Genomic DNA, 449,724 nt, shown 5'->3' on the forward strand with positions numbered 1-449,724 from the left:
AGATGAAAAAATTAGTAAATTAATTCGTAAAGCAAGATATTATAATAAATATTTGTTTCCGCGAGGTGCAGTTTTAATTTACCATCTACTAGCTTTCCGCCCGCGGCTTCGCCCGCGTGGAATTTTGTCTGTCACAGAAAAACTTTATCGCGCGCGTCCCTGTTTCAAAAACCGGGATAAAAACTATCCTATGTTCTTTCCCGGGACTCAAACTATCTCTATGCCAAATTTCATCAAAATCGGTTGCGAGGTTTAAGCGGGAAAGCGTAACAGACAGACAGACAGACAGACAGACAGAGTTACTTTCGCATTTATAATATTAGTTGGGATTTATGAACTCTGGCCTAGTATAAACCTATTACGTAACGTGCACTATGGTCTAAGATCACTTTCATCACAACATGGCGTCATCGGAAAGCGCGTGCAATTATGTAATACATTTTCTCGCTGTAGATGCTGGACCCTCGCGGGGAAATGACAGCGATGCCCGCTGGGTGGATCAGTGGTCAGAGGTTCCCAAACTGTGTGTGCTGCTGCCCACGGTTTCAGAAGGGCAGACAAACGCATTGGGCTACTAAAAGGGCCGCTCAAAGTGAAGTTTTTTTAAAATATGTTTTTGTTGTTTTTACAAGGTTAGGAAAAGTATTTATTATGTTCTTCTAACTTTAACGCTTTGGCTAAAACTGTCAGTGACGTTTAAACAGACACGTAGGAATTATTACTAAGGTTGGGTGGTCACCATTGAACCACCTAAATTTTAAAAAGTTATAACTCTGGATTTTTAGGTCCAAATTCTATTATTTTTATACAGGGTCATAGAAAAAACATTCCAGCTTTAACTGTAGTAATTTATTTTTGGCTAAATACTAGGATTTACTGTTAAAACCTATTTTTCTATTTAGAGAGATACCCTGGTATAATTTATTTGCATTTTATGATCTTTTTATGGTTAAGATTTATCATTGCATTCTACTTTACATAATTCTTGTTTTCGAACGCACTCAACTTCCTTACCGCCCCATCCCAGTCAACGCCTCCAGTTTGACAACCACCGGTTTTTCTTGCAAGTGTGCAACGGTGCATCTGAGCTGCACTCACACATTCCCGGCTTCACGGTCCACCACCCCCCTATATAAGCCTAGACTTGAGTCACCTTGAACTTCACTCAGCTCTGCACTGCGAACCACCCCGGGACGTTACTACGTTGGTGTGCTGTGAAATGTTGTGTTGGTTAGTTCAATGAACTGTGTGGTGAAATAAATATAACGATGAAGGCCGTACTACAAACGGTGAGTTGTGTTTTGTTTTGCTAATTAGTTTAGGTTTTCCCTCTAAGGGCGGGTAGCGCGAAAATTGTGAGAGATGAAAAAGTTTGGGTACGAAAATTTGTGAGAGATGTAGTCAAGTAGGACTCTTCAGGACAATATTGAATGTTTGTATTGTAACAACTGAATTTCAGTCCACGAAATAATATGTTTAAGACTTTAGATAAATAAAAAGTGGTGCTCAATATGAAATGCATGTTAAATGACTATAGAAAAGATGTTCGTAAGTAACTGAAAGAAAATACATTTCAGCATGTGATGATTAAACATCGAAAGTTTTCAAAACATTTGCTCAAACACGTTTTCAGCATTCCAGTAATGTAAACTGGCACTTAATGACGTCATCGTTATCTCAAATATTTGATTTATGTTCTGTTGACAAGATCTGAGTAATTAAGTAATTATGTAGTATTTTGTACTTTCGTTCGTTGACACAAAGAATGGTGATGTTTCTCTGAGAAGAATTCGTTTGTTCACAAAATCATCCATCTCCATTTATAGAGCGTTGTCCTCATTTCATTTGTTTATTAAGAGCTCACTTAATAAAGTAATAATGAAATATAATATTACTCTAGATATATTTGTTTATTCAATTCTAGTGAATGAACAAAAGACATTTTATTACTAATTAGAAATTATTACGAACGCAATCAGTGCATATCGGTAGACAATAAAAATTGTGTTAAACATAATAATATTCAAAGATATTAAATCTTCGCAAACATGACATTTCGTTTACTTATTGCTTCATAGAGCTAATGTTTGTAAAGAATATTATTCTAAAGTTATGAGGTATTTCTGAAAATTATTACTATCTTAATTACTCTACAAGGTCTTAGGTACTCTTACCTATAGTTCTACACTTTCCCAATTAAAAGCACATTTTTGTCATGAAATCAAATCATTTTTTCTGAAGTCTATGTAAAAAGGCTTTATTTCAAAATTAGGACTATGTCATTATATTCGAAAGATCTGGTGGGAGAGTTAATTTGAAATACGGCAGATGGGTTATGATGTAATAATTAGTGTAGATTGGTATCAATAAATATGTCCAACATCGTCGTAGATTATGTAATAAATAAAGGTGTAAAATCCAAGCCATAAACTTTTCTCATATGATGAGAATCTCTCTCTTTAGGTATATCATCTCATCACCGAGAGACTAATATTAGACCTAACGTCAATTAGATTTATTTAGTCATGTTTTCATTTATGAATTACCAAATTATGATGATTACTTGTGTAATTAATTGAGTGGACTTTAAGATGTGGCATTATCCTTAATAATAATTTGAGCTATTTGACAGATTTACGAGTATTAGAGTTGGCAAGAAAGAGTAATAACTCATTTTGTTTAATTCAGGATCATGATCAGCTTAATTGGGATTAAGAGTAAACAAAATAACACAGAAATCTAAACATGTTTGGCAAAATCTTAAAAACGATGTTTAATTTTTTGCCCAAAAGCGCTTTATTTCTTAACTAAACGATTTCTGCTTGTTTACATTAAGTAGGTATTGTCTTTCTTTCAAAATAATTTTTTAATAAATATAAGTTAACGAGCTCATTCTGAATAATATTAAATATGAAACATGACATGTTTTAGCAATAAAGATCAATAAATTGTATAAAACAAAAAAGGAACACTTGGATAAGTTAATATGATATAAGGAAGTTTCTACTCATACTCGTACAACCTACTTCATTATGATTATCATTTCTAATGACTGTCACTTGTCTTGATGTCCGCTATCTGTCGCTGCTTCCTACCTTATTTATGGGAAACGATCATATCACCTTTATTTAACAGACGACCCTATTGTTATTGTCTACCATTGTCGCAGAAATTATCATTAATTCCAACTTTCACGTATTTATTATAATTGCTCATTAATTTAGTTCACTTTAGTTGGCTTTGACAGTCGTACAAGTACGTTTTGTTTTTTAATAGTGTTGATTTGATATTATTTATTGGCGTTCCAGATTTATAAGCTCTTACATAATTCATGTTTGTGATTATATGTATTTATAATCTTTTTTTTAGGATCGATTTCTGAATTACACGCATGTATATATGCATAGCTATTATACTAATGGACAGTTTGACACCATTCTCCAATAATTCGAAATCACAACTTTTCTAAAAAGACACTTCATTCTGGTCTTAAAAACTTAATTAATTTTAAATTACATGTAAATTACGATTTTTGGGCGCAGTGTAATTGAAAAAAGTAGTTTATTTGAGTTGACAAAATAGTGACGTCACTTGCTTGTAGTGCCATACAAAATCTATGGGAGATTTTCGTTTTGACAGTTTTAAAAGTACGTCAATTGATTGGTGGTGTCAACATGTCTATTTATTGTCGCGCAAAAACTAATGTAACCCGGCCTATAGAATCAACTTCTGATACAGCAATTACATTGATTTACATTAACAAGATGTGATTATTCGATTGTCACTCGAGCCGGTAATCAATCGGGTATAAATCATCGATTGTTGAACTCGAGTAATTGATCGTTCGGTCATCGAGATGCGACGCTTGAGTGGACACGATAGTGTCATTAAAATCACCCCTTTTGCAAGATTGATAGCTGTCAATTAAAGGTGTGTTGGATGGGTCGAAAGATTTATTGCTGCTTGTTTGATTTGAGCTATCGTATCTATGAGAATAGTAGTATTTAACCATAAATGTCTGATCAGCCTCTTCTATTGTGGGGGTTGTGAGAGCTACAATTAGCGCTCCTGCACACGACGCCGGCGGCGGTTTTACTCGGCGCGTATGAACAGTGCAGGAGCGCTTAGCGATATCCGACGCCTAGGTATCGTCATAAATTATGACACTGGGTTTGTTACCTGATTTACAACTTACACGATGGAACAAGAACACACTCAAAGCAATTTTTGTCCTTTGTTTGAAATATATTTCAATTTTCCTATTTTTAATGCGACGATCTGGTGAGGGTCGCGGGAGGTGCCTGGATGCGGGCAAGACCGGTCGTTGTGGAAACCCTTGGTGGAGGCCTTTGTCCAGCAGTGGACGTCATTTGGCTGGAACGAACGAGTTCCTAATTACTTTAGATCATTATTATTACTGAAAGTCGAAGGTAGAGTCGTATATCATATCAAATAGTACGATAATGAGTGACATTTTATAAATTCGAATGCTACAAATCAGACTATTTAACTAACTTCACATTTTTTTAAATGTTGTGTCTAATTATTAGTGACAGGGGAAACGTTTAAATTAAAACATTTAGTTAAAGAAAAAGAAATATTTTTAGCACGTCATGCCGTCAGTCCGATTTAGCCATTACAATTTTGTGAGTAGGTAACAATTTACTTTTTAACTTGTTTTGATTTACTGTAAGTTGAAAATATTTTTATTTCTATTACTTCTGACACACACAAATAACACACTAATAATTACTGACAGTCGGAGGGAAATTTTGACGTATCTTCCGAGACTTAATACTTAGCTAAGGATAATATGAGTAACCAGTATTGATAATATTTTATATTTTTATATTCTATTAAATATTAAATTTAGCCTGGGTTGCACCATTTTACTTTAACAAACATCAATAATCTGTCAAACTCCACACAAAATAAATCTGTTTGTACTTTTTGTTACTTTCGGTCAAAGTTAAGTAGTGCAACTCAGCCTTGCCTTAGCGTTACAATTTCGTATTAAATTATTTGTATATAGCTTTCGAACACTTTATTTTTGTCACTTCTTACAATATTCTCCAAATTATTTGTCACCATAACACACTAATAAAGCATGTCACAAACATAATTTATACTAGGCCTACTTCTGAACGCATTACGTCACTGTCCCTGTTTATTCGGGTGTCCCAGTTTGGCCCACACTAATAGAAATGACGTAATATTAATATTGCCTAAACGGGAAATATCCCATAGTGAGAGCGACCCCACCTAATGATATATCATTCGGTACAAGTTGATTGATGGAAATAGTTTTTCCTTTTGAGTACAAGATTAAGAAGTATTTTAATAATACGAATTTCAATTCGCATACACATTACGATATGCACAAATCCTATATACGAAATTATGTATGATTGCTACTAATACCATTTTATTATAATACCCGTGCTACTCGGAGCGAGAAGAATCAGCAAGAAGGCAAATAACAAAGAAGTAAAGTGTACTTACCTCGTAAGTGCATGGGATTGGGCAGTGGCTTCCGAGCGCGAGTTGTACCTATGTATATTCACTTGATCCACACTTTTCAACAGTTTCACTACACACCGTTAAAACAAAAAACGTTCTATAAACCAAATCACAATGATAAAATCCATCGAAATCCGAAAGAAAAACTCAAATTTTAAGGGAGCGTCGCGCGACCCGACCGAAGACATTTGACAACTCTCGATATCACAACTACCCTCCAAGTTATTGACAATTACTTACTACCAACTTTTAAACATTTATTATCGCAGAAATAATAATTTCTATAACAAAATAGGTCAAACTACGTTCTTTTCTTTTTCATGTATTCTTTTCGAGATCAGGTTACTAAAGACAAAAAATATTATTATTAAATATAGTCCCATGATTGATTGCTTATCTATTCTAAGTTACGAGATATCATTGTTACGAAGGTGCGTGGTTTATCGTAACTTTCTTTTCATTATGTATTTAAAATAGCTGCGTTAGATGATAAGTTAAATAATGGAAATGTCAGCTGCTGCTAAATTAATAAAAAAAAATTGTGTACAATAGCAAAAGCAGAAGTTATGTTAGACAAAAGATCTGCACGTAGGGTCTAATAAAACTTTAATAAATAAAATTTATTTAATGAAATCTTTAATATCTCAGGTTTTTAAATTATTAAGTGTCTTATGGATAATAAGTAAATAAAAGTAATATTTCAAGATTTGCTACAGAAATATACTCTTTCCAACCTGAATACAAATTATTCAAGGCAAAAATAAAGTAAACAAGTAGGTAAAAGTGGGCGCTAACTTATCCTACTGTTGACTTAAACTACTTTTCTAAGGCACGTTAATTACCATTTAATTTTATCAATTGCCCTAACAACATTGGAGAGAGCAATGCATAAAATTATTAAAACTCAAAAGCTGTACCTGTTAACAGACGTTCCTACCTAATGCATACAGCTTTCAGCTCGACTGTCGTCTGTAAATGGCTTAATTGATAAGGTCTAAAAGCAGTTCAGAATTCAATCAGTTATCAGTTACGGCTAGAAGTTGTAGGTTTTACTTTTAGTTCCCACGGTGGCTGGTCAGTAACTTGGTTAAGAGCGACAGTGGTTTATGACAACTGTTTACCGCCTTATATCATCCTTACTATGTACACACTTCCTTATTATTTAAATAATAGTATTTAACTGTCTCTCGCTTTGATTTTCGTTTTGTTATCTATATTGGATTGAGTTTAAAGCTTGTTTACAGAGCGGTTATTCAATATTAAGTTATTTTTATTACGATGATAAAAAGCGTCAAACCAATCATTTAGTTAGTTACGTAGCGGATATTATAAATTTATTCATTAACATTTTATGATTACGCGGATTAATCATGTATTTTATTGTGCATGTTTTACTTGTACTTGCAATACACAATTTCTAAATTTTTTCAGTGATAACCTGCGATTACTTCCTACTTTTTTCTGTTCATTTAAGCATTTACAAAAAATATAATTTATATGTAGGTACTTTTATTGAAACAGGTACACGTTATTTTTTTGTACCTTTTTTACTAACAATCGAAAAAAACTCTTTGTGACATAAAAAAATATCTTTGCGCATGGTAGGTATAGTTACTGGACTATTCCGATTTTTGCCACGTTGGACAACCATATTATTATGATATTTACAGGAGGGCGCTACTATCAATACTGGGTTGTTATAATTGATTTTTGCCACCTTGACGTTTCAGAATCGTGGGACTATACATTTACATTATTCACGCGCGTATAGAGTTCGCGGGGTAGAGTATTATAAAGTTAAGTTCTTTATTTTGGCTTTGTTTACATTATAATAACCGGGACGAGCCGGTAGTTAAAAGCGACAGTCTTCGGAAGCGCTTTCGCTGCGCATGGTCTCCGCTAAAGGGCAGAGAAATGGCGCGCCCGCGCATCCTAGGGCCGTAGGGCGTCAGGGCTGGCGAGGGCTTCAACTTATTTTAGTAAATCTGAAAATTAATTGAAGGTTGCGGAAAGCAATTGGATGTGGCCACCGGACCGGACTTTGTGGAAATTCTTGGGGGTCGCATTTGTTCAGTAGTGGATGTCCATAAAATGGCTAAAACGATCGAAAAAAGTACATTTTATTCCATTATTTTATTCCTTTAACGAACGGTTTTCTAATCTCGGATATTTATTTATTAAATACACATTAAATCATCCATTTTCGGAAAAAAACATACAGTCGAATTGCGAACCTCTTCCTTTTTTTAAGTCTGTTAAAAATATTTTTCTAACTTTTGATACTTTTACGAGTATAATAATTGCTAAGTATAAACCAAAACGATCGAGAAGATATTTTAAATGCCTTTCTAAAAATGACATTACAGCTTCACGCTTCGCCAGCCCTACCAAAGTTAGCAAGCTTGTCACCACGAGCTATCGGCGGGGTACATCGCAACACGCACGCTCAGGGTACAAAGTACAAGGTACCCTTAGAGAGCTGACCTCTAGCGAGCTTTTCCAGCGGGTGTGGCTGATACATTACTTAACCCCGTGGCGGAGCAGTGGAAAGTTATTTGCATAATTTATTTAGTTTAGGAGGATCAACGAATTCATACATTCTTAATATGCTAAGCTCTTTCGTTGAGGTTATTAATTTACTTCCATTTAGTTTAACATAACCTTATCCTTCCTGCACCATACTAGCGTAGCGCCAAAGGAAGTTAGATAGTAAACATCGTGTCATATTAGTGGAAATTTTCACATGCCGATTATTTATTCCGAGATTGTTGAAAGTAGGTAGGTACTCGTAATCTATTAAAGTTCTTACAGAAAATATTTATAAATTGCGCCTGAAAATCTATTTCATTACGAAAAACTACGAGTATCATCTTCTGGGCTTGCGATTAAAAACACCTTGTTTCTTACCAAAAGCAAATAAAATAAATTTCTGTGACATCAGATAGTTTCTTCAACCGCTATTTTAGCTCTACAACTAACGAATACGAAAACTCTAAAAAAGAGGTTCAGTGGTTCATTCCGCAGCTTTAACGTTTGCACTTTCATTTAAATCTTCGTATTTACAATTTATAAATACTTAAACTATTTACATAGCCTTGCCCATAACCCGTAGATGGTGATTATGTGCTTGATCCGTGACATCTAACAAACGCTTTAGCTTAAGCTCATTATAATATCAGTATGGCATGGCAGGACGAGTTCACAAGCTTTCGCGAGCTGACCTTTGGAAAGGGCTCGGGATGATAGCTATTAAATTACATTAGGTAAGCTGCATTGAATAATTTGCATGCAATGGTGGGAAGTTACCGCGGTTATATTTTATGTTGTTTACTTTAGCTTTATGACTTCCCGAGTTAAGTAAAAGTTTATGTAGGCTTCATTGCAGTTAAATGAAATGATATAATATTATTTATTTACTCAGGAACTTGGTGTGGTCATATAAAGTATTTATTTATTCGTGAATAGAACAGTAGTACCAATTACACTATTCAAACAAGACGTAACAAAGTTCAGAATAACATTTAAGTACCTACTTATAAACAATTTAACTTAGGAAAGCTACATAAATCAGATGCGATTATTTTCACAGTAACCCAGACATTCTGCTAGTAACGTACTCCACCCCTCTGCAAATACGTCACATTTTGGGTTTTGGTCCAGGAAACGATTGAGAGCACTTAATGTACGTGGTATGGGTGATTTCGATCTTGAAACCGTATGGTGATATAGAAAAATAGCTAGCCAAAGTAACCCTTGACTGTTTATCCTCGCCTAAGCCTCTGCACCAGTTTTGATACATAGAGGTAGATAGGACTCTTGGAGATGAACATTAAACATGGGCTAAATTTAGTCCCACAAAAAAACTTTTGCGGGGTTTGGTAAATTCATATTTGTTATGTTAATAAAAAGTAATTTTAATTATGGACAAGAGATGAATAATTTCTGTTACAGACTAAATTTCTGCGAAGCTGCGGGCACAAGTTTATTGAATACGTAATAAATAGTTTCCATGGTTAAGTAAAAGCTTAAAGTACAGGTCATTAATAATATAAATTATGGTTATGAATCTTCTCTAAACTGTTCACTTATGATTGCTTGACGGGAACTGCGTCAACTTATCATTACAGTGAAATGTTATGATTGATTGAAAATAACAAGACATCCATAAATATGTGTAATTCTTAATGATTTCCGATCCAAATCATTTATGTGGTGGCTAGTAAATATCATGAATTTACAAATAAATAAAAATGCATAATGAAGTTTATTACTTCCGTTTGTAGACTGAACATTTGAAACTGTCATTTTGATGTATTTGTGAGGTATTTTACCTACTTTAACTAAGATTTTAAATAAATGACTTTAAATGAATGACTTTATTGTCGATATGTAATTAATTGAGATTTTTGGATGAGTCAAGGAACTTTTACACTTAATCTAAACGTCATCGAAGTCAGGACGAGAATCAATTACGTAAATGCCAATCTAGTTAGAACAATACGATCCTCTCCAGCACTAACAAGGCCCGGTAGCACGACTGGCCCGTAATGCTTCAAAGCGAGTAAATCTATCGAGTGCTCACGATGATTTAGCGTACCGGCGAATACTCGATACATCGATAGCTGGAAACGGTGAGAGGTCACAGACCATTAAACATTGTTGGTGAAACTGGTGAAACAGACAATAGATTTTGAAAGACTATTTTTGATAAAATCTAACAAGTCGAGTTTTTTAATACCATATTGTTTTTCTTTGGAATAGGTATAAATCCGGCAACTTTTCTCTAAAATTGACAAGTTATTTGTAACATTTTCATGTAAAATGTTGCAAAGATGAGACCATAACTATTCGCACTGTGAAAAAGTTATCAAATATTATGTCTTGACTCTACTACTACTAATTTAACCATGTTTTTAATTAGTTAGTACTAAGTTAAGTAATTTTATTGAATAAGCAAAATTATGTTCAATGTTCAACGTATGATTTTCCACTCGAAATTGATGTTCCACGACACACGACTTGCTTCCGTAATAATCATGTTTACACGCCCCTGAAGATCACGAAGGCCTCAGGTCCCGACTACTGAGTTTCTAAACCTGCCCATCGAAGTATTGTATGGTAGAAATAACGTATGTTTCAACAGTATCAAGCCTACAATATACCTTTTACCGGGCATCGGGCGAAGACAATAAATCTCACGGCTCACCATACATCGCTAAGGGCGACCTAACAGGTGCAATCGACAGCACATAACGGCTATCTATTTTTGTTGCATAATTTACCTAGGGCCTAGGGTTATGAAGTAAGTTATTACCCTGATCGTTGAGTGTAAGCGATGGGACACGCTTCAATTTTCCATCTAATGCGATTTTATTAGAATTTATGACACATTACAGTCTATTGCGTCTGTCCATTTAAATCGTATATCTAAGACATTTTATTAATCACTAGCTGACCCGGCGAACTTCGTACTGCCTATGTTCATCCCAACTTCCCAACTAATCCCAACTAATATTATAAATGCGAAAGTAACTCTGTCTGTCTGTCTGTCTGTCTGTCTGTTACGCTTTCCCGCTTAAACCTCGCAACCGATTTTGATGAAATTTGGCATAGAGATAGTTTGAGTCCCGGGAAAGAACATAGGATAGTTTTTATCCCGGTTTTTGAAACAGGGACGCGCGCGATAAAGTTTTTCTGTGACAGACAAAATTCCACGCGGGCGAAGCCGCGGGCGGAAAGCTAGTCAGAAATAATGTAAGATTCTTATGATTATGGTGAACATTTTTTTCAAATCCGTTCAGTACTTTTGGGGCCTATTCAATACAAACAAAAATATAAAAAAATCTTTACTCTATAAAATATGGATGTCAGTAATATAGATTAAAATAAAATATAGTTAACAAATGAGCCGTTTATAGAAAATGCAATATAAATTAAATTAAAGTGGTTTCAGAAAGCCAGAAAAGAGGAATGCTTTCATAAAGCTTGAAAATACTTCTCCTGCTGCAGTTAGACAAAAACATTTCTCGGAAAATCCGGAAGCAAGACAATAAATAATGTTAGCCTATAGAAATTATCAAATTCATCAATGTGGCGAATTCACTTTCTCTCGATTCACGAAGAAGCTTTGTTGGTGTGGGCGTCACGAAATCCTCGCTTGCCCTTTCGCCCCGGGTTCGCATGCATAATGCGCACGATGCACTTTCTATTGCAGATATCCTAGCTCAGATTACAGTCATTTAGCTCTAATAGCTAGTCGTTGATTTAGTAAGGTGTCGGTTGTCAGCTAAAGGCTTTATTTGACAGATGGGTTTGATACTTTGAACTTGGTTGGGATCGGTGCGAACAGATGAGCAATGTGCTTGCGGCTATGGGTTCTCAATATGTATTATACGGTAAAAGACTAAGATTCTAACTTCATAACATACCTAGTTCTTTTCTTTAAAAGCTCTTTTCTTTTTAATTAATTAGATAATGAAAATATTTCTTTCTTTCGTGAAAATGTGCTAACTTTATAATAGCATTGTCACTATATTTGTTGGAAATTAATCTTTAATTTATTTAATTTCAATGTGATTGCGTTTTAAATCATGTGGGAGTATTACTAAACTTCATAGCTTTTCTTGATCTTTCAAATGAGTTACTGAAGATGAGTAAAAATAATAAAACAAAACAATATTTTCTCTCACTAGAATTTCAATAACTTCAAGACGTATGTTAATAATATCGGTAATTGACTGTCTAACTGTTCTACTATTTTAATTTACGTATTTGAATAGATGATTTGATGATTGGATTTAACTTGCAGCAATTAATCGCACATTCTAAATCTCTTAAAGCCAAATCACACGATGCGTTGCGGAGCCGCACCGCAATGAGATTTCGATTTCGCAGCGCCGCACCACTCGTGTGCCTGCCACAGATATTTCTATGTAGGACGACGCAGCGACACCGGTTCGTGTTCGCACCGCAGCAGCGACACCGCTTTGTGTTAGCACTGCAGCGACACCGCTTTGTGTTAGCACCGCAGCGACACTGCTTTGTGTTAGCACCGCAGCGACACCGCTTCGTGTTCGCACCGCAGCCGCAACGCATCGTGTTCTTTGGCTCTCAGGCTAAACCACATGCTAAATGCAAGATTTATTGCATAGAAATGCAATTTACGGTGTTAATTATACAATACTTGACTACCGATCGGTAGATATGGTCTGGTAATCACTATAATAATAAACAGTATGGGCGTGGAACAACAACACCTTGCCATGCATCAGTGTGATTTACGATATTTACCTATATGGTATTTCATGCAGATCAGTATGAAGATTTAATAATTACTTATTTTTTGTTTGGTTGTTATATTCATGCAGTTTATAGTGTCGTAAACAGCTAAGATGCGTTTAAAAATACTGATTTCATTTCTTTATTTACAAATTTTCGGTTCAAAAATGTATCTCAAAAAGAACATCACGTAAGTAATATGTACCTAGTGCACTTAATGTACCTATTATGTTAGTAAGTACAAAAATAATTGCACCCTTAATCACTTTTAATTTTATAATATTGTAAATTAATCAAAGTCTATCTTTCTTCTTGGGACTCATTCATGCAAGGCGAAGCATAGGGTCCTATATTTTAAAAATCTGTTGCATAACGTGATTTTTGGCGCTCTATCGCGAAATCAAACCCGATACTTCTAGATTGAAGATTCTAATTTAATCCAGTAGACCGTGGAGGCTTTAGTAAAGTTTAGATAACATCGAAGAGCTCGAATGAATGGCGTAACGTTGATCGCAGTCGTAGTAAAATTGTAAATGCAGTGCGTATACTCGTAGTCTACGCTTCACGGCTGTCGCGTATGCTGTCATAATGTCACCATTCGCTTTCTATGGCACACTTATGTCAAATAGTTGTGTTTTAAGTATATACAAGGTGTCCCGTAATATGCCACATAGATTTTTTTTATATTTTTCTGATAACCAGCACAACTTGCATCAACCGCCAGTTCCGGCTTGACGTTGAATTACGGGACACCCTGTATAGATATATCGCAGTATGTTATAATGTAAAAAGGGAAAGAATTAGCAATGGATCGTAGGGTGACTAATACCCGTTTTCTCCATCAATCCTTAATTTTTAAGTGACCCCTATGAAAACAAAATTCATATTAAGTGTTACCATAGGGGTCACTTAAAAATTAGGGATTGATGGTGAAAACGGACATAAGTGACTCTACTTGCTATTTTTTATTTTCCATTTAGTTAAATAATGGGAAATGAGTTGTGTAATTTTTATTCAAAATGTTTATTTGTTATCAATATTTATTTATGGTTGACTGAAAGGTCAAAGGTCAACACTGACATTGAAAAATAACTTTACTTAAAAAATATGTCCAGTTTACTTTTCTAAGATTTGGTGTCTCCCATAATGCCCATAATTATGTTTTAACGTCCAATACCGTACACTGGTTTTCCGGCCGTGCCAAACGGTATTCTACCTATCTATACTTAGCCTAATGATCTAGACAAGATTCTCAAAGCTTCCTACATTAGATACTACTGACATTTCATGCCTCGTCAAAGGCTAAATTGGCGCTTGCCCAGCGAAAGTGGTTATGGTTTGTAATTTCCATACTATAATTAACCGCTCATCAGCAAGTCGCAGGTCGACGCGGACCTAAACACGAGACCTTACCTTAAGTGCACTTTGAGGAGAAAACTTGCACCCGCCTTAGGAAACTTGTAAAATGTAGGAAAACTTGTCCACTGTTGAATTCCAATGAATCCAACGGTTGTTTTTATGCGAACATAATTTGTATAGAGGTTCTTGTTTGTGAGATAGACTTGGAATTATGAAGTTACTTCAAAATATGTGAGCTATTCCTTGAAACCATAAGAAGTTATTTCAGTGAAAAAAATATCGTTCTATAACTTATTATAATTATAAGAACAACTGATGTGCCGGTCTTCTACTTTGAACATTTTTTTAAATAATGAGTTCAAACTTCTTATAGTAGGTATGGAGGTCACGTAGTACACATATTTCAAGCCGGTATTAAGTATTAACAGAGATTTTTCTTCTTCCAGATACGGATACTAGTCATAATACAAGTAATTCAACACGTCCGCTGTCAAGATGGGTTCAGCAACCAGGATCTCCTGCGCCTGCAGCAGATCGCCTCCAACGAAGGGCAGGTGGAAACCATCACCAGCTATAGCACCAACATCATCCAGAGGGACCCCAACACGCAGTCCATCAGCTCTGTGAGCGTCAGGTATCAAATGGCAGACCCAGACAAAAACGATGAGTACAATAGAGCAGATCGTGCTAGACCAAGAAAAATCTACCGCATCAAAAACCCCTTCCAACGCCCAGAGGATGAGGAAACCAGACAGCCAGAACAAGAAACTCAAGATAGCGGCACGGGGGCTAGTAACCAGTACGCGTCAGTACAGTACTCCTTACCACCCGAAGAGTTCCTACAACAGATGAGGGAGAGAGAAAACCAGTACTACCAACAGCAACAGCAACAGCTATCGACCCAAGCTTCCAACTTGGGTTACACAGCAACACCACAGCCGCAGTACCAGTACTCTACAGCAGCTCCTTCCAGTTATGAAAACAATAACCAGCAACAAAACCAGATCCCACAGTTAGAACCGAAAATGTCACATGTCCCAACATTTATCACCAACTCGAATCCGTACCAATATGGTTCATCAAATACGTTCGGTTTAGACACCATTCAAAGCACTCCATCTCCTATTCCTTCATACTTATCAACTGCTCTACCAAGTAATCAATTTGTAGGTACACCATCAAGCAGTTATGTTTCAAGTTCATCTCCTATTTATTTATCAAGTCCTCCTAACTTACAACAGTACGTGTCATCACCCTTATCTAATATTCAAACTGGAACGTCCGATTATGGAAATAATAGGATTACTTCGACACTTGGAAGTAATTCGCTAAATTACGATAACGAAATAACTAAAAAGATGCAAATTGACCACTATGACAACTCCGCTAATGGAGTAAGATATCCCATAAACGTACAGCAATATCAAAATGAGTATCCTAGTTCCACGCCAGCTCCTTCTTCGTCTCCTTACTCTGAATCAGTTCAAGAATCCTGGCAAAATTCATTGCAAAAGTCTTTACAAGATATGGCTACTCAGTATCAAAATAGTCAATACAACAATAACCAAGATAATAATGCTGATAATTTGAACGCTGAAACTCATCGTATTTCAAATATTCCTCCAGCAAATAATGTATTTTTAAATCTTGTTCAACCTGATTTCATGATGAACAATTTAAAGTCGCGCAATAGAGAACCAGAGTCAGATAATGGACAGTACACTTATTACTCTCATGGCGACTATGGTTGGAAAATGCCATCGAAAAAGCCACCCAGTAACCAAGAGGTATACACACCTGCGAATTATCGATACCAATCATTTGGTTCACAATCTACTGAATCACCAGCGGTTAGTCAGATGAGTTTTCAAATGGATATAGGAAGGTCACACGGCTATGATCAAATATCTAAGTCTAGCCCTGAAACTTTAGATCCATCTGATTTTGCGAAAGCTGCAGCTAAAGCTCATGAAAAGCAAATGCAGCAGCAGCAGCAACATCAGCATCAACAGCAACAGCAACAACAACAGCAGCAGCAACAACAATATTATAATAGCTTTCCACCTAACTACAACACTAATAATTACTTTGGAAATATATCCCCAGGTAGTAGTAGTAGTACTAGTTATGGAAATAATGATAAACAAAGAAACAGGTATCTCGATAATACAAACTCTAACTCTTATGCATATAGCACACAATCAGTTGTGTCGGGGTCGCCGTATTTTTATCCTAATTCAAAGGATAATGTAGAAAGCAAACCTAAACAGCCATTTGATCATGATAAAGCATTGAAAAATATTGTTCCCATTGACGTTTCAAATGTAGTCCCTAATTCTGATTCTCAAGGTAAAGTTGTAGCTGGAATAGATAACAATAATAAATTCGGATTATCCAGCTATGGAAAAGAACAACCTGACTTGAAACAGTATTATCGATCTATAACTGATTCTTACTACAAAGATAAAAATTCCATTTACGGATTCAATATCAAAGCAAAGCCAGATGAATACAACATTGGTGTAGAAAACGCTAAACAGGCTGAAAATATACAGCAATATTTTGGAAAGCAACAATCACAGGATTCACTGTACAATCAAGCTATGAACGACAATAAACGCTACATAGAAGGTACCCCACAACCAGTTAGTTATGTATCGCCAAGTAGTAACATTTATCAGGACAGCATTCAATCCCCAGCAAACGTCCAACAACAAGGATTACAACGCCCTCAAAACCATGTTTCTGATATTGCAAGTATTTTAAAACTTAATGATATTCCTTACCGTTTAACGCAAGGGCTATCCAGTGATTCATTAAGGCTGAATAATTATGACCAAGTAAGTTTACCAACACCTTTACCGATGAGACTTAATCAAAATGTAGGCAGTCATCAAATCGACGTTGCTAATGGTCTTCTGAATAAATTACTAAACAAACAGCAAAATCTTAATTTAAACAGACCAGAAATAGACACACAAACAGGTGGGTTAGTGTCAACGATCAATGGTTTTAAGGTAGCCAATCCATTCAATGTGGATTTAAAATTAGTTGCAGAAATGCTAAAAGGTAAACCATCAGTTGACGAATCTCATATTTTATCTTTACGAGACCCAATTAATAAACCACTGCCGTTAAAGATTGACATGTCACAGTTGCAGCAATTACTTCTAAAAAATGAAAATAATGGTGGATTTGGGGTTATAACTGATGGCCTTAGTGCTGTGTCCAGTCCTTATTTGGAAATTTATAATTCCGGGCGCTTCCCGTATCAAGGAGTTAAGTATTCTAGAAGTCAAGAAGAAGAGGAAAGTATTGTACCAATTGCTGATGCATCAAATACTCATCCCATAGGAGCGGTAATTGAAGAAGCGGATATAGCAAACGTTCGAGAGGCAAGCACGGGTACTGATATAACTGCACAGGATGAAGATGCCATATTACCATCATTTGTTGAAGACAGACCAAAAAATTCGTTTCCTTCTCGCGACAGGCTGAGGCATCCAAACGCACTAATACCAGGCCGTCATTCGTTTCAAAGAAAACATCCAAAATCTGATGTTGATGAGCCTTATCCCCTTTTGAAACCACCTCCACCACATTCACCAAGGAATAGAGGTGCTAGAAGTAAATATGAAAAACATGGGCGAAGGCGACGCGTGTCGAAGCCTAGAATTGTTAGAGTTTTAAAAACAGAGCCATTGTTTGAAGCTGGAAGTGATGTTGAAAATGATGAACCTGCTTTGCAAACCGTGTTGCAACCACCATCACAAATCGCAGAAGCCAAATCTGATATAGATGTGGACAAATTAGAAAGTACGTAAGATGTTCGCAGAAACAAAATTCTCAAATATTTTTAACGTTTGCCAATTCATGTATTTTCTTAAGTGTATTTAATATTTAACTTATTTTATTGACTCTCGAGGATTTTCAGGATGTTTAAGTCCTGACAACTCTTCCGTATATTTAATCTTGTTATGGTTCTACTTTAACGTTTATCAATGTTATTTTTTAATTTACGACATAGACATACTTTATTGTTTTTGCATCCCAAGACTGCTTGAAAGATGCAATATAGGCATTTACTATAATCAAGGTATTATTTGAAGGCTTGAAAGTTATGGAATGAAATACTTCCTCGTACCTAAGTACCTAACTGTCATTCATAAATTAAGTAAAAACTGAAAATGTTATTCAGTTAAAATTCTCAATTGATTCATACAATTGCAGTGATTACTGTAAATAAGTCTATGGCCCTAGATCTAAGTCAGAATCTTTATCTAAAATGTTAAGTTTTGTAAATATTTTATACTCTAGTTTAAGATAAATTAATTATAACCAACTTTTTTGTGATAAGTCGACGTTGTGTTAAGTTTTTGGGCGAATAAGATCAACTCTTACCGCTGTTAGATTGTTGATGTTACAAAAAATAAAATGTTTGGAATAATTGTCACTAGTTTTTATGTGGAGTCTAGTACTATTGATTGACTTGTTTCGTGCGTAATCGTTATACACAATTAAGTGTGTTATGCATCTATGAATACTATCATGTGCTCATGTACCGAAAAAATATGACATCATATCACGTTATTTTTCAATCTCTCCAGCTTGATTTCACTTAAATAATGCTAATCTGTTAGTTATAAAGATTAATGTCCGCGGAATTGCGCAATAATTGACCAAAGATAATCGTAAGTACTTGATTTTCTTCAGCTTTAGCATCTTTTAATTACTGTACCGTCATAATTAATTACCGTGATTATCTTCAAAAATTCGTAAAATTTCTGGAAAATTGAAAATAATGAAAATTAAATCGATGCGAATTAGATGAAATTTAATTGATTATAAACGAGAGAAAGACTTGGTCGGGGACGTTTAGCTCAATAAAAGACGTGTTAATATTATTAATAGCTGGAAGTCGATCTTTAATATTCAGTAATTAGTTTTATTGTTCAAACAAGAATGGGCGAGTCGGATTGATCGTGTCTCGCCCGTTGCGTGTGTCGCGCTTTCTGAACGCATGCACCATACTTCTACTTCTGCCGATCACTGCAGATATTTATGTCCAGATCAAATTATGAAACGCGGCGTTTTTGCAGACCATTTTAAAGGCCGTATCTTCATTTGTTGCGTGTAATGCAAATTGCAATTCGTTAATTAATCTGATTTATGAACGAACAAATTGTGATTAGAATCATCTTACGGATAACAGCTTTTCAGTGGCGATACTAACGATTATAAATCGATCTCGATTAAAGTACTTATCTACTTTATTTCAGATGAGAACAATGTCACGCCTTAAGAAAAACTTTGCCAATTTTAACAACATTAACATAATTTATAGAAATCGTTATAGTCATTCATACTGATGCGCCCATAAGCCTCCAGCCCATTAGGTATTAAGTAATCCATCGTTGAATTAATTCAGCTATTTCCGTTAGAAAAGGAAAGATGTATCCGAACCGGTTCCTCGCTCGCGATCTCAATATTTTGTTGACCTACAGCCAGCCGGCGACATCGATATAAATATGAAGAAAACATTTTGACCAACACAAACAAGCGAGGCTTGTGGTAGAAGAAACAAGTTCACTTCGGTGGCCAGCGATTAGCTAATCGAAATGGCTACTTTTGTAAGTAAACAATACAAAGGCAATAAATAAATGAAAATGTATAAGACATAATAAGACAGCAATACAATTAAATCATTTTTGTTCACAGGCAAAATTGGCAGCTCTTGCCATACTAGTTAGCAACACCTACGCAGGATACCTACATGGCAATCATCACCACGCGCCTCTAGGACATCACGATCACCATGACCATCACTCTAGTCTCCCATCGTCGTCTCTCAGCGCCCCTAGTGCTTTGGACAGTTTCTCTCCTAGCAGCTTCCCAGCTGGCTCCTTACCGTCAGCCACATACCATGACCATGGGCATGGACTTGGAGGTGGGTATTCCAGCCACTCCGACCTCTCTCACCATGACAGTGGACTTTCCAGCCACTCTTTAAGTGGTGGATTCTCAGGCCACTCGCTTAGTGGTGGCCTTTCCGGACATTCGGTAAGCGGTGGTTTCTCTGGCCATTCGGTAAGCGGTGGTTTCTCCGATCATTCTTTGAGCGGTGGTCTTTCCGGCCATTCTCTGAGTGGTGGGCTTTCAGGCCATTCCTTGAGTGGTGGCTTTTCCGGTCACTCTCTGAGTGGTGGAATCTCAGGCCATTCCCTTGAAGGCGGACTTAGCGGTGGCTTCGACAGTGGCTCGTCGTACGACTCTCACCTCCCAGCAGCACCCCTGCCATCGTTGCCAGCAGCGCCCCTTCCATCAGGACTCGATTCACACTCTTTCTCGTCTCCTGGCTCTAGTTATTTGCCACCATCTGACTTATCATCAGTATTCGGATCATCACTGCCTTCTCCACCTCTCTCATCAGGTCCTTTGCCTTCTGGACCCTCCTTTGGTGCTGGAGGTATTGGCACCATCGGCGGTATTGGCGCTGGTGGAGATATAGGCGCCGTAGGAGGCGCTATTGGAGGCGCTATTGGAGGCGCTATTGGAGGCATTGGCGCGGGTGGAGCTATCGGTGGTGGTGGTCTGGGCGGCGGAGCCGGAGTTGGTGGTGTTATTGGAGCGGCCGGTGCGGGTGATGCCCTTCCTCCGGGTCCCAAAGCTCCCGTCATCACTGAAATCCACGGCCTGGCTAACGGAAACGGTGCCCCTACTCGCTACCGCGTGCGCGAAGAAACCTACCAAGTCTTCCGTGAAGTGACCCACAGAGTTCCCCAGCCCGTTCCAGTACAAGTTCCCCAAAGGGTTGAGATCCCCGTGCCACAGCCTTACCCCGTACAAGTGCCACGCGTCAGAAACGTCCCTGTACCAGTGGTTAAGTATCAGCAAGTGAAGGTTGACAAGCCAGTGCCTTACCCCGTGGAGAAGATTGTTAAAGTGCCCGTGGAGAAGGTGGTGAAGGTGCCGGTAGACAACCCCGTGCCGGTGGAAAAGATTGTGAAAGTACCAGTTGTGAAGCTTATTAAGGTGCCGGTACATGTCGTGAAGAAGTACGCTGTGCCTCACGTGAAGACTGTCCACCACCACGCACAGAGCCACGGCCACAGCTCGCATGGCCACAGCTCGCACGGCCACAGTTCCCACGGCCACGGATGGTAGACGCCAAACAAGACAATTACCTCATGTAAAATATCATTACCATTCCTAGTCCTTTTGTAAATATATTTCGCGTCATGGCTCATAGTAGGCTGCAACGTAGGGTGATAACTAAGTCATTAGTTAAGTTGTATTATTGTTATTGTTTGTCTCGTTTGTGTATAGTAATATAAGTTTATTACTTTATTAAAAAACGATTTTCCAAAGAATATTTTATTTTATTTCGAGTTAAGTTGCTTCAACAGTTTCCCATATCCATTATTTCAATCTTAAAAAAATCTGACAAACATAAAGCATAATGAATCATATCGAAGATAGACATTATACTCGTAGAGTTGTTAGAAATTGGAATCAATTTGCATTTAATATTATTCACAAATCATTTAAGACTACTGAAGAAAATACGCTTAGGCGAGAACTCTGAATATTAAGATAAAGTAACGAATTAACCTTAGCGACATAATAATACTGGGTACTTTGTGATTAAATAAGGTGGCATATGGTAATTCATGAATCAAAGTTACTTTAAATAAGTATAATAGCTAAACTAGATTCTAACTGGCCAGTAAAGGTAAAGGAGTTGCAAGCTGTGTTCTAATTTCTTGTAAGTATGAGTTTATATTCAGTTAACACATCTTATAATATCCTAATTAAAACAATAGAGTCACTTAGTTTATTATTTTAATTATTAGAGGAACATTTCCTTTGTACAATAATGATCAATATCAAAAATAAGCTAGAGTTTTTGGGTTCGAATCCCGCCTAGTTATGAGTGCAAATTGATACCTACTCTTTATTCTGATACTAGCTTTTGCCCGCGGCTTCACCCGCGTGAAATTTAGTATGTCACATATGGTCATTAATTATAGCCTTTATGTTATTCTGGGTTATATTAAAAATTCTGGGTTTCATTAAAATCCGATCTGTAGTTTTTGCGTGAAAGAGTAACAAACATCCAGATATTCATACAAACTTTCGCTTATAAATTAGTAGGATAAGCAACATAAGAAATGACGATCACAAAATATTGTTTAATTAGGTAAAAATCTTTCATAATTTTCAGTAGCTAGAAATCTGATGAAGCTAAAAAAGACATCAGACTACAACCTTGTTCTGTAAAGCGACTACGCTGTCGGAGTAAAAATCCTACCTAGGCCTACTGTTACGTGTGAACTAGGAACTTAGGAGAACAGGTCTAGCCTTAGCTATGACATCGTAGATATTTGACACATTCCAGTACAATAGTAAACAAAGCAGAATTTGTCAGTATGCGAATAGAACAACTTTACTCTATGTACTTGTACTGAATTAAATGTATTAACAAAATAATTTTGCAAAGCTAGTTACTAAAGTACCTTCCTTGGCAACTTTTAGGCTGAGTTGCAGCACCTAACTTTGACCGTAACTATAACGATAACCAGTGTTTTTGTATGGAGTTTGACAGATTTTTGACGTTTGTTAAAGTCAAAGTAAGATAGTGCAACCCAGCCTTAGTACGAGTATTAAGAATGTGTAAGGTAGCTACTGTTCTAACAAGAACGTAGCAGTAGAGCTTAAATGTAGAGCTGCAGAGAGGTAAGTTTTTAATTTACCCAGGATCATGTTAAATTCGATAGAATTTATCCGCATAATATGCAGGAATCTCTTATCCCGTATCGTATTTAAAATTAATAGCAGTAGCAGATATTACTAACGTTACTACGTGCAGTAGGAACTAGATAATTAGAAACTATTCAATTTTATCTTTCATTCTTATTTTCTTACATCAAATGTATGTATAGATGATGAAGATAATGACACAGGTCAGGCTCATAACTGCCTAGACTGTCACCAATATTTACGCAACTACTGTCGAAATCAATCCGGAAGACATCGGAGGCAAAATCGGTCACTATCTTGATATTTTTATTGCTCATCTGCATTTAAATCCAAGGACAGAGAAAACTGGCGAAGAAACTGCCTATTGCGAGACGAATGTTAAAAATAACTAATTCATAGAAATACATTAAGGGTTAGGCGACACTTTTACATAACTGCTGACGAAACGATGGACACAAATCAAAATTTCTTAAGTCATTATAAATTGGACTATGATACCATTGTGAGATGATAAAATTGGTTCATTAGCAACCTCTTACTTAACCTTCTTCACTGGTTGTGTTATTAATAATTTATTTATTTCAACTTTATTACACTAAGGCTAAGTTGACCATCTTAATTTAACTAAGATAAACGTCAAATATCTGTCAAACTCCATACAAAAAGCACCGATTATTGTTTTGTTACGGTTAAAATGAGTTGGTGCAACTCAGCCTAAGAAAGTACATCTTTGACGTAACGTCTAAATATTAAAAAATAGAAACATGAACAGACATACAATATGATAAATATCAAGAATGGCAAAATATTGAACCCTTCAACTTGAAACGCTGTTTCAAGTAACTCGTACCATTTTAGGATGCAGGAGTCATCACCATCATCATTTCAGCTACAGGACGTCCACTGCTGAAGACAGACCTCCTCCAATTTCCATATTGGCCGGTTGGTAGCTGCCTGCATCCAGCACCTTCCTGTTACATTTATGAGGTCGGCGGTCCACCTTGCCTTGTAGGTATCATAGATGATAATAATGTAGATCTTACCATCCACATATTAACAATGGATCTTATTGGGTTATTAGGCCATTGACATCTCCGACACTCAATAGATTAAAAATCGGTAAATAAGTAAACTCAAAGTAAAACTATTTTAAAAGCAATTATTTTCTTCACACTTTTATAGTGTGTAGGTATAGATTGGTACCTAAATAAATTAAAAATAATATGGTCACTATTCAAATTTCAACTATGACAATGCAATAGATAGGTCTATATACAAAAATGGAAATATTATAATTAAAACACATTAAACCTTAGTTTCTGCAATCAGCTAAAAATAAAATCAATTCATATCAAGGTCACACATGACGATAAAATCAGACTTAAAAGAGATTTGTTAATTGAATAAGTTACTGAATACTAAGCATCATAACGTAAATCAATTTGTAACTTTTATTCCCTCATAATCATTTTAGAGTTAAAATTTCGCTATGAAATGGCATAAATTTAATGACAAGGATATGGAAATTTGTACGTTTTATGGAATTTCTATCGCTTTCTAGAGAAACGTAAGTAACGTTTATGTCATTGGAAATGGCCAAGCCTACGGAATAGGCGTTTTGAATTATTGTTATGGCAAGGATTACCTAAGGTTAAGAAGATAGATGTGAGAATAACGGGACTATTCCCATCTCTCGTTCCCACCACTGCAACTCCTGTGTAGCCAGGATCTACAGCTTGACCGCCACAAAAACCCAACCAATGAAGGTCAAGATGTGAGAATAGTGTGCAGTATAATGTATGGCATGTACCTGCAGTACTCAGACATGGATTACAATAACAGAGTTATGCCCGTTTTCACCATCAATCCCGAATTTTTAAGTGACCCCTATGAAAACAAAATTCCTGTTGTGTTACCATAGGCTTACTTTAAAAATTAGGGATTGATGGTGAAAACGGGCACTCACCTCTTTTATTTAGGAAGATAGGTACTAAGTACATAGGTAATTCCTTTATATCAGAGTCACAGTTAAATTTGTGATCAATAGAAATCAAACTGACGTGATTTTAACTTAAGATATTAGAGTGAAATTCTTAACCTTTCTTAAAATTGTGAATAATGACCACAATAATTTGATTTGAAGTGTACACTTAGTGAAATTAAATGTGCCATAACGTTTCATCTCCGATTAGTCACTGCGTGATTGTAAGGATAAATACTTACACCTAATCATAAAGACATAACACCAATACATAGAAGCATACAAGTAGGAATAATCCACGCAATTTATTACAAAAATAGTGCTAGGTTTCCATCTTATCTTTAAGCTGTTGGAAACAAACCAATGACAAAGAAGGTGTTACATGTATACCAAAACTTATGGATACTTATCTGAAGACAGTTCTACGAAATTACGAAGAAATAAACACGTAACAACTTTCAACTAAAAAGGCGCATCAACCTGCCGAGCCTATCAGAAGTGGGGCAATAGAACAATGATGGCCCCGTTGGACGACCAGCTGTCTCCCAAACCACCTCATAAATCAGCCTTACGTAATCTTAGGAAATACCACTCTTATTGAGACCACAGATTAACATATTAACATAGAAATTTAGTGACGAATCGGACGCAGCGACATCCGCTAAACCAAACTTTAATTTATTCATAGGCATCGCATCGGCAGAACAACTTTGATTCCGTATAAATATGCGGGCCCATTACGTTACCAATTCACAAACCACCAAAGCTCGGAAGAGACAACAACACATCACCCGATTTGGCTTCAAAGCGATTAGCTAAAAGCCATGGCGTTTGTTGTAAGTCCTGAGATGATACACAAATCAATTTAGCAGCCAATCGAAAAGATATCAACAAGCTTTATCATTGTTACAGGTTCGGACGCTCTTCTTGACGGCGATTGTGTGCAGTGTCAGAGCAGGATACCTATCAGGCCATCACCATCATGATTCCGGCCATCACCATCACGATTCAGGCCATATACATCACGATTCATACACAGATTCAGCCCATAGCGCGCCGTCAGCATCTTATGGAGTTCCTTCAAATTCCTACGGTCCTCCAGTGCACTCAGGTGGCTTGATAGCTGACGCGAGCCTTCCCGCGCCACTTCCCAGCACTCCTATAAGCAGCGGCCCTATTGGATACCCACCAGCAGCGCCAGCACCAGTCTACGGACCCCCTGAGACCTCAGGCAGCCTTAATCTTGATGAAAACCGTCCACCCCCACCGGCCGGCGGTGGCTCTTTAACCCTTGGAGCACCAAGAGTGATTGGAACCTCCGTAACAGTTGGAAAGCCTATTGCTGCAGCGTCGAGATACGAATTGAAGGCAGTCGTGCAAGACGTGGTCAGACGCGTGCCAGTTGAGGTCGTCCGTCACGTGCAGGTCGCTGTGCCGCAGCCTTACCCCGTGCCTATTCGTCAGGAGGTGAGGGTGCCAGTGCCTCAGCCTTACAATGTACCAGTGGATGTCGTGAAACAAGTGCCTTACCCAGTGTACAAGACCCAAACGGTCGAAGTGGAGAGGCCTGTACCTTATGAGGTCGTGAAGCACGTACCTGTTGAGGTCATCAGAAAGGTTCCCATCCCCGTGGACAGGCCCTACGAGGTCATCAAAAAGGTGCATGTGCCAGTAGAGAAGCACGTCGAAGTGCCAGTCCCCGTATGGAAGCCGTACCCTCTCCACATCATCAAGCACGTCACCCACTACCAGAAGAAGAGCTGCTGCTGGTGAACCATAGAGCATAAGTTGTGATCATACCAAATAGTCAATACGTGTAAATAAATAGTCACTAGTTGTAAATAAAATAGGTGTACAAAGAATAAAAGACGTTACAAAATATAATTTCGTAGATTTACTATCCTACCTAATCCTTTGATCTGCCCGTATAACACGTTACTGTACTGAAAAGCTCTTTAGGCTCTCTTGAAACTAATAGTATATCACAGATAATATACTCAACATCAAATAAATCGCACCTTCTGCGACGCGAACTTTAAAGATTTTCTTCTGACACAATCATGATGCCCCAACAATATTGGTGTTATTTGAAAGCCCAATAAATAAACTTAAAGAAAAACACATTTAATTTCTTTTTTAAACTAATAACAGTTACCATAAATGTGACTTGAAAAAAGTCCTCACTTGGGGCTCACCTCTGGGATCAAGTAGACCATTGTTTGTGGTAATAAAACCAAATAATGATCTTACCTGTCCTTTTCAACAGATGGATAGCGATTAATCCCAATTTAACAGTTTTATAGCCATAAAAGTTGGCTCAAGCGTAACTACCTATTTTTTGAAGAAGTGACTCTGGATCCTTCTAAAAACACATTTTTGGGGTAAAAACCTTTCCTTTAATGAAATGAAGTTTAGAACTAGGCTTTCAAATGGAACCAATGTTGGTGGGAAGTGGGGATGCATATGTTTGAGAAGTGTTTGTTGCGGGAGGTGCGATTTATTTGATGCCGAGTGTATAATGTTAATTATTATGCATCATAACAAAACTTTTCCAAAAAAGTACACATTTATAGACATAGGTAAAAATATTGTAGATATTTTACTCGTGGTATTACCGTGCACGTAGTAGACTCGTAGACTGAAGCAATAAATATGCCCACAACTTTTTGTAATGGAAATGGCTTTTTGTTTGATATAATCAATCATTATAGTAATATTTTCAAAAGATTTATATAAAGATGTGTACCTACCTATTTAAAAAAACAAGCCGATGCTTATAAAATGAACGTTTCATAGTTGCTGTAAAATGAAGTTTCATGGTTTTATGTCAACTACGAGAACAGCATAAAACTACTTGAGAAACACACAATTGAAATCATTTCATACAATAATCAAATGAGACGGCCCCTGAACATACATACCATCAGCCACAGGATGTCCACTGCTGAACATTGGCTTCCCCAATAATTTCCAGATTAGTCGCTTGGAAGCAGCCTGCGTCCAGTGGCTTCTTACAATCTTTATAGGATCATTTGTCCACCTTGTGGGTGGACGTCCTACGCTATGCTTTCCGGTACGTGACCTCCAATCCAGAACCTCATTGCCCTATTGCATGTGGTACTTCGCTTGTCAGACTCTAAAATTGACCGACGCGGTTGTGGATTCTAATCTTGCAAGTATTATCTTTAAAGACTACTATTCCTGTAACTCCACAGAGTAAACAAAGAAGCTACTTGTGTAATTAAAGACATTAAACCTAACTGTAAATAAAAAAAATCGTGGATTTTCTTTATAAAACGCTCTACATTTAATGAACGTCATGTAAACACGACCCAAAGCAACTTATTAGTTATTATTAGTCATTAGACCGTAATAATGTTGTATGCAGGCCGCTACCAATCGATCAACATGGAAAGCATTGGGGGAGGCCTATGTTCAGCAGTGGACGTCCTGTGGCTGAAATGATGATGATGATGATGAATGTTGTATGCGATTTAATTATGATACGAAAAACAAAGAGGAATAGCAAGAAAGAATTGAATTGAGGACAAGGTAGCGTGTTGTCACAGGCGTTATTGGGCGTCATATAAATTCAGAGTGTAATAAAAGATTATACGGTTCTCCCCTAAGGCTGAATTGCACCAACTTCATCATCAACAGCCCTTTACAGTCCACTGCTGGACTATATGAGCCTCCTCCACTATAGTGGAGGATTTTGCCATAATCCCCACGCTTGGCAGGCGGGTTGGTGATCGCAGTTTAAAAGATTGATGTTTTTCAGAGAGCGCTGCTGCCCGTTCTCTGTTTGATATGTAATCCCTAAGTCGCCTCTTACGACACCCGCGGGAAGAGTTATAGGGGTTAGTGACAAATGTATTCTACTCTGCCGACCAACTTACTTTGACCAAAACTTTAACAATAACTTGTTAAAGTCAAAATAAGATGGTGTAACTCAACATAAATGTAGTGTGAAAAGTAGGTAAGTACTTACACCAATTTAAAAAAAATGCGCTATTAATTTATTAGGACCATTATCAATCATCATGTATTTACCATGTCTGTTATTTAAAAACAATAACATTTAAAAGGATTATCTAGCAGGAGGTGTGAAATGTAGAGTAGAATATATTTACGGTCAGTTATATTTTATCATAAGGTAGAGCTAAACAAGCTTTATCAAACTTAAAAGCTCAGTCATCTAACTAAACTGTGAGCGCCACCTATTGATATATAAATGAACTTTGTATGTGCTAATACAAGATCCGAGATCCAACATCACCACTATATGCAACTAAAACGAAAGGCAATCGAGTTGGTAGAGAAGGCGTTGATGTATCGATTTTATTAAAATTTATAAAATTAATATTTACTGTAAGATAAGCTTTTAAACAGGACTTACAACTGCTACGTCCTAGAATTATCCTCGAAAACTTCCAGAATTTTTTTATGCAAGACAAGTAATTGACCACAATCGCATCTAGTGTTATTATAATAAATGTGTAATAATAATAATTCCTATAATGAGTGAAGTTAAAACTTGAAATGTGGTTTACTATTTTATTTAGTTTATATTTCAATTAAAATATTATTTTTAATGATTAATTAAATGATTATTCTGTAACACACTCGTATTACCTCCACGCGGCAGAGACATCATTAAGGGTTGTCAATTTGAGTTTATTGCTTTAAAATAAATCATACTTAATACATAAAATGAATTATAATATTGTAGTTACAACAAATCAATAATATGATTATTTTCAATTTGAATAGAAGTTGTTATTTTGCATAGAAGTTGTTCGTGGAATTGTAGAGTCGTTTCCGTTTGTATTTCCAAACAAAAAAACGATACAAATGAGCCATAATTATTTTATTTTAACATTTTTTCTACTAATACCTACTTTAATATTATGAAAATATCACTCTTCTAATGTTGCTATTGGCAACCCTATCATGCTAATAGTCCAACGGTTTCACCTAACATTAACATAAATGTTACATCTTTAGGCTAACGTGTTTCCAATTATACTAATAAGTAGCTTTTATTCACAGAATGAAATCAATTTACTCGCCAATAAATGGTCAAAATATTTATATGTGTAGATTTAATTGTCAGATTAATCACCTGTTATGAAAGGAGCTTATTTTTGGTATGAGCTATGGCTTCATTGTTATTATTCTGCTTTTAATATTTTATTTATAAATGTTTCTCTATGATTCAAATAGGGTGAGATCAACTACACAGGTCTTCTCGAAGATAGAGAAGGTAACGAAATTGAAAAAGAATTATTAGTTCCTGATAGACATTACAATCATTTGTTTTTCTTCCTCTTAGCTTTAACCACGAAATATATAGATAGGTTCCTTCTTTCGGAATTTGTAATTCAATTCAATTTCTTGTGGTCTATAGCCCCCCTAGACAAGTTGCACTTTTTGATTGAATCGAAAATAGAATCCGTCAAAAGGCCTTTCGACCACTTTTCGACTGGTTTGCTATTATAATGTGCACTTTTTCTAGACCCACAGATCCCTGATTTGAGGTAGTTAATTTATCTTAAGTTTTATTACTATTGGGTAAACTAGAATGTATAGAATTAGATCAATATTGCTTAAGATAATCTGTATTATAAACAAAAGTTTCAAGATCGAGCTAATTTCTGATCTGCTTTTTGAGTCATTCCTTTAAAAGGAAACTTAACTGTGTAAACCTAACAAGAATTGCAGCAAACTAAGTGGTTCAGAGTTCAAATCGAATTAATAAGGCAAATATTTGCATACGCGGCCAAAGTATTATAATATGTTTCCTCTCTTTATTTCGTAACCTCATTGATTTTGATCTAATTGCAATTCAAATGGCGTTTCCGTGGTAGAGTGATGTGTATAAAGTATGTGGACTTAGGATACGATGCGCAGATGCTCGTACGCAACGCAGCGGGTGACAAAGCCACAAAATGACCTTAATAGTAAGTTAATAATCGAAATATAAATTAATTTCTATTAATAATATAGCGAAAACATTGAAATGATAGATTTTCTTTATCAATAGTAGAGATTTTGAAATAATTTAAATTAATTTGAAACATGATATCGGATGATACCTTCGTAGCGGACTCTAGTTTATCTTTAAACAATATTAGCGACATCAGCGCAAATCAGTTCTGTTAAAGTGTTTTGTTATTGTTTTCAGAAATATCTTCTGGTGTCAATATGCCTGGTCACAGTACGGGCAAGCACAGATGATCCCGGACCATACAAATTTGAGCAAAGCTCACCAACAGCCGCTCCTAGCAGTGACAGAGGATATGTCATGAAAGAAGTAACTCTATATTTAACGCCAAGCCAGATCCGGGCCTTAGAAGCGAGTCAAGCTGAAAAAAGCCAAAAGCAAAGCCAAAGCGTCAGTGAACAAGATCTGGAGAAGCTGGATGCTGAAATAAAAAGACAGCTGGAGCAACAACACATATTTTACTATAAAGACCAAAGTGATGTCCAAAAACCAGCTTCAAACTTACATAGTGCACCACCGCCAGTAGAAGAACCTACTAACGAAAACTCAGCCGATTTTTTGCCAAAATTCCAGCAAAGCTGGACACCGATACCGAAGATTTCAGACGATCTCAAATATTTTGCGCCTTTGGAAAAATTGAACCAGCCAAATCCTAACACGAAGTTCCCTGAAAGTTACTCGTTCATAAAGATTTACACCGATGAGAAAGTTCATGAAACTCCGAAGCTACAATTGTTCCATCCGATACCTCATCAACACCAAGACAATGACGAATTATCAAAACTTTTTGAAGTTCAACAGGACCCGTTACATAAGAAACAGTACAAACTTGTCCCATATGAATATTTGCCTGACTACTCACCCGAGGCTCCGAAACCGGAAGAAGTGAAGGAAATATCAAAATTCGTAACTGAATTTGACAAGTACGAATCTCCGTATAATCGTAAACCTTCAAACCCACAAGTGACAGAAGATAATCAAGAGGAGACAGCTACCCAGAAAGATGATTCTTATTATCAGAAATATACTTCTAGTATTGAGGATCACAAGCAATCAGCTGAGTATCAAAAGTTTGTGCTCAAGTTGGAGAAAGAAAATGCCTTGGCTAAAGCTCAAGCTATCCTGAAATCCCCTCCAGTGGTTATACGGAAAGAGGTCACCACCAAACGACGCCCCATTATTGGAGGGATTAGACATGTAAGTATCATCCCATCTTTGCCTACTGAAAAATCACCAATCCTTCGACACGGCTGGAAGCACTAAACTATTTTGATTCTTATGGTAATTGTTTTAAAAACCTGTTTTTGTGTTATGGGATGAATTATGATTTGTGAGAATCTATTTATTGTTGAGTGTTATTAAAGTGGGTTTGAAAATTTAACAACTTTTTATTCCAATCGCCTTCATCAAACGAAACATTAATTTCATCCGTATACAAATTCGCTAGCAAAGAATTCACTAGGCGCTTGATTATTGTTTCTTTGCTAGAATAAAACTAGCAATCATGTTTAAATTATTTGTAAATAATGAAATTGCTCTACCTAAATCACACTAAAGTTTAGGTTAGCATAAATTGCATAATATCTTTTATAAATCCTGAATTATGTATTTGTAACTACAATCAAAATATTTGCTGATTTGTTTTATGGCCAACAACGATTAGATGATTTCAAATTTTCAACATTACTTACTTTAATTTTTATCATCATCCCGACTGGACGAAAGAGCACATTCTTCCTATTTTTCCATCCAGTCCTTGTTATTTTCTTTAGGTCGTCAGTCTTTTGTACATCAGGCTTCCTACTCTACATTTGCTGAAACAAGGTATCCACTCGAGAACATATGTTTACTCCACCTATTATTTCAATTTAATAATATCTGCTAATCAAACCGTTCGTTAAATAACCACATTATTCAAGTTTTCCAACTAATCTACAGGTGTGGTAATCCACACACTATAAAGTATTCAAATAATGCTTTCATTACTAACATAATATCATTGATATTCCAACGTAATCGCCGCTTTTCTTTACTAAGAAATTACATACACGCACATACTATCAAAGCCAGCTTATTTATCGTTTGGTTTTCACACGTTCTCGTGATCTTCCGTCTGATCGAATGTCAACGACAAATGTCGTCTACGAGGTAGAAAGCAAAGCCTGAGTGAATACTAAATGAAGTACACTCGGACATAAAACATTAACAGTCTGTTACATTTAGAGTGACCACACAGAATGATGACATAACACTTTAAACATGCAAAATGGTCCCATTACTATCGTAGACATCGTAGTGGCCGATGGCTGCTGGGGCAGGAAAGTTCTTGAGTGGCGACCACGAGCCGGAAGACGTAGCCTGGGCAGGCCTCCCACTAGGTGAACCGACGTTCTGGTGAAGGTCGCGGGAGGTGCCTGGATGCGAGCGGCGCAGAAGCGGTCTTTGTGGAAATCCTTGGGGGAGGCCTTTGTCCAGCAGTGGACGTCTTTCGGCTGAAACGAACGAACGAACTATCGTAGTATAGTTATCGTAAGTAGGAACAGTTACAAGTCAATAATGATTAAATCTAACACATAACATAGGTACAGGTTTTTGGTCTACCAAACGAACTTTTTATCAGCAATGAATTACAATTTCTTATATTATTTTTTATTCGTTCTTTTCTTTTCTATCTTCTTGCAATATAGAGCAGTTTAGTCGCAGTTCCGAGTTCCCTAAAGCTCAAATTAAAACTCCTCAATGTATTGCTGTGGTTGTAAATACATAATTATATTCAAGTCTGACTATACCAGGAAGAGATGTGTCCGCAAAATTACGAGTTTTCTGAGAGTTGCGCAAACGCTTTTCGCCATACTGCCCCGTAAGTTGAGACTTGTTAGTGCTTTAAGTTCACGTTTTGTGATGACTTATGTTCTGGCCTTTGACTTAACAGTGACTTATGATGGAACTGCTTTTTTGTCTTCTGAAACTGGCACCTAAATTAATGTTCACTATAGTTGTCTCTACATCTACTTATGCATGCATAGTACACTTTTTTGTCTTCTAAGCCTGGCGCTTAATGTTTAAACGCATAGTAGTCTTTACAACTAGGTATAACTACATTAGAAAATAAGGGCTGCAATTCTCGTTAATTCATATTAATTATTGTGGCGTGGGTAGGCCTCCCACTAGGTGGACCGACGATCTGATAAAAGGTCGCGGTAAGTGCCTGGATGCGAGCGGCGCAGGACCGGTGTTTGTGGAAATCCTTGGGGGAGGCATTTTCCAGCAGTGGACGTCTTTCGGCTGAAACGAACGAACGAACGTATTATGTAACTGCAAAATAAATGACCATGTAATTAAATTAAACATCAAATAAATTTATAGGGAGGTATATTTTCACTGAAAGTAACTGAACATCATCTAGCTAGGTCAAGCAAGTTGCTTCAACACAATCACATTTATTGTCTTCCTAATGATGTGTGTTGCACACTTTAAATTTGGTGTAGCGAAACAAAACTCGTTGACAACAGTAGTGTTGATTTCTTTTTGATTGAATTTACGAATTAATGAAATATTGTGGTATAAACAATAGGCGTACCATGATTTTTTTCTAGGATGCCATCGAGCTAGCGCAATTTGACCTTCTTCGGCCATGTATCTCGGCGCAGTAATGACTCCATAGAGCGCTCGAGCGTCTCGTAGTGCAGGAAAAAGTTGAGGGCACCAGACCACGTGGTAGATCACCAATGAGATGGACGGACCAGATCAAGGCCGCAACTAAGTGTTCGGTTAGCGAAAGTGCCCGGAAAGCTGTAGTGAGCGAGGTATAGCGCCGTATTGCGAGGAACCACTCATCGGGATTCACAATGATGACCACGACCACTCTGACAAGAGTGTACCGACTGAGAAGAAGAAGAATCGAGCTAGCGATAGGTTGCCGTTGAAGAGAAAATATCTAGGCTAAAAGAAGCAGCTTAAATGATCTTATGTGATCCATATTATGCACATTGTGACGCAAAAATAGCTGATTCAAAAAAGTTTATCATATTTCTGAATCACATAACTCATGATGAGCTATCGTCTTCATAAAGACATTTACAAACAATGAAAACAAGTATTTTTTAATCAAAATCGCAAACAAAGGAGTTGCAACGCCCCCAATTGAGGCAGTTGCGGGTTTTTAGATAAGCAATCGGTATTGTCTTCCTAATGAGTAACATTACGTAGCCGTAAGCAGAGCGAAAAATCGCTAATATCAATATAAGCAGTCAACATGCCACAAATTAATATAACAATCTAAAGTTTAATGAGTACAGGTTTTAAATACTCTACTTATGTGCAAGCGTTATTTTATAAATATAGCGATGCTTCAGACTGAATTTTCCAGTTTCTGTTCAAGAGTTATTTTCAGAAAGTTTCATTTATCATTACATCTCATTTCTTCTGAAATTAGCCCACGAGGGGGATTTTAGCCCACGAGCTTTTCATCATCATCATCATCTTAGCCATAGAACGTCCACTGCTGAACATAGGCATCCCCCAATGATTTCCGTGTTGACCGGTTGGTAGCGGCCTACGTCTTCCTGCTACCTTTAAGATGTCGTCGGTCCACCTTGTGGGTGGACGTCACACGCTGCGTTTTCCGGTACCCACCCCCTACTCTAGAACCTTGCTGCCCCATCAGCCTTCAGTTCTGCGTAATATGTGCCCTGCCTAGCCACTTCAGCTTGCTAATCCGTCGGGCTGCGTTAGCGACTTTAGTTCGTTTACGGATCTCATCTTTCAATCTCATAAAGAAACGCCGAGCATAGCCCACTGCAACTTTGAGCTTTACACAGCAAACAATATTTTTTTAAATAAAAAAAATAACTGCATAAACGCTTGTCAGTATTCATTATATCAGCATAATAATTTAATACGTTTTTATGCAAATTAATTCATAATTTCCTGAAGAATTAATTATTCTGTCGATAAATAACGTCAGTTCTCTATTATTCCGGCATTGTTATACATTCAATTAATTTATTGCTTTTACTTTGTATAATTTACTCGGATTACTATAAAAATATTATTACATAGGCACAATATGAACCTATAATTAATTATCTAATGTATGATTACTATAATCATAAGAGTCGGAGTGTTTGTTAGTAAAATTTTACAACCAATTTTGGGGCATGCTCTACATAAGTAGAATAACTCTACATGTCCTAATACATATTAATAAACTGTAAAAGCAAGGATTTATATCGCGTCAATTGTATCCTATATACCTACTTCCTTAGTACTGTAAAGTTTTTCAAAGTTCTTCACTTCAAATTAACGCGAGAAAAGACGCGTGTAAACCCTTGTTACAATAGCGATTAATGAAAAAACATATCTATTTAATTTATACTTCATAATTACTTTAAAAGCTAATAAACTTTTTTTATCTATACTAATATTATAAAGCTGAAGAGTTTGTTTGTTTGTTTGTTTGTTTGTTTGGTTGAACGCGCTAATCTCAGGAACTACTGGACCGATTTGAAAAATTCTTTTTGTGTTGGATAGCCCGTTAGTTCCTGAAGGCTTTAGGCTATATATCATCACGCTAAGACCAATAGGAGCGGAGCACCAATGAAGAATATTTCAAATCAGTGATTTTTTTCCTTTTGAGAGCTGACGCTGCGTAAACGGTTAAAGTTTCGCAAAAATCATGTATGACAGGATTGTTCCCCTTTAAAAGTTCTAAAAAAAAGTCCACGATAGTATATGTCTATCTTTTAAGGTTGGCTCATAGTAACCCTTTTTATGCAAAAAGAAATCTGTTTTATATTAATGCATTATTTGCGGAGGTTTTTTCATAAACATGATATTAATCCTTATCCAAATAAATAAGTTATTCATCACAAGTATTTAACTTTAAACATACTTGCTTATTTTGCCTTTACACCATTCGATTTCAATAAATATCTTAGGAGATATCTCAGTTTTAAAATATCATCGCAGCAAAATAATGATCAAGTACTGCGCGCGCCACTGATGGATCAATGCACAGCCTAAATCGCTGATCATAGAGACCTGAAACTTGGACGGTGTGTTCTTTGTAAGACGTAAGTATCTGATAAGAAAGGATTTTCCAAAATTCTACCCCTAAGGAGGTAAAAAGGGGTGGCAAAGTTTGTATGGGATAGCGAGATTCCTTCGTTCAATCTACTTCAAATTTCGCATAAGCATTCTATAACAGAATTAATGGAAGATGTGTTTCGTATTTTAGTGAAATGCACCCCCTAACTATGTTAAAAAGGGGTAGAAAGTTATTTTAGTGGTGATTTGCTTCAAAGTTGATATTAATTACCTACTCATTAGTGCATTTTTTTACAATCATGTCATGTTACAGACTATCATACTCTAGGGGCCTCCACTTAACCTCGGAGTGGGTGCCCGCTGCGTGCGCTCGCCTAACAATGCATAGTAATGCATGACGGTCATGCCGCGGGCACCTGCTTGCGCTGTATATACAAAAACTCATTTTCGCTCGAGAGTTTTGGCGGAGGCCCTTGAGTTCGTGGGAGTAGTCTTGAGGAAAAGCTCCTTCTCCCACGGCCAGTGGCATGCTAGAAGCTTGGTGATTCTAGCACCCGTAGGAAAATAAAAAAAAAGTTTACCAATAATACTGCGGTAGGTGTAGTTTTCGATTTCGTAGTAAAAAGATAATACCACCGAGTAACTTTCACCGGATCAAAGGCCGAGCTGCATATTCATAAAATATAAGAAAAATTTATTTTTATGTTTATTTAACCTTTAAGATTTTTATATTTTATAAGTATTCAAACATTTAGATAATAACGTTAAAAACATTTAAAAATCGTATGAGAACGTTTTCGACTTCTCCGCGGACGAAGTCGCGGGCAAAAGCTATTTGTAAAATAATTAGACTAAATTATTAAAAGTGCCTACCCAAAGTCATTTTTCCACGCGGACGAAGTCGCGGGCACAGCTAGTTAAATTATAACGAGGAATCAAATAAATTGAGAAATGTAATGATTCGTAAACAACAGGTTTTTTTTTAATAAACGTTTACTATTGTTTATTAGAAGAACTACCTAAGTTTTTTTTAATTACTAGATATTTAAGCCTACAAGCCTTTTCATGTATGGATGACGGCACATCGAGGTAAACACTGTCATATTACGCAAGTGATAGGTGCGATATTGCAATAAAATGTAATATCTGATGTAGTGTCGGTTTGTAAGTGCTTTTCACTAATTAGGGCATAAGAAAATAAACTATAAATTAGATAATGTTACGGTAATTTAGTTAATTTGTTTTTGAATTTGTATTTATCTAATCTCTCGTACTAAAGCTTCAATGTTTATTCGATACTATGTTGGTACTATAATTACAGAACTAGTACATATAATATACCTATGTAGGTACTAGGTATTCTCAAATGCAATATTGAAGTTTAAAATACTGCTCAGTGGCAGACATATGGTTATTTCAAGCCAGGAAGTCGTTGAAAAATTTTAAGCTACAATATGTTGTAGGGAGACGCCAAGCATCTGTCTTTCCATTGCTCGTTGTGCGACTCGGAGTCTCTCAGCAGACTTTTCTGTCAGCGTCGTGGTCTCCATCCCATACACGAAGACCGGCAGTACACACTGGTTGAACACCTTGGTCTTTAGGTGTTGAGCAATTTTCTTGGAGCGTAGAACATGGCTGTTTGCCCCGAATGCCGCCCAAGCTTGTCCGATGCGCCTTCCTACTTCCGCAACCTGATTCTCAGAATTCAGAGTGATTTTGTGGCCTAGATAGATGTAGTGGTCGACCAATTCTACAGGTAGGACGTGATTTTTCGCATTTTCAATGTTCGTCATGATTTTCGTTTTTGACAAATTCATTTTTAACCCTACTTTTGCTGATTCACGTTGTAGTTGGTCTACCATATCAATCATATCTTCAATGCTATCACTGATCAGTGCGATATCGTCGGCAAATCGCAGGTTGTTTAGCCTTTCTCCATCGATTATTATTCCCTTGCTTGTCCAATCTAGCTCTTTAAAGATATTTTCAAGGGCAGCGTTGAACAACTTGGGCGATATGGTGTCACCCTGACGGACTCCTCTCTCCAGTCTAAACGCATTGGTTAACTTATGGAGGCGTATCGAGGATGTTCCGGATAGCTGAAGGTGTTTAATGAGCTGGATGTACCTTTCATCAACTCTACTGTCCGCCAGAGCTTTCTCCACTGCCCATGCTTCCACTGAGTCGAATGCTTTCTCATAATCGACGAAGGTGATAATAATTGGCTTCCGGTATTCATGACATTTTTCAATCACTGTCTTCAGGGTATGTAGGTGGTCGTTGGTTCCATATCCGGCACGAAATCCAGCCTGCTCTCTAGGTTGATATGCATCCAGCTTTTCTCTCAGTCTGTTTAGGATAATTCTAGTGAACAGCTTATACATGTGAGACAAAAGACTAATGGGACGGTAGTTGTCTAGTTTCCGGATATCTCCCTTTTTGTGAAGAAGGACAATAATTGCTTTATGCCAGTCGTTCGGGACCTTGCTACCTAGTATACAATTTGTGAAAAGCAGTGCCGATGCTTTCCAGGCTGTTTCAGGTACCAGCTTCAGCATTTCAGGAATAACATTGTCATGTCCCGGTGACCTTCTGTTCTTGATCTGGCCAAGAGCAAAACGTATTTCCTCCACTGTAACGTCTGGAATTTCTTCGGAGCCAACATTGGATATAGGAGCTCTATATGACTGTCCATCTAATGGTGAGGCGATGTTTGATGTCTTACTTTTGTACAGACGCTCATAGTACCTCCTCGCTACTTCTAACAGCTGTTCTCTATTAGTGACCAAGTCTCCTTTCTCGTCAGTTAGTTGGAAAATCTCCTTTCGTCCATTGGATAACTGAGATCGCAAGATACGTCTGCTAGTATTTGATTCTATGGCAGTGGTAATTTTGTCCTCTTGGTATTCTAGCAAATCTAGTCTTATCCTTTGGCGAACCTCTTTGTGGAGACTACGATATTCTGTAGTGTCGGAGTTATTTTCGATTCTCCTTTGATGACGTCTTTCCATGAGCTTAAGTGTTTCCGCTGTTAGCTTTTTAGGTCTGAAATCGATTTTGTCAGGCATGACCTCTTTCTGTGCTTCCTTCATTATCGATGTTATGTGTTCATTGAGGGCTTCTATTGGCATTGTTTTCTGTGTGTCCAGGTTATGTAGGTGTTTACTGATATATTGTTGGTACTCTTCTGCCCTAGCTCTAATTAGATCAGGAATAATGTGTTGTGGGATATGACGCCGGGTGAGTTTCCGTCTCTCTGTCCTGGTGTTAATGTTAAGAGTTGCACGAACTAAGCGGTGATCGCTGCCAGTATAGAACTTGTTGAGCACTGACACATCTTGCACAATGTTTTTGCGATTGCTGATTATGTAGTCATATTCATTCTTGTGAACACCATTAGGGTGTTGCCATGTCCATTTGTGTTGTGGCTTTTTATGGAAGAACGTATTCATGACGTACATGTTACTTCGCATTGCAAAGTTCACCAGTTCTTTCCCTCTTTCATTCCTAACACCATGACCAAAATCACCGATGCAGTACTCAATATCCATCTCCTTTTTACCGATTCTAGCGTTAAAGTCCCCCATAATGATGGTAAAATGGGATTTACATTTTTGCGTGGCCGTGATCACCTTTTCGTAGAAATCTTCGATTTCGCTATCCGGGTGACTTGCGGTGGGGGCATATACCTGTATGATAGCGAGTGTATATTTAGCTGACAGTTTCACTTTTACATATGACACTCTGTTGGATACACTGCCAATTTCTAGTACGCGGTCTTTTATTTCCCTGTTAATCAGAAAACCGATTCCTCCCACGCCCTTGCTTCCACCTTCCTTATAGTAGAGCATGTTACCTGATGATAATGTAACAAGTTCTTCGCCGCTTCTTCGAATCTCACACAGTCCCAGAATGTCCCACTTAATTCGCTGTAGCTCAGTTTCAAGTTCTATAAGCCTATCATCTGTGGACAGCGTTTGCGTGTTATATGTGGCCACGTAAAGTTGTTTGTTGCAGCCAGTCAACTCCCAGGGATTCCTTGTCGCACCCCTGCTCCGTGTCACCCGGCTGCTGCTAGAGCCAGGGAGTGACAGAGCGCTGGGAACTCGGGGTCGATTCTTGTATTTGTTTGTCATGGTTGAGGAGGGGTATTTAGCCATTAATCACCACGCCAGCAACGACGGGTTGGTGATCGCAGTTCAATGACCGGGTCTGACGGATTCCATCACCGCTCGAAGATATTCGCTTCTACAGCCGAGTGCCTCCTTCTGAGGTCCGCCTGGTAGAACGCAAGCAGACTGCTTCCTCTGCTAGGGCAATGCACTTATTTTATGGCGGTGCAAACTCGCCGTGTCACAGAGCCATCATTAGGTATTGTGGTATTTCCATGGAGATGCTCATGCCACAGAACATCCCGCCACACCTTCCGTACCCTGCCGCCTCGGTCCGGGACTGCTTATTTGGGGAGGTTTCCCCTTATTCGCAGCTATCCTACATACTATAGGATGTATCACTATCCGCCACCTGTGACCCGTCAAGTAGCTGAGGCCCGCCCTTGAATTGAATGAATAAATTGAATTGAAAAAAGATCACAAAACGAACGAGTGGATCAGAGAAAAGACGAGGATCAGCGACGTGGTGGAAGAGATAGAGAGCCGTAAATGGAGATGGGCAGGACACATTGCACGGATGAACCAGGATCGCTGGGCCAGAAAGACCCTGGAGTGGAGACCCCGCAACAATACCCGCGGCAGGGGAAGACCGCCTAAACGATGGACAGACGATATCCGGCAGCAGGCTGGAGTGAACTGGATGCGTGTGGCCAGGGACAGAAAACGGTGGAGGGTTGAAGAGGAGGCCTATGTTCGAAGGCGAACCCAAAGGCTGACATAGATAGATAGATAGACAATATGTTATCCCCAGTTGCCAGAATGATGGCTGTATTAGGTACATCGGCTTATTTTACTTTATTCTATTTGATACTCTGCCTGCTAACGCTCTAACATTATAGAAATTGGGCGTATCCAAAATGTGTAACAATAGTAATTTCTAATGGTAACACCAGATTCATATTGCAACACTGACTGCCGCAATGTCTTTTATTTAAGCTCATAACTTACGTCACACGCCATATTCAATATTAACCAATTTAATTACTACATTAGCAGAGCATAAAAAGTGTAATGTAATCATACAGTCTGAAGGAAAGCAATGTAAACAATTGCACGATCGGACTTCTAGGCTTTCGTTACGTGCTTAGCAAGTCATCTGGCTGCATAACAGCGCTGTAATACATCATTATGTGTGTTCAAGCGGTGTTCAATTATTGACTCTACCTCTTTGATTATTGTCATGTAATTTCTTCACCCTGTAATTATTATTTAACCAGATCAACTTGTCTACAGCCTAACAGCTTAGGCAATACCAAGGAGTAAGATTTAACGACGCTTCAAATAAAGACAAAAGAATGCTGAAATAATCGATACAGCGTGTTCTTAATTTCTTTACTCCTGATAGAATAGTGTCGCTGTCAAACGATATTGCCCGCTGTCTATCATTTTGCTTTAAAAACCGGTTGCATGTTATCTAATAATAATTAATGCCGGTTTGGAATTCATAGAACTGGAACCATTTAATTTGATAGTGACATGTGTGTAAGGTTAGTGTCCTAGTAATTAGTTTACTCTACATATTTAATGACAGCGTGAAATCATTTCATGTATTTGATAAACGAATGACTTTAGACAGTCAATTTCAGCATATTTGTGAGAGGGTTAAGTGAAAAAAGGATTAAGTTAAAAACAAACATTTATTAATATCACAATTTCAGGGACTCATCCAACGAGATTTCACATACAGGCAAATCTGGCGCGAGACTAAACACACTTACTACGCCACACACCGCTTAACAATTTCGTAATAAAATCGCAACGCAACGCGTTACGTTTCAACATAATTCGTTGAGAAAACAATTTCTAAGTCTACATCAGGTACATTAAAATAGAGCACTTCCCGAACTTAAGCTTATGAGTCTTGACAATCAGGCACTTAGGTCTAGTTACAGACATTTACGTTGCGCAAGAAACTTTACATTCATAACCAACTCTCATCATCGCTTCCAGAAAACTGGACCCTTAAAATTTCCTGCGCAAAATAAATGTACGGTTAAACTAATATCAACAGGCAAGAGTTAGCCCATTCCCCTAGTGGTTGTCCACGTCAGGATCGGGCCCAGGAGTGCTTAGTATCCGCCGTGTTTGTAGGACTCCTCGCTGTAGCCAGAGAGGCCATGGCCTTGCTCGGCCACATAACCGTGAGAGGGCTGGAACTCAGCGTATCCTTTGAGTCCTTCTCCGCCTTCGTAGCCCTCGAATCCTCCGCCATAATGCTCGAGGCCACCTTGCTCGAAACCTCCGTGCTCAAAACCTCCGTGATGCTCCAAGCCGTGGGCGTGGGCGAGATGCTCAGTGTCGAGCCTGTGGTCTTCGAGCACGAGACCGCCACCATGACTGTGCTCAGTCTCAGGGTGGATCAGCTTCAGGTTCTGCTCAGACTTGCCTTTCTCCAGCGGGTGCTCAAGCAGATGCTGATGTTCCTTCTTCACGTACACAGGGACTGGGTGGAAGTGCTCGAACTTGATGGACTGGTGGGACTTGGCGTGCTCATGTTGGATGTGGTGGTGGTGGCCTGACTCGCCGATGAGCGCGTGGTCATACTTCTCTTCCAGCTGGGGCGCCTCGTGGTGCTCGTGGACAATGCCGGGGTACGCTGCCGCAACGGCTAGGAATCCCAAGAAAATCTGCAAAAAAACAACCTTATTATTCATCGATCCAATCAATGAAACTGAGCAGACAGTTCTGATGTGTGAAGTCTAAAATATGATGCATTAATCATTGTACGAAACAATTCATGCGCTGTTACATTCGTTTTTGTAATGTGCAAAAGTAATAGCTATCTTTCTAATGATATTATTATGAACTCATAGGTCAATAAATACGGAATTGATTCCTAACTGTTCGAATGTGTTTCGAGTGTCGACAATCAGACAATTCTGTAATACTTGTATGTAATAGCAGCCAATTAGATAAGGGATTATGGCTCGGTAGCCGTTCTCTCGAGACCGGTTTATTTCGCCAAGTATAAGGAACACCGCGTTTAGGGTTATGCAACAAGAAAGTCTTCCTATAATATTGAGAGCAGGAAGACACAAAGCGATCGCTGCTCACTGAATGTGCACATAAATGAATTTAATCACGGTCTTTATGACTGCCGATTGGATTCGGATCGTTTCATCTGCGTAGACAATTCGTTTATTTAATTTGTTTTCACTTTCAATTGTTTTTTTAATTGTCATTTCATTTTTAGATACAGTTAATGAACATTGATGGACAGCTGTTAATTCGATTTAAAATCGATAAAATAATATGAAAATAGAAATGCACTGCTCTATTTTCGTAACAGAGGATACCGTAGCATTAGGTACCTCAGTTAATTTTTTAAATTGTTTTTTATTTTTATTTTTGTAAAATTTTAAATTTGGAATAACTTTTTTTGGATTATCACAATTAGCACTTTGGGAACACATCACGTCACTGTCCGAACACTACACAATACCCACGTGGTACTTCATTTTGGAGTGGTTTGTATGCGGCCGGGACGGTAGGGTAGTCGGTTATGCCGTACTCGGTAATTTGCATCGCTTATATACGCGGTTTCACCTGCGCACGAGTGTGTGCGCTGCAATACACACGCATTGACAATCTATCGACGTCCCAGACAATAGCACACAATAGCTAGAAATTTGTTGGGAGCATTTTTGCTATCGGAGACAATTTCTTTTGTAATTATAACGTAAGTAACGTAATTGTTCGGTAATTCTGGATTTACATGTAGGCTTTCTAGTCTTGATAACAATCGAACGTGGTGACAGAGGAAGGCATTTTACAATGTGTTATGTACTTGCCATGCTACTTTATTAGGTACTCACGTAACTATTTTAAAGTGATTTCTTTTTATGATTTATTATGTTATACCATTAATTTCCCTGAGAGTTTCCTGATTTCAAAATTTATTGAAAATGTTATGTCTCTACCTTTTCCCAAAGTTATATTTTTATTTCAAGCATTAAATTTAAATAGGTTAAATTATTATCTACTTAGTTATAGATTAAAATACATTAACGTCTGAAATTATTCCTGAATTTCAGCTAATAACAATAATTTAAACCCATCAAATATTTCTGAAGGATTAGATGTATTGTTTATAGTGTCCGACCGAAACTAGTTTTACGACCGAAACCGAAACCGAAAACGAATTTCGGCAACGGTGTCTATTTCGGCCGAAACCGAAACCGAAACCGAAACCGAAACTTCCTTACAAGGCTCATATTTTGAGGGAAAAATAAAGAAAACGTTATTATAATCAGTCAGTCTTTATTGTTTTCTCTTTAAATTGCATTAAAATTGAACTTATAAAGTGCTTTTTTTCTCTAAAAGGTATCAAATTATGTATTAAAAAAGAAAAAGAAAGATTTAGTCTAGATTTTTTTTAATTACTCGCAATATTCAGGACATCTACATAACCCGTCCCATGGTCGGGTCTTTTACCTTAATAATTTCTCAAAACAAAATTGGTAGTACGTGAGTTAGTATCTACTGTACTTGCCACTTGGATACCTTGGTGATAAATACTAAAATGAACTTTGAAACTCTGAATCCATAATATTGAACACCATGAAATGCACTATAGTCATTACTAACTACTTAACTAATGTTTGTTTACGTATAGCATTTGCGAACCAAAAAAAATAACTTGATTATACTTTTATCAGTCATATTGATTTTTTTTTATGTTTACAACCGCTCTTATGTTATAACGACATAAAACGAGATAAAACTTACCAAATTCAAAATAAATCACTCGAAAACTCGCCACCACAACAAAACAAAACTAACAGCAAACAAACAAGCAAGCGAATTACGACATTATTTGGCGGATTCACTCACTCATTCAACGCGCCGAACATGACCGATAACAGCGCGGAAACTCCCGAATGCACATTCGGTTTCGGTCGTAGTTTCGGCAAGTTTGCCGCCGAAAACGAAACTAAACCGAAACTCGTGTTTTTACCGAAACTCAACCGAAAACGAAACCGAAACCGAACATTCGGTCGGACACTAATTGTTTAAGCCAAACTATTTTAATTGGGTATTAGGCCTATTAAAACTGTGGTATACCTACTGTATACGAGGGGCGGCTGAAAAGTTTTGAGCCTAAGTATCTTCAAGTGTTATTATTGACTCACGCTAAATTTAATTAATTTTCCAATAACCTCCTTAGTATATGTACAAAGTTTCATTTCATTAGCGTCATCAGTCTTTTAGTAATTCATCCGTAAACATCATCATGTCTCAGTCATCCGCGCAATGTACGAAATTGAAGTACACAGTTGTCATAAAATACCTCAAAAAGTGGAACAAAACGCTGACCGTAACATTTGAAGAGATATCTACAGTTTATGGGGAGTCTGAGCCTTCATTTGCCACCATGAAAGATTGGATCCGATAATTCAAGCATGGCAGGGAGTCGCTAAAAGATGACCGCAAGTCAGGGCGGCCAGATTTCGCCATTAACGAATAAAATAATGAAAATTTAAATAATCTTGATTTAGAGATCAGCGAATTAAGCTGTGACATATAGCTGAAACCATAGGCATTAGCAAGGAACGTATTTGCGATATTTTTCATACTCATTTGCACATGAAATAGGGGTGCGTGCGATGGGTGCCAAAAATGCTCACGCCGTTCGACAACCAGCGTCGAGCCACAACTTCGCAAGAGTTTTTGGACATCTTTGGCCATAATCCTAACAATTTTTTTTCTCACATTGTCACTATTGATAAATAATAGATCCGGCAGTACGATCTAGAGTCAAAATAAGAGTCAATGCAATGGATTCAAAAGGGAAAACGCCGCCGCGGAAATTCAAAGTGGAACGATCGACACCCAAGCTCATAGCCACTATTTTTGGGATTGTGGAGGAATTTTATTCATTGACTACCTACTTAAAAAAACTACAATAAACGGGGATTATTATGCTGTACTGCTGATAAAAATGCGTCAAGTGGTTGTTGAAATATTAAGATGCAAACTGGCGAAAGGAAATCTGTTAACGCAAGACAATTCGCCCGCGTACACCGCGCATTTTGCATGGCTTGCCCCGGGTAAAACTGGATTTCAAGAAATTACTGCACCCTACCAAGGTTTTTTACAATGCTATGCTATGGAAGAGCGGCTACCTCTGACACAGGTGCTTATGTACTTAATAGAGGAAGTCCACACCTAATTTGTAACCCTAAAATTGCAGCGAATAAATGTTTTATTATTATTATTAAATTAATCACCCACCACACAGTTTAGTCCGAATCCCTAGCTATTTTGTCTAATTCTCAAATTGGAAAAAAGACCTCCAGGAACGAAGATTTTTGAGTGACAAAGAAATGAAGGCGGCGTTAAAGGCTCATTTCGAAGGCAAAGATTGCGAATTTTTTTTCAGTGGGTTAAAAGTTCTTTTACACAAATGTAAGAAGTCCATTGTAGTAGAGGGAGATTAAATAGAAAAATATATTTTTTATACTTTTCTATCAGCATTTTTAATACCCTAGGCTCAAAACTTTTCAGCCGCCCCTCGTACCTACTAGTACTAATCATTCGAAAGGTATATTTTCATATATTATATTTTTAAGAGCAAAAGAACAAGAAGTTCGAATCGTCATTAACCTCAAACTATCATAATCCTCTCACGCATTAAAACTGAAAATTTAAATTAAGAGCAAGGACAACAAAACTTTGCGAAACAGAGCATCGGTACACAAACTCGGATAACTATAGGTTGCGTACGCGCATCCAGTTATAAAGTTGTAGTTATTGTGATCTGATTGTGATTGAGCCATCCTAGGCGCATCATGTTGTAGTTATTGTGATTGAGCCATACCAGGCACCTCAACGTCGGACATCAGAAACATAAAGAAAATTCTATCAGATGATCGGTATGCCATTAAAGAACGAAGTTAAGTACCGTGAAATTTAGATTTAATTATGTTTGTTACAAAATCGTTCTAATTACTTACAACTTAAGTGTTTATACTCGTATGAATAAACACTCTAGATCGGCATATGCCGATCTTCCGTAATGACAAAATGAATAGGTTACCAAGTACCTAAGTGGTTAACAGAAATAAAAGACGGTTTAATTCATACCAGTAAGTATGCTAATGCAAACTTTAGTTAAGAGATGTATTAGTAACCAGCCCTATTCAGGGAACTTACGTATAAGTTCTACAATAATATCTAAAATCTAATATTATTTAAATGTGAAGTAACTAACCTACTGTTCTGATGTAGAGGTTTGTAACAAAATGGCGGTAGAGCAAGCTACATTTTAGAAATTTTTAGATTTCCTGAAAAGCTAGTTACCTGGTACTAAAACTAATAAAGAATTTGAATATGAAATCAATAATATTGTTTCAATTTGCGAAACTCATTATTAGATCAATTGTCCCGTACTTTGTGACCTACTCTAGCATTAGCAAACTCACTTCATATTGTCCCTTACGTGTCAGAGCTTTCGAAATCGAATTATTTAAACCGCTATCATACAATCATCTCGGCGTAAGCGCACAGTAATTAGTACACTTATCAGATCGTTGATTGAATTGAATTTTGCATCCGTGAATGCTTGTCGTTAAGTAAAAGCACTTAATTGCTTTCGTAAAAAGGAAGCTTTTGGCAACCGCAATGCTTGTCGGTTGCGGTTATGTTATAATCGCAGAAATGTTATTTCTGTTTTCGTTAATATATTATAAGATAAGATAAGAAAGCGTTATGTTTGGCGCACAATTTTGTATTTAAAATAAAGCAATAAATATATAAAATCTCTGAATTACTTGTCGTGACAGTCAGTGCTGAAGCTGATTTTCAGCTGTATGCAGAAAAAATCATTTAGTCTGATTGATTTATGTAGAAGGGCATTAAAAACATACACAAATAGAGAGAAGGTAGAGCAATTATAATATTTTATGTAGGTTTAAGCTCATACTAACAAATAAAAGCTCAAATGACAAAATATCAAGAATGGTGACTCTAATACTTAAATATTGAGTATTTTCAAACTCTATAATAGAGAGCTTGTATTCACGAACTCTTTTAGTAAAACCCATATAATTTTAGACTCTTTTAAAGTTAATTAGCGATTTGTGTGACGCTGTATTCTTATTCATCTTGATTTTTGTTTTATAAAAGTATTTGCTCTCTCTTTATTTGATAACAAAATTACTATTATTTTACTGGAACTAAAATTAATAGCGATTATCGTAACTGGTCTACATAATTAAACGCGTCACATGCAAATACGCCATTAACGAAAATCAATAAACCGAAAGGGAAGCGAAAGTAGATTTTGAGGAAAGGACATCGCGATTCTTGAAGGCAAATGCCTTTTTGTTTTCATGTTTTGGAGTTGTAAACATGTACAGAAGAGGGCACTTCAAGCTCAACTCTGTAGCATCTTAGGTAGTGGTAATAAGAACGGGTTTTTAAGCATTCGAGGCAGCATTCGTCGTCTCGTTATTTGGTAGATCGAAATATTTTTTTATTATTATTGCAATGTTTAATACCTACCATGCTAAATATTAAACTCAAAACGTGTTTGAAAGATTAGCTAATAAACACTACTCAATTTCAAAAACGTTTTTTTAACTGCTAACAAGCAACACAGTTACAAAAGGTATTTCTTGTCTTACGGGAAATACAACTCAAATGATACACGCATGATTGAAGATAAACCAGTTAGTTACCAAGAGCTAGAATAAGTCTAGCCCAAACACTAAAATAGGTGCTTAATCTTGTACATAAGTAATTTTCAGGGCAAGTCTCATCACTGTAAACCCTGAGACAACTTATTTAATTAGTTACCTTTATTATAATGTATTAATTAGGCTTTTTTATGGGACAAGACAAGAGGCAAACAAGCAACGTGAAAAAAAGGTCTATTACAAAATGATTCGACTAAATAATGATAATAATGAAGTATAAATAATAGATTTGTTTATGCTCTACTAAATAGCAAAACCCCTATTTTGCACATGTTTAGTCAATTATTTTTATTTACTTGTATGAGAATGTACACTGTATATCGTAGTCAACACTGTGTACGTTATGCAATCGTAATAGATGTGATTTTAGAATACCAATATACTGACTGTACCATACTGTACCTAATATACTTCCTTACACAAATAAGTGGTCTTCAAGTTATTAATTAAGCCCGTAGACTAAGTATAATTAGTAAAGCAAACTACACAAACTTTTCATTAGTTACTTAATTAATGAACGATTTATTCAATAAGTATATTTATCATAATTTCAACATTAGCTTTCAAATATAATGAAAAGAAAAAAAAAAACCGTAGTAACGTTACTGCCGTAAGTAATAATAACTACTTCGCAATTAAGTTTTGAGCTAATGTCATACTGATATCCAAAGTTACCCAGATTTACTGTACCCATTACGATTCCATCTTTTCTGTGAAATAAAGTTATTTTCCAAGTCGTGATAGCGAAATTGCTATTAACCAATCGTTCTTAGCAATTATTATTGAGAAATAAGTTGTTTCGTTTCCTCGATCATGCATCATCTTTGAATCGTGTTCAAGTGATGACAATTGTGGCTTTTACTAAAAATGATGGCTCATGAGTTGATGAAATAACTAGTATTAGAACGGGCATGATTTTAATTTTAGATGGATGTTTAACATAATGAAACTGCCGCTCTAATATTGGTTTTACAAAATTTTTTTTCACTCTCAATATTTTTCAGTTATCTTGAATAGTTTTCACGAGCACGAAAAAAAGTAGAGTCAGAAAATATCGCTAGAAAGCTAGTTCTTGGAATAGATTTGAAATAGCTTGCACTGTTCAAAATTCGTTACTTTTGTATTCAATACAATATTTCTTTTATTTGGCAGTGAAGCTGTAGATCCTGGCTACACAGGAGTTGCAGCGGTGAGGTGAGAGGTGGGAATGGTCCCGTAAAAGAACAAAAACTTTTTTCTCCTATGAGTTTGTTACCCCAGACGCAATCGATAAAAAAAACTCATTAAATTTTGCAAGTAGGCTTTTAAAGCACTTCAGTCCCTACTGTCAGCTTCTTCTTCAAGGGTTTACAGTCTTTAAAATATACATTGTTATAAATATTGATGCGAGCGATGGTAGAGCGAGTTTGCCCAGAAAATGCCTGAGATTATTTTAAAGATAGCACTAGAATATTTCCTACTTAGTTTAATAGTTCAAACTACGAACCAATATCTTGTCTACCAAATTGTACAATTCTAATGGAACACACTTTCTCTAGATCCTGTTGATATTCACCTACAATAGCAACTCAAGAGGCGTGCATAAAAATCAGCTATGCATCAGATTAGAATAAGCCTGCATTCACTGGGATCAGCGTAGAATAATAAGATCTGGGTGTTACCATAACTTATGTAAGTTCTTGGTAAATTAATGTGAGTTTAGTTTGCCTTGGATTTATTTTGCATCTTATTGCTGTCTAACTGAAAATACTAGTTTGAGGAGTATTAGAAGTAAGACTTGGCGTGGGAGGCAATCTCATGTCCTTTTTTATAATATTTCAAATTGATATTGATAACACAAGGCACTTACTTTTACCTACTTATTGACTTACATTGTCTGAATAATTCAATTAACAGTATATATAGAGTTCACACACTATAAAAATCCCTTAATATGACAAGAAGAATTCTGTTCTGTCCTTTGATCGACCTTTCACCTCGTGATATTACACTTACTTTGTAAGGCTTTTGAGAACTAATCTTATCAAGTCTCTTAACTGATGTCAATGTTTAAAGTATCATTTTATAATAAATCAGCCTCGTAGTTTCTCAATGTTCCAAAACATCTAGCATTGTCATGAATGTTTAAAAAAAGATCTTTACTTGAACTCCTAGCATTTCAGTCTTGACTTTCTAAAGGTCTAATGCAGGTCTTATCTTACTCGTAAGTAGGCAATAAATTGTAGAGCATACGCAAGCAACAGAAGTATTACACCTTAAACATTTGAATACCCATATTTTACTTATTCAGGAAGAATATCGTAGTTATATGCAATATTAGTTACGTTATGTAGGCGCTAAAAAATATAGCGAGCACTTAAGGCCGGGTAACAGAGAAAATGGCGAAAATGAGGTTTTCATTTTTCATTTTTGAGGTACTAAACAGTAAAATAAAAGGCTAAGATTTTTTTTGGGCATAGTTGAGGATATTTTCTAGGGCTATTAACGGATGGAAACACGATTTGATGAAGTTGACTCGATAGAATAAATTCCCAAAGTTACCTCTATTCGTTTTCTAATTATGGTTTTATTTTTAAAATAAGCGATTTGAGATTCTGAATCTTTTACTAAACTAAAGTTCAGAAATAACTTGAGGGCTTTTAACGGATGAAATTTTTATATTGCGTCTTATTTAGTTACTATGTTAAAAAATGTGGAAAAAATCGCCCATGACGGCTTGGACAATCTCAATCAGTCGCGCGGTGGCGCTTACGGAGGACGGACGCGTGCCAGTTTTTTGGCCGTGACAGTTCTCGATTTGTCAATATTTTTGACAATGATGACTTTGATGAGTCACAGTATAATAATACCAGTGTTACTGGAGAAAGCTAAAATTTTTGATAATTAAGAATTCTGAATTTTGTCTACCTATTGAAATTTAAATCGTTGGCATCCTTTTAAACTAAGACTCCACTCATGATACATTCCTTAAATATGAGACAAAACCAATGAGTTAAAATTACATTTTAATAGTACCTACATACAATCGTCTTCACTCTTTAGAAGAGCACACTGACACAAATAAATAATAAAAAATTAGGTCAGTGGGTCAAATATAGGGGCAGCTGCACGTCACTGAAAGACGATTCTGTTTACTCGGCATCTGGGCTGGAGAGCATGAATCCTTACTTACAGATGCAGATGTAAATAGAGTTATAATTGGACAAATTTTACATGAAATGTTTAACAGAACTTAGTTAAAAGACACATACATGGAATACCAATAAGGTTGCGGAGGGAAAGCTACCTATTATAAACTAGCGGCCGCCCGCGACTTCGTTCGCGTGGACCTCTTTTTACCCCCGTTAGATATGATGTTTTACCTCATTTTACCCATGTTGATAGATGGCGTTTCACGGTTTCCCCCGAATGAATATTTACGAACGTCATACCGTAGTTTGTCCAGTGCTGTAGATTTTAACCAATGACGATAGATGGCGCTTTTAGACACGTCTTATTTATTTATTGAAATTTATTTGCCACATATCGTCATAATGTTAATCTGGGTTATAAACAATAATACTGTAAAGTTTCAACAAAATCCGTTCAGTAGTTTTTGCGTGAAAGAGTAACAAACATCCAGACATCATGACATCCAGACATCCAAACTTTCGCCTTTATAATATTAGTAGGATATTTCACAATCCAAACTAATATTTACTATTTAGCATTTACTTACAGTAAATATTAGTTTGGATCGTGAAATATTTAAAATAAAAAAAAGAATGAAACAAAATAGGGTTTCAAATTACCTATCTATAATCTAATATTATAAAGAGGTAAAGTTTGTGTGTTTGTATATTTGTTAAATTGTAAGGGGTAATCTTGGGATCTACTGAACTGATTTTAAAAAATCTTTCACCAATAGAAAGCCACATTATATCTGAGTGTAATAGGTTATATAAAAACCAAAAAATTCCACGCGGGCGAAGCGGCGGGCGGAAAGCTAGTTTATTTATAATTATGTAAGAGCATCATTTTATTATTAAAGTCGAAGTCAAACATTCTTTATTTGTGTGGACCTATATTAACGAGAGATTACAAGAGATTACAAGGCGTCAAATATTTCAAGAAAAAAATTAAAAACTATTATAAAGCTAAATTTTGCTCTCATGGAGCCTTTACCTACTCTGACAAATTAAGACTTAGAGAAGAAACTAATAATAAAACTATTTAACTGTCCTGCAATGAAAAGCTTGATCGGGTACAACACCTCAAGTTATTTCAGAACTTGATTTCATTAAAAGACTCCGAATATCAAATCGCTTAGGTATCCAAAGTCAAACGATTCTGAAATTAATGTCAAGTGGACTAATGAATAACCCATTAAGATAGTAGCGCCCTCCTGTCAATGACATACCTGGAACGATAGAGTTTTGAACAACTAATAAAAATGCTTTGTCCTAAATGACTGACGGATATCGTAGAGACCTGAAAGTTGGAAGGTGTGTTCTTTTTATGACGTAGGCATCTCATAAGAAAAGATTTTCCGAAATGGGGTCATGAAATGAAGGGGGTGAAAAAAGGGGGCAAAGTTTGTATGGGACAAAGTGATTCCTTGGTTCAATCTACTTGAAATTTAGTTTAACAATACCTTAATATAATTCATGAAAGACGTGTGGAACGGGTAGAAAGTAATTTTGGCAGTCATTTTCTTCGAAGTTGATATCAATACTACTTAGTGCCTTTGATTTAATTACTTTTTATTTTTACAAGTGTTTGAAAACTCCATTTCAGATTGTGTTCAATGTCAAGTGAAATCTCAAATTGAAATGTCTCAATCTCAATGAGGATCCTCTGTATTTATTCCTAGAATTCCCCAAACACCGTCAAATTACCCATTCGAATTCAAGACAGTGCAGTTTCCCATCAGTCTGCTTCGTAATGACTATAAACAAAGCTCAAAGTCAAACTCTAGGGACCTCTGCTTAAACTCCCATGAGTGCACAGAGGTACGCAGGTAACCGCGTGTGATGCTCATAGCAATTTTCGATAGGTACAGAACCCCGTACATACGTCATACATATTATAGAAAGAAAACACCTAGACCAATACAAACAAATATGTTTCTGCAATTTTAGTATGATATTTTTATTTATTAATAAACAAAGAGACTGAACAAAATTGATGCGTACCTATACTGATTAATGTTATGAACCACATGCAAAGCTTCGTGAATTGCAACAACTATAATTAAATTTATTATCCAAGCTCTAAATAATCGCTACTAAGAGTAACTTATCATAAAAAAAAATTCCAATCGCTCAAGCTCCCAAGGGCCTACCGATAGGTCGGGTGACGTAATCTTGAAATTCTTTAAGCCGGCGCAGAACTTCCAGAAGGTCGGGCGACGCCACGGCCGCTTTGAACCGTGTTTACTTCTGCAGTTATATTTTATATTTATTCGATTCTAGAATATATTCCCAAAAAGTCTGAAAGGTGTTTTAATTTGTATCACTTGGATATGATTTCTATTAGAAAGTGTTGTGAGTGTGACGCTTGAAGGGAAGGAAGTCAACCTAACCTAACCAACTGCGTATTTCTATACTGTGTAGCTGGGAATTGTGGCGGGAGCTCTTTGACGCGCTGTTTTCGGCGAAGAATTGCGCGCGCAGATTTTGACAGCGCGAAATACCTACTTTAGAAGAAATACCAAGCCTTAAGTAATTTGAGCCCAGATTAGTCGCTCTCATTTTCGTAATTTTATAATTTATTTTAAAGCGTTTCAGAAAATAACGCAGCGTAATCGCAGCGATTCGGCGGCTATTTAGGTAATTGTCTCAAGTTTACGCAAGCGTTACGCACTTAGGCCGTGTACTCACTGATGAATTCGCACTTATTTCACTTAAAGGCCCACACACACTTCGAAGCACAAACATTATTATTTAATTATCCGCTGGTTTTAAATAACTTGAAAACATCGAATTGCCTAAGGTGGAAATTGAACGCCCAAATCGAATTTCATCAATTTTCTTTCAGATTAATTATTTGATTGAAAAACTGACTTTAATTGGAAGTGAAAGAAAAAAGTAACGTAGGTAGTAACAAGGTTAAGCCCGGTTTCCACCATAGAGGAGCGAAGCAGAGCGGAGAAATGTTTTTAATAACCAATCATCGGTCATCATTTAGATTGAATGAAATTGACAGAATGAATTTCGCCTTGGTGGAAACCAGCCTCATAAACAAACATTTATTAAGTAGAAGCGTAGGAAAGGTAATTACTTGAAACATTAATTATAATTAATTAATTGTCCTTACACACTCCTTGTACTTACAAATATTTGCACAATAAATTCACATTAATCGCCACTATTTCATTATTTGACGTTAATGTTACATATTTTTTGTAAATCTAATAATACATTTAAGTTATTGCAATTTTTCTTTGAATAAAAATTAAACAATAATTATGCTTAATACTACACTTTATCTGCCTACTTATCCAAATCATGATCTTGAATAGTCAATGATGCTTTTTGTGTTTCTACTTACTTATGGTTTACATATTAAGGGTTCACAAAACCGGTTCTGGAATAACCTGGTTCACCCGAATCAGGTTCGACTTTATTATCCAGAACCGGTTTTGTGAACCCTTAAATTAATTTACTGTAAGCAGCCGTAAAGTTTTTTTTTAGTCTCCGGCTGATATTGCCGAGTTCGGTATTAGATACTAGCATTTGCCCGCGGCTTCACCCGCGTGAAATTTAGTTTGTCACATATCGTCATAAATTATAGCCTTTATGTTATTCTGGGTAATAAACAATAATATTGTAGTTTCATCAAAATCCGTTCAGTAGTTTTTGCGTTAAAGACTAACAAACATCCAGACATCCAAACTTTCGCACCTAATTGAGAATTTAATACTAATTTGTTTAAATCGCTTGTAATTTAGCCTCCGAACACCTCCGAATGTGTTCCTAGCCTTATTTTTCGAGTGCATTTGATTCTGCGCGCGCGCACCGATAAGATTGTCTCGTGCGCAAGCTCTTTGTTTTGGAACCCCATTGTTATCTCTTTCAAAACCCATAAACACCTCCATGACGCATGTGGATTTTGTTATTCGTTTGTTAAAAGTTTAACACGTGAAAATGCATTTTAGAAGGGCGAGCGTAGCGGTATATCGTCGCTACTTCTAACTCTGTTCGTTCAGATGTTTCGTTCGCTGTAGTTAAAAGAAGTCATTTTATAAACAACAGGCATCATAACAGCATCAGTTTAATTCCCTGCTCAGGCACAAATAACTGGGCAGAGTGTGTAGTAGAGATCTAACATGATTTTTTGACCTCCAAAAATCCTTGGATGAGCCTTATCTAAACCCACGACCTTACGTTTGTCTGAGTTCATGTTCAACTGACGGATCAACAGTTCATCATATTCATTGAAAATCCAATATAAATCGTTACGAGTCAAGTTTAGAACTGTAAACCTCGAAAATGATTTCTAATAGCCGTCAATGAAACTTGTAGTTTATTATAAACCATAAGGATTCTATAGGGCATGGACCTATAAAAAAAGTCGGACGGATTCTCATCAACAAAATACTGTGACATTAGGATACACCAGCTTGCCTGTACGTACAGGCCGGCACGCACACATTCACACCCTGATACACCACTTCGAGTGCAAACTTCACACAGTTGACACATTTAAGCAGCGAAAAAACAACACGAATACGACATATCTTGTGTGATGAAATTGTGTAAAAACCGTTCTGTTTGAACAAACAAAAATTAAGGAATCACATTTCACAGGCAAAATAATAATCCAATCACTTATTTCCCGACATTAAAATATTGAAATTAATTGAAATCAAACGTCATTCACTCGAAAAAATAATACGTCAAAGACCAGTGTGCTCAGTTATTTACGTGGGAAAATTACCCGAAATATGGGAAATTAATAATAATTTTAGGACTTTTTAGTTATTTATTACGCATACTATGGAAATAAAATAATTTATCATAATAATTGTGTTATAATGGGATATATTTTCATAGGCAAATTTGATCCTTCCCAAAAATGTGGAACTGCGAAATTCAAATTTTCTTACATTGATTTAGAGGTGGGCGCCGATATAAAATTGGGCGGCGGCGGCGCGCCGACTTTTTGACCTCGGCGGCGGCGGCGTCGGCGGCGTGACCTTGTTTGACCTTTGTTCATTAGGTATTTTTTTTAAATCCGGTTTTTTAGTATCTGTCGTCAAGACTAATCAGGTAATTTGCAGTTGGTTGGGGTTTGAGCCACTTGAGCAATGGTTTACCCTAGTAAATTAGCTCACTTAATCATAGATAGGTACTTTGATATTTGGATAGCGGGTTTGGCTGAGATCAGGTTCTCGTGTACTTCCTAAAGGCGAGCGTAACAATGTGCCGATAAAAGTACCTTTAACATGTATTTTTGAGCTCTTTGGAGGCACATAGTTAATGTTGGATTAGCTGACTGTCGGTGGAATATTATATTCAGTTCTGTTTTATTTATATTTATGGTCTTTCCATGTCATCCTACGGTCCAGGATTTTAATGCAGGTTGATTGCAGCAATGTGTCGAGGTCTAGATTGGCCGGAGGATAAGTTTCACGTCTTAAATGATAGTATGGTGAGACTTCGGGGCTTAATTACATGCGCCACTTGGTCAGCCAAGCAGCTGACTTTGCAACAGTCTAGTCACTTTAAGATCACAGTTACATTTGAGGAATGCCGCAGCTTTCTGGTCTCTGGGCTACTTTACTAGTAGATGTTATAGTATAGAGTATCGGACCAAGTACAGAGTCCTGGGGTATTCCAGCTCTGCAGCTAAAAAGAGAAGATTTTGTCACCGAGTTTGATTTAAGACTGTCTGTCACTGAGATAAGAATCCATCAGCAGGTGAAGTGTGCTAGAAGGTACTTTTTAATTTCATAGAGTAGTCCTTTATGATAAACCCAGCTGAAGCCGCAGCGAAAGCAGACGTACTTTCGGATTCTTTCTTTTCCAAACATTGTACTGATTATGGTTAGTATGGTTTCTGCCACTTCTGCACTTAGTCAGAAGGGTATCTTGGACTTGTCATGCTCACTAAAATGTCTTTGGGGTAGTGGCGTGTGAGGCGGGTCGCTACATTCCCTACAATATGGTCGAGTGAAGCGATGGCTGGTTCACACGTCATGTCTGTGAACAGGCGCTGCCTTCGGGGACTGGTCAAGACAAGATATACCTACCTTAAATTTTTTAACATAACAATTAACAATCAACTTAGACAGTGGCACGGCACTAAATATAAGTATATACAATTTATTTAAAACTACCACACGGTTTTGTTATGGTGCCTTGCTTTTCTCTCTAGAGTTTTCTTGCCTTGTCTCCTAAATAGTTTTATATCTGGCACTTAGCCAGAAGGATATCTTAGACTTGTCATGCTCACTAAAATGTCTCTGGGGTAGTGGCGTGTGAGGCGGGTCGTTACATTCCCTATAATATGGTCGAGTGAAGCGATGGCTGGCTCACACGTCATGTCTGTGAACAGGCGCTGCCTTCGGGGACTGGTCAAGGAAAGATATACCTGACATAAAATATTAATAAAGATAATTTTGATTTTGATTTTTTGATTTTGCCAAAATTTATGGTCGGGTATACTATATTACATGGGTCATACTTAGGCAAGGGAATAAACGAGCAAGAATGATCCTATTCCATAATTTTAACAATACAAATGTCAGATTAATTGAGCGATAAGAGAATTCGTTAGGCGACTTGCCAGCCTTATGGATCATTTCCAAAGTTAAGAGACTTGCGAGGTTCTTCTCACTCAGTGTGGTCATTGTCAAGACCATGGACTTCATGGTGATCAGATCAAATGCAAGTGCTTTATGAGGGTCCATTTTGGCTATATCTTTAGCTTAGCCATCTCTCTTAGCGTTAGCTCTTTCGTTTCAGTCGAAAGACGTCCTGCGCCGCTCGCATCCATGCACTTCTTGCGACCTTCCCCAAATCGTCGGTCCACCTAATGGGAGGCCTGCCCACGCTACGTCTTCCGGCTCGTGGTCGCCACTCAAAAACTTTACTGCCCCAGCGGCCATCAGCTCTACGAGATATGTGCCACCCACTGCCACTTGATTTTAGCGATTCTGTGGGCTATGTCGAGTCACTTTGTCCTCCTGCGTCTTTCGTCCTCAATTAGCGTAGTAGGAATCAATCCTCTACTTTGAACTTGAGGAGGGTAAGCGGAAACATGGCGGTCAACTCCTCAGATAGTCAAGTACAAAAATGTCCAGAAGTAGCATACGAAAAGATGTAAAATGAGCCCTCTCAAATCACAATGGGAAGGTTATTAAGGTATAGGGTAGTAAGGGATTATCCGTGTCAATGGGTTTAAATAAACCGGCTTGTCATGTAGCAAAAGAGATTTTTCTTGTCAGTTCGCACTCGCCACTCATGTATTACCGGACCTAATAAGCGGAGAACACTTTGAGGGAGGTACTTTGTTGCCTTCCAGAGGTGTGTCCCATTTGCATTCCGAGACATATTTGCCAATCTCTGTGTGAGTGATTCGCTTAAATTATAGTCCAATAGTGTGGGTTATCTGCCAGACGAAGGCGGGGATTTTTTTCTTGACAGCAAGAGGGACCGGCGCCTCTCACGATCAATTAAGCAGTAACTTGAATAATGTACTTGATTAACTGTTAATATAGTTAGTATTAAGTTATTCAATCAATTTATTAGTATATCAACGGCATTAAGTTCGCCTTGTGTACCAATTTATATGGCATTAAAGAATAAATATTATAGTTAGTTCTTCTGTTATAATATGGTTTACTGATGGGTCAAAAATGGGCCCTAACGTAGGCTTTGGCGTGTATGGAGAGCAGCCGAAGCTTAGGCTATCTCAAAGCCTGGGTAAATTTGCCTCTATCTTTCAGACAGAAGTCTACGCCATTATTGAATGTGCGGAAGCTAACCTGCGAAAAAATATATGCCAACCACATAATTTACATTAACTCAGACAGTCAGGCCGCGCTGATGGCCTTAAACTCCATCTTAATCACTTCAAAGTTGGTAGAAAACTGTATGAGTCGACTGTATACCCTAGGAAAACGTAACAGAGTAAAGCTGAGATGGGTTCCAGGCCACGCGGGAATCGTGAAAATGGCCAGAGCGGAAGCGGAGGGAACACAATATGGTCCAAAACCCTTTTGTGGCATTTCCAAAAGTCTCGCTCGAATGACCCTGGAGAACATCTATTTAAACAAATCCTTTAAGGCATGGTCAGACACGCCAGGATTAACTCATTCCAAAGCTCTTATAAAAGCCTATGACCAAAAATGCTCTAAGCAGATCATAGGACTGAGTGGGATCAAAATGTGCATCTTAGTTCGAGCCTTCACTGGACACTGCAGCTTAAACAAGCACTTGTCCACTATGGGACTGTCCGAATCAAGAACGTGCAGGATGTGCCAAGAGGCAGATGAAACGCCACTACACATTCTCACGGACTGCAGACCTTTGATGCGCAAGCGAAGCTTACACCTGGGCAAACACATCCTAAGCCATCAAGCAAGATGTAAAACATATCGCCCCCCAAAAGATACTGCAATTCCTAATGGATGCAGGACTCGGAGGCGAACTGTAAGGAAAATAACGGCGATCACAATAGATCGGTACCGGTCGCAGTTATATTAGGACTTTATTGAACTAGAATAGCCGCTCAACTCAATAAAAAAATAGTTTTTCTGCGTTTGAAACACAAATTAGTACAGTATAGGAGAGGAATAAATTGCAAATAGTTTGTACAGTATCAGTATCGGCGCGCCGACAGCTGGTCGTCGGCGGCGGCGGCGTGAAAAAATTCGCGGCGGCGGCGGCGCGCCGGCGTGGCGCCCACCTCTACATTGATTGCAAGTCAGTGTCAGGTTGTACTATGTTAAAAAAAATCTATCAGAGATAATAATAATATATTGATGATGCATAAGATTATGATTATAATGTACACAAGATTCGTAATTTGTAACTGCGTGAATCATTTTTGATCAACATTATGTACATACCCTGACACACTGACTTGCAAACAAAGTAAGAAAATTTGAACATTGAAAATTTCGCGCCTACCTCAACGCATTCACCTTTCATCCTTTTAAAATGGCCCGGAATAATTCTGTCTACATTTCCAAGTACCATCTGCCGATCTATGTTTTTCTTAAAATAAATGGGTAAAATGTTTTGGCTAACATGGCATCCCTAAATTCACTCACACAATAGACAAACGCCAAAATTTTGCGTCACAGTTTTGTTGTAGCGCGAGTTCCGTCCGCCTTTTTTTATAGGTCCATGCTATAGGGGTTGATTTTCGTCAATCTTTAATATTATTTAAAACGAATTCAACAAACTTTGTAGAACGCACATCCGCCAGCTGACCTTCATCAACGCTATGAGTTCAATTAAAAACAACACTAAACATATTTTTTCGCACTTTCTCGTTATGATTCAGCCGAGAGGACGTAAGACCGCGAATATAACGGCCCGGGATTATTCGTTTAACTGTATGTGACGAGATTTGGTAATAAAAAACCTGGGTTTCGCTTTTTACAACGTTACGTAGTAGAGGTGCTACATGCCGACCACATACATTTTTTTTCTCTCAGTAAACGAAGAAGTTAGTAACGAGTGTAATAAGTGTTGAATATTAACAGGTATACCCACTTTGCACTTAAAACAAACTGATAATTACATGTTTATAGTAACTAAGGAAGACCCAAACCACCTGGTTGAAGAATGTCCAAAAGGACGTGAAGGTATTAGGACTCTATGAAACAAGAAGAATAGGGGTGTGGTCGGACTGGCAGACTCGTGATCCGGGGAACGCGGTTTCGAATCCCGCCGCCGCGCCGCTCGACTATTGTATTGTCGAGCCCACTCGCACAGTAGAACAAACTTGAGTTGGTTGAGTTTTTATTCGTAGTCAAGCTATAGATCAGTGGTTCTTAACCTTTATGTCACGAGGGACCATTTTACCAAATTTCTGTCTTGTCAGGGACCACATATTTTTTTCAAAATCCTATGAAAGGGGAGGTCGATTTCTCGTTCCCAGTGCGCCGTTTGAGTTGTGTTGATTCGACTCATCACATCACATCACTTGTTTATTACGATGTCTTCGTGGACCACTTGGAATGCCTCTAGGGACCACAAGTGGTCCGCGGACCACCGCCGGTTCAGAACCACTGCATAGATCCTGGCAAAAAAACAGGAGTTGCAGAATTGGGAACGAGTGGTGGGAATGAGTGGTGGGAATAGTCGTCCATCAATGCCAAGGATAAACACGAAGCAGTTTTCGTGAGACTTTGTATTCGATTGCAATATTGATTGGTTTGATTAATGCGTTTTGTTAGGTAGAACATCATTAATTGTGTTACGAAGCAACTAATGCTTAATTGAATTAGGTAGGTATACCTACATAATTCATGCAAATGCAATCGTTCATATAAACGACTTACATGACAGGTTTTACAGTGGGTTTACTCCGTAAGACCGGTATCCATATTTTCGGCACTTGGTAGGTGAAAATATTTTTACCTACACTTACTAATCTAATTTTTATGTGCTAATTAAAAAGCAGCTGATAGTTGTTCTCGAAATTGCCTTATGTTAGCAGCATGCAGCCTCATCATTTCAGTTCAGCCATAGGAAGCCCACTGCTGAACACAGGCCTCCCCCAATGACTTCCATGCTCACTGGTGGCGGCCTGCATCCAGCGTCTTCCTGCTACCCTTTATGAGGTAGTCGGTCCACCTTCGTGGGTGGACGTCCCACCTCATTTATACAAAGTGTACACCCTGTATACAAAGTGAACGAGAACAAATTTATATTTAAATTACATTTTTGCTTAATAATGTTAGATTTGTTTCTTTATCACTTTGTATGATGGTCTTGATGGTTCTCATGAAATGTAACCAAAGGTACCAGAAGTTAATACCCATAGCCTAAACTTCTTCTTCTTCTTCTTTTATTTTGGCGACGGCTTGGTTTTGAGAACCATGATTTCGCCAATGTCACGTAAACAGCTTTGACACAGTTACAGGGTTTTAAGAGAAAAAAAATTTACAATATTTAATTTTTTAAACAATAAGCGAAATTATTTGTGTGAGTACCTAAAACAAAACAAAAAAGACATCACAGATTGAGACAACACAAATATATACATAATACAGGGATTAAAATAGTTGGAAGAAGGAGGGTAGGATGGGAGATTGGGAGGGGAAAAATAATTTTGATTATACCTACAAGCGAATTTTTCGGGATTGGATAAATTTTGATATTTGTTTTATAAGCGGAGGATTCATGGAGTTTAGTAAACATTTAATATTAGTAGGACGAGGGACGCTGTCAGGGAGGAAATCTAATAAGGAGGAACCTATGTTTGGACAATTAAAAAAAATATGATTGGTTGTGCCTTCGTCTAAGCCACATTCGCACAAGGAACTATCCTTTATATGCATCTTCGCGAGGTGAACCGGAGTACACGCATGACCAATTCGCAACCGACAAATAATTGAAACCGAGCTTTTAGGAAGGTGTTTGTATTTAAAAAACCAAGGTCTAGGGGGAATATCTTTCTGAATATCTGCATAATATTTACCAGCCAACCTTTTTGAGTTATCCCAATGAGTTCTCCACGATTTATAGAGATGGGCTTGGGAGAGAGATGCAGCATCGTGTGAGAATAAAAAGTAGTGCTCTAGTGAACCAAAGGATATGGCATGTTTAGCACATGAGTCGACAGATTCATTACCTGGGATTCCTCTGTGACTAGGAATCCAAGCCAATACTATGTTGATATCCTTCAGTCGACAATCGAAAAGGGCTTGTCTTATTTTTAGAACTGTGGGAAATTTTACTTTGCATTTGAAAGGGTTAGCCAAAATTGATTGGAGGCAACTAAGGGAATCCGAGAAAATTAAAACGTTATTTAACGAATGGGATTTCACATAAAGTATGGCTTCTAAGATAGCTGTAGCTTCACCGGTGAAGACCGATGTAACCGGGGGACATTTAAAGCTAAGTGCAACTTTGTACACAGGTATCCACACTGCTGCGCCGACACAGCCGTCATCAGCGAGCTTGGACGCATCTGTGTACATCGTGAGCCATCCTTGCCAGTGTTCGGACAGAATATTTCTAAATTCTTGGGGAGCTGTAGGAGAGTCTTTTGAAATACCAAAATTTAGAATAATAGGAGGTTGAAATATTAAGGATTCGAAGCTGTTTGAGAAAAGGGGGAAAGTAGTAATTTTAGTAATGGGACATGGGAGACGACCAAATTTTTGAAAGCTTAGCAGAATGCAAGGGGTTTTTTGAGATGATGATGGGTTGTTAGGAGAGGAGAGAAGCTCAAGTTTTTCTAAAAGAGGGTGGGAAGCATTCTGAGCGACCTTGACAAAGAAACGGTCACTGAGGTATTGCCTACGTAAATAGAGGGGAGGGTCAACGCACTCAACTTGTAACGCGTTTATAGGCGAAGATTTCATGGCTCCCAAAATTATACGTAAGCACTTTGACTGGCTTTTAGCTAATTTATCGAGGGGAACTTTATTGCAAGGGTCTAGAAGAAAAGACCCGTAATCAAAGTGGCTGCGAACGATGGCGTTATAAAGAAGCTTTTGGGAGTAGGGGTGGGCCCCCCACCAAGTGCCAGAAAGGGCGCGAATTACATTGATTCCTTTTTCTGCTTTTTTAAGGATGTAGGTAAAGTGAGCGACACCTGATAATCTAGTATCCAGGATCAGACCTAAGAATTTGACCTGGTTGCAGTTAGGAATAGGGTCACCGTTTAAAGATACCTCGATATCTGGAATGTGCCGTTTCCGGGTGAAAATAACACAGCAACATAAATATAAAAAACATAAACATAAATAAGTGTGGCAGTAGTTGAAAAGTATAAAATAATTTAAGTATATTAGTAAACATTTTATCTCAGTTATTGTATGCGAAAACATATAATTGGTGTAAAGCTTTATATTCAGATAGTTAATAAGTCAATTAACACTGTTTGTTTTCCGAATAAAGTAAAATAAAATAAATAAATAAATAAACATTTCGGCACAGAGATGGATAGGCCGTGAGTAGTCATCCAGTCGCCGAGATAGTTAAGAGCAGAACTAAGGCGTGTGTTAGCCTCATCTATCGATTTAGATGTAGTGTAAAGGGCAATATCATCGGCGTACTGTAGAATGTTGCAGAAGGAATTCACAGCTTCGTCAAGGTCGTAGGTGTATAAGTTATAAAGAAGTGGGCTGAGCACCGATCCTTGAGGGAGACCCTTCCAGAGTAAACGGGGCGGGGATGTGATATTTTGGCATTTAATTGAGACAGATCTTGCCATTAGAGAGTTACAGATGAAACGTACCAACTTCTCCGAGCCACTCAGATGTAGCAGTTTTTGCCTGAGCACTGGAAGCAAGACGTTATCGTAAGCGGAAGAAATGTCCAAAAAAATTCCCACCAGGAATTCCTTATTTGTGAATGCCAGTCTGATATCCGTAGTAAGTATGCTTAGGCTGTCCAGAGTACTAAGACCTTTGCGAAAACCAAATTGAGACTTCGCCAGAATACCGCGAGACTCCATAAACCATTCTAGACGGTTTCTAATCATGTGTTCCATGATTTTTAGAAGGGCAGAGGATAGGGCAATAGGGCGGTAGGAGCTATGGTCCAAGGGGTCTTTCCCTGGCTTCGGTATAGGAATGACGATTTGTTCCTTCCAAGAGTCAGGAACGATACCCTGGTCAAAAAAGTTGTTAATTAGTTGTAGGAAGAAAGATTTAGCACGAAGGGAGGAATTAATTAAAAACGAATATGGCAATCCGTCGGCTCCAGGGGAAGAATCAGAGAGGCCACTTAATGCGGACAAGAGCTCATCAACGGTAAAGAGGGAATCTAAAATACTAGCCTAAACTTACTTTGAACTTTATTTCTTTGACATAAGAACTTTATGACGATAAAAACAAGTAGCGCAACTTGTACCGGTTTGAGTGGGTGCGGTAATGAGAGTTTTTGTTTGTTTAGCAAATTAATAGCGTAATATAAGTATTGAAACATTCACTTACATTAGCCTAAATATTAGTTTTATTTAGGCTAATGTATAATGTAATACTCCTATTCAGTCAGCTGTTGATTTGAGGAATGATGCTTGAACATTGAGTTCACAACTTCACATTAATGAATTAATGAGATACCTAATAAGTAAGTAGGTGTTTAAATATTTATAATTAGGGAATTCATTCATTTCTGTACAATGAAGAATGTTCACTAATTTTGTTTTTTAGCTTTCTGTATTGTCTGTTAAAAATAAAAAATACACGTGAAAGAATTATTTCGATACGTCAATTAGTTTCCAAGATATTGAATTTTAAAAGTGCGGGCGGCGGCCGGCCCGCCATTTTATGCGCGTGACGTCATATTACAACGACTGGCTCATATTTGTATGGGTGGAATCTTGCAAATTGAATTAAGACCCACTTCCAGGCAACCGATTAAGCTGAAATTTCGCAAACACATGTGATTTGGATGACCATGCAATATCATGATGACATGGAGCTGATCTGATGATGGAGCTGGAAGGTGGCCATAGGAACTCTATAATAAAACGACTTAAATGCATCGAGTTTGGGCTCGTTCGTATTGTATTGATGAGTATTTTAATTCTATATAGTAATCGGGGTCTAATGATGGAGCTGGAAGGTAATTCGCAATAAAACGACACAATCGCATCAAGTTTGGGTTTGGTTCAATTTTAATTTCTGTGATGGGTCTGGGTGTTAATATGTATAATAAGTTTGTATTTACAAAAAAAAAAATATTTAAGTATGTTTATATCCGTTTTCTAGTGAGCGGACGCTGTGAATGTACGTCACACGGGGTCACGTGACCGTCGGCGGGACTCAATATTTAAGCGAACTTTGAATGCCTATAAAATCATAACTACTGGGTATTTTTGAATGAAATAAAAACTAATGTATTTGTAAATGTAAAAGCTTAACTGTAACATAGTTTTCAAGTGATTTTGCATACCTAGTAACATTCTCAATTAACTACATAAATGAGACTTTAATAAGTTTTTTAGAAAAAGTATTTAATTTTATGAGAGGGTTTTTTTTCTGAAAGAAGAAGTCACGTTCATAGAATTATCTTCCGTAATTAATAGACTGTCGCATCCACTTACTAATTAGGTAAAGAATTTGTCAACTATACCACTTGAATTACTTAATATTCAATTCACCGCATCGGCCATACTTAATAGATTTTATAACGCCTTACTAAAAAAATTAAGCAATATCAGACGCGAGTGAGATTCTGCTGGTTCCCTCGGACCTCGATTCGGAATAAAATTTATTTTGACAGTTTTTACAAAACTAAGGAAATAATCGCAATTCAGTAATTATCATTAATTACACTGGATATCCTACTCAGGACATCTCGTATTTCAAAAACCATGGCAAATGTTGGCATGCTAATTGCATCCGTTGTCATAAAGGGAAATCATTGTTGCATTGAGCAACATCCATTTGGGTAGTTTGATTACCTACATAGCTGTACCACAATGGCACTACCTAAGATCGTTAAAATTAATAATGCTACTGACTACAAACAGTAAAATCCATTAATTTATTTCTGAAAAAATCTAACAATACCAAATGAAACTTTTTACGAGCTTTTTTTCAAACCCATGTTTATAAAATATTTTTAATTAAAACTTAAGTTACTAATAACTGTAATAAATTGACAATAATAAAATAACAATTACGTATAACTCCAATTTAAATCCTTAGGTTCGATAATACGAATCGTTATTTTTCCCAATACCGTTATCGTTGCTGTGCTTATCGCTAAATAAGCTGCTGTGAGCTGTGACATTTTAATTTCTAAACGATTTTTGTGCGCACCAATCACAGCGCGTCCGTGGTCATTTTGTTTTGTAACGTCTTGAATTTGAAAACTTCAAACGTTATTCGTTCGTTGTTGCATTGGTTGTGTTGTAAATGTAATTCTAAAATAAAAAAATTTTGCAAGACAAGTGCTATAATTTTGTGCGTTTATTACATGTGACTTTTATGTGTTTTTTGTGAAAGTGTAGTTTGAGGAAAATGATTGCCCTAACCGACGACGTTTACAAATTATTGTAAGTGCTGCTAACGTTCTTGTATTTGTCGTTATAAACGTAATTCCCATCTGTCCAAGTGATTTATTAACTAATTTATTGTATGTTGCATTGTTTTTATCCTACCAATGACTATTTTTGATTGGTCTTTGACCTTTCGGTTACCTAGAAATATTCATGAGAGAGTGGTCATTTCCTGTCTAAAAAGGCGTTACCTCAGTATCCTACATTTTAAAGCTTCAAACTGAGTTTCATATTTTTTAATCGTATCAATTTCACACAGGATTAAGTTCAAACAATACCATGGACATAATTTTTTCAATCTATTCTAGTGATGAAGTCCAGGACAAAATTGCCCACAATGTCCGCGTCATGATGGAAGAGCTATGGCTGAACTGGTCGCATCTAGGAGTCGAGGACTCCACGAAGGTCAACAACATAAACAAACTGGTGACAATTGAGACCGAGCTTCACAGAGATGTCATTTCGGAGACCAGACAGAAACTCAAAACAATGCAAGCACAAGTGGACAGTGAGTACATGTTTTATGTTTTTCTTAGAAATTAAAATGATTGTAATGAGCCCAATTTGGTTAATTTTCTTAAGCATGTAATGGAAGAGAATTTACAATTCTATTTTGCAATCTTTTGCTTTTCGTTTAATGAAGCACAGTCCCAGCCCCCTAAGGTTAGAGCTTATTTTAAAGCATCTGCCTTTATGCTTTCAGAGAGAACTTGTGAGATAATAAAAAATATGTTTGTACACAAATAAGTTGCAATAGACTAATTTTATAAAATGAAAATGTTACCATATTTTTTGTTTTCCAGAACTGAAAGAAGAAACGGAAGAACTAAGCAGATGTCTTTCGGTGGATATTACAATCATGGAATTCAAAGATGACATGATGTTAGCAGAATACAAGAGAGAATTGGAAGATCAGATTGCAGGGTAAGTTACTTTTTTCATAGTTTCCACAACATAAGCTTTTCCTACTTAATATTTCTTTTACAGTCTTACAATAAGCTGTATACTTTTGAAAAGAAAATTAAGAAATAAAAGTTCATAACTCAGGCTGAGATCCTAAAATTTGTACAGAGATAAATAATAGCGTAAATGGCTAAAATACAGTACCAGTAATTTAAAATACCTAAAGGTAGCAGAAGTAGTGATGATTTTAAACTATGGTATAGATTTCTACAACAATTCTCACTTGTGATCTCATTTCATTTTGTTTTTTCAAACAGATACAGAGAACAAGTGGAGCAGCGTCGCATGAAAATGGAAAGGCTGCTCGAATGGCAACGCGACCTGGCCGAGAAGCTCGGTGTCACCATCCAGGAGTTGCAGGAGATCCCGCTCCCTTCGGAGGAGGAGCTGGACCGGCTGAAGGATCACCTCGAAGTCTTGCAGGCAGAGAGAGACAAGCGCGCTGAGATATTCCTGAACACGCAAGTGGAGATCAAGGATATCATGGGTGAGTATTTTTAAAATAACTCGAAAAAATCGAACTGCCTAAGGTGGGAATCGAACCCAGGACCTTTCACTTGCCGGGCGACTGCTCTTCCCACCTTAGGCGGTTCAATTTTATCAAGTTATTTTAAAAATATTTAGAACGACAGGTGACTCCCTAGAAAATTTTTAATAATTAAATGAGCATTTCTTGAACATTTTTGCAGTCTGGTGTAAATTACGTTGCTGGGTCATTGTTTTACCATTGTTTCATTTTGTTATGTATGTTCATTCACAAACAAATTAAAAGAAGCTGGAAAGAATTTTATAATAAATTGTATCAATTGGTAGGTCAAGGAGGCAACAGTGACTCGGTCGGCTACAGTGGCTCAGTCATGTTTCGACCTGAAGGCATAGGAATATATATTTGTCTCTTTTACCGATTCAAAGGTCTTGGTACCCGAACACGTTTAAACCAGTTTGCTCGCCGGTCAAGTGCCGTGCGGAAGGGTGAGGGAATGTTTTTTGTTTTCGCGCCCACTAAATTACATTCTAAGGTGAGTTACGATTGTTTTCATATCTTTGTTTGTTGCTATAGGTAATAGCCGTTATATTTATCGGATAGTAGGTCTTGTATCAATTGTCTTTAATCCGAATTTTGACTAATTTGTTTTACATCTTGGTTTTTTTGATCAAATATTTACAAAATGGCGTAGAAGTACACAGTGACTCAATTTTAATACTTTATACGAATTCAATATTTTTATAACTTTAAATCGAATTTTGTTTTTTATTTACAGAATGCCACGGAAAAAAACCGACAGAAAAATAGGGAAGAAATAAATAACGAAGAGATTGAGATGACTTAAGATCTTATAGGTAGCAATAAAAGTACTAAGAGTCGTGTTGAATTGTTGATTATAATAAGAATAGCTTGTGCAGTTTTGTTATTATTTCTAATAAAAAACTACGCGGAATGGGCATTTTCTTTTCATATAAATACTGCCGTACCACGTTAATACTGTGTACCACGGTAGTGAGTCAGTGTGTACACCTAGTAGTCCACAGTGGCTCAATTATCATTTTTTTGTTTTAGGTTCCTACTTTGACATAAGTAGTAAATAATGTAGAATCATGAGTGCTCAGTTACAGTTCAATAGTGTATCTAAAATGTGAGCAAATTTTAGGCCAATATTAAAGCGATATCTATTTTTATTAAGCTTCGAAAAAAAAGTGAGTCACTGTTGCCTCCCTGACAATCTAAATTGGTTTTGAAGTTCATAAAACATCGTGTGATGTGACTTATGTGACATTTTGCTAAAATAAAGCATTCAACAAATTCTGCAGCAAATAAGGAAAATTCGTCTCTTGATCTTGTACTACATGTACTATTTATTTTATTGTTTTTATTAAACCCAAAACAGGTTACAGCCATGTAAGATGACACAATCACAAGTTCATTCTTTTAGTGATTTCCTCTTTCAATTAGCTGGCTTATGCATTAATAATTTGTATTAATTGCTGAGTGAAACAGTAAGTCCTCAGTAAATTAATAAATCAGTATCAAATCCCACTATCCTAGTTATCATCAGTCATATTTTATATGGCTACTTAAATAAACTCCGACAAACTTTGTCTGAGTAGTGTACTGTCGAAGTCATGTCGATATTCAGTAGTGTCGGAGTAACGTAATGTCGAAGTAACGTTTGTCGGAGTTAATTTTTAAAGCCATTTTATATCTGTTTAACAGACAAGCTCCAAATCAAGCCGCAAAACAAGTTCGAGCACATCGCGGTGACGTCACTGTCTGTAGACTTCAAGGTGACAGACTTGAACATGGACCGCCTCGCCAAGCTTCAGCAGGAGTTGCAGGAGCGATTCGAGCAGACCAACAATAGGGTGAGTGAAGTAAAAATTGAGCATTATGTAGGTTGAGGCAACCATTAGGCCTCAGCCTCGAATTTAGCGGGCAGCGGGGCGGCGGCGGCGGCGGCGCGGGAGCGGGGCGGGCAACGCAGACCCGTTCTCGAAACAAGCGGGCAGCTCGCGCGGCGCTTTAGCGGCGAAGTGTTGTGTTCGGGGTTGTGTTGTCGAGATATTTGTTTTTATTCGCAAACGAAATGTCTGAACAACGGCGACAATTTTATTTCGATTCAAATTTATTCCTAACGCTCGATTTATTGTGGGCAAAAGAAGGAGTGCGCTGCCCGCTCGTTGCCCGCTCCCTCGCCGCTGCCCGCTCGTTGCCCGCTCCGGCGCCGCTGCCGCGCCGCTGTTTTCGAAAACCGGTCTATTTGATTTCACGCATAAGATCCTGCCGCTCCCGCGCCGCCGCCGCTCCCGCCCCGCTCCCCGTTAAACTCGAGGCTGAGGCCTTACATTAGCGCCGCGGTCTTTTTGAACATCAGCATTGGTTATCTAAAGCTGGCATATTAATATCGCTTAAACTGCTTAGATGATACTGGCGGAATATTGTGTTGGAAAAAACAAATTGATTGGAAAAATAATACAGATTTTCTTAATTCTCATCAATCATCTTTTAGTTCAAAGTTATTTTTATCATAGTCAAGTTATCCAGTTATTGACAAATTTCGCGGGAGACATTTGGGAAAAGCCACACTGTGCGGTGCGGTTGCGGCTCGGCACCGGAGCGTTATCGCTGCAGCGCCCTGCATATTATAAAGATCACTGATATGCCAAACGGTGCGTTCCGGCGCCGCACCGCAGAAACACCGCTGTTTAACCCTCCCGTAGTGAGAGGGTGGAATTCCCTCACTCTGAGCACTCCTAGCCGTTATCACTCCTATCACTCACTCCTACACTGACTAGGGGTACTACTAACTAGTGAATCAAACACCGTCTTGAGGTCAACTGAATTCAACTTTATTCTTTCCTCGGTTATATATAAAGGGCGGGCAAAAAATCTGGACACCGCGCGCTAATATTTTGCCTTAATCTAACAGGTGCCATCTATTGGCCAAATTACGTGAACTACCTGTCATCTAGCGCGCGGTGACATCTATCGGTAAACCACTAAACCTTAAACCGACGTCAACAACCGCAACACGGTGCGGGTGGTCGCGGTGCGGCGCCAGAGCGATGTCGCTGCGGCGCCCTGCATATAAAGATCACTGATATGCCAAACGGTGCGTTCCGGCGCCGCACCACAGAAACACCGCAACACGGTGCGGATGGTCGCGGTGCGGCGCCGGAGCGTTATCGCTGCAGCGCCCTGCATTTATAAAGATCACTGATATGCCAAACGGTGCGTTCCGGCGCCGCACCGCAGGCACACCGCACTTCGATTGAGCGAGACGGGGCCGTATGGCCACAGGTGTACAGTGATGCAGAAAAATGTTTGCGGTGAGGCGCCGCACCGAACTGTGTGGCTTCTCACTTTGCTGCTGGCAGTGCAGGACCGGCCGTTGTGGAAATCCATGCATACCCTTTGTCCAGAAGTGGACGCAAATATACACTCGGCATCAAATAAATAGCACCTCCTGCGATAAGCACTTATCAAACGTATGCATCCCCACTTGCCACCAACATTAGTACCATTTGAAAGCCTAGTTCTTAACTTCATTTCATTAAAGGAAAGATTTTTACCCCAAAAATGTGTCTTTTGAAGGAACTAGAGTCACTTCTTCAAAAAATAGGTAGTTACGCTTGAGCCAACTTTTATGGCTATAAAACTGTTAAATTGGGATTAATTGCTATCCATCTGTTAAAAAGGACACGTAAGACCATTATTTGGTTTTATAATTGGTCTACTTGGTCCCATAGGTGAGCCCCAAGTGAGGCCTTTTTTCAAGTCACATTTATGGTACTTAAAAAAAAAATGTGTTTTTCTTTAAGTTTATTTATTGGGCTTTCAAATAACACCAATATTGTCGGGGCACCATGATTGTGTCAGAAGAAAATCTTTAAAGTTCGCGTCGCGGAAGGTGCGATTTATTTGATGTTGAGTGTATTTTCAACTGCTGCCTGCTTAAACGTGAAAATTTGCTTCCCAAGGTGCTAGAACTCCGCGAACGCCTGTCCAAGCTGTGGGACTGTCTAGACGAGGACCAGGTGTACCGCGAGAACTTCCTGCACGCGCACCCCGGCTGCCACCCGCGTAGCGAAGCCGCCATCAAGGACGAGATCCGCCGCTGCGACCAGATCAAGAGGCAGAAGATACAGGTACATATAAATTAAGAAGCGTTGTGCCCGTAGAATTCCTCTATAGAAACTTAGAAATTAGAGGTTCAAAGAAGCGCTGCAGTGATGCCACTGTGCCGCGCTTTCCGTGGCCGCTACTAAAGCCGTAGAATTTTGTCCAATGACCCCAAGCCCCAATACCCATCCTTATCGCTCGCGCGTAATTATGTTGCTGTCGCGCTCGCACCCTCACTGCGGGCGCCCGTCGCACAGTCGGATGGGTAGCTTGGGGTCATTGGTCAGAATTCTACGTGCTCACAGACCGTTACCGTTTTTGACTTTTTGACTGATCTCCTTAAGGCCTACGCTAAAACTGACACGTGCCCGCTCTGGAAGTCTGACGCGGGTTTGCGCTCCGTCGCGCCAGCAAATGCACGTAAATACACGCTCGCGTCGTGTGCCGTCCTCCGTTGCGCGTGTGAGAACCCGTCACACACTACGCTGCTTATAGCTCATAATTTTATCGTAGGCCCTTTGTGAATGAATTTAAAAAAAATCTTTCATAGCAAAAGATGCCTAAGCAATATGCGAGCCAAACAGCGGAATTCATTCAGAGGTTTGAGCTGCAATGTGCATTGATAGATCAACTTTCTAATGAACCTTCTTTTATTATCAGAGACAAATGGAGGATTTTTATGTAAATTATAAATAACATGAAAAAATCGAACTGCCTAAGGCGGGAATAATTCTTATGTAGCTGATATGCTATAATCACATCAGATTGAAGTGCCAAGAGCTTTAAATTCGCCTCCATGTTACGGTAAAACAAAATGTTCATCACTTTGTTCTAATTTAACTCATATTCCCAGGTGTTCGTAGCCAACGTCCGTACTAAGATAAAGCTGATGTGGGACAGCGTGATGTATTCGCCGCAACAGCGCGAGGAGTTCGTGCACTACTTCCAGGACATCTTCACGGAGGACACGCTCACGTTGCATGAGCTGTATTTGGACAAGATCACCAAGTTCTACAGTGAGAACAAGTATGTAAAATAAAAAAATTATAATAAAAAAAACTTTTTTAAAAACAAGCTTTATCCTAAAATGCAGTTGTACTAAAATGAAAAAAATAATTGTATGCTTGGTTCAAAGAATTTCAAAAGCTTGTATCGCGCATGGAATTTATTCCTCTTTTTTTCTGTTTGCGCTACAAGCTTTCGAAATTCTTTGAACCAAGCATACAATTATTTTTTTCATTTTAGTACAACTGCATTTTAGGATAAAGCTTGTTTTTAAAAAAGTTTTTTTTATTATAATTTTATTTTACACTTTTTAGTTGTATCTCAATCTCTGGGTCATTATTTAGCACCAAAGTGCTCGAGAAGTCGAATCCAACGAACCCAAACTCGATAAGATTCCGCCGTTTCGTTTAGGAGTTCCTATGGCCACCTCCTGACTCCATCATCAGGACCCTGGACATCATCTAGCACCCATTATTTTTTCATTGTACGTCAATGACATCCCCAAATATCCGAATACGGATTTAGCCCTCTTTGCGGACGACACCGCACTCTACAAGTCCGGACGTAATCGGAATTACGTCATCTTGGCGCTCCAACGCGCAGTCACACAATTAGGTGAATGGTTCAGGAAGTGGCGTATCGAGGTAATCCCGAAAAAAGTGCAGCAGTGTACTTTTCTAGGGCTTTGTCTGCGAAACGTCCCCCGGTTCGCACTCGTCCTAGTGTCCCCACCCATCTCACCTTATTTGACCAAACTATTCCTTGGAAGAGTGAGGCCAAGTACTTAGGTGTCGACCAGAGATTATCGTTTGCTCCGCACCTCAGACGCGTCTTGAGCCGTGCGAACCACTACACCCACCGACTCTACCACCTAGTTGGAAGGAAAAGTAAATTGAGTTGACAATTTACAAAACCTGCATCCGTCCAGTGTTGACTTACGCCAGTCCGGTGTTTGCTTACACTTCCTGCACAGTCCTTAAGAAATTCCAGACCCTCGAAGACAAATTCTTACGCCGAGCCGCGGATGCCCCGTGGTTCGTGCGTAACACGAATCTCCATAGAGATTTCGAGATCCCATCAATTGATCACTTTATGAAAGAAGCCTCTCGCCGCTACTTTGATAAAGCGATCAACCACAAGAACCCTCTTATCGTTAGCGCCGCCACGTATACACCCCAGAAAGATGTCGCTACCCAATACCGACGACCTAGGCATGTCCTAGACGACCACGACGATCCTATTACCGACTTTCTGAACACATCAGACATCACTGCCTTAAGCACGCCAACTACTCCACAACACAGTAGCTCGTTATACCGTACTCGCCGGTGAGCACGAGGCCCTGCCTTCCATTTCGGACGGTACAGACATGTACCGGGCCGGTTCTCCCCAATCCGTCCCCCGGACACGGCCAGAGCCGAGGTCCGAGACTACCATGGCGCCCTCAGGCCGCGTCCGCCGTAGTCCCCCTCGATCGGGCCCACTAGAGTGAGCCCACCGTAGGCTGGACTTTGGTCCAACACCGCGGTGGGCAACCCTCTAGTTGGGTTCGCCACTGATCGGGTGCCTTATGCGCTCGGTACGGCCCGATCACGAACGTCAGTCTGCGACCGACGCGGACGAGCCTGGGCTTCGCTTCGCGAAGCCCACACTCGGCCTCGTCGGCACGCGCACCGCCGATCGCCAAACGGCTAGAGTACCTTCTGTACTCGCCACTCTGCCCGGTGAAGCTGGAAAAGCTCCTTAAGCTACCAGCGCGCGTCCCTACAAAAAAAAAAATCATCTAGCACTAAACTGCTTGAAAAGACAAATCCAACGAACCCAAACTCGATGAGTTTCTGCCTTTTCGTTTAGGATTTCCTATGGCCACCTCCCAAATCCATCATCAGGGCCCTGGACATCATCTAGCACTAAACTACTCGAAAAGACAAATCCAACGAACCCAAACTAGATGAGTTTCTGCCGTTTCGTTTAGGAGTTCCTATGGCCATCTCCCTAATTCGTCATAAGGACCCTGGACATCATCTAGCACTAAACTGCTCGAAAAGACAAATCCAACGAACCCAAACTCGATGCGATTCCGCCGTTTCGTTTAGGAGTTCCTATGGCCACCTCCTGACTCCATCATCAGGACCCTGGACATCATCTAGCACTAAACTGCTCGAAAAGACAAATCCAACGAACCCAAACTCGATGAGTTTCTGCGGTTTCGATTAGGAGTTCCTATGGCCACCTCCCTAATCCATCATCAGGACCCTGGACATCATCTAGCACTAAACTGCTCGAAAAGACAAATCCAACGATCCCAAACTCGATGCGATTCCGCCATTTCGTTTAAGAGTTCCTATGGCCACCTCATGACTCCATCATCAGTACCCTGGACATCATCTAGCACTAAACTGTTCGAAAAGACAAATCCAACGAACCCAAACTCGATGAGTTTCTGCCGTTTCGTTTAGGAGTTCCTATGGCCACCTCCCTAATCCATCATCAGGACCCTGGACATCATCTAGCACTAAACTGCTCGAAAAGACAAATCCAACGATCCCAAACTCGATGCGATTCCGCCGTTTCGTTTAGGAGTTCCTATGGCCACCTCCTGACTCCATCATCAGACCAGCTCAATGGTACCATATTATTGCATTGTCATCGTACTTACATAAGTATACCAAATTTCAGCTCAATCGGTTGAGGAGAAGTTGTCTTAAATTCAGTTGCAAGATTTGTCCCACACATACTAACAAGTGAAGTCAATATAAAGCTTGTAATAAATAATAATAAATATCCTTAGACATTTTACACTGCGCTTCTAGTCCCAAACTAAGCAAAGCTTGTACTATGGGTACTAGACAACGGATATAAACATACTTAAATACTTTTTTTTTAAAATACATACTTATTATACATAGAAAACACCCAGTCCAATACAAACAAATATGTTCATGCACACAAATGTTTGTACTGTGCGGGAATCGAATCCGCTACCTCCGGAATAGTAGTCCGTTTCGAACCACTACACCAAACGGCACTATGTACTGTGATTAGCTTCCATCTAGTATTTGCTTGTAGTTTTTGCCATATTATCTTGCTGTATAGCAAATCAAGCTAATGACAACGGCCCGACTTGATGATGATAATTACGGTGATGTCATTTGACACACGTTCTAGCTAAACCTAGAGATATAATGCTCCATTAGCAAAGAGCCAAAGACTAAGCAAATTGTGTGCTTACTATCGTGTTATACATTAAGCGTGCTCGATAGCGACTGCGTAAAAAATTACATAAAATATATGACATATTGCGCAGTGCCCCTAGCGGTTACTTTCAATACCTAAAATCGTCATAGTTTTTTTTGCACACTTGCTAGCCGCTATGTGCATTTGGTCTAACTCATGGTAAAACTACAGACGACTAGATCAGGGTTTCCCAATTTTTTTTTTGCCAAGGAACCCTAATTGATTATACTTTTCCTAGCGGAACCCCCGTACTACTCCGCCCGCACGCCCTGCCCCTCCCTTGTGCGTAAACAAGTCGGTGCGAGCGAACAACGTCGGTCACGAAACGTGGGATAATATTTTTTACGGAACCCTTGCGGCCTTTCCACGGAACCCCAGGGTTCCGCGGACCACCATTCGGGAACCGCTGGACTAGATGATTGATTGATGATAATGATGTTGTTCCCAGACACATCTTCGAGCTGGTGATGACCCGCAAGAACCTTTGGCTGAAGATGACCGAGTTGGAAGCGCGGGCTACCGAGCCCGGCCGCTACCACAACCGCGGCGGACAGCTGCTGCGGGAAGAGAAGGAACGGAAGGCTATTGCTAGCAATGTGAGTGAAGTTACTTTTCTTTGTTTACACTTATATTAGAAAGAGGAGAGATTTGAAAGAAAGAAAGAAACAGTTATTACAATGGACATCACACAAATACAGGCAATGAGGGTTTTCGCGATTGAAAAATCCGCCAGATGGCAATACGTAAACGCGAGGTCCAAATGCTGCATGATTGGTTATTTTTGACATGACATTGACAAATATGTCAAAATCCACCAATCACGCAGCATTTGGACCTCGCGTCTACGTATTGCCATCTGGCGGTTTTTTCAATCGCGAAAACCCTCATTACATAGACATGACAGTGGTACATAATAATGAAAGAAGAAAAGAAATAAAATAAAAACAAGAGTAAACTGAGCAGCAGATTTGCTTGTTTGTATTGTATAGGCTCTGGAACTACTGGACCGATTTAAAAAAATATTTCACCATTAGAATCCTAAATTATTTCTGATGAATGCAGGCGGTACCAGTTCACCAGAGTAACTAGTATTCCAATAGGTTGATTAAAATAATCTAGCATCTTAAAGGCAGTTGTTCGCGCCGTGATAAGGAAAGGTAGCTTGGGGTCATTGGACAAAATTCTACGTGCTCAGGGACCGGACTATAGTAACTTAAATGTCTTATAGATCAAATCAACGTGATAAGGTTCCAACTTCCATTGTATAAATGATATTGACACCAATTTAGGTAACCAAGTACTAGTGGTATCTATCAACCATTTTTATCATACTAAACCTCGTGACATTGCTATTTCATTTACATAAACTTTTATATTGTATTTTTGCAAAAGTACTTAATTCACTTGTATTTAAATTATTTTTCTATTCATCAGTTGCCGAAAATCGAAGCTCAACTCCGCGAGCTGGTCACAGAGTATGAAGCTAAGAACGGCACCACCTTCACAGTAGACGGCAAGCCGCTGATACAGCTGATTGAAGACGAATGGGAGAACAGGAAAGCTGTAAGTAAATAGAATTATCATCACGCGCGCTATAGTAATTTTTTTTCCAGTTGGAGAAAGCTATTACAACTATCTGAACTATGTAAGGTATTATTATGTTTGGTCACCTGTGAATCGACTCAAATGCCGGCAGAAGCGGCACTAACTATTAGCATGGGACCTAGTAATTTGCTTTGCACAGATAGACTACATAATATTTTGATGCAAAGCGCACCTATTGCATCAACAACGTGCCACGATCGCATCGGCAGAGCGGTACAGCAAGCTATCAGCGTGTGACATTAGTTGGAACTGTAATTGTTCGAAGTTCATATCAACTGTTTTTTTTTTGCATAATCGCACCTATCACCACTGCAATAAGTGCCATAATCGTCCACAGAAGCGCCACAACAAGCTGTCGGCTTGCAAGCAGGCGCTGACGCCGACTTTACGTTTAATTTAAATGCAAAATCACCCTTATCGCCACTACAATAAGTGCCATAATCGCCCACAAGAGCGCCACAACAAGCTATCCGCTCGCAAGCAGGCGCTGACGCCGACTTTACGTTTAATTTAGATGCAAAATCACCCTTATTACTACTGCAATAAGTGCCATAATCGCCCACAGGAGCGCCACAACAAGCTGTCCGCGCGCAAGGCGCTGACGCCGACTTACATTACGTTTAATTTAGATGCAAAATCACCTTTATTACCACTACAATAAGTGCCATAATCGCCCACAGGAGCGCCACAACAAGCTATCCGCTCGCAAGCAGGCGCTGACGCCGACTTTACGTTTAATTTAGATGCAAACTTCCCCCCGCGCAAGTGCGCACGAGTGCACGTAAAAACGTTAGCTCCGTACAAATTATTTATTTCCCATAGTCAAAAGTGCCAATTTGGGTGTAAAAACCGGTTAAATATAGTGCAAAAGACAAAATACGCCCAGTGAACTAATTTCCAACTCTCTAAGTGACTAAATAGTGAGTGAAATAACGAAATCAAAATACCAAAATCGCCAAGTAAACAATCAACTTCGAGTGTCGTTTTGTGTGACTAAGTGTGAAAAAATTCATACTACCCTATTGTGCAAAATAATTTCACACACAAGATTGCCTTTAGAAGCTGGATCACAATTTTCGTCCATCACACATCAGGCACCGTGGTCTAGCGGTACGATCGCTCGACTTATTACGCACGGCAATCGGTGGGAACCAAGTTCAAACCCGGGTCACATAAAAATTTTGATTTTTGTGGCGTTTACTAAATCATGTCTGCAAAGAGTAAACAAACTACTGTGACGAGTGGGGGCCGACAGATGGCGCCACAGGTGGTATGCAGTAAGTGCAAAAATAAAGTTGACCCAAAAAATACAGTAACATGTTCGCTATGTAAGAAAGCTTACGAATACGACTGTATTGGCTACTCTGAGAAGCTACATCGTTTAAAAGATACTGATTCAAAGAAAAAATGGAAGTGCAAAACATGCCAAGAGAAATCCACCAAACAAACAACAATTAATCCTGAGCCGTCCTTTATAACATTAAGAAAAAAACAGTCCTCACCTACTGTAGCTCCAAACAGCTTATCAAAAATTGAAGATAACGAATGTCCTGCTGGCCCTAGTGAAATGATGGTATCCACTCCAAAGAGTTCAACAGGACTTCAGGACTCACATATCCTCACATTGGACAACGTATCATTCAACGAATCCCTCTCAGTATCTGACAGGTTACTACAGAGAAGTCTAGATTATACGGTAACGAACACAGTATCACAGGCTACAACTATAGCTGAAATGAAAGAGCAGATTTGTTATCTCCAGTTACAACTCACTAGCCAGCAGAATGAACTGGAGAGCTATATTCTAGAAAATAACAACTTGCGCTCTCGAAATACAATGTTGACAAATGAAAATAATACGCTTAAAAAGCTATGTCTATCTCCATTAGAGGAAAATAGTATTATACGGAATACTCCTGCCAAGTCCAGCACTCGCAAAAAGGACTCCGACAACATCTTAATCCTGCGACAACAAATAACATCACTAGAAAAACAATTACTAGCTGCCGAGACCGAAATAAATAATCTTACAGAACAAATCCGTATCTTGTTAGTAAAGTCTGAGGAAAAAAATGAGCTTTACCAACAACCAAATATCCCTTTGCCTACATCTTCACCTACGCAAACGGAAAAGGACTACTGCAGAAACAACATACTGATTTATGGATCCCAACAGTGCGTTGGTTTAGCTTCAGCCCTGATTAAATCGAGAGAACAAACAAACTATGTGAGATATCGAATCACTAGTAATACAAAGCCTCACGCACCTGCTACAGATATCCTTAGGGACTGCTTTGATATTAATTTACAGCCAAATGACAAACTGATTGTGTGTTTAGGAGAAAACGATTATGACATGAAAATACTATTATCACAATTACGCAATTTACTTATTAAATTTAACGGATGCGACATCATTGTTTTAAATGTTTTTAAAAGTAGATATTTGAATGCTAGTGACATTAATAATAATATTAAAAAACTCTGTGAAAGGCACAAAAAATGCCATTTTGTTACCTGTTTAAATGGTTTGCCAGAAATGTGTAAATCAATTTTATAGTTGACTGTATTGATTATGCTAAAAAATACTTAGATATCAGGAACTTAAGGAAATTAATAGTGGGAAATCAAAAATCGGGAAATTTTAAGAAAACAAAAAGTATCGCTAAGGGCACAATCCCTTACTACTTTCCCCTAGCTCCTCGCGTAAACTCTGATACTCCTGATGCTAAATTACCGCTAGAAAAAAGCAAAAAAACTATTAGGGACTATTTTCCTATAGTTAAGAAAAACAATGATTTTTTTCGTGAACCAAAATCGTGATTCCTCTCAGACGTTCACCATTCTACACCAAAATATAGCTAGTATTAGGTCAAAACAGGATATCTTGGAGTTAACACTAGAAGAACTACGCGAATCTGGTACTAACCCTGACCTTATATGTCTCTCCGAAACGTTTTTACAAACAGACAATGCTGCATATGTAAAAGTTGGTGGTTATGAATTGGCAACTGCATTCTGTAGAGAGAAACAACAAGGTGGAACCTGTATCCTTGCTAAACGGGATATTATCTATAAAGACCTGACATGTATAAAAAAGTATACTTCAGAAAAAAGCTTTGAAGCATGTGGTATAGAAATCCCGTTCCATAAATTGTTAGTTCTTTGTGTCTACAGAACACCTACATCAGACCCCAATTGTTTTTTAAACAAACTCGATCAAACTCTTCATGAAATATCTAAACGCTATAAAAAAAACACAAACTTAGTTATAGCAGGTGATCTTAACATCAACACCCTTAAAGCAGGAAAAATTACCGAATACCTAAAAGATATATGCAATGCCTATAATCTTAAAATTCATATTGACGTTCCCACTCGTAAAGAGTCCTGCATAGATCACATTCTAAGCAACATAAAAAATGCATCAGCCACTGTACTACCTCTCTTCCTTTCAGACCACGACACAGCTCAAATGCTTTGCTTTCCAGTAGGCAAAATAAACACCCAACCAAAATCGCATTTCATATACAGAAGAGACTACTGCCTCGAGAACACAAATAAGTTTAAAGAATGCTTGAGCAATATGTCGTGGTCGGATGTATATGGTGAAAGTGATTTAAATTCTGCTTTTGAGATATTTCATGAAATTATATGCTTATTTTACAAGTTATGTTTCCCTATAATAAGAATTAAAATTAATAATTTGATCTCAAATAAACAAAACTGGATAACCAAGGGTCTAAAAATATGCTGCAAAACAAAAAGATTTCTTAGACACTGTTATTATAAAAACAAAACTACAAGTTGTAAGTCAAAATATCTAACATACTCTAAACTATTAAAAAAAGCTATACGCACGGCACAAATAAACTCAAATATTAAATTCATTAATAAAAGTAATAATAAATGCAAAGCTACCTGGTCCGTAATAAAAAATAATTTACCGAAGCTAAAAATAGACAATAACATAACATCATTAAAAAATAATAATATAACAATAACTGATCCTACTGAAATAGCTAATACTTTCAACAAATATTTTATAGATTTGACTGACGATATGACATTGAATTCTAAATATGACTTTGAAATAATGACGGTCTCAAATTCAATGTTTTTAATACCTATTACTGACGAGGAAGTGAAAAAAGAAATTATGACTTTGAATAACACAAATTCAGAAGGCTACGATGGTATTAATACTAAAATACTAAAGGTTTGTGTGAATGAAGTAGTTGGTATTCTATCATACCTGATCAATTTATCATTTTCATCAGGCACATTCCCTAATAAATTAAAAATGTCAATAGTTAAGCCTCTGTTCAAAAAAGGTGACCGTGATAATGCTCTCAACTATCGACCTATTACTCTTATACCTATTTTGTCGAAGGTTTTTGAGAAGTGCATGCTTAAAAGACTTAGCAACTTCTGTACCAAAAACAAAATCATAAAGAAAGAGCAATTTGGTTTTCAGAAGGACAAGTCCACAACGTTGGCTATGTTCAATCTAGTAAGCACGGTTCTGACTAGCCTTAATAGCAACCATTTGACTACTGGATTGTTCTTTGACTTGTCAAAGGCGTTTGACTTCGTTGATCACAAACTACTGCTACAAAAATTAGAAAAGATGGGAATAAGAGGCCAGACACTGCATTGGATCTCATCCTATTTGGATAGTCGGCAACAATGTGTCACAATTGATAAAATAATAGGAAAGGAGACAAAAACAATCTCATCAGATTTCAAATATAAAATCTGTGGCGTTCCCCAAGGGAGCGTGCTGGGACCAATTTTGTTTCTACTGTACATAAATGACATAACGCAAGTGACAAGACACAAATGTACATTATTCGCTGACGATATTTCGATAATAGTGACATCTGATGACAAAAATAAAGTAAATTATCATGAAAATGACATTAATAATACGATTGACAATATAACTAAATGGCTACATGCAAATAATCTTAAAATTAATATTAATAAATCAAAATTCATACAATTTAACAAGCATAAACAAAAGAGATTCGATCCAAACATAAACATAAAAAAGATAAACGAAGTAACAGACCTCAAATTCTTAGGTGTATCAATTGACGAAAATCTAGACTGGAAAAAGCATATAGTTAGCGTCTGTGTTCGAGTCAATAGGTTTGTATATGCCCTTAGACAAGTGAAAAACGTTACTTCTAGAAGAACCGCCATTATGTCCTACCATGCCTACATTGAATCCATCCTTCGATACGGAGTTATTCTATGGGGTAACAGTACAAACAAAAATATGGTATTTATAGCACAAAAAAGGTGTATCAGAGCCATATGTGGAATTTCTCCTCGCGAGTCCTGCAGGCCACTATTTAAAAGCCTCGGACTACTGCCATTCCCATGTCTGTATATTTATGAAGTAGCAATTTTCGTACACAAAAATCCGGAGCTCTTTCAAAAAGCGGGTAATTTTCATCTTAGATATCCCCATAGACTGATATTAAGTGATATACCAAAATCAACAAAGTATGGGAAAAGCTGTATTTGTATGTGTGTTCGAATCTATAATAAAATTCCAAATGAATTTAAACTGCTCACTATTAATTTGTTTAAGAATAGACTATATAAATGGCTAAACCAACATAGCTTCTATGACATGAAGGATTTCTTTGCGACATAACATTCGTGCTAAGCTGATAATTAATATTTTTGTTGACATTATTGTAAATTGAAATGAATTGACTTAAATTGAATTCTGACATTATTGTAACTGAGACATTATTATGAACTTATTGTATTAATTAATTAGATTCCAACTACTGTATATAAAATATTTGCATGCATTCTTTGATGAAGCAGAACATGAGCACATTTCAACATGTAACACCGATATTTAATTATGTATACCATGTTTTAAGCAAATAAATAAATTATCTTATCTTATCTTATCTTATCAAAATCACCTTTATTACCACTTCAATAAGTGCCGTAATCGCCCACAGGAGCGCCACAACAAGCTGTCCGCGCGCAAGGCGCTGACGCCGACTTACATTACATTTAATTTAGATGCAAAATCACCCTTATTACCACTACAATAAGTGCCATAATCGCCCACAGGAGCGCCACAACAAGCTATCCGCTCGCAAGTAGGCGCTGACGCCGACTTTACGTTTAATTTAGATGCAAAATCACCCTTATTACCACTACAATAGGTGCCATAATCGTCCACAGAAGCGCCACAACAAGTTGTCGGCTTGCAAGCAGGCGCTGACGCCGACTTTACGTTTAATTTAGATGCAAAATCACCCTTATTACTACTACAATAAGTGCCATAATCGCCCACAGGAGCGCCACAACAAGCTGTCGGCTCGCAAGCAGGCGCTGACGCCGACGACGCCCCTTCTACGCTCGCTGGCCACGTCGCCGCTCGGCAAGCGCAACCGCACCGCCGCTGGGCTCGCCGCCACTGCTGAGAAGAACAGGTGGGTTTTAGACTTTATTTCAAGCGGTTAAAGTTCATTTTAGGGTTATAGTACGCAGAACTGACGGCTGATGGGGCAGCAAGGTTCTGGAGTGGAGGCCACGTACCGGAAAGCGCAGCGTAGGACCTCCATGCGCAAGGTGGACCGACGACCTCATAAAGGCAGCGGGAAGGCACTGGATACAGGCCGCTACCAACCGGCCATTGTGGAAATCATGGGGGTGGCCTATGTTCAGCAGTGGTCGTCCTGTGGCTGAAATGATGATAAAAGTTCATTTTATGCTCACTCACCGTCACCGCTGAGAAGAAGAAGGTGGGTTTAGATATAGTCTTTATTTCAAGCGGTTAGAGCTCATTTTACATTAGAGATCTTTCAAGCTCACTCGTTGGCCACGTCGCCGCTCGGCAAGCGCAACCGCACCGCCGCACGGTGGGCTGATATTAGAGCTTCATAGACTTAGCGTCGCTCAAAAATCAAGTGCCTAATTTTGAAAAAATAAATATGCCAATGTGTTCCTTTACCAAAAAGGAATATTTTATGTTATGTAACGTTTCTTGATAAAGTTATTATTTAATAAGTTATTGACAATTTCCTTTTTTTTTGTATGGAGCTCAACATTTATTTTTATTTTATTCGTTATTCTCAAACTTTCTTAAGAAATTGACTTTTGTATTATGTAATGCAACATATAAGCTATGTTATCACCAAGTGTCGCATTTCGGAAATCTTCGGAACATTGTCATTTTGGACTTTAAAATAAAAAAAAATAAAAAATTTAAATAACTGCCAAATTTTATAAAAATAACTACGCCAATGTGTTCCTTTGCCAAAAAGAAATATTTTATGTTATGTAACGTTTCTTGATAAAGTTATTATTTAATAAGTTATTGACAATTTCCTTTTTTTTTTGTATGGAGCTCAATATTTATTTTTATTTTATTCGTTATTCTTAAGCTTTCTTAAGAAATTGACTTTTGTATTATGTAATGCAACATATAAGCTATGTTATCACAAAGTGTCGCATTTCGGAAATCTTCGGAACATTGTCATTTTGGACTTTAAAATAAAAAAAATAAAAAAATTTAATAACTGCCAAATTTTGTAAAAATAACTACGCCAATGTGTTCCTTTGCCAAAAAGAAATATTTTATGTTATGTAACTTTTCTTGATAAAGTTATTATTTAATAAGTTATTGACAATTTCCTTTTTTTTGTATGGAGCTCAACATTTACTTTTATTTTATTCGTTATTCTTAAACTTTTTTAAGAAATTGCTTTTTTTATTATGTAATGCATCATAAAAGCTATATTATCACCAAGGGACGAATCCCGGAAACCCTCGGAACATTGTCATTTTCGACTTTAAAATAAAAAAAAACGAAAAAAAATAAGTGCAATGTTATGTACTTTCTTCCGTACTACCCTAACGAGGTGAAGAACTAAGCACGTTTTTTATAGTGGTGTTCCCAGGAGGCCTAATCCACTTGTAAGATTATTAAAATTGTTTTATGGAAATTAAGCCAGTGTGAAGTTAAGTTTATTGGTTATTCAGAGTCAGTTTCTGAACCGTGAAATAGGCTAATATCTACCAAAGTAAAGCTTTCTTTCAGTATCGGTATCAGCCTCATTATCAAATTGATCATTTATTAATTAACTTTTTGCTGCTGTTGATAAAACTTTGTGTTTTCTATGAAGTTTATATTATTATCTATATCTGAGAATCAGATTTTAAAAATAAATTGTGTAAAATATCTTCATTAGTTGCTCTCCTGCAAAATTCGAGCATGGTGTAGTACTTTCTGATTGGAAGTAAATATATTTTCCGTGAGCAATAATTTTGTATGCTTGCAGGGATATACGTATATAGAGCTCCATGTACGTAGTATAGTTTGGTCTGCGAAACAAAATTTGCAAAAATGATGATTCTAGCGTTTTAGGGCAACTTGTAAGTGCCCAATTATGAACGTTCGGTTTGATGTCTCCAGATAAAACTTAATGGATGCGGAAATTGAAAATTTAATAGATCGTAATTCTGGAAGCAAAACAATCTCGTAATAACTGATTCTCACTTGATAGATAGAAAAATAATATCGTTGATAAATGGCAGCTCTGCACAAACAGCGATGTGATATTTGTAAAGCCATATCAAAAGAAATTAATAATTTAGACGTAATTGCCATCAAGAAAGGTTTTTAACACCACGAAAAAGTCCACTACAAATGATCAATTTGATGTCTAGGCTGATACTGAGAAAGAAATATTTACTTTTGTAGATTCAGAAAGTGGCTCTTGAGTCTAACCAATAAACTTAACTTCAAACTGGCTTAATTTCCATAAAACAAATATTATAGGTATTATAGTAACCTTAGTAATGATGTGGATTAGGCCTCCTGGGAACACCACTATAAAAAACGCGCTTAGTTTTTCACCTCGTTAGGGTAGTACGGAAGAAAGTACATAACATTGCAGTTTTCTTTTTCGTTTTTTTTTTATTTTAAAGTCGAAAATGACAATGTTCCGAGGGTTTCCGGGATTCGTCCCTTGGTGATAATATAGCTTATATGATGCATTACATAATACAAAAAGCAATTTCTTAAGAAAGCTTAAGAATAACGAATAAAATAAAAATAAATGTTGAGCTCCATACAAAAAAAAAGTAATTATTGTCAATAACTTATTAAATAATAACTTTATCAAGAAAAGTAACATAACATAAAATATTTCTTTTTGGCAAAGGAACACATTGGCGTAGTTATTTTTACAAAATTTGGCAGTTATTTAAAGTTTTTATTTTTTTTTATTTTAAAGTCCAAAATGACAATGTTCCGAAGATTTCCGAAATGCGACACTTGGTGATAACATAGCTTATATGTTGCATTACATAATACAAAAGTCAATTTCTTAAGAAAGTTTGAGAATAACGAATAAAATAAAAATAAATGTTGAGCTCCATACAAAAAAAAAGGAAATTGTCAATAACTTATTAAATAATAACTTTATCAAGAAACGTTACATAACATAAAATATTCCTTTTTGGTAAAGGAACACATTGGCATATTTATTTTTTCAAAATTAGGCACTTGATTTTTGAGCGACGCTAAGTCTATGAAGCTCTAATATCAGCCCACCGTGCGCCGCCGGGCTCGCCGCCACCGCCGAGAAGAACAGGTGGGTTTAGACTTTATTTCTAACGGCTTAAAGTTGATTTTCCATGAGATACTTTTCATGTTCGCTCGCTGGCACCGCCCGTGGAGAGGTAGGTTTAGACTTTATTTCAAAGGGTTAACGCTGATTTTCCATAAGACACCATTTATGCTCACTCGCTGGCCACGTCGCCGCCGCGGGGCTCACCGCCACTGCTGAGAAGAACAGATGGACTTTATTTCAAAGGGTTAAAGTTCATTTTAGGCTCACTCGCTGTAACCGCCGAGAACAGGTGGGTTTTACTTTATTTCAAGCGGTTAGAGCTCATTTTACATAACAGATTTCTCATGCTACGCTCGCTGCCACGTCGCCGCTCGGCAAGCGCAACCGCACCGCCGCTGGGCTCGCCGCCACCGCCGAGAAGAACAGGTGGGTTTAGACTTTATTTCAAGCTGTTAAAGTTCATTTTCCATTACACCATTTATGCTCACTCGCCGTCATCGCCGAGAACAGTTGAGTTTTAGGCTTTATTTCAAGCGTTTAGAGCTCATTTTACATTAGAGATCTTTCAAGCTCACTCGCTGGCCACGGAACGTTCATGCAGGCACGCAGTGAAAACAACGCAGGACCGAAATCTTTGTTGGCCTTTGTCCAACAGTGAACAGCATTTGATTAAGATGAAATGGGGATGTATTTGCATAGACAATCTTACGCTACTGTTCGACATGAACATCTTTTTAAATTGGTAATAATTTATAATTAGTTAAAAATATTAACATAGCTTTGCATACCTTCCTTATAACCTTCCTACCCCAGCTTTGCGCAATACTTGTATTGACATTAAACAGTATGCTCACTCCGTAGGCCGTCCAAGCGTCAGCTGATGACTGGCAGCGCTACCAAAGCTGTCACCACCTTCTCCAACAATCTGTCTGCCCTCAAGAGGTCTGCCATATCCACGGTCAAGAGGTAAGATATATTAAATTCCTTTAACTATTAATTAAACGAATGAGCAAGTTCAAATGTGCTTTAAACCATAATATAAGACCATAAAGTTCAAAATAATGTGTAATACTGAATAACATTGAGGGATTTTTTTAAATTGCGTAATTAAAACTGTCAAGAATTTTACTTTGTCTTTGGAACGTCACATTATCTATTGTTGAAATCAGTGATTTGCTTTGTTAATCCACAACAAAGAGCAATGATTATTAGAATTGAGGAGATCGCTCCCCTTGTCAATGAGTTTGGTGGGACAGTTCAGTTTAGGTCATCTATACGATTTATCCGATTTATTAATCAATGACAAAAGTTACTATTTCATCTACATTTATTCTGTGTTTCTGTATCCAGTTATTTCATCACTATTGCCATAGCACCATAATGATATTTTTCATTCCTTCCCAACAGTGCGCGTTTGTGACTCGAAGCGAACACAGGCACTGACGCGAGGCAAGTCGTGCTTGATTAGTGACAGTAGCAAATTAACGGTTGCCGTACGCATTGTGTAAGCGAGGAATGAGAAATATTGTCGATCGCGCTCACGTAATGTAGGCGTCTACAATTGGTACAGTTCACAGCAGAATTTGATTGAGTCTGGTATCTTGTGAAGTACAGTTGACAGCACATTACACTACTCATTTTTATTTAGCAAAATAGCATCTATTACAAATATGTAAGATATCAGTGTTTATTCTGATTTTTTGTATTACTTTGCGTGCTATGTTTTTATTTTTCGGTTTTTGACTAAATAGCCGAGCCATCCACGGTAATCGGTCACACTTGATGAATTTCATAGATAAATAAACATCATAAAGAGTAATTAAGTCGCCTTTGTGGTACAATATAATACTCCCGGTTGTAAATGATAATTAATTTAATGAGTCTATAATACTAATGATAATAGCTTTCTAAGAAAAGAATTTCGCTCTTCAAAGCTTTTGTAATTCTAATTGGCCATTTTGCTTTGTTCATCTTTTCCTGAAGTTAAGTAAAAAAATTACTTACACAGTAATTTTGTTCCATGGTATTGAATTCAGATTTTTGCTGTCAACTGTACAACTAGTTTTGGTAGTTAGTAATATTATTTAACATAACGTAATTAAGTCGATGTCAGAAGTAATCAAGTAGTAGACAAATAGCATTTTGTACTTCGTAAAAATTGTGTTGCGTAGTGGACTAGTTTCGCATGGTACATGGTAGTTTACTGTTATTAGCTGTCAATCACTGGAAAAATATGGTTTCCTGAAAATCTCATTCTGTCCAGTCATGATTTGTGTATGCAAAATTCACTGTGATTTATTTAGTTGCTTCACATATATCGTGAATTAGAGGACAGACTTGTTTTTCAATTAATTTCTGCGATATTATGGGAGGAAAACTTGTTTTCTAATATTTATAACCGGAGATTGAGTTACGGTTATCGTATGCATTGAAGGCAGATCTATAATAATTGCTAGACTAGAAATAATGGCACTAAATACACAGTTTCTTTACATTTAATTGCCCACTTGAGAATCAAACCTGAAACCAATCGCAAGTCGCAACTTTGTGATACATTACACCATTTCCATGATGTTAGGGCAAAAGGACATACATGACGTAGTTTTAAATCCGAGAAAATAAATTACACATACCTAAATTTTTCGACTATGTAAGATCTGTCACTAAAAGAGCCAATTCTCTATGAAGACTCTACAGCCTAAATAACAAGGCTAATATTTCCACAGGCGCATTAGCGGTCGTCTGGCCACCCGCGCAATCGTAGAGACTAAGGGCGATCACGCGAAGCGCAAGTTGGACTACGGAGGAGAACTCAAGAAAACACCCAAAGTCAACGGCAGCATTCTCAAGCATAAGCGTACGGTAAGTATTTGCTAAATACAAATTATTTACTTTTAAGGCCACTCATACACGTCCCAAATAGCCTGCCACCATTTCGGGCGGGACATATCGGTTGGTGCTGAGAAATGGCGGAAGAAACTCAAGTCACATTAATGAGTTGCTGCTATACGCGCTTGACATGGCTCTATTACGCCGATGGCTTAACGTTATGTCGTTTTGTTTCTTTTAGAACAGAACAATAAATTATTTAAACGTAACGATAATATTATGAATCTACTCTCAATAATAGATTCAAGTTTGTGATTGGTTAGTTAACAATATCCTTGCTTCAAGAGAAGAACCTATGATTATTATAAACTTTTTTGCTCAACTAAAACTTCTGTTTATAAGAGCAGCCAAATCAAAGCATGCATTTAAGACTCTGCTTAAATCTGCATTATTGGAGTCGCAAAAACCTGTAACCTGATTGCGCCTTGGTAGTGGTTTCTGATCTGGTCCAGTGGTTTCATGCGTGGTTGTTTTGTTGAACCCTGGCATATATTTTTTTATCAGTGTATTTTCTCCTTTCCTCTTTATCATAAATATCTTAATCTATTTAGTTATATTTATGTACTTAAACTCACCACACCCCAACCGTCACGTTGACGTGTTACGCGCGTTCTTTCGTCCTTAGGCTATAGCTGAAAATCAGTGGTTTGCTTTTAAGTAAATTAACCCTTAAGTAACACCGTGGGGTAATTTTTTACCCCAGGCGTATAAAAATTGGCACATCTTTTTTTCTAGTGAAGCTAGAGCAATGTCGTTTTGTGTATTCTCAATGCAGAGTGTGCGCTTTAAGCTCGTAGATGCGGGATGTGAAAAAAATCATCCGTTTGGCTTTTACAGGTAGGTGGGGTAGAAATTTACCCCAGGGTGTTAGTAACGCATGCTTTAATTTATCATCACCTAACATGTAATTAATAGGTTTTATGATATTTAAACAAATTGAGTAAAAATTTATAATATGCCAATCAAGTAGCACGTTATCTCGAGAATGCAGAGAAATAAATAGAGCTTGATTTACATGATACTTTTCGAACTTCGAAGACATCCCCTCAGAACAGAGCGTTCATAAATTCGACACAGAAATATAACTCCAAAATGATAATTACGTACTAATTCAGTGTGTTTGATGTGTATTGAAAATAATATTTAGGAATAAAATAGAATAAAAAACAATTTCACATAATTTTATAAAAAATAAGTTTTTTTTGTTTTGCTTTGATAAAAGTCCAAAAATTTACGTTTTATTTAACTTTGAGTTTAAAATTGTATAAAGCAGCTGTTCGATGTCCGAATAGTGTAAGTTTTTGGTTCCCACAATAACTTTCCAAGATTTTTCTAGAAGACCATTGTAGAGACTATAGTTGCAAATGAAAAATTCTTTGTTTTTTGTTATGATTGATTTAAAATGTTTTTTTTTTACGCGAGACAGACGATTTTTTAAGGCAATCGTATAATTTAGTGAGCCCGCTAATACATTTTAAATTACAAATTAAATTTATTTTCAATATACTTTAAAAAAATCAATTTCCGTTTGGGGTAATTTTTTTACCCCAGGGTGTTCAATATGTAACCAAAAATAAGGATGTTACTTAAGGGTTAATAAAAAAAAAAAATACTGAGCTGTTGCCGTTTTGCATTGCTGCGACACACATTTCTGTATAAAGTGTGTACCTATATTGTATGTCATAATGTTTTTTTTTCTCTTTTATTTCTGTCTTACCATACCATGTCATATTGTCCTGAGGGTACTATTTTATCCTACTTTTGGTACTTTCTGTTTGTAATGTGTGTTTCTGTTATGCAAATAAGTGTTTTATCTATCTATCTATCTGTTTCGCCTCCAGTCTCACGGCAAGCGGCGCAGCACCTCGCGTCGTTCCACCAACGCGACGGCCTCCAGCCAAGAGGAAGAGCACAAGCACAAAGACCCGCTCATGGAGACTACGCTGCTCACCACGTACACAGATTTCAAGGTATATCAATAGCATATCGACTATTTATGTTGCGAAATAGCACCTCTTACAACTGTCTGTACATTAAACACCAACTTTCTTGGTGTTAATATTTAAGATTTATTTGAAACCTCATCTTGAAGTAATTAAGTTGAAAATCTATTAGAGATTTTCTGCCACGCTTACTCGTCATGCTGGTGAAAAAGAGCAGGTACTTAATTACTATTCAGTAAAAAAACTTTGACAAAAACTAAAATCTGTTTTGATTACTTATCAACAAATAAACACATGGTTCTATTGACAACAGACTTTGATGAACTACGTTGATTTCTTGGTTTGTTCCTATGGAGAGCTGAAAATGGCTTTATACAAAACTAAGACAGCAACTGCCAACAATTTATCGATGTCTTCATGATCTCATTAAAATCATACCAATAATTATCAGCTGTCTATAGTAATATTGTAATGTATTTTGTCTTACAGGACAACATCAACGAGAAGCAAATCAGCCGTAGTTCGATGGCGAATACTAGAGGCCACGAGCCGCTCCTCCCCACCATCGTCTTCTCAGCGATCGACGAGAAAAAAACGCCCACCACCCCCAAAAAAACTGCAAAAGTTCCCACGCCCCTCACCCCCAAAGTCGGCAAGGAAAACATCCAACACGTCAACGTGCCTATAACCCCTAAAAGCAACCTTCTATACACCCCTACCAGATTAACGCGATCAGCTCTGAAGCTAAATAACGACGGTTTTGCAACTCCAAGAGCGCCGCTGAGTGCGAACAAAGTCAACCTGCAACGACAGAACACGGTGTCAAGTATGTCAGTGAAAACTACCCCCAATAACGTCAGCCGGTCGAAGTCACATACTCATTTGGTCCGGGCCAAGAATCTACCGCCGCTTATTTGAGATTAAGACTGATCTCGCGTTCACGTATTTTGGACTGTTTGTTGGTCGCAAATAGGTTCAAAATTGTGTATCTGTTATCCAGGTTTAACGTATCGGCCTTTTCAAAAGAGTCCCTGCGATTGTTAGTTATTGAAACCTATTTAATTTTGTAAAAGCTTTTATTGGAAGTCTCTTTTAAAGGTCGATGAGTTATATTTTGATCAATATTCTACTCATTGCTTGAACTAAGTTATTTGGCATTTGATGATGTTAACGATACGACAGGATGGTGTGAACGTTTGTGATATATTTAAGGCAATAATTAAGTTTTCACTGAATTAACAATTAATTGTAATTAGACATTGATATTTTCTTACGATTTTATTATAAATACGATGTTTTATGTACAAATGTTTGGCGGTTTTAATTGATGACATTAATATAATCTTTCATATGAATGTATATGTGAATCTCTTTCATATAAACGCTTGATATTTTTATGTAGGGTCTAATTGTTTATAGTTTGCGTTATGAGTATTTAGTTTTGATTAGTTTAGTAAGTTACGAGTTTTTATTTTTCAGAATTTTGTTTTAGATTAGTTTTGTCTTACTAACACCGTTTGTTTGATATTGTGATAAAATACTACACTAAATACACCCTAATCTAGATGTGTAAAATCTGGAAATATTTTAAACATTAATCTTATCATTTAATAGAGTTAGAAGCTAGGTTGACATTAGCACAGATGATACGCTTCTTATATCCATAAACTGTGGATGTGTTGAATTACTTCAGTTAATAAACTTGAAAGAAATGAACGATTGTCCATGAACTTGTCCATCACAATCCTAGATCAGATCAGAAATTGACATCATTAAAGTTTGAGTAACCGTTAAGGTCACGTTGATCGTGAAAGTGTCAAAAGTAACAAAATTTAAACACAAAATTCCAGGCAGCTCAAATTATTCGATCACAAATGACAAAATGATACAATGTACTTAATTGTAATCAGTATTTTGAATAATATAATCTAATTCGACGATTGTTTCTGAAGTACACTCGGCTTCAACACCATAATTGCATTATAATCTATATTTTATTACGGCCGATGTACGGATTACAATTTATTGCGTCATTTTTAATTTAGTTTTAATTTTAAATGTAAATTATGGTTGTAATATATTTGCATAGTTTAAACTAAGAAGTTTTTTATTTGTCCCACGACCATATAGATTTTAGTTTTTGTCATTTATCAGCAGTGTTAAATAACAGTGTTTCTTTATTAATAATTTCATAAAAGATCTGTGAAATACATTAAAATGTCGATATTTTTCGATTTTGAAGTAGGGCCGAATGGGAGAAGGTTCAGGCGAGCGGTGGATGGAGACAAAGTTGACATACAATCGTTTGTAAACGATATTACTGAGCATTTGTTCGGGCCCGTCGACATTGGAGAACTAATGTACGTAAATCTACAGGTGTAGCACATGACTGGGTGCTTTTGTGACGTCAAACGTCAGTGAAACTTCTGTCAGTCACGTCATATAGTCGCTCCTTCCGTACTGCTCCCATATCTGAGACATTAAAGTCAGTTGTGCGCTAGAATTGTAATTATAATGGCTATATTCCACTACTAAGCTAGTCTACTTGGGCCATTTGACTGGGAAGAGAATGCCATATGCTCCGTCGAATCAAATCTTTGTAATTTGTCTATGGAGACGTTTTTACTCGTTAGCCGTCTCTGTACCATAGTGTTATTTCGAAAGCTTATTGGTTGCAGCCATTTATAGTCTGGTCACCGAGCATGTAGAATTTCGCCCATTGACCCCAAGCTACCCATCCTTATCGCTCGCGCGTAATTATATTGATGTTGCGCTCGCACTCACTGCTGCCGCCCGAGGCACAGTCGCGACAGAAATATGAGTGCGAGCGATAAGGATCGGTAGCTTGGGGTCAATGGACGAAATTCTAGGTGCTCGGCGACCAGACTATAGAAGTGGTAATCTAATTTTACTTAATTCCAGTGAACTGTCAGCCCTGTCGATATGTTTGATAGACGAAAACAAGGACGTGATGGGGTTCATGGCGCTCAGCGACTATCCCAACGTGGCTGGCGTCGACCCCGGTGATTGGGAGATCTGGCTGCGAAATATGTTCCAGTGAGTAGTTGCACATCATCATCATCATCATCTCAGCCGTAGCCCGTAGGACGTCCACTGCTGAACATAGGCCTCCCCCAATGCTTTCCATGTTACCCGGTTGGTAGCGGCCTGCGACCAACGCTTTCCCGCTACCTTTACGATGTCGTCGGTCCACCTTGTGGGTGGACGTCCCACGCTGCGTTTTCCGGTACGCGGCCTCCACTCCAGAACCTTGTTGCCCCATCGGCCGTCAGTTCTGCGTACTATGTGCCCTGCTCATGAAGTTTACTAAAATCATTCTTATTCCATTTGAGATAAGGGCAACATTCCATTTGTAGATCTTTATAGTAGTAGTTTTGTATAGTTAGTCAATGTTAAGATGGCGGTATACCGTGTAAATCGATTTGTCTGTGTTAATTATTCAATAATAATAATCTTTTGATAAATTCACACAGCGCCAGCTAGCCCCAAAGTAGGCAATTTAGCTTGTGTTATGGGTGCTAGCTTAACGGATGTTGATGTTGTGTTATTATTTAGCAGCAAATAAAGTCCTGTAGAAAAATAACGAGCAAAGTAGCTGATATGATTTTTACAACTTGACATTCACGACAGCCTTATTTAATAATCCAGGCAGGTATATTTATGGATTCTTTTTACATAATAGAGGCAGGTATAACCTACGTATTTGACTGCCTGGACCACACTGCTACCTTTTCCTGCAGTGGAGACTAAATTGTCACCTGCTGATGATGATGATTTAGGGCTTGTACACAACTGCGAATCGGCGCGATGTGAATTCGCTACGCAAAAAATAGCTAGGACACGAATTTCATTGCTATACTTAGTTCGTATTTTTACGATGTGATGTCGCATCGCAGTTTTACAAGCCTTTACATACCCAATTTTTCTGTGATTCCAGGAAGTACTTCCTCTCCCGTAACACCCTTTTCATCCACTTCATGTGCTGTGCGGAGGCAGTAGACGACTTCTTTCTCGATGAAGCGCTGGTGTCGGTGTTTGAGCATGACGCGTACTTGCACCAGGTCGTGTTGCTGGTGCCGCCGCAGTGTCCTGAAGGTAGAACAATGTTTTTAAACCGTGGATATCCATCATCATTGTAGTCAGTACATTTTAGTTTATTTATTTATTTATTTATTGAAAAAGATACACCAACGACATATAACTTTACATATAACAATAATACAGTGTTGAGTAGGTACAATATTTATTACAATATTTTTATGTGAGAAAGGGCTATCGTATTTTGTCCACACCAGTAGGCCTATGATGTGCGCCGCGATAAGCATTTATCACGCCATTTTACGCGATAAGCCCATACATTTGTCGTCTAAAATCATCGATATGATTTTATCACGGCGCGCATCCTAGGCCGGCAGATAGAGCCTCTGTAGAGTAAGACATTCGCTAGTGGCTAAGTCCAAGGATGTGCTAAGCTGTAGTAGCGTTGCCAGAGATGCGTCTGTCGAGCATCATAGAATCACTTAATTTACTTAGCTTCACTCAGCGCAGCTCTATTGGAAGTGCACATAACATCAAAGCGGGACAGAACAAAGACGAAAGATGCGGTCTTGCACATAGGCTCTGCGCCCTCTGACGGCTATTTCCGTCAACAAAAGTATGAAGCAGAAACAAGCATTTATTCTTCCTGTCATTTTTGCCATCTTTGGGGCGCCATAGGGACAGGATGTTTCCATCAATGCGTAGAGATGTTGGTTAGCTACTCACCTATCAGTATTATTTCAATAAACATTTACTATAACAGCTAGCTATAACAAGGTCGTCTTTGTTTTCCAGATGTTCTACACTGCGCAGGTCTTAAAAGAAGGAATGTGTACAAGTATTGCGCAAAGCGAATCGACGACATCGACAGCTGCCACTATCTGTACACGTTTACACGACTTGAGTTTTGTCCTAAACTCAAAATGAGACGAGCTGTGTAAGTACTGTGCTTCAATATTAAATTTTCTTTATGTAAAAAATAAAAATTCATGGTCTTTGTAATAAATGGTTACGCATTTTTTGGAGAAACTAAGGTCCATAGTGTATCATAGACTTTTGTCCTGTGGTTGGTTTGAAGATTGAAATTCAACATAGTATGAAGTTTCGAGGATTAAAAAAAACGGAGCAACAAATCTTTGATTTTGTAGTGAAGAAGACAATGATGATATCGTTGAAATTCTGGATAAGAAATGTCCGCGTTTGAAAGATCTTTATGGACACTACTACGTGAGTAAACTAATTGGGAGACACCCTGAAAGCAATAGGAAGATTATTGTTGCCGATGTAAGTACTAATAAGGTACCAATTCGCCGAGTTACAGACGCCATAATCGTATGCGAATATACAATCCGATCGAGGTGAAAGGCGGAGCGCGGTTGAGTGCGAGGGAGAGTCGCATTCCAGCTAAAGTACGGCCAACGAGAAGCGATACCAAATGTAAACAAACCCAATGTCATTGTCATTTGGAATAGTAGGGGTGGGTTGCACCACCTATCTTTAACGGTAACTATGACGATAACCGGTGCTTTTTGTATGGAATTTGACAGATTTTTGACGTTTGTCAAAGTTAAAGTAAGATGGTGCAACCCAGCCTAAGGGTTTAACTTTGACATATTTTGGCGGAAAACGAGAAATTACGACAAATACACAAGATGAGAAGAGACAGAATAGATTTTCAATTCGAAAGTCGAATCGACCTTTTGTATCGCTTCTCGTTGGCCGTACTTTAGGTGCGTAGTTAGCTCGATCGAGTTGTACTTATTAGTTCACTATACCCAAAGATATTTTTAAAATAAACTATTTGAAAATGAAAAAATAAAATGAATTATTTTATTCAGTGACAGATAACAATTTAGGCACATTTACGTAGTTGAGTGAATTGCAGCATCAAGATCGTGCTGTAGGAGTGATGTGTCTAAACTCGGACATAAACTACGAGAAACTAGACGCCACTTATGACCTTGGTCCTTTGTACGGGCTGAAGAGAGCCACGCCTTTGGAGAAGGAGGAGTGTAAGCGAGCCAATCCTTTGCTGAAGACTTTTGGGTAAGGTATCTTAAAAAAATGGTGAATTAACTGCTGTCTAATGTCCGTGTTGCACCCACTCCTCTGAAGGTTGGAGACTCTACACTCGAAGTTGTCGACAATTATGTATACCTGGGACAAACAGTCCAGTTAGGTAGGTCCAACTTCGAGAAAGAGGTCAATCGTCGAATCCAACTCGGATGGGCAGCGTTCGGGAAGCTTCGCCATATACTCATGTCCGAAATACCGCAGTGTCTCAAGACGAAAGTCTTCGAGCAGTGTGTGTTGCCAGTGTTGACATATGGATCCGAAACGTGGTCGCTTACTATGGGCCTCATAAGAAGGCTCAAGGTCACCCAAAGGGCGATGGAGCGGGCTATGCTCGGAGTTTCCCTGCGTGATCGAATCAGAAATGAGGAGATCCGTAGGAGAACCAAAGTAACCGACATAGCTCGCAGAATTGCTAAAATCAAGTGGCAGTGGGCGGGGCACATAGCTCGTAGAGACGATGGCCGTTGGGGCAGGAAAGTTCTCGAGTGGCGACCACGGGCTGGAAAACGTAGCGTGGGCAGGCCTCCTACTAGGTGGACCGACGATCTGGTAAAGGTCGCGGGAAGAGCCTGGATGCGGGCAGCGCAGGACCGTTCATTGTGGAAAACCTTGGGGGAGGCCTTTGTCCAGCAGTGGACGTCATTTGGCTGAAACGAACGAACGAACGAACTGCTTTTGTTCCGATTTCTTGTGCTTTGGCTAGCACCTTAGGCCCAGAACAGACGGTGAAACGCAACTGCAACGAAACTGCAACTGCTAGTTACTTTGAGTTGCATCTAAGTTTCTGCAATAGCGTCCGTTGAGAGACCACACATGACGCGACCAGTTTGAAACCAGTTTGAAACTTTTAACTCAAAATTAACTAGCAGTTGCAGTTTCGTTGCAGTTGCGTTTCACCGTCTGTTCTGGGCCTTACACGTGGCAGCCATTATCAAAAATACTTTACCTTGAGATAGAAGCAGAATGGTTACCGATATATGAATGTGCTTTTAACTCATAAATGCTTGTGTAGGTAATTAATTGTGTATTGTGCTTACAGAGATCCTATAATGCTTGGGGAGTGGAGCCCATTTCAAAGGATGGTGAAAAAAGAAACCGTTATGCTTGACGATGTAAGATTGTTTTATCTAATTGGTAGAAATTACAAATGATCAATAGTAATAAATTGATAAATAAATGACGTTATTCAGGAGCCATCAAAAGAAAACATCCAGTACGCTCCCAAAACTAAGAAGACGAGCAAAGTGTATTTTGGACGGAATGCTACAATGCGCAAGAGTCTGGAACATATTTACAAGTAAATCTACATTTTATTCATCTCTATAGATTTTCGGAGAGATATTAAGGGGGTTGATGGAATTGTATGTTGTGCAGAATGCATAGTATGTTTTAGGCTTTGTGATGAAATGTAATTTTTAGGCGACGTATGGACAAATAGGTATGCGAAGATCGGCCATTCTAGGATGTGCGCTGTTATAAAATTTTATCGATGTTTTTAGACGACAAATCTATGGGCTTATCGCCTACAATCAATAAAATGGTGCGTTGCAGCGCCCATCCTAGACCTACTGGCCTCCCAACGCGTCTGGCTAGCATGGGAAGTGTAGGCCAAACACATTTGTCTCTGGTAAATTAGAGAAACTTCTAACTGTGGTCCTACAGTGAAAACTTTACTAGAAAGAGTGATTTACACAAGTTCAATACAAGAAACAAAAATAAACTTGCCGTTCCAAATTTCAGACTGCACAAGATTGGTAATTCATTTATGGGGAAATGTATTAAACTTTTCAATAAATTACCACAAACTGTTGTAGAATTGCCCATTCATAAATTTAAAGCACATATCAAAAGCACCCTAATGAAAAAGGGCTACTATAAAGTTGATGATTATATAAAAGATAAAAATGTTTGGAATGTTTAACTACCTAGCTCGCATCAATACTTATGACTATAATATTTTGTATATTTTAAAGACTGTAAACCCTTGAAATGGAGGCTGACAATAGTGACTGAGTTTCTTGCGCTGCTTCTTCTCAGCACTGGCCCATTTATTGTCCCGAAGCAGTGGTAGGGTTAATATTGGGACGTGTAAAAGTGCTTTCTAAAAGCCTATTTGCAAAAATAAATGAAAAAGAAAAAAAAAAAACTTAATGACTTGATGATGATTGTTATAGGCATCGTCATTCAGATGACTTCAGCGATAAAATATACAACGAGTCTCCGAACCAGTCTCAGTGCACTTCCTACTCGGTCACCGATCTCTTGGAGGAGGACCCGTTTGACTACGACATTGTCAACATTGATAATGACTTACTGACCATCCCTGAAGCGCTGTCCTGTGAGCAGTTGTAAGTGATGCTACCCTCAATGTATTATTAGACATTTTGTATGGAAAAACAGTTTTTTTTCTACGAATCTTTTTCCCACCACTGCACTGCATGATATAGTCAGGATGCTTGGCATCTTAAACCCAACAAATGAAGGCTGAATTGTCTCGTGGGATAGCTGCCTTGTTGAAACCCTCAACGAATTTAATCAGAAGAATATAGGAGGGGTGTGAAATATATTACCGATTTTTTCTAGGGTGAAATGCTATTGTATTGGTCAGGGTGTCAAGGAGCAAATATTGGAATAAGTTTTAGCCAATAGGCTAGATTTCAAAATTTCAATTATTTGTCCGTCAGACAGATAATTAGAAAATATTAGACTCATTTTTTTTATTTTCTTTCATAATTAAATAATAACAGTGCTACATCGAGTTAAAATGGCCGCGTAACGTCACTTTTGAGTAAAAAATCTACTCAAGCGTGACGTAACGCGCCATTTCAACTCAATATATAAATAAAACTGTAATTATTCTATTATGAAAAAAAAAAAAACAAAAATATGTGTCCAAATTTTTTTATCATCTGTCTGACGGACAAATAGAATTTCGATTTCATTACCCAGTCATCATCCCTATTTAATATTATTTGCTTTTAGAACCCCAGGCGCTCAGTCTTGGAGGCAATCAAAGCTGTCCGAAATCAAGATGAGAACGAGAAGTAAATTGTATTTAACAAATTATTTAATAGTAAAATCACTTTAGCAGGGTTCGAGGATATACATCAAGGGATATATATTATCAAGATATATATCCGATATATATCAAGCCGGTTTTAATGATATATATCAAATTTTAAAATTTGTTACTGTATTTGTACTTTTTGACATAAGATTTTTATTTTTTTAGTTGATTTTGCCGTATTTAAAAGAAATTTTATGTTTTTGCTTTATTTGTCTGATTTTAAGTTTTAAAAACATTAAAAACATGTTTAATTATGTAACACTTATGCAATAGTATTCATGAATAATACAATAAAATAATAGTATGGCTTTCATACAAAATTGATATATATCAAAGTTGATATATATCTGATATATATCATAAATATCAGATATTTTCGAACCCTGCACTTTAGACTAAAGTAGCCGTAGTTAAAGCCCGGTCCGTGAGCACGTAGAATTTTGTCCAATGACCCCTAGCTACCCACCCTTATCGCTCGCGCGTAATTATATTGCTGTCGCGATTGTGCGACTGACACCCGCAGTGAGTATGCGAGCGCGATAGCAACATAATTACGCGCGAGCGATAAGGATGCGTAGCTAGGGGTCATTGGACAAAATTCTACGTGCTCACGGACCAGACTATATTAATATGCATCTTATGCTCACGACACGCTGCGACTTGATTTGCCTGACGCTACTTGACTATTTGCTCTGCCTATGAAATCACATGTAAAGCTCTTTCAGGTCGGGGCTCCATAAACTATAACCCGAAACAGAAAGAAGAAGTAGAGACTGTTGTTTACCATGGAGAGCCCAACGCTTTTATAATCGAGCTGTTCGGTTTCTATGAAGACATCCATGACAGGTCGGTATTATGTTAATAGTGATTAATAATGTAGAGTGACGTCATCATAATTATTTAATCACCGAAAAAATAATATAGGATGTTTCACAAGAAAGATAAGGTGTAATGTATCTTCAAACGTTTAAAAAGAATCGTCGAGTCTTTATAAAATGTATTTCTTTCAGACATGCCTTTGATTTGTTGGAGGCGGCATTTGAGATAATGAAGAACTACGATTATTGCTTAATTAGAGTTCCTTGTAAAGACAAGACGTTCCCCTTGCTTCAACATTTCTGTGTAAGTTTCCTTACATGTGAACATGTTAAATATTTAAAAATTTCATGAGATTGTTTCACATAGTATCAACTTTTGGAATAAGGTAAGGATCGAATTTAGTAAATGCCATTTTTATGTTTGTTTCAGTATGTTCCAACTAGACCAAAGATTTGTAGCAAGTATGCGCTTTATGTGGCACACAGATCTTCAGTCCTTGGGTACAATTATTCCTTTATTATTTTCGTTACATTTTGTCCATGCCAATTGAGTTAGGCCCAGAACAGACGGTGAAACGCAACTGCAACGAAAACTTTCAAACTGGTCGCGTCATGTGTGGTCTCTCAACGGACGCTATGGCAGAAACTTAGATGCAACTCAAAAGTAACTAGCAGTTGCAGTTTCGTTGCAGTTGCGTTTTACCGTCTGTTCTGGGCCTTAGTCATTACTACCTTACCTCCTCAACCCTGTCTGGCCAACGTGAGGATAGGTAAAAAGCTCCATTTGTGTCTGGATAATGAGGGCTATCGTTTTAGCGCTCACCAGTTAGCGCCACTGTAGAGTAAGGTCCTGTCACTTTCTAGTAGCGAAGACAGTGGCACCAACTGGTGAGCGCGAAAGTGGTAGGAGGACTATCGCATTTGCACTCATCAAGATGGCGCCACTGTAGAGTAAGATCCTGTCAATCGCCAGGGGTACCAACTGTTAAGTATAAAAACGATAGCCCTCATTAGTAAGGGTCGTGTTCCTACAGTGGAGATTAATGTCCTAATGATGATGAGATACCACAGAATTTTATTTCTAGGAAATTACGAGTGCGTCCAGCTGAGGTGGTAGATGTGCCTCAGATATCCCAAATGCTTCAAAACCTGGAGGGCAAGGAAACTATATGGACCATAGAGAACAGTATACTGAGCAACGACAATCACTCTGCGTTTGTCTTTCTTAGCGGATTTGCTATAGTCGGCGTGGGTATTTTGGAGTGAGTATGAAAATGTCAAAAGTAGACTAATCTATTCTGTCAGTAGCTCAATAGTGGAAAACCCTACATTCACCCGAATGAAGAGGCCTTGAGTTTGATTCGTTCGTTTCAGCCGAATGACGTCCACTGCTGGACAAAGACCTTCCTCAAAGTTTTCATATATTTATTCCGGAGTTTGATTACCGGTTCAGAAGTTCAGTTTTAAGATCAAGCGAGCAAAATCATTTACCTATTTTAGATCGTCATTTTAGACGATTCTAGCGATATCTATAGTCTGATCTTCAGTAGATCGTTTTGGTAGTTGTTTCTCCTCATTCTTCTTACTGCATATCCATTCCAATCTAAAACTTGAAGTATAGAGCATTATTTTTCTCAATATTCACATCTTATTGGGCATACCCTTTCCAGATCACCCGAGCAAATCGACTTCATCCGAGTGAAATTCAACCTAGACTTGTACCACAACCACAAATACCACTTCAGGGGCCAAGGCACGTCTGCCGGCTTCACGACCCTGAAGACTGTTATAGCGTACCCGGCGTTTGAGGTGCACTATCGATACTTTGCGAGGGAGATGATGCGCATGACTGGTACTAATTCGATGCTGTGGCTTACTGCGTATAGAAATAAGTGGGTGAGTACGGATTTAGCTCAGCAGAGTAGAATACGATGTTATTTCGGTGAATGTCGTAGGCGAATAAGGGAGACTTTGATATGTGAAAGGCCTCCCCAACCTGTCTGACCAGCGTGGGAAGTGTCAGCCAAAGCCTCCATTTGCCTCTGGTAAGTTGGACCACGTATTGCGAAAAGAAGCTCAAAACTATTCAAACGCAGGCATAGATTTCGTTGTGCACTAAGAACAAGTAAAATATCGTCTTACATAACACTGAAGGTGAAGACCTACTATCACATCAATTCATGAATTTATGTATTTTTAAAGACTGTAAACCCTTGAAAAGTAGGCTGACAATAGTGACCGAGTTTCTTGCGCTGCTTCTTCTCAGCTCAGCACTGGCCCACTTATTGTCCCGATTCAGTGGTAGGGTTAATAATACTGGGACGTGTAAAAATGATTTTTAAAAGCATATTTGCTCAAATGAGTTTTACAGTATCGGCCGTATTCTATCTAACAATTAGGTAAAAAAATTCATTCATTTGTTAGAACTAGACCAGTTCACTGTTCTGCTCTTTTCAGGTTGGTCATAAAGCTAACTCCTTGGTGTCTGCTATGATACCTCTGATTCCGAGAAAATCGGAAATTGACTGTGTCGAGATTCCTGAACTAAAGAAAATTTCCAACCTGGCGCAAAAAATGTGAGTGTCTATCATGTATTTCTAAGAACCACTTAGGCCCAGAACAGACGGTGAAACGCAACTTCAACGAAACTGCAACTTTGTGATGATTCTGACGAATGAAACTGAAACTGAAAGTTTCAAACTGGTCGCGTCATGTGTGGTCACTCCACGGACGCTATGGCAGAAACTTAGATGCAACTCAAAAGTAACTAGCAGTTGCAGTTTCGTTGCAGTTGCGTTTCACCGTCTGTTCTGGGCCTTACAGTAACCATGCTTCTTATTAAAGTACCTATCTTTGATTTATAGAGCTACTTGTCTTGCTCAATGTACGAGGGGCGGCTGAAAAGTTCTGAGCCTAGGGTATTAAAAATGCCGATAGAAAAGTATGAAAAATATATTTTTCTATTTAATCTCTCTCTACTACAACGGACTTCTTACATTTGTGTAAAAGAGCTTTTAACCCACTGAAAAAAAATTCGCAATCTTTGCCTTCGAAATGAGTCTTTATCGCCGCCTTTATTTCTTTGTCACTCAAAAATCTTCGTTCCTGGAGGTTTTTTTTCCAATTTGAGAATTAGACAAAATAGCTAGGGATTCGGATTAAACTGTGTGGTGGGTGATTAATTTCTTGAAATCCAGTTTTACCCGGGGCAAGCCCTGCAACATGCGCGGTGTGCGCGGGCGAATTGTCTTGCAATAACAGATCTCCTTTCGCCAGTTTGCCTCTTAATATTTCAACAACCACTTGACGCACTCTTATCATCAGTACAGCATAATAAACTCCGTTTATTGTAGTTTTTTTTAAGTAGGTAGTCAATGAATAATATTCCTCCATAATCCCAAAAATAGTGGCTATGAGCTTGGGTGTCGATCGCTCCACTTTGAATTTCCGCGGCGGCGTATTCCCTTTTGAATCCATTGCATTAACTCTTATTTTGACTCTAAATCGTACTGCCGGATCCATTATTTATCAATGGTGACAATGTGAGAAAAAAAATTGTTAGGATTATGGCCAAAGATGTCCTAAAACTCCTGCGAAGTTGTGACTCAACGCTGGTTGTCGAACGGCGTGAGCATTTTTGGCACCCATCGCGTGCACCCCTATTTCATGTGCAAATGAGTATGAAAAATATCGCCGATACATTCCTTGCTAATGCCTATGTCTTCAGCTATCCGTCACAGCTTAATTAGCTGATCTCTAAAGCAAGATTCTTTAAATTTTCATTATTTTATTCGTTAATGGCGAAATCTGGCCGCCCTGACTTGAGGTCATCTTTTAGCGACTCCATGCCCTGCTTGAACTATCGAATCCAATCTTTCATGATGGCATATGAAGGCCCAGACTCCCCATAAACTGTAGACATCTCTTCAAATGTTACGGTCAGCGTTTTGTTCCTCTTTTTGAGGATTTTTATGACAACTGTGTACTTCAATTTCGTACATTGCGCGGATGACTGAGACATGATGATGTTTACGGATTAATTACTAAAAGCGTGATGACGCTAATGAAATGAAACTTTGTACATATACTAAGGAGGTTATTGGCAAATTAATAAAATTTAGCGCGAGTCAATAATAATACTTGAAGATACTTAGGCTCAAAACTTTTCAGCCGCCCCTCGTATCTAATTTGAAATGGTTTTGCTATTTGCTTTTGTAATATTATGTTTTGCTCTAGAACAGCTTTCACTACCTGGTTTCTGGGTAAGAACATGACGACAATACCAAAGGTAGACATCAACGTCAGAATTCTGGTGGTCGGCGCTTCTAGGACTACCATGTCTTTCCTGGACACATTATTATTCAGGTAAATGAGTTTTCTGAAAAATTTGTTCTGTATCAAATTAGTGATGGTGTTACAGAAGACCTGGATTAGATCGTGGAACAGATCCTACCTCTTATGTAGCCAGGCTCTACAGTATGGCCTCCTTTGAAACCCAACCATAAAGGTTGAGAGTAAAATAATATTTTTTTTTGAGGCTACACATAGCTCGTCAAAGCTCAGCGGCCGCTTAAGGCCGCGGTAACAATTGATTTCTATTGTGTCTACTAGTACATGAAGGAATATTGTGATGTTTATCATAAAATCTATCCCACAGTGATGCTTCATCCTACCTAAACTTCACGAACGTGACCCTCATATCGCCGAACGGGCTGCCCTACGTAAGACAAGCGAAGCCAGCTGCCGAGATGATGTTCCCTCGGTATCGCACCACCGCCGACAAGTTTCTGAAGAGCGTGCCGTATACTTACTATGTTAATGTCGTGCAGGGAACTATGACGGAGATTAACAAGTAAGATTTTTTATTGGCTGATGAGAAAAATAGGCGTTTTAGGCTGAAACTGAAGGAAACTAACAGGGGTACTACCGAACGTCGTTTATTTAGTTTCTGAACTATCTGTCACTATCGCTCATGCGGGCGTCGGTCTTGCTATGCGTAAGCGTGATGGAAATAGTTGAAAATTTCGGATATCGTAGTAGATTAATCTTAGTCGGGTTCTATTGTGAGATAAAAAAACAGCTGTGCAAGCAGAAGAAACGGCATCTCTTGAGCTGAAGATGTTTGCCTTTGCCTCCATTAGTGTCTATGCTCATTTCATCGATTCTACGTGTAGATGCCTTGATATGTGCCCTCATATTACAAGTTAACAGGACAAAAGACGAAGATTCCTTTTATCCTTTTTATACATTGATGTTTTCAGGAAAGAGCATTATGTAACCCTCTCTAATGGCAGTGTGTACTTCTACGACCTCTTATTCCTGCTACTGGGCAAGCAATATCAACATCCGAACTATTTACGAGAGCTGTATGAGAGAGAAACTGAAGCGTGAGTTGATTTTAAATCATCATCATCACGATAGCCGAACGGTGAAAGGGTCGGACTGGCCGACTCGATAGCCCAGAAATGCGGGTAATGGTATGAACCCCGCCCCCACTCGATTTTATAGTGAGCCCACTCGTAACAAGCATAATATCTAGCTTAGTACGAGGAACTAACGGGACTATTAGTAATTTGTGCAATACAAAGCTAGAGAGCTGGACATATTGTGATAAGGTCTATGCTATATTTTTGGCAATTTCACAGGGAGGAGTGTAAATACACTCGTCTGGACGTTCCACGACTCTACCAGGAGTCTGACATCGACTTATCCACAGAGTATCTGCCAGATAACGTCTTCATCATCAATAACATATCCGAAGCAAATAGAGCCCTCAAATATGTCAAGAACTTCTTCTGGCAGGACTTTAACTGTAAGGAATGATCATCATCACTGGGTCATTTTCTCTCCATTCTGTAGGAACACCACTCTCTAAATCGCCAGAGGCAAATGGAGGATTTGGCCTGCACTCCCCTCTCTAACCAGACGGGTTGGGGAGAAGACTGATGTACGAATATTTCTCCATTAGTCACCATTTACTTACTTATTCTGTTTAGAACTTTATTGTCATGTCATCATCATCATCATCATTTCAGCCATAGGACGTCCACTGCTGAACATAGGCCTCCCCCAATGCTTTCCATGTTGATCGATTGGTAGCGGCCTGCGTCCAGCACTTCCCTGCTACCTTTACGATGTCGTCGGTCCACCTTATAGGTGGACGTCCCACGCTGCGTTTTCCGGTACGCGGCCTCCATTCCAGAACCGTTCTGCCCCATCGGCCGTCAGTTCTGCGTACTATGTCATGTCATAAGGTGACTTTATCAGTCTTTAAGGCTTTACCAGTTATTCTATAGGACTATTGCTATGACATGTTACAGACAAAATCCTGGTGTATGGTGCATCAATACACGCGTATTGCTGTTTAGCGGCCTTACTGGACTTCCAAGTTCCGCCAGAAAATATCGTGTTTATAGAGCCATTTCCATATGAAAACGGGAAGACGAGGGTGCCGGTGTTTTGTAATGAAAACGTAAGTACTTATTTTGTAGCTCATATTTTATATCCACCTTGCCCATTAATTTCTTACATAAGTGCATTTCTGGTGAGTTCTGGTGTTCAGCCTATAATAATCACGTGTAGCAGCAAAATATTTAATGTAAGAAACCTTTGACTCTTCAGCATTATCCTGTCATTTTATCTCCAATGCAGAAACACGACTCTCGTTATTTTACCAGATTCAAATGGAGCATTGCATTACACTCTCCACACTTTTCAAACGGGTTGGGGAGGCCTTATCTTCGCCTATTTCTTCCTTAAAAGAGTGAGTGAGTGGAATTACAACGCTGCTACAGTCTGCACATTGACTAATTAACGTGACTTTGGCGGAATTTATTGGGGAGGTCACTCTGTAACTCTGTGGGCCGTAATATCCTAGACCTGGCCATAAACAAAATAAGAAGAAGAAGACTGATAAATGTAATGTCTTCCAGGTGGACGAATCAGTCAAAGAAGTGCTCAATAATCTGAACATCACGGTCTACCGTTCATACTACTTCCAATCCTGGACCGTGGATGGGTACAATATGGTGACCCATGTGGACTTCTTATCGCACTTCCAGATGGTCAAGCTGGAGTGTACCGTGTTATTTTACTATGGGAAGACTGGTGTTAGCACACAAGCTTTGAATGGTACGTATATTTACTTGTGTTTATTTATTTATTTAAAGGAGTTGTTAGGAGTGTATTCAGTACAACAGTTTATGGGGATCGAACTAGCGTTCCTTGAATACCGAATCGTATTTGAACTATTGACGTCATAAGTATGTAGGACATCGAAAGATATTTCATGTGTGTGAAGAGAGAAATGATGACCAGGCCGAAGGTGGAAGCGAGGTTCACCAAGACTCCTTAACCACAGAGTAACTGACAATCTTATCTCCAACACAACAATCGTTTTGGCGACAGGTTTAGGTAGGACGATGGTAACTAGCCAAGCCAAGCCCTAGCACCAACCGAACTCAGACAATTTTGCCCCTACTAGGAATCGAACCCGGCACCTCTGGGTTCACCACTAGACCACAGAGGCGGTTATACTCATCGTAATTATTTTAATTTATTAGCCATAAAGAAAAGCGGCCTGGTGTATGATGGCGGTATTTTAATCGACCACGAGTTCCGAACTAAAGACCCTTGCATATACGCGGCCGGACCAGCCACTAGGTACTACCGGCGATACTTCGCCGACACTCGCCGGCTCAAGTATTATGACTCTTATGAAGTGGGACAGAAGGTTGGTTTACGTTTGTGATATGAAAAATGCTCTAACAAAGACGAAGAAATATGAGTAAAGCCTGGTCCGTGAGCACGTAGAATCCCGTCCAATGACCCCAAGCTGCCCATCCTTGTCGCTCGCACGTAATTATGATGCTGTCGCGCTCGCACAATCACTGCGGGCGCGCGTCGCACAGTCGCGACAGCAATATAATTACGCGCGAGCGATAAGGATGGGTAGCTTGGGGTCATTGGACGGGATTCTACGTGCTCACGGACCAGGCTTTAGTTATATTTAAAAAGTAGACCTTAAATTAATCATCATTAGGTCTGTTTTAATTCTAGCTTGGAACCCAAATAAGGAACCAGTTGGATCCTCTGTTTTCACCAAAAAAACCTCCTCGAAAGTCCTCCGTGACGTTCTCAACGAGCACCATCTTGTCGGAGCCTGTATCGCTATCGCAGACATCATCATCAACACAACCTAGCGACTCGTACGTACATAATCGTCATCATTATAAATAATCTCTTCCATTAAAATACAACTCTACTACAAAACTGCTTACAGTCGTTACGTGACATACAGTCAGATTTTCAGAGGGTTCCCATATTTTATTAGCTTTGTATTTGAATTTAGAACATAAATAGGTAAGTACCCAATAATAGATACCCACACCCACAGAAAAAGAAGATTATGCATCAAGGGAGCAGACTAATATGGCGCCTGAAACAAAGACAGTATTCCTTTGGTACATGGTCTACTGTATTTTTTGGATATTACCTACGTTCAGCCGTTAATTGATTAGGTTTCATAAAGTCTAGCAACAGATTGTGACACCTATTGTTACGATGGAAGAAGAAATAGTAAAATTGTTTTTAGAATCGCATCTGATGGGAGTGGTGACAAACACCTCGAGAAGATCCCAACTCTGAAGAAGCCCATCGTGACCCATTGCACGTTGCCCGGACGTCTGCAGTACTTGGAGGTCCGACCTCCAGGGAAGATGACTCCCCATTATTATGTGCAGTCGCAACAGTTTACCGTGAGTAATAATAATATGTGCTTTCAAAGGAAAGGCTAATATGAGTAATGAGGATATTTGCGGTCACCAGTTGGGCGCCACATATCGAGTGACAGGACCTTAGAACCTATGCACATAAGGTTTCTTTGCCGAAGAGCCGTCACCGCGCGTTAATGCAATCAGAACGTACGCAATAATTATCGCAAAGTATGTAAAAGTAATCCGCGTGATCGTAAAACGCGCGTCACAGCACTGAAGGAAACACGATATTTATATTTATGATCCTTCTCTTTAGTGGCGCCAAAAAAAATATGAATCAATATTATTTTAGAATGCAAAGTAAAAAGTGTTAGTGCCCTAGCCTAAGATTTATGTTATTTACGTTTCTACCAATGTTTAGAGCAAGCAGACTTACGGCTACTCATACTACAATGGCTTACTGATATTCCTATTTTAAGGGTTATGTACTAGAGACGTTCAAAGGCGGCTACTTCAAGCTGCACCTGAACAACGACCAAGTGGTGGATGGCATCACCTGCCTCAGTCCAGAGAGCCTCTCGCTGGACAACTTCAAGAACCTCTACGGACTGTCCGCAACTGTGTTGAATAACGTGCATTTGAGATACACTGTTAGTAATATTATTAATACACGCACGACTTTGTATCACATATCATAGCCATAATCATCAGGTCCCATTTAGTCTAAAGCAGCATAATATCTCCTTTTTTCAAAGACAAAGGTGAGGATTTGTGATTTCTCACGATGACCATGCGTTTTGGGGAGAGAGGACCAATGTTTTAGCATCGCTGTAACTCTTGCGTGGCCGGGATCTAAAGTTTAACCTCCAAAAAACTCAACCAATAAAGGCCAAGCCTTGAATTACTCCTATAATTCTCTGTCTGTACAACAGTCTGATTTTAAAATGTGGTTTGTTACTTTCGATTTCCTGCAAAGCTGACAAGGTTTATTTATAATTTTGAATAAAACGTTTCAGGCAAAAAAACTCGACGACTTCTATTCGTTCTTCCGTTCAAACTGGGCGTTGTATTTGTATCTCGAACGAGCTGATGAACTCTTTGCAATGGCTAAGGAATTGTTACCAAAGGTATTTTGAACTTATTGACTTAAATTGCTTACTTATTAATCTTCAAAGAACAATATTTTTTTTTGTGTTGTATAAAAAATATCCATTTCAAAAGTTATTCAGCTAGTACCTAAATCGCCCCAAGACCCACTCCATTCAAGGACGCTACCGCTACACCATAGGATCAGAAATTTTACTTAAGTTTACTATTTTCTTCAGGGTCAAAAAAATGGGAACACCTTAAACGATGCTCTAAGGTCCATCGCACAAAATTTGTATAACCCAGTAAGTACTTACCTAGATGCAAACTAAAATATCTCTTATTATTTTCTGTAATCTTTGCGAAAATTTGCTCTTTCAAATTGTAAATACCTACTTAGCTAGTTTTTGTTCATCAAGCAACTTTGCTATACAACTCGATCGAGCTAACTGCGCATCTCGCTGGAATGCCATTCTCCCTCTCACTTACGCACACACCTGTACCCGAGCGTCGAAGTGACGTCATGGCTACCAGGTGCGCAGTTAACTCGACCGGGTTTTAACTTAAACATTTCAGTCCTACAGATTCAACACAAAACTGAGGATACGCTCCAAGTTCGAACAGTCGCCACACGTGTCAGCCATCACCGACTACGTCATGGAGTGGATATCAGACAACGATGTTCTACTCCCGATATATCTCCAACAAGCACATAAAAACGAATGCACCCACGACCTGGGTTCTCACCCCGCGTTCGTAAAAAAGAAGAAAAGTCTGATTAAAATGTTACAGAGGATACTTTAATTGAATAGAATAATAAAGATTGACAGAAATTACGCAATGTGTTTTATTTGAATTCTACTAATATTTTTGTGTTATTTGGTGTGATAAAACTATGAACATAAAGTACCTAATCATATTTATACGAGTCATGATTCCCACGACAGCGTTCACTTTACAGGAGAAAACCCACCATAATGATCTCTAAAAATTATAAAATTCATTTGTGTCGTTCATATGGGTCTACTAATGACCAGAAGGAAAGTTTTTTTTAGTACATAAATAGGTGTTACATTAATAAATTTAATTCGTAACTTAACTAAAATAACAAAATTAACAATTTCTTGCTATGAAATTAATATTATGCATTTATGTAAAACCTATTTACATAGTTACTTAAAGACTGATAACTTCCAAAAACCGTCAATGCTTTAAAAAAAAGATGACGTGCAAATGACACGTTTATCAATGACGTTTACTATGACTTTTCAATTTCGATAGTCTAAACTTTTGGCTTTAGAATTTTCTTATTTTTAGATTATTTTCATTAATTTATTTAATCATGTCTCAACCTAAAGGCTGTGCCAAACCTCTAGTGCTAAACGAGCTGTTGATACAAAATGTGAACACGTGGGGCAATGTCCAGTACAACATACCCTTGCGGTTGTCCAACAATGAGACCAGGACGGCAGCCAGCATCGCTCATCGCCACATACCAGCTATACCGCATAGCTTGGACTGCGTAAGTAGTTTCAAATCTCCTTACATTTGGACAAGTTTGCATCAAGCACACAAGTACTGTTTTGGGGCAGACTTGCCATTGGTCTTCCGATAGAAGCGCTGACGTGAAAGATTAATGTGTTGTACGTGCTAAGGCCTATTTTCTACTTTTCGTCTTCCAGGATCAACCAACACAGGACACAGGTAAGCTTCCCTAGCAGCGTTCTCCAATTAACTATCAAGACTCTCTTAATTACCAACCAATTAAACTCATGTCTTTATTTTTCACACTAAATACTTTGTTTAAAACAAAATGAATCCCAGTTGTTATGCCTAGGCCATATTCTTTGTGAAAAGTAACTATTTTTTAGAAAATCGATGATCCGCTCCCCGAAAGAGTATGCGGCCGCGACATGGTGGTCGAGAAAGAGACCTACAAGACGACCACCGGCGAGTATTGCGTCAAACCAAACCCTAACAAGGCCATGGAGAGGGCCGACTGCTCCATCAACTGCAGGCGGGTCATCTTTATGACGGGAGTGGAGAAACGGGTAAGTTCTTGCATGTTCTAGGAAATAAGCTTTAGCTAAAATTTAAGTTAATTTTTTAGCGTTTGTGTGTTGGAAGAATGCTGCACGAGGCTCCCAAACTAGGCTATGCCTGTATCTTGGGAAACCAGTAACCGATTTTATGCCTCTGCTTTGACCAAATAAACAAAATTTTGGACTAAATAAATATCATTTTCATTTTCATCTTGGGATACTAGATACTAGTAACAGCTTGAAATTTTTATACCTATGCTTCCGCTTTGACTTGACCAATAAACTGTGTATCATCAAACTTTGTAACATCAGCTTACGCCTGTTTTTTTATAGTTGCAAGGAAAAAGCATCGTTCAACCTACAATGATATCCGAGATGAAGGATAATTTCAGAGGCGTGATGGAGCAAGCGACAATGCCACCCGAGATCACCGTTAGGGCACCAGACCCTGAATATATTTTTGATGTATGTAATAATACGTCATTTACAAAATTTATTTAGTAATAGCTTCATAATCATCATCAGCGCACGTCTATTATCAAGTCATCAGAGTTAAGTAACATTTAATTAAATTATCAAATTAAATTCTTGCTTTAGTAGGTCTTGCAGTATTTACTTCGTTTGAGCCCTTTAAATACATTTCTTTAACTGAGAGTAGAGTAGTAGTTTTTTCTCATCTCTAAAAAGCTTAGCAAATCATTTTTTTATGATTCAAAGGTCGTGGCAGCTGGTCGGAATGAAGCTCCTGTAATATCTGACAGCGCTGGTGGATTCCGAAGACTGTTGGACCCTTACGTCACCACATATAGGGCGTGCCATAAACCGTTTTCCGTCGAGGATCAATACGGGATCGGCGCTAAGGATCAGATCACATTTTACTCGGCTTTCAATTTGCCCAAGGTACTGTACCTATTGTACTGTGTGTAATCTATCTAAGTTATTACCTATGTATGTGAATACCTGTAAATTGCTAAATAAAAACGTTGCCTTAAATCCTTAGCACGCTTGGTCAGGCGTCTTCACTTAAGCGGCTTGGCCAAATGAGCCGCTCATTCGCCTGATCATGCATCAATAATGCTTATGCTTAATACACTGTATTGTTTCTGTTGGTGTTCTGAATAAGAGTTCTAGCAGCCATCGTTTATTTCAGGTGAGAGGCTTCGGACCGCGCCATCAAGAGATCTGGATGCCACTAACGTCCAAGGTCCACAGGGGTGTCTACGACAGGATCCACGTCAAGAAGGAGTACAAGGAAGTGGCTGCGTGCCACAACCCTGTCAATAACATCAAGGGGTTTGTAGATAATTTTTAAAAATAGGTACCGACTTCAAATGAGGTGGTGGTCTACTTGTATTTTGTTTTGAATGTGCTTCGTAGTGCAACGTAGCGTCGCTTCATACACGCGTATTCGTCATTTTACGCTTGGTGTACAGACTCTTGCTTGCAACTTTGCTATGAAATACTGTCGACGGAGCGCTAACATCGTGCTATCGCTGTCGTATTTTTCTTCTTATTCCAATTTGCTACACTGCACCACACAACCACAGCTTCAGCAATTCCTTTTCTTTTTTACAGCGTGTTCGAATCAGAGATGAAGAAGAAATACAAGATACCATTCGCGTATTCATCTCTCGCATCCTGGGGCCATGGAGAGAATTTCGACCTAGCCCCCTTCCCACCAAACCCCTACCAGACCAATATCGCGCCGTTTATGTACTGCAGCGATTACTGCCATATTGCTCAAGGAACCCCACCGTATACGGTCATAGACCAGCTCCAACACAAGTTGCCTGTGCATAAAAAGTGTATGAAGAGGATGATCGTTTCAAGGGATTATGATCCTTAGAAAAAAGAGCAGTGTCTGAAATCCAATGATAAGATTGAAATTCCAACATTAGGTACATTATGGAAAACAAGTGAGGATCGATACTTTATTTTCCGACCCTCATTTGTTTTCCTGATGCTTTTCTATTTTTATAAATGTTTGTAAATACCTAGGTATTTTAAAGATGTGCATGTGGATTGAGTGATCCTTGCTTGAATCTTAACAAAAATCGAGGAAGTTTTACTTAAAATATGTTAAAACATTGCGATGAAGTTTAAAAATTTGTTAAACCTAAGATAAAAATGTTATGGCCAATAAATAGGAGCACTCATACCGCACGCTTTAAGAAAACGTCAACATGTTTATTTCAGAAAATAAAGCCTTTCCACTTCTTTTTATAGTATTGAAAAATTGTTAAGAATATGTTAAAACTATTAACAAATTCAGAAATTCCTTGCACGTCCCGTTCCAAAGTTATGACGATTATTTAGGATCACTCACACCGCACACGGGCCGTATGAGTGCTCTTCAAAATAATGACTTTTTATTAATAAATACGTTTTATTTCTGTTGGGAAATGTGTGCAAACTGACGAGCGAATTTGTTAAAGAATAAGTGTGACAAAATTTAAAAGCTGAAGGAAGAAATTAACCTTTATTCTTTCCTCCAATATGCCGTGTGAGTGATCCTTACTTTTACCTCTATCTGCTCATATGTAGTTCGTAGGCAGACTGAGATAGTATCTAAAATTGTTAATTGTTTTTAACAATTATTTGGCATATATTTTGCTTTTATTAAGGTCATAATTTAAGAAATATCAGGCTTAGATGATTCCTAAAGGAAAATGTTGATTAGGGTACATATGATTTTTTATTTTGTGAGACTGTTCCGATTTGTCAGACGTGACAATGCAAAACCAATGCAATCTAATATGTAGTAGGTTTAGGGGCCTCCGCTAAAACTCGCGGGGGGCGTCCGTCGCCGCGGTCGGCAGTAGCGCGAGTTTTAGTGGTTTACCCCTACATCTTGAATGATAGAAATAAAGAAACATTACAATTGTTTATAGGATTGAACTCAAATTTGACTTGTAATATGAATTGAGAAAGATACTCACGGTTTTATTTAAATAAATTACAAATTTCTCAACAAAACTGTTTTTTTTTGGTTGGACTATAAAATACGATAAAATAATATTATTAAATCTCACATGTAAACTTCCGAGGAATCGAAACAGTCTCTCAAAATAAAAAAATCATACGTACCTACCCTAATCAACATTTTCGTTTAGGAATCATCTAAGCCTGATATTTCTTAAATTATGACCTTAATAAAAGCAAAATATATGCCAAATAATTGTTAAAAACAATTAACAATTTTAGATACTATCTCAGTCTGCCTACGAACTACATATGAGCAGATAGAGGTAAAAGTAAGGATCACTCACACGGCATATTGGAGGAAAGAATAAAGGTTAATTTCTTCCTTCAGCTTTTAAATTTTGTCACACTTATTCTTTAACAAATTCGCTCGTCAGTTTGCACACATTTCCCAACAGAAATAAAACATATATTTATTAATAAAAAGTCATTATTTTGAAGAGCACTCATACGGCCCGTGTGCGGTGTGAGTGATCCTAAATAATCGTCATAACTTTGGAACGGGACGTGCAAGGAATTTCTGAATTTGTTAATAGTTTTAACATATTCTTAACAATTTTTCAATACTATAAAAAGAAGTGGAAAGGCTTTATTTTCTGAAATAAACATGTTGACGTTTTCTTAAAGCGTGCGGTATGAGTGCTCCTATTTATTGGCCATAACATTTTTATCTTAGGTTTAACAAATTTTTAAACTTCATCGCAATGTTTTAACATATTTTAAGTAAAACTTCCTCGATTTTTGTTAAGATTGAAGCAAGGATCACTCAATCCACATGCACATATTTTAAAGTTTTCAATAAAAATCATAGATCAGGGTTGTTTGTTTTATTTAAATATCATGTCTATAAATTTTAACATTCATCATAGCTATTTACTTGTAATTGTTGGCGTTGCTCAGGTACGGCAAATACTTTGAAATCTGAAAGGAGATTTAGGTTTTAATTTTGGTATTTAAAAAATCTACATAGGTGAATTTTCAGGCACTAAACAAAACTTTATAGACTAGCGCTCTTTTACACACCCAATTTATTACGTTACTTGATGGTTCAAAATATTCTAAAACCAAGGTAAATGAATAAATGGTACCTTCCGAACTTCGCGCATTACCCGCGGCCACATATCCTCCTGCATCACGCTGTCCATGTTGCGTACCACCAGTTCCTTGAGCCCTAGTCGTCTTTCATCCTTGAGCTCTGAAAACAAATGTAGGCTGGATTATAACTAGCGATAAGCGATCTCTTCTAACGCCCAATTTCCATTATCGATCTTCAAACCAAAGATTTTAGCAATCTTCAAATCTTAATCTAAGAAACCAATCTGTCGATTGGTCTCCTACGTTGCTTTCCAATAATGTATCTCAAGAGCCGCAATCGTTTGTAAACGTCTATTCCACTTTGATCACCCAGGTGATTGGAATCGAAGCGACAAGTTGGTGTCCTTTTATCACCCATGGATAAATGACCTGGGTGATCAAAGTGGACTCCAGTTTAGTTATTGTTTTAGTTTCCTTTGATCACCTATAAAGGATAAATCCTTTATTCGCATAATATCAGATTCTCAAAATATCAGATTCTTAAAATATCAGATTATCAAAATAGCAGATTCTCAATATAGCCAAAGTACAATCAAGACAACATTTATTTTTTAAATCAAATTTATTTTTAAATATGAGAAACACTTATTGAAAACAAAAAAGATCACCATAGATTTATAATTATATCCAGCGGCAATCATACGCATAAATTATACAGGGTGTTTGGCGGAAGGTTAGACAAACTTCGTGGGTGTATAGGTAAGGTCATTTTAAGACTACAAGTTTGCCCATTTGACCCTAAAGCTAGGCACTAGGCAACATTTGTTGATAAACTGTTTATGACTAGTGTGAAACAAGTTTACCATAAACACAGATTTCTGAAACTTGACCGTCCACACTTGCTCTCCACTCATGGCGGCAGTGGCGGGCGGCGGCGTAAGGCGTAGGCGACGTGGGCCACCGCCTACGGCCTCGCGGAACAAGGGGCCTCGCGCATCAAAAATTTTGCTCACATGTCAAATTCAACTTTTAAATACTACTAAATACGAGGGGCGGCTGAAAAGTTTTGAGCCTAGGGTATTAAAAATGCCGATAGAAAAGTATAAAAAATATGTTTTTCTACTTAATCTCCCTCTACTACAACGCACTTCTTACATTTGTGTAAAAGAGCTTTTAACCCACTGAAAAAAAATTCGCAATGTTTGCCCTCGAAATGAGCCTTTATCGCCGCCTTCATTTCTTTGTCAATCAAAAGTATTCGTTCCTGAAGGTCATTTTTCCAATTTGAGAATTAGAAAAAGAAGCTAAGGATCCGGACTAAACTGTGTGGTAGGCGATTAATTTCTTGAAATCCAGTTTTACCCGGGGCAAGCCTTGCAACATGCGCGGTGTTCACGGGCAAATTTTCTGGCAATAACAGACTTCCTTTCGCCAGTTTGCCTCTTATTATTTCGACAACCACTTGACGCACTCTTATCAACAGTACAGCAAAATAATCCCCGTTTATTGTAGTTTTTTTTAAGTAGCTAGGTAATCAATGAATAAAATTCTTCCACAATCCCAAAAATAGTGGCTATGAGCTTCGGTATCGATCGCTCTGCTTTGAATTTCCGCGGCGGCGTTTTCCCTTTTCAATCCATTGCATTGACTTTTGTTTTGACTCTGAATCGTACTGCCGGATCTATTATTTATCAATAGTGACAATGTGAGAAAAAAAATTGCTAGGATTATGGCCAAAGATGTCCTAAAACTCCTGCGAAGTTGTGACTCGATGCTGTTTGTCGAGTGGCGTGAGCATTTTTGACACCCATCGCGCACACCCCTTTTTCATGTGCAAATGAGTATGAAAAATATCGCCGATACGTTCCTTGCTAATGCCTATGGCTTCAGCTATCTGTCACAGCTTAATTCGCGGATCTCTAGAGCAAGATTCTTTAACTTTTATTATTTTATTCGTTAATGGCGAAATCTGGCCGCCCTGACTTGCGGTCATCTTTTAGCGATTCCCTGCCATGCTTGAATTATCGGATCCAATCTTTCATGGTGGCAAATGAAGGCCCAGACTCCCCATGAACTGTCGACATCTCACCAAATATTGCCGTCAGCGTTTTGTTCTTCTTTGTGAGGCATTTTATGACAACTGTGTACTTAAATTTCGTACATTGCGCGGATGACTGAGACATGATGATGTTTACGGATTAATTACTAAAAACATGATGACGCTAATGAAATGAAATTTTGTACATATACTAAGGAGGTTATTGGCAAATTAATTAAATTTAGTGCGAGTCAATAATAACACTTGAAGATACTTAGGCTCAAAACTTTTCAGCCGCCCCTCGTATAAATTATTGATAGCTAAACAATGTAGTTAAAAAAATTTTTTTCCAAACAAATTCAGCCATAATCAGACACAAAATTAAGCAACAACACGGTTTTAAGTGACAAACATTATTCTTTGGCGCAAAATTCCTTTAAAAATAATCACTGAATCAAGAAATCAGAAACTGTCAATGAATAGACCATTGACCCGTTTTTTTTTATTATTTCATAAAATCCGTCTTCAGGTCGCCACAGAACAAGGCCTCGCGAAATCTGTCTTGCCCACATCAAATTTAGGTCTTGCCCCGCCACTGCATGGCGGGGAGCACGGCAACATGTATCATAAACAATGTTTCATCACCTATGTTTATGGACTGTTTATAAACTGTTTACAGAGATGATGAAACATTATGAAACATTTTTTATGAACAGTTTTCCGCCAAACACCCTGTATTCTGTGCATAAATTAACATTCTTCATATTTATTTTTAAGTAGATATCATGTTCACTTCGGCTTGACCTCTACTTTCTGGACACCCTGCATAGGTAATACAAATATATTTTTCACGTTGAGTGTCCAATTTCGGTTATATTGAGATTCTGCTATTTTGATAATCTAATATTTTAAGAATCTGATATTTTGAGAATCTGATATTATGCGAATAAAGGAAATAAATCACACCTCTGAATAGTAAAGATTTATGACTATGACGATACCTGAGGCCTCACGACGAAGCAGCTGGCGCAGCCAGGAAGAGCGCATTCGCATTGTACTGAATTTTTCTGTAAAATAATAAATGTCACTGAGTGGTACATCACATGAGCGTAATTTTGAAAAGAATTGTCTAATGTGTAGGTCGCACCAAAAGGCAAATACTATGCTAAGAAGTTTGTTGCTAGATACAAGTTAATAGGGGAATATAATGATTAAGAGCCAGACGAAAAGTTTTGTTTTCATTTGTGGCCTAACCTTCTCAAAAGGATTTAAAACAACTAGGTATTTATTTATTTGCTATTATTATTTACAAAATTTGTACTAACATGTTTCTTTTTCTTCTTTTTCTCTTCACCGAGAAATCCACTTTGCGACGATTTATCACACTGCGACAACAATATTATTGGATCTAGTTTTTACAAAAGGTAAGATGTATTTTTCAAGATATTAATAGAAATAGGGAGAGATCGAATAGCAATAACAACTTACTTTTCCAGAATATACGGCTTCTTGAATATTTTCTTCAGAATTCACCATCTCATTTTACTTCCCGAATTTGCTTTCTAGGCCTTGCTTGAATTGGGGACTTTTCTGTAATTATTATAGAATTATTTTAGGTGTAGGTTTAACTGGAGTAAAAATTCCAACAATACTAAAAATAAATAATAATATTTACCCCAGGGCATAACTGGTTAGGGCACTTGGTGCCTTTGGCTGCATCCTCACATTTTCCCTGAAAATAGAAGAATTATAAGTTAACTAAAACGCTAATTCGTCAACATTGTCTGACAAATGAAAATTGGCAAAGGAGATGAGATCCATTTCATATTATGAAATTCTGCTGTGTTTGCACTTTGCACGAGTGAATAAATGTTTCTAGATTTATTTGTAACTAGCTGACCCGGCGAACTTTGTTCCGCCTTAATGGCAATAAATAAGCAGACTTTTTTTTTATTTCGAACGGGATAAAAAGTATCCTATGTCCTTCTCCTGGCTCTAAACTACCTCCCTGACAATTTTCAGCTAAATCGGTTCAGTCGTTCTTGAGTTATAAGTGGTGTAACTAACACGACTTTCTTTTATATTATTATATAGAAGGTAAGTTGCTTCTGTAGCTTGTTACATTTTATGTCAATCTCATTATAACAACTTGCCACTGATCGTGTTACATCTCGACGATTCGTGCGAGAGTAACGTGTCAATGGCCTAGCAAAGCTACTAGCAAACTTTTTTAGGTTACAAAAACTTTTCAATTAGTAGCGTCTTTATCAGATTGGTAACTACGGTAGCTGTCATAGTAGGTAATAAGATAATGATGGTTGTTCGATACGTAATTGTCAAGTTATAATTGGTTTGAAGATTAGTTTGTATGTAAGTTTATTAATATCTATCACATAAGTGTAGGCCAAATCCTCCAAAACTTGTAGTCACTAAAAGATCTGTTAATTAAATACCTAGTCTGACATGTTTAATATTGTACGCTTCCTATTTCAAGCAAATATCAGTTAAATCTACCAAACCTATTTAATACCACTCATGTTACCTTAAATTACGCAAATAAAGAATTTTGATTTGATTTAACACTCACAGGAGGGCAAGTCGTCGGCATATTCTGCCCAGGCGGCCTCTTCTTCCTGGGAGCCAAGCAGGGCGGGTTGTGGAAACATCGAGCTGGCACGCTGCAAGGAGCGCTGGGCCTCGCGGGCCAGAAACAAGGCATGAGGTACGGGAAACAGGAGGAGGGGGGGATGCAGCGGGGAAGGTGGTGGCATGAGCGCGCTGCGAAGGGCTGGGACAAACGTAGAAATGAATTAGAGTAATCTGGACCAGGGATGTTATGGATATGTAGTTTCGATTATGGATACGGTTACGGATATTGGAATAATATTATACCGGTTTCGGTTACGGTTACGGATATTTTTTTATTTCGGATATCCGAAAGTTTCGGTTGCGGTTACGGATATCTGGGCTAAGTAACTATAGAATGCAAATTCCAATAGTTGTCCAACACAGTTCATGCCTTACAATAAAATGCGTACAGAAGAGATTTCTTTGGCATCTGTCACCTTCTTTTGGTCTCACAAAAAAGCTTTTATCTTATGGGAAAAAAGCTTTTATCTTATGGGAAAAAAGTCATGTCTTCAAAATGCAATCATTAAATCAGCGTAGGGACTTGCTCGACTCTACCTACATCCGAAACTATCCGAAACCTTTGAATCAGTTATGGTTACGGTTACGGATATTTTTTATTTCGGATATCTGAAAGTTTCGGTTACTGTTACGGATATCCATAACATCCATGATCCTTGGACATAATGCAGGCAATCATATTGCCTTTTACAGGCAGTGACCTAAGCTGACTTATTTGCGATCACTAGTTGGCGCCATTTCATAGTCAGTAGTGAGGGACAAATTCTTACTCGCCTAATCTATGGTGCCAACTGCTCGCTATTTCAAAAGAAAATAAAAATAATACAGTGTCAAACGACCGCTGTTTGCTATGGTGATTCGCGGATGCATTAAAAATAGTAAACATTGTGATCATACCTAGATGCTATATACCTACTGGTAGTACCAACAAACTCTACCAAGTAAGAATCTAGCAGGATCATTTGATTAAAAACAAACCTTATGAAGCACGCAGCTAGATCGTGGAGTGAGTTCCACTTGGACGGGATCGAACTTGGGCTTTCGATGTACCGTTACCTGCAAAAGATAGTGAAAAGTAAGATCCGTAGTTAACATTAGTAACTTGAATTTCCATGACAATGTAGAGCTAGATAAAACTTTATCTTTCGTTACCTTCATGCCGTAACACGTAGTGCAGTCTACAAAGCACTTGGAAGGTGGACAAGGTATCTGAAAAACATTTTCTTTGAATGCTTTTGTAAAGTATTTAATCTAGCCTGTCATCTCTTCCTAAGTACTAATTTTAGTCATTAAAATTACAATCAACGAATTGTTCTGCTTTTATTACCTTACAGGTACAATTTCCTCTTGGGCATGATGAGCACTGCAAAACAATAGGTTTATTCATTTTATTTATCGATGGCTCCTACGTATAAGGGCGAAACTGCCGCTTACGCCTTTTTCCAATTATTTAAGCAATGATTTGACTTTGCTCTAATCTATAACATCAGTAAGAAAAAAAAATTTTTTTCCATTAGATACAAAATAAAATTTTAGGCAAATAGGCGTATGTGCAAAACTACGCCACGTATAAAGCCCAATCATACGATTCGTCAATCTATACGAGTAGTTGCTTACATAAACATATATTTTTTATAATCCAAATCTTAAATAAAGCCATGAAAATATTTAGCAAATTGTTTTATTTATAAATTATGACACATTATATAGTTATTTAATTTTTAGCGTTAAGAGTCGCATCTCATACTAATTTGAAAATTATAAATAACTTGAAAAAATCGAACTGCCTAAGGCATCGTGGGTTCAATTCCCGCCTTAGGCAATTCGATTTTTTCAAGTTATTTATATTTTTTGAAAATATGACACATTATGTTAAAAGACCTAACTAAATCTCGAGCACAGTATATGGGCGTATTTGCGTTAAAACGTAAAACGGTACATTAAACGACTTTTTCTAACTGATTTATTATTGATATAGCACATGATAACAATTAAAATAATTACATGCATAAATAAAGAGAGTAATCGCTTAAAATATTATATTTACGTTGTCATTTAAGTCTCTTTACGTTGAACAATATACATGAAATTATAGAAATATGCCGACGTAAAAGGGCAATGCGTAAAATCTCAAAATATATAAGAAAAATATAAAAATTGATAACAGCAGTAGCAAAAGCATTACATGTTAAGGCTAAATGTGAAATTTCATTAAATTCGTTTTAGTAGGTCAGAAGATATGACCCAAAAATATGGTTCTGGCCACTAAAATGGCTCTCCTGTAAAATTTACTTTTTTCACTTACGCCAGTATACGTAGGAGCCATCGTTATAGTTTTTATAGTGACGCTATAATGTTGGCGAAAAAAGAAATAAAGCACGAAACTGTATCCAAACATGTTCCATTACGTACGTGAAATGGATTTTATGGTTACACAAACTACACTCGCAAGCAAAAATATGGAATCACCCTATTCGTTTTAAGCGATCACAAAAACTAAATGACTAATAGAAGACAAATAAAAATGGTACCATTTTAAAGGTTATATTATAAACTTCAAAATGATACCACATATACATACATAGTCATTCAGTTCTTAAGATCGCTCAGAACAAAACACAAGGTGGTGATTCCATACTTTTGCTCGTAAGTACCTATTACGTTTTCAACTTACCATTGGTGGGCATGGTGATGGATCACTCTGGAAAAATAGAGACAGTGTATTTGTTAAAATGCAGAAAAAGAATAAGAAGAAGTCAAATATTATGAAATGAAGAGTTACTAACACAAGGTGGATCACATGGCCCAATGCAGGTTGGACAAAAAGGATCAACGCAGCAGCTTTTGCATCCTCCGCACTGGAACATGAAAATAAGATTGATGATTTTGTTGATAATCCAAATAATAAGGAAATGATGAAAGGATAACACCTTCTAATGTGGGCAATGTAGCAAATACTGACCTTGAGAGATGAGGGCAGATCTGTTTTGCTCTGAAAAAGAAACAGATAAGTTACATTGTAAGAATAGAGTCTTACGGAGGATCAGTCTTTCATCTTATCACTCGTAACAAAGAAAAAGGTTAATATTAAGGCCACCAATGGCGCATGGATTATTCTTACCCTATGTCTGCAGCAGCCAGTACCACAGCAGACTTGAACGATCGCGGTCTGAGGGAACACTGGCTTGTCATCCTCTTTCTTCATCTTCCTCGAAGGCCTGGATCCCACAATCGCGATGTTCGACAAGCCAAACATGTTATGCTCTCGATCGAGGCGGAGGATGGTGGAAAGGTACTTGTCTCCAACGCTGGTGTGGGAGAGGTGGTCATCAGACTCCCGGCTGCAGGTGCTTGTGGAAGACATGTTGGGGGAGATCGATGGAGAACTGAAACAATGTAGATGAATCGTCCATTATAATTTTTATGGGTTACCCATTTAAATAGGGTCGATTTTATACATTTTCGAAAAAAGCTTAAATTTCCAAAACTAAAGTTACCTTCAATCTACGTCCATCTCAATTTGTGCCGTCTTCTCTTACCTCCTACCTTTGCACCAGTTAGTGCGTTTACATTTCTGCAACGACATCACGCACTGTGACTAGGAAATCGTACACAACCTACCATTTTGAATATTAACTCACCTGGAATCTGGAGATCCTTCTTGCTCTTCAGTCAGCCATTTCATTTTGGTTAATTTGAGAACGTTTGGGTTGGCAGTGTTGAAATTGATTGTGTCTTCATTTTCTGATGTGTCACTTTCAAATGATGTTGTGGTTTGCTGAAAATGGGGAATTGAAATTTAATGATTGGCTAAAGTCAGGTTTGAATTCTTTAACTTTTCTTGGTCCACTATTTCTGAAATACATAGTTTACTTACATGAGCAGTAGATGACTGAGCACCAGTGTATTTCTTTTCTTCTATTTCGTAATCATTACGGTGGCTTTCGACCAACTCATGAAGAGCTTTTGAACGTTCCACTCTGATAGGCACATCTTCTTGATCAACCTATGTTTTAGATTTCAGAAATTAACAAAATATTGTACGTAGATTTTTTAAGAAAAGTTTAACACACTGTTGAAGACAGTTGAATGAATATTATTATCCAAAGAAATTCTGTTAAAATCTCTCGTAGTATACTCACTTCTTCAAGATCTCCGTCAATGTACCGGTACGAGGGTCGGTGATTCGATAGGTTGTTTGGGTTCAGATCGTTGACCAAGCAGACGTAGGTGAAATACACGTTCTGCTCCGAGGCACTGCTGGCCAACTTCAACGTACCCTCGGGTATACACATGCCCTCAAGATTGTCCATCCAGTTCTGGTCTTCGGGCCGGTTCATCATGGGAGTGTGATCGCTGTCAGCGTTTCCAAATATACAGGCTTCATCATAACTTTGATTGGGGGTTTTGTTCACAAGATTATTGGTTTGGTGATCGAATTTGCTAAAGATTTTGTGTTTACTTTGCCATGGTTAGTTTGAAATGAATGACAATGGTTTGAAATGACGTTGGTTTTGTTTCTTTTGACATTCTTTCAGGTTGTTTACTGTCAAGGTTTTCCATAGAAAGTATGTGAAAAGGTTGTTTACAATATTTTGTCTCCATTATTATGCTCTCAAATTTTTCCTATTTCAAAGCTCTTCCTTTTTATGATTTCCTACCCTAGACGAACAGTAGTGTATCTATCATAGGCTCTAACAACTAACCATTAACTAGCTCAGAATATAATGCAGAAAGTATATCCGCAGTGGGACATGGATTAATAGCGAAATTAATTTCGACACTTCCCGAAAATTACAAAGCCATGGCTCGCAATTAGTGAATTATAACAATTCCAGGCCACAGGCTGTCGACCCGCGGTCACCGTGACGGCTATTGTTTCCCACAAAATATTGCTTCCTAATCTGATAATAGAGTACTGGAACTCGATTATGCCACACCATAACATGGAACTAGTAGGCACAGATAGTATTATTATATATAGGTATACAGGGCACTTAGGTATTACATGGTCAAATATAGCTTGCTCTACTACCACTTTCGGACAACATAAGAAACTCACGCCCGTATTCACAAACGATGCTTACTTAAGTGAAGCAGCAAATCAAACACAGCCTTGAATAGAGCTCTATGATTGGTTCGTGTGTCACCCTGTACGTCCACACGCACTGTGTGACCTCATAGTAATGTTTGTGAATACAGGCGTTAGTCGCCATTATAGAATAGAGACATGAGTGTCTATAGTTTTACAATACAACATGTTATAGGTGTGGTCTATTTTATAAAATGTTATCGACATCCTTAAAATCCATTAAATATATGGCCCTGCTGTTCATAATTACACTGTGACTGCACAGTGCGGAATTTCGTCAGTCGGCCACTATTGTCACAGTTTCAAATTGTGATTATATGGTCGTTTGGATGGATGCCCTTTACCTGGTTGAAGGAAAGAATTGATCTATTGTAGTTAATTGAGGACTTAGAATGACATTAATTAAAGCCAATTACCTACCTGTAACAAAATTCATCATTCATTTGGAATATTCAAGGGGCATCATTCTGTAGAGGTGCTCTTTTGCCCCCTCTTGGTGTGAATGACATCAGATACCGCAAAAACTTAACAAAGGATTCGTGTGAAAAAACCTATTTAGATCAACCGATGTACGGGTTCCTTTGAAATTGACCACGTACGCTATTTTTGACTTTAACAAGATAATTTTTACCGGCAACTTCCACTGTAGCCCGGTGCGCCAACTACTACGACTTACCATGTTTTTCTATTCCTATAATTAAGAGCAGTCATTTACTGCACCTTATTTAAAGGTATTTAATATGATACATTTTATTACAGTAGAACCGTTTATTAATTTGAATACATACATAGGGTCCTAGATTATACAGATACCTAAGTAGTTAATGTAGAGTGCTTCAAATTAATAATTTTCCACTGTTTAGGTAAGTTTTTTGGTCTTTAAAAAGATAAGTTTACAGCCTCAAATCAAGCCTTTGAGTAAATTTTTAAATAATTGCAATTTCATTGTTTTAATTATCATTTAATCTACTTTGATGCAACTGGGTTCTCATTCTCATATTTCATATTTATTCGGACAAACTATCAACATCTAAAGCATAGTTATTTTAAAATTACTGTAATAAGTTTTAAGCAAATAAAAATAAATTTCAATAAAAATCGGTTTATGAATGACGGGGTTTTGAGGTGAAAAACAATTAAAAAGACATTCAACCAATTTTTTTGTATGCTACACAATTAATTTAAACTAATATTAACTTAATTATAGCCGATCTGTAATAAACTCCCGCTTCGATCGAGATTGCAGGTGACTCACCGGCGCAGGTGTTGCCAACAATTTGTGGCACATGTTTTTGAGAATATTACATTTTTTACTTGGTACTAAATAATCATTTTCTCTTTCTTTCTTTCAAAAACTAGTTGTTAAAATAGGTCAAACACTCAGATCCGTGAAACTGTGAGTGGTCTCCCGTTATAAGTCTATTTTTGTGATTTGTATAGTATTATTATTGTTTGTATAGTTTTGGAGGTAGCGGGTTCGATTCCCGCACAGTACAAACATTTGTGTGCATGAACATATTTGTTTGTATTGGACTGGGTGTTTTCTATGTATAATATGTATGTATTTACAAAAAAAAAAAAAGTATTTAAGTATGTTTATATCCGTTGTCTAGTACCCATAGTACAAGCTTTGCTTAGTTTGGGACTAGAAGCGCAGTGTAAAATGTCCAAGGATATTTATTTATTTATTTATTTATTTACTAAAGAAGATGATACATATTTGCGGTAGTTTTTAATAAGTGTAAAATACTGTATTAAAAACTACTAAATACTAATAAATAGTGGAGGCTGCGTACCGGAAAACGCAGCGTGGGACGTCCACCCATTGCATCGGGGGAAGCCTATGTTCAGCAGTGGACGTCCTATGGCTGAGATGATGATGATGATAAAATACAAAAATACACAATAGTTAGCAACAAGGAAAAAAAAGCTAAGTAAAAGTATACTCATTTACCTCTATCGTGCGACTGATGGTAGAGTCATCAGCAAAAAAATGGTTTTTATGCTCTACCTCGGAATGTTGACCGCCCCTGCTCCTAAGCGGTCAAATCCTGCGCTTGTACCGTATCATTTTTGTTGTTGCGCGGCCCGACGCAACACCCAACACATTTTTAGCATATCATTAAAATTAAACCGTCGGCTATGATAGTGCTATGTCAGTGAGCTTTAAGTTCAGTGGAATAAAGACTAAAACATGACGTGCTCTAGAGTTTTTGTGCTTCTGTGTTTGTGTGTTGATTGGACTGTTAATGCACAGTTTGGGAGTAAGTGCTTTAAGTTAGTTAAATAAAGTAGAGTGTTATTATTTGAAAGAACAATAATAACATTTAACTAATAATCTTTTAAATAATTACACTCTACTTAGATCATTAGGTGTTCCTAGGTATTTAAGACTACACTTTTGTTCGTAAAGATAGTTATAAGTAGCCGGTCTAGGATATGCACCATAAATAAATCTTATCATCTTATCATTATCGAATCGAGCTTCATCTAAGATGCCTCAATAAGGTTTTAACGTAGCGCGCATCCTAGTTTCTACAGACATCGTTAAAACTAACATTATTTAAGTAGGTATCTACAAATTAACAGTTTTCTCGGACGTTGTCTTCATTTCTTTTTAGGTACTCCATAGTAAAAAGTGTGCGTAAACTGCGTAATTACGAACACTTACGGCTACTCGGCAAAAAGTGAGGATATCGACATCACTCTTATAGGGCATCCACCGCGTTTTTACATAATAGGTATACTTAGTTTGCCGCAATCAGTCGATTGTTATAAGATTTCTAAGAATACACGCACCTGCTCTGTCACCCGTATTCACAAACATTACTGTGAGGTCTCACAGTGCGCGTGGACGCACAGGGTGACACACGAACCAATCACAGAGCTCTATTCAACGCTGTGTGTTCGATTTGCTGCTTCACTTAAGCAAGCATCGTTTGTGAATACGGGCGTATTTCTCTCAAGTTCTTGATACATCTTTAGGAATCATTCTCATTTAAAATCTAATTAATTTAGGGTTACTTAGGAACCTCTACAAAAAACCATTCGATAATCATATTTATAGAACAGGACAAATAAAGTCATAATTTGTTTGTTTTGCATGCATTACTTGTTTATGTAAAGTTGTGTTGTTGGTAGATCTTTGTCAATAAATAAATAAATAAATAATTTCTTCAAAGATGCCGCTGCTGATGCTGTAATGAATTTCAAGAAAATTCTGTACTTTCCATAGTATTTTCAATGAGACTCATAATTTCAATTCAATGACTAATGTTTTAAATTGTTTTGGCTTGCGCACCTAATGTATGGACACAGCGGAATATAAATTAGATCAGGTAGATAATATAGGACTCGTTATACACGAGAGCAAAATGCATCACGTTCCAATAATTGCAGGGACACAATGCTGTAGCCTCGATTATGGCTGAAGCATAATGATTGCGTTGTCAAGGTCATGTTTTAAACATTATTAATGGGCTCATGTGGATCTTCTTTACTTGCGATCTTAGATTAATAAAACCTAGATGGATAGTCTTCATACAAACGCTTCGTCAAGAGTGAGGCAAAAATCTTATGTCATTAGTGTCAATTTTGTTGGGGAGTGTAAACAGTGAAGGCGATTTTCCCGAAAGTAGGGAAATTTTTAATACGTTTTTAATTATTTTATAATTAACAAAAACAAAACGCATCATGTACTTACTTATTTATTGAATTCAAAGTACCTACCTAATAACAATAAGATAAATCGACTTAAAAGTCTCGATTTCATAAAAAAGGAAGTGTATTTGTACGGCGAACAATTGGGAAATAAATTTTCTTGTTACTGGTATCATCACCGTATTTAATTTTTGAAAGCCAAATTCAAGCAAAATACGCGTCGAATTGTAGTACTTACTTATGAAATGTAACACTGGTCACTTTCTTTCGTTTTTCTGATGTATTTTAGACACCCTTTCACAGCACAAACCGTTTTAATTAATTAAAATTCGTCGGACGTGTTTACCAATTTTTCACTTTGACAGTTCATGTGACGTTTACGGGTGAGCCGTGCCGGCTCCCTAAAAACTGCCTCACCTTTCGTGCACTGACTATCTATCTAGGTTTTATTAATCTAAGCTTGCGATCTATAAGAAGCTTTGTATTTCATAATCACAAGGTTCTGTTTCCATAAATTGGTTTGCCTAATTATTGCGAGATTTTATTAATTACTTGAAAATCGAAACTTCGTGGTCACATCTACAACGTGTCCCAAAATTCAAGGATAAGCCGGCGCCGCAGGATGGACAACCTAGTCACGACTACTTTAGGAAAAATAAGAAAAAAAATCTATCTTAATTATTTTTTAAGTTACACAATAAATAAAGAAATTCGTCGAAAATTTACACCCCTTATGATATTTTACATTACCACGGCCACAATTTTTCAAATATTTCTGTTTTTTTTTGTTTGTATCGGCAACTTATGTAGTGCTGCTATCCACCCCAATTCTTAAAATCCCCAGAATCCATGCAGTTTTTACACAACAGTTAATCAAAATATGATATTTCCTTAAAATTTTGGACGGTTTTTCCTTCACTCCACTTTGACTCGTCGTTTTGTAAAAAAAAGTATGAACACTACTGCGGCAAGTTTTTTATAAAGTTGACGCAACTATCCAAGATTCGAAAATGGTATAATACTCTAAGAAAACTAGTCGCAAAAAAGATTATGCGTACCTACCATTTTTACAAGCACTTCGCTTGTTAGTTAGTGTGGGACAAATCTTGCAATTGAATTTAAGACCAGTTCTCCACAACTGATTAAGCTGTTTGGTATACTTATGTAAGTACGATGACAATGCATTATTATGGTACCATTGAGCTGGATGGAGTCTGGAGGTGGCCATCAGAACTTCTAAACGAAACGGCGGAATCGCATCTAGTTTGGGTTCGTTGGATTTGTCTTTTCGAGCACTTTAGTGCAAGATGATGTCCTCAGAATGCTGTTGCGACTGGCTCGTACCCTGGTAATAAGGGATACAGATTTCTTGCGTATTTTGGCGTTAAACCCGTCTGTTTGGTAATCCGCAAACACCCCTGATGCGCTAAAGCTTAGTTACAACAGGATATTGTAAAATTCCCACGGGAACGGGAGTTAGCGGGAAAAAACATTTGTATGAAAAAAACTAAACCGCGTAAGATAGATGAAGGGGGTAAAACGGGATCCACGCGTACGAAGTCGCGGGTGGCCGCTAGTTTAAAAATAAAAATACAAGACACTAGCACTAGAAAATAAATTTTGGGCTAGCTCTCTCCACTTGGATTTATTCGTCCAAGTCTCTCCACCATAGCTCACACCTCTCCGGTGCGATTATTGTCAGGAACAAGCCCATACGTACGTAGGTACCTACTTACTACCTATAAGTTATGTAAAGATTCTATAGGTAGAGTGGAATTTAAGTAGAATGCGAAAAGTATTTCCTTATTTTCAGGTATGACACTGAACGTGAATTTCGACGGGTCAAGCAACGAAAATTCGGAAAACATTAAAGTAAGTTGTCTTCTTGAAAACAATTTCAATTTACTACGTGAATACACAACGTACTCGTAGTTGATTAAACATGATATTTACGTATATTTTAGGGTCCATGTCCGCCCTACACGTCTTGCATGCCCATCAGTACCTGCCCTATGCTAGAGGACCTGTTCGACTTTTCGTGCTTTTCATCAGACAGGTAAGATTCTATTAACTTCAGACTAGAATTATTTTTGAATCATTTTGAGCAAAGTTAAGCAATCTACAACGAGGTCGATAATGGATGGGTGATCATACGTGGCATTTATCATAAGCATCTGGTCAGATTCTTTAGGGTGTTTTGTTATACCTGACACCAGGTAGGTGTCCTTAAATCCAAATATCCTAATTCAACCAATGAGTACTCAACCTATTTTAAAGAATCTTCCACATCACATCTTATTAAGATTTCTGATCTTCTCAAAGGTACTTCCATCGCCTAAACGAGCTGACCTGTGGCCATGCAAACAGTGAGGACTACGTCTGCTGCCCGTCCTGCGAGTGTGACAAGATCTACAAGGAGGGCGCGGAGAAGTGTGGCCAGAGCATGGTCAGGGGCATCAACTACAACGGGCTTGGGGCACACCCTTGGGTGGCTAGAATTGGTTTCAAACGTAAGACTTCTCTTGATAAAGTGTAATGTACGAAAAACTACGAAATAGCCATAAAGTAAGAGTGCACTAATCCTACTTTCTTGCAAAGCTTAAAACAGCTCAAGTTGGCGATCCATTTCAACTGAATTTGTGTTGTGTATAATGCTCATTTCATGCTTTTATATTTATTATTTATTGAAGGCCGGGAAATCTCCCTGACTGTAAGGAATGAAAACAAGGAAATGATGAGTGATACTGTTTTTGTTATAGCTATCATTTATTTTTGTTTTAGACAAAGACACGGGAAATGTGAAATTTGCCTGCAGTGGTTCTATTATTTCAAAGAAAGTGGTGTTAACGGCCGCTCACTGCGCCCTCGCGGAATTTGAAGACTATAATCAAGTGTAAGTTTTTAACTTAATACAGAACTAGGTAATGTTTTGTGAACCTGCAATTTTAACTAGATAGGATCTATAAAACGTTGAGAAACCTGACATATTACTTAATTACTTAAATAATGTTGTATAATCTTGAACTTGATTAACTTTAAAGCAAAAGCGTTGGTGAAAAGAAAAATTACCTGGTGCTTTATTTGCATCCAAGACCTGTGAAACCAAATCTCTATCTGACAGAGAAGTTCCAACGGACTATCAGAGACTTTTTAAACATAGTAGACAGTAAAGAAAGTATCTTCTTCCCATGACCCATTAAAGTATAGTCCCGAAGTGGTGGTAGAGTTAAATGATTAAAGGAAATACGTGGACGAGTAAAAGCGCTCATTAAAAGTCTATTGTAGAAATTAAATGAGATGACTTTTATAATTTTAAGGCAGGCCCATCCAACATACGCCACAATGTGGCCCGCATAAGCATTTCAACCGGCCCGCGGCAGTTCTCCTCTCCTCACTAATGCTAGAGTGCTTACTATTACTTTCGCTTATGGGTATTTTTTACAACAATACAGTAACAAAAATACTAATCCTGGCCCTCCGAAATTATGTTGGACACCCCTGTTCTAAGGTCAACGGTGGTGGTCGGAGAATGGGACTACGCCAAGAGTATCGACTGCAACGAATACTTCTGCGCGCCCCCGACCCAAGCCATCAAGGTGGCGTCGGTGGTGCGCCACCCAGGGTACGAGCAGAAGGTATTCCGGCATGACATAGCGCTGATCGTGCTGAAGAAGGATATCAAGTTTTCTGGTTAGTACTTTGATCTTTAATTTTTAATACTTTGGGTAAATTGTTCGTTTGTTACGATTTTTATAAGGGAATCTATACTATACATACCATAGAGATATAGAGAGATGCCAACCAATGCGCTGAGTTCGAAACTCAGTGAAGCATATTAGAAATTCACACACACAAAGTAATCAACATATTATATGCTCATTATCCACTGCGGTATCAGTACTCAACGTTCGAATAATCTTTAGTAGGTACTACGCAAGCAATGAAAACTGTTTACATTATGACGTCGCTGCTGTCGTCATTGCTGTCACGAGCAATGTGTTCTGTTTTTGGGCATATTGCTGCGACACTGGCCCCGACCCCCTGTCATGTCTCCCTTTAGTGTCTGTGAAGTGTGATACATACCATCTTTACCATTTTTATTCAAATTTGTTCCGACCTCTAGATAACAAGAATCAATTCCAAACCTTTTGGGCTAGTAATTCGGTAGGGTGCCAATTCGATACTCAGACCAGACTAGGCGGCCAAGGTATTTGGGACCTGTTTACCAGAACTGACAAAAATACAATTTAACTTTATGTTACATGTAATTTTGGCTTGTATGAACGATTTAGCATAAGCATTCAAAAGAATTTAAATGAAAACGCAATTAGCTTTTGTATGTCAGGTGTAGATAACATTTTGATGCTAATCGTTCCGGGAACTGGCCAAAAACCGGAAATATGGGTCATCGTCTGATCATCGCGGAAATGTCATTGAAGCTGACTCCTGGCTTCCGACGTGCCCTTGACAGGATCATGACCATCATCCGTGCTCTGGGCATTATAATCGAATAATTGGAGCTGCTGGTGACATTGATGAAGTTACCAGGGTCATGGTATATTTAATTTAGTTGAATCATTGTTGTCAATGAATCGGATTTGCGCTAATTTATAGTGTTTTCTCAAATTCAATGAAGTAAGATCTGATCATAGGATCATTGTTATTGAAAGGAAAAGACATTGCGAACTTATCACCAAATGACATAATAAAGCACACGTTACAATTAAAACTCATAATCAGTCAAAAGTAGGCACTTTTGACTGTAAGGTTCAGAACACACGGCGAAACGCAACTACAACGAAACTGCAACTTCTAGTTACTTTTGAGTTGCATCTAAGTTTCTGCCATAGCGTCCGTTGAGAGACCACACGTGACGCGACCAGTTTGAAACCGATTTGAACTGGTCAAACTGATCGCGTCATGTGTGATCTCTCAACGGAATCTACTATGGCAGAAACTTAGATGCAACTCAAAAGTAACTAGAAGTTGCAATTTCGTTGCAGTTGCATTTCACCGTGTGTTCTGGGCCTAACACATATAAACTGTATGTTAACTAATTTCATTGTGTTTTCACAGTGACAGCAGCACCTGTATGCTTGACCAGTAATCCGGAGGTGGTTTTAAACGAGCGAGCTTTGCTGGTCGGCTGGGGGACGCTTTATGGACAGACCAATGTGGTGAGTACAATAATTGGAATTTTTATTATGTATCTTTGACTCTAATACAGCTTTACATGAAGTTCTTGTTTACTTATTTACATAATATTTTGTTTGTCCAGTTTATTACATTGTCTGCTAATAGGTATTGTAACTTTGCAATGTTTTCCAAGTTGCTGATCTTTTGAAATGTTGCTTAAAAAACATCAAGGTATCTAATTGGTATAAAAACCGTTCACGTTTTCAAAATATATCTATTACAATCTTTTAGTAATTTTTCAGGAAAATCCTTCACATAAACTACCACATTCACGGAAAAGTCATGATAAAAACGTTAAACACGCGGCTTAAAATAGTAAACATCATGAATTTCATGATGCATGAAGATAATTAGGTTGATCTTACACTCCGCTTTCAATAAATCATGTACCTACCTAGCTATTTATTGAATAGGTAACTGGTTATTATGTTATCACATACCGGTTATGATTTCATTCGTACCGCGAATCAGTAATGCAATCAAATGGTGGTTTACATCTTACATCCTTATTTATTGTTTGGAATCATAGAATCTTTCATTCTTCAATGCATCTTTCACAAAGTACCTACTATTATCGGCCACAGTTTTAATTAACTATCCATTTCCGTTTTTGCTCTCGATCTCTTCAAGGTGATTCAACGAGACAGCTAACACTGTTGCCGTTAGTACTCACGTTTACGTCTTGAACCTGTCAGGCCGTAGGAAGTGTGAAATCCTTTATTTGTCCATACTAAATTAGAGGGTTCGTGCGCCTGCAGTTGAGAATAAGGCTGAGTTGCACAAAATTACTTTGACCGTAACTATAACAAATAACCGGTGTTTTTTTCTAAGGATTTTGACAAATTTTTGGCGTTTGTCAAAGTTAAAGTAAGATGGTGCAACTCAGCCTAAATACACTCAACATCAAATAAACCGCACCTTCCGCGACGCGAACTTTAAAGATTTTTTTCTGACACAATCATGGTGCCCTAACAATATTGGTGTTATTTGAAAGCCTAATAAATATCCTTAAAGAAAAACACATTTAATTTCTTAATAAATGATTAACATTAACCATAAATGTGACTTGAAAACAGACCTAACTTTGGGCTCACCTCTGGGATCAATTAGACCAAATTTTATGGTTATAAAACCAAATAATGATCACACGTTTTCTTTAACAGACGGATAGCGATTAATCCCAACATAACAGTTTTATAGCCATAAAAGTTAGCTCAAGCGTAACTACCTATTTTTTGAAGAAGTGACTCTGGATCCTTCTAAAGACACATTTTTGGGGTAAAAACCTATCCTTTAATAAAATGAAGCGTAGAACTAGGCTTTTAAATGGTGGCAATATTGGTGAGAAGTGGGGATGAATACGTTTGAAAATGCTTGTCGCGGGAGGTGCGATTTATTTGATGTCGAGTGTAGATGACCTGATGATGATGATGATGACATCTTCCAGGTGAGCCGCCAACAGCTTCTCGAAGTTCCCTTGGTCTCCCTAGAGGTGTGCGACCGCATCTTCGGAAAATCCGTAACAATACACGAGGGACAGTTATGCGCGGGCGGCGAGGAAGGGAAGGACGCCTGCTCGAGCTTCGGAGGATCACCACTAATGGTTATGAGGAACGGGAGCTATGTGCAGGTGAGGATCTATAGTGTAACTCATTGGCGGAAACAAAGTACCTTTTTTATGCATGACAAGGCAGGTATTTGACCGCAATCGCACCTGGTGTTAAGTGAGATGCAGTCTAGGATGGTACACATCTGCCCTGTAAGTGCCTATTCACTCTCGCCTTGAAAAGACCCGGATTATAGCGTTCAGGAAAGACAGCGGCGGGCAGCGAATTCCAGTCCCTAGCTGTTGTTAAACTTCGGTCTAGTTCGGACCTAATATGAAATTAAAGATGTTTGACATCTCGTCAGTGGTCAATACTGTTAAGAGATTGAGGACTGCCTGTTGGTTATAAATTAATTTGCGTATTTATTACCATTTTGCTTAGGTATTGAACCATCGGGCATGAACCATCCTGATTGTCAGGATGAAATTGGCGCGCTCAACGCTAGTTAGAATATTCTGGATTTTATGATAGAGTTATATACAACTCGTCGCCACCAGGACCAAATTTCCAGGATGAAAAAATGACAAACGACTCGTGGTGGTTCATTGAGTCTGACATCAATGCTATATAAAAAGTACTTCCTAAATAGATACTATCCTTGTTCTGCGTAGGAAAAAAGGCGAAATCCTCCATTTCCCTCTGGTTTAGGAACAGTCATGCACTCGCAGTGGATTCTAAATAGTTAAATGATCTATTAATAGATAACCTAAACTGAAATGTCCCACCAAACTCATTGACAGGGGAGCGCCACCACGATCACCTTTATAGTTTCCAACATGGCAAAAATCGGAACAAGCGATCCGGTATTGACGGTGGCGCCCCCTGTCAATGTCACGGGTGGGACAGTTCAGCGTATTGGTTCTATACCTTCTATTAATAGGCTAGTTTCCTAAAAAAATTTTTTAGTCCGTCATGTTTAATATCAAAAAATATTGGACACATATATTTTTATTTGTCAATCTAACAAATAATTACATAGTTATGGTGCGTTGAAGTTCCGCACGACGTCACAACGTGCGGCACTTTTATGCACGCATTGACGTCACGGGCTTCTTCTTATGAACTTTGGCGCGCTTTATCTCTTTAAATTTTCATTAGTTTGAAAAAGTGAAAAATACGTGTAGAGTATTTTTTTATAAGTTAACTGACGGACTAATTAAAACTCTTGCTTTTTGACCCAGGAAACATCCCTATTGTCACTATTAAAATGTTTCAGGTCGGCATTGTATCTTTCGGCTCTGAGAACTGCGGCAGCGAGGGAGTGCCCAGCGTGTATATCAACGTCGCGCACTACTACAAGTGGATCGTTGACAACTCGCCTTCATAACTTGCCCCGTATCTTAGAGGATTTGTCACACTTGATCATCATCATCATCATCATCATCTCAGCCATAGGACGTCCACTGCTGAACATAGGCCTCCCCCAATGCTTTCCATGTTGCCCGGTTGGTAGCGGCCTGCGTCCAGCGCCTTCCTGCTAAAGCCTCGTCCGTGAGCACGTAGAATCCTGTCCAATGACCCCACGCTACCCATCCCTATCGCTCGCGCGTAATTATGTTACTGTCGCGACTGTGCGACGGGCGCCCGCAGTGAGTGTGCGAGCGCGACAGCAACATAATTACGCGCGTGCGATAGGGATGGGTAGCTTGGGGTCATTGGACGGGATTCTACGTGCTCACGGACCAGGCTTTACCTTTATGATGTCGGACACACTGGATGCGGCCCGTATATTGTATGATTACTTTGACCAATGGGCTTAGTGTGAGTTTACATCAAACGTCGTCACTAGCGAGCGCGTAAAAAATATATAAGATTTTAGTTATTGATAGTTTCGGGGCGCTGTACAATCCGTCATACATACATTTAATGCCACTTTTTTACGCAAAGTCGACATCAATGAGGATTTTCGCGAATGAAAGATCCGCTAGATAGCGGGACGTGGATGTGGGGTCTGACTGCTGCGTGATTGGTGGATTTTGACATATCTGTCAATGTCATGTCAAAAATAACCAATCATGCAGCATTTGGACCTCGCGTCTACGTATTGCCATCTGGCGGATTTTTCATTCGCGAAAACCCTCATTGCGTTTGACGTAAACTCTACAACCCCTGACCACAGACAGCGTCCAGTGTGGCAAATCCTTAAAGGTTACCCTAGTCGAAACTACAAAAATAAATAGAAGATATTAAAATATATCAGTATTACAGTTTAAGTGGAAAAGTTTGGTAGTGGCAAGTCATCTATTGTCTCTTAGTGTTTTGAAGAAAAAAAACCTCTAACAAATATTATGCATTTGCCGGTACCTATAAACTTAATTTTGAATTATTAATAATGCTTAGAATAATGCATATAATATCAAAGAACTAGCAGGGAATTTAGCGGCAGTTGATGTAAAGTTCAAAGTAAGTCAAGATTTAAAGTTGGTACTTGAATGTGATCGGATATACCAAATCGTATTTTGATTCATTCAATACCAATCACAAATTGTATCAGTTCTTACTACAATATAACGTATTAATGTTCTTAATAACTTAAGTGTTAACATTGTGTAATTTTCTTATAGTGAACTTTGGTTGTAAGGCTATGAAATTAAACTAGATCTAAATACAAATGTGTTTTAATCAGAAGAGTACGTATCTCATGGCCATGGAGTTGTAGTGGCGCGCGCAGATCGGAGTCTCTTTGAGCACCGAGCACAGGGTACCGACCAGGTCCACTTGCGAGGAGTCTTGGATTTGCTGGTTGAATATCTGGAACCAAATAATAATCGTAGTTTTAATCAATGGACGTCAAATCTACTGACTCCACTCATCACGAAATCTAAGAAACTACAAGTGCTAGGAGTCTCAAATTTTGCGGGCGTTCCTTTTAGATGCTCACTATGAACGAATTTTATGAAACTCTACCCCTAAGGAGGTAAAACGGGATCAGCTGCTGGTAATGGATAAAGGTCTCTCCAAAAAACAAAGGGTCCCTTATTACAAAAAGTCAGACTCTGGTTGAACTCTGGTTTAAATTGACATCTAGTATGGAAATGAAAGGGCTTCACTTTTTAAATAAAGCCCTACAGGTAGAGCTATGAAGCGCGATTGACTGCTAAAATCGAAGAAAGGGTAACAATTCTTGACTAAGCATTGGATTCCTGTGCAAATAAATGAATTTGAATTTTTGTTTTTAGAAGTAGGATAAATCAATGACGCATAAAATATCGTGAAAATTTTGTAGGTTTCAGAATTCGGCGTCTATTGGAGCTTCCATCCAGCAATGAACTGATTTAGGCTGAAAATGATGATGATGATAACAATGATGATGCACTCACCCCATCAATAGTGACCGTGGGCACGAACTTCGGGCTGACGAGCCGCGTGAGGTACTCCGCGTCGAGCTGCAGTTCGGTCCCCCTGCCTGATGCCATGCAGAAGGCAGAACGATGATGATCAATCACTCATCATCACCATTTCAGCCACAGGACGTCCACTGCTGAACATAGACTTCCCTCAAAGATTTTCATATTGACCGGTTGGTAGCAACCTGCATACAGCGCCTTCCTGCTACCTCTAAGAGGTCTTTGATCCACCCTAGTACGTCCCATGCTGCGCTTTCGGGTACGTGGCCTCCACTCCAGAGCCATGCTGCCCCATCAGCCGTCAGTTCTGCGTACTATGTGCCCTGCCCATTGCCACTTAAGCTTGCTATGATGATGAACTCACCCCATCAATAGTGACCGTGGGCACGAACTTCGGGCTGACAAGCCGCGTGAGGTACTCCGCGTCGAGTTGCAGTTCCGTTCCCCTGCCTGATGCCATGCAGTCCCTCACTAGGTCAGGGGAGACATTCGCTTTTTGCACGCACTAGAATGAAACAGGTGATTGATTGGTTAATGGTTACGTAATCAATCAATTTATAGGTCATCAACACAAGCAAACTGAGCTGGCTGTTGTCGTCTAGCGTAGGCGGTAGGTAGTTTTGCTAAATTATTTTGATAGATAAGATAGATAGAATTAACATTTAGGTAGGTTTTGGACACCCTTTTTAAAATAAAGTATCTTAATCAACGCCTTCACGCTTCGCGCTCGACTTTTAACTTGCGCTATTAGCTGAACTAAAAAAAAATCCGAATAGACCGAACGAGAAAATATTTAGCGGAACATCCATAGCGGATAGTCCAGCTAGTAGCCCTAAGTCCAAACATTAAGTAGAAGAAGGTGATGGTGAATATTATAAATGGGAAAATCGATCTAGAGAAATTGTTTTGCGATCAGAATATCTAGAGTTACATTATCATTCCAAGAGCTTTACAACTAACTACATAAGATGCCAAATTATGATTTCAAGAAGTTCTAAAGTTCTAGTGCACTCACCGAGAGATCCCCCTTAGCTCCAGCGAATGTTTCAAACTCGCACGCCACGTAGTCCACTTTCTGGGCGTCAGTCCGGTCCAGCATTTGGTCCAGGGCACAGCTCTGAACTACGTTGCCCAGGCATTCAGACGGACCGTGCTGGCATTGGAAACCGCCGTATCCTTGGTTTATACTCTGAAAAATTAAATGCGTAAAAATGGGTAAGTCATATTGTCGCAAAGTCAATGGATTTTATCAAGATCAAGGCTTATGATCCGTATCAGAACACTGACGCACGGTCAAATTCCGATCAAGTTGTACAAACGAGGTGAGCAGCAAATACGTCACGAATAGCATTGTGGACGTCACAGTGTGATTTATATTCTCTTTACCAGTACGAGTCGTACGACGTTACCCTTACTTTCCCGAACGGCACTAGCATGAGCATAATGTGGTCTGAAAGCAGCTTCATCGCAGCTGCTCCAGAATAAACACCTTGCTGTCCGGTCACAAACCCTCATAGTACACTGAGATGAACAGCTGGAACTCACCCTTGCTTTCCGTGCAGTTGGTCAGTGAGCAACTGCATGGGCTGTCGCAACTACTCGATATCCGGGCATAGGCCTTCGTGATACATTGAAGGTAACAGCTGGAACTTACCCTTGCTTTTCCAAATGGCATTAACATGAGCATGACTTGATCAGTTAGCAACTGCATGGGCTGTCGCAACTACTCCAGAACAACCGTCTTGCTATCCTGGCACAGGCCCTCGTAATACATTGAAGGTAACAGCTGGAACTCACCCTTGCCTTCCCGAACGGCACTAGCATTAGCATGATGTGGTCTGAAAGCAGCTTCATCACCGGCCGCAGCTGCTTCAGGACAAACGCCTTGCTGTCTGGGCATCTGCTCTCATAGTATACTGAGATGAACAGCTGGAACTCACCCATACTTTCCGTGCAGTTGGTCAGTGACCCACTGCATGGGCTGTCGCAACTACTCTAGAACAAACGTCTTGCTATCCGGGTGCAGGCCCTCGGAATACATTGAAGGTAACAGCTGTAACTTACCCTTGCTTTTCCAAATGGCATTAACATGAGCATGACTTGATCAGTTAGCAACTGCATGGGCTGTCGCAACTCCTCCAGAACAAACGCCTTGCTATCCGGGTACAGGCCCTCGGAATACATTGAAGGTAACAGCTGGTACTCACCCTTGCCTTCCCGAACGGTACTAGCATTAGCATGATGTGGTCTGACAGCAGCTTCATCGCAGGTCGCAGCTGCTCCAGAATAAACGCCTTGCTGTCCGGGCATCTGCTCTCGTAGTACACTGAAATGAACAGCTGGAAAGCACAAAAACTATTTAAAAGGGGTACATGCTCCGGGTCTGACATACAGTCCGGGTGATCATTTTCCTCTTTTTTAAAACCAACACAACTGAATTAAATTGACTATCTAATCTTTGATTGCAAGAGTAAAAATCTGTTGTCATGCTATAAATTTTGCGCGTAATAGGAATACCTATTACGCGCTATCATTATAATACCATAAAAAGCAATAGCTTTTTATGGTATTATAATGATAGCGTATGTTGATTTTATATAGAACCTACCAAACATGCGCCATCATAAAATGGTGTAGGTTCTGGCATGTGTACAATAAACACTTGCCTTTGCACTTATTTTGGTAAATTATCGGCGTAGAGCGCTTTCATTACCTTCGGGACTATTTCCCACCACTGCAACTCCTCTGTAGCCAGGAACTACAGCTTGACCGCCATAAAAACCCAACCAATGAAGGTCAAGTTTGTCCCGGGGGAAAGTTAAACTGTCATTGAACCCGCAACAACATTCATCAGAAGAACATAGGAGGAGTTCGAAATTAAGATTCGACTTCCCTCCATTGCAAGGCGGATGACAGCTTTTGTAAACATTCTATAGCAATCGAAGCCTCTATGATAAAGTTTCTGCTGTGCAAATATTCATGTGGGCTTAGCATGCGTAGATTTGAGATTATGTGACCTAAATATCATATGAACTATATTCACACTGCTTATGTATGCGAGGTTAACTCGTTTAGATGTAGAGCAGTGAAAGTTGCACTAGTATCGACCAAACCTATATTGTAAGGACTTTGATGCCTTAGGAGCCTACATTGTCAAATACATGGTTAGTGTATTATGCTCATATAGCTATAGATTTTTAAATGAAGCCAAGAGCCAAAGAAAACCAATTACATTTAGGTAAAGTAGAGCCATTTTAGAAGTACAATAGGAAAGCGAGGTGAGGGGTTCTAAGTAAAAGCACAGAATAATAATAAGTACTACGTACAGAAGTTTTACTTCGCGAAGGTATTAAAAAAAAATTATGCTCAATGTCATCTACACTAATATTATAAAGAGGAAAACTTTGTTTGTTTGTTTGGTTGTATTGAATAGGCTCAAAAACTACTGGACCGTTTTTAAAAATTCTTTCACCATTCGAAAGCTACATTAACCACGAGTAACATAGGCTAAATATTATTTTGGAAAAAAATACTGTTCAGGGGTCCATGCGCGCGAAGCCGCGGGCGGAAAGCTAGTTAACAATATTATGGTGTAATTTAGCCTGTCTCAAGAGTCAAGCACCATTTTGTTGACAAACGTCAGTGATCGGCACTGCGCCGAAGCTATAGGGCTGACTTCGGTAAAATGATGTGACGTGAGGTGCCAAACTGCGGAAAATGGCGGAGGAAATACATGATTTAGCATGAATTATCATGAATAATATTAACTACTTATTTACCTCTCACTGTCTTGAGGCAACTTAAAAAAGTACATTCTGTGTTTTTATTATTATTTAGGCAGTTAAATACTGCACAGTATTTAGTACACCATTTTCTTTATTTTCTTCCATCATACACAAGAATACGCGTGCGTGAGTCAATGTTCGCTCGTATGTGAGGCCTTATCGAATAGTATCCTGTAGATGGGCCATCGTGCGTGTTTTGTTTTCGATGTAAACTCGCGGAGATGAACAGGCCTGGTAAAAGAGCGTTACATACTTGAGACGATTGTACCACTAACGTACTTAATCATATTTATTCGGCATACATTTTTGCTATACCCAAAAAACTTGACTCAATATTTACACAGTAAAACATCTAACACCTATAAGCTAAATTTAAAATCTATTCACAAGTTTTGTGTACAATAACAAAGTGCGAATAACTCGCTAAAACTTTTGTATGTTCCTGTCAAATACAACTTTCCGCTTATTTAACCAGAATGATTGCTTTTAAAAATAATAAAGGCTGTAAGCACAATCGCCCGCATATTAGACTATATTTTCGATGCAAAATCGCACCTATTACATGCTAAATAAGAAGCCCATACATTGCTGTAAATTGTTGCTGCAGTAAATGGTACGTTTGCCATGCAAATTATTATTGACAAACAGAAAAACAATTCTCACACAAGTAATAGTCTACAATTATTACAAACATCATTTATTTCTCATTCATTACCTAAATGATCATTAGTGTACGATTCTAATTGTTTTATGAGAAACTATGAAAATACAACAAATTGATTTCAAAATGCAAGTTACTTATAAGTCTTTCACATTATTCAAGGAGAAAGTAATACTATCTACTGGTCACTTTCAGATGATCCAAATCAATTAAAGACGTGGATTACTTTCTCCATTTCACATGACACTTATATTTTAACTAGCTTTCCGCCCGCGGCTTCGCCCGCGTGGAATTTCGTTTGTTAAATTTTCCTGAATTTTCTTTGCTATAAACCTCGCGGAGCCCGAGACCTTTCCAACGAATGCAAAACCGTGGAAATCGGTTCGTGCGTTCTGGAGTTATAGCGTCAGGAAGGAAAACCCGACATATTTTTATATAGTAGACTAGCTTTCCGCCCGCGGCTTCGCCCGCGTGGAATTTTGTCTGTCACAGAAAAACTTTATCGCGCGCGTCCCTGTTTCAAAAACCGGGATAAAAACTATCCTATGTTCTTTCCCGGGACTCAAACTATCTCTATGCCAAATTTCATCAAAATCGGTTGCGAGGTTTAAGCGGGAAAGCGTAACAGACAGACAGACAGACAGACAGACAGACAGAGTTACTTTCGCATTTATAATATTAGTTGGGATTTAATGTGCCGGATATCCTTACCGGTAAAATAAAGTTTTTATGACCAAGTTTTTGCCCAAAGTATTTAACTTATTTTTTAAGATTGTTTATACTCAAACTCCTATTGAAATAAAAATATATTTATTTAGTTATACTTTTTGCACATAAAACTGTACAGTGGCGGACTTAATGCCAGGTGGCATTCTCTGAGAGTCAACCACAGGTCAATTATTAGAGAGACTAAGGCGGTGCAAAAAATATAATAAATTAGTCATAAATATACCAGCTTGACTTGCGATCCATAATATTATGTCACTACTTAGGGATGACTATCAAAATCCTGGATCCATCCCATGCCTAACACAATTTTACGATTTAAATAGGAACTTCTAAAACAATTTTCCTAAGAAAGAGTCTTTGTTTTTTGTCCACACTATTAAAGGATACCGGTACACGCACACAGTGACGTTAAATACAATAACAATGTAAGTAATTGTATTCATTCATACATGAAACTAAAATCAACCGTAAATTGCTGCTATTGTTTGCATAATCGTGCTGTAAAATGATTTAATAACATTCATTGTATTGCCGTCAAACCATACAACGTGCATTTACATTAATTTCTTTCAGTGTCGTCAATAATCAAGGTTTCTTGTGAAATAATTATTTTAGAAAACTATTTCCAAAATAATAATAATAAAATCACCTTTTGTGGCGTGTAGCCCGTAGCAAAACCATCAGCGACAAACACAACAAACACAAATAAGAACTTTTTAAACATGATGTCTTTCTGTCAAAAAAGCGCGCGAAACTCTTTTACGCACGTCACTGGCACTCGAGAGGTTTTTTTATTTTTTACACCGTGTTTTGTTCTTCAAAAAGTTTTTATTCTAAAATAAACAAGTGAAGCAAGCGAGTGGTGGTTGCGAACTGTCTGCAACATTTGTGTAAACAGTTAATCACACGTGAATGGTACAATTATTTGCTGTTGACTAGCGAGTTCCGACCACCTGGTACGTTTCGACATTTTATAAGTGTCATTAGTATTGAAAAAGACATTGCAAATTATTTATAGAGGATTTCAAACTAGTTGCGACGGACGTACAAGTTTACCGTTTAAGTATAGCAATGCCACCTTCGGAACACGTTTGTGGATAATTGTTGATTTTCTAAATGTAGGTAGCTTCATTATTATTGATTAAATGAAGGCTAAAGAAAACACCAATTGACTATCTACCTACCTAAATTAATTAATTTTTAGCAGTTCCAAGTAGTTTTAAGTCAGTGGCCTTTGAGTTAAGTATATTTATGTTTAACTAAGATAGTTTTCGTTAAATTGTGACGTTGGAGCCAGCTGACTAGGGAGTGACCGTGATGTCTCTCTAGGTTTAGAAATAATCGTTTCACAGGTGAGCCCTTCCATTTCTACATTAATTTCTACTCATTATTTTCTTATACCGTAAGACTAGGCGCAGACCATCGATTTTTAGTTGGCCGATAGTTGGGCCCGATTTTAATTTGTATGAAGAATCGGCCAAATCGAATCGGCGTAATGTGCGCACTTCCATACATGCCCATACTGATCAACTGCCCGACTAAACTATCGGCCGACAAAAAATCGATGGTCTGCGCATAGGCTAAGGCATAATTTGTCCGCAAAGAGGCTCGTCGACCGAAACCCCAGGCCGATCTTAACTTTTATTCATAACTTTTATTTACTCACTAGCTGACCGGGAAAACTCCGTAGGACCGCCTATTTTATAAAAAATAATGCAGCATTCTAACGGTGAAAATATTTTTCAATTCGGTTCAGTAGTTTCGGTCCAACCAAACAATCAAATCTTTTCCTAAAAAACTATAGAAAAACACACTTACCCAAAAGTCAAAATATCATGGTGAGTTGAACATACAAAGAATAGGCGAAAGCTAATGATATAACCAAAATCCAGTAAGGCTGTATTAAGTATAGTGCATAGAATATCACCATTATCACCACAAGGAACACCAGTATTTCCATTTATGTTTGGATAGCATTTTGCTGGATTTTTGTATGAGTTTTGCTTTGCCCATTATGTTAAATCCATTTCTGTTTCATTGGCTTCAATTAATGATTGAATTAGTTTTATATTTGATCCATTTTGCAGATAATAATATATTTTATGGCCTGATAATCCATTTTAATCAGTATTTATTTGTGTTTATACTATTATGAGACATTGTCAATATGTCACAGATGACGTCAGATCGGTAGCAAAATCGGTTCAAAGATATTTTACGTTCATGTCTATAATTTTAAAATGAAACGAGGTTGGTTAGCTGTATTAATTTATTCCTTACTGATTTCATAATCAATACAGGTTTAGTTAGTAGATAGGTAATTGGTAATTATTTCTAGTGGATGTTCGCATTTAAGTACCTACCTAGAACCAACCTTTGATATGATTGCATTACCTCCAGCAAATAACTGAAGAAGCTAAAGTAAGTAGATATAGCCTGACCAGGAACATAAAAACCCTGGCATAGAGGCGCGTCAATTGCATTTGATAGTGCAACACTGAGTACAGTCGTACCTGTGTTAAATTAATAGGCTAACTTTATGTATCAGGATTCAGGATTACGCGCTAATTTGATATTTTCATAAATTAACGAAAAAATATTATTATAGGTAACCTGCTTTAAATAAATTAAATGAAACCATCAATCGAGCTAGTAGAATTTATTTTATTATTCATCAATAATCAAATTCAGAACTTGAATATTCAACTGCCATGTCTGCTCATGAATGCTTCAAACTCGGTACTTCTTTCCTAATTCTATAAAATTCAACACTTAGAAAGTGACAATTTTTTTTAAAATAGGTAGTTGAAACAAACCACAGCTAATTTTCATAGTGGACTGTACTATACGATTAACATGTCAGTCAATTTGACAACCTTTGTCGGAAACATTATTCAATGAAAATATTGTCCGAACCCTTAGTATTTCTCTTCGACAAATACTTTAACACATTGTGAACCACTTTTCTTTCACGACTATAAAAATATTTTAGCAATTTAATTCACAAAACCAATTGCGCACATTTAAAATAAAGTTTGTTTACACTTTGACAGCAATAGACTGAAATGCAAGGTGACAATATGTCAATGAAGTTTTCAGTTACTGTGGGTCTAGACAAAGTGCAAATTATAATCGCAAACCAGTCGAAAAGTGGTCAAAAAGCCCCTTTTTTGTATGGAGTTTTGACGGATTCGATTTTCGATTCGATCAAAAAGTGCGTTTTGTCTAGGGGTGCTGTTGCCATTAAAAGAAATTGGTACCATTAGTTTTCCGCAACATGGCGAGGGTTTTTATGTTTCTGGTCGGGCTATACCTGAATACAATATCTTATGAAATAATAAATAATAATAAGTACTATGAGTAGGTGTTTGAAATTATACCAATAGTAATTCTTATTTATACTTATTCAATTAATTAACAGTAGCATTTTAAAGTACATAGTTAGCTTATGCTTACGATAAGAGCTGAATGCTATGATGGTTGTTTAATGCACAATTTATCGTGCCTTACTCCTTCTTTCCAACCTAATATTCTTCTCCACATGTTGGTCCAAAGCCGAGCATATAGGCCTGCCTGTCCCCATGTGCGTGGTCTCCGATCTATAGTTCTTCAAGGTAGCGGTATATTCTGCAGGAGCGTTAGTTGGCAGACCAGCTACTAAGCGATGGTAGTAGTTCCTCACGTCTTCTTCTAGATGTTCCACGTGGGATAGCATCCTGACTGACTGAGGGCGATAGTTGTCTCGTGCTTCTGTGCGGAATGTGCTGCCAAAGGAAAAATTTGAAATCAAGTTTGAGATTTGAGAATGTTTTGTTTTGTTAGGTTTTATATGGACTAGGCTAGGAACCATGGTGGTGTAAAACAAAGTTATGATTGGAATTCGAATTTGTTAACTTTTGTTTTCAGAAATTACATTGAATTTGGTGACTCTGTACCTAATAAATTAAGGTTGATCGATTTCAGACCACTATGGCGGCTTAGTCTTACACCTCATTAGCCACAGCAGAAGAAAAATAATGAACCTGTACGGGCGGAAAGTCTGGAACCACTCCCGTGCTCAGGATTTGAGGTCAGGAGGGGAGACTTCCTTCCTAGTGAGAGTCCCTTATGCCTAAGACACTGTCCCTGTCGCCCGACCCATGACAGTTCGTGTGACCTGTCATTGGCCTATGATCGCGCCGGCGATGGCGATCTGCACGCGTTGGTATGGTTGAAGCACTAGTTCTACATAAAAATATATAAATATAAAACTATACCTAACAATAAAATACAAAAATTACTTAAAAGTTTACCCTGGTACCCATTGCGGGTTGTTGTGCGTGCGGATTTCCCTAAAACCCTCTTTGAACTTCTCTCTATCGTAGATAGACTTCTGTTTGCTAAGAGGCAGTCTCCATTCCTCTGACTTGTGCTTCGGTCTTCTGATCTGAAATAATAGGTAGGTACTCGAACTTGATAAAAAAATACTGAAATATTTTTACCTACCTATACAAGATTCCGAAAACCGAAAGCACTGGTGGTAGGATCTTAAAAGGATCAGCTAACCTATTGTCAACTTTCAAACAAATGTGTATCTTCTGGTCTGGACCACTCTGTATAGTGTAGGATGGCTACATAGTAGATGGAAGAAAGATTCAATAAATTAACATCATCATCATTTCAGCCACAGGTCGTCTACTTCTGAACATAGGACTCTCCTAATGATTTAAAGACTGGCCCTTAATAGCCTGCATGCAGCGCTTGCAGCGCCTTCTTGCAGTTGAAGTAATAATAAGGACACTGTTAAAAGAAATTCACGCTAGAAATGATGGAGGGTTCAGCAGAGCTGATATTATGACGTCAATAAGTTTCAATGGACAATGCTCATATTTAATAGAGATTCTCTTCAATTGTAGTTAAAACTTACCCATGGATCTTCAGAAAACGTGTAATAAGTGATGATGTCATTAGAAGCAGACAGCTTACTGAGCTGATCAGCAGTGAACGGCCGGTGGTGCAAGCGACTGGTAGTCAGGTAGGGATCCAGGTATTTTTCGAAGCCTTCGTGTGTCGTGTCTAGAGGCTCTAGTTCTTTGTGCCAGCTGGGCTCGATCTCTAGCTGTAATGTAGAGTTTATGTTAGTAATATTATAGGAAGTGACCTTAACCTCACCAACGCGTGCAGATCGCCATCCCCGGCGCGATCATAGGCCAATGACAGGTCGCGTGGACTGTCATGGGTCGCGAACTCGCGATCGCGCAAGCGCTTTACGTTGGGTGGAGAAGTCAGATCTATCATTTGTTTCTTTTAAAGGCACCCAGTTAGCTCTATCAACTTTGAAATAATCTATGATTCTTTCTGTCTTGCTAAATTGTGTTCTTTTTACAGATTTTTGCTACTAATTATTTGGTGAAAGGAATTTATGACACTTACTGGGTCTGGTGGTAAGCTGGCAGGATGCTTGAACTGATCCTTGTCGGTCACCAGCCTTGGAGGGGTGGTGGGTGGAGGGTAAGAAGTTTTCATCACCGAAGTCGCATGCGCAGAGCATAGTGGTACTCTTTCTTCGAGCTGAAATTACCATTGAACTTAGATTAGTTTTCCTTAATGATCGAAGTATGTGGGAATTCTGCTTTACAAGAATGTCTGTGTCAAGAATTCGCTTATTTTTTTAAAATTAATTGTAACATTTTTTTTCCTTCCTCATGTAATGTACATAGGTAGCTTAGGTATTATTATGTAATATATAGGATATTTAGAATGTTGATGAGCTACGAGTAGATTAACATCAGATAATCAGTTATGGTTTAGTACACTTTCCATTTGTCGAAAATATAGGGGCTAGTTTATACTCAATCTGCTCTTTCAGATATTTGCCAATCTCTCAAAAGTGGTGTGAGAAGAATTTTTATCTACATCGTTTGATTTATTATATATAAACATAAACTTACTCTTCTGCTAAGAGGGTAGATGTACTCATTCTCAGAACTGGCTGTGTGTTTGTTGAACCTCTTCGTCTCCGGCGCCTTGCGACCGAAGTCCTGCATGCTTTGCGACTGCGTCAGCTCTTTAGTTATGATGTAGTCTCTCATGTAGTTCTTGATTTCTTCTATGGGTGCTTTCTGAAAATACCAATTTAATTAATGAGCTATGGTCTTACCTATACCTTATACTAGCGGCCGCCCGCGACTTCGTACGCGTGGATCCCGTTTTACCCCCTTAGGAGTTGAGTTTTGCAAAATCCCGTCTTGGTAAGCACCTACGTTCTAAAAGGAACCCCCATGCAAAATTTGAGACTTCTAGCCCTTGTAGTTTCTGAGATTTTGTGATGAATGAGTCATTCAATCAGCACTTTTCGCTTTTATAGATATACCTAGATAACGTTTTATCGAAACATGGTTGACAGATTGCTTAGTTATTAATGATTGAAATCTGAAAATAGGTACGCACGAGTAATTTGAAATCGGGCCTTCCTTCCCACACTTAGTACAGCTGGACATAGGCCTCCCATAAGGATTTCTATCACAACCGGTCCTACGCTCCCAAGCTTTCTCGCTATGACTTTCCCCGGGTTACCGACATACGTAAAGCAACATAATTGACAGTTTTAATCCAAATTTTTAGTAAGTACTAGCTGACCCGGCGAACTTTGTTCCGCCTTAATGGCAATAAATAAGCAGACTTTTTTTTTATTTCGAACGGGATAAAAAGTATCCTATGTCCTTCTCCTGGCTCTAAACTACCTCCCTTACAATTTTCAGCTAAATCGGTTCAGCCGTTCTTGAGTTATAAGTGGTGTAACTAACACGACTTTCTTTTATAATACAGTGTGAGTCACGTTAAAGTGTACATATGAAAATAGATGAAACTAGACCTAATTTTATCGACAAAAAAGAGGTCAAAAATTTTTTGAGATTTTTTTTTAATTTTTTATCGAATTTTTTTTCTTCCAATTACTTATTGTGAAGAAAACGTAATAACTTTTAAACTAAGCGGTACATCCTGATATAATAAAAACAGTAATAATGCTAAATAACAGGCGATCCTAAAAAATTACATAAAATACACAAAAAAAGCCAAAAAATATTAAAAAATTATACTTTTTGAAAAAAATCTGCATAAAAATTCGTGTTTTTTTGGTTATTTGATAAATTTCTCCAAAAAATGCCCCTATAACTGGTGGTTTTTATTACTTTGTATTATTCTCTATCGTATTACCTTCGTAAAACCAAAAATTGCATGTCTCTATCCCTATCACAACGTTTGCAATGATTGTTTGAACTAAGCCTCTCCGGGCGCGCCATTCAACACTTCGTTAACAACGAAACTGAAAATGGCTCTAGATTTGTAATTTTGATAAAGACAAGTTACATTTCAAATAAAAACAAAAGATTTCGAAGTAAAATAAGCATTTTAGTTAAAATTAAAATTGTCTCTACCTGTAGCGGAGAATAATGTTGTGGCAGGCCTTTGTTCAAACGATCATAGCAAATGTTGTGATAGGGATAGAGACATGCGATTTTTGGTTTTACAAAGATAATACGATAGAGAATAATACAAAGTAATAAAAACTACCTGTTGTAGGGGCATTTTTTTGAGAAATTTATCAAATAACCAAAAAAATACGAATTTTTAAGCAGATTTTTTTCAAAAAGTCTCCTTTTTTATTATTTGTTGGCATTTTCTGGGTATTTTATGTATTTTTTCAGTATCGCCTGTTATTTAGCATTATTACTGTTTTTATTTTATCAGGATATACCGCTTAGTTTAAAAGTTATTACATTTTCTTTACAATAAGTAATTAGAAGAAAAAAAATTCTATAAAAAATTAAAAAAAAATCTCAAAAAATTTTTGACCTCTTTTTTGTCGATAAAAATAGGTCTAGTCTTATCTATTTTCATATGTACACTTTAACGTGACTCACACTGTATACTAGCTGACCCGGCGAACTTTGTTCAGTCACGAACTTTAAAGTTTCAAAGGGGGCTGCTTACGCTATGTTTTCCAAGAAAATATGTATGGTCAAATCTAAGCCAAAATAATAATATTATTTCTGGTAATAGTACGACCTCATAAAAGTAGCAGGAAAGCGCTGGATGCAGGTCGCTACCAACCGGGCGATGTGGAATTCATTAGGGGAGGCCTATGTTCAGCAGTGGACGGCCTGTGGCTGAAATGATGATGATGATGAATAGCTTCTTATAGCAGTCATGAGTGATAGGTAGCTAGGTAATGACGTAGGTAACTACTTACCCCAAACATCATTGTCTCCGGCTGACTCCTCCATCTCCTGCCAATGGTTTCGCTGGACTCTCCTGTTTCTGGAAACTTTCTGACTGGATATCTGATACGAACTGGATCCCACGACGGGCAGGGATCGGTTTTTGGGTATTCTGCCTGCATTTTCTTATTTGGTTTGGTTGGTACACTTTATTTTCTTAGAATCTGAAGATTATTTCAACTAATTCTAGTTCACTCCTTAACCTACATATAGGCAATAGTTTGCTTATAAACTATTGTTGTCATGGTGTCACAGTTAAATCAATATCGTGTCCTGGCTTAATAGATTTATCATTCGTCATAATATAGGATGTCTTATACAAAGTTTGGTGTTATATTCGACGTTGTAGTAAATACGGCACCTATAGCAAGTGATATTAGCTACTAACAGTTACCTAACAACTGAGAAGGTTTCAGTAGTTAGATATTAATTTTTGATTTCAAGCTATCATTGCTTTTAAAATGTTTTCAGTTTATTAGCATGTAGCGTGTAACGTGTAGGTGCATAAAAAGGGTAGACTTTTGAGTAATTAGTAACTCTGAGAACTATTTTCAGGAATGGAACTAGGATCATAGGAATGTTAAAAATAACAAAATACAATAGAGTTTGGTAAAAATTCCTTTACTTCTTCACAAATGACTGAAAATGTTATCAAAACACAATATACGTGTACACAATATAACTAACGTTAACATACAGACTGCAATAAATACAAAATGGCGTCCAGGCGCCAGACATATTCAGATGTTTCGGTTCTTTGTAAAACTCCAAGGATTAAGACTTTATTGTCTTTTACAGATAAAATATTAAAAATTGTTTGAGATAAACACCCCTAAAATTAGTCACATGCGAGAAAAATGGTACAACTCAAAATTTCAAAATAACGGGCATTATTTTTTTTGTCGATTCTAAAAACGGTTAAACGTAACCACGTAATTATTAATAAGAGACAACAATTTTTTGCAGGAGAATAAAAATATAATACATATTAATTGATAAAGCAAAGGGTGTTTATTATTTTATAATATTTTTTTCCGTGTGGTGTTTCACAACAAAAACTTATTATTATAGCCTCACGTTACCACAGATTAGCAACCAAGCAGCATAGGTGAGGAAGACTCAAAGACAGTTGGTTTAATACTACAAAAACATTATCTGTGGCAAAGACAAGGCAGTTTATGTTAATCTGAATACGTACCCTAATGGTGAATAAGTTTGAGCGATCAAATTAATGCCGATGTATTATTTATTTCATTCATTACAATAAAAACTTATGATAATATTAACAAATTAACCATCCAAAAATAATTATTTTGCATTTCTGTCTTTTGTGATGAACATAAATTAAAATTAATGGCAGTGAAACACGTTAACACTGCAGTACACGCGCCCCTTTTTTTACACCAATACACGCGCGGCCTACTCTGGTAAGCCAATTTAAAATCACTGTAAATCAGTTTGTGAACAATTTATGAATAAAATTATTATGTAAATGATTAAAGTGTTTATTATAGTTCTTTTATAATCAAAGTTTCTTTGTATAACTATTTGGGATAAAACATTATAAACAAATTAAAAAGTTGTAAATTTTTTGGACCAAAATTGCACTCTGAGATCCATGTTAGCAAAAAAAAAATTTCTGAAAAAATATGATTTGTTTTTATCTGTCATAGTATTCAAGACTTTCTACTGCCTGGTACATGGGGTAAATCCATTTTTTGCAAGTCTTCCATCATTTTTTTCGTGAGTGATTTCGGGCTTTTGAGTAGACCCGCAGTTTTGACGGCCAATTTTAGAAAAGTGCGTAGACGCCTAGCGACCCAAACTTTACTGGCTTATTGACAATTTAGTCAACGAGGCTTTCCTGGAATACCAGCTCTCTGGCGCAAGTTCTTAAAAAGTTATAGCGTAAAATGTTACCCTGGTCTACTCTAGTAGGCCACGCGTGTACTCTAGTGTTAATTGATTTTGCTTATTTTAAAATTATTTGTCTACTAGCAGTTACTTTGATACACTTCTTGATCTGGCCAAGTAACTGATAATTCACAACGGATTAAAATCAATAATAATAATATAAATTAAGACCATTCGGTAAAACCTAATAACGTGTGGTTAATATAAAAAGAATTTTTTAGATTAAGATTTTAAAACCGATTGTATCGCTGTAACTTACTCACCAGTTAATCAACGTTGTGTTAAATAGTTGCCTTAAACTTACGTATAAATAAATTATATTAAGAAACGTCTCTACGAATATACAAAATTAATACAAAATCCTTACTTTACTAATACGAATTACATCACAGTTCATAAAAGTTAGATTAAACAGTAAAATACCGATACTTCAAAAGTAAATTTTTTAGAACTACAAGAATTTAGTGAACGACTAAAATTTGAACTAAAAAACAACGATTTGGTGACTTTGTTCAGTGTACATATCGAAATTTAGGAACATACATAGGTACACTCGAAATAAAACTACCTTTTCAAGGCAGTAGATTTAGTCAAATAAATCTACGCGAAAAATAAAATTAAAAAATAGATGCACAAAATTGTAATGTCCATCGAAACTTGCACACGACTCCAATGAAAAGATACACACTCTATAATTATAAATGTACAAAAAAGGGTAGTCAGAACCCGAAATAAATGTTCAGTCAGATAAATCATCAGGTAGGTACTTAATCTAATTATTGAGTAAAAAAGCTACATATTACATTAGGCATGAGGTTGATTAGCGACGCTTCGAAAATACTGCTTAAAAGCGCTGTACTTATAATAACGGTAAGCTTATGAGAAGTTATTAAAAAATCAGTTGCGTAATATCGTAGAAAATATCACTTTATTAGATTTACGTGATAAAAATATAGATTTTCTCCACCACAGTACCGTCCAACACTTATTTTTCTACTGAGCATGGTCGACAACCTTTTTGATGTTTGTGGAATTTAATTTTTAGGCTAAGGCTACACTATAACTTCCGTGGGTACTGCTAAGAATCAAGCTAGGTAATTTGAATAATCGTAAAGATCATTCAACTCTAGCTAGCTAGCTCCACTAATAGACATTACTAGTAGCTGTAGCACTGTTTGTTGGCTGCCTATTCGTCTTAGAACTCACAATATAAAATTAGGTTAAGAGATTACTTGTCACTTTTTAAATCTGTCCCCCTAAGGGTAAGAAAGCAATGCCTGTTGAGGCCATGCGATTTTCGCATCTATCCTCTTGTAGGCAAGGATGAAGTTCTGGCCGCTCTTTTCTGACATCACCTCTTGTGGACAATCATTCTCGTTCAACATTGTCTCTGTAACAAACAAACAAAATTAGTTATCGTAACGGATGTAAATTGGACACGTTTAAAGAAACAGGATACGATAAGAAGTATTTGCTGAAGATATTTTTATATTGAAAAAATAAATAAATATTCTCTAAACATGCATAACGATAGTGACTTGTCATTGTTTATATTGTAAATACGGCCTGAGTTCTAAGAAAAAGTTCTGTAAACTCACCCTGTCCGTCGTGTAGCGCAAACAGCGCATAGTCCTGCGGGTTGGTAATAGCGGCGGCATGAGCCAGGGCCCGGCACAGGTCCCTCGCTCGGGCCCCGGGTCGGCAGGGCAGAGCCACGCGTCGGATCGACCCGCGGCACTCGTCCGGTAAAGCCACCCGGACTACCGCAGCGCCGCCACCGTTGTTCCCGCAGTCGGTTGAGCCACGACGCCACTGCTGGAAGATGTAAATAGTTTTAATTAACCTACATTTTTACCACAAAGAAATCTTGCTAAGTGAGATTAGCTCCTGTTTTGAGGAGTGTCTCTACTATTCATTGTTTCAATTCTTCCTCCACTATCATCCCTATTTTTATTAAATGAAATTGGCTGACATGGAAATAAACACTACTAAAGTAAAAGTAGTGCAAAAAAGGTCAAAATATCACGTAGTAAAAACTGTAACTTACAGGAGTAGCGCTATCCGGTCCGGGTTCAGGGGCCAGTCTCTTCAGCACGGCCACAGCAGAGAACAGCGCGGTCAAGTAGTATCCACCTTCTCCGGCGAGCAGTGCAGCCGGTAACAATCCCGACATCAGCTCCGCTTCGAGCTCTGCGCAGACCAGCCTACAGCGAGCAACGGTCCATGCTAGGACGGGGAGCAAGTCGTCCGCGCCTAGTGCTCGCTCGCCTCGGATCTGGTAAAAATTGAGTTGTGTTTAGGGCATGCAATTCGGATATCCGGATATCCATATTATTCGGATATTCGCCACATTTATTATTCGAATAGCATCTATATAATTATTCGGTCTTTTCGAACAATACGAATACGCCTTTCCTATTAAAAACTTGTGTAAAAATATCTGCCGCAAACTACTTAATAAAACTTAAAACTATTAAAACTGCAGGCAAGAAGTTAGCGGTAAGGTTAGATGAATGGACAAGTGCGCGCAATCGCAGATATTCCTTCAAGTGCCAACCAATATTCGCGAAAAAGGTTAAAGTGCCAGGCATATGGTTTCCGATGGTGCTAGTGTTATGGTGTAGTTATCTCCTGTTGTAATGAGATTTTTTGTTCGTAGTAAATCAGCAGGAGTCTAGTGACTCAGTTGCCCTCAGTGGTCATGGTTTCTCAACTGTCCTGGAATCTACTAAGGAGACTCCTGACACTAGCTCTTTGCAGTCTGCTGAATAGGAAGCCTTCAATGGTCATGAGTTGTTGGACTGATGAGTTTGGATGATTTGAAAGTTTATCCTTACTTGTAGCGGAGTGTGTGGCTTTTTATTTCCTCTCTGACTGTGGGCAATGGCAAGTCCTGATAGATGAGCCTGTTGCTGATACGAGTATACCACGGTATTTGGTAAATCAAACGTAAGGCTTTTGTCTGGAAACGCTCGATTATGTCGAGATTGGAGTTGGCAGCTGTTCCCCACAGCTGAATCCCGTAGGTCCAGATAGGTTTAAGGATAGTTTTGTAGACCATAATTTTGCTACAGACTAGTGTTCAGCTGTGACTAAACTCCGACAAGCCACATCATGTTTCTTAGTTTGGCATCTAGGTGCTTCCTCTTTGTCCATGTATGCTTTCTCCATTAAGTTTAACCGGTGGGCAGAAGTTTCTTCTGAGAGTGAAGGTTACATGAACATGCACAGATTTTTCTCCGTTTGATACGCCATGAATGGTACCATTTCTCCATTTCCGTCAGGCTTTCCTGGAGATAGAGTGAGGCCGTGACTGGATCGTCGTGTGTTGCCATTGTTACATAGTTACATTGTCGTCAGCAAAGGTTCCTGTGAATGTATTTGCAGTTGTTGGCAGGTCTGCGGTAAACAATAGGTATAGCACGGGCCCCAAGACACTAACCTGGGGTATACCGGACGTTATATTGCATAAGGCAGAACAAGAGTCTCCAGATCTGCCTTCAAAGCATCTGTCTTTCAAATACGACCTAAGTATTTCGTGGATCGGACATGGGAGGTTCTGTTTCAGTTTTTACATGAGCCCTTTATGCCAGACCTTGTCGAAGGCTTGACTTATGTCCAAGAACGCAGCTGAGCAGTATCGTTTCTTTTCTAGTGCTTCTTGTTTATGGTTCTGTGGATCTGTTCAGTTGTAGAGTGTCTTTCCCGGAAACCAAATTGGTGTTCAGGTAGCAGATCACCGATGTGGGGCTTCATTCGTTTGAACAGTATTTTTTCGAATAACTTCGATAACAGCGTTTTTTTTTTCAAGCAGTTATTTTTTATGATTATGAAGTTAGACGATTGTATTAAGCAAATTGATCCTTATTAAAATGATTATAGACAAAAAAGTGTTTCTTTTAATTTACATTATATTGAAAATAGCAGTATTCGAAAAAATCGTTTTATTCGAAGTATTCGAATACCATAAATTTTAGTATTCGAAATATTCGAATACCAATATCGAACGAATAATGCATGCCCTAGTTGTGTTATTATTGTGTGCGGTGGTCTTTTACTTAAATTATTTTTATTTGCATTATAATAATATTTTAGTAAAAAAGGTAGAATATTATGCACTTACAGCGTTGAACATGACAGATATGGCAGCGAGGAGGTTTTCAAGTTTATCCAAAGGGGAGTCAGCCTCTTGCATCTTCAGGAAGTGTTTTGAGATCACTGCAAGGACAGCAGCTGACGGCACTTTTGTGGATTCCTGTCAACAAAGGTACTTATTGATATTGTAAACTATGTAAACAATTAAGTACTAAATAGTACATAAAACAAGTATTTATCACTACCTACCTCGGCTGTAATTATAATTTGATGGCTATGCTTAAATTTTGCTCAAGGTCTAGTTACGGTTGATTCTAGTAAATAAAGCACTTTGTGGTAGGAACCTAACAAAACATTATCCTGTCTATAGTAGAGGAAGGCTTAAGGACCATGTCATTGGTTTCTATAAATTTTTTTAATGTTTTATCAGAGGCAGACAATGGGCAAAGGTGAACGGTAGCCGTAACCACACAATTGTCATCATTTGGCGTCATTTTCTTTTGCTGTCCTGCCTGATCCAAATAGAATAGAATAGAATAGAATATTATTTATTTAGCACACAATAGAATATGAATACATACAAAGTTTTCAGCAAGAACATTTGGGGCACTGGGGTCGCCGTCACCAAATATTCATGATATCAATGATATTGCTCGCCTGCTAATGCAATAAAGAGGGTTCATCATTAGACTGACCTTGACCCCGAGCTGCAGCGGCGTGGCATACTGCAAGTACGTGATTTTTGGCAACATGTGAAGTTATTATTGTTTTATCAGTATAAGTACCTTTATTATGTCAACCTCTGTCTCTTCTCTCAACTACTACAATATGATATTTTGTGCTATTGCAATAGCAAAAGTGACCGACCTTGACCCCGTATAAGTAAGTACCTTCATTATGTCAAACTAGTGACTACCACACGATATTATACCACTGCCAAGACTGACCTTGACCCCGAGCTGCAGCGGCGTGGCGTGGTGCGCGCGCTCGATGGCGGCGTGCAGGCGGCGCACGTCGGGCGCGTGCCAGCCGGCCAGCAGCGCGTAGAGGCGCGCGCGCAGCGGCCGCACCACCAGCCGGTGCATCACGCCCTCGAGGATCGCGTCGATGTTTAAGAACTCAGTGGGTTTTAGCTGGAAATAAATTATAAATGAAGCAAGCCATGAAGTTTCACCTTTTTGTAAATAAGCAGGCTTTAAAACCCGCTTTTAAATGTCCCAATTAAACTCTACATAACTCAATGGGTTTTAACTGTAAATAATTATAAATGTAGGTAGTGAGCCATGTAGTTTCAGCGTATTTTTTGCAATTAAACAAGCTTTTAAAGACCACTTTCATTTCCGTTAAACTCTATATTTTATGTTGGAAGTTAGTACTGAAAATTGCTTTACCTATTTATTTTATGTAGGTTACTACAAGATTTTTTTTAAATTGTAGATAGTAATTTTTGTAAAAAAAGATGTTATGTAAATAAATATTAATTTGTGTTTTCAAATAGGAATTGATCCATCTGAAAATAAGTATTTTTTGAGTTGTCAACGTATTCATGCTCCGCGTCAAGAATTCTGAGGATGCGTCGATGCAACCCACGTCATAAGAAAATAAATAGTAGGTACTTATCTGATAAAGAAGTTAAAATAAGGATTAACTGAGAGATAATTTTGATTTGTACTTATTGTTTTATTTTGGTACTAAATAAATATTTTTTCTGTCTTTCTTTCAAAATATTACCTTCAGCCTCTCCTTCTCGACTTCTTTCTCGAACTCCCTCTCCCCGTGCTTGACGAGGTAGTTCTTCATTCCAGACATGAACTGACGCATGTTGCGCATCATCACCTGGAAATAACGTGCAAATAAGTATTGGTAGTTGTAGGCAAATGTGAAATTAAACTACCCACATAAGCCGATATAGGTACGAGACTATTCCCACCTCTCGTTCCCACCGCTGCAACTCCTGTGTAGCCAAGATCTACAGCTTGACCAACCACTGAAGGTCAAGTTTGTCCCGGGGGAAAGTTAAACTGTCATTGGACCCGCAACGAATTTAATCAGAAGAATATCTTAACATCATAGTAGGAGTTCGAACTTAAGATTCGAGTTCCATCTAGTAAAAAGGTTGAGATCCAGGAAAACATAATATCCCGGTTATTGGAAGGGGGACGCGAAAAACTTTCTTTGAGAAATAAAAAATACCAAGCGAATTGAGAACCTTCTCCTTTTGTTGAAGTCGTTTAACTACTTATTGGATTTAGGTATGAAAATTATATAGCAATTTAAGTTACCTCGGTCATTCTCCGGATCTGGATTCTTTTGTTGATTACCCCGACCTTTTTTATTTTTGAATTTAGTGTAAGTTTAGGTAAAACATTTCAAAATAGACATTATTACGAGCATATTTTTTATATTGGCCCATCTGTAGCAAGCAGGAATAAAAAGTTATGCGACATCAAAATTTTCATGGTCGGGGTAATCAAAGATGGGAGTCAGAGTAATCAAAAATAAAACAAAATATTTTATTTTCTAAGGTTTTTTTAAGTTATGGTATAATAAATGTTATTATAACTAGCCATTTGTTATTTTGATGTATAAACGACAATATTGTAAAGTTTCAACAAAATCTGTTGAGTAGTTGTTTCGTAAAAGAGTAAAAAAACATACATATACATTATACATATAATATTAGTGACTCAATGTCCTATGTCTATGTCTCCTATATGGGACAGAAGGCGTCCACAACAGTCCTCCATCGCATTCGGTCTTGAGCTTCGCGTTTGATCTCGCTCCAAGTCTTAACAGTGCGCCGCTATGTTTTTTTGGCGCGACCACGTTTGCATTTTCTCAGGGGGTTCCAATCTAGAGCCTGCTTGGGGATGTGATCGGGGTCCCTTCGGAGAGTGTGGCCGATCCAGTTCCACTTGCAGCGTTTATTCTGCTGAACTATCGGTATTTCGTGGCAGCGTTCCAAAAGTTCGTCGTTTGAAGATTTGGAGAATTCGGCGAAGACAGCGACTGAAGAAGATCTGCAGCTGGTGCGAGATAACCTTAGTGACCTTCCACGTTTCACGCCCATAGAGCAGAACTGGTTTGACGTTGGACCCGAATATTTTGATCTTGCTTGGGTCAATTTCCGTGACTGCCATACGGCTCGAAGTTGTGCGAAGGTAGCCCTGGCCTTGGCAATGCGCAAAGTGATGTCCTCTTCGGTACCTCCAGGCTCTGAAACGATGCTCCCGAGGTAAGTGAAATTGTGGACTCGTTGGACATCCTCTGCACCAACGGTGTGCAATTCCTCACTCCAGATCGCATCTCTTGGGTCTTCCGGTACTGATACCCTTGCTTTACCCTTTTTTCGGCACAATAATTAGAAGCCCCTTATGCCAGTCATCTGGGACTTCCTCTTCCATCCAGATGTTTTCGAAGACAGGTATCAGGACGTTAACGGCGGAGTTTACATCTCTTTCAGTCCAGGGGTCTTGCCAATTTTGAGGGATAATATTTATTAATAGGAGATAGGATTTCATTTTAGTAAAGGGTAATTTTGCTTATTAAACGTTATTTAGTTAATCATTCATTAGTAATATTGCAGTATTATTGATTACTCGGTGACAAAAGTCGGGGTAATCAAGGTCGGGGTAGTCAAAAAATTAAGGTTTATCCTGAGCCCTGCCCAATCTGTTAGTTGAATCCCATATGTTTTAATACACAAAAATGCGGTTACATGGACCATTATTCCTGTACATTCTCAAGAACTTTCCATGTAAAGAAACCTAAAAAAACAGGATAGAGTAAATCAATCGTGCACTGAACCAAGGTCGGGGTAATCATATTCTTATCTCGATAACTTCGAAATCCTGCGACGAGTTGCATTACCGATCACCTCGGCACGCAGGCCACCACTAAAGGTTCACGGGGGAGGATAGAGCTCGTTTCTAAATTGCGTAGCTAGGGACGTAGGCGCACATTAGCGACGTGTCGGGGTAATCACGGTTAACTCCCGGACACAACTTCAAATAGTTATTTTACAAAACCTTTTAGTGATATAGTTATATCGTATTTAATTTATCAATGTTTATTTAATCAGTAATCGATTACATAAGCATTGAAAGCGGTAATAATAACGGATTAATTTATACGAGCAAATTTGTTCTGAAATCGGGAGCGCGGACACGTCGTGGTAAATCAATTTTTGACGACTTACGATTTTTTTTAAATTACTTAATTAACTATTATTAACTATCTCTGTGGTTTAACAACAAGAACCAAAGTTATACTATTAGATAAAAATATTTGTTACTAAAATATTATGATATTCGGGTACTTTTTGGCCCCGGACACGTGATTTTCTTGGCCGGTGGAATGACCCACCTACTACCTAGTTACTACTTACATTAAATAGATTCAGCCTTATAACATGCAAGTATTATAATTGGCTGCGGTGCATTTTTTATCAAGTTTGCCTAACAACTGGCGCCGAATTTTGTTATCTTGATTTGAACAATACATTATTATGACAGACGTGTTGGTACATCCTTATTGTATTACTTGATTATATTGAGTTTGAACAGAACACTAACAAATGTTGGTATAATTGCATTCTGTTATTTAGTTATCAAAATAAATATGGTTATCAAATATAACAAGGAATTAGAATGAAGGTCAGTAAACTATCAACTGACTGGTCCGTGACAATAGTTAAAGGGCATGTTTTCTTTTCTTAAATAGGTTAAGAGGATGTAAGGTCTAGAGTCTAGACACATAATATTAGTTCGAAATGAGCTCAACTTCAAAAAAAAATACTCAGGTACACTCGACAAAATTAAAGGCAATTCCAGTGCAAAATCTGCCTGGCTCACTGGTTGTGTGTAGGACCATATCCTATTATGAGGTTTAGGCCCGAGTGCCACCAGGGCGAAGCGGAGAATTTGACAGCGGCGGCGGTGTGGCGCGGAGCGAAGCGGAGCGGAAGACGTCTAATTTGAATGGTTCTACACGTTGAATTTTCATACCTGCGGGCAAGTCTCCTTCGAGTCCAGCGTGCATGCGATAAAGTTATCTATGTTCTGCGCGAAGGTGGTGCTTTTGTCTTGCGCGAGGTGCAGCGCGTAGGCCCGAAGCGCTGCGCCGGCGCCGCGCGCGCCGCGACCGCCGCGAAGGGCTCGCACTCGGCCCGCAGCTGGAAAGAAGAAATTGTAATGAGTACTAAATATATTATTTAACCGCCTCTGTGGTCTAGTGGTAAGACCACCTGCTTCAGACGCAGAGGTCCCGGGTTCGATTCCCAGTGGGGCAGATTTTTCTGTTCGGCTTGGTTGGCGGTAGGGCCTGTTTTAAGTCCGCCTAGCTACCACCATTTTACCTAAGTCTGTCGCCATAACAACAATGTTAACAGCATTGTTGTGTTCCGGCAGTTAGAGGTAAGATAGCCAGTTTCTCCGTGGTTGAGGATTCCTTCGGCCTGATCATCACTTACCATCAGGTGAGATACAGGCCAAGAGCTTCCTCGTTGTGAATAAAAAAAAAAGTTATCTAGAAGATAGACTTCTTCTTCTTCTTCTGCTTAAATAGTCTTATCCCGTTACACGGGGTCGGCTTTCCCAATCATGCGCCGCCATTTGATTCTATCGTAAACGTCTTGTTCGTGTAGATCTAGATTCTAGCTCGTGCTCGTGTTGTCCGCGTTCTTTGGATATCAATTCGTTTATTCCGATACCGACATCTTTGGGTTAATGTCACCTAATTTGTTTTAAAACATATTAGGTGACATTAACCCAAAGATGTCGGTATCGGAATAACCGAATTGATCCCGTTTTACCCCCTTCCAGCTTTTCTGTTGAAATTTTTCCTGAATATTCTTTGCTATAAACCTCACGGAGCCCGAGACCTTTCCAACGAATGCAAAACCGTGGAAATCGGTTCGTGCGTTCTGGAGTTATAGCGTCAGGGAGGAAAACCCGACTTATTTTTATAAAACATAAGAAATATGCTAAAGCAAAACTACCCTACATTTTGCTTTCGAAGTGTAAGTTTTGAATCAAAAATATGCTTAACATTTTTGCGACTGAAAAATGATGAATAAACCCTTTCCAGAAAACCGTATCTGAATAGGTCAAAGATACATTTTTGGAGATAAATGGGAACGTATGTAGGCGTTTGCACACACAAAGAAACTACGACTTTACGAAAGGTACTGAAGTTATGTATAAACCAAGGGGTTGTTTGAATATAACTTCCATACCTTCGTAAATTGATCCAAAACCGCATCTCATCAATTTAGAACCAGTTAGCATAACCCAAGGAAATCTAAATAAACCGGTATTAATTAATTTATCTTTGTTTGTCACTAATCAACAATTATAAAATCGTTAAGATCAACATTAAATGACAATTAAGTTGCAGGTTTTCGCATCAATACAATTAAATAACTATTATGGTTTTGGCTAATGTCTATCTTCTAACTAAAAACCATTTATAGTAGCAGTAGTTTATAACTAATTATTATTACTGACGGGATTGCTACCATATACAGAAGACAGCACATCAAGCGAAACACAGTGGCGTCTTATCTCGTCGTAATACAGGCTATTTTGCATCGAAAATGTATAACTTGATGTGCTGCCGACTCTACCTTAACTTAATAGTTTAACTAGTTGTTAGGACACTCACTAATCCTATAGTCATCGGAGGAAGAACACTCATAACACTGGGAGTTCCCTGTTGTTATCATGATGATGTTATGTCAAAGGACATTTTATTATACATAGCTGTATTAAAATATACCACCGCTATAAAACATTTTATCATTCACCATAAAACATGTATAAATTATACCAGTAGTGCCAGTAGTGACCGGGAGCATACACCATTATCATGTAAATAAATAAATTTTATTGTTTGTTTTAATAAATAAATGCCTTTTTCTAGAGAATAGGGAATATGCAAGGTTTTTTATTTATCACATTTCAGTAGCCTTGGCATCGCTTGTTCCCAACGAGTCACACCAAAACGAGTAACCCTGTTACTCGTTGGGAAAAAAATCCCATCCATATCAAATCAATGTTTCAAAATTTCAAAAAATATTTTTCTTTAAAAAAGTTTCAAAATATACCTAAGATTAGAGATCTCATGACGTCATTGGTTATATATGTCACCGTAAAATTGTGAATTCCGTCAGATTATAATCTGACGTAGTTAAATTACAATCTAACCTAACCTAACCCACTGTTAGTTTACAATCTAACGCGTTATATAATAAACTGACAGAGTTCACAATTTCACGTTGACACATATATAGTAATACATATTCCCTAATAGCATAAACGATAAATGTGTATAGAAATGTGAATGTTAAAGTCCTTGTAGCTAATATTAGTATTTGTTATCACAGAATTATACAAACTAGACGTAAAAGGTATTTGCGGCAATAAAACGACAACACAAACTAATTTCACTGGCAATGAAGGGCAAAGTCCTGATAACGTGATAAGAATGAAAACAATGGTAATTATTCTTTTAAGGCAGTATCAAAATGAAATTCAGTTAACGCTAGTGAAAAATTAGAAAAACCTTTAACTAAAGTACCAAATTACGGAGGTAAATATTATGTGAATTGTATAATTTTCTTCTATAATTTATAGTTCAAAGTAACATAAAAAATTTGAATTTCTATGAATTATTTTAATAGTTTTTATTTTTTCAGACTGAGAAAGCGAGTATTATTCGTATTTAGTCTAGTGATACTTATGCATAATTCCAGTGTGATGTCCACTGTAAAGAAAAAATATACAAAATATTACCTACATAGATAACCCTTTAGTCCTGTAAAGCTAAACGAGTCTTCACACAGGTCGGTGGTTTCAGTGTTCAGTTTGCATGTACAGCACGTTATAACTCTGCAGAATTTCTTCCAAAATCTGGCGACTGCTTTCACAAAACGGCGGAAAGCACTCTCGCGAGGCATTTTAATACTGTCTTCGATACTGAGCTCGTTGCAATGGCAGTGAGGTGACTGTGCTACTACAGTCGAAACCTTAACTATTCGTTCCCCAGCCTTCTTCTTGCACAGAGTGGTCACAGCGTCCGAGTTCGCCAATGTCTGCTGAAACTTCGGCTCGTCAAACTCTTCCTTGGTCAGCAATACCCAGTCACTTTCAAACACAAACTCTTCTATTGTATCACCGCGGAAGTTTTTAGCCGTTGTCACAGCGACGATCTCTTCTGAATCAGCTACTGATGCTTCAGAATCTGATTCAGAAGCTTCTTCTCCAATCGAGCAGAGTAGATTTCTCTCGCTTGGCTTGATCGAATCAAACCGCTCCAACCAAGGATCGGCCTTGCTGCAGCACGCCTCAGCCACTCTCTCTGATTTTCCTCGGAACAACTTTTTGAACCACTTCATGGCAGATATCCCTGCGGTTCTTTCCCGCGTGTACGAAGGATTTGAAACGATAATTTCTCATTCACACTAGGTGTACACCACGCGCGCGTCTAACACTGACTGAGATGTAGTACGGCACGCGTAAACCTTTGAACTCTGTCCATAATTAATATATTTACTAAGTTAATGGGTTATTAGAGATAGCAGATGTGTACTCTGCCATTGTGTGAGTTGTCGGCTAATTAATTTGATAATAATGTGAGCCAATTGATTGTAACGCCGCGTAATGACCGATTGTGTTTCTGCATCGGAATTCGGGACAGCGATATGAGGTATAGTTGTAACAATGCATTTGGTGACATAATAATGTTACATTATTTTTTCTGTCTGGAAAAAAATCCATTTGAGTATGAAGTTGAATGGATCGTAAGATGGAAAATTTGAAAATAGCGATCATGACGTTTTTGATAATGATAAAAACCTACAAAGAAACTAAATATTTAGTTTCTTTGTAGATGAATGATAAATATGAATATCTTATTTATTTACAGTCTACCAAATATTTTTGTTGCTAAGTCACACCTATAAGAAATACATACATAAATTGACATACGTTTACCTTGGTAGCCCGTGTTTTGATGCAAAATAGAGTCAGTCATCTCAAATATTATTTGCTAGTGACAACTGGGTTTACATAACCTTTAGTAGAGTTAGACGGGCATGATCATGCGCACACAATGTTGTTTAGATTGTTCTTAACCACGTGTAGTTGTTATCGGTGAATCACCAATTCTGCCTTTTGTCATTTTGCAAAAGCAATGTACAGACAGCACGTCAAACTAAAGTCTAAACACAGTAGACTCTTATGTCGTCGTAATAGGCGCTACTTTCCAACAAAAATATCTGATGCGCTATGGAGTTTGACAGATTTTTGACGTTTGTCAAAGTTAAAGTAAGATGGTGCAACCCAGCCTAAGATTTCTTTATAGAGATTTATTTAGAGCGCTTTCACATTTAGGCGGCTTTAGCAGCGCGACAAACGCGCGACAGACGCGCTACCGATAATTTCATACTATGAGACAGCGGATGCCCGCCTTCACATTATAACAAAGCCGCTGCCGCGCTGCTGTCGCGCTTCTCCCTAATGTGAAATCGGCCTTATGCCTGTTTTCACCATTAATCCCTAATTTTTAAGTGACCCCTATGAAAACAAAATTCCTGTTATGTATTACCATAAGGGTCACTTAAAAATTGGGGATTGGTGGTGGAAACGGGCATTAGAGTCGTATTTTCTGATAACGCGCCATCAATGTGTGTCCACATCATTACTATTAACTTATACCTATAATTGCTCTTTAATTAAACAGATATTACACATTCACGTGCCTAAATCTAAACTATACCGGTTTTAACTAGGCTAGACATGTTATTGTATTGTTAGTAGGTTTTACTTTGACCTTTTCTTCTGATATTGGACACAAAAATAAGTAAGAAAATTTCTAATAATCCTTAACAAGAGAGAATGACTTTAAAATTACAAGGGCCTTAATAAAAACTACGAAACCATTAAGTGTGTTAGTCGTTAGTTAAGAACTACTTAAAAATTCATTATTTTTACATTCACACGGCGTTATCGTAGGTACCTAAATTGTTTGATTTGCAATTACGGTAACCTAAGTTACACTTAATTTGGTTAGATAAGTGGTTTTGGTTAATTTATTAAGGAAAATGGACATCCTGACTTTGTGTGTAATTTAGGAGCCGATGAATCGATATGCCAAATTTATTCGAACTCACATTTTCATAGCAACTTTGCTACAGGTGTTATTAAAAGAACAAATGCTTTATGGATCATTATTTGGTAGAGAAAGACTTTAATAAAGAACATAACCCTCCTTCTGACGCAGTCGGGCAAAAAACTGTGTAATTCAGGACCACGTCATTACTTACCTACTCTTTGCTATTGTTTTAGTATTTTCTTGAATATTTCACTAAATCACCTACAAATAGTGAACTGCTACAAACATTTTCTTTAATGAGTCAAACAAGCTTAAACAACTTACCAAGCAATGGGTCAAGTCTATCCCTGAAGCTCTTGGCCCGGGTATTTGTCCCGGAGCCACGCCGCGGGATAGGGGACTCCCATTCACAGACCTCTTCCTAAAACAGAAAGCAATAAGAGTTATATTCCTGCTACCTATCGCCATTAATAGCTACAGAAACTCTATGCTGTACGAGAGGCATGAAAAACTATGCATGAATGGGTTTTTTGTGGGTTATGGAAACAGGCAAATCCTCGTAGTTGTTCGTGTAAGTTGTTAGTTAGCTTTAACAATATCTCACTATAATAGTAGTGTTAAATAAAAATAGGAAAATATATGTACGCGTACCGTATCATACGCTTGTTGCCCTTTCTTAGGAGGAATCAGTCCGTCCCACTGAGAGCTGTCCCAGGGCTCGGAGAACACCGTGCCGTCATCGCTTGCCTGTAAAAGAAGAAAAATTTTAAAGTTCAGACTTACAAGAAATTGTTAACGATGAACAAGTGACCTGAGGGCTGAGTGACAGTTTAAATCAAACGTCCTCACTAGTGAGCGCGTAAAAAATGACATTAAATATAATATGACGGATTGTAGTACAGCGCCCCGGAAACGTTCAAGAACTAAAATTTTCATGCATTTTGTTAAGGCTCACTCGGCGTTTACCCGTGGTCCCCCCAACATGTCCCCCTGGTGGGTCCACGGGTAATTTTTTTTACCCGTTGTCCCACCGTTCTGAACAATTTTTGCCAGTGGGTCTACGGGTAATTTATTTTAACCATAGTCCCACCGCACAGTGGTAAACGTTGCATGTCACCTAGGTATAATTATAAAAAAATCTATAATTATTAATTAGAACTGGCCCCATAGCAGACATTTTCCTACATCTAAAGGCCTTTTGAAATATATATTGGTTATGGCTATTGGAGCGGGTACCACTTTCCATACATTTGTGCCCATCATCCTTTACTTTCAATTTTATTCCAAGAAGAAAATTTATTTTATTTTATTTTATTTCCAATTATTTTTTAATTAAAATTGATGTAAAAAAGAATAGACTTTCTATTTTATTTTATCGATTTTTTTCCAAGAATATGAGGTGACATGCAACGTTTACCACTGTGCGGTGGGACTATGGTTAAAATAAATTACCCGTAGACCCACTGGCAAAAACTGTTCAGAACGGTGGGACAACGGGTAAAAAAAATTACCCGTGGACCCACCAGGGGGACATGTTGGGGGGACCACGGGTAAACGCCGCGCTCACTAGTGAAGACGTTTGATGTAAACTCACACTCAACCTACTGGTAATAGGACTTAGGGCTGGTTTTTAAACCATCGGAAAACTTTTATCCGGAGAATAAGTTTGGCACATTGACAGTTTCAGTGTGGGAAATATTATGTCAATTAGACAAGTTTATTCTTCAGTTAAAAGATATCTGACAATTGAAAAATCTGCCCTTGTGTATTACCGAAAGTTACATGTTTTACGCAAATAAAAGTTGCACTCTATATTCACGTTGCATAGTAAGCCGTTTCCAGTTAAGATTGTTAAAATAATAAGTTCAATTAGCTGCTTCGAAACAAATTCGCACTTAGTCAGTTTATTTCATCCATATCAATCTAATCGGATTTATAGTCACCATAATATCTCCAGTACCTGCTCAGACAGAGGCCTTAGATCATGTACGTTGTCGTAGCAGGACGCTCGTGGAGGCGAGCGCACTTCTTCAGGCAGCGCTATCGGCTCAGCATTCAGTCTTAGATCTGGGAATCTAGAAAGAGCAAAAAAAGAAAATAAATTGTCAATTTTTATACGAGACCTAAAATTGACCCTTGCACGAGTCCTTTAGGTTAAGCAATCATCGGTCAAATGTTTGAGCTGATATTGATAATTATAAACCTATTTATAGTTATTTAAATTCCAGATTAAAAAAAACCGTTGTTGGAAACGTATAAGAGTGTAAGGATTCTGAAGTAGTTCCTTCAATATTTTGTAAAAAAAAATCATTGGTTATTTTATTTAATTAATACCAGAATCATGATTATAATAAATATTATTGTCTTAATAATCAGTCAAGCTATACATGTAGATGCTATTAGAGCATTACTCAAACTTACCTCTGAGCCACTATTTGGTGAACGGTCAGATGTTGTGCTCCATCATCCACTCCGCTCAGTCGGCATTCCTGCTCAGCCAGTGACGGGAAAGTACCACTTTCGCTGTTTGAGCATTCGTCGTTTTTATCTAAAATAACATTTACAACTTTACAATAAAGTTCAAATTCAACATTATCATTGGCAACAGCAAAGTCCAAGTTTTTAAAATGCGGAAGATAGGTCTTGTGAAACTATTTTAGACTACAAGAAAGATACTACCAGTATATCCAGTGAAACTAGAAATAAGATTTTGTTATTCAGAATTCAAAGTGCTTCAATGAAATAAGAAAAGGTGCTTTATTTCAAGAACTAAAACAAGGGAAAAAGCGGGTTATGTAAGCGTATCAACGACGTCCAGACTATGTGATGGTAGACTCCAGATAAAAATTGCAAAATAATGATTTTCGAATAGCCAATTAGTAACTACAATGTATTAGCGTTATGCGCATAATTGAATTTTAGCCTTTACGTCCCCTCATTGGTAAAATATAGAGCCCAAATAAAAATATATTTTAAAATTGAAGTTTAAACAAGATCTAGCATTTTATTTTTATCTTCTTTGAATGCTGGAAATTTATGTTCGATTATTAAACCCGTGTAATTTTGGACTCTAATAACCACAATAAAGATACCATTCTGGTTAGCTTGTTAATTTTATAAAATTCTGAACCTGAAATTGTAAATAAGCCACTATATTTCACCAAGGGTTCCTCAGTGCAACCAAAATTTTAGTGAAGCCGAATGGTGTGCCCTGCAGGGTACATCGTTACTGACTTATGAACTCCCAACTGGAGTCAACGGTCCATGTCTGGTCTGCCTTGCCTGTGGGGGGCTTCGCTGTGACGCGGGGTGGTTGAACTGGCTTCATCTTCGGCTTGCTTCGGAGCGAGACTAGATTGTCGACAGATGACGACGTGTTGGGCGATGATGCTGGAAAGGGAAAACGAATAAAGATACATATTTTCAAATTAATGTGCATAATTATAGTGTGTATGCAAGACGGGACAAGATTGTGTAAGGTCACACCAAGCAAAAAGCTTGCGTTCACTTTTAGACACACTTTTTACATAACTCAAAGAAATCTAGTAATGAGTCATTTGGACTGCTCTGATTTCGCACAAACAAAAGTAGGCTAATCTAAGTTATAAAAATTAAAATTGCTCGAAACTTACGAGAAAGTTCTTCTATGCTGTGCATGTCTCGAAGAGGATAGTAAGGATGGTTTTGAGGCGGTTCCGAGTATCGCTGAGAGAGGTTCATTCCCACTCTTATTAGCTTCCGACGTTGAACTTGAGGCAAGCCAGCCTAGAAATAGAAACAGAAGATTATTTATAGTTCATAAGAAACAATCGCTTTTTGAACTATTTATTATTGTTTTAATATCACTTACTTCTTTAAGAGCATCAACTGGATCAGCATAGAAGGGACTGCCAGTGTTATCCTTATCGGAATCATCAAGAATAGGTTCTTTTATACAATCATCTTCAAGTTTGATTGTTTCCATACTTTCAGTGTTATAGTTTTCTCTATTCTTGAAAGTAGCTTCAATTTCTTCAGTAAGCTTCTTATTCATGTTTAGTGCGATATTGAGCTTATCCGGTCTCTTCGGTACAACGTCTCCCTTACTGTTTGTGGTGGCGATCAGTTCATTTGAACCATTGAAGCTCTTCATCAAAGAACTATCAGAAAGGTTTTTCTTTTCATTCAAACTTTCTGTAGAATTCAGAATGTGAATATTTTCCTTTTCTAAGATTGATTGAGTGCTTTTTGCGTTGGTCATTTTTGCTGTAATAATAAATTTATTAGTGTCAAGAATTCAGGAAATAAAAATACTAAGTTTGAATTAATGTGTCAACTTACGTAAGGTGTCTGGAAGTAAATCAGGTTTCTTGCTTTTCATAAGACCGTTATTTATATTGTTATCATTGTCAGGCTTTAGGGGCTTGAATGTAGAACAGTTATTGCTTTCTGGTCCCCAAATATCTTCATAATCAGATACTTTATCCAACAACGAGCTTCTGTAATACACACCTGGAGATTCAAGGATGTCTGATTCCTAGAAAACGAAACAATTAATTAAAGTTGTTATACGGTTATTATTACAATAAAGAAATATAAAAAAATGAACTCCGTATAGAATTTGCATAAATATCAACGTGCTGTTAGTGTAAATCATCAAACAAAATAAATAAACGACACATTTTACATTCATAAAGGTAGGTACATACAAGTTCATTCCCCTACCTGATAATGTCTGGACTCCTTTCGCTGGGAGTGTCTACTCCTCCTTGATCTACCAGATGGTGTAGTACTTGTCGTATTTGTGTTGGGAGACATCACTTTTTCCCTATCTTTACAAGTCATAGGAGATACGATAGACTGATTAGAAGTAGGAGAGAAAACATTTTTACCCGATACAGGAGAACTTCTAGAGACAGGTGAGAAGATTTCACTCTTATTAGTTTGACTTATTGGAGAGAAAACACCACTTTTTGAGGAAATAGTGTCATTCGAAACTGGTGAATTAATCTGGCTGGTGGGCGAAAATATGCCACTGGTTACGGAATTCGTTCCATTTGGAGATACAAGTTGATTAGCAGCGAAGCTCGTGCTAGAAGACTTAGTGAAACTATTCGCTATCGGATCAACGGAGTCTGAAGTGTTTTGGGATTGTTCTACTGGCGATCCGGGATCGGTGGTGTTTTGTTCAGTCATTTGCCTTTTGAAGCTCCCGTGCAAACTAGCTGTCATTGCATTGATGCACTCCCCCTCTGGTGACATTCGGTGCATCATGTTCTATACAGGAATAGAATAAGCCTCAGTCAGTACAATGTTTATCACACAAGAAATTAATGCATTGAAAGGTTAGAGACAAATACGAGCACATTCTAAATACTTAGTCATGCAGATGAGCATTCTTGATGCATAAAAGTCTATCGATCCTCACCTGGGCTTCTCCGTCAGGCTCAGCAAAAGGTTTGCCCGCATCCAACAAGTTGAATACGGCGTCAGCGTTACTGTTATTGTTGATGGCATTAGACGCAAGCGTTAGTTGTAGCCGATCACTTTGTATGCTCTCATTTATTTGGTGGTTGTGAATTTGGGTGTTATTGACACAGAAGGTGACAGTTGTTGTGACTGTAATGTTTCCATTCTGTGCCTTGTTAATTGGGCTGAAAGCGACTTCGGATTTTGGGGATAAGGATGCTTTGGAGAACGGTGGTTTGGCCCACCGCGGCGGCGGGGGAGGGGGTGTGGTTTTGACGTTGTTCAAGGTGGGTGAGTGTTGGGTGTTTGCTGTAGGAAATGTATGCGGTTGGGTTATGTGAGCCTGAAAACAGGTGAAGCGTTTAATAACAATTAAAATAAACAACACCGATAAAGCTGTAGCTGTTGATTGAGATTCAAACTTACGGTGCTCGACATAAGGTTGAGGGTATTTGGTGGGGTTGGTCGGGGTGCTCTGACAAATGCACTGTTCGGTTTCGCAGGCGGAGACGGAGGCGTCCTTCCCTTAAACGTGCTAAGGTTCTGGTTTTGTTTCGGTGGGGAACCTGGTGGGTCGATAGGCGACATTTTTAGCACAACATTTTTGTCTTTGTCTGGGCTAAGTATTTCTCTAGAGTTTGTTCCTGAGCCTAAAAACATGACGACGTGACGGTTAAATAAGTAATTTGTTACAAGAGTATAATACTTAATAGGCGTATACTCACTTGCATTGAAGCTACTAAGACTAGATCCAGTATCAGAAGGAGTGATTGCCATTGGCACCACTCCGTTAGCCAACTGGCATGGCGAGAGAAGGTTGGTGGGGTTATTCTTGGGATTGGCCATGGGATAGCCCCAGAACTCTTGCCCCAAAAGCGTTAAAGAACTGAGTTGGTGCCGACTCTTTGCTTCACGAAGAGCTCGGGGTAACTGGAGTTGCACTGGTAATTCATCACTGGAAACGAGAAAAAAAAAAGGTTAACATATTATTTTAGTTTAATTTATTTTCTTGTAAAAGTATAAAAAAAGCTTTACACGAATAGTTTGGGGATCCGATGAGATCGATTTTTGAGGATTATCGAGAGTTAGGTTTTCGAAGGGTTAGGTTTACGAGGAGTTAGGTTTTCAAAGAGTTATAATATTTTTGAATATTTACTTAGGTTTTCGAAGGGTTAGGTTTACGAATAGTTAGGTTTTCGAAGGGTTAGGTTTTTGAAGAGAGAGAATAAACGTCGGGAGGGTAAATAATTATCTTATTTAACGTTAAAAAGATTTTGTTGCAATAAATCCCGTGAAGTGATAATTTTGAAGAGAGGTTTTCAAAGGGTTACATTTCAAGGAGTTAGGTTAACAAAAACTATTTCAAAAACTTACCAACACTGGCAGTAATGAGCGATAAGCTCCGGGATGTTGTCAAAGCGGTTGTGCGAGGTCTCCAGGCCGATGCGGCCTCCCGAGGCCTGGATCAAGTAGTGCTCGATGTAGGGCCCCTTGTCGGCGGGCAGTCGGACGCTGATCGCCATCGTGTCGGGCTGGCTCGATTGCCGGACGACGAAGTTCTGGAAAATTGGGAAAAAAACTTGAGCAAGGAAGTAGCGGTGGCCTCGGTAGAGATGAAATTGGGTACCTACCCTTTAATATAAATGGATTTGTAGTAAGTGGTATGATTAAATTTGAATGGTGAAGGCTAATGGCCATTGCTTTTATATCTTGGTGAAATTAACTTTATCATATCGATGGTGGAAGTATCAATTAATGTAAGGGACATTTTGGCCAAAATGAGTTATATATACCAACGCATTCAGAATTTTCGGCTCTATCGATTGGTATACTTGAAATGTTGATATATTTAAAAAAATGTCCCTTACCTTAAACATTTTTAGTCGTCTGAACACGACTTTTGGGGAAATAAATGATTTAAAGGACGTAAATTCCTTTTAATAATACAATTCAGCCCTTACCCTAAACTGTTGGTTTTAACTTTTGAACTCATTGAACCTTACTTTATTTTAAACTTTTTGATTTATCATAATTAGGCCCTTACGTTAAAATATGCATATAGGATATCAATTACTTTTTTTGGTGGTGATATGCATTTAATGTCTCCCACTCCTACTACACTTAAAGTTGTCTTGTCTCTATCTTTTTTTTGTTAATTTTTACGCAGTTGGGTTTTTGACCGAGGGGCTGAAGGCTCTTCAGAAGCTGTTCAATTCCGTCATCCTCGAAGGCAAAACGCCTACGGTATGGCACAGAAGTGTGGTGATATTCTTCTTCAAAAAAGGCGACAAAACCTTGTTGAAGAATTATAGACCCATCTCACTTCTGAGCCATGTCTACAAGCTGTTTTCGAGAGTCATTACGAATAGTCTCGCTCGTAAGCTCAATGACTTCCAGCCTCTCAAACAAGCCGGTTTCCGAAAAGGCTTTAGTACACCACATACATACGCCAAGGCAGATTATACAGAAGACCGAGGAGTATAGTCAGTCACTTTGCCTGGCGTTTGTGGACTATGAGAAAGCTTCGATCGAGACCTGGGCAGTACCTACTACAGTTTCTCCAACGGTGTCAAATTGACTATATCGATACATCGAAGTGTTGAAAGGCTTGTACGAAAACGCCACAATGTCGTTCCGTCTTCAGGATCAAGACTCGAAACCAGTTGCAGCAGCAGACAGGGGGAACTGAAAACTCCGAAACTGTTCACCACCTGGAGAACTGCTTCTGGACTGGAACGGATTCGGCATAAATATCAACGGTGAGTAAATAACCCACCTTCGATTCGCACTCTAAAGGTTGGATACTCTACACTCGGCAGTTGTTGACAATTATATATACCTAGTACAAACAGTCCAGTTAGGCTGGTTATAGTGTCACGCGGACCGTCCAGTGCGGATCCCCTCCACACAGCCGATCTGTAAACTTCGAGGAAGCGTTTTAGAGTAATGCGGTCCGCAGGAATCGCTCGCTCCCTAGCAGTTCATACAGATTGGCTGTGCGTAGCGATCCGCACTGACGGTCCGCGTGACACTAAAACCAGCCTTAGGTAGGTCCAACTTCGAGGAAGAGGTCAATCGTCGAATCCAACTCGGCTGGCAACGTTCAGGAAGCTTCGCGATATTCTCACGTCTGAAATATCGTACTGTCTCAAGACAAAAGTCTTTGATAACTTATGGATCTGAGACGTGGTCGCTTACTGTGGGCCTCATAAGAACTCAAGGTCAAAGGCGATGGAGCGTGCTATACTCGTAGTGATTGAACCAGAAATGACGTGATCCGCAGGAGAACCAAAGTGACTGACATAGTCCGCAGAATCGCTAAAATCAAGTGGCAGTGAGTGGAGCTCGTAGCTTGCAAAGCTGATGGCCGCTGGGGCAGAAAAATTCTTGAGTGGCGACCACGAGCAGAAGACGTAATGTGCTGCAGACCTCCACTAGGTCGACCGACGATCTGGTGAAGGTTATAGGAGGTGCCTGGATGCGGGCGGCGCAGGACCGGTTGTTGTGGAAATCCTTGGGGGAAGACCTTTGTCCAGCAGTGGACGTCATTGGGCTAAAACGAACGAACGATGATTGAAAAAAAAAACCTAACTGCGTAAAAATGAACAGAAAAAGATAGAAACAAGACAATTTGTTCACAAATGCAGACGTAGGCATCATCATTAACTAAATGTTTTGTTGGTGATGTGTATTTGATGCCTCCAACTGCATTTGTGAACACTAAGTTGTCTTGTTTCTATCTCTTCTCTTCATTTTGTTAATGAAAACTCGAATGCAACCTCTACTTACATCAGGTTTCAATGTTAAAATTGTCAAGTTACAATAATATTACTGTCGTATTTATTCTCAAATGTACCTTACAACATACATGACATTCCATACTGTGAAATTTCAACATTGTAAGGTACAGTCAAGCTCGTTTTTTTAATGTAAGGGACATGCTATCTTTTAAACTACCCATTTTTCGAAAATTTGGCGTTTATATTATGAAAGAACAGAAAATTCTAAGAAACTTTGCCATAGAAACTATTTAAATCGTAACATCACATAAAAAGATATTGAGGTATAAAGAAAAAAAAATCGTTTTTTGGCTCTCCTGAAAAGTCGTGTTTTGTCCCTTACAGTAATTGATATTTCCACCATCGATATGGCACATAGTGTATGGCACTCAATGCTTGATTTTAAAATTCATAGGTGTCGAACTTAGGTCCACATAAGAATAATAATGAGACTTTCTCACGCCTGCTATTTTCTTAAACTGAAGCCAGAAGGCTTTCACTAGTCCCTTGGAGATACTTAGACACACAGGAGTTGAAGCAGTAAGAGTAAGACTCCAATTATCCTATTTTTTTAAAGATAACCTTTTATAAATTAACAAAATAAGTAGGCGATTACCCCTTCTTCTTTTCCCTGCAGAAGATGGAATGCGCCAGCCCTCTGGATGCCTGGCAGGAACCACACGGGGTGCGTCCTAATGAGGCGCTCCAAGAGGCCGATGTCGCATGGCGGCTGCTCCTCCGACCCTGACCCTGAGGAGTCCACGGAGGAGCAGTCGCCGCGGGCGCCTTCACCGTCTGATGAGAGGCTCTCTCGGCTCTGCAAAGAAGATACATTTAATATTTAATGGGAGTAGTTTATTTGTGATTGTAGTAAGAGAGTCGTGCTCCTTTAGTGGAGACCCAATGACTTAAAGGTTATTGTGATTGTGTGCTTTGTAAAATTAAGCAAATACTGTATCAATATCACTGGGATGTAAACATCTTGAATAGGTCACAAACAAAAAAGAAATGCAGGAGACAGGACTCGGTTGCTAAGAATTTGGATTATTGGAGAATTCCCCGTGTCGGAGTATTGGAGAATCCATTTGGATAACACACTTTTCAATAAAATACCTCAAAAAATAAAGATTAAAGTCTAAGTATAATCAGTATGTATGTTACCAGTGATAAACCTTGGAACTGAAACGTGTCCTCAAACTAAAGACCTTACAGGAAAACTCAAAGTTACAATTCCACTACTACCCCTTCAAAATCCAATATTAATAATCAATATAAAAATCCTCCAAAGCCCAAACTTCTGGCAATATTGCTGGCATATCACCGCAGCACTTCAAACAGAAAGAAAACCTTTGTTCAGAAGTTGGGACGATATTACGAATACCGCAGCCGCTCAAAGGGAGGCGGTGCAATTTCATACAGCCCCATGTTACAATACAGTACAGGCAAAATCAGTAGTCTCATTTTCCTACCGTTTTAACTACAAGATATCTATAGCGAGATAAAGGCTCTCAAAAATGTATACCTTCCAGCGTAGGTAGTATCTACTTATTATTATTCTGTGGTATCAGCCCTGCGCTACGCGTCTAGGCACTTTCCGCGACCTTCAACAGATGATGAGGGTGGTTCATCTTAAGAAAAATAGCGTGAGATCGTCAAGAATTATAATTGTTAAGCAATTTCTGCGGATATGTGGAAAATGTCATCATCATCATCATACTTCAACTCGTAGAACGTCCCCTGACGGTTTAGGCCTCCCGCAATGATTCCAAAGTTCCAGAATGACCGGTTGGTAGCGGCCTGCATCCAGTGCCTTTCTGCTACGGGACTATTCCCACCTCTCGTTCCCACCACTGCAACTCCTGTGTAGCCAGGATCTACAGCTTGACCGCCACAAAAACCCAACCAATGAAGGTCAAGTTTGTCCCGGGGGAAAGTTAAACTGTCATTGGACCCGCAACGAAATTAATCAGAAGAACATAGGAGGAGTTCGAAATTAAGGTTCGACTTCCCTCCATTGCAAAGCGGATGACAGGTGACAAACAAAGGTTTAAAACCTTTAAGAAAAGATTATGCACCACGGACAATAAATTAAATTAAGGGGGCCTATCTTATGAGCAATTAGCAACTACCTGCCAATAATATTTTTCACAAAATCGCTTAAAAGCACGGAAATTTTTGTGCAGTGACAGTGCCTTTCTGCTACCTTTAAGAAGTCGTCAGTCCACCTTGTGGGTGGACATACGCTGCGCTCTCCAGTACGTGGCTTCTACTCCAGAACCAAAATAATCCCATTGAAAATTAATGTAGTTTAAGGAAAAAAAAAGGAGATTACTGTCTCTACATTTACTGTGCCCATTTATTCCTACTTTAGTTGCGTTGTTTATGTAAAAGTTATTCCAGTGTTTGTGTCCTTTCGGGATATCTTTGGGATAAGGTAGCAATCTTGGTCCCTTGTGATTTTTTATGAATTTGAATGACCAGGACTTTTGCGGACAGATATTGGAAAATATTTTTTTATATTGGCCAATGTTCCTGTGTATCTCTTTTTTTTAACTTCGATAATTCTTTAGTTCAGCTATGATCTATTTTATGTACCTTGGATTAAAGTGCTTGTTAGTGATTGTATGGAATTATGGATTTTTTTCGAACGCTTCCTGTCTCATCTCTAGGGTTCTAATTAGCGCTAATGTCGTGTTTCTCATTAGTTAATTGAGTTAAGTACGAGTAGAAGGAAATAATAAACATGTACCGATTATGATTAAAGTATGGTGGTGCAACTCAGCCTAAATACTGATTTCCTTACAGTTTTACTTTACACACAAATTAAAATAACAAAGTCATAACGAAAAAAAAAGATAAATAATAACAATCTGTCATAGCCAAACAAGCAAAAACCGCAATCGCAGCTCCACCCTAGCTAATAAAGCAGGACAACCGCGCTTTAATTAATTAAGACATAATCCCTGCAACTGCACTGCACGGTTCGGGATGTCGATGAAACGTCGTGTCGATACTGTCGAAAGTTCAGAGTAAGGTTTTTTCAAACTATTTGACATTTTTTTTCGTAAATACTTTCATTTATGGCTTGTTTCTTAATTATGCTTTTACCCCCGGTTTCTGAAATGAGACTTCTTGAGCATGCTCATCTTCTAAAGCGATGGCGATCAGAATTAAATGCACTGATCGCCATCGCTGCACGCCGGCTGATCGCGTGTGATCGCGTTGGTTTGGCTGAACTTTAAATATATGAATTTTCAGTTAAAAACGGATGTGACTAGGTTGATATATGACATTAAACAAAAGATCTTACCTTTAAACAAAATATAGAATGAATATTTTTTTGCAATTGCATTTTTATCGATAACTCTAGGGAGCATCACTTCATGTTACATTCAGATTTAAACTGCGCATTTGTGTCCATTAGTTCTAATTATGTAGGGCTTTTATTAATGCTTTGGGTTTACATGGAACTGCATTGTTGAGCCCAGCATTTATTTGTGTTTGCGGAACAAATACCGATGTTTTAATGAAAATTCCTATGCCTATGCTATTATTAGCAGTCCATGTGGGTTTTACATAAAATATATAAAAGACACTTTTTTGTGTTTTAAAGGTGTATTTTATACACTTTTTTTACACCAATAACGATGTCCAATGAATTATAGCAACTAAAAACACAAAATTTATCGATATGGGACATAAAGCGTCCGTCCGTTGTCTATTGGGGGTCAGTGGTCACGATATTTGAAAGTGTTTAAAAAGTTCTTATTGCAATAGGCGTCGCGGTAAAAAAAGTTCTTATTGCAATATTCATTTTTATGATACGTATAGGTATAGATCTAGAATTCTAGAGCATAACTCAGTCAATGCCTGAGGTATGGAACTGGCATGGGAGGGTGTTTTTTGATTACGTCAAATGTCAGCGAGACTACAGTACGGCTAGCACGAAAAACTTTCGAGTTCGAATCGTTTGCGTATTTGAATCGCCATTGAAAGATTTAGTACGAAAACTACAACTGCGCCTTTGTAAACGTGTCGTAAAGTGAACTTTGTATGAGAAATAGTTACACGAAACTTATTTTGAGAATCAAAATTGTCACGTTGTCGTTTAATTCGAAGGTTGAGTATCGAGTTTTGTTGAATACGCAAACGATTCGAAGAGAAAAGTTGTTCATGCTAGAGGTACAGATTTGTATGCTCTATCACGTCATAATAATGTCAAAATCACCTCTCCCATGCCGCTCCCATACCTCAGGCACTGACTAAATTAAGCTAGATCTATAGTACTTTGTGTAATAAGAGTACGATCTGTGAATTCCCATTATATTAGTAAAAGATTCTTCTTTTAACTAATAGATAAATTTTAATATCCAGCCATATTCTCAACCCAGACAGTTCTCCCAGTTTTTCCAACAGAAATAAAAATTTCCATAAATGAGAAAGCAGATTCTGTTTGCGGAGCAATCACTTGGAAAACTCCAAAGGCGAACCAACATGGAGTTAATTTTTACCATTAAAACCGATGCAATTCGCTCGCAGAACTCGTGGTAGCTGACAAGAGTAATTGGTAGAAGACACAGCGAAAACAGATCAGCTTTACATTAGTAACAGTCCAAGAGACTGCAAAAGTTGTTGTAACTATACGACCAGTACGGTCGTTCAGTCAGTGTGTTATTTTTTACATTTACCTACTCGTAAAATTTTTTTTTTGCTTCTATAGAAGCAAAAACTAAAAAACATAGTGTGGGTAAAATATTAAATCATATAGGTACGAATGTATAAAGATAGCAAGTACATTCAAAATTAAACTAGCTCAGTATTTCTATATTGCGTGTAACTTTCCTTCTTTCCATTGACTGATAGAGCAGCGTCCCGATTAAAAACAGCCATGGATAGTTAACTTTTTTCAAGGATCAGTGACTTATAGTTTTAATTCCTCTTAATTAACCCTCTGCAAGATACAACATTATGAAAATGTTCATTACTTTTCGACTTTATGATAACTTACTAAGTGAGGTTTGATTTATGATGGCAATATGTTTACCAGAGATATTTAAAGGGTTAAGGAGCAAGCTGTTTGTTCTACTTGTGCTTTGTAGAAAGTCGGGTTGCGCTCTAATTTGTAGATTAGATTTCTCCAAGGCAGTGGCAATCAAAAACAGAGTGGCGAGACTGGTGTACTAGGCTGGAAATGTTCTTTTGATAGCACTGAGTGTTTACCAAGAAATCTTAGATAAGTGCGAACCACTCTAGATGTTTCTGACGGCGTTTGATTTCGAATGTTTACGTGTGGTGCGAATTTATGGGTAAATGTTTAATTCTGGTGATTTTCGTTCTGTATTTTGAAAGCGCATTGTATTGTATTTTAGCATCAAACCAATAATTGTAATCTTAGCAAAATAAATAATTTGAAACATGTGTAACACTTCATTCTACTCTAATATATCTACTCGTAGATGTGATTGACTGAATAGGCAAAATTTAGAGCACATTCTAGAGATAAATTAGCTGTCTATTTCATTATTGTAAAGTAATAATTTACTTAATTTCTGGAAACCATACCTACTTATTTCTTAACCCTTTCTCGTTCACTTTAAAGTATTATTATGGGCACAAAATATTTTCCACAAACAAAACTTTGAAAAAGCTCTTCGCCGAACAGAACCCAATACGCAAACAAATCCTAAAAACGCAACCATAGAGAGGGTTATTGCTCCATAAATTAATCCGAGGGTGTTAAATAAACGATCTACGTAAACATTTTCCGTTTTTCACAACATAAATATAAACCTATTTGTATTGGCATAAAGTCTAAAATAGTTCTGCGACAGTCTGCAAGGGAGGCTGCCCGATGGCTATCCCTATAAATAATGAATAGGCATAGACCATTAGAGCCACGCGCTCTTAGTCTATGGTACAGATTAGTCAATTAATATCAATATAGAAAAGTTATGGCCGGTTGGCTGCGGTATTTATTATTCAACTAGCTTTCCGCCCGCGGCTTCGCCCGCGTGGATTTTTGTCTGTCACAGAAAAACTTTATCGCGCGCGTCCCTGTTTCAAAAACCGGGATAAAAACTATCCTATGTTCTTTCCCGGGACTCAAACTATCTCTATGCCAAATTTCATCAAAATCGGTTGCGAGGTTTAAGCGGGAAAGCGTAACAGACAGACAGACAGACAGACAGACAGAGTTACTTTCGCATTTATAATATTAGTTGGGATAACTGGTCAGAATTACGAGTCTGGCACTTTGGATCGGTGTTTGTGTGGTAATAATTATTAATAACTATAAACTACTTATAGCAAATAGCTATAAAGGGCTTCACATACGCAGATTTTGGTTTTTTAACACTATAATATGTATTTTCGCTCAGTACAAAAAATACTCATTATCTCTCTCTCATAATCTCATACAACATAGAACATTCCTCCCCTATTACAGTACTTCCTCGCCTGACTATATTACGAGTATGTTCAGTTCTTTAATGCCTGAAAATAAAATTATAGCATCTTAAAACGAGAAAATGGGATTGCTTCCTAGACTCGAAGACAACGCTCAGGTCTGTTTCACAAAGGAACCCTCCAAACTCAATATCTTAGTCATAGCTGTTATCCTGGGTTTGGTCTAAATATTAAAAACTTAAAAAGCAATATTTAGAGCCTCAATCCGTGCTTGAAATTGAATCAAGTTTTAAGCTTCGTTCTGTAATATGCACCAAAACCATTTTCAATTGATGAATCAACACGATAATGTTTACAGATTTTGATTTAAAAGCGAAACCAAGGGAACAACCGCAAGAACATCAAGATAATCTTATGCACTTCACAGCCTTAATTCAAAGCTTTCCTTCACTTTCCTTCAATTTACCAAGCGAATAAATTATACAAGTCGCTGTGGTTTCCGACAGAAATTAATTTAAATTACTCTTAGGTACAAGCATTTTCTAGACCAAGAATGTGGAGTTGAAATCGTTCCTCTAAATATGTACGGACATATTGTACACTAGAATAATATCATATAATTAAAACAATTGGAATTGCCTACTCATACCTAATTTACTATTTTACTTGAATGCTCCGTCATCCCAGGAAGTCATTTACAATAAAATAAGTAGTTTAAATGCTGCTGTACAAATAAAAGCAAGCACAATAAAAAAAATCATAATGAAAACCATTTAACCACTTGTGCATCGTCAAATACCTATACAAGGAATACGCATCGGCTTGTACTCGTTTCTAAAAATTAATAACCAGTGTTTAACTCATTAAAACAAAGGTTTAAAATTTATCGCACCAATTTGCGGGGGTATTACGTCGTCACGCGATTGTTTGCGCGCGGTGATATTTGAAATTAATTTCTCGATTGGACGCAATAATAACCGACGTATAAATTACATGCCACAATAGTCTTGGGGACCCACGTCGGCGGCAAAGGTGTTAATTCTCGCCACAATAACGGAGAACGCATTTTCGCTGAAATATGTGGATTTATGATGAAAGTTGAAATCACTTTTGGCGGGAATGTCGCGGAATGCCTTTGGAAGCGAATGACTGTGGAGTGGAGGGTGAACTTTGCGGTGTTCTTTCTTGTGTGCATAGTTAAAAGTAGAGTAGGATACTAGAATTCACAGACTAGATACTGAATAAACTTGCCACGGATAGACTTAACATTTAAAAGTATTATATTATGTTTTAATGCTTTGCACACACGGACATACACGTATGTCCGTATTTTAAAACGGCAAGTTGAATTACAATATTCGGAAAAATCACATGCTCTAATAGTCAGTACTTATAGAATGTTACTTGAGGTCTTAAGATAGGTTTTAGTGAACTCTAGTGTTTTTCCATCATTTTTTTTTATGTATTCCAGAGGTTATTGTCAAAGATAAAAAAAATCTTTGCCTATCTGAAAACTCAGCTGAAGTCGGATCTGAACTCCTGTATCAAAAACTCCCCTACTAATTACGTGTCTCGCAATCTGCTAAAAGCAGGGGGACATAAAAACATACAGCCACCCGACGAACTCATAACACTTCGCAACTCGGTGCTGAGTGCGAAGTGCCCACGTGGTACCGGCGCGCAAATGGTTAAAGCGTTTTAGCGAGCGGTCGAGACACCTGCGACTTTGAGAATAGGGTACTTTTAATTAGGTACGGGTTTTAGGATTATTAAAAGCGGGCTTTAGCGGTTTCAGGTAGAAGAAGACATTATTATATTACTCGTATACGGCGGTTTTTCGTGGGTTAGAAAATATATTTTTCCGAGTAACACGTGGAAGAAAATAAAACAGTGGAATATTAGCTCCAAGACTAAGTGTTGATGTAATTTAAAGTTTACTCATCCAGAATTTTATGTTTTTTAGCAGAGAATTGAGTCAAACTTTTCTACCATAGAATTACGCCAGTATTCACAAACATTACTATGAGGTCTAACAGTGCGCGTGGACGCACAGGATGACACACGAATCAATCACAGAACTCTATTCAACGCTATGCGTTCGATTTGCTGTTTCACTTAAGCAAGCATCGTTTATGAATACGGGCGTTAGTGTTTTTTTACTGAATTTCATATTATTGTCTTCAGAACCTACTTAAAGCTACTAATCTCAACTAACTCTCTGATAAATAATATTCTTATCTACAAATAACGTTTTTCTATGCCTATTTTATGTCCTCTCACCCAATCAGGGATTGCAAACAACCGCGCTAGGGATGGGATGAGTCACCGGGGGGCGAACCAATAAACCGCACTATAACGGTTATTTACGCTGTTTTGCAAAAACATACAGAACGTCACGCAAAAATGAACTATTTAGACGACACCCTGGTTTTTCGAGTTAGGTACTAAGACAGACGGTACTAGAGTGGGTAAGGTACATTTCATACTAGGCGCATTATTTGTTACAGTTTTGTGGCAGACACTAGAAAATACTAGAGTAATAATATCCTTGGTTAAAGATTGAAAAGTACATGCACGTAACGACTCTATATTAAGAGGAGGTAATTAATATAATTGCAGGAAGCTCAGACAAATTATGATCACTTTTATTTTATTTTCCATTATGAGTAAAGTTCCATTAGACAAGACCAAGATCATGATGCCTAATTTGAATGGCTTAATGTGATGACACAGATTGCCAAGTTACAGAATTCATTAAAAATTGTGAGTTATTACATGTCTTTGTTTTTAAATTAAAGTTCTCTGCTATGTTCATTTCATTTTCATATTTCATTCACTGAAGTTGTATCTCTACTTCTTTCAATCACAGCACCTCTGATTTGTTATTAGTATGTCATCTCATATTTCTAGTTTATTTTAACAACCCAAAGACCCTTATTTATACAACTAACAATCAATTTACTATTTCATGTCACATCTCGCCCAATCAGGGTCGCAAACAGTGAGTCACGAGGGACGAATCAATATCCCGTGACGATTCTGAGTTGCAATCTTGAATTAATTGGGGGGATGCTGTGGCAAATGAGGGGATCGGTTTGGTAATAATAGGGAATAGTAAAAGATAAGTTTTAGTGCTGTAAAAATTTCACAACCAAGATCTGAATGATAGTGTATTTGGATGAAATATTTGGTGAAAACTATAGGTTTTGATCAACTATGTTGTATCTATGCAATTTGTTTATTATTTTGTAAGCTGTTTGTTTTCCTATTACAATGAAATAAAATGAAATATTCTCTACTCTTCGTAAATTTTTCAGTAAAATTATTAGTTAGCAGCAGTATTGAAATGCTGGTCACGGGTTTAAATCGTTAGCTATTTTGGTATTTGTTGGATTTTCTGTGAATTTTAATAGGGTAACTAGCTTAGTCTAATGAAATAAAAAACAAATATTTAACGGCAGGCGTATTTTTAGATTAATCTAGAGGCTGAGACAAATAAGCCTCTAAAACATGTAAAACAAGGTGTAATACGATGTGTTCTATTCGTAGTCCATTCAAAAGCCGAACCACCCCCGCACAATTGTCCCCACCCTCCCTGGGTCCGTTGACTTGACATCTGACTTATGCGTTTGCTATTGCCCATCATTTGAACCCCGATTGCGTTGGACCCTATTAGTAGATGTAATCAATTTAACAGATATCTGTACGTATTTGTGTCTATCTGTGGAGTTAAAATAGTTCCTTTTTTTACAATAACGGGGAAGCTTTTAGTCTGCGATAGAAAGTGGTGCTCAGGCCATGGCCCGAAAATTCCGAAATATTAATTTAACCGCCTCTGTGGTCTAGTGGTATGACCACCTGCTTCAGACGCAGAGGTCCCGGGTTGGATTACCAGTGGGGGCAGATTTTTCTGTTCGGTTTGGTTGGTGGTAGGGCTTGTTCTAAGTCCGCCTGGCTAGCTAACACCATCTTACGTAAGTCTGTCGCCATAACAACAATGTTAACAGCATTGTTGTGTTCCGGCGGTTAGAGGTAAAATAGCCAGTTCCTCCGTGGTTGAGGATTCCGGGTGAAGCTCGCTTCCACCTTCGGCCTGATCGTCGCTTACCATTTTAGATGAGAGACAGGCCAAGAGCTTCCTCGTTGTGGATAAAAAAAAACATAATGACATTTTCTAATTAATTAATTTTAGTTCTGAAAACCAAGACTACTTTTCAACTCATTAGAAAATAATCATGTTAACTCCATACGAACGTATCAAAGGAAGCAATAATGGGTACGAGGGTGACAACAACACAGACGTTTTTGCATAAATTGATTGCGGGCAGACATTTATTAATTTGCGCCCGTTAGTCCGCCCCTCGGGGTGGCACTGGCCGGAAGCGGAAGTGGTATGTCTGGACCAATACACAGTAGCTACAAGTGCTAGGCTATATTGATTTTGTATTTAGAGCTAAGGGCAGTGTATTTCCTAACATAATTATGTAATAAGTTTCTATAAACAGTTTTAAAAGTTAGGTTAGTGGCGACAATTTGAAATAATTTCTGTTTTTGTAGCTTCGTGACTGAAAATATTTGATGTCACAATAGCTGACCTTTTGTATGCTTATCTAAACTCAAATATACAATAATGGAAAAAAGATCTCATCTTTACCCACGGAAATCAGTATGTAGGTAAATCACAAAATTAATAGGTAAGTAAGCACTTTATTTTTATCAATCAACATTTATTTAATTGAAAAAAATGGGCATCAATTAATCTTAGCACTACTTGTATTAATCAATAAAAATCAGCGTTCAACTACAACCTAGATTTCCACGAAAAATACTAAACACAAAATAATTGATGTTCAATCCCTGACACAAATATAACCGTTAACCCGTCAACAGCTCACAAATTAATTTCACATTACGAATTGGATGTAATCCAATTCATTATAAACTCATTCATACAAAATTTTCATTTGCAAGCGTCGTCTTGTCATTGCCTTTAAAATACTGACAAATGGGGCTTCAGGAATTTCATTAAATATTCCTATTGAATTTCGTTTTGCCCTGAAAGCGGTGAGTTACTACGCCATTTACAAAATCTATTCGGAACGAATGATTTGAACTTAACTCTATTTATGAAAACCTGATCTTTTTATTGACATTTCATGGGTAGGTAAGGGTTGTTTTAACCACTTTTCTTCTCGAAAAAAGAAAGGATTACAGGGTCGGTTAGGTAGAGTTAACTGAATTTTTGTTCTTTTATTATTATGTTGATTACTTGTTCTTTTCTTAAGGGTGTTAACAACAATGTGGATTACAGGATTACAAAGTTTGCTCAGAAAAAGTTTTTAGAAATAGACATTTACATACCTAGTCCTCCGGCTCAATCGTCATCGAATCCTATAAATAACTTTGATAACAGTGTAGGTAATGCAATTACAAATGATTTATAGCATTCCGTAAAACTTTCTCCATAGAAATAACCCTTAACACCGCAAGGAATTCAAAATTGTCGCCATTATGTGCGTTAACGCATCTTGCGTTCCAAATTCAAAGTTCACATGTCGTTTGGTGCCCACAAGAGGCCGTTACTTTCACCCCAGCATTTGAGGGTTAATCGGGACTAAGGTTACCATGAAAAAGTTTTGACCAAGAGATAGAAATTCCAAAAATTTAAGCAGAATTTGTAGCAGCCATGCTAAATTAAATGAGCAGATGAAAAGTTATCAAATATGGAAAAATCTGCCCTAAATAAAAACAATACACGTTACATACGTAAATCTGAAAATTGCATACGTAATTTTCAGTTTTTAATTTTTTCGTTTCGTTATCTTTTCCAATTTGCATAAACTCACAACGGATTTTAATTTTTCTGTGGAGAAATCCGTAAAAAGTGCTGCGGACCGACGGTCTCTTGTCCCGATTTTTCTGGACAATTCCGGAAAGATGGTAACCCTAGGGGTGCCCGATGAGGCAGTAAGTGCTGCGTAATGAATACTACGCGTTAACCCTACGCTACAAGGTCTGAATGGCCAGTTTAATGGTGGTTATAATTAAGGATGCACCTAATTTGGTCTTACAATTATTCCATTAGAACAGGAAAAACGAGTGTTAATTAAAATAATTGATTTTATATCTTGAGAAAAAATTAAAAGGCCTGAGGGTATCTCAATAGGCTGGATCCTTTAGGCCTTCGGGAAGGGAAAAATAGATGGTAGATTATTATCTTTATTTTTTTGAATAATCTAAAATAAAGTCACGTTATAATATAACACCATTTCAGCCGACTGATAAACATATTACCTATAAAGTACTATATTATAACAAAGCAAGGTTTCCCACTTTTTCATCGAGCTTTTCCGAGCAGAGGGTTGCAGAGCACTTATTTAAATCATGTTATGTCTCACACCCATACGGGTGAATACTCACAAACATTACTATGAGGTCACACAGCACAGGGCGCGTGGACGCACAGGGTCTCATAAACCTATTCATAGACAATACTTAAGTGGCGGAGTGACACTCACGCACCAATTATTGTAAAATTATTTCAAAATAAAAAAATAAAAACTAAAGAGATTGGTACGCAAAGATTAGTCCCACGCACCTCTTTCACCTTTGAATTTTGAGCTAAAACAAGGTAAGTATGCATACCTACAGTATTTTGTGAGTATTTTGTTTATGTTTCATTACTAATTAGACCCACCCTTTTGGATGAACTCGCTTTGATCATGCTCTATAATTAAGTTTACTTTAAAAGTGAAGGTATTAACTTGACGCCAAAGGGACAAATAAGTTGGAGTTAAGATTAAAGTCATAGCAGGATCTCAATTTATTTTGTTAAATTGCTTTTTGTGAACTATGCTAAGATTTCAAGTATTTTTAGGTAAGTTAATTTAGTTTTTTGACAGTTTTTTTACGCTTACCTCTGATCCAAATTATTGACTCCAGCAGTGGTAAGGTTTTTTATTTAACATCTTCAAAAAAATTATCAGTCTTTCAAATTGTAGACTTATGTTGAAAAATGAAATGAAAATGAAATGAAATGTTTTATTCAGCGACACAAAACACATCAAGAAAATTATAACAAAACTAAAACTAAATAAAGTAGATAAGTGGATACCGTTTCGGTGACACGCACTTACGTGTCACCGAAACGGTATCCATTCAGCATCATGTCGAGGTTTCGTAAGGAACACCACGACGCTGGTCTTCTGTGGATACACGAGGGCAAGAAGCACTACATAACCTAACAAAGTACGTATTTCTATGTAACAGAAATGAATGAAATCCCCAACTTATTTAGATTGAACCCCTGAACCATTGACTAAAACACCTTCCGCTTGTCGCGTACGTGTTTCCCAACAAACGTGAATCCAAAACAAAACCGCTGCACATCAGGGGTCCGACGGCCTCAAGTATTCACAAAGCTGCTTCAATTGACTGTGAAGTAACACCTGAAGGGTACACCCATCCCATCACCTCACGCCATTTTCAACTGTGTCACAATAGCCTAAGAACTACAATAACACTTGTCTGTACAGCTCACCACAGCTCAAGTTACGCAGTTTGAAACTCTATGTGGTTGAAATAAGGTTGATGCGAATTCTTGGAATAAAGTGCTTGCGGTGTTTTGAGTGCGAGGACGTGTTGTGAGCGCGAATGTTGTCAAAAGTAGAAACATATGGCTTTTAGTATGAACAATTTGTGGATGCATTAAAGGTGTGGGAATATGCCAAGTTGGTCCAACAGTTTTGGGTATTAGGTATGTCTAATATACTATGACGAAGTATATTTGAATGGAGACCGTTTTTTGGATAGCGAAATGTAGAGCATACTGTAGCAATAGTGACGACATATTACCTACTTCTAATGTACTGTCTGTTTCATGTTACTTAAATTAAGTTGATGTATAGATGGAGATTGTGCTCGGTAGTATGTATAAGTGAGGTAAATAAAATCTTATGAAGTGCTGTAGACAAATATACTTACGAATTGGACTTCGAATTGTTTCAGAATACTTTTCCTATAATGATGCTATGGTGATAATAGTGGTTTCATGATTTCAGACTTTTATAAAATGGATGTCTAGAAAGATGGGATAAAATTACTTACTCAAAGCTAAAATGGTGATATTAGAAAACTGGACACGTGCAAAGTCTGAACTAAAGCATGATAAAACTTAAAACGTGATTTAAATCCTTATCTACCCTAGAAAAGCAATTCACTGAACATTTCCCGAGCCGGAGATGGCAATAAGTCTATAAAATCGAAGTTTTATTTATATGAAGGCGAATACTATTTTTGATCTATAAATTTTAACTTTGTGAAACTTCACAAAATGATTGATTTGATTTGATACTCCTAGTAAAATTATAAAAAATACAAGCACAGTTTACACTGAAATACTGTTCAGCTTTCTGTCAGTCTTTTCATTATGATTTATTTGTCTATTTTGTGTACTTTGGTCGTGCTTGCCTGTGAGTTGGCAATACATGCCGATTAAATTAATATTCTATAATTTTAAATTAAACATTTCCTTTACAATGTTTGCTCAAAAGCTCCATAACTTTATCATTTGTAAACTCGCATCATTTTCACCCAACTTAAAGCGGTTAATAATCTCACATCCAAGACGTTTCAAATGCTCCACATGATCGAACCAATATCGCGTTAAGAGCGCAACCATTCACGGTGGCAAATCTTATCTTCAGTGGAATTGGAAAATATTGCTCTTGTAGCGTTACTTTAGGATACACATTCAAATGGTAATGCGATGAGGGCACAGAAATGTGCACACTTGTCGTGGGCCTTAATAGAAGTGAATGAGGTTCAATTTTCAACAAAAATGTGCATTATGCTGCTGTACAGGCTACAGATGGTTAATGTTACTTGATGCATTTAGGAAATAATTTGTTAAGGTTACTTTAGTTTTTATTTGTTATTTTGCAATCGATTTTTGATATCTCAATGGACATTTTATTGGTCTTGGTTTCATAGGTCATCTATCTATGGTACCTATTGTCACAACAGACCATGCTTCAGTTAACTGAAAATTAATAAAAATTTGAATTATTGAAAATTCAATAGAATTTTTTAACTAAAATGTTGGGTGCTATCGTATCCTACTGATTGTGTTATATGAAGATATTTGGTATATTTTAACGCAAAGAATACTCAACAGGTTTGATGAACTCTTACAGTATGTTTCATATTATGTATTGAATATATGGGCTATGACTGGAATCTTAAATGGACTACGAGTATTATTTATAACAATATTATAAATCTGAGCGAAGCTGCGAGCAAAAGCTAGTTCTATATTGACTGTGTTTGATCTCGTATAAGCCAGTAAATAATGTACTTTATATCGCTGAATCATTTTCACCTGACACGTTAATACTATGTTACAGAATAGTGTTTCCTGCATACGAGCATGCTTATTACATTACGTTGCGACTTATATAAATGGTAGCGGAAACATGGATATTAGAACGGAGCAAAATGTGGGTATTCGATACTATATTTCATTATAACGACATTCGATTCCCGCAATACAATCCGACATGCAAATGCGTCCGCGGGTAGTCTGCGAAACTAAAAACTGCATTTCAAACTCGTGTTGTGTTGTCCACATGTCGATAGTTGAGTATCGATAAAATTTATTTTAGCTCACATCAAAACTTTAAAATCTTATTGAAGCACTTATTAGCCCAGTTATAAAGCAATAAATTGACGATGTGTTTGAACATATTGGTCTTAGACATCTATGAATAAAAACTAATTTTAAACTTGAAAAAGTAGAATTGCCTTAGATGGGATTGAACCCACGACCTTTCGCTTCCCGGGTGACTGCTCTTCACCATGAAGTTATCATGAGTGAGATTTTTAATTGAATTTGAGGATACATATTTTCATTCTATTTATTTTAAACGCTAACATGGCACATGATAGCACAGCTGAAATTGTATTTATCAAAATTAAAATTGTGATGAATTTAGAGGATCATCGATAACAACTAACTATGTAAGGTAAGGGTGTGACTATGTATAATATGTATGTATATAAAAATAAAGTATATAAGTAGTATATCCGTTAAGCTAGCACCCATAACACAAGCATTAAGTTGCTTATTTATTTATTTATTTAAACTTTTATGCCAAAATAAATTTGAACATAAGGCGAACTTAATGCACTAAAGCATTCTCGACCAGTTTACCTTTGGGTTGAGCAGAAAAGAAATTTGTTTGGCGGTACTTCTAGTGCAGGAAAGAAAAACAAAAACAAATATGCTACATACATAAATAATATATAAAATATATAATAAATAAATACATACATAAAATAGATGATTGAGTTAAACTGAAATTACAATTCATGAAGATGAGATCATTTTGAGGAAGTGATTATGGACAGATTTTTTAAAAGAAAACTTACTAGACGCTTGCCTGGTCTCTTCAGGCAGAGAGTTCCAGAGCCTTATGGCCTGGAGACGGAAGGAGTCGGAGAGAAAACCAGTTCGGTGAAGAGGGGTGGAAAGAACGGATTTGTTGGAGGAACGGAGCTGACGTGAGTGCGTAGAGCTGAGAAGATTAAACTGAGACTTAAGATATGAAGGAGAGTTGGGATCATTTAGAATTGAAAAAAGGGTACAGAGAATTCTGACTTTGCGTCGAAGTGGGAGAGGCAACCATTGAAGCTGGGAACGGTAAGCGGAGATATGGTCATATTTACGGAGACAGAAAATAAAGCGAATGGCATTGTTGACAAGGCGATCCAACTTTGTAAGTAGATCTTGATTCAGGTCGGGGTAACAGACGTCGGCATAGTCGATTATCGGGAGGACAAGAGCTTGAATGAGGGAAATTTTCGTTTTTGTTGGGAGGAAGTTTTTGAGCCTCCAGAGGGAGCGCATTGTGGCTGTAACCTTCCGACTGACCTCTGCAACCTGTACATTCCAGCTGAGCGTGGTGTCCAAGTGCAAGCCAAGGTTTTTGACGCTTGCACAGTAAGGAATGTCAACTCCATTAAAGTTAACCGGTGGCACACCGTTGAGGTGACATATTTGACGCTGACTTCCAATAATTATGGCTTGGCACTTGTTAGGGTTGACGGCTACACCAAATCGACCAGACCACTCAGCAATGTAATCAAGATCAGCATTAATATACTCCACAGCCCTGTTGATGTCCTTGAAGTGGCATTGACGGTAAAGTTGCAGATCGTCTGCATATAGATGGCAAGAGGAGCCAATACCGGAGGTGATAGAGTTTATAAAGAGAGAAAACAGTAAAGGAGAGAGTATGCCACCCTGCGGAACGCCAGTAAGCAAGTCACGCCAGTGGGAAATAGAGTTATCGATACGGACCGCTTGCTGGCGGCCACGAAGGTAGGAAGCAAACCAGTTAATTGCAGTAGGTGTAAGATTGAGTTGGGTTAAAACAGCCAGAAGAACGTCATGGTCCACAGTATTAAAGGCGTTGGAAAAGTCAATCAATACTAGCAGTGTCACTTCACCGTGTTCCATGCCTATTCTGATATCCTCAGTCACTTTAAGTAGTGCAGTGCTGGTACTGTGGCCAGGGCGGAAGCCGGATTGAAACTGACTAAGGACATTGTTGTCGAAGATGAACTTAGAGAATTGGGAGTGTACAACAGCTTCCAAAGTTTTGGAAAGGAAGGGTAAGATAGAGATAGGTCTGAAGTTGTTGAGCAAGGTGGGATTCGATATTTTAGGAAGAGGGATGACGAAAGCTTTACCCCATAAAGTAGGGAAAGTGCCAGAGCTTAAAGAGAAGTTAATAATGTGGGTTATTAAAGGGAGAGTGCAGTCGAGCAGAATCGATATCATGTACCGGCCTATGCCATCGAAGCCAACCGCTTGTGATTTGATCGACAGTATGACTTTCTTGACTACATCGACTGACACTGCAGAAAAAGAGAAGGTTGTCGAGACGAGAGGGATCGTGGTAGTTACCTCGGCAATAGTTTTATTTTTTACATCAGGGTCCAAAGTTGAAGCAGAAGAGAAATGAATATTTAATTCATCTGGTGAAAATTGAGAGTTTGAGAGTTTAATGTCAGCTTTGCCAATGCCAAGTCCTTTGAGGAACTTCCATACATCGGCCGAAGAAGAATTATGGATATTGTTATGTATGTACCTCCGTTTGGCTGATCTTACCATCTGATTGCACCGGTTTCTGGCAGCCTTGAAGCTATTCCAGTTGCTGTCACTGCGGACCTGTTTAAATCTTCGAAAGGCACGGTCACGGCGAGTCATAGCCATACGTACCCCTTCGGTGATCCAAGGCGCAGGTGGCCGTTTAAGTTTAACCGGACGGAGTGGCGCGTGTACATCGTAGAGGGACAAAACGAGCGAGTTAAATAGTGATACTTTGGCGTCGATCGATGCTGCCACCAGAACGGGTTGCCAGTCAAGCGAAGCGGCATCCCTCTTAATAGCCTCCGCATCCACCCTTGCTAGGTTTCGCATAAGAACAGTAACTGGTTTCTGCTTCGTGGTGTGGAGCCTATATGTTGCAAAAATCAGGTCATGGCGTGAAAAACCGGGCGCTGCAAGCTGACCATGGGAAACTATGCTGTCTGGAGATGACGTAAAAATAAGATCAAGCCACGTATCTGGAGAGTCTACATTGTGGTGGGTGGGTTTAAGTGGGAGGATAGTAAAGTTCAGAGATGACACCATCCCGAGTAGTTTAGCGGACGCTGGGGAACTCACCAAAAGGTTGGTATTGAAATCCCCCATGATTATATGGTGAGGGTATTCAGTGCTGATGGGCTCAAGGGCGGACTCAAGCTTCGAGAGGTAGTCGACGCCAGGTGGGCAGTAGACCACCCCTAGGGCCGCCTTGACTCCCTTAATATTAACCTCTAGGAAAATAAATTCCGCGGAACCACTGTACAGAGAAGGGGACATCTCCAGAATCCTGTACGGTATATCACTTCGCAGATAGACTGCAACACCACCACCTCCCTTGCCAATACGGTCATTCCTGATAAGCACGAGACCAGGCAGGGCATAGGATGTTGAGGGTAGACAGGGTTTCAACCAGCTTTCCGATACAAGTATGGCATGAAGGTGTTCACTTGAGAAAGATTCATGTAGATCCGTATAGTGCGCGGGAATGCTCTGCGCATTTATGTGGCATGTATTAAAGAATTTCTTTGTTTTAAAAAAGTTTTCATTTAAAATGTCCTTTAAGGTACGAGAGGTAGAAATATCATGAAAAGATAAGTCGTCGTTTGTAGAAAAAGATTCATTCGCGGAAAAAAATGATTCATCATCCATTATGTTTATAAATAAAATAAAATAACCTAATTAGATATTAATAAAATTATTAAAATAAATTAGTTAATATAATAATAATAATAAGATAATATTATAACTAAAAGTCACTAACGTTTTGCTTACTTTGGGGCTAGCTGGCGCTGTGTGAAATTGTCCAAAGATTTTAAAGATTATTTAAAGATTTAAAGATTTAACTAACCCCTGTCTCATCACTGCAAAACTCAAAATCCCCACGTAATTTGTGCAACTAAAGCGCTAGTCTATTCCACGGTTATAAACAATATTTTACGAAACCGCCATCACCCGGTGCTGTATTTTGGAAAGTTTATTGGACGCTTCATTAGACAGAGTTCTCTAGTTTGGACGGTCGTCGTAACTTTGGATAGTAACTTTGCTGTCGGACCATAAAGGATTGCTGGAAGTTTGGTGGTGGACTCAACTGTTTTACTGTTTGTGTTTATTCTGCAGAAGTTAGTATATAAAACAAAACCGCTGTAATTTTAAAGTTAAATAACAATCGGGAACAGTACATTTGGAGTACTAAAACATAACTTAAACTGACTTGGCGTTTTATTTTTATTTTATAACATTTCATCATCTGGCGAAACATCTTCAATAAATCAAAATGTTTATTTCCTCATTCACATTTCAAACAGTGGTAGCTAAATTCTCGTAAAAATCTATTTTTTACTCTAGTAAGGACTAAGGACATCAACGCTAAAAAATATAATGTTACAAATTCAAATTCAAATTCAATAATTTATTTGCTAGAATACATAATTACCATGCTCGTTTTACAAAGCAGATCTTATAGCTAATGTATGACATTTTTGAAAGTGGGTCCACGGTATTAGTGACTGGTTGTCTGACTGTCCAGTCTTTATCATTTCAGCCAGTGACAATCCACAGTTAGACATAGATTCAAGTCTATTCAAGGAACACCACAGTTATCATTCAAAGCTTTTCTATTTTTTTTTAATTTCTAAAGTTTTTCTAATCTTAAAAGTACATACCTGACTAAGACTATCCCCCAGGCTGCCTTCAGCGTCGACAGGCCGGAACAGCTGGTCCTTCAGGTCGCGCGGGCGCCGTCGATCCTGCGCCTCCCTCATGGCCTGGCTTTGGAGCCTTTCGAAGAACTCCCGCGGCTTCAGCGGGGGAGGCTCGTCGTCCGGCGGCGGGGGAGGGGGCGGCGGCAGCCTTGTTCTTGGTGAACTGTGGAAAGGTCATTGAAGTTTAGTATTGGGGTCTTAAAACGATTTTCTGGTCGAACCATGGCTGAAAGTCATCTTACAAGGATTACCTTCGACCAGACATAAATTTCCATTAGGAAATTGGACAAGCGTCAATGAATACATCTTACTACTAGGACTACATAAATCCACATGAAGGAAGGCATTTAGTACTATCATGGCGCTTTACTCCTAATAGGGGCGGCTTAAGAAAAGTCGTATTTTAGAGTAGGTCTGCAGAACAATGATGACTAGGACTGGTTACATTATGTGCTTACTTGCATTTCCACCGTCAGACACGTAGACGATAACAGTTGCATGCTCGTAGCTGCTATCGTCTCCCCCAACTAGGGGGTGGGCAAGGGAAAATGCTGGGAGGGTATGTACCAGTTAAACTCTAACTTTTTTCTAGATTCCCCAGTTCATTCCAGGCGAGTGACGGAACATCGAACCCTATGCCTTATCCTTCTGATGACGGGAGCCCCACATAATCTGTCCTGTCCCAGCACGCAAGGCTCGAGGAAAATGGTATTGTAGAGTTGCCAGAACAATTCACCTGCATATGAGTAACCGCTAGTCATCCTCGGTGGAGCGCTTATCGTAGTCTGAGCTATAAATTACGTAAATTAATTACTCACAGCGTTTGCAACATATTATTGCGAATTTTTGCGATTTTTTACGATTTTTTTGAGAATTTTCTGCGAACTTTTTGGGAAATAGCTCCGCGAGTTTAGTGAGTCTGCAAAATACGGCTGACTGGGATAGGTTATATTCTCACCTGCGTATGAGTGACCGCTCGTCATCCTCGGTGGAGCGCTCATCGTGGTCTGAGTCAGAACTGCGGCTGTCGCGGCGCCTTACTCCTTGCAGGTGAGGCTCAAGAAACGTCGCATTTCTGGAACAAAAAGAAGAAAATATTGTTTAAAAATGACAGTCGTTTACGAATAATGCATGTTATTCGGCTTCAGAATAATAACTTGACGTAGGTATAATGTATTAGGCTCGTTTATAAGAACTCTAACTATGTAGTTTGTTTTGTCTAAGGTCTTAAAATTATTCTACTCGCACAAAGTAATTTTCACGAATGAATTAATAATGCAAAACGACGAACTTTTTCAAAGTTAATTTTCCATTAGAATTATTCTTCAATTACTTTGTTTTAATCAATTTGTAGGGTGGTGAAGATGTGCCAAAGTAATTTTACGTCCATGTCAAGTTTTTAATAAATCGTCTGAGTGCAGTTTAATGGCTTCGTCGGCCATCAGCGCAAAGACATATCGGCTGCGAACTGCCGAGAGCCGCACATGAGGCTGGCTAGGGCGGCCATGATGCTTACGTCACTTAGGACATGACAGTATTTTCACGACATTAAATTGTCAAAAAGCGAAACTGTAACCCTGCGCTTGCGATTATTAAAGAATAGTTGGAAAATTAAAAAGGTTAAAAATGTTGCTTAGCGACAAACGACGATTAATATAATTTGTTTAGTGGCGAATGACGGCGCAAAATGTAACCTTAAATAAAAATCAATTTGGTAATTTTAGTTTGTATGCTGAATATTCAACTAAAAGATTCTTTATTTACAGTCATACTCATTAGATTTTGAATAGAAAATCAGTCAATCAGTGAGTAAATATTTTTATAGAGTCATCACCAAAACTAAATGTGTGATTTGTCTAGTTTCTCATCAGTTCAAGAGCAATCTATTTCTAACACTCTTTTCCAAGACTTTTTCAATTTCCTTCTCATTGATTACCAATGTCAAATCAAGTCTTACAAATTCCGAAACCGTTGTAACCCCACCCTTGGCCAGACTAAAGGGGCATTAACTAAGATTTATACCCGGCCGCGCTCGCCCCCTATATTAATTAAAAAGCAACGCACGGCAGGCGTGCGACACGCGTGCGGTCGCAAATTACTTACTCACAGCGTTTGCGAATGCTTGCGATTTTTTTGCGAATGTTCCGCGAAATTTTTAGGAAATAACTCCGCGAGCTTAGTGTTAACTGTCCGGTTGGAATCCGGATTTTTCCTATCACCTGCAAACAAAAGTTTTCAGTGAAACGTGAACTATTCAGGAATTTCGTTCGCGTTTTCTATTGTTTTATTCGTTATTGAGTTTTTGTGCGCACGTAGTTTTTTGCGGTCTCGAAAATGAAAATAGTTATTGTGAGGGAAACGATTGTGTGTTTTGGAAATTAGAGAACAAAGACAAGTTTATTGATATTTTTCATGTTAGTTATCACCGCATTTAGGTGTTGTTTTGCATAAAAAATTTAGTCTAAATAATGCTCTGTCAACTGTTTACTTAAGTTCAAAGTTTGCAACCAGTTAAGTACCTAGGTGTTGTTACTTTCAAATATTTATTCCATTCCTTTCAAAGTCTTTGTTTAAATAGTTTCATTAACAACCGCTCACAAGTGGCTGCTCGTTTGCCTCCTATCACATATAAAAAAAAAAAAAAAAAAAAAAAGTGGCGCTATTTCTTTCATGTCAAAGATTAACACATAACAGATATCCCGAATCTCATAAGTCATAACCCTACACTACACAAGGCCAAACGTGACCCGCCTCGGTATTAAAAATCGCTGTAATAACCCTGTCACTGCTGACGTGGAGGTGACAACCAATTTGTGGGAGCGTTGGTCGCGGCGACCGAGCACCATTATGTTGTTATTTTTTGAGGAAATGTAATCTTAGGAGCTGTTAGCAGTTTTGTTTCAGGCGTGGAAAAAGAAAACATTTTTATCAGCAAGTCTTATGATTAATCCTATTTTCTTGATCAAGAGGCACTTATGCTAGGCTTTGAATGAAGCTGTAAGGATTATTACCTACACAAAGCGAAAAATTATTATGAGGCCAGTGAAAAGGTCACTTACGACAATTCTAGAAGCCTGATAACATCACTGTTATTCAATGACCTCAGTTATACTACTGCATTGTCAAGTAACACACTGAACAAAATTTTAAATGCAATATGGCAGGTTTACGGTGGACTACACTTGATTTCCGGTGTCGATTCTGTACAGCTCGTTAATCAATAGCATTATCATGTTACCAACGTTCCGTCATCGTATCCTTGGATAGTCATTAACTCCGGTTTTACCAGCCAAAGCACCCAGCCCTAATGGGGTGTCCACGCGTCCCCAACAAATCACTATCGCGTCACATGTCAGGTCATTATGACGGGATGACGCGTCTGACGGACCGTCATTAATTAAAACGCCACATTTGACGCCACTTGTGCCAGGTGCAACGGAACCGCGATTAATATTAATATGATACCGCGGGTTTGCGTGATATTTTCAGTTTATTTCCCTGGTATTTTTCAGAGCCCACATTTCAGTTTGAATATTCGTTTACGGTTGTCCGTGGTTTTGGTTTCAGTTATTAATTACATGCTGCTTTTCAGGGAAATTAATTATTAATCAACTGGACTGTGCGGTCTGCAGAGATACTTAATTAAAATAAATACATAAATCTGTAAAACAAGACCGTTTCATTTTGTATTAAAAATGGAAATTGCTTATTATTATGAAATTATCAAATGAAAACATTCGAAAAACGGAAGTTAACAAACCACCGGCCGCTCGCTTAAACTTCCTAATTAATTTATAGTTAGGTACCTACATAAACCTCAATATAATCAAACATCAGCAGGACTAAAAATATAAAACGCTCTGCTAATTTATAAGCACAAGCATTTTTATTATCAGATGGCATTTTATCCAGACCAAAGTTTTAAAAGCTAATAGCAAAACAAAAAGATCTTGGTGATAGTTAGCGTGCTCTGCCTTCAGGCTCCGAGCAACAATAGAGCTCTGAAAGTTTTCATTCTTGTTATGAATTTTCATGACGTTCTCTCTTTGTGTTTTCAAGCTTGTAGTTGCTGGATTAAAAATTAAGAAAGGATGGGACTTCTTTTGTTGTTGTACGTTGCCTGATGTCTTTTAACATTAGTGTCAGTTGTTACAAAATACTGTAAAGATCGATTTTTATGATAAATAGCGAAACTTCGTACTCCATTTTACCTACATTAATCAAATAATTACCTAAAAAGGAAATCCTAAAACTCGTATCGATAGCTTCATAGATGATTTTGTCACATTTTTGTTTAAGAATATTTAATAACGGGAGACTAAAATCCCACTGACAACACAAAAATACTTTTACTGGAATCACTGAAAACAATGCAAGGTTTCCCAACATGAAGTGAAAAGTCGAAATCACTACAATAAGTAGTGCGCAATGCGTAATGTTTGAATTCAATTATTATTTCTAGTTTAATTGACCCAAAATGAAGATGTATAGTCATAGCACAGTTCATACAGAGAACAAAGCAACAGATTATTTGCGGCTGGTCCGCAGGAGAGATTAATTGCGAATTCCACGAAACGCACAGGAAAAAACCCATTTCCGTATTATTAGGGCTGCCTAAGTAATATATTTTGGATCACATTGCATTTGTTTAGGTATTAGGTATGAATAAATTTAAGCTATGTATGACGGCATGTTAAGAGGGCACCTTTGTGTTTCACCATTTTGCAATATAAGTATAGAGTCATGTCAAGTAATTCAAATTCAAATTCAAAACGTTTATTTGCCAAAAACACAGTAATACAGGGTGACAATATTAAAATAGATTTTCCTACAGCTTTTCTTTTAGTAGAACAATATAGGTTAAAATATAATTAACTAGTGAGCCGCCCTGGCTTCACACGGGTGCTACTTAAGTATACATATAAACCTTCCTCTTGAATCACTCTATCTAAAGGCGCTGTGTGAAACTGTCCAAAGATTTATAAAAATATGTATATATATATATTAAAAAATCGCATTAAAATCTATTGCGTAGTTTTAAAGATCTAAGCATACATAGGGACAGACAGCGGAAAGCGACTTGGTTTTATACTATTGTATGTAGTGATAAGTAGAAAGAAAATAACTGTCTTATTTCTTCATACAATTTCAGTAATTACTACTAATTACCTATCTATTTACTCTGTCTGACAGGTAGGAAGTCTTCATCTGTACATGTTTTCATACACGCACTAGGGCGATTCTAAGATGGTGAGCTGGGACACATCAGTGTTTTAGTAACATTTAGACCCTTTCCAATTTGTTTAATATTTAACTCCAACTGCCAACCCTAGCTAATGCCAACATGGCATTGTTTGTCATTGACCGGCAACAGCCTAATGGTATAGTCGACACCACACCAGACTGTACACATTTGTTCCAAAATATCACCTATTACAATAGCAAAAGGTGCTACAGTGTAAGCTTGACATGCCGTTGACCGTACATTTGCTTTTTTCTTACTTAGCAAATGTGGTGGGCTGTCACCAAGCTTGATAATGTCCATTTCTATTGTTTCTCTGACGGGGCAAAAGCGGAAAATTAATTATAGTTCTTGATTAAGTGGGCTTAAGTTCAAATTTAGCATGAATTAATCTCCTCCTCGTTATATTTTTGATGGAATTACGGATCAGATTAGGAAAATCGCTCATTAATAGGCTATAATCTTGAGTTTCTTAAGCTGGATTTAAAGAACAGTTATTGGAAATAGACGGCTTGCTAGGAGTCCATCTTGAAATACAGATTAAGTTAGATTATGTTGCCCAATAATAAATGTCTATGATAGTCAAGTTTTGTTTTGTTGACCTGGTTTTGTCTTGTTGTTTGTTACAAGTCAAAAAATATCATACATACGAGACATACCTACTTACACATAGCTTTCGTGTAAAATTTAGGTTTGCCGATTTAGTGATGACCAGTGTATTATGCAAGTACAGCACATGAGCTTAATGCTGAAATTCATGCAAATTCAAGCTAGCATTCAGAAGACAAGATTGCCATTTTAGATGCATGAAACTCTTATGTCAAACTGTCGTCACTTGAGTTGTGCTACGTCACTAGCGTTGAGCGGCGCATTCTCGAAGTCTACATCAAAATAGCTATCAACAACTCTATTGAGTAGGTAAGCTACACCGCTGACGTGAGAGCTCTTCAAACGCGATAATGGCCACTCAGGAGCGAAGCGGTGCTTTGTTGGTAACTTGGAGGTTTAGTATTGTCGCTTGCTGTTGTTGTACGAGACTAAAATGTATACAGTGTAGGTATAGTCCAGTCAATGAATGCCTTAACGACGGTGTAGAGAGAAATCCGTGGAACACAATTTCTGACCTCGGGACTTTATTTAGCTTAGTTAGGTGGTGAACATAGCAAAAGTCCCCGCCCTTAGCCCTTGAGCCGGCGGGGAGAGGGGGGTTTAAAGGTACCAGTTTTCGGTTTTTCGCTTAATCCTCGGAAACTATGCGTCCTAGTGACATGACTACTATGAACCAAAAAAATCTTATTCAATTTGCTACAGGTGAGACCGTCAAGTTTTTCTATATCTTGTATAGTTTTTGCGGCATCTGCTCTAGAAGGTCTGTAAAATTGGAAATTTTATTGTTGTCTTACATGTTCCTTTCAGGAGAAAATCGACTAAATCAACATTGAGCAAACACTATAGACATGCGGGAGCATGTTAAGCCTAGTTCCACGGAGGGGACTGCACCGTGCGTATATTTAGACGAACCAATTAGAGCCACTTTTGACTCCTCATCATTCAAAAACTACTGTGCATTAACACTTCAAATTTGGCTCATGTATTGAGACTTGCAAGATATACATCAACTTCAAAGGACAATGGGCAAAATGGTACCCGGCTCCAATAGATATGCTTCTAGTGTCGTTTGAAAGGTCTTACCAAGACGAACAACTTTTACTATGGCCACTAGCCTCAGATCTGGTTGTGTTCGAAGATAAACATACTTTTTTGAAAAATGGTACCCGGCTCCAATGGTTATGTTTGTAGTGTCATTTGAAAGGTCTTACCAAGACGAACAACATTTACTATGGCCACCAGCCTCAGATCTGGTTGCGTTCGAAGATAAACATACTTTTTGTGTAACCGAAGTATCATACGTGTCCATCGTATGGTACTTAGGTTATGCGAGGCATGAAGGGTTTACTGCTGCAGCATCCTTCCTTAACTCTATAATTATTGATAGGGATAATTGTGAAATAAATGTTTTTATTTGAAGAACTACTACCCCCTTATTAATAAAATGTTATACCTAGGATGAACCTTGGATTAAAATGACATTTCCATACCAAATGACAATTTAAGCCAGAGTTCAACTAGGGTGTAACTTTTATTAATAAAGGGGTTGGAGTTTTATTACTTCTTAAGGGTTTTATTATGGGTTGCTAAAGCGAATAAACCCACAATACCCAATAAGTCCACCCACAAGATGGACCGACGACCTCATAAAGGTAGCGGGAAGGCGCTGGATGCAGGCCGCCACCAACCGGCCATTTTGGAAATCATTGGGGGAGGCCTATGTTCAACTAGACGTCCTATGGCTAAAATGATCATGATGATGATGATGAAAGCGAATAAAAGGCTAATGGCTTGGGTAGTTCATCGTAGGTATAATCCTTTCCTTTTCAATGTTTATTTTAGTTTTATTAATAGATTCTAGTCATAGTACATACTCGTATACATGGATGATTGTGTTATACTTTCATAATAATACTTAGTGGAATTACTGCTTTCAAAACGTGAATTAGAACTGGCCCCATAGCAGACATTTTTCTACATCTAAAGGCCTTTTGAAATATATATTGGTTATGGCTATTGGAGCGGGTACCACTTTCCATACATTTGTGCCCATCATCCTTTCATAAATATACCTCAAACGGTTATTTAGGTATTGACGTTCAAAAATCGATATTTAGAGCACTAAAATCTATCTATCACATATGAAATGTTAAAATTTACTGGTTTTTTATTTATTCCTTTGTATTTACATAACTACCTTTCTGGATGCCAAATTTGAACCTTCGAGGTCACCTGGAAGTGGTTAGAATTTGTTCTATAGGTCAGACTTGTAGATTTTTGGACGTCAATATCTAAAGAACCGTTTGAGGCATATTTATGAAATTTGAAACTGATGTGTATCTTGCAAGTCTCAACACATGAGCCAAATTTGAAGTGTTAATGCACAGTAGTTTTTGAGTGATGAGGAGTCATAAGTGGCTCAAAGTGATTCGTCTAAATATACGCACGGTGTAGTCCCCTCGCTGGAACTAGGCTTAACATGCTCCCGCATGTCTAGAATGATTGCTCAATGTTGATTTAGTCGATTTTCTCCTGATGGGAATATGTAAGACAAAAATAAAATTTCCAATATTACAGACCTTCTAGAGCAGATGCCGCGAAAACTATACAATTTATAGAAAAACTTGTCGATCTCACCTGTAGCAAATTGAATATGCTTTTTTTGGTTCAAAGTAGTCATGTCACTAGGACGCATAGTTTCCGAGGATTAAGCGAAAAACCGAAAAGTGGCACCTTTAAACTCCCCTCTCCCCGCCGGCTCAAGGGCTAAGGGCGGGGACTTTTGCTATGTTCACCTCCTAACTAGTCTAAGTAAAGTCCTGAAGTCAGAAATTGTGTTCTACAGTTTTCCATCTATAATGCTTTATTGACTGGACTAGTAGAATAGTGTGGAATGTGCGACACTTTGGTATTTGAAACTGGTTACTGTAAATTCCAAAGTTTTTGACAGTGTGTGTTTCTTACATCACGGAAAACTACTACCGATTTTAATGTTTTACACTAAGTTACGTATAGCACAAATACTGTTATTAGTTAGTCTTTTGCTTACCGAAATTAATGCGGTATAGAGCAAAAGCTAACAAATATTACTTAGTGTCTACAATAAAATTTTATGTTTACACAGATTTTAGTAAGTTCGATTCCCGGGTGTGGCAAGTAAATTTTTGGAAATCTTTGCAAGCAGTTCTCTTTCTTTTCAAAAATAAAGGAATGTTTTCTGTGACTATCATTTTATATCTACATTTTATGTTAAGAGTACTTTCTCCCCAGGTGACATTACAGAATTCCACCCTGTATAACTAGACTGTAACAATACCCTTGAAGAAAATCTTTCTTAATACTCAATAAATCTGATAAAAGGGAATAAAACGTAATAAAACGCTCACAAGATTAATGCATCATGACGTCACCGCACTAATACGATTACGTCGGTACCTGGCTCCCGCGGTTCCGCTCCCGGCGGGTGTTAGGGCCGCGAGCTATGAGAGCTGAGCGGAGCGAGCGAAGAGTGAAAGACTTCATAATATTACAGCATTATGATGTCACTGCACCATTATTTCCTCCGCCATTTTCCGCAGTTTGGCACCTCACGTCACACATCATTTTACCGAAGTCAGCCCTATGGCTTCAGGCAGTACCGATCACTGACGTTTGTCAACAAAATGGTGCTCGACTCTGAGACAAGCTAAATTACACCATATTGTTAACGATATTGAGCATACATTTTTTCAAATACCTTCGCGAAGAAAACCTTCTGTACGTAGTACCTACTTATTTTTATTCTGTGATATTACTAACATCATGACGTCATAGTACTAATACGATTAAGTCAGCATCTGACTCCCGCAGTTAGAGCCGCGGCTAAGCTATGGAAGCTGAGCGGAGCGATTGAGCGAAAAGTGAAAGACTTCACTTTATTGCTGCATTATGATGACACCGCACTAATAGGATTTGTACCCGGCATGTATTAGAGCGACTGTGCATAAGCTAAGAAAGCTGAGCGAAGCGAGCGAGCCGAAGGGAGGAAAACTTTCAAATCTAAAATGCAACTTTAAAGTGCTAACTTAATCTTATTGTAAGGGTGTTGTGATTATAATGACACTGCGGGGCAGCGAGCCTGTGAGTAGTAATTAAAATACATAATAACATACTCGAGCAGGGAGGTTTTTCATGTAATAAAATTAATACTAAAAGCCAATAAGGTAAAATTAGAGCTGGAACCAAGGATGCTATGCTAGAAAATTACTGTCTAAGTTTAATAATTTATCTACCAAACAAAATCTTTTCAAGTCAAACGGTACTATAAATACATGAAAAATAAGTATCTCGTTAAGACAGCCAACGTGAGAAAATCAGCTACAACGGTGCATTATCTACATCTTATGAATAAGTAATTCACATATATCTTGAAGTTCTATCTCGAACCTACATATTTCTCGCTACTGTCGGCCTTAAGCCACAGGTTTACTTAGTTCAGTGACTTACCGCCTAACGCAGCTTATGGAATTTAATTTAAGCTATGAAACGCTGCCTCTAAAGGCGAAGCTTTGATAGAATATAGTGTAGATAGGAGAGATGGCAGCCAAATGTGATTATGCTGATGGGTTTTGCATGCACGTTTAGTTTGTTTTACGCTGTGAAAAAGTGTTTTACGTACCTTCATGATTGGGTTTTGTTGGTAGATTTTTGCTTATTACATCTCCTTGACGATAAGTCAAAGCATTAAAATTTGTAGAAGTGAGGGTTGAATATGGATTAGTGAAGATGAGATGATCGACATTGAAAAAGCATCTTCAATGACTGACAAAAAATATATCGAGAATGTTAAAAAATGTGAATTGTATCAAGAAAAATAAAAAATAGGTTTTAAATTGCTACAGGCATCAGCCTACAACTAGAACAAGAACGGCCACATCACAGGGTCTTCCTCATTATTTCACATTTCTTGGCTACTAAACACATAATAGTTGACGGCTTTTAGCTTTACATTAAAAAGGTCGATTTGAGATTTAAAAAGAATTAAGAACGAACTTCATATCAAGGCCATTATCAAGTACGCAATAACGGTTTACCCAATTTAACGATCGCCTTCAATCCCATTGCCGAAATAAACAAAAACAAAACACTGCCTGAAAAGAAAAATAACCGTTCCAATTTCGCTGACAGTTTAAAGCGAGTCTTAAAGGATTAATTCAATTAAGAAACTCCGGATGGGCCAAAAAGGGCACTTGACCGCAACACGTCGCTCCGATGAGGGACGTCGGGGTGAACAATACTTATCACTTTCAGAGTGTTTTGTATTACAGCTGTACAATATAATGTATTTTCAGGCTATTGAAGAATGTAAAAATAGTGCGAGAATTGCCTGTGATATAAATTACATTAAGTTGTTGATTTTTTTTATTCATAGTGGTCATGTCTCTAGGTCGCATAGTTTGCGAGAATTAAGCGAAAAACCGAAAAATGGGACTTTCAAACTCCCTTCTCCCTGCCGGCTCAAGGGCTAAGGAGGCGATTATTGATTTATTCTAACTAGTCTAAATAAAGTCACCAAGTCAGAAATTGTGTTCCTCACATTTCCCTCTATAATATTATATTATTTTGAAAATAGGGCTCATTTTCAGAGGTATCATTTAGTTAACATACACCATAGAAATGTTGTCATTGAACCACGTTAAATACAGTGTAAAAGCCTTTCACTGGATTCTAGTTTTACAACTTAATACAAGCCATATGACTTGTAACGGATGGAACTACCAGCAATTTCTGCAAGAAAACTCACTTTCTACGGAAAGATGAAATTAGAGGTTATTGCTAGTGTGAGTAGTAATTATGTAGAGCTTAAAACTTGTATTTCTCTTGGAAAAGCAAGAGTTTGAACTCGATCAACTTGAAGTATAGTAGTTTAGTTACATTAATATGTCCTTTGTTATATCCAAAAAATCCATTGCATGTTTTATCTTCTGGCGAAAATTTTAATAAATATCTACTACATTCAATTCAAATGCACGAAGTCTAAAATAGGCCTAGAATGCTTCACATAGCGCACCTCACGCAAATTTTTGCTCCAGCAAAATTATATTTCGGGGCTGTCAGCGACGTTTAAAATATGTAAAAACACAATGCTACAGGGAAATCTATACACCTCATTTGCAACTGCAAATCTGGGGGTTGCTTCACAAAATAAATATTAATAAGACTGATACCTATTCCTTTATAATGAAGCTGAATAGCAGTAGGTATGATACAAGTTCAAAGTCACAGTTTTATTTACACAAGATAGTGTAACATAAAATTGGTTACCAGTTAATTCCATAGAGTAAAGAGCTCTATGTGATTAAAAAATTTAAATTACTAAGTTACGTTGAAAAATGACAAAGATATGGAACGTCTGACACGTCTGACAAGTCTGAGTTGTACCACCTCACTTTAACGGTAACTATAACGATAACCGGTGCTTTTTGTATGGAGTTTGACACACACACACAGATTTTGTATCTTTAAAGTCGCAATCTTTATCTCTATAAAATGTGAACCCACTGAACCTACTTTAGTAGCGACATTTATTTACATAATACGAGATGCAACCTTACAAATTGATTTTTTTGTAGCAGATAAAGCGAATAATTATGCAAAAGTGAACAATCGCGGAGCTTCTTAATCCTGGAGCTTAGGGATGAGGGCTGATCAAAGGGAACAGCCCTTCTTTGGTTAATATATAATGAGGGACTGGAATTAGGGACATGTTTACATTAATTTAACGAAATAAACGTTCCTTTGAAAGCTGTTTGAGCTTCCAGTTTCTCTTTTAAGGTTTTTACTTGGTGGTTTTGTTCTTTAATCAACTATTCAATGACTTAATAATATGATTTTATTCGTGCTCCTACTGAAGTCTCTTACAATACAGATTTGGTTTTGTGATTAAAATCTAATTTCAACATTTAAAGTAAGCCGTGAGAGACCAGCTGGAATGATTTTTTGTAGCTAGATTTATTGATTTCGAATGGGCCTTAACTTTGATTTTTTAGGGGAAGTGGAATTCTTAATATGGTTTTTAAATGCTGTTCTCCCTGTACGATGGACTAAACAATTTTACCTAAAATTATTCTGGCCAAAGTTAAATTTTAATGCTCTACAAAATTTATTTAATCTGCTTCCACTAATGGATTATAAAGTTTACCATTACCGACCCCATATAAAAGTTATTTGTTCCAGTCTCAATTTAAGCCACGGCTGAATGCAGGTGCGGCAACAGTACATACATTCGTATCTGCGAGCGCAAGGCTCAGCGGCTTAGAGCGGCGCGGTAGACAAATTGCGGCAATCTGACCGGTGGGCCATAATGAAAGATTGCACAGTAATTATATAGCGCAATACACACTGAGCCCGTCGGGCCGCCGATAAAGCCCGGCGACACAACCCGGCGGCTTGTATGAAAATAATCATGTCGGCAACATGCGCCCGCGCGTGTTACCCGCCGACATGTTGGCGGCTTGGGCACGCCTGTGCTCAGTTGCCCGGCTACGCGCGACGCTCGACCTGTAGTGACGTGCTTGTATGCTGACTGCCAAATAAATGTCTCATCTCAAGCCGCTGACATGCCGCTGACCCAATTTTCTGACTTGTAATAAGTGAAGCCGCCAACTAGACCGCCGACAAAAAGTTGCCGACATATGTCGGTGGCCCGGCGGGCTCAATGTGTATTGCGCTTATAACAAACATTTTTGTTTGTCACCTGCCATCCGCGTTGAATTGGATGGATGTTGATCCAACTTCGAACTTTGAAGCCACGATAACCCAACGGTGAAGATGTTGGACTGGCAGACTCAATCCGAGGAATGCTGGTTTGAACCGGTTAACATAATTTAGTATACTACGAAGGGTTAACGGGACTATTAGTATTATTAGCTAGATTAGATCGAGCTCTACCTGTTCCCTAACAGAGTTCGCGTATTTTCAGATATCTTAAAGCGAGATAACAGTAGTGGTTTGAGCGAAAGTGTCAGCTAGAATAGTAATAAAAAAACTATGTTAGGAAGTGCTCCTTTTTAGTTAGAAGCACCACGTGCAGTTTCTCTCTAAAGCTACGGCTGATCGTCCACCGTTTCAAGCTGAATAGTACTTATACTTTAGCTTGATAGTATTTACACTGATCGCTTTATAATTTTTAGTGCACCTACTATGTCTTCTTACATTGTTGCATTGTGCAAAACTGAGCTTTACCTACAGTAACCCTGCAATAGGGCGCCGGCAAACCGCAGGTTGTATACTACAAAGTCAAAGGGTTGGGTAGGCTTTGATATTTTGATACGTGTAGCTTACTGGCTCGCTGCTGTTTGCATAACTACCCCGTTTCAAACCCAGACGACATTTTGATCTAATGATGTTTGTAGTTTTGTATTAGAATTGAGATGTCAGTAATTTATTGTTTGTATTGATTGTAAAATTATTTCTAAACATAATACCCAATTAGACATAGATCTTCAGCTCAGGTCATTATTTCAAGCATATGTTTATTTATTTCAAATACAGTAATAGGTACGTCTGCTATTCTCAACTTTGTTCCTGTATTGGGTTTTATACCTAATTCATAAGACTTTATTTGTTAACTAGCGGCCGCCCGCGACTTCGTACGCGTGAATCTCCTTTTACCCCCCCTTCATCTATCTTACGCGGTTCAGATTTTTTCATACAAATGTTTTTTCCCGCTAACTCCCGTTCCCGTGGGAATTTTGCAATATCCTGTTGTAACTAAGCTTTAAGTTTACTAAGGTACCTGCATGCTAAATTTCAAGCGTCTATCTTACGCGGTTTAGATTTTTTCATACAAATGTTTTTTCCCACTTACTCCCGTTCCCGTGGGAATTTTGCAATATCCTGTTGTAACTAAGCTTTAAGTTTACTAAGGTACCTGCATGCCAAATTTCAAGCGTCTAACTTAAGCGGTTTAGATTTTTCATAAAAAAGGATTTTCCCGCTAATTCCCGTTCCCGTGGGAATTCCTAAGTATCCTATAACCTGCCCAGGAGTATGAAGAATAATTGTACCAAGTTTCGTTAAAATCCGTCAAGTAGTTTTTGTTTCTATAAGGAACATACAGACAGACAGACAGACAGACAGACAGACAGACAAAAATTTTATTGATTGCATTTTTGGCATCAGTATCGATCACTAATCACCCCCTGATAGTTATTTTGAAAATATATTTCATGTACAGAATTGACCTCTCTACAGATTTATTATAAGTATAGATATAAGAAATATTATGAAACACCAACTAACATTAATACTCTCTAGGAGCCATCAATGCCTAGTTTTTTTTTTATAAATATCCTTAGACATTTTACACTGCGCTTCTAGTCCCAAACTAAGCAAAGCTTGTACTATGGGTACTATTGTTCAAAGCGACGAATTGTAAAGAAAGATTCCATTCAACTAAATGCCGTTAGCAAGAGACTAGACTGGCTAAACTTCATTCGTTCAACGCATTCAGTTCACAAATCAACGGCTTATTTACTTGAACTCGCAAACTTTTAAGATGCTGAAATCTATTTGAGAATTACGGAAAATCTCCCAAAGTGCAGTTCCACATAACAATCCGGCGAGTTTGAATTACAAAGGGAACACGGCTCAATTTCCATCACAATAAGGCTGAAAAGAGCATGAAGGATTGAATTTTCGAGATACTGAAAGCAATACAAATTACTTTTATACGCGAAAATGTGCTTTGCACTCGTCGGTTTAAGGTAGGAATTTGAAAATTTTCAGTGTGAAATGTCGAGTGCATAGCAATCGTTTGATGGGCGTTTCTCAGTCGAATATATGCCGTATGTTGTCACGGTAAGGGTTGGAGTGACGTGAATTTTTATTCTTGCGTGGAAGGGTTTTATCTGGAAAATGCTAGAAGTATTTACGAATCGTTTTATTGATGCAATAAGCACTCGGCAATTCTGTGAATGCTTGCTGCTTCGTTCTCGAGATCGGTAAAAGACCGATGCACTTGTGCACTCAATTATGTACTTTATGAGCTGCAATCGACTTGCTGAAGTCTGAGTCTTTATGATTAGTCAAAGCGACTTCGCTATACAGATTGTTTTATAAAGATAAGGTTTAATTTTCCACAGCTGTTTTTAAAGCGCCACTGAAACAATAGGTAGTACCTAATAAATGAAAAATATTTGCACAGTTTTATAACTTGAAGCGTGGTCTGTGTGATTTCGGGAAAATTAATTTATATAACTGAAATTACATAAGTTATATTATTTATTTGTTGGAGTTTAGTATTTCAATAATTAATTAAGTATTGTGAGGGTTGTCTTGTCAGTGACAAAATTGTAATTCAGCCTTTAGTAACCTTCTTTCCCACACACAAAAACAACTAACTCACTCACTACTCCAGAGCTTCATGCAGTATGTTAATTTAATCAAACGCGTCCTATTTAAAATGAAATATTGCTTAACTTATGAAAACATTAACCTGCGCAAAGCAAAGAGAATATTAAGCTCCAAGAGCGAAGCGCCGTAAAACAAAATTGTCGCTAAAAGTTTTTCAGACGAAGAACTGAAATTATGAAGGAATTGAATATGAATCGACTTCAGCTTGCATTCAAATTAAGTTCAAATGATTCAGACTTAATAGCTTGAGGTCTGAATTATTTAAAGTATTGAACTGTTAAAATGATTTCATTTAAAGAATATCTAGTAGACACTTTATTATTTTACTTCACAAATGTATTGTAATTTTGTCAAAATGCCGTGAATGAGGTTGTATGATTATTGATAGAGTATGTAGCTACGTCATAAATTCAAACAATTATACGCCCGTATTCACAAACATTACTATGAGGTCTCAGTACGCGTGGCGTGGACGCTCAGGGTCACCCACGAAGCAATCACTGAGCTCTATTCAACGTTGTGCGTTCGATTTGCTGCTTCACTCGTTTGTGAATACTGATAATTTCATTGTCATCCCGATTACTTTATATGTTTTTTAACTAATCTACCTACTATATAAAAATAAGTCCGGTTTTCCTCCCTGACGCTATAACTCCAGAACGCACGAACCGATTTCCACGGTTTTGCATTCGTTAGAAAGGTCTCGGGCTCCGTGAGGTTTATAGCAAAGAAAATTCGGGAAAAATTTCAACAGAAAAGCGGGAAGTGGGTAAAACGGGATCCACGCGTACGAAGTCGCGGGCGGCCGCTAGTTCTTACTAAAATTAAAACGTTATGAAATTTGACGTACTGAATTTCAGCGATACTTAGATGATAAGGGATATTATTTTTTCCCGGAGCTATTTTTCCCTGAAAATACTTTTTATTTAACGGCTTTCCATTCCATATCTTTTATTTCGGTTTTTGTAATTAAAACAATACACAAAGCTCGTTTGGATTCAGCGCGCGGAGCTTTTTATCGCTCTCGTGATTAGAAGCTTTGTTAAGAGGGTCATGATGTAGAGCTTAAATTAAAACGAAAGCTTATTTTCAATGATTTTGTGGAAATAGAAATAGATGGGAAAAAGATAAAAGTTTTAATAAAGTCATTAGAGAATAGGTACTTAAAAAAAGTTAAGTATGAATGTTTAAGCGGCTCTACCTGGTGGTTCGTATAATATACAATTGCGATACGATCTCAGTGGGAGTAAGTTTTAGTGAGATACCTAAGCATTTACACCGGTACTGTAATGAACTGCATCCTCGAGATTTTCATATTTAACATTTAGTCCACTTCTCAAAATTATAACTGAAATCTATTATCTATAAAAGCGAAAGGTGACTGATTGACTGACTGACTCACTCACTTATCACGAAATCTCAGAAACTACAAGTACTAGGAGTTTCAAATTTTGCATGGGGGTTCCTTTTAGAACGTAGTGCTCACTAAGATAGGATTTTGCAAAATTCAATTCCTAAGCGGGTTAAACGGGATCCACGCGTACGAAGTCGCAGGCAGCCGCTAGTTGATAGTACTTTTTCATCTAGTTTGGGGAAAGATAAAATTGACAATAAGTTGTGTTTGTTTACCATATCAATATCTTCAGCGATTTTAGCGTTAGTCTCAATGTTAAAGTTTTAAACGACCTTGCACAAAAAACAAAACACAATTAGAGTCAACGACCGAAAACAATATACAAACAAAACAAATGCCAACACCGACCTCTTCTATGATGTTGTAAGCGCCAATCAATCGATCAGAATAATCCACTGTTATCCGGATGACCTACTTTGACAGGATTACGGGCACGTAATCAGACGATGTTGATAAACATGTGTTTATGGTGTAAACAAAACTTTGTTTAGTATGAAAAGACAGTGGTAGAGCTTGAGAAAGATAATTATTCAGAGATGGTCTAACAAAAAAAAATACTTGCGAACTGGAGGTTACTACTAGGTACTAACTTTGGTTGTGATATGAAATAAAATTTTCTGAAAATTAAACGCCCTATGTCGTGTAAGCAGTAAATTTTTTTTTCAGTGTGGTTTCAGACTTTAAATGAAACTTTACGCCTTACTTGGGGACGACAAGTTTAAGAGAGGTTGAAACTCAGATCATAGGATGTGAGGGTTGAAATGACGCGTATTGGGGGAGGTCTATGTCTGTTTAGCTGATAATGATAATATTTAAGTATTTACGTGTAAGTGTCCTCAGAAACATGAAAGAACCAATGCACTTGCAGCGTGTCATGCCTTTTGACCTCATAATCTTATTTCCACCCTAGTTTACGATAGATATTGGGCTAAATGGTTCTTAAAACCCTAAATTGTATACAACTCACTGGATATAAGATACGATACCTATGTCACTTACGACAAAGTTTTATCGGGTTTTGTTACCGTAGCTACAGTTTCACGTTAAAACAATATTATTTTGCTCCTTTAACGCTACAAAACGTCAGCCAATACCTCATTTTGGCCCGACATTCTTCCAATATCCTGATAGTTGGTAACAAAGGCCTGCCGGGACCAGTTAATGATTTATGTGACGTCACTAAATTGCGCCGGTCCCACAGCGCGGGGAAATTATAACCTCTTTATAATGGCCTTTTAAGGGTTCTGATGGCTTAATTTTGTTAGCTATAGTTTCAGGTATGGGAGAGTAGGGGGAAAAGAAGGTGCTAGTGGAAAATAGGTCTATAGTCTGATAATCTTCAGAAACAAAAAGTTATCTTTTTAATAATTAATTTTATTATCATTAGCATTAAAATACCAGAAAATCCACGTGAATGACATTAGATAAATCTTTTAAAAACTTAGGCTGAGTTGCACCACCTTATTTAAACCGTGATATTAAAATTAACCGGTGCTTATTGTATGGAGTTAGACAGATTTTGACGTTTGTCAAAGTTAAAGTGAGATGGTGCAATTCAGCCTTAGCTGTAAAAAATAAATTACTTCTCGTGTTTGCCTTAAATAAATTAATTAACCGCCTCTGTGGTCTAGTGGTAAGACCACCTGCTTCAGACGCAGAGGTCCCGGATTCGATTCCCAGTGGGGGCAGATTTTTCTGTTCGGTTAGGTTGGTGGTAGGGCTTGTTCTAAGTCCGCCTGGCTAGCTACCACCATCTTACCTAAGTCTGTCGCCATAAAAACAATGTTAACAGCATTGTTGTGTTCCGACAGTTAGAGGTAAGATAGCCAGTTCCTTCGTGGTTGAGGATTCCGGGTGAAGCTCGCCTCCACCTTCGGCCTGATCATCACTTACCATCAGGTGAGATACAGGCCAAGAGCTTCCTAGTTGTGAATAAAAAAAATTACCGGTGCTTATTGTATGGAGTTAGACAGATAATTGACGTTTGTCAAAGTTAAAGTGAGATGGTGCAACTCAGCCTTAGCTGTAAAAAATAAATTACTTTTCGTGTTCTTTGTAATTTAATAATATTGTTTACAATGTTATTAAAGTAGTATTTCTACCAAGTATAAAATTAATTTGCGTTTAAAAATTTTAAAACAATGTTACTTACTTGCAAAATTACGATCATTTTTGACGCAACAAAATCTGTACTTATGCTTTTTGCCATTCGAAACTCAGTACAAATCCGAATGGGTTTTTAGACTCAACACCCTTGAATAAGAAAAAAACTGCCTTTCCATCACTCGTTTGATGCTTCTGGCGTGTCTGCGACACATCTTCCGTTACATTACCTGCTTATAAAGATTGATCTCACAATGCAGATAGTGAACACTGAAAGGGCGTTATAGGGCCGTCGAAATGTAATGGTAGTGAGGTAGATATCGATACATATTCCTATACCTACATGTCTTTGACTCTGATCGGTATTAAAAATGTTTACTAAGGCTGGGTTGCACCATCGTACTTTAACTTTAACAAAATGTCAAAAATCTGTCAAACTCTATACAAAAATCATCGATTATCGTTACATACAATTAAAGTTAGGTGGAGTCACTCATCCTAAATTTTGTTTATTCTGTCATATCATTAAAGCAAAAAAAAATGGTACTAATTGGATGTTTATCGTTTAATAAAATTTATATTAGTTGAACTCTATGGCATCTTCAGTGCTATTTTGCATAAAAAATGTATCAGACTGACGTATGTCCCAGCTAGACGATAGAGCTTTTTGCATAAAATACATACTTGCAAGTCTGGGCGAGCTTATTAGCGGTCAAACTGTACAGTTTCGCTCTCTAGCAACATTGTAATTTGCATAATTATAATTCCAGTTTAAACTCGTCTACTTTCTAGGGAGTCGCTTTTTCGCAGTATCTCACCTGTGATAAAACGAAACATAATACTATACATAATAACATAATATTTTCGGGTTTTCACGAAATTCAGTAAAAACGTGTCAGTGCTGTTAAACGCGGTAAGTAAAACGACTTTTATGGCTTATAAAGAATGTTAAATATGTCTCAAAAATTTCAACTATGTAATATCATGCCAAAATCTATAAATTATCGACGCAGCAAATCACTAGGAGCGTGACATCCCTGGATGCGTCAAACCTTCACACTACATAAACCGTCGTGCGTCATTGCCTTCGCGAACCGGGGGGCGCTGGATGAAGAGATTTTAATGGACCCTGAGAAGAATGGGACATTCAATTGTCATTTGGTTCCGATTCTATTGTTATTGCGTAGGCGATTCTTTGAAAGAATTAAGCGAAATTTTTAATGAAATCAGTAATATTGCATGGACGATTTGGTGAAGGTCTTGGAGGCGAGCAGGTCATTGTGGACATGAAAATCAAAATTTTTATTCATAACTAATGAATAGGCCCTTTCCAAGGCATTTGTACTTGTCCCAAATATAGCTTGCCCTACCACCACTTTAGAATAACATATACATAGGCTAGTGCTGAGAAGTGGCGGAAGAAACTTCGTCACCTTTGTCAGCCTCTTATTCAATTCCAATTCGTGGGGAAAGCCTTTGTCCAGCAGCGGACGGCATTCGGTTGAAACTAAGAAATTCGTGTTGCTTGATTAGCGCTTAATTATTCTATTAACCTACATCTTAGAAAAGCAATAACTCATACATATAACTTAGATCAATAATTAATTTGATTGCACTGCAAATTAAAGATAATATTTTAATTCTTCTTATTTATTTAGCTACAACAATTCATTTTTCATTTCTTCTACACGTTTAATCTAATCTAATTGCATTGTCACTTAGAGGTTTAACAAAGCTTGTTAGAAATATAAATTTCTGCTTAGTAGGGTAACAACTTAGGTGGTAGTTTTTTTACTAAATAAAATATTTTATTCAAGTACTAGCTTTCCGCCCGCGGCTTCGCCCGCGTGAAATTTTGTGTGTCACAGAAAAACTATATCGCGCGCGTCCCTGTTTCAAAAACCGGGATAAAAACTATCCTATATCCTTTCTCGGGACTTAAACTATCTCTATGCCAAATTTCATCAAAATCAGTTCAGTGGTCTAGGCGTGAAAGCAAGACAGACAGACAGACAGACAGACAGAGTTACTTTCGCATTTATAATATTAGGTATAGATATACAAGATATAGATAAATATCGATGTTAAAACATGTTTCATTTTTACCCTCAACCGGGCACATAAATACAGAACCCTTACCCCAGACAGGGAATAGAAAAACACTTTGCAGTCATTTCCGTGGCAAGATGTACAGCAGGGGATTCATTATCGACCCGACAAATCCTTTCTTAGGGCAAAGTCTTGCAAGTGTGTAGAGACGCCCTAAGTGGGGTAGCGGGGACAGAACCGACACGGATTCTGAATTATAGAATGTGGACGCGAATGTGTTACTCAATGGAACCTACTTCATGTTCTTAATCCTATTTGTTTCCATCTAAATATATAACTCAAAGGTGACTAACTGACTGACTGACTGACATAGTGATCTATCAACGCACAGCCCAAACCACTGGACGGATCAGGCTGAAATCTGGCATGCAGGTAGATGTTATGATGTAGGCATCCGCTAAAAATGATTTTACGAAACTGGGTGGAGTTTCGTAAAATCATTTAAACCTAAGGGGGTAAAACGGGATCCACGCGGCCGCTAGTTAATAATAAGTATAGACAACTGACAACCTCACATCAAGATAGACACTGTGGAATCTTATGTTCTTGTATTAGGCACTATTTTCCAACAAAAAGTCTGATTAGCTATATACTGTACGAAATCATCCAGAAAAAATCATTGCCTCGAGGACTTAGAAATTGAAAGGTAAACACAGAGTTAATTACTACTAAACGACGTACAGTAACAATACCATAAAGAATGTAATTAACCATCTACTCTAAAAACACATTCAGCTCTTCCCTTAGTGTAATAGATAGAAAAACAATAAACCATCACGCTAACATCCGAATAAACATTTACCCTTGAGTGTTTTTTTAACCGATGCGTGCTGGGGCCAGCGCTCCCCAAACTATTGAGAGAGTCAGCCACATTATCAATGTTAAAAGACACGACAATCCCAAAAAAATTGAAACATGGAATAATGTAGTTAAAATGAATAAGTAAGATAATGTGTTCCTTAATCAAAAGTTACAATTATTAGTGACAATGCTATTATAGTGAGTGATGATAAATAGAATGAATTGGTTTTAAAACCAACAAAAATATGGTTAAATATAATTTTAAAACAAATACGAATACGTTGTGCCATTGTAAAATCTTAAAGTTTTAAAACAAAAAGTAGAAACAGAAAATACTCAAGAAACTAAATGAATGATTATTGAGAAAATGTCCCCTAGCACTTATAGAAAAAAATACATTTACCCCATTACAATGTTGGGAACCGTAGGGCTATCTATCCAACGCTTGTCCTATGGGAAAAGGCTTAGGTAAACGTTTTAAGACGTGTTTTGATAGCTTTCAGAATGGAAGGATAAAAAGGTTGCAACTGGACCAGTCTACAGTCTCCAGAGTGACTCAGTAATGAGATTTTAAAATCTTTACTTAACTGGAGGAATAGCTAATGTACATTTTCTTCTTTGAATTTAAAAGGAAATATTCTTACCATCTTACCTTAATAAAAACAAACGTTAAGTCTGTCAAACTCCATACAAAAACACTGGTTAAAGTTACAGTTACGATTAAAGTTAAGGGGATGCAACTCAGCCTGTATGTACTTATTAATTAAAAATATTTCAATCTATAGCTATAGGCTTATACACAACTTGAATGGCTAAACCATTGGAATGAATACTAAGTAAGAATTGGGTAATAAATACTAAACTGTACCACCTGCAGAGAATGTATACTTCAGAAACAATCCATGACATTTTATAGTCATCGTAAATACCAAAGATAATCTCTCCAGCTTGATAGAGCCGTATCTAGTCCAGATATTATTAGAGTTCTTCCTGCTGGGAAGAAATACGAGCTCTCGTAGAGACGGCAAAGCCGTTAGTTCAACGTTGATCGCCTTTTCGTAAACAATCTAAATTGTTTTGTTTAAAAAGAAAAGTCAAGATGAAAACATTGTGCAAGCAGCTCTCCGGTTTCTAAAGATAAAGAAATAAAATGAAGATAATGGGCATTATAGCGTCTTGTAACATCTTGTCTGAATTATAATTCGAAACTTTAACATCAAAGAAGATGAGATAATTTATGAAAGCAATAAATAATTACTGAGATTTAGTAACTTTTCATGAAATAGTTCACCAAATGCTCTTAATTTAGTGAACACTGTCTACATTTTACGATGAATGTTATATCCGTTGTTAGTTGTACAATTTATAGTTTATCGTTATGTTCTTTAGATTTCTCTTCACATTCTTGCGTCTCAATTGGAAGTTCAACAATAACCAGAAATGAGGTAGCTACTCAACTTTAATATGAAGATGCATATCTCATAAAGGCTTTCGTATACCTTATTCAAATCCCAAGAATGCTCTTCGTCGTGGCTTAAGCATGGTATGAAGCATGAATGCTTGAGAGCATGCACCAGCGGAACATTTCAGCCGTCTGATGTGTGAATAATGCAGGCATTGCAATACCCCTTTTGGTGGGGAATCCCAAATTGCATGTTTAAATTAAAAGGCTCGAGATGAAGAAGTGGCTACGTGTATCTAAGTAAGTTATAAGCATGCTGAGAAATGTCAAGATGTGGCGACGCACACTGGTTCAAGAAACGATAAAAATGGAATTAGCGATTTACTCACTTTTTTCGATGGTATCATGTGTAGAATGTTATAAAAAACGTTTTGTTTAAGTTCTATTTTTCTGAGAAATGCGTAGTTTTTGCTATATTACATGTTTTGTGTTTTATTTGTATGAAACGTTTCCTTCACGAGGCTCTTATTCAAAATGTTAAAATTTGTTAAAGATGACTACTTATAGGTTTTAAAGAGTTGTACTAATAGAAGCTAATACAGTAACAACTTTGTCCCAGTGCGTCCCCGTTTAGGATATAAGTGATATTTTCTAAGGTACGAAAAAGTATACAAAATATATGGATATAAGGCAACTTAATGATAATATAATTTATTGATTTTCTAAAATAAAAAGAAGCTAACAATCATTCCAATCTTAATCTTTTATTATTCAACATCATCATCAACATCTATAAACTCAAAAGTTTCATCATTATTTGAAGCTAGTAAATTTTTAACTTCATTAGGAAGAGGATATTTTGGACTCGCACTCATTTTTGGTCTTATTGTTAACAAAAAATGATCCGAAGAAATAAGTTTATTATTTAAAATATCACGATTGGTCACTTTTCGATTAAATTTACGCGTATGATTCTCTCTGATCTTTCTAAAATCTTTATTCCGCGATTCTGCAGCTTCTTCCGATAGTGCTCCTATTGGCATAATATCTAAGTGCAAAGCAAAACCAACTGTCATGAATAATTTAACAAAATTAAAACTGATCTTTAAATATCGATATGTACAAGTATGGCCTATCTTCATTGCACGCATGGATACGGGCTATGGAGACTATATTACACATTGCTTTATAGACTAGAATTTAAAACTTGGACAGCAAGAGGAAATAAAAAAGCAATTATGGAGAAACGAAAAGCTGAAATACAATAACGGTTTCGCGATGAAACTAGATTGCTAATAGATATTGTGCAGCAAGGGGCTGGAACAACAAACGACGGAAATACTGCGGGTAGATTTTTTGCAGATCCAGAAAAAACATCCAACATCACTGGAGTTAGTCAAGATCTAATCGCTAGGTTGTTTGTATTATTATGGGCTATGGCTTCCGGTGAGCAAATAAACCACCAAAACCTCACTCAATGTGGATGGGAAACCGCTGAGTTGTTCGTCAGTTTATACGGTTGGTATTACATACCATCCAGCATGCATAAGCTTCTTATACATGGAGGTGACATCATAAAGCACTTAGATATTATGCCAATAGGAGCACTATCGGAAGAAGCTGCAGAATCGCAGAACAAAGATTTTAGAAAGATCAGAGAGAATCATACGCGTAAATTTAACCGAAAAGTGACCAATCGTGATATTTTAAATAATAAACTTATTTCTTCGGATCATTTTTTGTCAACAATAAGACCAAAAATGAGTGCGAGTCCAAAATCTCCTCTTCCTAATGAACTAGCTTCAAATAATGATGAAACTTTTGAATTTATACATGTTGATGATGATGTTGAATAATAAAAGATTAAGATTGGAATAATTGTTAGCTTCTTTTTATTTTAGAAAATCAATAAATTATCATTAAGTTGCCTTATATCCATATATTTTGTATATTTTTTCGTACCTTAGAAAATATCACTTATATCCTAAACGGGGACGCACTGGGACAAAGTTGTTACTGTATTAGCTTCTATTAGCATAACTCTTTAAAACCTATAAGTAGTCATCTTTAACAAATTTTAACATTTTGAATAAGAGCCTCGTGAAGGAAACGTTTCATACAAATAAAACATAAAACATGTAATATAGCAAAAACTACGCATTTCTCAGAAAAATAGAACTTAAACAAAACATTTTTTATAACATTCTACTTCTACACATGATACCATCGAAAAAAGTGAGTAAATCGCTAATTCCATTTTTATCGTTTCTTGAACCAGTGTGCGACGTAAGTATGCTAAGCATGGAAAATATTAATGTTGATTTATAAACATTCATCCTCTCCTCTTACTACTGAAAGTTATACAAGGATTGAACATAGTGACGTTTTATGAATCGAAATATCACTTTGAACCAGTGTTCAACATGCATGTACATTTATTAGGAGATTATATTTATAATATTGTCATTAAGGGCTGATTTTTCAATCGTCGGATAACTTTTAACTGAAGATTAACTTTGGCACATTGACAGTTAAATATGTCAAGGTTATTCTTCAGTTTAAAGATACCTACCTGAAGATTGAAAAATCAGCCCTAAGTGACTTTTTTACCTTTTCCTGGCATTGTTCGTATTGTAGAGTAGGTATTTGATTTTGCAGCTGAGTTCAATAATTGGATGGCAGAACATCCCAGCTGGCCGTTTAGTCCACGTTTAGCATTTGATTCACCTCATAAGTAATTTACCACGAAACACTTGTTGTACAAACAGTTTGGAACTCCCCAATATTGTCGAAGCGGTTCGTTCGTATCACAACACACAAAAAACCCCGATAACGGTTAGTTACAAAGTAAAACGTGTGTTCATATAAATATTGGATTTACGTCCGCCACCCGCGCGGCGCCGAGCGCAGTTGAAATATTTGTCTGTCGCGGTGTTGGCGGCGCGCCAGCGATCACTTGAGCTGTATCAGTGTCTGGACTTCAGAGGTGACAGGGCGGGCCAGTTAGTCAAACGATCTAATAGGGAATTTAATAAAGAAATGTATGAGTGATACTATGAATCCTACTATTAGTTTAGTAGGTAATACAGATGAATCAGAAGAAGGGTGACAAAAAATAACAGTTGTCAACAACACTACTTGTCAAAAGAAATAAAGATAAATGTATACCCTTTCTCTTGGCACTTAGTAGGCTGGCTCTGATTCTAATAAGAATCATTCATAGTAAAATTTTACTATCGTAGTAAATAAATAAAGTTATTTTATTTTTTATTTTTTAGTGCACTATATGACGTCGGTGTTAAACATTTTTTATCTAACTACACACTGTTTACGTTGCCTGCTTGTTGAAAGCTTATTATCTACTATTTTATCCCATCATAACCTATTTTCTCCACTTAAAATATTTTGTATCTTATAAAACTATTTGCAGTAATTCAGATAGGAAGCCGAGGCAATCTCTTAGATCCTCGGATTAGGGCAGACACGCAACCGAGTGAATAAACCCACTAAGGCACCGATTCTAAAACTTTTTGATACTTTGACCCCTTTTTTTCAAATTCCACTTTTACGTAGGTTTTTAGAAACAGATAAGTTTCAATTATATTTTGTCTACTAATCACACACGTTTCTTTTAAAATACGAGGGTCAGACCTCGTCAGCTTGTTATTATTTTATTTATTTATTTTATTTTATTTATTAGGACAATCAACAAGACAAACACGCATACAAGGAATTAACTAAAAGTGCTTAGAACTAAGTGTTGTATTAATTAAAGGCTGCCACGGCATGCAATGTGGACAGTTGCAAATTTAAAAACTAAGAAATAGTAGGTAACACAGTGACTATTTACGTATTTGCTGCCGCTGTAAGGTAAATTTCAATGGCTATAACAAAAAATGTCGAGGTAAAAAAAACGTAAAAAAAACAAAACTTTTAGCTTAGAGAGAGTTCAATAATAAATTACTTTACTTGGTGGTTACTATGAAGGAATGATGGTTATAGTGCGACTAGGCTATTTGTGGAGAGATTTAAAACGCCATTATCAAAGGAAGGAATGATAGTAATATTGATGTAATTGTCGATAGTAGGACCTAGTCCGCTATAAATCACATTTTCTTCATTACTCAAGTATAATTGAAAGTGAGTTCTAGTATGATATTATCAGTGCTATTCATACAGTTTATAAAGTTCTAACCCCTTGTGTGGTAAGTCCTTTGTCATCCTTAACTTTGGGAACCATTGTGCTATGATATAAAGGAGAATGTTACCTAACTAGGTAAGATATCCCGTGCAGGTGGGAATATAAGGTATTCGCATAATACATGTTCATCTTCCTGTAATATTTATAAATATTGCGTAGAGTTTATATTTTATGTAGATGGCTTTACTTATACGGGTATTGAAATAGTTTTGCTTGTAGAAGGTAGATAAAAGGTTTCAGAGTAGATTAGATATTTAAATTACTTTTTATAGAGCCCTATCATTTGAGTATATTCCCCCATTTGAGTTTTCCAGCGATCTTGCCCTCTTTTAGCTTGGTCCCACTCTTAAGATTCTGGAGTAGATTTATAATACTAAAACATTGAAAATGGACCCAGTTGCCGGAAGAAAAAATATTTAAAAATTCAAACAGGTGTTACTGGACGACTGTCACATGGGTTCCCGCCTTCACACTTTGACAATCTTTAGATATTATGTTTTTTATTATAAAAATACTCTCTTCCAAAAAGATTTTCACTGAAATAGTCGTCTGGATTATTAATACATGACATTTACCACGCATCGGCGTGGAATGCTGCAGCTTCGAGAATACGTATTAAGGGAGAATGTAAACAAACTTCAAGAGTTAACGTGTGTGTGTGAATATGAAAATTGTAACACACATGCAAGTAGAGTGTTATAATTTTGATATGATAATGGTAATTTAAAGTAGTACGAGTACTAGGCATACCACAACTATATATCCTTAGTCATTGTTTATATTGTTATGATCGAATAAAACGTGGTTTTATATTCTAGACCTAAACCTGAAATTTGTGAGTACGGTTGGAGTTTTGTAACTTCGTCACATTTAACTACCTAATGGACGGATTTTGATGAAACTTTACAAATGTAATGCTTATGGATTATTATCAATAATTAGTTTAGGTTAAATAAGTAGATAGTTATCTTTAAATATTATTATTGTATTATTTTATTTTGGCAAAGAAAATCTTCGTCTTGAATTTAAAAAAAAAACAATTAGGCTATGTTATAGGGCAAATCGTTTCTTATCGAACCCTACGCAGATCAAATCGCGGGCTTTTTTGCCGCGATATTTAAAAGTTAACCCATGCCAGTTTGCGTAATAAGAATGTTGGTATTCTTTTTACGCCTATCGTTATCTCTTAAACTAGATCACTCGTAATTTAAAACTCAGCTGTAAAACGTAGATAACGTGACCCCAAATAGTCTTACCCTACTTCACAAGCACTTAAGGCTCATTTGCTATCGTGCGCTCGCGCATTCCGGCGTCATATGACACAGACGCCGCGTCCTTGCGGTAGACTGTTGGCATGAATCAGCGTTTCGGTTTCTCAATATACATTTACAGTTATTTTTAATACGTTTTTGTAAAGTAGAGTAAGAATGACACGTTGGCGATTGCACGAGAGGCAATTCTGAAAAATGTTAGACAATAGAGCCAAACCGTGTAACTAAGTAAAATAATGTCTTTCTCATTTTGTACCGCGTCGTGTGTTAGATTATCGGCTCTACATTCTAAGCCTATCCTTATTATTATGTTTTAAGATAAATCAAAGGAAAAAATAGCCCAGTGCTTAAACATATTTTCATTTAGCCCAAACGAATTTCACAAAACCAGATTCAAATTGTAATTTCAATCGTTCGTTTCAGCCAAATGATATCCGCTGTTGGACAAAGGCCTAAAATTAAATTATTCAAGAATTGGATGTGTGTTCCAGGAAATATTGATACATGCAGGATCTTTATCACACAACGATAAGGTCAACCATCTGTTCAACATGTTTAGGTATCTATTGAACATTTGTATAGCAGATGCTAACGGATAAACTCTAACAGATCACGTTCTTAGAATCGATAAGTCGTTATCAATAACATCGGTCGATGACACCAAGTTCAACACTAAAGATATCATGTGCATCGACTTTCACTCTGACTCATGCTCCGATTGCATGACTGAACTTCTGAACCCTGTTACGTACTGATGTAGGTAGTTACATTATGTAGTTACTTAATTAATAATTCATGTAAATAATCACCGTATGCTGTATCAGTCACTGATTTATATAACATTGAAATAAGCTTTAACTTGTGCTTTAACCCAACTTTGACCTACATATACATCTAGATGAAATGTTAACACAGTATTTTTTTGGGTCCGTGGCCGAGTCCCCCAGTGTTCGACGCACCCGTGGTCGACGCCCCCGGTCAGTGAAATTTGATTAGAAGCAATTTTTAATCAAATGTACAGTCAGGCACAAAAATGTTTATAAACGAATAAATATTTGTACTGATCGTACAAATAAATGTTTAATATATTTTACCATAGAGATACTTAAAATTTTAAATTATATAAATATCTTTGGACAATCTCACACAGCGCCATCTAGCCCCAAAGTAAGCAATTAATATGCTTGTGTTATGGGTGCTAGCTTAACGGATATACTACTTATATACTTTTTTTTTTTAAATACATACATATTATACATAGTAACACCCAGACCCGTCACAGAAATTTAAATTCATCATTTCAATTTCTACCCGGCCGGGTATCGAACCCGGGACCTCTCGGCATAGTAGTCCGTTCTGAACCACTACACCAAACTTAAAAATTATAAAAGTTTTAAGTAATTATAACAAAAAATTAAATACAGCATTTTTATTAATAATTAATAACATAAATAACAATTACTAGGAATTAAATAACATCTTTTACTTTTTAGTATAACAACAGTAATCATTGTTTTTTTCATTAGTTTTCGTTGACTGTACTTAGTGCAAAAGCCGAAAAAAATATGATATTAAATTAATTTAAATCGGGGGCGTCGACCACGGGTGCGTCGAACACAGGGGGACTCGGCCACGGACCCATTTTTTTATAATAAATAAAAACAGTTCTACTCGTCTCTGTTCTTCGGAACAAAACATGGGCCAGTAAAAAGAGTAGTAATACCTACGGGTTTTGGTATAGGTATCAGTGAAAGGTATGTCTGTCACCAACCTCATTGTCAGTTGAAAAATCACTTCGTATAAGTTCTCCATTTTTTTGCGAGATTGTTTTATTGTATATCCGAAAAGAAATGTTTATGTACAGAAAGAAATATTTTCAATAAAGAATTTTAATTTATGGACATAAGGCACTATAATATGGTTAAGCCACGCGAGCAAAGGCGTAGCTATAACATAAACGAAAGTGTATCATCCAACACCTTGTATGACTTACTAATCAATCAAGCCAACATTGTATACAATCCACCATAGCTGGGCATTAACTCGTTAATCCGTTAATCGTTAATTAACGAAGTTAACATTTCTATTAACGGATTAACTTTTAAGTTAACTTTAAAAAATGTTAACGGACTCGTTAACTTCCGTTAAATTATCCTAAGTCCGTTAATCGTTAATCCAGTACCTACTATTTACCAAAAACATACAGCAGACACGCTGAAAAACGCGTTCTGACAAGTACGTTCGGGCTTCCAGAACTTCCAGAACCCAAAACAACAGTTTTTGTAACCAGATTACCAACGCAACGATATAAAAAATGCATATTTTTTTTATTTATTTACAACTGAATTTAAGACCAGTTTTCGTCAACCGATTGAGCTGAGTATACTTGTAAGTACGATGACAATCCAATGTTATGGTACCATTGAGCTGGTCTGATGATGGAGTCAGTTGGTGGCCATAGAAACTCCTAAAATAAAACGGCGGAATCGCATCGAATTTGGGTTCGTTGGATTTGTCATTTTGAGCACTTTAGTACTAGATGATGTCCACTTGTCCAGGGTTCTGATGATGGAGTCAAGAGGCGGCCATAGGAATTCATAAACGAAACGGTGGAAACTTATCGAGTTTGGGTTTGTTGGATTTGTCTTTTCGAGCACTTTGGTGCTAAATTGTATTGTAATTGTACTAAGGGCAAGGCTCTGAGATTGAGATACAACTAAAGTGTATAATAAAATTATAATAAAAGCTTTTATTCTGAAATGCAGTTGTACTAAAACGAAAAAAAAATAATTGTACTTATGCAAGGTTCAAATAAGTTCAAAAGCCTGTAGCGCAAACATAAAAGAGGAATAAATTCCATGCGCGATACAAGATTTCGAAATCATTTGAACTTTGCATACAATATTTTTTTTCGTTTTATTATCACGTGTTAACGGATTAACGATTAACGTTAACTTGCGTTAAATCATCCGAAATGTAACGTTTTAACGTTTAACGAAGTTAAGTTTTTTAGTAACGGTTTAACGATTAACGAAGTTAACTATTTGATTAACGGTGCCCAGCTATGCAATCCACGTGATCCAAAGGCTGAAACTCGAACCAAAGTAATCAGATACGAACCACGTTTCAAACCACAAATCGTGGGGTTGCAGACAGTAGACTAACCGCGGTTAATCAGTCCGTCTGTGCGATCGTTAAGGCGGCGCTTAGTGGGGCTTCGTAAAAACGGTTTTAACCCCTTTACGGGGGTGCCATAGATTGTAAAGTCCGCGCCAAGTGAAATAACAATTTGTAAGTAAATGCACTACAATAAAAGTCAACTCGAAAAAGTTAAACGTACGATGACAGTGTTCATCGAATTAAAAAAAAATGTTGGAGATGTCACACTTTCGTCGCAAGTGGACATATCAACGCGAGTTCACCTTTTTGTAACAAGAGAGTAATATTAATTTAATTAATTTAGGAAGGCTAGATAATATCACGCTACTACTAATAGAGGCGGAGAGTCAATGAAAAATGTCGCAAAGACGGAAAAAATCATCATCATCATTTTTCATCATTTCAGCCATAGGACGTACACTGTTGAACATAGGCCTCCCCCAATGCTTTCCACGTTGATCGATTGGTAGCGGACTTCGTCCAGCGCTTCCCTGCTACCTTTACGATGTCGTCGGTCCACCTTGTAGGTGGCTATTTTCACGCGTATGAAGTCGCGGGTACAGCTAGAGGTTTACTCATATCTTAATACATAGACAGCTCAGTATTTATTTTACTCGACTTTAATTTCAACCAAAATTACCAGATTTCAGTGGCGCTGAATATAATTGTATTACCTACTACAACAGTTTAGTTTTTTACTGTCTTCTTAATTGCCTCTAATGAGAATAATTGGTAGTCGGCACAACAGTGTGTGATCTATCGAAAGTTACATTAATTGTCTTTGAAAAACATTAAACTGTGAGAGAAAATACTAATTTGATTAATGATGACTTAAAGAAATTTAGAAACATCGCCAGATGAAAAATGCGATTTTACTTTCTTTCTAGGTTTTTTAATATTACCACAGAATAATAATAAGTACTACGTACAGAAGTTTTACTTCGCGAAGGTATTTAAAAAAAATGTATGCTCAATGTCATTAACAATATGGTGTAATTTAGCCTGTCTCAAGAGTCAAGCACCATTTTGTTGACAAACGTCAGTGATCGGCACTGCGCCGAAGCTATAGGGCTGACTTCGGTAAAATGATGTGACGTGAGGTGCCAAACTGCGGAAAATGGCGAACGAAATACATGATTTAGCATAAATTATCATGAATAATATTAACTACTTATTTACCTCTCAGTGTCTTCAGGCAACTTAAAAAAGTACATTCTGTGTTTTTATTATTATTTAGGCAGTTAAATACTGCACAGTATTTAGTACACCATTTTCTTTATTTTCTTCCATCATACACAAGAATACGCGTGCGTGAGTCAATGTTCGCTCGTATGTGAGGCCTTGTCTAATAGTATCCTGTAGGTGGGCCATCGTGCGTGTTTTGTTTTCGATGTAAACTCGCGGAGATGAACAGGCAGGTATTTCATATCTATAGCAACGCGGCAAGTCATGCGTGCAATATTAGGGGCATATTTTTAGCGCGGTTTTGCTCTACATCATAAAATGACAATATCGTCTCTCTACGTCATAAATTTTGCACATCGATACTAAAATACGTTGTAAAATGACATGCACCAAAAGGTAGACATCAGCTACAGCTATCTATTAGGTCTTATTTAATGTGCAGTGAAAATTAGATGAGAATTAAGTTAATGTATATCCTTTTTAAGCTCATTCCAAAGTTTACCAAAGGTGCAGACGACGGCACGTTAACGTAAACACGGTGGCATATTATGAGTGCGATTTCGCAACAAAAATGTAAAGCCTGATGTGCTGTTAACCATACATAAGATTCTACAGTAAGGCTGGGTTTCACCATCTTACTTTGACTTTAAAAAACGTCAAAAATCTGTCAGACTCCATGCAAAAAACACCTGTTAGGTATCGATAAAGTTTAGTTACGGTCAAAGTTAGGTGGTGCAACTCAGCCTAAGAATTTAGCTTGAAGTGCTGTCACCTGTACTGTTTTAACGGTTATAAGACTCATACCACTTATAACTTGTGTGCTCACAGCCTTATTCCCACCACTTTGATAGTTAAATGTAACAATGTTCCACAATTTGGTTAATAAAACGGTTTGTCAACGTCACGGGGCGACAAAAACAAATAAAGTGTAACAATAACAGCGATTTAGCCAACTGTAGACACTTGCGGAGGCCATAACGATAGTTCAGCCCGCGAATTGTGGTAAGAACTAGAATCCACTAAAAGCTACAAAAATAGTTCAGTTATTTACTTAAAAACTTTATTGAACACAAAAAATGCGGTTCAAGAGGCGAACATAATTCCGTGTGGCATTTTCTACCAGTTAATCTTTAGGCTAAACAGAGAACGTACTATGTACCCTAGTTTCCAAAAGTTTAGGCGTCACCTGTTACTTCTTTGTTGTTGCCAAGTTATAGTTTAAAGCAAAGTGCTTTAAAATAGTTATATTGAGAAAAGACTTATCGTATCTTTTGATCCCTGAGTGTAGACCACGCTAAATAAAAAAACTTGCTGAAAAATACTAACCATGTATTTAAAAAACTGCATCTTAATCCAGTGACGTTATTTAAATATAAAAATGACCTTTTTTCTCTGAAACCCGGGGTATTGTTTCCACACTATAGTGCTCAACGATGTTGCAAACAATAAAGATGCTAAGATATAAATACTCGTATCTCAGTAAATACACCAAAGAAAAGAGGACGATCTCTTCTATCAAGAAAGTATCTTTATAGAGAGTATATCTTGCAGAGGTTGCCCAGCCTTTGAAGCCCAAATAAGGGGCAATAAAAAGATTTCGTTTTCCTTTGATACCATTTCCCTATGTTCGTTCTTTGGCAGGAAATAATATTATAGGCGGGCGGAATCCAATTCTTTCGTCCAGAACATGGATTTCTTTGGCACAATTAGATAAAGTCTTGTAAGCTTGCCAAAACTATTCTATGTGATATGATTTCCGTTAATTGAGTGATATCGTCTCTTTCTTGATATGTAAGAGCAATATTATTCGTCTGTCTTTCAGAAAATCGTATCTAAATCGTCCCTATTACATACTAAACTACATAATCATCCGAAGTAGCATGACAAGAGTAGTATCGAATCACAACAGCAAACCAAAACATGCTGTTATTTATGCTAAAATAAACAAAGGTGTACCATTGTGTAGCCAACAATATTTATACGTAGGTATAATGAAAACTTTGTATAAGTTTATACCGAGCAATCTGACAGTATTCAGCAATGTTCAGCCGTAAAGAGTACCTACCTACGCTGCCAGCTCACCATGCCATCAAAACTCAATTTACTTGAACAAAACCTATCAAAACTTTCCGTGAAGCACTTTTCTCGTCTGAAATAAGTGGGTAACGTTCATTCTAAATTCTATAAAGCGCAGACAGCCGTCAAGAGAGACCTCCAAAGGCATTTCCCTTGAAAATTACACCTAAGAAAGTTACCAGACGAACGGGGCCTTGGCAAGAATGCATTTTGTGAGATAGCAAATAGAAAATAACCAGCTCAACGCGACCAAATTCTTTTGTCACATAGCCCACTAAGTAATAAAATATAAATAAAATAAAATATAACTAAAAAATACAAGCCTAATTTAGTTTACAGAGTCAAAATTATTTAACACTGCAGTACACGCGCCCCTTTTTTTACACGAATACACGCGCGGCCTACTCTAGTAAGCCACTTTAAAATCACTGTAAATCAGTTTATAAGCAATTTATGAATAGAATTACTATGTAAATGATAAAAGTGTTTATTATAGTTATTTTATAATCAAAGTTTCTTTATATAACTATTTGGGATCAGACATTATAAACAGATTTAAAAGTTGTAAATTTTTTGGACCAAAATTGCACTCTGAGACCAATTTTAACAAAAAAAATTGACTGAAAAAATATGATTAGTTTTTTATCTGTCATAGTATTCATGACTTTCTACTACCTGGTACACGGTGTAAATCCATTTGTTACAAGTCTTTCATAATTTTTTTGTCGAGTGATTTCGGGCTTTTGAGTAGACCCGCAGTTTTGACGACCAATTTTAGAAAAGTGCGCAGACTCTAGCGACCCAAGCTTTACTGGCTAACTGACAAATTTAATAAACGAGGCTTTCCTGGAATGTTAGCTCTCTGGCGCAAGTTTTCAAAAAGTTATAGCGTAAAATGTTACCCTGGTCTACTATAGTAGTCCGCGCGTGTACTCTAGTGTTAATTGAAGCAGCGACAGCAGTCGCTAAAACGCGCGATTCATCGCGACTTCATAGCGAAATCGCGATGCTGCATCGATACAGTCGCAAAATCGCCGATTGAGGATGCTAAAAGCATGCGTATGCTGTGGCTCTTTAAAAATAATATGTCCATTAATGCAACTAATATTTTTCTCTTAGGTATACATTGATACCGCAGATGTTATTGATTTGTACTGGCTGATATTTTTGGGATGTGAAAAGAATAAGTGCAAGCCATACGTCAGAAGCAATTTCATGTGAAATTATGCATGTTTCACTGCACACTGGGTGAAAGATGTGCAAAAGTATTCCGCTTCAAGACACTTTTGGGAAAAAGGGTTATTCTTACTTCTTAACAACAGTTATTTCTGTTCATTGTTCAGTAAAAGTCAAATAAGGAGCCAAAAGTCTTAAAATTGAATAAGATGCTTTTGAAATAGTCCTCCAAAGATTTGCTTTAAGAACCCAACATTATCGTTTTTCTTTTCTTTAAAAAGAGTTAACATTTTTACTTAACTTACTTCCTATACATCCTTTTATTCATCGAGGAGTACATTTGATTCTTTTGCGTCAATTTACTACTTCATACATCGTCTTTTTTGAAAAATACCAATTCCACAATTTGCCTGCAGCACCTACAAGTCTTCACACGCTCACCCTACGTCTAGGCACTGTGAATAATGTCTACCAGTACAATAACATCCTCCGGGACCCCCCGATTTGTTAGGCTTCATCGTCGTTCAGACGTCCTGGATTTATTTCCTAGATTTTTCTTGGTCTGGAATTTTCAGACCTATTGTACCCTCTGTTGGCGGTGCAATTCTATTCGGCAGCATTTGATTGAACGTTCGATATAAAAGATGCAGGGATATGCGAGTTTCGTTCTAAATAGGAGAGGGGCGGCGTTAGAATATTTTACCAGAGAAAAAGGTTAGCTAAATTTTTTTATCATACTTTTCGTGAAATTCAATTTTGTACCTATATAAATCTTGATTTGCAATAACTATGTGAGAATTTAACTTCTTGGTTTTTAACAACGCATTATGATAATGTAGGTACAATCATCTGCATAGCATTCATATTGCAAAATGTGACCACACACTACTTAAAGTAATCACACTCTTATGAACACATACACTATTGCACACTTTAAATCTCAAAATAATAATACGCTAAATAGTGCTTGCCCAAGTAGGTACCTACAAGGCAAAGAGCTAGATTATTTTAAAGCATATTTGCATCACCCCTGAAATTAATTTTAAGTATGATAACATTGTATTTAGTTGGAGGGATAGTAATTATTATTTTGATTACAGCACACCTATCTTCCTTCACGTCGTTTAAGCCAAATGTCTTTCTCGAACCATAGACAAGCCCCAAAGGGCTGAAACTTGAATCGTTTAACAGATAGCTATGACGGAGGTGTCAAAACAGTTGAATGTGCATCCCTGAAGGGTTGAACGCTGGCTGCAAAGCCGCAAGGCGTGGCCCATCGCATTTATGATATTAGGCATTCACACGGGGGGATTTTGTGAATGCATAACTAATGAGAGCTTTCAAATTCAAATTCAAACATTTCTGTATTAATTGTATCGACTTTTAATTACCACTTAGGTAAAGCGTATTTTTTTAAGAAAAAAACTTGACTAAAATATTAAAAAGTTGCTCATATGGAGCTTTTACATATTTTAGTCTTTTTGCTCTACCACAGCTTTGAGACCAACATTAATTTGACAGCTTAATGTGCAAATCGTATATTTTTTAATGTTACTAAAATGTTTTTGCGATTTCTTTATAAGAATAGTTTTACTAAGAAAAAGAATATTGCACATTAATCTAAAATAATCGTAGATTTTTATAATAAGAAGTCTTGTATTGATAAGTGGCCTATAAATAACTTCAATAATTACAATCTAAATATTAATATACGTATAATTATTAGCGTTTTCATACCGTTGATGTATTTTCTTTTTCTTAAGTGAGCTATTTTAATTAAAAGTACAAATAAATCTTCTCCAATTTATCGATAAAAACGTAAATTAAGAATAAATAGACTAGATTAATGACGTAAGAGTGTTTAAAAACATTTTAAATTGTCAACTAACATTGACAATTAAAATAGTTCTAATAGTTGAAAAGACGATGATGAACCGTTTTCATGCCTTTGTTTACTAGAAAAATAAACTTTGTGAACATCATCATTCTGTCAAGACCTATGTCATATTTTAATGGTAATTATATTCTGGCCACTGCGATACAAGCATGTACGCTTAGTGCAGAGATCGGTAGACTAAAACTCTACATCTATCATCATTACGAAATAAACACTTTTTTACTTTTATCATTTTGAAATTGACGAGGAATTTCAAAATAAACAAATCCGCGTGAAACTGCAAAAGCGACCGGTGTGACCTTTCAACCATTGTTGTTTCCTTAACGGGTCGTCTTATGACCCTCTTAATTAATTTGAAACTTTGCCGGTCTCCTGTGGCGGCGATTTGAATAATAGCCGGGAGAGGGCGCTGACTGTTAATTTCAATTGCAAATATTTATGTAAAACTGGCAACACCAAGTCGAAGATATTGCTAAGTATGACACATTGGCCGAATGTCTTCGGTCGTTTGTCTTGATTAGAATAAAGAAGCAGGCTTGAAAAGGGTTAGTGTTTGAATGCCTACTGAAATACCTTTTACCGCCGTCGACTATGAATTTCGCATTAAATTGTAATGCTACCTCTACATTTATCATGTTCTTCTCAAAATGGTTAGCATAGCATGTTTTTTCACTTACCACTGTGCAGTGAATGACTCAAATAATTACCTGTAAAAGAAAAGAAAAAACAAATTAAACAATGTCAACAAACACCTATGCATGTACCGAAAACAGTTAAAGTTTGGGCTTGGCTTACTTGCACTCATAAAGAAGAATTTATTACTGTAAAATAATGCTTTACAAATCGATAGGTATTTAAAAGTTCGGCCCGCTAGGCACTGCCTAAACCTAGGAGCAGACCACCGACTTTTAGTTGGCCGATAGTTTAGTCGGGCAGTTAATCAGTATGGAAGTTCGCACATTACACCGATTTGGTATCGGCCGATTCTTCATACAAAATAGAATCGGGCCCAACTATCGGCCAACTAAAAGTAGGTGGTCTGCGCCTAGGCTAAGATGTTATCTAACTAGCCCCGGGAGTTTAGCTGTAAAGCTAAAGTCGTGTAAACGACTGAATTAAAACATTTTGGCTCTCTCCTCTCAGTATCTTCATGGCATAGTCCATCCAACATTCCGGCGGAAAATGGCAACATTTGCTCCACCACCCGCGTCCGTCCATTAGCAATTTGTCTCTGAAACTATTAGGGTGATATCGCAGCAGACACACGTCAGACGCGCGGCGATCGTTGCCGGCGTCAGTCATCATTTGTTGATGATAAACTAGGGGGGACCGGCATAGGTCGGTTAAGTCCCGAATACTGATGCAATAAAAGAAAATTAATCTTAGGCTGAGTTGCACCACCTGACTTTGTGCGCAGTGATTAGTTTTGTATGGAGTTTGACAGATGACGTTTTTTAAAGTCGAAGTAAATTGGTGCACCTCAGCCTTAGTAATGTTGGAGACCCGATGCAAAAAAAAAACGAAAATTAATACATGTTGGCTTTTTCAATAATTTTACACGCTCCTATATAACTTTTTTTAAATCAACCCTAACACTACGTCAGAGTTCAGTCAGAGACGCCTCGACCAAGTCATTAAAGTCAAAGGCGTACCTGAAGAAAAAGATTCTATTCGATTTTTGAGCATGGTAATAATGCACCGAGCATTATAAGGCAGTGCTCGTAATAGAAAAAAATACATAAACACACACTCGTACGCTTTCTCAAAAACAATTATCCTCCTTTTTAAAGTCAGGTTACATTATTGACCAGTAAAGAGGGTCAAGGCTATCGACTGTCCTGTTTTCATTATGCAAATTGAAATCGATTTCACATCACTGAAGACATTACAAAACCAAAATCAGTGTAAACAAAACAATAGGAACTATAGTTAGGACTATTAACATTTTGTGCAAAGAATAATATTCATAAAACTAATGTATTCTGATTAAGTTACTTTAAAGAGAACACAGTAACATCTCCCAATGTACCTTTTAAATAATTCCTACCTTTGGGATCGGAACAATAATCTTGGAAAGAAGAATATTGAAAAAGAAGCAGCCAAAGAAACTTTTTGACCGAGTACCCTGTCCCTTAGTGATATGTCTACGAAACTATTGGGGTGCTATTGAGCTTGACAGCCCATCAGATTGAGGAAAACGATCCCGAAATCCATGATCCGAAGCAAAATGTTTGGGTGTAGTCTCTAGTTACGAATAACTTAAAGTACCTGCTTGTTAAGGTTGATGGCTTTTATTTAGTTTCGTTTTTTGTTTTCCAGTGTTACTCAGGTTCACCTGAGTTTGGTGAATGACCTACAAAACAAAAGACTGCTCCTGAGTTATTTTACGGAGACCATAAGAGAGAGACTGATGTGGCATCTTACGTAGTTGTAATATTTTGCTACCAAATGTGTAGGTACCTGTATAAACCTATATGAAAATCTACTTCATCTACCAGCGTCAGAAATTAACCTTCTTTAAATTGGCAGTCCAAAATAATGACTTTCTGTTCGATAATCACGCGAAAAGAATGCCACAAGGTTACTCATCACTTGAAAGAAATCCTCAATTGCCATAACAAGACTAAGACTCTAACAATGGCGGTGGCTTTCCTACAACGGTATCTAAAAGCATAGTGGAGATGAGAAAATGACAGTGGGTTCGTAGTTAAGCATCATTACACTGTGACTGGCGATAACTGTATTTCTATTGATGATGATTCTACTGATGATCGCATTTTTCTGTAAGAAGTCATTGTCAAGTTACATTGTTACTCAATTTTTAAGTTATTAGGATTTAGTAGGTACATAAGCCCTCAATCCTAAGTGTTTGTTGTCCCAAATAATAGAGAAAAAAAGTTGGTGCGGGAAGCCCAGAGAGATAAGACGTCATTGTCCAGTAGTAGTTTAGCATCATTTCACTGTGACTGACGACTTGTACTTCTACTGATGATCGAAGAGGATCTTATTGTGTTCTGCTGTAAGAAGCTCTTCGATACAGGAAGCGCAGGCAGAGATCTTTGTACAGCAGTGGACGTCTTTCGATAGAAAAGAAACCGAAGATTGGGTTCAATAAGGCCTGTGTATAGAGAGACACAGGACGTCTTTTAGTAGAGAGGCACTGTAAAGTGGGTAGAAAACAAGGTAAACCAACCAAGTCAAGAAGTTTTAACGTTTTAAGGATTTTGTCATTAAATCGAGTGACGTTATACAGATACAAGTTCTGTTAGAACACAAGCATCAATCGGGAATGATCCTACTAACTCTAGTTATACTTTAACAGCTAATCACTAGTAATCACCGTGTAGGTATGATGATCTAGGTCAGTCGCGATGATCGCTTTTGTTGTTAATATTGATGTGTTATGTTTTGTAAGCAGTTAAGGTGGCCTGCTTTTTGTAATGTGTGACCATTAACATTGTTGTTATTAGTGAATTTCTTGAGTTTGTTCACGCTTAGTATAATTCGCTAAGAAATTTTATTTCTTTATTTCTTTATATGAATAATAGGCAATACAGAAAAAAAATATTATCGCTCATTAATTTATTGTTATGCTTACAGAAAGAAGTACTCAAATGCTCTTTTTGGTTTTAAAAATTAGTAAACTTTATTTTGTTTGTGCAGATTTATTCATTTCAATTCAGCCTACGTGTTCCGTTATGAAATTGCTAACTGTGTTAAAATCTTAAGAATTTACCGTTACAATTCTTTAATATATAAATTACGCCCAAAGTTTTAATGTGCAGGCTTGTGTGTACCTACTTTGATCATATTTAATGTTTAATGTTCAAATTCAACTTAACTGGTTCCAGTCAAATTTTAGTACAATATTTAGTTCAAATTCTAAATTGACTGCATCTAACTCAACTGCTTACGTAGTGAAAACCACGTGGTAATGCTTAGTTACAATCTGTCGCGCTAGAGTCAATAAGTTACGTTATTCTATAAAGTTTCGAAGACAATCTTTTGTAATCTCACCTGAGAGAATTTCTCCAAGAACACTGATCCAAAATGAATCCAATCCTCTTACATGCACTTAAAACTGGTTGTGTAAAGTTGACACAATTTCCTCACATCAAAAAAACAAAAGACTTATCGTCACAAAAAAGACACATCACAAAAACGCATTCCACAATAAACTCTACTTCCACACAGCAAAAAGTGTCTCACAACGTACACTACCGAAGCACTGATACAAAAGGAATTCGCACGGCACTCCTATCCGTCACTGTCTAGTAATTAAGAATCAAACAACACTTTCAAGGTCCAATAGACCTAATGTCAAAGCAATAGACGACATATTTGATCACGACAATGCAAATAGTGAAACAGATGGATTTAATAAAAACGCTGAGAGCGTGCGACTCGCGGAACGCACACACGCAATACCTAGCGATGTAAGACTGATGAGTATGAAGATAATACGAGTATACCTAACGAACGTTCTTAATGCCAACGCCCGGGTGGCGGTGGACATTATAGTACGACTATAAATAAATCGCGATTTAACTGTAGCATTTGTTATGATAGACTCGGTCGCAAAGTCATTCTGCCGTGTGAAATCTAGGCAATTAAATTGTATAATTATAGGGAATTGCTATCCGTATGAAAGTTGGTACATAAAATAAATAATTCATCAAAGTAATAACGCCTAGGTTGTAAAGTAAACTTAATAAATTCTTACCAGGAAATAATTATCACTATCTTTATAGGTGCGTAACCATAAGTTGGCATTATTTTCAAACGTGTGTCACCCTGAACCTGAAGATTGTTATGAGCGACACGTAACTAATAGGTTTTTGAAGAATGAGACACCATATCACAAAGTACACATTTCAAAGTAAAGTTACTTTCCAGACAGTAAACAATAATTCCATGGGTATCTACCACACCATAATTTGACACAGATTGTCGACTAGACACAGTAAGCTTAAGCAAGGCACTATTTTGTTCAAACACAAACATTAAAAGGTCCCCGAAATTGTTTTTCGAAACTAGAACGTGTAAGTATCGCACCGAGCCTCCGCTTACTGCGCGTGCGTTGACACCAGGTGGCGGCTGCGCAGCCGACCGTGTCCGTGTGCCACGGGCCTAAGCTACAACTGGAGTGGACGCAAAAGACTCACTCCTATCATCAATAGTGTTTGGACAATCGCTAGAGTTATTATGAGGGGTATCATGAAACTCACTCCTAGTTTAAATAGAGTTTGGACAATCCCTAGAGTTATGATGAGGGGTACATGAAAAACTGTTTACATCGTGCCGGAAGAGTGGCGTGAAAGCGATGAAGCATGGAGTATAGCGTGTTTGAGATCTAATTATGGTGTGCGTGATATAACCACACTAAGGCTGGGTTGCACCACCTTACTTTAACTTCAAAAATCTGTCAAACTCCATACAAAAAACACCGGTCATCGTCAAAGTTAGATGGTGCATAACTCAGCCTAAATTCTCAACGGAAAAAATATACCTCACGTTAGAAGGATCCACATGAATGTGTACGTACAATATTCGTACTTCCAAATGTATGGAAAGGAGAAAAGGAGTACCCAGAACAGCACCCCATTGGATTTTCTCAAAAAAAAACTAAACACTTAAATCATGAGTTCCTTGAAGTGGTATAGAGAAGCAACGGGCAATGTGGATGCATGATGATGATGTTCATGAAATGGATGTGGTGTGTTATTCCTTTAACTATAATAAAGGTACTAAGTAGACCCTTGTGTAGGTGAACCTACTGTATTATAATAAATTATTTCTATACGTTGGACAGGAAACTGTATGTGTTGGTTCGGTGACGTGGGGCTTGGAAATGGTGCATTATGTGAGGGTTTGGTTTGTGGGTTTCATTATGATCGGTACTGGTACGGTATCTATGTCAAGTGTTCGATACGGTATAGTTGCTTATTGTCAAAATATTTTAAATCATTATTTTACGTGGTGAGATTCGTAAGTTTTTAATGTGTGAGTGAGTTTCATCAATATAGTCAGCATCTTAAGGATAATATTTATAGGCTAATAAAAACTTGTTCATTTTATGGTTTAGTGAACTTAGTGGGTTTGACATGGTTGACAATACAATGCGTTTTAGTGACAGAAGAATAATTTATAGCAAAGGTTTTTAATAGGAATTTAGAATGTCGTAAACAAGATGACGATGTAGGTCATTTACCTCTTATTCGTACCAAATAAGATTGTAAAACCATTAAAGATTTTGAATTTTTTCTTAGTTAACGACAAAAATATGAAGGTCTTGAACTAAATACAGCTTTGGCTGTGTCATCGCACATAAAAAGTGAACTGCTTGCACTTACTAACCGCGTTTTCTTGAAAAAGTCGTTAAAGTTGTCTTGAGACTTGAATGCAGTGTTGATTTTCCTTTTACGAACTGTGCTGAATTGCAAATGTACTGTATTCAAGTTTGATACCATCATGAACTAAATAAAAGTTTTTTTTTTCTGTATAAAATACTGCATTCCATTTTCTATGTAAAGAATCTAATGAAGGCCCGACAATTATCTCTATCCGACTTAACAAAAACTATCAAAACGTAGGTAATTTTATTGATAAAATAACACACTATGATGCAATGAACCTTTAAAATGCACGCACCTTAAAACCCCCATGTTGAAATCCAAAACAATTACGTTAATTTGTTTAAAGTATAAGATTAGTCATCATAACCATGAGAAGGTCTTAACAATGGGCTACCTTATGGTGTGCCGTATATTGCAAATAACCCTTTTGGTACAAAGAAGAAAGATACAGAAAGTACACTTGCATTTAAATTTGAAAGATCTCATTTTTGAGAAGTTCGTTCGTTCGTTCGTTTCAGCCGAAAGACGTCCACTGCTGGACAAAGGCCTCCCCCAAGGATTTGAGAAGTATCTGCCGTGAATTTGCTTAATACTGTTGTTAATTTTTACTTCAATTTTTATGTTTCTGTCTGAAACACAACTTCTAATTTAATAATTTTGGTTAAAGACCCTGGAAAATCGCAACTATTCTCACCTTAATTCAAATTCAAATATTTTTTTGCACAATTTTGGGTAAACATAATTAACTTAATTTCTATAGGAGACTAAAGACTTATTTCAATCCATCGCATTTTAAGGGAACTTACATTTTATGAAACTGTTGATGGATATTGTAAGCAACATTATCCCAGTGATCGTAGTAATTGAACCTTCTATTCCCAACTCCTTTATGTTTTTGGTAAGTTGTGAAAAATATAAAGAATGCGAACAAAGGACCATTCGCGGTGTGAATATTAAGCGGGTTAAACGACACACACAATGGATTACAAAACGCTGCAGGTCGTTGCACCAGCCTACGCTTATTTGGATATTTAATATTAATATGAGGAAACATTGCCAAAATGTACGCAATAATTGAAATTAAAATTAAAGAATTCTCGGTAAAATTGAAATACAATGGAAAAAAGAATGAAAAAACATTCAGAGGCATTTTCATTTGTCTCTACATTTTTTATTTGCATATTTTTATTCTTTGTACTATGTAGGTAAATATTATGTGCACAATAATGATGGTTATAGACCAAGACCTAAGCTAAGTTAGTTTAGCTTAGTTCCTATAGCTGACGTAGTATACACGTATCAGTGTTTGCATAGTTTGCAGTCTTCACACAACCAAGTAAAACTGCGTCAGCTATGCGAGCTAAGCTAAACTAACTTCGCTTAGCTCTAGGTCTAAAATCGGCATAAGTAGTAACTACGAGTAATTTTTAATCAACTGTGTCAATTATCTAGGAATATATTAGTATAAACTTATGAAGAATTTAAAAATAAACCAAATAAAGTTGTAAAGGATGATGGGCACAAATGTATGGAAAGTGGTACCCGCTCCAATAGCCATAACCAATATATATTTTAAAAGGCCTTTAGATGTAGGAAAATGTCTGCTATGGGGCCAGTTCTAATTCACGTTTTGAAAGCATTAATTCCACTAAGTATTAGGGCATTTCTACTGTACGGTGTATTTTTTCTCAATTCGGTGCTAAAATTTATATTTAGTTTTTTAAGTAGTTTCAATACAAAAAAATAAATGTTACTCCATTCTGAATGTAAAAATAGCATTGTCACTAAATATTGTTAAGTGGTTTATGAGAAATGTTAAGCATCGAATTGAGAGAGCACCGAATTGAGAAAATGAATCACGGAATTGAGAAATGAATCTCCAAATATAAAAATCGCTCCGCAAACTTAGAATTGATGACATTATGAAGAAATACCAAATGTATTTCAATAATTAATATAATAAATACTTAAAACGTTTTGATATCTGATTGCTGGTCTATTAGTTAGATGGTTCATTTTAGGTTTATGTGTCTGAAATACCAATGGAATAAAACAAAAATCCTAATCAATATGTTTAATTTTTTAATAAGGAACTATAATAAATTCTTAATTTTTAACTATATATTATTTAAATTTTATTTAAATAAAACAAATAAAGACATAACACAGGGTCTCTTTGTTTGTTTATTCTTAACCTTAAACATAAAACAAATATTGCAAAACCCAAGAGCTAGATTGACCTGACACTATACCTAAGATATTATATCGGACGTCAGTTTGTACACGATTAAAATGGCACACAAATAGCTGAAATACAACAAGGCACCAGGTGTTACGGCATTATAGCTGAGCTTCGCCGGTACTAAAGGCTCTACAGAAGCAGTTCAATTCCGTCATTCTCGAAGAAAAAACGCCTCCGGCATGGCACAGAAGTGTGGTGATAGCATTATAGACTCATCTCACTTATGAGGCGTGTTTACAAGCTGTTTTCGAGAGTCCTTACGAATAATCTCGCTTGCAGACTCGACGACTTCCAGTCTTCCGAACAAGCTTAGCTTAGCCGAAAAGGCTTTAGTATTATGGTACACACACAGGTACGCTACGGCAGATTATACAGAAGACCAAGGAGTCGCGATATCGGGGATGATATCGGAGTCATGGCCTCCGTAGAGCCTTTCAACAAGTGGGTCTCAAAATGAACATGGACAAGACAAAAATCATGTCAAATGTCCGTGTTGCACCCACTCCTCTGAAGGTTGGAGACTACACTCGAAGTTGTTGACAATTGTGTATACTTGGGACAGGAGTCCAGATAGTTAGGTCCAACTTTGAGAAAGAGGTCTATCGCTGAATTCAACTCAGCTAAGCATCGATCGGGAAGCTTCGCTATTACGTCTGAAATACCGCAGCGTCTTAAGACTAAAGTCTTCTACCAGTGTGTGTTGCCAGTGATAATGTATGGATGTGAAACTTGGTCGCTTACTATGAGCCTAATAAGAATCAGAAATGTGAATATCGGCAAGAGAACCAAAGTGACCGGCATAGCCCGTAAAATTGCATAAATCAAGTAGCAGTGGGCGGGGCACATAGCTCGTACAGATAATGTCTGTAGGGACTGAAAAGTTGTCGAGTGGAAGCCACGGACCAGTGAGCAGGCCCCCACTAGGTAGACCGACGATCTGGTGAAGGTCGAGGCTTCCCTCGACCTTGATCGGTTCTTCAACCTTGAAGAATTATTTTAATAAGATAGCAATAGCAGTGTATTTATTTTAATGAAACCTCAAAAAATTAGTTTTATTGTCTTCAGTCCAATGACTGGTACGGTTCAATGATCGGTAGTTCACCCTATTATTATGCTCTATTGATTTCATTATTATTTTAAGTTACACAAACAATTTATAGCACAATAAAAGTATCTATTTTCATTTAACATCAATTCGGTGTACGTGTTTTCTCAATTCGATGCCCCATATTCCGCGGAATTGAGATCCACGGAATTGAGGAATAATCACATTTCATCAAATTACTCGAAAATATTATAAATTACAACGATTTCTACCAAACGTAATGGCAGATATCAGTTAAATACTTAATTAATTCAGCAGTAATCTCATTAAATACTTCATGAACTTTATTAATATCGCACACCGGTTTGAGAAATGACCAGTGACCAAAAATTCTGAGTGATTTCAAACCTCTGAAAAATGCTCCTCAAAGCGACTGATCCCTCTTTTATACTGCTCGACCACTCGAGTGCAACTGCTAGTTTATGGGAATCAGGCGTGTGTGTTCGTATTGTGCGTTGTTAGTGATATAGGAGCATAAAAGTAAAAATCACGGAATTGAGGCACACACGTCGGACAAAATTTAAATGTGTTACTGTATTAAAACCCAAGGACTTGCAATAAAGAAACTCATTTATATAGCTTTATTAACTATCCCTTGTTCTGTGAATGTGGGTTTCATAATGGGGAAGTTATTATTTCAAAAGTTATGAAGCAAAAACGAGTAAATTCTGGAAACCGGACACTCCATTTTAGGCCAAATTTCGCCCGTTTTTGAACTTTCGGATTTTTTCAAGGCGAGATGTAAAACCTGGCGGTCTTCTAAATATGCTCTCCATCAAGTCAAGAGTTCTATAAATACGTGTGATTTTTTTCAAGTCCGTACTTCAATTTTAAAGGTACTTTTTTCGACCCAGTAGGTCGATCGGTCGTCCCCGTAGAAATGCCCATTATAATGAAAGTATAACACAATCATCCATGTATACGAGTATGTATTATGACTACAATCTATTAATATAACTAAAAGAAGCATTGAAAAGGAAAGGATTATACCTACGATGAACTACCCAAGCTATTAGCCCTTTATTCGCTTTCATCATCATCATCATCATCATTTTAGCCATAGGACGTCCAGTTGAACATAGGCCTCCCCCAATGATTTCCACAATGGCCGGTTGGTGGCGGCCTGCATCCAGCGCCTTCCCGCTACCTTTATGAGGTCGTCGGTCCATCTTGTGGGTGGACTTATTGGGTCCTGTGGGTTTATTCGCTTTAGCAACCCATAATAAAACCCTTAAGAAGTAATAAAACTTTAACCCCTTTGTTAATAAAAGTTACACCCTAGTTGAACTCTGGCTTAAATTGACATTTTATATGGAAATGTCATTTTAATCCAAGGTTCTTCCTATGTGTAACTTTTTATTAATAAGGGGGTTGTACTTCTTTAAATAAAAATATTTATTTCACAATTATCCCCATCAATAAATTATAGAGTTAAGGAAGGATGCTGGAGCAGTAAACCCTTCCTGTCTCGCATAACCTAAGTACGATGGACACGTATGATACTTCTTCTTCTTCTTCCTCGGTCCCTTACTGATGAGGATCGCGACCACAGATAGTGTTCATAAGTTGTGTGGACCGCACGATGCAAACTCCCGCCCACCGTCTTCCTCACCGCGTCCGACCATCTCGTCGGTGCCCTGCCCCGAGCGCGTCCCCCTTGGCCCCTTCATACTGTATGATACTTAGGTTACACAAAAAGTATCTTTATCTTCGAACGCAACCAGATCTGAGGTTGGTGGCCATAGTAAATGTTGTTCGTCTTGGTAAGACCTTTCAAATGACACTACAAACATAACTATTGGAGCCGGGTACCATTCTGCAAAAAAGTATGTATATCTTCGTACACAACCAGATCTGAGGCTGGTGGTCATAGTAAAAGTTGTTCATCTTGGTAAGACCTTTCAAACGATACTAGACACATATCTATTGGAGCCGGGTACCATTTTGCCCATTGTCCTTTAATTTCCCTCTCATCTCAAAGTTTATGTTTTTGCCGTTGACAGAACAGTGTTCAATGGGGTTTTTATTACACACACATCAATCGTCGCAGTATACTGTGTCGTATGTGACAGTGAATGGACGTATCGTTAGTTACGACCTCACTAACGCACGCAGTGACGTTTTTAGTTCTTTTGTTTGTTTAAAATCTAGAGTTATGGCGATTATTTCAAATGTTGGTGATAAAATGCGAGGAAAGCAGGTGATATTTTTAACTAAGCTTACCTACTGTGAGACGTTGATTTTTGAAACAATATAACTAAAATATAAAATATTTATTAGAATAACCATAATTATAGGTTATACCAAATGAAACTATTACGTTATCATTTGGATAGTTCAAGTAGATATTTTTCAATATCATGACAATTTAGTATTTAAAGTAAGTACTTAATTAAGGTACTCATCGTTTACCTCAAAGTAATATGATATAAGTAAGTATATTACTTAAATATAATTTTAAATACTGATTTTATACTGAGCAAAAATATAACAATCCTTCATTATTTTGCAATAATTAAACACAAATGAGACAAGTCTCTTGGGTGCCGTTTACTTCTTCCAACTGTAATTAACACTGATCTGTGATTAAACTGGTTTAATTAACTTTTGAAATAACTTTTGACCTTTATTTACAACTTTACACAGTTCTGTTCAATTTAAAAGCCCTTCACACGATATCGCCGAGCGTTATGGTTGTTTTTTACAATCCATCAATTGAGTAACAACACGGTGCAGTGGATAGGTTTACGGGCAGCCGTGCAAAATGGACATTTGTTGCACACAACGACTACCAAAAAGTTTTAATAGCTTCTTTTTTGTTTGTGAATTGCAGTAGATATGCAGGGTGACCCATTGGTGGGTGCTCAAACTGAAAGGATTGATTCTACTGCACAATAATACAACTTCTTTCATACAGGAACAATAGACAATTAATGACGTCAAAAAAATGACGTCCTCATACTAGTTATAGATGACCCACGCTGAACTGTTCCACCAAACTCAATGACAGGGGGGGCGCTACCATCGTTCAACTATAGGTATGCTTTCCAACATGGCAAAAATCGGAACCAGCGATCTGGTATTGACGGTGGCGCCCCACTGTCAATGTCATGCATAGGACAGTTCAGTATTTTGGAACTTTATATGGGTTATTACTGATAGAAATTTGCAAATTTTTAAACTTTGAAATCCCTTTTCTCTTGAAAAACACGATGCATTTGAGCAGTAAAATCAATCCATTTTGATCAATTACCCACCAATAAGTCACCCTGTATATCCATGTTATACTAACCAGTTATAAAATAGTTATTCTGTTGTATTCCTGTGTGAAAGAAACCAATATAAAACTCTCGAGTAGACAACTAGAATATACTGGCAAACTGGGAAACAAGCTAAAATATTTATCCACAGGAATAACATTCGAGACAAACGCGACAAACTATATCCCCACATCGTCCAAGTGGGAATATTCGGTAGTTCTAGGAAAATGTCTTAAGCGCCAGAAATTTTGCTTCAGATCTTCTGTTGAGGGCGTTGGTTGAAAAAAGCTACTAAGTACTACTACAGTATCAGGCATGCTTTATGAGCCACCACAAGAATTTAAAGCTAAATTAGACCTACGTCTTAACGTCCTCTCAGAAGTATTATCAATCATACCTCCTCCGATTAAACAATTAAAAATGTTTTTTAAAGTTGTCAATCCAGATGGAATCTAGAGTCGAAGACACTCTAGTTTCTACATTTCGTAGGAGTAATAACAAATCATAAAACATCCCAACCCAATTTCCTAAATTTGTCGCTTACGACGACATGGTTTCCGAAAAAAGCTCTATTACGAATTCACTAGTTGCAAGCGGTCTCTTTTCACGACATCCTAGGTCGTAAAACATTCAGCCTGAACTGGGAAGTCTGGATCTAGACAACTTTGTTGGAGCTGCAATAATGCAGTAGCAATGTAGTTGACTGGCGCAGTTTGCGCACATTTTAAGTTCTGCTATAAAATAACTATTAAAACTACTGAGAAGTTTTATTCGCAACTCACATTAAAATAAATATTAAATTATTGCTAGACTTTATTTTCTTGGGAAACCGAAATGACGTAAAAACCCTGTTTGATTGTTTAGCTTCACTTTCGAATTGACACTAATTATGTGTAAATGTGTGTGGGACTTAATGCAAACATCAGGCCTTCGCAACCCGTCTGGCCAGTGCAGAGCGAGGAGAGCGTAGGTAGATCAAATCCTCCATTAATTTGCCTCTGGTAAGTTAGAGAGCAAAATCTAGTAAGTTAGAGAAGGTCATGTTTCCTGCAGTTGAGACTAAATGACCTGAGGATGATAATGATAATGTGAGTACAATGATTTAATAAGAGAGTTGGTATCTTACTTTGGTGATTTGTTTTGAATAAAATAAACAAATAACACTTACCATCAGGTGAGATACAAACCAAGAGCTTCCTCGTTGTGGATAAAAAAAAATTAGTAAGTACCTATGCTAAATACACGGCTTGTTTATACTTGCTAAATATGACCTGATAGGTAATGATGAAAATGTGTTAAATTGACTCCTTTCAATGTATAACTTTCCCAAATAAGGATTTCCAGAGTTTGTCCATGTCCAACTACAATAATCGATTGCGCTAGATGCTATACAAGTGCAAAAGTACTCGATATTCAGATCGACTGTAATCTAATCGAGCGATTTACATACTGTTATCCGCGGCCTTGTGTCGGTGCGTCGCCTTGAAGGCAAGTAGAGCGGCGCGACGCAGGTTCGTTTGGCAACGTTCATTCAGTCTTGATATCATAGTATATAGGGTATGTGGATATAGTATACAGGTATACAGATATAGGTACAGGCTGTAGGACAGGTTGATGTGGGAAGTTAATCACGAATTCAAGAGCATAATTTCAATCAGCGGTTGTTAGATTGCAAAGAAAAATCAATTTGAAGATTAGATGTAAACATTACTTTACAGTGGAATTCATAAGCTACGTAACTCTGCTATACTTGACATTAGATAATATCTTTCGTCCTTATATTGCGAGCATATATTTTGTAAAAAACTTGAAATCACGAATTTTCATTTACGAACAGCAGAAACAAACCGAAATTTTCAATTCTACTGTCGTTTACACCCTGTATCCTCGTACAACGATAGTGTAGCCCCAGCCAAAGAACTATGACGTCAATACAAGCAATTTGACACCGAAGAGGCCACCTGTCACGCGAACCACTTTACTGATTCATTGAAACGTGTTAATGAATGGTAAATGCAGTCTGTACTCTACTAGACGTCAGACAACTGTGACGTCTGATAACAAATAATATGCAAGTAGCCAACGAGACCAGCTGTTGTACAGGGTGGACCAAAATTTTTAGATATTCACAAAAGTCACGATGTTGTTTCATGAAGCGCTCCATAGTGACTAAAATTCATGAAATTATGCAGTTCCAATTCCTCGAACCGTTTTTGAGAAACCAAGAGTTGCTTTTTGCAAATTTTTTTGGCTACTCTGTACCGTTCTTGTATCAAACTAAACATCATAAGAGTCTTATTCGTTTTTAATATCTCTCATATAGTCGGTGAAAGCACAGGAAGGGACCGACAGAACAGACAGACTTTGGAGTGTAACTTAAGCACTGACCGGAGGAGTAATTGTAAACTAACTTTAAAATATGCAAGCCACTGAAACTAATTAGCTGGAAGCTGTCCGTCTGTATAGTTGACTGGAATTTGCAGCTTTTTAACTATTTCATTGTAATATTGTTAGTTTGATTAAAGCATAGTAGAGCAAGATTTATAAGATGCAGTTTTTCTTTATTCACTTTAATACCATACAGATCACAGCTTGTTCTTTTTTATTTTTTTAAAATGACGATCTTTGATTGGCTATACTTTCACTGTGAGAAAAAAAGAGTTTGAGTTTTCTATTAAGCCCAATCAAAATTGCTATAAACCTCAAAACAAAATCATAAACCACAGACCGTTTAAGACCACCATTAAATAGACAATACATGAAAAAAACAAATAACCAAAAAGGTATCACATTTGCTACACTTTCAGCAAGCACAGCTATGCATGTCAAGAGTATGAGCCAAAGCACACTATGCATTGCGGCGCCGCACCGCAAAGATTTTGCCGTCACACAGATATTTTTATATGTAAAGGTAATAGCAGACTTATCAACTCGGAAAGGGATCAACACCGTATAGATGACCCACGCTGAACTGTCCCACCAAACTCAATGACAGGGGGGCGCTACCATCGTTCAACTATAATGGTTTCCAACAAATTCCAACATGGCAAAAATCGGAACCAGCGATCCGGTATTGACGGTGGCGCCCCGCTGTCAATGTCATGGATAGGACAGTTCAGTATTTTGGAACTATATCACCTTTCGTAAGCTGTCATCGCCTTACGCACGCTGTCAACCGCGAGGCGAGGCGTTTACGTTATGGTGCGGATAAATAGTGTGTTGCAGTATGGAGTGTCATACAAAGAATACTGACCGCCTCGAGTTGATACGGTTACGATCCCTTTCCGGGTTGATAAGTGTGCTAACGTCCTTAAGACGACGCAGCGACACCGCTACGGCATCGCATCGCCGCTGCAACGCATACTGTATTTCGCTCTATGGTGGTCATTCCGTAAATAGCCGTGGCGTATTTTAAAAGCCACATTCTGGTAAACAGAGAGACGTGACCCACTTGTGGATGCGATTCGCGACACGTGCTCGTAACAAGTTTAAAGTTGTTAGTTATTATGTCTGGGTATTTGGGACACGTTTAAATGTTTGGTGAACTTTTCGCTAACTGTATTATGGAATTCAGAATCTAATTTTCTGCTAGTATTACCTACTCAACGAAGATAAAAAGCAGTTTTCGTTTTTACCCGACTGCGCCAGAAGAAGGGTTATTAAATACCATTAAATAACTACGAGTTACTATTATGCATTAATTTATTTCATTTTAAGTTTCAGTTTACAAATCTGATACCACATTTTTTTCCAAAAAAATACAATTTGCAAGTAGTTCAAGATGTAAATAAGTATTCAGCTCAAAAATTCATAAATACCGTAACGTTTCACAATTGAAACAGATTACAAAAAATATTTATTGCTTTCTTCCTGAAAATTTTAATGAAAATTATTTATAAAAAGCTACGTACCACCAACAACACGTTACTAGAATAAGTAATAATTTTACATCACGTAAACGATTTGAACTCATCAAAATAAATAAACTAAGTACAAACTTCCTTACCACTACTTCCCAACGGAAATTTTCATTCTTGTTGCGTTAAGAAATTCTTGCCGTTCCCTGAGAAATAAATCAATCTGTGCAATGTTTATTTTACCGTTATATTTGTTTATTTTTGTGTTTCATCTCTTCCCATTAGCCAACGTCAACATTTGGTATTGCATAGTAAACCAATATTACGGACAGTTAACATAACTTGCATTCCGATGTGGCTTGTTTATTAGTTATTATCTAAATTGAGATGACTGTGTATTTCAGTAGTTGCAAGTTTACCAATGGATCTTTCAATTTGAACTAATGATCCATCAGTACACAATAAATCAGTGAAGACTTTCCTAACTAACAACAAAATATTTAGGGCTATAAAGTTGATATTAACTGCTAGTTCTCCTACAATCCAAATAAATTCATAAATCAGTCATAGTTGGACATTACAGACAAACTAGACGTTACGGAACAATTCGAAATTAAACCATTTTTTAACACTTTTTGAGTTTTCTGAAACAAATGTGATCATGAAGTACCTACCTATCTTGAGTCAAAAACTATCATTAGCCCAGAATTAATTCAAAACACTGCCATATTATGTAGCCAAAGATCTATATTAAAGACAAAACAGAGAACGTAAATATACTTTTAGAAAGTCAAAGTTCAAATGTCTCTACAGTTTACAAAGTCATCAAAGAACGGCCAAAATGTTGAAACTCAAACATACATTGCATATCATACGCCCAACCCAAATCGCTGACTTTAGTTTTACTTCCGTTTACATTCGAATTTCAGTCGTACAGAGATTTTTCAGCGTGTTTACTAATTGGTACAAATAGATTGACGGAAACGCCAAAATATTATGCATTGCAATTGCATCAACTGTTTTCAACGTCGATTTTAAGGTAGTCGCCTGTGGTTGATATTTTCCGTGATATTTTTTACAGTCAAGGATTGCACATGGATAAGTTATGTTATTATATTTATTGGTCTAAGTAAGGTCTTAATAAAGGCATAATAAAGTACACAAAGAAATCATAATAAAATACTCTTTTTTATCACATTCACACCACACAAAAGTTACCAATCATGAAAGAAGCAAAACTTGAAAACAGCCTGCCTTAAATAGATTCTATCTTACCCATGATTAGAGTCAATGTCTTTAAAGTGGCAATTTATTATTTTTCTATCAGCGTCTAACCATTTAAGCCTAAATAGGTAAAAACCCATACCTTTATATAGCAATACCACGTTGAAAACGCGTTTTCGTTCAACGTACCAAAATGCAAATGTGATGAAGGCGGACCATGAGGTAACTCCATAATCGTAGGAATAATGGCTATTTAGCATATTGAACAGATTCAATGGAGCGGCGAAATTAGTTAGGTAATACATTTTGGATGGGATGCATAAACTTGTTTGTAAAAGGGGAATGTCGAATGTATACGTATGAGGAACTTGTGTAGAGCAAACCTTGTCAACTACTGATCATCATCATCATTAGATCAATTTTAGGCTGAGTTGCACCAACTAATTTTGACGGTAACTATAACGATTACCGGTGATTTTTGTATGGAGTTTGACACATTTTTGACGTTTGTCAAAGTTAAAGTAAGATGGTGTAACCCAGCAGTCTCCACTGCAGGAGCACAACCCTCTAAGTTACCAGAGGCAAATGGAGGATTTGGTCTACACTCCCCACGCTGGCCAGACGAGTTGGGGAGGCAGCTACTGATAATATGTTTTTATCAACAACTTGTTTTTGTCATTAGTCTATTAAAAAGCTTAAAAGCATAATTACTTTTAAGTACACATTCTAAAATATAAGTTCTTCTTCAAAAAATCAAATAAAATCAAAATACGATCAGGTCACCACGTTGCCCTATGAATTTATGAGCCGCCATAATACGGCTTAACATGCTCCCAGAATCACAAAATAATTTTCTTTGGGAAATTCTTCTAGAAAAAGCGTCACTGGCAAAAGGACCAAGAATCAATATCAAATAGTGCTCCTGTTCAACCCCAATAGCCTTAGGTCTTTTGTATCCATTTGACAAGCACCCTTCACAATCTATTTGCAAGACGAGTATATAATTTCACCCCGACAACTGCATTTTACCCCTCCGGGTGAGTTACCCTTTAGGGAGTCGCTTTAAATGTACTAAAAACTTAAGCCTTTTTTAATGTCGCTGCTTCGATGGTTACTTTGCAGTTTATTTTCTGAACTACGCTTCAATACAGAATATTATTTTAATGATTATAATACGATTTTTGAGAGATGATCGTGCAACTACTCAATGCGTTTTCAATTTTGAAAATACCGGTAATACGTTTAGTAATCTACAAGTGTCAAAGGCCTCACTTTACACAATTTAACATAAATTAAAATTTCTTTAAATATTAAAACACAATAATAAACGTTATAAAAATAAATCAAGTTTTTCAAAAACAGCATTCATTATGAACAATTCAATATTCGATTCCGCACGTATTCATACTCAGTACGTTGTGTGTGTTTCACAATTTAATAACCTTCCGAAACACACACAAAAAGCCCGCTGCAAAATCAAAGCAAACAGCGCCGGCCAAAAATTACTCGGAAAATGAAACTTTTCAATATCCCTCACGAGCAAATATTGAAAATAAACTATGAGCTTTTGGAAATAAATTCTTCCTGGATACGCTTATACTGTTATTGTGAAATGTTTTTGGCTGATGCATATTTGACTGTCAGTATATTTGTCAACAAACAATTAGGTACAATTTAAAAGATAAAATCTCCAAAAATATTATTCCTCCCTTTTATAAAGGAGGAGAAGAATGTTTCTGTGAAAGACATTATTTGCCTAAAGAACCCCAAAGGGAACCAATGGAGTCACTCTCCCAATATGTTAACTGCTACGGGATACTCGGACCCAAATAAAGGTCCTTCAAACTCCTGACACATCCCAGGGGATGGAGGGTACAATAAGATTTAGCATAATAATGAAAAGGGACACATTGTCACTGCTATTTCTTTACTTGATCTACAAGATTTCTAAATCAATAAACTGCTTGGAGTGTGTTTTTGGGTATCTATAACTAAAGAATATTGGAGTCTAACAATCTAATAAAGAAAGACAGGCAACCACTAAAGTAAAGTCGTAAGAATCTTCTGCTATTATTATTATTAAAGCGTTCTTTCAAAATAACTTTTCTAGGGATCGAAGAATCTTTTTAGGAGTTTTAAAAGATCCTGAAAGTAAGTTAGCGTCTTAGCAATTTACCAGTCTATTCTTTTTATTTGATCTCCAAGATTTCTAAATGAAATATTGGAGTTAAATAATCCGATGAAGACAAGAACCCACTAAAACTAAAGTCGAAAGAATCTCCTGACATGATTACATCTTTGTCCTTCATAATTATATTTCTAGGGATCAGATAGATCTCTTCAGTAGCTTTAATGGGTTTTCCGAATAACTTAGCCTCTTAGTAATTTACCAGTCTATTATTTTTATTGGATCTCCGAGATCTTGAAAAGTGGAGTCAAACAACCTGATGGAAGAATAAAAGCAAGTACTAAAGCTCAAGTCGCAAGAATCTCCTGATTTTATTACAAGTATATCTTCTTTCAAAATTACATTTCTAGGGATCAGACAGATCTCTTCAGTAGCTTTAATGGGTTCTCCAAGTAAGTTAGCCTCTTAGCAATTTGCCAGACAGACGTCCGAGACATTATGATTTGTTAAATGACCGGGTAATTTATTGAACTTGGCAACACTTCCAGACACTGCTCCGAATAGACCTGTTGTATGTTACACAACATCTATGCGGATGTTTTGATTTAAATAACTAAATGAACATTTTTGTCTCAATAATATAGCAATAAAATGCCTATTTACTGAAATATCACGCCAAATCTAAGATACTAAGTATTATGATAGTTGATAAACTAACAAGTTCTTAAGACAAGTCCAATAGGGCAAATTTACATTTCTATGGTGCTACTATATACCTATCAATTTTATATTATTATTATTTTATGGTACAGGATACAGTACATAGTTAAACACTGTAGCAAAACAACAAACTAACAAAATCGCTCCTATCTCGTATCTTGTATTCATAATAGAATCAATTTTGCAATAAAAATGCATAATCTAATGATCTATCGTCTGTACATACTAATTAAGCTAATAAATAATAAAGTTTTCTTCTTTAATTACAATATTTAGTATTGTATAACTCAAGCTGTTGCATAAGCCAATACATCTCGGGCTAATTTATACAATCAAACAGCAAAAGTGGTCAGACGGTTCTCCCTCGTAAATATCCAGACAAACTGGATTTGTTCATTCGAAGAGTGTTTAATATTATACGACTACTTTTTCAATGTCTAACGACACATTCAATTCGAAATATACTGACATTGTACATTATTGTAACAATACTGGGTTCGTTTGATCGTTTCAGAGTTATGGTGTTGCCCTAGAAAAACATATTTCTCATAAAAGAAGCAACCCAAGTCAATTTTACCCAAACTAAACTTGTCATTTGTATTTTTCATGATATTATGACAAAAACAATAACATGTAGTACTTAGTTATTTAATTTTAAGCGTTAAGAGTCGCATCTCAAACTAATTTGAAAATTATAAATAACTTGAAAAAATCGAACTGCCTAAGTAAAATCGAACTTAGGCAGTTCGATTTTTTCAAGTTATTTATAATTTTCAAACATGTAGTACTGTTTACCACCTAGCTCCAAACTAAGATAAAATTTTGAATAAGTACCAGACAATTTGGAATCGATAGAATCTACAAAACTCTCAAACATTTATATCTTAAAGAACACAAACGCCATCCCGTTTAATTTATAGTGTCATTAAAATAATAATTTGATTTCAAAATTCATAGACAATCTCAAAATAAAAAGATCTTACGAAAACCAATTAATCTATCAAAAAGCACACAAAATTAATTATGAACGCTAATTCTAAACCCGAAGATAAATCATTGTAAGATAGATCACCAACCGTATCTAATTACACCGTAGCATTAGTCGTTAAAAACGTTACCGATATAACTCCAGATGGAATGTCTCCACGCGGCCCACCGTTTGATATCATAAAATCATAAGTAGAAAGCCTAGTTCGAATACAAATGGCACTATAAAGTGGATGCACTTCCTACAAGCAGTGCGACATCAGAGGACTTATTTTAGCCACTTTATGTGAACAGGCACTGTCTGTGACATTCGATAGGGCATGTTGCGACACTTTCAACGCAGCGCAGACACCATGACGATGTCTATAAACAACCGAAACTCGACTAGACTCCCTCAAATTAAGATCTGTATTCGCTTGCAGAGGAAGTCAATGGTGATGTCAATTAAAAATAAAAGCTATCCGCGATTACTTAAGAATCAATTTCGATTAAAAACAAAAAGGCATAGGTGTAAGCCGCTGCAGAGAAAATATTGGCGGTGACGCCATTGCAAACATAGCTGGAGTTGATAACTTTATTATTATTGCCTTAAAAGCGGACGGTAACTGATGCAAATAGAACGTAAGAGCATTTAAATTTTATGCTTCGGTATATTTACAGGCGTGTGGATTTCTCAGCGGTGGAATGTGCCGGTTACCTGCAAAGAAGAGAGACACTGTTAGTAATTTATCTTTGTTTAAGTCTTATCACAATTGTTTAATGATAAATACTGAATGTGGCAATAGAATTGTGTCAATAAACCAAATCAAATATGTATTTAATTTCGTAAACTAGATCACAAGAGGTAAAACACTTATTAATAAGCCTAAATCAATTTGCATAGAGGACGAAATTTTAACGTCCTATTTATTAATCTTTACCTATTGCTCTAATAAAATATGAATTTATTCGTTATTTATTTACGACACTGCGTAATACAGTACCAAATGAGATTCTCAATTATGAAAGAGCATAGAACTGAAATAAAAACTACAAAGTAATCTCCACCAAACCGACTTAGACGGTTCGTCGGGCCTTTGATGTACTTTGCTACTTAAGTAAGACAATTTAGCTTTGGCCCAAATCCCTTTGAGGGTCCCCCTTGCTCTTAACAGGTATGTAACTTTTGCTGGAATTAAAGCGGTCAGGCCAATTTGCAAATTGTAAAAGTAATTTGTCTTTAGGAGGAAATGTTTGTTGTATTTATTTTGGGAGATATTTTGCAAGAATTTTTATTTCTTCTAACATTATCTTCCTTTGTAACTTTTTCATAATACTAAGAAGTTAAAATTTTCTTTTATAGCTTAGTAGTTGGAATCATGGTTGGACATGTAGTACTAACGACTAGTTAGCCAATTCATAAGGTTAAATATTTAGTTAGATTACTTTTCCGCTAGAATTCATTTCCTGAACATCAATGGGAACTATTTTTACCCTACCTACTTTTTTATTATCTATGCTTTTTCTCAGATTATTGTTTCATCATCATCACCATTTCAGCCATAGGACGTCCACTGCTGAACATAGGCCTCCCCCAATGATTTCCATGTTGATCTATTGGTAGATGATTGTTTCATTTCACAAAATAATTCCAATAAATACGTGAAATCCAAAGGTCCATTCATACATAACATTTTCCAAATACTCTCGTTGCTCGCACACCCATTAACTTTTTCAACTGCATAGTTAACTTCAGAATGGCTGCAAAAAGCGCGAGTTTCGGCTGTCGTAGCGTTCGAGATCGTAGAAACGACAGCAATAGGGCGTGACGGAGCTGAAGCCACGCGTGAAATCGTTTCTTGGATTGCGCCATTCGCTATCGACTTTGTCTGTGGTCAATCGAAAGTGTGCTTCTGGAGGTAATGTTTCGGTAGGAATGATAGGGAAGCAAGTGACAAGGTTTGAACCATTTCTTGTCCATTCAAGTCCTGATTTCTTTATGACTATGATGTTAGTAACTGAAAGAGTTCCTCTTGAAAAATAAATCATGAAAACATTTAATGATATTCAACATTAATTATTCATTTTTAGTAATAATCCTGTTAACCCCTAAATTAAACAAGATATTGAAAAAAATTATGATACATTGTCAATTTTTTGTAATCAAGAAGAAAAATTCATAATTCTCTTAACTTTAAAGTATGTAACTTGAAGTAAAAGCTGTTTGTTTGATAGGAATAATCCTGTAAATATGCAGGGAAATTTATTCGCTTATCCTATCTTAATTAAACTGGGCATTAAAAGCAGCACTAAAAGTTTCCACAACTTTCCACCAGCGAAGTGTTCAGAATATTTAATATTAATTAATAGTTAACTCATTAACACTCTAGCGGCCGTACGAGGCTGCGCTACAATTGATTTATTTATTGTCAAACTTTGCTGTTTACTTATCTGATTTATCAGGTTTTTATGTTTTTGTCTTGATAGAAAGTATAAGATGAGAAATATTTTTTTCTTTAGAGAAAGCTTACGTAAAAGTATTAATTGAGATCACAACGAATTTAATTGTTCTTTTGACTTTCTGTCAAAATATGTAGGTAAGCAGGTTTAATTTTTTTCATGTCCAAAAAGTCCAAGGATTTCCACAACGTCATTTTAATCCTATTGTGTAGAATTGATTTGTGTTTTTCTGATTTTATGTGCATAAAATAGGCAAATTAATTGAAAGTTATATTTCTTTTAAGGGGTTAACTCAAGTGAAATGTTGTGAATTGCCGCCGAATGAGCTCGTTAACTGCTGCTCGCATACAAAGTGGCGTCGTAAAATTAGTAATTCGCTGAATAACGACCTTCCGACTGCATGCATCCAATATTAGCAAAATGCATTTTCATAAAGCTTGACGATGTACTGCAACGTGTTAATGAGTACTAGAGTACGCGGATATCCATACTTCAATACTTAATTAATAATTACTTACATACTTATAAAATATTATTATTATGAACGCGAAAGTTGGTCTGTCTGTTTTTTTTTTCATGATTAAACCACCGAGCAACCGCGCTATTAGGTACTCGTAGTCTTTTTGAAACAAACCGAAATTCACTCGAATGAAGGTTACGGCTAAAGCTAGTTTAAAATATACTTAGAAGAACCCGCGTCTCTATGCATTAAAAATTTGCTCTTATGTAAAAATACGATTTTAAATTGATAAATCTTCACAAAGTAAGCAGATTTACCAACATGGTAATAAAAGTAAGTAAGAACGTAAATGCTTAAGTATTAAAAACACGGTCGCAAACGGCTGTATCCGTTACTCTGTCGCCATAAATAAGACCATTTAGTAAGTGTTACACCGCTGCCGTTGTCAACGTAACACCAAAAAGGCATCAAAAGACTGCCGTGCATGTGCATAAAAACTGTTTATTTTTGGCCTTTTGCTAGAGATTATCTGCATTAAATGAATTTTGAACTCTTTAACGGCTGGGTTGCACATCGGACTTTAACAAACGTCAAAAATCTGTCTAACTATGGACTTTGACAGACAAAAAACACCGGTTATTGTTATAGTTACGGTCAAAGTTAGGTGGTGCAACTCAGCCTACGCCTTTTTCAGTTACTTACTCTATCCCATTTTTTCAGAACAAAATATTATAAGATTGTTTTAATATTAGTTGTTCCGAATAGTATTTGAATACAAAATAAAGCCATTGAATTAATTAAGTTTTCAGGAGTAAACTAATTTAAATAAAAAAGTTTTACAGATTAGTGTGAATTTAACACCCATTAACACCAATAAACCGACTAAAAAAAGGATAATAACCAACATTTTACATCTATATTTGTCTTAAAATATCATTAAGCAAAGTGCACACATACTGTTTACTTTTATAAAGCCGATTTCTCACTGTCCGGCTGAGCTGAAGATCGTCGTCGATTAATGTCCCGACGCATCGACTACCGAATTTGGTGCCCGTATAGAGGTCGTTGACCCCGAAAGCTACGCGCGGCAAGGATGAGGCGAGAAAAACTCGAAGTTTACTCGATTTAAAACAAAAGTTATCGAAATGAAACGCACATGGGTAATAAAATCAGAAGAATGGAAGAAAAATACTTGTAAAAATTGTGAGACTGAGAAAAAGAACACAATTCTTAAATTATTGCACCTAAGTATCTTAATTTTAGGTAGCTCTATTAAGTATACGAACTGTTAATATATTTTTCAACTGAGCATATTATACAGGTCTGCAGGTCTTGATAAACTTTAGTAGACTACTTGAGTAAGCCTACTACAATATTAATTTCGTTTAATTTGAAACCAAACAATCTAATTTAGCTCTACCTCAGCTTAACTGAAGTCGATTCAGGGAAATCGATACAAACATCCGACAAATCTAATCGATTCCTCTTGGTACCGGGCTCACACATGTTGCTATAAGATTTACCACCTCACCGGTTCCTTTCAGGGGGCCCTTTGACATACTAAAGTGAACATGACTCAGCGAAAATTCGCTATGGTGTTCCCAAAAAATACAAGGTAAAAACACCATAAGGTGTTATGTAGAGCATGGCAATTTTGGTGTATTTGGTAAAAAGGCATATTTTTGAACACTTTTACCTCCAATAAAGCATAGGTACATTAAAAAAAAACTAAATTCAAAACTAATAATTGTTAAAGTTAAACAACAATAAATAAACATGGAAAACGACTCTATCTAAAACTCATTATTATTAACATTAGGCGTGTCTCAAGTTGATGTAACTTATGAAATGGATATGTTACGGCTAAAGATAGTTGTGAACATAAACTTAAGATTAGCCGGCTAAACTTAAGTTTATCTTCGAGAAGCAGCTAAAGTTCGATAACATGTTAGTTTGCGTCGTGATATTCCATCTTTAGCCGGCTAATGTGCACGTTAGCCAAAACGAAACGGCTAAAAATGTATTCGATGGGCGCGCCAGGCCGGCGGAGGGCTTGAGGGGGCGGTGGGGAGACAACGAACGAACTGTAGCAGTAGTACGAGAACATTTTAAACCCAATTTGTTACGCGGTGCTAGTATAATTTAAAAAAAAATCGACGATAATCGCCTTTACTTAGTACAGACAGCGTCAAATAGTTTGTGTGTAGTTGGTCCAAAGTGGCCAAAAGGTTGATAACCCAAACTTATAAGTAGTATTGAGATCTTATTGGCTACTTTGGGTGTCACGAACTATTTGACGCTGACTTTACATAATAGAACTACTGCTCTAGACTTCATGAACGTTAACCGCAATGTATGTTACTTATTGAGACCGTATTTCACAAACGATCATTTGAAATCAAATCAACAAACATCAACACCATTAAAAGCCAAATATCAACCCACTGGGGAACAGTCAAACACGCCATGGTCATGATATTTGCGGTCTGCGTCATTATCGGGTGCCATAAAAATTAATAGCACCATGCACTGTCTATGGTGGTCTATGGCACCCCAAAATGGCCGTGATACCATTGCTATGGCAATTTATGATAGCGTTGCTATTAGAAGTACATTTCAGATAGGTTGTTGTGTAATGGATTGTAGAACGCATATCGGACTTAAAATGATTGCAAATAGCATGGCCATGTACATACTATGAAATGCTATGAATTTATAAAATGCTACAGTGTTTAAGTTGATGTAACGTACCCTCGCTTGTCCCTAGATTCAACAAAACATAAAAAAATAATCACACAAAACAAGAGAAGACGGTTTTAGGTACCTACTGATATCTACTAACACCGTGGATTTTTTCCACAAAAAAGCAATCATTTTGAATAAAGTACCTACTTAAATACTTGTATGTGTGTGTGTGTGTGTGTGTGTGTGTGTGTACATACTCGTACCTGAAAAAACGATTATTAAGAGGTATATTTGGAAAAAAAACAGTCAACGGCCACATAATGTAATTGGAACAACGCAAATAATAAAACACAATACCATTCTAGAACCTTCAATATAAAAATCAATTACAACCAAAAAATTTCACGCAAAAAATCAATATGGCGCGCAAAAAAGCTAAGCGCGAATTGAAATTCGCGAAACGTTTTGCGAGATTGAAGAGGCTTTTATGTAAATGGACTGTTCCATGGTAATAGTGAGCACCCGCCCTAACGTATAACACTGGTGATTTAAATATTCACGCCAACCCCATGGAGAGATGCACCTGATGTTCAATCCATTTTGGCTGGATACTCTGGTATGCAAAGAGCCCAATAACTGGTATACACAGCACGGTAGTGTGGTATTATTATGGCGCACTAAGCTGTAAGGGACGGATGGCGTACAAAATTGTGAAAAATAAACGGGAAAAGATAATTATTAAGAAACAGAATTCTAATGCTTTTATTAGGTTGTGATCTTGGTGACCAGTAAGGATGCAAATCCAACCCTACAGAAGCAAAACAAGTGAGAATTATAATATGATCTCATTTCTTAAAAAAAAATCCATCTACAGAGTCAAAATATGATTTGTATGGCAAAATTATTGCACATCGAGGCAATGACAGATAATATAGAAAAAAAAACTTTTTTGATGATGTCGAAGACGACCAAACTAGCCAGACTAAATTAATAATGGATTTCGAATAAGTAGAATGGGTATCGAAACTTACAAGTTCCAAATTAAATTAAATTACAACAGCACATAAAACAAAAATGACATAAAATAAAGGCACACAGTAAAAAGTTAAAAACATAACCCTGATTCTGGCGCAGTCGGATAAAAAAAAAGCCAATGCACTGAAAATCGTAAGACTTTTTTTGTACACACAGCATCAACAATATCCGTATCCACCGTAAACATACCGGCTAAATTAAATTCATTCGCGCTGATATCCGATGATCGGTCTGTCTGTGCGGCGCATGATTTATTCATTGAAAGCAGCACTGTTTTTGCGTCAAAATTATTTATTGACTTCGTCTATCAACCTATTGTTTGTTTACAGTCGCCATTTTTAAATACGACCTCGGTTTGGTTTTTGCGGCTTCCTTTTTGTTGGACTACAGCTCTTTACGCAAATGCTGTCACTGTCACGTAATCTCTTTTTGTCATTAATTTGACAATTGACATCTTACTGACCGATTGAACATGCTATTTGAAGCAGTGAAACATTTCTGAATTTCCTGGTTATTTCTGTGCTGCTTTAGGGCTCCTGCACACGACGCCGCCACCGCACCGCCGCCGCGCCGTCGCCCCGCCGCTACACTGTTCATACGCACCGAGTAAAACCGCCGCCGCGCCATTAAAGCATAATTTCGGCGCGGCAGTGGCGCGGCGGCGGCGCGGCGGCGGCGCGGCGGCGGCGCGGCAGCGCTGTTCACGCGGCACGTATAAACAGTGCAAAGGCGCGGTGACGGCGCGGTGGCGGCGCGGTAGCGGCGTCGTGTGCAGGAGCGCTTACTGTTGTTTTTTCAATCAATAGAATGATCCTATTCTATATTAATCCTAAACATAATAATTTAACCACATTATTCCTACTTTATCCAGTTATAGACAAAAATTTCATGTTGTGACTTCATGTTTGCATTTTATCTTAACTTCATGGGTTAAAAATCCAATTAAAACATACATCATATTCATGACACACCTTCATCCAATACCCAAAGAATATTAAAATATGTTTCCACCCTCCGGAAGTGGAAATTGGCGCCATCTTTGATTTAGAATAGCGACTTCCGCCCTGTGAATCAAGGATATCTTAGACCCGAAGGCTCTAATGGCACTTTGAATATTATTCAAATAAATCCTCTGATTATTACCTTTCAGATGGTTTATACGGATGGAATATAGAAATATTTCGGAAAAGGGTAAAACGTGGCAGACATTTCAAGATATTGATGTTGGATCAGAATGTATTATGTCTATTTAATGACATAATACTAATACAGTAGATGCAAAATAAAATCTATACGATAGAAAGGATGTGATACTGTCGCTCGATGACAACAACTTTTATGTATGGTTCAAGCATTGAAAAATATAAAAATCAAATTTTCCATTCTCCCGGTAGGTGAATGCTTCAATTAACCAAAAATATAAAGCCGATGTGCTTGACTGTTCCCAGAGTCCAACTATCCACAAGGCCATAAAAATTAAATACAGAGTTTCATTTCAACCATATTGAATGCAATGAACGTATCAAATCATTAGTTTCGTAATATTTTCATAGATATCATTCATTACAATGTAGCTGTTAAACACTTTGTTCGCTTTTCTAAAGTAAAGACACTCTGTTCTGTGATTGACTATAATCATAATCGTAATTTAGAAGAAATGCTAATGGAAAACAATCTCTTTAGCTTAGTGATCATTTTGCAGTAACAAAATAGTAGAGAAGTCATTGATATGCTAACCGTAACGCCAAGCCTAGACAATAGATATGAAAGGTTATCTATGGAGAGAAAGTGCTAGTGAAATTTAGCTGCCTACCCTTTTATAGTTCTATTAAATAACAAAACAGGCATTTTAGGAAATAAAACAGTTGAAACGATCCATTAAAAAACAAAACATAAAGGCACTTAAAACTCTTTCAAAATATACAACAAAGTAGCTGCCATAAAACCTAAACTGCTTAAAAAGAATATTTTAATACTTGATTACACATACAAAATAGTGAAACGCTAGGAGAAAATGACCTTTTGGACGGTAGCCAAGGCCAAGTTTGATGCAAATTGTGTAAAAGTTACGTTTGGGTGATCAGCAAAAACGTTATCTTTTTATACGATGCAAAAAAAACTAGAAACTTGAAACAATGAATGTCAAAGTCAAAGAGTTAATAATATGGAATAATTTTTATTCTTAAGTTTTCCGTAAGACCAAATAAATGCTTTCAATATTCACACATTGTTAAAAATTGAGAATCCAGAATGTGGGCAAATCCCGTTGGCTTCACCGCCTACCTTTTCTAATTAGAGGCCATTAAAAAGCTGCCTCAAGGCTATTTGTACTTCAACACCTACTGTGACATCATCGAATTCCAATTTAGCCCCTATTTCTAAAGCTCTAAAGTCGAAATAGTCGTTCATAGATTCCTGGAGTCTACTATCAAGGTGTGCTTGTACAGGAAGTGGTACAGTTAGCTGTAGAGGTGGTTATTCTTCGCCCCTATGGGCTTATAAATAAGAGGAATGCGAGGAAGTACTTCAGTCGAAGACTGTAGCTACGTATGCGCTATCAATGGCTATGGAAATGATAGATAGTTGCGATTATACTTTAAAATATGGATGTAAGTTTGCACCGTGCAATTACCTGTTATGTAGCGGGATCTTACGTTAAGTGCATGAATCAGCTTCCGTGACTCTAAGACATGGGAGATGATTATTTAGGTCTTAGTAAATCAGATCAAATCTTTACATAAACTTGTACAGTATCATAGACACCAGCAATTTAAGAGTTCTTACTCTCTGTACGAGATTAGGTAAATGTGTTTTTACGAATATGTTGTAAAAACACACAAGCAGACTATAAATCTTTCACGTATTAAAGTTTTCAAATTCAAAATTTCCAGCAGCTTTCTTACACAAGTGAAACGTTGTTAATGATATTGAAACAATGTGGGCATCAGCTGTATCCACTTAACTGGGTATCATTACCGTCAAAGAAAGTATCATTGAAAAGAATACAGAATACAAAGACAGCTAAAATACGGCAGCAGATGGGTACTCAAAAGTAAAATCAAACAAAGAACACGTCCGTAAAACAAATGAAATTGGGGATTTCCCGAAAATGTATCAAAGAGCGGGACCTCGAACAAAGAGGTGTAATATCAATTTGCAATATTCGAGCGTGATTCAATAACCAAAATCAGTGCAGCTTCCGAAGTGCAATTTCATTAATGGAAGAGCGTTGGATTTCTGGATATAGAGCATTTGTGGGGAGGCATAATACGCCAAACCGAATCAAATTTCCATTTGTACCTGTGTGTTATTTGGAAGGGTTGGGTGGAGATAATGTTGGGATAATTAAAGAGCGTGTTACGCTATCGATAGATCTAATAAATGAACGATTTGACGGATTGTGAAAATAATTAAGTTAATGTTTTCTTGACGCCTGGGTAATCGTAGTCAAGTAGTATTAGTGTTGAAAGAATTTTAAAGAAGAATAGTATGAAATTATCGAAAGCAAAATACATAATACCTAGTCAAGTTGATATTTTTTTAATGAAAATTCTTCACGTCAAAATTCAATGTTGATATTGTAACTCCAAAAAAGTTACATTTAAGTTTTCGTCTATTGCTATAGTGACATGATCTTATTCGAAGATCAACTTTGTGTTTTCGTTATTTTCGTGTATCTAAATTGTATTTACGTCCAGCCCTGTTGTTAAGACTCGCTGATTTGACTTTTATCACATCACAAAGTTATCCCCTGTGAGTTGGCTTTACACTCAAAAATTATCTCGTATCTCATCAAACAAAAAAGGCCGACAATTCCAAAACATATCTACAACCCAAAAACAACCCCTTCAATTACGTTTTAACCATCGTCCACCCTTCCAGTGCAGCCCACCGTGACCATAATCATACATGCACTTACACTCATCAACGCTCATTAACCAAGGCATCCCTCGGCGTTTTCAATCACAGCATAATACGGCGTGGTCGGCCATGTTTATTAAATTCCACGTGTGATAACGATGTAGGGATACATCAATGCATGCCCGCGTTACATATCGATGTAGAGTTACCAAGCCTAGGTGTGTTTGGCATGAGTATATTCGACACCACATCAGACTATCTATTGTTGTTATTTGTTTATTTTGTTGCACAATTTCGTTCGTTCGTTCTGTTTTAGGTATACATTCTATTTTCATCGTGGTGATGGAATCTACTTCAATATTATAGTCTTATACTCTTTGGTTATCATGGTTGAAATACAGTACAGGCTGTCTACTTCTTAATATTTAAAAAAAAAATTCGAGTCTTATTTTGAACTTTCCACGTTCGAGTAAACAAGCATAAAAATCACTAAGATGGCACCTTAAAAACATTACATACTGTATTAGTTATCAATCTTCGGTTAAGTGTCTTGCAAATTCTTCAGAATCTACTTTTTAAGGTTATTTTTGCTAAGTACAGCTTTTTCACATGGAAGTCTGGTTAAGGCAACTCCATTAACTTTTTATTGTGATAGTTTCGGAGTGGAAACTGTTAAAAGCAGACTCCAAAATTCAATTTCAGCTAACCACACTCCTGGCTCCAGTTTGATAGCGCTGCCTTCAGTTGTTAAGTAAGACTTAGGCACAGACTATTTCTTGGAGCTTTTACATTTTTAAAGGATTACGTGAATATTTTTCGGAAAAAGAAGAGTAAGTAAGTATGTAAAATACAATTTTCAAGTTCAGGAAAATCCACCACTATAATAACTTAAATCTTTCGTTTCAGGCTTCAGCCAAATGACGTCCACTGCTGAACAGAGAGGAGGCCTTTGTTTTTGGCCAAGGATTCGACCTTCACCAGATCGTCGGTCCACCTAGTGGAAGGCCTGCCTACGTCTTCCAGTCCGTGGTCTATTACAAATAGATACCTAAATTAACCATTTACTAAGCACGTTAAAATTATAACTACATTTTAAGCTTTTTTGTGTGTAACATAAGAAACAAAGGATGATGGGCATATTGGGCGTTAAACCAACACAAACAAAAAGTATACTAAATTAAAGCTTAATACTAGTACTTCATTTCATAGTATGACAACAATCCTGAAATACGCGGGGATACGGAGATAGAGTTCGTTGAATATGCAAAGTTTCCATAGTATTTCACATCAAATTAGGGTAATAAAAATAGTATTAGGTCAATTAGATTGCTTTTATCGATCATATTGAGAGTATTGTATCATACCTTACTATCGATTCTATCGAATTAGTAAGTATGTATACCAAACAAATCATAATCGATTATTCGATTGCGATAATCGATTATATTGCTGAAAATAAGGAATTGAATTAACAATCAAATGATAGTAATGATGGTTATCAATAAAATCGATTAATCGAATTGTTAATCGATAAATCGTTATTTGGCAATATCGATTAATAATCGATCCGTGATCGATTATGCGACAACACTACAACTTAACTGGTAGAAATCCCATTGAAACATGACTGTGTTCATGTCATTTCTCTAAATGATACCTAGGTATGGTCCTACGCTTATAATGTAGAACATGGTTTAAATATACCATTTGTTGGCCCCACTCCTGAACTGTTGGACATAATAATGGATAAATAACTTAATGTATTTAAAATGTAAGTAGATAAGTATATTAATTAATAATATTTTTTGTTTGCGCAATAAAGCACCTATTACTATTACACATTATGTCAATTTCCAAGCAAACCCGGGAGTTTTTGGTAGTTATTTATATGAAAATATATTTCTGATATTAAGTCCTAACAAATAATAGTAGTTACGTTTCTGTTGGTTTTACGCCCAGATTCCATAGAAAAGTGCCCATCATCCTTTACATAAACCTGTGTAGTATGCCCACAAAAGGGTTAATTAACTGTAACTCATCCACAACAAAGTAAATCTAGATTCCGCTACCGTTAATCATCTGGAGCTGAGTGGCGTAATGGTTTGAATGTCACACGCCGTTGCGTTATCTGTCATCAGAATAGCGGCTGGCCCAGTGGCATTCACACGTAAAATTTACATTTTAAGTGCAACGAATAACGTTGGCTTTGTAGAACAGAAACAAAGAATTACAAATCATAATAATATGCAAACTAAAATAAATATACCTACCTACAAAGACTAATGAAAAGAAGTAAAATCATGAAAATGACTCTATTAAAGCTTTGAATTGTCATTAAGTTCGTTTTGAGCGTAAAGATATTGGATTGAAAAAGATTTCTTTACTTATTTCAAAATATTGCACAACAGTGCACACTATTTGTATGTACAGAGTACAAAAGGCGAATTTGATAGTGCCGTAATGGCATTCTCTATCAGTCAACTTTTGGGTCTAGCAAAAAAATTAAGAGTAGACGATGCATATTGCATTTATATGTAACAAATTAATTAGGGATTAGTCGCCTTTCGCTTATTAACCTTTGTCACCTGTGATCGTGAGTTCCGAAATCTAATTTTAATTTAAAATCTCAATTAACTTAACGATCATGAATAAAAGCGTCTAGTTTTCATTAGAAATCGAATCAATTAAGGGTCCTTTAGATGAATCGGAATTTCTCTTCCGACAAACGCTCGTACAGTTCATTGCTTCCGATTTCCATTACATTGGCCAAAGCATTGTTTCAAAAAGAGAATACAAAACTCCCTTAACGGATTCTCGGCGCTGTATTTCATATCAATTAAATTGGAACAAAAAGTGCACAACAAAACTCCCGCCGCAGTTGTAACCTAAAACCTATTGTAGAGTGCAACAGCCGTTGGAAATTGGACTTTATGACCTGCAGTATTAGATTGAATGGGTTCTGATGCCAGATCCGATTTGCATGCTTTGAGTGCACTTTCAATACCGTCGTCTACGAAGAGCTTGTTATTTATGTTTATAGTTAATGCGAGCATTTTTGTTTTGTCTTTTAAGTTTCCAATGCTTTTTAAATGTTGACACAATGTTGCATCTTTTTCATTTTGGTACTTGAAATTCACTGAATGTTGAGTAATGATTTGCCTTCTATAGAAAATCTTTTTCTTGACACCTTTTTAACAATTAAAAGGATAAAATTCACGGATAATATATTTTGAAAAAAGATATGACGCTGCATAATATTATTATCATATTATTAAAAAGCTTTAAACAATTGGTACTTAATCATGGCGTCTTTGGATAAGACAAAAACAAAAGACAACAAATAAATTTCGTTCAAAATTAAACCAATTAAAAACAAATAGAATCTTCCCCAAAATTGTCGAAGTTTATTCCTTCGATGTCAAAATCAATAGATCGCCCGAGGCGGCAATAGGATCGGCTTCTGAATTAGCCCTTTGGCTGTTTGGCAAAAACAAGGGATCGGAAAAGCTGCGACCGATGCGGGAACAAAAACAACTCCGATAATTAATTAAGGAAGAGATACTACTTATTACGGTAATGGCATAGACAATCGAGCAATCGAGGTATATTGAAAATTATTCACATATTATATTGCCTTTCTCAATAAAAATGTAGGAATGAACAAAATCACTCGTCGAAAAACTTATAACAATTTGCTGCTGTAAGTAAAGGCGTGAAACCTCAAAGTATTCAGTAATGTGACGTATGTTTAGAACAACGAAACAATATTTTATGAATACAATCATAAAATAAAATCACGGTATACCAACTTTCATTAAAGTAATAAGAACTTAAGATATAGATAATATTTCTGAATTTGAAGCTGAAAAGAAGCTTCTGTACGTGTCTTCGTCCTTATAGATTTCAATTAAGTTTAATTAAAATCCAGCGCTTATCGTTTCAAGAAATTACAACATTCGCGTACAAAATATTACTTAAGCTGAGTTGCAACGTTAAACTTTAACGGTAACTTTAACGATAGCCGGTGCTTTTTGTATGGAGTTTAACACATTTTTGACGTTTGTTATAGTTAAAGTATTGTGGTGCAACCCAGCATTAGTATAGATACCAAACCATGCATCCAGGTGCGACATAATCCAACAATTACCCTAAACTCCCGTTCAAGCCGAATGCTGAGCACTCGTCCGTTTGAATAGCCCATGATTGCACATTGTCCCAGACATGACCACCAGACTGGAAAGTGGAGATAATTACTCATAACATATAGAGGTATGCAAATAGGGGATGTGGATTAAATAGTAGAGATGTGGTGGTGGACTATTGAGAGAGCAAAATGAAAATGAAGATAGTTTTTAGATACTAATCAAATTGTGTCAAAGTATATTATGTAACAACAAAGATCGCAAATGTATCTGACTTGGTGTAATATCCACTAACTAAAGTCTTAATATACCTGACAAAAGTGGTTTTTATGTAAGCCAAACTAATCAAACATACACGGTGAAAAAAGTAACCCCTCCGCCCAATTCTGGCACTCTAAGAACTTTGAAATCTTGAAACTCGACTAAATCTCTTCAGAAAATAACTGATATTGTCACTTTATTGGATTCTCTAAAATTAATATAAAAATACTTAAAGCTAAGTATTAGCAAAGTATAGTTCTACTCATCCTTTTATTAAATCTCAATTTGAATATAAATAAGACGGAAATTTAGTAACAAGACAGCTGGCGACCGCCAGATGTCGGTACCAAAGATAAGTACACCAAGCTCCGTCGTATCTAAAATATTGAAAAACAAAAATTAACCTGATTCGGCAGATGGTGCTTTAGTTTTTGGGCTTATTTGCTTCATACACCTGCAACGTTGTATTCATTTTCGGTCTCGCTTACCAGTTTTCTCAGAAAACTTAATATTGGTAGATGTAAAAGGCAATGCAGATTGTCGCTCAGCTGTATAGGTAATTACTTAATAACAATTTTGACTGCATAGTAACAGTTTTACATAATTTATAGTCATGTGATGATATTACCTACATGGACTAAACTTTTCTGGAAAAAATCTGACTTATTCCTTTCGCTCTGATCACAAACATTTTTAATATCTATCACCTGCTTACTTTGTTAAGTGTTCAACCTATGTATTAAGATGCTAAATCCTTGGTGACTCTTTTCTGACTTATAAAACGGCTTCAGCTTCAGCTTTACTTATTTTGTAGATTGTAATTACTATGACTTTAGAGGTGCTATAGGAGCTATAAAGCGCAGTATTTCAATTAAAGCGCTATGACGTCATATCACATCACACGTCCAATCCGCTTACGTGGATCTTAATTAACGCCTGCAGCGATCAGCCGGCCTTTGTCTCGTGATTGGATACTGAACGCTCGGTAACTATATTATGACTGTTATGCAGTTGAATGAGAACAGCTAGACCAGTTAATGGAAAATTGATTGTTTCGATTTAACGGGTTCGGTCAGACTAACTGAAAGTATGCGAGTATTTGAATTCAACGAAACTTTATACATATTTGAATAATAATCATAGCGCAAATTATGTATTCTTCCTTTTATAGTCAAATCGTTATTCAAGTGTGATGCTTTTCTTTTTGGGCTGTATAAAAGTAAAGTAGTAGGTACTTATATTGAGTCTGTCGTTGAAACATAATTATCTCTCAAAGAAATAAGTCTATACCTACTACGAGTATACTATGTAGTTGGTATTAAGACTAATAGTTAATTTATCTCTAACTCATATTTTTCCCATATATTAATGAGGTACTGTATGATACTGTGTCGAGTTGACCGAGGAAACTCTGTGCAGATTCTGCCATACAGAAGAAGAAACGGCCATGCATGTTCTTTGCTCATGCTTCCCGCTTATGAGCAAAAGAAGTATCCATCTCGGGCGACACATCATGCACCCGGATGAGATAGCAGATATCACGCTCCAAAGAATCTGGAAATAGACTCAACGGGACTAAGCAGTGAACTCTAAAGACAAGGGCTGCCACAATAGATCAAACCTGGTCGAGTTGGCGCAAATAAAGGCCCAGACACCAATAAATAATAATGATACTGTGTCTGCGTACTAAACAAAAAGTGAGATACATGAGTATTACTACAATGTCTTTTGCATTTCCTTCACTTTACTTACTTTCATGCACGTTTTCTGAGATAATGATAACAATCTCATAGATAACAAATGATTACCTACCTCTACGAGCCATCTGTGATCACCAATGTCAACACATGACTCATTCAAAACATCAGACAGGCCTGAGGAATCCATAGCAATGACGGATGAATATCAAGCTACGTTTATAGCACAGTTACGAGCAGCAGACCCGACATTGAAGTAACTGCTTAATTCTTGAGCTTTGTGCCTTGGATGAGACAGAACATTCATTACGATTGATAAGGTAGGCAGAAAGAGAGGTAAAGTTGGAGGTAATTTATTATGTAGATATTGAGAAGTCACCAAAAATCAAATTCAAAAAATTTTTTTGAGTATGTGTGTGTCTTAGGGCACATTTTTTAATATTCTCAAATTGTAAGTTAGTAGAGTCAAAAGAGTCGAGCGAAAATGTTTCATTTATTTAAAAAACACCTCTACACCTACTAATAAGTAGAGAATATAAAGTCAATCGTATAAAATACTAACATATCGATCTGAAACTGATGCTTTGATAAAAAATAAATGAAGTACCTAGTAGCTTGGTATTTTTAAGGTAATGCGAACCTTCTGAGCATTTATATCTTATGTTAGATATGACGGATGAGTCACAATCTGCGGGTTTCCCTCGCTTTCTAACGTGGGCGGATCTAATCATACGCCCCAGGTAGAGTCAGCTCTAGGAAAACAAGGCTTGTGGTTAATTTTGGGAGGCTTCCGGCGACTGGGACCGCAATTAACTAGGACCGCGGTCCCAGTCGCCGGATCCATAAAAAAATAATAATTTTCTTCCGGCGACTGGGACCACTCATAGATAACTTAAAAGAAAATATAATTCAATCCAAAATCGGTACAGTACTAAAATCCATGAGTGGTCCCAGTCGCCGGAAGAAAATTATTTAATTTTTACGCATCCGGCGACTGGGACCGCGGTCCCAGTTAATTGCGGTCCTAGTTGACGGAATCCTCAATTTTAGCACATTTCATCTTTCTTGGAAGCCGCAATTGTTTACCACTAAAATATGAAAAAATATTCTCATCTTTAGTATTATGGTTGGGAGAAATTGTTCGTTACAAACATAGACTGAGGCTGAGTACCACCTAACTTTGACCGTAACTATAACGATAACCGGTGTTTTTTGTATGGAGTTTGACACATTTTTGAAGTTTGTCAAAGTTAAAGTAAGATGGTGCAACCCAGCCTGCGTGTTGCCGATTTAAACGTTAATTTACCTTAATGTATTTCCCGCTAACTCTACACCTACTCTTTTAGCAGAATCGTTTTCTAAAGCATTGTAGTGCGTGTGGGTTCAAGTGACGTGTTACCAATTAATTCCCCCCGCCCTTTGCTTGCTATCGATTCTTGCTTAGACAAGCCTAAAAATCGATTGTCTATCTATAGTAAGAGTTAGACCGATATTATTCATAGTATTATGAGGTATTTCCAATCGATATTGAATTCAGGTGGGAGATTGAATAATTGATATTAGTCGATTTTAAGAAAAAATATCTGCCGCGCACTGACCTAGGGCAATTTTAGTTTTAAGGCTGAGTTGCACCATCCTACTATAACTTTGACAAACGTCAAAAATCTATCAAACTCCATACAAAAAGTACCGAAGCACTCAACCTAAGAGGCAGGAAACATCTATGCATAAAAAGCAAAATATCCTGCGTTTAATATCCAGCGAAATCCTTAATTAGTGCATTTCTCGCCTACACTCCGCTTCGTTTGATCATCACTCAAGCCCACTTAGGAGACTATTTAGCGAGGCTGCCTGTAAAATAGGACAGCACGCTTAAATTTGTTAAGTGTTCCATTCATTCATACAGCCATTCATTCGGCCATTCGCAGTCACAGTAAAAAGAAAAAAGACAGTCCAATTGATGTGCAGTTTGGATGCACGTGAGCGTTTGGTCTTGTTTTTACGGAGAGCAGCGTTGGAGCAGTAACTTGATGATATGATTAAGATAGGAAGTCTCAAATTTGCAATTGTTCATGTAGGGAATTGTTTGTTTAGGTGTGGTGAGTTACAGGGTTTGCAACATCTAGAATAGTATATTTTTTTTAAAAGATATTTGTTCACTACAAATTTCTTTAACCACTCTAGATAAGCTAACTAATATAAGCTTGTGTTAGAAGGGGTTTACCAGTCCAGCAGTTGATAGGAGATAAACTACCGACACTTGAAACAGCAGTCCCGGCATCGAAACTGCTTGGTCATTGATATAAACAGTACAAAAGTAGAGTCTACAGAAACGAACATAAGATGGAAATATTCAGAGAGTCTTATAGCTAAACACTTCAAATATCGTATGATCACTACTAGATCTACCTACAAGGGCCTGTTCTATTAATTCTCTGGCTAAACATGTCTGAAACATTATGAATATTCCATCTTTGTATACCATGTTTACTGGCAAATCAAGAATTATTTATTTATTTATGAATAAAATATTTGGCTTTGACTTTTGATCGGAATGACCTGGCCGATCTTTCCAACGTATGTCTTATTTGTAAGACTACAATTAGCAATGGCGCCAATTGTAATGGAATGGAGACAGCACAAGCACATCGTTATTGCTGTCAGCTGTTGTGCCCCATAACAATGTTCGGACAATGGCTTTTTGATGGCGGGTCAAGGAGAATTGCTATGGTATTCATGATACCAGCAATTTGGGTGGTATAAGACGACGTTGACGACTTTGTTATGTAATAGATAGGTTTTCCCAGTTATAAGTGTCGATGAAAACGTAGGAGCTCTTTTTCTATCATTTGGATTCAGGATATTTACCTTTTTCTTTATTTGAATCTTCTGGAAATATGTTATTTTAAATAAATAAACTTTAGAAGAAATACTATGCGTATTTTTACTAGGTATTTAATTTTAGTTGCACTTATTGATTAATCAATTTGTTTCATAACAATAAGTTACAAAAGGACACCAGTCATTATCTGTCTATTTATCCGTATTCACAAACGTTACTATGAGGTCTCACAGTGCGCGTGGACGCACAGGGTGACACACGAACCAATCACAGAGCTCTATTCAACGCTGTGCGTTCGATTTTCTGCTTCACTTAAGCAAGCATCGTTTGTGAATACGGGCGTAACTGCGTTTTCCGACAAACTGTCGTAAAATTTTACGTGTATTTGGTTTTTGAGCGTCACGCAAATAAGTTTCACGGTTCGTGCGTACTTTCACGGTTTTATAGGTGCTTGTTACTACATTCTTGAAGATATCTTGGTAATATAAATGGGAAAACTAGTTAACAATGAGTTTCCATCTCGCTCGCTAGATAAGTAATTAGATTAATAAAACATTATAATTAAAAGTCACGCTCGTGTTGCACCGGGTGTAAAGGCTTAGGACTTCAGTGCGTATTCCCCAAGTGCTATAATTGAAGCTTATTCTAGCTTATGTGCTTATTTTATGTACGGTTTCACTAGTTACAGGGCAAGAGCTAAGCTAAGTTAGTTTAGCTTACATAGTTGACTCAGTTTTCCATACTAGTGTGCAAACTGCTAAAACTATGAAATCTGCGATAGCTATGCGATCTAAGCTAAACTAACTTAGTTCTTGGTCTACAACCGTCACTACTAACATTGTTATTGTATTATGTTTGGCTTAACAATATTTATTGTATAAACAATAAAGCAATATCTAAGTAATAACACTTAGTTGAACTGCGCTCGGGGCAACATTCGCATTACAAACAAACCAATATCGAATAACGAGTTACCGTTCATTGATAAACACTTCATAACTAAACCCCCTTCTGGGGACTTTGGTATTTTTGAAGCGGCTATTGAGGATGCTCTTAATAAAACTTGTAACAGCAACAAAAAGGTCTTAGTTTGTGGAGATTTTAACGTCAATTTACTAGATAGCTCATCATCATATTCTGTAAGACTACTTTCCCTTTTTAAGTCATTTAATTTGTTTAGTCAATTAAAGGAGCCAACTAGAATTACGGAAACCACAGCTACTTGTCTAGATAATATTTTCTCTAGCTGTGTCCCTGACAAAAAAGCTGTCATACACAATCTTACGTCAGATCACTGTGGTATTAAAGTAGAATTTATTTTTAATAATTCTAATAATACAAGTAACAAAAATGCCGTATGTAGACCTGTAACCATTAGTCGTCTAGAACGTTTTAAGAATAATCTTGGAAATAAATTGCATTTAGTGCCGTACGTGCAGGGAGACCCAGATGCTCTTTACAATAACCTTTTCGAATGTATTAAAACCGAACATGACAAAGTTTTTACTGTAAAGCCATTAAAACCAAATACCAAATCTAAGTTTAGTGACTGGGCTACTAAGGGAATATACAAAAGTCGAAATACGTTATATGAGCTTTATGGCATGAAAAAGTATAATAATAGTATATCTTTTCTTGAGCATGTGAAAAAGTATTCAAAAATTTTTAAGAAGGTTTGCTTCATGGCTAAGTCTTTTTATATTCGGGACAAGATAGGAAACGCCAGTAATAAAATAAAAGAAACTTGGAATGTTATCAACCGAGAGACTGGTAAACTAAAACCAAGAGATAATGACTTTTCTCTCAAAGTTCACGACAATTTGATATCTGCAGATAAAGATGTAGCAGAAGTTTTTAACAAATTTTTTGTTAATATAGCTTCAGCAACAACTGCCAACTTAAAGTCATCTCCCTCCGAGGCTGAAGAAATATTGAAAACCCACGTGACACCCTGTGACTCGCACTTCTCTTTTAAACATATTACTCCATTAGATATCACTAAAACTTTTAATCTTTTAAATGTAAAGAGTACAACTGATATCTGGGGCATCTCTGTCAAGATAGTAAAACACATTATTGATATAATTTCCCCACAGTTAGCGATAATATTCAATAATTGCATAGAGAAGGGAATCTTCCCCGACCTCATGAAACACAGTAGACTAATGCCATTATTTAAGTCTGGTAGCAAAACCGACCCTGGCAATTATAGACCCATTTCTATCTTGCCCGCTTTGAGCAAGATTTTTGAAAAAATCATACAGGAGCAACTTATGATTCACTTTGGCTCTAATAAACTATTTCATAGTGAACAATATGGTTTTACCAAGGGTCGTTCCACCACCGATGCCGGGGTTGCACTACTTAACACTAGAAAGGCCGCCGTCCCATTTTTGTCCCATTCGTGAGTTTGATCGTCTCTAACTTTTTTATTTTTCAACGAAAGTCCATGAAACTTTTTGACTTTTACTGATTTATTGAATTTTATCATTTTTTAATGTTTTTGATAATATAACATTAATAGAAAATTTTTAAAAATCGGTTTTACCTAGAAGCGCCACTGGGTCATTTTTGTCCCACCCTAGTATTTGCCACAATAATTCGATGAAGAGTCCTTGTTTCTAGGATATACGAAAGTGGAGAGGTGAGGAAAGTTTAGGTGACTCGTGACAATGCAGAAATGTAAATATATTGTACTAGTTTTTGCCTGTGACTTCACCCGTGAGAAATTAAGTTTATCATAGAAAGACCTAATTTCTTGACACTTATCGCTGCTTTTTGACCAAATAACTGAATATTATTGTAAATTATAGCCTGTATTATGTTATTCTGAAGTATTAACAATAAAACTGCAAAGTTTTATAAAGATCGGCTTAGTATTTTTTGAGTAAAAGAGTGAAAAAACATCCATCGATCTAACCATGAATCCATACTCACTTAGTTCAAGTTCCAGGCATATATCCACCCATTCATTCTTCCTATCCATTCATCAGTCCATCCATCCTTCAATTCATCAATATTTATTAACTTTTACATTTATAATATTAGTAGAAAGGTGCCAGCCAGTTCATACATTGTATGATTTGATACATTTTTAAAATGTGCGACTTATAAAATTTTGAATATTAAACGTACATACTTTTCATTGTAATTGGTAAAAAACTTCACTGTTTGTGTACAGATAACAGAAAAATAACCATACCTATAGAAATTCCTAAGCACATAGTACACCAGAGAGACAAAAAACCATACAAAAAAACTTTGTGCAAAATGTGCACTATTATTTGTAAGATATTTATTTTTCCTTTAAAAATAATAATGACTAGTTAAAATAGTAATTTCATTGTTTTAATACAGTTTAACACCACGTAATATGTGACTATTTTTAAATGACACCAAAAATATCTGACTTTTAATAATTGAAAATTAAAATTGAATACATTTATATTTTTAAAGGAATAAGTACATATTGATTTAACTACATAGATAAACCCTTTTTTAAGGATACTACAAATAGTTTTAACCATAATATTCATGCCTGAAACTAAAAAATGGTACAAAATATATGCTGGGACAAAATTGACCCAGCGGCGCTTTTAGGGGGGTCGTAATCTTCGGCACTTCTAGTGTTAAACATATCTTCGAGGCTTGGGAAAATTCTCAAAATGCACTAGGGGTCTTCTGTGATCTCTCAAAAGCTTTTGACTGCGTAGAACATCAAACGCTAATTCGCAAACTGCACTATTATGGGGTAAAGGACTCGGCTTTGGATTTAATACAATCCTATTTAAACTTTAGAGTTCAAAAAGTCGACATAAATGGTGTTTTGTCTTCTGGGTCACCTGTGAAAATGGGAGTTCCGCAGGGGTCCATTCTGGGTCCATTCTTGTTTCTTATATACATTAATGATCTACCATATTTTGTTAAAGACTCTTGCGAAATCGTGTTATTTGCTGATGACACATCTTTGATTTTTAATATTGATAGAAGTAAAAATAACTTTGACGATGTAAATAATGCACTAACAAGAGTTTTAAGTTGGTTCACTACAAATAATCTACAACTGAATGCAAAGAAAACAAAATGTATAAAATTCTCTTTGCCTAACGTAAAAACAGTTAGTACCCAAATAGAACTTAATAATAATGCAATCAATCTGGTAGAATCTACTGTATTTCTGGGAATTACCCTGGATTCAAAACTCCAGTGGGGCTCCCATATAGAAACTCTGGCGGGAAAGCTCAGCTCAGCGGCTTTTGCAATAAAAAGGATACGGTCATTAACCGATGTTTCAACAGCTCGCTTAGTCTACTTTAGCTACTTTCATAGCCTAATGTCATATGGAATCATGCTATGGGGCAAAGCTGCAGATTTTGAAACAATATTTATTCTGCAAAAACGTGCCATAAGATACTTGTATAAAATGAAAGCAAGAGCGTCCCTTAGAGAATTGTTTAAAGAAATTGGCATTCTCACGGCCGCTTCACAATACATCTTAAACTGTATTCTATTTATTCAACAAAATATTAATGAATTCAAAAAGAAAAGTGATATTCACCAAATCAATACTAGAAATAAAAATAAATTGGCTATACCCGCTTTTAGACTTAATAAAGTGTTTGCCACCTTTATGGGACAAGGTATCCATTTTTATAACAAAGTCCCTGATAAATATAAAGAGCTACCGTACAATAAATTTAAAGGTATAGTTAAAGATCACATGCTTAAAAAAGCCTATTATACAACTCGAGATTTTCTTAATGATAAGTCATCCTGGGAGTAGGATTATGGTCCTCTCATGCTCGCACTAAAAAGAATTAAAATCGTGCTATGAAAAGTAATGTATAAACTAATCTAATTTTCTAAAATGTTATAGTGTCATGCTTCTCAATCTGGACTGTTACTTAGCTTTATTATTGTTTTTTTTTTTCTCTAAGAGATAACTTGGTATTGTCATTCTCACTAAAATGTCTCTGGGGTGGTGGCGTAGTGAGGCGGGTCGTTACATTCCCTCTAATATGGTCGAGTGAAGCGATGGCTGGTTCACTCGTCATGTCTGTGAACAGGCGCTGCTTTCGGGGACTGGTCAATCCAAGTTATTCCAACTTATGTATGCGAGTCATTTCAAGTCCAGATATTAGCACGTCACTACCTTGTTTAATATACCACGCAATTTTGTATACCCATTCTTATAAGATACACTATACAAGAATGCATGGTAAATTCAGTGAACTGCTCCTGAATCGAATGTACCTACTACTGCTATTTCTATTTATTTATATTAACCGGCAGACAGTGGTGACTGAGTTTGTTGCGGCGCTTCTTCTCAGCACTTGCCAAATGTTGGTCTCGAAGCGCTGGTAGGGTAAAAAGATTATGAGACATGTAGAGGCTCCTTAAGAGCAAAATGACGATTTGTAAGAACTATTTATTAGTCTAAACAAATAAAGAAATTTTGACTTTGACTTTGACTTTGACTTTGAACTACGGTCATTCACGAGCTGAATAACACTCAAATACACTAGGGTTGTAAGGAATGTTTGATTTTAGAATTCGTGAATGCGAATAACTATAATATTTGATGCGAATAAGAATGCGAATACTGGTTGAGGCGTGTAAAAGCGCTTTTTTAAGAGCTTACAAAAAATAAATGAGTTTTCCCATAGAAAACGATGAAATTAATTATTCCATACGTTTGATATTTCGTATCCACTATGTTTAAATCGAACATTATACAGCAGATACAGGTGAATTGAACATCAATACTGTTAACTGAGTATTTATTAAAAACATTTTTCACTTCTGCTTAGCCATATTAAAATACCTGTAAATGGTGCAACCTACCTCCACAGGACAGGCCCAGTGTGTTAGTATTTTTGTATTGTACATATTAGTTAATTCTATAGCCACATAGCCGAACGGTGAATGGATCGGACTGGCCGACTTGAGATCCGAGGAACGCGGGTTCGAATCCCACCGCCGCTCGACTATTGTGGTGAGTCCACTCGTAACACAAGCCTTTAGCTTAACACGAGGGACTAACGGGACTATTAGTAATTTGTACAATACAAATTGCTAATAATCTTTTTAAAGAAAAAATAAATAAATAAAAAAATCTTTAAAAAAATGTCGCAGTAAGTTTTCATTCATTTTCATATTTTTATAAAGTTTTCCTTTTGTTTGTTACTACATTCACCAAACATTTGCGCGAATGCGAATATTCGTGACATCCCTAAAGACACTGATCGGTAACGAGCGGAGCGGGGCGTGCGGGTTTTATTGTGCAAATCAACGCAATTAGCATCACAAACAGGCGCGCACGCACGAACTGACTCGGGCAGGGCTGACGGTCATTGAATTTACAATTCGACCTAATCAATATTTGTTAATTACTGTGCACTAATTTGGCGGATAAATGAAGTTATTGTGAATTTTATTATGAATAGATAACATCTGGCGTTAGGGATGTCACATCGTTCGAGATAGATTAAGATATATTTTTTTATAATCAGCATCGCAAGCGGTGTAATTAATATATCGACTGGATAGGATGGATTTCTTCGTTCTTGTTAGTATCATTAGAAATAGATAGAGACTTTACGTTTCAGAAATCAGAAAATGCCCATCCGCCAGCCCTGCAGCCAGTTGATGCCAACAACAAAACATACCGGGCGTGTTGTGCCTGGACTCTGTCGTTCTAACTTCTAACACATACCAGTATCTCACATAAAGTATACCAATAATCGAAAATAAAGGCATGATCTTATGGAATTAATGGAATCCAGCCCACGCGTAGTTCCCGGACTCTCTAATTCTCACTCATCACCCCTAGCGACATTTGTTCAGATAATGATTAGAAATTTTAGGCTTAACCTTACAGAACCCAGTTCTAAAACAGAAATGGCCCTCCCTGTCAGCCCTACGGCCAGTTGTTGGCATCGGCCACACGTCCGTGCCCGCCAGACCGTGGCGCGGCATCGGCTTTCCAATGCACCCGAATTTGGCTTCGGAAGTTACGCTCGGACTGCAAAAAGGTATTCAAATTTAGGGGATATTTTCTTTCGGGCTGTAAAATGATACGGTACGAAATTTATTCAAAAGTAAAGATGGTTATTTTTAAGAGGGAAAAGGGTCTGTGGGTCAACTGATGAAAAGAATTCATGTCCATGGTCATCCACATTTAAAAGGAGCTACGGTGTGATGCTTTCTTCTACTCTATAACAGAAGTCAACATTATGGATCATATTCCAACATAACAATGTTATTATGGTATCTTTCGATTGCTTTTAGGGAAACATTTATGTAAACTCACGAGTCTTAAGAATAATCCCTATTGGTTTTTAAATGCTATAATGTGCAACTGACACACAAAAATATACATTTACCAGTTCATCCTGCATTTAGCATCTCGACTTCGAAAGAACGGATAACCTAGAGCAAAATCAATATTCAGGAAAACCATTCTAAAGCATAATATTCTTAGTATTGTCATGAAAACCCACGAAGAAGCCAATTATTCAACCCGACAACGCATCAACAAGACCAGGGTCGGACTGGGCCGGAAGGGCCCGGGTGGCTGATCGCAATCCCGAGGCCCGAGACTAGATCATGGTGATGGGATACTATCGAAAAATACTGAGATACACAAATTGAGATTTAAACAAACTACAAAAAAAATATTACAATACTAAAATAAAGTAAAATAATAAGTAGGTGTAACCCACCTACAGTAGGTTGCACAGCGTGCTATGGAAAGGGCTATGCTTGGTGTTTCTTTGCGAGATCGAATAAGAAATGAGGAAATCCGTAAAACGAACTAAAGTCGCTGACATAGCCCGACGGATTAGCAAGCTGAAGTGGCAATGGGCAGGGCACATAGTACGCAGAACTGACGGCCGATGGGGCAGCAAGGTTCTGGAATGGAGGCCGCGTACCGGAAGGCGCAGCGTGGAACGTCCACCTACAAGGTGGACCGACGACATCGTAAAGGTAGCAGGGAAACGCTAGACGCAGGCCGCTACCAATCGATCAACGTGGAAAGCATTGGGGGAGGCCTATGTTCAGCTGTGGACGTCCTGTGACTGAAATGATGATGATGATGAATAAGTAGGTATTTACTAATAACAAATAATAATATAAAGCTAGCTAATCAACTTTCTTTTTAAAAGAGGAGAACTTTCAGCTAAGCAGTTAATGACTCGATCGTAAAAGCTGCTGTGGGTCTAGGTCCAGTCAATGAATGCCTTAACGACGGTGTAGAGAGAAATCCGTGGAACACAATTTCTGACCTCGGGACTTTATTTAGCCTAGTTAGGAGGTGAACATAGCAAAAGTCCCCGCCCTTAGCCCTTGAGCCGGCGGGGGGAGGGGGGTTTAAAGGTACCACTTTTCGGTTTTTCGCTTAATCCTCGGAAACTATGCGTCCTAGTGACATGACTACTAGGAACCAAATAAAGCTTATTCAATTTGCTACAGGCGAGACCGTCAAGTTTTTCTATATCTTGTATAGTTTTTGCGGCATCTGCTCTCGAAGGTCTGTAAAATTGGAAATTTTATTTTTGTCTTATGTTCCTATCAGGAGAAAATCAACTAAATCAACATTGAGCAAACACTATAGACATGCGGGAGCATGTTAAGCCTAGTTCCAGGGAGGGGACTGCACAGTGCGTATATTTAGACGAACCAATTGTAGCCACTTTTAACTCCTCATCATTCAAAAAGTACTGTGCATTAACACTTCAAATTTGGCTCATGTATTGAGACTTGCAAGATATACATGAGCTTCAAATTTCATAAATATACCTCAAACGGTTATTTAGGTATTGACGTTCAAAAATCGACATTTAGGACACTAAAATCTATCTATCACCTGTGAAATGTTAAAATTTACTGGTTTTTTATTTGTTCCTTTGTATTTACATAACTACCTTTCTGGATGCAAAATTTGAACCTTCGAGGTCATCTGGAAGTGGTTAGAATTTGGTCTATAGGTCAGACATGTAGATTTTTGGACGTCAATACCTAAAGAACCGTTTAAGGCATATTTATGAAATTTGAAGCTGATGTATATCTTGCAAGTCTCAACATATGAGCCAAATTTGAAGTGTTAATGTACAGTAGTTTTTGAATGATGAGGAGTCAAAAGTGGCTACAATTGGTTCGTCTAAATATACGCACGATGCAGTCCCCTCCCTGGAACTAGGCTTAACATGCTCCCGCATGTCTATAGTGTTTGCTCAATGTTGATTTAGTCGATTTTCTCCTGATAGAAACACATAAGACAAAAATAAAATTTCCAATTTTACAGACCTTCTAGAGCAGATGCCGCAAAAACTATACAAGATATAGAAAAACTTGACGGTCTCGCCTGTAGCAAATTGAATAAGCTTTATTTGGTTCATAGTAGTCATGTCACTAGGACGCATAGTTTCCGAGGATTAAGCGAAAAACCGAAAAGTGGTACCTTTAAACCCCCCTCTCCCCGCCGGCTCAAGGGCTAAGGGCGGGGACTTTTGCTATGTTCACCTCCTAACTAGGCTAAATAAAGTCCCGAGGTCAGAAATTGTGTTCTACAGTTTTCCATCTATAATGCTTTATTGACTGGACTAACAAGTGCAAATTTTAATCGCAAACCAGTCGAAAAGTGGTCGAAAAGCCCCTTTTTTGTATGGAGTTTTGACGGATTCGATTTTCGATTCGATCAAAAAGTGCGTTTTGTCTAGGGGGGCTGTTTTCGTCATCCTTGATTAGATCCGATTCTGTATTTAATACAGCGTGAGTCACGATAAAGTTCACATATGAAATTAGGTGAAACTAGATCTATTTTTATCGACAAAAAGAGGTCAAAAGTTTTTTGAGTTTATTTTTTTAAATTATAGATTTTTTTTCTTCCAATTACTTATTGTAAAGAAAACGTAATAACTTTTATACTAAGAGGTATATCCTGTAAAAACAGTAATAATGCTAAATAACAGACGATGCCAAAAAAAAAAATACATAAAATACTCAGAAAATGCCAACAAATAATAAAAAATGATAATTTTTGAAAAAAATCTGCTTTTAAATTCGTGTTTTTTTTTTGTTATTTGATAAATTTCTCCAAAAATGCCCCTATAACAGGTGGTTTTTATTACTTTGTATTATTCTCTATCGTATTACCTTTGTAAAACCAAAAATCGCTTGTCTCTATCCCTATCACAACATTTGCTATGATCGTTTGAACTAAGCCTCTCCGGGCGCGCCATTCAACGCTTCGTTAACAACGAAACTGAAAATGGCTCTAGATTTGTAATTTTGATAAAGACAAGTTAGATTTCAAATAAAAACAAAAGATTTCGAAGTAAAATAAGCATTTTAGCTAAAATTAAAATTGTCCCTACCTGTAGCGGAGAATAATGTTGTTCAAACTATCATAGAATATGTTTTGATTTTTGGTTTGACAAAGGTAATACGATAGAGAATAATACAAAGCAATAAAAACCACCTGTTATAGGGGGATTTTTTGAAAAAAAATATCAAATAACAAAAAAAAACACGAATTTATAAGCAGATTTTTTTCAAAAAGTATCATTTTTTATTATTTGATGGCATTTACTGAGTATTTTTTGGTATCGTCTGTTATTTAGCATTACTACTGTTTTTACAGGATATACCTCTTAGTATAAAAGTTATTACGTTTTCTTTACAATAAGTAATTGGAAGAAAAAAAATCTATAATTTAAAAAAATAAACTCAAAAAACTTTTGACCTCTTTTTGTCGATAAAAATAGATCTAGTTTCACCTAATTTCATATGTGAACTTTATCGTGACTCACGTTTTATTTTCTCACAAGTTTTATTTTGCTTTTTTTTATGTATTAACATAAAAAAAAAGCAAAATAAAACTCCCGTCATTTTCCGGCAATTTTCCGAGTATTGCATAATTTATTAGAGGACGCAATTTTATTTTTGGGACATGTGTGGGTCAATGTGGTCAATAGAAGCTTAACCTCAAGTTTTTGGGGTCGCCACTCTTGTCCCCCAACCGCCATCTTGAAAAAAAGGGGTGAAAACACTTTTTTAAGAGTCTTACAAAAATTCGCTATGGCATAATTTGTAGCGAATTGTTTTGCCTACAAACATTGTTACATAACTTTTTGTCCTAAATTAAAAATTAGAGAAGTTATACATAAGCAAAAAGTTTTATGGTATTTAAATTTTTATTTTATGCTTATAACTTCTTTAATCTTTAATTTTAGGCAAAAAGTTATATTAACATATTTGTAGGCAAAGCAATTTTCTACAAATTATGACTGTACAATTTTTTTGTACGACGCATAGTTTCTGAGACATGCACGCGGGCAATCGTAGCACAGGGGCCACGCTGCGCGGGCTCAGGCCCCTCTTTCCCACTGGGCACTTTAGGCACGTGCCCAGGGCCCTGCGACCGAGGGGGCCCCCAGTGTTACCAACTCTCAAAAATATTTATTCCTAAAGTTGTGTCAAAACCCCATAAAATCGCCTTAATTATTGAGTTTTCCCCCTAAAAAATATTTACAGTAGACGCTTTATAAAGTTACGCTTTCGGGGGTAGCGTAACTTTAAAAAAACGGACATTCAGAGGCGTGATTATGAGATTTGTAGCCAATAAATTATTTAATACATGAAATATTTCAAGTTAAGAAATAAATATTAATGTCTCTGTTGGCTACCATTTGTAGGTATATTTATCTTAAAAAAATAACAATAATAATATTATAAATTTCAAAATATGTATTTAAAGAGTCAAAAAATCCCTAAAAATACCCCTAAAAATTTTAGACCCCTAAAAATCCCATCTCACTTATTTACCCCGTAAATCTGGGGGGAAAACCCCTAAGTTGGCAACACTGGGGGCCCCCGTCTACTCAAAATACCTTTCTCCAGATGATATGGGCCCCCTTGATCTTTAAGTGCCCAGGGCCCCTAATAGGTTAAAGACGGCCCTGCGCGGGCCCTCTGTGCTACGGTTGCCGCATGCCCCGCAACCCAGGCCCGTGGGGGGCCCGCGCAGGCTGGGGCCCGGCTGGCAAATGCCACCCCGACTGTATGGCCAGTCCGACGCTGAACAAGACGCTATCCAGTTACGCGCCCGAACCACCACTTAAACCAACATAAAACACAGCATAATGACATGCACCAGCCGATCAAGAATTCCATTACCAACGAGTGATGTCCCTCAGGACTCGATATCCTGTCTTGGGCCCTAGAGACGGCCCGTAATGAGAGCGACAGCGATATTTATGCCCGACCACGCATCCCGAATACGAAATGAGTTCGAATATTGAATAAGGGCATCGAATTTTGTTACGAACAACACTGTTTGCGAAGTAAACATTACTGACAGGTGCTGATGGGGTGCTCCGAAGGTAAATTGATACAAATACCCGAAATGTTTTGAAATGGTTTTGTCACGCCGTCGCGGATCGCATTTGGTGGGTGCTTGTTACAAAAATAAAAATTGTGGTATTTTTATACATGTCAGTTAGAAGCCAATAAGGGCTATCGTTTTAGAGCTTACCAGTTAGCGACACTGTAGAGTAAGGTCTTGTCACTTGCTTGTAGCGAAGACAGTGGCACCAACTGGTGAACGCTAAAGTGGTAGGAGGACTATCGCATTTGCACTCATCAAGATGGCGCCACTGTAGAGTAAGGTCCTGTCAATCGCCAGGGGTGCCAACTGTTTAGTATAAAAACTATAGCCCTCATTTCTTTAACTTGGAGTTTCCTGTAGTATCCTCCATTTGCCTCTGGTAAATTAGAGGGTAATGCTCCTGCAGGTGAGACTAAATGACCTAAGCTTTACCTTATTTAAAAATATTACTAAACGTAGATTACTTCGGCATTAAGCTTGGAATGTGTAGATACTCGTATATTATGATAACATGATATTTTGACTATAATTAACTTTGCAGTGAGACTATTGAGTCAGAAGTTATAGGCTGAGTTGCACCATCTTACTACTACTTACTTTAACTTTGACAAACGTCAATAATCTGTCAAACTCCATACAAAAAGCACCGGTTGTTGTTATTTTTACGGTTAAAATAAGGTGGTGCAACTGAGCCATAGAGTTTACCCTTTGTACAAGTCACTAACTTTTATTTTATACCATAACCTTATTTCCGTCTAGTTTTTATCGGATTTAACTATCTTTCAAGATTGTTGGTTATAAAAAAGATAAGTAAATAAACCAGACGTTCCTATTGCATTCCAAATAAACCTAAGTGATTCAGAGCTTATCTACAAAACACACTAAAGGTATACAAAAAGAAGGCAGTAATAGTCGCAGACTGAAAAGGGGTCTCAAATCCTTCAACAATAGTGCAGTCGGAGGAAGAAAATTATTTTCCCTTCCAACTTTTGTCCGGGCCGTTTAAATATGGCGGCCAGGAAAACGTTATTGTCCGACGGACAATCTTGATTCTGGAGACTTTTGTATTATGCTGACATGGCACGAGGTTATTAAGTTCTTTAAAAAGAAATGATAATGTTGGAGTACATAGTTAATGGTAAAATGACAATGTAGTATTGCCAGATCGTCAGGATAATTGTACAAGACAAATTAATTGCAAATTAGCATCTATATTTCAAGAGGATATACAGTGCTTATAGTCTGTGACAGACAAAAAAATAAAACAATAAATTTGTACCCCTCTAAATATGAGCGGTAGCAAAAAAGTTGGGGATATTTATTTAGCTCTTACGTAATGATTATAATTATTTAGTGTCACACACTTTAAATCACTTGACAATTATTAGGTAATGAAATAGGTCCTCCCGCAAAAAGTCTGCAAAGTTCTACTACGAAGAATATTAATAAAAACTGTACGGTTTCTGAACGTTAGCTTTAATACTGTTCATAAATAATGCACTAAAATTGTTCAACGATGAGTATGCAATATGCATGAATATTACTATTGTTTACGGAATACAGTTATTTAACAACTGTAATCTATTACTTCAAGATAAATGTAGTGGGCTTACTTCCATCATCAGTAAACTGCATGTCTAAGTAGGTATGTCACTTTTCAATCATCTCTAAATGCTGTACAGACAACGTTGATACTAATTCGTTATGTTGTTAAAATAAGTAAGGGTGATTTAGCATCTACGATATTGTGTGCTTACCATAAGTTTACGCTAGCGACACGGCGTAAAAAATGACATTCAACGTAGACCAGCTTGTACAGGCAGCGCCCCTAGCGGTTACTTTCAAGAACTAAAATCTTCATAGATTATTTTGACGAACACTGGTGTCGTCTGTACAGTAAAGAGTCTCTACCTCTCTATCTATTCTTCTTTCTGTAAATCTGGAAGTTTGGGTTTTTGCATATGATTAAAATGTTAAGTATTTCAAAACCCAGCCTAAAGCAAATAGGTAGTACTTAAGGCCGAGTGGCACCATCTTAATTTAACTTTGACAAACATTATAAATCTGTCAAACTCCATACAAAAAGCACCGGTTATTGTTATTGTTACGGTTAAAACAAGGTGGTACAACTCAGCCAAAGTATTCCTACCACCACACCTAATTTTATTCGTACCTTACTAATATCTTACTTAACTTATTCGATGCTAATTATATGAAAATGTATGTGCGATTAAATAAGCCCACTAAACATTATTCCTATACGGTTTACATAACACAGAGGGCGATCAATATAATTAGGTGAGCCGACTGAAACGGTTTTATTAATTGTTAAGGAAGGGAAACCTTATTATCGATAGGCTCTTAGATAATGTTAATAGAGAGCCTTTTAAATTATTTTACAATATGCATAACGAACATTTAAAAGGCAAATTGTCATTAATGATTTTTATTAGAACTAATGGTAATCATAACATTATGCACGCCCTTATTAAACTGACCACCATTATCCACGGGACTATTCCCACCTCTCGTTCCCACCACTGCAACTCCTGTGTAGCCAGGATCTACAGATTGACCGCCACAAAAACCCAACCAATGAAGGTCAAGTTTGTCCCGGGGGAAAGTTAAACTGTCATTGGACCCGCAACGAAATTAATCAGAAGAACATAGGAGGAGTTCGGAATTAAGGTTCGACTTCCCTCCATTGCAAAGCGGATGACAGGTGACAAACAAAGGTTTAAAACCTTTAAGAAAAACCACCATTATCCGCCATTTGCATATTATTCTGATATGATCACTCGATAAAACCGTGTTGTCAATATCGGCTTCCAATCTTCCCTTCTCTATCGATTTACAGCATCGCTCATTTCGCTTGCGATCTATGCAATAGTTTACTCAGAAGCGTTCGAGTTGCGAAACGCGGAAGCTTCGTTGCTTTGCGCAGTTCTGATGGGCTATATTGATTGACGTGATCTCTTTGTGTGTTTAATAGTGTAGGGTAGTACATCAAGCTAAATATTGCTGAATCTTATGTCGTTGTATTATGAGCGAGTTTGCAACAAATAGTCGACTCTTCGTGCGTGAGATAAACAATGGTTCCCACGTCGACTAATAGTATCTTGAAAAAAAGCTTTTTTTAATTTTTACCCTAAATTAATTAGAACTTTCTTAATGTATCTTTTTATGTTTATTATAATATTGACTTACTACTGACTACGTGGGAGATATTGTAATTTTATTTACTTTCTTTGATATTGAAAGATTTTATCGATACCGACGAATAGAGTAAAATGTAAACACTATTGGTCTAGGAAAATCTAAGAGAGGAAAGTAGGCAAGTAAAATTAAAAGGGAACAATAAATAACAACAACTCTTGATTTACGACTGCATTGATACAGCAATTAAACTCCAGCAAAACATATAATATCTGTCGAACCGTAGTCAGTCACGTAATGATAAAAAATTTAATATAATAAATTATAGAGTCGACAAAAAATCCCGACACGTCTAACCTGATTGAGCATCGTTAGCGAACTAGATCTAGGGCACATTATGTGTGTTTATTGCATTACTGTGCGACTTGTGAGTAGGTTGTGATTCTTAAAAAAACTCACTATTAATCTCTAGTTTTTTAACGAGGACCCTTTTTTTTCCACAAGAACCTAGGATTCAATTCATCGGGGACCTCGTGTCGGGACATAATGATCCCATGATATGGACTATTGTGGTGATCATATTTAGCTTACTTTGAGGAGTAGAGGGGACTGTTTTTACGATTTTGTCTTCTGTAGTTTTTTTTATTATTAGTTAAGATACCTAAATGTCAATCACAAGCAGTACCTACTACACATCCATGACTCTGGTAATAAGGACTCGTAGTTATGACTCTAAAATATGCTCCCAGCAGAATAGATTTTGCCTTATGTAATTTTTTTCATTATTCGTAAGATTCCTACATCAACATGTCAAACAAAAGTAGCACTACATCTATCACTCTGAAATAAATGCTCGTATTTTTACTCTAAAAGGTTTTAGCAGAATCCCATTTTGCAAGCGTACAAATGACAGCATCTCAAGCTCAACACTGTGGCCTCATAATTACTGGTTACAAGAGCTATTTTGCTTCAAAATGTATAGTCTGATGGGCTGTTGTCTAGCCTAGCTGTCTGGTAAAACCACCAAGTCGACTCGTTTTACCCGCAGATGAACCAACAAAAACTGCTGACCCCATTTCGAAACCACGAGCGTTTCCAACTCAAATAGTCGAAGAGTGAAAGTCGAGTCAGGCAATCGTAATTAGAACAAATTACTGCCTCCAAGGGACCCTCTACGTTGAGCTCTGACCACTTTTTCTATTAGAAACGACTCAAATACAGTTAAGGTAAAACAGGCAGGTTCTGAAGATTCTGATCAGATAATAAGTTATAACGTTATAAGGTATAAAGACCGCGTAAGTAATTTTAGTTTTTTTTTAATTAGACGTTATAAGAATCTTTTGAAACGGTATTTTATCTGTCTCAATGATCTAGAGATTATTTCGCTTTGCTCTGCGCTGTTACTTCTGTGCTGCCTATAAAAACAAATAAATAAATTGAAGTAAAGTACGACATGAACACGGATAATTACTCTAAGGTCTAATGCATCCAATATTTAGTGAGAGAATAAGAGAACAAGGATTCCATTTTTTCCAAAACATGCCCAAAGCCCTGACCAAAGCTAGGCTTATTTTGTGGAGTATTCTCTCCCAACCAACATTCTGAAGTTATGTAGAAGCTGATATTTTTGGGCTAACTAGCAGAGCAGACCTTTCCGGGTAATTTGTGGTTGCGCAACCTTCGATGTAAGGTAGCAGTCAGTTTTTACCCGTCACTGATACTTTACTAACAATCGCTGTTGTAATGGATTACCTTATGCTATAACGCTACTGGTGTTTTATTGGCTATCAAAGTCTGCCTATGTCCAAATTACTGCAAGAATGTAGAAGAATGAAGATTATAACACCATGGCAAGAGGAAAACTTCTTGCCATGGTGTATGATCTTCATGAGGTAAGTAATAACGTAGTATTCAAAGATGTTCCATCTTATTTTGATAAAAAAAAACTAATAGCTATAAAAGTATAGTTTTGGAATTTGACATCAATATTACAGGTTGAGGAAATAGAATTAAAAGACAAGATCCATCTGGAAGTACTGGATAAAATAAAATAACTATTGAGATACCCATCGATAGTAACGGGCCAAGAAAAGCCATAAAGTATAAGTCAAAGAAACGTTTAAACAATAGCAAACTCAGAGGAACTCATTGCAGATAACAGAAACATAATTGGGGTAACTACAGTAGAACTACTTCATATCAAAGAATTACACTTTGCATCTTATGTAGTTGTAATAAATGCTATTTTGTAACAAAAATGTAAAATGTATGAGATAAGGTTGGACGCAGTAAGCTCAAGTAACTTCATGACGATTAAATATCCTCTATAATGATAATTTTTCATAGTCCATCTAAATGTAGAACGGAGACTATCCCTTCGGACTAATAAACAGCTGAGTTTGGTTTCATTGGACTGGCTGATTCTGACTTAACAGAACAGTTTCCCCTTTTTAGGCAAGAAGACTAAAAGTTATCCTAAATATCTGTTGAATCTAAACAATGCTTAGAGGTATAAACTAGAGTGTGGCTAACGCCCGTATTCACAAACATTACTATGAGGTCTCACAGTACGCGTGGACGCACAGGGTAACCCACAAACCAATGACAGAGTTCTATTCAACGCTGTGCGTTCAATTTGCTGCTTCACTTAAGCGAGCATCGTTTGTGAATACGAGTGTAAATTCTCACAAAGAACACCATCCATTATCAAGTGAGTTTGTACTGGATATCCACCAACTGTAAGAGAACGGTTGCGGTAGTCGACCGGCCAACCGCTTTATCACCGTAATTACCGTGAGCGAGATAGACTACGGCTGGAGTTATTTACATTCTTTACAAAACGCACACTCTACTTTTAGTGCAAGAAATACTAGGTATAGCTTGGAACTCTTTTGAAAATGTCAACTGTCCTAGGGGAACAACATAGACATTAATTTGTATTCTTTGAAATAAACACATTCAAAAATACGTAGATAAGTACGCTGTGAACGTGAGAGTTCTGCAATTTCAGACACTTCACTCAAAAGTGCATAAGCGCTACAAAGTAAACATAACAACAATCTGAACATTTACATTAAACCATACATAAGAAGTACATACAGATACTATCGCCAACAATGGTAATGTCCGGCACAATAGGCAGAACAATAGCTAAACACGCACTAAGCGTAACCTTGTCAAACACAGATACACGATCACCCGCTGATTGCGGATTAACTACAATAGCCAACATAAGAGACCAAGACGAAGCATTACTAGAAGATAAATATTTCCCTAAAGACAACTTAATTGGCAAGGCCGACGAAGCACAGTGATAAATAGCGGTTAAGGGAGGAACACTAAATAGCGACGATAAAATCAACGTTGGTGATGGCGGATCATGCCACGATAAACTGCGCCCCCAATAAAAAGAGTGAGACCTGATTATTGGCCGGCTCTTATCAACAGGCTTAGTTTGCCCCAAATTGGGTGTACGAGACTTATAGACAAAGTTTCGTACTCAACACGCATAAAGATAATGAAGATTCTGATCTGATAAATGCGGCAAACAAAGTTTTGAAAGTAAAGACCGTACCGAAAGATTAGAATTTCTGTTATAAGATGTGGTGATAATAATCCAAATGGATTTTTTTCTTTCAGTGATCCTTATGGTTATTCTACATTAGAGCTTACAGCCAAATATTTAGTGAATGCGATATTGTGTAAAAATATTTTTTATGTAATTGCAAAAATATGTTTAAAGACATAGACTATTTTGGTTCCAATGCTATCTTATTTCTTTGAAGATTTCTAGTCTAATGATCAAAATAGATGATTCGAATCTCAAGATGATACCGGATTGAACATTGCGTAAGTATTTTATATGCATACGGACGATATGCATCTAAATGAAGTGTTGTAAAAGTTAATTTATCATGACAAGATGATTGGATTTTTAATTTTAAACCGATAAAATTAAGAAATTGTTTTAATTAAAATACCAACCTTATCAACGTGAAGAAACAATTTAGACACGTTTAAAAATGCACTTCCAAGACATTCGCTATAAATAAAGAGTTAATCAAGACTTAATCAATTCCTAAGATTTCAGAGTTAAACATCCATCAAATCTATTGCAAAATACCTACTTGATTTCTAAGTTGCACTCTAACATCATCATCCCTCCTTTAAAATGAAATTCAATCTTTATTAGATTCGCAAACCAATGTTTGTTAAACGTTTTCAGCTAATAAAAGTAATATTAAGTGAGTTTGTACTGGATATCCACCAACTGTAAGAGAACGGTTGCGGTAGTCGACCGGCCAACCGCTTTATCACCGTAATTACCGTGAGCGAGATAGACTACGGCTGGAGTTATTTACATTCTTTACAAAACGCACACTCTACTTTTAGTGCAAGAAATACTAGGTATAGCTTGGAACTCTTTTGAAAATGTCAACTGTCCTAGGGGAACAACATAGACATTAATTTGTATTCTTTGAAATAAACACATTCAAAAATACGTAGATAAGTACGCTGTGAACGTGAGAGTTCTGCAATTTCAGACACTTCACTCAAAAGTGCATAAGCGCTACAAAGTAAACATAACAACAATCTGAACATTTACATTAAACCATACATAAGAAGTACATACAGATACTATCGCCAACAATGGTAATGTCCGGCACAATAGGCAGAACAATAGCTAAACACGCACTAAGCGTAACCTTGTCAAACACAGATACACGATCACCCGCTGATTGCGGATTAACTACAATAGCCAACATAAGAGACCAAGACGAAGCATTACTAGAAGATAAATATTTCCCTAAAGACAACTTAATTGGCAAGGCCGACGAAGCACAGTGATAAATAGCGGTTAAGGGAGGAACACTAAATAGCGACGATAAAATCAACGTTGGTGATGGCGGATCATGCCACGATAAACTGCGCCCCCAATAAAAAGAGTGAGACCTGATTATTGGCCGGCTCTTATCAACAGGCTTAGTTTGCCCCAAATTGGGTGTACGAGACTTATAGACAAAGTTTCGTACTCAACACGCATAAAGATAATGAAGATTCTGATCTGATAAATGCGGCAAACAAAGTTTTGAAAGTAAAGACCGTACCGAAAGATTAGAATTTCTGTTATAAGATGTGGTGATAATAATCCAAATGGATTTTTTTCTTTCAGTGATCCTTATGGTTATTCTACATTAGAGCTTACAGCCAAATATTTAGTGAATGCGATATTGTGTAAAAATATTTTTTATGTAATTGCAAAAATATGTTTAAAGACATAGACTATTTTGGTTCCAATGCTATCTTATTTCTTTGAAGATTTCTAGTCTAATGATCAAAATAGATGATTCGAATCTCAAGATGATACCGGATTGAACATTGCGTAAGTATTTTATATGCATACGGACGATATGCATCTAAATGAAGTGTTGTAAAAGTTAATTTATCATGACAAGATGATTGGATTTTTAATTTTAAACCGATAAAATTAAGAAATTGTTTTAATTAAAATACCAACCTTATCAACGTGAAGAAACAATTTAGACACGTTTAAAAATGCACTTCCAAGACATTCGCTATAAATAAAGAGTTAATCAAGACTTAATCAATTCCTAAGATTTCAGAGTTAAACATCCATCAAATCTATTGCAAAATACCTACTTGATTTCTAAGTTGCACTCTAACATCATCATCCCTCCTTTAAAATGAAATTCAATCTTTATTAGATTCGCAAACCAATGTTTGTTAAACGTTTTCAGCTAATAAAAGTAATATTAAGGGAGCGAGCGCCGAACGGGAGGAAATGAAAGCACGAAAATGAAATTGGAAAACTTGTTACAGAATTACTTGAGTGGGATGGAAAAGAAAGTAAATAAAGGCCTAAGGAAGTTAGTGATACGAACTACCCGGTTTCTTGCAAAACTTTTATTTCCCTACCTGAGGCATGTTTTGACCTACATAAACAGAATTAATTCAACATGAACGTTTTTCCACGCCAATAAACTGATTGAGTAAGTGAAAAAAACATGAATAAAATCTAGGCTAAGAGTAAATAATCCGATAATCAAGATTTCTTAACAACTACGGATCTGATTACTATTATTTACAATCGTTAGTCAGGCGTAGAATTTTAATGATGTAAATCAAATAATTATGATAAATTAAATTTGTATGAATAATTCACGACAGTGCAAATCTGGGGTGTAATTTCCGGTCGCTAAACAAGTGACGTGCACTCAGTAAATCTCTCCTGATGACGCAATCGTCAAACAAAGGCTATTAGGAAACAAACTCGAAAGTGACGTGAAGTGACACTCACCTTTTATTCCAGTACCCGATCTCCGCGTAGCGTCGGCCGTTAGAACATCCGCTCCTCCTCAGCTCATTTCCTTTGAAGCTCTGGACCGAGTTCCCGTTAGGCGTTAATATTCCGTTCGTTGCGTTATTATTCCGTTCCCTGTTCCTCGGGAACGTCCCAGTCCCGGAGCGGAACGTCGCTAGATGCGGCGTTTGTTCCACCTCGGGCGTAAACTGTTGGAGCGGAAGCGTGCCATTGCCGCTCCAACTCTTCCTATTTATAGCGAATGTCTTGAAGGTCCCGCTGGAAGGACTCACTCCGCAGAAGCTGCTTCGGTTGTGGCTGTTCTTGATGAACGCACTGTTCTGCAGCGACACTTGAGGCTTGATGGGCACCAGAGGAGACGCCTGGTCAATGGACATCGTACCTTTAGTAAATGTACGTGCAACTGATCTATCTACATTTTCGTCTGAAAGAAAAGAAATAGCGAGGTTAGGGTTAAGGTGCTCAAATAATATTTAATTGAGACCATCAGCAGAGTTTCTTTTAAACACTTTTAATGCCCGAGGCGACCGGCCAATTACCGTTGATTTGTTTGTTGCCGAGTCGGAAAACAGCCTTCACATACTAATGACAGGCTCAATGAACAATAGAGTTCAATTTAGGTTAATAAAGGTTCACGTTCCGTACTGTCCTAAACGGTTTGGTGATTGCACATCTTTAAACGAACCACTCGAGCGCTAAACAAACGATACAAAGGGCGTGTAAACAAAAATGTTTTGTAGGCCTTGTAATAGATCTTAAAATAGCACTAAAAGAAACAAGACATTCGTGGGAAGACGTTTCATCGATGAATCTGATATAAGGATAATGTACATTGAAACAAATGATACACAATTGTGGTTCTCAGAAACAAAAACGTCAACGGACAAGATTACTCGTATTCGTTGTTAACAAGGCGGCTGATAAGTTCGCAAAAACTGGCACAACCACACGTCGTTTCATCTCTGTGCGCGTGAGTTTTTACTTACCGTAGTTTAAAGAAAAGAAACAGCCTTTTCAGTATTCACGCTGAATGCGTGAAATGTAATGCTTAAAGGCAATTTGATTTCAAAACAATTATCTGGGGGCACGGCAGTGCCTCCACCAAGTCGAGCAAAAAAGCGGCACGGCCGTACCATCCTTTTCTCGAAGCAATTCAGGCCATTTTCGACCGCCTGTAACGTCGTTGTGGATAAAACTAGAAGGCTGAATTTTCATTAGCTATGCAGGCATTGTAAAGACACGGTATATTTAAAATTTCATTCAATTTGAACCAGTAGTTTAAGAATTATAACGGGTCAAAGTTACTTAATTTTGTCACTCACTGACTGACTCACTGACTGACTCACCGATCATCAAAATTCTAAGGCAGTTCTAGCAGACCTAGAAGCTTCAAATTTGGAATATAAGTAGTGTTTGGTGTATGAATCAAGGAAAAACTAAAATATTTGGGGGCACGGTAGTGCAACCGCCAAGTCGAGTAAAATTTTTCAATTTCGGTCCAGTTTTCTAGATACATAACTGCTGTCTACAAAATACAAAAAGAAATGAGATTTGGGGGCACGGTAGTGCAACCGCCAAGTCGAGTAAAATTTTTCAATTTCGGTCCAGTTTTCTAGATACATAACTGCTGTCTACAAAATACAAAAAGAAATGAGATCCCATCAAAAACAATACTTGTCAAAAAAACCAAGTCTCGCAACTCAGTTGTTCTACGGTAAAAAGTTGTGAGATCCATGTAATACCAAGTCCAGGCCAGGAAATCTTTAACGTTTTACATAAATATATTGACTTGGCCATCGCATGAAAACACGTGTAAATTAAATTATTAAGTGCGATGGCCAAGTCAATAATTTAAGTAAAACGTTAAAGATTTCCTGGCCTGGACTTGGTATTACATGGATCTCACAACTTTTTACCGTAGAACAACTGAGTTGCGAGACTTGGTTTTTTTGACAAGTATTGTTTTTGATGGGATTTACAATTCCTAACACGATAAGCGACACGACAGCTATAATTATTGACAATTACTTGAACGGCAGTAAGTGAATGCAGGTCTCACACGTCCATTGAACTCGACTGTTGAAATAGTTTAATAATAGTAGTACATTCAGTGTTTCATTCATTAAACAATTATGAACTATCACGACCCATTGATCTAGAAACTAATTTTGAGTCGTTAACATCATGTCTTCAGTTTCTTTTTAGATTGATGATTGCATATATGCAATTGGTTGGAGTGACATTTGAGTAGCACATAACGTGGTGTATTTCATTATCTTCTGTTTTTTTTAGGTTTGATCATTGCTGAATTTGCTGATTCCTCTGGGCTATGTTTATTGGGTGACATTGCATAGCAACTAGCTGTCCTTTTCTGGTGGAGACTGCATAATCATTAATCAAAGTTACGTTGGCATGCCTTTAATCTGGCAGTGCATTAACGGCTCACATTGCTAAATCTTTTTTTGTATACTTTGTAAATAATCAATTACTCATACCATGTGAGTATTACCGGTAAAGGTCACATTATTGACGAATGACGAAGTATTAAGTAATGCTTGAAACTCATATTGTGTTGAAAATTATTTATCTATGTCCAGTTTTAAAGTTAAACCATTTATTTAAAGCAATATTCTTAAAACTTAACTGACCAGCGTAGTCACGGTCAATAGTAGAGGTTCATTGAATTGTATTTAGGGTTGAAACCTAAAATGTAAAGTTAATAGACAAAGCGACGAAGTAGATACCAAATGAGTACCGATTGTTCTTCAATTATAATCGTTATGATAGGCTTAGAAATTATTAGCTGTCTCTAAAACAGTTCACAAACCTCTTGATCTAGTTAAATAAAAGAGTCAACTACCTAAAGCAATTTAGTTAACAGTGAAGTTTAAGTAGTATCCAATTATAATAATATTATGGATGGCAGAATATTGAGAAAGCACTGTGACTTACTATGTTATAAGAGGGGCAAGTTGCAACAAAAAATGTTGTGTTTCGTTGTCGACTGTACAAAAAATTTTGTTGCACCAAGAATTTTAAGATCTGTGTCATCTTGTCTAGTTGTTATAGCTGCAATTTTGCAACAAACATGTTATGTTGCGTACACCTTACCTAGGTACCATCTAGGTACCAACTATCATATCTACCAATAATCTTATCCAGTGTTACAATTTCGCAACTCGATGCACTGGTCTCTCTACAAAAATCTAGTTTCATCCAGTGTTCATGTTAACCCTAAACACAACAGTTAGCCACGTCCTGCCTATTGTGGTCCACTCGCATAAATACTGGAAACTCTCCATTAATCTCCTCGCCTTGACCCAGTTAAATGTTAACGTTCAGTTAATTTGTTTACGTTTGCAACAGGTAACTGCTTTCGAGGTTCCGATAATGTTGCAGTTGAAACTTCAGATAAAATTGATCTGGTTTTAAATTTACAAGTTAAAAACTTATGGGCAAATGAAGAAAGGAATTAACTAAAACTACGAAATTGTTCTGATTCAGAACAGGAAAATTATATAAACAAACGAATAAATACATTTTCATAAATAAGACGATAAATCAATATGTAATGCATTGTATAATGAACAGGAAAGTTATTTAAACAAACGAATAAATACATTTTTATTCGTGGGAGGGCAAGCTATATCTGGGACGTAACCGCCTACATGCTACATACTCGTACTTTTGAATAATTTTAGTAGTTTTTTTACTTTCCTACTTTTAAACACTTACGCCCGTATTCACAAACATTGATATGAGGTCTCACAGTATGCGTGGACGCACAAGGTGACACGCGAACCAATCCCAGAGCTCTATTCAACGCTGTGCTTCACTTAAGCATGCATCGTTTGTGAATACGGGCGTAAATCAATCCTTTATTTATCATCACCACTAGCTTATTTCCTCTTCACTAAAGCAGTGAAGAGGAAATAAGCTACATCCATAATTATTAAATAGTCATTTTGTCGTAAGTCATACAAATCAAAATGACATAATATCAACATCTTCGTAATCATCCGGTAACCGGCCATCAAATTCACTTTCTAATGCACCAAATGCATTATAGCTTGTTGGTATTTTACCAATTGAGGCCACAAGACCCCGGTGACCCACTGGAGATCCGTCGTCCGGTAGTGAGTAGTCTGTTACATAACATTTGCGTAAGTCTCCATGCATTACCACTACCTTTTAACTTACAAGACTTTCAGCTTGATGGAGTGTAAATTTTTCGGTTTATTTTTTAATGTAACCATTTTAAGCAGATTATGTAAATCGCTTGCAAAAGGATTTAAAATAAAAGATATGGAAAAGAGAAATGATGATTTTATATTGGATATGAATAAAAGTAAGATCCTGGTTACTGCTTCCGGGATATCAGTAATCAAAGCTGGGATGATGGTTTAAGATTCTTTCTGCATACGTGTAGAAGACGGTATATCAAGGTACCTTATGTAGTTCTGATAAGTGCTATTTTGGAACAACGTGTGCTTGTTCCCATCCTACTGCAATCCAGTTTTACGGTAATGCAGAATCCCGCAAAACTGAACTGAATTGAACTGAAATTGGAATTACAAATTCGAACGGATCGGTTTTTTGCGAACGGGATGTTCATGTGAACGTTAAAATTAAAACAAATATAATGTATAAATAACTAAATGGGATCCTACAAACAATAGTTCCTGCAAAAAACGGTATCTGTCTTCGTGGGACCAAACCCTAAGATTTATCCTACTTTTATTGTAGGATGTGTGAATCCGTTAAAAACTAAATAAGAAACTAGCATTATGGTACGACTTTAATAATAACAGCTGTTACAAACAAACAACAATCACTACCTGCTAGTTGTCTTAAGTAGAGTTCTTAATTACTAGCGCAATAAATTACCCTTAATAGTCCGCTCCTAAACGCTTCCCTTTTCAATAAAGTTTTATTATGCGAATCGTATCCTGCGAGAAGTAATTATATGGTTTAACATCGTTTTCTCTGAATAGTATAGACTAAGGCTGAGTTGCACCACCTAACTTTAACCGTAGCTATAACGAAAACCGGTGCTTTTTGTATGGAGATTGACAGATTTTTGACGTTTTTTTAAAGTCAAAGTAAGATGGTGCAACTCAGCCTAAGAGCTGGTGAACGCCAGACCTACGTCATTTTATAAAAGCCCAAAGCCACGATCACCCGAACTTCATGATTCACCAACATTCTATCCTATATTCAGAACATAATATGCTGACAAACTTTCAGCTTTTATAAAATGACGTAGGTCTGACGTTCACTAGCTCTTAGTCTAGTAATAACTATGTGCTTCGTGGTTTTAGTTGAAATGAAGTACCTACCATTAGTCAATATTATGGGGTAAAAATTACAAACTCAAGTCATGAAAATTCAATTAGTACGAATAAGTTCCTGGAAAATTGAGTGACGAGAGCGAAAGAAAAAACAAAAGAGTAACGTTATTCGTCGATATAAAAGGATGCAGTTTTCTTGGTGGCCAGTGTCAACTTTTTTAATGCAGAACAAGGCAGGTATTTGACCGCAATCACACCTGATGTTCAGTGAGATGCAGTCTAGGATGGTACCATACCTGCCCTGTAAGCGAATATTCACTCTCGCCTTGAAGAAAATGACTATTGTTGTCTATTTTAGATTTTCTTATGAAATTATCTTCATTGTGATTTACCATTCTCTTCATCATCACCGTGACTCGGAAATTTCTAACGCATAACAATTTCAACAGTTCCAAGTACAGTGTAAGTGGGCTAATCAACATCAGTTATTGTAATTGATGCATCGGTAAATGCTCATTGACTGCTTTAAGCATTGTTATTAGCATTTTTATTGATGATGTTGTTGTATGTCTACATGATGTTGAGAATTCTTTGCTTTTGAGATACCATTTCTCCGTCTGTTTTGTAAGAATTTTGTGTTAAGAGTCCATACTTCATTTTTTTGAACTCTCTTTTTTACTTTAGCTGATAATTGTGATATTTTATGCCTTAAATGTACTGATCTGTAAAATGTATTTGACAAAGCGTGATATAAATACTTCATTCCATTCACGTATACTATTAATCACCATTTTATCGCTTATGAAGAAAGGCATATTAACTACATCAATTGAAAATGGCAAATAAAACGTTAAACTTGTTTCTAATAGTTACTTAACGTACATACAGATGTTTAATTAGTACTAACAGTTACTTCATAGGGGTCATAACTGCAAAGGCTTTAGACCATAAAAACCTAAACAGTTAGAAACTTTTTGTATCTGACTTTAATGGGAGGAATGATAAAAAAGCTATAAAAGGGTTAGATAATAAAGATAGTTTTACCAGCTAATGGGTCAAAGTATAATGAGTCCTTAATGGATTTCAAGGCAGTTCTAACGAGAATTTGTACGTTCATCTAAATATATTAACTCAAAGGTGACTGACTGACTGACTGACATAGTGATCTATCAACGCACAGCCCAAACCACTGGACGGATCGGGCTGAAATTTGGCATGCAGGTAGATGTTATGACTTAGGTATCCGCTAAGAAAGGATTTTACCAAACTCCACCCCTAACGGGATCCACGCGTACGAAGTCACGGGCGGCCGCTAGTGTTTCATAAAAATAAACAATGTCAGCCCATAGCTGAGGTCGGTTACTGCTATCGTACACAATTCTGCCAGTTGAACCAGAAATTCTGCGTAGGCGGATGGCATAACAAGATGCTTGAGTAGGTAGATGATATCTTACAAAAACAGCTAGAACCAGCTGGATTTGACAGGTACAGAATACCTACTAGCAAATAATTATTGTAAATAGTTTTTAAATTGGCTAAAACTTGGAACTATATTTTGCAAAACTGATTCTTATAAATCCGTAAAAAACAGAAGATCATGCTTTGTGGCGTTCCCTTATATCCAGTTAGACTGAATTACACTGAAATGACTATGATTAATTATAGTGATAGATATTTTGATATTCATCATCAATTCATCATCACTGCTAAATATAGGCCTCCCCCAATTCTTTCTAAGTTGCCCGATTGGTAGCGGCCTGCGTCCTGCGCCCTCCTGCTACCTTTACGATGTCATCGTTCCACCTTGTTTGTGATACCTTTTTGATATTCAGCTGTAGATATTTAATATTTGTCGTACAAAGAGCTTAGAAAATTACAGTAACACTATTAGTGACCACAGTCGTCAAGTGGAACACACCTGCCCCATTCCCCTACGATAGCAAGGACGTAATAGACACACCTGCGCTCCTGGTTGCTATGATACCTATTACATACATTATCCACCCTGCTTTAATATTAGTTTCAATTCAGCAATAGGCGGCTAGGCAGCTTTATATTTCTTTGTACATATTCTATTCTCTATTAAAGAACGGAAGCTATTCACGTAGAAAATAGTCCCCCAATAAAAACAGATAATTTATGAATCTTTAATAATAATCTTATTTTAACCAAAACATAAACTACTACTGAGTCTGATTCGTGAATCACATGTGATGATAAGAGACAATGAATTCTTAGATGCTTAATCAATAAATACCTTTTACCCAGGTTCTAAGAAATGTTTACAATGGATTATCATCCATATCTCTACTATCACTAGGTGCAATATTCAACCAATAGTTATGAAAATTCACTATTCGCAATCTATCATCTATTGGAATAGTTTTCAAGGAATACGGTGAAAACTCCGACGACATTCAACACGCTAGGTTAACATCATGCGAAATGTCATTTGTCTTCTGGGCCATTGCCAAGTCTAGCGTGATTTGCGATCACGCGATACCTAACCGAAATTGTCATTTTTGCATTTCCCCGTTCGATTTCGAGGTTTTAGTATATAAATGTAGGTATACTCTTTATTTTATGAGTCTAATGCCCATTTTCACCATCAATCCCTAATTGTTAAGTGACCCCCTATGGTAACACATAATATGAATTTTGTTTTCATAGGGATCACTTAAACATTAGGGATTGATGGTGAAAACGGGCATAAACGTACCTGCACCTCAAATTTACACAATAGTATCTACATATTTGGTAAAGTATGGTTGGTGAAACCCTATTTATAAGCAAATAAAGAATTTGAAATTGAATTTAAGGCGGCGATACACAATATGCTGATTGCTGATACATATCCCAGTGGGATCTAAATGGTACACTTGCATACTAATTGCATACTGACTGTATTTCTGTACTTAGACGCTAACTGGCATGCCTGTATTTGGCAAGTGAGAAGATTGCTCAACTTTTTTTGTTGGGAGGCATACAAGACGCAAATTGAAATTCATGCAAGTATATCCATCCATGCGCCTTTTATGTGTTGATAACATGCAAGTAATTTTTCCATTTTACTGGCATGCACGAGTAGACGAGTAGGTACCTACCTAATCCCCCCCTTTGCAATATTGATCTTGAGAACTATTCTAAATTGCATTTTAAATTGTTTACTACAGGGTAGCTATATAAGTAGAATTTATTTCCTCTCCCAAAATTGGGGCACTGTTTGTGTTTGCAATAAAGACTTAGGTTTGAAGTTCAAGGAAAATACGTGGATTTAATACAAAGTAAGTAATATTGGAACCCTTTCTCGGAGCATTCTTTGAGAATTCCCGTATGTAAATATCGTTTAGGACAGACAACGCAAATAAAGGCTGGAGACAGCGGATATTGAGCAAGGTTCGACCTCGGAAATGAAGATATTTTGCTCTGCTGAAAATATAAAATATTTTACAAGCTTCGTAGTTTTACGTCTAAAATCGCAATATATGACGAAGCTTAATTGTATAGCGAATTGAATAATCCAGATACAATTTTTTCCATCTGATGTTGAACAATAAACAGCTATTTTGGTCTGTAACACAGAACATACCTATTTCTATGTTTTGTAACTCTGAACTTCTATAGCATACATTTTTAATGAATCAACAGACATGCTTGTTTAATTATTATTGTTGGAAGAATTTAACAAAAAGAAAATGCTCTGTGTATATTTTCTTTATAGCTTTCTGTGATTAATTTTATGCATTTCTAAATGGATTTTTTCCAGAATCCGTATTATTAATACCACAACAAGAAAAACCATTAATCAATAGACATTCTCTTCCTAATACAATAAATTAAAACTGTGGTGGTGTATTATTACTCGCACGCACAATGTTATTTATTGAATACTTTCCAAAATCGTTCATCTAACACTATACGATGTCTTTAATTGGATAACCACTGTATGCTTCCAATTTAATTTTCTCACAATTGTTTTGGCATTACTTTGAACTAGAATCATGTCTGAAGAAATCTCAATGTTTAATTTAATTTCGATTTTGAAGTTCCGTTGGTAGTAAATAAAAGTCATTTCAGTTCGAACAGATTCAAAAAGCTTGTTATCGATTGCTCTACAGGTCGCAAATGTATTACACAATATCCACACTGAGCGATCTGAACATCCACAAAGAACTTGCAAATTAGAACCAACTCTAAATCAAAGAACTAAGGTCAAAAATGTTTTGTTGCATTTCTGCAAGTGACCATAACTCTAACAAGTTACACATTTACTCTGTAAGTCAATGGAATAAGGTCAAAAGTTGAACGGAATATTGCCGGTGTGCAAAATGACCATTACACAACTGGCCATTGGATTCGGGCACGCTTTCGGGCGCGATGACACGGTTAATTTTTAACATCTCGGTTGGCTTGTTACTGTCGTCCTTTTAATTTTCGAGTGGTTTGGCTGATTAATACACCCCTCCCCTGCTCGTGGTTGCATTATTTGTTTGAGCACAGTTTTTAAGTTTTTTTTTTCTATGTTACATTTTTTAGCATCTTAATTGTTTTAATGCAAATCTTTATAACAAATAATTACCTACTTTGAATTTTCATGCTCTATTTTGCAATATTTTTTACTTGCAAAGTTGCAACGGAGAATGTTAATGTAATATTTGAATAAATACGACAGTCACATAACTTTTCACTTAACATTTAAAATGTAGGTTATTATCTCAACTGCATTGAACTCTGACCCAATCGATCAGGTTATCGAGCGTGCTTCTCGCTCGAATACAGAATCGATTGTTATTATACTGTCTAAATGTCACGTGCCTATGTTTATAAACACGGAGATGATTGCAATCATCAACAGTTGGAGCATCTTTTGTGAACAGATGTGCTTTAATGAAGTCTTTTTTTCCTTTTTATTATTTAAAGATACTTGTTTTTTTTTTAAATATTAAAATCAAATTCAATTTTGATTTAAAGCTTATTTTATATTGCTCGCTTGAATGTAGTACAAAATAATAAATACACAAAATGCACTTAACGCATAATTGCTCGAATAAAGGCTCGAAACCGGTATTTTATTACAATATTCCAGTTACATTCGGAATACTTTTAATACTTATTGAATAAAATTAATAACGCAAATGTCATAATAATAAATTATTTAATATCCTTAAGCACTAAAAATATCGTATTTATTTTGCTGTTTCATAACAATTAATTATTGTTAATTCTTTAATTGTATGCCGTTTGTGATACACAACAAAAGTTGACAGTTTTTAATGAATTTTGGACTTTATTTACTTCTCTGAGATAAAATAGTTGAGGAAATTAGACATCTTATAATAGATTTATGTGCGGTCGACTGTAATTAAATGGTCCAAAATCCGAACACAATAATTCTTGGAAAAAAATAGATAAACACAACGATTATAACGTCATAGTTTTCCTTAAACGCGACCCAAAGGTTTAAAAGTTAAACTAACCAATAAAAAACATACACGATTCGGAAGTCAACGCGTTGTGGTTCTGCCTTCCCGTTTCGTCCCTTGAATACATAATACGCCATTGGTGTCCCATCACAACTTCTTTATATTCCGAGTCAAAGATGGGCTCAAAACTTTGACAGTTTGTTTGTGAAAACTTTTTTGATAAGGGTATAATTTGCTACATGCTTATTGCATTCGTAATTTTTTAGGATGTTTTTTCGCATTTGGTTTTATGTTAAATAATTTTCGTTTGGATTCTTAGATCATTTGAATTTGAACATTGACCATGATTTTGTGTCTAACCTTGTGTGTAAATAATGAAAGCAAATAGATAAATTAAATTTTAAATTATCGCCTTAATTATTCAAGTAAATTGACACCACATAAATGTTTACTTTTAACCATTTTTACCGACTTTATCTCTACTATTTAAACCTCAAAATTCATAACTTTGTAGGCAGGCATGTTTTCAAGCAGACTCGCGTCTCCTAAACTAACGTAGATAATTAGAAAAATGATTACCAACTCTACCATTGCGCTCTTTTAAGAGCCATTTTACATTTTCGTGCGAATTTCTAAGATTTTGGAAGCATGAATTACTATCTTAAGCAACACCCAGAGATTATTTAATAACTGCGAAAGATAGGTCAATCCTTGGTGTTGACCATTAATGAAACGGATTTACTAAAACTCTTTTGCTTAATTCACAGTGCCCCATCTCCCACAACCATTTTACGGAAAAATTGCCGCAGACTCATTTTCAAAGTCCTGTATCTATTATTTATGCTCATATAATAAGCTTAAAAATATATAGTAATCATCGGACATATATTCTTGTAGTCCATTAATGAAATAGATTCTTGAATTTCATTACCATTATTGAGTAAAATCTAAAAATAATTTGGCAAATTTGAAGATTAACGTCACATTTTGATCGTGGTTTTTGGTTTAAAAACACAGCAATAACTGCAATAAAAGTATCCCAAAATAAAGAATATTCATTGTAGAATTGATTTCTACAGTTATTGTTTAAATATTAGTAACCACTTTGTCAAAATATTGATGTGAATATCAGTATAAATTACAATACGCAAGCCGACATCGATTAGTATGGCGCGAGCGCCCGTCAAGGCAGGACCTGTGTCATTTTTCCCGCCGTGACGTTTACGTGCGTTCGTGTCGTGAAGCGGTGATTTGTACGGCGACCAAATGCATTTGATACTATGCCGAGAGGCTGTTTCGAGTCGGCCGGCCGAGCAGAAATTGAAATGATGAATTTTAATTTCTTTGACGGATCTGGGTGTAACTATGTATAATATGTAGTGACCATGTATTTAATTTAATAAATAAATTATAAAAAAGTATATCCATTATGCTAGCACCCTTAACACAAGCATATTGGTTGCCTACTTTTGGACTAGATGGCGCTGTGAAATTGTCCAAAGATTTGTTTATTTATTTATCCGCTTTGAGTTTTGTTTCGTGAAGAAGAAAAAGAAGCGTTTTGTTTCGAGAGGGAAGCTTTGTTGTTAAATCTATACTAATAAAAGAGGAAAGATTTAATTGTTTCTTTGTTTGTTTGGAGGCAATAGGCTCCGAAAAAAAATTCTTTCACGATTTAGAATCCTAATTTTTTTCTATGTAGGCTATAAATATTTTCAAAAACTTTAGTCCAAAATCTTTGATAAAATTCGACGTTTAATAAATAAATTAGATAACATATTATTAATACTTTTTTTTTCAGTACGATTTTAGTACTTGTTTTTCAGAAATTCTACGATTTAACTAAACTTCTTAAGTGTTTATATTTTATGCATAATTTATTAACTTCTAAAATATACATATATCCTATTGATAGATGACGTGCTTCGTATTTTATTAAAATTATTACCTGACTAGGTTAAAAAGGTGTGGAATGTTATTTTGGAGATAACTTGGTTCCATAGAAATATAGAGAGATGCTAATTAATGCGCTGAGTTCGAAACTCAGTGTCGTATTAGAAATTCACACACACAAAGAAATCAAATTATGTGCTCATTATCCACTGCGGTATCAGTATTCAACGTTCGAATAATCTTTAGTACTATGCAAGCAATATAAACTGTTTACATAATGACGTCGCTACTGTCATCATTGCTTTCACAAGCAATATGTTCCATTTTGTCCCTTGTCACATTTCCCTTTAGTTTCTGTGATCTGTGCTTGTTTCTAAGTTGATATCAATGAAATATTCCTTAGTACTTTTGATTTAAATTATTTTTTTTATTTTGACACGTGTTTGAAAAATCAAGGTCAGATAACAATAAAATAACAAGTGAAAACGTAACATTGCATTGCAACTCGCAATTTCGCAATATTGATGAGGAGATTCTATTGGAAAGTCTGTATTCATTCCTAGGATTCCCCTAACACCATCAAATTCAAGAGAATTCAATAGAGTGCAGTTTCCCATCTCATGCTTATGGACCACGGTTTAAAATAGTGTGGTTGCATAGAGCCTGCAACGGGCAACCGCGTGCGCAGCTGCTCATACTAATTTTCAATACAAAAGTACGAGTAAGTGTTGGCGCCCTCACGAGTTTTAGCGGAGTTCATATGGTAGCGGAAGTAGACTTAATGGAAATCTATGCTTCTCCGACGACCAGTTGTATGTGGAATACTCCAGAGTATGCGCACACAATAGCCTGGTGATTTTAGCACCTGAAGGAAAAACAAAAAAACATTGTTTACAAAGAAATCTGCGGCAGGTGTAGTGTTTTAATTTTGTTTTAGAAAGATCTCATAATTTTGTAAGTATTCAAATATTTAAACAATAATTTGTAGATTTTATATCAAAAAATATAATCATTTAACAAAATTAATTTTCTTAGAATATTTTAATTCTATTAGAACCATTTTCCACTTCATCGCAGAAGAAGTCGCGGGCAAAAAGCTAGTATGAAATATGTAGTATTGCCCGCGGCTTCACCCGCTTGAAATTTAGTTTGTCACAGATCGTCATAAATTATAGCCTATACATTGTTATTCTGGTCGACGCCAGGGTTGGATGAGCGTCGCTGTCGCTGGCGACAGGGTCTTCTGGTTCAGGGTTCATAGCGTAGGTCTCAGTCAAAATGAAATCCACTCGTAGAAATTAATAAACTCAGTGTATTCACGAAAATGATTACACACAGCACTAGAGTCGTATCGGAACTGAGTGAACCAAAGGTCTTGCGATAGGAACGTCCGACCCGAGTGATAGTTGAACACAGACTGCCTAGTACTGCTGTACTGTACTGTAAAGTTTCATCAAAATCTGTTCAGTAGTTTTTGCGTGAAAGTGTAACAAACACCCAGACATCCACACAAACTTTCGTATTTATAATATTAGTAAGACTAGTAAGAAGTAAGATAGTAAGATGAATTATTTTAGTTATTTGTTTACTTATAACAATATTTATTTATTTATTTCTTAGCTCTGTCTGATAATGGATCTGGAGGAGATGCAATGGCCACCTCCGTAACAAAACAATAGAACCTTAAGGAGTTTGGGCTTGTGTGATTCGCCTTGACGAATAGTTCGTATCCAGGGTCCGATGATGGAGCTGTAAGGGGGCAGATTTTTTTTTCAGTATGTGACTGTCTTTATTTTGTACTTAATATATATTTTACATATTATACCTATTCGTGTTTCATTATTCGTATCCAGGGTCCGATGATGGAGCTGTAAGGGGGCAGATTTTTTTTTCACTATGTGACTGTCTTTATTTTGTACTTAATATATATTTTACATATTATACCTATTCGTGTTTCATTATGAATCGAAATATAAAAGACTTAATAAACTCTATTAAAAATTTAAATTAATTTATCAAGTTTGAATACCTCATTCTACCTTAAAATTAATAACTTAAATCAAGTCTTAATACGGTCACGGCTCAAGATTTTTTTGTCCATTTCAGCGTTCTTTTTACTCTTTTGACGTTGCGTTGACAGCTTTTACCTAAATTCGCGCGGAATATTTTTGTGAAATGGCTCTTAATCTTCAAACTGTGTATGTGTCCCAGCAAAAACATAATCTCAATTCGTGGATCGTATTACGCATATTAACTCCGGGTGTACGTTATTTTTTGCGGCACCCCAAGGTCAGATGTCGATAACATTTTTTCAAAATACCACTATTCAAACCCACCACTTTTTGCTCACATTTTCGAAGCCAACACGCGCCTAAGCCAAAAACAATTTAGTCCGATTATCAACTTTCATACTTATCAGATAAGGACTACATCGTTGTTGTTATTTGTGAACAGGGAACACTTTGTATGTCAGTCATAATTTGGTGATACATCAACATGTTTTGCTGATCGAGTTACAACTTCTGGTGATAGAGATTATGAAAGACGGTTAGCAACTTTTTCTAAACGTGACGAATCATAATCATCGACATTTTTTTACTTGTTTTAGTGCAATATCAAAGGTTAGTGGTACAAGAAGCTTGAATTCCGTCCATCTCTTCTCAGTCACTTTAGAAAAATACTTTTCAACAAAATTAACATCATTGCTGTTCAACTCAACCATGATTAGCCTCATGATTTCACAAATTGTTTGGATTACCCTAATCGATTACCACCTTCTGTCGCGTATCGATAACTCGTTTCAGTCGATTAGATTGTGGACACGATAATTTATGTATTTACGTCAAATTAATGACACTGCCCACCTGCAGTGCGAGGCTATTAAGCGGACATTGAGCTAATTGGTTTAATAGTTCTAGTATAGGCATTAGAATAGATTCTGTTCTCTTTATGGTAAGTTCCTTAATATTTCCTTTTGGGAACGAAATTATTTTACTTATTTCTTTTATCACATTTTATTGCAAAGCGCTTTCTATACCTATGTATAGGTACTTTTATCATTCTTATAAATGCAAATATATCATTTTTCTAAGTATCTGCGCCTAAACCTTGATACAAATTTGACTTTGAAAAAGGACAATAATATAAAATTAAAACGTCCTCAAGAACATATAATCTTATTTCGATTACTAATACAGTAACTAGCACAGAGTAATTGCTAGTAGTCTAATCTTGTCTAGTGAGATAGTTAACTTATTTTACTTCTCAAGCTTTAATCGGTTAAATCAGCCATTAGTAGTTAATTCAACGCTATTAAACCCTCTGTAGGCGAATAGACAGTAGCGTTAACCTCAAAATCAGTAGCAATTCGCGTCAGGTTAGCCCAGCCCGCATGTGTCGAGCGTCTGAGTTTGTCCTGACAAGCATCCTAATGTGCTCACCTGGACGCATCCTTGTTATTGCCAACTAGCATTGGATGTAAATGATGCGGGCATATACCGATGCCTTGAGGTATGCTTCGGTATTTCTTGGCATTGGTGAATTGGATTGGAATGTTAGAATGTTTACTTTAATGGTTATACATTATGTGATAAAAAGATTTTACAGGTAAGTATATTTTTGTTAAAAGAACCTTAGTATGAGCAGAAACTTCTTACTTTCATTACCTTAGTTTAGCCTCTATCATAATTCATAAACATTGGACATCTATTGAAGAACTCTATTGTGCAACTCACTGTAAAAAAAAATTAACGATTGTTTATTTAGGGTTTTTGCTATTTTTCAGTTCTAATTAAACGTTGACTGTCCCAATAGCTCCTCACCATTTTTGCCACAGAATGTAAAAACTTTTCTCTTTTAATTCGTTTTTATTAGCCACTTCAATCTTTGCAATGATTGAAGCACCGTTTTCAAATAAAGTTGCCACCACAAACGAAACCAAATCCAATATATCAATACGCTGTATCCACAAAGGGGTCACGTCCAAATGTTTTACCACTACAAGGAACTACAAAGTGCAAACACGACTTTAGCCAAGTCACCCGCCGCGGCCCGCATACTGATGTCCCATAATCTGGGAACACGTGTGCTGGATTTGCATATTGTCCGAAGGAAGCCATTAATCAAGCTAGGACATTAAGATCTTACATAAGTCAGGTACAGTCGGGTGCTGGAGATAGCGAGGCATAAGTCATACCCAGTACCGATAGATAAATTTCTTCGCAGACAAAGAATTTATTACTGCTTGCTTTGGTAGGAGTCAAGCTCTTCCCGCTTTTGCTTTTTGTTCAGGTCATCTTTCACTAATTTTGAATTGGAACAAATGCTCTTGAAACTAATAAATAAATACGGTATTCGGTACTATTAGTGTATTGTAAATTGTAATTGATGTTATTATTATTATTCTAGCTCTATCTAATTCCAAAGAAGATAAATACCGTTATGTTTAGTTGTCGCTTTTAATTGACACCACGTTACTTAACGGATATTATTTTCCAAATCAGACCATTCGTTAATAACAGTCTTATCAACGAAAAGTTTTAATTTCTATTTTACCGTTGCACGCAATAAAATTGCTGATGAAAATCCCTATGTGAATTCTAGTGTAGGGCATTTATTTGGGTTACGGTCTCAAAATATGATTCCGCTCCTAACTGTACGAGTCCAATTTCGGACGCGCAATATAATGTGTCTAATGTAGTTCTATCCTCATATTTCAGCCGATCTTGCGGACTCGTTTATCATCCGAAGTAATGTCTATGTTAAAATGAGTCCATATTTCAGTGAGATTATAATAGATTTAATGCCGATTTTATAGCATCTTTAAATAGATTATGGTAACTTTGACACTTTAAACATAGACAATACAGTCTTACAAATTCTCCAAATTATTTTATCACATCGAATCAACATGGAATCGGTAATTGAAAATGAAAATAAGTAGGTACATATTATATGAAAATATTTCAAAAATAAAGGGAAAAGAAACTTTGTGGGACATGGTCCATCCATGTCAGGAATCAGGAAAGCAAAAATAAAAGGAGTTGTAAATATTTTAGAATTAACCAAAAGATTCTGAAGTTAATGAAATGGCCTTACGTTATCTCAATAAACATTAATTATGTCACATAGAAATAACTCCCAGCAGTGACCCTAATAATGAAAACGTCAGTAGTTGTCCCCATACAAAGGAAGGGAACCAAAGGGAACCCTTTTCAAAAATGTTTCTGATTTTGATGTGGGTTGGTGCGGTAGCTCATAATAATGTGACCCTGTGGACATATAAAACGACCTCAAATATTGTTGTTAAGTAGACGACTCAATGGCACTGCTAGGTTAAGTTTATTAATATAATCCGTGTCAAGAAACTTCGGCCATCTTGCAAACAAATAAAGACTAACATTGACACTAAATTGACTATGCCCCAAATTGAAATGACGACCGACCTTTCTTAAATTACAAAGTGAAATAATCTAGAGATCACTGAAATAGTTCAGTCTGTTTTAAAAAAAATCATTAAGAAAATCGTAACAAACTGTTTTCAAATGTAAATGTGAAGTTAAATGTACCAACTTGTAAAGAAAACGAACGCCTTTATTATGATGCAATAATTATGTAAAGCAATAAAATGTATAACGCAATTTAACGATACATAACCGAAATCCAATACCCTTTAGCTTTGACGTATTTAGGTTAGTTATTTATAAGATCTGTGGCAGATCTCCTGATAGATTGCACAGATGACGTGCATGCGGGTGGCGGTTCCCTTGTTAAGATAAATGATGCTGCAGTGCCATTTGTAGCAATTGTTGGTTTAGGAAGATCGCAGTTAGATCTAATGAATAGTTTCAAGTTTAGATTTGTTGGTTTCCTGTATCATGTATCTTAGTAAGGTTTGGCGTTGCCAACATGAGATTAATCAACGACTCATGTTAGTAGATACTTCATTCATAAGGCAACGTGATCAATGAATTATAATATTTTAACTTAAATTGTGAGTCAAGTAACTAAAAAGCTAGAGGCCCCAAAGATGGAGAAGCATTCATGTGGCAGAACATTAGAGAGGCATACTTTAGTAGGTGAGATTACAGACACAGTGCTCTAACAAATTTGAAATCACTTCACACTCTCATAGCAAGCAATTGTGCAACTTCAAATAGGCCCGTTATTGATGATTCACAAGAATGTATAGCGCTTTTTACTCGCACAATGAAAGTAATTAGAACCAGTGTGAATAGTACTACCTTTAATGATGCGTACGTGAGAATGAAAGCTGTTAACATTGGTTACATAAAACATTTAATAAACACCATTTTTCGTTTCACTTCGGGAATAAACTAATCAATGAAGTGTACATTTAAAAGAATAATAGGAAAGAGTGCGAAGCATTTTGAGGGTCGTTGAGCCATCATTAATCAAGCAAAAATGACACAAAAAGTTTAAAGGGAGGGTGTAAAATCCATTGTCGTCGCTTTAACAAAATAGCACATTTACTTTAGTACATCAAAATGGGACAGAGTTCACAGATGCGCAGTAAGAATATTTTTTAAATCAAATATAACGGATTTCATTAATTTACTCTCTTAGCTCTAGATATGCAAATATCTAGATAGCTAAAGATATTATGCAAGACATTATAGAATCTCTGACCTCTTCCAAAGTTACATGCAAAGAAGAAACACGCATGCTATTACTAAAAATCCTGAAATTATTTATCTTATCTTACTGAATGCCGGTTTTTTGTTATAATAATGCTGCTACTACTGTTACGACAGTGTCCGTAACCCAACACGACACCGATTGATTTCCATGGGTCGTATAGCAATAACAATTTTCTATGGAGTTCCCAAAAAACTACGCGCAAGTAGGTCATGGGGGAGACTTGACGAATCGCACCCATCACTCTAGGAGCAAAGAGGGAAGATAAGACTTTACAGGCCCTTAAGAATCTGAGTGTATTGATTGATGATTTTTTTTAAAGATCGTTACTCTCCCCTGCTTCCGTTTAACAAATTGCTGCAGAAGCTGCGAAAATGTTCCATTAATTTTTGAGATTCAGTCAGCATTAATTTTATTTAGAAGTGCTGTTCACTTCATCAATATCAATTAAATTTGTTCAAGTTCGTTTAAATGGGCCGAAGATGATAAAAATTGTTTGATTAAGACCAAAAATATATGGCAAATAATTTCTAGTACTTTCTAGTACTATTTTGATTACATACAGTTGATTATTGTTTTAAAAAACTTTAACGTTTTGCTCTTATGGAGCCTTCACGATGTCTCATAATATTTTTGCTCTACCAGTATAAATAAAACTAAAACTAACGTACTCGTACATCAAAAGCGTCCGTATATGGCTAATTGAATTCAGCAGACATTCTAAGAATTTGGCCGCGCGGTGCCTATGAAGACCGCTACTTGAAATATAAGGATCGCTTAGAACAATGGAGCGATTGTACAGACGACGACAAAATGAAGCACTACATTATGGAATCTTATGTCGTTATAATAGATGCCATTTTGCAACAAAAATATCAAGTCTGATGTGCTGTTGTTGTACCTATTGACCGGAATAGCGTTAAAGAAGGGACTCGACATAACGATGAAGTGCCCATGAATAGATTTTGTTAAATCAGACTATTTAGAATGTATCAAATAAGATTTTTAGGTTATTGTTTTAACAGTAACTCTTGTTACTTCTGTTGCTGAATAAAACACTCAATATTTTAAAATCCGAATCAAAATTTCAATATCCCATAACAAATGACGCATATTCACTGCAAAATTACGATACACGCAAAATTCAACGAATTCCAGGAACAATTTTACTAACGGATTTCATGCGAACGTTCCAAATATAATCGATTAGCGTACAATTGATTTCAGCTCATAGGATCCGTATAATCGATTTGATTCGATATATCGCGCATCCCTAGAACATTAGCGAATGTTCCGGCACATACACGGAGGTAATTAAAAAGCCATGAGGGGAATGAAGACGCTGCTCGAATTGCAATCAGCAAAACTATTATAGTTGAATTTACAAATGGAGCAACGGTTATGACTTGAGGAAATAACGGAGAAAAATTGAAGAAAATTGTTTGAGATGAAATACGAGCAGCAGTTTTCCTAATTGAAAAAGTTCTTCAAATAACTTTTGACGCAACGACCAAAAATATAATAAGGTCAGCTCAAAACTTGAAGGAGATTTTGATGTTACAAACATGATGTATATTATCCCTAATTCCAATCAAAACTTTTGATCAAATCCCAAACTTTGGATCGATTGGTATTCATAAGGCATTGTGTAAACAGACTCCCGAATCTGGGGCCAATATTGGACAAAATAATTGAAATAATTGCGTATTCGGGTGTAGACACGATTGCTTAGTCATGACGTTTCGTAAGCACGACCCGGCGGGCACATTCCTTAGTTGGTGCAACGCCCTGGGACCTGTATGGAGTACTGATGATTCGGCCTGGCTATAGGAATGTCTGATCTACGGATATCTTAGACAAACATTGAACTTATTACAGTGTGTTCTATGAGAATTCGTTCTCTTGGTTTCAATAAACATTGCTGAAGGAAAAACTAAAATTGTCTTCGTTTTTAATCTACTGCTATCACTTTACTGTAGTAAACCTGCATGATTATATTTTTGTGTAAAGAAGCAAGTTCTTCCTAGAATTTGTCATTATCAATGTCATACCTAGTTTTTTTAGTCTTTTCATGATAATGATAATCATAATTATTTTAATGTTCTCCAAAAATAAATACAAAAAACGCCTACCAGCTTTAAACAAAATTGTACTTCCATAAACGCTTATTGATCCATTGGTGTAATCTCTCCAGGGCCATAAAACAAATAACAGAGCCTATTACCAGTCGGTGACAGGTACTTTATCCATAAAACGTCATTTGTTAATCATTACTACCTACACTAGTAGATAAATAAGTACGTACGTGGGCTAAGATGAAGCTATCGAAGGTCGGTGGTTACTTTCAATGCTACATTTGGTTTTAAGGCTTTATGTACGACCATTGATTGCCTTTGTAGACAGTTAGCAAATTAGCACTTTTAACTTTTATTTATTGTTGTTTTACAACTTATTAGTGGCAGGAAGTACAACTTGAAGCAGTCTTCGAATAATCAAAATGATGTAATTTTTTTAGATATCTCTCTACTACTAACTACGGGCTTGTTTGCAAAATTGGAACACTTACATCTTCTACATACAAGTCAGTCTAAATCTGGATCTACACTACTTTTTTTTTTTTGAAGCGACGCGCGCTGGTATCTTGAGGAGCTTTTCCAGCTTCACCGGGCAGAGTGGCGAGTACAGAAGGTACTCTAGCCGTTTGGCGATCGTCGGTGCGCGTGCCGACGCTAGATTAATTTCTACTAATACGGTTCTATTTATAAAACAAATCAACACTATTATCGCATGTCATAAAATAGCCGTAGAAGCTGAAAGTGATAAGCGAAAGACGACTTCCTTAAACGGCCTACCGGTAGCTATTTAAGGCGTGTTTCCTGTGCACGAGTCGTCTCATCGGACAGGCTTGCGAAACGGAGAACACGTGCGAAAAGGAGGCCGATTGCGCAAGAGTTGGAAGGGTCCGGATTTAGGGAACAATAGATTTATAACTTTTTTGACAGGGAAAGGGCAAAAGAGCCTCTTTCATTTTCAAATTCATTTAAAATTGCAAGATCTACCGATGACCTTTAAAGTCAGTAAAATGCTATCATTTCAACAATGAATCCCCGGTTCGAATGCCGTTACATTATTAATCCGATCAAACTCAAAGGCTTTGAAGTCTGACACTCGTATCTAATAGAAGACTAAGCGAAAAAATTTCCAGAAGTAAATTATTAGATTTACGACAAATTTTCGCCTATTCCCTATCTATGGTAGAGAGTTTTCCGTAAAATGGTTATTTTAAAGATTTATGTTCGTTACGGGTTGATTCTAATAATTTAATTCTGAAGTAAGATTAATTAACTCATAGTAAACCAACCCGCAGCCGGCTCTGAGTAGTTATCAAAGACTGTTGCCCTCCAATGCAACTCAAATCCGAACGGCGCTCTACGCTAACGGTACCGGCACTGGGCAGCATTGTTTTGGCCAATTTATACTGGCGTAAAAAACTGTGGAATGTGTTGCGAGAGGCATTATTTTCTACGCTGAGAACACTGCTTATGGCGATAGAGTATAGAGGCTTGTTGAAGACCGTATGAATAATGATCGTAGAGTTCAAAGGTGGCGTATCTGATTCTTATTAGATAGTTTGGAAGAATTTTAATGATATAAGTACATAGTACAAGACAGAAAATTATAATATTCACTTTAACATCGGTACCTATAGGTATCAACAATTTGAGAGAAATACTATTAAAAAGATGTATGTATTATTACCTATACTGACTAACTTCAATGCACAACCAAAACCCGACACTTGATACCATTGGTTGATAGAATTTTATGTAAAAATCCCAAGACAGGATTTTCGAAATCCCTTGAAATAAAATTAGAGACTCGATACCTTAACGAATTTTCAAGCTTGATAACATTACTTCAAAGTTAAAATAATGACAAAGACTTCACCTAATACTGTTAAATATTTCAAGAATAGAGTTCACATGCCTCAACCATAGTATTGCGTGACATACGAACCGCAACTATAACATCTTTCTCATGGCGCAACAAAGACCATACATTCCAAACTAATACCTCTTCTTTCTGAGCACTAAAACACTTCAACCGAAGCAGGAAACGTTTCATTAGATAACCGAATACATTAGCATCATAATCATCGCAAACAGCCAGTTTCCTTCCACTAAAAGGTAGAAAACACCAGATCATGTTATGCTAAAGAATACAGCTCTCAAGCCAAAGTACAGTTTTCTCGAAATATTCTAGATATAGGACGGAATTTGCATAGGATAACGCTAGACGGATAAGATAAACAGCTCGCTGGATAAAATCAAATCACTAGAACTAATAGATTTAAATAATAAACAGTTTGAATGAGTTGAAATATCAAAGCTAATAATATAAATTTAAATTCTAATGCTTATAAAAAGATAATGAAGCTAAGACTGTTGCTTGCGGCTGTTGCAAATTGCTCGCAGTAAGGGTTTTTCTCCCATAATCTTAACTTTAATCAATTGCATGCAATTAAAAATATTGGGGTAGCTGCTGCAGTGTAGGGCTGATACGACACGTAGGATATTAATTCGGAACAAAAACATGTCCCAAAACATAATTCATATTTAATAGTCAAACGAACTTACCTGTACGTGAAGTTCGACTGTAATTATGCGAAGTTGTTGTCTCGTCCGAAGATGATGAAAGATAACTAGTGTAGTCCCGGCTTACATCCTCTGGCGTCACACAATTTTAAAGCTAAAATAAAATATTTCTGAACGCAGTCGTACGTAGGTCCCACCACGCCATCTATTACCTGTCAACTCATTCAAGTTTAAAGTAAGTACATAGGTTTAATTTTACAACTGGGGTGTTTTGTAATTACTTACTTTTAATTATTACAATAACCAAGGGGTTGGGTGGGACTCATCATCTTCGGACGAGACAACAACTTCGCATAATTACAGTCGAACTTCACGTACAGGTAAGTTCGTTTGACTATTAATTATGCTCGTTGTTGTCTCGTCCTCGATGATGAAAGATAACTAGTGTAGATGTTCAAAGATAAAAGTTGTAAAATTAAATAAATAAACATGTTCAAATTGTAAAATTAAACAAACATGTTTAAATAAAAGAGTATTATTTATTCTGACTTTCATTAATAACTATTATCCTTATCATATTCAATCACAGTCATGTTTTTCTTATGAGCTAATTAACATTCATATTTTATAAAATAATTAATTTCTAAAAATGCTCTCAGCAAAAAGACTATTATTTATAATAGGTCTATTGTAAAACCTTCCAAATACTGTGGATTCCCCAGACCAACCAGCTGTTCTACGTATATCATCAATATTTACACCTTTATTAAACGCTGCAGATGTCGTAGCGTGTCTGGTGCTATGTGTGGTAAAGATTGATGTGTCTATACCACTTTCGGTCATACACTTCTTTATCCAACGGCTGATTGTGCTGGAGGAAACTTTTTTATGCGGTTTTCTAAAAGATACAAATAAATTGTCAGTATTTCTAAGATGCTTTGTTGCATCGAGATAGTCACAGAGCGCTTTAGCAGGACAAATATCTGCTTTATCCCTAAAAAAGGGTAATGTAAGAAATGGCTGACACTTGTTAGGGGCAGAGGTCTTAATTAATTTATCAATTTTAATTGTTACACAATCATCCTTAATAATTAAATTATTTATGTCAATTAAAGATAATGTTTGTACTCTTTGGCCTGTGGCTAGAATTAATAAAGTAGCAGTCTTTTTTGTTATAGTTTCTAAATTACTTGAATCTTTATATTCTGTTTCAATATACTTAAGAACTGAGGATACATCCCATGTATCATTATATTTAGGCGCACTAGGTCTTAACTTAAAAAATCCTTTAAACAATCTTTTGATTCTTTCATCTGTACCAAGGTGAGTACCTATAATCAATGATAATGCTGATCTAATAGAATTTAAACTACCATATGACAATCCCTCATGAAACTTTTTTGTTAAATAGGTAATAACGTCTGGAATGCTTGGTTTATTTATTGATAGCCCTAAATCTTCTGCATACTTAGTCCACGCGACAATACATGGTTGATATTGTTTTAATGTATTAACCGATATAGAAGCTAACATGATCTCTGCTGAATCTTCACTAATTCCGGATTTTATGAAGGCCTGCCGGATAATACTCCTGCCATCAGCCTTAGGTTCTTGTGCAAGGGGTGTGGCTCTCTGGAATTTTGCAAATGAAGTAAATCTTTAGCAGGTTTCAAAATTAATGGTTTATTAACTAGCAATCTCATGAACATAGGGAACCAGGGTTGAGTATTCCAATAAGGAACTACAACTATGCCTTTTGCTTTATCTGTGATGATTTTTTCCAAGGTCTTAAGGATCATGGAGAAAGGAGGGAATGCGTAAAAGTTCAGTTGAGACCAGCAAAGTGTGAATGCATCAATTGCAAATGCGTCTGGGTCAGGGTGCCATGAAACAAAACAATTACATTTCTTATTAGTCCTTGTTGCAAAGAGATCTATAGTTGGTGTTCCAAAAGTTGAAGTTATTTGTTCAAAATAGATGTCATTTATTTCCCACTCTGTGTTACCTAGTTGTTTCCTTGATTCAAAATCTGCGATTACATTAAGTTTGGTATTTATGTATGTAGCCAGTATATAAATATCTCTTATTTCACACCATTGCCATATTTGTTTTGCAAGACTATGTAAATGTGGATATTGAATACCACCTAATCTGTTTATATATGAAATTGCAGTGACATTGTCAATTCTGAGAAGTATTTGGCATTTTGTTAACTTTGTTGCAAAGCATTTAAGTCCGAAAAAGGCAGCTTTTAGCTCAAGAGCATTTATATGAAGGCCTAGTTCGTCCTCTGACCACACTCCGCCTGTGCGACTTGTACCACATGAAGCTCCCCATCCTGTTGTAGACGCATCACTGAATATCTCTAGTATGTAAGTATTTTTCCTAATAACATTCTTAGAATCATTTAAATTATTTTTCCACCATGTCAAGTCCTCCCTACAATTATTGTTTAATGAAATTTTGCATTCATAATTATCATTATGCTTTGTAAGTGCAAGGAATTTTAGCCTCTCTAATTCCTTGGTGTATAAAATGCCATATTTTATGGCTGGACATATAGCTACAAGCTTACCTACCACATGAGCTAAGAACCTTATTGTAAACACTTCCTTTGACAATAACTCTTTAGTTAATTTTAAACAATTTTCTTTCTTTTCATTAGAGATACTTATTGACATTTCTACTGTATTAAAGATGAAACCTAAGAATTTACAGCACTGTTTGGGAATCAGATCACACTTTTCTTTATTAACAATAAAGCCTAATTTATGTAATAAATCTAATGTCATATTCATATTATTCAGACATTCAGTATAGTTTTTACCAATGGCCAGATAGTCGTCAATATAAATAATTGAAATAAAGCCTCTCTCTCTCAGAGCAGCTGTGACAGGTTTCATAATTTTTGTAAAAGTAAGTGGAGCCGTACAAAGTCCAAAAGGTAAAACATTAAACTGGTAATATTTTCCTTCAAAAAAGAACCTTAAATACCTTTTACATGATTCATGTATATTAATCATATAATATGCGTCTTTGAGGTCTAAAGTTACTAAATAATCATTATTCTGTATGAGCTTACATGCTGTCCGATAATCCTCTAATTTAAAATGTTCAGTATTTACAAAAGTGTTAAGTTTTTTCAAATTTAAAATAAAGCGATAGGTACCGTTTGGTTTCTTAATGACAAAGATTGGAGAGCAGAACTGATCATTTGTAGGCATACATATTTCAATAGCATTCATACTGAGTAACAATTTGATTTCTGATCTAATTTGCCGTTGGTCTGCCAACGGTAAATTGTTGTTTAGGGGTATAGACCCCTGGTGAGGTAACTCCTTGAAAGGGATTTTATATCCCTGAACCCAATCTAATATTACAGGGTCACTAGTGATTTGTTTCCAATTATTGAGAAAAAACCTAATTCTGCCTACCTTAGCATTTATTTCTTCCCTCGTCTCGGCAATGTCTTGTCCTCGTTCTTCTTGCTGGCTTGTTGTTGGCGATTGTATGTCGGCCCGCCTGACCTCTGGAACCTCTGTGATCCCATCCGAGGAGGGCCCCGCCAGTTTAAAGCTCGGTTGTTGTCGTTCTTTGCGCTGGTTTCAGGTCGCCTTACAAAGGTTTTCTTTTTGTCATTCACTATTACTTTTAACTCCTTTCCTGATTTTTGGACTGCCTTAGCAGTTTTTATCTTCTCAATCAGATTGTCACCAAACAAGTAATCTCCACTCTCAGTTTCCAATAATGAGTCCTTTAGATCTTTATTTATTGTTGAGAGTACCAAGTTTCTACGTCCTTTTGTTTCTAGAAATATGGAGTCACTTAGCAGCCTTCCCGCTTCATTCAGCTTCTTTATAATTGACAGTTTTTGTTGTTGATGATCTCCAATACACATCTGTAGAGCTTGGCCTACACAAGCCAAGGCTGTAGACATTTGTTTCTGTCGGGTTTCAATAACTTGATCCCTTTTCTTAGCCATGTCATTCAGAGCAGCGGCAACTTCTTTGTTAAGTTTTGGAGCACACATCTTGGGCACATTCTGGAAGGCTGGATTGTCTTTTGTAATTGTTTCTTTTTCATCCTTTTTCAGTCCTTTCTCCAGGATCTCGCACCATCTCCCAGCAATTTGTTTGTGCAATAGTTCTTTCTTAGGGGCTGGAGCAGGAGCCACTCCTAATATATTTAGTACTTCATCCTCTAGTTCTTCCTCTTTGTTGTTATCCTCCTCAAGGATAAAATCATCAAGGAATTCAGAGTTTGGATGATCATTCTCCTTCTCACTTTCAATTTCACCTTCTTCAATCTCCTTAGCTGTAAAAGAAACACTATTGAATGGTAGCTCCCAGTACTGCGCTGCGTTATACCGCGAAAAGTACATGCATTCCCTCGGGGTGCATCGAGGTTAGTTTGCCGACAACGTGTGCGTCCATCACAGAAAACATAGTCGCATAGCTTGTCATGCATAAAAGTTACGTGCATTCCCGAAAAATGCTCTTGCCAACCGTGTGTGTTCCCACAGAACACCCCAGTGGTTGCATAAATAGACAAGACGTATTGTTTTGTCGTAGCGTGCCTTGCCGCCATATTGCGTCATGCAACAAATGCGTACATCGCCGCAAAAAAGTGCTCTACTTATATCGCCAACCTCGTGTGTTCCCACAGAACACCCCCATGGTTGCTATAAGTAAGTTTATTACCAATAAACCAGAGCCTCGAACAGATTCTTCATTTTTTCATAACCTCACCTTCGTCATCGGATTCCGGTAAACTGATTATTTTCTTTTCCAACCGTCGAATCTTTTTCAGTAGATGAAGTTTATCTTCTCCTTTCCTTTTTCTGTCCATTGTATCGAATATTTCGTAGAAAAAACACTATAAATATCAAAATTTTTCACGACCGCAAACGTGACGCCAATAACACGGAAAACCGAATGAGTTGACAGGTAATAGATGGCGTGGTGGGACCTACGTACGACTGCGTTCAGAAATATTTTATTTTAGCTTTAAAATTGTGTGACGCCAGAGGATGTAAGCCGGGACTACACTAGTTATCTTTCATCATCGAGGACGAGACAACAACGAGCATAATTCACCACAATCCAAGGGGATTGTCCCAGAACAATAGGTACGTTCGAATTCGTTCCTGCGTCAGATTAAAACGCGTATAACGGACACAATAAAATATGCGATTAGCACGATATATTATGGATCGAATGATAAATAACGCAAATCCAAATTGTGAAAGGGAAGGCCAATGTCAACGACCTCGCCCTATGGGGACAATGGGACAAAAAGGGGCTAAACCATTTCTAAATTACTGCTCGAATATTGCTGATACGCAGTATTGTGGGCACACGCAGCACACGGTCGATAATGATCATGTTAAACCAGTTACCGGTTTTAGAGTCGGACCTCTGCACCAATTGCTGTTAATAAATTTTACAATATAATTTGCGGTTATGATCTTAACCGTTTTTTGTCATAATATGTTAAAAGGTACATACGTTTTTGTTGATGCAATTAAATTAGCAATACTGAGGAATCATTATTGGAATAAAATACATAAAATATGATTTACATCTCAGATTGCATAATTAACTTCTCATTCTTGTTATCTCAGGCTTAAAGTTTTAAAATGCTTAATTGCCTACAACGATCTTTTAAAGGCGTTTACAAATATAAAGGTTAGTAAAACCGTTAAAGGATTACTCATCAACACTCTCCATCATACCACAGGACTTGTACTAACATGTCTCCATAGAGCCATCGCCAAATCAAATTTGTATCGTATTAAGTTTAGTAGGTATCCGGGGGCTCGGCAAACCAGAGGCTGGGGAGCACACGATCAATTTCAAGGGCCCCCTCGTCTTGTATTCAAATCCCTTCTTTGTCTTTCTCATTTCATACACTTGGTGATTCACAATAAAGTGGCCCCACGATATTTGCAATTGGATCAATATTTTTGGGATTTTATATCCTTCATGTTAAACAAATTTGACAAATCTCTTTTTCTGGAACAGACCGGCTGTTATTTAAATCGTTAGGGATTTTGGTTGAAACATTGAAACTAAAACCTTGAAGCAGTTTTTAAAACTATTAAAACGCTATTTAGACGTTTTTATTGAATGAGTTAATGTATCTAAAGCCTTAAAAAAGTTAAAATAATTGAAATCAGATCAACATCTTTTTAAATCTTAGCTAGTCAGTAGTCATGTTAGAAAACTCTGTGAGGTTTTCCAGTACACATTGAAACTAGAAATCTTGAAGCGGTTTTATGAAAATTCTTGCAAACATTGTTACTTGTATCGTTATCATAAGAGGATAATAAGAAACACTATTTGTTATTGAACAGAACTCAACAACAATGTAACATGATATTTGACGTGAAACAAATAACAATAACAATACAGTATTTACTCAAGTGAAACGTAAGAAACATGCTTCGGACAGTAATAAACCTAAATAATCCTTGAATATGCAATGCCTAGTGCAGTACATAGTCACCGATAACCCTTATCAGCTAACACCGATAAAGAAACTCTGCTGATGATATCATTCAGGACACACAAAATAAAAACGCAAGCAATTAAAAACTATAAAAACAAAACAAAAGTAAATTACCTACTACTGGTAACAAAACACTAGAAATCACTGAGCAACAAAACACAAACGCAAATAAACAGAACCAAGCACTAAAATACAGGAACAACAATTACCGGCAGAACTTTCTGACACTTCACAAATCGACGACAATATCAAATTTTTCGCGTGAAATTTGATATGTGACGTTATAACTATAGAGACGCGACGCACGGACGGCGAGCGGCCCGCTACTGGGGAGCCGAGCCGCTGTCCGCACGGCCGCCATCGCCGTCTCACTCTTCTACGCATGCCCGTAATATCCCTTCATCATTTCCACATTAATTCCCTTTTTTCATAACTATACCCCATTTTTCTTGCAAAACCAAAGATAACTGCACCGTTCTGCACCGCATTGGACAATCCAGAACCGAAAACACCTGACGATCTAAACGCACGAAAGAGACAGCGAGATGCAAGGTCGATCGTGATTGCAACACCGCCTATAGCAGTTAACAGTTCAGGTTTTACACCTGGTTTGTAAAGATAGGGAGATTTAACGTTTCGTTGGGCACATAAAGAAGATCCGATACCGATTTTTGATGCTCGAGGGAAATGGACGACCGTTTTCCTCATACCGTTTGCTTTTAATCTCGATTTTCTAAAATTATTTTCCCCCAGTTAGATTTTTATGAAGGGAGGACTTTCATCGTTTTGTGCTCTTGAAACTTTGATTTTAATTTTACTTAAGTATTGAAAATCTTCATACTTCTGATTGGACTTTGAAGATTCTTTGATGACTTTATAATTGAACTAATACTGATACAGGTATTTTTTTTGTTTGTGATGCCAAAAAAAGTTGATATAAGTAAATCAACTCATATTACCAGTACAGTAGAAAAAAGTCATTTATCCAATAATTGCTGTTATAAAATAAAAAGCTTCATTAAAATCACGTACATTATAAAAGTAGTAACACGAGCTACCAGCAAATCTTTTAAATTCCGAAATAAAGTACATCCAAAACCTTTTGCAAAAACAAAATTTTACATCCACTTCATTTACTGGTTGAATAGTGCAATATTTCACCACTCATAACAGCTTTCACTGAGACACATATGGATGAAAGTGACACTGTCACAATGCACAATGGAGTGGTCCCAGCGACTGTGACCCACACTTTCGTAGAGAAATGCTGAGCTGCGCATCTTAATGAGCTATAAGCTGGAGACTGGTAGGACACAATACTAAAGTTTGTAAGGGGTGTGAAAACTTTATTATTGGTGTTTTAAAGTGCCAAGTATAAAATTAATTCGTTCAGTTACTAAAACAAGTAAATAAAAAGCTCATTATCAATGATTAAACAAATTGTAATGACTATGCGCTATGAGGAATAAAGTTACTCAAAGAATCAGAAATATTATTAATCTCAAAAAAGTGCTGTCAATATTTTGGCTCTGTAAAAAATTTGTTAATTCAAAACCGGGCGTTCAAAACAAGTTCCAGTAATGAATGTGGTATCGAATATCCTTCGTAACAACACATTCCGACTACCGATAAATCGATTCCCTTACAAAGTTCACAAATTACAGTGTATCAAGCTGGAAGTGTGGGCCGATGGCTTCAAACCACCTGCGTCCGTTTATGGTGTTATGGTAATGTTACATAACTTGCGACTGGTTCCGACGACTCGCATCGATGGGGGCTTAGGATAAAAACAATGCGGCAAAAGGTGACTTGTTGTTGACGTTTGGGATTAACAAGCAACTTTCATTTTTATTGACACTAAAGATCAAGAAGATCTTCTTACAATACTTCTGTAGCCAACGGTTTTGGAACCGTTGGCTTTAGGAACTAAATGAAAAAGTTCAATTGAAAATAGATATCATCATTATCATCATCATCATTTCAGCCATGACAAAATAGATACCCCAAAAGAAGATACTAAAGATAATTGAGTACACAGATAGATTCGAAGTACCTATCTTTTCTAAAAACAAATACAAATTAAGTAACTATCTTTACACAACGTTTTTTGAAGATAAAGCCAATCGCACTGATCTTTTAACAAATAGTTTGACCCTAACGCGATTAAATATAGGCCCTATAATGTATTGGTTACAAATACTCCTTTATTTCTAAACTATTTCCCTAAATAACTATTTCTATGTCCCCAATTAAGTTAAACAAACAACACAATTTAGAATCACGTTGCGAGTTCTGCAATTTATCTCCCGTGGACGTTGTAGCTCATGTTTTTCATTTTGATTAAATTCGTCGCCGCTGCCAAGAGAGGGCTTCGTTTTGGTTGTTTTGGTCTCTTTTAACGTTATTAATTTAGAAGAATTGTCATTTTTGGTAATTGGAATAGCTTTTATAGCTTCAATGAAGAAATAGTTTGTTGTTAAAAGTTCATTATGACTAAAGATTTGCTTTTAATCTTGTGAATTATTACTGAAAAGACATTATTGCCTGTATACACAAACGATGCTTGTTAAGTGAAGCAGCAAATCGAACGCACATCGTTGAATAGAGTTCTGTGATTGGTTCGTGTCACCCTGTGCGTCCACGCGCACTGTAAGATCTCATAGTAATATTTAAATACAGGCGTTAGTCTCTTAATAGCTTCTGTATTTAGTAGGTGTATTGTTGTGACCATGGTCTAACAGGTGCAGTGTTTTATCATCTCCTATCCATCTTGGTTTACTGACAATCTTCGTCTTGAAGTGTAAAGTCTCGTAGTTTGTAGCTTTTATTCTTAGTATACTCCTTCTTGCAACCAAATTTCACCACCTACTCCAGATCAAAATGTTAAGTGACAGAGATTGTTAGTGAACGATTCTCAAATAGAAACTTATCATTTTATTTCATATCATAGCCACTAAAAGTCCTTGTTACATTTGAGCCACGTGATCTAACGGCCCTATTAACTCATCCCAGGGGAATATTCAGGCAGTTTGACCCGCAGATTGGACACCGATATGATTTAGCGGGAGTTCCCGGGGGGCAGTGCGCAGTGGCCTGGAATCCTGGATGAGAGTGCTATTTTATAATAATGGAACTAAAAAGCCAAAATTTTAAATGAATCAGTTAACTTTGACAACAGTCAGCCAACTTTGTTCACAGAAAACATAGTAGAAAAAAAAGAAAGATAGAAATACTAATTTAAATTGTGCGATGCAATCATTTGAATTGTGTTTAAAGTGTTTTTTTGTCTGTAGTAGTGATTAATTGTGAAGCAAACTTAATGATCAGGATTAGTTCTAATGCTAAAAGCATTTTTATTAATGTCTTTGTCTTCTTTATTAACACCTATAAGTATAGAGTTCCTAACGAATTTCAAACAAGCGGAATAAATAAGTATAATTGTTTTAATGCTATTATAATACAAACCCTTTTTAAAAACTTGATACTTTGCAGTACCAAAAGCAAAGCTATCGTCTATAGCTAATAGCATTAATCAGGTATCAAGCCAAATAAATCTCTACATCGCAAACAATCCGCACCAACTAAAATCACCGCTTAAAACCAGTATTACCGAACAAACTCATTTCGGTGGTTTAACAAACAAACGTTGTCGCTTTCAAACAACTAGCGATCTGTTGGAATGTGACACCTATGACCAAAAGCTTAAGGGTGGTATAGTCTTAACTACACATTCAACACTCTGTTGACTGTACGTATATCAAAATATCCTGAAGCTAGGATGTGGTAAAGCATGTTATCCACTGCAGAAAATATTAATACGATCAAATTCAAACGGATGATTTAAATAAGTACCTACATAATTGATCAAATTCAAATGGATGATTTATATACATAATTGAAAAAGCTTACCATCACCAATATCATCATTCACAATTTGGTTTATGTTACAATCATTGCACAGAATATTTGAAAGAAAGGATAATTTTATCAACAAAACTAATGATTCTGTTATTTAATTTTACAACAGTTTATTTTACTCCGCTGCATTTAATATCTTCTAAAAAATTAAAATGATGCTAATTTCAAATGAAATATTGCAATTAAACGAATTAAAAAACGAATCCAACAAGAGCTTTCTATAGGCCTGTTAAATCAAATATTTTTATTTACTTAAAACATGGTGGTATGTAATACATAGTATAGATTTTTAGATGTGCTTATGTGTAACCTTTATTTCCAATTAAAGCTTTTACATCAAAGAAAAAGCTTATACCTACTTAGTGTAGCTTCTCTTTATATGGATAACAAAGCTAAAATTACGCTGCGGAAATGTCTGCCAAATACGCGGAAATATTTGACTGCTACAGTTAGCGTTTAGTATAGACTGCCTCAGGCCCGCTCAATTTGAGTTTCAATCCAAACACTGTAATGGTTTTGCGTAATAGTTTAACTTTGAGCAGAATTATGGACCGACTTTACGTTTCTACATTCGAGGAATCGCATTCAGGGTCTAAGGAAGTTGGAGCACTGAAGAGATAAATAGTATGGCTATTGTTAAAATGTTCATCATCATCATCACCAAAATTTCAGCCACAGGACGTCCACTGCTCAACATAGGCCTCCCCCAATGATTTCCAGATTGGCCGGTTGGTAGCGGCCTGCCAAATTTTAAATCTAACTAATTTACAATCTGACACTAGAACGCATGAACGCTCTAGCATGTCTTCAGAAACGACTGTGGTCAGATTACGAAAAAATTTCAAACTACATAAAATGGTTTCGGCTATGATGTAAATAAAAGTAAAACCAAGGGATGATTTGCAGAGCCCATTCCCACCCCAACTGCCTAACTATTAACTTCATTGTACTTTATGGGGTTGAAATAAAAGATAAAACGCAATTTATATCTACAGATAATGTCTTAACGTTTGTTCTTCAGTGCTTCATCTGTTGTATGCCTAGCTACGGACTCCATTATCATTTCAAAATTTATCATACACAATTCGGTAACATTAGCAATGACATTATAACCGAGCATGTGAGTCCATTACGGTCTAAATTTCCACAAGCATAAAACGTTATTGCCAAACATATTACGCCCCTCTTGTTTGGGAGATAGCACTCAGGGGTTAAATGAAGTAGAACCTAAACGCTGGGAATTCAATTTTATGAAATTGAAGTTTTGGGAAAATACATTAAAAATTTATAAGACGGTCGTCAAGCTAGAGATAACAAGATACAGCTTTGAAGTTGTATTGATATCTGTTTGATTAAAGTATAGTATCAGAAAAGAATCATAACAGATTACTGATTAAATAAAAATCATCAAATTTTCTAAACTTTGAAATACTTTACCATAATTTTTACTGCCTTGGTTGGCACGAGTCTGCAGCAAGCAGTTTGTGAAGCAGTTGAAAACTCTTGACAGGCAATAAACTTTTATTGTCCCAATCAGAAAGTGGGGTAAGGATTTCATGCCACATAATCAACAGTCAGCAAACGCAGAAACGTTTGACAAAAATTTAAATTTGATCCGGCATTTATTTTCGAGCCCCTGACCCTCTAAACTTTATCGTTGCATAAAAGCCCGATGATATCGTCCACGTATATTATATTCAGAGAGAAAATTATCGTAAAACCACCACCATTTCGCCATAAAACGATAAATATGTTGTAAAACCATGAGCAAGGCGAGCCATCCCGTATATTGTTGGAATTGGCCCAATTTTGAACTTTTGCTGTAAGAAGGGTACAACATTCAGAATATTTTTATAGATACTCTAAGAAAGTAACGAATATACTCGTAGGTAGGTATAGTCTGCTCTAGATACAGGTAGAAGAGAAAATCATCAATTAAAGTTAAGGTGAGGCATGTTTTCTTTTTCTTACCTGTTACTAATATGCTAGCAATCTGTGGACAAAGCCATTTTCACATGATTTTCTCTCTGGAAATTTGGATGAAAAACAAAATCACCCTTTTATACAACTAAGGAACAAGCACAATGATGAACCTTTTTGTTTGTGTGAATAGAGTCTAGAGTCTATGGTATCTAAATACCCATCTTACCCCGCTTTTTAGCCTGCAAACGCAAAACATTGATTACCCCTTTACCCCTCAAGTCCTATTGTATTTACCTCCACATCCCTTGATTGCTTCCCCTTAACCGACTGCGAAGATGGTAATGCTACCCCTTCGGATGTCAAGACCCCAGTCCACTAGTCGTTAAGTGTAGGGCGATGTCTGCTTTGCATAAAATGGCATTAAAATTCATGATCACTAAGGTTTTAACCCGACATTAGGTGTAATTTGATAGTCTCAAATAAAGAGGTGGGTAACACGTTTGTAACATAATTGAATGTGTTTGAATTGCGGTTGAAAGGCTGAATACGAATAGGTACCTGTTATTAATAACAATCACAATTTTATGATAATGTAGAAATTATTATTATATCATAGAATTAAATGGTTTTTAAAACAAACGAACACGATTAGAATATTGATAACAGCACCACAAGTCACAACAACAGGCATCAGACTGCTGATTCGAACAATGCAGATTCAAACAATGTTTATTAGAACCCTGTAGAGTCCGCAATGTCCTAAACAAATTGAGAACAAATACACAAATCATTTTAATTTTTTATGTCCCACTTAGGAATCGAACCCTGGACCTCCGAATGAAGAAAATCGAACTCAATAACTAGTCCATGAGGGCAAGGAAGAGAAACATTACTGTCTGTTATGACGAATAATATGTAACACGCTACAACTCATTACCTTCACGTTTCAATACATAATTGTCATGACGGATCTGGTAATCCAGTAATCCACCCACATGCCTCTGTAATCCACGCCGCGACTAATTATGGAATAATTAATTATGTACAGCGCCACCTATGGGAGATTAGCGATTCAATTCGATGGGTACTGCTCGTAGCTAGGTAATGAATGGTAATGATGAGTTATGTAGATACATCAAGCAAGATAAACACTGTTGCTTCTAAAGTGTGAAGCTGTAATAGGCACTATTTTGCGATAAAAATATATCGACTCTACTGTCATTTTATCTACTTGAAGTGCGTATCAAAATTCATACTTTAAGGATAAGTTGCAATAAGACCACAAGAAGCAATAGGAAATAAAAAACTAAGTAAGCAAGAGATAAGTGACTACAAATCGTACAAATAGGAAAATAAATGAAGATAAAAATTAAAGACTTAGATGGATGCTGTAGGCGGTAATTTTAAAACATTGTTTCATGGTAATTAAAAACTTTCCGAGTTGAACTTCATTAGGCTGTTATTAAAAATTAAGATGATAAAAGCTCCCCCAATCAATTAAACCTAACCTATAAAATTAACGTTCTAAAACTCTCAGATTCTTTAGAATCGAATTATTAAGGAAACAATCGACAAAGTATTCACAAATTAGAAGGGGGATATGCTTCATTGAGTTAGCAATTAGTTCAAATTAATTGACTTTAAATCTTAGAATATTTGCATTGATTTTTGATTAATTTTGAAACATTTCCTTTGGAAGTTGCAGTTCAATTGTCTTAATATCCAATTAGATGATAAAATAAAAGTATTTGTTTTAAATAAAAAAAGCTAACGTAATAGTTATGTTAGGAATGAATGAAAATTATGACTCTATTTTTGGTAAGCCTCTATTTCTTACATTCACATGAGACTCAAAGAAGACCATTTCATAAAGGTAGATAGATACCTACTAAAAAAAATGTACTGATAAAATATTATAAGCAACAATTTACGTTGCTGCACTTGCCGAGAAAATGTTTCAAGGAACATAGTTCTGTTAAATCCTAGACTTTCGCAGTGCCATAAAAAATTCAAGTCCCTATTTTTAGAGCGAAATTTTAAAATTCTCTCCAACACTAGTTTCCGTTTTAATTTGCGACTGTAACAAGATAGAAGTTGCTAAAGCTACAATTAGCAGGAGACGAAACCTGATTGTTCCAGTCGGGAGAGACGCAAATTATATTAACAACTATGCAGGACCTTGAGTTACTGTATTTTACTGGATGTACCAAAATACAAATCTTTTATTCAGCACTTAGGCCCTTTCCAGAGCGCTTATGCACATCCCAAATAGCTTCCATCACTTCGGGACAACTTAAGGGTTGGTGCTAAGAATAAGTGGCGGAAGAAACTCAGTCACTAACCTCAACGCCATAAAGATGAGATGAAAATGGCGGATAACAAAATAATACCTATGGATATCATGGTAACCTCGTTTGTAGTTCAATATAACTTACAAACTTTATTTTTAAAAACATAATAAAATCAACAGTTAAACTTACCTTAGGGGAGAGGGGGGCAGCTTTGGACAGGGGCAGCTTAGAACAAATGAATTTAAAAATCACTAGTTTAGGCTACAATGGTATAAATCAGTAGCTGGCAGCGAAGGTGTTAAATTTATGTTTTTTTCTGGAAATATACCCATGGGGCAGCTTTGAACGAAATGGTTGGGGCACCTTTGAACTTTATAAATTTTCTTTTTTAAGTGGTATTATGAAACCTTAAGTTTTCTAATACTTCGTAGAAGGTTTTTACATAAAAAATAAGCAGATTGCTTTACTGTGACAGATAAAGTTTCAAGCTGGGTGAAGTCCGGGCAAAATCTAGTTTTAGTAGTTGATTGATATTTTTTAAATTATGCAGTTTTGTCTTTAATGTATCATTAAACAGAAAGTTTATTAGTATTTAGTTAATTGATATATCTTATATTTACTTTTTTTTAATAATATCCCTAAGTTTTGTGTTACTTTGAACAGAGTGATGTAAAATAAAATAAACATGTTAAATTGATCCCAAATGACACTGATCATTTAAAATTTTGTTTATTAATTATTTTAAAAATGCACATTCATAAATATTCAGTTTTATTTCATTGAAAAAAATACTAATTCAAAACTGCCCCAGGCGTGTTCAAGGCTGCCCCGACTACGGGGCAGTTTTGAACGTTTACAGTTCTGTGCAAAAATCTAAATATCTTAATAAGCGTTCATGAATAATTAAGAAGAACATCATTATTTTGTTGTGTGATAACCATGACCTCTATCTAGGAAGAAAAAAATAATGAAATCGTTCAAATTTGGAAGATATTTAATAAAGTATGAAAATTGTTCAAAGCTGCCCCCCTCTCCCCTACTAATAATCATAAAATAATTGTATATTGCTTTTTCTTTCCATGTCACTTTTTAAAGAAATCAATATACATGCAAAGCACTACCACGTCCAGTCAAACTTTAGATCTTTGCGAAAATAGTGAGTGTTTCAGAATATTCACTTATCCAATGGAGCCTTTGAACAGCCTTTGTTACCTGAGGGGTGAATTCATTAACGAACACACTTAAGCACCATATCATAGGCATTACTATGAAGGCTTCGTTTCTCTATACTAGTAATTAACGTTATTAACGAGAATCCCTTTCGTTTGACAACGTTCGTACTTAATACTTACTGGAATTTAATACTGTTGTGTTTGTTACCTGTAACGAAAAGACATTTTGTCATTAGTGATAATGTGATAATTAATGGGCACGTTATTTGATTTGTTGTTTTGACAAACCCTTGTAAACGTAATAAATTATGTAGGTAAGTGTACGTTAGGTAATTGTGTATTATTCTATATATTAACAGCTATAGGTGTAGGTACTTATAACATACAAACTCTCTAGCATATTGTTAGCTCAGAAAATTTTGTCGCACCATCCATCTTGATTGATGTGTCATGGAAGGACCTTAGTGTCTGTATCTTAGGAGCTTTTTACAGTTAATTTTTAACAAATAACACCGGTGTTTTCCTTTGAAATATATTCCTAAATTATGAAAAGGTTTTAATTGAAAAATTACAAATAAAAAGCTTCAATTGAAACACAAGATCGTAATACTAATCGTAACTGCCTACTGTTTATTTAACAGCAAATTCACAGAGCGGCTATAGTTACTACAAAGTTCAGCTAGGCGTAGCAGTTTCTGTTGTTTGACTTACGTAACTATTAAACTTGCCTGATATTGTGTTTGCTTGTGTTTCAAATAAAGAGATATAGTATTGTTTGCTTACTACATACGACAGCTCAGCTAAATTAAAACGTACAAAGATTGATAATGTTTGTTTCGTTTTGTTTACTATAGCGGTAGTTGACAAACTATGGTCCTTGGCTAAATCAGCTTTGATAGCAAGATAAACATTGTGAAATTTTATACAGTTGTAATAGATGCATTCTTACATAAAAAATGTACTGACCTAATATGTAGTTTGACGTAGGTTTAACTGTAGGTACCTACTAATAATATCGGACCTTAAAAATATTTTACTACTCATGTCGAATATTTTGTTTTTAAAAATTGAAGCGACTTTTAAAACTTAACATTGAAAAATAAAAGATGGTAGGTCAGTATAATATCTCTCCTATAGGTACGACACTCGATTTTAGTTCTAAAAATTCAAATTACATTTGCTGACATCATAAAAAGATCAAAAGCATTTCAAAATAAACATTTCCATCTCAAATCTCAAAGGTTCCAAATCTAACTTCGCAACTTCCCCTGGCGAAGTTAAAAATGTCATTTTCCAAACTTTCCAGACTAGTTTAACCGTGTTACGCTTAATAATGTAGGCATCGCGAAAAATCGCAAAAAATCGCAAGAAGTCGTTAAAGTCTTAAGCCGTGTTTAATTATACCGCTGTTGAGAGCTCTCAGACTTGGAAAAACGGAAAATGGCCAAGGGTGAGATGAGATTATACTTAGAGGGATCCAAAATAAATAATGTAGGTAGTTAAGTATTAAAATTTCTTGGCGCTAAGAGTCATATTTCAAACTAAATTATAAATAACTAACTTGAAAAATCTAACTTCCTGAGGTAGAGGTCGATCGCCCAGCAAGCGACAGGTCGTGAGTTCGATTCTCACTTTAGTCAGTTCGATTATTTCAAGTTAGGTATTTATAAAATAATGTAGTGTTTTGTGAAATCTAACTTTCTATATCTTAGACAGTTAGATTTTTTCTAGTTATTTATAAAACAATGTAGTATTTTGTGCAATTATAATAATGTTAGATATGCAAACAGCTGCAGAATGTTTTATCGGTCATGATCATCGGTCATAAGTTATAAATAATCATGAGTATGGGCATTGACTGTCACGGGAATCAAGGTTAATTAAGTTGTAATAATTTATAAGATAAGGAGGTCCTAGTACTCTGTGTTACCTGACTCATACATGAATTAATCGAATATTCAACGTAACGTAATTCCGTCCACTGTTGGACAAAGGCCTTGGCCATGGAATTACTCAACGACTGGTCTTGCGCTGCACGCATCCAGGTGCTTTCTGCTACCTTCACCAAGTCGTCGGTCCACCAAGTGGGGGCTCTGCTTATTTACACTACATTTTGGTACGTCTACACTACCAATTAGAATTTACAATATTAACTTTTCTTTTTCTTCTTTGCCTTAGCCCTTTCCCATTATTTGGGGCCGGCTCTCCCCGTTCTGCGGCCCCAGGACAGTCTGACCTAGGTTGTCGAAATAAGTCCTTGGACTACTAAAATATTAACATTTATTTGAAATTCGACTGTCTGGGATGGCTCTGACAAAAATGTTGGTCGATTGGACTGTAAACTAATTAGCACTTTTTTTTTTATATAGCCATAAACATTTTGGCAAGCCGTTCACTAAAAACGGGCAAACCATCAACGCCTTCTTGTTTTCAGCTAATTGTTTTTAACACGAATAGAAAGAATGGCAGACTTTTTTATTTGAAATGCTCGTATTTTCACCCGAAACCCTAAAGATAAGAAACGGTCAGAAGTCGTAAGAAATGTTCCCTCTCATCGTGCCGTCGAGTTCACTACTTTTTTGGTGTTTATTTTGCGTTCGTTGAGATCTCATTTTCTTTTAATCCTTGCTAGAATAAGCTCTAGTGCAAATGTTTGCTTGGTTTGAAATGTATACTAAATCCAATGTAATATTTACCCGACTGTGCCAGAAAGAGGGTTGCTTAATAATATTCTTATAATCTCTAGTAGCTTCAGATTTAATTAATTATGGTAAGTAACTATTAAATAACTAATGATATCAAAACGTCCTTGTTTGTTTTCCATGTTTTGTACCTACTTTGCACATTCGCGTAATTTTTGGCAATATTTTCATCATTCGACTCTATCCGTCTTTTTCTCTCACCCTAACGCTATGAGTGCGAGTAACAAAACATTAATTTCAAACATATTACTTACCTATCTAGATCCATATTAATCTAAATAGATCTGTCGCTATTCATTTGTCTCCACCACATCGTCACCGATTCGTCAACGTTTGCGTGACGTGAGGGGAGCGTTACGATTCCGTAACTAATTGAAACTAATATTTGAGGACTCCTTGAGGGGACATACCTCCTCACATTATACGATGGATAAATGTGTTGTTTGGGAGCAGTTATGATTGTAAGGCTGGGTTGCACCATCTTACTTTAACTTTGACAAACGTCAAAAATCTGTCCATACAAAAAGCTCCGGTTATCGTCATAGTTACGGTTAAAGTTAGGTGGTGCAACTCAGCCTAAGGCTTTATCCACCAAAGATGAGCGGTAGAAGGTATACCAAGATAAGCATTGTGTCATCTTAAACAATTTTATTATAATAACTAGCTGTGCCCGCGACTTCGTACGCGTGAAAACCCGTTTTCGCAACATTTTTCATTTTTTCTCTGCACCTATTACTCGTAGCATAATTGTTTATAGCCTATAGTCTTCCTTAATAAATGGGCTATCTAACACAGAAAGAATTTTTCAAATCGGACCGGTAGTCCCTGAGATTAGCGCGTTCAAGTAAACAAACAAACAAACTCTTCAGCTTTATAATATTAATAGTATAGATTATTTATAGATGCTACTTAAAAACAAAAAAATAGGCTGATTGTTAAAAGAAAATGCGTGGAGATAAGAGCTGTACAGGCTGTGTCGAGCGGTATGTGAGTTTCCCTACAAAAGCTAAGCGGTGTGTTTAGTGGACAACTTTCAGCACTGTGTACTGTGTCCGGTGCGGACCCGCTCCGCACGGCCAATCTGTATGAACTTCTAGGGAGCGTTTTAGAGTAATGCGGTCCGGAGGAACCGCTCGCTCCCTAGCAGTTTATACAGATCGGCTGTGCGGAGCGATCCGCACTGACAGTCCGCGTGACACTAAAACCAGCCTAACTGTAGTATTGTCACTCTTCAGTTCTAAGATTAAGTACGCGTACGTGATAAAGTAAAGGCAAATCTTGAATAGAAAACAAGTAGAGCGCCGACAGTTGAAACCAAATAGAGCGCTGAAAGTAAAGTCAGTTTTATTTCCTCGGTAATTGACAGTAAAAAATGCGAATATAAGAAAAGTTAGAACCAATTTGTAACCAATCAGATAAGCTGAGTGTACACCGTCCAACCAGATTATCGTCATGAATATGAAATGACGTTTCAGTCATTTTCTCACGCGAAATCAATTTACCGTAAAAGCGGTTTTCACTAGATATTAGCTTTACATTTTCCATCACGGTTGTCGGTACTCTGACCTAATTCGGAGTCAAATTGGTTACTTGAGATCGATCGTCGTCTGGTTGAGTTGTCGTGATTGTTGTGACGTGTTAGGGTACGAGCACACTGAAGTTTTTGCCATCAGTGTGTTTAGTGCAAGTTTAACGTGTAACGAGTTGCGAGTGTTTTTTTTTTTGCGACTGCGTAAAAAAATTACATGAATTAATGTATGTACACATTGTATAGCGTACCTAATGGATAACTACTTTCAATAACTAAAATCTTCATAGATTTAGCGACGACGTTCAATGCAAATTTGCACTAAGCACACTGTTCGTTTCGTAACTGCAGGACTCATTTTTGTGGTAGAGCTTGAGTGAAATTTAAAAAAAAAACATACATAGCAAAATTTGACTGGCAAGAAATTAATTAAAAGTATAGGACGAAAAAGATAGATGAATTAACGAATTTTCAGGTTAAAAAAGTAAAAAAACTAAAACCCAACTACGACAAAAAACGACGCTGAAAAAGTATAAAACAAGATTTTCAGAATACTGAACTGAACGAAGTTGCCAATGTAGTTGCATAGTAATTTTCATGTTTGGAAAACCGCAGTCACACGTTGTCAAAGTGCTACGGTAGGTAGGTTTAAGTAACGTGTGACTACGCCTTTCCAAACATGAAAATTACTATGCAACTACATTGGCAACTTCGTTCAGTTCAGTATTCTGAAAATCTTGTTTTATACTTTTTCAGCGTCGTTTTTTGTCGTAGTTGGGTTTTAGTTTTTTTACTTTTTATTATTTGTACTATTTTGGTGTTAAAGTGTATTTGTGGCGCATAATATATATTAACAAAAGTTAAATTGATGAACTAATAAGTAGTAAAGAAGCTATGAACGAAAAGATCTGAATTATATGCAATCAGCCCATGAATACAGGTAAAGTCACAAGCAAATGCTAGTAATATATATATATTCGAAATGTACAAGTAAAGCGCTTTCAAATGATACCAAACACGGCATATTTATCTTAACTTTATTTTTTTACTCTGTATGTTTTGTCCGCTAGAGGGCGCCACATTCGATTTTGTGAAACTCCATATAGCCTATAACCAGCGGACAATTAAGACGCTTCTAATGATATGTCATTTGTCGAATTCTGATAAGTAGTTTAGAAGTTACGAGGGAACACATGAACATACATACATACATACATACATACATACATAGCCTGTCAAACTATTAACCCTCCTTTTGCTTTGCCGTAGTCGGGTAAAAAAGTAATCAAGGCACTGCCATTATAATATTAAGTAATTATCCAAACCCTAAATAGTTAAAACTAATTCGGTTATTTTGTTATCAGGTTTTTAGGACAGTTCAGGCTTGAGTCATTAAAAAACAACACAGCCATGGCTCAAAAATTCTGTTCTTGATTTTCCACAACTTACAAAGCATCTAGTGTACAAGTGGCCTAAAGTATACGGAAGTATAAGTCCGTCTGCTCGTTTGCCTCCTATCACACATAAAAAAAAAAAAATAAAAAAAAAGTAAACTCTGATTATTATGAGAGACGCGAGACCCTAAAAGGTTTAACGTCCCGTGAAAGATAAGATGCCGGGAATATTGCGATTTAAATATTTCTGACGACAAAGTCGGGGAACTTTCAAACGATAATACCTAAACTGAGATGACTTTGTAACTTAAGCGTTAAGAGGGTTTCAGATGTTTTAAGGAATAGTTTTATTTTTTTAACTTATTCTTCTTAGCTTAGATTTTCTTCATGTTTTGTAGGTTAAGTTGATCTCTTTTAACGTCTATTTAGTTCTAACTACTAACATAAGAACTGCGGGCTAAAATCCAAAGAAACAATTTGTTTTAATGTTAAAATCGAACCTAGGCTCTTTCTAACCACAAATTCATGACGTTATAGTTTAAAGACTGAAATATTATCTAAATATAGCCTACTTTTGAGAAAAATGTAAATGTTTAGTAATCTACAAAACCGTGCAAAATCAACTGTAAACGTATGTCGTATAAACTCGGTAAATAAGGTAAAACTTCCATAGGTATTACATAGGATACGCATAGAGTATAAATATACTTAAGTTTGTTTCTTACTTGGTTGGTTCTAAAAGAACTGTCATGTGCCTCAATTATTATTTTCTACATAGAATAAGATCCATCATTATACCGTAACAAGTTTTAACTTTTGCGATCCCTTTCATGCGATCCGATCCTTGCCCATTCCAAACGATCTGAAGATGTATTTGAATTTTTAATAACGCGCCAGCCTCTCTTGTTAGTTGTTTGTAATTGGGCGGACTCGGACGTCCGGAGTGTCCGGGCCTCTGGCGTCTGCAGGTCTGCTCCGAAACGCAGTTTACGTAGTTTCGAGTCTATCTGTCACCGTCGCTCATACTGGCTTCTCGCTTTGCGTGAGAGGGATAACAACATTCGAGACTTCAGATGTTTTTCGGAGTAACCCCGCTGCTTCTGGGAAACTTTCCTCCCTAAGGAACTCCCGGTGCAGGGTACATTTGAAAAGAAGCAGGGGCATTGCATTTCGCATTCAGTCCGGACTCCGGACAGATTTTTGTTTAAAACGAGTGTTTTAAAGTTTGGTGAGGGTGAAAGTAGTCCAGTCAATGAATGCTTTAACGACGGTGTAGAGAGAAATCCCTGGAACACAATTTCTGACCTCGGGACTTTATTTAGACTAGTTAGGAGGTGAACATAGCAAAAGTCCCCGCCCTTAGCCCTTGAGCCGGCGGGGAGAGGGGGGTTTAAAGGTACCACTTTTCGGTTTTTCGCTTAATCCTCGGAAACTATGCGTCCTAGTGACATGGCTACTATGAACCAAAAAAAGCTTATTCAATTTACTACAGGTGAGACAGTCAAGTTTTTCTATATCTTGTATAGTTTTCGCGACATCTCCTCTAGAAGGTAGAATACCTAAAGAACCGTTTGAGGCATATTTATGAAATTTGAAGCTGATGATTATCTTGCAAGTCTCAACACATGAGCCAAATTTGAAGTGTTAATGCACAGTACTTTTTGAGTGATGAGGAGTGAAAAGTGGCTCCAATTGGTTCGTCTAAATATACGCACGTTGCAGTCCCCTCCCTGGAACTAGGCTTAACATGCTCCCGCATGTCTAGAATATTCTAGAATATTAGCTCAATGTTGATTTTGTCGATTTTCTGCTGATGGAAACCTGTAAGACAAAAATAAAATTTCCAATATTACAGACCTTCTAGAGCTGATGCCGCGAAAACTATACAAGATATAGAAAAACTTGACCATCTCACCTGTAGCAAATTGAATAAGCTTTTTTTGGTTCATAGTAGTCATGCCACTAGGGCGCATAGTTTCCGAGGATTAAGCGAAAAACCGAAAAGTGGTACCTTTAAACCCCCCTCTCCCTGCCGGCTCAAGGGCTAAGGGCGGGGACTTTTGCTATGTTCACCTCCTAACTAGCCTAAATAAAGTCCCGAAGTCAAAAATTGTGTTCCACGGATTTCCATCTATAATGCTTTATTGACTGGACTAAAGGGCTGCTAATAGATCTGTCATTATGAGAGACGCAAGACACGGTTGGCGATTAGATACGAGTACTTAGTTCAGTTTTAGGTACTTAGTTGATTTTGGGCATAATTTAGCGTTCAGCATAGTAATGAGTGATAAAAGGTTTAGAGTTAGACTATTAAAAATGTAAAAAAAAAACGCGATGCACACTGAACGTTTATTTCCCTTTTATTTTTTTAACTAGCTTTTTCCCGCGGCTTCACCCGCGTGAAATTCTGTTTGTAACAGATCGTCATAAATTATAGCCTATATGTTATTCTGGGTTATAAACAATAATGCAAATTCATCAAAATCTGTTCAGTAGTTTTTGCGTGAAAGAGTAACAAACATCCAGACATCCAGCCAGACATCCAAACTTTCGCTATAATATTAGTAGGATGATAGTTTTTGGAACCTGGCTAGCAGAGCGGTCTTCTTAGTTTTAAGTTTAGCAGTAACATTGACACCCATCCTTTTTTTGTTTTAAGTATGCCTTTGTGAAACACAGTTAAGAACACTTTACGTTTTAGCAGCTACGATAATCTTCAAAGTTTCATACAGTTCAAACCGTAACAATAATCATGCCCATAAAATAAGTTATTAATTTTGTTCGAACGTTGCGTGCTATTTTGGGTTAACTGTTGAGTCCGTATACTTTCAACTATAGGCACTTAATGGGTACCAAAATCTGTCCACACACTACCCTCACCTGTTCCGGACCACTTATGTGCCCAAATAGTGCAATACAATTATTTAGACAATTAGGAGACGACCAAGTTCTCAGGTGTTAGAGGCTAAACAAGGCACCCTCCATTAACTAGTTAGACAGAATTATAATTACTTTTAGTTTGGAAGTAGATCTGTTTTGAAATGTAAATATTTATAAAGAGGTAAGAGATTCAAGTTTGTAGTTAAGAGGCAACAAATATTAGGAACTGAATGTTTCATATTAAGCTACTTGTATGGTAGCAATAAGTAAAAAGTCCAATTTTTTTACTGACACCGTCTGCCCTATGGAATCAATTTTCTGGAGCCACTAGCAACTAAAGATAAAAGCAAATCTATAACCAACCGCGGGCAAAAATCAGTAACTACCTATATAGTATAGCAGTAAAAACGGTTTCATCAACAATTATTGCATTTCCCCAGTACACTCGTCCATTGATTAAATTAGAAGTAAGAATACACCAGCTGTCTCAATAATTCATTTGCTACCTTCTACAGCAAGCGAATGCTGTTGAATTATTTACAGCCAGCCTATTGCAATGCAATAAACCTCCATGTTTAAGCCATTAGTCGGATGCCATCCCATTAAATAGCGATTGGACGTAGTCGCCATGCTAACTCTATCTTTAACACTTGGATATTGATTTATATTATACTGATTGCTTTTAAGCTGAGAAACGGAACGTGTAGTTATGTTTTAATGCTGTTATGTCCAAGCCAATCAGTTAAGTGTGAACTAAACTTATGGTACTTACTTATGTATTTATAGTTCTTCTATCTTGAAGAATAAAGCGCTACACAAAATTCGTGCGTGCAGTAGTTTTTGCGTGAAGGAACGTTTGCAAGAATGCAAAGTATTTTTTTTATCCACAACGAGGAAGCTCTTGGCCTGTATCTCACCTGATGGTAAGTGATGATCAGGCCGAAGGTGGAAGCGAGCTTCACCCGGAATCCTCAACCACGGAGGAACTGGCTATCGTACCTCTAACTGCCGGAACACAACAATGCTGTTAACATTGTTGATATGGCGACAGACTTAGGTAAGATGGTGGTAGCTAGCAAGGCGGACTTAGAACAAACCCTATCACCTACCAAACCGAACAGAAAAATCTGCCCCCACTGGGAATCGAACCCGGGACCTCTGCGTCTAAAGCAGGTGGTCTTACCACTAGACCACAGAGGCGGTTAAAATGCGGTATATTATGAAACAGACATCCATCCATCCATTCTCACAAATTAACATTTAATATTATTATTATTCGGACTTATTTTCCGACAACATCAAAAATATGTGCTTTATACACACATTTTTGATAATTTAAAGCAATTTAAACTAATTTTGTACGATAGTACGTACATACGCAAGAACATTCAATTTCCGTTAAATGTTAAGTTTCGCAGAACGGATTCTTAAAAACGTATAAAATGTTTCCGATTAATTAATTGGCAATCCACAAACTACTTTTTCTTGATCCGTTATTATTTCTTTGATTGTTCAATCCAGTTGTACAAACATCCTCAGTTTTATAGAACAATCGTTTGATACTTAAATTTTCATTATCGCATATAAAAATAGTGTAAAAGTCTGTAAGGAAGTGGTTTGTACACAATGTTTATTTTATTAAACCTACATTATTAAGTGGAATTGCTTTTTAGACTGTGTCAATTTTAAAATTATTTTCAATCATTGAAACGGAGTGAGTATCAAGTACTTTGTAAACGAAGAAAAATAAAATTTAAAATTTTCAAATACCCAAAAGTAATAATTTTATAATAGTGAAGAGGAAAGATGTCTACAAGGTGGACCGACGACATCATAAAGGTAGCAGGAAGGCGCTGGACGCAGGCCGCTACCATCCATCCGGGCAACATGGAAAGCATTAGGTACTTATGTTTCCTGAGGGAAGCCTAGTTCAGCAGTGGACGTCCTATGGCTGAGATGATGATGAAGAGGAGAGATTATTTTGATCGTCATTATCAATTACTTTTCTTTGTCATACAAAACGATTCTGAAAATATTCCACACACTTACCATAAACAAGTCGTTATAACTTGTAAACGTTACTCCGTTATTTTAACGATCATATTGGCAATTACCGATGTGGGCCGCGGTTTGTCCAATCGAACGCTTTCGAAATCGCAGTTAGTGTCGATCCTGCGTGGGCGCACTTGCAACATGTCCTGGGAGTGAATAGGGGTGTGTATTACAATTGTTGATTTATCGATAAAAGGACCGCTTTTAACATTCACAATATAGCACATGATGTTGATTGAATGTTTTGAGTTTGAGTTTTGATTGAATCTACAAAGATTTTGGAGTTGTGGGATGACAAGCAAAAATAATAGTTAAATTATAAATTAATTATTATAAACGAAACTATTCTTTATTCTGCTGAGCGGTGTTTAACCGTAACCTTAACTGATGTTGAATATCATTGCAGTTATGCATACGATATGAATGAATAAACTATATGTGGTATGCAGCATACCTGCAAAGTAGGTAGGTAGGTGCTTATTTTACACTAGTGGTACTAAGTAGCTTTTAAGTTCTTAAACCTAATAAATAAACTAACAACTACAGTTACTGAACTTACTCTAAATTCTCATAATCATAATCTTTTCAAATATCACATAATATCTTACAACCACAACCGCTGAGTATTACGTTGAAGCTACTATTTCATACAAAGCCATAAACATTACAATGTACAAGCACTTTATCGATAAGTGTTCGGAACATCACTAGATTTATCGGCGCATAAACAAGCGTTATGATAGCCAGTTACTCGACAAATGTACCAATAAACCTCACTTTAATTAAACGTTAATTTGAATTGCAAGATAGTTGCTCGTGATAATTTTGTTCGTGGCTGCTAAGTTACTTGGGCTGAGTTGCACCACCTAACTTCAACCGTAACTTTAACGATAACCGGTGTTTTTTGTATAGAGTTTGACAGATTTTTGACTTTTGTCAAAGTTAAAGTAAGATGGTGCAACCCATCCTTAGTATTTATGTGTTTATACGTCTTGGTTTAAGTGCTTGTAATACATGGATCTCATTTCATAGCAGTAGTTAAAGTATATCATGGTAGCCTATTCGAGAGCCATAGGCGTCTCTTATCATAGACTGATCTTTTTTTTTGTTAATTGAGTAAGCCACAATATTTCAAGATTTAAAATGAAACTTTTCATTCATCAAAATTTTTCTTTTACTCATATTTTTTTACATACGAGTAAGTACTCTCCCCATTAAGAATGTGAAGTCCAGTTTTTCTCTACACGCTGTCTACAATGTGATTAAAACTTCATCGTTTATGGATGGATGTAAGAAGAGGAATAAATTAATAAGCGGCTGCATATTAGCATGCAAGTATACCGCAACGTGGCTGCAATGCCTGTCCAATATAAATTCCTTAGACCACTGTCGCGGAAGTAGGGTGACCATACTTCCAATAAATGTTTTTGCGACTTTTATTTCACACTGGTAAGTAACTTTTCTGGTTGATTTTTTACACCTCGTGTCCGAAAAACCCAAATATTTTACGGAACCCTATTTTTTTCCAAAATAAAATTTAGCCTATGTTACTCGTGTATAATGTAGCTTTCGAATGGTGAAAGAATTTTTAAAAACGAACCAGTAGTTTTTGAGCCTATTCATTACAACCAAATGTAAATCAACTCAAACACCAATATTCTGCAAAAACACTTTTATTAATATTTAGCTACATTACCTACACAATCTCACCATCGTAATAATTATTATAGCTCAATTTTCTATAGTGAAATCATATTTATTAATAATTGAAATGATACTTTACTCTTTTACAATATTACCAATTGAAAATAAAAATCACTTATAAAAAGAATAATTGTACTTCGTTTTTTTAAAATAATAATAGCTTTCAGCAAGACAAGGTGAGTGTTACTAGCTCGACGCTTCGACAAGGAATGATCGAGTGGCCGCTCGTTGTTCGAATGACATCTCGGTGTCGCCCTCTAGCGGCGGCAAATTGTACTTCCGGGCGGAAACGACTGTGGCGACAACACAAACAAAGTTTTCCTCTTTATAATATACTCAACATCAAATAAATCGCACCTTCCGCGACGCGAACTTTAAAGATTTTCTTCTGACACAATCATGGTACCCCAACAATATTGGTATTATTTGAAAGCCCAATAAATATCCTTAAAGAAAAATACATTCAATTTCTTAATAAATGATTAACATATACCATAAATGTGACTTGAAAAAAGACCTCACTTTGGGCTCACCTCTGGGATCAATTAGACCAATTTTTATGGTAATAAAACCAAATAATGATCTCACGTGTCCTCTTTAACCGATGGATAGCGATTAATCCCAACTTAACAGTTTTATAGCCATAAAAGTTGGCTCAAGCGTAACTACCTATTTTTTGAAGAAGTGACTCTGGATCCTTCTAAAGACACATTTTTGGGGTAAAAACCTTTCCTATAATGAAATCAAGTTTAGAACTAGGCTTTTAAGTAGTGCCAATATTGGTGGGAAGTGGGGATGCATACGTTTAAAAGTGCTTGTCGCGGGAGGTGCGATTTATTTGACGACGAGTGTATTAGTGTAGAAGATTTCATAAAGTTAAGGTGTCGAATGAAGCTGAACTGTCGCTGATAAGCTGGTATGGAGGCGCTTAGTAATTTTAATTACCTACTTTTTTATTACGAAAATTAAACCTTATCTATAAGGTTTTATTGTAATAAAAAAGATATTGTCTTAGAAGCTGAATAATAAACAAATATTGCTTTGTACATAAGTATGTACTCGTAATAGCCACAAACTACTGAAATAGTATTCAGGAAATAATATTCTACACAAGACTAGACTAACAATAAATTTCATCATCATCATCATTTCAGCCACAGGACGTCCACTGCTGAACATAGGCCTCCCCCAATGACTTCCACATCGCACGGTTGGTAGCGGCCTGCATCCAGCGCCTTCCCGCTACCTTTATCAGGTCGTCGGTCCACCTTGTGGGTGGACGTCCCACGCTGCGTTTTCCGGTACGTGGCCTCCATTCCAGAACCTTGCTGCCCCATCGGCCGTCAGTTCTGCGTACTATGTGCCCTGCCCACTGCCACTTTAGCTTGCTGATCCGTCGGGCTATGTCAGCGACTTTAGTTCGTTTACGGATCTCCTCATTTCTGATTCGATCTCGTAAAGAAACACCGAGCATAGCCCTCTCCATAGCACGCTGTGCAACTTTGAGCTTCTGTATAAGGCCTATAGTGAGGGGCCACGTTTCCGAGCCATAAGTCATCACAGGTAACACACATTGGTTGTAGACTTTCGTCTTCAGGCACTGGGGTATTTTGGACGAAAAGATGTTGCGTAGTTTCCCGAACGCTGCCCAGCCGAACAATAAATTTAGTTTCATATATTTTTTCTTTTAAAACATTAGTAGCAAATGAATGAACGTACGTAACACAATAATTACGCGATAGAATGAATGACTTGAGAAGCCACATTTGTATGAAAAAAAAATGTTTTAATTATACTTATTTACCACTTTAGTTATTGTATCAATAAATTTATTTACGAAAGAGAAATGAATTTTTATTGCGTTATCCATTTCCATCACTTACAAAATCTTAATGGTTACCCTACAAGACACATGGTTACATATTAACAGAGTTGCACTGCTAAAATTCTCCACAAGCGTTGCATAGTTGCCCATGGCATTCGATGGGGCTCGATATGTATTCGATGGTGATGCGATACCATGGAAGCTGAACTTTTGTTGGTTTAATTATTTATTGCAGAGCCTAGAAAGTTTTAAACTTTAATTGCAAATTGCACAAAGAACAGTTACCAAAGTTTTGCCTTGTGTTTTTGTGATATTTTACTGTACATGAAAGGTCACATAAGATGTTGCGAATTTAACTTTTTAACCCTAAGTTAATCGTAACTATAAGTATAACCTGTGTTTTTGTATGGACTTAAAACAGACTTTTGACGTTTGTATGTAAGATGATGCAACCCGGGTCTGTGTCTCTCTGTTTGCATTGGGAGCTTATCATTTCTCTTGCTAAGAATCTGTTTGCATTGGAAACTCATCATTTCCTTTGTTAGCAAATTGACATGAAAATTGACCTAATGTAAATACTTACATTAAATACATATTTTAAAGTTGCTAAATAATCTTGGAGTTTAAACCATCGTCGACCAAAAAGTGTAGAGTGATGGTTTTGCTTTGCATTTTGAGCAACAGCTGCCATGCATAAATTCAAAACATTATGCGGTGCTGCTGAAAAACGAACAGGACATCTGCATCATTGCATTAAGGCATGGTCACGCTACGGCCCGTAAAAACTTAAATCAAGATTTTGCTGAGAGCAGTCGCTCGGCAAGTGAAAGGTCCTGGGTTCAATTCCCACCATAGGCAATTGGATTTTTTCAAGTTATATAAAACTGAAACATATTAAAGGCGACAATAGCTTAATAATGTCACTATTGGACTGCCTGATTTGAAGGAGAGTTCAATTCCCTTGACGGTATTCAAAATTCAACCTATGTAAGCCGATTTCAGGGTACTTAAACACGTCCCAAATATAACTTGCGGGGCAACACATCAGCTGGTGGTAGTGTGGTGAACTTATTTTTAGCATAACCATAATATTTTAGCTTTGAAGAGACAAGAATACCTATTAGTAATTTATTTATTCGTTTATAACACAGTAAATATATGAGCTAAAGCAGTACGGAAACTAAGCCCTTTCGTCGAGTTAAATACCTACACTTCAACTGAGTGTTAGGGTTGTCACTCTTAATCTTTATAAAATTAATAAGGTTTTTACTTACTTATTTATTAAAACGGTTATTTAGGTTCTTTAATTATCAAATACCTAATGGAATAAATTAACTGACCAAGTAGTTTACAAATAAATATTAAAACGTTTATAACTAGGTTCTATAAAGATCAAATACATAATCGAATAAATTGATTAGCTACTTTTAGAGGCCGGTAGATCTATTCTCATAAATAAAGTACCGGATACTTACTTTCACATTACCTATTGCCTCATTTTAAATACAATTCATCACTTAGTACCAAAGCGCGTGGAGCAAATTACTTTATCAAATAGAACACATAAATTGTTAAGAAGCATAATTACGTAATTTAAAAAGAACTATTACAAAATCAGATATAAGCATTTTATTTAAAAAGTAATATTTAATCATTTTTACCATTCAGAATTATTACGAAGTTTAAAAAATGAAAGTTCTGGTTTTGAAGATGCCGAGTTCAAGCATCCGTATACTACGCAATACACTCGTGGCATGTTTTTAAAAATACAGCGGACAGCGCATGCAATAAAATTATTATTAAGAGCGTTGTCACATTTTTCATGCAGAAATCGAGAATTTGGCAGATTTCGAAATGATTTTAGTCATATAATTTATTGTTATAGCTTCTTTTGACTTATATCATCGTAATTATCATACGTTTTTACGGAATGTCTATTGACAAAATCTCGTTCAAATTGGATTTTTACCTACGATAACAGCGAATTTCGAAAGCCCGATTTCCAGGTAACTCGCGAAGGCACAACTTTGAACTAATATTACAACAAATTTATTTCTAAGTAAGAAGATAAAATGTATTCATTAGAATAAGCATACCCTGAAGAAGAAAGTGTATTGAGAAAATTTTGATGTTTAATTCATTAAAATGCATTTTTATCATGTCTAAGATAGTCAAAATTCGAGAAAATTACTGCAAAGAAACAGGTCACATCTCATAATCTAAAAGTCATTTGGCAACATAAACTACTTTATACTTAAGAAGAAACATAGTACTATTATTGTGTGAAAAAGAAAAAATATCTATCTTCAATCTTCAAATGAAAAATTAATTTGAAAATACTATAAAATCGGGTGCATCAAATGGCATAAATCAGTCGTGCTTTGGCACTCGTAGACGCCGGGTCTATGTCAGTTGACTGCCCACTGACGTATATGCGTCACGCGTGATTTTTTCGTAGATTGTAGTATGATTGAGTACTTTTGATCCGCAAGTATTTTTAATTTATTTGTTTAGGTAAATCGGACTTGTTCTTTCTTTTCAAACTTTTTATTATTTTACTTACAGAATATGGGTAGAATAGACAAAAGATATTATTATGGTATTCTGTTTGGTCAGGAAAAAATAAATGACTAATAAAAATTTTAACAGGGTGTCAAAACATTAGTCTATGCTATTGTGTTTCTACCAACATAAAATATACTCTTCCTTACTAATAAAAGTTGAATAGCGTCTGTATGGTCACACAATGCTTCGTCATGTTTTTCCGAAAGTTCAATTACTGACGACTGAATGAAAGAAATTGGCGCGTAACTATTCATCTGATATTAAACGTTTAGTAATAAAGGGGTAGGTCAGGTAAATGGCAAATCCACCAGCGGTCGCTCGATGACACTTAGACAAATAGTTTTATAAAACGTCAACTAAGTTGGTTAGGTATTTGTATTGTAGATACTTATACAAATGAACGTATAAAATGAGTTTATTTTTAAAAGTATAGGTACAGGGTGGAAACGATAAGTGATTTCATTTGATTTTTAATTATACAAGATATCGAGAAACTGTTTACTGTTCCTGTAAGTGCTTCATGAGCTCTTTAAAACAATAACAATAAATAGGTCAAAGAATAAACTAGATCTATGCGAAAATTCAATGTTTCCGAATTTCATACTAAATGTATGCCGCCAGCCATACCTACCATATTAGAAGTGTTAATTTTTTAAATTAAAATTTTTAATTGAGTAATATATAATAATCAAACAACAAACTCGTAAATTGCATTCTTATTTAAATTATTTACGGAAAACATGATTTTAGGTTTAACTTGCTACAATATCATCAAGAGATACTAATTAATAAATACTAAATAAACAGATAAAGGGGACGGCATTAAGGCACTCAGAATTCTCAGAAACCATTGATTTCGTGTTTGTTTGTAACTGTATTAAATGTATGAAAGCTGGAAATATAGGTTTTTTGAATAGATTCAGTTCGTTCTTAAACATAATTATTGATGCCGTTTGCTAGGTCTCATGAAGCACTTTTTCAGTAAGTAACCATTTGTTCGACATCTTGTATACCTACTATAAGAAATATTCGAGTGAGATCACTTATCGATTATTTTCGTCATCCTTATTTGTATTAAATTTAATTAAAATACACTAAGGCTGAGATGCACAACCTAACTTTGACCCTAACTGACAATAACCGGTGTTTTATGTTTGACAGATTTTTGACATCCAAATTTTTGATGTCAATGTTAAAGTAAGACGGTGCAACACGGCCTAACAAATGTATCGTAGACAGTACTTTTTATTTTCTTCATAAATGTTTTCTTTTCTTTGTAAAGCTATCTACAAGCTTTTATTTTCTTTGACATCTGGAGTTGTAAAATCTTGCAACTTAAAATTTACTTACTTCCCGTTTTCCCATTGAGCTGAAATTTTGCACGTCTACACAGGCATGCAAAATTTCGTTTCATTTCGCACTAAATAATTTAATTTATACGTGTTTTCATGCGATGGCCAAGTCAATATATTTATGTAAAACATTAATGATTTCCTGGACTGGACTTGGTATTACATGGATCTCACAACTTTTCACCGTAGAACAACTGAGTAGTGAGACTTGGTTTTTTGACAAGTATTGTTTTTGATGGGTTTGTATTACAGAACGCATGTGTACCTAATGGGATAACTGTTTAAAAACACGATTAGATACATTTTGCTCTATGGATAAAAATCATAAAGTTACCTCTGATTTTTTAGCATTATACGACCGTGGTTTATAATAATAAATTCTATAAAATCACAATGATATCAGTATTTACCTCTTTGATTTCCTGACTTGTTTAGATTTACAAAAACTAAATATTCATTATTAACTTTTAGATAATAATGTGAATGGCGCTTACGATGTTTAGTTACGAGCTCTTTGATGGACACAGATATTATAGATAACGTTTAAAAAATGGCACGCTCGTTTTCATACATTTCATTCTATTTATTTAACCTATCCATATTTATGTGCGGAAACGTCACAAAATCAGAATAAATTTTAATTTTTCCATCCCGCATCATAAAAACTAAAAAGTCAAAAGTAAAATTTAAATAGTAAATATTTTTCATAAACAAGCTTTTGATGCTGTAAAAAGAATAAAATAAAACATAAATTCTTTCAAACCCATCAACTTATTACTTTACTCAATTTAAAGATTAAAAACTTGTCGCGGGATTTACTAGTGTAAAAAATACATTAATTACGTAACTTGATTTTGCTAAAAGTCTAATCTGAGAAAAAATCAAATAGGTATATTATTTCTTTATTATTATGTATGATGTACTGTCTTAGGTACGATACAACTATGGATTAAGATCGTTTAGTCGACGCAGCGTTGAAATTTTACAGATAAATGCAGTTTGCGCACTCACTACGCGACGTCAAGCAATAAAAACCTAAAATTCGAACGCCAACTTTTTGCTACAACGCTCTTAAAAACAACGCGCGCGACACTCGCGACGGATGGACTGCGAGGTTCGCTTAGAGCTCGTGTAAAGCGTGCGTCTGTGTGCGTGAGTCTGATTTCGAGCGTTTGTATGAAGCTTCCGTACTGTTTTGATTTATCTACTGTGTTTATAATAAATCTTTAACCTTTGTCCAGTACTGGATGTCATTTAGCTGAAACGAACGAACGAAATGCAAAACTCCTATTAACGATCTCCTTTTACTTATACCACGTATCTGGGGGCACGGCAGTGCCCCCACCAAGTCGAGCAAAAAAGCGGCACGGCCGTACCATCCTTTTCTCGAAGCAATTCAGGCCATTTTCGACCGCCTGTAACTTCGTTGTGGATAAAACTAGAAGGCTGAATTTTCATTAGCTATGCAGGTATTGTAAAGACACGGTATATTTAAAATTTCATTCAATTTGAACCAGTAGTTTAAGAATTATAACGGGTCAAAGTTACTTAATTTTGTCACTCACTGACTGACTCACTGACTCACTGACTCACTGACTCACTGACTCACCGATCATCAAAACTCTAAGGCACTTCTAGCAGACCTAGAAGCTTCAAATTTGGAATATAAGTAGTGTTTGGTGTATGAATCAAGGAAAAACTAAAATATTTGGGTCACGGTAGTGCAACCGCCAAGTCGAGTAAAATTTTTCAATTTCGGTCCAGTTTTCTAGATACATAACTGCTGTCTACAAAATACAAAAAGAAATGATATTTGGGGGCACGGTAGTGCAACCGCCAAGTCGAGTAAAATTTTTCAATTTCGGTCCAGTTTTCTAGATACATAACTGCTGTCTACAAAATACAAAAAGAAATGAGATCCCATCAAAAACAATACTTGTCAAAAAAACCAAGTCTCGCAACTCAGTTGTTCTACGGTAAAAAGTTGTGAGATCCATGTAATACCAAGTCCAGGCCAGGAAATCTTTAACGTTTTACATAAATATATTGACTTGGTCATCGCATGAAAACACGTGTAAATAAAATTATTTAGTGCGATGGCCAAGTCAATAATTTATGTAAAACGTTAAAGATTTCCTGGCCTGGACTTGGTATTACATGGATCTCACAACTTTTTACCGTAGAACAACTGAGTTGCGAGACTTGGTTTTTTTGACAAGTATTGTTTTTGATGGGATAATATTTATCAGTAACAATAACTTCCCACAAACTTCTCGCAACTTCAGCGATGAACCGTAATTGGAAATTCGCTACCGTAAAATAATAATATCGCAAACAAAAGTTTTCTGTAATAAAGAGCCCGAATGCGCCTGCATAACTGCCAGGGCTTAGTTACTGGAGCGGTTATAGACGGGACACGTTTAATAGCATAGACAGGATTCGGTAAAGCGTGATGCGAAAAAGTTAGGTAGGGTCTTTTTAAATTGTTTAAAATTACGGGTTTTTTGACCTCGTTCCAGATTTTAACCTTTAACAAAATCCTAAGCATCAATTCGATCATCAGGCAGCGCTGGACCGGTCGTTATGGAAATCCTTGGGGGAGGCCTTTGTCCAGTAGTGGACGTCATTTGGCTGAAACGAACGAAGCATTGATTATGCTATAGCTCGCCGAAAGACGTGTGTCTATTAATTCATCAGTTTATAGAGTCGGTGGGCCATCTTCACTTATTGTCACTCCACTATTATGCTCCGTAGGTTACATTCGACTATTAAATAAAGTGAGGTTAAATTATTTTTAGTAAATACCCTGAAAATTTCAACAGGACCTAACAAACTTTTACTTAACCAAATCTTTTTCCTAATGAATAAAATAGGACACATACCTAGGTACAGGATTTTTCTGGAGTCGGGAAGTGAATTGTATCATTACCTGAAACAAACATACAAAGATAAATAAATAACTTTATTTTAGCAAAACACTTTTCGAAGATCCTTAGTCGCAAGTCGCAACATACTTGTCTAGAAATTATTTTCAAAATCAAGACCTATAAGTACACATCATGAGCATACAGAAAACCTCCATCTCTCAATTCGAAAGGGACAAATCTTTTCCTACGGGACCCCAAATACCCTGAACCACGCTAGCAAAGTTTTAATGGAGTACGGAACCATAAACCAACGCTATCCCGCAGCCACTGTCTAATTAGGATCCCTAATGGGCATTCTATTGCACTTGGGCCCTTTACAAAAGTATACTAAATTAATTACTCCCTAAATGTTGGACAACAATGATCCATTTCCTGATATATTAAAAATGATGGGGTTGCATAAAATAAGCTGCCTTTTTAACTACCTACCCAGTGTACAGATCACATCGATTTCTTATTCATACATTAGTAGGAATAATTTACTACAAAAACTTAGTCTGTATAGATCGTGTCATCCACGAAGACGCGCCCCACCATTCTTCCGTTAATGTTTGAGTGTTATCGGTGCACGCAAATAATTATCCTACACGCTAAATGCACGCACACTACAATAATGACGCTTGGATTTTTCGGATCAAACTCCCCGCATCCCGCCCACCTCTAGACCAAATGCTAAGAAAAAAGTTCATGAGCCAAACTATTTGCAAAATGTTGTAACAAATGATGTAACGCATTTTGTACCATTATTATTTAACCTAAAATATCGTTATAAAAATAATGTTTTCAATAAAGTAGTTTTTGAAACCTTTAGAAAATTACACTACTTTTGATTTCTTTGCAAAATTATTCAGAAAAGAGTATTCTGTTACTTGAACTTGGCTGGACACGCGACCGCTTGTCTAGATCTGTTTTAAGTGTGGAGAATAATTAAAATTTTGCTAACAAACCAAGTAGACTAAGAGCTAGTGAACGCCAGACCTACGTCATTTTATAAAAGCTGAAAGTTTGTCAGCGTATGCTCCCAATATAGGATATAATGTTGGTGAATTATGAAGTTTGGGTCGTGGTGGCTTTGGGAGCTACCCTAAAAAAACTGTCTGGCAAGGAGTTGGAACTGTCAAAACTGTCTGGCTGTTGGGGAAAATACTTCTAATTATTGTCCAAATATTATACATAAAAATCTCACTCACCAGAGCACTCTAGTGGTGTGTATAGTCTATCGATATTGGTAGACACTGTCGTTACCGGTTTTTTTATCGTCGGAACTCGGAAAATGCTTTGCGCATCCCCGGTACTGGCTGTCTGATATCAGACCCAAAACTGCACACGGAATAGATACTCATAGATAGATAACATTGATATCCGAATCGGTCTGAGTTTGTAGTCATATCAATAAATCAATCAATAGAAAAATAGGAGTTCGAATCGAATCCAAGAATGAGCTCTCTTTAGTGTACTCAGTGTCTTTAAAAATATTAAAGGTATTTTGTAGGTAGGTAGTCTTGTAAATGCAATCTATGCTAATTACGTGTTCATGATTTTACATGCATCTAATTGGCCATAAGTAGTACCTAATTACTAAATCGCAACGGACGTATTTCCCGTCACTGTCCCATCACTAGCCAGCAACCAGACCATTAAATAACGTATAATGTAGTGCAATTAGATATTATGTATGACACATAATCACGACACGCACTAACAAGAAGCATTTTTCTTAGCCGCTATAAATTGTGGGGAAAGAAAATAAAATACGTTGAGAGATAATACGAGTATGGTCGAGTACAGGCAAGGCTATAATTAGGGTCTTGCCTTGAATTTATATGGATAAAAACAGAATGATGAGGCTTATGGGGAATCTAGAAAATTATACAAGAATGATTAACTATATAAATCGATTATATTGACGGCTTTTTAAAGTGCAAATACGGGCTGAAAATTGGAGGATTTCACACGGTTATTATCAGTGCTTTTTATGCATGACACTTGGACCTTTTTGTTACATACTGATTTCAGAATAATTTAACATTTTATAATCGTTAAAAGAAACTTTAAGTTATTTTTAATACGGGCGATTTTGCAGCAACACAAATGTATACAAGTATGGCTTATAAGTCGTTTTTAATAAGGGCGATTTTGGCACAAAAATGTGTACGTATGGTGAGCTGCTGTCTCTACATTTTCTGAGGACATTATCTTGCTAAAGGTGCTATCATTTCATTTCGTTTCGTTTCAGCCGAAAGACGTCCACTGCTGGACAAAGGCCTCCCCCAAGGATTTCCACAAAGACCGGTCCTGCGCCGCTCGCATCCAGGCACCTCCCGCGACCTTTACCAGATCGGTCCACCTAGTGGGAGGCCTGCCCACGCTACGTCTTTCGGCTCGTGGTCGCCACTAAAGAACTCCCCGAAATGAGAAAATGGTGGTGTACTAAAGGTGGTGTTACCTATATTGTTTTGGTGATGTACAACCAACGACCTGATAAAGGTAGCAGGAAGGCGCTGGATGCAGGCCGCTACCAACCGTGCGATGTGGAAGTCATTGAGGGAGGCCTATGTTCAGCAGTGGACGTCCTGTGGCTGAAATGATGATGATGTACAAAGAAAATGAGTAAGTAACGTTAAGTTCAACGACGTTAACACATACCACACATTGCACAGTTTTCTACGAACCGACATAACTGCAGTTTGCAATTATTAAGGATATTGTTCGAGGTTGCAGATCTTATCTGCGATAAGCCATCGCCGGACAATGCACTTATTGTTGCATAACAAAGGGTACGGCAGAAAGATTTATTATGATAATGGGCATAGTATAAGGTAAATGTTTTGGTCTGACTAATATTTTAAACGATAATAACTTTCATAAATTATGCCAATATTATACATTCCAAAGAAAAAAGTTTTCTGACAGTAATATGTCTCTAGTTAAGGTTTTTATATGTGCCTAGATGTTTATTATCTGTCAATCACCAAGTAGCACTTCAAAATCATTTTATTTTCTTCCGGAAAATTCTCTGCAGGTCGAGTATCACTATTTTTTTTTGGACTGGTTGATATTATAGAACTAACTAACTAAGAATAATTAGTTTTAGCAATAGGAAGATGGGAAAGTACTTACGATAACTAACCGTCAGATTTAATGAGACTTTATATTACACAAGAAAAATAAGAATTACTAAATAATAGACTGAATAAAGGGCATGCATTGTTAGAAAGTATCTAACTAGATAACGACTGCCATACGTTGAACATAATTATCTATCGAAGACATCTCAATCAGCGATATATAGAACAGCACCTCCCACTGCATTCCTATCAAGCCATATAGATCGTGTAACTACTTATTGATCAGCTCTTACAACCGGAAACTACACGGCTATACTAATCATGCAGGAATTTATCTGAGCGTTTTGTAAAACCAGAATGTTTACGCTCAATTGAACATAAAAAAAAAACAAATAATGCAGCAGTGGTCCAGTATCAATCAACCACGCAACGATTGAATTAATAATCATTTGTTTTTCAATCAAAGTCAATCAGTGAAAAAGCTTCACACCAAACGGACCAATTAAGGTATCGGTCGCTTGATTAAATACGTAAAGCAAATTGATTGATGGAATATTTCAATTATTGCACGTCTTTCAATATTCATTTACTTTAGAGCGTAATTAATTAGATGTCAATTAAATAGCTTCATGATTTATTGAACCAATCAGTTATGCGATGATCGCCTAATCGGGGAAAACTAATCAACTTTTCAACCTAGATTGTTATTTAGCGATTCAGTAAGACTGGAAAGTTGAAAGTATGTAGGTATATATTTATAGTGATTATTAGGCCAGGCCTATGAATACAGCCAATCTTACAAAAAAAGGACAATTAGCACTGATACTGTCTATCGAACTCTTTTGGTTATGAAACTTGGTAACTTTTGTTTAAGTAAATCACATAATTATACAGTACTTACAAGGAAAAGATAGGAACACACAGACACATACAATTATTAGCAAAGTGTTACCATTTAAAAACGAAATAAACGCACCTGTAACGCCCCTGGGTCTGTGGGTGTCTATGGGCGACGGTAATCACTTACCATGAGGTTTGCCTCCTGTCACATAAAAAAAAAAAGATTCTTCCATAAGAATACAATTTTAGACCGAAAAGTAAATAATTGCCGAGCTTTCAGAAGCATTCCAGAATTTGCAGAGTGAGTCGCATTTTAACGGTCAGCAGCTCAACAGACTGTACATTTTTTGTTGCAAAATCACCCCTCTTACCACTGCATAACGTTCCCATAGTGTTAGCTTGATGTGCAATCATCTGTAGCTTCACACTTTCATACCCCATAGCAATCATACTGCCAGCGTGTTTCGGCTCGGCTCACCCACGAGAAGGGCTTGTTCCTATGGAGACGTCCCGTTTATCGCAGGAACTATTTTTTTTTCAGTATCTCGTTTTGTACTGCCTACGTGTTTTAGTTTTTAATATTACCGTTCACACGAACATCTCGTTTACAGTGTACCGCAAAAAACCGATCCGTTCGGATTTGTGATTCGAATTTCAAACACACAATTAAGGCTCAGTTGCACCACCTAATTTTGACCGTAACTAACTACAACGATAACCGACGTTTTTTGTATGGAGTTTAACAGATTTTTGATATTATTTTGTCAAAGTTAAAGTAAAATGGTGCAACCCAGCCTAAGTGTATTTACACGACAGTCCAGTTTCAGGGATCCTGCATTTCTGAATACCGCAAAACTGGATCGCCATGTGAACGAGCCCTTATGTTACACACGGCTCGGAACCAGTCACACGTGAACACATCGGCAATTTAAAGGCTCCAACAATCTCCAAGCAATTGTTCTGGCGCTGTATAGGGGCGCTTGAATTGGACAGTGAAATCAATCAAACGTGCACTTTAACTGACCCTTTTAAGAATAAAGCCGAAGATTTTTATTGATTGTTACGTGAACCGTGAATAACAACCAGTGCTCTACCGTATTTTACGGTGGGTTGCACCATCTTACTTTGACAGTAATTATGACGATAACCGCTTTTTGTATGGAGTTTGACAGATTTTTGAAGTTAAAGTAAGATGGTGCAACCAGCCTAAGTATTTTTGTAAATTCATCGATTTAATTGAGGCATGATGACAGATGTCTGTTTCTGTTTTTTCACTCTGACCAATTAAACTGACCAACTGAAACGGATCAAGTATTCTTCTTTCTCAACGATACAACCTTTTAGTTGGTCTGATAGGAATATTTTTGTAATTTAAATTTGTATTTGTTAAGTTCTCTCTCTCTCTCTCTCTATCTATTGTCGCAAAATCCTTTTCACTCTAAACATCGTCTGCCTTGTGGATTTGAACATCGGTAATAAGTATTTGCTTGAACTCACTATGTATGATATTTAAATCATATTTTTACTGATACGCAAATTGTTAGAGGTGAAAATAGCCAAGCACACTCTATTCCTTTAAACTTTAAAGGAAGATCCAACCTATAGTAAACTTTTTTGTTAGAAAATATCTCCTTTAACGACTTAAGATGACACAGTGTTCAACAACATGCCGCCTCCAAACCTGCCTAGCGAGGTATAGTAGCGAATCTCATAAAGTAAACTAACCCTGAAGTACCATTTAACTCTAAAATTACGACAAATGATCGTACTTTCCTCGTACAACAGTTGCTTTAAGATCATAAAGCATAATTGTCAGTAATAGAAGCTGTCAGTGGTCAAGCGATGCAGCGGAAACGGCCAATTGGGCTGACACTGAGATGGGGAGTGCAGTTGTTTGTTCGTCGCTTTGGATCTTTAAGGAGCTAGAAGAAATATGAAGGTGAGACAATACTGATTGTGCGATAAATTCAGTATTGTAAGAACACTGTTAAAAATGAAATCTACGTCTTTATATATTTTATCAGTCACTTAATATTTTGAAGTCTTAAGAAGACCTCTTAATTTACCATTACTGGAATTAATAGCATTTTTTTAAGCAGATAAAGTAATATATTTTATGCATATTATTATTATTTCTTACTTGTAACTTAAAATTTACTCAGGGAGTAATATTATCACGATTCTTAGGCTGACTTGATTCATTTTACTTTAACAGTAACTTTAACAATAATTGGTGTTTTTGTATGGAATTTGACAGACCTTTGACGTTTGTCAAAGTTAAAGTAAGATGGTGCAGCAACCCAGCCTTAGTGTCTTTTCTCATGGACGAAATGCCGATTGTAGATAATGAGAAGACGATGTTATGTGGCATATTTACAAAACCTATAACACACGTTGCGACCGATTCGCAATTGTTCCGACACAAAACCCAGTCTCATTGCGAAGTTTCCAGTAAACAAACCGTGTATTCTCAATTAGATGCCATGCCCCGTCTGCATTGCACCCGATTGCGGCTACTAAAAATGCATTTCTCGTAATGCGCCGCTGTATTTACTACCTTAATGCGCTGTCCTGACGCATCCGATGAATACCTAATGCCCTTTGAACGGTGTCGTGCCAACGTTCAATGCAGGCTTTGATAAAACGCAGCCGGTTTAATTCTGAGACCTTTTTTTTTCAATGAAAACTCCGATAGATTGTATCTTTCTATCTCTCTTTATCAAATCACTAGCTGACCCGGCGAACTTTGTTCCGCCTTAATGGCAATAAATAAGCAGACTTTTTTTTTATTTCGAACGGGATAAAAAGTATCCTATGTCCTTCTCCTGGCTCTAAACTACCTCCCTGACAATTTTCAACTAAATCGGTTCAGCCGTTCTTGAGTTATAAGTGGTGTAACTAACACGACTTTCTTTTATATATATACTAGCTGACCCGGCGAACTTTGTTCCGCCTTAATAGCAATAAATAAGCAGACTTTTTTTTTAATTTCGAACGGGATAAAAAGTATCCTATGTCCTTCTCCTGGCTCTAAACTACCTCCCTGACAATTTTCAGCTAAATCGGTTCAGCCGTTCTTGAGTTATAAGTGGTGTAACTAACACGACTTTCTTTTATATATATAGATAAGAAGATTTGAATAATATTTTTCTGTTTCAACGTTTTATCTAGGTTTGCTCATCTATTTTCTTAACTTGTCTATGAATTAAGATTTACTCTTTTTTTTTTATTTAATTTAATTACAAGGTTAGGCTTATAATCTAACATTTCTTATATCACTAAACATAAAAATGTTTGTTGTGACATTGCACATTCATCGCAATAGCTTATAAGTACAAACATTAATATTATAGGAGGGCGGTAGGTATCAATAAATTTGCCAGCTGGAGGTGAGATTCATTAGATTGCAGCTTAATTAGATTAAAACCTAACAGTTGTGTAGAGTTAGAGCTTAATTAAAAATACAAGACACCAGAAAAGGGGTATGATGGTAATTCCCAAATGGTGTAGCTTTTCCGGTGTAATTGTAAGTACTAAGTATATTTATAAGTGTAACTTGGTATCACAATTACAATTAAACTTTGCCATATAATAAAACTTTGTTTATAACCTACAAACCTTACCTGTATTGGAAATATCGTCGCCTCCAACTCGGCCTGGTGCCACTGGACCCGCTATCCAAGGAGGAGGACCAGGCGCCTCTCTCCCGAGACCTGGACATGGCCTCGTTCCGCGCCTCCGAACTCCTGGCACTCTCCAGCAAGATCGCCGTGTACTTTGTAATCAACATTTCACTTACACATCACTGTCATCACTTTTGAAACTTAATATTAGTCACTTCTGTGTAGTACCGTCACGAACTGATGCTAACACTGACTAACAAGATAAGTCTAATATAAATTGCACAACAATTTAGTAAGTGAAAGATTTCAACCGGTATCGACCAAGCATTGAACGCAACTGGCTCGCACTTCCAATGCATTTGATTACGATTGGAACGCCGAAGGACACCGTTAACACAATTTCGCACTTAAACAAGATTCGAAACATGTGAATCGATGCGATTCGATTCAAAGTCGAGTAATTTTTCGAGTTATGGATCGGAAAGTCGGATGGCGACTGCACAGTTGGATGGAGACTGCGCGGTTGGATGGCAACTAAATGCTATCCGCCCACGGTCACGCGTGGTGGGCACGTCATTATCCTGGACATCCTCGGCTGAGCAACGGGATATTGTGAATTATGAACACCCACATGCCAGGTCAAGATAAGGACGCGCTGACTTGGAAAGTTCGTTATCACCGGCGTTGTTATTGAAACATTCATAAACAACGTTCCTCGAACATTGGTTCTGATTTTAACCAATGCCTTTCCACAAAACTCAACAAAACTGAACTAAAAGCGATAGCTAATTACTCGTTTATAAATAGACAGTTTGATTAATGTACAACTATTATTTTTAATGTAGAGTTGAAGCAAAATAATATAAAATGTTCCGTGAATCACGTTAATAAAAATACGGAATTATAACTAAAATAAAAGAATCCAATCGAAATGTACCTAACAGGAACGTATTCCTACATGCATTCCAATTAATTTTGATTAATATTTTTTGCCAACACGAAAGTGAAAGTGTTGGTGAAATCATAAAAATTCAACGTTCTTTATTTGTAACGTATGAAATACCCAATTGAATATGTAATACTTAGTAAATATTGATTCATTATTTTCTAATGAATTTGTTAATGAGGCTAGTATCGTTTTTATACTTCAACCACATAATACTTATACCTACCTACATACTCGTAGATTAAAATCAAATATTTTTCTCAATGGAAACATTTCGGCAAATTCGGCTATTAATAATGGAGAAAAAACGTTCAAAGTGACATAATTATAGTTGTAGTTTTAATAGCAATTTCGTCACTCAGTCTAATGTTCTGGCGATTGTAAAATTGGCGTGTTATACTGTCAAGAGCATCCTGCGATTGCGACTACACTCTTCTAATTAAATCTTTACTGCCCTATCATAGATATCATAATTGGTAATAGATAGTAAACGGCTCGGTTTCCGAAGCTGGTTCTACATAAATATCCAGCGGAATACATCGCTCGAACGTAATTGGGGCAATAAGGAAGTTAATGGGCATCAATATTCATAATTCAAAGGAGAATGATATTAATGTTGCTAACTGATCGAAATTACCCGATGAAATGTTAAATCCAGATCGCTTGCAATTTTGTTGGGAAGGAAATGTACTTATCGTTTAATGATCTTAATGGTTACCAGCAATGGGCAGAACGAATTTTAATCTCTATCGTGGTATTCGTGGTTCTGCTCTAAGGAAGTTTTAGATCAGGTCAAATTGATTTCAATGTAATAATAATTTCAATAATCACACCAATTACCTATAGCTCCAAGGAACTAAGCAGAGCTTCCACTGGCTACTGTAACTTTATAACAAATGCGTAAACATAGATGGTACGACGATTTCATCCTTCCAACGGTAGGTGGACCGACGATCTGGTGAAGGTCGCGGGAAGTACCTGGATGCGGGCAGCGCAGGACTGATCGTTGCAGAAATTATTGGGGGAGGCCTTTGTCCAGGAGTGGACGAAATTTGGTTAAACGAACGAAAATATTACATGAACGTCCATAACTTTTGGTATAAATGCGCACTTAATTAAAAACATTTGCCCTCGACGGGATTCGATCTCGAGACTGTAGCAGACGTAATCCAGTACCCGAACCACCAGGCTAGACGGTCGTCTAGCCTCTCTCTCTCAAGGGGATTTGAAAATATGAGTATAGAAGCCTCATGATAAAGAGGCATCCATCTTCCCAATTACTTCTACTTATGTCAATATGCTGACAGCAGTTTTAATGATAGAAACTCTACATTGAATTGATTAACAAATACTAAGGCACAAATTCATCAATTGAATCAATGACATCAAATAATTGAAATACTATTGCGCTGTACTAAAATGGGTTTTGATAGCTCATAAACGTGCAGGTATACCTAGTCATAGTTCTTTATTGCATAATGTTGATTCATACAATATTACGAGTAGATAAGTATACGCCCGTATTCACAAGCGATGCTTGCTTAAGTGATGCAGCAAATCGAACGCACAGAGTTGAATAGAGCTCTGTGATCGGTTCGTGTGTCACCCTGTGCGTCCACGCGCACTGTGAGACCTCATAGCAATGTTTGTGATTACGGGCGATAGATATTTAGCTGGTGTCAACCACCTCACTAGGTTCAATTCTAAGAATCTTTTTAAATACCAAATGCGCAAATATCTAGGTAAGAGTAGGCGCACATCGTTGATTTTTTGTCGGCCAATAGTTTAGTCGGGCAGTTGATCAGTATGGGCATGTATGGGAGTGCGCACACTACGCCGATTCGATTTGGCCGATTCTTCATACAAATTAAAATCGGGCACAACTATCGGCCAACTAAAAATCAACGGTGTGCGCCTACACTAAAGCATCGACTACAGACATTGTCTAGGTAATTAAATTAGACACAGACCTCCCTAGCAGTTGCGATTCAGCATGCAATACGCATAAAGCCCAACGACAACAATCCCACTGAATGACAATGCACTTGTATATACAAACAGTAGAATACCGTTGTGTATATGTTACGGTTAATGTGATAAATTGAAAATTATTAATAATAACCGGTTATTATGAATAATTACCGACAGTCGCGGTAAAAGTGATAAATTAATCACATTTAACAGTGATTATTTAATAATTCAACCTTAGTACTAACAAATTTCTTAAAAGAGAACAACATCTTGTGTACGTGCTCGTGTACAGCCAAACTTTTGAACGTTTTGATATCATATATTAATATAATTTGGCATAATGAGTTTGGAATGTTTCTTGCATAATATTACTTTTCCATGATGCCTATAACATAATGTTTTGATTTAAAGTGAAAAATAGGTTAAGGTGCGGCGGGGGTGGCCCTTGGGTCACCCCTAAGCCGCCTATTTAGTTTTATACACACATAAATGACCTCATATTAATCACATTAACCAGATCATGCGGTAATTATTCATAATAACCGGCGATTATTCATAATTTTCACATTTATCACTTTGACCGTAACATATAAATGTAGTACATAATGGTAGAGTCGTCACATTAGACTATACATTTTTGTTGGAAAATCGACCCTATCAAAACTACATAAGAGCCACAGTGACACACTATGTCGTCTGTACCTAGAGTCATTACTAGCGCCACTGACTTAGTAAACAGGCACTGTATAATTAGGTACCTACTATGGTAAGTATTTTTCTATAAATTTCCATACCCATTATGTACAGAGCAGTTTTCTTTATTGCATTATGCAGATTTCTTACCCGTGTCTATTTTCTGAATAATAGAAAAGAAAGAAAATGTATTTCAAGAAATAACATTGTGTTTAATATTGATTTTACCTCATACTTCTTACAACGCTAAATAATTAATCATCATTATGATTTCAGCTACAGTCATTTCTACTGCTGAACAATAATCTTTTGCTTTTTTCTAACAATGAACTCCTTAATATGTTTGGAAAAAGCCGCTCGCGCAAATGCAAAGCCAACGTAGTTCATAAAGCTTTTAGACTAAATAAAATTCGTGCTCTATATTTAAATCGCACACTATACTTAAGTTCGCACTGATAATAACAGTTAATGCATCAACCAACCAATCGGCCATAACTTGCGCAACATTCATTAATTTAGTACACAAACTATCACTTATTCAAACCATCTATTCCGAGCCGGTACCCTTGAGCTAAAAACGTACCTCGATATACTATTTAGTGTTTGCTTGGTGTATTTGCGGATGCATAACTTGGAAGTCGATGACTTGTGCTGTTTTGTCTACAGTAACTTTATACGTAACAGTTGCATGCTATGTTTATTGATCTTTATTTGTCTGGCTCTACAGAATGATTTTGCTATACATTAATTCTTGATGATCTGCCGTCGGACTATTGTTATTTTGTGCTATTGTGGTGAACCCACTCGTAATACAAGCATACTACGAGGGGTTAACGGGACTTTAAATTAGTAATTTGTTAATACAAATAATTTAAAAAAGTGTCTCTCTCTCTCTCTCTTTAGTCGTTCCTTTGCTGCTGAAGATCGTGAATCTTCCTCTCTTACCATTGAAAAAAAGTTTGTTTGAAGTTTTTTCGAACCTAATCAAGAAATCATTGGCACAGCATGTATTGTCCAGTAGTAGACGTAACTGTGGCTGAAATTATAATGATGATTTTTTCAGTTCACTCTACGACTAATGTGGCGTTATTAAAATAAAATAGTAAGCAAAACCTTTATATCGCAGATTGTCAACAGAATTTTCTTTCTCGGTGTACATTTTCTTTCTTTACACGAACATTTAGAACAAAAGAAGATAAATACAACCTTAGACCATATTTTGTATAAAACCTCCATAAATTACACTTATTATGTAACGTACTGCAGTCGATCGGGAACCGTTCGCGAAATTGTTTTCTAAGATTAAAACCAGAGTCGTTGATAAGCAGTTGATCGCATCGAATCAATTCCTAATCACCATAAAACCTTCACGGTAAGGCAGCCGCATTAGACACTAGTTAGGTCTCGCTAACTCATCAATCTATCTATCAAAAATAATTGCAAAACAGCCGTTCTGCGCTCCAACTATAATTTATGTGCAGACCTATCACCATCATCTCAGACTTGTCTTTGAACTGTCATTTACTCTTTACAGTCAAGTTGCGCAAACTAAAAGCGATTGAAAGAGATCGCGTAAATATACTCGTGAAATACTCGAGGTAAATTTTACTCACAATAATGAGCATGATTGCAATTTATCCCCAGTTAATGTCAGCGCAAATGTTAAAAGATAAAGGTTTAACTTAACGTATACGGCATAAAATTCCGCACGAGCGAGGGCTGCTATTATTTAACACCTACACGTATCCGCGATTTCTTGCAGTTCGCTTATCTCGCGAGCTTTCGACTTGGCTGTAGTCCAAATTAAGCAGCCAATTCTCATTTAATGAAAGTCAAGCATAAACTATCTAATGTACTACCAAATACTTTAGGAATATTATTGAGTTCACATATTTTCAATTCGCTCTTAATTCCCTCTATTTTATCTTGTCTTCTTTGCTTTAGTGACTAAAGTTTAGTCTCTATATAATGTTGTGTTCGTTACATTTAATTGTCTTAATAATAAACTTACAATGGATATACGAGTAAAATACTGAAAGGTGTACCCTTTTTTTAGCAAGTAGCACGTGCATCTTTTCGGCCCAGTTCGTACCTGTTGCAAATTCTTCGTACTCGTATCAAATTCGATTGCCTTAACGCGAGTCTCAAGTTCGAGGCCATTCGTCGTAAACGACTTCTGTACTTTTATGGAAGGCTATATCACCTACCGCTATTAGCCGGTCCTTAAAAGGAGGCAATCAATTATGCTGTGACATTTAATGTTATAGGTCATCTGGTGCTTTTGTAGGAATTCTACACATTTGAAAGACGTTTCGAGGGAAATTTCAATGAATAATGGAATTTACTGGCATGACTACTGTCACAAGATGCGCTAAAACGGGCTAAGGCCCTAGTATCGACACAATTAGTTATCTTACAGCCCAACGGTGAAAGAGTCGGACTGGCCGACTCGAGATCCGGGGAACATGGGTTCGAACCCGCTGCCGCTCGATTATAGTGGTGAACCCACTCGTAACATAAGCATATTAACATAGTAACATAGTATTGTAAACTGTATACTGTAATAATTTAATATGTTGGGCCAAATAAAATATTTTCTTTCTTTCTTTCTTTCTTTCTTTCTTTCTTCATATTTAACTTACAACGAGGGTTTAACACGACTATTAGTAATTCCGTTCGTTCGTTCGTTTCAGCCGAAAGACGTCCACTGCTGGACAAAGGCCTCCCCCAAAGATTTCCACAAAGACCGGTCCTGCGCCGCTTGCATCCAGGCGCCTCCCGCCAGATCGTCGATTAGTAATTTATTGTGCAACATAATAACGAAAATTACTTTTGCAGTGAAATTAAAATCTAATCTTGAAGAATGTGGTGTAAGCGACCAGCTCTTTCAACCGTTTGTAATACAAGAACTTTGACTGCCCTTTTCAAGAATGCTTCCTTCTCAGAAACAAACACTCGTATTCTCTGGAACCATCCGATGCCTATTGTGACGATTCGCAAAAAATTAACATCAGCAAGTAATATTAATAAATCGTTAGACAATGCCACCTGTAAATGGTCACGTAGCTCAAAATACTCGAATTTGCATAGCGGTAGGCCGCGATTAGATCATATTACCAGATGTTTGTGATTCATCAAGTACTAGCTTTTGCCCGTGGAGGAGGTAGAAAATATCGTAAAATAGATTGATTTGATTTAGCGTGTTTACAAATTGAGTAGCCGTTGCGTAAAAGCTCTCTCAAATCAAATCAAAATCGTTTGCCAAAAACAAATTCAAACGCTCTCTCTTAACATCCTGTGCCTAAAACTGTATTTATCTGTAAGTCTATTTTGTATCTATATTGACTGAATAGATCTATTTCTATTTCTTTCTATCAACAAATCTGTGTCAAACTTCAGGAACCATCAAAAGTATCCGTTTTTATTCGGATTGACAAGCATGGTTTCTACCAAAGCGTAAAGGAGATTTGTGTTTAAAACAATCAGATTTTGGGATGTCGGTTAATACAGTTTTGCACCGGTATCCGAACCAAGAAGAAATAGAGACAAATCTAATTAGTTAAACCACTGGACCACAGCGTTTTGAGTATAAAAACATCATGTAACAGTTAAATGATACCTATCGCTATGGATTCTTGGCCCACATTCGTAAATCAGAGGTTTGATTGAACTATAGTAGCTCATTAAGACGTAATAGACATAATCAGGTCGTGATTGGAAATGATATGCAGACATGCTACTGGGTACAGTCACACATTATGCTTGGAGTGACTGTCGTTTGTTTTCTGTTTTGTTCAGAAGAAAGGGACGTCAAGATTAGCACTGTAGGATGTTATGTCGTTGTAATAGGGTATATTTTGTAATAAAAATGTATACTGATGTAACATAATTATCAGATTAGGTCATTTTTGAGTAGTTTCGTTTGGATTCAGGTTCCTGGAGTATAAGTGTTAGGGGAACTAAACAGATCAACTCAAGTTTTTTAGGACAGTCAGGAATTATATTATTAACAATCAATAATTTGGATCAGTTTGGGGATCAGTCCGAAATAACTAATTCTCGTTGCAAAATCGTATGGTAGAGATCGCTTCAAAACGATAATACCAGCTAAATTGTACCGTCACTTGTGTGTATTTCTTTCTTTCTTTTTTTGTTTTGTTTCGTGGACTATTGTTGTCCTAGTTGTTGTATTGTTGTTGTTGGACTAGTGTTAAATAATCTATGTTTGACATACCTACTACAGAATACAGCTTGATATGTGCCAGTTTTCATTTATCCTTCGCGCGAATGAATATTAATAGGTAAATGAAAAACAAAGACAATTTATTGAGTTAATATCGTTTCCACGAGTTCAACGATTCAATACTAGGTCAAGAAAAGTGCGCAGGCACATCAGAATAACATATTTGTTGCAAAACCGTACCTATCTATACTTCTATACTAATATTATAAATACGAAAGTAACTCTGTATGTCTGTCTCTCTTTCACGCTTAAATCACTGAACCTATTTTAATGAAATTTAGTATAGAGATAGTTTGAGTCCCGGGAAAGGACATAGGATAGTTTTTATCCCGGTTTTTGAAACAGGGACGCGCGCGATAATGATTTTCTGTGACAGACAAAATTCCACGCGGGCGAAGCCGCGGGCGGAAAGCTAGTTACCAATCCATAGGTAAGGTGCCATGTGTACCTTGTTGTGCCGTCGCCAGTACAATTATTATTAAACATCGGAATCTATTGTAAAGACAATAATAAACATTTTGATATTACAATAGTAAAAGTAACAACTGACCCGGTATTGAACTTAGGGTAGTAAGTATGTAAGGTGTATTCTATTCTAGCATTAAATTAATAAATAATGTTAGAGTTAACGAACTTATGACGTCATAAATTCCTATGGCTATACACAATCAATGGTTTTTGCATTTTGATAGTCATGTCAAAAATATGTAAATTGATTGGTGGTATCAACTATACCCAATCCTGAATAAGTTTTGCATTTATTAAGTACACTCTACTTGTACTTGTAAGTACCTAACTACTACCACAGAATACTGCAGATAATTGTATTGTTTTTTTTATCTAGTCTAGATTACAGACAATAAGGTACTTACACAAACTTGTATAATTGTTTTACAATGCGAACAGTGATTCAATCTCTACTTACAAAGAGTTCTAGTACGAAAAAAATATGATTCATATTAAAATTTCCCCGAATTCACCGATCATCCGAAAAAAACGGCTGAAATTCCTCACATTCACAACTAAATCGTAACAAAAGTAGCACTGAAACAATCACCAACACCAATCGACCAAAAAAATTCAACAATTAACTGTTTTAACAATGTCAATGACCCTATATAAACATTTGACGATCGCACTGACGTTTGCGAATATGCGCGCGCGCGACCGCCGCCGGCCGGTAGCGAGAGGACACTGCGCAGCAACTCTGTGTTGCCAGGCTTAGACTAGTTCTTCCTGGGATTATTAAACTTTAGAGCCGCTACTGAATTTCTTATGATATTTTTCATGATTTAAATTGAATTCACTTACTTTTAGAGGAGACTTTAGCTACATTAATCAACTTTAGAGCTGTTACTGAATTTCTTGTGTTTTTATGTTCATAGCAATTCAGTTTTGGGGAGGATATTTTAACTTGGCGCGTGTGTAAAACGACTCTACTTATAGAAAGTGTAAAATTTCTGGGTCATCCCAGACTTTTTGACTTTAAAAAGTGCTCTTTTAAAGGCGTGGTTGCAGAAAAGTACATACTTAGGGCAGTACATAAACTGGATTAGTTTTTTACACAATGATAGCAATATTTAATTTTGTGTGCAATTTCTTATCCTTATACGAATAATCACCAGAATCATCTATTAAAAAAAGTGGTAAAATGTTGAATTATGGAATATCTAATCAAATGTCACTGTAATAGAAGAAATCAAAACCAGTAATTATCTTTACAAATTATCAACAAAACGCTTCTTTAAAATTATATAGCGCATGTTACCCCAAATCCAGGGAGAATTTACCCACGTGTGGAATCTTGCGCCCGCGCCTACAGGATTTGGTTTTATTGGGCCGCGTGCGAGGATACTAATTATTTCGCATGTCGCGGAGGTGCATGAACTTTGCCCGGGTTCGGAACCCGGCTGGGACGCATTTCGTCTTTTTTTATGTTACTAATAACAAATCCCATTATTTACGTCTTGGGTTCAAAAAACATATTATTATGCAAGTACTAATATTGTGGGTATACTCACCTACAACTGCATCATCTGAACATAATTATGTCAAAATTAGTATACCTTAATGAAACGCCTCATAAAAAATTGCCGCTCTGAATTATGGACTATGCATTACATACAATGCAGTTCCAGTCTAGAAAAACAATAATTTGAGGTGAACCTTAATACACCAAAGAATAAGATTTTTTCAGGGGAGAGACAACAATAGGTTTGTTTATTTAAGTACACTTTACGCTTTTTAGACTCTATCGACGCTCAACAGGTTTTATCATCATAATATTATTTTACTCTTCACGAACCTCTCTAATTTACCACAAGCAAATGGAGGATTTGTCCTACACTCCTCACCCTGACTAGCCGGTAAGAGACCTGGTAAGAAGGAGACTGGACTGGGCTGAAAGACGTAGCGTGGGCAGGTTGATAGGTGCTACTAGGTTGACCGATGATCTGGTAAAGGTCGCGGGAAGAACCTGGATGCGGGCAGCGCAGGACCGTTCATTGTGGAAAACCTTGGGGGAGGCCTTTATCCAGCAGTGGACTTCATTTGGCTGAAACGAACAAACACTTTTTAGACTCTTCATATTTTTACTCTTCACGAACCTCTTTAATTTACCGCAAGAAATTGGAGGATTTGACCTACACTCCCCACACTGGCCAGAAGGATTGGGGAGTTCTAATGCATATTATTCCAGTCGCCTTTTACGACATCGACATCGAGATTATGAGCAGTCTTATTCTGCTCTGCAAACGCATAGCAATCATATTTTAGTATCATTTCATAATACCAACAGTTTAAAGCATTTATTTTATTTATATACTCCCAAGCCGCTTTCGGCTACGGTAACTGCGACAAAATTCCTTTAGTCCGCAATAAGAGGGCTACGCTGGGCTGCCCTATCATGTGCCCTCACATGGCTACAGTAGCCAATCTTGTTGGTAAACGTGCGCGAACAATGTCGACACGTTAGGACACCGCTGATGTAGTTGTAGGTGATAGCCGCTGCTGGTCTGGCTTTAAGAGCATCGCGCTTCGAGTCAAGATCAGATTTCATGTTTAAAGCATAATACAGTCGTAAACTCTTAGTAACATTATCTCAAGTCTTTTAGTATTTAGTAAGTAATTAATTATACAGCTTTATCGTCGCGGTTAATGTCCAATATGTATTCATGGCCTGTTCGTTAGCCCCCGAGGTGTCCTGTTCAGTACAATACAGTATACAATATATTTAGACTCTTATGGACATTAGCATAAGGCACTATTTCATCAACTACACTGTCTGTAGACTGTTTAACTGATATATTTTTCAACATCGCCGGCTGAAACACATAAGGCAACAGGCTATACAGGATTTTTATTTCTAATGCCTGAAGTTAATGTCGGATATTTTCTGGCTAGTTTCATAGAAATTAGTCAGTTAATACTCAATCAACTCAACAGCTGTAAAAGACAAAAATCTTCTTATCTAAACCTCTATGCATCAAGGTCAACCTTTCTGATATTTATGTACTTATTTAAGTATGCATCCATAGTCACAGTACGTCATAGGATCAGCTCAGGAAAATGTAAGCTCAAGAAAAACTAATTACCTACATGTTATTTTATTCAAAATTCTGAAATAGCAGGTACAGCTAGTCCAAATAAAAAGTTTAGCGTTTACATTAAAATAGCAATAAAAACACGCAATCGCTTCGCAAAACAATCCGTCTATTTGCACTAAAGTGCAACAAACCGACTACAAAACCGTCATAGTGATGACTATTTAAACTATTTTGTATTATTATGAAATACTGCCAACATAACCACACAAACGGCCGCTATAAAATACAGGTAGCGCATAAAAACCAAACAATAAATTTAACTGCGAAGTAAAAAACATAGAGGCGTATAAATTTTACTTTCGCCGGAATGTTGGCGACTATTCTGTGTAATGACCGACTTGGTTGCGACCTTTTTGCGACACGACTTGCTATGAGATATAGCAAATACTGCCACAGAGATGCGACAAATTTTTCAAATAAAAAAAACGAAATAACTGTTTGATGAGTGGCAAGTGGCTGACCACATCTGACAAAAACTGATAGAAGAGTAAATACCTTATCTAATAGACCACGTATCTAAAAATGTAGTATAGGATGCTCCCTGCTCAATGAACTGATGACCTTAAGATAATAGTGGCAGTAGATAGACGGAAAAAGTTGCCAAAAAGTTTGTGGCGTTTAACGTAAGCGACCATCAGTGCAGTGCCTGGAATGTTTCGATGTAGAGTCAAATAGGTAAAGAATATATTTATCAAGTGACAATGAAGTTTATTTTACATTTTAACTAGAATATTCAGTGAATCATGCTGGAAATGATTTTCAGACTAATCGCAGTTCACAAAACAAGGAGCACACTGGACGACAATCACGGTGACTAGACGACTATTCTTGTCAATTTCATATATTAGCTTGTCGTCGCGGAGCCACGACGACTATACATATAGGCGAGAATATACGTCTAGTCGCCGCGACTGTCGCCCAATGTACGCAGTCGCTTAATAAGTCGCATCTCTACGGCGCTGGCTCCCGTATCCCGGCGGTCACGATTGCGCGCTATAAAAGGGAACGTCCAGATAACTTTATTCCGCATAATGCCATCCCTTTGAAAAGGAAAGCCTGGCAACATTTTTGAGATCGTCCCTTTAAAGGCCCACTTTTTATTTGGAGAGGCTCAAAGGATGCCGCGTATGCTCCTATTTGGGCATTGATCAGGACAAAAAGATCCACAGAGTTCTGGGTACGGATTCAAAAGGAGGGGAGGTCTGACCATTTAAGAGAGGGCACGTCAACAAACATGATTGTCATTACTTTTGTAGTTTAATGACTTGGAATAATGTTAATCAATATTATTGATAGTCATAGATTTTTAATAAACCACTACGTGACTGTAGTGTTCTTTGAGATATCATAGTTATTTACTCTAAAGTTACCACTATAGACCCTGTTAGGCACCACAAAAGTAGAGCAAAGAAATGTAGGTGATACAAACAAAAATATTTTTACCGGACCACTAGTTCCTGAGATAAGTGCGTTTAAAAAACAAACAAAAAACACTCCAGCCTTATTGGCGATGCAAAGACTATCCGCACGCTTCTAGTGGCGAAATTTAGAAGCTGTCTAAGAACGACACTGTGTTTGTTTATTTGTTGAGGTTATGTTTAGATTATTCAGATGGATTACGATTATATACGGAAACCTGTTGCTAATAAAAGCAGAAATACGAAATATTGTTGCGTTCCTCAATGTAGTACTTACGGAGATACGGGAATAAGTTTTCATTTATTCCCAAAAGACAAAATTAAAGTATTGATTAGAATCGATTCATTTCATATCACTTTGCATTACACACTATTTGTAAGCTAGAGGTATTATTTCCAAGTCAGATCTAAAACTGGCTTTGATACGTGGGCGACCGTACCTAGACTGGTGTAATTAAACACGGTTCAGATATCACAGAGATGGCGCCACCAGTCATATCTAGTCATCAGAACCCATAAATAGACTGATCAACATGCTAAAAGATTTCTTCACTGCAGGTATACACTTCTTATACAACTCATAGAAGTACATATACTGATGTTACGAGTAGGTAGGGTATGTACTATTAACTACTAGTAATTTGTTCCTTGTTTGGGGCAGAAAAGTTGTCGAGTGGCAACCACGGGCCGGACGACGTAGCGTGGGCAGGCCTCCTACTAGTTGGACCGACGATCTGGTGAAGGTCGCTGGAAGAACCTGGATGCAGGCAGCGCAGGACCGGACGTTATGGAAAGCCTTGGGGGAGACCTTTGTCCAGCAGTGGACGTCATTTGGCTGAAACGAACGAACGATTTTGTTCCTAGTGAGAAACGAAAGGGGATGGGGTCATGATTTACCGAAGCACCAAATGTAATCAATAGGTCCATTATAAACGAAAAAATAGTGACCAACCAACTATCTCTGAATGAAATAAAGCAAACAGTCGATCTATTTACTACTACTGTCTAGCTCTACTTGCTTCTATCGACCGATTCGATAGATAAATCAATGTAGAAAAATACACTCATTGATATATTATCTTTTAAAATATTTCAATGAGTCACTACGAATAAGAATAATATTCACCCCATAATAAACTGACCTTGGTATGTGAAGGTATGGAATGTGTGATTCATTGTAAAATGTTTTAAATCAATAAATAATTCCTATGAGAATATTATAAGCATAATATTTTTTATTGATCGAAGTGCACTCTACAGATGAAAGAAGATTTCAACTTAGATTTAAATTTAATAGGGTGATGATAGTTATACGAAAAATACCAATTTTTAATTTTATTTACATGCATATTTTACTTCAGACTATGTCTATTGTCATGTTATTTCATAGAAAAGATGACCTCATAGTTTGTCTGCGACATACATCTGCATTCTTTTGAAGGCCAAACAGACGCCTACCTGTTATGCTAATGTGTTACATATTCATTATGCCATAACGCCGACCGTCTGTGTTTACCTTTTTCCACATAAATTATTAATTTGAAAAACCTTAAAGGTATGCAAAAAGTTAATTTGAGAGATATGTTTTATTGGTATCTCGCGTCGTCGTGAGAATGTGTGTTTTTTCATGTCATCATTTATTTTTAACTGATTTATAAAAAGAAGGAGGTTCTCAATTCGACTGTTCTTTTTTTAGGTAAACATGTGAGGTACGTGTACCTATGTATAATCTACAAATACATAAATGTTGAGAACAACCAGACCAATACAAAAAGAAAAATTTGTATTATGTGAAGATCAAGCCCACGACTTTTGGCGCAGTAAATTAAATACGCGAACCACTAAGCCATAACTTCATAAGGGCGCCAATAATTAAAAACATACAAAAGAAAGTAAAAATCAATAACGTGAATAACAAAACGATACAGAAAATGTGAACGTAGTAAACAAAATACAAGTAGCAACAACTCCCGAAATCGCTCAGTCATCGCACTGTTTGTTTTACATTATTTTCAATACTCAATAAAGCACATGCAGTGTCGACATAAAAGGGTTAATCGAGGTCTGATCACAATGAACAGCAGGTCTACTCCGAAACAGCGTTTACGTGCTTTCGGCTCTATCTGTTCTCGTCGCTCATACCGGCTTCTCGTTTGTGTAAGAGGGATAGAAACATTCGAAATTTTGGAAAACGATTTTGGGGTCCGCAGATCCGCAGATCCGCAGGACAATTTATCAGCCAACCGGCCATGCGTGCAGCCCTCCCAATTGAAACAATAGCCCTTTCAGTAGCTGTCCGGAACTGCTGTTGCGCTGCGACGTACGCAAAGGTGTATAACGTTGGGAGATTGGTGGAAAACAATGTGGATTCAAATTCATCACAATACCTACATGGAAGATCCGTCGGATGTCAGCAACTTTAGTTTGTTTACGGATCTCCTCATTCCTGATTCGATCTTGTAAAGAAACACCGAGAACGCTCTCCATACGCTCTGCAACTTTGAGCTTCTTTAAAGGTTCATAAAGGTCTGTCTATTACGTGCGAGCGATAAGGATGGGTAGCTTGGGGTCATTAGACAAAATTCTACGTGTTTGCAGTCCAGGCTTTAGCAGGAAGGCGCTGGACGCAGGCTGTTACTAACCGGTTAATCTGGAAATCATTGGAGGCGCATTGGATATTCAGCAGTGTACTGTGGCTAAAATGATGATGATAACATGGACGTAATAACATTCAAACAAATATTTTTGCAATGATCTGTATTCCGAGCATTTTTTATGCAATCAAAGTAACTAAGTAATGTACCTATGTACAGACGACAACAAAAACATAAGTGTCTCACGTAGTGGTAATAGGTGCGGTTTTTCAACAATCTGATGTGCTGTCGACTGTACATCTCACAGCAGACCAATAAAGCCGACAATTCGACGTTAGTGAACTAACGGCAAAACATGCCAAACAAACGAAAACTCTGCCACGTGTGTTTAGACGATACGATTTTAGGTGAAATATATATCTGTAGGCCTAAGATGCGCGCCGTGATAACTTTTATCGACGTCAAAATGTATGGGCAAAATCGATAAAATGGCGTGATAACCGCTTATCGCGGCGTGCATCTTAGGCCTACAGGCTATAATAAACTATTTCTCTATCGACAAGAAAACTGAAGCCATTGCGCAAAATATCACGGGGATTTATATCAACCTACCACTACTAAGGTTGAGGGCACAAGTACGCGCGGCAGGTCGCCCATGCGCTGGACTGATCAGATCAAAACCGCACTCAATGGTCCACTCCACGAGTGCACAAGAAAGGCTGCAGTGCGGGAGGAATGGCGACGGATTGTGAGACTTGCCACTGGACCTGGTGTGACGACAACGACCACTCTGGCAAGAGTATAGCGACGAAGAAGTGACCACTATTATGGGCTCTAGCTAGACATTCTAGATTTAACATCGACAATTTACTTACATTCAACATTGCCACTAACTTAATCATCTCAGCTTCAATCTTAACACGTGTACAGAATACCAAATTTTTGTACGTTCCTAAGTCCTGGCGACAATTTGTTTCAAAGTTTAAACGATCATCTGCATCTACATTCTATGCTATAAAATCGTTCTATGTAAATCCCCTTTAGGTATACTGTATACAACGCGTAAACAATTAATTATTACTTACATGGAGCGGGAAGTAATATAGCGTTTTCGCGTTATCGGAACAAAACAAATAATCGGGGTTGAGCACACAACTTTGGACACGGAACGATGTATGGGACTTGTTTTGGGGCGATTAGAAAATAAGTTACACAGTTTCTTAATCATTCGTGCTGTAAACATAGTATTAAGGTATATTGTACTATGGTTTGACTTATGGAAACACTGCAATCAGATTTAATTTGATAAATTGTAATGCAAAGATAAATCCATTAATATCATACAGTTGATGATTTTTAATCTAAATTATTTCTGATTTCACGTAATATCTTGCATTTATCTCAGTTTCATAATTATGAGGTTCACTGCTGGACAAAAGCCTGGAATTCAAACTGAAACTGGAACTGAAGCCACGATAGCCGAACGGTGAAGGGGTCGGACTAGCCGACTCGTGATCCGGGGAACGCGGGTTCGTCCCCGCCGCCGCTCGACTATTGTGGTCAGCTCACTCGTGATACAAGCATATTTAGCTTAGTACGAGGGGCTAACGGGACTATTAGTAGTTTGTGTAATAACAATTACCTACTAATAATAATCTTTAAAAAAAACCGGCCAAGTGCGAGTCGGACTCGCGCACCGAGGGTTCCGTACAAACCTGCAAGGTTTACAAAGTTCGTTCATTACGACAATCGAGTCATAACTATGTTTTTTTTTTTCACGGGTTAAAGGCAATTAGATCTAAGTATTTGATATGAATTTCAACTTGATAGCTCTACGCGTTCATGAGGAAAAAAGTAATAAGTTTATATTTATTAAAAAATATATATTTTGTAATGTAACTAAAAATTTAAGGTTTTCGGAATTTTTCCTTTATGTGTGCTATAAAACGTTGCTTTATGCCAAATTTCAAGATTCTAGGTCGACTGGAAGTACCCTTTAGGTTTTGATTCCCTTGCGAGTACTTGCGAGTTTCAAAATATGCAGCTTAAATTGCTGTTTCTTTTGATTGCGTTAACATAGAAGTTTGATTTTGTTACAGCTTAAAGGTATTATAGACCTGAGTATTTGGTATGAATTTCAATTTAATACCTCTACGCGTTTATGAGGAAATGGGTAGTAAGTTTAAAATTATTAAAAAAATATATATTATGTGATGTAACTAAAAATTTATGGTTTTCGTAATTTTTCCTTTATCTATGCTATAAGACGTTGCTTCGTACCAAATTTCAAGATTCTGAGTTAACGGGAAGCACCCTGTAGGTTTTGATTCCCTTGCAAGTGTCGAAAATTTGCGGCATAAACGGCTGTATCTTTTGATTACGTTGGCTTAGAAGTTTGATTTTTTCACAGCTTCAAGGGACAGTAGACCTGAGTAATTGATATAAATTTCAGCTTCATACCTCCACGCGTTCCTGAGAAAAAGGGTCTTGACAGACGGACGGACGGACAACAAAGTGATCCTATAAGGGTTCCGTTTTTTCCTTTTGAGGTACGGAACCCTAAAAACCACCACAACCGGTCCTGCACTACTCGCATCCAGGTGCTTCCCGCAACCAGATCATCGGTCCACCTAGTAGTAGTTACGTAATATATTTTAAATAGGTTCAAAAATAGTAGACCTTTGAAATGCCTAACCATGAAATAACCTTCATAATGGAGCTTTCTAAGCTCCAAGTTTGTGTTTTTTAAAACCTGGTCCCCATTTGCAGCACTACAAAAACCTTAACGCATACATTCTTCAAACAAACTGCGAAGTAAAACAAAGCAAATAGCAGTGATTCCTGCCTTCTGTGTGATTAATATCCACGACAATCGTCTCGGACACGTGACGGACGCGCACCGGAGGGACTGCCTAGGGCTTGCACATACGAGTTGTAGAAGATAAGCTATAACATTAATGTTTTTAGTATCTGTGTCAGTTTACAATAATAATGTTTTGCTTTTTCGTCTGTTTTACAACTCAACATGTAATTTTGAATGCTGTCATCTTGTCCTGAATTAAGCACAATGTAAAAGGAAAATCCTGAAAGGGTAGTTGGCTGACACCACTTTTTAATGACTGAAACCATTTAATATGTTAATTAACATGCTTTTTATGAGCTACCAAAACACCTATAAAGGTATGGTAATAAAGCCACTATTACATTTTATAATGACAAAGAAACTTAACAAAATCTACATTGGATCGAACATTAATTGAGCATTTATTAGGGCTAGAATGAAGTTTTCCTGATATTTTTGTGTAAGTAAGCAGTAACTAAACCATTATTTTCAGTGTATATTATTTTGTATTGATTTTGATTTAAATAAATAATTATGTAACAAGCAATCAACGACACTTTTTCGTCAACTCGATTGACCATTTTATAGTGACAAAGAAACTCATAATCTAAATCTAAATTTGATCGTAAACTAATTGAGTATTAAGGGCTCTATTCTTCTTGCCTTAGAATTGATTTATTGGTACTCAATCATTTTAAAAAGTTTATTTATATACAAACTAGTTGGCAACCTTGTGAGGTTTCAGTATGAATAAAGCATAAGGCAGGTCGGCCGCCCCACCGGCCCTCGCTTCAGTTTTCTCACTGTGTATTGCATAGGCAGGACTCTGAAAACTTTCTTCTGTTCGCTTGCCTAATTTGTACAGTTGTAACAAATCTAACTAATAGAGAAAGACTTGACCCCTCGTAAAGAGCTTTACAGTTATATTAATTAAAAAAATAATGTTTACTCCCGACTTTGGTTGAACGCGCTAATCTCAGGAACTACTGGTCCGATTTAAAAAAAAATGTTTGTGTTAGTTAGCCCATTTATTGAGAAAGGCTTTAGGAAATATAAAATACACAGCCTATAGGGGCGGAGCAGTAAAGAAAAATGTTGCAAAAACGGGAAATATTATTCAAACTATTTTCACGCGTACGAAGTCGCTAATTAAACAGCTACTCGTAGTTAAAACATTTTACGTCCTGCTTTACCTCCGCATAATAATATGCCATTTACACCCTTTTGGGCTGCGAAACCATTTCCATCGGAGGTACGCGATTAATTTGCATTTACACGAATATGCTCGTAGCCACTTACCACGATCTCATTGTTCACTACATCATGGCGCATTAAAGTTATGTTGAATTAATTATGCGTCCGCATTAAGGATCCAATTAGTGTGTGATGTTGGGGGATTCGGAATGTAGATTTGGGAGGGATTCTGTAACAGAAAGTGAATTTTGTAACGCGTTAATACCATGTCAGAGTTGGCGGGTTACTCAATTTTTATACGATACGAAAAATTTTGTGCATGGACAATGGACATGCGCTAATGATAGTTCTCTTTGTGTCATTTTGCTGTAGGAAATTTATCATTAAAAGTAGGTCACAAATGAAATTCCTCGACTGTAAAAGCTTTGCTTATTTTAAGACTAGATGGGATTATAGAAATTTCAAGGATATTCATATTTTTTTTACTTATTTATTGAATTTTCTTAAGGTTCAGCCAAACCAACGCGATCACACGCGATCAGCCGGCGTGCAGCGATGGCGATCAGACTTAAATGCATTAATTTGGCCGAACCTTTAGAATCAGTTTACTAACTTAAAATCACTCTTATTCCCTAATAAATAAAATGTAGGCGTAATAACGTAGTCACCTACGCATTACCATTACCACCCTTAGAGCTACAATCGTCTTCACACTCTGCTAATTAAATTCGCTAATGGCACAAATTATAAGCTTCTGTTTTCAAAGACGAACAACACATTCCAAACCCAACTCCTTCGATTTACCCGGCAAAATTCCAGGTCCCTGATCCACTGGCTCACTCAAATAGTTTCACGAGGGTGGACGACCTTAAAGTAGTAGGTTTTCCAAGTATTTAAGTTATTTAGGGACGTAGTAAATCTTAATCGGTGGGAAGTTTGGACCAATGACTCGTAAATACTGTCCGCAAATAAATCACGAGTAGGGATGTGGGTGTTCGTATCGATAAATCGAGAAAGGTGGACCGACGACCTCATAAAGGTAGCAGGAAGGCGCTGGATGCAGGCCGCCACCAACCGGCCACTGTGGAAATCATTGGGGGACGCATGTTCAGCAGTGGACGTCATATGGCTGAAATGATGATGTTGATGATGATGAAATCGAGAAATCAAAGCCAGTTTGTAGATATTCCAATCTGTAGCTGTTTTGAGTGAAAAATCATTTTCCAAGGTGTAACAATGTAAAAAAATATTTTCGAAACAAAAACAACAAAACAAATAACAAAATGCCATAAAATAAATTCCCTGCCCAAGCCAATTGCTGCAACTTAGTTAAAACTAGCGGCCGCCCGCGACTTCGTACGCCTGGATCCCGTTTTACCCCCTTCATCTATCTTACGCGGTTTAGATTTTTTCATACAAGTTTTTTCCCGCTAACTCCCGTTCCCGTGGGAATTTCGGAAATTCCTTGTTGTAACTAAGCTTTAAGTTTATTAAGGTACCTACATGCCAAATTTCAAGCGTCTAACTTAAGCGGTTTAGATTTTTCATACAAAAGGATTTTCCCGCTAATTCCCGTTCCCGTGGGAATTTCAGGAATATCTTGTTGTAACTAAGCTTTAAGTTTACTAAGGTATCTACATACCAAATTTCAAGCGTCTAACTTAAGCGGTTTAGATTTTTCATACAAAAGGATTTTCCCGCTAATTCCTGTTCCCGTGGGAATTCCTAAGCATACTATAACCTGCCCAGGAGTATGAAGAATAATTGTACCAAGTTTCGTTAAAATCCGTCGAGTAGTTTTTGTTTCTATAAGGAACATACAGACAGACAGACAGACAAAAATTTTACTGATTGCATTTTTGGCATCAGTATCGATCACTAATCACCCCCTGATAGTTATTTTGAAAATATATTTCATGTACAGAATTGACCTCTCTACAGATTTATTATAGGTATAGATGAGTCAATTACTGTGATAAAAAGATTTTGTTTTTATTTGGGTTGGTCCCATATTTTTTTTTTCTTATTTGAGTACCAGAATCAACCCCTTTTGTGGCGTAAGGTCTTAAGGCGCTCTAGATATAAAGAGCTTTAAATTTTATGAAAAACTTTAAACACACATTCTTCCAAATGAATAAGTTACTCTCAGAATTATATAATTTTGATCAATATTTTTTAGCTTTTCCCATTAGGAATAGCATTTTTATTAGTACATATCGACAATAACTTCCCATGCCTTGCAATGTTCGACTAGTGGCTATATTTTATTGGAACTTACAATGGCTTTAAAAGCATTTTAGTTGTTGCCCTTAGCCATAATATTTTTTTATTTTCTTTAACCTTTAAATACCTATCTACACTTAAATCAAAGTAGCTTTTGCCCACGGCTTTGTCCGCGTGAAATTTAGCTTGTCACATATCGTTATAAATTAAAGCCTATTATGTTATTCTGATGTTTACTTTAACCTATAATACTGTAAAGTTTCATCAAAATCCGTTCAGTAGTTTTTGCGTGAAAGAGTAACAAACATACATATGTACATACAACTTTTGCATTTGTGTTATTAGTAGGAAGTAAGATTTTGCAGTTTTTTGGCGTCTCTACAGGGTGTTAGGTAAATGGGTATATGAGCCGACACTAGCCCATGTTAACATGCACATATAAATGGTATGGTGAAGTCAGAAATTTGATATCATCATTTTATTTTTTTTAAATTTCATCCAAAATAAATTTTATAAAATCGGATTTGTATGAAAATTAAAATAATCAAAATGAAGATATCAAACTGACTTCACCATACCATTTATATGCCCATGTTAACATGGGCTAGTGTCGGCTCATATACCTATTTACCTAACACCCTGTATTCTGTCATGTCTCTTGTCAAACACATTACCAAAATACACTCTTTTATACATTCTCAGGCTTTCCACGTTCTAATTTAAGTTAAGCAAAATGATTGTCATCTGCAAAACATAAGCACAATGGAAACTCAAGGGATCGTGTACGGTACGAGTGAAGTTTCTAACTTTTCAATTAATTAAAGCAACAAGAACGACATGACTCGGGCTTTTGGCACAGCCCAAGGAAAGCAGACAGGCAAAGTTACTAATGCCCGTATTCACAAACGATGTTTGCTTGAATGAAGCAGAAAATCGAACGCACAACCTTGAATAGAGCTCTGTGATTGGTTCGTGTGGCACGCGTGCGTCCACGCGCATTGTGATAATAGTTGATGTTTGTGAATACGGGCATAAAATAGTGATGGCTTAGACTGGGTTGCACTTGCACCATCTTACTTTAACTTTGACAATAGTCAAAAATCTGTCAAACTCCATACAAAAACCACCGGCTGTCGATAAAGTTGCGGTAAAAGTTAAGTGGTGCAACTCAGCCTTAAAGTATACGAGGGGTGTTCAGAAAGTAATGAGACTGGGATAATATTTCTAGCCATCACAAAAATCTGAAAAAAAAATGAGCAGGTAGTTTAATTCTTCACTAGAAAATGGTAAAAATTTTATTTATTTATTTATTTCCATACACATTATCACTATCTTTACAGGTACTTAAAATCTAATGCGATAGCATACTTAATCTAGGTAGGCTTAATAATAACTTAAAAACTAACCATACAGTATCTATTTACATTTTATTATAATGAATTTAAGTTCACCATTGCGTTTAAGAATTAGACATTCATCTGACCACGACCAGTTTGATGATTTTTTTGACTCTTCATATAGGCCTAAAAAGGATACCGCCTCGACATTTCATCAAATATAAGGTCCCTGAACTGCTTTTTAAAACGAAAAAAGAGCTATTAACGTAGCTGAGAGTCTGATCTAGAGAATATGATGGGTTTTTGAGCATTTTGAATCACAATTTTCTGACAAAGGCTGTGAACGGGTGCGTTAACCACAGAAAACAATGTCTTTCTGACTGGTTGCGCTCAGATGAATGTAATTCTTAAACGTAATCGTGAACTTAAATGAATTTTTCACCAGTTTCTAGTGACGAATTAAGCTACCTGCCTAATTTTTTTCCGATTTTTGTGATGGCTAGACATATCCCATTCTCATTACTTTTTGAACACCCCTCGTACTTACGAGCAAAAGTATGGAATCACCCCGTTGTGTTTTGTTCCCAGCAAACTTAAGAACTTAAATTACTATGATACATTATAATACATATAGTATACTATAGTATCAATTTAAAGTTTTTAATATTACATGCCTTTAAATGGTGTGGGTTGAAGCAGAAATAAATTAAATGAAGTGTTTATTTATATTACGTTTTAATACGTGGTACGTACGTTATATAATGAAGCCGTGGGCAAAAACTATATTAAAATATGTTTAAGTCTCTGTTAATATTTTTATTGGGGGCATCAAACATACAGAATTTCTGTTTTATTTGGGCTATGTTTTTGTTAAACAAGTCGAGTCGAGATGAATTTTGTTCTTGTATTGTGCCCTCGCGTTGTCACGAGTTTGCTTTTGAAGGAAAATTGAATGGGACCTTGTAACTAAGAACAGACTTACTTTAAGAGATCTGTCAGAAAATATCCAGATATTGCCAAAATGCAACAACAACAAAATGCAACAATATTTAACCTTTGCAAGTATACGGATATATGACTTTTCAAAAAACCTAAACTACTTTTTAATCAAATTTATTTTGAAAAAAATAAGGTGAAATAATAGTTTACCCAGTCGTACCAAACCCATTACTGTTAATCAATAAATAAGGTCTATGAATAGAATATCTATTTGTGACATAATGTGGAAAAATACACGGTAACAAAACAAGTACCTAAATACTAAACTTTATTAAGTTTGGTATTCCAAGGAAAATTATTTTCTCGGACTTCTTTTAAACGCTAAACCAAGCAATAAACAAAATAATATCAAAACTGCATACGATTTTTTTCCTGTAATAAACTAAAAAAATATACTTTATATCAGAGTGACGCGTTATTTAATATCTCTTTCTCCGGCAGGGGGCTCTTTAATTGAGAGCATAAATCATATCGAAGAAAGATATGAACATGGTAGCCTCACATGAGGCAGTGAATCTTGGTTGCTCGGCGAACCCGTAAGAGTATTACAGAGTGAATTGTACGAAACTATGAGGATATTTGGAACTGATATAACCTAGAAGCTTTTCTATCAGAGCAGTATTTCATTAAGGTAGAGCCAAAGGCATCTAAATATATAAAAGGAGAAACTGACTGACTGACTGACATATCAACGCACAGCCTAAACGGCTAAACGTAGGCACTTGAAATTTGGAATGGACGAAGCTTAGGTACCGTAGAGGTGCAATAAGAAAGGAATTCCCGAAATTCCCACGGGAACGGGAATTAGCGGGAAAATCCTTTTGTACGAAAAATCTAAACCGCTTAAGTTAGACGCTTGAAATTTGGCATGCAAGTACCTTAGTAATATCTTATTACATCTTTTCTTTATAATATTATACTGTACTTACACTTAAAATTTATACGCGCACTATTATTATTATTATTTATGTATGTATATTATGCAGTATAGGTTAGTGTCCGTGACTCGCACTCGGCATGGGGCACACTGAAAACCAGCGTCGGGGGCCACGGCATATGCTGAGTGGGGTCCCATTGCGATGGACATCGCTGTGCGACAGGGTGGCACTGCTCAGTTTACTTTCACTTTCATTGTAATAGTATGTTTTATGTCACCTATGTCTTATTTGCTTTTTTTCTATTATTTACATCTTTTGTCTTCTGTGATTTCCATGGCAATAAATGTTTCTTTCTTTCTTAAACTTAAAGCTTAGTTACAACAGGATTTTGCAAAATTCCCACGGGAACGGGAGTTAGCGGGAAAAAACATTTGTATGGAAAAATCTAAACCGCGTAAGATAGATGAAGGGGGTAAAACGGGATCCACGCGTATGAAGTCGACGATAACATAAAATATCAAAGAAATAATCAACATACAACCGGAGGCTGTTCTTCTGGATAGTTCCCAACAAGTTTAATCTTGGAGCTAAGTATAATGTGTGTTATTATTTACCAGCTTCTGCCCGCGGCTTCACCTGCGTGAAATTTAGTTTGTCACACATCGTCATAAATTATAGCCTACATATAGGCTTATAAACAATAATACTGTAAAGTTTCATCAAAATCCGTTCAGTACTTTTTGCGTGAAAGAGTAACAAACATCCAGACATCCAGACATTCAGACTTTCGCATTTATAATATTAGGTATAAGTAGGATCTTCGGGGTAATCATTGCACCACTGAATTGAAGTATAGAGCTTGAGACCCAGGGAAAAATCCCTTTTATATGTTTATCCCTTTTTTTAAAAGAAGGACACGGTATGATTTTTGGAAAAAAAATGTATGAAAACTGCAGGAAAAACGCCGGTGGCGTTCGTGGTTTTGGCCGGTGGCCCGTGTGCGGCGACCCTTAACCAATTTCAGTCCTCGGAAATTCTCAGTGTGACGTCACTCGTAAAATCCCTAAAACAGCAGGTGATCCCGTCATAGAACCCGTGTTAATATTTAAACAGCAAATGCAGGGGGCATACGAATGTTGGGGCACACCGGGCAATTTGTGAGTGCTCTCCGATAGGGTTTATTACGTAAGTCTGTGTGCCTGGGGTGCAAAGAGGCATTTTAATACTACCTAACATCTATACTAATATTATAAAGCTGAAGAGTTTGTTTGTTTGTTTGTTTACTTGAACGCGCTAATCTCCGGAACTACTGGTCCGATTTGAAAAATTCTTTCAGTGTTAGATAGCCCAATTATCGAGGAAGGCTATAGACTATACAACATCACGCTATGATCAATAGGAGCAGAGCAATAATGAAAAATGTTGCGAGAACTGGTTTTTTACGCGTACGAAGTCGCGGGCACAGCTAGTTATCAAATATTTTGGAAAGCGTCGGAAAATACAAAATAAATATTTAAGATATGAAGTTTTTCAATTTCCACAATTGTTTACAATAACATTTTTAAGTTACAAGACTCACAAGGCTAGTCTTAAAATATAAAAAGTGCTTTTGGTATGGTAACAAGCACGTAACATGCCTTTATGAATTCTTTATGTCAGGCAAAAATAAAAATATTAAAATTAAATGCACCTCGATCTCTATGATTCTTACGAGTATTATCGTCATGTATTTGATAAAACTCTACGATTGTCGATGGCCAAGAAAGTACCTTAATACTTAACAGATAAGATAGGTAATCTATCGCACTGAGTCACTGATAGAATTCCTTGTAATGAAGTCGCCAGCACATCACCCTTTTGTTTTGTCACACAGTTTTGTTGCGAAATAGCACCTTATTGCAACTACTTAAAAACGCTCAGCGACAACCTTGATGTGCAGCCATCGTACAGTCCTTAACAAAATCATAACAAAAATATCCTTTTTTAATATTATAAATGTCAAAGGGACGGATTACAGATATTTGTCAGAGTACTTTCACGCAAACGGATTTTGATGAAATACATATTATACTCGTAGTTATGATAACTAAATACAGGAGAGATTTGTATTTTTCTGTTTGTAAAGAATAACTAACTACCTAAGCAATTTGCAAAATTCTTTCTTTCACCGTTAGAATCCGTCTGATGAACTAGGCATATGAAATGTTTGTTAAATAACGGACAAATTAATAATTAAAATATTGTCATCTAGCCTTTTCTTTGTGTCTTTAAAAGAGTTAGAGCTCATCAAAAACATGGCCATATTTATGATTATGTATTACTAGCTTTTGCCCGCGGCGTCAAATTTGGTTTGTCATAAATTTTAGCTCATATGTTATTATTTCAATAAAAAAGACGTATATGTACCTACTAAAAAATAATTTTCAGAACATGTATCGAACTGTACCAGATTAATAAAACACTTAGATAACCAGCTATAAATGCTTGAATCTGCTATTTTTCAGTGATATTCGATGAAATAAACTACACAAGAATTCACTTGTACGTACTTACTCGTACTTGCAATTTTAGTGATATTATTTTAACGTGAACAACAATGGGCTCCACAGTTCAAAGTAAGTGATTATACTTTTCTAAATGCGAAGTTCTGTAACAAATATTTTTTAGGACAATTAAGTATTCAGTTTTATAAAAAAAGTGTCAAGAAAATTTATAAATTACGCACTAAGTAGGACATGCATATTTTTTCTGCGAGTTAACCTGCGACTTTAAGCGAATTATTATGACTTTTTAGATACAGTAATTATGTCCTTATTTAGCAGTTGACATGTTTATCCAATAATTTTCTTTCTAAATAAAATAATATTTATTTTTGTTTTTTCAAACAAACCTTCATAACTTTTAACTGTTCTATTTTCAGATACAAATTATTGGCACTGCTACATTTGTGAATTGGATATACCAGCATCACATATTGAAGAGCATAATGAAAGTTGGAAACATAGTATGTATGTATCGATATGTCAAGAATCACTAAAAAGGCTGAACAACCATATTACCGTAAGAAACAGCGATTTATCGCATTGCAAGGAAAGTACGAATATCACAGACTTTTGTGCCAACTGCTCTGTAATAGTTGAGAATAACGATCACAAAGCATCAAGAAACCACAACCAATCGAAAACAAAAGATGTGCTGATGGAAAATCTTTTTAAATTGTACGTTAGTTCCTCCAACTTCAACGAAAAATTCCTCAACGAATTAAAAAATACCATAACAAAACTGGTGACACTACTTAGCACAGAATCTGAGCGAACTATTTCTGATAGGAAATATAAAACAACAGAACCACTTAATAATGGAATCACGTACGATAAATATATAAAACCTAGTATCTCGGAAGCAGACACTCAAACAAACAGTAATACTTTTAATAATAGCGAATGTATTATAGAAGTACAATCACCAAACAACGATAAAAAGGTAAATATTGTTGATAATAATGATTGTAATAAACATGACCATTTGCTGAAATTAAAAGTAGAAAAAACAATAAGTGAGAACCGTATAGTACACGACCAATTATTGCAAAAGTCTGAAAAATCATCAAAATTCGACTGCAAAATTTGCTGTATTGAAATAGAGGATAACCCAAAAATGATTGAAACACATATAAAATCCTCCGAACATATCTTCCTATTTCATAATCTTTTCGGCGACCGCTTAAAATGTATTGTCTGCAATATCCACCATGTGACACCAAAGTGCGAATTATTACATATCAATTCTAATAAACAATCAATAGAACCCGCTGCAGTAACAAAGAAAAATGATGACTATGAAAAAGTCGTCAACCGTTTGTGTAATGACAATATTAGAAAAACTTTTGCTAAACTTTATAAAAACGAAAAGGTAGATAATAATTTAGAAGCAGATATACAAAGTTCTAAAGCCAGTATTAATTCCCCAATCATAGGATGGGATGAAGATGGTGAAAGTGTAGATGGTAAAGACATGATAATTAATAATATTTCGAAATTTTATAAAGACGAAAACGCAGAGGATAATTTAGAAAAAAATATTCAAAGTTCTAAAGCCATTGTTAATATTCCAAAATTAAGATGGGATGAGGATGGTGAAAATGTAACTGGTATAGATATGGTATTGCCAGAAGTATTAAATGATAGTATTTCTGGCAATACCAGTTGTTCAGATAAATACTATTTTGATTCTGAACGCAAAATGTCTAATAAGAACCGTAAAAAAAAGGTTAATAAAGCCATACACAGTAAAAAAAAGAAACGATCAAAAAAAAATAAAAGTAACCATCAAACCGAGGAGCCTCCAGATCCTTTGATGGACATTGATTTAGTAAAAAAGGGCCCAAATATAATCTACTGTAAACTATGTAGAATAACTGTTTCAAATAAACCAGGACATGATTCGAGACATTTTAAAGGCAATTTACACTCAACTGAGCGTCATTTTTTCTTAACACGAAACAAAATAACTGCCTCCCATTTCTATGAAAATTATGGTTATCTTCACTGCGGTTGGTGTAACATACATTTTTACGAAGGGTTTATACACGAACATGTTTTAAGTGAATCTCATACAACACACATCCAAGAATTAATTGAATATGAAAATAAAAGACTGGAATACTATACGAGAGAAGCAGAACACCAAAAAATCCTGTGTGTGTAATATGCAATGATGGAAAAAAAATCTTTAAAGGTCTAGGGATTATAAATTTACACTTTACTCATATGCACCATCTTAATAATCATAAGGCTCTTTTGTTTAATAATGAAATTGAATTATTTGACAACTCTTTGTTTTGTAACGTTTGTAACATCGCTATAGAAGACTTTCACGATATTATCCATATCAATGATGAATCGCACAAAAGAAATTTAGATGAGTTTAATAATGTATTAAACAGCGATGATACCGATGAAGAACATATTGAAGTCTATTATTATAATAAAAATTTACAAAGAGAACAAAATATTGAATAGGTAGGTAACGAGTACCTACTAAACATTCGAGGCTTAATTTTAGGAGGCATTTATGGAGATATCACATCAAATAAAAAGCATAGTGATAATTTTTTAAGTAACTAAAACATTCTATTTAGCCGGCTAATACACGCCCAATCATAAACATAACGTAGACGCACTTGAAATGTGTTATTGAGTGTATTATAAAAAAATAAATTACCATACACTCGCTGACCAACATCAGCTTAGAAGAAAATCGATCGTTTAATCATCTGCTATCTGCGTTCCGTTTTGTGTTGGAGTCAATTCTCAACTTTGAAGTCCTTCGCCCTAATAGCAATATATTTATTTATTTATTTAATTGTTTGGAAAACAAACAGCATTTTATAACACAGAGTTACTAATTTAACTTTACATTTGCCGATTACACAAAAAGAGAAAGAATATGGAAATACGGAACAAATGCCACTACATCGAATTGCCAAAGGCACCAAAACGTCCACCGAAATCTGCACACAATGCGTGACACTTGGCAATAACGAATCAATTGCAGAAAGGTGTCCCTACAAGTCGCATTGTTGACTTTCTATCATTACGGTAGCTAGCGTGAATTATAAACGTTAGATTACATGACACTTATATCTCTCGTCTCTTCCCACTTCTATGCTTTCGCGCGATCAAGTCATAATTCATTCACACTTTTTTTGTCTTTCGATTCTTATTTTTAAGCAAAATCACAATTAATCACTTCTACGAGAGCGAGACATAATATTTAGTAATTGAAAAGTGTTTATTTAATAAAAGTATTTTCATTTTCATTCACTTTTAATTAGTTATTTATATTTTGGGTCTACTTTTTGATTTTCTTTGATGTTTATGTAACAAACTTTAATTTATGTAAGATTTTATAATTATAGGTATATAATATTAGCTCTTTTATGTACTACCTACGTATGTACAAGCTGTTAATTAAAAATAATAATTCTAGTGTTTTGTTTGCAAATAAATTGATTAAAAAGATGATGTGTTTTATTGTTATTAAAATCTTACTTTAAATCAATTTTAACATTTTTATATCGTCGGTTATATTATTCTGGACTATGATATCCATAAACTAGTTGAGAACGTCTTATTTTAACAATAATTCTATTAGCGATCTTTATTTCATAATCGTGGTCTTACATACGCGAACTTAGCGTGTCGCGTAGCGAAAACTTTTGACTGTGAGACCTTTGTCTAAGCCTGCAGGTGTTATGTCGGTGATATTGAGCCATTACTCAAAGACCACGAGTGTTAACCATATTTGATATTTACGACCAGTGAGTTAGTGGGAAAATATACTGCAGAATATTTTGGCATCGGCCCACGTGGTTTATTAAGTGCGAGAAGGTATCGGTTCTATTAAAAAGGGAAAATGGTTTTTAAACTCGAATGTGATAAAATAACTACATATTATGTACTTGAGAGTTCGGGTAATATGGCTAGCGTTACTGAATTCAGATTTTTAGCTAAAAATAAGGAGACGAGAACAAGAATTTTGTTTGTATTTATAAACGGAATAATATGATGATTTTTTAACTGTTCTTGTTTTTTTTTTTTTTTCATTTTCTTTTTTATTTAAAAAAAGTAAGTTATTTAATTCATAAAGCGTATATTTATCTGGAAATTATTTATTTTGGCCTTTCGTTCAAACGTTTTATTTTGAGACTTTTGAGTCCAAACCAAATATTTGAGGAGTCAGGCACAAAGCCAAGGGTCTTGTTTGGACTTCAGTAACCGAGTTATGATTGGGGCAACCCTGCGAGTAAGCCTATACATTATTTATCAAGAGGCACCCCTGGTTTTGCACACGTGTTCTGCGCAGTATAACAAAGCACAGCGAAGGCAGAATGGCAACACTACGAGAATAAATACAAAATCTATTTACATAAAGGTACATGTGCTTTAACTGCTAGAGGTTACTGCAGCTAACTGACACATTCTAGAAACCTTTTTTTGCCGCAATGACAAGTAGGTACCTTTGTCCATAAAAATAATTAGTTGTAAGTAGTAAGAGGTAATTACTCGTATAATATGATAAGTTGGAATGATATACTTCTATAGGGTAAAAGTAGACAACACAACATTAGGTATTATTCCTATCGTAACAAAGACGTGTTGCGAATTTTTTAGCTACTTTGGGTGTCACGAAGTATTTGATGATAAAAAAATATCTAGGCATAATTGGTTCCAACTTAACAATTATTAGGTGGAAAAGCTCACAAAAAAGACCGCAACAATAACTTAATAAACGAAGACACCTAACCAAAAGCCTTCTGATTACTACTTACTACGAGTAAAAGCGCGTCCGAAAGCGTTCTCACTCTTCTCACAAAGCGTCCGAGCTTAATTCAATTTACCACCACTAGGGGCGCTTGTAATGCAATTTGATTGAGCCACTTATGGGCTCTTTATCTTTCATTACGAGATTCCTCAGCACATTTTTTTCTTTACAGCCCTGAATCGAATTGGAGCGAGTAATCGGAAGAATTCGTAGCGCGTATTTCTTTGATGTAAGCTTAATTTTAGATAAAGAACGTAACGCCTTCTTGTATTTGGATCGAAAAGCAATTATTATCGCCATTTTTTAGAAATTGGAATACCTACTATAAAGTCGGATTCTTTAGAAATTTCCCTATATGTAAACAAATATGGCCAACTGACATTAAAACATTTTTAATCTGTGCCCTAGTGAGGCGACAAAACCTCTCGTTAATCGCGGATTGAAATTATTGTAGTACTTACGTACCTATAGAAAGAATTTATAATACTTTATAAAGCAATGCATTAAACAATTAGTAGTACATTCAATGAAGAAAAAATACATTGTTGATTAAGACCCTATTGAAATCTATTTAAATGCAATCAGTAATAAAAATGATTGAATAATTGAAATAAAATCGATTAAATTTACCGACTATTGTCTATGACTTACAGGTTACAACACTGATGTGTCAGAGACAACATGGAGATAACAAATAATTTTAAACTTCAAGTCAATTTGACAAGTCTCACAAATTTTCATCGTCCACATATTTTGCTAAAATAATTTGTTTAAAGATTGATTCCAAACTTGTATAATCGTGAGAATAAAGTTGGTTTCATGGGCTTGTGAAATAATGTGTATGATATTATGAACACGTAAGTGATTATGGTGTAATTGTGTGCAGAAGTGTTTGTTTACATATAAGGAAATTTCTAAAGAATTTAGGTATAGAATAGTTATGTATATTTACAAATCAAACATAAAAAACTCAACCTGTGGAAATTATTTTGTCCTGCTAGCAATAAGAAAAGAGCATAAATAAGACAATTTAAGTGTACGAATATTGCTTTGTTCGAGATTAGATAGCGCTGTAAATAATTTTTATTTAAAAATACAGGGTGTCCCAAAGTAAGTCAAGTCAAGTCCAAACCCAGTGGTAGAGCATTACCTACTAGGGCAGTAGGGCTACACGAATCACTACTATACATAGGGGTGATTCGGGTAGACTTAATGATGCTCTACTTCTGGGTTAGAACTCTCTTTAAAAAAACTGGCAACCACCAACTTTTTCTATAAAAATCATCATCATTTATTTCAGCCATAGGACGTGTCCACTGCTGTACATAGGCCAATGCCCAATGATTTCCACAATGGTCGGTTGGTGGCGGCCTGCATTCAGCGCTTTCCTGCTACTTTTATGTTGTCGTCGGTCCAACCTTGTGGGTGGGGGAGGCGTCCTACGCTATGCTGTGGAAGCTATTGGCCTGTATCTCCCCTGATGGTAAGTGATGATCAGGCCGAAGGTGGAAGCGAGCATCACCCGTGGTCTCCTAGTATATTTATATACTAGCGGCCGCCCGCGACTTCGTACGCGTGGATCCCGTTTCACCCGCTTAGGGGTGGAGTTTTGTAAAATCCTTTCTTAGCGAATGCCTACGTCATAACATCTACCTGCATGCCTTTCAGCCCGATCCGTCCAGTGGTTTGGGCTGTGCGTTGATAGATCACTATGTCAGTCAGTCAGTCACTTTGAGTTTTATATATTTAGATGTAGACTTAAAAAGGAATTTCCAAGTTTCAATCAGATGTGAAAACGATTTAAAAATGAAAAAAGGGCGTTTATGTTTTTTACAAAACTTTGCGACACTCGAGTAAACGGGGTTGGATAACAATAGGGGGTTATGGTTTTACGCCGCCTTCGGAGATTAAAAAAGTTTCGCGTTTAACGACCTGAGTGCAGTTTAGATTTTGTTTACAGTTTTTTTTTAATGGGTTTTACTGTACAGACATAAAAGACTTTTGAAATGATTTAATGTGTAAAAAGTGAACGCTACCTAAACTCTGATTTTTAATTCGACGGAATTTTGACATTTCAGAAGTGTTGTCAACATTGAAACATTCCCATTATGAATGGAGAGCATTTTCACAAATTAAAAAATAATCCTTTCTTGAATTTAAGGTTTCACTTGAAAAACTAAGGCTTAAAAATGTACTGGTCATTTCAAAATGGTTATTTGAATTTTTATTACCATATTTTTGAAGTTACAAAAAAAAATTGGGAAATTATTTTTCTATTACTGGACTCCCTGGCCAATAATCCATGGGTTACAAACCTTTTTTATGAAAATCCTTTTGTTAATAAAATCTTAGGTTCATAAAATAACCAATTTAACAAGATGCCAATTTTATAATCCAAGTTGATTATGACGACGATAATGATGATTGATGATCAATACATATTTTCGTAAATGATAATATGTTGTTTTACTGTGTTAAAAACACGTTTTTTTCTATTTAAACTCTAAAATGTACATAATAATTAGTGTACATTGAATTGACACAACAAACAATAGTTCATTCTTGTAAGTTGTACTTGATGAAATTTCATTTCTTAATATTTATTAATAATTCAAAGCAAAAAGGCTTATTACATCTGAATTGTCAAAAAATGACAGCTGTCAGAATTCCGTCGAATTAAAAATCGGACTATAGACTAGTACCTGCAGCCTAAGTACAAAGAACAGTAAATAGTAATTCATTTTTTTTTTACATTTCTTGAATTGATTGTTGACACTAAACTAAAATTCGGAATCTATAAATCTTAGATAACACAAAAGTGTATTTTTAATTAAAAAAAATACTTTTTTTTGTTGTTTCTAGCTGATTATGTAGGAGAAAATATAAAATTAAAATTATATTAATCAATAAACATTTAGTAGAAGAAAACAGAGAACTTGTATGTAAATCTTTCTGCACATGAGTAATATGAAAATGTTTCTGTCAAAAACTAAATGTATTAAATTCATCCACCATAGCATGTAATTAGCGTAAGACTGTAAATCCGTTTTTTGTAAATCCTTCTTGCTTAAATAAAGATTTATTTATTTATTTAATTAATTAAAATGGTAACGATAAAAGTTTAATATTTTATTTATATTTTGTTTCTTTACCGAACTGGTCTCGTATCTCTCATTAAGTACAAGTTAAAACTTAATGCAATAATAACTATTATTATGTTTTTTTTTTTTCAATAATATATGTAATGTAATGTATACTATGAATGTCCTAAATGGTTGCTGTTGGTGTACCTTTATTAATAAATAAATAAATATTATTACCTCATACTTAACTAGGAACAAAATTCAATGTGATAAATTGATCAGTCCCAAGCTCACTGAATATTCTAGCGCGTCTGCGGTCGGGCGCAACCGCATCGAAACGGGTGCAGCAATCAGCCGCCATTGTTCGGTGCTCATTAATATCTCTATGTCGAGAAGGTTGAGGACAATTTCATTTCGTGGGATCTGTTCCAGGTAGGACACGCTACTGAGAATTTTGCATGCTAATTTTCAAGATTAGTTCAAATTGTTTGTCCGAAATATTTAAAAAAATGTTTTATAGTCTTCACTATGAAGAGAAAAAGAGGGACATTACTGTCGGGACTTCTTGGCGGGAATCTGAAGCGTCATGCTAGCGGTTTTGTTTAATTTCCTCAAATTCGTGTTTGGGCGACTATTAATGTGTAATAATGGTGGATTATTAACCATTAAGTGTTCGTGAACGTGCATGAGTGTGGGCGAGTGAAGCAAAACAGTGCATCGTGATTCTTCTGGTTTTCTCAAGTTGTCCATAGGAGGTCTCAGTAAAGCACCACAACTTTACTGAGTCTCAAAGGGTGGGAAGGGGTATCATCTATCATCCTTCATTATATCATTACTTGATCTCATTTTGTAACTCGTATCCGTATCACATAAATACTTGAAAATGGCACAAATCAAGTCGACCTCGACGTGTATTGCCAACATCATCAAAAAAGAAGAAGAAGAAGACATTACTGTCACAGTGACAAAAGTCCCCGTGCGCGCGCGCCGTTACCGAATTGTGACGTATTAAGTAGCTTGAGACAAAATAATGGCTGTTAAACAGGGACTATTTAGGAGCTGCGAAATAAATCAGTTTTATGTTACAGATAAATTAAAATTGCTATCAGAGACTTTATCAGGAGCCGGTGAAATTGTCCAGCCTCTCATTGGTAAGCTGACGCCATGTTGACGCGCCGTGACGCACTTGTTTGCATCATAAAACAAGGTAAACCAAAAAAGCCAAGCAATTTTGACGTTGTAAGGAGGTTGTCATTAAATCTAGTAACGAAAGTTAACACTGTTTAATAAAATTTAAAAGTTTTTTTTTTTCTAGTAAGTTACATACCTTACTGCTTTAATATCCTGAGATGTTCATAATATTCAGCTTACCTGAAAATAGACAAGAGATTGTTATGTTTATGATCATCGATAAATAATAAACTTAAATGCCTAAACGTACCTACTTTGTATAAAAGAAAATAAAGTCATCCGAAACACAGTGTAAATAATTATGAAGTACCTAGGTACCTTAGTGCTTTATTAAATTGTTATTGTCACTTTATAATCCTACAGATTTTAAATGTACAAGATTGTGAGCATAGATGGATGTTTGATATTCACTTTCACGCAAAAACTACTGAACGGATAAAACTTTATAGTATTATTATTTATAACCCAGATTAACATATAGGCTGTAATTTATGCCGATCTGTGACACTAAATTTTACGCGGGTGAAGCCGCGACCTAAAGCTAGTCTGAACTAAACGCGGGCGTTGCCGCTGGCAAAAGCTATAGATGAACTGAACCGCTATGATATTTACAGGAGGGTGCTACTACTCGGCATCAAATAAATCGCACCTCCCGCGACAAGCACTTTCAAACGTATGCATCCCCACTTCCCACCAACATTGGTACCATTTGAAAGCCTAGTTCTAAACTTCATTTCATTTTAAAGGAAAGGTTTTTACCACAAAAATGTGTCTTTACAAGGAGCCAGAGACACTTCATCAAAAAATAGGTAGTTACGCTATAGCCATTTTTTATGACTATAAAACTGTTAAGTTGGGATTAATCGCTATTCATCTGTTAAAGAGGACACGTGAGATCTTTATTTGGTTTTATAACCATAAAAATTGGTCTAATTGATCCCAGAGGTGAGCCCAAAATGAGGTCTATTTTCAAGTCACATTTATGGTATATGTTAATCATTTATTTAGAAATAAAATGTATTTTTCTTTAAGGATATTTATTGGGCTTTCAAATAACACCAATATTGTTGGGGTACCATAATTGTGTCAGAAGAAAATCTTTAAAGTTCGCGTCGCGGAAGGTGCGGTTTATTTGATGTTGAGTGTATAAATAAATACCTACTGGGTTGTTAATTTTAGATTTTTCCGTTACGTTTCAAAATCGTTGGAGTATACTTGTAATGTAGAATATTAAATTTTGGAAACCGTTATAAAAATAGGCCTCCGTCATTGCAGACGACCTGTCAGCACTATTTTGGGAGCTCATTCGACGTGTAATGACGTTCGGCGGCCATTTTGCGAAACAATAGAACTAATGACTCTAGATAGCGATGGCTCCTACGTATAAGGGCGAAACTGCCGCTTACGCCTTTTTCCAATTATTTAAGCAATGATTTCATTTTGCTCTAATCTATAACGTCAGTAAGAAAAAAAAATTTTTTTTCCATTAGATACAAAATAAAATTTTAGGCAAATAGGCGTATGTGCAAAACTACGCCACGTATAAAGCCCAATCATACGATTCGTCAATCTATACGAGTAGTTGCTTACATAAATATATATTTTTTATAATCCAAATCTTAAATAAAGCCATGAAAATATTTAGCAAATTGTTTTATTTATAAATTATGACACATTATATAGTTATTTAATTTTTAGCGTTAAGAGTCGCATCTCAATCTAATTTGAAAATTATAAATAACTTGAAAAAATCGAACTGCCTAAGGCATCGTGGGTTCAATTCCCGCCTTAGACAGTTCGATTTTTTCAAGTTATTTATATTTTTTAAAAATATGACACATTATGTTTAAAGACCTAACTAAATCTCGAGCACAGTATATGGGCGTATTTGCGTTAAAACGTAATAACGATACATTAAACAACTTTTTCTAACTGATTTATTATTGATATAGCACATGATAACAATTAAAATAATTACATGCATAAATAAAGAGAGTAATCGCTTAAAATTTTATATTTACGTTGTCATTTAAGTCTCTTTACGTTGAACAATATACATGAAATTATAGAAATGTGACGACGTAAAAGGGCAATGCGTAAAATCTCAAAATATATAACAAAAATATAAAAATTGATAACAGCAGTAGCAAAAGCATTACATGTTAAGGCTAAATGTGAAATTTCATTAAATTCGTTTTAGTAGGTCAGAAGATATGACCCAAAAATATGGTTCTGGCCACTAAAATGGCTCTCCTGTAAAATTTACTTTTTTCACTTACGCCAGTATACGTAGGAGCCATCGATAGAGCAAACGATCGCTTTTTGCGAAGCGTAGAGACAAAAACACGCTTACTACGCGTATTAATCTCTTCCTAATTGTAATGTTCAGATCGACTCAACCTATTTTCTTTACCCAAGACTACATAACAACGCCTCTATTTCTGAATCTCTATCTAATTGATTTTCCAATTGAAATCAGATGTTACTCGTAAAAGGCACATGAGGACTAAACCGTAAAACGTAGCAAATATTTCATGAGAGCAAAAAGTTTAGGGACCTCGCTAACCTATTTCTTAAACAAAACAACGCTATTTATTTTTATCTTCACAAAATCGTAAAAAAACAAATGACTAGCAGAAAAAGATGCATTTTATAATGCAGTTTAAACACCAAACTCACCGACGTATATCATCGACTTTTAAATATTGTCAAAAGTCATAGAAAAATAAGTCGTCGACATGATTCTTTTGAAATAAAGCCTCCGACACCAAGCCGGCAGTCTTAGTGTGTAAGTAAATGTCGTCCCCTCACAGCTGGCTTTGCCCAACGAATCGGCCAATACCAACTTACACCACATGCGTACTGAATAAATAACGCAGTCTAGACGCGACCGTAAACGGTTTTATTAAAAGTGTTACGGTTTTTTCACAAAACATGTTTCCGATATAACCGCGAACGGATTGGGCGTCTTTTTTCCAATAAACCGCGGTATTTGAATTCCCGGTATTGGTTCCGTTTGGTTGTAATTCCATCGGTTTTGTGAGCGGTACAGCCGTGCCAGCTATTGGAGATTGTGAATGAAAAAATATGTTATAGATATAGTCAAATTGTATTAAATAACAAGTTAAGGAGTCTTTAAAAAGGTGCATGGCAAAGTAATAACGTATTTTTTTTTTATCCACAACGAGGAAGCTCTTGGCCTACATCTCATCTGATGGTAAGTGACGATCAGGCCGGAGGTGGAAGCGAGCTTCACCCGGAATCCTCAACCACGGAGGAACTGGCTATCTTACCTCTAACTGCCGGAACACAACAATGCTGTTAACATTGTTGTTATGGCGACAGACTAATGTAAGATGTTGGTAACTAGCCAGGCGGACTTAGAACAAGCCCTACCACTAACCAAACCGAACAGATAAATCTGCCCCCACTGGGAATCGAACCCGGGACCTCTGCGTCTGAAGCAGGTGGTCTTCTTCTTACCACTAGACAACAGAGGCGGTTAAATCATATTAGAAGCACATTATGTAGACACCACTAGGTGGACTGACGATCTGGTGAAGAGAGGGGGAGGCAGGAGGGGCCTGGATGCCCGGCGCTGCACTGGACCGATCGTTGTGGAAATCCTTGGTGGGGGAGGCCTTTGTCCAGCAGTGGACGTCATTTGGCTGAAACAACAACAAATGATAACTCGTACATCAAGACCAGATAATGGCAAATGTAAAAAAGAACAAGTAACAAAATATTTTACAAATTCCCATTTATTAAGTTCAAATCCAAAAATAGAAGTATAATGAAATACGATACACAAAAGTAAATATCTGCCACCCCGAATGTCAATTTTCCCATTTTTCATTTGAATTAAGGCCGTGAGATTACATCTATAAAATATTTTTCCATACGAAATGCGACGTGCTATTAATATACGGGGTGCTTTAGAACATTTTAAGACAATAAAAAGGAGATCCAGTGGGAGAGCGCAGATGCGCCGGGACTCCTGAATAATTACCGGGACGCCTTAGGCGAGCCTCCGGTTAGGGTGCAGTCAGAATGGAAAAATGACTCACTGCACGCGTCTGCATATCGCCACCACAGACCGCAGGGCCATGTCGCAAGTTTTACAAACGTCAATTACCCAATTACCCATTTGGCACAATTTAATAAATATATTTTTTCATGGCACAGCTAAAGGAACAATTAACCTACAAACCTAATTTAATTGTCAAAAGCAAGTAATAAAATTTGTTAAAGAAATGAAAAAAACGTAAATAAATGTTTTGCAGCTCTGATAGTGACTGCATTCAATCTGTTTAGCTTGCCTTTAATATAAAAAATCTATAGGATAGGCGTGTTTTGATGGTTCAAGTTTAACAAAAATAGAAAAAACCAACACTGTTGACCAGCCAATTATAATATTATAGCAACCTCTATCTAAAACATAAATGAAAGAAGAATTTATTTTAAAGCATCCAGTGTGGTCGCTCCTTAAGTCAAGGAAAGCATGCATGAAAGCTTTTGGAACTGGGACAATACTTCATCTTTCTTTTTCATTTTCATTAAAAATAATCTCGTTTTATGGATTTCATGAGGCCTCGAGTGCGAAAAATCTTTTTATGTGGGATACATAAAATATCATACATATACAGGGTGTTAGGTAAATGGGTATATGAGCCGACACTAGCCCATGTTAACATGGGCATATAAATGGTATGGTGAAGTCAGAAATTTGATATCTTCATTTTAATTATTTTAATTTTCATACAAATCGGATTTTATAAAATTTATATTGTATGAAAATTAAAAAAAATAAAATGATGATATCAAATTTCTGACTTCACCATACCATTTATATGACCATGTTAACATGGGATAGTGTCGGCTCATATACCCATTTACCTAACACCCTGTATACATTATAATATAAAATCTATACTAATATTATAAATGCGAAAGTAACTCTGTCTGTCTGTCTGTCTTGCTTTCACGTCTAAACCACTGAACCGATTTTGATTTTGGCATGGAGATAGTTTGAGTGTCAGGAAAGGACATAGGATAGTTTTTATCCCGGTTTTTGAAACAGGGACGCGCGCGATAAAGGTTTTCTGTGACAGACAAAATTCCACGCGGGCGAAGCCGCGGGCGGAAAGCTGGTATGTCATATAAATAATATTATAATCATATAGGTGTTATTAAGTTTTCGAATCGGCCGAAATGTACCTAGGTCATGCTAACATTATTTTATTTCATAATATGAAATACTTTGAGGTTTCCTTCAATGATTTATTTAATTTAATTTAATCGAAATAAAGACGATATTACATTTTATTTGTTTTTATTTACGTACCACGTTTTACTGAATATCAACCCAAAAAATAGCGACTTTATCACGGGATATTTTTTTTTAATTTACAATACTGCACGAAACTGTAACAAATATCCATAGTAACTATCAGTTTTATTGTACAACTACAAACGCAATCCGTACAATATACCACTCAATTCCTTATTACATTCCAACTAAGTTAGTTATATTAGTTTTAGTCAAGTCGCCCCGGGGCAGAGTGCATATCCATGTTTGACGGGGTTCAGTAACTTATCACAAGTTACAAGTTGTAACTTAGTTTGGGTACCCCTTCTAAGCTGTATCTTAAAAGTTGAGTCGGGAAGCGACACGGTTCGTGATTTACTGAGTGACGAGAATTTTGGGTTTGGTGATTGGTAATACGAATATAGGTAGAAAGCAATATGGTAATCACTTACCATCAGGTGATCCGTGATCCGTCTGCTCGTTTGACTCTTTGTCACATAAAAAAAAAATTAAATAATCAACTACAATAGAGAAAGAAGCAGACTGCTTGTAACCACGGCTGCAGCATAGCAGCCGAAACGTTAAGCTGTGAATACATAATGTAACTCATAAAAATGAGATCTGTGTTTCTCTGAAAGTTTAAAATCTTATAAAATAATCAAATCTATAAATCGTGATAGAAAGATGACTGGTTTCTGAAAAAACAGGGTTTCAACTATTTACAGCAAGCTAATAGTCGATGAGGCACCTGATGTCATGCCCTGAGTGCCCAAGCAACTGCACTCAGGAGGATTTGATGAGTGCTACTGACAACGCCACTCTTGTGGCGGAGTTTTGGGCTGACACTGTGTAGGTTTGTTGTCGACACGAAAAGAAGAAGAAGCAAGCTAATTATTAAAAATTTCTAGCGTTAGGAGTTTCATCTCAAATAACTTGAAAAAAATCAATTGCATTATTCATCATCATCATCATTTCAGCTATAGGACGTCCACTGCTGAACATAGGCCTCCCCCAATAATTCTCAAGCCGTGTGGTGACGGCAGAGTAGAATACATTTGTCACCAACCCCTACTCTTCCCGCGGGTGTCGTAAGAGGCGACTTAGGGACTACACATCAAACAGAGAATGGGCAGCAGCGCTCTCTGAAAAACATCAATCTTTTAAACTGCGATCTCCAACCCGCCTGCCTAGCGTGGAGATTATGGCAAAACCCTCCACTATAGTGGAAGAGGCTCATAGTCCAGCAGTGGACTGTAAAGAGCTGTTGATGATGAAGTTAAATCAATTATATGTATGTAGCTGCTAAATGAATACACTTGTATCTAAAATAAATATGAATAAACATAAGCAACATTTCGACAAGCGAGCATCGCGTCCCCTACGATTTGCAACACTCACTTTAGATATGAATGTTGTACCTTGCACGCGTCGGCACCGAACGCACTGGCGCACAGTGCTCCGGGAGACAAGTCTGCCTTTTGTTGGCCAGATCGTTATCTCACTGCCACTAGGAGAATGTGCGAGCTAGCATGCACAATATTACGAATGCTCTCAAATGTAAAATTAGATAGTTAATGTGATTTATTTATTTAATTTAATTGAATTTTGATAAAGAACATGATAAATTAATAATTGAATTATTTTTATAGATTATAGATTGATTGCACTGTAGTTGATTGCCTATGCATAAATTGATAGAACCGCCAATTAACCAGCCAAACTTAGAGTTTTGAAGTTTCGGTTTATTTTTTCCTAATGATTTTTGTTGACATATTAGAACATCCCAAAATAGATCTGCGCCTATTAAAAGATCGATAGGGCCTGGCTGATTAAAATCAGGGTCAGCTAATTTAATATTTTTGGGTAATTTTAATTGGTTTAAATTAATTGGAGACTTTGGAAGAACTCCTGTGAGCTCGTCAAGAACAAAGCAATTTAGATTTGTTTGGTAATTATGACGAGTGGATTTTAGTTGAATAACACAGCTTTTATTGACTGAGCTTGAGTTGTTTCCAATTCCAATGACATTGATGGAAGTTGTATTAGAATTTAATGATAGTTTTTGTTGCAATGATTTTGTAATGAAAGATGACTGACTGCCTGAATCCAATAAGGCTCGAACTAAAGTTGCCTTTTTAGTTATTGGATTCGCGACTTCTATTAGGGCAGTAGTCAAAATGACATGTGTATTTTCTTCTTTAGAGAAGTTGACAATGGATTCCGATGGTTGCATTTGAGCATTGTTGGCTTTAGTGGCATCAACTGAATGCAGTAGTGTATTATGTCGCTCGTTACAATGCCTACATGGACCCATACGACACTCGCGGGCCGGGTGTCCTTGACGTAAACAGTTGGAACATAATTTATATTTAGAAACGTCTACTAACCTATCCTGTATTGATTTTGATTTAAAAATTGAACAGTCGAATATTTTATGGTTTTTGTTGCAAATAATACAGACGTGTGAATTATTATTGTTGGAATTTAAAGTTGCACTATGTGAATTTGTTTGAAATGATGATTTGTTGCTATTAAAATTTGAATTTTGATTTGATTTTACGTAATTATTAGTGTTGTTAGAATTATTATTATATTGATTACGACTAGTAGATTCTAATATGTGTGCCCGGTCAATTAAAAACTGCTTAAAATGTTCTAAGGTGGGAACATCTCCTAAATTGCTACGTTGTTCTTCCCACTTTATGAGAGTATGGTTATGAAGTTTAGAGCAAATGAAAAATATAATTAATGTGTCCCAGTGCTCTGTGGGCTGACCTAGGTTGGCTAGGGCACGCAAGTTTTTGGTGACATGATCTACTACAAATCGTAGGGAACTTTCAGTTTCGCGTGTCGACTGTTGCAAATTATACAATGATTTAAGATGATGATTAATGAGTAGTCTTTTGTCATTATAACGCTGGTAAATTAATTGCCAAGCATCATTATAATTGGCAGAAGACACCTCAATATTTGAAATAACACGAGCTGCATCTCCCTCTAAATAGGAAATCAAATAGTGAAACTTTTGAATAGATGACAAGCGTTCATTGTTGTTAATTAAATTAGTGAAAGTGTCGCGGAACTCTAACCAGCGGAAATATGATCCGTCAAATTTGGCTATTTGGATTTGAGGTAGGCGAACACTAGAATCTGCGTCAAAAGATTGAGCCTCTAAAAATAAAGATTCGCGGCGTTTTTTGTCTTGACTTATTAACTTCGATTCATTTTGAACATCTAAGAAACTCTTTGCCATAGCTATGCACAAAATGAAGTCTTGCTCAATGCGTTCACGCTCGTCCATCTCAAAATCCAAATTTTCAGAATTTATTAATTCGATCTGAGTTTGCAGCTCGTCGTATTTGGCTAACTGACCCTCGAACTTGCTGAGTTTAAGTGACAACTCAGCAATCTCAATGGTCGTCAGCGAGGGCTGCTTTGTAATTTTATTTAAGTAATTTCTAAATCTAGTAATTTGCCCTTTGATTGAACTACGTTTTACTAATAAATCCTTTGACATCGAATGCCTCGATGCCAAATGCGATGATAAAGTGGCTGGATCAGTCATTATTTTGTATTAAAATGTCAAATTACTAATAAAATATTATTTTGAAATGTATATTGCGATATTGAAATGCGTTTAGTTAATAAATTGTAGAATGTTTAAAGAATTTACACGATAAAAAATATGCGAGGTAGTTCAAATCAAAATTACAAAGCCGCGCCTCAGTTAGAAAGACACAAATTTATAATAAAAAGAATACGTATCTCACGCCCTCAGCCCCGACGGCAGCTAGGAAGCCGGTGTTGACGCGTTGAATCAGCTGATGTCCCGTTAGCCGGCTCGTTGAGGTCGGCCGCTGGCACAACTGAAATATTCGGCAACAATACTAAAAGCCGGGAAACTACTGGCGCGATACGTTATTACAATTAGGATTTGGCTTTAATTACTTGAAAATAAGAGAAATTGCAATTATTTGATGATATTTTGAACAATGAATAAAAATTATGGGGTAGACACAATTTGCACAAGTGAAAGTTTTTACTAAATTGGATAGGATTTCGGGAATAAAAAAGGTTTAGGTGTGGTTTAATGGTGTTGGGATGATGTAAGGAAGGAATAATCAGGGCACTTATCTGAAATCCAGGCTGCGAGGTGAAGCTTTTGCTGCGTCACTGCTCGGCTGACTCCAGGTGTCCTTGGATTGTTCTTCCAGAATTGTCCGAAATTGCAGTCCTGTCACGGTCGCCAATGTTCGCGCCTTGCAGACGCGATGGAATTTTATAAATAAAACTCGGAAACTGCTTATTTCGTTGTATTCTTGAGACGTTACAATTTTGATGTTGTTCGATCGGAATCCAAAAGAGAAGTGATTTTATACAATGGTTCTCAATATAAAGTATTGACTGACAAAAGTTATGTGACATTTACATTAGAAGTAGATTTTGCTATTAGAATATGACGAGGCGCGAGTAGGGCCGCAACACTTAGCAAATAAACTATAATGCCTTGGTATTAAGGCTATAATTTGCTAGCTCAGAGCAATATCTAATAGCCTCACTCTACTCTTACAAATTTAGGGCAGCGAGTCTAAAATTTACAAGAGGCCAGGTACGTATTCAGGTAGAATATAATTGATTTTTAATTCAAATATTTATTTTCCCCGCAACGTGGCAACGGATTGAGAAGATAATTGTTTGAAATTCAGAATTATACAACCGTCTGGTTCAAGTTTGGAAAGACTAATGACAACCAAACATTCTAACTTTAAATCTCTATCGACTTTATTTATTTAACAAGTTAAAATAAATACAGGGTAACTAGGGAGTTGACGTTTAAAGCTAAAATTTAGATTCCTTACATCAAGGTGTACTAAATCACCCCCATGTATGTTCTACGATTTTGCTTAATTTAGATAAAGTTGATTTTGTGATTTATCCTTAACTATCAACTTTGTTTGGTTTTTAATCTTTATCTCACTCTGGCGAGCACTTGTACTTACGCTAGAGAAGCTTCCGAAGAATTGACTACTTAGTCAATTCAAAGATGGTGATTATATCAAAATCGCTATCATAACCAAGCTTTCCTGTAAAATTTTTAGAGGGCCCCTTATTTTATTAAACTACATCCCTGTACTTCCATAACCTCTCATAAAAACGGCATCGTACGGCCACTCTCGTCGATGCCAAAATAAAACCCCTACTTTACTGAGTGGGGTGTACTTCATACATTTTATGCTAATCTACAGGTGCTTTAAAATAATAATACCTTGGATACCTCCCTATCTCGGCACAGAAATTGAACTCTATTTTGTGCCTAGTAAGGCTCAGAAAATAGTGTGGTAACCGTTGCATCATCCATGTAGACACCTGTATACAGAAATAATGGAGCTCTCAACCGGGAAGTGTTTTGGATGGACCATAAAATCTTGATGCATTCAGTTCTAGTATGCAGCAGCTAATAACGCTAAACAATAGCATCTAATGTAGTAGGAATAAATGCTATTTTGCATCAAAAATGTATAGTCTGATGTGCTCGATGTATGCTAACATAAATTTTAATAGTTACGTGTTCTTCACGTACAGCGGGATGGTAAGGATGTTGGCAAACATTTTAAAAGTAAACCTCTGACTGTCTAACATAGAATAATAATACTTAGGGAAAGCTGTTTGTATCTTCGCGACTTCGCGTCGGAAAAACTAGGAAAACTTTAACATTAAAATTTTTCTTCTTCTTCTTTACCCTTTTTCCCATTATTTTGGGTCGAACCTTCTTGTTCTGAGGCACCAGGATATTGAAATGTTTCGTCAAAACCTATTTTATCAAGAAGAATTAACATACTACGTTCATCCATCACAAATCGATCCTCACAAACGTGAACGTAAGTATTCTCAACACAATTTTTTTTATGATACACAGACAACGTTACGAAAGACAAGGTATTTACAAAAAAAATCTTAGAGAGAATTTTGAATTTTCCGCGAAAAAATTATATTTGTTTTTTCACTCTGAACTCGTAATCTTAACTCTCCGTTTAAAGCTAGTCAATCTATCCTATACGCCCTGTTTGCTATAGTACACTTATATTTAGTAAGCCTTAACTTAAATAATAAATAACCATTGGTTCTCTGTAAGGTCAGATCTAGCCTGAGGGTCACAAGCTTTTCGCATTATTGTGTTACAGCCATCAGGGATGGCGAGAAGTTTATGTGAAACGAATAATGGACTGCTATCCCTTTTTCTGTGTCACGAATCTAGAAAACTTTACACATATTTTAATTCCAAATCAAACTATTCACAGTAGAGGCTGGAGAACGAATGGACAATTGAACTGAAATGAAAGAATGATTTTACTGCTGAATTACTGTATTCTGACCAAAAAGAAATTCGAATTCCCTATGAAATTCTGACTTGAATAACAATGTTTATTTCATACAGATTAACCAGCTCAGGCTTCACCCACTTGAATTTTAGTCTGTTACAGACTGATCTTATTTACCTTTTTGAATTCAAGTTTTTTAATGAGTTTTTTTAATGAGTTTTAAGTTTTCAAGTATGTGTCATAATGGTCATTAATCGCGAACCTTAGTGCCAACCCTAGAAGATCATTAATCGCGTTTAGTTCGCGATGCGTCCCCTGACCGCAGACCGCAGCCCGCAGCGGTCTGGGAGCACGAATTAATCAGGGTCTCCCCACCAAATGGCATAACCCTGTCGCTTCACCACGCACGATTTGAAAGACCATTTCATTCGTGAATAACGCTCATTTAGCTTAGAGGTAGGTAACTACCGAATTTTCATAAGTATAACTGAAGATAAAAAATGTTACTGTAGAAATTTAGATTATAGCCAAAGATTTTTACAAAACTTTAATTACAACTTGAGACCAAAACATAATTAATAAGTACGCACATTATAAAAAAAACGCAAAATTGTAAGTATTTATTCTTTCAAAAAAGCGTTTTATACTTTACTTTATGTTCCTTAAAACATATTAAATTAATTAAGGTCTTCTTATCAATGTGCATATTTAACTGTATTTAAATAGATAAAACTTTTCTCTCTTTAAAACCGAATGAATAATCTTTTCAGGCAAAGATTCTGATAGTCGTTTTCGGCCATAAGTTAAATAAATGGTATTTGTATAAGTCAGGGTTGGCGAACCAATGGCACGCGTGCCAATGATGGCACGCGACATAATATTTTGGGCACGCCACCAATCACAAATTCAGTAATTCAATAGTAAATAATGTGTTTTGATTATGAGCTATATCGTATTTGCCGTCATCAGTTAGTGCCACTGTAGAGTAAGGTCGTGTCACTCACCAGTGGTGCCACTTGATAGCATTAGGTGTTAATTTAATGGCACGTGTCTATGACTACTTCAAATTTTTTTTTAAATAGTGGCACGTTCAAACTTAAAGGTTCGCCATCCCTGGTATATGTTGTAAACTGTATATGTAGTAAACTGGATAAGGGCTGTTAAACAGACATATCTGAATAGAAAAATAAATTCACATACATTTGCTCGTTCTGGGATTGGATCCTGCAACCTCAGAGCGCCTTCGTCAACTTAAGAAAACATCGTATCGTCAATTAATACACATCTGTTCATTCACAGCGCATATTTACACACAAAAAAAAAAAACATTTTTTCCTCCCTTTTGGGGAAAGATGATGTAGATTACCCCGGATTTGTTTCGCACGCGTTATATTTACCCCAGTTCATCCGGAATTGTTTTTACAAGTTGCTACAGGAGATTAATAAGGGGAAATTTATGGGTGCATTTTGTAACAATGTACTTCTGTGTATAAATCAAAAGGAACTGTACTTTTTTAATGCAAAATAGAATCTATTACAACCACATAGAATGCTATATTTACTTACTTTTGATTCGCCAGTGTACTAAACAGATGCTATCAAAATAAAGATATAAAATACGCTTCGGTGGTACATTTTGTTTTCCATTCAGAATATATTGCGGTGAAAATTGTGGGTAAGATAAGATTTTCAGAATGATGAGCGTGTGTTTATTTTCACCCTTTTTGTGTCAGCAATCTTAGTACAAAAACTGTAGTAAGTAAAAAAGTATGAGAGAAAGTAACATCTGTCAGAATATTGATTAAAATAAAACCCACCCTTAGCTGGTTTTACCACAATAATAGTTCCTCGGTTATTGTGCCAAAAATTGGCTTCAAATAATCAAATCATAGTGTTAAATAGGTACTAGGTAACACCTACCTACAAGAGTCACAACACTCACAACATAACTATTATTTAGTTCGCCTATTAATTTTCCTGTCAAACACCAAATTCACACAAACAGCTTCAATCAACGAAAACCCTATAATAACGCTAAAATTTTAGTCTGACTAATATTCCTTTGCAAAATATTATACTATCAAGAAAACACAAATTAGTCTTTACGCCTCCGTCTTAAAGACTAAACTGGATTTACGAGTCTGAAATAGGGTAAAAGAGCCAAGAATTGGTCGTGCAGTCAACGAAGGGACAGACAAAACGTTATGGTTATAGTTATGGCCCCATTGTCTCTGCCTCTTGTAATAGTTGGCAACACTTTACTTCGTTAGTGTACACTAGAGGTAAGTGTAGTAGGGGTTCTTAAAAGTTTAATATTATGTGAAAAATACAATCATTTTAGACACTATCATACAGATAAACTAAAAAAGGATTCTAACTTTGTTTTCCATTTCATACAATTCTTTCAGCTAAAGCCATGTCACAGTATACTACAATTTTCTTTTTTTACCAAAATACCAAACACGTAATGTATGTAAAGATTTTTTCATAAAAAATTAAAAATATTTAAAGATTTTTTCTTATCTAAGGAAAAGTACAAATTCCATATTCCTTTTTTCACCAATTTACCAATCACGTAAAATGTGTATAAAGATTTTTTTTATAAAAATTAAAAATATTAAAAAAACATTCTGTCTAAGAAAAAGTAAGTGCCTACTGCGTCAAACTCCATAGCGATAGTCGAAGCGATATTTTCATAAAGGATGGTAAAAAGGTTTGCTATTTTCTTACACAGAGGGGAAATCTTGAGGATGGTGACGAAGAAAACACCATATTCAAGGTCGGCGGGGAAAATTTTGGCATTGTTTCCACAATAACACGCTTTCGGTTTAATTTTATTAATACTGTTAGTCGGTAGGTATTTTGAGGATGGTAACTTTTATTTGAACTCTGAGGCCAGTGTTTTGAACGAACCAATAACTTTATAAGTACCTACATGACATAAATTATAGAGTCAACTTAAATAAAGTAGGTAATGCTTAATATAATTATCTAGCAAGAAGAGATTTTTCATGATATTCGTGGTCCAGTTTCTATAGACTTTCCATGGTCAAAAAATTATAAAAGATCATTTATTATTATTACACTTTTCTGAGCTATAAATGCTGTAACTTTTAATTCATCCGGTCATCCGTAGCTTAGAACCTAAATTCCAAAAATATAACACATTTTGATGGTCCATTTGCAACACGTTTTTGCAATATATTTTGATGACGTCATTAGTAGGGTAAACCACGCTATCATGGGTCGAAATTGCTTTTTTAATTATGAACAGAAACAAAAACTGCGGCTGTTTTTTTTAAACGATTATGTTAATTTTACTCGATGCCGATGTACCACATCTGGTTTTTTTAAGTTAGATTTTTTTTTATTGAAACGAAGGTAAGAATTAAGATGGCATAAGTATAGAGTCAGATTAAGGAATCGGCACAATGTAATACTATGATGTAATCATACTAAATACCCTTAATAAACAGATCGGTGTCCATGTAACGATACAAAGTTCACCAGTTCACCAGTGTTTGCAAATAATACATCCAGTGCTATGAACTTTAACTATTGATTCAGTCGTCTCATCCCGTGCATAGTCTGTAGTGCTGGAATCGCTCAAGTTGTCCCAAAAGGACATGTCCCATATTTGAAGACTAGCTTTTGGCCGCGTCTTCACCCGCGTGAAATTTTGTTTGTCACAGATCGTCATAAATTATAGCCTATATGTTAATCTGGGTTATAAACAATAATACTGTAAAGTTTCATCAAAATCCGTTCAGTAGTTTTTGCGTGAAAGAGTAACAACATCCAGACATCCAGACATCCAGACATCCAGACATCCAGACATCCAGACATTCAGACATCCAGACATCCAGACATCCAGACATTCAAACATCCAATCTTTCGCATTTATAATAAGTATTATATGTATAGTAGGATTTTTGTAGCATGTGAAACTCGCGAACAATCTGCACTAAATAATTTAGATGTTTGATTCTTAAACGATTAAATCTATTTCATATTACAAATCAAATATTCAAGATACGTACCTTCATAATCTTCAAGAATTTGAAATGAAACAATGTGTACTAGATTTGGGAAAGTTTTTTTTTTTTTTTCAATGAGGACATTCCCACACTTTATAACAAAATTTTAGCGTAAACACTTAAAGACAATAATGAAGAAACTTAGAATAAAGTATGAAAAAAACGTTAATAAACTTAAGGCTAATAGAAAATATTCTAGTGACTTGTGTACTGGGACAGTCCAGTCTGGAATATTCGTCTCTCCCAACACTGCAGCCTGTACAGCAACAATAGTAGGCATACAATGTGCCGTCATACCGTCCTGTAGCTGTGCGTAGCGAGATTGACTCCGCTGTATTGTTTGTGGAGCTCGCAATCACTCAAAAGTACTGCCATTTTCGCTAGTGATGGGCTTGTAAAAACAATCGATAAAAATCTGAGCGTAATGAAAAAAAAATCAAAATAAAATTCTCGTGACCAATGTAACCGCTGGGGTTACCCACCAAATAATACATTTTTTTGTACGGCTTGGAATTTTTCACGTTATCAAATAACAGAAGGTTCTGATGTAATCCGATTGAAAAAGGATGGACGTCTGATTTGACGAAAGCAACTGATCGTGACTAACATTTAGTTTAATTTCTAATTAACAAACCCTTGGACAGTCGTCGTTTCAGCCAAATGACGTCCACTTCTGGACAAAGGCCTCCCCCAAGGTTTTCCACAATGAACGGTCCTGCGCTGCCCGCATCCAGGCTCTTCCCGCGACCTTTACCAGATCGCCGGTCCACCTAGTAGGAGGCCTGCACACGCTACGTCTTCCAGCCCGTGGTCGCCACTCGAGAACTTTCCTGCCCCAACAGCCACTGCCTTGGACAGTATTTTGATGCTTTCATTTTTTAATTTCATTCATATGATTTAAGTTAAAAATATTATCGACCTGTGAATATTTATAAACTATCGATATAATTCAGAATGGGCACATCCCTAATTCCAAACGATACAGTAGGGTTGAAAGGGGCTGGTTATAGGAACTAAAAGCGCAGCCGGTTCCTCTCGCCACAAAGCCTCGACGTCTACCCGCAAAGGACGGTACGAACCTTGGAAATATGGGCACGGTTTTAATATTGCGGTCTTTCATAACTTGAGATGAAGTCTCTTTCCTGACAAGTATACGATTTCCATTGTATGTTTGGATGAAGAAGAAGACACTTTCTATTTTGTGGTCACGTAGATATACATTATTGTGAATTTACATTACAGCCTCAAAGAAATTGAGAATTTGGAACACTCGGAAGCAAACTTACGAATAATTATATCTTATTTTTATACTCATGATTATCTTTTTTTTACACATACGGACATCATAATAATATAATGTATAGATAAAATAGCAAAAATATGTTAAATACACTAACAAAAAAGTGAAAGAAAAGTCTAATAAAGAAATTTAAGTCGCACAACAACAAAAATAATGTGTAAATCCCTCTCCCTACCATAGTCCATACCATCATGATAAAAGTATTTTTCTCCTTTTTTCGCATTCTCTTTTTTACAAGTACAATTCCAAGTACCTATATTTAATTTTTAATGTCGTGTAGGCAGGCATCCAACTCAAATATTTCTTTTATTTTTCCATCAATTTCAATTAGCATGACACTTGGATTAGGTACCCTAATTTTCATTGCTGACCTAAAAATTAAATGTCCGCCCTAAAAAAAGACCAAAACGTTGACGTGCTCTGCCCAAATAATTATGTTGTAGGTGTTTTTTATTTTATACAAGATAAAGACTTTTAGTGATTTTATTGCAAAAATGACTGACTGTACAGTCAAACAACAAAAACTGTTAAAAAATGTATGAACAGACACCGTCAAAATCAAATGGCTCGTAGTGCAGAAATTAATTAAAAAACGTCGATTTTTAAACGAATTCGCGCCGGATCGATACAAGCTGTCGAAAGCACGCGGACCGTGGAGGGTGTACAGTCTGTATAATTTTCAGGACGTGGAGTTTACACAATTGAATAACTAACTAGCGTTTCTAAAACTGTAAATAATAGTTTATTAAACAATTGTTTTTAAGATGTATTTTTATAACACTACAATACAAGAAATTAGGAAGAGTAAGTTGATGTCATAAGTTATCTCCTACAAATAAAACCTAGAGCTTATCACCTACTTTTTTCAGTCGTTAATCACAGAAAACCAAGTTTAACATTTCGACATCTAACAGTTTTAAAAAGTGCCACTTAAAAACTCTACAATATTGATTGTCATGGACTTAGCAATTATTACTGGCATAATACATCTTACTGCAGCTAAATCGGTGTAATTAGAAGCACCAAAACTACTTTCACCTGCTAAGAAATTACGTAAACGGCAACAAATTATAGTTTCTTCGACATCACCAAATTCACCAAAGGAAAATTCGACGATTCGAGAAAATTCGAGCATAAGTCGCCTAAACCCAAAATTAGAGCTTACTTTCAAAGTACCTAAGGTCATCTTCATGTCAAAAGCCGTATTTCAAAGGGAGGCCTGCGATTGAAAGCGTCGGAGGGGTTAACAGTCCGATTGCTTTGAGGCCATTTCACCGCGCCAATTGTCGGTAGAACAAAAGAATGCGATTATTATAAATTGCGCAATTCAAAGGCTTTTAAAAGGCCAATTTCGACTGATAAATGCGAGGGCCCGTAAGGACTTTCTGCAAGATACACTTCATAATTGAATGGTTTGCAAAATATAGCTTTACAATTTTATCAGAATTTTAATTGTTTAGGACTTTGGTGTGACTATAATTATGACTAGAAGCGCTGAAAGTTGCTTTATCTCACTCCAAATAATAGGTACTTTTACTTCTTTAAGTGATAACTTCCGGACGAAAGCTTTTTATCTTTCAGCCTGCTAACAGCATTAAATCAATCTTAAATTCATCCAGATTTTACATAAAAACCTACGTAACAAGCATTACAAAAACCGTGCTTACACCCCTAAGTTTAAGTTCCAGATCTCCTTGACACACTAGCGCGAGTAATAACAGTAATTAAAGCAAAAAAACTCATTATCCCAACGTGTCTCATCGCCCATTTCAATTTATCATCCCGGCAGGGGCGTCTAGGGAAATTCTGCGAAACTTTCGCGCTAAATATTTTAATAAACCCGTATTAAAGCCGTAAAAAACACTTTGCGCGCCCATTTTTCTGCGCGACACCCCAGTGCGGTGCTACCGCAAATTTTCTAGGCTCAGGACTCAAAGGGTGAGAGAGGGGTGCATAGAGCCCAATTTTCCGGGCATTGGAAAAGTTTGAAACCGGTATACCGGTAACATTTATCGGTTAATTTTAATGTGTGAAACGACAAACTGCTTGTTTATTAAAAATGATCAACCATACAAAGTTTCTAGCGGTTTCCATTAGTTAAAAAAACGTATTGTTTGTTTTATTTTCCGTGAAATAGGTAATGATGATAATTTACAATTTTAAAATTATGTCCTCGTGATTATTACAAGTTTTTCAGATTATTAAGTGCGATAAAATAAATAAGATAAATAAAACAACAGTACATATTTTATATTGTTTTTTTTTACAAGATAAAGTGACGTCCCATTTACTCTTATTTATATTCAAGTAAGACCGGTATTTCGGACAATTTCAGAAAAATCTGTATCGATACCGGAAAATTGAGGCTTTATCTCCCTTAACCTGTCTCTACACGAATTTCGAAGCGGGGTGTTTTATTATTCATAATGCTTTGTCCGCCGTAGTCCGTTTTGACGCTGTTTTGTGTACGCTGTCCCGAATATACAAGTACTAATGAACTTGAGAATTAATTTTGGGATACACTTCACAAAGTTGTAGGCTGGAAAGTCTACTTTACATAAATTATTTAGTTTTCTGTCCTAAAACAGTAAGGAAGGATTGGAAGATATGCAGTTAGTTGGTATACTCGTACTCGTAGATATTTTCTAACTAGTAGGTAAAAGTTCATCTGCTTCTGTTTTCTGTGTAAATAAATTTAATTGTCAAATTATCTTTGTCTTACGCTAAGTTACACCAACTTGCTTTAATATTAACTTTATTAACCCGTGTTTTTTATATGGAGTTTGACAGATTTTTGACGTTTGTTAACAACAGCTATTGAGACCACCACCACCACCACTATACGTCATATGTACAAATATAGGTAGCCAGAATGTACTCTCATTAATAACAAAATAAATTATTTTAACAAAATAAATTATTTATGCTTAAATATTTAACTTTTTCTCATTAATATTTCACAGTCTTGAAGATTGAAAACTGAGTTTATATTTAAAAGCTTTCATTTACTATCTGAAATAAAATAGTATGTACGTATCTACGTTAGAAGAAACTTGGGAAATCTACAAGGTACCTACATTTTAAGAAATTGCATTACACGTACATAAAATCTGAATAATAATCGAACACAGTAAATTCAGGCCATAAAACACAAGGCTTAGGCGGCGGTGTGCCGGTGTGTTATGCGTTTATGATAATCTGGCGAGGTGCATAATGTGATGGTGGAGTGGATCCGCGAGGATTTCATTTGGGTTCCTTTGGTTTGTGGAACCTTTTAATCTATGTCTACTATACTAGTATTATAAATGCGAAAGTAACTCTGTCTATCTGTGTCGCTTTCACACCTAAACCACTGAACCGATTTTAATGAAAGGCGTAGAGTTTAAGTCTCGGGGAAAGACATAGGATAGTTTTTGTCCTGGTTTTTGAAACAGGGACGCGCGCGATAATGTTTTTTGTCTCAGACAAAATTCCACGCGGGCGAAGCCGCGGGCGGAAAGCTAGTGTTTAATAAGATTTTTTTTTCTCTTTATTTAAGGAGAGTTTAATAAGATGTAAATTTAAAAAAATGCTAACTAAGTATACCAAATACACAATTGCAAACAATACTACAGACTGAAGCTGCTTGTGTCAAAAGATTGCCTTATTAAGTTTTCGTCATGTACCTAGTTAGTATTATAATAATAAAAAGCTGATATTACTGAAAAACCGTAGCAGAGGCATTTTTATAATATATCACTGTATTCGATTCCAATCAGTCCAAAGAATCACTGCATCTGATCTACATTTACATTTAAGCTTAGGTAGAGTTAAAATTATGAGCTTTGAAATTTCTTTTATCCTATTTTCAGCGAACATACAATAACAAATTCTTGAGAATTTTCAAAAAATATACAGAACCGTCAACACAAGTCTTTAAAGCATAACGTTTCCCATTTCTACGCAAAAATCTGCGTAAGGTTTTTTATAGAGGCAGAGGTGTAAAGGAGAGTACGTCGTAAATATACCGTATTCGGCGAATAATTTTGTCGTGTGTATTTCTATTTAAATTCAGGAAATTTTAGAAAATATTACTTCGCTTATTGTTTTCTTTATTATTTATAGGATTTAAAATTATAATTCTTACCGTAGCTTCAAGAATTTAGGTAACATTTTGAGTTACAGATATTCGTGAATTTTTTTCTATCCATGCATGCACCCAATAATATTATTATTTTTACACTTGGCTGTGCATTTTGTATAAGTATTTTTTTATAATTCTTTATTTGATTTGGGCCTTTTATCCGCGTAGAAAAACGTTTTCTTTACGTAGTGGACTTTTAAATTAGACTTTGTAGAACGCCTAAATTGTACCGTTCCAATTCTTGTAATTCAAGCCATCAGTTTTATGTGGTGTGCAATAAAGTACCTCTTTTTCTATCTATCTACAATTCTACATTGTATGTATTAAATTTCTTCTGAAAACATACAAAACATGCTCCTTTAAAGTGAGAGAAATTGGAATGATAATAATTGAATTGCCGGGATTAATTCACTGCTGTGTAATACACGGCTGGACAAGACCGCATTATTCTATTGCGAGCTTTTCAAAGAGCTTTATGCTTTTGTAGCGGTTTTTGTTTTTGGTTTACTCTTTCTTTCTCTGTGTACTCGGAACGAAAAACAGGGTGGTTATTTTTACTGCCCTTTTTGGTACGAAATGTTCTTTAATATTTAGAATAATTGCATTCTTGATAATATCATAAATAATGAGTGTTTTTAAACTATAAGTAGGTAGGTAAGTAAGTGCTGTGTTCCGGGAGTTTACCCTACAGATAAATCGTACTAAACAGACTTAAAAAACTTGCCCCCTTCCCTCTATCTCTCTCTTTCTTTATAATATTAGTAAAAAAATAATTAGATACATAGATTGTTGTCACTAAAACTATTGAAATAATAAATAACAATAAAATAAAGTACAAACCTCAGCATTAACATTTCTAAAAGTCAGTCGGCGTAACTTATAGCCAAATAAAAGTATCAATGCAATTACAGGTAGGGTCACATATTTCAAAGGATCCGTATCAAAGGGACTCGAACCCGGGACGTAATTCGATTTGGCGCCACTGGAGCGCGCCACTGTGCCATAATCAGATTTACTGGTGCGCTTATAAGATATTTTGATTTCTGAAGAGTTGGTAATAGAATTTAAAGTTAAATGGGGTTGAGGGCAGTTACTGCTGCGATAGTTTTTTTTTTTTATTTTCTTGATAAGAAATAGTAAATAATTGCAGATTTTTTTACGTTTTTTTATTCTGCTTAGATTAATTTAAATGTGGAATGAATCTGCCTATTTTTATCTAAAAATAAGGTGGAATAATGAAGTCCTTGTCCATTCAAAGGTCAAAATAATAATTCAAACTTACCTGTCTAGTTTTCTATCCTCGTACAGTTCTGTCAGCATCTCCTCCAAATCAGTTGACAACGTGTTCAGCAACTGAAAAGAACAATATTCAGTCTGTCAGTTTAAAAGAATAAAAGGGTAAATAAATGGTAAGTAGGTATTAACCACGTATTCAAATACTAGATTAGAGAGCTTCACCCGAAATGCCTAACCACAGAATTACTGGCTATCTTACTAAAACCGTCTTACTTAAATAAATTTAGATAAAATGCATTAATTGTTCACAGATCTATAAACTATCTGAGCCTATGGCCGCCATTTTTAAGCTGCAAAAGCTCTAGGCTAGACTGGACCCTGGAACTTTGCCAGTTTCACGAGAACTTCCGTTGTAAACTAACAGGAAGTCACGTGACTATAACAAATGCCGCGCTCATATCTTTTGACGTAATCTTCTGTGACAATAACTAACGCCCGTATTCACAAACATTACTATGAGGTCTCACAGTGCGCGTGGACGCACAGGGTGACATACGAACCAATCACAGAGCTCTATTCAACGCTGTGCGTTCGATTTGCTGCTTCACTTAAGCAAGCGTCGTTTGTGAATACGGGCGTAAGTCCTTAGCCCAGAAAAGAGGACTAATTCTTCCATATCCAATCTATAGTTAATGCTTTGTTTTTCCTAGTTTTCGAGTTAAATACATTATGAAACTTAACAATAAATTATCGTGTAGTTGTAATCTACCGAAATAGTATTTGTGCCGACATGTGTTTTTTTTTTATTTGCACAGTTGAAATTAAGTATGCCATTCGCATTTACTCATGTGTTTTTACGTAGTTGCCAATAGCGTATCACTTTTTATAACGTAGGAAAGGTACCGCAAAAAAAAACATTTCAAGATTTTATTTTACCACTTTCTACCTTGATATAGCCACTAGTGCCTACGTACCCCTATCAGATTAAAACTTTATATTCATAGTAAGTAGTGTAATTACTCTACATCCCTAAAAAACCCTAACCCTAAAAAGCTACTAAATTCAAAGTTCTCTTCCTGTCTTCAAGAAGAAGACATCTCCATCCCCGATCTTAAATTTACTCTTAAAGTCAGCATTGCATCTTCGTCCACTTCCACGAGTGCAATCCTGACAGGTAACAGGAATCCCATGGTAATTTCGCGTAATCCCCATTATTCAAACATCGATTCTATCCGGGCACATATTGGCGCGCCGTACGGGAAATGAGTTAAACTCGTTCACCACAGCCGGAGGTTTTGTACCGATTGTGTTTTACACACTGGTCAAGGGTTCGGCTAACCACTGGCAATAGGCATTGTTTTTAATATTATTATTCCTTATTTAAACATTAAATGGTAACGGTAAAGGACCGACGACCTCATAAATGACAGGAAAGCGCTGGATGCAGGCCGCTACCAACAGGTTAATATGGAAACCATTGGCTGATTTGATAATGATGATAATTTAAAATGGTGACAGTTGACAGCATAGTTTTAGGATACCAAAAAAATTGGGGAAAGCACCTATCACAAATAAAATGTAGAGACATTAACCTAAATTAAACGATTTCATTCGCTAATATCCTTATGGAATGACACTATTTTGACCATTTACATAGTTGTTAATAAAATGGAAAACAAATTACGTAGTTTTATCTAATAAACGTGTCAACAAAATTGATCTACACACTTACGAACTCAGTTACGCCAACACATTCATTCCGCAAAGTTGCGTTACACCGCGTTGCGGATTTAAGTCCGCAGGCGTTCCACGTTCGCGGGCTCACCCAACCGTGAGTACCAAAAGATAGGTATTTGCTTAGTTCGCAGACGGGGTGGCACGAAAAAAAGTTGCTCAAATAAAAAATCTAAGGGCATCGCTGCGGCCCATCGACGCGTGACACCCTACGCGCGCTGACGACGCGGTTTTATTATCAAGCAACGTTTTTCACCGCCTCGCGGAGTGGGTAAACATTGCATTTGACATTTGTGAAATATGCAGCTAAAGTTCGGTGCGAGGATAGTTAAAGACAGAAAGATGTCACGGAAATCAATGCAAGCGGAATAATAGAGAAAACACAAAGCGCTACCCACTAATACAGGACAGACCAGATATAATATGGAAATAAAATACACAAAAGTGAAAAAAGAGAGCCGCTCTATGTGTTTAAAATCAACTTAATCTAATAAACAAAGTTTACCTACTGAGTTTTGATTTTAAAACTACATTTTCATTCATCAAATAAGCTTTGCTACCTACAGTTAAAGCTTTGTCAAAACAGACTTAAAAATCCGTAGGTAACATGTTTTCCGATCTTTATTTCTATCACAAGCGATGCTTCTACAGTGGGATTAAGCCTATCCATATCTCTCAATGGAATGAAGAGCCGCACAGACTTTTCAAAGGCTCTTCTAGGCTGCGCAGCACACGGCTGCGTTTGTAGTTCGTTTACTGTGCAGCCGGCTGTAAACTGGAGTGCCTCTTACATGCCTGAAGATAGTTACGAAATAAATAATGCCATAAATACTTTGTGATATATAATATCTAGTGCTTAATTTGTCATTTATGTATCTTCTTTACTGTAGCAATTTTGACAATGACACTTGGAAAATTCTAATTAAAAAAAGCACCGTTTTCTCTGCGGTTTCTTCCACTTGTACCCATCACTAGTCATGCGCTATTTCAAAAATATTTTTTATATTTTCCTGTACTTCATTTTTTTCTTCGCTGTATTGTATTCCAATCGCAGAACTAAATAACTGAAGGGTGAACTATCTACTTTTTTACTATAACAATAGATACGGAATGATAATGGAAAATTCTTGGAAAATGTATCAGGTACAATGTAAGGTTCGCAGAAGTTCACTGAACCCACATTTCCGTACACAAATCGTTGCTATGCGACGTAAACAAAAACAGACCATGCAATTCAGGGCACAGTTCTGAAATCAACCCAAATGTGCAACTAATAAGATTCGAATTGGTAAATCAAAGATGTAATGAAAAAGTTGTAGAGGGTAAGTAATTTGGGTCAAAACTCAAGAGTCATTCAAACTACAGAAGCTCTGTTGTTGAATCTGGGTTATCGATTCTTTGCTTTGTTACAAAGTGCCTACAATGCATGTGCTAGTCAGAACCAGTTAAAAAGCATGTAAAATAAGGGAAAACTAGGTCATTTTAGGTTTCGCATTCGTTTAGTTGATGGTGTTTTAATATCATTGACCGTCTGGTTCCAACAGAGTAGAAGAGAAACACCCCACTCTCGTGAAAGAAAAAGAAAGGTCGAGGAAAAGATAATTCTAGAAAAGGACATTTTGAAAAAGGATATAATGCACTGATAGCTCCGGGAGAATTAAGCAAATAACAAGCCTGCCCTACCGCCTGACCAATGCAGTGTGGGGAATGTAAGTCAATGTAAGTCAATACGCTTCAATTGTCTGGTAAATGAGAGGGAGAGTCATACTCCTGCAGTGGAGACCTGACCTAAAGATGATGATTACACAGATATTCTTCAGGACACGATAGATCAATTTCATACCAGTTTTATCATCTGTCTATGTGATTGTTTAGGTACTTAAATACGTGAGCAATTCCCTAATCAAAAAATTAACGTCAAAACATCAAAACGTTTAACTATCGCGTTAAACAACTCCGCTCCAAACATTCCGAGCTCATTTCGCTGAGCTCATAATTTCCATCTGAGCTACCGAGTTACCAAGCTCTCGCTAACGAGGCCCCGTGTAATTGTTTGGAAGTGTCCCTCAGTCACTCCTGGGACTCGCTTATGTATTTTTATTTCTTTCCACCATTTAATGTTATGAGGTGATATTTCATCTTCTACAGTATATGCTGGGATTGTAGATAAATAAGAAGTAGCACATTGAAGATCTTATTTAGTAATTTTTGTTTTGAATTGAATGATGTTTTGTTTTGACCTCAAACTTCATGCAGGCAGTTATTCCCAAAACTAAATTTGCTTTCTCTTCCTTCAATGTACATACTAGACTGCTGTGTTTTCGTAAAAACATATCCACATTTATTTGTGAATAAGGATGACTATGCAGTCAAATCAATAAGGCACAGGGGAAAGCTATTGCTGCCCAAAATGCATACCCAATTTTATAAAAGGAACTGTTACCCAACCTGCATAAAAATATATAATAAGTTGCCGTACTCACTAACTGAACTTCCTCTTAACATATTCAAAAAGAAATTAACGAATTGGCTAAAAGCTAAATGTTATTATTCTGTAAATGAGTACCTAGAATCTGAAATAGACTTGTAAAAGTTATTAATTGAAAACCAAAATGTAATTTTTTAATGTTATAAATATAATGTTAACAATATTTGCATGCCAGCTTCTGGTGGACTGTGCGGACATCTTAATATTGTAAGAACTTGTAGACCACTTTTCACGCAAATAAACTGATTTGATTTGATTTGATTTGATTTGATTTGATTTGATTTGATTTGATGAAGATTGACAGGTTAAGATTATTAACACGCACCAATATAAGTAGGTACGTTGTACTGTAATTAATATACATCAAGCTTCCTAAAAAATCTTTTAGTGTAACTAGTAGTTAGTATATTTTTATTTGTCAATCAAACGAGTAATTATGATGCGTTGAAGTTTCGCGTGACATCACAATAAAGTACTACACTCACTCTTCTTTTGAACTTTGGCGCACTTTAACTCTTTGAGTTTGAAAAAGTGAAAAATACGTGTCAAGTATTTTTTGATAAATTAACCGACGGACTAATTCAAACTCTTGCTTTTTACCCAGGACATATCCATATTATTGATTTATCTGGCAGCTCATAGAGTAAATTCGTATCAGTGATCGCATATTTATTTTTTAAAATACTTAACTAGGTAAGTATATTCCAGAAAATAAGACCCCAAGATCCAATAATATTTTATCTTCAAACCCACGTTATGCTGCAGGTAAAATGCAAATTTGGACATCAAACCGAGCGTCCCCCTCGTCTATGAATAATGTGCTTGTGCGCTTGCACTTATTGTAAACACACTTCTCTCAAGGTGTACAATCGACAGCACATTAGACTGTACATTTTTGTCTCAAAATAGCCCGTGTTACAACGAAATAAGACACCGCTGTGTTTGGATTGACGTGCTGGAGGTACGAAGCCGGTTTGTCGTAGGGTTGGACTTGACAAAGGATTCAATTACCGTGTTTAGTTACTGGCTTTTTATTGGATTGAGGAAGGAACTCATTATTTTTTAATTTTGCAAAAAGAAAATTAGTGTAAGTATATTTTAAGTATTTAATTTTACTGAAATATTGAACATTGTAGCATACCGAATAAACGCAATTTTATAACAAAACAAAATTAATAAGTAAATTACAAACTTTATGAAAAAAAGACTTTTGAAAAGCGCTTTTGCACTCTCTAGTGTAATTTTAACCCTACCACTGCTTCAGGACAAGACGACCGGAAGCCAATAATATTATACTATCATCAGAAGTCATCCAAATTATCATCATTTCATTGTTTATACTTAGTTAATATGAAGCACGTCTTCCAGAAACATTTGATACATTACTGAACGCAAACGCGTTTCGTTTCATCCCATCATAACTCCCAAACACACGAGATCTTTTGGTTGACGTAAAGGAAATCCTTGGATTGTATATCCATTAATCTAGAAATCCAATAAGAAGTTAAAAATGAAAACGGAACAAAGCAAGGAGCTCAAAGAAACATAAATAACTGGCGTTTAGATAAATGACGTTCGATCCAGCGCTTATAAATGACATCCTTTACTTAATGGGATTGGATGAATCTGAACAGGGAAATCTATTACTTGACTAATATTTTTTATTCTTATAATCAGACAATATTGTCTTAAATTCGTTCTGTAAAGCTTTGATGTGTTTTTTTTTCAGTCGGTATATGAAGTTTGACCTAAGGTCATTTATAAATTAGGCCACACGTTATAGGGGAGAGAGGGGGTCGACGAAGTGTGACATTTTGTGACAAAGGGGTGGGAGGAAGGGTATTTCATAACGTCACATTTCAAATCTATCACCCAAAACGTGACTACGACGGACCGGAGAGTCAAAAATCATGTAATTCGTGTACGTAATTTATGGAATTTTGAAATAAACATTCACTTTTCACCTGTTAAAAATTTGCCAGTCCGAAGTTTGATTTTGAAATAGATACGCATTTACTTTTCATTTGTATCAGATCTGAAATAAAAAAATAAATGTCTACAGATTCAACTTAAAATGCACATTCGTGTGTCTCTTAAAGCCTCAGCAATAAAGTTTAAAATGGACCGCATCTGTTCATGCCTCCCACAGTTAAAGTCAGAAGCGAACCTCGTTAAAACTCGACGGATTCCATCAGTGACGGGCCAGCAAGTAATTTTGAACTGAAAAGTGTAATTTGTCAAAGTTGAACTCGAGAGGTCAGAGTTGTTTGATGAGATGTGAAAGTTAAAAAAGAAAACACCCGTAAATAATGACAACATTTGTTAAATATCAAGGAGATGCTTAAATTTTTCTGGTACTTTAGCAGAATTTCAGAAGAGCATACTCGATACTCGACCTAATTTACAGGGTGTCCCAAAAATAATGGATAACCCTGTAACCATCGATAGGCCTCGCCATGGTCTCCCTAACGTCCAATTTTGACCCCAGTAAAAATATCACCGTTTTCAAGATTTTTAAGTTTTTGTGCATTTTTAGAAAATTGCCACCTGCGATTACTTTTTCTCATGCCATTTCTACAAATGAGGATACTTTTCAATCTAGTTTTTTTCCTTATCACAAGGGATAGTTGGGCTATCAAAAGAAAAGATTAAAGTTCAACAAACTAGTTTAAAAGTATGAAAATTTTAAGAAATTGCAGAGAAGAAGGAAAAATTAATTCATTGTCTTGCACTTTTGATCAGCCGTCGTGTAAAAAAAATGTAGGAAGACAATCGTGCCCATTACCTTAAAAACTTCCTTGGTTAATTGAGATTCTAAAAAGGTATCACAAGCCTATGTATTCTGTATTATTTTTATCTTATGTCTACTTGAATAGCAACTAGTATGAAAACTGCAAAACAGAGTTTTTCTCGTAATAGTTAAACTAGGACTGCATAGTGGCATTAAATACAAATGGATAATTTTTAGCGTAGGAATTTTAATAAAGCAGCATTTTATCATCATCATCATCATCATCATTTCAGCCATAGGACGTCCACTGCTGAACATAGGCCTGTACCCCAATGATTTTCATAATGACCGCTTGGTAGCGGCCTGCATCCAGCACCTTCCTGCTTACCTTTATGAGGTCGTCGGTCCACTTTGTAGGTGGACGTCCTACGATGCGCTTTCCGGTACGTAGCCTCCACTTTAACCCTGCTGCCTCAGTTCTGCAACCTACTGTGCCCTGCCCATTGCCACTTCAGCTTGCTGATGCGTCGAGCTATGTCAGCGACTTTAGTTCGTTTACGGATCTCCTAAATTCTGATACGGTTTCGTGAAGAAACCCGAGCATAGCCCCTTAAATAGCACGCTGTCCAAAAAATCCACGTTTCCGAGCCGTGTATTATCACGGGTATCTGTCTATAGGCACATTTATAAGGTTTAAAACAAAAATTAAGTAATCACAAAAACGCAGAACGGACGGCCAATGGGGCAACAGGGTTCAAGTGGAGGCTACGTACCGGAAAGCGCATCGTAGGACGTCTACCTACAAAGTGGACCGACGACCTCATAAAGGTAAGCAGGAAGGTGCTGGATGCAGGCCGCTACCAAGCGGTCATTATGAAAATCATTGGGGTACAGGCCTATGTTCAGCAGTGGACGTCCTATGGCTGAAATGATGATGATGATGATGATAAAATATTGATTTATTAAAATTCCTACGCTAAAAATTATCCATTTGTATTTAATGCCACTATGCAGTCCTAGTTTAACTATTACGAGAAAAACTCTGTTTTGCAGTTTTCATACTAGTTGCTATTCAAGTAGCCATAAGATAAAAATAATACAGAATACATAGGCTTGTGATACCTTTTTAGAATCTCAATTAACCAAGGAAGTTTTTAAGATAATGGGCACGATGGTCTTCCTACATTTTTTTTACACGACGGCTGATCAAAAGTGCAAGACAATGAATTAATTTTTCCTTCTTCTCTGCAATTTCTTAAAATTTTCATACTTTTAAACTAGTTTGTTGAACTTTAATCTTTTCTTTTGATAGCCCAACTATCCCTTGTGATAAGGAAAAAAACTAGATTGAAAAGTATCCTCATTTGTAGAAATGGCATAAGAAAAAGTAATCGCAGGTGGCAATTTTCTAAAAATGCACAAAAACTTAAAAATCTTGAAAACGGTGATATTTTTACTGGGGTCAAAATTGGACGTTAGGGAGACCATGGCGAGGCCTATCGATGGTTACAGGGTTATCCATTGTTTTTGGGACACCCTGTATATCGTTTTCCATAGTGTTTTGGCAAAATGGCAAACTTAAAATGATGCATTTAAAGTGTCAGATGAGAAAGGGTTACATTAAATATTTACCTCTCTATTCATAAAAATAAGAATAATTACTGACTTGTAAGATATGAGAGTTAGTTTTATTTAGCTACCCTAAAAGTAAGTATCCATATTGATCAATAGCCTTTATAGTCCGTTTAATATTGTAGTACGGATGACAGCACATCAAGCTAAACGCAGTGGTGTCTGTTGTCTGTATTGTCTACCATACTAGTCATACTACGGACTGAGAGAGACTTGAAAATTAAGTTATTTCGTACAAAAAGTCCCTGAACTCTATTTATCAGCATTCAAACCCAGCGACTCGAACTCATTCCAAGAAAAAAACAAAAGACAGTCGCAAAAGCTTGCTAATATTTTGACACGTCGAAACAACATGCAAAATGTTTCCAACAAAACAAGTGGGAGGTGAAAACAACGCACAGTAGCGCTTCGACGGGCAAATGAAGAAACTTTCATCGAAGTCCGTATTGCGATTTTCAATGGAGAAATAGAGGGGACTTTCAGGGTACTGTACAAGCATAATTAAAAGAATGTTTTATGCATTTTTATGGCAATTTTATGTAGATCTTAAATATAACTTAGTTATATCAGTTGGGACAAGGTGTCTTCTATTTTCTTACCTTTTCATGCCTGAAAAGCTATAAATTGCGAGATTTTATTGATACGAAAATGTTTAAAATTAAAACATTAACTGATATTGAACAGACAATTACTGTAACATAATCAAAAACAAATGTTATGGATGTCCCCTGAAATCGATCCAATGAAAAAATACCTAATATTAAACAGAAAAGTTTGAATGCCGTCAATCAGAAATCGAAAAATATTAGCTAGATCCGGATAGAAAAAACCTATCAAAATGTAACTGGAGTTACCAACCTAGAGTTGCAGTTTGGACACTTTAGCGTTTCACCTATGTCCTTTACGCCTTATGCCCGTTTTCACCATCAATCCCTAATTTTTATGTGACCCCTATGGTAACACCTAATAGGATATTTGTTTTCATAGGGGTCACTTAAAAATTAGGGATTGATGGTGAAAACGGGCATTAGACTCGTAAAAATAAACAAATAGAATACAGAACCCACCCAACATTCAAAACAAAAGTGCCTCACCGATTTGTTTCTTATTAGACGCGGCAGTCACGGCTGATTGCTGCGGGACTGTATTGTCCTATCGGACTTTTAATTATTTGCTCTTTGACAATGCTCCAGAGAGCGGAATAATACTCCGCCTTACAAACAATGCTAGTTTTCCTTCCATTATTGTTCTGTCTTTGCTTTCATTCTGAATCTTCTGTCTGATTTTGATTGGACCTGCAGCCAGGTATTGGTCTTATTCAGGTAGGCATCTAACAAACATACCATTAATTTTCTTTATATTTTGCCTAACCACCCCAATGCAAAAAATATAATGTCAGTGGTTTTTGTATTTAGCTGAAACGAACAAACGGACGATGTAGCAAAGATATAGATTTATGTTGACGTCTTATTAAACCAACCTATTATTTGATCACATTTTCACAAAATTATTTATGCAGGCTCACTGAAACTGTATATTTAAATCACCTAGTAGACATTCTACAAAATGTTTAACTATTATCTGTAAAATACTTACAAAAAAAAATCCTTTCAGTGTCTTTCTAAAACCTATGTAGAACTCTCAAACAGACAACAGAAATGCAATACAACATTCATCGAAATAGCTACCAAACAATCGGCCTAGCTAGACTGAATCGAGTTTGCCGCGGCGCCGCGCCGCGCCGGCGGAAATTGGACGGGCCACAACTAACTTTGTATCGTTGTTCGAGGCAAACAACGATAAACACGAGTTCGGAGTTTGGTGAGTTGTATTTTAATGGGCGACTTTGTAATGAACGTGTATGTGAAATGAAATAATCGAGTTGGTTGTTTATAATACGGAAAACACGACACGTTTTTGGTTTAGGAAAATTAAACCAACTCTATTTGCATAGAAAAAGGTGCGAATACAAAATTGGCATAAATTTACCATCTTATGATTTTAAAAACAAATAATATTTTGAAAGTAGGTAGGTAAGTATACTGCTTTAAAGAAATATTGAGCCTTCTCTGAACACAATATTATCCATTTTAGATAGACTAGCTCTATCTAAAATGGATAATATTGTGTTCAGAGAAGGCTAGAATAGCCGTAGCCTAGAATCCTAGGATTGTTTGTGAATAGACGTACAAAATTAGGTGTAATAAGAATTACACCTCAGAATGTAATATCGAAATTGATTTCATATTCAGAGATAAGTCCTGTTTTGAAATTCACCAAAACGAAGATAAATTAAAATACAGTTAGAAATTATTGAATACTTTACAAAATAACTAATTTTCAAAGCTTAATCGTGAAATTACAGAGGGTTGGCTCCATCAATATTCATAACAAACTTTGGCGGCTTATTGTTTCTGGATATTAATTAAGCAATTTAACAGTGAATTGATTAATCTTAAATACGCACTTGTTAATGAGTCAAGTCGTCATAAAACTTCATAGTAATTAGACAAGTCTGACAACATTCAAAGTCTTAGAGTAGGCGCACACCGTTGATTTTTAGTTGGCCGATAGTTGTGCCCGATTTTAAATTGTATGAAGAATCGGCCAAATCGAATCGGCGTAGTGTGCGTACTCCTATACATGCCCATACTGATCAACTGCCCGACTAAACTATCGGCCGACGAAAAATCAACGGTGTGCGCCTACTCTTAATCGTGCAACGCATCACAAAATGCATGTCTTCAAAAAATAAGTGTTTAAGAAAGCTGTGAATACATGGAAGGCGGACATGAGTGTGACGTATCTCGGTTTTTATAATATCTAAAAGCTCTTGCCTTATAAGCCCTGTCATGCTTTCCACGCATGTACACATCGTATCTGAGCTAAGGGGTGTCGTATTTATTTGCGCTCACCAGTTATTCCACAGTGGCGCTGGCGCCAACTGGTTAAATCGTTAAACGATAACTGTCAAGTCTTAAATACAAAACGAGGGAATGTCCCTCTCTAAAAAGTATATATATATATACCTCCAATTAAATAACATTGAAGCCACGAAGCCACTAGATATATGAAGGCGTGGGATTGGCCGACTTGAGATCCGAGGAACGCGAGTTCGAATCCTAACGCCACTCGACTATTGTGGTGAGCCCACTCGTAACACAAAGCATATTTAGCTTACCACGAGGGGATAACGGGACTATTAGTAATTTGTGCAGTACAAATTACTAATCTACTATATAAAAATAAGTCGGGTTTTCCTTCATGACGCTATAACTCCAGAACGCACGAACCGATTTCCACGGTTTTGCATTCGTTGGAAAGGTCTCGGGCTCCATGATGTTTATAGCAAAGAAAATTCAGGAAAAATTTCAACAGAAAAGCGGGAAGGGGGTAAAACGGGATCCACGAGTACGAAGTCGCGGGCGGCCGCTAGTAATCTTTAAAAAAGAAAGCAAAATCCAAGTATCCCACCATAAAGGCTTACAAAATAATCAACGATCCCCGCCCATTATTTTATTTGTTCGGAAGCTTTTCTGAGTTGTTCGTTAATAGGCAATTTCTCTGATTGTCCAAAGTTTAAACGATCGTTTTGTGAACTCCAGAAGTTCTGTCCAATGCGAAATTCCTGACTTCACGACTGAGTTTATCTTGAATTTCCCATTCTTAATAAGTTGTTTGAGAACTGTTCCCAAGATGTTTGATGGGGCCAAGTTTTTAATGATTGCATAACATTCAAGGACCTTTTGCAAAAGGTAGAATCATACAAACATAAATTAGCGTATTAATCACTGCTACGATGTGTGTTGAGTTTCAATTAGTGGTACCAATCGACTCACTGTTCAAAAAATTTGCCGATCTATACTTTTTAGTAAAGAGTCTGCATGTTTCATTAAAAATATTTAAATACATACACAAAACATCAAACCAGACATTCCATACACAGACAACTTTATAATTGACTGTTGATTGGAATTCCAACCCGTTAAATGAAACCTGCATCGAACTCATAAGCCTCAAAGAGCGGAATGTTTCGGACGTTTCAATTTCAGCGCCCCATGGCGGTGACCACACGATGGGTGATTGGCGTATAAAACGGGAATGTTTTGTAATGACAGGAGTTTAATTTTGTGGGCAGTTTGATCTTTCCACGAGTTTTTATAAACTCGTAGAGTTAGCAGTGACGTTAAAATGACAGTACCATACCAGTAGGCCTAAGATGCGCGCCGTGATAACTTTTATCGACGTCAAAATGTATGGGCAAATTCGATAAAATGGCGTGATGACCGCTCAACGCGGCAAGCATCTTAGGCCTATAGGTTTGTTTAATAAACTTTGTATAGAATCTTATGCAATATTAACAAGGAATACCAATAGTAAAGGAGTTTCTTTCGCCACTTTCTCCCGGGACAAACTTGACCTTCACTGGTTGGGTTTTACACAGGAGTTGCAGCGGTGGGAACGAGAGGTGGGAATAGTCCCGTAATGAAATTAAAGGTCCTAAATTGTAATGAAAAAAAAACATTTAGATATTACAACAAATCCCAAAAAATTCCGCAGCCGGTAGGATTCGAACCTACGCTCCCAGAGGGAATCTGATTTCGAGTCAGACGCCTTAACCACTCGGCCACGACTGCACGATGCATGTTGAGACGCAAAACGTGTACACACGGAGACATACCCTAATAAGGTAGGACATGTTTGAACAGCTGTAGGTATAATAATTAATTATGTCTACAGTCTATTGTGTTTTATTTAAAAAAAATGTCAATTAAGGTTATGCGTTGCTTTTTTGACAGTGGAAAAGATTATAGGTACTAACGATAAAATCAAACAGGTATTTTGTATACCTATCAAAACATAAGTTTTACTTTAAAGTATCGTGTCAGTATGTATGTTTTATTTATCGTCAAATAATACAAATTATGTAAGTAGTTAGGTACTACCTCAGACCACATGCCTAATAATAAGTGTACCTACTTTAATCTATTTTTTTTTATATTTCCAGAAAATAACTGCGATAGCCAATACCGTTTAAACCCTTCGAGTGTCATGGGGAGCTAAGACTTTCAAAACGGGTTAATTTACAAATCTTTGGGAACCGCTGAGCTAACCCAGCTGTCTACCGCCTGGTCCATGCACTGGACATTACGCACATAGCGGCCACGTGTATTAGTTGAATCTTATTTAGATAATACATACACAAAATATAACTGCGACAGAATACCTTTTTTAACCCTGGCAGTGCTGTGGGGGGCTTAAACTTCTCAAAATGGGTCAATTAACCAATCTTTGGGAACCGCTGACCTAGTCCAGCTGTGTCTACTGTCTGCCTGGTCCATGCACTAGACATTTCCATTTCCGATCGGTCGGACACACATATGTTGTCCACGTGTATTAGTTGAACCTGATTTATAGTTCAACGAAATTATAGCTGCCACAGCCAATACCGTTTAACCCTGCGAGTACCGTGCGCGTTTTGACTTTATTTAAAACAGGTCAATAAACAACAGTTTGGGAAACCCTGACCTGGCCCAGCTGTGTCTGTCTACCGCCTACGTCCATGCACTGGACATTTCCATTTCCGATCGGACACACATGGTGGCCACGTGTATCAGTTGAATCTTATTTAGATAGTACATACATAAAATATAACTACTACTTAGACTAGACAGAATACCTTTTTTAACCCTGGCAATGCCGTGGGGAACTAAGATTTTTTCAAAAGGGTAAACCACACTTTGTTTCAATAAACAACACTTGGGAACCGCTGACCTAGCCCAGCTGTGTCTGTCTACCGCCTACGTCCGTGGACTGGACATTTCCATTTCCGATCGGACACACATGGCGGCCACACGGCTCATTATCAGCCGGAACGGCCGTGTCGTGTGTCCACAAGTCCGGAGAACGCCGGACATCCGATATCTGCATTCCTTTGAAATGCAAGTGTGGTGACACGAGCGATTTGGTTCATTGGTTTGGATGTGTGGAAAATTACTAATTAGTTCACTCTAGACTGTTCTGACAGCGTAAGGAGTTTACGGATATTTAGACCTACGAAAATAGAAAAAAAACTGTTCGATTTGTTAAATTTCTTATGATTGTACCAGAGCTTTCCTCTTTCTGGAGCTACAAAGATATGTTCTAATGAAAAAGTAGGTAACCCTTTACATTTAAAGCTCTTTCTGAGTAGGATTTTAAGAAACCCATTAGCTAGATAGGTAAGTTAGGTATGCCATTTACCTATTAGTTATAATTAATGAACACTCTTTTACTTTTATTTTCTGTAAATATTACTTTTGTATTATAATAGTTTTTAATTTTTTTTAGTTCATGAACAATAGTTACGTCTTTGATGTTATCATCAAATAAATAAGTTTTACACGTCTTTTAAACAGTAGTTTAAAGTGAAATTTCCACACTAAACATAATTTTTCAACTAGATTCCAAAGTTCGAGCTGTAAATGACGACGTTTTCATTTTCTTCCTTCCATTTTTTCACTCTCTCCGTTAATCACTTGTGAATTGCATCCTCCTCCAGTCACGCAAGGGTCGGATTTATGCCCACTTGTGCCGCAATTGCGTTTGTTTATAGCCCCATCGTTTTGTTTTATTTGTACGATAATAAGCCGCTGTTTTGATGGGGTTTCAATTTTTGTTAGTGATTATAGTAAACGTTTAAAGGTAGGGTAACTTGAGTGAGGGTGAGATTTTCCATAGGTTCTGACTAAGGCCCGATTCGAAAACTGGCACATTGACAGTTTCAGTATGGGAAATATGTCAAAATGTCGAATAACTGACGATTGATTCAGAGATTAGTATTTACTCTTGTTTGGTCGAATCCACCCTAAAGATTTTTACCTTGTATGAAAACTATACTTAAATAAAAGCTCTATTAATCTAAGGACAAACATTATAATAGGTAGGTATGTAAGTATAATAAATATAAAAACATGCTCTTTAATATTTTAATAGTAACGAATACAATAGCAAAACTCTATTTACCTTCATGTAAGAGCCCCCGTTTCTCTCGTCGCAGTGTCGTCGGTACATCCGTTGACACATCTTTGACATTGTCACTCTGAAACAAAGCAGAAACATTATTTTATTATTATAACTTTTAACTTTTTAAATAAAAAGTATGAATTCGTGAAAGAAAGAACCATCCCTAACTTTAGACATCGCACATCTGACGATTTTGTTGCTGTAATATTTAAAAAAAAACCGACTAAAAAACCTACACTAAAAAGTAGAAAAATAATTACTAATTACCTACTTATTTATTAGGACGAATTATTAATATTTATGTAGGTATACCATGATTGATACTTCTGTGGGCTAATTCAAATGCATTTGTCGAGAGTAGAAATCGTCTGTCAAATAATTTTCTAGTAATCAATTTTGAACTGATTGTCAAGGTAATACAGTTGAAAATTGAATATCAAAGCCAGACTACGCCTAATGTCAGATCAGCCGATGGTAGATGCCAAATTTCCAATATCGCGTACGAAGACGGAGAACTTTGTCAATATAGTGGTACATAAGGGTCATAATTAGTGGATGCCGACGATTTTCGCGCTGTCATCTCAACGACTGCCCACCCTTGTCGTTAGAGCAGTCGACTGGATAGAAAGCATGGAATTAACATGGTGATTGATAAACTATGTGCAAATAAGCATAGGTATTTTATAACCACAGAATGCTTTTTGCTTAAATTTGAAAATAAAGGATATTGTTCTGCGTCCATACATCGTTCGCCCCAAGACCCCCAAGCAATGAAATAATGATTTTTATATGTGAAATTACTTAACGATTGTCACCTTATACTCCACTAGCTTTTCGCTCGCGGCTTCGCGCGCGTGGCCTACATTAGGTACCTACATATTTTACGGAACCCTATTATTTTCCAAAATAAAATTTAGCCTGTTACTCGTGGATAATGTAGCTTTCGAATGGTGAAAGAATTTAATAAAAACGGTCCAATAGTTTTTGAGTCTATTCATTACAACCAA

General features: G+C 36.8%; 16 protein-coding genes, 1 long non-coding RNA gene and 2 other non-coding genes across 32 annotated transcripts; 11 read left to right on the forward strand and 8 right to left on the reverse strand.

The window, feature by feature from the left end:
* The first annotated feature begins 1,172 nt into the window (after positions 1–1,172).
* Positions 1,173–18,605, forward strand: LOC135078197 (uncharacterized). The gene is made up of 2 exons (XM_063972784.1): positions 1,173–1,289; positions 14,604–18,605. Exons 1-2 carry the CDS (start codon positions 1,269–1,271, stop codon positions 17,979–17,981), a joined length of 3,399 nt encoding a protein of 1,132 aa, XP_063828854.1. The 5' UTR covers positions 1,173–1,268; the 3' UTR covers positions 17,982–18,605.
* Positions 18,606–18,707: 102 nt separating this feature from the next.
* Positions 18,708–26,782, forward strand: LOC135078351 (uncharacterized). The gene is made up of 5 exons (XM_063972949.1): positions 18,708–19,787; positions 19,876–21,317; positions 22,556–22,580; positions 25,714–25,734; positions 25,811–26,782. Exons 1-5 carry the CDS (start codon positions 19,776–19,778, stop codon positions 26,669–26,671), a joined length of 2,361 nt encoding a protein of 786 aa, XP_063829019.1. The 5' UTR covers positions 18,708–19,775; the 3' UTR covers positions 26,672–26,782.
* Positions 26,783–30,761: 3,979 nt separating this feature from the next.
* On the forward strand, positions 30,762–32,289 carry LOC135078198 (uncharacterized). Its single transcript, XM_063972785.1, has 2 exons — positions 30,762–30,861; positions 31,086–32,289. The coding sequence occupies exons 1-2, from the start codon at positions 30,850–30,852 to the stop codon at positions 32,166–32,168; spliced, it is 1,095 nt and encodes a 364-aa protein (XP_063828855.1). The 5' UTR covers positions 30,762–30,849; the 3' UTR covers positions 32,169–32,289.
* A 10,454-nt stretch (positions 32,290–42,743) lies between these two features.
* On the reverse strand, positions 42,744–44,653 carry LOC135077904 (histidine-rich glycoprotein). The gene is made up of 2 exons (XM_063972436.1): positions 44,572–44,653; positions 42,744–43,752 (listed from the first exon to the last, which is right to left on the reverse strand). The coding sequence occupies exons 1-2, from the start codon at positions 44,581–44,583 to the stop codon at positions 43,195–43,197; spliced, it is 570 nt and encodes a 189-aa protein (XP_063828506.1). The 5' UTR covers positions 44,584–44,653; the 3' UTR covers positions 42,744–43,194.
* Positions 44,654–68,798: 24,145 nt separating this feature from the next.
* Positions 68,799–96,982, forward strand: LOC135078202 (protein regulator of cytokinesis 1-like). Its single transcript, XM_063972788.1, has 14 exons — positions 68,799–69,006; positions 69,318–69,517; positions 69,813–69,933; positions 70,230–70,459; positions 72,185–72,333; positions 74,449–74,616; positions 75,444–75,616; positions 79,281–79,428; positions 80,267–80,395; positions 86,771–86,907; positions 90,916–91,020; positions 92,781–92,916; positions 94,785–94,913; positions 95,376–96,982. The coding sequence occupies exons 1-14, from the start codon at positions 68,972–68,974 to the stop codon at positions 95,802–95,804; spliced, it is 2,289 nt and encodes a 762-aa protein (XP_063828858.1). The 5' UTR covers positions 68,799–68,971; the 3' UTR covers positions 95,805–96,982.
* LOC135077905 (uncharacterized) lies at positions 70,788–71,411 on the forward strand. Its single transcript, XR_010258544.1, has 2 exons — positions 70,788–70,991; positions 71,235–71,411. It is a non-coding gene; the product is annotated as an uncharacterized LOC135077905 (long non-coding RNA).
* A 953-nt stretch (positions 96,983–97,935) lies between the features above and the next one.
* On the forward strand, positions 97,936–100,995 carry LOC135078352 (cilia- and flagella-associated protein 61). Its single transcript, XM_063972950.1, has 5 exons — positions 97,936–97,943; positions 98,845–99,002; positions 99,741–99,882; positions 100,094–100,229; positions 100,831–100,995. Exons 1-5 carry the CDS (start codon positions 97,936–97,938, stop codon positions 100,993–100,995), a joined length of 609 nt encoding a protein of 202 aa, XP_063829020.1.
* A 2,200-nt stretch (positions 100,996–103,195) lies between these two features.
* Positions 103,196–112,451, forward strand: LOC135078353 (cilia- and flagella-associated protein 61-like). The gene is made up of 15 exons (XM_063972951.1): positions 103,196–103,369; positions 104,004–104,065; positions 104,814–104,934; positions 105,099–105,210; positions 105,337–105,407; positions 105,992–106,168; positions 106,577–106,802; positions 107,364–107,482; positions 109,143–109,271; positions 109,564–109,758; positions 110,168–110,293; positions 110,552–110,718; positions 111,227–111,378; positions 111,839–112,037; positions 112,390–112,451. The coding sequence occupies exons 2-15, from the start codon at positions 104,053–104,055 to the stop codon at positions 112,449–112,451; spliced, it is 1,869 nt and encodes a 622-aa protein (XP_063829021.1). The 5' UTR covers positions 103,196–103,369; positions 104,004–104,052.
* A 1,054-nt stretch (positions 112,452–113,505) lies between these two features.
* On the forward strand, positions 113,506–115,542 carry LOC135077906 (cilia- and flagella-associated protein 61-like). The gene is made up of 5 exons (XM_063972438.1): positions 113,506–113,662; positions 114,100–114,270; positions 114,637–114,747; positions 114,946–115,011; positions 115,283–115,542. Exons 1-5 carry the CDS (start codon positions 113,624–113,626, stop codon positions 115,508–115,510), a joined length of 615 nt encoding a protein of 204 aa, XP_063828508.1. The 5' UTR covers positions 113,506–113,623; the 3' UTR covers positions 115,511–115,542.
* Positions 115,543–115,973: 431 nt separating this feature from the next.
* LOC135077907 (uncharacterized) lies at positions 115,974–120,511 on the forward strand. Its single transcript, XM_063972439.1, has 6 exons — positions 115,974–116,228; positions 116,578–116,757; positions 117,082–117,213; positions 117,466–117,648; positions 117,899–118,041; positions 118,324–120,511. The coding sequence occupies exons 1-6, from the start codon at positions 116,049–116,051 to the stop codon at positions 118,592–118,594; spliced, it is 1,089 nt and encodes a 362-aa protein (XP_063828509.1). The 5' UTR covers positions 115,974–116,048; the 3' UTR covers positions 118,595–120,511.
* Positions 120,512–120,542: 31 nt separating this feature from the next.
* On the reverse strand, positions 120,543–130,272 carry LOC135078231 (uncharacterized). Of its 4 annotated transcripts, XM_063972831.1 has the most exons (16): positions 129,595–130,271; positions 129,330–129,458; positions 129,094–129,230; positions 128,574–128,838; positions 128,415–128,444; positions 128,239–128,310; positions 128,127–128,153; positions 126,780–126,815; positions 126,605–126,661; positions 126,431–126,508; positions 125,391–125,591; positions 124,479–124,535; positions 124,292–124,393; positions 123,805–123,870; positions 120,819–120,925; positions 120,543–120,651 (listed from the first exon to the last, which is right to left on the reverse strand). In XM_063972831.1, the coding sequence occupies exons 1-13, from the start codon at positions 129,793–129,795 to the stop codon at positions 124,346–124,348; spliced, it is 1,338 nt and encodes a 445-aa protein (XP_063828901.1). In that variant the 5' UTR covers positions 129,796–130,271; the 3' UTR covers positions 120,543–120,651; positions 120,819–120,925; positions 123,805–123,870; positions 124,292–124,345. The 4 variants fall into 4 exon arrangements, with proteins under 4 accessions (XP_063828901.1, XP_063828900.1, XP_063828899.1 ...); XM_063972830.1 differs by lacking the exons at positions 120,543–120,651; positions 120,819–120,925; positions 123,805–123,870 and adding an exon at positions 124,129–124,211; XM_063972829.1 differs by lacking the exons at positions 120,543–120,651; positions 120,819–120,925; positions 123,805–123,870 and adding an exon at positions 124,129–124,188 and having other exon boundaries at positions 129,595–130,270.
* Positions 130,273–132,569: 2,297 nt separating this feature from the next.
* On the forward strand, positions 132,570–143,184 carry LOC135078235 (chymotrypsin-like protease CTRL-1). The gene is made up of 9 exons (XM_063972837.1): positions 132,570–132,808; positions 136,018–136,076; positions 136,169–136,260; positions 136,527–136,714; positions 136,986–137,097; positions 137,713–137,894; positions 139,281–139,381; positions 140,848–141,030; positions 142,224–143,184. The coding sequence occupies exons 1-9, from the start codon at positions 132,739–132,741 to the stop codon at positions 142,332–142,334; spliced, it is 1,098 nt and encodes a 365-aa protein (XP_063828907.1). The 5' UTR covers positions 132,570–132,738; the 3' UTR covers positions 142,335–143,184.
* A 425-nt stretch (positions 143,185–143,609) lies between these two features.
* LOC135078248 (GILT-like protein 1) lies at positions 143,610–150,491 on the reverse strand. The gene is made up of 5 exons (XM_063972849.1): positions 150,179–150,491; positions 146,562–146,693; positions 145,370–145,543; positions 144,719–144,859; positions 143,610–143,758 (listed from the first exon to the last, which is right to left on the reverse strand). The coding sequence occupies exons 1-5, from the start codon at positions 150,251–150,253 to the stop codon at positions 143,630–143,632; spliced, it is 651 nt and encodes a 216-aa protein (XP_063828919.1). The 5' UTR covers positions 150,254–150,491; the 3' UTR covers positions 143,610–143,629.
* Positions 150,492–153,025: 2,534 nt separating this feature from the next.
* On the reverse strand, positions 153,026–157,973 carry LOC135077908 (uncharacterized). The gene is made up of 6 exons (XM_063972440.1): positions 157,763–157,973; positions 155,460–155,630; positions 154,942–155,079; positions 154,436–154,627; positions 153,822–153,955; positions 153,026–153,293 (listed from the first exon to the last, which is right to left on the reverse strand). Exons 1-6 carry the CDS (start codon positions 157,910–157,912, stop codon positions 153,026–153,028), a joined length of 1,053 nt encoding a protein of 350 aa, XP_063828510.1. The 5' UTR covers positions 157,913–157,973.
* Positions 157,974–158,400: 427 nt separating this feature from the next.
* Positions 158,401–448,796, reverse strand: LOC135078228 (protein sprint). Of its 10 annotated transcripts, none has more exons than XM_063972823.1 (25): positions 448,718–448,796; positions 433,174–433,244; positions 204,855–204,971; positions 203,858–204,059; positions 183,756–183,956; positions 180,735–180,919; positions 180,086–180,315; positions 179,787–180,010; positions 179,320–179,703; positions 178,617–179,168; positions 178,233–178,428; positions 177,763–178,157; positions 177,545–177,677; positions 177,147–177,302; positions 176,334–176,460; positions 175,873–175,987; positions 174,564–174,659; positions 174,237–174,333; positions 168,806–168,972; positions 165,531–165,635; positions 164,747–164,932; positions 163,828–163,959; positions 161,752–161,979; positions 161,303–161,519; positions 158,401–161,094 (listed from the first exon to the last, which is right to left on the reverse strand). In XM_063972823.1, exons 1-25 carry the CDS (start codon positions 448,784–448,786, stop codon positions 160,961–160,963), a joined length of 4,719 nt encoding a protein of 1,572 aa, XP_063828893.1. In that variant the 5' UTR covers positions 448,787–448,796; the 3' UTR covers positions 158,401–160,960. The 10 variants fall into 10 exon arrangements, with proteins under 10 accessions (XP_063828893.1, XP_063828889.1, XP_063828888.1 ...); XM_063972819.1 differs by lacking the exons at positions 433,174–433,244; positions 448,718–448,796 and adding exons at positions 306,104–306,551; positions 336,706–336,809; XM_063972818.1 differs by lacking the exons at positions 433,174–433,244; positions 448,718–448,796 and adding exons at positions 306,104–306,551; positions 336,615–336,809.
* Positions 330,535–335,067, reverse strand: LOC135077910 (uncharacterized). 2 transcript variants are annotated; one of them, XM_063972442.1, is made up of 3 exons: positions 334,735–335,067; positions 333,421–334,300; positions 330,535–331,618 (listed from the first exon to the last, which is right to left on the reverse strand). In XM_063972442.1, the coding sequence occupies exons 1-2, from the start codon at positions 334,832–334,834 to the stop codon at positions 333,429–333,431; spliced, it is 972 nt and encodes a 323-aa protein (XP_063828512.1). In that variant the 5' UTR covers positions 334,835–335,067; the 3' UTR covers positions 330,535–331,618; positions 333,421–333,428. The 2 variants fall into 2 exon arrangements, with proteins under 2 accessions (XP_063828512.1, XP_063828511.1); XM_063972441.1 differs by lacking the exon at positions 330,535–331,618 and having other exon boundaries at positions 333,070–334,300.
* On the reverse strand, positions 355,433–355,504 carry Trnal-uag (transfer RNA leucine (anticodon UAG)). Its single transcript has one exon. It is a non-coding gene; the product is annotated as a tRNA-Leu (tRNA).
* Positions 401,711–403,996, forward strand: LOC135078203 (uncharacterized). Its single transcript, XM_063972790.1, has 2 exons — positions 401,711–401,818; positions 402,124–403,996. Exons 1-2 carry the CDS (start codon positions 401,800–401,802, stop codon positions 403,908–403,910), a joined length of 1,806 nt encoding a protein of 601 aa, XP_063828860.1. The 5' UTR covers positions 401,711–401,799; the 3' UTR covers positions 403,911–403,996.
* On the reverse strand, positions 446,268–446,349 carry Trnas-cga (transfer RNA serine (anticodon CGA)). Its single transcript has one exon. It is a non-coding gene; the product is annotated as a tRNA-Ser (tRNA).
* Positions 448,797–449,724: the final 928 nt, after the last annotated feature.

Source organism: Ostrinia nubilalis, chromosome 14, assembly GCF_963855985.1.
Source record: "Ostrinia nubilalis chromosome 14, ilOstNubi1.1, whole genome shotgun sequence".
NCBI lineage: Eukaryota > Metazoa > Arthropoda > Insecta > Lepidoptera > Crambidae > Ostrinia > Ostrinia nubilalis.

Bases quoted from the DNA above. Each gene is read 5' to 3' on its own strand.
- LOC135077910 (XM_063972442.1), bottom strand. From the start codon at position 334,834: ATGGACAGAAAAAGGAAAGGAGAAGATAAACTTCATCTACTGAAAAAG. The intron at 334,301-334,734 runs GTGAGGTTATGA...TTTCTTTTACAG, and splicing joins ACCGGAATCCGATGACGAAG to CTAAGGAGATTGAAGAAGGT.
- LOC135077907 (XM_063972439.1), top strand. From the start codon at position 116,049: ATGTCTCAACCTAAAGGCTGTGCCAAACCTCTAGTGCTAAACGAGCTG. The intron at 116,758-117,081 runs GTAAGTTCTTGC...GTTTTTTTATAG, and splicing joins TGACGGGAGTGGAGAAACGG to TTGCAAGGAAAAAGCATCGT. The intron at 118,042-118,323 runs GTTTGTAGATAA...TCTTTTTTACAG, and splicing joins CCTGTCAATAACATCAAGGG to CGTGTTCGAATCAGAGATGA.
- LOC135077906 (XM_063972438.1), top strand. From the start codon at position 113,624: ATGACTCCCCATTATTATGTGCAGTCGCAACAGTTTACC. The intron at 113,663-114,099 runs GTGAGTAATAAT...TCCTATTTTAAG, and splicing joins TGCAGTCGCAACAGTTTACC to GGTTATGTACTAGAGACGTT. The intron at 115,012-115,282 runs GTAAGTACTTAC...TAAACATTTCAG, and splicing joins CACAAAATTTGTATAACCCA to TCCTACAGATTCAACACAAA.
- LOC135078202 (XM_063972788.1), top strand. From the start codon at position 68,972: ATGATTGCCCTAACCGACGACGTTTACAAATTATT. The intron at 72,334-74,448 runs GTGAGTGAAGTA...TTGCTTCCCAAG, and splicing joins TCGAGCAGACCAACAATAGG to GTGCTAGAACTCCGCGAACG. The intron at 91,021-92,780 runs GTAAGATATATT...ATATTTCCACAG, and splicing joins GCCATATCCACGGTCAAGAG to GCGCATTAGCGGTCGTCTGG.
- LOC135078197 (XM_063972784.1), top strand. From the start codon at position 1,269: ATGAAGGCCGTACTACAAACG. The intron at 1,290-14,603 runs GTGAGTTGTGTT...TTCTTCTTCCAG, and splicing joins TGAAGGCCGTACTACAAACG to ATACGGATACTAGTCATAAT.
- LOC135077908 (XM_063972440.1), bottom strand. From the start codon at position 157,912: ATGCAGGCAGAATACCCAAAAACCGATCCCTGCCCGTCGTGGGATCCA. The intron at 155,631-157,762 runs GTAAGTAGTTAC...TGGTATTTTCAG, and splicing joins CGGAGACAATGATGTTTGGG to AAAGCACCCATAGAAGAAAT. The intron at 154,628-154,941 runs GTAAGTGTCATA...TCTACATTACAG, and splicing joins CCAGCTTACCACCAGACCCA to CTAGAGATCGAGCCCAGCTG.
- LOC135078248 (XM_063972849.1), bottom strand. From the start codon at position 150,253: ATGTTTAAAAAGTTCTTATTTGTGTTTGTTGTGTTTGTCGCTGATGGT. The intron at 146,694-150,178 runs GTGATTTTATTA...TGTGCTTTCCAG, and splicing joins CGGGCTACACGCCACAAAAG to CTGTTCATTTCAGTGTACTA. The intron at 145,544-146,561 runs GTGAGTACCAGC...TTAATTTTTCAG, and splicing joins TACCGTTCGGGAAGGCAAGG to AGTATAAACCAAGGATACGG.
- LOC135078231 (XM_063972831.1), bottom strand. From the start codon at position 129,795: ATGATGAACCGGCCCGAAGACCAGAACTGGATGGACAATCTTGAGGGC. The intron at 126,662-126,779 runs GTAATAAAAGCA...AATGTTTTTCAG, and splicing joins GAGGAAATTGTACCTGTAAG to ATACCTTGTCCACCTTCCAA. The intron at 125,592-126,430 runs GTTTGTTTTTAA...CGTTTGTCCCAG, and splicing joins CTAGCTGCGTGCTTCATAAG to CCCTTCGCAGCGCGCTCATG.
- LOC135078351 (XM_063972949.1), top strand. The intron at 22,581-25,713 runs GTCAGTATGCGA...CAAAGCGATTAG, and splicing joins TAGTAAACAAAGCAGAATTT to CTAAAAGCCATGGCGTTTGT. The intron at 25,735-25,810 runs GTAAGTCCTGAG...TCATTGTTACAG, and splicing joins TAAAAGCCATGGCGTTTGTT to GTTCGGACGCTCTTCTTGAC.
- LOC135078353 (XM_063972951.1), top strand. The intron at 106,169-106,576 runs GTGAGTATGAAA...TACCCTTTCCAG, and splicing joins GTCGGCGTGGGTATTTTGGA to ATCACCCGAGCAAATCGACT. The intron at 109,272-109,563 runs GTAAATGAGTTT...TCTATCCCACAG, and splicing joins CTGGACACATTATTATTCAG to TGATGCTTCATCCTACCTAA.
- LOC135078228 (XM_063972819.1), bottom strand. From the start codon at position 306,504: ATGTCCATTGACCAGGCGTCTCCTCTGGTGCCCATCAAGCCTCAAGTG. The intron at 179,704-179,786 runs GTAAGTTTGAAT...ACCTGTTTTCAG, and splicing joins TCAACCTTATGTCGAGCACC to GCTCACATAACCCAACCGCA. The intron at 168,973-174,236 runs GTAAGTTGTTTA...TCTTCTTTCCAG, and splicing joins TAGACTTGACCCATTGCTTG to CTGCGGGCCGAGTGCGAGCC.
- LOC135078235 (XM_063972837.1), top strand. From the start codon at position 132,739: ATGACGTGCTCTAGAGTTTTTGTGCTTCTGTGTTTGTGTGTTGATTGG. The intron at 132,809-136,017 runs GTAAGTGCTTTA...CCTTATTTTCAG, and splicing joins TGTTAATGCACAGTTTGGGA to GTATGACACTGAACGTGAAT. The intron at 136,077-136,168 runs GTAAGTTGTCTT...CGTATATTTTAG, and splicing joins AAAATTCGGAAAACATTAAA to GGTCCATGTCCGCCCTACAC.
- LOC135078352 (XM_063972950.1), top strand. The intron at 99,003-99,740 runs GTAGAACAATGT...TTTGTTTTCCAG, and splicing joins GCCGCCGCAGTGTCCTGAAG to ATGTTCTACACTGCGCAGGT. The intron at 100,230-100,830 runs GTAAGTACTAAT...AGTGAATTGCAG, and splicing joins GGAAGATTATTGTTGCCGAT to CATCAAGATCGTGCTGTAGG.